The sequence below is a fragment of the Maniola hyperantus genome, chromosome 21, assembly GCF_902806685.2.
Source record: "Maniola hyperantus chromosome 21, iAphHyp1.2, whole genome shotgun sequence".
Taxonomy (NCBI): Eukaryota; Metazoa; Arthropoda; class Insecta; order Lepidoptera; family Nymphalidae; genus Maniola; species Maniola hyperantus.
Genome location: NC_048556.1, coordinates 5,839,995 through 6,386,137, shown reverse-complemented (window position 1 = coordinate 6,386,137; position 546,143 = coordinate 5,839,995). Strand labels below are relative to the sequence as shown.

At 37.3% G+C, this 546,143-nt stretch overlaps 37 protein-coding genes, 2 long non-coding RNA genes, 2 other non-coding genes and 1 pseudogene across 69 annotated transcripts; 17 read left to right on the top strand and 25 right to left on the bottom strand.

The window, feature by feature from the left end:
- Nucleotides 1-5,374: 5,374 nt before the first annotated feature.
- Nucleotides 5,375-11,029, bottom strand: LOC117992606 (endochitinase-like). The gene is given in 10 exon segments (XM_034980335.2): nucleotides 5,375-5,707; nucleotides 6,267-6,380; nucleotides 6,382-6,465; nucleotides 7,448-7,459; nucleotides 7,461-7,572; nucleotides 8,407-8,629; nucleotides 9,227-9,392; nucleotides 10,387-10,546; nucleotides 10,809-10,818; nucleotides 10,975-11,029. Coding segments are annotated over 10 exon segments (1,269 nt in total).
- Nucleotides 11,030-15,116: 4,087 nt separating this feature from the next.
- On the bottom strand, nucleotides 15,117-51,229 carry Cht5 (Chitinase 5). Its single transcript, XM_034980149.2, has 11 exons — nucleotides 51,132-51,229; nucleotides 35,072-35,132; nucleotides 34,179-34,351; nucleotides 31,827-31,992; nucleotides 29,410-29,632; nucleotides 26,697-26,820; nucleotides 25,412-25,609; nucleotides 21,794-22,090; nucleotides 18,235-18,441; nucleotides 17,300-17,374; nucleotides 15,117-16,378 (listed from the first exon to the last, which is right to left on the bottom strand). The coding sequence occupies exons 1-11, from the start codon at nucleotides 51,204-51,206 to the stop codon at nucleotides 16,253-16,255; spliced, it is 1,725 nt and encodes a 574-aa protein (XP_034836040.1). The 5' UTR covers nucleotides 51,207-51,229; the 3' UTR covers nucleotides 15,117-16,252.
- An 11,162-nt stretch (nucleotides 51,230-62,391) lies between these two features.
- Nucleotides 62,392-153,286, bottom strand: kmr (kramer). 10 transcript variants are annotated; one of them, XR_011237981.1, is made up of 24 exons: nucleotides 153,074-153,286; nucleotides 144,609-144,812; nucleotides 84,326-85,569; nucleotides 83,888-84,095; nucleotides 83,473-83,518; nucleotides 82,711-82,799; nucleotides 81,829-82,621; nucleotides 81,047-81,739; nucleotides 80,278-80,473; nucleotides 75,539-75,780; nucleotides 74,605-74,727; nucleotides 74,308-74,472; nucleotides 73,905-74,149; nucleotides 73,300-73,457; nucleotides 72,379-72,494; nucleotides 71,088-71,217; nucleotides 70,806-70,928; nucleotides 70,150-70,371; nucleotides 69,258-69,970; nucleotides 68,351-68,518; nucleotides 67,718-67,813; nucleotides 66,569-66,665; nucleotides 64,582-64,842; nucleotides 62,392-64,436 (listed from the first exon to the last, which is right to left on the bottom strand). XR_011237981.1 is itself a non-coding variant. In XM_069505733.1 (24 exons), the coding sequence occupies exons 2-23, from the start codon at nucleotides 144,725-144,727 to the stop codon at nucleotides 64,327-64,329; spliced, it is 6,096 nt and encodes a 2,031-aa protein (XP_069361834.1). In that variant the 5' UTR covers nucleotides 144,728-144,812; nucleotides 153,074-153,286; the 3' UTR covers nucleotides 62,392-64,124; nucleotides 64,314-64,326. The 10 variants fall into 10 exon arrangements, 9 of the variants coding, with proteins under 9 accessions (XP_069361834.1, XP_069361833.1, XP_069361835.1 ...); XM_069505733.1 differs by lacking the exon at nucleotides 64,582-64,842 and having other exon boundaries at nucleotides 62,392-64,124; nucleotides 64,314-64,436; XM_069505732.1 differs by lacking the exon at nucleotides 64,582-64,842.
- A 5,967-nt stretch (nucleotides 153,287-159,253) lies between these two features.
- LOC117992458 (aurora kinase B-like) lies at nucleotides 159,254-164,458 on the top strand. The gene is made up of 6 exons (XM_034980160.2): nucleotides 159,254-159,526; nucleotides 159,721-159,912; nucleotides 161,374-161,530; nucleotides 162,679-162,815; nucleotides 163,445-163,676; nucleotides 164,314-164,458. The coding sequence occupies exons 1-6, from the start codon at nucleotides 159,456-159,458 to the stop codon at nucleotides 164,395-164,397; spliced, it is 873 nt and encodes a 290-aa protein (XP_034836051.1). The 5' UTR covers nucleotides 159,254-159,455; the 3' UTR covers nucleotides 164,398-164,458.
- Nucleotides 164,459-165,263: 805 nt separating this feature from the next.
- Nucleotides 165,264-168,606, bottom strand: Gip (hydroxypyruvate isomerase-like protein Gip). Its single transcript, XM_034980163.2, has 4 exons — nucleotides 168,213-168,606; nucleotides 167,425-167,709; nucleotides 166,508-166,638; nucleotides 165,264-165,775 (listed from the first exon to the last, which is right to left on the bottom strand). The coding sequence occupies exons 1-4, from the start codon at nucleotides 168,409-168,411 to the stop codon at nucleotides 165,599-165,601; spliced, it is 792 nt and encodes a 263-aa protein (XP_034836054.1). The 5' UTR covers nucleotides 168,412-168,606; the 3' UTR covers nucleotides 165,264-165,598.
- A 6,234-nt stretch (nucleotides 168,607-174,840) lies between these two features.
- Nucleotides 174,841-225,801, bottom strand: shd (cytochrome P450 family 24 subfamily A member shade). Of its 2 annotated transcripts, none has more exons than XM_069505746.1 (9): nucleotides 225,568-225,801; nucleotides 190,034-190,247; nucleotides 188,546-188,744; nucleotides 184,674-184,864; nucleotides 180,714-180,909; nucleotides 179,293-179,455; nucleotides 177,919-178,152; nucleotides 176,681-176,878; nucleotides 174,841-176,109 (listed from the first exon to the last, which is right to left on the bottom strand). In XM_069505746.1, exons 2-9 carry the CDS (start codon nucleotides 190,176-190,178, stop codon nucleotides 176,005-176,007), a joined length of 1,431 nt encoding a protein of 476 aa, XP_069361847.1. In that variant the 5' UTR covers nucleotides 190,179-190,247; nucleotides 225,568-225,801; the 3' UTR covers nucleotides 174,841-176,004. The 2 variants fall into 2 exon arrangements, with proteins under 2 accessions (XP_069361847.1, XP_034836042.1); XM_034980151.2 differs by lacking the exon at nucleotides 225,568-225,801 and adding an exon at nucleotides 217,205-217,414.
- Nucleotides 225,802-230,256: 4,455 nt separating this feature from the next.
- On the top strand, nucleotides 230,257-233,438 carry LOC117992463 (pseudouridine-5'-phosphatase-like). The gene is made up of 4 exons (XM_069505708.1): nucleotides 230,257-230,490; nucleotides 230,602-230,820; nucleotides 231,387-231,619; nucleotides 231,959-233,438. Exons 1-4 carry the CDS (start codon nucleotides 230,436-230,438, stop codon nucleotides 232,133-232,135), a joined length of 684 nt encoding a protein of 227 aa, XP_069361809.1. The 5' UTR covers nucleotides 230,257-230,435; the 3' UTR covers nucleotides 232,136-233,438.
- Nucleotides 233,439-236,396: 2,958 nt separating this feature from the next.
- Nucleotides 236,397-240,031, bottom strand: LOC117992464 (pseudouridine-5'-phosphatase-like). Of its 4 annotated transcripts, none has more exons than XM_069505765.1 (5): nucleotides 239,955-240,031; nucleotides 239,359-239,466; nucleotides 238,941-239,159; nucleotides 238,320-238,549; nucleotides 236,398-237,487 (listed from the first exon to the last, which is right to left on the bottom strand). In XM_069505765.1, exons 2-5 carry the CDS (start codon nucleotides 239,411-239,413, stop codon nucleotides 237,308-237,310), a joined length of 684 nt encoding a protein of 227 aa, XP_069361866.1. In that variant the 5' UTR covers nucleotides 239,414-239,466; nucleotides 239,955-240,031; the 3' UTR covers nucleotides 236,398-237,307. The 4 variants fall into 4 exon arrangements, with proteins under 4 accessions (XP_034836059.1, XP_069361866.1, XP_069361867.1 ...); XM_069505766.1 differs by lacking the exon at nucleotides 239,955-240,031 and adding an exon at nucleotides 239,536-239,551; XM_034980168.2 differs by lacking the exon at nucleotides 239,955-240,031 and having other exon boundaries at nucleotides 236,397-237,487; nucleotides 238,941-239,172; nucleotides 239,359-239,391.
- A 109-nt stretch (nucleotides 240,032-240,140) lies between these two features.
- Nucleotides 240,141-266,769, top strand: LOC117992445 (uncharacterized). 2 transcript variants are annotated; one of them, XM_034980143.2, is made up of 19 exons: nucleotides 240,141-240,443; nucleotides 240,527-240,632; nucleotides 240,954-241,172; nucleotides 242,426-242,502; nucleotides 243,974-244,118; nucleotides 244,448-244,605; nucleotides 245,395-245,444; nucleotides 246,265-246,331; nucleotides 246,832-247,050; nucleotides 257,475-257,719; nucleotides 258,278-258,500; nucleotides 259,766-259,945; nucleotides 260,737-261,001; nucleotides 261,668-261,778; nucleotides 262,143-262,336; nucleotides 263,126-263,470; nucleotides 263,812-264,042; nucleotides 264,477-264,662; nucleotides 265,278-266,769. In XM_034980143.2, exons 1-19 carry the CDS (start codon nucleotides 240,324-240,326, stop codon nucleotides 265,362-265,364), a joined length of 3,228 nt encoding a protein of 1,075 aa, XP_034836034.1. In that variant the 5' UTR covers nucleotides 240,141-240,323; the 3' UTR covers nucleotides 265,365-266,769. The 2 variants fall into 2 exon arrangements, with proteins under 2 accessions (XP_034836034.1, XP_034836032.1); XM_034980141.2 differs by having other exon boundaries at nucleotides 240,954-241,184.
- Nucleotides 266,770-266,967: 198 nt separating this feature from the next.
- Nucleotides 266,968-269,264, bottom strand: LOC117992456 (aminomethyltransferase, mitochondrial). Its single transcript, XM_034980158.2, has one exon. It carries the CDS (start codon nucleotides 269,012-269,014, stop codon nucleotides 267,785-267,787), a length of 1,230 nt encoding a protein of 409 aa, XP_034836049.1. The 5' UTR covers nucleotides 269,015-269,264; the 3' UTR covers nucleotides 266,968-267,784.
- Nucleotides 269,265-270,473: 1,209 nt separating this feature from the next.
- Nucleotides 270,474-271,183, bottom strand: LOC117992469 (protein Abitram). Its single transcript, XM_034980173.2, has one exon. The coding sequence runs from the start codon at nucleotides 271,047-271,049 to the stop codon at nucleotides 270,522-270,524; it is 528 nt and encodes a 175-aa protein (XP_034836064.1). The 5' UTR covers nucleotides 271,050-271,183; the 3' UTR covers nucleotides 270,474-270,521.
- A 1,400-nt stretch (nucleotides 271,184-272,583) lies between these two features.
- On the bottom strand, nucleotides 272,584-284,142 carry LOC117992446 (sarcalumenin). 4 transcript variants are annotated; one of them, XM_034980144.2, is made up of 11 exons: nucleotides 284,064-284,142; nucleotides 283,671-283,850; nucleotides 279,945-280,031; nucleotides 279,451-279,780; nucleotides 278,229-278,881; nucleotides 277,536-277,857; nucleotides 277,285-277,457; nucleotides 276,813-277,004; nucleotides 276,433-276,696; nucleotides 275,980-276,143; nucleotides 272,584-273,340 (listed from the first exon to the last, which is right to left on the bottom strand). In XM_034980144.2, exons 2-11 carry the CDS (start codon nucleotides 283,750-283,752, stop codon nucleotides 273,130-273,132), a joined length of 2,478 nt encoding a protein of 825 aa, XP_034836035.1. In that variant the 5' UTR covers nucleotides 283,753-283,850; nucleotides 284,064-284,142; the 3' UTR covers nucleotides 272,584-273,129. The 4 variants fall into 4 exon arrangements, with proteins under 4 accessions (XP_034836035.1, XP_034836038.1, XP_034836036.1 ...); XM_034980147.2 differs by having other exon boundaries at nucleotides 283,671-283,825; nucleotides 284,064-284,125; XM_034980145.2 differs by having other exon boundaries at nucleotides 283,671-283,861; nucleotides 284,064-284,078.
- A 2,921-nt stretch (nucleotides 284,143-287,063) lies between these two features.
- Nucleotides 287,064-288,508, bottom strand: Polr2F (RNA polymerase II subunit RpII18). The gene is made up of 2 exons (XM_034980178.2): nucleotides 288,169-288,508; nucleotides 287,064-287,463 (listed from the first exon to the last, which is right to left on the bottom strand). The coding sequence occupies exons 1-2, from the start codon at nucleotides 288,380-288,382 to the stop codon at nucleotides 287,276-287,278; spliced, it is 402 nt and encodes a 133-aa protein (XP_034836069.1). The 5' UTR covers nucleotides 288,383-288,508; the 3' UTR covers nucleotides 287,064-287,275.
- Nucleotides 288,509-289,058: 550 nt separating this feature from the next.
- Nucleotides 289,059-291,835, top strand: RpS27 (ribosomal protein S27). Its single transcript, XM_034980180.2, has 3 exons — nucleotides 289,059-289,179; nucleotides 289,514-289,733; nucleotides 291,667-291,835. Exons 1-3 carry the CDS (start codon nucleotides 289,174-289,176, stop codon nucleotides 291,693-291,695), a joined length of 255 nt encoding a protein of 84 aa, XP_034836071.1. The 5' UTR covers nucleotides 289,059-289,173; the 3' UTR covers nucleotides 291,696-291,835.
- Nucleotides 291,836-293,087: 1,252 nt separating this feature from the next.
- Nucleotides 293,088-303,016, bottom strand: Rfk (Riboflavin kinase). 2 transcript variants are annotated; one of them, XM_069505670.1, is made up of 4 exons: nucleotides 302,890-303,016; nucleotides 302,618-302,775; nucleotides 294,179-294,330; nucleotides 293,088-293,541 (listed from the first exon to the last, which is right to left on the bottom strand). In XM_069505670.1, the coding sequence occupies exons 2-4, from the start codon at nucleotides 302,703-302,705 to the stop codon at nucleotides 293,332-293,334; spliced, it is 450 nt and encodes a 149-aa protein (XP_069361771.1). In that variant the 5' UTR covers nucleotides 302,706-302,775; nucleotides 302,890-303,016; the 3' UTR covers nucleotides 293,088-293,331. The 2 variants fall into 2 exon arrangements, with proteins under 2 accessions (XP_069361771.1, XP_034836066.1); XM_034980175.2 differs by having other exon boundaries at nucleotides 302,618-302,930.
- A 5,378-nt stretch (nucleotides 303,017-308,394) lies between these two features.
- On the top strand, nucleotides 308,395-326,092 carry LOC117992604 (E3 ubiquitin-protein ligase Arkadia). 2 transcript variants are annotated; one of them, XM_069505742.1, is made up of 12 exons: nucleotides 308,395-308,823; nucleotides 309,414-310,975; nucleotides 312,054-312,191; nucleotides 312,596-312,783; nucleotides 314,165-314,322; nucleotides 315,577-315,647; nucleotides 316,304-316,399; nucleotides 317,264-317,313; nucleotides 317,733-317,820; nucleotides 322,496-322,692; nucleotides 323,345-323,472; nucleotides 324,121-326,092. In XM_069505742.1, the coding sequence occupies exons 1-11, from the start codon at nucleotides 308,688-308,690 to the stop codon at nucleotides 323,466-323,468; spliced, it is 2,808 nt and encodes a 935-aa protein (XP_069361843.1). In that variant the 5' UTR covers nucleotides 308,395-308,687; the 3' UTR covers nucleotides 323,469-323,472; nucleotides 324,121-326,092. The 2 variants fall into 2 exon arrangements, with proteins under 2 accessions (XP_069361843.1, XP_034836224.1); XM_034980333.2 differs by having other exon boundaries at nucleotides 315,574-315,647.
- On the bottom strand, nucleotides 323,993-330,391 carry LOC117992465 (uncharacterized). Its single transcript, XM_034980169.2, has 5 exons — nucleotides 330,031-330,391; nucleotides 329,663-329,703; nucleotides 328,718-328,866; nucleotides 328,474-328,585; nucleotides 323,993-324,220 (listed from the first exon to the last, which is right to left on the bottom strand). The coding sequence occupies exons 1-5, from the start codon at nucleotides 330,259-330,261 to the stop codon at nucleotides 324,079-324,081; spliced, it is 675 nt and encodes a 224-aa protein (XP_034836060.1). The 5' UTR covers nucleotides 330,262-330,391; the 3' UTR covers nucleotides 323,993-324,078.
- Nucleotides 330,392-330,567: 176 nt separating this feature from the next.
- LOC117992455 (F-box/WD repeat-containing protein 4) lies at nucleotides 330,568-338,969 on the bottom strand. The gene is made up of 8 exons (XM_069505750.1): nucleotides 338,493-338,969; nucleotides 337,764-337,839; nucleotides 335,172-335,404; nucleotides 334,139-334,353; nucleotides 333,476-333,599; nucleotides 332,532-332,673; nucleotides 331,685-331,819; nucleotides 330,568-330,795 (listed from the first exon to the last, which is right to left on the bottom strand). Exons 1-8 carry the CDS (start codon nucleotides 338,675-338,677, stop codon nucleotides 330,628-330,630), a joined length of 1,278 nt encoding a protein of 425 aa, XP_069361851.1. The 5' UTR covers nucleotides 338,678-338,969; the 3' UTR covers nucleotides 330,568-330,627.
- An 898-nt stretch (nucleotides 338,970-339,867) lies between these two features.
- Nucleotides 339,868-368,385, top strand: l(3)05822 (lethal (3) 05822). Of its 2 annotated transcripts, none has more exons than XM_034980152.2 (4): nucleotides 339,868-340,135; nucleotides 340,865-341,748; nucleotides 343,950-344,183; nucleotides 365,959-368,385. In XM_034980152.2, the coding sequence occupies exons 1-4, from the start codon at nucleotides 340,117-340,119 to the stop codon at nucleotides 366,274-366,276; spliced, it is 1,455 nt and encodes a 484-aa protein (XP_034836043.1). In that variant the 5' UTR covers nucleotides 339,868-340,116; the 3' UTR covers nucleotides 366,277-368,385. The 2 variants fall into 2 exon arrangements, with proteins under 2 accessions (XP_034836043.1, XP_034836044.1); XM_034980153.2 differs by lacking the exon at nucleotides 339,868-340,135 and adding an exon at nucleotides 340,314-340,622.
- A 7,144-nt stretch (nucleotides 368,386-375,529) lies between these two features.
- Nucleotides 375,530-381,411, bottom strand: LOC117992471 (cysteine-rich hydrophobic domain-containing protein 2). Its single transcript, XM_034980174.2, has 3 exons — nucleotides 381,139-381,411; nucleotides 377,405-377,615; nucleotides 375,530-376,670 (listed from the first exon to the last, which is right to left on the bottom strand). Exons 1-3 carry the CDS (start codon nucleotides 381,255-381,257, stop codon nucleotides 376,503-376,505), a joined length of 498 nt encoding a protein of 165 aa, XP_034836065.1. The 5' UTR covers nucleotides 381,258-381,411; the 3' UTR covers nucleotides 375,530-376,502.
- A 5,640-nt stretch (nucleotides 381,412-387,051) lies between these two features.
- LOC117992603 (larval cuticle protein A2B-like) lies at nucleotides 387,052-388,655 on the top strand. The gene is made up of 3 exons (XM_034980332.2): nucleotides 387,052-387,090; nucleotides 387,814-388,042; nucleotides 388,323-388,655. The coding sequence occupies exons 1-3, from the start codon at nucleotides 387,085-387,087 to the stop codon at nucleotides 388,514-388,516; spliced, it is 429 nt and encodes a 142-aa protein (XP_034836223.2). The 5' UTR covers nucleotides 387,052-387,084; the 3' UTR covers nucleotides 388,517-388,655.
- A 4,623-nt stretch (nucleotides 388,656-393,278) lies between these two features.
- Nucleotides 393,279-394,414, top strand: LOC117992468 (larval cuticle protein A2B-like). The gene is made up of 2 exons (XM_034980172.2): nucleotides 393,279-393,334; nucleotides 393,859-394,414. Exons 1-2 carry the CDS (start codon nucleotides 393,326-393,328, stop codon nucleotides 394,381-394,383), a joined length of 534 nt encoding a protein of 177 aa, XP_034836063.1. The 5' UTR covers nucleotides 393,279-393,325; the 3' UTR covers nucleotides 394,384-394,414.
- Nucleotides 394,415-396,327: 1,913 nt separating this feature from the next.
- Nucleotides 396,328-405,037, top strand: LOC117992466 (calphotin-like; annotated as a pseudogene).
- Nucleotides 397,795-398,969, bottom strand: LOC117992475 (cytochrome c oxidase subunit 5B, mitochondrial-like). The gene is made up of 2 exons (XM_034980179.2): nucleotides 398,791-398,969; nucleotides 397,795-397,984 (listed from the first exon to the last, which is right to left on the bottom strand). Exons 1-2 carry the CDS (start codon nucleotides 398,951-398,953, stop codon nucleotides 397,809-397,811), a joined length of 339 nt encoding a protein of 112 aa, XP_034836070.1. The 5' UTR covers nucleotides 398,954-398,969; the 3' UTR covers nucleotides 397,795-397,808.
- Nucleotides 405,038-405,644: 607 nt separating the features above from the next.
- LOC117992447 (outer dynein arm-docking complex subunit 4-like) lies at nucleotides 405,645-407,469 on the top strand. The gene has a single exon (XM_034980148.2). The coding sequence runs from the start codon at nucleotides 405,669-405,671 to the stop codon at nucleotides 407,454-407,456; it is 1,788 nt and encodes a 595-aa protein (XP_034836039.1). The 5' UTR covers nucleotides 405,645-405,668; the 3' UTR covers nucleotides 407,457-407,469.
- Nucleotides 407,470-408,088: 619 nt separating this feature from the next.
- Nucleotides 408,089-411,347, bottom strand: LOC117992473 (larval cuticle protein A2B-like). The gene is made up of 2 exons (XM_034980176.1): nucleotides 411,309-411,347; nucleotides 408,089-408,502 (listed from the first exon to the last, which is right to left on the bottom strand). Exons 1-2 carry the CDS (start codon nucleotides 411,318-411,320, stop codon nucleotides 408,089-408,091), a joined length of 426 nt encoding a protein of 141 aa, XP_034836067.1. The 5' UTR covers nucleotides 411,321-411,347.
- A 3,631-nt stretch (nucleotides 411,348-414,978) lies between these two features.
- LOC117992459 (cuticle protein 19.8-like) lies at nucleotides 414,979-416,274 on the bottom strand. Its single transcript, XM_069505757.1, has 2 exons — nucleotides 416,212-416,274; nucleotides 414,979-415,944 (listed from the first exon to the last, which is right to left on the bottom strand). The coding sequence occupies exons 1-2, from the start codon at nucleotides 416,221-416,223 to the stop codon at nucleotides 414,979-414,981; spliced, it is 978 nt and encodes a 325-aa protein (XP_069361858.1). The 5' UTR covers nucleotides 416,224-416,274.
- A 19,509-nt stretch (nucleotides 416,275-435,783) lies between these two features.
- LOC138403827 (larval cuticle protein A2B-like) lies at nucleotides 435,784-436,746 on the top strand. Its single transcript, XM_069505767.1, has 2 exons — nucleotides 435,784-435,804; nucleotides 436,219-436,746. The coding sequence occupies exons 1-2, from the start codon at nucleotides 435,793-435,795 to the stop codon at nucleotides 436,744-436,746; spliced, it is 540 nt and encodes a 179-aa protein (XP_069361868.1). The 5' UTR covers nucleotides 435,784-435,792.
- Nucleotides 436,747-439,624: 2,878 nt separating this feature from the next.
- Nucleotides 439,625-450,825, top strand: msl-3 (male-specific lethal 3). The gene is made up of 13 exons (XM_034980150.2): nucleotides 439,625-440,109; nucleotides 440,224-440,402; nucleotides 440,706-440,836; nucleotides 441,391-441,505; nucleotides 443,289-443,477; nucleotides 444,745-444,870; nucleotides 444,946-445,112; nucleotides 445,776-445,947; nucleotides 446,676-446,777; nucleotides 446,894-447,002; nucleotides 447,898-447,985; nucleotides 448,075-448,159; nucleotides 448,804-450,825. The coding sequence occupies exons 1-13, from the start codon at nucleotides 439,927-439,929 to the stop codon at nucleotides 448,874-448,876; spliced, it is 1,719 nt and encodes a 572-aa protein (XP_034836041.1). The 5' UTR covers nucleotides 439,625-439,926; the 3' UTR covers nucleotides 448,877-450,825.
- On the bottom strand, nucleotides 441,926-442,009 carry LOC117992635 (U6atac minor spliceosomal RNA). Its single transcript, XR_004675081.1, has one exon. It is a non-coding gene; the product is annotated as a U6atac minor spliceosomal RNA (small nuclear RNA).
- On the bottom strand, nucleotides 442,171-442,260 carry LOC117992634 (U6atac minor spliceosomal RNA). Its single transcript, XR_004675080.1, has one exon. It is a non-coding gene; the product is annotated as a U6atac minor spliceosomal RNA (small nuclear RNA).
- Nucleotides 450,826-451,327: 502 nt separating the features above from the next.
- Nucleotides 451,328-469,547, bottom strand: Hat1 (histone acetyltransferase 1). 2 transcript variants are annotated; one of them, XM_069505756.1, is made up of 9 exons: nucleotides 469,534-469,547; nucleotides 460,167-460,330; nucleotides 459,875-460,044; nucleotides 458,620-458,791; nucleotides 457,892-458,051; nucleotides 457,008-457,173; nucleotides 456,263-456,411; nucleotides 455,116-455,284; nucleotides 451,328-453,608 (listed from the first exon to the last, which is right to left on the bottom strand). In XM_069505756.1, exons 2-9 carry the CDS (start codon nucleotides 460,225-460,227, stop codon nucleotides 453,441-453,443), a joined length of 1,215 nt encoding a protein of 404 aa, XP_069361857.1. In that variant the 5' UTR covers nucleotides 460,228-460,330; nucleotides 469,534-469,547; the 3' UTR covers nucleotides 451,328-453,440. The 2 variants fall into 2 exon arrangements, with proteins under 2 accessions (XP_069361857.1, XP_034836050.1); XM_034980159.2 differs by lacking the exon at nucleotides 469,534-469,547 and having other exon boundaries at nucleotides 460,167-460,493.
- Nucleotides 461,372-468,415, top strand: Kcmf1 (Potassium channel modulatory factor 1). 2 transcript variants are annotated; one of them, XM_069505940.1, is made up of 6 exons: nucleotides 461,372-461,591; nucleotides 461,765-461,932; nucleotides 463,025-463,161; nucleotides 465,941-466,050; nucleotides 466,410-466,514; nucleotides 467,219-468,415. In XM_069505940.1, exons 1-6 carry the CDS (start codon nucleotides 461,576-461,578, stop codon nucleotides 467,763-467,765), a joined length of 1,083 nt encoding a protein of 360 aa, XP_069362041.1. In that variant the 5' UTR covers nucleotides 461,372-461,575; the 3' UTR covers nucleotides 467,766-468,415. The 2 variants fall into 2 exon arrangements, with proteins under 2 accessions (XP_069362041.1, XP_034836222.1); XM_034980331.2 differs by having other exon boundaries at nucleotides 465,941-466,060; nucleotides 466,420-466,514.
- A 360-nt stretch (nucleotides 469,548-469,907) lies between the features above and the next one.
- On the top strand, nucleotides 469,908-471,031 carry LOC117992460 (SAP domain-containing ribonucleoprotein). Its single transcript, XM_034980162.2, has one exon. It carries the CDS (start codon nucleotides 470,057-470,059, stop codon nucleotides 470,864-470,866), a length of 810 nt encoding a protein of 269 aa, XP_034836053.1. The 5' UTR covers nucleotides 469,908-470,056; the 3' UTR covers nucleotides 470,867-471,031.
- A 483-nt stretch (nucleotides 471,032-471,514) lies between these two features.
- Nucleotides 471,515-472,894, bottom strand: Samtor (S-adenosylmethionine sensor upstream of TORC1). Its single transcript, XM_034980330.2, has one exon. It carries the CDS (start codon nucleotides 472,747-472,749, stop codon nucleotides 471,766-471,768), a length of 984 nt encoding a protein of 327 aa, XP_034836221.2. The 5' UTR covers nucleotides 472,750-472,894; the 3' UTR covers nucleotides 471,515-471,765.
- A 5,051-nt stretch (nucleotides 472,895-477,945) lies between these two features.
- On the top strand, nucleotides 477,946-482,852 carry LOC117992454 (uncharacterized). Its single transcript, XM_034980156.2, has 5 exons — nucleotides 477,946-478,170; nucleotides 478,275-478,460; nucleotides 478,564-479,289; nucleotides 480,141-480,372; nucleotides 480,574-482,852. The coding sequence occupies exons 1-5, from the start codon at nucleotides 478,060-478,062 to the stop codon at nucleotides 480,672-480,674; spliced, it is 1,356 nt and encodes a 451-aa protein (XP_034836047.1). The 5' UTR covers nucleotides 477,946-478,059; the 3' UTR covers nucleotides 480,675-482,852.
- On the bottom strand, nucleotides 482,108-485,290 carry LOC117992239 (abasic site processing protein HMCES). The gene is made up of 5 exons (XM_034979899.2): nucleotides 485,102-485,290; nucleotides 484,780-485,020; nucleotides 484,220-484,420; nucleotides 483,511-483,723; nucleotides 482,108-483,260 (listed from the first exon to the last, which is right to left on the bottom strand). Exons 1-5 carry the CDS (start codon nucleotides 485,119-485,121, stop codon nucleotides 483,015-483,017), a joined length of 921 nt encoding a protein of 306 aa, XP_034835790.1. The 5' UTR covers nucleotides 485,122-485,290; the 3' UTR covers nucleotides 482,108-483,014.
- Nucleotides 485,291-485,946: 656 nt separating this feature from the next.
- On the top strand, nucleotides 485,947-489,077 carry LOC117992310 (uncharacterized). The gene is made up of 4 exons (XM_034979975.2): nucleotides 485,947-486,406; nucleotides 486,736-487,103; nucleotides 487,539-487,629; nucleotides 487,846-489,077. The coding sequence occupies exons 1-4, from the start codon at nucleotides 486,149-486,151 to the stop codon at nucleotides 488,185-488,187; spliced, it is 1,059 nt and encodes a 352-aa protein (XP_034835866.1). The 5' UTR covers nucleotides 485,947-486,148; the 3' UTR covers nucleotides 488,188-489,077.
- Nucleotides 489,078-489,080: 3 nt separating this feature from the next.
- Nucleotides 489,081-502,879, bottom strand: LOC117992501 (SAFB-like transcription modulator). Of its 4 annotated transcripts, none has more exons than XM_069505744.1 (19): nucleotides 502,607-502,879; nucleotides 502,090-502,527; nucleotides 501,779-501,806; nucleotides 500,858-500,975; nucleotides 500,341-500,375; nucleotides 499,931-500,073; nucleotides 499,140-499,257; nucleotides 498,484-498,617; nucleotides 497,960-498,076; nucleotides 497,393-497,473; nucleotides 496,727-496,887; nucleotides 495,838-495,951; nucleotides 494,967-495,096; nucleotides 493,360-493,489; nucleotides 492,753-492,840; nucleotides 491,992-492,116; nucleotides 489,778-489,793; nucleotides 489,584-489,676; nucleotides 489,081-489,420 (listed from the first exon to the last, which is right to left on the bottom strand). In XM_069505744.1, exons 1-19 carry the CDS (start codon nucleotides 502,724-502,726, stop codon nucleotides 489,396-489,398), a joined length of 2,214 nt encoding a protein of 737 aa, XP_069361845.1. In that variant the 5' UTR covers nucleotides 502,727-502,879; the 3' UTR covers nucleotides 489,081-489,395. The 4 variants fall into 4 exon arrangements, with proteins under 4 accessions (XP_069361845.1, XP_069361846.1, XP_069361844.1 ...); XM_069505745.1 differs by having other exon boundaries at nucleotides 492,001-492,116; XM_069505743.1 differs by having other exon boundaries at nucleotides 489,584-489,793.
- A 452-nt stretch (nucleotides 502,880-503,331) lies between these two features.
- Nucleotides 503,332-504,752, bottom strand: LOC138403802 (uncharacterized). 2 transcript variants are annotated; one of them, XR_011237964.1, is made up of 4 exons: nucleotides 504,299-504,752; nucleotides 504,054-504,174; nucleotides 503,727-503,805; nucleotides 503,332-503,614 (listed from the first exon to the last, which is right to left on the bottom strand). It is a non-coding gene; the product is annotated as an uncharacterized lncRNA (long non-coding RNA). The 2 variants fall into 2 exon arrangements; XR_011237963.1 differs by having other exon boundaries at nucleotides 504,054-504,752.
- Nucleotides 504,753-504,762: 10 nt separating this feature from the next.
- On the top strand, nucleotides 504,763-506,630 carry LOC138403803 (uncharacterized). The gene is made up of 4 exons (XR_011237965.1): nucleotides 504,763-505,240; nucleotides 505,366-505,486; nucleotides 505,739-505,817; nucleotides 505,929-506,630. It is a non-coding gene; the product is annotated as an uncharacterized lncRNA (long non-coding RNA).
- A 6,133-nt stretch (nucleotides 506,631-512,763) lies between these two features.
- On the bottom strand, nucleotides 512,764-544,662 carry FucTA (glycoprotein 3-alpha-L-fucosyltransferase A). Of its 3 annotated transcripts, XR_011237983.1 has the most exons (10): nucleotides 544,051-544,662; nucleotides 528,500-528,734; nucleotides 527,442-527,599; nucleotides 526,729-526,969; nucleotides 526,187-526,384; nucleotides 525,535-525,767; nucleotides 523,797-523,968; nucleotides 515,890-522,149; nucleotides 515,368-515,564; nucleotides 512,764-514,955 (listed from the first exon to the last, which is right to left on the bottom strand). XR_011237983.1 is itself a non-coding variant. In XM_069505749.1 (8 exons), exons 2-8 carry the CDS (start codon nucleotides 528,659-528,661, stop codon nucleotides 521,964-521,966), a joined length of 1,350 nt encoding a protein of 449 aa, XP_069361850.1. In that variant the 5' UTR covers nucleotides 528,662-528,734; nucleotides 544,051-544,662; the 3' UTR covers nucleotides 512,764-521,963. The 3 variants fall into 3 exon arrangements, 1 of the variants encoding a protein (XP_069361850.1); XR_011237982.1 differs by having other exon boundaries at nucleotides 515,368-522,149; XM_069505749.1 differs by having other exon boundaries at nucleotides 512,764-522,149.
- Between the last annotated feature and the right edge of the window lie 1,481 nt (nucleotides 544,663-546,143).

The window sequence follows — 546,143 nt, the reverse complement described above, 5'->3', positions numbered from 1 at the left end:
TACTAATAAGTTTTAGGCCAATAAGTTTCAATAATAGATAGGTAAAACAATTATGCTTCCACTGAAATGACATTGGACTGTGCCTAGCCGATCCATTTGTGCTAGATTGGAAAGTAATACTAATACGACTGGAATACTCACTTAAATTCTGCACAGTGTAAGTATTTAGTGAGGGACATGTGGTCTTGTTGTGATGACGCATTGAAGCGTCGATTGCGATTGATAAGCAACGTTGACCCAAGTCGGTAACTGGATGGGTGACTGACTTTGTAAGTTCAAATTTGGCCTTTCCGCATCGGTTCCGGTATAGCTGCCATCTGATAAGAAAGCTTGATAATGAGTTGCCAAACAACTTTAAATAAATTTGTAAAATGGTGATGATAAAAAAAGAAAACCCGGCTGAGTTTGTTGTGGACTCACTCTTCTTAGACCTGGGTGCGCTTGGAACTTAGGTATCATTGTATTGTAAATTCGCAATTGACAATCATAAAGTGTATACAATAATAGCCAATCTGAATAAAGGAATTGAGGTTGCCTTTGAATATTATGCAGAGAGAGAGAGAGAGGAGAGAGAGAGAGAGTTAGTAAGTATTAGTATAGATAGCTACCTATAATAACGCTGTAATTGAACCAAAAACACTATTCAAAATATGGGGGTCTACTGCTACTGGCTGGAATTATGTGAACCGGCCATAAAATAATATTACAGGCATAAAATAATATTGAACAGTTATAAATAGATCAGCCCGCTGTCGAAGGAAATTTTATTATAGGAAGTGATAATATTAGATACGAGTTTATTAGTTACTTATAGCGATAAAATACCCTGTAATCCACTACTGAAAACATCTTTGGTTAAACGCGAAGCGGTTTTGCCTTTATACAATGAACCAGAAGCTTAATTTGCGATAAGCTGTTAAACAGATCAAATCTGGTATGGTGAAACATGCAACAAGCGATATCACCACCTGCCCTCCCACTGTTAAACATGCAGGAACAGCCAGCCACCAAGTAGGTTAGCAATACGCAGTACGCACCACCACCACGCAGCACCACACAAATCCTAAAACACACTCGACGCACGTTTTGCCCCGACAACGGAGCACCCTCAGGAGATAATATAGACCTTACAATTAATGTGTGTGGAGGATACTTTGAAAATTGAAAGTACTAATTATTAGTTCATGAACACACCCTATTTTTTTGTGGTGTAACCACAAATTCACGGTTTTCGGATTTTTCCCTTTTGTGCTATAAGACCTACCTACCTGCCTAATTTTCATGATTCTAGTCAACGGGAAGTACCCTATAGGTTTATTGACAGACACGACAGACAGACACGAAGTGATCATATAAGGGTTCCTTTTTTACTTTTGAGGTACGGAACCCTAAATAGGGTATTCGGGATATAAGCTATCTCTGTAACAAATTTCGTCAAAGGGCAGTAAAAAGGTAACAGAGAGACAGAGAGACACCTTCGCATTCTAAAACCTATTCATTCGTGTATTTAGTAGGTATTGACCCATTATGCCTAATCCAATCTACTACATACAGAATACATTTTAATATAACATGATAGACTACATTTACGATGGCAAACAAAAAATTACCAAGCACAGCCGAATCATTTCACTTGTAATGAGTGAGGAAAAGTATAAGATATATGTAACTCAGATGTAACTACTCGCCGAAATACAACGAAAACGCTTCGAGAAAAGGTACGCAATTACCCCGTCCTTAGTTTGGCTCGTCTCGGCGGGGCACGCCGTGCCCCTCTGATATACAATATACGTACAGAAAAGTAACACTCACGTGATCATATCACTAAATACTTGTTCAACTTCAAACACATTATCTGTTAAATTTGATATTACTCCCAACCCGGCTCGTTGGTCTAGGGGTATGGATTTTCGCTTAGGGTGCGAGGAGTATAATTGGTCCCGGGTTCAAATCCCGGACGAGCCCATATACCTTCTTTTACATTTATTATTACTATTTTAAACCGAAACTAAAGAGAACTTCTATATGTGTAACATTTTTTATTTTAACTCAGTACATATCGTGCATAGTCTACGAATAATCATAAAAACTGACAGAAATTGCTTTTTAACAAGCTAGAAAAATGAGAGTCATTCACTTAATTAGTAATATTTTTTTGTGCCATTTTCGTATCTGAGAGATCCTGAATTTTCAACACAGGCTGGTTTTATACCCACTATTGTACAATTGTTCCAATGCAATTTTTATCTATTTAGGTAAGTAGGCATTATTTTCTACTAGATGATGCCTGCGACTTCGTCCGCGTGGATTTAGGTTTTAAAATCCCGCGGGAACTCTTTTATTTCCCGGGATAAAAGTCCTTCTATGTCCTTCCCCGGGATGCAAGCTATATCTGTACCAAATTTTGTTGAAATCGGTTTTTGAACGGGGGGTCATGAAAATACTAGAAAATAGACAGACAGCAGACACACTTTCGCATGTTATAATATTAGCACATTAGTATGGATTTATTTATTTCAAAACCAAAAAATACGCAACAATTGGTTTATTTTTATAGGAGGAGGAGATTTTACCTCCTGATTAATTTTAGAGATTTCGTACAAATAATGTTTTTGTCACATTAAAGATAATATTTCTTTCTTTCATTCATGACAATATTCATTTTCACGATGAAATAAAGCAAATTGAAGCGAAAATTTGTGTCGCGAAATTTTCGCCTGAAACGTGCTTCATTATTATAAGGATTTTTAAAAATATAACGAACCCAATAAAGAACATTTATATTTCAATGAGTGAACTCATTGAAATACGAGATTGAAATATAAATACCACTTTTCATTTTAACATAAAATACCTAATTGATAGGAAAAGTGATATTATGTACCTACCTACTTATAATCTATACTTACTTTGTCTACATTTAATTAATTATGTTTAATAAAAATGAACGAAAAGGAAAAAAAATGAACCTAATCCGATCCGATCGAACATTTAGATAAACTGTTTCTTTTATTTCTAACAAAACTTGATCTATAAGTTTCAGTTTACACCTCCGAACCAACAACTTCTAAGTTTAGACTTCCAAAATAACAACCTATATAATATGAGTAAAGGTTTTTTTCAGAATTCATAAAAATATTGTTTAGAAAATTACTTCTATTTTTAAAATTACTCGAAAAAAAATTATTCATCTTGTTTTGGTTGTAATACGAGTAACAATGAGTCTGCCCTTTAGACGTCTTTAAGCAGAAATTTGGAACAAAAGAGTTACCTTCCGTTAATCAAACGAAAAAATATTATTAATCTTGTCTTATCTTAACTATTTTCGTCTGCATTTAGAAGTTAGAACATTTGGGGAACAAAATTAGTCTATTCATTAGTCTTTATCTACCTTGGACGATCTCGTCCAAGTTATCTACTCATGGTTGAATCCCAAAATATTCTCTTAATGGTACTGATTCTGCGCACAACTAAATTTTAGAGTATTTGCATCCTCTTCTTACCAATATAATATGAAAAGGACATACAAGTTTCACAGTTTAAATTTAATTTAGAGCTGTCAAATCTCGGACTTTACCTGCCAGTCGCGAGCTGACATTAGTATATTTAGAGTCTATGTCCCATCCTTTTTTAGCGATATTAAAATACTCTAAATTTAGTTTAGAAAAAGATAACAGAAATCGGCGCCATATATCTCACTTAATATTATAATTATCATTCTTCTAAATGTATAAAAGGAAAAGCTGACTGACTAATCTATCAATGCACAGCTGAAACTGAAGGATGGATCGAGCTGAATTTGACATGCAGACAGCTACTTCTGACGTAGACATCCTCTAAGAAAGGATTCTTTTTTTTGAATAGGGGATAAAACAGGGGTGTAAAATTCTATGGTCCACGCGGGACGAGTCGCAGGCATAAGTAGTTTACTCAAAATTCTAATTTTTAGACAGTTTTGTGTAGGTATCATATTTTATGTTGATAAGTCCTAGCAGGTGCATGGATGTGATTGTAATACCTTTCACGTATAATTTGTTCTAAATATGCAGAAAACAAAGAAGTTTAAACGTTACCTAATAAGCGGATAAATGGGCAAAAGCGAATTGTACTTTGATATGATTTTCAATTTCTGATAATATAACAAGTAGTTTGTTGCAGCAGTATTTATGTTTAGAGATTTAGAGACAAAACTTAGGATAAACATAAGAAACATAGGATTCTAAAAACTAAATAGGAACTAAAATAAAAATGACATGAATTTCGTTTAAATAATTTTATTTTCGTTTTTGTACTATTTATGTACATAAACTTGATGATGGTACAAAAAGGTAGGGATAGGTGCTGCGAAAACATACAATGAAAAACAGATTTTTCAATCGCTCTTTAAATCATTTTTATACAAAACACGTCCAAATTATCTTCAGCACAAGATTCTTTGGCGATTAAAGAACTCTTAGTACTACAAAGTAGGTACACTTATTTGCTTATTAATTATAAAGTGTTTCTGTGGTCAAGGAATTCTTCTAATTAGTTAGGGTCTTCAAAAAAAATACATATCGCGGCTCACCATATCTTACCCGCGTGTCAACTCAGTTTCTCTGCAATAATAATGATTTGGTTTAAAACTTCTTTCAAGCGACGCATTAAACACCCTCTATACGGTTTGTAAACAACAGGCAGGTAAAAATAGGAGAATCGGGTTATTTGGGAATTTCTACCCATTAAAACCCCCTCGGTGGCTCCCGCGAGAACACTAAAGAACGTGCGCAAGTGCCTCTCTTGCGCGACACCGTTGGACCTACACCATAGATGCACTCCCCTGCCCTCATGCCCCTTCCATGAACCCTAGTGAGGAAATTGACGATTGGTAGGTTCTCCTTATAAGATAGAAAAAAATTACATTCCAGTCGAGCGGATGCGGGCGGATCATGGTATTTTCTAATAAACTTCTATAATAACATAGCATTGCCTTCCTGTTTCCAAAAAAATATCTGAAAATATTATAACGTCAATATTTTTAGGGTTCCGTACCTCAAAGGAAAAACGGAACCCTTATAGGATCACTTTGTGTATGTCTGTCTCTGTCAATGAAACCTACAGTGTACTTCCCGTTGACCTAGAATCATGAAATTTGGCAGGTAGGTAGGTTCTTATAGCTGAATTTGGGAAAAATCTGAAAACCGTGAATTCGTGGTTACATCACACAAAAAATTAAATTGTGGTCCATGAATTAAAAATATTAGTATTTTCCATTTCGAAGTAAGAGAACTATATCAGGTGGGGGTATCATATTATGAAAGGTCTTCACCTGTGCAGTCTAAAACAGATTTTTATTTATTTTTATGTATAAAATACGGACTGTAGTACGGAACCTTCATTGCGCGAGCCTGACTCGCACTTTGGCCAGTTTTTTAACAAAATATAGATACTTACAGTAGGTTTTAGGCACACGATAAGATTTCATGTGCGAATGCATCATGCTAACTAATGGGTTCTTTTTTCCACAAAGCCCTCTAAAGTCGTCCATGTCGATAGACCAGGTCATGGCTCCGAGGTAGCCCTTCTCTTGAATGAAGTTCATTTTTGTCTTCACACTGTTCTGGTCATCGTATCCCACCCATTGGTCATCCTTGTAAGCGTAAGGGACCTTTCCATATTTGTCCATCTTTCGTTTCCAACCACCTTCTTCTTTCAACTTTAAGCAAATCTGTAAAACCATTTTCAGCTGGAAACAAACCTATGGGAGATCCCTATTATGCAAAGAAGAAGTTTTTATGATGGTGAAAATCTTTGACGTAGACACATTTGATATAGTACAACCACTTATGGCACAAGTATTATCCATGTTCTATATTATGAGTAGGTACGACAATAGTGCAACGGGCGGGGTTTGAACCGTCGACCTTTCGGTTTCAGTCCACTCCTTTACCCGTCGAGCTATTGAGGCCTAATATCTATTCTATTCTCTTTCTATTCTTGTGCTCAGGTTGCAGGAGTAAAATTATTTTACTTCTGCAACCATAAATAATCTAAATATATAAAATGAAAAGGTAACTGGCTGACTGACTGATCTATCAACGCATAACTCTAACTATTGGACATATCGGGCTGAAAGGCATGCAGATAGCTATTATGACGTAGGCATCCGCTAAGAAAGGATTTTTGAAAATTCAACCCCTAAGGGGATGAAATAGAGGTTTGGTGTAGTCCACGCGGACTAAGTTGCGAGCATAAGCTAGTACCTTATATGTATAAAGATGACCAACCTCATAATAAGCCCATAGTCCTCTAGATTGTGTATAAGGTGCAGGGATCAGCACCGCCAGCAGCCGTATCGATGGTGTGCTCCTATTCCATTTTTCAGAAGCAGAAGCGATGTTTATAGGAACGGCCGTAGAATGGAATGCCAACAACGAGTTTGTTGGCGGGGCATCCTTCATCCACCCACAGTTGGAGACCGTCGTTCTGCAATTTTTTTTTTATTTTTTTTTTTAAAGAATATTAGCCATATTAAATGACTAATATTCCCCTTCCTCTCCAATTAAGCGTCAGGCTTGTGCTAGGAGTAGGTACGACAATAGTGCAACGGGCGGGATTTGAACCGTCGACCTTCGGTTTTCAGTCCACTCCTATACCGGTTGAGCTATTGAGGCTCTAATGTATTAACACGCTTACAAGTTATAAATAAATTAACACGTTACAAGTAGAATGTTTGATCAAAAACAGGCCGAATAGCCTCCTTTTATGGAAGTCGGGTTAATAATAAACGCCTATCAATGAAGCTTATGGATCCCATCAAATGGAAAACTTCACTGATAGACGTTATCTCTCCATCCATACTAATAATTATAGTGCGAAGTGGTCTGTCGGTCTGTCTGCTAGCTTTTCACGGCTCACCGCTCAACCGATTTCACCCTCCGGCCGTCTGTCGTCCGTCTGTCTGTCTGTCAGTGGGCTGTAATCTCGTGAACCGAGTAAACAGAGAGTTGTCACCAAAATGTGTATTTCTATTGTCGTTTTATTAACCAAAAATACTAAGAAATTCAAAATGGCCGCTACGAAAATTAAAAAAAATTAAAAAGTGTAATTTCTTGTATGAGTCCCCCAAATGCTAATGCGCGTGGTCACCATTATAGTGACGTCAGCACTAGACTGAAGTTTCGACCTGATGGTATATTTTATTTCGGCTGACGTCAAAATGAACGTATATTTTTTATGTTAATGAGACATGGTTCCGCGCAATTCGCGGGACTTATACAATGGGTGAAAGAGCTTTCTCAAAGAAGAATAAGTTATATTATATAGTACCCTTCGTGTGCGAGTCCCTTGCCCGAACTTTATTATTTTATTTTTAGCTTTTTTAGGGCTCCATAGGAGCCTTTAAAGACCAGTCAGTCCGTATGTTTGTCGTAGCCATTTCGTTGACGTCAAAAGGCAGAATAAATACCACATTGATTTTTTTCGTAGGCACCAGTATCACTCGGACGCCTGTACAAGGGAGAGTGGTTGTCTGCAAAGCCATCCCAGTTTCCGCGCAGATCATAGGACATCACGTGGACAGCATCAAGGGCACTGAAATATCGTGTTTATTTATACGTAGGTATATAGACTTTTTTTACGACCTCCCTGGCACAGTGGTGTGCGCTGTGGTCTTATTAGTGGGAGGTCCTGGGTTAGATTCCCAGTAGGAGAGGAATTTTATACCTAACTAGCTGATTCCCGCGACTTCGGCCGCGTGGAATTAGAGTGTTGAAACATCCCGTGGGAACTCTTTGATTTTCCGAGATAGAAAGTAGCTTATGTCACTCTCCAGGTCTTTATCTATACCCATGCAAAAAATCACGTCTATCCGTTGAACCGGTGCGACGTGATTGAAGGACAAACCAACAAACAAACACACTTTCGCATTTATAATAAGGGTACTGATTTCTAAATTTTCTCTAGTCTGGTCTGGTGGGGGGCTTCATTCGTGGCTAGTTACCACCCTACCGGCAAAGCCGTGCCATCAAGCAGTTTAGCGTGCCGGTACGATGCCGTGTAGAAACCAAAGGGTTATGGATTTAATAAAAACTGTCACACCCCTTCCAGATTAGCCCGCTTCCATCTTAGCTCAATAGTTCAAATGGGTGGGACATTGCACTATTGTCGTACCTACACCTATTAGCCTTTGTGTGTTGTGTGTTTTGCATGCAAATTTTAGAGCCTCAATAGCTTAACCGGTAAAGGAGTGGACTGAAAACCGCAAGGTCGACGGTTCAAATCCCGCCCGTTGCACTATTGTCGTACCTACTCCTAGCACAAGCCTGACGCTTATTTGGAGAGGAAAGGGGAATATTAGTCATTTAACATGGCTAATATTCTTTAAAAAAAACATTATCATCATCATAAGTCAGTGGACAAACTTACTTGCAAAGTCCAGCAACAGCGTAACCGTCGTCAAGCTTAGATTTAGTGATCGGTACTGAAGCAGTCAACTCCCAACCTTTGCCAACATTATCAAAGGCTTCCCTCAATTCTAGAACGAGTGCAAGGAACCCTTCTTTATCTGCTGGGCTACCGTCACGGTCTGCTGCTCCGGGGTATTCCCAGTCCAAATCAAAACCATCAAATTTGTACATGTTTAATAAATCTAAAAGAAAAAAGTCACATAAGAATATCTAAAGTAAATTGGCGTGATTCGTGTGAAAATTGTATGGAATGTTTAGTCCATTTAATTCTAAAAAATTTCTATTTTTCTATTTAGATAAAAGAAAGAGTCTGTGAGGGCCAGACCTTCGTTATATTAAGCTTAAGCACACCTTTGTTACTTGTTAACTGCCAAAGCCAGGATGATTCAAACTTCATAGTCGCTGATCGTTCCTACATGTGTTGGGGACAAATGCGCATAGAAATTTTCAGCTTTTATAAAGTAACAAAGGTCTGGCCCTCACGGACTCCTTGTCCAACATATTATGCGGCACAAACCCATTATTTTAAGTCACAGTTTGGAGTTGAACTATTCAGTTAAATCGTAAGTCGATGAGAGTAATAGGTACCTACCTAACGAGTTGTAACCCCTAAAAAATGTAGGTTTGTAAAAAGTAGGTTTGCTTGCGTCACGGCATTTAACGGCCGTTGGATTTGCTGTTAAAGTTCATTTTACTGTGGGCAGTACGTATTCCAAATGCGTTACTTTTGTTTTTATAGCTAGTCGTATCTTTATTCCTTTTTAATTGGCAACACTTACCGACTACACTGTTCACAAAGGTTGTCCTCAAAGCACTCGTGGACACCATATGGGAGTATTTAGCGCCACCTTCTTCCCAGCCGCCCACGGATACCATGAACTTGACATTTGGACTAGTCACCTTCAAAGACGTGAAGTTGCGGAAGCCATTTTGTTCGACATCTACCTGAAAAAATATACCTGTACTTAGTACGAGACAGATTGAAATGGCAATTGGAGAGGGAACGCCCTGCATACCCGCACAACCCCCACGCTAGCCCGGTGCGGTCGAGCGCGGGTGACGTGTGGGTGTGCGGAGCGTCCCCCCGCCTCATACCCTGATTGCTATCTTGACCTGTCGCGGACTATAATAATAACTGTGAAGTTTTACTAAATTAATATGGTTTTGGTAATAAATGTTTGAGGAAAAATAGGTCGCGAGCATTATCAATGCAACACACAAAAACAGTTCAACGATAACTTACGGTGCCAAAACGTGAACAATGACAGCAAGGCACAAACTCCAAGTCGCTCAGCGTGCTATGCTATGGAAAGAGTTATGCTCGGTTTTCGTTCAGGGATAAAGTCCGAAATGTAGTGATTCGTCAAAGAACTAATGTAACCGGCCTAGCTCTCAAGTCTAGCACGCTAAAGTGGTCATGTTTGTCGTAGGAACGACGGCCGCGGGAGTGGTAAGGTTCTCGAGCGGATACACTCCGTTTGTCGAGACACGGAGTATAGGGCGCCCTCCGGCTCGGTTGGGTAGAGCAATGACATCCTAAAAGTACTGGCTAGCATTAGTTGGATGCGAAAGAGCGAGGATAAACCGAGGCTGAGCAACGTTGGCGTTACATAAAAGAGGCCTATTTTGAACAGTGGATTCATATTCACTGTTGTAATAGAACTTAAAGTTAGCCTTATCTAATATCTATACAAATCATGCCCGCGTGGAATGGTGCCAAGAATACTGACTGCATTTCCGCGCTGGACAGCCAGGCAGATCCGTTGTGTGAAAAATGTGAAAAATGGCTAAGGATGTTGTTGTTGATAATGAGTTCAATAACAAGCTGATGTGAAATATGTTTCAACCTCCTCCAACAATCCGTCAGATGAAAGAAGTTAACTTTCATTTCCAATATTCCGTAATTTGGTGTTGTTTTATTAGCGATTATGATTCTTACCTCAGGATTAAGGATTTGAACCTCACTCGTTTCTGCATTTACACCGACGAAGGCATAAATAATGTGCGTACATTTTTTAACAGGTAAATCTTCGATGCCATATCGACCAAATCCCGGCCGTGTGCCCGCTCCAATATTAAAGTAACACACTACACGTCCCCTATGGGACTTGCCTGTTAAAAATTTAGTAAAGTTAAAATTAATAGCATAAAATCAGAAGTATTTTCTACACTGATACGATCGTCAATAAAATCTCCCCTTTCAACCTCGTCGGGTAGAAACTGTACGCGAATAGCGTTGTGCGAATTTTGCGAATAAATGTATAGGTACTCAAAAGGACTTTACAAATCAAGACGTGACCATTTCACCTTGTTAAAAAAAGATGTTTTTTAAATAAATACAACAAGCTTCCTTGAAATTACTTCGAATCATCTCATCAATCATCATTTTTGAAAATTCAACCCCTAAGGGGGTGAAATAGGGGGTTGAAATTTCGAAGTCGTGAGCATAAGCTACATAGTAGGAAGATAAAATATATCAAAAGCTGTTCTTGTATCTTATCGTTTGTTAGAACAATATGAAACTTACATTCAGCACTAGTCAATGCCAGCAGGACAGCCAACGTGGTTATAAGCATTCGCATTTTGACCTGGAAAGAAAATGTGAAATCGCTTTCGCTGTTTGCAATTTGATCTGCATAGCTTTTTTAGAGGTTGTGAAGCTATAGTGGCAATGGGCTGGGCGCATTTAACGATTGTAGCAGAAATCTTAGAAAACCAGTCATATTGTGCGAGTCGGACTCGTACAAGAAGGGTTCTGTACCATCGTACTAGAAAATATTTTTATACAATTATATAAAAAGCAAAGCTGACTGACTAATCTATCAACACAAATCTCAAAATACTGGACGGATCGGGCTGGGCATGCAGATAACTATTATGACGTAGACATTCGCTAAGAAAGTAATTTCGAAAATTCAATCCCGAAAGGAGTAAAACAGGGGTTTGAAATTTGTGTAGTCCACGTGGACAAAGTCGCGGGCTTATTCAACTACACCTTATCATCAATTTGTTATTTTTATTCATCTCAATATGGGCACAATGGACACCGTTTATTGTTTTATCAATACTTTGATGTCTTCAGAAATAATAGCAAAATTACGACAAATTTAATGGTGCAAGAATCATTATAAGCACACGTTTACTCTCGATATAGGACAAAAAAATATTACTATAAAATTATAGGCCGATAAACAAACACATAACCTGCATAAACCTGCATAACCACTCCTTTGCATTGGGCAATCGGGTAAAGGGTCACTGGTAGAGATCTCTCATAGAGATAAGTGCTTCCCTGTCCACTTTTACTCTCTTTTTCTCGTTATTGTAAATGTTTTTGGTACAAATTAAATTAAAAAATTAAACAAAAGATACTCACGGCTGTTGTTGTAGAGCGTTTTCTCAATGTTGGTTTTCATTTGACATCGGTTATATATATGCGCGGGCGCATCGAAACGACGATGGTATATAGGGTGTGCTAAGTCTGTACCACATTAATTATAACAATAAATAACAAAGACTCTATTTATAAGCAGTGACACTAAAAACCCTCCAAAATCAAGTAGGGCTTGTCCTAATCTTCCGTTTGGCTCGTCTTGGCGGGGGCACTACTGCGCCCCTGATATAATTATTTTATCTATTGTTTAACTGTTTAGCACAAAGCTTGAAGCGCTACCTGGACAAGGAAAGAAGGAGAAAGATATAGAAGTCTTATAACACCAGACCAACAAAGAATTCCAGGTGTGATTTCAGGTGTAACCTCTGGACTGTGATCTTACCTGATATTAAGAGACGAAGCAGGCCAACCCTTCGGTTTGCTCCTAGGCCTCTTAGGCCAATTTAGAATTCAGTTTGTAAATCACCATTCAGTCCATTACAGTAAACTTTTAAAATAGGTTTGGTCAGGTCGTAAAAGATGACTGACTGACTGACTGATTTAGCACAGCTCAAACTACTGGATGGATGGATCGGGCTGAAATTTGGCATGCAGATAGTTGATGCTATTATGATGTGAGCATCCGCTAAGAAATGATTTTTGAAAATTCAACCCTAAAGGGGGTGAAATAGAGGTTTGAAGTTTGATAAGTCCACGCGGATGAAGTCACGGGCATAAGGTTGTCTGTCTATCTGCTAGCTTTTCACGGCCCATCCGTTCAACCGATTTTGAAGAAATTTGGTACAAAGGTAGCTTGCGTCCCGGGAAGGACATATACTTTTTATCGCGGAAAATCAAACCTTTCCCACGGGATTTTTATAAACCTAAATCCACGCAGACGAAGTCGCTGGCATCACCTAGTAAATTAATATAAAGTTGATCAGTGAGTGGTACATTATGGATTTTTTTTTATATTTATAGATATTTTAATATTATTTAAACATTTAATGTCTGCGTACTTTAAAATGTACACATCTGTCTATTTAATCGACACATTATTTGCCTTTAAAACATCTGAGCTAAGAAAAATTACAAAAATACTCAGACGGTTAACGTGGCACTGAATATTACCGATTTTCGGATTTAAAGTAATTTATATTATCAGTAGGCACCCTTATTATAAATGCGAAAGTGTGTTTGTTTGTTCGTTTGTCCTTCAATCACGTAGCAACGGTGCAACGGATTGATGTGATTTTTTGCATGGGTATAGATAAAATACTAGAGAGTGACATAGGCATACTTTTTATCCCGGAAAATCAAAGAGTTCCCACGGGATTTTTAAAAAACCTAATTCCACGCGGATAAAGTCGCGGGCATCAGCTAGTCTGGGAACGTGACAAAAGATCAATAGTAGAATAATTTGACCTCATCATTGCTCTCCCATTAAGCATCATTGTCTTCAAACACAAGCCTATCTTGTAATAAAAAAAGAAATTTTTAGGTCAATATAAACTGTCGCTATGTTACCCGACTACAGCAAAGCCGGAAGGAAGAGTTACGATTTTACCAATGTATGTTTGTAATGTTCCACCGTAGCGCCTAAACTACCAAGTTGATTTAGATGAATAAGGTCTCAATTAATTCGTTGTTATGTTCTGGGTGACGTAGGCTACATTTTTACGAACGCAATCAATATCACGGAGGTTACATCCAAAAATGGGGGTCTCTTCCAAGTTTTCGGATCTATTAAATATCAGCTGCTTTAACGGTGACGGAAAACACCGTGAGGAAACCTGCATACCAGAGAGTTCTCCATATTTTCTCAAAGGTGTGTGAAGTCTGCCTATTTACACTTGACCAGCGTGGTGGACTATGGCCTAACCCTTTTCATTCTGAGAGGAGAACCGTGCTCAGTAGTGGGCTTGCGATGGATATATCATGACGATGATGATAATGAGTATACAAAGATCTACTTTGGACAATAATTATAAATTAGGTAGGTAAGTATGTCAATTGAAAGCACTGGAACGAGAACTCGAAAAACAATTCATAATTTATGCATTAACTTCGTCTTGCATTGGTTGAATGAGTTTTATCAAACTTCGCTCTCTGAGGCAACTTAAAAAAGCATTGTTAAGTGTTTGCCGAAGTTTCTTTCCAGGGCGTCGTCGCTTGTTTAAAACGAGAATAAAAATTCTTCAACTCAGTTGATCTATAAAAATTTTACCTAGACTGTCAACTTCTTTACGACTACTTTTTTACGACTTTGCAAAATAATAGCGCAATTCATTATTATTTTTAACTTTTTTTTTGTCCGCTTGACCGTGACCAGTGTGAATTAGAGTGAGGGAACTCTTGGTTTGATCCTGAATCGACGATAGGCTATGGGTGGAATATAACTTGCTTTAACGGTGAAGGAAATCATCGTGAGGAAACCTGCATGCCTGAGAGTCTCCATAATGTTCTCGAAGGTGTGTGAAGTCTACCCATCCACACATAGCCAGCCAAACCTTTCTCACTCTGGGAGAAGACCCGTGCTCTGCAGTGAGCCGGCGATCGGTCGATCATGATCATGATGATTATGGGTGACGAGAAATCAAAGAAAAATAGGCGACCCACAGGCCTAGCGTCAATTGTAGGAACATTTGACGCCTGCCTGTGACGTCGAAGACTCAAGGTTTGTTACAAGTTCTCTAACTGACGTGAACTGTGCCGTGACCCAAATATGTGATAATTTATGCTAGACCGTGCCGAGCCCGAACCGTGCCACTTTCGAGGCACGTTCGGCGCGCAAACGATACTCGGATTGCAATTTTGTATGAAGAAACGTAACACGGACGAGGCTCGGAAGACTCGGACATGGCACGGTCTGATGTCACCTCTTACATTTTCCGATCTGTGTCCCGGTCTAGCATAAATCATCTTTTAGGGAGCGTTTACAGTGAGGAGGAGCGGAGCGGAAATGTGTCTTTTCGACCAATCAGGTTTTAGAATAGGTGATAATAATTAATTTGTCAAGTTCTCTCTCAATAATCTGATTAGCCGATAACACAGCCTCCTTTCTCCGCTCCTTTTCAGTGGAAAGTCTGGAAAATCACTCTAACGGAGCTTTATGTGCTTTAACCGCCTGTCATAAAGTGCATCTAATCTATGGAATAATAATAATCTATCAAAGTTACTAAGTACCAATGTGCATAACAGGTCACAGCAGCCTTACAGTTTTCGAAGTGTTGAGCTAAGTATAATATGCCACAATATACCTATGGTTAAAAGGAAAATAAATTAAAACTACAGAAAAAATTATTAAAACTACTTTATTAGCTTCAATCAGCAAAATAAATAAATTAACGTAGAAAATGACGATCTATTTCCGAAGAGCGCTAAGCCCACTTAAGGACTGGCAGAGCTAGATAATTGCATAGACTTGCCTGTCTATAAAAAAACACTTAGCTTTTTTATTTTTAGCGCGTCGGAAACATTCCGCCTTGCAGTTCTTCCTTACAAATAAATGATGAGCAAATTACGTTGCAGAAATAGAGTACAATAATTGAGCATTTTCACAAATCATTTAGATATCTAAATCGTTTAAATTATATCATAAGGTAAGGGCAGTCAGTGTTTTTGTTATTTTTTGTTCTCGAATTATCTAATTCTTGTAACGTATTCTTATATTTATTTGTTCTGTGTAAAACAATTTCAATCATGCTTTAAAAAAATATATAATTTTAAATAATGAAGTTCTTATAACTGTCAATTGTTACATGATCGATACTGTTTTAGACTTCGTTCTTAATACTATTTACAGCAATTAAATAGAGCAAAAAAATGCGCGCAAAACTTAACATACCTACTATAATTTTAACCGATTTTAATAAAAGTGCATACATTTGTTTATCTATTAGGTATAAAGTGCTTGTAAAATGTTACTTACCAACTGAATTTCGGGGTAGTATTTATTGAGGTTTTGCTTCGTGATTTTTCACAGGCAGGTAAGATAGCAAGTGTTATGAAAAGTTTTATGTGATTTCTCAAGGCAGTAAAAATTCCATATCTGGAAAGTTGGTATTGGGTAATTCTCATGCAAACCACGTGCCCTACACTCCTAGTCCTATCTATGCTAATCTAATTAATAAATTGTTAGTTTGTACTTTGTAGGGAGCTAATCTCCGGAACTAGTGATCCTATTCTGAAAATTCTTTCACTGATAGCTAGCTATATTATCCCCGAGTGCTATAGGCTTTGAATCATATCATACGGATGAACTCGCAAAGCAAAAAGAGAGGTAACAGAAAATCAGCTCAATGGATAACACAATGACAGCGCGCAAAAACTTGCGAAATTTGAAAGTAGGTATTTAGATCGGGATCGTACTAGCTATATTATGTAGATATTCTATGTATGCACTTTTAAAAAAATATTATTTCTTTGCAGTTTACGAGTGACTGCAATCAGCCCGGTTTGCATTCTCCGGCCAATCGCAAACATTCAGTTGAATATTGAAGACGGTACCGGGCTGGCACTTGAACTCCAAGCCTTCGCCGTTCACGCAACGCCAGTACTGAAAAAAAATCGGTATATCAAAATAACAATAAATAAAATACATTGACCTTTAGAAAGAGACAGCGGTTTCGTAGAGCATTGTCTCTGTCGTTGAGACCTACAAAATTTCACATCGGTATGAGTGACAGAGACAACGCTCTACAAAGCCGAAATCTCATTCTAAAGGTAGATGTACAATATTTCTTGCCGGCTACTGTATTTTCTTGATACCAGTGTAGTGCTTTGTTACAAGCTGAAAGCATACTTTAGGTTACAGTGGGCGGAGATGAGACTGATACAAAGAATTGTATAATCTCATTTTATTATAGAGGAAGGCGACATGCGCGGCAAGCGTGATATGAGACGACTTCCAGCCCGCTTCTAGTCCGCTGGACTGACGAAATTTAAGAAGGAGAGGAAAGTGGATGGATCAGAAAGGCGGAGGAATAATGTGGTGGCACACTCCTAGCCGGGAAATATGCAGCGAAGGTGGAAAACGGACTAATTAAACCACATGCACCAAAACGAATGGGGATGATGCCTATGTCAAAAATAAATTATTTTTTGGTAATTATTAGGTACTTCAATAGAGGGAATTCCAAAATTCGTAAAATCCACATTCGCTGCTAGTTTTTAGTTTGCTAACCATTTTAAATTATGTACATCCCAAAAAGGAGGTGGTTCTCAATTCGGCCCGTTTTTTATATGTATATACGTCGATTTTTTTTATCTAGATGTATTTCATACAAGCTCCCGTACTAAGCAAGCATTTGATGTCCGATAAAAAGTTGCTGATTTGACTTGTAGTCAAAAATCTATCCCACACATTTTGTTTCTCAGAAAATAAGATTCTCGTAGTTCTGGTGGTTCCTGGATCTTGCTCTATCAATGTCAGAAGTTGAAATAAATAAATTATCTATAGTTCATAATGTTATCTTACCTTTTTACAATTCTTTTTGTCTGGAATGTAATCATCCGAATTTTTGCAAACTTCCGGGATGTCCACTTCATTTTCCTGTTAAGTACAAATAATAGAATTTAGCTGAATGGATGTTGTTTTAATAAACGCAATGTAATTGCTATGTACCGATGGTACTTATCTAAATATATAAAAGGAAAAGGTGACTGACTGACTGACTGACTGACTGATCTATCAACGCACAGCTCAAACTGCTGGAAAACTCGGGCTGAAAATTGGTATGCAGATAGCTATTATGATGTAGACATCCGCTTTGAAAGGATTTTTTAAAATTCAACCCTAAGGGGTTTGAAATTTGTGTAGGTTAACGCGGACGAAGTCGCGAGCATAAGCTAGTCCATATTAATTTCAAACTCACAAATAGCTTATTTTGATGTAGTGTAGTTGAGAAAAATTCGATGAATAATAATGAAAAAACTGTCGGGCGTATGAAAATTATATTTTCATTATTGATTCAACTGTTTATATTTGTTGTGTAAAAATTCTATATGAATAATACTTAACTGATAAATTAGTTAATCGGCCAAAAATTTGTGATAATTTTCAAAATTAGCCATTTTTATGTTATTTCCGATATTAGTCAATCATAATCCATTCAAAGTAATTTGTGTACCAACTTTGATATTAGATTCAGTAATTTAAAGAAAATTTTATGTTAAATCAAACAATGGGCAGTCATTAACTTTACCTACCCACTTTGAATAAATGACTTTGACTTTGCAACGCGATCAAAAATTATTTCGTCACATTCTTCTTCTAATTTTGGTTTATGGCTTATATTCAGGCCACCATGATTTTTATTACAAGTGACAGCTGTTTCAAATTTAAGTATTTTTTTTTTAAACTAAATGAAAATAAGCATTCATAAAAAATTTAAAAATTAAAGTATAATATACCTCTGGTGCCTGTTCGACCTCCTCTGGAGATTCAGGGCTCTCAGCTGGAGCAGGAGTCTGTGTGGTAGGTTGTTGCGTGGTAGGTCGCTGAGTGGTAGGTTTCTCAGAGGTGGTGGCCTGTGTAGCAGGTGCCTGAGTCGTGGTGGTAGGTATCGGTGCGCCCTCAGATGGATCGGATGGCGTTGAAGGTGGCTTTGCCCATTCAGGCTGCAAAATAAAGATTGATATGAAATTTTTGATGCCTATAAAATGCGTTGTACCTTTAGTTGGTATAATGTGGCTAATTCTCTTGTACACAATCTCTAAACTAAACTAAAATTACACGTCTAAATCTATTGCTATCCCTTTCATAATGTTGCTTGCGGAAAAGAATGGCACTAGATTTAGACCTGTTAATTTAGTTTAGTTTAGAGATTGTGTACAAGAGAATCGGCCCCATTATTATATCTATTACGTTTGATTTAGTAGGTTATTATGCGCCCGATGCTCTGACCGCTAAGCCACGTTTCGCTTGCTGCCAGTGACGAAATTTGTGATATGTATGTTCACTCAGTACTAGTAGAAGCGACTGTTAATGCCATCAGTAGCGACACTTTGCAGTTATCGAAACTACTTTCAAATGCCCATATTACAATGCAGCTCTTTGAACGAGAAATGACATGTAAAAAGCACTATTATAAAAATAAAAAATAAATTTAGTTTGGGTTGTTATCAGAAAATACCCTGCGTTTCGGCTCCATTCATCCCTCACAGGTGTATTCCCAAAATTATATTTGAATTATCAGAACCAGCTCAACTTTTTCGACCTAAGCCTATTATCACCATGGTCTGGCAGCTTGCACCAACATACGTGTCATGACGTCAAAACTTTCTAAATTAAGTCACTGGTACATTCAACGGATTATCATATAAGTCGTAACAGCAAAAGTTTACAAATCAAATATCACAAAACAGCTTAACTTTACCAATAATAACATCCATCTAATAATATCTATATCCAAACTTCCATAATATTATTACAACACAAATAAAAATTAGGTAAGAAAAGTTTTTATATTACCTACAAAAATAACAATATTAAGCCTACATTTTCGTAATCGAAAACGTCCTTATTATTATAAATTGTTTTTATTAAAAGTTATTCAACTTTTGCTAGATTACATTGTTTGTACTAATCTTATGTCCCTTCTAATATTGAAATCCCAGTGAAATGGGTTTCTCTAGTATTTTTGCGAGCCTCAGCCAATAAAGGGACAGCCAAATAATTGAATTGGGGTCACAGAAATCCAAACCAAACCAATATAAAAATATTTTCAATACAGTTGATCAGTTTTGTGTTAGTACGAATTGAATTATGGGTATTATCAGCATTTTGAAAATTCTGAATTCTGTAATTATTCTGATTGTAAGCCGCACGAACCGTCTACCTACTCTTCATATTATCTTGTGATCAATAAATATTATTAAAGAACTACATAAACTCTTGTATAAATAATATATTTGGTAATAAATTAAAATATTTTTTAGTGGTTCTGACTTGTGGGAAGGTATTGAAGTCGTTTTTTATTTATTTGTAAAAAAAAAAATATTACAATAGGGTTCAACCTAATAAGAAATAGCTTAAACCTGGTAAGAATTAGTTATCTCGTGGTGCAAGTTTATCCCACGTTTTTCTTATAGTACCTACCTAGTTACTATTTCTAAAGAAAATGGCGTTGTTTCTCAAGCCATGTGACGTCATGACGCCTTATGAAACTAAACACAAACACGACAACCCTTTTCGCGGGGTTGAAATACTTTAAATACTTTGTTTCACTTATCGATCGAATAAATTGTTTGTGATTTTTTTAAATATTTTATTATCACCTTAGGATCAAATTAAGATACATTTCAAAAAGGGTAAAATACTCTATTGAAAGGTACAGCCTACAGCCGTTGAGATATACCTATGGAGCAATATACCTCAAATATCAGGCGTCAAAAGAGCGCCCCTGATGATTACACATGATGTAAGATTTGATCTAAACATTTTGAAGTAGACATAATAAAGTTAGCAATATTATTTAGAGAGTCGATAAGGAAAAATATAGATGCGACACCAATTAACAAAAAGCACGTTTGCAGAAATTTTATCAGGACACAAGTTATGTTGAGACCATTAATTTACAGTACGCGGCCGAAAGTAATGTACATCGGCCTTTAGAAGGAGATAGCAGATTTGTAGAGCGCTGTCCCTGTCGTGGAGACCGATAAAATTGCATATAGGTATGAGTGACAGAGAACGCTCTACAAAGCCGAAATTTCATTCTAAAGGCCGATGTACATTACTTTCAGCCGCGTACTGTACTTAGGCATCAAGCACCTACTCATATAAGTAAGTGATCATGCTAATTTGAATTTATGGGGATGTCAGTTTGCTGGAGAAGACAAATATACATTAGGTGAACTGCCGATTGGATCAAGCCTAAATATGTACACAAAAACTACTATGTACAAAGAACGAACAAAAAAAATCATGTAAGTTGGACACTAATATGCTTACTTGATTCTGAGTGGGGCCATTTTACGAGACTATAAGCACGTTGTAATAATATCAAATATGAAATTCCTCTGGGTATAGTTAATTAAAATTTTCAACGTTTTAATAAAGTTTATATCGTCTGGAAGGCATGTCGAAGTTTTATGAAGCCCAAATGAACTTTGACTCACCCTTAATTTCTCATAAAAGGTGAATGGCAGAAGTTTTGTATCATTTACCTTCAAAAACCATTATGTTATTTTTTGTTCTTCATTTTATCAATGAAGATGGGATTTTATTATATACTTACTTACAATTTAGATAAACATACATACCCATACTAATATTATAAAATGCAATAGTATGTCTGTCTATTACCTTTTTGTCTATTTTGTCTGTTGGGTGACTTTGGCCGCGCTAGTTACTACCCTACCGGCAAATCCGTGCCACCAATTGATTTAGCGTTCCGGTACAATGCCGTGTAGAAACTAAAAGGGTGTGGGTTTAATAAAAAACTACCATACTCCATCCAGGTTAGCCCGCTTCCATCTTAGACTACATAATCACTTACCTTTCTCTTGATGTTTGGTACATAAGTACCTAGTTAACCACCTGGCGACTGACATAAGGACAGACCTTTTCGTTACTTATTAGTTAAAAATCTTACGTTTAGTTAAAACCAAAGTCTGCATGAACATAGTCGTGACTCGTGAGCATTAGCTAGTCTACAAAACTACATTTGTAAATCTACATTTGAGCAAATACAGATTGATTTGATTTGATACACTAATATCATAGTAACAAACAAGTAACAAAGTCGTGAGCATTAGCTACTCTACAAACCTACATTTGTAAATCTACATTTGAGCAAATACAGATTGATTTGATTTGATACACTAATATCATAAAGAGGTAAGTTTGGTTGTAAGGAGTATAATCTCCGACATTCTTTCACTGATAGATAGCTACATTATTCCTGAGTGCTATAAACTAAAAATATATTTCGTAGACGAAAGAAATGCTAGTGACATGTAAACTTACAGTAGGCGTAGTGTTTTCAGTGCGGGGAGGAGGCACAGAATACGAGTTCATGTGCTTGTACAATAGCTTCATCAATGGATTGGTTTCCCCACAGAGACCCCTGAAATCGTCCATATCAACAGCCCAGGTCATGGCTCCGAGGTAACCCTTCTGCTTGATCCAGTTCATTTTGATCTCAACACTCTTCTCGTCTTCGTAGCCTACCCACTGGGTGCCTTTGTAAGCGTAGGGGCATTTGCCGTGGTCATCCCACTTCTTGGTCCAACCTGATTTTGGGTCGTCTACCTCGGTACAAATCTGCAAAGAATTAGGTATTTTACGGTGATTCATTTTTAATTAATCTATATTTGTTGTTTTCAGAGTCGGGAGGTCGTGGGTTCGATCCCGGGCACGCATTTCTAACTTTTTGGAGTTATGTGCGTTTTAAGCAATCAAATATCACTCGCTTGGGATGTATTTCCAAATAGTGCTTAGGACGTCCAAATATGTTATTATACCTCAGATTCATCGGCGCTATGCGCTTTTGTAGTTGCTATCAATATGATTTTTTTATCAGACAAATTCGTTAAAATGCGTACTAAAAGTTAAATATGATATGGATGCCTCTACTAAAATAATGAGAAAGAAAAACAAATATTTTTTACATAATATTATTCTCTCGGCAAGGACTTTCAAGTTGCAAAATTTCACAAGAAAAGCGAATGAAAGAGTAACTACAGAAAAACAATAACAAATTCAAGACAAAAAAGTGTTTATTAAATATTTTCAGTAAAGTACAATTAAATGTATAATGAAATTCTTAATAGTTTTAGCAAAGAAACAACAAAAGAGACAACAAGTCTACCTAATAATTATTTTCATTCCTTGAAACGCTTTCTTTTGTAGTCCTAGGGCCCAAAGCACACACGATATTTTTAGCATCGCCAATAGGCGAATCATTTTTCTTTTCGGAAGCTATTCAGATTTCAGCTGCGTTTGATTCCACGCTTTATTGATTTATAGTACTTAGGTATCGAATAAATATACAGTGACTGCACATTTTACTATACATATTAATACATACGCGGTGCAGCATCAAAGTAGTCTCATTGATTTCTACGTAACACCTACCACGATCGATCGCAGTTGCGGCCAAAATTAATACCTGATAATCAATCTGTGGTAGCTGTGTGTGGAAGCTGTGGTAGCCTAGTGGTTAGGACGTCTGTCTTCCAATCGGAGGTCGGGGGTTCGATCCCGGGCACGCACCTCTAACTTTTCAGAGTTATGTGCGTTTTTAAGTAATTAAAATATCACTTGCTTTAACGGTGAAGGAAAACATCGTGAGGAAACCTGCATGCCTGAGAGTTCTCCATAATGTTCTCAAAGGTGTGTGAAGTCTGCTAATCCGCACTTGGCCAGCGTGGTAGACTATGGCCAAAACCCTTCTCACACTGAGAGGAGACCCGTGCTCTGTAGTGAGCCGGCGATGGGTTGATCACGACGAATCAATCTGTATCTGTAATCTGTCGATAACTTATACTTACCAACGTTGTTATTTGACAATAAAACTGGTATAGTGCGAGTTGGACTTGCCCACAAAGGGTTCCGTAGCATCTATAAGATATAACACTATGTATTTTCTTTTTTTGTATTTTCATGGCGGCTATTTAGAAATTCGCCATCTTGGTTATAATTTGTTGTTATAGTGGCAATAGAAATACTTACACACTCTATGAAAATTTCAACTCTACTTATTAGGGTTCATGAGAGACATGTCCGCTGACAGACTGATGGACTGGTAAGCGGACAGCGGAGGCTGTCCTTCGGGTATGGAACCCTAAAGGACCATAAGCAAAAAACAACGTTGCTAAGTAATATAACGACAAATTACAAGACAGGATTGATTTTATTCATTTCGGCCGTTAGTCGCCAAAACGCGATGGACATCAATGCACTCGCTAACACACGCGATTCGGTTGCGACTAAAATTATCGAGTATGCTTTGGCCTTAAAACACTTGAAAATGGTCGATGAGATTAAATATTCATCATAATGTGCAAAACCATTTTCTTCATTACGCGAGAGAGTTTGTTAGCACCTGCCCGCTTTACAGTGAAATATTAGCGACGTCATGTTTGTACCAACATTATGTTTAAGCTGTATTAATTTGTTTACTCTGATTACGTCTTTTCTGTGAAACCAAGCATAAGTCACGCAAATTGCTAATGCGCGTGGCCGCCATTTTAGTGACGTCAGCGCTAGACTGAAGTTTCGAACTGATGGTATATTTTTATTTCGGCTGACGTCAAAATGACGTCATTTCGATGTTAATGAGACATGGTTCCAGCGCATTAGCAATTTGCGGGACTCATATGTACGTATAAAGAATTGTGGGAGTACCTACCGAATAGAAGAAATATATTATCACTCATAATAATATCTTACACTCCCATAGCTCAGCTCAGTCAGCTACATATGTATTTTAGTACATACATAATATTATACATTGAGGTAAACTAAGAGATATGTTCGTACCGAGGGATATATTACTATGTCAACGTGAAATCTAGCTTAGCAATAACTCATCGAAGCTCTAGTGGGAAATAATTCATAGAGCTAAACTATTGCAACGAACCGATTTTAGAGGTGAGTTTACAACACATCTGCATCAATCACTACGCTTAAAATATCATCGTCATCATCAGCCCGTGGACTTCCACTGTAGGACATATGCTTTCCATAATGAGTGCCACTACACCCTTTCTACGCCTTCCTCATCCAGCCACTTTCCGCAAGTCTCTTTATATTATCGTCAGTCATCGTGCTGGAGAGTGCCCCACACTACCCTTGTCTATACGCAGTTTCCACTCTAGGACTTTTCGTCTGCAACGACCATTGCGTACGACAAGCGTAGCTTTCCCTCTGCCACTTCAGCTCGGTAGGTCTATAAAATCTCGGTTCTTCTGAGATTCTTCTCATTTCGAATCCCTCAGGAAAACGATCCCCTCCCTCTCTTCTAAAATACAGGATGTAACCAGAACGCTGGCAAAAACGAAGACAGGTGATAGTGCTGATAATAATCAGTGATATGATACCGAATAAAAAAACGCAAAAAGAATGCGAAAAAAAATAAAAAAATCTTATATTTTGTAAAATTTCACGATACATTGCATATAAAACTTCTGACCGACGCTAGAGGTCAATGAACGTTCCGTAAATAGGCCACTCGGAGTCAATGCCGCGTCGTAGGCGGGACATTGATGCGAGTTTTGTACGCTATACATTGTGGTTTTAAAAAATACTAAATCACTAAAACTACAAAATGAGGCAACTGGTTATTGGTATTGGATTGTGTTTAGTTAATATAACAATATGTGTGTGATGGCGTGCTCTTGGGAAGGCCTATGTCCAGCATTGGACGCAAATAGGCTGATTGATTGATTGAATATAACAATAACGCTAAGTTTTTGCTAGCGTTCTGATTACACCCTGTATGTCTTAGTTGTAATGATGTGCTTAACTAATCTATTACTAACTTATACTATTATACTGACTATTATTGATGTATTTCGCCACATCTAGATTACCTTTAAAAATAAGAAGTATTGTAAAAGCGTTTGGTAAAAGGTAACAAACCTCGTAGTAAGACCAGAATCCCGTAGCATTGGTGTAAGGCGCAGGGTCACCACCGCCAGCCTCCTTGTTGATGTATGTTCCAAGCCCATAGTTGTTGTTGCCAGCAGAAAGGGTAAAGGAACGACCGTAGAAAGGAATGCCAACGACGAGTTTGTTAGAGGGGCAGCCCTTTTCCTCCCATAGGTTCAGGCCGTCGTTCTAGAAATTAACGCATAAACATACCTATAAGCTTCTAAGCTGCTTGAGTCTTAACTCTTAATTAGATGCTGATTGCTTGTCTTTGAAAATACGTGCATAGTGCACATCAAAAATATTATTTTACGCAACAATTTCCACAATATAAAATCAGTGATCAAAATTAAAATAATTCTGATAAGTAGGTAGGTAGTTAGGTAGCTATCTTTACAAAAGCTTATGTAAAGTAGTAGAGAGCGTAAGACTGTTTGTGTCACTTTACCACCAAGATCGTAGTAAGGCTTTTTATGAAAGCAGATTCTACTTAGTGGAGCCGGCAAAAAATAAAAGGATTATTATAATAACTAGATGATGCCCGCGACTCCGTCCGCGTGGATTTTGGTCTTTTAAAATCCCGTGGGAACTCTTTAATTTTCCGGGATAAAAAGTAGCCTATGTCCTTCCCTGGGGTGTAAGCTAACCCTGTACCAAATTTCTTCAAAATCGGTTCAACTGTTGGCCCGTTAAAAGCTAGCAGACAGACAGACATACATACACACTTTCGCATTTATAATATTAGTATGGATAATAATAAAGGTGCATGACTCACAATGCATAGTATAAGTATAATATTATAATTTAAGTAAGTAGGTATATGAATTACTTATCTATGCCCGCGACTTCGTCCGCGTGGACTACAGAAATTTCAAACCCCTATTTTACCCCCTTAGGGATTAAATTTTCCAAAATCCTTTATTAGCGGATGCCTACGTCATAATAGCTAATAGCCATATTACAGCCTGATTGCTCTACTAGTTTGAACTGTGCTTTTATAGATCAGTCAGTCAGTCAGCTTTTCCTTTTATGTATTTAGAAGATACCTAATTTAAGTACAGTTCTTGCAATTCACGAAGGCAAGTGGCTATCATGCTTGTGTTTAAGTCGTATCGGTATAAGGTTGGTACTCTAAATGTGTGCGTTTGCGAGCGCTTGCTCGCGACTAATTGGTCCAACATGCACGCAAACTTACGCAGTGCCCGGATATCCGACGTAACCAAAAGTATAGTCCACTCGCCTTCGTGAATTGCAAGAACTGTATAAGAAAACGTACCACATTGAGTTTTTCATAGGCCCACTGGTCATGTGGACGCTTGTAAAGGGGAGAGTGTACGTCAGCGAATCCAGCCCAGTTTCCACGGAGATCGTAGGACATCACATGGATGGCGTCAAGTTCTCTGTAACAATACAATAAACATAAGCTTCCATAGCTCAAATGTTAAGAGTTAAGACTATCGTCTAGTATACGTGACGCGAGTAAGTATTTTTTTAAATGCTATCCGTTTCACGCCGCTTCGCCGCCTTCTTCTCGTGAAAGATAGAAAGAGTTGCAAGTCCAGTGCATTTTATTCTTGAAATATTGTTTCAGGTGATAACGAAAATTAGACAGGTTTGGTCTCATGCATTAGATTCAGTACACCTTAATCTATTTGTAATTTTTTTTTAGTATTTTAAGTAAAAAGTAAAAAAAAAATTATTTAATTTTTTAATTTTTAGTTAGTTACACCATAGCTCGCCACGTTCGAATTTTAAATAAATTTTTCACGTTAGCGTATAAAATGGACTTTTGATGCGAATTTCGTACAAAAAAAGCCTTTCCGAACTAGTTAGATGAAAAATTTATTCATATCGTGAATATGCCGCATAGGCTTTTCTTAATGTGTGGAGATTAACTGTTAATTGCTCTCGTAGTTTGAGAGTTGAAAATACTGTAACCACATTATGTGTATTGTGGCTTAAAAGCTAAACCTGTGCCAAGAAACTACTCCTAAACTGCACTTAATGGCCCTTTTAAATAAGACTCTCTCGGAATACCAAAAGATCTTGGAAGCGTTTAAGTTATTATTACAGTTCCTACTCTAACAGTAACTTTTAATCATTAAAACCATTTGGATGACACTTAAAATTACTTCAATGGAACAACTTCAAATGATAGTGAGGTGCCTACTGAATTTTTTTTAAAGATTTTTAAGTGTAATGTTTTTTTTTGATGACAAGTTAGCACTTGTCTGCGATCTCACCTGGCCGGGTCGTAAGTGATGATACATTTTAAGATAGAAACGGTGTAACTTGGAAGAGGTGTAACGTAACGGTTTTATTACACCAGACACCCGATTGTGTAAGAAAAACGTATTCATGGTTATCGTAATCGTCAACAAATTTCAGCTCTTTGATTGGTTGTTTACATTTTTTTACAGCCAATCAAAGGGCCGAATTTGTTGACGATTAGAATAACGATGAATACGTTGTTCTTACAAAAATGTTGGGCATATCCCCTGTCGTTTCTAAACGTAATCGTACCGGAACGATAAATCGTTGGTGGCACATTTTTGTCAGAAGGGTGGCAACTGGAAAGTAGGACCACGGACGAAGCCTCCCACCAGCCCCCCAATAATTGTGTAAGAATAACCATTTAATGGCTATCGCAATTGTCGAGAAATTCTGCCCTTTGATTGGCTGTGAAAAAATTTAAACAGCCAATCAACCAATCAAAGGGCAGAATTGTTTGACGATTGTGATAGCGATGAAATGGTTATTCTTACACAATCGGGGGGCAGGTCTGGTGACAACCAGAGACAATTAAAACATTTATAAATTTCTAAATTGTCTCAATCTTACAAGGGACCTGCTACTGACAAGACTACAGCATCGCCAGAGTCGTCGTCATCGTCGAATTATCATTAATATTATAAAAAACGAATTTGCGGGCATCAGCTAGTGCTCCATACAACGCGTGTAGCGCAAATAAATTTAATAAATTCCATTACATTCTGTAATGCATATAACATTACCGCATAAATTCCGCATTCAACTGAATTTCAGCACGCGCAATAAAGCCGATTGTTAACAAAATGCAACCATAATTTACACGAGCGTAGCCTCGTTGATAGCTCACCACTCATATTAGTTTCTGAACTTTCACTGGAAACGGCAAAAATGCTACTTTTACGCTATTAATTTTCTCTGAGTTATTACAAAAGCAAAGTTCGTGGTCGCTATGTTTACCCCACTACGGCAAAGCAGTCTATGTACGTATGTATGTTTGTATCAATGTGTGTTCCACTGTACCGGTTAAACTACTGGGTCGATTTGATGTAACTATGACGTGTCAATTGATTCGTTGTTATGGTCTGGGTGACATAGACTGTTTTCTACTGTTTTCTGTGACATAGGCTGATTGAAATCGATCTGACGGATCCAAAATGTTACATCCAAAAAAGTGAGGGTCTTTAAAATTCTTTTCTTGCTATTGTATCGAGTGGGATGTCGAATGAAAGAGAAAAAATACTGAGTTTATAGATATAAATATGCCTAGTATACTGACTATTAAATATACCAAGCGACAGAAACCCAATTTTACTATAATTTTTTCTTAGTTTTCAACTTTACGTTACAAGGGGTTTAGCGAATTATCATTGTAACAAGTACCTAAAACTTATGGATTTTTAGATGTCCATTGCGAAATGAGCGAGTCCATTGCGAGAGCAGTCCTGCGTGACACGTTCATAGTATAGTACATACCTACTGACTATTTATTTGTTCCTATAAAAGGTAGCCCTTGACTACAGCCTGTGTGGAGCGCGACAGGCCGGGATGGCAATCGGGGTATGAGGCGGGAGAACGCCCCGCACACCCACGTCATCCGCGCTATCCCGCACAGGGTTAGCGCTGGGGTTGTGCGGGTGTGCGGGGCGTCCCCACCCCTGATTCCCATCTCGACCTGTCGCGTACGTACCATAAGTGATACAATAAAAGTTTGAACTTACTGACAAAGTTCAGGGACATGGTAGCCCTCCATCAGCCTGAAGTTAGCCAGCGGAACAGCAGCCGTCAACTCTTTACCCTGCCCGTCCCTGGTGAATTCTCTCCTCAACTCTTGAACAAAGTATAGGAAGCGGTCCTTGTCGGAGAAGGAGCCACCGCGGTCCGCTGCACCAGGGTACTCCCAGTCCAAATCCAGACCATCAAACTTGTACTTGTTCATGAAATCTGGAAGAAAAATATCATTTGGTGACTGGTGACTAGGTAAGATTATGTATAATTTAATTTTCATCTCGTATACCTATATTTTTTTTATTGTCAAAGTCAAAGTCAAAGTCAAATTATTTATTCAAAATAGGTAATAAATTAGGTACTCTTTTCGATTGTCAGTTGTTGGATTTGTTGGATTGAACATGTTACAATAGAATCCTTATCTAAATATGGTACCTGCTGTACAAATCATGCCCGCGTGGAATGGTGCCAGTAATATTCGCTGCGTTTCCGCGCTGGACAGCCAGGCTGATCCTTTGCGCAAAAATCTCTGTACTTTGCTTTACTGATTGGTTGGCCACTCAAAATCCCACCCGTCCCCACCGTCCACCCACCCAACGCCCACCGTGTTTTTGTCTCTGTCATATATAATATGGGACTACGTAACAGAGAGCCCTATACTAACTTCTCTCTGTGGATAGAGTATAATAAGGTTTCTGCTAACCCTGACAATTCAGCACGGCACTATTCAGCAGTCTATCGATTTATCATCATCTATTCTGTTCCATATATGGCATATGATAATACGACATTTGAATGCCAAGATCGGAACATAAAAATTCCCGTTGCTCCCGGCGCAGTCACGTCCGAATGCAAATTCTAGGTATTATTTTAATCACATACCAACCCCGCTGCCTTGGCAGTACTGCATAGTTCGTTTATTCTGGTTTGGTGAATTGCATTTTATTTTATTTTCTTTGGAAAAACAACAGCTAAAAATTGATCTTAATAATCTTAAAATTAGGTGACCAGGAGTTGATAAATGATAATATATGGTCCGGCGGGTCACAACAAATTTGGTAACCATCACTGATATGGATTTTGTTGGGTTCAGACTTCAGAGGATAGAGGGCAACTCTCTGACGCTAAATATGCTACTCTGCCGGCCCTGAGTGATTGTCATAAATATTTATGGCGCCTGAAAGACGAGTGATCGTTACCAAAAATTACATGATATGGATATGGCTGGTGATGGTATAGAAAGTAAGTACCTACTAGTTGTGTTCATGCAAACCGTATAAGCACTGATCACGATTCAGTTGCGTTTTCGAGCAATGCCCTTTCAAAGTACATGCAAAAATAAAAACGACGAGAAAAATGGCTGTTGCTCATGTATGTAGAAAGCCTTACCCATTCAAATTATGTAAAAACATACCAAAAATTTGGTTGCGTTATGGAGCAATGCTGATTCAAAAAATCTGCTTATATGGAGCCCAAAAAAAGAGTTGAATGGATATGGCTGTTGATGGTGTAATAAGTAAGCTCTAGTTCACGAAGGTCCACGAAGCTCTCATGCAGGACAAAGGGATCACAACCCTCAGAAATGGGGAACACGACGCAGAGATAGAAAGAGATATTCCTGGGACCCTAATTGGTAAGCACGCACGGACTTAGAGTTTAAACTACTGGGATACGATGTACCTATGTAAGGATTGAGGAAGTGTATTTATAAGAAAGGAAAGCAGACAGAAAGATCTACGAAATCCTGTATGTTAACAAAATAATCCTTGGCGAAAGAGATCACCGCCCTTAGTAATGGGGAAGACGTTTCGCCTTCCCCAGAACAAAAAGAAAAAGAAATATTCCTGCGACCCTAATCGATAGGCACGCACGGGCTTGAAGTTCAAACTACTGGTACTAGGATACCATGACACTGTAAAGGTTAAGGAATATATTTAAAACAAACAAAATTAAACAAAGCAAGTCAGTCGGAAGTACAAAGCTGTGCTAGCTATTAGTACGTGAAGAGACTTGAATATGTTGTTCCGCGTGCCTCTTGCGACGTGCCATGTAAATGCGATGGCGTCTTGTACTTTGTTTATGTATGCATTTTCCTGTCACAAATCGCAATGCTCTCATTACTGTAAAGCGCAGTACATTGTAGGTACACATTGGCCAAATTCATTCGTCCAACGCACTCGGCGAACGTGTATAGTACGCGACAGGTCGAGATAGCAAGCGGGGGCCCCACACACCCGCACGTCGCCATCCCGCGCCGGATTAGCGAAGAGGCTGTGCGGGTGTGCGAGGCGTCCCCACCCCGATTGCTATCTCGACCTGTCGAGTACTAGGTACAATGCCACAAACATCAAAGGATCTTGACCTTGGACCAATTTCAGTATGCTTATTGTTTAAAATTGGCAGCACTCACCAAGTACGCTTCGCACGAAGGCCATCCTGGAGGATTTCTGTGCCACCATGCGGGAGTATTTGGACCCCCCTTCGGCCCAACCGCCCACAGCTACCATGAACTTGACGTTAGGGTGCTTCGCCTTCAAAGATGTAAAGTTGCGGAATCCATGTTTGTCCACATCCAACTGAAAAAATAAAGAAAAAAATAAAGTGAAATGTAAGAGCGAGACATATCTAAATTTTTTGTTAGAAATAGTTTATTATCTTACAGCAAAAGCTCAAACCACAGTATATTATCTTAGGATTTGCCAGAAGAACCTAAGATTTACCGAATCTGAGTAGTTGTAAAAGTCCGACTTATCTGTAAATAATAGTTAATTTCAGACATTTACCTACCTACTTACAAGTATTTACTCAGTATACCTAATATTGTATCTCACAGAGACGCAAAATTCAGAATAACTAAATATGAGATCTAAGATTTACCGAGTGAATGCTATAGGGTACCTAGTAAAAACTCGGAATTAACATAACAGTTCGCCTTGTATCATTGAGACCTGGTAAAATTTTCTATATTCTTTTATTTTTATTTCACTGCAATATCTTAGAATTTATCGTAGTTCAGTCGTTCACAGTAGCAAATTATAAATAATATATTACCGACTTATAAGAACAGAATAATATTTTCGATTTTCTAGCGGGTCAAACGGTATTTTGGATTTTGCACGGCCGATTTTGAGCAAACATAACAAATAGACAGGTACTTATTGAAAATAGAAACGAAAGTTTTCAAATAAAAACCTATAAGCATCAATAAAAGCATTGCATTATAACATTCGCTTTATGGATATGTTTGAAACCAGAGTGTCTAATAAAGTTGTTGAGCCATTCGACTTACTTTGTACTTTACCTATGTAATAAGTACATAAAAGCTGTAATTACTGTGAGGTATTACTTTTACGACGAGCGCGGCTAACGTGTAAAAGTAACTCTCATAAACCAAATACAAGGTAAGTACCTAATGAAAGTTAAAAGATTATGACTTAAGTTTAAGCTTAAGTTCTAACTAAATCATAGCTAACATTTTTATTACGCACGACCAACTTTACGTCACTAATTTAATATCCTGATAATCTTTCTCCGGTCGTATCTATCTCTCATCAGGCTATGATTATAATATTATCTCCTGCGCAGATGCTTACCTAATCTGACTATCTAATCTCTGTGGAGATTGGCCGGCACCGTGGCCAAAATTCTGACCGAATTTCGAAGAACATTATTTTTTCTGTCCTGATAATACTAAATACCTATTTAATTCCGTAGCTAAATATAGATTGATCTGCTACTAATGCATATTGTAATAATTTGTCTGATTTGTTTTGAACGTATCACGCAAAATCTATAGATTGATACATTGAACATTTGGAATCACAGTGTGAATGGAATCAACTCCCTTCGGCGGTGTTCCCACTAGATTACTACACAAGCTCATTCAAGAGGCGGACCAATAAATTCCTGAAAGGCTGCCAACGCATTGGTGGTTTCTCTGGTGCTGCAAATGTTCACTGACGGCGGTAATCACTTAACATCAGGTGACTCACTTTCTCGTTTACTCGCTATTCTGATTTTTTTAAAAGTATTTCAAAATTAGATTTCTTGAAACCTATAATTTGACTTTATTTTCACTCGTTTATATACCTACTACCCTTGTTTAAGTAGTCTGTAGATAGATACTATAATATGCCTATACTAAATTTGGTCGTGTAACTACAACCCCAAGCTATACTTTCACGCAGCAAAAACCGAGATCAAAAGGTTTTAATTTTAAAGAATCAAAATGGAAAATGCGTCATATTTTTCTACTACCAAACCAGTGTGGTCGGAGCCCACCGAGCAACTCACTTAAAATAGAAAGTTGGAATTCGTAGAATATTTTTCATCTTTTTATACAAATTCACAAGGCCACCTGCTCTATTTCTATGGAAAGTTTTTGAATGAAAATAGTATTTTTTTACTCCGATACCGTATTCTTTACGTTACGTCAGTACTCGGTACTTCAAATATTAGTTACAGTTCTTGCAATTCACGAAGGCTAGTGAACTTTACTTGTGGTTACGTCGTTTACATGGTCATTGCTTAAGTGTGCGTGCATGTCAGACCAATCAGTCGCGAGCAAGCGCTGTCAAACGCACACATCTAGTGTACCTTACGTAAACCGATACGACTTAAACACAAGCATGAGTCAGTGGCCTTGGTGAAATGCAAGAACTATAGGTACCTATTACTAATATTTACCCACTTAATATGTAAAGGTTCTAGGTATAAAGGTCTTCTGTCTTCTCAAAGGAGATATAGGAAGCTTTATTCTCACCTCCGGATCAATGATTAGAACTTCGCTGCTCTTCTCCGTGACACCAATGAAGGAGTAGATGATGTGAGTGCACATATCAACAGGGATGTCTTCGATGCCATATCGACCCACTCCCGGCCGGTACACCGCCCAATTGCTGAAGTAGCATACTATACGCGCTCTGCTGTCCTTTGCTAGAAAACATTTATTTTTTAAAGAATATTAGCCATGCTAATCATGAATAATATTCCCGTTTCCCCTCCAACTAAGCGTAAAGCTTGTGCTAGGAGTAGATACGACAATAGTGCAACGGGGTGGGGTTTGAACTGTCGACCTTTCGGATTTCAGTCCGTGCCTTAACCGTTGAGCTATTGAGGCTCTATTCAAAACATAATGGGTTCCTACGCATCTCCTCTAACGAATCAGAATATATTTTTATTCAAATAAACTGTTACAAGTGTTTTTGAATCATCAAAATAATTTACCAGAGTAACGCACTCATCCGATCCGAGTCCGTGAAAATACGCTCCTTTTTGTTTTGTATGGTAGTGAATGAGTTATGACATAATAAGTATATCGTAGATAATCGCTGGTATGGCTCACGGATGACGGATCGAACTCGGATGACGGAAGTGCAGTGCGTAATTGCCGCAACGGCATATGTCATATAAGCTACCATATAAAACAGAAAAGGAACGTATTTTCACGGACTCGGATCAGATGAAGTGCGTAACCGCTCTAACCGACATAACTTAACTAAACTAACGAGTTGCAAAGCTGACATGGCATACAGCGGGGCACGTTATACGAAAAACCTTAGGTAAGAATCTTAAGATGCTAAAATACTGATCTTAATTCTTACACAGCTAAGCATCAATATTTAAGTTCTTCAAAAAAAATTTTGTTTAACTCACATTCAACATAAGTTAATGCAACCAGGACGGCCAACGTGGATAGTAACACTCGCATTCTGACCTGTAAAGAAGAAAAACAATAATAAAAACAAGAAAAACTTTTTTTAAGCTAAAAAAGTTACAATAAAAGTAACACTTATTTTAACTAATAACATGGCATTGATGCCTAATTTAGGAGTTTTGCTACCGAAATGCTTAAAAAAAAATATGAAGATTAATTTCGTACTCCTTCATCAAATAGGATTACGAGTACGATAGATGTGAATGAATGAAGACTATAAGAGTGAATAAGCATCTTCTAGATAAATGCGTCCCATTTTAGGCGACATCGTCACTCTACATCAGGTGTGATTGTGGTTAAGCGTGTGCCTATAATAAATAAATAAAAGATATTATTATTTATTAAAATAATATTATTTATTAAAATAATAATATTATTTAGGTAAAAATTGCACTTCCGTTTGCAATGATGGTATTGAATTTATCATTTTTTTTAATGAAAACTATTAACAGATCAACTTGTGTGTAGGTATATCGTTAGTATAGTAAAGTATTAATAATATTATAGTAAATAGAATTACTAGTTTAACATCCCAGTTCTAATTACTTAATCAGTATTTTCGTTAATGAGAAGAAACTGATTAACATTCGGAGTACGATCCAAGTTAACTGCTTAGTTCTTTATACGATTCAATTAACGTTCTCTCCACCGAGAATACAAGTCGATACGCTTAACTTATCCTAGCATAGATCGAACTAGAACTAAGTTATTTCCTAACAAAATAAAACCCGTCAAGTGCGAGTCAGACTCGCGCACCGAGGGTTCGGTACTCGGATATTTCTTGACGATATTTTGCACAACAAATCATACAAAAACTACCTATTATGCATTAAAATAAATAAAAATCTTTTATAGAATATACATTGTACAGGTAAAGCCCTTTCATATGATACCCCACTTGGCATAGTTATCTTACTTTGAAAATTGAAATTACTAATTATTTTTTCATGAACACATTTTAATTTTTTTGTGATGTTATTACAAATTCACGGTTTTCGGATTTTTTCCTTTACTCATGCTACCTACCTGGCAAACATGATTCACGGTCAACGGGAAGAACTGTATAGGTTTTCTTGACAGACACGACAGACAGACAACGAAGTGATCCTATAAGGGTTCCTTTTTTCCTTTTGAGGTACGGAACCCGAATAAAAGATATTTGCGTTTGATTTTATTTGATTATGGACTTCTAGAGTCTTGTTCTTCTCTTATAGAAGCTATATTACATAGGGAGATTGTGACTCTAATACTTATTACAGTTAGATATAGGTACCTAAATAATTATTTTACTTTTATGTATTTCACTAAGATATCTAATATTATATACTGTGATAGCCTAGTGGTTAAGACGTCTGACTCCTATTCGGAGGTCGGGGGTTCGATCCTGGGCACACACCTAATTTTCGGAGTTATGTGCGTTTTAAGTAGGTAATTAAATATCACTTGCCTTAACGGTGAAGGAAAACATCGTGAGCTAAAAAAATAACGTCATCGATACTGTAATAAAAATATCTAAGTACCTACAATAAAATGTTACGATAACCGATATTCCTTTATATGGTAGGAACATTAAATAAAAAAAACTATAAACATAAAAGCTAATTGTAACGATTGTATTGTATACCTAATGTATTGAAAGGGCAAACAGCACCATCAATGAGACCGTAAGCAAACACCACGAACATTAGTTGTGTTTGTCCAACGTATCGGCTGTAGATTGTGTTGATGCTACTTATGAATTAACTAGATGATACGGATTTATTTATTTTGTTACTCCGCGGAAACTCTGATTTTCCGGGATAATAAAAAGTAGCCAACATGTTAAGTGATGAGTCCATGATGAGTCAGAGTATAAAGCTATCTCCATTCGAAATTTTAGCCAATCTATCAGTTATATTAGCGTGAAAAAAATACATACGCACACACACACACACACAAACAAACAGACTTTCGCCTTTATAATATTAGTGTGATGTATCTACGCATCATATTAATTTAAAAGGAGAAACTTATTCACTCACTCAATATATCAATTTATTTACAGCTCAAACTGCTGTGTCTAAAAACTAATTATTAATATTAATTTTGTATTTCCTGGTAAATCTATCCACTGAGGGGGTCGAATAAAGGCTGCAAGTTTGTATAAAAATCTGTCATATGACATATCTCAATTTTTATTTATGAAAATTGGTATTTGAGCTTTCGAATAAGGGCATTTGTGCACTCATCCGTATTCGTCTCGTGTTCGTGTTTTTTATGTAAGCAAAACCGTAACCGTTTTGCTGAAATTAAGAAATAAGTATTTTACGATTCCGTAAAATTTCACATAAAAGGAGGTTAAAATGAAAGTCAAGTTAATTTTAAAATTTTACAAGTGGTATACTTACATGTTTCAGAATTTCTATAAATTCCCCCTTCAAAAGACTTTCAGAAACTCTCCACAGGTAAAGCCGAGCGTAAGAGTTAGTTACCAAATAGAATACTTATTTAGATATCATTAAAATTTACCTGTTTTAAACATCTCATTAAATATACTAATGTTCCTATAGCATAAATTAATTTAGTATCGAATGAAGGCAAGAGCGGGTCAGTAGGCGGACAGATGTGGAACGGGTACTGTAGCATGGTCCCGTTATTCTACATATGAACTACAAGTTTGTTATTGCTTTGCGCTTATGGTAGGGCTACCCATCGATATAAATGACAAGATATGCCCAAGCGAACACAATTTTTCACGGTTTTGGAACCAAATAAATCAGCCCCACCTCTTATATTTGCATTGGTGCTAAAGCACCACTGAGTCGGTGCCACTTTGGTTGTTCAATGGGTCGGTCCATACGAAGTAATATATTAGTCAATGGGGCTACCACATTTTTTTGAGCACCTAATTCACTCGACACAAATCTAACCAATGAAACTTATAGATTTTGTAAGTTGATACACTACGTTATTAAAAATACACAACTTGAACTACATTAATTAGTTATTGACATCACGTCTTATAGTAGTTTATCACATTTCGTGAGGACGAAAATAATATACAGTACGCGGCCGAAAGTAATGTACATCGACCTTTAGAAGGAGATAGCAGACTTGTAGAGCACTGTCTGTCTGTCATTGAGACCGACAAATCGTCATATAGGTATGAGTGACACAGACAAGAGTACAAAGCCGAAAATATGTTATTCTAAAGGCCGATGTACATTACTTTCGGCCACGATAAGCTTTAGCCTTAGATTGATCGTTACTGGAATTTAAAATTTATTTAATAAAATAAGTTTTTCTGTATGTATATTGTATATACTATATATAGTTAAAAAAAATAATCAACTAGGTATGCAAATATAATCTCGTTCCAGCAACGCACAAGACTGCAAATACTATTTTATACATGGCATAATCTTGTACCTATATCAAATATTTGAAAAGAGCAACCGCCGAGTTTCTTGCTGGTTCTTCTCGGTAGGAAAGGCATTCCGAACCAGTGGTAGATGCATCCGACTATTCGTAAGTACTTGTAAAAGTTTATTCGAATAAAAAAGATTTTTATTTATTTATTTATTTATTATAATCAAATTTGGGTCGTATCACACAGCGCGTGTTTGTCTTAAAACAAAATCACGGTTAGTTATAAAGAGCTTTGTATTAAATGCTCATCTGTCTGTCTGTCTGCCTGTCATGTCTGTCAAAAAATCTATAGGGTACCTCGGGTACCTACTTCCCATTGACCTAGAATCATGAAATTTGACAGGTAGGTCTTGTAGCACACGTAAGGGGGAAAATCCGAAAACCGTGGTTACATCACAAAAAAATATGTTAGTGAACAAATAATAATTACTTTTTTTTAACTTTCAAAGTAAGATTAATATACCAAGTGGGGCATCAATTATCATATGAAAGTGCTTTACCTGTGTAGGTAGTACCTACATTCTATAACCGATTTTTATTTGTTTTAGTTTTTGATTTATCGTTGCAATGCTGCGGTTTTATATTTCAAGACAACCGTTTCAGTTTGAACAACATAGATAAGCAATTTCGTTAAAAATACGATAGTTGGTGCTATCGTCATAAAAGATACTGCAATCTTGAGAACTGGTACCCTTCATTTTATATCGTCAATAAAAGTTGAAACCCCTTGCACTAGTGGAGCGTTTGCATACAGAATAAAGTTGGAAGATGGCAGAATATTTCTGTCTAGAAGATGTCTAGACTGATAGAGTAGGTACCTACTTCTAATCGAAATACCGACCTGAAAATATTGTACAATATTAGGTAGGTACTTACTTGAAATCAAATTAATTCGAAATGAGGATTGTGGTTCATGAAAGCACAAAGTCGACCGTCCATTGCTGCGCGCAGACATGCTGCCTTCCGCGACAGGTTGAGATGGCAATGGGGGTATGAGGCGGGGAGACGCCCCGCACACCTACACATCACCCGCGCTCGCCCGTACCGGGTTAATGCGGGGGATGTGCGGGTGTACGGGGCATTAATCCCCGATTGCCATCTCGACCTGTCGCGTGCTATACGTGAGTTTGCTTTTTTTAGGGTTCCTTACCTTAAAAGGGGAAAAAGAAGCCTAATCGGTAGGATCACTAAACTTCTAAGCCCGTCTGTCTTTTTTTAATAGAATGGAACATAATTTTATTCAAGTAAAAACTTTTACAAGTGCTTTTGAATCGTCAAATAGCTGTCTAATTTATCACTGGTTCGGAATAAAGTTCCTACCGAGGGGAACCAGCAAGAAACTCAGCGGTTGCTCTTTTCTAACTATTTGTCTGTCTAGTCTAGGCCCTTTCATCAGAACGCGTAGAGGTATCAAGTTGAAATTAATATCGCCAGTCTACTACTGAGTACCAATCTCCTTTCAGAAAGAGAAGGGTTTGAATTGCCAGATTTTATTATAGTTTTAAGTACATTATGGAGAACTCTCAGGCATGCAGGTTTACTTACGATGTTTTGCTTCGCCGTTAAAACAAGTGATATTTAATTGCTTAAAATGCTCTTAATTTTGAAAACTTGCATGTCCCGGGATCTAACCCCAGATCACCCGAATAGGCTGTAGTCTTATCCAGTAGACTATCACATACATCTTAATTATTTCTCTTCATATCACTACCACTATTATAAATGTGATAGTGTGTTTGTTTGTTAGTTTGTCCTTCAATCACGTCGCAACGGAGCAAAGGATCGACTTTTTTTTTTTGCAGGGGTATAGTTTAAGACCTGGAGAGGAATATAGGCTACTTTTTATCCCGGAAAATCGAAGAGTTCCCACGGGATTCTTAAAAACCTAAATCCACGCGTATGAAGTCGAGGGCATCAGCTAGTCATTATTATAATAATATTGTGTACTTTATATATCAGCATATTGTGAGCAAGTTACACTCAACCAGTGATTAGGATCAAGGGGTTAATTAGCTAACCGCGTGGAATTGCGTTTCCAAAATTGAAAACTACTGTAACTCAAACGCAAATGGAACTGAGTAATTGCAGTTTAAACTGATGCACTTTCAATTAAGAAACATCGCCATACTGGCGAATTATACTTTTGCTGTAGATACATTCTGAATGATCCTATCACTACACCTATTCCACTACCCCTATTATATTTCACTACCCCTATTTTTTACTACTCCTATTTCACTACCACTATTATATCACTATCCCTATTATAAATGCAAAAGTGTGTTTGTTTGTCGGTTTATTGGTTTGTTGGTTTGTCCTTCAATCACGTCGCAACGGAGCAATGGATCGACGTGATTTTTGCATGTGCATGGGTATAGTCGAAAACCAGGAGAGCGACATAGACTACTTTTTATCCCGGAAAATTATCCTACAAAAATTAAGTGGAAAATTAACCTAAAAAACCTAAATCCACGCGGACGAAGTTGCGGGCATCACCTAGTAATAAAATAATATACTTACTACCTTTCGTAGAACCTCTATATCCCAGTTTTATTCCATAATGTGTGTGTATAAGATTTTACCGAGACGACACTGGGAAATACTCGAAATAGAAATCTTATTAGAATAAATTGTGACCAATTTTTCTATACAATAGAAAATAATGAAAATCTGATATCATGGCGCACCAAATATTGCTGTAAAGTAGAGACTGTCCCGACATAATATTATTGAGTTAGGAATAAATAACTTTTGGATGGTTTTTTTCAACGCTTAATATAACTTTTACGATATTGTACAACACAATTTTTTCGATTGAACCCCAGACCCCTCAAAAGGAGGCCGAAGTCTTAATCACTAGACTATCACAGCTTCCTCGTACCCGCTTGTAAGACGTACCTATAGATAGAGGCTACGAGTAATTCAAATCAAATCATTTTTTATTTATTTCTCTATCGCTATGCTGTGACTCTACCACCGGTTCGGAATACAGATTCTACTGAGAAGAGTCGGCATGAAACTCAGCAGTTGCTCTTTTCAAATCAAAAGGTTCGATAATATGTAACAATACACTAGACCATTTTGTGGGCAACTAAATAAATAAATAAATAAATAAATAAATAATCTTTTATTTCAGACCTGCCCCCCAATTGTGTAAGAATAACCATTTCATGGCTATCGCAATCGTCAAGAAATTCTGCCCTTTGATTGGTTGATTCGCTGTTTAAATTTTTTCACAGCCAATCAAAGGGCAGAATTCTTGACGATTGCGATAGCCATGAAATGGTTATTCTTACACAATTGGGGGGCAGTTCTAGTCCATAATTAAAATTTACAACTATATATTTACTAAAGTTAGTATGTTAGTAACAATATTTCCTTATAGTTATGTTAGTAATGTTAGTGCTTACTGATTAAATAAAGTGGCCTAACGTGGCAGCTCTAGGCGCCCGGTGGCCACAGCCACCCAATGCTTAATTATTGGGCAGCCTATCCTCTCTTTAATTGCACCCAGAATGCTGTTGGAACTGCTACGAAGACGCTGTAGGAGGGAGGCCATCTTTTTACGGATGATGGCATGAAAGCCATCAGTCCTGGCCTCCGTGAACATTCCACTAGCGCTACAGCCCCTCGGCAGCCCCAGCAGCATTCTGAATGCATTATTGTATTGTACTCTCAGTGAGTTCAGCGCTTTTTTGGAGTATCTGACCCACAGACCGCTCGAGTAGAAGGATTGGCAATACGCTTTGAATAGGGTAATTTTTACTTCTTTAGTACATCGAGCGAATCTACGTGCCAGCATATTACTCCTCACAGTGAGCGCTCTGCGCTCCCTTTCTATGTCCTCATTATCGCTCAACGCCAACTAAAAGCTCAGCCGGTGGAAGCAACAAGCATTCAATGAGAAAGTTGCGTGAAATTTCCACGTAACTTTGTGGCTAAGTAATTCATCAATTGGGTATTTGATTCCATTTTTTTTATTACTTTATTATAAACTAGGATAAAAATAATGACGTAAACTGAAAAAACTAATTAAATCGATCAAATAAGAAAAAAGTTATAAGCATTTAAATATTTCTGATTAGATAGAGATAGCGATATAGAATTTTCGTGCTAATTGCCATAGTAGCTTCGTGCAGGTTCATACAAATTTTCGTTTTGCGAGAAAGGGATAGAGACCCTCCCACTCCAAAATAAATATGCCTGGAACTTTGTAAATCTTTGTTGGATTTTAATTTTTTTTACAGCGTAGGTACTTTATTATTTTTATTCTAGTTTGTAATAAAGTATTATACCTACTTAATTAAAATAATAATAAGCCTGGACTTAGTGTGTTTTACACATTGTTTAAAGTATAATGCAGGGTATTACACGTTCTAGTATTACCTCTGCACAAAAGTACCAAGCACAGCCAAATTTAGAAATCCCGGTTTCTCTATGAAACATTGTGATAGGCTTAGAGATATCAAATAAAGTTGCCATGACTACGTCTTGTTTGCAGCTCCAAATAATACAGGAATAGAATAAGGAATAAACCAAACCACAGGTCGATTCAAAGCACCTGACGCTTTCAATATTGCCTTTCATTGTTCCCTTTGTTATTGCTAGCTTGCTAATAAATATCCCCTTCGTGAACTCAAATATAGAGGAAGGTGAGGTTCTTGTTGTGGAAAATAATGATTTCTCTACGTAATTGACAGGGCCTAGTAAAGTAGAGAGAAGTGTAGCTTAGTTATGACAACGCATATGAGTAGGGTAGGTATCTTACACCAAGCGAGAAAAAATCTTAAAATGTATAAACAAGTAGTAGGTACTAGCAATAAGCAATCGAAAAATGTAATGTGTAATGAATTTTATAATTCATTTTAAAGATATCACTTTTTATCTGTTCTGCAAAATATCCGAAACGCATGAAGCTGTAGCCGCCATGACAAATTCCCACTGTGACGTCACGTATTTCAAGAAAACGCCGTTGTTCACCAATCCGTGTGACGTCATGACAGCTCATGAACCTAAACAAAATGGCATCTAGAGTTTTCACGGTGAAAGAAATATTTACAAAATGTAAATACATTTTTGTTCCATTTATCGATCGAATAAAATTTTTATGAATTTTTTGGTACTTTGTTAGCACCTTAGGATCAAATTATTTTCAAAAAAGGGTGAAAATATCCTATTGTTACGCATATCAATTGTTTGAGATTGTTAAGCAATGTTGACCCAAGTCGATAACTGTATGGGTGATCGACTTTAGAGATCCGTATTTGGCCTTTTCATATTCTCGCTTACTTCGGAGAGAACGTTAAACCGTCGTCGGTCTTTATTATTATCTCTAACATCTGATAATAACTGTAAAAATCTAAGAGTAGAAATCTCGTTCCCTTTATCGAGTTGTATAATGCAGAATGATCTGAGAACCCACCGCATTATTATCCTGAGAAAGTTCCTACTATTTTGTGATTAATGGAAAAGATCAAAACCTTCAGCAGTGAGGAATAGGTACGAAGCAACGAGAGGGTAAAGCTTAGTAGGTATGTATAGCTTGGTAGGCATAGTAACTATTCTTAGATACCTACTGGATGTTTTGAATGGAGAGCGAACAAATGCTGCAAAAGTTATGTGCGTGACAGTTGTGCGTAGGACTTTTCTAAAGACTTGTGAGGTAGGTAGGTCTAGTGCCAGGCTAGGTAATTTTAACATCAATGTTCTGCAAGAAACGGTCGTGCAGTTGTTTTAACAAAAGAAAGTGCATATTCTATATTTATTAGCTTATTTGTAGGGGGTCTTCGGAGCTAACGAAACGAGTCGCAGAGAGCGGCTGCATTCGGGATGTGCAAGACCGTGGCGTGTGAAGCTCACTGCGAGAACTACCTACCTACGTCCAACAGTGAGCGCCTATGGGTTGATAACGACGACTTAATTATGACTTTTTCATGCACTTCATACGTAGATATTTATATGAAACATTGTATTTGCACTAGTTTTCCTCATTCCCTCAGGTCATTGTCATTGGCCGCGGCTGCCAATGGTCCTTTAATCAGTATTCCAGTCAGCATAGAGTTCGATTACTTCGAAACATTGAACTTTTTAGTTTTGGTAAATGACTAAGTAGTTTGCAAGAAACCTCTAAGAAAATAAAATCTTAGTGCCATAGTTTAAAAAAGTACCTACCTTTACAATTTCGTTAAGCCCATCTGTTTTACGTGTGTCAAAGAAGATTGGCTGTAACCAAATTTTTAACGTACCTTATTTTTTTATATATGATAGATTTTAATTTTAATTTTACGATGGCACTTCCTGAACATAAAAGCGAGAGCTCAGCCAAGAAAAATGTTATAAATACCCCTGATTAACCCTAAAACTTTATTCTTTATTGATACAAAACATACCTGAGAAGACATTACAGTTGCCCAATTCATCTCCCCAGGCTACAAAAAAACCGGCCAAGTGCGAGTCAGGCTCGCGCAACGAGGGTTCCGTACTACAGTCGTATTTTTTCGTCATTTTGCACGATAATTCAAAAACTATGATGCATAAAAATAAATAAAAATCTGTTTTAAAATGCACAGGTAATTAAGTAAAAAAACAACCTTTCATATTATGATACCCCATTTGATATAGTTATCATACTTCGAAAATTGAAAATACTAATTATTTGTTATAAATGTTATATGTGTAATTGACCACAATTTAATTTATTTTGTGTGATGTAACCGAGTAACCGAGTAACAAATTCACGTTTTACAGATTTTTCCCCGAATGTCAGCTCTAAGACCTACCTACATGCCAAATTTCATGATTCTAGGTAAACGGGAAGTACCCTGTAGGTTTCTTGACAGACCGATAGACAGACAGACAGACAAACAGACAGACAGACAACAAAGTGATCCTATAAGGGTTCCGTTTTTCCTTTTGAGGTACGGAACCCTCTCCTTTTAATATAATGGCATACATAATAATATTATCATTAGTAGGTATAAATACTTTGCGTGTAATTTTTGCGTGATGTAACGTTTTGCTCCCACGGCGTTCGCGTTGACGGGAAGATATCTTATATTAATTATTTATTTTATCAAAAAATGGATATTTTTTTTAATACACCTAACATAAGTGTAAATAAAAATTGCGTACCTTGAGAAGTCCCTACAAGAGACCTATGTCCAGCAGTGGACATCTATCGGTTGATGATGATGATGACCCATAACAGAGTTTTAACAGCAAAAGTTAAGTGGTTGGATTTTATCTTGTTATCAATAAAATCAATAAAAGTTGTGTACAATCGCAGAGATTTTACAATAAATAAGTCCTACCTACTCGAAGACAACGTTCAAAATCTTTCTCGATGGGTACAATGAAGACCCTGTCCTCTAGTAATTAAATTCGACGCTTTGCTTAAGATTAATCACTTAATTTATTCTAATCTAATCCACTTCAAAGTCTAACAGTTTTAAGTGACTCCATTAATACAATTTTGTTGTAACGGCATTTATATTTGGAATAAATTAAATCTTGAATCACTGCGACAAAAACAGTTTACTGTAGGTACAGGAGGTTTACTGTGGATTTAGAGACAACGGAGACCAATTTGATTTACCTGTGACCTACCTACACATTATTAAATTATTTATAGAAATAGAAGCTTTCTTGTTTCACATAAACTTATTGGTTGGTTGCTTTGTCCTTCAACCACGTCGCATTGGTGCAACGGATCGACGTGATTTTTGGCATGGGTATAGATAAAGACTTGTGACATAGGCTACTTTATATCCCGGAAAATCAAAGATTTCCCACGGGATTTTTAAAAAACCTAATTTCACGTGGAAGAAGTCGCGGGAATCTGCTAGTATTATGATAATTGATTAGGTAGGTATCAGTCGCTGTTCAGTTCGCAAAAGACTTTTTTCTCCAGATTTGAACTGCAATTGTTTTAAAAAGGAAGAGACACTGAGTATGTAGAGTGATTATTCATTAGTCCAGATGTCCCTGAGGTCAGTTGAGCTGCCACAATATTCGACACGCGAGGCATACAAATAGACCTGGGTGAGTTCACCTCACTGGTGTCGTTATCCTTTGTCAACTAAGGTCACCGACCGAAAGTGGATCCTTTGTTACCTAAACTATGATAACTGTTTACATATTGAAAATAAAAACCTGAAAATTGAACTCGCGCGGACAGGGTTCCGTGCGATGCACGTTGAATAGAGTTTGTATGGACAATATTTATCATGTTATTTAAAGACTTTTCGTAGATTTTTCTGTAATTCAACTAATACTTCCCTACTTAACTGTAAACTAACTCGTTAAGTTTTTTGTTTTTCCTAATTGTCAAAAAGGAAAAAACAAAAAACTTAACGAGTACTTACCTATAATATACAAGCAAATATTTCTTAACTATATTATATTCAATATTCAAAAAAAACTCGGGCTTCAGGTCGTTATTATGCTCCCAATAATATTAATTTGAACTTTCGCAAGATAAATGAGAAAACTAATAAACTTTTATATAAGTAATTAACTGATGTAGAGCAAAGACATAATAATTGGAATTTAGCGTGACATCGCGTGACATCTGTGCGTGTCCTCTTTTCTTTACCGTGTCACGGTGAAGACAGGAAGATTATTTAGTCTTGGTTATAGCTAGATACAAATAGAAGGCCCTGGAAATACTCACCACATCCAATGAAATCGCCTTATGGTGGGTCAAAGGACATGACGGGGACCCGGGAAACAAGGTAGCGGACGCACTAGCCAAGACCACGGCACTGAAGGTGACAGGGCCCAAACCTATTGTATCAATACCTTTCAATGAGTACGAAACCTAATTGCAACATCTTTTTAAAAATATATTATAGACCAGCGCTTGGCTGCAATCAGACCGGTGGCAAGTAATGATGCAGCCTAAGATGGAGCGCGCTTGCCTAGAAGATGCCTATTTACTCTTGACTTGAAAGTACCGATGTCCGATATATTATTATAATTGAAGGGGAAAGCTGATGTTAGAAGGGCGTTCCAAATCCTAGCGGCCCGAATTAGAAATGAGGAGGCAAATCGCTTTGTACGTGTCCGTGGAATTTCGACTATGTACGGGTAGACCTTAGCGATGCCTTGCGGTACGGTAGTAAAAAGGTGAAGGAGGAACCAGATCGAAAAGTACTTGGGCACACTCTCCGAAATATATCCTGTAGAATACCGATACACAGGCAATTTTGCGCCGATGTTCCAAACTTTGGAGTCTTGAATTAACCAGTGCTTCGTCACCAATGAGTCTTCTAGCGCGAAGGTCAACCGAATCAAATGCATCAAGCTGATACTTAACAGAGCCATCCTATAAATGGCTGGAGTACTCCATGCACTATCGAACTTCTAATAAGTTCGAAGTTCTAAGTACGCTTTAGTTTTAAGTATGTATTAATTATCAGCACTATATCATATTATCATCTTACAAATAAAAAAAATTGACAATCAGGAAGCGTAAAATTTTACTTATTCTGAATAAATAATTTGAGTTTGAGTTTGAGTTCTCCTTGGCAAAGGGTAAGGAGCTGTTCGTGAGGCGTGAAGTACCGTTAGAGCGAGCTTGGGTGACTGGAGTATAATGACTCCGGTTGGGAGTGACATTGCACGCACGAAAGACCTAAACTTTTAAGAGAGGAAACCTGCCCAGATAGAAGAAAGATTTACATAGTCAGATCCACACATTCGTTTCGGCAATCTTTAGTGAACAGCAAAGCCGACCCGATGTAACTTCTGCATAATATTAAAGTGTATATTCGGCTTGATTGGCAAAACCGCCAGGGTTTATTCAAGCCCGGGTTCACTTATACAGTTGATTCCTCGCCCGGCTGTGCTGCCTAATGCCGCATTGAGAAGATAGGTGTATTGGAGCGGCCTTTTTTGACGAGTATTCATCTGCATAGGTAATTTATCCAATTGCAGGTGCGGCCTGTGCCCTGCTGAATTGTTAAGCAACCCTAGTAGAGCTTTCTTTTAGCAATTTCGAGTTCATCGACGCCCGCATACTCGAGGATTTCCAAATGTACTTTATATACCTACCTAATCACTAAAATGCAGTTTAGTTTGAAATATTTCAGAAAAGATGCGTTTGACTCTGTATGATTATAAAATACCTAAACATAATATTAGATATTATATGATGTTATGTTGTATGTGTAATAGTCAGAATGTTTACTTAAAAAATGTACAGGTATGTCTTTGGTTTGTTATCTTCAGCATAGTGCTTTCCGCTTTCAGTATATTATATGTAACAAAATGTAATACCTAGTCGCGTAATGCGTTCTGCAGCAGAAAATCGTCGAAGGAATTTCCATGCAAAACAACGCTAACCTAACTCTTAGAAGAGTCGTAAGCTGAAGGATCTGAGATCTCACGGCATTATTATTCCCAAGAACACTCCACCATTATATAATTAATTTTCATTAATCACGTTAGAGTGCAGACTCACGCCTCCTCGCCTCTCAGCAAGCGAATTATAACGCAGAGAGAGATATTATATAGATTGGGTTGTAAACAGACGTTTATTTTGGCCCGTGAGCCTAATGAGAAAATTGATAGAGCTGTAGCTTTAGTGATAGCGAGGAAACGTGCAGGCGGGTCATCTGATGTTAAGTGATTATCACTGCCCATGAACATTTGGCAGAGGAAGCGCCAATGCGTTGCCAGCCTTTCAGGAATGCGTTGGTTCGCCCTTGAATAACCCCATGTTGTAATCTAGTGGGAACACCGCCGATAGTTGATTCCACAGTTTGCATGTGTGTGGAAAGAAGGATCTGGCACAACGAGCGGTCGAAGTGCACCAGGCACCCAGGTGGTGAGGGAGAACTTACGGTGGCGCGTGGTGCGGTTGTAGAAAAAGGAGACCTCATTCCACCGAATGAGGTCAAAGTACATCTTTATTATGCTTTAATTCTTTTACTAATTATTACCAAACTTAGCTGTTTTATATTAAGGTCAATTCCTCGAAATCCTTTTTTACTGGAATGTCTATAATATTATGTAGAGAGAAATTATAATATGCAAAATATCAAGTTTCAACATCTAGCGATTTTAACTGTACGTTAATACTTCAGTCAGATTCTCCTTTTAATATAATGTCATACATAATAATATTATCATTAGTAGGTATAAATACTTTGCGTGTAATTTTTGCGTGATGTAACTTTTTGCTCCCACGGCGTTGACGGGAAGATATCTCATATTAATTATTTATTTCATCAAAAGATGGTATTTTTTAATACACCTAACATAAGTGTAAATAAAATTTATTGCGTACCTTGCGTTATAATGTTTATACTAAAATTAAAAAAAAAACACTTATCTATATATGTTTTTAAGTGTAGTAGAGTTCCAACATTAGATAAATTGAATAAAAATCCCAACAAATTTTGCTAACTGACATTAAGATTAAACTTGAACATATTATTAATTAATTGATTATATACATGTTTGACTTAACAATCATGAATAATTTTAATAGCTTTATTATTTAATCTTATCTTAATTTTATTAAAATGCCGCTCATTAAAATGTCGACTCTACCATAAGATTTTATAGAACACCTGCTCATTTAAAATATTCTACGATCGCAACTAAATATAATAAGGTAGAGGTACCTACCCATATTATTATTTAGTTGTGGTCATCACAAAACATAAAAAAAATTACAGAGAGTACCTAGTTACCTACTATAATGATAAACTTGAGTTTTGAGTACTTTTCTAAGTATATTATCAATGTTCATTTTCATTCACCCTTACGAATAGTGCATAAAATGTATAGGTCACATAATTTTTATGTAAAATACTAAAGTACGTATTTCATAAACGGACGCCACTTTCTTTTTAAAGCCCTAATAAAATTTAAGACTAATAAAAAATCTGTTCGCATTTTATAGTTAAATTATATTAAAGTTCTGTCTTTTTATGATGCAATTTGTAAGGTCAAGAGTTTTAATCAGAAGACACTATAATATTCTAAAGGTGCATTAAAGCACGGTAATTTTGGTTAACAAATGTGACAGTCAAAATGGAAAAAACGTTGATATATTTTCTTTAGTACTCGTACGTGTATACAATTTCTAAACTAAACTAAAATGAACGTTCCTAAATGTATTTCCTAAAGTCCTAAATTTCCCTTTCAAAATACTTTATGCGAAAAAAGATAGCACTAAATTAAAACCTGTCAGTTTAGTAGTTAAAACTTTTTGTACCTACTATAGAATTAGGCATAGTGTGGTTTAATAAATAAAGTTTATTTACCTTTTAAGAGACGGCTCAAACTGATCGGATTTCTACGCGTTTACGCAATTATTTCAAAACATTAAAATATTTTCGATTGTAAAATTTAGAAATATACTTTCTTTGACTGTTTATTTTTTTTATGTTATGTTACATTTTGTTATGTTTTTCAAAACAACTTTAATCTGAATCACAGTTTTATTGTTAAATCCGTAAAATATAAAAAAATTAATTAAGCTGCAAGTATAGATAACAACTTGATTTTGAAAATTCGCGAACTAAACATTTTTGCGATGTATATAGCGCGTGTGTAAAAAAATTAGCGATAGGTACTCACGGCTGTGACGGCGCGACGTCGTGCGTGTGTTTGCGCCCGCTTCGCACTGCACCACGGTTTTATGCGCGAGCGCATCCAGACGCCGTGGTAAAGGGTGTGCCAAATTTAATCCTTAAGTTTTGAAGAAAAAGAAGAATGCTTTTAGGTGTATGTAGGTATGTATGTATAAAAAAAAATATCGCCACTTGCATTCTTTTTTATAACTAGGCTTGCGCTTGATTGAAATCACAATTAACAGGAAATGATGCTGCCTAAGGTGGAGCGCGCCTGCGGTGCATCATCATCATCATCATCAACCCATCATCAGTCCACTAATGAGCACGGATCTCCCCTCAGAATGATAAGGGTTCGGAGATTTTAATAAATGCGGTAGTGTTAGATTAGTCTTAGTAGTGGGAATAACAATGGGTGCGTAATTCTGATTTGTAATGCAGGGTTTGCAGGCCTCTGACAAATAGAGACTTTTGGTATGGTTTCATTTGAAAAAGCTGATAACGTACCATCGAGCTTTACTACGTACGTCTAAAAATGGGTAAATTCAGTTAAACGGGTAGTTCTTAGTACCTATAAGTGTGGTGAGTAAAGTAACGATAAAAATTTGCTTTAAAATATGATTCAGTTAAAGAAATTTATGAATCAAATAAAGGACAAAAAGATATGAAAAGTCACTCTTATTCTAAACAGTGATACTTTCGTAAACTTCGAATTAACCTTACCTTCCCAATACCTTAAAATTTTGTAATTTGAGCATAAGTTCTGTAAGAACCTTTTCATTAGAGCCTCGATAGCTCAACGGTCAAAGGAGCGGACTGAAAACCGAAAGGTCGCCGGTTCAAATCCCACCCGTTGCACTATTGTCGTACCTACTCCTAGAACAAGCATTACGCTTAATTGGAGGGGAAAGGGGAATATTAGTCAGCAAATAACTTGTCTAACATTCTTTTTTTTTTTTAAAGATCTCTCACACATTATTTTTTTTTTACAGAAAACACTCCAAGTCATCCTAACATGTTATGAAATTGTCCTCAAATCGCGTACTAGAACACTTCCCATATCTTATCTTATAGAAAAACAATTCAATTTAACAAGTGTTTCACGTCATAATTATAACACTTATGAGATCTCTCATTACAAAGAAAATCATAGCTAATTATTTATGCAACTTGCCAGCACTTTCTAACTTCCCTTGAGTTTAAACTTAAAAATGGATTTTAAATATTCCAATCACAAGAATTCAGTCTATTTTACATATCAAATATTATATTATTATTTGACCGCGATAGATATTTTATGAGATTACTTACCTACTACTCGGTACTCCTATCATTTTGGATGAGAGAGAGTATACCTACCAAATTTTTTGCAACTATGTACCTATATCAAAAAAGGTTAAAGACTTAGAAGTTTAAAATTATTTGGAAAGCAATAGAATTTATGGTATGGATACAAATTAAATTGGATTAGTTTTAGTCTTTTTTTTATTCAGACACAAGTTAGCCTTTGACTATAAACTCACCTGGTGGTACCTAAGTGGTGATGCATTCTAGGCTAGGTCAGTCAGGGGCTGCCAATTTGGTTTCTGCACGGCATCGTACTGGAACAGTAAATAGCTTGTCGGCACGGCTTTGCCGGTAGGGTGGTAACTAACCACGGCCGAAGCCTCCCACCAGACCAGACCAGAAATTAAGAAATTATAAAATTCCAAACCCCTGCCAGGAATCGAACCCGGGATCTCCCACTAATAAGACCACAGTGCTTACCACTGCGCCAGGGAGGTAGTCTTAGATTTAGAAGTTACTTAATCTAAAACCTTGTACCTACTTACTACTATACTGTATGTACAATATTGGAACATGCTGTATACTATATGTGATTGATAAAGGCGCGGCGACAATCCCGAAAATGCATCAGTGGCACAAAGAGAGCTGGTCAACTAACGGTGCAAACCTGTATGAGATGTATTAATTTTACCATTTACACACTACTTATTTACTTCTATAACAGATACTTGATCTGTTATTCAAGTAAACAAGTAGTGATCATGATCCCTCGCCTAATAAATAGTTTAGATAATAAATTTAGAACCGAACTAACTATAGAGTTAATTATATAAAATTATAGGTAAGTTAAGATCCTATTTTATTAAAAAATTGTATCGATCCCCATTATTGAATCAAATGTAATTTAATATCGTAATAAGTGTTTCTAAAAACAATATAAATTGTTTATAGAAACACTTTTATGTATTTATAAGTAGACGGAATGACACACTTCATTTAAACCTTGGTTTTTTTTGCTGTGTCTAAAGTGGACTTGTTAAACATTCTTTATGTTGATAATAAAATAATAATTAAAAAACTTAATATCCGCAACTTCATCCATGTATGATGTCAATTTAGGTTTATCTCGTAGAAAGTTTTAGATTTTCTGTGATAAAAAGTATCCTATGTCCGTCTCCCGCGTGCATCTACCTCATTGACAAAGGATGATGCCGAAAACCGAGCATTTTGCGTCACTCACTCAGGTTTCTTACTTAAGTAGGTAGTCCAGAGTAGGAAAATTTCTAATGTTTTACCGATCGTTCATTTAAAATGCAAGATTAGCCCAATTTTCATACAAAATTCGGCATTGTCCTTGTCAAAAGGATAAGAGTTTTCCATAATACTCTCAAAGGTGTGTGAAGTCTGCCAATCCGCACTTGGCCAGCGTGGTGGACCATGACCAAATCCTTTCTTATTCTGAGAGGAGGCCCATGCTCAGTAGTGAGCCGGCGACGGGTTGATGATGATAATGATACCTAACTAGGTTGTACTTACACTCAAAATATTGACCCAAAAATGCTAACCTAATGAATAGAATGTCACGAGGTTAATGTGCCTATGTGGCGTTATCTGCGCCTTTGAGATGAACAATGTCATTAAAGATTCAGATGCAAAATATCTAACTACTAGTGACCCGCCCCGGCTTCGTACGGGTAGTTTATTACAGTTTCCGTAAGGATCTAAATTTTTGTGGGAAATAAAATATAGCCTATGCTACTCAGGAATAACGTAGCTTTCTACTGGTGAAATAATTTTCAAAATCGTTTCAGTAGTTCCAGAGACAAACAAGCTTACAAACTTTACCTCTGTATAATATTAGTATAGATGATAGATAGTAACGATTTACGAGTAAAGTCTGTTCACTAACTTAGTGTCGTCGTCACACCCGCAGGCGCATTTATTATTTTGCTTTTATTATATTATTCTCACTGTGTTTGTTAAATAAATATTTTCTATTCTTAAAATAAAAATATAGAATGCCTACTATATTATTCTTATGTTTGTTCTAATAAATAAAAATAAATAATAAACACAAGTTGGGTAGCGACACTATGTTAGTGAACAGACTTTAGGTACATTTGATTAAAATTGAGCTAAAGGCGTTAGATAAAGGCATTTTAACGATTCATATGATAAACACGATTTACAAGTTATACATTTGATTAGCTAGGGCGATGGTTAAACAACTACGTGCCGAGAGCTTTCTGATATTTTTTATTTAACCCTGTATAAGTACTCATGCCTTGAAAGTAAGAAGTCCTAGGTAGCTCCGTCTATTTCTGGTAGAGTCAAAATTAAAGTACCTACTTATTATAAGTATTTTTGAAATTTCTGCGGTCATTTTGGTAAAGACTTTCTTTCAAAATACTTGTTTGTATTGATGCCAGCTATTGATTAATTGGTTACAGGTTTTATGCGTGGCCAGTAATTTGGAAAAAAAGAAAATCTTCAAAGCCCTTTAAAATGTTTCTACTTTTTACCCTTTACTTTATTAATAGGTACCGTACCCCCAATGATTACTCAGATAACTAAAGAAAGGATGATTCAGTTTCAAAATAAAGGCGTTAATGAAGAATGGCCTGTTCAAAATTAAAAGATGTCAATCCCGTATAATTTAATTACAATGAAGCCTGCTTTTAATATTGAAGTCAATAATCGTTTTAATTATGTAGGACTACCACGATTTTAACATTCACTAAGAATATCCCATATTACGCTAATGGGTGCCGCAAGTCGAAAGGTATCGAGCCCTCATAGATAACAAAATGCGCCTATAAAATCTGATTTGCAAAGTTGGTCATGAGATTCAATTTGTTTATAAGTTTAGAATCAAGGTAATTTATTGTTTTTTAAATTAATTTTTAGTTATGAGATCACTTGATACTCTTTCGTTGCATGCGGTGTTTACCTACCTATCATTATCTGTAGCTATCATTATAGCTTATCATTTTGTCTAAGAAATTTGTATTTTTAATATTATAATTAATGTAGAAATTGCAAGGTAATAAACTTAGGAGCTCAAACACACTAGGGACAAAAATTTCATTAGCTCAGTAGGTACTCACTTTGATTGAAACTGCACGGCACATACCTAGTAAGTACTAAGTACTAGCGCGGCACATACCTACTAAGTACTAGCGCGGCAGGCGTCTTTCCCCTCCATCGGTGGCGCGTCGCGCAGAGCCTTCTGATGTGACTCTGATTGTCCTGGCCGGTACTAGACTGTTGAAGTTCTAAATCATGGTCACCCTAGTTATTAGCAACCGGTCTGCAAACAGTTCGAGATGTCACCGAACTAACGGAAGGAAGAATGATCGACATTGATCTCTGTGCGTGCTACATCGAGTACATTACGTGTGGAGAATAAGAATCACAGCACAATTGATTAACGAACAAAGAGTAGGTATTTTAGTTGAAGTTACGAACAGCGGAAAATAATGGGAACACATATTTCCAACACTTTGGAGATCATCATCATCTTCAACCCATCATCGGCCCACTACTGGTCTCCTCTCAAAATAAGAAGGGTATGGCCATAGTCCACCACGCTGACCAAGTGCGGATTGGCAGAGCTCACACATCTTGCAGGTTTCCTCACGATGTTTTCCTTCAGCTAAAGCAAATGATAAGTATTTAATTTCTCGAAAAAGTTAGAGATGTGTGCCCGAAATCGAACTCCGGCCACCCGAACAGGAGGCTGACGTCTTAACCACTAGGCTATCACGGTTTTTGGCAGATAGTATATAAGGTAAAATCCATTGAGTTAGATCATGAAGCAGCAAACGCCATACATTAGCGCCCCTACCTAATGATTACAAAAAACTTAGCTACTTACTAGCAGATGATCTGGCGTGGCAATTAGACGGAGAACGGAAAACTTTCAGCAGAATATGCAGGCTGAAATTCTTTTCATGCAGTAGTTTAATTATAATTGTACAAGTACCTTTACCACCTACGTAAATAGCTTGATTGTGAAACCTCGAAGATCTGGAGAACACTTCAAGTTAGAGTAATGTTACATAGTGTGTTTTATGAAAAAAAAAAAAGTGTAGTAAGTATATGAATGAAAACTCTAGGGCTTTACAAGAGCGGAGACACGATCATGCGAGTATCACTTGAATGATGTTTTGAGAATAGCTATACAAAATATCAACGAAGAAAATGTCTTGCTTTTTCATACATAGGATGCTTTGGTCATTTTAGAAACAACTTACAACCTCTTGAAACGTTGCTGAAATTAAAAAGATTACAATTATTTTGCTTAATTGAATTGTTTAAGTACTTAAATCAATATACCTTAGGCTTATTGCACTTTTAGAAATCGTTAATTTATTTTATTCATTAGAGAAACATATTTTATTTCTTTTCTCATTTATCAGGTTTTAAACCTTGATCACTCAAAATCTTTTAAAGAAATATCCATAAATTAAGGCACTTTCTTCGATTTGAAATCGTTATGGTTTATATAGTATTTTTATTGGTCATTAAATAAGCGTTGATAAAATATTATCATTTAGAAGAGCTTTCAATGGGGTCTGGTCTCATTGAGCCGTACGGCAAGACTTTTAAATTTCACCTTCGTCAGTACCCTTAGTACTTAGTAGTTGTTTGTGTATCGCGCACACAGATTTCAAATATCAATATGGCAACACCATAATTGTCAGCCGTAAAATGACCTTAGAAGTCTAAAAATTACAGAGACATACCTACTACACATACATACAAACAAACGCGAATTGCTATTCTCTGTTTTATACGAATTATTAAGATAAAATTGGAATAATTATTTATTTACCAAGCAATAACGGAAAAGTACAATGGAAACATCTACAAAGAATAAAATAAAACATACCTACCTACCTAGCGCTATAAAGGATTGGATATTTTGAACTTGTTTAGAACAATAATTAATCTATTAAAATTAGGCTAATAGGCATTTTAGGAAAGAGACCTTTTGAGAAAGTAATTAACTCTCTAGATAGGTACTTAGTTCAAGACGATTTGTCACTTAGGTTATGAAAGCTGGATATAAAGGAGATCATTCAAGCTCCATACATTTTTAAGCCTTTTCTGAAAGTGCCGGACAACAACCAAAATGGTACGTAATACGTATACGACCCTCACGTTTTTCAAACATTGTAGGTACTTCATTCTATTAATTTATTACTAACTCATACTCGCGACTTCGTCCGCATGGACTACCTGCATAAATTTTAAACCCCTATTTTACCTCAGAGATTGAATTTTCAAAAATCTTTTCTTAGTGGAGTGCATGCCGAATTTCAGTCCGATCTGATTCAGAGCAACTGACTGATCTATCAACGCACACATTGATAGATCAGTCTGTCAGTTAGTCAGTCACCTTTTCCTTTTATATATTTAGATTATGTGGCTTGTTATATTCTGGTATTTCACCGATTTCTTTAAATTTCTGTAAAGGCTATCGAACTTTTTAAACTCTATGATAAACCAAGTTTTAATCGTTTTGCATTGTAAAATATAAAATGGTGATTTATGTCAAAACTTTCTTATTGCCAAGTTATTAAAACTTTTAAAAAGTCCATAACTATCGAATACATCGAAAGAATTTTCATAAACGAGTTCAACAACATTTGGTTTAAGTACGTGATAAGTAAAAGCCCTGTATTACAGACATAACGGCATGCCAGCAGGAGTCCTACTAAATCGGACCTACTTAAGAAAGAGAAATATTTTATGAAGTCACACAGGATAATAAAAATAAATATAATATTTAGGTATCTTTGTAGGTCGCACATCTATAAAAATATAAAAGGAAAAGGTGACTGACTGACTGATCTATCAACGCACAGCTCAAACTACTGGACGGATCGAACTGAAATTTAGCATGCAGGTAGCTATTATAACGTAGGCATTCGCTAAGAAAGGATTTTTGAAAATTCAACCCCTAAAGGGGGGAAATAGGGGTTTGAAATTTGTGTAATCCGTGAAAATACTGATAATATAAAAAATGTCTACGTCATATTATGTCATAACTCATAAGCTACCTACCATACAAATAGTTCTATGAGTACTTCGGAACGTAAGTATTTTCACGGGCTCGGATCGGATGAGTGCGTAACCACCATTTTTTTTAAAGAATATTAGCCATGTATGTCTAATATTCCCCTTTCCTCTCCAACTAAGCGTCAAGCTTGTGCTAGGAGTAGGTACGACAATAGTGCAAAGGGCGGGGTTTGAACCGCCGACCTTTTCGGTTTTCAGTCCACTCCTTTACCCGTTGAGCTATTGAGGCTTATAAATTCCCAGTCAATGTAGATCCTCTGCCCTATTACAGTCTTGCTAGAACAGTGCCTAACAGGATTACCTCTTGCACTAACAAGATTGAGGAGCTGGAACCTGGACTTCAAATATAAGTACCGCGCGCCACCGTAAGGAATTTCACCCTCACCACCTGGGTGTCTGGTGCACTTCGACCGTCCGCTGTGTCAGATCCTTCTTTCCATGCACATACAAACTGTGGAACCAACTCCCATCGGCGGTGTTCCTACTAGATTACAACATGGGGTTATTCAAGGGGCGGACCAACAGATTCCTAAAAGGCCGGCAACGCATCGCATCGACGCGGCGGTTCCTCTGGTGCTGCAAATGTTCATGGGCGGTTATCAAAATCGGTTAAACGGGTGGGCCGTGAAAGGCTAGCAGACAGACAGACACACTCTCGCATTTATAATATTAGTATGGATGGATAGTATGGAATAAGTTGAATTGTCATTAATTGCCTTGACAAACGACAGACGGACAGACAATAAAAGTGATCCTATAAGGGTTCCTTTTTTTCAGAGATACGAAACCCTAAAAACATACCTGTCAATGTTATATGAAATACGCCTATCTCTCACATTCAACAAATACCTTCTAGAGCTTTATCTAATCCAAAACAGCCTCGCTAAGTGAGAGTATGCGGGTTAAAATGCAGCACAAAAATTATATCTTAGTTTTATTTTTCGACAAACTAACTCGTCGAATCGGCTTCGCCTGGATGGAATTTCTGTAAATCCTTTCTTAGTGGGTATACCTACGCCATAGGCACATAGAGTGAACCATCAACCTATAGTACGTGACAGCTCGAAATGGGGATCGGGGAGCGAATGTCCCGCACACCGGCACAGCCCCTGCGCTAACCCGGTGCGGGCAAACGCGGCTGACTTGCGGGGCGTCCCCCCGCCTTATACCCTGATTGCCATCTTGACCTGTCGCGTATTATACCAATAGTGCGCGCAAAACAAGTAGTCCGACCTGATGATGAGGCGTATGATTGATGTGACATGATTGATTTAACATAGACGTATGACTAGGAACGCATCGTATAAACAGACCTCAGCGGACATATGTACCTGCGCAAACCATCATGCTGCAACCTCGGATTGGACTATTTGCTTTTTACTAGTAACGGACCAATAGTAACACACTATAATGTACCTACTCACTAAATAACTAATAGTACAGTACGCACACCCGCACGTTCTCCCGCACCGGGTTGACGTGGGGGCTGTGTGGGTGTGCGGGGTGTTCCCTCCCCTAATGCCATTTCAACCAAATATAACTAGTTATACCTACCTATAAACTACAAAAATTTTAGTTTAGGTCAACATGACCTTCTCATTAACAAAACGCATCCTTTCGAAAGTGCTATATAATACCTACTTGTGTTAAATGCTATTCCAAATTAGCGGCACAACGGATCCTCAATAACAATCAACACCAAAAGTTCTTATGTCAATGAGGGTAGGTCGAGATTCCGTGATCTATCATGAAGGTTTTCCTTTTATTATAATGTCAAGTTACATTTGCACCATACAATGGTATGCACTGCTAACTACCTTAGTATTTAATCTTCAATTCCCAAAAGTCAAGGTAATACACGAGTCTCAGATGCTATAAAGATTCTGGGATTCTCTTAAATGAGGTCATATTGGTTCAGAATTTGAGACTTGAAGTATCCAAACTGGCAGCAGCATTTAAAAAACGGACCGATTTGAGAACCTGAACCACCCCATTTTTGAAATTCTGTTAAAAATGGCATCGTATATCTGTCTCAATTTTTTGTGAATGTTTAAGAGAGACAATTGTGCCAAGTTTTGGAGATTACTTTACTTGATTGGTCCAAAATGCATGTTTGAGCCAACGTGGAGCCAACTCATACTCGCAAATATATTGAACAGGCAATCTTATAATATTGAACAGGCAACGAATGAGTAGATTTTAAATGTTTTATAGAAGCAGGCGTTACTTTGCGGAAGTCCATGATATAGAATACACAATGAACCAAAACTTTAATTCGCTATAATCCGCTGAAATAAGTCGAATCTGCAGATTGTTCAAAAAATCAAAAACCGCCATCTATACGCCCCAACCCTTATTCTGCAGCCCAGGAGCGGAGTGATTCACTAACTCAGTGTCTAAACATTGAATGATAACTACCGAGCTGATTTGTTATTGGTTGGTTCTACATTTTCTGAATGATATAAATATATTTTTTCGTAGAGAAAACCTTCAATAGATTAAAAATAAATGTCAAATGAGCTCGGTGGCTATCATTCAGGATAAGATACTGAGCGAATCAGTAGGCAGGTGGGAGCGGTTGTGTCCTGCGGGGCGGCCAGGCAGCGTGTAGTATTTACAAGAAATTGGAAGAAAGAGGCGCGGACGCATCCTAATCGAGAGCGGGTCGGAGAGTACCTACTATGGCCAGCGGACTGGCCGCCCCGCAGGACGCTCCCAGCTGGGCAGCAGACTTTTCTAGTGCTCTTCCAAAGCGCACAAGTTACAGTATTCGGGGTGTATGTATAATATTACTGATTATGACTTATGAATTTGAAATAACAACAAAAACAAGTGAACGATATTATGTATTTCTTTAATCAGATAGATAAATAAGTATATAATAATTGACGTTATAAACATAATAATATATTACAAACAATAGAGGTTTAGGAAATCTTTAAGGATAGGGTTTAAGGCAAAAACTATTTCAGTCTATAAATTTACTAGGAAATCATTGTTTGTTGTATACGAATTTATATTAATAACAATTAAGGTTCGTACGCACCTGAGCGGCGCGGCGCGGCGCTTCAGTGAGCTTCACGTCGCGGCACAGAGCTTCAAAATATCATTTCTATCATTTTGTATGGCGCATATCGCACTAGAGCGGCGCGGCGCGGCGCTTCACCGCGCGTTGCCGCGCGGCACGGCTGGAGAGAATATTTTGAAGCGCAGCGAAGCGACGCGCAGTGCAGTGACGCTAGTGCGACATACCCAGCGGCGCGGCACGGCGCTTCGCGCTCGTACGCGAACGGGTATAAAAGTGACGCGCAAGTGACGCGAGGTGCCGCGTACTGAAGTTGTAGTGCGGTAGGCACCGTCGAGCGGCCTGAGGTGACGCGTTCTGCAGTCGGACTGAAGCGCCGCGCCGCGCCGCTCAGGTGCGTACGAACCTTTAATTTTAATAGGATTTTATATTGTTTATGGAACACAGAGGCTAAAATCACACCAAACGATGCGAAGCTATAGCGATCTCTTAACTATTGTATAACAAAAGAAAGTGTGATTTTGTAAAACTAAAATTAGAAGTCGTAATATAAGTAAAATAAGAAGTAGGTACGTAAGTAGTGTAAGTTTAAATCGTGGAAAAATACAAACATAATTAAATATGACACTATGAAATATGAATACCCATAGACAAAATTGATGGTTTATATGGTTAAAAATTCAAATGAGAGATCAACTAGCACATATCAATAACAATATATATTCGTAATTTAAATCGGTGTTAAAGAGCATAACTACAATATTTAAAGCTTATATAGGCTAATACAGTCATATTCTAATCAACTACATCTAATATATTTTATTCAAAGATTACCTATAAGTACTGCAAGAAGTATACAAGTGATATATTAAAAAATCAGGTATATTCATGAATATCACAAGTGTTCCAATTCGTTGCTTCCTTGAAATAACACATGAAGCATACGGACAATATGACACTATATTACAAGATTTGATAAATACATTGGTATATTCATAAGAAGGTTTGATTTCCTACAATTGACTATGTGCAATACAAGTTGATTTAGTTCAACAAATATATTACACAATTTAAAAACAATTCCTTAAATCACCATAGGTGGTTAATCAATTAAAAATCATTTAAAAAACAATATTACATAGGGAATTATTTTAAACGAAAGAATACTAAAACGCATTTTTATTCGTTTCATAACTAAAATATAACATAATATGTGCTTTATCTACATTATTAAGTACTTTTGTTTAACATGGCATCATTTTTTATATAATTTTATAAATACACTAAACTGTATGTCATATAACCTTTAATCTAAAATAACAATTGAAGGCCCTTTATATAGAAGACTATATTTTATTGATTATTTATTAGAGGCATACTTGTAAACTGGCCCTTAAATTAAATTTTATACAAAGTAAAACCCTATTTTTTCTAATAAATAGAAAACGTTAAACGGAATGTTTACAATACAAAATATTGTAAATTGAGCATCTGCTAAATGAAGTCCAATTGTAAAAGAAACCTAAAGCATACTTTGTCACATAAATTACATGTCTACAGATATGACACGATATGTTTTCAAGCAAAAGCGTAGCCTCCTAGGCCCTAACTAATGAAATTTTGCACACTGTTCATTTTTGGCTTATACACATTTTTTATCATAATTTGACGTTTAAAAGCAAGTAGTGTGTAAATTTTTATGAGTAAGGGTCTTAGCCAGCTGTCGGATTGGAAAAGCAACTCCTCTCCACTAGTTATCATACTCAAATAGTTTAATACAATGATTACTTTACCAAGATATTAAAAGTCTTATCTAATATTCATTCTCTCATATCATCTAATAATAAACATTAATTTGATATCGATTACAACGCTAAGCAGTTTATACTTTCTGTAACAATTGGGTACGTACCTACATGACTTTTGTGTCACATTAATAACCAACTTTTTTGTATAGATAAGAATTACAAATTGGCAGAGATAATATTATGGCTGGAGATTTAAGTTACCTATTGATTTTTTATTGAAATAAGTAAAGTAAAAAAAGTAAAATATGCTTTATTGTACACCAAAACCAAAACAATAGACATAAATTATAACAAAGATAGCATGTACAATAGGCGGCCTTATCGCTAAAATAGCGATCTCTTCCAGGCAACCTTAGGGTAGAGGATATTATAAAAATTAAAGAAAGCGGAAGGGGTAATAATATCGAAAATAATTTTATTACATTGCAAAATGAATAGCCACGTACCCTATTGAAATTTTTATTTGTATAGTAATAATATCGCTTTATTATTACGTGGAACTTAGTCCTAATATGTCTTTTACTTTTTTTAATTCAAATAAGTACGCTACACAAATTGTAAGCTTTGACAAAAATATTCAAAATGTTAATATTTAAACTATTGAATTTAGTTTTAAAATTCATCAAGGACACCCCTATCTTTATAATAATTACGATTTGAACAAAAGCGTAACCCATTTAAAACCAATATGCCCTTATAAAGGCCACTTACCTACTCGTAATGTGAAGACCAAGTAACATTTTTATTGTAGCGTTTAAACTATCGTGAGTGATTTCCATTATATATATAATATCTGTCCCGGCTTTACTCACGTGTTTAGTCGACGTTAGCCCGACTAGTTTCGAACCACCGTTTCGAACCCATCCAGGGCCCTTTTTCAAGGGAGTCAGTTCGCGCACGCGCCGCGGTTGTGACTCGCAACGTCGTGTGTAACACCGACTAAACACGTGAGTAAAGCCGGGACAGATATTATATATAACATTTTTATTTTCAGTTCATGTAAAGAAATTGTCTCTTTGTTGATAAATTGGCAGTTCGACGTCTGGAGAGCGATCCTCGTAGTCATCCGTGTTATCTTGTAGGGGCAGCTCTTCTAGTGCTTTAACTGGTGATATAAAATAAAAGAAATTGCTATTACCAAGAAAAAAATTAAAATATGTATTAATTTATTTAACATTCAAAGTGTAAAATTATTATTAGTTTGAATTCAAATGCAACTTATAAAAATAAAAACAAAAAGTTCAACTCACAACAAAATGCAAAAATACGTAATCATGCTGCAAACTGGATGACTCTTCAGGACGAATATTTCAATATGGGGATGTACTAGAACTTACAAGAGAAGATGGAATATTCAATAGGATGATAAAGCTATGGGAACTCGTATATGTCATTTAATGACTTGTGATTCTTCTAGTGTTGTGTCTTTGGCTAAATTGTGCGTGGAATTAAAGGATGGTAAGGTGTCGAGGTTTAGTTGTTCGCGTTGGACGGCCCATCGGTGTTGGTTCCTGGGGGGGGACAAATATCAAGCTTATCGTTACATGCGTGGACACACGTGTGTGTTAGACACATCAAACAATGAGAATTATCAAAGCATCCAATTCCATCAAATGTATTAGACTACAATTTGATTTGTACATGGTTTTCTGTATCATCGAAAGCCTCTTTGTTGGTTATAATATTTATTTTTAAGAACAATAGGTACCTTCCCATTTTTTAAATCACATTACATCGTACTCTTCGTGAACTGTGGTATCATTGTAAACAATAAAACAAACCAAAGTTCTCTCTAATTTAATAGAAATAATAACAACATCGACATGACATCAAACAATTATCCAAGCCAATTAAAATTGAAAATTACTATTATTGTCATAGAATTATGATAATAACAACATCACTGATTATAGTCGACGCATTTTAAACTGAGTCATGGAGTTATCTGTCGGTTTCGCTCGCACTTACAGGTCGTAGGTAAGTGCGAGCGAAACAGACAGATAACTCGACGACTCAGTTTAAAATGCATCGACTATAATAAAGGTAGTTAAAATAACAAATTTTATTATTACACAAAAAGCTATATAATATCAGGTTATCCAAACACCAGATACCAGACAATAAAGTTATTATATCACGAATTTAGATATTACGTTTTCTAATCATCGAATAAAGATCATGCATAAGATGCAATTAAGCAATAGACAGACTAAATTATTAGGTAGGTAGGTACATTCATATGTATTAATTCATGCTTTGATAACTCTCGTAACACAACTCATCAAACTAGCAACATAATTTAAGAAAATAATGAAACGAAAAAATCTACGTGTAAAATTACAAAACGAGGAATGCTGCTACAGTGAGGTTAGGCATCAATTGTAACAAATATTATAATGGAAAACTGTCAAATCGTCATTTCATATTTGCAACTTGAACTTGATAACATTTTTAAATATTAAGTACCGCTATTTACATTTAAAACCCATCAGTCAGAATACCTATGTAGTTAATATGTTGATTATGTAAGCTATGTGACAAAAATATTTAGGTATGTAGTTCAACGCAAATGCTCCCGCATAGTGTTAAAATCTCCATCTGAATTCTGAACATTGAGTAAACAAGAAAAAACCAGAATCCAAATACTTTAATAACTGCGTAGGTATAGTACGTGACAGGTCGAAATAGCAATCGGGGAGGGAACACTCCGCACACCCGCACAGTCCCCGCGCTAACACGGTGCGAGCGTGGGTGACGTGCGGGTGTGTCCCCCCGCCTCATACGCCGATTGTCGAAGCGGACTATACCTACTTATTTCTAAATAATTCTGAAGGTTTTGTAACTAGAGTAGTGTGACGGGGTAGGCCGTCACAGGTAGATAAATGAAAGACCAGGGTCGTGGATCGCCGAAGTTTTATTTCACCTTTCCCACCGCTCCACACTGAGCTTTAAGTAAGAGGGCACTGGCATGAACGCAATAGAGGTAGTGCTACAGACTTTCGACGATCCACGACCCTGGTCTTTCATTTATCTACCTGTGACGGCCTACTCCATCACAGTAGGAAGATATAACTGTCCAAAAAGATAATTGAAACTCCCAAAATTACCAATTTACCAATCAAGATGGATTATTATGAATTAATAATTTATGAAATGAACGATTTCACATTCAAAAAAACAGTCACATCTACTTAATTATAATAAAACCAGCGTAACTAATGTAAGCGGGGGTCTTACCAGCTATGATTTTGCTCATCTCGGTGACCTGCTTGGCAAGGATCTGGTTCATCTGAAGCAAGTGTTCACGCTGGCGCTTCTCCTGTCCGTCTGGGCTCTAATACAACACATATGTTGCGCTTATGTACACAGCCAACATTCGAAGCGGCTATATCAAGCTTACGTATTTGCAGATCATTCCAATGATTATCAAAACTATGTTATACAGTGCGACAAGGCTCTCTTAGCACTTCAATGACATTGACAGGGGGCGCTGTTGGAGAGCAAAGGCTTAATATTCAAACAAGAACAAAGACGGTAACGTTAGTTCCGATTTTCGCCACGCGCCAAGATAGCCTTGTCGCACTGTAAATAGTTATGTAAAAAATACTTTACATAGGTATTTTAAAGTATTGTTTTAAAGTCGATATAAAATCTATGTACATTTTACCATGCTGTAATTTTGTTGAAGTTTAAAGAGTTCAAAGTTAATAAAAATACATATTATTATGTATTTATCTTTAATATTCATTTTCTTTTACATCTTCTCCATATCAAAATTGCACAGTAAATTATTTCGTAAATTAAAGTAAGATGTGACATCATGACAAAAATATAGTTTTATTAATATTTAAATTTATCAATAAATAAGCTTTGATCTGCAAACACGGTTTATCTATTCATATTGGAATGTTATAAACAGTACAGATCTAGGAACAGATAGTTCTGAAAGTTGATTATATAATATTAAGAAAAGTGGAGATGATCATGCAAAATTAAAAATTGCATCATTCAGTATAACAACAAAAGCAGAGCGAACTATGCAAGATGCATTTGAAGATTACACTAATGAAAATGATTATGACAATGTAAAGTAAAATGTGTAGGTTTTCAATGGAAGATTATTATCCAAAGTACTTAAATGAACGGTAAAGCAATTACATGGTGTGACAGTTTAAATGTAGAGTGGTGGTTTAGAATTGACAGAGAAATTAGTCTACAGTTAGAAAAATTTATAAATTTCCGATACATCTTAGTGATATGGCGAGCATTATGAAAATTTGTTTTCGGAACTATTAGATTTTTTTGAATTATAATAGTAGATTACGTTTTTGGAATAAAAAATTATTGTTAGTCATTATTAATTAATTATACATTTATATTACTAACCTTGCTTGGGTCGGCTGAAGAACTAGTCAGCATCTTTTTGATAGACTCTACTTTTTCTTGTCGCTTTTGCTGTTCTTCCGGGGACAGTTCTGGAGGCTATCAAAAAACAGTTATAATTAAAATAATAGTCTGATTATTTTTATTTTTAAAAGAGTCTATAACTTGCTGCTAACTTTGCTTAGCCATTTACCTGTACCTATATATTATTATGTTATCATAACAATAATGTAAAGTTGCACGTCTAATTATAATTAGATTATGCTCGCGATTTCGTCCGGGTGAACTAGGTACACAAATTTCAAACCCCTATTTCACCCCCTTGGGGTTGAATTTTCAAAAACCCTTTCTTAGCGGATGCCTACGTCATAATTGCTATCTGCATGCCAAAAATTAGCTCGATCCGTCCAGTAGATAGATCTGTGCGTTGATAGATCAGTCAGTCAGTGAGTCACCTTTTCTTTTTATATATTTAGATACGACACATCTTGCGTGAGTCGAAAACTATTTTATAATTTTTCGAAACCCATACTTTATTTTTATAAAAGATTGCTTAGTCATATTTTGTTTGCTGATAAACCTAAAGTATGTCTCCTCCTCCTCCTCCTCCTAAAATAAGTCAGGTATGATACTGACCTTCTCCGGTATATACCGTTCTGGTATAATGATCTTTTGTGGAGCAGCCAACAGCTGGTCTATGGAGTCGGGTAACCTTCGTGCGGGCAGCGCAGAGCGCACCACATCAGGCGCTGCACCCCGTAATGCACGTTCCATGTCTGCGTCATCCAGTGACCTTCCCAAAGCCTAAAAAAGGTCTTATTTTTAAACCTGATTGTAACAAAACATTGGATCCCACAGGCTGCAAGTTTTTCTTTATTCGACGATAAAGTAACCCTTGACTGCTATTTCATTTGGTGAAAGGTGAGGTTCAATCTAAGATAGAAGCGGGCTAACTTGAAAGGGATATTGCAGTTTTTATTAAACACATACCCCTAATCGGTTTCTACGCGGCATTGTTCCTTAAGACTAAATACTTGGCAATACTAGTGGGGTGGTAACTAGCCATGACCAAAGCCTGGCACCAGACGAGACCAGAGGTAATTATATAAATTCCCTAACGGAAAATGCAAATGCTCTTAATAGGAATCGTACCAGGGATCTCCAGCTTATAAGACCACAGCAATAAAACCAAATAAAATAATGCGGGCGATTCTCTTGTACACAATCTAACTAAACTAAATTAACAGGTCTAAATCTAGTGCTATCCTTTTCCGCAAGCAACATTATGACAGGGATACCAATAGATTTAGACGTGTCATTTTAGTGTAGTTTAGAGATTGTGTACAAGAGAATCGCCCCCATTCTGTCGTTAAATTATTTAGGATAGCATAGTTTGATAACGACGTACATACTCGTAAGAACATATTATTATACCCACACAACGAATTGAGTGGTCATTGACGTATTAATTAATACTATTTCGCCATATATCATCAGCTCCTAAATTAACTAAGCCTTTTGAGTCACTCAAGTATCAACTTACATCTTGATTATAAACATCCTTAGGCATTTCATTGAGAGTTTTAGCACTCAAATGATGCGGTGCAGTATAGTGCCTCCTCTTCTCTTTTGGCACTTGACGTCTATGCAAAGAGCCATTTTTGGGCTCCCCTGACATCTCCGTGATTATTTGTTTTGCAGCTTCACTTTTGAAAATAGGAGATAATTCCATATTGGATCTGTTCAAGCTAACAATACTGCTCGTCTTCGACATTGGATCGTTGGTCAAAGTTCTAGAACTGTCTGTTGGACTGTTCAAATATTGGGTCGATAAAGAAATAGTACGATCGTAGCCAGCAGATCTATCATAAGTCTTATGGTAACTACTGCTTAGTGACGAAATGTCTCTTGAATAATCGTAATTAGATAATGAAGGACTTGATGGATATTTAGGACTCTGTTGCATATTGTTATCATTTAATCCTAGATAGTTTGGTGGTTCAGTGTTTTGGGGCTTAGCGTAATATTCTTCGTATTTACTATAATCAGTTCTTGGTAAGGAGGAAGCTCTGTAGTTATTTATTGGTTGCACTAATTCTTCTTCTAGAAATTGGTCGATGTTTGCAGTAATGTTTGTGCTTGACCAGTCGGATAGAGGTTGCAGCGAACGCTCACGATCCCTTTGGCGTCTTTCGCTCTCCCTTTTAACGATTCGTACTGTTTTGATCTCCTGTTTTTCTACGTTGGATAAGTTACCTAGAAAATTAAGGTTTGTTAATATTTAAATATAATTTTACTAAACCAAATAATATTAACTAAGGAAAAAAGACATTGTTACAGATTTCTAATACAAAATTTATGATCGCCTTTTTGGCGTCACGATCCTCCACAACTTGCAGATTTATTTTAGGTAAAGTTCTATGATTGCTATTTACCAAAAGCAGTGTGTTGCATATCCTCGCTGTTTAATGGAGATGCGACATCCATGCCGGGTGCTCTTGTATCAACATAAAGAGGTGTTTCCACACTTGGTCCATAATGTCCTGGAGGCATTACCGGTCCTGTCATGTCATAATCATATTCTGAATGGCCATGATCGATAGTGTGACCCGTGTCCAAATTTGTTTCTTGCCACGACGACATTGGGTGACGTTTGCCTGGAATGAATAAAACTTTTGATTTAATTGCCAGAACTCCTCTATACCTACCTTCTCCGAGAATTCGACATTAAACAACGTCTTTCTGCAGTATAGAGTCGCATATACTCTTCTTATAGTTATACTTGTAGGGAAGACTCGCGGCCCGAGGGGCACTAAAGCTTTCTTTGTTGTTTGCTTCACAACAAAAGTTTTATTGCCCCGCGGGCAGCAAGATTTTGCGACGACTATAATATAGTCGCATCTTCTTCGGAATCGTCTCGTGGCATAAGAGTGACTTTATCGAGCGTCTTGTAGTCGAAAATACCAGATGGCGAGAGAAGTCGCCCTTCCGATTACGACACTCGAACGATGCACTATTGTAACTACTAACTAAGCCAAACTAACCTGAATAAAGAAAGAGATAAGAATCAGTAGTTTAAATTTTATCTCACCAGGCATAGAGTCATGAGTAATCTGTAAAGCATGTGACTGCTGTGTGAGATGTCGCACAGCCCGACTGAGCTCTTGACGTTGACGTTGAAGGGCCGACACCAACTGTTGCACTCGTGTTACCTCTGCAACAAAACATACATATAATTCTCTTGAGTTAATACTCGTAAAATGATTCACTTGACTTAAAATCCAACAAACGAAAGTTAGATTCGAAACAAACATCCAAATTATGGTGGATCGATAATGTAAAGGAACTTTTAATAGGTTGTTCTAATGCTTACCATCTTCTAACATAGCAGTAGGATGCGAGGGTTGAGCGTGAATGTTAGCGCGCTGAGCCCGCAGCGCGCGTCGTAGGTGATGCAGTTCCCGTTCCAAACGTGCGTTGTCCGCTACCGTTTGCTCTAGTTTCTGTTAAACAAAACAAAATCTTCGGTGTGTTGAGACATAAAAAGGCTTTATGCATTTATGGAGAACTGATTTTGCCCTACCATGGATAAATCAAAATTATAGTCGTCCAAGTTAGATGTTGATGCTCGAAAAGGAATTATTAAAAGAAATCTAAATTATACCTAGAAGTGAATTGTAAACAAAAAATAGAAAGACTTAGGTACTGAAAGTTAAACTAATTAAATATAAAGGAACTAATGAGAATTTTTCTGAACTTGATTAATTATTGATGATACGGATTTTAAAAATATTAGGTAACTTTCTTCTATTATACTTGCCATGCAATCTTACATGCATCTTTATCAAGTTAGAACTAGAAAAATAAAAAAAACACAAACGAAAACAGGTAAATAAAATGGGGTGCTGCTTGTACTGCTAATGGACCAAGAGCCAGCGCGTGACAGACCTTCGTTATTTTATAAAAGCTGAAAGTTTCTCTACGTATTGTTCCACACACTGGGAAGAATGTTTGTTAGGATCATGGTGGCTTTGGGAGATAACGGGTAATATTTATTACCTGTTTACAAAATCTTACGTCATAATATCATAACCCACAAGCACGCACTCACGCATACTCTCTCTCCCACACACAAACACACACCCACACACACACAGACACACATACACTCACACATACACACACACATACATATGTTGTGAATCACCTACTAGGTATTTTTACTAGTTAATTGACTTTTATATTTTCATATTATTATATTATTGTAAAGCTTGTTTAAATTATCAAACGTACTGTTATAAATTTATATTTAATATCTATTTAAGTAATCTGTAAAAAATTGTAATCGTATTTCGCCTTATTTTCAGTCTGTTATTATGTAAAATTATATTGTATATATCGCTGTTGATTGCAAAAAACTAATAAAATAAAATAAAACAAAGTATAAAGTTTAGTTTTTTATATTCTCTTCAGAATAGTATTGCCAGACACCCTTAAACTTAAAGTTTAAAACATCCAAACAAATTTTCCTCACAGTGTGGACAATACGCAGAGAAACTTTCAGCTTTTCTCTCTATAAAGGGACAAGGATAAAAATTATTAAAATTATGTTAATGAGTATATAACAATGAATAAAATAAAAAGTGCATGGTATAGCTAAAAACCTTATAAACCTTAGAATTGTGCGCCAGCATGGCATGCACTCGGGCCAACTCTGCCTCCAAGCCCGACGGCTGTGCTCGCGTGCCGACGTTCACGCTATCAAGCTTGCTACGAACTCCTGAAACAACAAAATTCATTAGATGTATGCATCGATATGAATGACAAGATATGGTTAAGCGAACATAACTTTTCACGGTTTAGAAACCAAATAAATCAGCTTAGATACTAATGAACGACCCGTTTGAAATCCAGACGTCACTGAGGTTGCATTGTTGCATAAGCACCAATGAGTCGGTGGCATTTTGTTTGTTCAATAACCCTGTCCATACGAAGTAATATATAAGTCAATGGATGAATGAATATAATATTCTAGTAAAAAATAGATATGAACGAGGCATAAATAATCAAGCATTACAAAATCGGTCCAGAAACCTCGAAAAAATCGGTGTGTAAACCATTAAAAAAATTGAGAACTACCTCCTTTTGGAAGTCGATTAAAAAAGAGAATAGATTGCGTACGGAACACCTACGGAAGTTAGTAGAATTAACATTGTGGAATAAAGCCGTAAAAGAAATAAACGAAGAATAATTGTAGATCTAGATATTCAAGACGTCATACAAAAATATATCAATTTTAATGAATATCAAAATCAATTTAGTTAATCAACTGTACCTGGATTACAAATAGCTCAAAAGTAAATCTCATTATCCAACTGTTGTACAGTACCAGGCTGGAAATATTGCACATCGAACTTTAGAAAGAGTGAGGTTTAGTAGAGCCCTGTCTCTGTCGTTGACACCTAAAACATAGGTATGAATGAAAAAGTCGACGCTCTACGAAGCCGAAATCTGTTTCTAAAGTTCGATGTGCAATATTTCTGCCGGGTACTGTAAGTGGTTGTTGATAAATATTAATAAAATACCAGTAAGCAGCGAGTCAATAGCGTCTTTATCAGTCTTAAGACCTTGAAGTATGGCGGCCTCGTCTGCCAGTTCTTGCTCTAGTGCCCATAATTCAGCAACTCTTACTCTCGCAGCTTCAGTTTCTAAGGGCTTACCGGCTGCTGCACTTTCGAGCCATCTGAAATTCAATTTCGGATTTCGGAGAGAACTCAAAAAAAAATTGATTAGTAGAAGAGCTATGGAAATTAGGACGATCTGAGTCCGTGAAAATACGGATATAAAAAACTCGGACCAAACTCAGATATTGCTTACGCACTAATCCGATCTCTGATCGAAATCCAAGCTATTCAGTGGACATCTTTGACAGAATCTACGTCATATGTCCGATTTGAATCCGAGGCACGGATATTTTTATGGATATCGGAGATAACTCGGATGACGGAAGTCGGAGCGTAAGAATCCTCAGCGAAGCGTCATAGAACAATTTGTATGGTACAAATTGTTCTATGACAACTTCGGAACATATTTTTACGATTCGGAACGAATGCAGTCCGTAATCGCCCTAATAAAATGTAAACCTGTATTCATTGAGGAAGTAAGAAATGTAATAAATTAAAATTCTAACCTCTGTTGTTCCACAGCATGCTCCGCAAGTACTTTTTGTCTAAGCCTCTGATTTCGCTCCAGCCTTTCAATAGTCGAACCCGGTCTGTTATACAAAGACCCAAGTTTCACCATGTTGTCAACCAATTGTACTAACGGTTTACTCTTTTCATAATGATTCTCTAATTCCATTAGTTGTGTCTTTAACTGTTCCAAGCGTTGAAGGCTTTCTTCCCGTTCCATGGCTTTGAGGGAACTTAGACAATCCTGTAAGGCATTTATTTAAAAAAATTACCTTTTACAAAAAATATAAATATTACAAAAATAAATTTAATGTAAAAAATATTCAAACCAAAATGCACTAACAAAAAGGCGAAAGTACAGTGACAAATAATATGAACATTACAAAAAGCATAAAAAAGCACCTCAATACTACTAATCTGAATACAGCATTGCTCAATAGAACGATGAGTAGCTGCGTGACGTCTTCTCAATTGAATCAAAAGCAATACTAGTTCTTCGTGACTTCTTCCCAAGAGCTCTCCAGCCGTTGGCACTTCACCTGATTCTTGATTTTGGATGTTCTTACGCTATTGCAACAAAACACGAAGCAGAACTAAGTCAAAATGTGTAATGAAAACAAAACAAAACTGATATATAAAAATCATAAACCAATCAACTCCTTTACGTAGCCTACATTGAACATTATCTATTTGACTTACCATATCGTCTTGTTCAGTGTTTCTTCTTACTCTGGGACTAACTGCCCTAATCGGTTGTTGTAAAACTCTTGATGGTGACCTCACGGTCGTCCATGCTTCTTCGGTGCCGGTTATTGTGTTCAACTAAAAATAATTTAATTGATTACTCTTCAAAATCCTTTTCAGTATTTTAGAGTTACTCTTTTCTGCTATGACTAGTATCTATGCCAATTGAAAATTACTAAGTATTGAGATTGACTAATTTTTATATTTTTTTAATTTATTTTTTATTTTTGCAACACTTACATCTAGCTTTACAGGCTTAGGGTGCCTGTCCACTGAAGCGGAGCGGAGCGGAGATGTGTATAGTTGACCAATCAGCAAATTCACAGATGACGGCATAAAATTATCACGTTATTTACCGACAATCTGATTGGTCTGTTCATCACATCTCCGCTGCACTCCGCTTCAGTGGACAGGCACCCTTATTCCTAATACGCTGCGCTATTATTTGTTAAGAAATCGATATATCCGGAACCCATGTTGAGCCTCCACCGCCACCCTCGCCTCCTGTCCCCACGGTCCCCACTGTGCTTCCGTTTCCGCTTTTGTTTAAAATAGCGTCGCCGCGTGGTCGTCAGTGGGGTTATTATTTTATTTCCTCATTATAGCGTCGTTTGTCGTAGTGTTCAGACGTTTTATTAATAATAATATTAATAAAACTTTAAAAACCCGCGACTTCGTCCGCGTGGATTAAGGTTTTTAAAAATCCCGTAGGAACTGTTTGATTTTCCGGGATAATAGTTATCAATATCCGGGATGCGAGCTACCTCTGTACCAAATTTCATCAAAATCGGGTTAACTGTTGGGCCGTGAAAAGCTAACAGACAGACAGACACACTTTCAAATTTATAATATTAAGTATGGATTGTTTATTTAGGGTTAATATACTTACATTTTGTTGTGATGCTGTTAGCTGTTGCGAACAATACTGTTCATTAGGTGGTTTCTCTTCGACCCACCGTACTCTAGGACTTACAGCTCGCACCGGTATGTTCCCATCCCTGTTACTCCTTCCGATCGACGTGTTACTTCCGAGAAATGCTTTCTTTGATAAAGTTTGCTGGCTTATGTTATTGGTATTATTATTATTGTTTGAGCCGGGTTCTACATTTGTGCCTGACATAGTCATAGAAGCTGCAATAGTATAATAGTAATACTCAATATATCACTCATTTCTCCTTTTTTAAAGTTACATAATTCCACAATTTATGATTCAATATAGGTGGTAAAAACATGATAAAGTGTTGTACATGATGTATTAGTATCTTTAAAAATTATTATTTACATTAGAATATATTGATTAAAACACAAAATCCATGTTAAGTGTCGCATGCCAATTGCCAAATGTGTTTATAGACACCTTATCGTGTTTAACCCAATTATTAAACCAAATTACATAAAAAATTGTACTTATGAAGTTATGACAGTACCATAGAAAACAGTTATTTATGTATGTACATTAAGTTAAATTTTTCTAAGTTTTTGTTGAGAATCACAAGATAAATGAAACTTACATCTTGAATCTTACAGGACCATATTATGTTATAAGATACCTTCATTGCTTGCTCTGTCTACCTCCCTGTTACAATTAGGCTCATTCGTACCCAAACCTGCAACGACACTCCGCACGCACCCTACCTCACTTTTCATTAAACCGCTAGACATTAAATCCCACTGTCTAAGATTTTCTCTATCTATTTCGAACCTTCGTCTATTCTTATTCTGGTTTCTTTGAGAATTGCACGCTATATCTTGAAGCGTAAGTGGATTTTCCGACGAACCTATAGTTAATTGTTCGTACACTCCTTCATCAGATTGTTGATTCAAAATTTCGGCATTTTTTACTAGTCTTACATACACATCATTTTCATCTTTTTCTTCGTTGGGACCTTGTTTCATTTCCTGAGTATTGCCATCTCGGTTTCTTTGAACTTGGCCTCGAATATCACAATTAACATAAGTAACACTTTTTGTACTTCTATCTGGAATATTTTTCTTAACGCGCTTAATACTATTCATCGCAGATGCATTTTCATAGGGCCTGTCTGATAATGTGCGTTCAATAGGTAAGGAGTCTAAGTCATCCATAGAACGGGCATGTCTATGTGATACCCGTCTCAAATTATCTCGCCATAAAACATCTTCATCCCAATGTTTCTCTCCTTGGTACAAAACATTTTCATAGGCACTTGCTTCTGTTTCAGCATCATAATAAACAGTATTTGATGAATTTTCACTACAATGAGAGGACATACTGCCTGAAGAAACTTTATGTGAAGGGCTACCATGTACACTACTATGGCTTATATTATTTCCTACTAATGAAGAGCTTTGCTCACAATTTTTATTTTTTAAACTTTTTTTACACCCAAGACTAGATATCAAATTCATCGACTCCGGAATTTTAGAAATTTTGCTACTACTGGATTCATATATATTTTTTAAATCTATGTCTGGGTTTTTCTCAACCACACTTAAAAATTCAACTGAAACGCTCCTGGCAGAGGCAGCTAAATCAAACGGTTGTTCTGACAATAATACATCGTTATCACGTATCGGATTATGAATGTGCGAAATTTCATTCTTTCTGTGCATTGGTCCCCTTCGACGTTGATTATTTAATTTACGATGAATATTTGTATTTTTCAAATAATGCGATATTGGAAGAACATTAATATGTTCTTGTGAGGATAGGTCTGAGTAATAATATGGTGCACTATGTTCAGCAGAACTCTCTCTACTATGAAATCCAGTTGAAGTAGAAGATACAGTTGTTTCAATGCTATGCCTCATAGATAGTTTTTCACTTTCAAACTCTTTTATTTTATCGGCCAAGATGTCACTATTTAAGTTTTTCTTTTTCAAAGTATCTCTGTTATAGCTTTTACTATAAAAAGATAACGGCGATTTTGGTATTCCAGCTGAACTACAAGAACTTTGTGATCCTAAGCATTCGGAACTATGATTATTGTTGTAATTATTCTGATTCCCTGTACTATTTCTGTCTTCATCAAGATGCATTATTGAATTTTGGCTGACAGGAGTACTTGAAGAACGCATGTGTAGATTGTGCATTTGGTCTACAGTACTATTTTTATTCGCACAAAAACTGTTTATAGCTGCTGGTATAGTATTTGTATTGTTCATTTTTGTGGTTGGTGTTAGAGTGTTCACTTCAGTCGCAGATGTCCCCAAACTTTCTAAGTATTCATCAAAATTAATATTAAAAGAATTCACATTTGGTTCAATATTTTCGGATTCCGTGAGCTCAAATATAGAATCATCAGAAAGAGGTCTTCGTTTCATAGCATTTTCAAAATTGTAAGCTTCATAGGGATGTCGTAAATCCACCATTGAGTCAGAACCTACTAAACTTGTGATTTCAGAAGAAATGTTTGAAGGTGTCATTTCGAATCTACTACTAGTGTCCGATTCCACTGATAATCTAGATGAAGCTTTATCTGCATTATAACTTCTCAAAGAATCTGTTTCATTACAACTTATATTGTGTTGTTCTATAATGGAATTACTAAGTACATTATTTGGTATTTCACTGACTTTATTCCTTTCAAGTGTTAAGCTTGCCCTACTGCTGCGAACTTTTTCACCTCGAGTAAGTGTGTCATGAATGGAAGTGCGACTTCCATAAATCATTAAAGATGTTGTTTTTCTTTTCATTTTATTTAGATTTTGATTTTCACTGGTCAACATTTTGATTATAGAATTGTCTTGTGGTAGATCAGATTTGTCTAATTTATCCAAAATATATTTAGATAACTCTTCATTGAGTAAATCGTCAAAAGGTGGAGAAGAGGTTGGTATAGGTGGAGGAGGAACAATGTCACTGTCTGAACTATCCTGTCTATCTAAAATAGTCCTACTACCGCTAAGGTAATATGACGCTGGTCGAAAATTATCTGAAATACTAAATCTAGAAAACGGCATATCCAGCGAAACATCTTTAGAACTTTCCTCTTCAGTATCAGACGAATCCGCTTTCTCTTTTATATTTTTATCGATCTTAGATATTCTCTTCAATGTTTGTTCTTTTGTGTCTGCAAAATTTGAGGCTGTATCTGATACGCAATCAGTTTTCACTTCATCTGGAGTAGATTTCTCCAAGTCAACATGATTCAATTCCATATAAACAGGTTCTGCTTTACCATTATTCACACAAACAATTTCATATGCCTGCGCATCGTCATCTTCGGTGCCCAAAGTCATCTCCACGTAAGGATTATCTTCATAAGTTGCAGGCATTGTGTGATCAAATACGCTTAAGTTCTCTAAAATTGTCTTATGGGCCGGCTCAATTACTGACATTTTTCGAGGACTCATAGGTAGATAATGATCTTCACCCAAAGTGCGCACACTAGGTGCTTCTATTTGAGTATCTGTTTCTTCTTTATTAATTGTTGTATTTTCCTTGTCTAACTTATTTTCGCTATGGTTTTCGTTTTCAGTATCCGATGCTAATAACACTTCATCTAAATCATTATCCGTGTACTCGATTTGCGTTTCAGATTCCGCTTCACTATTTTGTGTTTCATAACCATCTTCTTCCATTTCATTTGACAGAACGGCACGATTTTCCAATACTTGAGAAATTTTAAGTAACATATCGGAATCACTTTCCTTATTTTCGTGTGTATCGTTATCGACAACGACGTTTTCGTCTTTAGGGATTGAAACTGTACAAAGAATATTCTCATATACGTTCTCTGTACTTGTTGGGATTTCTTTATCTCTAATGGAAGCATGTTCTGCAAGTGAGGGTGAACTAAGCGTGTGCGGAGAAGTCAGTCGCGTTAAGGTAGGACTTGCGATATGTGCTTTATGGGACCTTCCTGCCTGTATATTGCTCGTATTTTGCAGATCAGTACCCGGTGTTTCTTCTGGGGTGCAAAAGCGAAACCAATATTTGATTATTTGTTTATATTTCCTTTAGAAGGATAATTTGGAAAGAAACTAGTTTTGATCTATTGTTGTTATTTTTTTGTTAGTAAAATATTATAATATATTTGAGTGTAAAAGTCTATACGAAATGTTAAAGACAATGCAACTACTCATACAATACCACAAAAATAATATCCAGAGCCCATCACCTGTACTAAACTAATTAAGTATCTTGTTAGTAATAATAACACTATGTCCCAGCAGGCAGGAAGGTACCTTTCCTTAAAGCGAAGTCATCATAATATAATATTGTTGTAAAATTTTAATGTAGGTAAATTATAACATAATATGCATAAGAATCAACAATTGTATAATAATAAAAAAATTCTACTCATATCTACTTGGCTTTTTACTTTTTCTGAATATGTAATGATGAAGTTAAATTTAATAATTAGTATTAGTATAGAAATTCTTAGTCAAAAATACAAAAAAATATATAAATGTGATCTTAAATTTCTTACTTACGATGTATTGAAATATACTGCCTTATATTGTTTTTTAAACTTTTAAATAGTTCATGCATTATAAAAAGAACATTAAAGATATAAATAATATGAACATGCTTAGTTTTTTTTCTAATTTAACAAGTTATTCATGCTGCTGTCAATACTTAATACTGAATTCAATTTGATTTAAAAGTTAAATTGTTATTTAATCTAAATCATTATATCATACCTTCATCATCCGAAGAATAGCTATTATAAGAAGCATTTTTATACGTTTTAGGTTTGTACTGATCAGATCTCAATGATTGACGACTTTGGTTTAAAGATCGGGATAAAGAAATAGTAGCTGGAGTACTCTTTCTCGTTAGTGGAGATTGTAACATTCTCTGTTTCCATTCAAGCAATCTTTTCATTGACTCTTCGCGCTGAAACGTGTTCAAAATATTGTTATTTATGTCTGGTAAAAGTTTGCTGCCCTTCATTTATAAACTAAGTTTTTACTTTTTATGATTTTAAAATTTACTAGCTAACGCACCCCGGCTTCGCTGGAGTGGGATTTTTGGAAATCAGTGAGGGGGTAGAATTTCCAAAAATCCTGAAATAGGTAGGTAGGTACTTCTTAGTGTCTGACCAAAAGCACAAATACTAATTTTCAAGGACATAACTTGAAAAATAACAGACTTTCATCCCCTAAGTAAGCTCCTTAGGTCCCTTTAGGTTAAAAAGATCACCGTAAAATATAATATGTTTCTGCTTTTATAACCAACACCCTAAATAACAATTTTCATGGATATAATTTGAAAAATGGTGGAACTTCATACAAACCCCTTAGGGGTGGAGTTTCCAAAAATCTTTTCTTACTCGGCTTATGCTTTAAAAGAAAACTATTGTCAACATTTTCAAGTTCTTAACCCCAATGGTTTAGGCTTTACGTTCATAGATCAGTCAGTCAGTCAGATATTTTTATATTATGTATAGAAGATTTATCTAATAATAACCTGCTGCACTTTTTTTTCTCCTTCCCTTTCAGTAGATGACGGTAGTCTAGCGCTCGCCGATCTCATAAATCCTTCTATCCCCGGATCAAATTTACCAGCATCCTTAACATAAGCACTGATATGTGAACCATCACTCATTACACTACCGCTTCGATTTAAATAATCTTTTTGAATTTCTAATTCTTTTTCTCTTAGCGTCCAATTAGAATTCAATCCTTCAAGGTCACTATATTTTGAATTATAACTTACATTATCACGGATGTTTTTATTATTACTAAATTCAGTTTCATAGTTATTGTTAATTGGGTGAGTATACGGAGAATGTAATTGTTTCTCAGCTAGACCGCTGGCATATTTTTCTAATGGTATTTGTATATTTTTGGGCGCTAAGCCCTGTTGTTGTAAATATTGTGCTGATTGACGCATTTTTTGTGCATAACTTTCCTCAGAGTAATATTTATCTGAACTCGGGTCATAGTAGGAGTTAATATCCAGACTAGACTTTGGTCGTGGTGGTTGTTTTGGTGGATCATGCATATTTCGAGTTGGCGTTACTTTATAAAGTGCTTCATTTTTTGATTCATATTCCAAGAAATCTGCACTATGAGGGCGTGGAATTGGTGGCTGAATACCACTCGCTTGCATTTTTTTCCTCCGCAAAACTGAGGGCCCACTAAACGTTTTATCTGTCACCTGAAACAAAGAGATTTTAGTTTTAATTTACCAACATTTCAATCTGAATTGTTCTTACTTAAAGTACGAAAAAATCCAATAATACATACAGAGTGAGTAGGTTGATCTTGTGGAGATTTATGGCTAGATAAACTAATAGTATCCCGAGGTTGTGAGGGATTTGGTGATTTAGCGTATGCTTTTCCAGTTTCGTTTCCATAAGCGGCATAAATATCTTCGTAGTCTCCAATTTTTTCTGTATTATACGCTGACATTACTGTTGATCTACCATACGCATCAGGAGTTCGCCTCTCAGCCAGTCGCTCATTCATTGTACTTGGTTTATTTGCCTTCATATTTACATCGCCATACACTTCTCTTCCATACACATTAGCATCGACGTATGTCTTTGGGTTGGTTCGAGACTCGGGGTAACTTTCATTGTAAATCGATGTTTTATTTGATTCTACAACAGATCTACTTTTTTCATCATCTTTCGTTTTTTGTTCCATTCTTCCTCCATAATCTTGCAGAAAAGGATTGTAATTGGATTTCTTTTCATATAAGTTTTCAATTTTGTCTTCTTGCGATTGTTGTTGCTGGTTTCTAGCTGACCTATTATCAAAATAAGGAGATTGAGGATTAGACTTATTAATAGACGGGGTGTTTGGAGTTTTTTCGGGATTGTCGAAAGCAGTATTTGATAAGGGTAAAGAGAGTTGCTGCATGTCGTAAGGTCTTTTCGTTTGGTAAGGCGGTTGCGGTTGCGAGGGCGGTGATTGCGGGCTGCGTGTGTATATCTCCTGTTTTGTGCTGTAGGTTGTGTCCTGGTATCGAGTGTGACTAGTGCCTTGACTGTAGTGTGATGCAGGTTTTTTGAGTAGATCGTAATTTGGATCGTACCTGTAAAATTATTTAAAACCAATTAAATGCAAATATACACCTAAATGGCAATTAATGGGATGTTTCTGTAAAAACAAAAGCCAACTTACATATCCGGACTGGGTGAGTTATATCCATCGTTTGCTCGTCGTGGTTTAGGTGGAGCATTTGCATATGTTGGACCAGCCTCATCGCCATCCTAAAATATTTAATTATAATATTTAGTTAAAAATTGGGAAATTTTTTGGACGGCGGCGCTAAATAAAGCAGCTGTAAGTAGGTAGCATGCAAACCGATAATCGATATAATTTATCGGCTTATTTTTCCGGGCGAATTATCGAAAAAAACGATAAAAATACCGATAAACGATATTTTTCATGAATATTTTATCCAATCATTTCGATTGCTCCAGTGAATCATGTTTAGAAATTCGCGCGTGGAAGCCCATCATCACCAGATTGCAGTCAAGGGCAAACTTGTATCTAAATAAAAAGCCCTCCTGTTTCTGGCTCTACCGCTACTCGTATACTCTCTCGCTTGCCCTTGTCTGACATGAGTACGCAGTGCGCGTAGCTCCTATTTGTATACATACATAATATATTGTTATAGGATTGTAATATTTGTAAAGGTTAATTTTTATACAAAGCGTTTGGATTCTATTTGATTCTAATCTTCAATTTAACAGTAGTTTAATTTAGTAAATTGGTTATGAAAGAATCAGCTGTTAAGCTTTCAATTTTGCGGTTGTATCCACAAATCATCTGCAGTTATAACGGCACAGAAATATCTGTCCTTGGTTACGCTCCGGCGACCTGATTGTTGGTCACCTGCATCGGTAAATGTTAGCTGTCAGTACACACAATAATACGCACCTCTATTTTTGCAGCTGCTCGATCAATTTGCTTTTGTTGCTGCTCACTGAAAACAAAACCAGTTTTATTAACTTAACACGTTTTTGAACTGATCAATTATTATTTATATGTATTTTTATTATTGTCTAAACGTTCTAGATCAATAAAAACTTACGACCAGGTGTTGGTTATTTATAAAATGAATAATGAAGTTAATATCATCCATAACAATATCATATTATTAACATTTTGAAAGGAAACGTGTATAATGTCTGCCTATTAGCATTTCCCGCCACAGGCAATCTTATAGGCAGACGGATATTGGCTGCTTTTTATGTCAGAAATATATCAATATTGCGTTACAGGAATACAGAAAAACAATGCGGATAGAATCGATGGCAACAGCTAATGCTAATGTATATGAATGTAATCTTACTTGGATGTTTGCATTAGAGCTGCCAGTGTGAGTGCCTTCACCCACTTAATCATAGATTCCTGGTCCAATGCAGCTAACACATACGTCCTCATATTTGCGTGTTCCAGTTTAAATGCAAACTTGCGCATCACTTTATCCTCAGCCGTACACGCCGAGACTTTGTATGAAGGCAAGAGGACGGACCCCAAGAGTTTTTCTTCGTCTTGACCTATAAACAGACAGAGTATATTATAGATTCTAACTTCACAAACTCTTTGTTTTTGTAATGTGTAGGTCTGAACTCTCCTAGTTCTAGTTCCTAGAAATTCAATAAACTCCTGACCCACTCTAACAGACTCATCAACGTCTGGCTCAAACCCTTGTTCTAGAAGGCTGAAATTTTGCACAGATTATATTGATTTTAAGATGTAATATTTAAAATGTGATAATAATACTTACTTTTGTAGTAGAATAAACAGTATTCCGACAAAACGAACCACCTCTTCCGCCAAACCTTAAGACCGTCGGATCCTTGTTTGTAAAGCATTCCGGACAAAGTCACGGGAGCTGAGGGTATTCGTTGGGCAGTTGGAGATCGTAGCTGTGTTCCACTACTGCTACGACGGCTGTCTGATGAGGGTGACTTTATAGTAGGTGTACTAGACTCGCTTGATTTCATTGGTGAGATCATATCGAAATTTTTCTGATTAAAATCTGAGGGAGGAGAATTGCTTTTTGCCTTGTCCTGCTCTGGTCTCTGCCTTTCTAACTCTCGAAAATCACCTTGATTTGATTGCCAATGACTGTCTTGATAATGCCTATTCTGTAAATCCTTATACTCGTTATTCTTAGAATACCTGTCCAAATCTTTCGACAAGTCTGTGCTGCTGTAGTCCTTAAAATCATTTTTACTACTATATCGATCTAAATCTCTGTAAGAACTATCGGAGTATATACTATTTTGTAAATTAGGAGGGGGTTGAACACCATGAATTTGTTGCAGCAACAGTTGTCTTTCAGCAAACTTTTGCTGCTGATGCATTTGAGCTTGATTCTGGTAATGCATTTGCTGTTGCATTTTCATTTGTTGAATTTCATTGTACTGTTTTCTTAACAATTCAGTGTTACTTTGGGGCCCTATTCGGTTCGAATAAGGAAGATACGGCTTCGTGCCGTACTGATTTACATTAGGTCTATACATAGGTTGATGGTTTTGATATATTTGGTTACTATCTTTCGGTGGGTTACGTTTTAAATAATCTTGGTAAACTTCTGCGTTGTATCCTTTGGGAATATTGTGCAGTAGTTCATGATTAACATTGTGATCTGTATGGATTTCTGTTCTTTCGAGCCGAGGAGGTGATTGTGGATAATTGTAATTGTCGTTCGCCCCGTAATGTCTCGCATAATCGTGATTATGTCCGGTACCATACATTTCGTGCCTGTTCTCTAGAAGCGGCGATCGTGCGTTCATGTTGGATTGATATTGGCTTTGCAATAGTTGATGCATGACGCCATTCGGCTGAATTTGCGTCGACTGGTTGTTTATGTGTGCAGGTAACTGTGAATGTTGTGGCGAGTATATTTGGTCGGGATGGACGTGGTGTGCCATGATGTGCTGTTGAGTAATGGGTTGTTGAGTTGCTGTGACATTCTTTTTGTTCTCCATTTGATATTCTGTCTGGACGACCGGAGGATCAATCCTGAAACAATAAAAAATAAACGTTTTATAACCAAGCATTATTTTGTAATCTACAAAAGCATAAAATGCTTTCAACCCTTCTTGTGCAGTATAACATTTTATGCGGTAGTTTGCGTGTTTATCAGAACGGAGACTAGAATGATTCAATTCGTGCCGCTTAATCGAAGCGTTATCGTCACAGTTTGATAGCGTGCGTGTTTGAAGAAGGAAAGTAGTCCATATTATGTTTTGACACGTAACATTTCGATAACTCGTTTTATTAACATAATGGAAACCTATTTCATTAGAGTACCTTTGAAATAAAAGAAGTCGTAAAGAAGTAGGTAGAATGATTTGGAAAAGGTATTGAATGTGGTGAGAATTTCGCATAGATGACCAACAAAATTTAACCTATTATACCTATTATAAAACAACCTACAGCATTAGACGAATTCTGATATATATACCTAATATGTAGTAAATAGCGCTGAGTATTACTAGATATACCTAACCAACAATCGGCAATTACACCTAATTAAAACTTAAAAGCAATGAATCGTTCGATGGCGTGGCAGAAGAAATCTATTCATGCTTGTTTGGAAGTTACTCAAATCGTATAATTGCATAGTTTTACTATAATAGCTTACTCAAGCGGCACAAAAATAACAAACAATAGACAAGGCGGTAGACAAATTACAATGTACGTGAGATAGTGAACGTCAAGTATAAGTAAGTATTTGGTTGAATAAATTCTCACGCGGCAGAGGTATGAACTATTAGGACGTGTAATTTTTAATGAGTAACATATTATGCGTAATGCGTATTAAAATAATAATGATCCATTGTCACGATATAGTCAACATTTTTTAATTTTTCCTATGTCTTTGCGTAAAAACTCGGGAGCTCAATTCCGGATCTAACTTTTCGAAGCTATGAGCGTTTTAAGCGATTAAGTAAAGGTGAAGGAAAGCATCACGAGGAAACCTGCATGCCTGAGAGTTCTCCATAATATTCTCAAATGTGTGTTATTCTGCCAATCCGTACTTGGCAAGCTTGTTAGCTTATCGGGCGAAATCCTTCTCATTCTAAGAGGAGACCTGTGCTCAGTAGTGAGCCAGCGATGGGTTGCTGATGATGATGATAAAACTGCTAAAAGCGCATAATAAATATGGATAGGGTTAATGACCGGATGTATATAAACACAATATTATGCTGTCACCACTGTATCGGCTACTTCCTTGCCCGCTAATGACTCCTCAGTCATTAGTTTGCCAGGAAGTAGGTATCGGGTCTATTTAAATTCATTTTGAGAAATTCACTTCAGTGCTGCAAATAGTTTTCTTTTCAAATCTTAAATATATAAAAGGAAAAGGGAAAGGACTGACTGACTGACTGATCTATCAACGCACAGCTCAAACTACTGGACGGATTGGGCTGAAATCTGGCATGCAGATATCTATTATGACGTAGGCATCCGCTAAGAAAGGATTTTTGAAAATTCAACCCCTAAGGGGGTGACATAGGGGTTTGAAATTTGTGTAGTCCACGCGGACGAAGTCACGGGCATAAGCTAGTGTTAAATAAAGTTATCAATGAATAAGTGGGGCTTATTCAATCATAATTTTTTGTTCAGTCTATTTGGGTAGTTGTACAAATTCGCAAAACCATTTAAAAAGTGTAATAGCAGTCGTTCAATAGCAATAAAAACAAATACAAGTAAAATTTCAGTTAGAAATGTCGGAAAGAAAACGACCAAATACTCGATTTTCTTAGGTACGTATAAAACTCTTTAAAACTACTGTGGAAGTAAACGTAATACCCAAAAGGAATTCCTACAAAAGGCTTTGACTAAATAAATTGGAGAAGTACTCGTAAGTAGCTTGTAAAATAAACTAGAATTCTGTTTCGTTAAGGTCTTCCGTAACTAAATTTTAAGTCTTTTCTCTTAGATATTTTAAGCTACCTACTTGGCTATATTTTATTCTTTCCTTCGTAGTTAGTTGGGGTCATTTCAACTTGGGTCGTGATAGATATTCCACCAATCGGATTTTAAAAGATGATGAATTATTACTTAAGTCATCTCTTTATGAATCAGATTGGTCGGCTGAACACATCTCTCTCCGCACCTAATTGCGGTGACCTTCCGAGGCTTTGTCCTTTCCTGCAGCTAAGTCCGTGTGGATGCACCCTACCAAGTTACCAACACAAATGCTAATAGGTACCTCAGTCGAGCGCAGCGCATCCAGTTTCGTCTAGACCCAGCTGTTTACTGCTTACTATGCATAAAATTACCATCACATTACACCACTAAGAAGACGTTTCACTGACAATAATAATTAAAAAGTAAAAACAGTTTCCTTCCTTGTAAATAGACGTGAGAATTTTCAACGCCACCAATCCATTATTCATTATTAATAGATAGAAACTAACAACGACAAAATGCAATTAGCATAAAACTGTTTAGTCTGTGAGAAAAGTGATGTAAATAATTCTCTGTGAGTATTAGGTCCAGTTGGCGATCAGCCAGGCCACAACCCACAATCCTTAGTTCGCGAGAGTTACGACGCCGCTATTAATCTGGTTTCAATGTCGAACACTAACCTATTTTTGTTATTTATGATGTCCGAAAATCAACAACCCAAATCCAATTATAAATATACAACAACTAACTACAGGTGTGATTTAATTAGAAAAGGGTTATCTTGAGGAACTAAAATATTATATTAAGTACTAGATATGATACAGCGACTTTATCCGTGTGGATTTAAAATTTACATTTTTAAAATCCTTTTGATCTTCCGGGATAAAAAGTAGCATAAATCACTCTTTATGTTTTTTCTTATTCTTATTCTTATTCTAATTATATTCATGCAAATATCATGTTGATCTGTTGCTCTTTGGCAGCGTTATTGAAGGACAAACCATCAAACAAATAGGTACATCACATTTATATTATTCATCAAGCACAAAAAATTACTTCTCATTTGTGGTATGTTTGTATTTATATTTATGGAGGCAATGACTTTCATGCTTTTCATAGTGAGCCGGTGATGGGTTGATGATGATGATTATGATGCCAATTTCAACTAGGTATATACCAAGATACTTCGTTCCCGTCTCTACCCATGTCTCGACCTATAGTCTAATATTTAAAAAACCTTTTCCCGATCAAGGAATTTCGACAAACTGACAGCTTGTTTGGAAATTAAACTGAAAACCTCGTAGGCAGCGGAAAAAGTGTAATTTTAAAAGCTTTTTACAAAAAACGCGCAGACATTAAAAAAAATTAATCAAATGAATTTTCCGTTGTTCTGTTGTGAAATTCCTCTCGGTCCTACATTCCACGGGTGCGTCTCTCTACTGTGAAGTATTAAATTTGCGAGGGACTCGTTTCGCGTTTTTGCAACATCAGCCAACAAAGAGATTCTTTATGAAATACCTCTACATTTAATCATTTTCGGGTTTTGTATTGCGGGTTTGTAAGCCTATACAAACGAAACTACTCTATACTTGTTTCTCTATCTGAACCACAGAGAATCTAAATATATAAAACGAAAGGTGACGGACTGATTGATTGACTGACTGACTGATCTATCAACGCACAGCTCAAACTACTGGACTGGAAATTTGGCATGAAGATAGCTATTATGACGTAGACATCCTCTAGGAAAGGATTTTTGAAAATTCAACCACTATGAGGGTAAAATACGGGTTCGAACATATTTTAATGTATAAAACGGGTACATACTACGATTAATTTTTGTTTTTATTTGTCGATATTTCAACCCAATTGCACGGGTCGTGGTCACGACGGGACTGCGGTGCTGCGAGAGATGAAGTTCGAGCTGTCAAGGGCAGTAGCGAACTACCCTCTTTCTTGTTCTTTTCGCTGGAACTTCACGACCTGTCCGGCAAAATACACTCACAACGTCACTATTAACTGTCGATGTCGTACGATGACCACGACCCGTGCAATTGGGTTGAAATATCGACAAATAAAAACAAAAATTAATCGTGGTATGTACCCGTTTTATACATTAAAATATGGCGTTAGACCACGAAATAAGCTTAAAATCATTATGGGTTCGAAATTCTACGCGGATGAAGTTGCGGGCATAAGCTAGTAGAGATATAAAATCTCGATTCCTCTTACATCAATGGTCTGAACTGAACGATAATAGGCAGATACGAATCTAACACTCTGATCCGAAATGTTTTTCCGTGAAACTAGGAATTAGCTTAGCTTTTTAGTAAGTAGAATGGCATTCCGAACCAGTAATAAATTCATTTTACGATTCAAAAGCACTTGTGTAAAAGTTTATTTGAATAAAAAACTTCCTATTTCATTTTCTTTAAATAACAATGATGCCTAAAATTTTTTTTTTTTTTAGTTCTATGGAGTAAAATATTATCTCAGAATACAATGTGAATCATGTGTTTGATAAAGACAATCGATTGTAAAATGGTCTTGTATTTTTAGTAAACATTTCACCAGCCTATACTATTACGTCTATCAAGATTGTAACACTCAAAAAGCCTTGATATTATAAACCCTGTCTGACTGACGCACAATCTGATTACAGGATTTAATGTATGAAATGAAATCAAAAATCAACGAGAACGAGTTACGTTGGCTTTTAAATCTGAAAAGCTGTAATAATAATGAAAATATATACATATTCAAGAAATAGAATATGAATCAATATTCTTTGCTATACCAACTTACGTATAAAATCAGTACAGCGAAAAACACTAAAAAGAAGAAAGAAAATACTTACATATAGTAAAGTACCTACATAATAATATCTTTTTTTAGTACTTTTTAAATTATTATTTCACAAAATTACATAGCTTAATATTTTGTATTATATGTTTTAGAAGATATAATATCATAGGTGTCAATCAATATTGGCTGTCGCAATTTTATATTCCAAGTTCATAAATAATTCAATGTAGACTAGATATACCTATTTTACCTACAATATTATTAAATATATTTTCCAGATAGGAAAGAAATCGATTGCGCACTAGAGAGGTTGCACCGTAGATATTAATTACCAATGATATTGGATAACATCAATATTATGATTACACCACTATTGTATGGATATTAATTTACTGCTTTACCAATAATTTATTTCATTTCATCCTGATTTTGAAAAGGATGATCTATTGTGCCATGCATATCCTTACGCTTTTTTTTATATTGAGTTGAGCGAATGAAAAACACTTGTAGAGTTTAATAAGTTAATTTGTACAAACTTAATTTAAAATAATAAAAATACATTTAAGCATTATATGTTTAAACTCTAAACTCACTAACGAAGCTTAAAAGTTATGTTGGGAGTAAGTGGTATTAGTTCAATGGATATACGACCTACGACCTCTCATATTTCAATCCGTAAGTTCGATCACATCTCAAAATTCCGTTCCGAACTAGGGTGGCTCAATATTCGGTATCGCCGGAATGCGCACGTTCTTGCCTGTCTCTATGGCATTCTCAACGACCCATGCTCTCCTATATACCTGAAAGAACGTTTTAAACTCTTTGGCTCCTTAGGTCGCGTACAGTACAGCGTTCCCCAAATATTGATATTCTTGCCTACCTGAAACACAACTCGGCGCTATATTCAGATTCCTTCACTGTTACAGCAATCAGGCTATGGAACGCCCTTCCGCAGCAGGTACGACAAGCTCCTTCTCTTAACGTTTTCAAGACTCGTGTATATAAACACTATCTAAAATGTCAGAACCCTTCTATGTAATTACACATTATTAAATATATTATCCTACAATTAAAACATCAATATTACTCATATTATTGTTGTATATTTATTATTCATCTATCATTATATTATATATAAATATATGTATAGATATTATGTATTATATATTATGTACCTGTGTATATCTTTATCTATATATTATTATCAAGGCATTTCTGTGCCTATTAATATACATATTACTTATATTATAATTATTATCTTTATGTTCCCTAACAACTTACGTACACATCAAACCCAGTCTCACTAGCCTTTAAATCCTCTTCAACCTAGTTGCCTGGTAGAGATCGCTTCACAGCGATAAGGCCGCTGATTGTATATTCTTCTTTTACATGTTTCTTTTTGTGTCTTTTCTTTTTGGTGTACAATAAAGAATATAATAATAATAATAATCCGCCCCTTTGAGCTTAACTACCTATTGAGGCTTTAGAAACGAAATCATAATATCCTATGTTTTAACTCTAAACTCACTAACTAAGCTCAAAAGTTGTGCTGGGAGTAAGTATGGTATTAGTTCAATGGATGGTGGTTTGACCTACGACCTCTCATATTTCAATCCGCCCCGTTGAGCTTAACTACCTATTGAGTGCTTTAGAAACGAAATCATAATATCCTATGTTTTAACTCTAAACTCACTAACTAAGCTTAAAAGTTATGCTGGGAGTAAGTATGATATTAGTTCAATGGATGGTGGCTTGACCTACGACCTCTCATATTTCAATCTGCCCCGTTGAGCTTAACTTCCTATTGAGGCCTTAGAAACGAAATCATAATATCCTATGTTTTAACTCTAAACTCACTAACTAAGCTTAAAAGTTATGCTGGGAGTAAAGATGGCATTAGTTCAATGGATGGTGATTTGACCTACGACCTCTCATATTTCAATCCGCCCCGTTGAGCTTAACTACCTATTGAGTGCTTTAGAAACGAAATCATAATATCCTATGTTTTAACTCTAAACTCACTAACTAAGCTTAAAAGTTATGCTGGGAGTAAGTATGATATTAGTTTTATTTTATTTTATTTATTAAATTAACTAACGGCTACTTACACTAATACATTTTAAAAAAAACTTAATTCTGAAAATATTACTTACTAAGTGCAGTCGCCAATTATAAGTTAATACAACATTTACAAACATATGTGACAAAATAAAAAACAAACATCAATAAGGTTAGTTCAATGGATAGTGGCTTGACCTACGACCTCTCATATTTCAATCTGCCCCGTTGAGCTTAACTACCTATTGAGGCTTTAGAAACTAAACTAAATCATAATATCCTTGATCTTACGAGCACATTAAAATCTGTATATACTATATTCAAAGTCCTGACATGAAATTTGGAGGGTGAGTTCTTTGTGAAGAGTATTACGTATCCACTAAGAAAGGATTTTCCGAAACTCCACCCCTAAGTGAGTTAAATGGGGGTTGAAAGTTTATATGAAAATCCTATGTTTCTGAAGATACAGATGTGATATAATAATAAAAATCATGGAAATTCGCCCTTAAGGGCGGACAAAAATAGGGGATGAAAGCTTGTGTGAACATAATATTTGAAAGATATTTATTCTAAAATGCATAACACTGTATTTAAACTCTCTAAATCAAGTGGAGTGATATATTCATCAAAGAATGTTTGTTTTAAAACACTCAATGGTAAAAGTAAGCTTCGCCACCCGTGAACATAGTTTATGTTAACTGAAACTTTATACAATAATATTGTCAGTCTGTCTTATGAATGAGTCTTTAGAACCTCTCTTGTTTAATGTAGAACTACTTATACGTACCTACTACGTTCGTAGAATACCATAAAATCATGAAAGGGTTAATACGCATATTTTTTACGGTAAGTAATTATTAACTTAACTTATAGCTAAGTTTATCTAATTTTTATTAAAAAAAAAAAAAAAATTAGGTACTTCTTCTTGTCCACTTGCATATAGCGAAAATAAACTTATATGTTGGCACTTTTTTCATATTATAGATAACTAGCGACCCGCCTCGGCTTCGCACGGGTAGCTTATTACAATTTTCTAATTTTTTTAAATAACATATGGTAGCCTATGTTACTCAGGAATACTTTCTACTGCTAGCTTTCTTCTACTGGTTAAAGAATTTTCTAATAAGGTTCAGTAGATCCATAGATTACCCCCTACAAACAAACTTACAAACTTTACCTCTTTATAGTATTAGTATAGATATATAGATATATAGAATTACCTATTAATACATTTTGCAGCAATACAAACATAATAACTACCAAACCTCTAAGGGCGGCTTCAAATTTGCCGCAAAGTACAGCGCAGAGGCTGGGCGGCTGCAGCGCTGCGAACGCGCTGCTTTCTAAATCCATAATATAAATAAAAAGGCGCCACTGAAGCGCTACACCCGCACTGCTGCCTTGCATCAGTTCATCGATCGAAATTATATGGATTTACAAAGCAGCGCGGCCGCAGCGCTGCAGCCGCGCGCGGAGGCACGGCACGGCATAGACGAGTGTAGTGTAACCCTAAATAGCTCTCACACTTTATCACTCGTAAAATCCATTTTGCACCTAAAATCGCACCATAAAAATTAAAGGAGGTTACGACCTACTTGCAAATACCAAGTGCTATCAAGGCTGACAAGTCTTGCAGAAAATTCTCGTAATAGTCGTATGATATGTATACGATTGAATTATTCATCATAGTACGTATGTACGTATTCGATTTACGAGGATTCGATAACACGAGAACGTGAACTATCATGGAGACCGTATACTACTGGATACGTGACTCGTGAGTTAGTAGGTACAAAGTTTAAACGTGTTTCAAGAAATTTAAAAAACTAACTAAGTATAGCAAGTAAAGCAGTATTTTGAGAAAGCTTCAAAGAAGATAAAGGATAAAAAGCTTTACGAAAACGTCGCGTAGGTGTATGCAAGAATAGGTAGTAGATAAGGACTAATTCGGTTGTAAACAAATCCTTTCCTTACTCGTAACTTAACGAAAGATATAATAAATACATATCTCACACCCGGCTTTACTCACGTGTTTAGACGCTAGCCCGACTAGTTTCGAACCCATCCGGGGTCCTTTTTCAAAGGTTGATCAACCGCGACGCGTGCGCGAACTGACTCCCTTTGAAAAAGGACCACGAATAGATTCAAAAGTAGCCGGGCTAGCGTCGACTAAATACGTGAGTAAAGCCGGGTGGAAATCACACTCACGATAGTCTAAACGATAAAATATAATAATACTTGCCATATATTTCACCAACGAAAATTGATGGCACTACTTTTAGACCTACCATTAGGTATAGAGGATTTATGATCAAGCATTCTTACATTCAATTTCTTTAGGAGTTAGGTAAGTATAACATGGCACAAACTCTATACCTCCACTGGAGTGTTATCTCAAGACCCTTCATCTCTATATATAAAAATGAATCGCTGAATGTGTTGCTGATCGCAAATCTCGAGAACAGCTGAACCGATTTCGCTCAATCTTTTTTCATAATATCCCTTGAAGTACGAGGATGGTTCTTACGGAGAGAGAAAAATTACAAAAACTTTCCTTAAAAAGAATCGACTGTTAGGCGGTACGAAGTTCGCCGGGGCAGCTAGTGTTAGATAAAGAACACTTTATATCAGACTACTATTTTTAATATCCTAACCATAAACAACTAATTTAACCTTCGTATGTAAACCGTATCAATATAATCGTTTGAATTGCATTGATACGGCTTCTATCGTCCAGTTACTGGGGCAAGCTAAAATAAACTTGGCGGAATTTCGCTACGAATCGGGTATAGTTATTTAGCATCGCAAGATTAATCAACCATTTTACAAATTAGGAATTAAGGCTTACTCGCCATCAGCTTATAGACGTCCACAGCTGGACATGGGTCTCTTATAGGGACTTTTACATGCCACGTTCATGCGCTACCTGAATCCAGCGACTCCCTGTGTCCTGTCGCTCCTGTTTGATGTCATCTATACACCTAGTCGGGTGGTGATAAACTCAGACTAATAGGAATTGTAGTTTTTGATGTATTCAACTTCTTTAATATATTCAACTAGCTGATGCCCGCGACTTCGTTCGCGTGGATTTAGGTTTTTTAAAAATCGCGTGGGAACTGTTTGATTTTCCGGGATAAAAAGTAGCCTATAAGCTGATGTCACTCTCCAGGTCTTTATATTATATACACATGCAAAAAACCACGTCAATCCGTTGCACCGTTGCGACGTGATTGAAGGACAAACCAACAAACAAACACACTTTCGGATTTATAATAGTAGTAGTAGTATAAGGGTAGGTACTGATTGTATAATAGTAAAATTTTCATACCCGTAAACTTTAAGCAGGACCTACCTAGGTTCTTGCTGGTTTTCCAACTGCCAAAAAAATTGTGATCCAGATTCAAAAGACAGGTGCGAACGGAAAAGCCTCTAAATGTAAGCCTACAAATTCATAATAGCATAATACATAGGATTTTTCTGCTAAAGAATTTTGACATTCAAGAGCTGTAAAGGGAATATACATATAGGTATATTTCTATAAGCAGTCAGCAGCATCAGATGTATTTACAAGACCAACTGTGAATGAACGATTCAAACTCGATTTTATGGTATTCTAATAGGCAATTCATGCAGCGGTCCATGTGGACACCGGTCCGACGGCCGACCGCAACAGGGCCGCGCGGCGGTCCCGCGCATTCTTGCTGAGGTGAACAACCGGCGCGCGCGCAGTCGTCCTTGATACTTGCTCCTTTCTACAGAGCACAGACTCCGGCATGGGATTCTTGAACGTTAATCCTCGAGGCGAGATGTTTCGTGCGGTCGTGCCTCACTTAGGTATATACACCTACCTAAACGAATATGTTGATTGTGGCCGACAGACTTTCAAGCTTTTTAGGAAAATAATATAAATATTTCAATAAATCTAAATATATAAAAAACGAAAAGCGACTGACTGATTGACTGACTGATATATCAACACACATCTCAAACTACTAGACGGATCGGGCTGATATCAGCAAGCAGATAGGTTTTATGACGTAAACATTTGCTAAGAAAGAATTTTTGAAAATTCGACCCCTAAGTAAGGGGTTTAAATAGAGGTTCGAAATTTGTGCAATCCACGCAGACCAAGTCGCGGGCATAAGCTAGTAATTTATTCCTTTAGAAATTTGGAGAGAGAAGATGATAATTTAGTACAGTTAAACAGACAGACAACGAAGTGATCTTATAAGAGTTCCTTTTTTCCTTTTGAGGAATGGAAATGGAAAAAGGATGTATTATGATTTTTTGAAATGTCCTTTCTTGATTTTCTTCTTTTTTTCAGATACAATGTAGCCCTTCACTGCGATCTCACGGTGTTGGTGATGTGTGATGAAGTGATGATGCAGCCTAAGATGGAAGCGGGCTTGGTGTAAGGGGTATATAGCACTGACGGTTTACTTTAAACCACAGATTTACCATTACCCACTACCCTACACGATTACTACATGGCAACTGGCATCGTACCGGATCGCTTGACGACACCGCTTTGCCGGTAAAATAGAATAGTTAAGGCTGAAGCCTCCCACCAAACCAGATCTCTCACTAATAGGACCACCACCAATTTGAATGCCTTTTCGAAATTTTGCTCTCGTCTAATGTGAAGTCACTCACAAAAACAAACGTGGAGCTAAACGTAGAATTCTCATAAGGTATCTAGATAATCTCACATCTCATACCTCAGACTAAGGATGTTTAAATGATTTTTAGTCTGTCTCATACCGATAAACCGAGTAAGCATCTAGGTACTTCGAGCACCTTTACCAAGTACCGTAGTGATGTCATTAAAGGTAACTATCTACTTAGTGTAGGAAAACATACCAAGGTCAACAATAAGCTGGTTTTGTACATTATTGAGTACTTACTCGCGTCATTTACTTTTATACCTTTTGTCACCTTTAATCTTCTACTTAAGTTGGTTATTAGTATAAAAGTAAAATGCTAACCGAATTAACTTAATAGTTTTTCGAGTAAAACAATTTTATATTTTTTAAATATGAATAAATAAAATAAAAATCTTTTTTATTCGAATAAACTTTTACAAGTACTTACGAATAGTCGGATGCATCTACCACTGGTTCGGAATGCCTTGCGTATTGCCAACAGTAGGTACCTATTGATTCACAAATCTAAAAATGAAAAGCTGACTGTCTTGACTATCTATATACGTAGCTCAAACTACTGGACGGATCGGACGAATTTTGGCATGCAGATAGGTATTAATTATGACATAGGCATCTGCTGAAAAAGGATTTTTAAAATTCAACCCCTAAGGGGGTTAAATAGAGGTTTGAAATTTGTGTAGTCCACGCAGATGCAGTCGCGGGCATGATTTAGTGGTTTATAAGAGATATTACTTTATCGAGATTCTCATAGTAGCCAATAAGAGAAAATCTTCTTCAACAAATAAGTTCCATTTCTATAAAATAAATTGGATGGAACAGCAGATTCCACACTAAGATAAAGTTCGGTAAAAGTTCGAAGATCAAAGGAAAATACTCTTTCATCTCAATTTATTTACTCTTATTTGAGCTATCAGTCTCTCTTAGTAGGTCACTATATTGATAAAGTATCTTCGAGTCAACAATATTTTGCTTGGCTATTTGGTAACCTTTTATTTGGAACTCTTTTATATTATAAAAGTTTATCACTAATGAAGTAATCGATTTAAATTGTTGGTGGTCTAGCATAGTACTCGTATCGAGCAGCCCTTAATTTGTGTCGCAGTTTTTAGGGTTCCGTAGTAAACAAGGTACCCTTATAGTTTCGCCATGTCCGTCCGTCTGTTTGTCCGTCCGTCCTCGGTTAATCTCAGAGACGATTAGTGCTAGAAATCTGTAATTTGGCATGGGTATAAATATTAATCACGCTGACAAAGTGGTGAAATAATATTTTGATAAATATTTTTTTTAGGGTAGCTCCCCTACATGTAAAGTGGGGATGTACTTTTTTTTCTCGTCTACCCCATAGTGAGGGGTATCGTTGAATAGGTCTCTTAAAAATACTTAAAAATGTTTGTAAAATATGAAGTTTTAAAGTGATAATTTTTATTAGAGTCAAGTGTCGCCCCTCTCTATCAGCCAAATGGTAGTATAGAGGAACGTGAAAAAATTCATAGCAGTAGTATATCAATTTTAAAGGAAAACTATCATGGCTAAGTAGGGTTCACAGGTTAAGGATCTGTTTTTCGAGGATTGTGACTACGGAACCCAACACTGCGCGTAGCCCGCCACGCACTTGGCCGGTTTTTAAACTTTGTGATAATCAACGAACTTAACAAAAAAATTAAAAGTACGTACCAATTTTTTTTTTGAAGGTTAGACTGATCTAACCAAACTCGTCTACTTTTTGTTCTTGTTCCATCATTTCATGGTATAAGCGCTAAGACAAACGACAAGTGGGAACGGGGGGTTACGTGATGGTGATGGTGACGGTAAAAACATTGAAGTCCCTCTGACACACCTCAAGCTATAAACGGACATTTTACAGACGTTGCACTGACATGTTAATTATATGCCTCTCGCCCTTCCGTATAAGCAGAAAAGCAATCAATTACGAACAGAATAATGTTCTAAACGTTGCAAGTTGCAACTACCAGACCATGACTCGGCTGACAAAGCCGGTGATACAATACTCTTCACTGTGGTCAGGTTTAAAAGTGTAGAGTTACAGGTTGTGTTACAACTGGTAAAGGGAAAAGGTATGTGAATGTGTTGATCGCTAGGTTTTCTAAGCGATGAGAAAACCTTATTTACTTGTACATATTTTTTTCCCAAGCAATTGACCGAGCGGCCATAGCCTATTCGGAGGGTTTGGAGATAGATTCCGGGCACGCGCCTATAACTTTTTGGGAGTTAGTATGTGCGTTTTGACTTGAGCAATTCAATAATTTTCACTTGCTTTAACAGCATAAAAAACATCGTGAAGAAGCCTGAATGCTTGAGGGTTCCCTATAATGTTGTCAAAGGTGTACGAGATCTACCAATATGCACTTGGGTAGCGTGGTGGACTATATCTGTCACATTCCTAGAGGTGACAGAAATTATGATGATGATGAATTAACCGAGAAGAAAATGGCGTATTATAAAGATTTGAGAGACATCGGAAGAAAGATTGGAATAGTCAAATTCTGAACACCATATTTAAAACAAAAATAAATATTTTCCGATTTGTAAAGAGGTAACAGTAACACAGTGTAAGCTGTGATAGCCTAGTTGTTAGGACGTCCACCTTCTAATCGGAGTTCGGGGGTTCGATCCCGGGCACGCACCTTTAACTTTTCGGATTTATGTGCGTTTTAATTAATTTAATAAAACATCGTGAGGAAACCTGCATGCCTGAGAGTTCTCCATAATGTTCTCAAAGGTTTGAGAAGTCTACCAATCCGCACATGGCCAGCGTGGTAGACTATGGCCAAAACCCTTCTCACTCTGAGAGGAGACCAGTGCTCTGTAGTGAGTGATGATGATGAAAGAGGTAACAGAAAGATCGCATTCGCAACGAAGATAACCCTTCAAAAGTTCAATGACAAATCTATACTAAAAAGATGAGACCATAATTTAAATAATGCAACATTCCTTACTTGGAGCGTTGTTATATTATATCTACAACAACTTTTAAGATGACCCAAACAACTGGCGTATTTAGCGATTAACTTTTTTTTAAAATGCAAAAACTGCAATATATTTTCTCTATATGGTTCGATTTCATTTTAAAGACTGTTTAGTATAATTTACTCGTGTAAAATCACCGCCTACAAATCCAAATAGAGTTTGTCTGAACGACGCGGCATGCTACATAACGCTTCTTAATAAATAATAATTAGCTCCTAAAACAAAAGCATACCTTAGGAGTTCCTAATACGCTTGTTGGTCTGAAGTCTGAATAGCTCACATAATACAAGTAGATATATATCTCTACAAGTGGCATTCTAATGATAGCCGCGAGAGCGATGTAACATTTTACATTTTTTTAAAAATTTGTGCATAGTTTTAACTTTTTAAAAAATCTTACTAAACGCGGTCTATGCTTACAGCGAACGAGTATTGAATAAGGAACAGTCGAGTATTAGTTAGAACTAAATCAGATGAATGTGTAGGTATAGTAAGGCTGAATTCAAAATCGGCTTTGGAAATCTTACCTACTTAATCTATCAGATAGACAATCTCATGTATCTTTTCAGAAAGCTATGTAGCTTGATGATACGTTTCTCAATACACAGTAAACTTATTTTGAGCCAAAAAAACGTTTTGTTTTCTATTGCGAATCTGTCTTTTTTTTCCAATTTTTTCCCCAAATTAGAATACCAAATTCTAATAAAACATTTTTAAGATGTATTGCTAGCAAAGCGGGTTTTCCGACGACATAATATGTATTTTTTTTAACTTTAGTTTTTTATTATTGCCAATTTTACATCCTATCATAAAGTGAAAAATGAAGTCACACGTCCCACCGTGAATATATTTTGGAATCGTTTGTGTGGGAGTAATGTCTGTGCATTCCGGCCGTGCCCGAATAACGACGTCTCTCATTAGTTATTCTGAATAAATAATTGATTGATTGCGAAAGAAAGAATGAAATATCATTATTATAATATTAGAGCTGACATGTTGACTTTAAATTAGATTAACACTGCCTACAATACGCATTTACAAGTAGGTACTTGGTATTTGCATTATAGTAGCTGGTACTCAAATTTTGCAAAGGCAGTCACTCTATTTTGTTAATACTTTGGCAAATGAGTGTAAAGTTTTAAAACAACTTGTCCGAAAGTGAAAGCTTTTAATGTACTAAAAAGGACAGTAACTGACTCATGTAAATAAAATGTAGTCCAAATAAGACTATCCTATCCTATCATTATATGCCATTAGGGACCTTCCATCTCCACCATAAGGCTCTTATATATTTTTGAAAAGTAGTCATGAAAACAAACGAGTCCAAATTCGGCTGTCCTGCCATATGCCATTCCACCTCTACCAATGTCCTCCTCCCACCTCTATCATCAGAGACGCTCAATGGTACCATAATCATCTATTGTCATCCAAACCACACGTCTGCAAAATATTCATTGTCCTATATCTATAGTATTAAGTATTATCTATGTAACTGTTTATGTATTAATTAAACCAAGCTAGTAAAATGTTTACCTTGTTGTATTAAAGATTATAAGTTTATTACATGGCGCAGCCGGTAGGATACGAACCTACGCTCCCATAGGGAATCTGATTTTGATAGCATATATTTTATAGCATAGTTAAGTGTTAGGTAATTACATTCTGCCATGCAATTATTGTCGCAGCTCGCTGTTTTTATTTTTTAGTTTGATTTAATCCCTACCCATCACTATCCATATTACAAATGCGAAAATGTGTTTGTTTATTGGTTCGTCTTTCAATGACGTCGCAACTCGCAACGGAGCAACGAATCGTGATTTTTCGCATGGGTATAGATATAGAATGACCTGAGAGTAACATTATGCTACTTTTTATCCCGGAAAATCAAAGAGTTCCTACGGTATTTTTAAAAGTCTAAATTCACTCGGACTCAATCGCGGGCATCGGCTAGTATTTTTTAGTTTCGTTTACGACATAATTTGGTACCTATCAATTTTATTGTGCCGTAATAAAATATATTATTAAGTAATTCATTACCAAAATTACAACACAGGTGTATCAATTACACACAAAATAAGATATAGATTGCAGTATTGAACGGAACCGGTCCAATAAATATCTGTAACGGTGTACTGGTCTGTATTGGATCATAGTTTAATACATCGCTCATGATATTAACTTTCATTATTAAAGCATTTTAATGTTTTTATCTACACCCATGCCTTAAATCCTCTATAAAAGATTCTGAAACAGTTATTGCCAACATTAAAACACCCAATATCTTAATAATAATAACCATTAAAGTATCCAAACGAGTGTTATAATGTTGTACTGAATTTCATTATACTCCTGTGAAAAAGAGACTGCGCTGCTGCTGCTATACTGCTGGCATAACGAGACAGATTTATGCCAGCAGTATAGCGCTGTCTCTTTTTCTGCCATTAGTCATTTTATTTAAAAAACTGGTTTTTGTTAATTTCTTAAATTAAAACTAATTTTGATAGTCTAAACTCTTAAATCGAAGGGAAAACTATCCATAATTATTTTTTTCATTACCTAAGTATTATTTTATTTATATTCGCTCTAGTTCATTAACTACATACCTAACTAGCTTATGCTCGCGACTTCGTCCGCGTGGACTACACAAATTTCAAACCCATAGGGGTTTGAAATTTGTGTAGTCCACCCCTTAGGGGTTGAATTTTCAAAAATCCTTTCTTAGCGGATGCCTAAGTCATAATAGCTACCTGCATGCCAAATTTCAGCCCGATCCGTCCAGTAGTTTGAGCTGTGCGTTGATAGATCAGTCAGTCAATCAATCCTTTTATATATTTAGCTCCGTAGGTCCAATCCGATCTCCTAGCCTACACAAACAAAGAACATTAATTTATTGAGATGGAATATATTTTCCAAGTTTTTACGCAGTAGGTATTCATCCTTCTAAATTCTCCTTTGGAGTAGAGATAAAAAATGCGAAACATCCCTCTATCTATTGCATAATATAAGCGAAGGAGATCGGGGCTCTCTGGAATAGGTACGTCTAAAATATTAACGAGTAATAAATAACTCACTGCTAGGGTTGCCATGATTTATCATATACCTACACATTATTATACCTAACATGCATTTACCGCATTTGATAAACATTTTAATTCTTAGGGTTCCGTACCTCAAAAGGAAAAAGGAACCCTTATAGGATCACTTTGTTGTCTGTCTGTCTGTCTTTCCGTCTGTCCGTATGTCTGCTCCATTGCTCTGTTGCAACGTGATTGCAGGACAAACCAACAAACCCATAAACCAAGAAAGCAACAAACATAATATGTTCGCATTTATAATATGGGTAGGTATATATACATATGTATATAATATGAGTATACATATCTATATTATAAGTATATATTACAAATTCTATTTTCTATGAGCAAACACTTGTTGAATAGTTTGTATTGTATTGTAATTTTAATTGCATACTCTAGTCAAGTGCAATAGAAATATACCTAAGGTGTTGCAACATTTTCATCTCTTAAAGATTGGGCACGTTTTCTCTGGTGGCTATTAATTAATATAGACGAATACAATGAAAAAATAATATCATAAACACTATTAGACTTCGACGTAAACTTAAATGTTCAATTTAAAATTGAGGTGGATAACCTAGTGGTTAAATTAAAGTGCGAGCGTGAGGTCAATCCTTTTTATCTAAACGTTATTATTTTTTGAATTAAATTTCCATTAGTCTGAAATGTGTCTGAATTACTTATTTTTTTATTCGAGTACGCTAAAATGTCACTGTAATACGTAATAATAAAATAATATGTTGATTTTTATAATCCCGTGGGAACTTTTAGATTTTCCGAGACGAAAAATAGCCAGTGAAATGCAAGCTATCTCTGTACCTTCGATAAAAAGGGTTAAACGGATGGATAGACAGACAGACATAATAAAGACGCATTTATAATGAACTAGATGATGCCCGCGACTTCGTCCGCGTGGATTAAGATTTCTCAAAAATCCCGTGGGAATTCTTTAATTTTCCGGGATAAAAAGTAGCCTATGTCCTTCCTCAGGATGTAAGCTAACTCTGTACTAAATTTTATCAAAATCAGTTAAACTGTTGGGCCGTGAATAGCTAGCAGATAGATAGACAGACAGACAGACAGACACACTTTCGCATTTATAATATTAGTATAGAAATATGGATATCAAGTATGGATATCTTTGGAAAAAGTGAAGTGCAAAACTGGGGCATAGTTTCTAAATAAAAGCCTATCTCATTTTCCAATTTCCCAATAAACTCCAACAATTTAGGACCATAATCTAGGCGTCTGTTATCGTAATAGGATCAGGGCTGGCGCTATATCATTCGGAGCTAAGGCGACGATCTGGAATAATTCCCCGCTGACTGTCAAGTGGTACTATTCACCTCTACTCTAACTTTAGGGGTCACCTTCCTTACCCGTATTTCGTTCTAGGTCAGTAAAATGTTATTGGTAAGCATTATCATCATCATGATGATTATCGCCAACTCACTACAGGGTCACAGGGTTTTACCACGGGTCTCCTCTCAGAGTGAGAAGGGTTTTGGACATAGGGTTCCGTACCTCAAAAGGAAAAACAGAACCACTTTGTTGTCTGTCTGTCTGTCAAGAAACCTACAGGGTACTTCCCGTTGACCTAGAATCATGAAATTTGGCAGGTAGGTAGATCTTATAGCTGACATTAGGGGAAAAAATCTGAAAACCGTAAATTTAGGGTTAGATCACACAAAAAAAATTAAATTGTGGTCATGAACTAATAATTAGTATTTCCAATTTTCGATGTAAGATAACTATATCAAGTGGGGTATCATATGAAAGGGAAAGGGAAAATTTATTTATTTTTATGCATCACAGTGTTTGAATTATCCTGCAAAATGTCGAAAAATTACGAATGTAGTACGGAACTCTCCGTGCGCGAGCCTGACTCGCACTTGGCCGGTTTTTTTCTATTATCGTTATAGAAACGCGAGACTTGAAGACAAGCACGTCCGTGGTCCGCATGAATATTTCTATAGAAAACGGTATCTATTGTAAATATTCTATTCCGACGCAACCTAGTACCGATTCTATTCGTTCCGTATTCAGCACGTGCGAACGTAATTATCTTGAGGCTTTATCGAACATGAAGAACACCGCTGGTTTTGAATGTGAGTTAATTGTACTAAATTAAACCTAAATTATTTTTAACTAGATAATTCCCGCGACTTCGTCCGCGTGGATTTAGGGTTTAAAAATCCCGTGGGGACTTCTATTTTTCAGGATAAAAAGTAGCCTATGTCCTTCCCCGGGATGCAAGCTATCTATGTACCAAATTTCGTGAAGTGAAGTGTGAAGTGTGATGTGATGAAGTGAAATTTCGGCCGGTGAAAAGCTAGCAGACAGACAGACAGACACATTTTCGCATTTGTAATATTACTATGTATGGATTACTAGAATTAATGGTTTATGCTATTACTGCATTCAAATTACCAATTTGTAAGCATTTTTGGAAGGGAAGCGGGAAACGGGTGGATGAGCAAGGTGAAGAACCATGTGAAGCGCTCTCGAAAAGGCCTCTGTACAGCAATGAAGATTAGACGTAGCTAAGTAAGCTGAAGATTCTTATAGGTAGATAGGTCTTATAGCACAAGCAAAGGAAAAAATCCGAAAACCGTGAATTTGTGGTTACATCACAATAAAAATCTAAATTACCATATAGATGGCGCAGTAAGTCAGTGTCCTACATAAAGTCTGTATATTTTGTACGGAACACTACATATGCGAGTCCGACTCGCACTTGAGCGGTTTTTTTCCACTTCTACCTAGTTTGTTACATCTTTAATAAGTAAGTAATAGCGTGCGACAAAGCTCTATACACCACAAAAATAAACATTTTCATGAATAACTAACGTTCTGTAACCACGCGTTTGCGCCCAGTAATTAAAACATCATAAACACGTGCCTTATTACCATTATTATACAAAGAAATCTCTGAAGAATTTCATAAGATGATAATCTTTCAAATTGTTTCGAATGTTACGAGTAATTATAGCTTTAATTTTGATAATAGTAAAAATAATGACTCATACAATCTAAATTTAATTTGGTTGAACCGTTTATGTAGTACCTAATTATAGCTTCAGATTAATTAACTCCATAGTAATACTATAGTGTAAACAAGGTGAAAACTTTAAACACGAAGGATCATCATCATCATCGTCGTAGTCAACTGATAGACGTCCACTGCTGGACATAGGTCACTTGTAGGGACTTCCACACGCCACGGCCTTGCGTCTCCGGAATCCAGCGGCTCAGTGCGATTCGTCTGATGTCGACATAAAGGATCGTTCCCATCGAAAAATCGAGTAGCTCATTACTAGGTCTTTTCAGTAGAAACTAGAAAAGGCATTTTGAACCAAATTAAAGATTTACTTGGTGATTCGAAAGCTCTCAATAAAAATTTGTTTGAATAAAAAACTTATCGTTACTATGATATTCTATTCCATGTTGTAACGTCTTACCTAGATAATTATCACTATTAGGTATAAGTCCCGCAAATTGCTATTGCGCTGGAACCATGTCTCATTTTGACGTCAGCCGAAATAAAAACATACCATCAGCTCGAAACTTCAGTCTAGCTAGTGCTGACCTCACTTTTATGGCGGCCACGCGCATTGGCAATTTGCGGGGCTAATACCTAAGTACCTCATCTATGTTAATTATTCGCCTATTTTATTTGACTTTCAAAACGTGTACAGTGTACACTGCTATCATACTTTGAAAAGTAAATGATTTGATTTGATTTAGGTACGCCTTGCTTCCATCGATTGCTTCGAACGAAGCGGCCAGAAAGTAAGGAATACGGACGCTGGGAACACGTTCCATATCTTAGCATTTTCATATCAACAAATTGATAAAAAAACGTTTTGTACCAATGGACTTGATGTCCAAAAATACACTTAATTTCATTTCCATCTTCATTTACAACGACCTCGTGTTCATTTTTACAAAAACAAAAATTCACAAGGGAAATGAATTAATCACAAGAATAATATGTGCTTAACCTTATTTCGAAATAAAAGTGAAGCCACTCGAGGTTTGGCTCAAACACTCATTTGACAATGACTTTCATCTCCCACGACCACGACTTCGCACCTTTGGAGTGTAAGCAAAATATGTAATGCTTGGTACAGTCAGCAACAAAGCTAGGTTTGTTCCACAGTCGCTTGTACTGACGGGTGCGAACCTATCATTCGTTTTCATTTTTTTTTTAAATCTTTTTTATTCAAATAAACTTTTACAAGTACTTTCGAATAGTCGGATGCATCTTCCACTGGTTCGGAATGCCTTTCCTACCGAGAAGAACCAGCAAGAAACTCGGCGGTTGCTCTTTTCAAATATTTGATATAGGTACAAGATTAGATTATGCCATGTATACAAAAGTATTTGCAGTCTTGTGCGTTGCTGGAACGAGCTGCAGGTCAAATCCACGCTCTTTTATCATTACATCATTTAGCCTGCACTCGCCAAACGTATAAGGCCATGAGTATAGAGCCTTTAGGGCAGTATTTTTGACCAACTTAAAAAAAGAAAGTTCGACCTTTAAGTATCGTGTGTTCGCAATCCCACTTCTACCTTGACCAAAAAATAAACATTCTCTACTTTCAAGGTAAGTAAATAGGAAACGCAAGAATTAATATACCTATCTCTATCAAGATAACGACATTTTGACTTGTCGAATAAATGCAAGTTTGACTTAAAAAACCTGCTAAGTGCGAGTCAGACTTGCGCACCGAGCTTGTATGTATCTTAGTTGATAAGTATTTCACCTGGGAAAATTCTTCAGTGAAAGCTGAGATTCTAACAATTGAGTTTTGATTTTATACACTTTAGTGAGACTAGTTAATCCCTGACCTAAACCGATTAGACTGCTTGTTGTATTAGGTATATTACAAAACCCGAAGGAACGAAAATATCAATACACAAAATAGAGTAGGCTGCCTCTCCACTGGTGCGGAGCTAGGTAGCGGAGCGAAGCGAGAAAGTGATGCGGAGCGGAGTTGCGGACTGTATCTGTCCATAGACACGCAGCTAGGTACAGGCAGCCAATATTAGCACTCACTCTATATTAAAATCTAAGGTGTTTAATTGTTATTTTCTTTCTAAAACTAAGCATAAAATTATAGATAAATAGATAGTAGATACTTGGAACTTCGCAAATGGCACTTACCCTTTTGCACGAGCATACTTGAGATACTCAACCCTCAGAATTATTATGTAAGAGTTTACACCTTTAAGTGCAATACATACATATGTACTTCTAAACAAGTTGCAAATTAACCATGATTTCTAGTTCTTTTCACACGCTCTACTATTTTAACTTGAATTTAAAGCAATTAAACCTACACACGAATTTATATTTCTGACAAATTTGCAAGATCAATCAAGACAATGCGTAGATCTTGTACCTCCTTTTTACAACCCTATTTTTATATTATAAATCTGAAAATGTTTGTTTGTTCGTGTAAATTTAACTTTTAACAAACGTGAAGAAAGATATATGTTATTCTCCGGAAAATATTTCAATCCATGAGTTTGGGGTTCAAAATTCCAGACAATAAACTTAATTACTTTTATCATGTTACGTGTTATATATTACGCTTTTAATTTTTTACAATTTTTCTCAGAAATATAAAAAAACCGCTCGCTGCGCTTGCGATATGTTGTGGTGGCGATGCTCATTTCCTTTTTGTTAAAAATCAGAAAAATTACTACTCAACCGATTCCATGGGACACAAATCACTACCTAGAAAAGCGATTCTAAAAATCCACGCGAACGGAGTTTCAGGTAATGTATGTACTATGTAGATTACCCATCGTATAAGCCTAGCTTTACTGATACAGTGACAGTTGCACTGATTGAGATATTATCAACGAATACAAAGATAGACGACAACGTGACCCGTTGGAAAGTGAAACTACAATGGACTATCATTTCAAAAGTGTTTAGTGCTATTCTTTGCAGAGACCTCGAATAGATAGGCGACAGTAATATTTAGGGCACGCTAAAATACAATGCTTGTGAAAATATTTTTATCTTGATAATGTGATTGTGATGTGATGTTTATCACATTTTAATTGCAACTAACTAGTATAAGGAAGAGATTACTATTCTTACAGATTCTGTGCTTTTATGAACTAAGAGCCAGCGCGTGCTAGACCTTTGTTATTGTATAAAAGCTTAATAACGAAGGTCTGGGCTCTCTGTCTATTATGTGGCTTGTGTCTTGATAAGATACCTACATACTTTGTTGACTACAATTTAGTTTTCGAAAATTTACAAGTAAGTACCTACTTAAAGATTTTTGTATTAGAAATCTTTTAAAATAAAACGTTACACAGAGTTTCATTGTTAAGTTGCTAAAAAGCTATTCAAATTCGTAAATGCAAGTTAAATAGAACTTTACTAAGTAAAGAAAACAATTCCGAAGCGTTACGGAGTTATTTACGTTTACCGGCATGTATTACTTACTATTAGCATAATTCTGTTTAAATTGCGTTTTGTGTAAACAAAATGGTGTTGCGACCTAGTAAACGATATTGATTGCATGTCATACCTTATGTGGGCTATCTGTTGATAAATCGAGTGGCTTCTCGTAATTCGGGTAGCGGGACAGTTAATTGGTTGATTACGCACTAGTTATTGGGCATTTGACCGACATACCGTATCTTGGTATTAAGTAAGAATGACAGCATAGTTGGTAACTCGTTCTTCATGTTTTTAATATAAAAATTCTAGATAATTTGAGCATTCAGTTCTATTAGCGCTAGTGTTGTTTGAATCGTTTTTGAACTTATCTTTTCTATCGGGTCTTTACTTTCAAATACATAATATTGACAGCATATTGACCTTCTAACTTGGTGGAGTAATCCTACCCTCCTAAATTATATTATATGCAAAGCCTCAATAGCTCAAAAATCAGGACTGAGTAGACTAAACCCCGAATGATTGTAAGTTCAGTGCTCGGTGGTTCGAAGTAGGTAATGGTAGTTCTGAGACATACTAACGCTAAGTTGGTGGGGAAAGAGAATGAAAACATATACATATATTACATTTTAAACATTTTCATTCATAAATTTCTTAAAAATTGTAACGAGAATATAATTTGTAACAATGTAGATGAAACTTTTCGATTAAATTAATTAACTTACACAGAAACCGACAATGTGGCAAGCTCTAGAAAATCACTTCAGACCAAAGACTTATAATTACACTGTGCTTGAAACTGAAACTTTGCGCTGTTGGAAATTAAACTATGCGGTTAGTTCGACGAACGTTATTTTATTATGTTTAACTTCCAGTGTAGTTAAAACAAGGTTAAAGCATATATTAAACTATATTTCCGCATACAAAACAACTCATTTTGTGTGTAAAATTTTGCAAAAAAGGGCCATTTTCATATTAAGGAGCTTAAATTTAATTGAAATGGTCTTTAATTCTGATAGTATGAGATATCGAGCTACAGGTTCGACAGAAAATAACAACTTCCTATCAAAAAAAACTTGATCTAGGGCAATTAAGAAAAGATGATTTCACCGGATATTAAATTGTCGGCTTATTATTAACTACGATGATAATGATGTAATCCTTAAAACATTATTATAGCAGATTAGCAGAAACAGTTCAGTACATCTTAAAATAATAACTAGGTCTTAAGTCCCATGAAGTAGTACCTACTCACCTAATCCTAGAAATGGCACATAGTACGAAGAAGATAAACCTACTATACGAAGATTTGAATAGCAGTAGCTAGATCAATTGACAGCAAGTCCTTAGGTACATAGTGTAAGCTAGATCCGTTTCTTTGAATTGCAATATAGGTCCGAGTCATCAAGTCGCCTACATAGGTGTTAGGTAGGTACATCCTGTATTTATCTCACCATTCTAGTGCTTCAGTGTTTACTTTCATTGATAAGCAGACTCTGCCACGAATCGGGTGCAAAGCTACGTATGTTTTCCCAGAAAGGATGTCAGGCAAGATTTTGTTTGTCTTGAGGTGGCAAGAAAAATAGCTCTGCGTATAAACAATTTATACCATTAAACGATAACTGATATCTCGAGTTGCTGGAATGGTAACTCCATACCGAAATTCCCAGACCCCACTTGTGGACAGACAGCCTCTAAACTGCACACACAAAAAGCACTAGAAAACAACAATGTTGATTTTTTTACAAGATACCATTGTACCTATCGGTTGTATCTATCGGTTATTTTTAATTATATTACAAATAACAATAAATTATTTTTATATAGATCTAGCTGGAAAATATAGTTGAATTAATCAATGAAAGACTGTTGATTTTAAAAAGGCGTAAATGGAGCTTTCCAAATAACGTAGGTTATAAAAAAGTACGCGTTGACAGTTTGGCACGTTCGGCCTCTCAACCGGTCACCGCGATGAACAATTTGGTACAGCTATAGCTTGCATCCCGACTCTCGAGGAAGAATATAGGCTACTTTTTATCCCGGAAAATCAAAGAGTTCCCAAGCTGTGGCAACTGGAAACCTATAAGTGGGTCTACATTTTTACAGAATACCTATTTTTTTTAATTTCAGTAAATTATCTTGTAGCCTGTAGGCTGTCCTAATGCAATAAATAAAATTTAAAAAAATAGCTCCTAATCTTTACTTAGTTTTTTAGCAGTACTTTAACCTCGCCATTTGTTAAAAAAGGAGAGCCGACGTTTTGATTTATCCTATCTTAATTTTTTTCCTATCTTAATTTTTTTAACAATACAGTAAGGTAGTATCATTAATTGTAAAGTAAAGGCACTAAGACAGTACTCAAATTTTCAAGAAACTCATTATAATGCTCAAGAGTCTTCCTAGAATATAAAATTGTAAGAGTAAACAAGTATATTTAATTTGGTTGATCGAGAGTCGAGACTGAAATACCTCATGTAGAAGTTGTTAAAAAAGATAATACTAGTAATCAATAAGAGATAGGAAGCATAGCTTTTCGAGGACGTAGTTAGTGAAAAGCAAAGAACGGAACTACTACAGGAAGCTGTAGTTTAGAGAGGACTCAAGAGTGCTTGGTGGATATCGATGTAGGAGGCCCGGAAGCGCACCTATCTGCTATCCTACTTTAAAATAATTGAAATCCAGTTGGTGTATTACGGAAATTAGAGGGTATAAAATATCAGTAAAACGCAACTAGACTCTGACGATCTCTGACGCAGTGGTGATGTGGTCTTATAAGTGGGAGGTCACAGGTTCGATTCCCGACAGGGGCAATTTAAGAATTTATAATTTCGAACCGAATACGGATGAGTGCACAAACTACAAAGGCCCATACCCCTTCCAAGTTAGCCTGCTTCCATCTTAGACTGTATTATCACTTACTAGGTAGATCGCAGTCAAAGGCTAACTGGTAATGAAATTTCAAAAAAACTTTCGTAAAGCGAACATCTGAAACGAGTGCTAACGAGTCAACTAACAACACTACTTTTCTAAAAACTAATGTTGGCACCTCTCCCAAACGTCGAGTGACACCTACGAAAAAAACTTTGGGCGCTGGAACATTCATTTACTAAACTGGCGATCATTTGACAGTTGTTACTAAAATAGCATAATATTCATCATCATCTCAACGATGGAACTAGGAATCAGATTTCCTCTCAAATTGAGAAGAGTTTAGTTAGGTCATACTCCACCACGAAGTGTAATATAGAATAGAAATATATTTATTCGAATCGATTATTTTAACAAGTAGGCACTTTTGAATCGTCAAATCCATCTACCACTGGTTCTAAATGCCTTTCCTGTAGATCCGCCAACAGCATAATACCTATTAGAGATTTAGATAAGTATAGAAAAATTGCCTCCCTTTAGACAAATCAAAACGCAGTGAGTTAGCATGTTGATTGTAAATTGATTGGAGGAGGATCAAAAGATTGTAAATATGATTAAGGAACTGCCATCAATCAAAGATGAATCGTTGAATTAATAAGCTCAATTTGCATCGTTGGATAACATCAAGAGTAGGAAAGGAATTATTATTATAGAAACTCATCTTAAATAATATAACGTACATAATATCTAGAACGTGTAGCTAGATGAACACTTTGCTCAGTTTAAACAGGTTGAACAAAAAGCACATCTCAAATAACCGGCCAAATGCGAGTCAGACTCGCGCACTGAGGGTTCCGTACTACAGTATCGTTATCTTAAATTGAAAATTGAAAATACTAATTATTTGTTCATGAACACATTTTTTTTTTATGTAACCACAAATTCACGGTTTTTGGATTTATTCCTTTACTTATTGCTATAAGACCTACCTACCTACCGAATTTTATGATTCTTGGTCAATGGAAAGTACCCTATAGGTTTTCTTGACAGACTCAACGGACAGACAGACAACAAAGTGGTCATATAAAGGTTCTTTTTTTCCTTTTGAATTACGGAACCCTAAAAATGAATATGTCTCAAGTCTCAGTATATTACGCATACTTGTAGCACTTATGGCATACTTCGGCGGAGTTTCGCTAAGTAATTTCCTCCGTCGAAAGCGACATTTATTAGCAAGGCTCACTTTTCTATAATGGTAGGTATCTTAATTTTGCGTGAAATTGCGTTACATAATTTAGAAAATTTCCCGTTCCAAGATTACACTTTCATTTCACTAAACGAGGAAGTGAAGTCTTTACGAAGAAGATATTGTTTTTCATTAAAAAAAAGTAAGCGGAGAACGAAGTTAGATGATAAAGTTGAGTTTTTTTTGAGTTCCGTACCTCAAAAGGAAAAAAGGAACCCTTATACAATCATTTCGTTGTCTGTGTGTCGTGTATGTCAAGAAACCTATATAGTACTTCCCGTTGACCTAGAATCATGAAATTTGGCAGGTATGCCTTATATATGCGCACAAATCAAAGTAATAAAAAACTTTTAATAATGACCACACTCAATTCCTAAGTTGGGTTTCGGAAAAAACTGAACAAACATAATCGTCATTACGATAGAGCCATATCTCATACATTATTGTTTACATGCCCAATTAGGTAAAGTGCCTTTTAATTTACCGTGACATGTAAGTACATTTTCCAAGAAAGTAAACAAAAACTTGTTACACGTCTGACAATTAAGTAGGTTCGTTTGTGCTACAAGCTTCTTTACAATTTCATTAACACATATCCACGTGTCCCCGTTGTGAGCGTGGGTGAGCCGTGAGAGGGCACTACAACCTACTACTACTTTCCTAACGTGTGTAACTGTAGTTTCGAGTTCCACATCTAAAAGCTTGTCTACATGTGGCATTTACCCGCGAGCTCAGAATACATAATAGTACAGGTGTCAATTTTTACAAACAAAACAATACTTTTTTTATTTTTTATTTAGATGCTTGACGTAACGGAAACAGTGAGAAGACTAAAAAGGACCAAACCTTTTGAGTTAGTGTTTAGTGATTAGTGATAGTGTACATAGTGTAAGTGCTGAAAGAACACGTGAACAAAGTGTCATATCTCAAATCAAGAAAGACTAAGATGCGTCAGTGGACAATTTCTTAGTATATAAGATAATTTATAAGTTTAGGTTAAAATAAAATTACTTATTAGTCATACATTAGGCTAGATCGTAATATAATTGAGTAGCTAATTGGCACTCAACAATAAGGAAAAAAAAAATAATAATAACTTAGATACAAGTTAGCCCTTGACTGCAATCTCACCTGGTGGTAAATGATAATCCAGTCTAAGATGGAAGCGGGCTAGCCTGGAAGGGATATATAGCAGGTTTTATCACATCCATGCCCCTTTGGTTTCTACACGGTATCGTACCGGAACGCTGAATCGCTTGGCGACACGGTTTTGCCGGTAGGGTGGTAACTTGTCACGGCCAAAGCCTCCCACTAGACAGATTAATTTAACTAAGTATTCTGTTCTTTTATATAGTCTAGTGGTGACGACATCAACCTTTTTCATGCGTTCGGGGTTCGATTTTGGACACACAGTATACACACCTCTATTGCATTTGCGTTTTAAGTAATTAAATGTCAAACCTGCATGCCTGAGAGTTTGGCAATTTGGACAATTTGGCAATCCGCACTTGCCCAGCGAGACGGCCTATGGCCAAACCACGTCTGTGGCCAAACCCTTTCTCAATCTGAGTGGAGACCTCTGAGTGGACGTTCTCATATTAAGTGAGCTGGCGATGAATTGATTATGATTCTTGTTTTATTTGATCTCTATAAGCGCAATATTTGCTTTCATTGCCTACAATGTCTGTAAAGTTACGTAATATTGATAATCGTTTTTTGATTATCTGGAACTAATACTCTTACAAAAATCTCTTTATTCGTTAAAAAGTTATGTCGTCTAATACTTATAGTACAAAGAGGTATTGTCAGTTTGTAAGTTTGTTTTGTAACGGTTTTGTATGTAGGGGGTAATCTCCGGAACGAATGATGCGACTCTGAAAATTATTTATCTGATAGATAGAGAGTTACATTCTCCACAAATTAGTAATAAATTATACCTACCTCGTAGACGAAGTTGCGAGCACAAGCTAGTTAGCAATGTTTTTTGAACATTCAGGTGATATATTAAATTTATAATAACTAATACAAAATTACTTATTCTGTAAGGAATAGGTTATTATAGAAAGCTCCGAAAATCTGAAAAACACGCGGGAAGCTCTAAAGAAGCAACTTTTTAACAGCTTACGCGAGAGCTACGTAACGAGTGATTGCATGACCATTTATAACACGAAACGAGCTCTCCAAATCGCGCGTAAAATATCTCATCTGAACAAACTTTAAATGCCTGTATGCACAGGTGTTGGTTGGTTGGTTACGCAAGCGAATACCGCAGCGGGCCTATCGACCGACCAGCTAATAGGTAGTAACTGCATTGCCTTGCAACGTGCTTTTGGTTTTAGTGCTGTGGTTCAAGCTTAAGCTTGAACCACAGCACTAAATTCCATTCCATTTCCATTAATTCCATTAATATTTAATTCCATTTGGAATTAGCCAATGTGCCGTGGCCCGTGGCCTTTTGACGTGGCGTATGTTTTGTGTGATTGTATTCTCTCAACGTAATATCATAGCCCGAACTACTAGCAAGCTGAAGTGGCAGTGGGCAGGTTATGCCTGTCGTAGAGGCGATGACCGTTTCACGTTTGAGCCGGAAAATCCTTGGGTGGAGAACCGTTTTTAAGCAAGCGTAGTTTGGGACGCCCTCCAGCACGATGGACCGAAGATATAAAGAGGCTGGCGGGAAGTGGCTGGATGAGGAAGGCTGAGGACCGGGTGTGGTGGCGCTCTATAGGGAAGGTCTATGTCCAACAGTGGATGTCTACAGGCTGATGATGATGATGATGATGATAATTCTCTCAACGTAGTATTAGAATGTCTGCCAATCCCACACTTGGCCAGCGTGGTCGATATGGCCAAACCGTTCTCATTCTGAGAGAAGACCCGTGCCGGTGATGGGTTGATTGAGGTGATATAAATATAGTCGAGAAAAAAATACATAGATGTCAAGAAAGATTACGATATTTTTTTTGAAAATCATGATGCTACTATTCAATAATAAAGCGAGTATAATAAAAGCGTTACAACTGTTAAGGATTTACCAGGAAAACTTGATACTAAATACAGTCCACTTTCCAAGGCACTAAATTATATTGTAGAGATTTCTCTTGGTTTTCTCTTGAAATTAAAACGGCCTTACCTACATACCTATTTGCTTCAATTTTATGAGCTTTTATGAGTTAAACTCATATTTAAGTGTCATCACTGTATTATAAGTTATCACCGTCACAACTCGCACATTACGGACTGCGATAACGACTTGCCAAAAAAATGTTACCATTCTTCATGTAAACGTTTTGGTAGAAAGTACGGACTACATTCACATCATAATCATCATTAGTCATATAAAAAATTTGAAATATCCACATAAACAATTTCAATCAGAGACAGGCCTGGCTGTACTATTTTGGCTGGCGGTTTAGCCAGGCAGATCAAGAACAAACAGTGCGACAAGGATTTTTCACGACTTTTACATTGGGAAAACCATTGATGAGTGCCGGCAAGAAACTTTGTACATCAAACTTTAGAGTGAGATTTCGGCTTTTTAGAGCGTTGTTTCTGTCAGCCATATGTGACGTTTTCTCGGTCCCAACGACAGAGAAAACGCACTACCTCTTCCTAAAGGTCGATGTACAATATTTCCTGCTGGGTACTGTAGGAGGAATCTACCCTAGAAAATGTTGCTAAAGCCGCAAGAACTTATTGTGCTCGAACTAAGGATGCTTTTAGCTGTGAAATTCTGAGCTATTGAAAAGATTTCAATAATCCCTTTTTCCCAAACGGAGATATCGTATTTTCTGCTTCCGACAACATCACTATTCAGGAAATGGCAAACATGGATAAAATAAACCTTCAACCTTGAGCAAATGAATGTTTACCTCGCAGCTAACCGATCAATTCTATTGCATCCACTGCATTCCTACCTCCCTTCACATGATCAAATCGCTAAATAAGAACTAGCGGTACCTAACTATAATATATTTATATCCGTACATAAGTAGGTAGGTATACGTGTAACTTCGGTAATCCATAAATTTTCAAAGAAAAATAATTAATATTAATCGGACCTACTTATGCAACATGGAACCAATCCACACACATGCCAAAATTGAGATAAGTATACAGAAAGCTTTTAAAATGCACCTTCTATCAACCCTGTAAAAATCAAAATGATCTGACAATTCTAACATAGTAAAACATTTCTATGACAAAGTTATCAGTCCACATTTTAACAGTTGTTCAATAAACTAACAAGATCCATGTCCCATGGTAACCTGACAATCTAAGAAATCATTGAATTTTTATTTTTTTCATAAAGACCCATACCACATGGTCCCTTTTTATAAATCAATTTTGCAGAACCATGCGGGTTGGTTCTTGTTTGCAATAAAAATATGTCATAGTTCTATATTTTTACAAAGACTCACATTACTTGGTCCCTTGTTGATATAAATCAATATTTACAACATCTAAGAAAACATGTCTTTTGAATCTGTGTTGTTTAATAAATTTCTTGAAAAAAATTATTTATTAAAGTCAGTGATACCTAGTTACATTATTGTGATTCGCTAGTTTTTCTAAATTCAATTCAATTTTTCCCAAAATAACTACATTTTGAGTGGTAATTTTGTTTTGGTATGAATATGGCAACTTAATCTAATTTAATGGTAGATAAGTAGGTAATATTACAAAGGCAACACTGTGCTTTAAAGCAGATTAGATCAGCTCGTTGTGTGATTTGTAAATTAATTTACTATTTCCAACAATGAAGACATATAAGAATACATACAAGAATAAATATCAGGAGACAAACTATGATTTCTAGCTGCCGCCACTTAATTTTTTTTATTTAGCTTTGACCCTTACCACCTTAGAGTAAAACTTAGCACAGATATTCCTTAAGTTATTCTAACATTAAGAAATAAACATCTATTAGGTCTTTTCGTCACCTATACCCCAAAAGTCAGTCAGTGCATCATATCGGTTATGACTTACGGTGCCGTAACATGGACACTGACAGCCAGGCTAGTCCACAAATTCCAAATCGCTCAAAGCATTTGAAGAGAAAAGTTCGAAAAGAAGTAATTCGCCATAGAACTAAAGCACATATAATAGATAATATGGCTCTTGAGGCTAGAACAATGAAGTAGCAGTGGGCTTGTCAGAAAACTGCTCAACCAAAGACTGTTGATAGCTGCTGAAATCGTAAGCTCCCCAGTGGCGACCGTAACTTGGAAAACGTATATCGGGACGCCCTATACGAGTATGGAGCACCCCCTGTGTGTGGAGCGATGACATTCAGAGAGTGGCTACCATCAAATGAATGCAAAAAGTTTAAGATAGAAGATGCCTGTGTCCAACAGCAGATGCAACTATAAAAAGACGATGACTTTAAGCGTTTAACGTAGTTGTAGCGAATTTATAAACGAAATTTGCGATACGCACTTACCAAGTATAAGATATCGCACTACACCGATGATACTACCTTGTTTGCACCAGTGCTCGTCATATGGAAGAGCTACTTCTCAAAATGAAGTGTGTTAGTCTTAAGAGTTCAGATTAAAAATAAACCGCAGTAAATCTATGACGATGGTTGTAGACCGCACCAACAATAACTCGCCCGAAGTTACTCAAACTCTGAACTGGGAGGTTGTCCTATCCTGCATTTCTTGGTGCTTTAATCTCGAACAATGATGGTTGTGTAAAAGAAGTGAAGCGACTATGGCGATAGCAAGAACTGCAATGGAAAGGCTGACGAAAATATGGAAAAACAGAAAGAAACATCACAAAAGCTACGAAGATCCGGCTTGTTTGGACATTTGTTTTTCTAATTTTTATACGCTGCGAAGATGTGAACTCTGCGACTGATTGAGAAGAAGATTGACGCTCTGGAGATGTGGTACTGGAGGCGAAGAGTCTCTTTGAACGATTTTCGCACCAACGACGTCTCTATACTCCAAGAACTGGGCATTAAACAACGTCTTTTGGCGCTAGTGCAAAGTCGCATGTTCTTCGGACATGTCTCCCGGCATTAGAGTGACTCCATTGAGCGTCTTGTAGTGCATGGCAAGGTGGAAGGTATCAGAGGGCGAGGAAGGTCACTTAAGCGATGGCCCGACCAGATTAAGTCCGCTGTGGGTGGTCTCGTGCACGAATGTACCAGACTATCAGCCAAAAGGCGACAAGTGGCGAATGCTCTTGAGGCGTAAAACATCACTTCGTGAAAACGTCACTTCGTGATGACCACAGCCACTCTGCCAAGAATATTACGACGGAGCAGAAGAATATACGTGCAATCTAACCATTTTAGCCATCCTACCTGTATTAGCCTAACTTTGTGAGAAGTCTGTATTATTATTAAAAGAAAAGCTGACTGACTGACTGATCTATCACCACACAACTCAAACCACTGGACGGATCAGCTGAAATTTGGCATGTAGACAGCTATTATGACATCCGCTAAGAAAGGTTTTTGAAATTTAAAATAGGAGTTTGAGATTAGTGCAGTCCACGCGGACGTAGTCACGGGCACAAATGACAACTCATTCATGATTTTTATTTCATTTCAACAATAATTAATAGATAATATGCGTTTTTTTTTAATTTTTACTATAAAATTATGGCAATGTAACAAGGAACCAACCCACACACAGGTAATTTTCTACAAGGAACCATGACTTCTTTTTCATATTATTATTAAAACTGTTAATATTTTTCATCAATATTATATTTGTATAGATAGTATAAACTATTTCCTACAATATTGTGAATAAACTTTATTCAAAATAACAAACATATCAAACGTACACAAAATTTTCACTTAAACGGCTTTTTCTCAAAACTATCATCGTGTGGGTTGATTCCATGTCGCATAAGTAGGTCCAATCAATGTGTCTGTCTGTTACCTTTTAACGGTCCATCCATTTAACCATCTCTGACGTTTGGTATTGAGATAGCTTGCATCCAGGAAATGAACGTAATATGCTTCTAGTAACCCCGGAAAAATCAAAGAGTTTCCAATTTCCATGGAATTTACCAAAAACTTGAATCCACGCAGACGAGGTCGGTCGTGGCAAATAAGGTCTTATGCTTGCGATGTTACTTCAAGGTTAGGTAAAAAACACTTAACTATTCAGGAAGCGTAGATAAATATGTATGTGGAAATAAGCCGAACCTTGAAGTTAAACAGATGAACGATCGGAATGGTTAATGTTACGTTGCATCGAACAACATTAGAAACCACGGAGAATTTCGGTTAGAAACAAAAATAGTGACGCAAAAACAGGGATATCCGCCGCATTCCAGCGTCCTTTCACGCATTGCCTTTGCGATTTAATGTCAAATGGTGGATCGGTTTTGCATCACCGATCTGGGTGTAATAAAACGGATTTACTGATTTACTGAAATAGAAATGATCTACTACGTGTCCTCATAAATGCAAAAGTTTGTCGTTTTGACTGAGGCTACTGAAGCGCTTAAATGCAGTTTGGAACAGTGTCAGCAATTATTTTAAGTACCTACGCACTTAACTGTTTTTATGATGATTGGTTCGTTCGTTTTACTCTATAATAATAATCTCTATATATAAAAATAAATCGCTAAATGTGTTGCTGATCGCAAATCTCGAGAACAGCTGAACCGATTTCGCTAATTCTTTTTTTATAATATTCCTTGAAGTACGAGGATAGTTCTTACGCAGAGAAAAATTTAAAAATTGCCTGAAAAAGAATCGACTGAAGTTCGCCGGGTCAGCTAGTAATATAATAATAGAGAAAGCCAGTGCGTGCCAAACCTTCGTTATTTTACAAAAGCTAAAAGTTTCTCTGCGTAGGTATAGTTCCCAACACTGGCAGGAACATATGTTTGTTGGATCATGGTGGCTTTGGAAGATAACATGGAGATAACAGATAATAAAAGCGTAAAAAATCTTCCGACAAAGTATAAAGTCTTATTTTATATGTTTTCTTCGAAATAGACTTAGAAAGAACACGTCATGCATTGCCAGACAAAATATGTCAAAAACTATTCGAATTCTAATAAAACTTAAAACAAGATCCATGAAGCTGTAAAATTTCGTAAAATTACACTAGGGAACTGAATTGACTTCAAAAACGTATTTTTTTAAGATAGCATAGAAAATCGATAAAGGTAGAGAAATTCTCTAAAATTCACATTCATACAAATGGTACTAAATATTGATACTTCATACGAGTAGATACCTTAATAGTTATACCAGTTTTCAGTAGGTAGCTATAATACCATACAATACACCTAATAATAAGGCTATCTATTATTTTCGTTAATTAATTATTAATCATGAGTAAGTATGTAACGACGTATACTTACCTACATAAATTATTAAAGAAAAAGCCTACTAGATATGAGTAAATGAGTAGGTATGCGGAGATATAAAAATTTTAAGAAGCGTAGGCTTGCTGATAGGTCACTCACCCTCAGACGCTACGTCTTATCAAACTGATAAGTTACAAGTTTTACAAGTTTATGGTGGCTTAAAACTTTTACAATAATACGTATAGTACGCGACAAGTCGTTATGGCAATCGGGGTGAGAACGCCTCGCACACCCGCAAAGCCCCCGCGCTAACCCGGTGCGGGCGAGCGCGGGAGACGTGCGGGTATTCGGAGCGTCCCCCCCGCCTCATACCCCGATTGCCATCTCAACCTGTCGTGAACTATACATACTCGTAAGTAGGCATGTACCTTTAGTGATTAGTGGTCTTATTTTTACATGCATAATACAGTACGCGGCAGGAAATATTGTACATCGACCTTTAGAAAGAGATATCGGTTTCGTAGAGCGTTGTCTCTGTCGTTGAGACCGTCAAAACGTCACATAGGTATAATTGACAAAGACAACACTTTTTTTTAATTTTATAGACTAGCGCTTGGCTACAATCAGCCTTGGGTGGCAAGTGATGATGCAGCCCTAGATGGAGCGCGCTTGCCTAGAAGATGCCTATTCACTCTTGTCTTGAAGGTATCCATATTATAATTGAAGGGGAAAACTGATGCTGGAAGGGTGTTCCAAATCTCAGCGGTTCGAATTAGAAATGAGCAGGCAAATCGCTTCGTACGTATCCGTGGAATTTCAACTACGTACGGATGCAGACTCTACGAAGCAGAAACCTCTCTCATAATATTTTCAGCCGGCCACTGTAAGTTGTTCCTAGTATACTTGCTCGTATATTATGTACCTTCAATGACGTACGCACTTCGTTACTTCAGAATACAGAACACACTTTATTACCATGTGTATCATGTTGTATCACACTTTATTAATTACATGTAACTATTTAAACAAATAAAAGAGACATTCTCACAATATTGTATTTTATTAGGCCACTTTCAACAATTGAACATTTTAGTGAGTACTTTCGACTCTCAAGACCATAGAGCGAGAGTCCTGACCACAGATACTAACCTATGATAGTATGCTACATCTTTCTCCTTACAAATACAATCCTAAAACCTAAAATTCTTAATTACTAATTACGATGAAGTATCATAATACTGCAAATAGTTAGGGGGCCTTATGAGTCTTTTGGGACGTTCATAGTTCTCCAATTTGGTCAATAATTTGTCTGGTGACAAATCTTGTAATGTTTGTTCTTCCAAAATTACACTTTTTTTGATAAACGGTTTTAGTTGAGATGTATTTCTTCTCATATAATTATCTTTATCATCCTTTATTATGAAGGATCTTGGAGAACTATGTGCGCTTACAATATCAGCTGGCAACCAAACATTATCTTTCAAAAACATAATCTTGTCCCCTTCTTTAAAATTATAATTAAACTGTTTAGCATTTCTGTCATAGTTTCTTTTATTTATTTCATTTCTTTTAACTTGAAACTCAGTAAAATTAGCTATGACCCTTGGTATCAATAATTTGTCATGCATTGGTAATATTGATCGGATATTCCTACTCATCAATAGTTGTGAAGGCGAATATGGACTATTAATCACTGGGCTGTTACGGTATTCTAATAGCATTAATTCAATATCTGACTTCACTTCCTTACACTTTTTAAGCATACTCTTTGCAACACCTACAAATCTTTCTATAAAACCATTTGATTTTGGATATAAGGGGCTGGATGTTACAACTGAAAAACCCCATTGTTTTGCGAAATCCTTAAATTCTTGTGAATTAAATGGCATATTATCAGCTCTGAGAATTTTTGGAATGCCATGTGAAGCAAATAAACATTTCAAGATTTTAATTACAGTTGCAGCTGACAGAGAATTAACTTTGACTAACTCAAACCATTTCGAAAAATAATCTGCAACTATCAAATAGTTATTGTTGCAAAATGTCAAAAAATCACAACCAATCTTTTGAAATGGGAGTTTTGGAATTTCATCAATAATCATAGGTTCCTTTGCTTTCTTCACGCTATATTTTTGGCACAATGGACATTGACTTACCAATGAAATAATATCATTTTTCATATTAGGCCAAAAAAACAACGACTTAGCCCTGCCCAAAGTTTTAGTTGTACCAAAATGCGATGAATGAACTTTTTTTAATACTATTTTCTGAAGTGAATCTGGTACTATAATTCTGTGATTTAAATAAACCAGTCCATTTTCCACAAAAACATCATCTTTGAATTTCCAATAAAACTTAGCATAATCTGGAACTTTATCAATACTCTTTGGCCACCCATTTTTATAAAAATCAATTAACTTCTGCATTAAAATGTCACTAACAGTTGCCTCAACAATATCACTTAAAAATTCATCACTAACATTGACTGAATGTACCACTACATCCAGAGAATTTTCAACACTCACACAATCAGCTTTAGAAGATGCTCTACTAATAGCATCTGCAATCAACATTTCCGACCCTTTTACATACTGTACATCAACATCATAAATATTAAGTTTTAACCTTATCTTTCTTAAACGCTGAGATGCAATGCAGTGAATTTCTTTTTTCATCAATGCAACTAACGGTTGATGGTCAGTTTGTATGATAGTGTGTCTTCCATAAATATAATAATGAAATTTTTTGCATGCAAATAATATGGCCAAAAATTCCTTATCAATTTGTCCATATTCACATTCAGCATCATTTAGACTTTTTGATGCAAATGCTATTGGTTGATTATTTTGTAATAATACACAACCAATTGCATCCTTTGAACTATCTGTTTGAATGGTTAACGGCTTATTAGGATCAAAATTTCTCAAAACAGGTGGACTAGTTAAAACATTCTTAATTTTTTGTATACAATTATCATGACTCTGATTCCAGACAAAATCAACATTCTTTTTTAATAGCTCTCTAAGTGGTCCAGTTAGTTCTGAGAGATTTGGAATGAATTCTCTTAAGTAATTAACCATTCCCAAAAAACGTTGCAAACTCTTCTTGTCATTAGGTACATCATAATCCATTAACGCCTTAACCTTATTCTTATCAGGTAACAAACAGCCATTAACTATTTCATGTCCTAAATATTTAACAACTTTTGGCAAATATTGAAATTTTTTCAAATTGAATTTTATATTTAACTGTCTAGCCCTATCTAAGACTTTTTTTAAACTTACATCATGTTCCTCCTTTGTATGTCCAAAAACCAAAAAATCATCAATATAAATAAATACATTGTCAATCCCTTTAAAACAAGTTTCACAAGTTTCTTGAAAAATTTCAGCGGAAACATCAAGACCAAAAGGTAACACATTAAATTGATAAGTTCCAAATGCAGTGGAAAAAGTACAAATTTTTCTACTGGACTCTGCAAGTCCAATTTGCCAAAAGGATTCTTTTAAATCCAACACTGAAATATATTTTGCATTACCAATCTTAGCTTTCAGGTCATTAATGGTGGGTATCTCAAAATATTTTTTCAAAATACATTTGTTCAAATCACGTGGATCTAAACACACCCTAATGTTATTTTCATCTTTTTCAACAACCACTATCCTATTAACCCATTCAGTAGGAGTATCCACTTTAGATAAGACACCCTTATTACATAACCGTTCCAATTCAAATTTGAGCTTTTCCTTCAATTTTAAAGGTATGCGATGTGGTGGTTTAGAAACAGGCACAGACCCTTCTTTTAGTAAAATTTTGTATTCGTTAGGAAATTTACCTGAACCAGTAAAAACATCAATATATTTATCTATAAGAATCTGTTTTTCTGGGCTATCTGAACTTAGATTTTCCACATCTACGCTACTAACCTGTTTCTTTCGTTCTATAAGGCCTAATATAATGCAAGCATCTTTGCCCAGAGTTGGCTGAAAGCACGAGTCAGTTACTATGAAATCAATGTAAAAGTGCTTATCTTTTAACCTCACTTCCAATAAAACACTCCCGAATACTCTAATATTTGTCTGATTATAGGCATGCAATTTAAATTTACAACATTTTAAATTCAACTTCTTACTTTCGCATAACGAATGAAACACATTATATGGAATCAAATTGACATCTGAACCTGTATCCAACTTAAACTTACAACTCTCTTTATCTTCTAAAATGAGTGTCTCCATCCACTCAATAGAACAAATATTAACATTTACACTATTACAATAAAACTCATGGTCAGATTCTCCTCCAGAAAACTGACTAAAAGCCACTGTTTTAACTTGCCTAGTACGGCACACTTTAGAAAAATGGTTAAACCGATTACACTTTTCACACTGTTTTCCTCTTGCTGGACAGAGTTGCAATTTCCGCTCATGCTCATCACCACACCATTTGCACCGTATCAACATGTTTAATGTCTTCTTTTCGATGAAATTTTTATTAACTTTATTAACCTGAACATTTGAAGTACCTTGAACTTCAGCAGCGTGCTGATTCTCAACCTCCGCCAGTCTTAATCTTTTTATAACATCATCCAATAAAACATCACCCTCCTTGATTAACTTTTTCTGAGTCTTTTTATCTGTAGTACCAAAAACTAACCTATCTCTTATGGCCTCCTCTTCTGAACCAAACTTGCAGCCCTTTGTCAGTTTTTTGAGATCATTTACAAACTGGTCAAAAGGTTCTTCCTCCTTTTGAGACCTTTGGTAGAAAAGGTATCTAGAATATAAAACATTTTGTTTTGGCTCAGAATACTCTCTGAACAACTGAATTACTTGCTCATAAGTAGCATCGCTAGCAAGGGAAAAATTATTAAAAATTTTCACGCCTTCTTCACCAATTATATTTAGAAGAATCGCAATTTTTCTCTCATTACTGGTTTTGTTAAGACCCGCGGCTGTTAAATATATGTTCACATTCTGTTCGAAAAACTTCCAATTTTCAGCCAAGTTTCCTAGTACATCCAATTTCTCTGGTAAGTTGAATGACGAAACCGCCATTTTGTTGCTTGATGTTTCTTGCTTACGATTTTATACGTAGGTCAACAAAGACTGCGCCATGTATCATGTTGTATCACACTTTATTAATTACATGTAACTATTTAAACAAATAAAAGAGACATTCTCACAATATTGTATTTTATTAGGCCACTTTCAACAATTGAACATTTTAGTGAGTACTTTCGACTCTCAAGACCATAGAGCGAGAGTCCTGACCACAGATACTAACCTATGATAGTATGCTACACCATGGAACGTTGAAAAGCTTACCTCAAGGGCAAGCTTCAGATCTTTTAAAAACTATACGAAAAATAAAATGGTTATATTATAATGTGTTAAAAATACTATAATGTGTACCTGTTTCATGGAAATAAAAGGCACGCGAGAGCATGGAATGTTTAAAGAAGTTTCCTTATTTTTTGTCCGAGTAGTTTTACTTTTGAGCAGCGCACGCGCAGGCCACTCACCCTGGAATGTTTGAGAGGCTGCATCATATCAGCTGGTATGTATACCTACAGTGTACAGTACTACCTCTTTTATAAGTTACGCTGATGTACCTGCGCAGAAGTCTCATTTTGATGAATGGCGCCAAAAAATCTCTACCAATCGTAGCGTTCGTCTGTCGGCTATTGGTTGTTAGTCTAAAATATATAAAAGTAAAAGGTGACCGACTGCCGAGTGCCGACTGACTGACTGACTGGTCTATCGACGCATAGTACGACGTACGACGTAAGCATCCGCTAAGAAAGGATTTTTGAAAATTCAACTCGTAAGGTGAAATAGGGGTTTGAAATTTGTGTAGACCACGCGGACGAAGTCGCGAGCATAAGCTAGTTGTTACATAAGTTTTGTACGCGCGAATTATGAGCGAGATAACACGAGCCTGTTTGTTCTTTTGTTTAAAATCTTAACGAGTTCTATACTTCATTGGAGTAGGTACATTCGGTTTTAGACGGCGTTTAGGTTGTGCTTTTCTGCGCAAACGAATTTTGCCGATGCAACTTATAAAAGTGGTATTGGTAATTATAATTCTTTGAAATGACGTTAGGAATAACTCTGCATGAGAGGGTTTAAGGTTAAGCACGTTTATTAAGTTATGGCCTTTTCTATTTTAAGCCTGTGTAGTATCATGTAGGTTTAATCCACTTAGCGTAGATGTATTTACAGTACGCGGCAGAAAGTAATGTACATCGACATTTAGAAGGAGATGGCAGTTTTGTAGAGCGTTGTCCCTGTCATTGAGACCGACAAAACGTCATATATAGATATGAGTGACAGAGACAACGCTCTACAAAGCCGAAATATCATTTCATATCTGTTATTTGTTTATTGAGTTGAATAAAAAACATATATCCGAGCATATAGCAATCCGAGCAAACATATAGCTCAACCGGTATAGGAGTGGACTGAAAACCGAAAGGTCGACGGTTCAAACCCCGCCCGTTGCACTATTGTCGTACCTACTCCTAGCACAAGCCTGACGCTTAATTGGAGAGGAAAGGGGAATATTAGTCATTTAACATGGCTAATATTCTTAAAAAAAAAAAAAAAATATCATGTAGTTTAAAAACATCAATTGTCGATTAAGAGTTGTTGTTATATTCCAGTCGTGACTACAATATACAAAGCAAACTATACACAAAAACAATGATAGACACGATTTAATTAACAAGTCTATGTAGGTGTAATAAAGAACCCTATAATAATTAATTCATGTTTTGTAAGAATTTCGTGAAGGTTTTTGGTTTTTAGCTACCTAGCCAGTAGCCTACCTATAGTAGGTACCTACCTACCTGCTCGATAGATATGGCACGGTTTTTAATAATTATCTAACTGTCTAGGTTATTATCAACAATCTCTACCTATCTGTAAATACCTACTTATGTAGAAACTAGCTTATGCTCGGGAATTCGTCCGTGTGGACTACAAAAATTTCTGACCCCTATTTTACCACCTTAGGGGTTACGTCATAATACTTATGATTTTAAGCTTATTTCGTGGTTTAACGACATATTATTTCGTGGTGTAACGACGACCCGTGCAATTGGATTGAAATATCGACAAATAAAAACAAAAATTAATCGTGGTATGTACCCGTTATATACATTAAAATATACGTCATAATAGGTATCTGCATAAATCATAAATCCTTTATTTTGCTAGAATACATGTCACATTGGTAGTTAATTTTTAAGGTAAGTAAGAATCAATGTAATCGGCCATTTCTGGCATGCAAATTTTTTTCTATTATAACACAATTAATAAAATTCTAATAATTATTAGCATAGTTAAATTCATTAAATATTAATTATTTTTACAGTCTAAGTCAAGTTTAATTCTAAAAAAGGTTTTATAAAAGTCAACTTAACCTACTGTGCCAACATTTCATTGATTGAATAAAAACATTTATCTATTAACCACTTAAAAAGATCCTTCTTAAATCGTTGGAGGGGTAATACCCGTAATCCTGGAGGTAGTTTATTAAATATTTTTATACGCATGATATAACTACATTTTCCGTAAGATGCATGCCATCCGTCCGCTCCGTCCGTTTGAGCTGTGCTTTGATAGATTAGTCAGTCAGCTTTTCCTTTTCCTTTATTTATGTACCTACCTATGTATTAGTGCTTATGCTCGCGATTTCGTCCGCATGGACTACATAAATTTCAAACCCCCATTTAACCCACTTAGGCGTAGAATTTCGAAAAATCCTTTCTTAGTGGATACCTAGGTAGGTACTCTTTACAAAGAATACACCCTTTAAATTTCATGTCTCTAGGATCAGCAGTTGAGGCTGTGCGTTGATATATAAGTCAGTCAGTCAGTCAGGACTTCGAATTTTATATATATACAGATTTAGATTATCACACTAACTTTCAGGAAGTTTGTAAGATCTTATTTCTTGACAAAAAACGAATAGCGTTCAGGATTGCAACAAGTGTTGGAAACAAATGGTGCACAAACTGAGACCGTTCAACTTTTTACAAAGGTTTCATACAAAAAATCGCGCTTTGTGGAAAGGTTCGACTACCTGCATGCCTACTTTGAAGGCAACTTGCAAACTTTTGAGTCATTCTTTTATTTTATTTATAATCTTAACGTTAGATCACACGTTTGTATGCGTCATTCGGGATTCCTATATTGGATTTTATGTAATTTAATTTATCCGCATATTTCTATATTACACATGGAACAATTTTAACGTCCTCTCTATTTTAAAAATCTATAAAACAATTTAACGCTCTGTATAAAAACATCACATTAACACCTACCTACTCAGATTAACTTGAAAACTCGCGTCCACACTATACCTAGGTATTTTAATAATAATAAATTTAAGTCGGAAACCCAACGTTTCGTCTGATTCTGTGATTTCCTGTAAAAGTAAAAATATGAGCAGCATTTACGGTATTTCCATTTTTCATCATCTCTCTCGTTCTTAAATCTAAGACTCTTTTGGAGTGAAAATTAAACAGTTTAGACTTTTCATATTTTAAAATTCAAATGGGAGATTTATTCAAATTGTTAAAGTGGAACAAACTTATATTAAGTATTTTGTGTTCCGATGTCGATGACACATCGGCCTCGGCGATACTATAAGCTATTGCGACCTCATGCACCGAACTTTAAGAGACAGTCTCAGAATAAGGATTTTATGGCTTAAGCGTCATTGAAACCGATCCAAGAGTTAAATCATATAGAAAAGTTATCTAACATGCCAAAAAAATATTTAACTACCTACTAGCTATGTAGCTTTTACCCTGAAATTATCTGAATATAATAAAACTCATATTAGGCTTGACCATAATAATATTATGCTTTCGAACTTCATATCGCATTATCTTTGGTCCGGTTTGTCTGTGTGTAATTAATTATACAAACTATTAAAATCGTTACAAATATTATCCCTTTCCTACCCATATTATAAATGCGAAAGTGTGATTGTTTGTTGGTTTGTTCATTTGTTGGCTTATTGGTTTATTGGTCCTTTAATCACGTTGCAACGGAGCAACGGAACGACGTAATTTTTTTGCTTGGGTGTATATTTATAGTTAAATACTGGAGAATGACATAGGTTACTTTTAATCCCGGAAAACCAAAGGGTTTTCACGGGATTAGTAAAAACCTAAATTCACGTGAACGAAGTCGCAGGCATTATCTAGTGTTACAATAATATCAAAATTATTGAATTAAATCTCTTAATTATCGAAGAGAATTAAATCTAAATTATCGAAGTCTTTGTCCGTAATTTATATTATGTCGATTGTCGAGTTGCTAACTCAAGGTCCTGCTTAGTCGAATTATTTCGTGTCCTGCATTAATGTTTTGAAAACATAGTCACCATACTGAAAAACCGTCTATTCTTCTCACTTCTCTTTGGTGGCTGATCTGTCATAAAGGTGAGTCATTAAAGAATTAAAAACCCATTAGGATAATTGCAGATAAATGTTAGGAGTTGCGTTAAACCTTCCATCTTTTCATAATAATATTTTAATGGCAGTTACCTGGAATCTGACGATTTTTCTGGAATGATACTAGAAATAATGTAATAGCACGTAATATTATCGTGGTAATAGTATCGCAAACAACTGGACTTGGATTCTATTTTTAATCGGATAAAACTACTTCTTAATATTTGGCAAGATTTGCCTAATCTTATCAGAGGCCTTACCTTACCTGCAAAGCAAAAGCATAGAATATCTACATATATTAGTTCTGACAACTAATAAATAGAGGAATATAATATAAAGATAGAATTGAAGGTTAAAAAGACCTTTGTAAGTGCCTATAAGGATATGTTTATAGTTCATTGAATTGACTATGCAATAAGGCAGATGCGAAAGAAGCTATTTAAATGTTAATGTTAATGAAGGCAAAGGTGTTAAGGATGAAGTGAATAAAGAGGGATGATAACAATCATCGATCTAACGAGTAGTAAAATAGCGATGTAAATTGTAATCAAATTCATATTGAACAAACATACTAGTCATGGCATTTAATAAATCAAATAGTGCTGTCAACAATATACATTAGTTAAATCACATATGCCTGGAAAAGATAGGTGCTAACTAAAAACTAAACATAGACCCTAAATCAAATCCACCTGTTGAACTCGCACCTGGTCCTAAACTTAACATTAGGGTAGCGTCCTTATACACCACAAGCCTCGCATCTCAAACACAAATATTTAAACCTAGCGTGGCCAAAGGAAATTATACGTTTTTGAAATTACTCCTCAAGTGGAAGTGTGTACCTTTGTTGAGAAATACTCGTAACTTTTTCTTTTTCTATATTACACCGACAGGACAAGATCATAACGATGGTGTAAACTAGCCTAGCGGCTGTCTAGTGTCTAGTACAATATCCGGTTTCTGATACTCATACCTTTTTCGCTGGTAGCATCAAATCCTCCACAAAGTACCGCTTTGTCAAGCTATCCTGCTATAAAAGGTACTTTGATCAAACCACTAGGCACTACACACAAAACATGAAAAAAATAAACTTGCTCTAATAAAATTACTGTTCACTTTTTTAGATGGCTGAAACACTGAAATTACTCTTTCGGTCCTTTTTGGTGGTACTTTAAGTCATAATTCAAAACTTTTCACTTAAGTAGTGTGTGATAAGAGCGTGAAATTTTGAAACACGTCGCGTAAGAACGTAAGCGACCGTCCGCTGTCGACTGGTAAAGTAGTAGGCACAACGTTCTAGCGGCGGGCGCGCTTACTTCACGGAGTGGGAGGGAGATACGTTATGCGATAGACATATGAAAAGCATCCGAGCTGAAAAGAGATGTAAAAATAAACGTCATCACCGGTACACGAGGTATGTCTATAATGCAACTAATGGAAACTGTCATCTAAACCTACAAAAACCCACAAAGCCTAGCGTATCTACATTTTCACAATGTAATACCGGTTTTACCTGTACTCCACCGAGTGCCGATAAGTTAATTTGAATTCCATCGGAGTGAAAAAGACGGAGGCTCTAAACACAGGCTTTTCAGAACGCGGTAATATGTAGCAGTGGCTTTATACCTATGTATGTACATATAGATAAAAAGCACGTTTGGAGAGAAAACGTTAATTTTGAATACTGGGAGCATTAACGGTTGCGACAGGTCACTGAGGGCTGACCATTTACTGGTTTTACTGTCATGTATGGTAGTTTATAGAGTATACGTGTTTTATGACCAAGCGATTTCTCGGTATCAAACAAACTGCTAATTATTATTCTGAGCAAGATTACCCGTTAAGGATAACCGACAGCAACTATGTTAGAAATTGCCGCCTAGTGCGAGGACCGAGGAGTTTTAATGATTTGATGTTATAGGATGTTCATAACCGACTATAGGTAACTTGTTGAGTGTTTGTCAGCCGGCATTTGCACAACGTGACATGTTAACTTATATGAAGTAATTTTTATCCAATTATTGGTTTCAAAGCGCTTAAACAGATCTAGAATCAATAAAGGTCTTCATCTAGAGCTAGGTCAGTTGAGTCGAGATCTCTCGAGAGTCTCTGTGTTCTACCCTTATACGATAAAACCGATTTATCAAAAAACATTGAAATTATGGAAACCTGGAAAGAATACTTATAACTCTATCTCATCCGAATTTAGAAGATTTTTATTAGAAGCAGCATAAATTCGTTACGGACTTCTGCTTATAACATAGGTAACGTAAATAACGTAAACACTTTGCATTACTTTGTGCTGACCATTCAGGTGTTCTGTGTCTTCCTCTTTTCTTCCTTTTCCTTGACTTCTCTCTTCATGATTCCAAATAAGCCTGTCATAAGCGATCATGATTGATGTACCAACAACCAAAACGTACCTACTTACCTACCTACAGTAGTTTATCTTTTATATCTATTTTTATAGAACAAACCTTTACCAGCTCTATTAAGTTTACAGGAAATTACTACTTTCTAATCTCACGCACCATTGCGGCATTTACTAAAAAAGCAACGTAAGATTCGCTAATTCCCTAAAAAAACAAAGCCTACGCCAAATAATGTCAGCCATTGAATAACTGTCCGAGATTCGGTTATTACCGCTGGTGATTCAGAAGCGTTTGTATTCTTTTGTTTGGCTTTCTTATTGGGAAAAGCTTCACTCTTACCAATTAGCTAGGTATGGCACGCTCGAGCGAAGACAAGTGGTTCTTTGTTTCGAAAACAAGTTGAAAGCAATGTGCCAAAACTCGATACAGTTCCGGAATCAAACGCTTTAATTGTTTGTATCCTTTACGTGCAACTTTGCTATAGGCTACATGCTAATTTGTCTAAGTTGTACCATTCGTTTTAACATTTTCAATGCGGAAAAAGGAAATTGATTTTTATTCATGCATTCAAAATTTTGTATGATAATTTTTTTTAAGAAAGCCGACTTACAAAACCACAAAAAAAAATTTTTTGTTTCTACACGTGTAGTTATGTATGTAAATGTATAAAACGGGCAAGCTTCTTCTTTGCTTGCTTTTGCTTTGATTTCTAGTTTCTTTTATTATGCTCGCCCGACTTTATTCATACATGCCTACACGTGTAGTAACAAAAGTTTCCGCGCCTAAAGAAGTTTTCACTTCGAAAATAGTAGCAGTATTACTTATTTATTTATTTTCGTCATAAAAAAATGAATAAAATCGATCGAATTGATCAGAAATTAATAATTGATTTATCTAGGATTCGGGACACCGTTTCTGGCTTTGACAAGTCAAATTGAAACTATAAACAGAAATCTGCAAATAGCAACTGAATTAACGAACTGCAAACATTTCAGGTAGGTAGGTAATTGAATATCGAATGCAATGGAAGGGAAGGGAACCTTATGAATTGCAAATTTTTAAAATCAATACAAAATCGGGCTATTAAAAAATAATAAATCGATTCGTAGTCCTTTTGAAGAAGTTTTTGGACTGCCCCTGGCTTCATTTTTTGGAGACCTAGGTACTGAAAACTTGAGACATTGTCTCAGCCTGTTTGTAAAGATAAACGAGCTTAGTAAAAAAAATCATGTTCGCTCATCGCTCAATCGCTCAAGTTTCGTCATATCTTAAAGTACCTACCTACCTAGTATTATAGAAAGTAACATACAAAAGGTTTTACAAACTTACGCCTTTTAGCAAGCAGTAGGTATAGGTAGGTATGTACCTACTTCAGAATAGTAAAAAACTTCACAAAAATAAAATAATATATCTAAGAAGTTGATGATTTACCGATTGTCAATAAGCAAAAAATACCTATAACAAACGCATAAACCTTTAACCAAAGGCATAAACCTATCGAGTGAAGGGAAAGAAAGTAGCAATCCCCGCCAGATGTCACCGCGTGCTTCGAATGGCTGAAGATGGTGGAAATCGAACCGACGGTTGACCCCTTTACGCGATGAATAGTAATGACCCTACTTGGACTCATCGACCAACTAGTATAGTCGGAACCAATATTATCTATACTAATATCATAAAGAGGTAAACGAGTTTGTTTGTATGGGGAAATCTCCGGAACTAATTATCCTAGTCTGCAAATTCTTTCACTGGTAGTTAGCTACATTATTCCCGAGTGCTATTATGTTATACCACACGAACGTGGAAGTCACAGACAAAAGCTAAATACATTATAGATATGTATAATATATAATTCATCTACTTGTACATAAAACTTTCTAGGATATTTTATCCGTCAAAATATATATGTATGTATTCAGATCGACCGTTTAGTTTTTGCACGAAATTAAATAACAGCTTTGATAGAAATAGCCACTGAATAATTTTGAATTTCACAAATCCAAGCCTCAAATTATTCAGATCGACCCCTAAAAGGTCTTCAAAAATACAAAAACAGAAGAGTTTTATTACTTGAATGCGATATGAGATTGATCAATGTCATATTGCATTCTGTTGCTATCGGTAAGCATTTTTCTTTACGTACCTAATTATTATAATAGGAGTTGTTTCAAGCAAGGATCAAAAGTCAAAACACTATCTAGCATTATTTGTACCTAGGTACCTATAGCAATTGCAATTGCATTCTAGGGTCAAAACACCATACACAATTTAACATTGTTGACGCAGACTGTACACACATCATCCGTCAGCTTTGTAGGCTACTCGTGCTTTCGAATTCGTCATCGGATTTATCATTGAAAGGCATTGAGCACCCGTAATCGATTTCCTGTCACTCTCATCTAATAGATAAATAGAAACACGACCTCACGAGATCAGCAGTCCAGCAATAAGAATGCCTGACTTTAAAACAAATGGATCCGGATTCGAAATCCATTTGATTGAACTTTGCAAGTTTCCAAAGTCATGCTTTTTTAAATTACTGCTGGCTTAGTTAAAACCGTTTTTAATTAATGTTGGTCGCAGATGGGGACTGTTACATACTGGGGAAGTATTTCCATATTAAGAGGAAATTAGAACACCTAGTTTGGGCATGTGATTCGTAACTCCATGGAAGATCGTGTAAAAAGAAGACAATTCATACGATTATGAATTTCCTTTATGACAAAGTTGTGTGAAAGCAACCGGCTGAGCTTTTAGTTGCTCACAAGATGGTTAATAAATTGTTATTTTGTTACTGTGATAATATTTGTGTAACTTTTTATGATTTTAAAGAGCAACCACTGATTTTCTTACCGGCTCTTCTCAGTACAATATGTAGACTGCAGCATAAGAGACACGTCCTAAATGAAATAAATAAATTTTGATTTTTAAACGAGTATAGGTAAATTACGGAAATGAATGCAGGAAGAAAATCGTAGAGCAGGATTGTAGCGCCGAAAGAAATTAATTAATTAAGAAGTAATAATAAAAGTATACCTAAGATATATGACCTATCTATTAATTAATAAGAACTCCTACAACTTATGAGGCCACGCAGGGAAAGGTGGCAGGCAGGAGTAGGCCTGGACGCAGATCGTGAGTTAAAAAACTTACACCAGTGATTTAGAAAGAACACGAGAATCGATATATCTCTATTCGGAATAGTTGAGATCGCGCTAATGATTGCCAACCTTAGCAAGCAGACAAATTCCAACCCAGCTTATTCGCTCGAGTGGAATTTCTAAAAATCGTTTCGTCTACGTGAAAGAGAAAACCTATATGCAATAATGTACTATCTCGAGTTTCTAGACGTATATGTTGATTTCAGTCACTTAGTATTTCCTTTTACATATAATAATAATAGATTTTAATCCTACTAATATTATAAATGTGAAAGTGTGGATGTTTGGATGTTTGTTCACGCAAAAACGGCAGAACGGATTTGGATGAAATTTGGAATGGAGATAGATTATACCCTGGATTAACACATAGGCTACTTTTTATCCCGGAAAATCAGAGTTGCCGCGGGATTTTGAAAAATGTAAATCCACGAGGACGAAGTAGCGGGCATCAGCTAGTACCTAAGTAAATAATTTAGTAAATGTAGATTTTTCTTAAAATATCCATAACTAGCTGATGCCCGCGACTTCGTCCGCGTGGAATTAGGTTTTTAAAAATCCCATGGGAACTCTTTGATTTTCCGGGATAAAAAGTAGCCTATGTCACTCTCCAGGTCTTCATCGATACCCATGCAAAAAATCACGTCAATCCGTTGCACCGTTGCGACGTGATTGAAGGACAAACCAACAAACCAACAAACCAACAAACAAACACACTTTCGCATTTATAATAAGGGTACCGACTGATATCGTAATACGCTATGATTCACAGATTATATTAAGTCAACAAATATTTGTGGTTTTGATGAATCAGACATTTGACATCGTCGGGTCGGCCAGTTTGATGAAATCTGGCCATAAGTTGTATATTTTGATTTTATCATAGGTAATATAAATTATTAGAGATAAACTTCGGATATATTGTACAAAGATCTTCGCTTCCCTATTTCTGACCACAAAGATCATAAATGCTTTCACATAATATATACTCAGGTAGGTAGGTACCTACTGCAAAACATTGCAGCAAATGCGCAAGTAAAAATTTTGCAACGGGGATTTTACATACCAAATTATTATTCAAGGGCAATGCAGTCTTTATTTCAAGCTGGTGCAATAGATAGCCCAGAAAGTCAAGTTCTCATACGCAACGATGTCACCTAAATACCGATGAGTTTTGACGCCCTTCCAAATCTGAAGCTCGCTTTCATCTTGGTTTATAACTAGAATTGGGAACAGATAGACAGTTAAATAGGTTACAATAATATGTCTATTTTAAAAACGTCGCATAGGAATAACATTGATGGCAATTGGCACCGCAAAACTAGATTAAGTAGGTACCTACTGGTTGCTATTGTTGTACATACAGGATGTAACAAGAACGCTAGCAAAAACTTAGTGTTATTGTTATACAGGGTGGCCGGGGATCTGACGTCTAAAAGAAAAATTAGAATAGCTTATAATAAGGGCTATCCAAATCACCTCTAACCTCCTCTAACACCCTCCAAAAACCTCTATGTCCTCTATTGACGTAGAAGATTATCATGTCGCTGATGTTTTCCAATGTCTATAAGTCTTCCATGGTAGGTACAAGTGTATTTTATTTTATTTTTATTTTTGTTTATTTGATGTAATCAAATTGAATTGAAATTTAAATTGAAGTAATCAACACCGTACCCACTTACATAATTATTGTCCTACTTTTATTTTGTAAACTTTTCTTAAGACAAATGACCTCTAAACTGTTTTCAAAGAATAAGACGTTATTGGCGGAAATGAACAAAGAATGAGTTAGTGGTAGTTTTCCGAAAGTTTTCCAATGCGGTATACTGACACAAGTTGTTTAACAAAGTAGTTATAGTTAGTAGTAAGACAAGATATCGTTAAGGAGATTCTTGGGACTTTGCCATCAGAATTGGGTTAATTTCGCTAAATTAGATTTATAAACAAGAGCTATATAAAGTTACAAAATACGCCAGTAGAATGATGTTAGGTGATAGGTATCTTAATAGTCGTATTTCTCATTACTGAGCGTTGTGATCCCTTTCCAGTAATCACATAATAGTAGGAGTTTTCTTAGGATAATAATGCGATGGGTTCCTAGATCCTTCCACATCTACTGGCAACTGGACTAAGCGACCGAAATTAATAAGTTGTTGTGGTTGTAAGTGATAACAACTAGAAGACCGAGATGGCTTAACGTGCTTTCCAAGGCACGGAGGAAACGAAAAGGCCAAATTCCTCAATAGTTGATCACCCATAGTTAGTGACTTGAGTCAAGGTTGTTTAACAATCGCATTCGATTGAAATTCGTTGTCACAACTAGGCCAACGGCCATAAGTCATAAGTATACTTACCACAAAATTATTTCTTAAACGGTTCCTTTTTCAAAAAATCATCATCATCATTATCAACCGAAGACGTCCACTGCTGAACAAAGGTCTCTTCTCTTGTAGGGACTTCCACACAATACAGTCTTGCGCCTTCTGAATCCAGCGGCTCCCTGCGACTCGTTTCATGTCATATTCTGTCCACTAACGCTGCGCTTTCCGATGCGAGGTCGTCATTCTAGCACCTTGGGACCCCAACGTCTATCGATTTTTCAAATTATGATTCTAGCTGGTGCTTCTTCGCTCTTCGGTTAAGCCCATAGAGTAAAGTAATACATGGTTAAGCCTTGCCATTCAGCGAGGTAATAGCGCCAGTGTACTGGGCACGATGCCTATAAATGACCATTTGGATGGCGTATATTTTTTGTAAATATAAAATGTTTAGTGATAATTCAATAATGAATTTATCTAGCCCCATAAACTACCGGTATAGAAAGAGTTATTAATATTCGGGAAATAGGACAACCAGCGATTATGATTCTTAAAATTCTAGCTTCTTAATAACAAGTTGCAATCATAAAGAAAAATGTGCAATTTCCAGTGAGGTTTTCATGATACAAAGTTCTAACAATGCGTCTAGACTTTTCATTAGGCAGTAGGCTTGGCTCTTCTACTCTGGGCTTCCTATTCGCTGCTTTTGCTATCTATTTATGGTTTAGACTTTAGAGCATTGTATTTTTGGTCAGACGACGTACCCACTTCAGAGATAGATTGAAAATTATTTTAACCGAGAGCTTAAATATATTATTAGCACTAGCATAGATTGAAAAAAAGTAAAAGTAAAACACGGGTCTCTTCTCAGGATGAAAAGGGGTTAGGCCATAGTCCGCCACGCTGGCCAAGTACGGATTAGTACACTTCCAACAACTTTAAGAACATTATAGAGAACTGGGGTATCACCTCTCTTACGCTAGCTAGCTTATCAAAGATTTCCCAAAACCGATTTAAAAAACCAACCAAGGATTTAAAAAACCTAATTCCACGCGGACGAAGTCGCGGGCATCAGCTAGTTTCCCATAATTACCAACACTAAAGTACATATCAATAGTGGTATTAAATGCTTAATAGGATCGTAGATAAACGAAGGTTAAACGAGCCGATACTTTCCCGTATTATTGGGGGTTTAAGGTAATAGGTTTAAGCATTGTTACCGACACAGTATATGAAACAAAACCTTTGTTTTTGAATACAATAATCGTAACTGTAAGTTGGAAGTCATAAAAAGTTACGGTAAAGGAAAAGCTACAGAATGAAAATAATTATAGGAAACCAACTGATACCTGCGAATTCTGCGGGCATTTAGTTTTTTTTCTAATTCTGTGGGAACTCTATGATTTTCTATCTACACTAATATTATAAAGAGGAAAACTTTGTTTGTTTGTTTGTACTGAATAGGCTCAAAAACTACTGGACCGATTTTAAAAATTCTTTCACCATTCGAAAGCTACATTATCCACGAGTAACATAGGCTATATTTTATTTTGGAAAAAAATAGGGTTCCGTAAGATATTTGGGTTTTTCGGACACAAGGTGTAAAAAATCAACCAGAAAAGTTACTTATTTTGCGTACGCTGCCTAAACTATAAAAGATAGAACCATAAAATGTTCTAATTAATTGTAGATCTTATAAATATCTACAAAAAAGTCCGCGACACACTATACCCATCTATGTCGAGTGAGGCACAGCAACCATTTTTTTATTTAAAAATCTTGAATTTTTTTTGGACTACATTTAAACGCGTTTATTTTACTCATGCTATTAATCCTTATCAAAATAAATGATTTCATCACTAAGAACAGTTTATGGAGATAATATTTGGTCTTTGAATGATTAAAATTGGACGTTTGGTTTTGAAGTTATGGCGAAATTAAAATATTACGATTTCTGCTGCACGGCCCGTTGTATTATATAAAGAGGTAATGTCGTTAAGTTTGTTTGTAGGGGGTAATCTTTAGAACTACTGAACCGATTTTAAAAATTCTTTCACCAGTAGAAAGCTACATTATTCCTGAGTGACATAGGCTATACGGGATCTTTAAAAACCTAAATCTACGCGGGCGAAGCCGCGGGGATCAGCTATATTATATAAAGAGGTAATGTCGTTAAGTTTGTTTGTAGGGGGTAATCTTTAGAACTACTGAACCGATTTTAAAAATTCTTTCACCAGTAGAAAGCTACATTATTCCTGAGTGACATAGGCTATACGGGATCTTTAAAAACCTAAATCTACGCGGCGAAGCCGCGGGGATCAGCTATATTATATAAAGAGGTAATGTCGTTAAGTTTGTTTGTAGGGGGTAATCTTTAGAACTACTGAACCGATTTTAAAAATTCTTTCACCAGTAGAAAGCTACATTATTCCTGAGTGACATAGGCTATACGGGATCTTTAAAAACCTAAATCTACGCGGGCGAAGCCGCGGGGATCAGCTAGTCTAGAATAAAAAGAAGCCTCGCCACTCGCCAGGTCATTATTAATAAGTTATTAATGATGAAATAATAACCATGCAAAATATCACGTCGATCCATTGCCCTGATGCGATGTGATTAAGCACAAACCAACAAACAAACACACTTTCGCATTTATAATATGGGTAGTGAATAGAAGATGTCCATTGTCATCACGACCTGTCGCGGACTATCGGTAAGGTAGGTAAGATATTTATAGTGTATACCTACCTACCCCTGTAGGTACCTAGGTACTTCGGAATAGACTTGCAGATTTCCAGGAAGCAGTATGCAAAGTAATTCTAGTAAGTAATAACAAACCATTACCTGTGCTATTACATAGAAATCGCTAAAGTTGCAACTTGCAATTAAGATAAGTACTTACTGTAGAACAAAGCTGGAACGCCAACTTCGGCCAGGTCCAGAATATGAGTTTGTTAACTCGAAGACGTTGGAAAAGTTGGATAATATTAAGTATAGCCTAATAATAAATAGAATCGCACGCACGCATCTGGTCTGGTACTGCAAATTTCTATGGGCGGCGGTAATCACTTAATATCAGGTGACCCCGCCTGCTAGTTAGCTCGCTATTTCTACGCAGTTGTTACGGATTAAATTTACAAAAACTATATTGTCAGTCTTGGATTATAATTCTATAATTAATTTTTAGAAATTACTATATTCTTGAGTAATAAAAATCTAACAAAATTTTTAAAAACTTAAAAGATCTGCGTATTATTATATAATTATTATATTATATTATTATATACCCTATTATCATATAATTCCACGTAGGTACAGTACGCGGCAGAAAGTTATGTATATCGACATTTAAAAGCAGATTTGTAGAGCATTGTCTCTGTCGTTTAGACCGACAAAACGTTATATAGGACAGGTATGAGTGACAGAGACAATGCTCTACAAAGCCGAAATGTCATTCTAAAGGCTGATGTACATTACTTTCTGCCGCGTACGTATACTGTGTAAATATAACCTGTACCATACCTTCGCTTTTTAGGGTACCTAATTAAATAAAGCAATTCACAAAATAAATACAAGAATTCAGATACTATGTAAGTATGTATCTAGATTCTATCCTAGACATAATAATAAAAGACTCTAGCAGTAAGAAAATTGTTTTGCCGTTGGATTTCCAGTAAGTAATAACAAACTATTAGATAGGAACTAGAGTTGCTAAGTTGCAGTTTGCAATTTAGATACTATTGAATAAAGCTTTAACACCACCAAGTTTGTTTACCAAATACTTTAGTTGAAGCTTTGATGCTTTGAATTTAGATCGTAGGTAATACCTACCCAATAAATGCACGTTTTACGCAACCTGCTTTAAGTGTGAAGGAACCTGCATGTCTGAGAGTAGGTACCTACTCTATAATATTTCCAAAGGTATGTAAAGTCTGTCAATCCGCACTTGGCCAGCGTATGGACTATGACTTAAACTCTCTTGATTCTACCCGTTCCCATAAATGCAGTATACGATATAATATAAGTAAATAAAGCAATCCACCAAATTAACACAAAAATAGATACCTACCTATCTATCATATTACTAGCTGCCCTGGCGAACTTCGTTCCGCCTAACAGTCGATTAAAATTTTTTAAACTTTTCTCTCCGTAAGAACCATCCTCGTAGGTACTTCAAGGAATATTATAAAAAAAGATTTAGCGAAATCGGTTCAGCTGTTCTCGACATTTGCATTGAGCAACACATTTAGTTATTCATTTTTATATTATAGAGATATCTATAGACAGATATGAAATGACAAAAGACTATTGCAGCAAGAATTGTTTTTCCGTAGGCATCTAAAACAAAAGCGTTCGCCAAAAATTTTATATTCAGATCAAGCAAACAGGTGTCAAATTAAATGATGCTGGAGCCGTCTGCATCTCCGGCTTCATGCAACTTTGTGGCAGGCGACAGTTTTCACCCGTTTCCAAGCCTGAATAAAACTTCAATTTCAATACGCAACATTCTATTTGTAACTTTATTCCATTATTATAAGGTCGGAAATGATTCAACGCAATAACGTATTTAATATTGTGGAGTACAAACGTAGCGCGCTAGAATAGACTCCTCGTAGTAAGTTACTAACGCCTTCGGTAACGACATCTATAGAATTCCGTGACAGCTGCACCTGGGTTTTACTGCTGAAACCTATACTTATACCTACGTACAGTACTGCCTTTTATAAAAGCGTTTGTAGAGAAATGAATTTTCTCACAAGTAGGAAGGAAAACATACCTACTTCAAGCTTTTAAACGTCTTAAGTTTAAATAATATGACTAGGTACCTACAGGTATTTTTTAGTTGTAGATTTTCTGTTTAGCGACTTTGTGCTTCAAAAATCATGCTAATTTAAGTAAAACTAAGCCCAGAAAATCTAGTACGTTGTGACAGATTTAGGCAAGCATCTTCGCCTAAAGCTGCCACAGGTCTGATTGCAGCTAAACGTAAAAAATCGGCCCAGTAGTTTAGGCGCTACGCTACGGCAGAACACACAGAATACAAACATACATAGATAGGCTAAAATCATAATCCTTTGTTTTGGCTTTTCCGTAGTCGGGTAAAAAAGATTTACGCAAAATTATACTAGCTACAGAATTTCGGTCCAAAGAACTTACGCAAAGAAACGCACTTACGCCTGCAACGTACGAGTACAACTCGTAAGTATGTAGTACTATGTAAAGCGTTGTCCTTGTCCCGCTCGATTTACGTATAGCGCTATCCTTGTCAATAGTATCTAGATGATGAAATCAGTTCGCTTGTATGAAGACTCGGGGTTGTGCTTGTGTGTTGTACAAAACGTACCTACCTAGACACAATTTACGCGCGCGCTCGGCATGTGTAAAGTAAGTGGACAAAACTTACCATTCCCATAGATGCACCAAGCAGTCGAACATGACGCAGCCGTGCTCGGCACCCATGCAGGATGCAGGAGCCGCCGCCATCTTGTAATCTTCCCGGTCCAAGTTCACCGCAAGGTCCATTCCGGTTTCACTTCATCAAACGAAATTTCACTTCACGTTACGCCTCCAGGATTGCTGATCCGTTGGCAATTTTGAGAAGAGCTCACTGGAAAAAGAAATTTTCTATGACATATTTTATGGACAATAATGATTGCTAGTCATGGTTCAACAATTAACAATAATTGTTGATTTTATAGTGTTGTTTACGAAACAAAGAGTTCCGTGCCAGTTTTAAGAAACGACTACTTTTTCAGGGTTCCGTACCCGAAGAGTGCCTACGGGACTCTATTACTAAGCCTTCGCTGTCCGTCCATCTGTCTGCATGAACCGTAATAGATAGAAAGTTGAAATTTTAACAGAGTGTGTATATCTGTTGCCGCTATAACAACAAATAGTAACCGCTCTGTAAATTTAAAAAAAATACATATTCATGAACGATGGTACGGAACCTTTCGTGTGAGTCCGTCTCGCACTAGACCAGTTTATGGTAATAAATGCGCTGCTATTTATTATGTAAATTTTTCGCAAAATTGCAGCAATTTTCTCGGGGTAGTTCCGTAGTTTTTTGGATAGGTAGGTAGGTAGGTTTGGTAGGATATATACCTATCATATCTAATTTTTCACTACACTAGTAAAATAATCAATCAATAATGTCTGAATTTGGTTGTACTATTTCACTACGTAACTCTATAAACGAAAGTAAGTCTACATAGTTAGGTAGGTACATCAATAGTTACTTTTATGAGAGCTTTCGATGTAAAATTGCCGTATTTATAAGCCATTCTTCACATCTGTTGTGAGCCCGAGGCGAACTTCTGGCAATATGTTGTTATGAAATATTTAAGCGAGATTTTTTAAAAATTCTGAGAATATGCTACATGTTGGCATTTCATAACCGTTCAAAGGGTAGAATGAGTAGAGGCAGCGAAGCGATATTTTTAAGAACACGTTTTCTATAGGGTTTATACTTAGGTACTTGAATCAACTAAGCAGTAATTTCTGAAAGGGATCTCAGTGTCAATTATATGTAGGTATATATTTTATCTTATTTTGTATAGGCGTTAGAAAATTGTATCAACTAAAAAAAATTTAGAATTTTCTGATTTTTTTCTTAAATTCAGTCTCGTATAGAAAAGATGCACTGAAAGCACACGAGTAGATATCTACTCGTGTGCCCTGTGTGTGTGCTCGTTTTAAGTAATTAAATATCACTTGCTTTAACGGTGAAGAAAAACATCGTGAGGAAACCTGCATGCCTGAGAGTTCTCCACGATGTTCTCAAAGGTGTGTGAAGTCTACCAATCCGCACATGGCCAGCGTGGTAGCCTATGGCCAAAACCCTTCTCGCTGTGAGAGGAGACTCATGGAAATGGGTTGATCATGATGACATCAATAAAACACTGACTTGGAAGTAAGTTTATCAATAACTAGCTTATGCTCGCGACTTCGTCCGCGTGGACTACACAAATTTCAAACCCCTATTTCACCCCCTTAGGGGTTGAATTTTCAAAAATCCTTTCTTAGCGGATGCCTACGCCATCATAGCTATCCGCATGCCAAATTTCAGCCCGATCCGTCCAGTAGTTTGAGCTGTGCGTTAATAGATCAGTCAGTCAGTCAGTCAGTCAGTCAGTCACCTTTTCCTTTTATATATTTAGATTAATTAATTACTAAACCAGCACGACACACTATCCCTGAATATAAAATATTCAACCCATTGTTCTTGCTAGTCGAAGAGATAGAAGCGAGAGCTGTTAATATATCTTATTAGCTTATGCTCGCGACTTCGTCCGCGTGGACTACACTTTCAACCCCCTATTTCACCTTCTTAGGGGTTGAATTTTCAATAGGAAAAATAAATCGGAATAGGAAAAATCCGCCTCCTAATCGAAGGTCGGGGGTTCGATCCCGGGCACGCTCCCTAACTTTTCGGATTTATGTGCGTTTTAAGTAATTAATTAATGAAAACATCGTGAGAAAGCCTGCATGTCTGAGAGTTCGCCATAATGTTCTCAAAGGTGTGTGAAAGTCTTCCAATGCGCACTTGGCCAGCGTGGTAGACTATAGCCAAAACTCTTCACATTCTGAGAGGAGACCCGTGCTCTTTAGTGAGCCATGATGTGCCATGGTGATGGGTTGATCGTGATGATGATGATTATTGATTGGGTTTCACTACGATTTCTACTGATGGTATATAAACTATGTCTAAGAATCTAAGTTGGAATGCACTAAGTAATAGCCTGTGGGGAGATAGAGCCATTACACAGGAGTAAGGATTTCTAAGCTATTGAAGCTCGAAAAATTCAATGATTGATAGTAACAAAAAAATTGTTGAAGTTTCGGGAATAAGCTAGTCTAAATATATAAAAGGAAAAGGTGACTGACTGACTGATTGGCTGACTGACTGATCCATCAACGCACAGATCTAACTACTGGACGGATCGGGCCGAAATTTGGTATACAGACAGCTATTATTACGTAGGCATCCGCTAAGAAAGGATTTTTGGAAATTCAATCGCTAAGGGGGGTGAAATAGGGGTTTGAAATTTATGAAGTCCACGGGGACGAAGTCGCCAGCATAAGCTAGTCATCTATAATATTGTATCGTTATTCGTTTCACCCCAGTTTCGACATCCTCTACATCATCCCTTGGATAAAAAGATCATCATCTCTCGGACTACAAAGCCTGACCTACATGAAAGTATCGATTGTCACGCATCGCGCCTTGCCTATGGTCATTCGTCTCGAAGCTAGTGTTACCAATTACAGTACGCGGCAGAAAATAATGTACACCGGTCTTTAGAATGAGATTTCGGTTTTGTAGAGCGCTGTCTCTGTCATTCATACCTGTGTGAAGTTTTGTCGGTCTCAACTACAGAGACAATGCTCTACGAAACCGCTATCTCTTTCTGGAGGTCGATGTCAATATTTTCTGCCGCGTACTATACCTACCTAGTACATAGTAGGTACACTGCAAGAAAGCCTTTACTGAACCCTAAAGCTTCGCCGTAGCCAGAAAAACGAAATCACGGATGAATTTTTCATGAAGTGGAAACCCAATTTATAATTTAGTGCAAGCTTGCAGCAACTTTAGCAGGACGAATATCTTCAATTAAGGAAAGCGTAACAAGAGGGTTCTCGAGCGTGCCCGTGTTTTAACTACTACTACTAGAGTTACTATGTTGCCTTCACTTCTTGAGGAAGTCTGGCTCTTTGCGATTAATTTAATTAAAACTACGAGCAAACAGTTTGCAAGTTCCTTTGCGATGTAAGAACATTGTAAGAACGATTAATTCGAAATTCAAACTAATATTAATGAATAGCTTCCATCAATTTTATACACTGTTTATTGAAATGTAATTTGGTAAGTACCTACACTATATATGTACAAAATATAGAATGCATATGAAAGTAGGATACGTATGGGAATTAAATAATCGTCATCTTCATCATCAACCGATAGACTTCCACTGCCGGACCTAAGTCTCTTGTAGGGACTTCCACACGCCACGGTCTTGCGCCGCCTGAATCCATCGGCTCCCTGCGACTGATCTGCCCCCCAATTGTGTAAGAATAACCATTTCATGGCTATCGCAATCGTCAAGAATTCTGCCCTTTGATTGGCTGTGAAAAAATGTAAACAGCGAATCAACCAATCAAAGGGCAGAATTTCTTGACGATTGCGATAGCCATGAAATGGTTATTCTTACACAATTGGGGGGCTGATGTCGTCCGTCCACCTAGGGGGGGTCTTCCAACGCTGCGTCTTCCGATGCGAGGTCGCCATTCCAGCGCCTTGAGATCCTGAAGACTTTGATCTTCAAGCACTGAGGAATTTTGGACAAGAAGACATCTCGAAGCTTCCTGAACGGTGCCCAACCGAGTTGGATTCGGCGGCTGACCTCTTTCTCGAAATTGGACCTACCCAACTGGATTGAGTGTCCTAGGTCTACAATTTCGAGTGCAGCGATCGATTACTGGGTGGGACGGGACATAAGCATCAGACATGATTTTCGACTTACTCATGTTTATATTTGACCCACCCCACCACCAGACCACCAGACCCACCACCAGACCAGACCCACCTGCTGAGAAGCTCTGCTAAGGTAATTGAGCATTGCATTGAGCACTTCTTGCAGAGTCTCTGCAATAACAACATTAGTCAACGACAAATCGAAGGTGAGTTGGGAGGGTAACGGAGTGTACGGTAATTAAACACAAAAAACCGTTTTTTTTTAGTTTTTATCTGGCTGTCTGTCTGTTCCGACTAATATCAAAAATGGTTGGACAGATTTTGACGTTACTTTCACTGGCAGATAGCTGTTTTTATAAGGAGTAACTTAAGCTACTTTTATTTTAGAAAAATAATTAGGATTCCACGCAAAAAATTAAAACCTATGATGAAATTCAATGTTACTCAACGAAGCAACGGATCGCATCGACGTGAATTTTTTTCATGGGTAAATAAAGTTAAAGACTATGATTCTGGGATAAAAGTGATAGGCTACTTTTTATCCCAGTACCTATATCAAAGAACTCCCAAGGGGTTTTAAAAACCTAAATCCACGCGGACGAAGTTGCGGAGCACGGGGCATCAGTTAGTTTAATTATAAATGTTAAGCTGTATTATTTAATTTAATAAACCATTATGTACAATTGTTTGAACTCCATTCATTTGGAAAACTAGTGGGAACATAATTTGTGGTTATTCAGAGCGGAAAATCGCTCCAGATACCTACGTGAGGAAATGCGACAACGGGTTGAGTGCAGAAAAGCGGTAAACTTTAATGTGATTGCTTGGTAAGCACCCCTCCTATTTCTTCTTCTAGAATAATAGGTATACATATACAAGCGACTTACCTAAATCTACACTTATAAACTTGTCTGTACATAACAAGTCGTAATTAAAATAAAATAAAAACGACTGCCCTATCAAAAAACGAAAAAAAGTCACATTTTAAAATGGCACCATACACTTTTCAAGTTATACCTATCAATGATTTTATGCTTGTTTCATGCTTCAGTGCTTTAACTACATTACCTATTCAAAATCATCGTACATGTATCTACCCGTTATTTATATTAATTAAATTAGTTTGTCTGTCTATAATGCCCTAGGTGTCAAAATGTTAAACGCATTGAACTTGATATGACAACGAAGGTAATTACCGTTATGCAAGGTAACAGTAAACAGTCATCAGATAATCTGGGCGGGCCAGTGAAAGTGTCCCTTCCATCGGATAGCTTTTAAGTGTACCGTAGGTTGACTATGAACTGTAGACGCTATTGGAAAAAATAAACGAATTTAATCTAAGTAACGATAACAAAATTATAATGACGTAAAACATAGCAATTAGTACATAAATACCATATAAATGGCGTAATGTATAAAGGTAGCATATACTTGGCCAGCGTGCTAAACCCTTCTCACTCTGAGACCCGTGCTCTGTAGTGAGCTGGCGATGCGTTGATCATGATGATGATGATAGTTGATATGGCATAACAAGTAAGTGATTCCTAGACCTAGAGGCTAGAACCATTGTTTCTTTTCACAGGAATACTAGGACTTTACAAATGCACTTGTTAGGTGTACAAGAGTAGGGGTGATCAGATATCGGTCTGGGCTGCTTGATTTTGGTTTGTACTACTATAAGTATGACAACACATTCTACAGAATAGTGAGAAAGTGAAGCCAAGGCGAATCAGTTAGTTTTTAGTAAAAATTATTAATAAGATTGATACCTTTCGTCAACCCTGGTAATTTTTTGAAACACGCTCATAGGTGGTGTCAATATAACCAGCTATGTACCTAGTAGATGTAATCTGTATCGCTACGCGTATGGCGCAGTGGTGAGCACTGTGGTCTTATCAGTGGGAGATCCCGGGTTCGATTTCCGGCAGGCATAATTTGGAATTTTATAATTTCTAAATTTCCTCTGGTCTGGTCTGGTGGATGGCTTCGACCGTGGCTAGTTACCACCCTACCGGCAAAGCCGTGCCGCCAAGCGATTAAGCGTTCCGGTACGAGGCCATGTAGAAACTAAAGGGATATGGGTTTAATAAAAACTGCCATTCCCCTTCCAGGTTAGCTCGCTTCCATCTTAAACTGCATCATCACTTACCACCAGGTGAGATTGCAGTCAAGGGATAACTTGTATCTGAATTTAAAAATCTAAATATATAAAAGTATAAGGTGACTGACTGACTGATTGATCTATCAACGCACAGCTCAAACTACTGGACGGATCGGGCTGAAATTTGGCATGCAGATAGCTATTATGTTGCAGGTATCCGCTAAGAAAGGATTTTTGAAAATTTAACCCCTAAGGGGGTGAAATAGGGGTATGATATTTGTGTAGTCTACGCGGACGAAGTCGCGAGCATAAGCTAGTATTATAATATAAAAGAACACGTACCACACACAAGAGCGTAAGAATTTGTCTTCACTTTTGAAAATACAATAAATATATATATGAGCTTTGCGTATCTTTAGTTTTATAATTCTCTCCTATATTATATCAGGTCTTTGTCCTCTACTATCGTAATGTGTGGTCGTCACAGTACTTTTCTCTTGCGTCGTCATACAACTCCAAGTACTATCGATGTCGGTAAACAGCTTTCCATGATTTAAAGGGCGCAGTAGGCGCGAACTGACTTCTTACTGCATTTCACTTTTCAAGTAAGTACATACCTACCTACACTCAAGCTCAACAGCAAAATATGGATTTTTTAAAAACTAGGTACATAATGTCTTTTTTCAACTAGTTAAGTACGTATAGTACCTACGCGACAGGATAGCTGTGCAGGGATTCGATTTCTTATTAGGTCAATATTTAAGAGCTAAAATCTTGTATGCTGCTTAAGTACTCATGGTTTCTTTATTATATAGTGTTAGTAAATAGAGTATTAGTAACTAAATAGAAAAAATTACGACTATTAAGCCAGTGCCTACTGCTTATTTACTTAGAATTCCTTACGTGAAAGAATGAAAATGAAGAAACTAATTTGAATTTTACCCTCAATTTCGTTTGCCCTTTAGCTACAAATTTAGGGAGAACATAAAACTTAGGAGTCACAAAATGCCTCCAGCATCTGATCTCGTTGAATTGTCACGTCTTGTCCCATCTACGCCCGACCGCCGCGCCGCCCGCCCCGCGCCGCCGGCAACCCCAAGAGGGATGAATTCGGCTTTATAGGGGAGGACAAGGTCAATGACCACTTCTGGGTCTAATGTATTGCCTACATTTCGACGTTAAGTACCTACTACGATCTAATACCTAACTTGATTACTTTTCCTTTAGTTTACTATTTATATTATTAATACTAATAAAAAGGATAGTATTGAAAAGAGGAAAGATTTGTTGGTAATCGATAAAATCTGAAACTACTGGACCGATTTTAATAATTCTTTCACCATTAGAAACTTCCTTTACCTACTTTATACAGAAGTAACATAGGCTATAAATATTATCTACCTTTTTATATATTGTAAATATATAAAAGGAAAAGCTGACTGCCTGACAGATCTATCATCTATCAACGTAGAGTTCAAACTACTGGACGGATTGGGCTGTTTGGCATGCTGCAGCTATTACGACGTAGACATCTGCTAAGAAAGGATTTTTGAAATTTGTGTAGTCCACGCGGACGAAGTCGCGGGCATAGGCAAGTTGAATAATATATAGGTAGGTATACCAAATTGCACACGAGCGAAGCCGAGGAATCAGCTAGTTGTATATAAGTCCTAAGGTATGATGTCGATACCTAGACGCGTCTAGTTCTTATTATATTATGTTTTTTGTTTTTTGATTATTTGGATTTCGAATACCACGCACACACTAACCACTGCATTATTGATGGTACCTACTATTACCTATCCATACTAATATTATAAATGCGAAAGTGTGTCTGTCTGTCAGCTTTTCAAGCCCAACAGATTAACCGATTTTGATTAAATTTGGTACAAAGTTAGTTTACATCCCGTTGCTATTTAGTTTTTGTCCCGGAAAATCAAAGAGTTCGCACGGGATTCCTAAAAGACCATCCGTTTAACCGATTTATATGAAATCTGGCACAGATGTAGCTGTGCCCCGGAAATTGACATAGGCAACTTTTTATCCCGTAAAATCAAAGAATTTCCACGGGATTTTTAAAAATCTAAATCCACGCGGACGAATACGCGGGCATCCTCTAGTAATACATACATTATAATACCGGTAAGTACATGCCTGTTTTATTTTTAAAAAATCATGTCGAATTTAGGTATGTACCTACATATTAGGTATGTATGTGTGAGCTAAACAATAAAAATCACACAAAATGTAGGGCATCGTATCGTGTGCCAATAATTACCTATGTATTACTTACCTAGTCCCTCCTAAACGATTCTGCGTCGCACTTATTCGCGATAATACAATTTACGAATCACTGTTCATACAGGTAGGTACATTTGTATCACTTAGAGATAGGATATTATATTTGATGATAATTGGGGATGTTTTAGCTATTTTCGGGGTAGGTGTGTGATTTTTATTTGGTAGAAAATACGACGTGACTATCGATTGAGCGGCGCGCGGCCGCGCGGTCTGTTACAGAATGAAGGCAGTAGGGGTGCGCGCGTTTTCCACGTTTTCCCGCCATTGAGGGGTGGGTCGCCAGCGCTAGAAGCGCTTGATGTCACACTGCATTACGTTACCAGCCATGAGCCACATGGGCTAGAAAATTGTTTCCAACATAATACCTATTAAGCTATATTATAGCACCTCGGTTTGTGCTAACTACTAGTTAGACGTTAAACTTGTTGTACGTTAGAAAAAATCTAACTATCCGTACAAATTACAAGTGACTTACGAACATAAATCAAGAGCTACAAACTACCTAATTAGGATTTTTTTTTAATACAAAAACTCTTATCTCGCAACTATAGCCACTATAGGTAGCGAATATAGGTAATAGAACAGCCTACATTTAATTTTTTATAGGGGCTTCCAACTCCAAACTTGCTTTACTTCATCATCATCATGATCAACCCGTCTGCCGGCTCAATACAGAGCACGTGTCTCCTCTCAGAGTGAGAAGGGTCTGTGGCCGTAGTCTACCACGCTGGCCAAGTGCTGATTGGCAGACGTCACACACCGTTGAAAACATTATGGACAACTCGCAGGTATGCAGGTTTCCTCACGATGTTTTCCTTCACCGTTAAAGCAAGTGATATTTAGTAACTTAAAAACGCAAATAAGTTCGAAAAGTTAGAGGTGCGTGCCCGGGATCGGGGGATAATCGATCCCCGAACTCCGATTAGGAGGCGGACGTCCCAACCACTAAGCTATCACAGCCTGCTTTATTTGCCTTACCGGATGTATATTTTTTTTGTGTTGTTTCGGATTGACTATGCTGCGTAGACCCTACTGACCGCTACGGCGTCAGCGGAAGGAGTAAAAAATACCTCTCAAGGTTTGTATTATACTTTGGAGGCTCCCTAGACCCCACTCTTAATCCACCACTGTAAAGTACCTACAAAGGTTGTCATTCAAATCTTATCATTATTTAAGTAATGCCAGAATCACTTAACGTTTCAATAAAAAGTGCACACTTGCCTAGAACAAAGACTTAATGTAGTGTTATGACAACACTCCAGTCCAGAACCTAGGGTGGTACTAACAAGAGTGCACATCTTTTATTAAGACTAAATCAGGACTACGGCGTAGCCACACTTTGCGTACACCTCTCAAACGAGTTTATTATGATGATGATTATACTAATACTAGCGGTCGTTAACAGTTTTGCTCCCATGGGAATTTCAAAACACCTCAAAAACCCTTATTCCTTATCTATTATTTTATTATAAAGGGAACCCATGAACCTCTGTGCGAATTTCAGATTTCTAGGTCCAAGGGTTTTAGCGGGGCGTTGATGAATCCAACTGCACGCAAGCTACAAGTTCATACATTCATCTCCAGTTTCGTTTACACATTCATCTCCTTTTTCACCAGTTTCATCTCACATTAACTTTGATATTAACAACGAGTGGTGCATCGCGCTGCAATGGCGAATGTGTAAATGCAGGGTAAGATAAAATCAAAGTGTTCAAAAACAGATGGAGTCCGAGAAACGACCAACGAATGGCAATCACAACGCCAACTAATCCCAATATGTGCAGGGGATCGTCGTCACAAAACGTCAAGAAAATGAAACAAAAATTTAAAAAATGAAAAAAAATTAAGAGGAAGGGAGCCCGCACGCAAGCTACGTCATGTCCACGCATTCATCTTTCTCCGATCTCGTCTTGCATTCGTATCTCGCCATTACGCACTGTGACATGGTGCAATGGCAAATGCGTAGCCGTAAATGCGGGGGGAGTTCGTGTGGAGTATAATGTGTTATAAAGCGGTCCAGGGTTCGATCCCGGGCGCGCAGTTAACTATTATATCATCTGCTATAACGGTGAAGGAAAATATCGTCATTAAACCTGCATGCCTATATGATTTCTCCATAATGTTTTCAAAGGTGTGTGAAGTCTGCCAATACACACTCAGTAGTCCACACTTTCTCACTAGTGAGCCGGCGATAGGTTGATGATGATGATAAATGCGGGGTAGAAAATTTTAAAACAAAGCGTTCAAAAACAGGAGAAGTCCGAGAACCGACGGACGAATGGCGACCACAACCCAAACCAACCCCAATGTGTAGGGGATCAAGCCCAATATCGTCACGATGCCGCACTCTGAGTTCTGACTGTAGCAAAATATAATAATATAATATTACTAGATGATGCCCGCGACTTCGTCCGCGTAGATTTTAGGTTTTCAAAAATCTCAAGAGAACTCTTCAATTTTCCGGGATAAAAAGTACCTAGTTACCCTACCTTTTTTTCCTCAACAATAGACTTAATATAGTTACTCCTACGTTGAGAAAAATAATTATCACACAAAGGGTTCCGTACCATTGTACAAGAAATAGCACTTTTTGTTTTGACTTATATAACACTTATATATTACTTTTTGTTTTTTTTGTAACGTAATTTTATTTTTTAGCGCGGCAATAAAAACACATTCTGTCAAAATTTCTTGGATGAATGATTAGGTACTATCTCTATGGAAAATTTCAAGTCTCTTCTCTCTACCTATTACGGTTCACGAAATACAGCCCGCTGACAGATAGACTATACCATAGGGGTGCAACTCTAGAACATTAAAAAATCGCAAATTGAAAATCGCTTGTGGTGCCATCTAAGCGCGAGCACGGCTAAACAAATAGAGAACAGTTTACAAAAGACGTCAATAGATGGCGGGCACATTGGTGTAATTTTAATGACATTAATAAATTATAACCTAGTTTTCATGTTTTCGTGTGCTGTAGTAAATATTTATATTTCTGTTAAATTTATCTGACCCTGCTTTAATAACAGGACTCTGTAGTCTGTATTTCCTTTCACCACCTCGATAACTATATTCTAAGGATTGATTTAGTGACTCGATTCATGCCTGAACGATTGACCACGGCTACGGATTACGGACTTGTTTTTGCTTTGTGAAATGATTTTTCTGTGAATATATTTGTGCAGAAAAATGCCACAGAGATCTCGATGTGTGTCTGGATGTGACTAATTCGGTAAGTATAAAATCAGCTTACTCGTAATCTAACTCAAAATTACTTCAATGAGTCAAACTCTATGCACCATTAAGGCACCATTAGCACATTAGGTATTTTATCATGATACTAGGTATATAGTTCCTGCGATTTCGTCCGCTCGAAAAAACTATTTTAGAAATCCCGTGAGAAGTCCAATTTTCCGGGATAAATGTGGCCTACAAGTTACAACCGTCTGATGCAAGCTATCTCTGTACCAAACAGATGATGACCACCACTTTGTCTACGTGGATTTAGGGTTTTTGGGAGTCCCATGGGAACTGTTTGAGTTTTCCGTGACAAAAGAAGCCTATGTCCTTACCTGGATGCAAGTTATCTCTGTACTAACTTTCATCATAAACGGTTACACAAATTTACTGTAAAAAGCTAGCATACAGACAGGTTGACACACTTTTGCATTTATCATATTGCTATGGATTATTAACTACTAATTCTGTAAATTTTTTGTTTTGTAATTAAGTGTACTTACAACATTTGTTTTGAACTTTATTGACTAACTTATTTTTATATTATAGGTATCAGCTATCAACTAATTAAGTACAATAAGTAACTAATGCATATTTTATGTTATTACTTTTTCAGATGTTTGCATGGCTTTCCAAAACCTGGCTACTCCTCTCTTTGAAACCATTTAAACAATGAAAAGAGATAGTAGGACAACATTTAGAAAGCAAGACTGATAATGAAATAATATATAGTTACGAATTATCAAATTTGCAATCACCAGTTTGAAGATCGTTGAAATACACCAGTTGTGGTAGTAATATGAAAGTTGTGAAAAGTAAATAACCAAAAATTTTGGATTTGAGCGTTACCTATTTCACAATCTCGTGGGTCTTGAATTTGGGTATGTATTTTATGTACCTAGTTACGAATTTATGAAAATAAAATATTTTACAAAACCTTAAAACCTTTTTATTTCTATAGTGTTTTATAATTTAGTATCTTAAAAAGTCAGTCTTGTAATATATATTTTTAAACATGTTTTAAACAAACGTTAATGGAATTATTGATGTTTTTTTAAAACATGTTCAAAAATATAAAATATTCTAGTAAAGTACATTTAAATAGCATTTAAATTTTCGCGCTCTCGCACGCCTAGTGCGCTTTTAGTGCCCTCTAGATGTGAGCACACGCGTAACTTTGAAAAAGAAATCTAGAGTCGCACATCTATCTCTAGTATATAGTAGATAATCTATGGACTATACTAATACGGGTATAGACTATAGATAAGCAACTCATACCTACTATGTAACTGGAAAAGGGAACCAAGCTTACTCCGCTGCCTCAGAGATGTCGCTAGTAGTACAATAACAATAATATTGCAATAGATGGCGCTGTATAATTTAATTTTTTCTGGATCGCGGCTTGGCGCCAGTTCCCTCAATTTGAACCAGACTTCGGACGAGTATCAATCAAAGTAGACATGGAGACGTGTTTAGCTGACCAATCCATTTATGAAAAGAAAATATTATTATAAAATTAACACATCAATCAATAATCTGCTGGTGTCAGCTAAACGCATCTCCATTTCCATTTTGATGGATACTGGGTCTTCACATGTCTTCAACTATAGTCTGGTTCAAATTCGAGGGAAACTGGCGCCAACTGCCTTCCTGGGAAAAGGATATAAATTATTGATTAAAAGAAAAATAAATAGGTTTTTACATAATTTTATTTCTTGCATCTTCTAGTATAATATGCCCTAGCCTGTGCTTTAACAGAATCTTTTTTATCAAAATTAATCATTTTGCCTTATAACAACTGATTAATACACTTACACCAACTGTGTACAATAATGTTAATAGAGATATTAACTATACTTTTTATGATAAGATGCTTGTGAGTTTCGCAAGATTAACGTCTATATATTATATCAAGCTAGTGATTTTTTGTTTTAATTGTTTTTTCTTGAGGCGAATCTTTTAAACATAATATGATTATTTCATATATTTGGTTACTAATATTAATGAAGTCATTTTTAGCATACACTAAAGATTTTTTTGTGTAATCTCTAAAATATGTGTATGTCGCAGGGTCTATTTCATTATTAAACAAATTACTTTTGCAAGTCTGACAGTTTTTAAATATTTTTTTTGTCATTTTTGTATTATATACCCTGCAACATACCGTTTTGTCTCTTTGTGTATAATTTTATCATCTTGGATGTCTCTACAAGTTGTGTTATTTAAATTTTCTATAAAATTGACAATGTTAATAATTGTAACATTTTCCACATTTGCCTGAAGATCCTCTGATTTTAAAAGGTCTGTCAATGAACGTGACTAAATGATTATGTTTTGTCCGTATCACCGTGGCCACTTTTTTTGTTTGTCAAAATGTATTTGTACGTGAGTATTTGACAAACAACGTGAAGTGTAGAAGGAATGACATTTCACAACTAAGAAAATCTGCTTGAGCGAGAGGGACTGAGGGAGCCACGCTAGTTGCAAATCTGGACATATCTGTGAGACAAAGGAACGTTTGCTTTCCCATTCACACTAAAAACGCAGCTAACCTATTTTTGTCCCTTATCGTGTAAACGATTTTTTCCAAGGAATACAACTTTAGTTGCAAAACAAACTTTGAGAATTCGTGACGTCATTGCATTTCCCATTAGTTATTTACTTGTTTTCACATAAAAAAACGTTTAATACAAATATTGTTGAGCGGTTTATACAAATATTAACTACTAAACAATGGTAAATTGTCGTGTTATTCATCGTTACGTCGTGCTATCGCTATCTCACACGCGGTTACACAGTACTTTAGTCTAGCTTTTTTAATCAGTCTACGTGGTCAATAGTCATGGGTCAAACATAGACAAATGAAGACCTTTTTTTCGCTCTCTGGTCGGCTCAGAATAATCTGTGGGTCGGTGGGTGCTGATGACGTTTTTCTATTGCCTATGGTTTATTTTGAATTTCAGAACGGGCGGCGTTAAATTTTAACGGATATCGACACGTAAAACCCTGTATTATTGTAATTGTAGTGCCTAGTGTATTATTGTTATAATTTTAATAAAAGGTAAAAACGTTGAAAAATAAACGCTACTAATTTCCCATATATTAGTATATCTTTGCACTAAACGAGAAACAATATGGAGGTCGATTTGAAAGAAGTGGCCGAGCTAGAGAGTAAAATTATCAATCATGAAGCTTATGCTAAACCGTAAGTACCTAAATATTGCTAACTTATTGTTCTTTCTTTGTTTTAATACTGTTAAAAACTAATATATCCATTCTTTATATTGTGATTTACCAGATATATATAAAATTCTCTAGTTAAACAAGCAGTTCTAAAATCTTGTAGGTAGAAGGTAACCACTTCATCGTGTAGGTACCTAAATTTTAATTTTGTTACAGCTACAAATGGTCCCCTAAAGACTTCGAACTTGGATCGAGGATGGGGCGTGGAAAGTTTGGACACGTTCACGTTGCACGTGAGAAAAAGACTGGGTATCTAGTGGCAATTAAAGCCCTGTTTAAATCACAAATAATAAAATCCAAATGTGAGCGGCAAGTTATGAGGGAAATTGAAATACAATCGCATTTAAAGTGAGTCAGATTGTCTAAGCTTCCTACTAGTTAAAGGTATAGTTCAATTCTTTCTGGTGGCTGAGAAGTAAGCTTGCGAAAGCTAGTCATTTCACACACAGTATGGAACGATGGTTATGGAAAATCTAGCAATGATCTAAAAAATATAATTGCAATGTAACGATGACTTCTAACAACAACAATGAATCATAACAAGCCAATCTATATATATAAAAATGAATCGCTAAATGTGTTGCTGATCGCAAATCTCGAGAGCAGCTGAACCGAATTTGCTAATTCTTTTTTCATAATATTTCTTGAAGTAGGAGGATGGTTCTTACGGAGAGAAAAATTTTAAAGATTTGAATCGACTGTTAGGCGGTACGAAGTTCGCCGGGGCAGCTAGTAATTAATAAATATTTTGAAGAATGCTTGTAGGTGTTGTTTTGCACTAATCTATTTAGGAAGGCTGTGCTGTTTTGTGCATGCATGTCACTCATACAAGTATATTTGTCTCCACTTTTTAAAATACAAACAATAGTATGACCACCAACTCCCATCGGCGGTGTTCCCACTAGATTATAACATGGAGTTATTCAAGGGGCGGACCAACAAATTCCTAAAAGGCCGGCAACGCATCGGCGGCTCCTCTGGTGCTGCAAATGTTCATGGGCGGCGGTAATCACTTAACATCAGGTGACCCGACTGCTCGTTTGCACGCTATATCTATTTAAAAACAAATGAGCTTTACCTTTCCGGAACTTCATCTTTGTAATGCGACTGGTCTCTTGTTCTCAGCCACCAAAAAAAATTGTATTGAACTGTTATTGATGTACAATTGATTCAAGTTAAGTTTTCTAAACATAATATAGGTATATTATGTTTGTGGCTTCAGACAAATTTAATACAATATCTCAAGCTGTTTGTGACATTTGAGTCATGGATTTATGCTTCTTTCCATTTCACATAATGGTAGCCAGATGGTTCTCCTGAATCAAATTTTAAGTCAAAGTAATACTTAAAATTTGACTCTTAGATTTAATGATTATTTTATGACTTCAGTGGTAATAACTGTGACCATCAATGGCTTCATTTGGTCTGGTTTTTGGAGAGTGAAAAGAAAAGAACTCATAAGTTGGTGAACTATCAATTCCCAATTTCGGTCAATATTGCTGCTGTCCTATATCTAAAAAGCTGTTAACTGCGAAAAAAGAAATTATCATTTAAAAACATGGTAATTTAGAAATACTGATGTTTCTAAAAAAGTTTCCTAGGTTGCGTAAGACCAAGCTATAAACATTTTTTTAAATTTTAAATATTTGTTTTTGAAAAGTCCCATGTTTTTTGGCAATAACTCAAAAATGGTTTTTTGCAGCAGCCTTCAAGTTAAAAGACAGCAGGTTGTTTGACCCAACATAGGAAACCAACTACTAAACTAGGCCACTTGTCCCTTGTAACCTAACTATGTAACTTGTTGTGTAGGCATCCAAATGTACTACGGCTGTTAACGTGGTTTCACGATGAGAAACGGATATATCTTGTAGTGGAGTTTGCTGCAGGTGGAGAACTTTATAAGCACTTGACTAGCTCTCCCATGGGACGGTTCCCAGAAAACAGGGCTGCTAGATATATTTATCAGGTATTATTATTAAGCTAAGCATCTTACGCTGATGCGTGCGTCTATATCAGAAATGCTTCGAGTTTTCCAAATATGTATTTGTTCCATTGTAAACTATATGTATATGTAACTGGATGACGCCCGCGACTTTGTGTGGATATAAGATTTTGCATCTCTGATCTCTAGTAGTTCATGTCTGTCTCAGTACCAAAATAGAAAGTCTCCACAACTCTGTCCATGTGAATTTAGGTTGTAAAAATCCTATGGGAACACTTAGATGTTCAAAAAGTAGCCTATGTTCGTCTTCGCGAAGTAAGCTAACTGTACCACGACAAAATCGGTTAAATAAATGGATAGATGGATGGACCGACACACTTTCGCATTTATAATAATTAAGTATGGAAATATTAATATGAATGTTGTTTGATAAGTAGCTCAAGGGACAGTCTAAAAATAATATTTTCAGTAAATATTAGGGCTTTAGACTAACGCCCAATAATCCCAATGTACAGAGGGGCTGTTATCACTAAATAATAAAAGCTTTGATTATAGAGTAAATAATCAAAGACTAAGTTTGATCACTTTGTCAGTCTGTGGGTCAGTCAGTGGCATCATAGTACTCCAAGATGAGATTTTGTACAGGGTTACAGGAAAATAGGACACAATCCCGTTAAGGGGTTATAGTACAGGGCATTAGCTATCAAACAACCCCTAAAGTGCTCATGCAAAAGTGTATTCATTTTTTTTTAGGTAAAGGGGTGTGTGCCACTTTAAAAATTAGTAAAAAAAAGAAACAATGTATTTCACCCCTTTACCTAGAAAAAATAAAAAAAAGAATAACACGAAAACGATACACTTTTTCATAAGCACTTTAGGGGTCGTTTGATAGTGATAGTTTGATAGTGATACTAATGTCTTGTACTATATAACCCCTTAACGGGACCGTGTCCTGTTTTTCTGTAATCCTGTATATAATATTTCATAGTCTATGGTTGGACGATATAAGGGGGTGCTACAATGGACATGGCTTAGCTAGCCAAAGTTAGAAGAGGCGGTTTTAGAAAGAGAAGTTTTTTGGATGATGATCCAACTTCGTTTCGAAGAAAGCACATGATGATGATGATGTAGTCTATAATGTGATTATTGAATGAGAAGTATGGCAATTCCAGGTCGCAGATGCGGTAGAGTACTGTCATCAACGCCATGTGATACACAGAGATATAAAGCCGGAGAATATCTTAGTGGCACTGAATGGTGACCTCAAACTTGCAGACTTTGGGTGGTCAGTGCATGCCCCATCAGAAAAGTAAATATAATAGAAAATTATGTTGAATTTCCTAGCATCAGTTGGCTTAGTAAACTAAAAAAAAAGGTAAAAGAAAAACCGGTCAAGTGCGAGTCAGGCTCGCGCAACGAGGGTTCCGTACTATAGTCGTATTTTTTCGATATTTTGCACGATAATTCAAAAACTATGATGCATTTAAACAGGTAAAGCCCTTTCATATAATATATACCCCATTTGATATAGTTATCTTACTTTGAAAACTGAAAATATTAATTATTAGTTCATGACCACAATTTAATTTTTTTTTGTGTGATGTAACCACAAATTCACGGTTTTCAGATTTTTTCCCGAATGTCAGCTATAAGACCTACCTACCTGCCAAATTTCATGATTCTAGGTCAACGGGAAGTACCCTGTCGGTTTCTTGACAGACAGACAGACAACAAAGTGATCCTATAAGGGTTCCGTTTTTCCTTTTGAGGTATGGAACCCTAAAAATGGTAATTGTGTATGTGTTTAATGTTTATACAATAAGCTCAGACATTAAATTTTTCACTGTGCTGAGTTTGTAAAATCCTACTGTTAAAAAAAATATAAGATGGAAATAAAAAGCTTTTTTATTAGGTACTTTATTATTATTGTGTTTACAGGCGCAAGACTATGTGTGGTACACTAGACTATCTCCCCCCAGAAATGATCAAAAGAGAGATGTACAATGTCTCCGTAGACCATTGGTGTATTGGTGTGCTATTGTATGAGTTCCTAGTGGGAAAACCACCTTTCGAGAGTGAGGGCCAGGACAAGACGTACGCAAGGATCCTATCTTTAGATGTGACCTACCCTAGTTATGTGCCTAGTGGTGCCAAAGATCTTATTTCTAAGGTAATTAATAATTTTTCTTCAGTACTATTAATAATCCTTATTAGTATATTTTTATGACCCAACTAATTGTAGAATTTTGTAATATCATAATGCTTATCAGCATGTGCCAACATGCTGTCCTACACTAATAGTGAAAGAGCCTGTGAGGGCCAGACCTTCGTTATTTTATAAAAGCTGAAAGTCTATTTGCGCTTTGTTCCAATCACAGTGAGAATGAAGTTTGGATCATTGTGGCTTAGGCAGGTAACAAAGGTGTATAAAATCTTTTATCAAAGTATAAAGTGTACCGTACGCGGCAGAAAATATTGTACATCGGCCTTTAGAAAGAGATAGCGGTTTCTTAGAGCGTTGTCTCTGTTGTTGAGACCGACAAAATGTCACATAGGTATGAGTGACAGAATCGACGCTCTACAAAGCCGAAATCTCATTCTAAAGGTTGATGTACAATTTTTTTTACCGGTTACTCAAATATTTTTTTTATATAGTATTAGAAATCGCGTCACACATTGCCAGACACTGGGTATCATGGCAACCTCCTGCCAAATACTGTTAAAGTCTGGCGGTCCTGGGATCTTGGACCACCTGTCTTGCAGCAAACACATAGGATTAATCAAAATATTTATTTTTGTGTTTTCAGCTTCTGAGGACCTCGAGCAAAGATCGTTTGTCGCTAGATGGTGTGAAAAAGCATTATTGGGTACAACAATTTCAGAATATATAAAATGATAATATGTTTTTGTTTGATCTTGATGTTTTTACAAATAAAAATATCTTAGTTTGCATGCTCCTGATTTCAACACAAAAATTAAGTTTCAAGTGATTTCTATTCTATTTAATTAATCTTACCATTTAAAATAAGCAGTAATAGCCTAGGGGTTAAGACGTCGGCCTCCTAATAGGAGGTCGGGGGTTCTATTCCAACTTTCCGAATTATGTTTAAAAAAATTAATATAACGTCTGTGAAGTCTGCTAAACGGCACTTGGTCAGGATGGTGGACTATGTCCCAAATCCTTCTCATTCTGTGAGGATATCCATGCCCAGTAGTAGGCCGGCGATAAGTTGATGCTGATGATTAAAAATAATAGTGTATGAAATAGGTACATAATGGATCAATGCATTTGGCAAATGCCAGCCAATGTGAACGAGTTTCGCAAAGATCTTTTAATTTGTATGAAAAGCCACAGAACTCTGCTGGGAAGGCCGCATTTACGCTAAATAACCTAACATGTTTGCTGAATGCATATGGGTTGTACGAATTCTCTTAACTAAATTGACAGGTCTAAAACAAAATACCTGTCTGTTATGTACCCTTTTTTGTAGGGTACCTTTTAAACCTGTCAATTGTGGCTAATTCCAATATTAACTAAAATGACAGCTAGTCTAAATATATCCCTATCCCTTTCATATGATTCCCCGCGGAAAAGGAAAACACTACATTATTAGACTGGTCAATTTAGTTTAGAATTTGTGTACAACAGAATTAGCCACAGCATAGACTATAGTTTTGAGACTACAACCGAAATAGTAACAGGTATTGCTACCATTCAGTAGGTACTTTTATTGTTAAGGTTTTTGAAAATACAACAAAACATGAAAAAGTCTCATTTATTCATTAATCTTATGCATAATATTCACATTATTCCCTTAATGAAAACTATTACATTATATGATTTAGTTTTCAGCACCAAAACTTGTAAAAATTGTAGCGGATTGCTTTTGTAAAATGGTAATATGAAAAGGATAGAAATATGTTTAATATAGCTATTCTTTTCATAATGCTTCCTGCAGAAAAGGATAGCAAAATAATTAAGGCATGTCAATTTTTGTTTAGATATTGTGTACAACAGATAATTCTGCCACTTTGTTGTTATTTTTAGCTGAGTTCACTGGCCCAATACCCTGACCTAAAGGTGCAGGGACTTTACAGTTGGTACCCATAGTCTTTTATCCATTTGAGGCCATTTTTAGTATTACCTGCAGGCTTGTACTCAAGACCAATCCAGTCATTGTATCCACTGTTTACTATGTGTTCAAGAATGTACTTGTAGTTTATCTCTCCTGGAGTGTCAGGCTCGTTGCGGTGAGGTACTTGAGCAATCTGTAAAAATAAGATTATAGAAGTAACTATGGAATAATTTTTTTTTCTATTCATACTTAGATAAATTTCTGAATAAGTCTAAATGTGAATTCACTGACATTTCTCGTATGTATTAATAACACACGAGACAGCTACAAGACCAGGGGCCGCAGCAGGAATAGCTGAAAACAGCAAGCGGCGCAAGTATGCCTCTCTTATCGAGAGTTATATTTTTGTTCAGTTTGCCTCGAAGACCTTGGAGCCATGGAGTCTTAGTGCTAAAAATGTTTACGAGACATTTCACCGCGATTAATAGCCTCATCTGGTGACAGAAGGGCTGGCTCATATTTGCGCAACGGATCAGCCGCCGGGCTCCAGCGCGGAAGTGCAGTCAGTATTCTTGGTACCATTCCACGTGGGCATGATTTGTATAGGAATTAGATTAGGCTAGCTGAAGGTTTTATTGTAATATTTTCTATAACATTAACATTGGCTCAGTAGTTTTTTAAATCAGCTTCAATCTAAATGTACAAAAGGAAAAGCTGACTGTCTGATCTATCAACACACAGCTAAATTACTGGACTGAAATTGATGATTGATAGATTGGGCTGAAATTAGGCATGAAGATAGCTATTATGCTTGTGTTGCTAATGTTGCTTAAAGATCGCAAGGAGCAATCGATTAATATTATGCGTTGTCACAAGTAGGCCACACGTCCCTCACGTTTATATTCTACTGTGGATGATAAAATACCTGAACATGGCCAACATAAGGCATGAGATTCTTGATGTTGTGGGAGAGATCACCACTGATATGCTGCAAGTGGAAGATATCAAGTTGCAACTTTAAATGATCACTATCTATCCTCTTGATAATATCAACAGCTAAAAGGTGAAAATTAAATTATATATTAAACTATTTAGGTATAACGCGTAAAATTTTACTCCTCACGCGCCATTTTAACTTTTTGTGCCAAAATTCATGTCTGTGGCGATCACCACAATTACAAGCAGATGGCGCTCCTCACTCGTACAGAGAAATCAATCAGCAATCATTGGATACGAACCCAAGCCTTGACTACTCACGCTCTTACTAAACGACAGCACGTGTACCATCCTCGGAAGTGAAACCAGAACACGCAAATCTGAATCGCATTAACAGAGTTTTCTGCAATCTGCAATATATATAGAAGTTTCAAGATATCACCGTCGGCCCAGCTGGCGCTACCGAGCACAACACCGCTCGGAAGGAAGATCTTTCTATTCGAGCCCTACACACTGCTTCCGTGCATGTCAATAGTACGATTTTAGTCCTTATTTTAAAGGTGGCCATACTTTTGACGTGACAGTTGACCCGAGTTAAAATGGCGCGTGAGGAGTCATTGCATTGATGCTTGACTATAAATCAAGCATCGTCCAATGCACAATATTTTATAATAGACTGTAGGTAAATATTAAACAACCAAGAGTTAAGTTCTACAAACCTGCATCTTGATCAACATGCTTTTTAACTACAGTTTAATAAAATGAGAATTTTTCATCATAGCATGGCATTGAATGTAAATAGTGCTATTTGCCCTTGCCTGTTTATAAAATAGTCTTTCAAACTAGTCATTAGAGTGGTGTTGTAATACAGGGATTCCAGCCATTTTAATACCCATGTTTTCTTACCTTTTCCATAATCACTTAGTAAATACTTAGGCACAGAATGCTGGTTTATAGGCTCAATAACTCCTAATATGCCTTCAGTCTTCAAGACATCTGCTGCATATTTCAGGTTGCTCTCGTATGTGGCCCAGTTTTGAGGAGACACATTTTCTAATCTCCCTGCCATGATGTGTATTTTTCTAGCGCCAAGTGCCTTTGCATAGTCTATGGTAGTTTTTAAGTTATCTTTGAACTCATCTTCTTTGCCAGGCACCGCTGTTACTCCTAATTCTCCTTTAGTTACATCCCCTGCAATGTTAAGTAAATAGTATGATTAATAAGTCAGTACTCTATGGGAGATTTTTCCATGTATAGTTTTTTTACTGAGAAAGGTAGACTCCCTAAGAAAGGATTAATTTAAAGAATTCCACCTGAACAAAACCAATGCATGTCAGCCAGTTTATTTAAAAGTTAGATTAATTAACAGATCATTTATATATATAAAAGGAAAAAGTGACTGACTGACTGTTCTATCAACACACAGTTCAAACTACTGGACAGATCAGGCTGAAATTTGGCATGCAGATAGCTATTATGATGTAGGCATCCGCTAAGAAGTGATTTTTGAAAATACAAACCCTAAGGGGGTGAAATAGGGGTTTGAAATTTGTGTAGCCCACGCGGACGAAGTCGCGAGCATAAACTGGTTATAAATAATAATAATCATGCCTGATGGAAGGAATCATGGGCCCTGAATGGGTGGTCCATATGGTCCATCGGTTCGTATTAGACATGATGAGTAAAAATCTTACCCGTTTTTAGGTTTATAAGGACTTGTTCAACGCCTGATGCTTCCTTTGCCTGTTTCACTTGCTCTATACTGTGCCCCAGTGGAAAACCAGTCTCCACTACCTTAAACCCAGCATCTTTTGCCAAAGCATATCTTTCCAAAATACTTGAACTCTCCATGAACATAAAAGCAAGGTTGGCACAAAACTTCATCTGTATCATTTTTTAAATTAAGAAACGAAACACCCATGTACCTACTTTAAAACGGTTGACCTTCCGAATGAAATATTGTTTTTCAGTACATAAATAAATGCGAGAGCCGATCACAGAGCCGATAATGGAAACTGCTGTTTATATTAAAATTGATAACAAAGTCTTATCCTTATCAATATGGCCATAGATATGTACCTACCAGTAGGGCGATTATCTAAAGCCTGCATCAATCATTATTACAATCTCAATTGTTGTTCTGATTGGCTGAATTTGTGCGATTCTTGTTGCAACAATGCATTGTGGCCAATAGTGAGCGAGCATTAACCAATCAGCGATGATTGTGATCGTGACATTGTAGGGCCACAGCCAATCAGAACAATTGAGATTGTAATAATGATTGATGCAGGTTTTAGACAATCGCCCTGCAGTACGACAAGGCACTTTTAGCACTTGAATGACATTGACGTGATCAAAGGTTGCCACTTGCCAGCAAATAAAATCTCCTCATTTTGAGGGAGTAGGTATATTAAAAATCTAGAGTTTTTTCTAATTTTAACTAAATAAGAAATTGGGAAAGCCGTCCATGTTTCCACATCGAGACAGAGTAATAAAGACCATTAATAGGCCATGGACTTTCAACTTGTCATATTTACCTGCTCAAATACTATATTTACCTAGCGCTAAATATAGACACATTTATCCTGTATCAAATATCAGGATATATCGTGATGTTATGCACTGTAGACCGGTTATACCTACACTAGCGGCACGCTATGATGGCCGGTTTGACACATTACAATAGTGATGTGGAATGTCAATTTATTCTCGAACAAAAAACAATTAAGTTTTGTTTTTGTACCTGATTAAATAGGTTTAATAAAACAAAAATGTATATGTTTATTTAATTTATTTGAACGAACTGAATATTTGAACGAAAATGAATATACATACTTTATATGCACACAAGAAACATATGAATACAAAAGATACCGAAAAAGGTGCCACAAAAGGCCATAATTAATCAGATTCGTCCATACTACTATTTTCACTGTCGTCACTGCTATCATCACATACATTAATAATTATATGTTCGTTTTCTATAATATTATCTATTTTCACATCTCTTTCATAATCTTCCCTTATTAATTTAACAGTTCTATTCACAACCTTTTCCCAGTCTCCTTTAGTCACATGTTCACAAGCTTCTTCTAATAATTTTAGCATTTTTTTTGTGGTAAATGGGGGTTCTGTATTGTGTCTTGCAGCATATCCCTTAATTTGAGCCCACACCAACTCAATCGCATTATACTCACAATGGTAAGGCGGTAACCGTATAACTCTGTGCCCATGTTCTAATGCTATTTCGTCAATGACGTATCGGATCTTGGTTGGTTTGTTTTCTTTTAAAAGACGTACTAATTCCGCTTTTAACATATTCATGTTTGCATCTACGCCATTTTTACGAAGCCATGCGACGATATCAGCTTTCTTTTGGGATTGGGCAGGTGGCTTGTCAATTTGCATCGAGTGGTATGGGGCGTTGTCCATAATTATAATAGATGGTTCAGGGAGGCTACACAACATTGAGGTAAACCATTCAGTAAACTTTTCTCCATTCATGTCTTCATGATAGTCTCCAGTGGTTTTTGACGCAAAAGCCATGAGAGAACCTTCGACAAACCCGTTGATGGTTCCGGCGTGACAAATTATAAGTCGCGATCCTTTTCCTACAGGAACTTTGGAAGTAGATGCTGCTGTGTCATCGTTCCAAGAACGGCCTACAGTATGGTTAGCATTAAGCCATGTTTCATCCAAGAACACAACATTTTGCCAATTTTTGATTTCTTTCACTTGCCGTAAAAAAGTATACCTTGCCATCGCTATATCAAATCTTTCCATCAATATTTTGCGTTTGTTACATTTTTTGTATCGAAATCCAATGGTCTTCAAAATCTTCGTTAAAGAACTTTCCCCACCGAAGAATAATCCAGCTTCCTTCAGTGAATGCACCAACTTTTTTCTTGTTGGATACTCCTTCTGTAAATAGTAGCCGTAAACATGTCTTCGGATAGCATCGGCATCAAAGCTATCGATGCCTACGACTGGTTTTGCTCGTTTTCTCTTTTTTGGTGTGTGAAGTTTATTTTCTTCTGTGCCAGTCTCGCCATATTTTTTTTTAGTTATCCGTCTAACAGTTCGTTGTCCAATATTAAGCGCATCAGCTACGCGTTCAACCACTGACGTTATAGGTAAAATTGGCCCTCCATTTTGAGCTTCACGATCGAAATAGTTACGAAGGCGTATTAGGAACTCACGTGTCTGACTATTTAGAACAGTTCTCTGCGTACGTTCGGTCATATCGACGAAATCCACAACAAAGGGCTTGAACAGAGTCCAAATTAACGAGCAAGGGTCAACAGTAATGCAGTATCAATATTTGAAATCCAAAGCCAGGTCAAAACTATATCACAATCGCATTGCACTGACAGTTTATACTTTTCGAAGCAACGTCAATTCGAAACTGCTTTGTTTTGCATTGAGCATTGACGCGAGTTTGCCGGAGGTAGTAGTTGTGCTAGCCAGCGATCCTATGTGACGATCGTATTAGATTCCATTTTTAAAAATTTATTGATATTTTTTTGCGATTTCAGAGGTTTGTCCACATAGTGAAAATTGTTCATATTCACAAGTACATTCACCCCTTAAATGGTGCAAACTGATTTTTCTACACTTGTATACATTTAAGAAATCAATTTAATAAATAAATTTTGAGTCCTAAACCTAAAACTACATTCGATAAAATTTATGAATCTCTGCACATCACTATCGTCAATAAAGTAATACAATTATTTCCTTCAAAGTCGTTATCAATTAATACGGAACTTCATGAGCGGACAAACGTCAAACCGGCCATCATAGCGTGCCGCTAGTTTAGTTACCATTTTACCGTGCATTACCTACACTCACACACGCACAGGCGTTTGTTCATAGAGCTGAAAATAGTATTTGTCGATAAATTAATGATAGGTAATCATTACTCATATTTTATTAGGTAGGTATCTACATCGATGATGTACCACGATAATCTTACCACTTTTGTTATTAAACTAGCTTATGCCCGCGACTTCGTCCGCGTGGACTACACAAATTTTAAACCCCTATTTTAATCCTTAAGGGGTTGCATTTTGAAAAATCTTTTCTTAGCGGATGCCTACGTCTAAGTAGCTATCTGCATGCCAAATTTCAACGCGATCCGTCCAGTAGTTTGAGCTGTGCGTTGATAGATCAGTCAGTCAGTCAGTCACCTTTTCCTTTTATATATATATAGATTGTATAGGTTTTAGCTTTTCACTTATGTCTGTGCTTCTGTCGGCAGTCCCCACTACCAATCTTTTCATTTCAATAATTTATTATTAACTAGATAGATCGACAAACACATTATAGCATTTAGCCTGCGAAACAATGAGATAGAATAGGTACCTAACTAGATTATACAGTGCTTCCTACAAACAATACTTACAAGAAATTAACACAAATTCAGTTATTTATTTTCCTTTATTATAAACAATTTCAGCATTTTAAGAATACAATATAGCTGGCACTATATTTAATCCTTTATAATTATTATGAATACCTATATACTTATTACCTTATTATTACACAATGTCAAATAATATTATCTTGATATTAAAATATAACAACAATTGAATCCTATAGTTATGTACTTAATTGTATTTTTAATACAATGACTTATAAATATAGGAATGGCCACTTCCAAAATATTATGTTCAAATATAACTAACATAATAAGTGGAACTGAATTATTATATTAGGTAGGTATATTCGTATCATTAAACAGAAATGGAAAAGGTAGAATAATTGCCTTTATTGTACAAGTGCGTTGGTCCTAGTAAAAGTCGTTTTAGTCATGGTTTTAGGTTTCAGGTAGGTACCTAATTAGAATATCGCAATAACCATTTGCCTTATACTTGTAGTTTTAGTGATTTAGTATTTTTTAAACCCGAGATATACAGCGTGCAAATTCGGGGTCAATGCCCCGCCTACGACGGGCATTGAACATTGTAGGTGGGGAATTAAACCCAGTTTTGCACGCTATACATTCCGGGTTTGAAAAAAAATAAGTTTTTGCTAGTGATCTGGTTACACGCTGTATATAATAATAATGTACCTAACTACTATAATGCATAGCATGTATGCATATTATCCTATGTCTAGCGAAAAGATATTTAAGGTACAGTACCTTAAATATCTTTTCGCTAGACATAGGATAATATGCATACATGCTATGCATATATATGCTATGTTAGGTACTTAATACAATGCAAATGGCAACTCTAAATGAAATAAAATAACACAGAAAATAACCTATAGCAAGACCTATAGTTATAGTATAATAACCGCAGAGACTATGAATAACAGCTAGAAATGTCAAACTTAACCCGCTTAGCAAAAATAGTGTTGTCGTCATGGTTCCGGTTTAGATTAAAATCGTTAATAAAATAATATTTGGTGCATAACGAGTAAAATAACATACGAATATGTACGAGATGAAACAGTAGCACTCATCACATATTATTTGAAAGACTTAAGAAATAGTTAGTAACAAAAAATAATTCAACGTAGGAGTTTTTCAATAGTAACTATGTAAAATTCATAAATTGAAAATCAGCCCATACCTACTTACTTATTTCATTTGAATTGGAATAATTATTTTCAATTCAACACATTTTGTTATCTCGTACACATCTGACATGAATACCGACAAATATTAATCGGTAAGTTACGATTGTTTCACATCACTATTAAAGAGGCTTAAAAAACAGGCAACACACGAAACGTTATTTTTGTCTCCGGGTTAGAATTGTGGAATTAATGTAGTAGTACTTCCAACTTCTTTGAATTAACTATATAAGTCCCGCAAATTGCTAATGCGTGTGGCGGCATTTTAGTGACGTCAGCTCTAGACTGAAGTTTCGAGCTGATGGTATATTTATATTTCGGCTGACGTCAAAATGACGTCATTTCGACGTTAATGAGACATGGTTTCAGCGCAAAAGTAATTTGCGGAACTTAGGTATACAATAAACATTTTTTATAAACTGCACAGTTTTGGTTTAATAAAGCGATCAGTGTTGCCTGTATGAAAATAAAAGGAATTGATACTTATTGCTGTTTACTAAAAACCGGCCAAGTGCTTGGCGGGCCACGCGCAGTGCAGGGTTCCGTAGTCACAATCCTCGAAAAACAGATGTAACTAATTAACCTGTGAACCCTGCTAAGCCATGATAGTTTTCCTTTAAAATTGATTATACATAATTATATACTACTTCTGTGAATTTTTTCACGTTCCTATATACTACCATTTGGCTGGGGGGCTTACACTTGACTAATAAAAATTAACATTTTAAAACATCATATTTTACAAACGGATCTAGTAATCAAAAAATGATGTTCCCAGACCCACAGTATTTTTAAAAGACCTATTCAACGATATCCCACACTATGGGGTAGACGAGAAAAAAAAATCATCCCCACTTTACATGTAGGGGAGCTACCCTAAAAAAAAATTATCAAAATTTAATTTCACCACTTTGTTGGCGTGATTAATATTTATATAAGCCCATGCCAAATTACAGATTTCTAGCACTAATTAGTCTCGTTGAAATTCGAACGTGATGAATTGTGGTCTATGGTTGCGTACCTAGGTTTTTTCTTTCTATTAAAAATACCACGTCATAATGAAACGTTCAGAAACGCGGTTCGTCCTAACAGTCTTGTGTGAGATACAGTGAGATGCAAAGTTGTGTGCTTCGCACGGCTGCAAATTTATTTTCGCTTGAGCCTTTGAATTCCTCACTACGCTCAGGATTCAATACAAACTCTCGCGACAAAATAACAAGTTTACAGCCTTGCATAAAAAATATCTATTTTTCGTGCACACATTTTTTTGTGATATAACCGCAAGTTCACGGTTTTCGGATTTTTCCTTTACTTTTACACTTCCTTTACTTTTCCTATACTTTTTATTAGACCTACCTACCTGCCAAATTTCATGATTGGTCAACTGGAAGTAGGTACCCTATAGGTTTTCCTGACAGACACGACGGACAGACCGACAGACAGACAACAAAGCGAGTCTATGAGGGTTTATTTTTTCCTTTTGAGGTACGGAACCCTAAAAACCTCTAGAGCGTCGGGCAAATCGCGTCCGATTATGCGTTTCTGCAATTTGTTTACAGATCACGCATTCATCCGATCCGAATCCGATCCGAATTACGGATATAAAAAAAACATCTAGGTACGACATATTATACGCCCATAACTCATAAGCTACCATCGAAAACATTAAGGAACGTAAGGTGAAACCTTTGATTTTCACGGACTCGGATCGGATGAGTGCGTAGTAGGTATATGGTATATTACCTATACATTTATCTAAACCGAGATGAACTTTCAACTTGTAGGAGCGGGCATGCAGTGTTCACTAAAAGAGGTATTTATGGTTGATAATAATTATATAAATATGCTTTTTGATATTAACACAGCCATATTTTACTTTACTACGTATTATAGTTATAACTTATAGTTACTAACTAAGCTTAGCATAGGTAAATATTAAACACTTATCTATTCAATAATGTATTGTGAAAATTCTTTCGATACAAGGAAAAAGTTTGTCATATTTTGAGCAAACTGCCAATACCCTGTTACAAAATTTTCACTACTGAATTTCAATCAGACAATTATTTTTACGTCATGTGTTTGCGTTATTCTAGGCACATTTAAAAGGCTGAGACAGAGTTTTTAAACAAAGAAACTATACCGTTTCCTTGCGAAATTGAGACAAAAATTAATCTTGCTCTAGCCTAACATAATACCTACATCATTAAGTCTTACACATACTATTTAAAACAATACAACCTAGGAGCAACATTTATCACTTTGACTTTGGAGCAAATTATGTCTTTTCTGCTAAACAATAACGATCGAATCCTGCAAAAACTCTTTTCCAAAAAATTTTTTACAACCATTGTCATTGAAGATTTTTTTGGTAAGGTTTTTAACTAAGGTATGCCACAGAAATATTGGTTTAGGTAAGTACTAAAAATCTATATATACTAATCTAAATATATTTCCTTTGTAAGGAAAAGCGGACTGACTGACTAATCAATCAACGCACAGCTCAAACTACTGGACGGGACGGATTGGGCTGAAATTTGACATGCAGATAGCTATTATATGACGTATTCGCTAAAAAAGGATTTTCGATAATTCAATCCCTAAGGGGGTTAAAATAGGTGTTTGTGTAGTCTTGTGATAAGCTAGTTAATATCCTACAATAAACCAAAAACCATTTTAAAACAAGTTTTGTGCGAATATTTTTTTGCGTGAATTTCTGTTTTGTTCATGGACTGGACGACATCTAAGCGGGTTTCTTGTTTTACTACGCAATGCTAATAAAAACGTTATGAACCTTGAACCATAATAAGTCTGAATCATTCCGTTGTCGTTTAGCAGAAAAGCGCCAAAAAGTCTCGAGCAAGTAGCTTGCCGCAAATATAATAACAAGTGTCGCTTGGTTCACCACTCGACTAGCCGCAGGGACACCGGTGACTTCGGTGATAAGAGGAAGTCGAACTGGATGTCCAGCTCGCCGTCGTATTCCACCCGCCAACGTTGCAGAATCTGCAAAATGATATCATTATTTTAATCGATAATGATTTGTAATCAGGATCAAGAATCTAGATTACCTACTTATTAAATAGGCTGGCGTTTCAACATAAATCGGTAATCGGTTTGCAGCATACACATTGTCTTGAAAAATTGCACAGGTACAATGGTACAGTTCGCGGCCGAAAGTAATGTACATCGATCTTTAGAAGGAGATAGCAGATTTGTAGACCACTGTCTCGGTCGTTAAGACAGACAAAACGTCATATGGGTATGAGTGACAGAGACAACGCTCTACAAAGCCGAAATTCAGCCGCGTACTGTACCTACCTAACAAAAATTTCAAAATGGCTGCCAAAAAAAATTTATAAGTGTTTCTTGTACGATGGTAAGGAACCCTTCGTGTGCGAGTCCGACTTGCGACTGAGACCGATTTTTGTGTCAACTATCACTCTACGTGTAGTTGGAAGGGCACAAGAAAACTAGGCCTTCCTTTAAAATTTTGAATAGATATTATGAAGGCAAAAGTTCATTTTAATTTAAAGAAAACCCTTTATCTGTTTGGGTCAGACATAAATTATCATACCTTAGCCAGTATTAAATGAAGTTCCAGCTCAACGAATCTCTTGCCGGGGCACATCCGACGACCACGGCCGAACGGCGCTACGATCCCCGACGCATGAGGTTCCCGAATGTTGATCCATCTTTCTGGGAGGTACTCACTGGCTCGCCAGAAATTCTCTTCACGCCGACACGCGGCACCAGTGTGGGCTAGCACAAATGTCTGGAGCAAGATATAGTCCAAATTAAATTACTAACTAGTACAGTACGCGGCATACCTACATCGATCATTAGAAAGAGGTACCTAAGCGGTTTTGTAGAGCACTGTCTCTGACGTTGAGACCGACAAAACGTCACATAGGTATGAGTGACAGAGACAACGCTCTACAAAGCCGAAATGTCATTCTAAAGGGCACATTATTTTATGCCGCGTACCTACTGTATGTTCTAATAAGCTTTTTCGATAAGACTCAAAATCATAGGTAAGTAGATATATACGTAATAGGTATAAGAAGATAGGTACCTACGAAGAGAAAAGTCCAATACATATAAGCGTTGATCTGCTATAATCGTTTACACAATAACCGATGTTTTGATGGACAAAGGTGTAGTTTTAGAACAAAGTGCGTAAGTAGCATTTCTTTTAATACCAACCCAAAGCGAATATGATGATGCCGTGTAGCGTTAATAGGCGTGTATCACGATTCAAGAGTATGGACTATGGAAGAGACTGCCGTGTCCGCTTCGCCACAAATCACAATGTCGCGACTTCTTTACTGAGCTTTTTAAACAACATACAGGTTGTAACCAGAACGCTAGCAAAAACGAAGACAGGGGATAGTACTGATGATTAAATTAAAATAAAACCCTATATTTTTTAAAACGTTTACGATATATTTCAAATAAAACATCTGACTGACACTAGAGGTTAACGACCGTTGCGTAAGTAGGCCATTCGGAGTCAATGCCGCGTCGTAGGTGGGGCATTGACCCGAGTTTTGCACGCATTGCGGGTTTGAAAAATACTAAATCATTAGAACTATAAAATGAGGCAAATGGTTATCTTATTGGTATTGGATTGTGTTTTGGTAGTATAACAATAACGCTAAGTTTTTGCTAACGTTCTGGTTACAACCTGTATAGTGTATACCTACTGCCGAGCTTTTGAAACAACATATAGGTATTTAAGTAAGTACCTACTAATAAAACAATTAGAAATGTTAGTACACAAGTAAAAATTACAACAAATCATAACGACCTTACCCCAGCAGGTAGCCGATGTCCACCAATCGTCATAGGCGTATCCAGCAGCCTCGCGAGGAACGGCGCGGTGGGCAACAGTCTGAAGGCCTCATTAACAGCTGCTCGAACTGCTGGAGCAGCTGACAGCTCCTCGACACGCAGTTCGCCGCAGGACGGCAACTCCGAGCGTATCCTTTGTTGCCAATCTGCTCGACCACTCAACAAATACAGCAGGAAGACCAGGCTATTTGCCAACTGCAATAAAGATGATCGGATTCATAAAACTGCTTACCGACTTCAATATGCCATTTTTACTAAACAAAAAATGATGCCCGCAGTTTCGTCCGCGTGGTTTTCAGTTTTAAATTAAAAATCTCGTGGGAACTCTGAGTATCTGCGATAAAAAGTAGCCTATACCTAGTAGGAGTAGGTAGGTACCTATCCCTCTCCATGATGTAAGCTATCTCTGTGTTATACCAATTTGTAGATGATGCCCGTAACTCCCTTAATTTTCATCGCATCAAATACCTATGTGTAGGTCCCTACGTGTTTAAGGCTTTCTGCATCTCGACGTAGTAAGTAGGTAGGTAGTTATGCAAATGAAGGTCAGTAACTATACCAAGGTTTCATATTCTTCCTCTTGACATAAAATTTTAAATTAGAGGAACCAGGAAAATGTCAGACTGTCGAAACGGCCATAATAATATAATGAATATATTTTATTCAATAACAGATTTTCACCTTAACCCACTCGATTGGATTTCCATGGTAAGCAAGTTTTCTTAAAGGGATTTTTCCTCATAGAGCACGTGCGGCATGATGCAATAAAGTTAAAGGACATGTGCCCTTTAGGAAATAGGGTAAGGCAGACATTACTTTTGTATCTATCTATCGAATTAATACAGAACTCTATAAATAGACTAGTAGGTAGATATTCTTGACCTTTAGACAAGACAATTTTCTCTATGTGTCACATAACCTGTTCATTCGTTTATGTTCCCTTTTGAAAAAAAAAACGCTAAATATCTAAATCTAAATACTTATACAAAAATCCTGACTCCGACTCATCAAAACGTAAGGTAGCTTCTGAGAGTGACCCTCTGGAGTGTGGAGCCCTAAAAATAATATATAAATTACTTTTTAACCCGGAAATTCATTTTTATTTATTTATTAAAAAACCTAAATGCACGCGGACGAAGTCGCGGACATCAACTACTTTATAAGTGTTAGTAATTAGTAGGTAGCTCATTCCTATTTCCATGTACCTACCTACTTTATCCCTACAAAATAGGTATAGTCGATGATAGTCTGCCAAAAGCAAATACTAATATATTATGTCTTATCTACAGGTACCTACATACATAGGTACACAAAGGGAGAATATTTAAACCTTACCGTTTCAATACCCGCGGTGATAAAGTCGATAACAGCCGCCTTCTTATCCCGCATGTCCAGTTCCGGGTTAGCGAGTATCTTGAGAAAAATCTCCTGCAAGCCGTCGTCCTGCGCCGCGCCGCGCGTCCTCGATCGCGCTTCCTCCATTAGCTCTGATACTATCCTAGCGACATTCAATTTGTTATCAGATTATATATTACTAGCGACCCGCCCCGGCTTCGCATGGGTGCAACGTAGATACTAATGGGGTGTCATTGAGGTGTCATTGCCTCGGAAACTCTCAAATGAGAGGATTTCTTTCCGACATAATTCACATTATTTCAATATCTCTAGGGATCTCTAATTTTTTGAGAATTAAGCTATAGCTATAAACCTTCCTCTTGAATCACTCTATCTATTAGTGAAATTCGCATTAAAATCCGTTGCGTAGCTTAAAAGATCTACGCGTTCATACATACATACAGACGCGGGAAGCGACTTTATTTTATACTATGTAGAGATTAGCTGATGCCCGCGACTTCGTGCGCGTGGAATTAGGTTTTTTAAAAATCCCGTGGGAACGCTTTGATTTCCCGGGATTAAAAGCCTATGTCACTCTCCAGGTCTTTATCTATAGGTAGTAGGTTCCTATGCAAAAAATCACATCAATCCGTTGCACCGTTGCGACGTGATTGAAGGACAAACCAACAAACAAACACTTTCGCATTTACAATAAGGGTACCTACCTACCTACTGACTAGGTAGATATTTTGTCCGCGTAGATTTAGGTTTTGATTTTCCGGGATGAAAAGTAGCCTACTTATGTCTGTTTCCAGAATGCAATCTATGTATATCTGTGCCGAAAAGATTACGTCTGTGACTTAGTCAGCGTGGATTTAGGTTTTTAAAATCCCGTGGGGACTCTTTTATTTTTCGGCGATAGCATTAAGTAATGTCCTTCCCCGGGGTGCAAGCTATCTCTGCAAAATTTGTACGGACACGAGCAACTTTTTCTCAAATCAAAGAATTTCCACGGGATTTTTAAAAACCTGAATCCACGTGGAAAGTCGTGGACATTATAATATCGATTTAATACATGGATAGCTTGCAACCTGGGCACAGATAAGGGTACTTCACTGACCACTAGTTTTGTTATCTCATAGGGCTACTTATCATCTAGGAAAATCAAATAGTTCGCACGTGATTTTTAAAAACCCTTCATCAATGCGGATGCAGTCGTGATTTTTAGACCACTTTTTTGGAAACTACATTCTTAGATATGACGAGCGACTACTGAAGTACAAAAGTACTTAATAAAGGTCATAGATTAATTATTGCTCTCGCTCCGATAAAGGTCTTAAAAATCAATAAAATCTCTAAGGCTAGCTTTAAGTTTTATTGTAATATTAAAAAAAAAAATAAGCTCTTAAAAATCAACTTACATATGAATAGTCTCCTCGCTCCTCACGAAAGTCTTGTATAACGAGGTTGGCGCGAACTTCCATAGAGGTGCACCGTAGTAGGAGTCCCTTTGTGCTCGGAAATGGGCCTTCACTGCTGCTGCCAGAGCCGCTGCTCGACCCGACATCCATCTCTCCAGGAAACCCAGTCGTGTGCCCAACATAAGGCCACATACCGCTGTGTAACAAAGCAAATAAAATAAACTTCGGTGAGGCCTGCCGCCTGTTACCTTTTTTGTAAACACGGGGGAGATCTTCTTAAGATACCTGACGTTGGGAAAGACATTGGGTAAAGTAGAATTAACCTAATTCACTCAGGAAGAATGTAGCTTTCTATTGGTGAAAGAAATTTGAAAATCGTTTCAGTAGTTCCAGAGATTACTCTATAAATAAACTTACAAACTTTATACCTCTTTATAATATTAGTGTAAACTGTAGATTTGAATTTTAAGATAAGAAAGTTCCAAAACCAAAATACAGTCAACAGTATTCATATTTGCCTACTTATAATATAAGTTATTTATCGTCTTAGAGATGGAACAGAGATCGCTCCGCGCGTTCGATATTTTAAACCAATGCAATGAGTAGAAAAAAAGGCTTCACATAATTCACATCCATAAATCTTGCAAAATTTAATTGGCGTAAGAAAGCTGGTTTTTAAAATATACCATTAACCATTATAATCAAAAATCTTTATCTTGGGTGCAAAAATTCAAATTTACATTTGCACATTTATATGTAGGTGTTCTATGGTGTAATTTATTGCGATTTATTCTTCGCCATCATTGCGCATCGAAAAATAAATATACTTAAGTAGTCCATTTTGTTATTAATGGCTGTAAATAAAGCAAAACACATAATTATTTATGGGTTTTAATTAGCAGAAGCACGATGTAATTTATCGGTGTAGAACTAAAAACTTAAAAAAAAAAATTATAACTTTTACACACAGTCCTAGAAACCATCATCCGTCAACCATTGCCGGCTTACTACTGAGCACGGGTCTCCTGTCTGAATCAGAAAGTGTTTGGCTATAGTCCACCATGCTTGCCAAGTGCGGATTCAATAAAATCCTTTTAACTGATTTCTAAGCCATTGAAGAAACCTACCTTCTAAATATCAAGTTTGTAGGTTTTATATCTGAGATTTCGTGATTAGTCTGTATGTGAGCGAGTGAGTGGAATTTCGCTTTTGTATGTCTTAGTATAAAGCGGTGATAGCCTGGTGGTTAAGACGTTCGCCTTCGTTTCAGGTTCGATCCCACGCACCTCTAACTTTTCAAAGTTTGAAACCTGCATGCCTGAGAGTTCTTCATGTTCTCAAAGGTGTGTGAAGTCTACCAATCCGCATCGGGCCAGCGTGGCAGACTATGACCTAAATTCTTCTCTCTCATTATGAGAGGAGACCCGTGCTCAGTAGTGGACCGGCAATGGGTTGATCATGATGATACTTAGTATAGAAGATATTGTACCTTTTTTTAATTACTTATAGGCAAACGCTTGACCACAATCACACCTGACCTGATGGAAAGTGATGATGAGGCCTAAGATGGGACGCCTAACCTACCTATCAATATCATTGGAGATGGCAATCGGAGTATGAGGCTATACACTCGCATGTCACCCGCGCTGTCCCGCACCGGATTAGCGTGGAAGTTGTGTGGGTGTGCTCGGCATCCCCACCCGATTGTCATCTCGACCTGTCGCGTACTATACCTACCAAGTTTGTAGTTTTTGTACTTATGGATTTCGTGATTATTCTGTGAGTGAGTGGTATTTCGCTTTTACATACTTGGTGTAGCTTGGTGTGTGTGTCACCTATCAATATCATTGTAACTAAATACCTAGAAACAACAATTTCTATGCAATGCTACACGCGGCGATAGTGTCAAGTCATAACTACCGGCCGGCGATAAGCCGTCCCAGTTATGTGATGTCTCATAATGTAGCTCCGTAATGCATTTCTAATGGTGCATTCTCGCACTCACATGCGGGTATGTCAAGTTGTTAGTCTAAGAGCAGGCGACTTAAAGAATCACGCTAGTTGAGCCAGATTTTATGCTTGTAAGCTTATTTCATACTCGTGCGTTCCCAACATTCGTAAACTCTAAAAATTGTTAGAGTAAAAATTGGTACGAATATTGAGAACGCCAATATTGACCCGACTATAATATAAATTATATCCCGTAGTGTGAAACTACTAGATGATGCTCTTATGTCTATCTTTACTAGATGATGCTCGCAACTTCGCCCGCGTCAATTAAATTCTTCAAAATCCCGTGAGAACTCTTTGATTTCCGGCATGAAATGTAGTCTACGTGAATCTCTAGGATGCAAGTTGTTTCTGTATCAAGTAAATGATATCCGTAATTTCGTGCATATGGATTGAGGTCTTATAAAATCCCGTGGGAACTCTTTGATTTTCCGGGATTAAAAGTAGCCATGTCCTTCCTCGGGATGCAATCTCTGTACGAAATTTCATCTAAATCGGTTAAACGGATTTATACTCTTTTCAATGTTTAATAACCAATCAATTTTGAATCGAATATTTATATACATATATGTATAGAAAGGTTATATTGTCTTTGATTTAAACTATTTTGGTTAATGTCCGCAACTTTTCGCAAATGTGGATTCATATTGCCCGATTACCTTTGTTGTGATGCTGAATTTATGGTATTCTTGCTGCAACAATGTAGATATTCCAGGAATTATTGAGATAGTATTGTCCAATCAGAGCTGCGATTACGAAAGTCACACTGAAACTGACAAACTACAGGCTACAGCGCGCGACGCTAGCCTGCTGAAGACCCTTAAAGACTTTTTGATACTAGTGAATACTGTACCTTGTTAAGAAAATGAAGGAAGACGGCGAACTATCATATAGTTACTTAACTGCAACGGAAGTGTTCACCGACTCTTCGACTATCCCGTGCACTTACTTTGACCTATATTGCATTCCTTATCTCTAACAGCATGCTATATTTCATGCAGATGCTAGATACGAGGTTCCTATTACGTCAGTGACCGATGCCTAAGGTCTGATGATGCAACCTAAACCTACTTTAAATAAAATCTACAAAAATTCCCACGCGGTAAAATACTAATGATAGCTTTATAGATTCGCCTCGATATTTAGAACGCATGTTTTAAAATATTGTTGTATGCATGAGATTTGTTAATTGGTTTCTGAAAGAGGAAAAATGATACAATAACAGGCAGGTATGTATGCCTTAATTCGTTAATTAAAGTACCTGTTTCATGTACTCTTTTAAAATAAATCGTACCTAACCTATATCGAATAGTTCAAAAAATTATATATAGGTAGGTATGTCGCCGCAGAGGCTTTTGCGCACTTTCAGCCAATAACTTCATTACACTACCTTTATTATAAATCTATATCGGCAAAGGTCCTTTACAGATAGACCGCTTGCATCTTAGACTTCATCATCACTTACCACAAGGTGGAGCCTAACTTTTTTTCTTTAGCCTCGGATTGTAGAATTGTTAACAGTCTTTTGACTCGCCTGACTTCAATGATGTGCTCTCGGTGTCATATGGATTAAAACCTTCTTTGCCTTTTCTGGCCGCCCTCCCTGAAACTGCGATAGTGCAAGACATCGCAGATCCGACCTTGCAGCCATCTTCTTGCAGTCGGCTTCTTTGTCATCGAATTGAAAAACTATTCAAATATAGGTAATCCATATCCATACTAATACTTATTATAAATGCGAAAGTGTCTGTCTGTCTGCTAGCGTTTCACGGCCCATCCGTTCAACCGATTTTGACGAAATTTGGTACAGCGATAGCTTTCATCCCGGGGAAGGACATAGGCTACTTTTTATCCTGGAAAACCAAAGAGTTCCCACGTGATTATTTAAAACCAAAATCCACGCGGACGAAGTCGCGGGCATCATCTAGTTTAAGATAAGAATATACTCACATTCCAAGCCCATACGATTCGTGAGTTGGTCGAACCCGTGCACAATCCCATCCGGCCTCCGACAGCTCTGCAGTAGGTTGAGGAAGTCATCGCAGATGCTGTTCAGCTCAGGTATAAACCCCTGGATGGTGTGAGGGCTCGTCAATTCGCAAGTGAGGTTGCGTCGCAGATGGTGCCACCTTTCACCTTGTCTGGAAACCAAAAGGATTTGAACATTAATGTATTGGTCTTGACTCTTGTCCTTTACCTAGTACGATATATCTATTACAATTCTGTGACCATTTTACTAACAAAACTTTATGGTTCTTGAACAGACCTCAAAAAAAGAAAGAGTAGGTACGTAGAAGAAGAACGTAGGTACAACGATTTCTCCAAGATTTCTAAAACGTTACTCTCGATTCTTTTTGTTATTCAATAGAAAATAAACTCTTGAGGTCGCAACACACATGTCAATTTATACATAAATAGGTAAGTAATTTAGTTTATAACCAACTCGACTTCAAAATTATGCCACTAAATAATAAACAATATTCGTACAAACGAAAAAGTATACCTATAATTTTTAGACCCTCGCATTCGAAATCTGTTTGTTGATAGGCTGTATGATTGCGTTTTTTGTTTTTCGTAATTTTTTTCCACTTACTACTGAGTACAACCTAGATAGATTCTAGAGCTTAGCTAGAGGTACTAATATAAAGAGGAATGATTTGTTTGTTTGTGAACGATAAACTCTGAAACTATTGAACCGATTTTAATATTTTTTTTCACCATTTATAAGGTATTTCATAAAATGAAAGACATAAACAACAATTATTATGAGTTACACTTGCAAAATAGTATTAAATACAATCCTTTATAATACACCTAAAAATAGAGCCTCGATTAATGTTATTTATTTACTTACAAGCCATGTCACTTTTCATAAAGCTCACTCAAGGGCATAATAGTGAAACCAGACAATAAAATGCCTATTTTGGCACGCAAGTATAATCGCAGGACAAAACAGGAAATGGGTTGTAGCAAAAACTAGTCGACACTACGCAGCTGAATGTACCTATATCTACGTGATCGGCAAACTAAGGCGTTCACCAAAATATGAGTTATATTATGTCGGTTTCCTGCTTCGAATGAAGAGCAGCATAAAGCATAAAGCTGGAATAAAAACTTAGATAAGTAGTAATGCTGCCGACTTTATATGTAGAAATAGCGAGCACCAGCGGCTTCGCTCGGTGAGAATATAAATCCTCTTTATTCCTATTCCTATCCCGTGCGAATTTTTAAAAATCCGGCCTTATTCCTTGTCAACGTTATAAAGGGAAAGTCTCAACTCTCTAGGTCCAAGCGTTCGGACTGGACGTTGATGAGTCAGTCAGTGAGTCTGGAACTTTCCTTTGTGTATTTAGATTTTCCATGTACTTTTCTTGATTAAAATAAAGATGCAAATTGCTAATACGCGTGGCCGCCATTTTAGTGACGTCGGCACTAGACTGAAGTTTCGAGCTGATGGTATAGTTTTATGTCGGCTGACGTTAAAATGACATCATTTCGATGTTAATGAGACATGGTTCCAGCGCAATAGCAATTTGCAGGACTTATAACGAATGAATTTTCTATTTATAAGTGGTTAAGTTCCTATTTTATTATTCTACATAATCTATACATCATAGTTAAGTATACAGCAACTATAAACTCTTTGTAAATAAAAACCTTCGCCTTTTTTATTTTGAATCGGTTTAATACTATAATATTGTTTAATACTTTAGCAATACAAACAATACCGAGACTTGTTGTACCTACCTCCGAGTAAGTAGGTACCCAGTTAAGTAGTATTTAGTATTTTTTGTGCTACTGTTTTTACGTTTAGTATTTTTTGTCAGTGGTTTCCCACCCAACTGAATAAATAGCTTTAAATAATAATTGTTATGCACGTTAATTTTTAAGTGCTTAATTGAAAATGAATCTTTTTGTCACTTTAATTTGATTTGCGGTTGATTATGTAATTAATTAATTAGTAATTGATTGACATTAGCTTGGGATTAAGGGTCCGTGCGCACTGAATGAGTGTGAGACCGTGTTTTTTTATCTGATATTTTGTAAGGGGCTTTTACAGATGATCTACGTGTACATAGTTAAACCGAAAACTATAACAGTTTGAGAGAATCACTAACAAACTTATAAGACCGTGTATCGTCAGTTTAAAATAGGTATAAGCTGCTGATTCTTACTTCCGTGAGTTTCATATTTATACGTTGTATAGGCGGGGGGACGCAGCGCACACTCGCACCGGGATATCCGTAACACCCCTGGTGCACAAGTGTGTGCGCAAACATAGGTGCACTCTCTATTCCCTCACTCTCATAGCCCGATAGAACGGAAATCGAACACGACCGGAGAGAGAAGAGGCGCAGGACTGACGCGACGGCTTTACATGCTCTCCGAGGCACGGGTGTGAAAATAATTTAAAATAGTGGCTGCAGTCATGGTGCAGTGTTATATACTTAGGTAGCATGTTTTTGTGCGAGTGCAAAAAGCGTCGAGTTGTTTATTATACTTATTAGAGGTGTCTGGACAGTTCCGTGATGGGTGAAAGCTGGTGTCTAGAACTATACTAAAAAACTGGTACGTACTTTGTTAAAAGTAATATATTAGCTCTTGAGTGCAGTCTTACTAACATCATTATCTAGTTCACAGAAAAAGCTTTTACAGCAATTGGTTGCTTTTTGCGTCTATCAAAGATTCGATAAATAGTTTGATCAGTGAATAATTGAGTGAATAGGTACGCGACAGGTTAAAATGGCAATCGGGCAGGGAACGCCCCGCACAGCCCCAGCGCTATAACCCGGTGCGGGCGAGCGCAGTCTTTAGCTTCGTCCGAGTGTACCACACAAATTTCAGACCCCATTATTTCACCCCCTTAGGGGTTGAATTTACAAAAATCCTTTCTTAGCGGATCCATAATGCCAAAGTGCAGCCCGATCCGTCCAGTGGTTTAAGCTGTGTGTTGGTAGATCAGTCAGTCAGTCTGTCACCTTTCCCTTTTATATATTTAGATAAATCCATAACTCGATCCAAGCAAACGCGTCTATGTATAGAATAATAATATGCTTATTCAAATCCGTGAAAGTTAATTTCATTGAAGAATTGCCAACCAATTTATCATTTAACAAAAATATTTTTCCTGTCCTAATAATAAAGTACCAATCTCTTTCATGTACTTAAATGATACAGATATAATGATACCTAATTAGTAGGAAACGAAAAATATTGGTCCACTTACGTTTGAATGTAATAACAACTTTGATTACAACTGTAGGTGGGTATTATAAATAGCGAACCTTAGAAAAGCTTATAAATTAGGCTACCCGTGAACAAATCGCTTAGACCGAGACATGCTTAACTATCAGGCGTTTCTTCTATATACTTACTTTGACTATTTTTGTAAGGCCTGTTGGCTCTTAACAGTTGGCAGAAGTAGAGTAGAGTTGAGTATAAAACTGCTTTTAGGGTAGATCATTCAGCATTAGAGACCACTAAGTAGTTATAACTTACTCGTTCAAGTCCAGTAGAGGCGTAGGTATTTATCGGACACGTTCTTCTAGGAAGATTTCTGTGCATGGTCTGTAGGACCTGGCAGACCGCTGTTAGGGTAGTTCATTCAGCAGTAGAGACCACCAAGTAGTTAGAACTTACTCTGTATCGAGTCCAGTAGAAATGTATCTATCGGGCCTCGGTCACTATCACTACTACACTTGGACTACACTTGAACAATTTCTATGGGTGGCATATAATAGGGCTCTAAGGCAGGAGTATGAAATACCGCTTTTAGGGCAGTTCATTAGAGATCACCAAGAAGTTAGGCAAGTATAACTTACTCGTTAACGAGTCCAGTAGAGGCGTATCTGTCGGGCCTCGATCTTCTGTACACTTGGACGATTTCTGTGGGTGGTCTGTAGGGCCTCTTGGCAGGGGTGCGCAGGACCGCCTCCAGCGCAGATCGTTCGGCGATGGAGACGACCAGGGCGCCCCCGGGCGTGATCTCCGCGAACACCGGCCCGTAGCGCCTGAACATGTCTGCGTGCAAATATCTCATTGTGACGGCGAGGGTGTCAGTAATTAAAAACAACCCTCGGGATATTGTATAACCATGTAGCTTTAAAAAAGTACCTACTTAATAAAATATCACTTTAATGAAGGAAACCTGCACACCTGAGAGTTCTCTATAATGTTCTCAAAGGTGTGTGAAGTCTGTTAATCCGCACTTGCCCATAGTGGTAGACTGGTAGACTATGGCCAAACCAATCTCAATCTCTGAGAGGAGACCCGGTGAGCCGGCGATGGGTTGATTATGATGATGATGTAGCTTTTTTAGATAATTCTAAATTAATTAACTAGCTACCATCTCCTACACTAACAAAGTCTCAATAAACTCGATTTTTGTAGGTACGTGAAAGCAAAAACTAAGTGCGAGTCTGACTCGCACACGAAGGATTCCGTAACATCATAAAAGAAATAACACTTTAATTTTCATGGCAGCCATTCTGAAATTTCTATTATTTGTTGTTGCAGATCCAATAGAAATACCTACACTTTCTTTAAAAAAATCAACTCTCTACCTGCTGCGGTTCAAGAGATACAGCCCGCTGACAGGCAGACAGGCCCGGACAGTGGAAGTATATTAATAAGGTGCCGTTGGCACAGGCCCCGTTGGTACACTCATGTGCTTTAGGTACGGAACCCTTAAAACCGAGTTACCTACCTACAATTAAAATAGCCGCCATTTTTTGAAACACACTCGACGCTCGAAGGTGTCAAAATGTGCGTAAACCCCGCTGATCTGATGAAAAAGCTGTGATAGTAGATAGGTTAGAACATCCGCCTTCTAATCGGAGGACGGGGGTTCGATCCCGGGCACGCACCTCTAACTTTTCCGAGCTATGTGCGTTTTAATTAATTAAATATCACTTGCTTTAACGGTGAAGGAAAACATCGCGAGGAAACCTGCATGCCTGAGAGTTCACCATAATGTTCTCAAAGGTGTGTGAAGTCTACCAATCCGCACATGGCCAGCGTGGTAGACTATGGCCAAACCCCTCTCACTCTGAGAGGAGACCCGTGCTCTGTAGTGAGCCGGCTATGGGTCGATCATGATCTAATGTGTGCTACGCGTATGTGTCACATAAGACGTACGAATTTGTTTTTTTTTAAATTCTATTTTATGAGCTTTGACTATCTGAAGTTTTATAATATTATCTTTATGTACCTACATCATTATTTTTTTAAATAGATTTCGTCTTTCGATATGAGAAATTATAAAACGATTTATGAAAGTGGTTATTGAATGAATTCGCAGAGCACCTTACCTTCGTATGCCTCATGTAGTTTATTCATTCTATAGCGACTCCAGAACAGCCATCTGGTGCCAAGGAGGGGTAAAGCCGGCGGCCCTGGCAGACGCGCTGGTCTCTTTCCGTCCATAGGCCGGGTTAGCAAGGCTGTGGCGGCCATCACCAACGCGACCAATGCCAGCACCAATGTTGGCACACCTGACCAATCCACGAGAGGTGGTGGCGTGCTCTGTTGAACAAATTATCATGGTTATTGGTTAGTTGGTCATGGGTTGATCATGATGATGATGGATAAATAATAAATACTTAATTATTTATTGAGGTTGCGCCTTGCGAGTTTCCCCACGGCATACAGGTGAAATCTGCACCCATTATCTATATGAATGAACAGAGCAAGTTCAAGAATTTCGTTTATTTTTTATTTTACAGCAACGGATGTGAACTCGTTCGAGGAGCTAGCATTGTTTGCTATCGCGGTCGTCGACCTCAATGCTGCTGTTGACGCAGCGATCTTGACATTGGCTTTGCGTAACTGCTTACGTAACGTTACGGTTGTCGGTTGATGCACGTAACTTGGCGAATTGTGAGATGCCAGGCGATCCGTGGGCCGATTCATTGTTGCGTGGAATGCGTGAGGCTTGAAATTGTACTTAGATGGAAGAAGTTATGGCTTAGTAGACGGTGATTGCCTCGTAGTTCAGACGTTGCCTTCCTAGGGTCGGGTCCTTCGGAGGGTCAATAGAAAATAGATAGATAGATATAATCTATTGTATTAGTAGTAGAGTAGGTAGCATAGGCACATGAGTAGATATACTCGTGTGGCATAGGTACCTAGTATAGTAGCATTAAAACTTGGCCGAATCAAATCAGATCAATGCGTAGCCGTGCGGTGCCGATTTTTTATTGAGTTCTCATTGTGGGCCCATTCTTGAGAATTTTTTCGGATTTAGGTATGTGTAAGCAGTTACAATATATGTAGCTACAACTTAGCGGCTTACTATGCTTTAGCGGCGAAGGAAAACATCGTGAGGAAACCTGCATGCCTGAGAGTTCTCAATGTTTTCAACGGTGTGAGAAGTCTGCCAATCTACACTTAGCCAGCATGGTGGACTACGGCCTAAGCCCTTTTCATTCTGAGAGGAGACCCATAACTCAGTAGTGAGTTGACAAAATTTTTAAAAACGTTTCATTCAATTGTAAAGTTCAAATAACCATAATTATGTGCTCAACAATCATCATCATCAACATCATCATCATCAACCGATAGACGTCCATTGCTGGACATAGATCTCTTGTAGGTACGGACTTCCACACTCATCCTCACGCCACGGTCTTGCGCCGCCGATGCTAATATGAAGTATTAGCTTAGGTAATATGCCGAGCGTAATATGAGGTAGGTATAGTTATATTTTGGAAATTACAGATAGACACTTGAATTTTATGTATTAGTAGGTGTAGCTAAGTCTCACCCCTCACACATTCGACCGCGCAGTGGCTACGCAACACGAGGACGTAAATCAGCATTTTTTTGCATTACGGTATTCAGTATTTTTGCAAGTCAGTTATTCGGCACAAATTGACGTTTACCTAACGGGATTTTGAACGGTCACTTATACTACATGCCGATGAGTCTCAAACTCGTTTACGTATTGCATAACAGAACGTTAATTTGTACTCATCTTCGAGGTATCTTCGGTACAAAAATGCTATCGCATAAAAAAATACATACTCCTATTGCCATCTCAAACTGTCACAGAAATCATAGAAAATTAAGTTTATTGTATAACAAAGATCTCAAATTGCACGTAAGTGGATTTGTACCTAGTAGGTACGTATTATGTATAGTAAATAGAATCAAGGAAAAGCTAGATAATAAATACATACCTATCAAAATCACATCCTGTATTAGGTAATTAGGTTAGAACAGGTTTTTGTTTACTATTTCACGGTCGAAATTCATACCTAAATATTCCGAATTTTGTGATCAAACTTGAAACCATATAAAATTAATAATTTGTGATAACATGACCTTGCCTACGTAACAGACTGAGGTCCTTCTAACTTTTGAAAAAGCTACGATGGCGTCGCAAAATTCTACTATAGTTTTCCCATGCCCATGTGTTATTTTGATATTCGAACGAGTAGTGCCCGAGTCTGCCATATCTGCCAAATTACCTATGAAGTATGGAGAAGTTTGCCTGTCCGTGGATACTGAAAGAATAAAGATATCTCAACGCACATAAGTTATGTGCTATGGTCTGTTAGGATCTTAGGATTAGTTTCAAAATTGCATTATATTTTTATTTTTACATTGGCAACTTTATTTTTTAAATAGACTATCAGTTATCATTCTGGAGTTTTGACGCCGGAACCGGCGAAACGGCGGAAACCAATCAGATTCTTAATTGTCACGTTGGCAACTCTAATTTTCAAATACTATTCTGTCATTGGTTAACGCCAGTTGGCGCAGAGCGGTGGGACCAATGAGGTTGGGTTTCTCCCACCCTGACGGTTAGAAGCTTGACGAGAGGATTCGTTGGTTTTAGCGGACACTCTCGAGAGAGATCCTGTGTTGTTTATAAGTGCAAGCTGTGAGAATAGTGTTGTTAGCAGTTATTATAGTAAAACTAAGAGAATGGTTAAAGTGATTATTTATGAGTAACATGGTAGCATCATTTCCGAGAGCCTTCATGGCAATCCTACGTAGGGTGAAGCCTATAGGTCTCATTGACAATGACTAATTAATTGCGAACTAAAAAAAACAAATTTCTCATCGCCATCAACCGATAGACGTTCACAGCTGGACATAGGTCTCTTGATTGATGATTCCTGTAGAGAGAATCCAGCGGCTTTCTACGACTCGTTTGATCGTTTTGATGAGTCTTCCAACGCTGCGCTTTCCGGAGCGAGGTCGCCATTCCAGCATAGGTATTCAGACTCCAAACGTATGGTTTTGAATTATGTAACTAGAGGATGCCCGCAACTTGGGCCGTGAAAAGCTAGCAAACAGACAGACAGACACACTTTAGCATTTATAATATTAGTATGGATATGGATAACGGCTACCAATAGCAATTGCTCGTATAACAATTATCTACGCTACGTTAATTAGCTACGTAATAATCATTGGTCTCCAACCTTGATTTAAAATATAAGTTGAAGGACAAATACTACTTAGATGCCAATAAAGAAGGTATTTACAAGGCAAGTAGGTACCTATACTTAATAATCAAAGAGATAAGATACTAAGAGTAAACTGGCCCTCTACCATACAAAGCATAGGGGTGTGTATTAAAATGCAATTATCACCTCTACTGTTAAAGTAATAAGATGTATTTATCTTACAATAGGTACTGTCACCTTGTGTAGATATCGTGCAATTAGGTAGTTAATGCAATGCTCTACATTTGATAAAGTGGTAATTTAGGGACGAATAATTTTTTTCAAACTGCTTGAAACAGTAGTTAGGTTCCTATCTATCGCTGATGTGATGCTAATAATTAGTCTACTGAATGCCTTTGTTTAAAATCCTAGAGATAAATAAACTTTAAAAAAACGCTCTTCAATATAAAGGTCTCACAGTAGGTAAAGTGTTTTTAAATATAGAAAGTAGGTATGTACCTACGCTTTTTTTAAAAAAGATCATTGATTAATTTAAAGCGTATCTACCTAGGCGTTTTGGCTAATTTTCACGAACAGAGATAACTTTACATGATACATCCCGGAAATGAACATAGATTAAGTAGGTAGGTACCTACCTGAGTTTTTATCCCGGAAAAATCAAAGATTTTCTATGGTATTTTAAAAAATACATGATACTACATGATTTTTGCATGGATAAGTAGGTATAGTTAAACCTGAAGAATGACATAGGATAGGTATCTACTTATATAAACTTTTACCCAGAAAATCAAAAACTTCCCTCGGGGTTTTTAAAAACCTATTTCCACGCGGACGAAGTTGCGGGCATCAGCTAGTAACATAGATATAGAAATAAGTGCCTAAGTAATAAATAAAGTAGCCATACCAATTAATTTATAGTTGTTTCGTAACGAGCTACTCCCAGCCCTATTTTAGGATCAATATAGTACAGACAAATTGCTGCAGACGTTTTTAGTCTAGACATAACCACTGTTTGATTGTGCCAGCATCCTTATGGTAATAGGTACTTAACTAGAAATAATGCTACTCCTTTATCTATATCTTATCTTAGGAAAATGGCCACCTAGTTTAATTTTAATATCGAAATACTTCCTATTTTTTTTAGTTTAGTCTAGGTAAAGTAAAGACCTAAGTCTGACTGAGCTGCCACATGATACGTTTCAGTATGACCTATCCTGTCAAAGCTGCTATCAAAGATAATAAAACACTCGAAACTAGCTTGCAATATAAATCAATCATTGAAAAAGTGGCGCCTGCTCATTACGGAAAAGATTTTACAATAATATCATCTTATTTACATTACTTCAGTTCATGTAGGTAGTCAATAAAACAATAACAATTAGTAGATGATACAAATATAATGAAGGGTCGATTATTTTTAATACCGAACCAGACGGTTGTTAATAAAGCCAATATACCAATTAATATTTATCTGTAACTGTATAATTTTATAAATCCAAATTTAAACATATAAATCAATTAATTGCTCACTAAGATAATGACTTTCGAGTGATATAAGGCAAAACATCCAGTGGCTCTAGTATGCTAAATAACAAAAGTACAATATTTAAAGCATAAGTTGTGCTAATAGTCGCAGTAGTCGGTACTGAGGTACTGATTAGTATGAATTTTTAGGATTAACGTTGGGTAGTATGCAAATTGATTTGGTGTCGCCATCAGAATAATAATTATGGCTTTCCTAATGTGCACAAGCCCTAGGTATATGCAACAAATAAACATTTACACTCATGCAAGTCATACATTTTGATGCACCTTATTTACTGCACTCTAGCTGATAAGCTGAATAAACACTTCTTTATCACTTTGCTCTACATTTATAGCGTGGAAGTCCAAGGACGATTTTATCTACTTTTGACAGTTTACTATGTTTTGATTAGCCACTTCCGAAGCCCTATATAGATACGTACTAAGCTAAGCTGTAAGACGTAAACAAAAATCGAATGCGTTTTTATTAAAGTTCCGTACCTCAAAAAGAAAAAAGGAACCCTTATAGGATCACGATGTTGTCTGTATGTCTGTCTGTCCGTCCATCTGTCTGTTAGTCTGTCCGTCTGTCGTGTCTGTCAAGAAAACCTATAGGGTACTTCCCGTTGACATAGAATCATGAAACTCGGCAGGTAGGTAGGTGTTATAGCATAAGTAAAGAAAAAAATCCGAATACCGTGAAGTTGTAGTTCCATCACAAAAAAATATTGAAATGTGTTGTGAAATAATAATTAGTATTTTCAACTTTCAAAGTAAGATAACTATACCAAGTGGGGTATCATATGAAACGGCTATACCTATACATTTTTTCATCCCGGAAAATCAGAGTTCCCACAGGATTTAAAAAAAACCTAATTACACGCGGACGAAGTCGCGGGCATCAGCTATTATGGCCATATAATTACTTCAATTTTCACTCTTCTGAATAGGTAACACCTGTAGTATAAACTCGATTATCCGGCCCTCGGTTATACGGATACGCGATTATCCGGACTACCAACCGAAAATTGTTCGGTCAAGTGCGAGTCAGACTCGCGCACCGAGGGTTCCATACTCGGGTTTTTTTTTCCGCCATTATCTACGATAAATCAAAAACTACATATTATGCATAAAAATCTGTTTTAGAATGCAAACAGGCAAAGCCCTTTCATATGATATCCTACTTGGTATACTTAGTTATCTTAATTTGAAAATTGAAAATACTATTATAGTGAACTACATAATATGCACAAAATCCGCTTTTCTTCATACATTCGATTATCCGGAAATTCGATTATCCAATCCCTAACGACAACAATAGTCTGGTTAATCGAGTTTCCACTGTACTTATTTTGATGTCTTTACTAAGCGACTTTGTCCAACTTGCCTTGTATTGAGCAGGCTAGGTTTCAAGGGTTTCATTAAATAATACATTGTTTTAAAGTTAGTCAACCTAAGCTCCCTCAGACAAAAACAAACCCTTCACCATCATTAGCGAACACCTATCATACCTACGAATCCATCGTCCCTTTATTTCGTCCCCTCCCCATCTGATAGGGTTGCGAAGGTCAGATAGCGATCGCGAAACGAGAATGTTACCCTTTCAAGGTCAAACGAACCCTACCATGGATGTGAGGTTGCCAAGTATCTGGAATTTCCGGGATTTTATTGAGCTTTTATATCCTAAGGTCCATAAAAAATTATTTTGCCACAGAGCTTTATTTGAGCTTTTAAATAGTTTTTTCTTTGTCAATAACCAAAAAAAAAACTATGTCAATAACTTTTCGTTTAACTCACTGAAGGCTTTTAAAATAAAAACATGAAGAATTTTAAAATAAAAACAACGTGATTAGATTATTTTCTACTATTTTCTTTAAAGGATAATAGGTTTATGAAATTCTTGCGACCCTACTTTGGTTCCGGACCGGAAATAGGTAAGTACCTACCTACACGCTCGAACTTAATACATAAAGTACGTACGTTATCACGTACGGTCTACTATTTATGATCAGGAGGTGGATCGCCCAATAAACTCAATCTTGATAAATACATAAAATATAATTTATTATTTTAACAGAAAGACATTACTTTTTCCAACAATAACGACAACTCATAAGTGACAGACTTACAAATATAGAACGCTATTTTATTCTTTCTTTACTTTAGATGTAATGAGTTTACATACAAGTATATCACGTTCTAATATCTACTCCTCTGACCAAAATAACTTGTTGCGCCACATTTACGCTAATTTTGTAAGTATCTAACAAATTATTTTTTTATTTATGCTAACTGAAGTACCTACCTAACTATTTAGATAGAAATTCTTTTCTTCTTTCTTCTTTTTCTTTCATTCTTAAAAAGACAAAATGTGTCTGTCTGTCAGCTAGCTTTTCACGGCTCCTTCTAACCGATTTTGATATAATTTGGTACCTACAGAGCTAGCTTATACCCCGGGAACGGACATAGGCTACTTTTTATCCCGGAAGATCAAAGAATTCCCACGGGATTCATAAAGTCTCATTCGTTTAACTTCTTCTTCTTCCTTACCTTATCCTACGGCCTACGCTACGTGGGGTCAGCACAACATTAAAGGTACAGAGTTAACTTGTATGTACCGGAGACTGACATTGGCTAGATACTTTTTATCTCGGAAAATTGAAAGTTTTCACGGGATTAAAAAATCTAATTATCCACATGGACGAAGTCGCGGGCATCATAATATTATCATAAATCGAGATAATAGTCATAAAATGTTAGAAAAATCTAAATATATAAAAGGAAAAGGTGACTGACTGACTGATCTATCAACGCACAGCCAAAGAATTTCTAAGTACTACGCACAGCTCAAACTACGGGACGGATCAGGCTGAAATTTGGCATGCAAATAGCTGCTATTATGACGTAGACATCCGCTAACAAAGGATGTTTCAAAATTCACCCCTAAGGGGGTAAAATAGGGGTTTGATGTAGTCCACGCGGACTAAGTCGCGGGCATAAGCTAATTCTTTAATAATTCTTCATTTCTTACCAATGTAAGAAACAAAGAAAAAAGTATTTTGTAAATAAATTAAAAATGAGTAGGTATATTCTCGCAGAAAAATTGTTCCTGCCCATGCTGGTAATTTTTTTTGCTACAAAATTGGGAAGCGGTGCAAGTAATAATGACAAGTATTTTAAAACACCAGTCAAGTACGAGTCAGACTCGCACACGAAGGGTTCCGTACCATCGTTACATCGTACAAAAATAACAATTTTTATTTTTTGTGATGTAACCACAAAGTCGCGGTTTTCAGGAAGACAGACTGACAAAGAAGAGATGCAAGAGTGAATAAGAGTTGAGTTCCTTTTTTTCTCTGTGGATACGGAATCCTAAAAATCAAACAAGAAAGTGATGCTTGAGTAATGGTACCTACTACTGTATCAAGTGGTTAGTTTATGAAGAAGAGTGCAGTGCGCCGAATCATCGAATGTCGATTGAACATTGCGTGGTGCCGATGATTACGACAATTACTGCTCATTAGGCGCGATCAGAGGACAGGCCCTCCAAATAGGAGCCAATAGACGCTTGAGAGAATTCAATTCGAAAGCCAATTTACTAAGTATGTAGATATAATAATTTATCTAAAAAGTCGGCACAGTCGCCAAAAAATATAGCAATTCAGAAAAACTGCATAGAAAACCCAAACTGATGTTTTAATAAAAAATCTACTAGTAGCATGAAACTAAAAAGTAAGTAAAACACTTGTTCCTACGTAATGATCTCTTTTGGAAAAATATTTTTTTTGAATTCCCACGTTTTAGCGATTGCTCAAAAATATTTTTTTAGATAAAAGACAGCCATCGATATAAGTAGTATAGAATATAAGAGGAAAGCAGACAGACAAACTACACTCAAAAACCAAGTTTGTTAATAAACTCAATGCCTATCTTAAATGCATTCATAAAATATTATACCTACTATTACTTACTTAATACATTATTTTGCGCTAATCAAACTGTAAAATGGCAAATCATTGCGATACACCCATATCCCTGTTTAATGTATTAACAAAGATAAATCATTTTACAAGCTTACTTACATCAAAATATTTACAGTTGTAATGACCGGTGAGCAAATAATATAGTAATTCCACGCCCAATATTTGCAATTAGCTTCGGACAGAGAGATGTCATAAATTAGAGGCTACAATGTCCCGCATGACGACCTCAACCCGACGACTCCATAATAACACAGTTAAGTACCTACCTAGGTAATTAAAAAATCTGAATATTAAATAATTAAGTAGGTGATTTCATACATAAATTCAACAACTTAGAAAAAAAAGAAAAAGTATTAACATAGAGAAAGGGCTTAAACAAATTCGGCAAGTGCATTCGACGACTGAACTTTTAAAATTCCATTACAAGTTAGCCATTGACTGCGATCTGACGACTGAATCATCATGAGATCGCTGTCAATCATATTATGCAATCTAAAGAGCTTCCGATACGAGATTTGTTCGGCCTGATCAAGCAAAACAAATCTACGTGCTTGACGTCAAGCCGCTTGATGCCCCCGTCAAGCGGCTTGAACAAGCAAACGGCGCTTTTCTCATACATCGAACACTGTCCGAAAAAATATAAAATCGCTTCAAGCACATAATATATGCTTGACTCAAGCATCACGGAAACTTTGTAAACGGTCAAAATCCAAGTAAAAATCTACGTGCTTGACGTAAGCCACTTGAGCGTCTCGGAAGCTCTTAAGATGGTAATCCAGACCAGATAAGAGACATTTTAAAATTATAACTGCGCCAGGGAGCTCATGGTATGAGGTAAATGAATGCTGTCGTGCAATAAACAGGTGCTGGACTGGCTTTTGTCAAACATATCGTTTTATCATCGTATTCGCCACACTCGCTTTAATAATATAACACGAGTAAAAGAGAAATACTTATTATGTTTCTTAAAAATATTTATTTGATCCTAATTTAAACCTTGGTAATCAATAAAGGTGGGGGAACATTTTGGACGCCAGATGTATGAGGTCTGCATCTCTGTGATTTATATAACTCAATGGCTTCGGAAGTGTATTGCGAAGGGTGTGGAACAGTTATAAGTAACCGCTGTTACCTATTTATAGTTCTAACTGGACTATAAATCCAAATAAAGGCATTAAATGTCCGACAAGTAGGGAATAGGGATGTGAAAAAATTATCTACTGGTTAACTATTTTAGTAGTTTCATGATAATATTCGAGTGGAAATGTAGTACAGTACGCGGCTGAAAGTAATGTACATCGGCCTTTAGAATGACATTTCGGCTTTGTCGCTGTCACTCATACCTATATGACGTTTTGTCGGTCTCGATGACAGGGACAACGCTCTACAAATCTGCTATCTTCTTCTAAATTTTGATGTAGGTACATTACTTTCTGCTGCGTACTGTAAATACTTTTGATCGATATTTAAGTAAGTGTAATATCTAAATGATAAATCTTAGTGGACTGATTAAGTATGTATTAAGATGATGCCAGCGACTTCATCCGCATAAAATAACGCGTGCGACGTTGTTTGAATGTCACTCAATCGATACCTTTTGAAGACTTGCTTTCTATTTCAAGACAACTGAAATAAACGTAAGCGTAGATAGATAATACTTCCCTTAAGTATACCTATAATAAATAAAATCTTAGCAATGAAGATGTTAAAATAAATAAACAAAAACACACACAGGTCAAACACATAACCCTCCTTTGGGCTTTGCTGCAGTCGGGCAATTAAAAAAAATGTAGAGCTGCTGCTTATCTATAACAAGTAAAAAATGGGGCCGATTCTCTTGTACACAATCTCTAAACTAAACTAAATTAGAAGGTCTAAATCTAGTGCTATCCTTTTCCGCAAGCAATATTATTATGATAGGGATAGCAATAGATTCAGACGTGCCATTTTAGTTTAGTTTAGAGATTGTTTACAACGGAATTAGCCACATTAGCTGACTACTTTTAAGTGGTACCTACCTATCGATACAATGTTGTTATCCATAAGTCTATTTATATCGCCGCCCTATCCACCCTTACGTAAAAGGAATTCCTTAGTTTCTAGACGTTTCTGTAGCAACAGCTCTTCCTCAAACCTTACGTAAGTTGGGGTTATCGCGCGACGGCGGCGGATAGCTGTTTCTTACAATATTATTTTTATCTAACTTGGCTCGAAACAAAGAGGATGCCTAGGTCAAAAAACTCGTAAAATTTGGGCGCTACTTGTTTATATTCTGTGTAGATAACAAATTATAATAAAACTCGGTCCAAAACTGGTCCTACCTACCAACGAATGAACGAATAAAGGTGCAAACACACTAGATTGACATATTGTATTATATGTAAGACGCGACAGATGGTGATCGGAGTCATGTACATTTTAAGTATATTATGAGAATGTACCTACACAGTACACACTAATTATTGTTGTTGTTATCTGGCGCATTTCGCCCGAAGTATCCCCAATTGTTAAATCGTTGCGGTAGATTTTTTAATTTATAGACTAGCGTTTTGCTACAATCAGACTTGCCGGCAAGTGACGATGCAGTCTACATTAAGGGCTAACAACGCGTTGTTCCACGGTATTTCCCGTTAAACGTAGGTGTAGCCACGATCATCGCGATAATTAAGGTAATCAACGGCATTCACAACGCCGTTAGGCGTTTGTCGATGAGTTGGGTGGCGGTAAATTTGTGCACATCAAAGAGATCCAACGAGAAAATTAACGCGTTGTGGCGGTCACTAGTTCACTACGTTCGCCAGTGTGCGCTGCGAGCTCGACGGGAACGCTCATGTTGGTACGGGAGCGGAAATGGAGTGCATAAATGATGATGTCATCTTATTTCTGGAATGGAATGAAAATGGATGGAAAACTGATACCGAAAGGGCGTTCCACATCCTAATGGTATCCTTTGTTTGACATTGTGTTACAAGTTGCAACAGTGTATCTGCACCTTCAGTCCAGCATTCCAAACGAGCCTAAAGTAATATTTTGAAAAATAAAGTCCATGTGTGCCATACGGTTGGCCACTGGTGTCTTATGTTACTTGGTTTTTTATTTATAATCCATTTAACATTTTAGTACCTTCCTACCTATTTGATACGTTAATCTTCAACGATATAACCTGATGCAAAATGCAGTCAAAGATAATCTGGACGGGATCAGACAGTTTTGATTCGAACCTATACGTCTTCTGGGTTCGCGCCCGACGCCTTCACTCCCGACGCCCACCATTCGCTTCTAACTACCTAACCAAATCGGGAAAGGCACTGTAAGAATTGAGATCAAGAAGTCTAGAGAAATTAATCGTAGAGTTGAATACGGAAAGGTCGCTTATTGCTCTCTGCCAGAAAACCTTTTGAAGTGATGTGAAGAAGTAATTTGACATTTGACAAAGTTGGTGTTAGTTTCTAAGTCACTCCTACCTTTTTAGATGCTTTTTAGTATTTGGATGCGGCCTGGGGCTCAGATTCAGCTTTCAGGTGCCGGGAAGCTAATCGCGTTTCAAGAGAGGTCATCAAACTTGTATAAAATTGTACTAGTTATTCTTACTTTATTTTGTTTACCCACCGCTTATCATAACGTAAATAAAGTAAACGAAGGTAAATAAATGTGTGTACATAGGTATATATAACTAACTTTGCACAATATTTTCATCGTGTTTACTGTTTATTTTTATTAATGCTAGACTAGAGCGCGAAATCCGTAAAAAAAATCTGTCGGTTTCTCAGTACCTACTTAGTTCAAACTCTGTTAATCTGAAATACCTACCCAATGATTCCATTGATAAATTGATTCGATCACAAGTGTACAGAAGTAATTGAATAATCCATCGCAAAATTTAAATTTAATTCAACGAAAATTATAAGTATGAAAGTAACCTGTTTAAGAAAACTATTCTTTCTCAACTCAGCTCATCATTTCACAAACTAGTACGATGTAAGCGAACCTTTACAAGGACAAAAGCTTTTGAGTGTGTACACAAGTAAAGTATCTATATATATATATATATATATATATATATATATATATATATATATAAAATTCAAAGTCCTGACTGACTGACTGACTGACTGACTGACATATATATCAACGCACAGCCTAAACCGCTGGTCCTAGACACATGAAATTTTGATCGTGTGTTCTTTATAAAGAGTATGTATCCACTAAGAAAGGATTTTTTGAAATTCCACCCCTAAGTGGGTTAAATAGGAGATGAAAGTTAGTATGAAAGTCGGACATTTTTCAAGTAATTTGCATGAAAATTCGTATTTGAGTTTTCGGTCACAAATGAAGAAATACGTGTTCCCGGATTTTTGGAAATTCAACCCCCACCTCGATTTTCTAAATTCGACCCGAGCGAAGCCGGGGCGGGTCAGCTAGTCTTTCATACATACACAAGTTGGAATCCTCGCTCACACGATCTAAATATCAAATGCCAATCAATCATAATTAAACAAAACAAAGTTTAGTACAACAGCTCCGTTTAGATAAAAGATTGAAATCAAAGATATCAAACCCGACACTGATAATGATGGACATCATAAATGCACCGCAAAACGCAAGGACGTCCGAAAATATTATTTTGATGTATGTTTGTGTTTTTTTGTATTTCGATATAAGTGTCCACTAATTATTATTTCTTACGACAATCTGTACGCAGTAGTTTTACCACGCAATCGATAAAGTACGGACTTACATGCATCTGTACCAAAAGCTCGGAACTTTACTTTCAGTGATAGATACTTACTTAATATTATATTAAGAACCAAACATATGCTTTTACAAGATTGAAATACAAATATCGGGTCAAAAAAGATATATTAAGGACACAAAGGCTCTCCGGCTCCGGATAACCCCTTTTCAGTTTTCACAAAATTTTCAAAAAACAAATGAAAATATTTTACGAATTCTGACATAAAAGACAAAAGTTAAGTTTAGCTTTAGACACTACAACATCTTCATTAATAATAATTGTGTTGTTAATTAGTTTTCTAAGTAAATATTTAACACTTCCTTCCTACTTCATGAAGATATCTGCCTACCTTCTCCTCGGTGGCCAGCCTACTCAGAAATTTGAAAAACACTCATAAGTTTTCTAATGGTAGGTACCTATGGAAGTACATGTTTTTGACAGCGACTTCTATAAACTGGAAACGTGCCGCCATTTTTTAAACATGCTAGTTGGTGTCGTTTTGCCAAAAGGTGCGTACTTTGCGCGCCAATACCTATGTAGACTCTGTCGATTCGCGTGGCGTGTCATTTACGAAAGCTTACGATTTTTCACTTTTTCCTGTCTGGAGTTTTTTATCTTTCGCTTTTGTTAGGACCTGAGGTTAGGACTATTAGACACGTATGGTAACCCTTCTCGAAGCTATAAATGCAGCTTCCCTGCAGACTGACGACGGCGGCGGCGACTCCGCGCTATTCGTTTTGCTCCCCGAAGGCCGCCCAGTTCGATCGTCTCGACTCTCGCCACACCACATCGGATATGTGTCACTATAACACTACGCGCATACGTCTGCTTCCCTTCGCATAACCTTCAGACGGGACGGGGTCGCGGCATTCAAATAAAACAACGCTCTAATTTTATTCACCAAGTAGGTAAATTGTCTTTTAAACTTAATTGCTTACTGGCCTAAAAGCCAGCGCGTGTCAGACCTTCCTTATTTAATTTTTATAAAAGCTGAAAGTTTTTCCGCGTATTGTGTCCAACACCGGGAGGAACGATTGTTTGGATGTTTTTTTGAATCATGGTGGCTTTGGGAAATAACATGTAATAAAGGTGAAAAAAATCTTACGTCAAAGTATAAAGTCAATTTATTTTATATTTTCTTCAGAATAGTATTGGAAATCACGCCATGCATTGTTTTGTAAGACACTTAGTTTGGTGGCAACCCCCTGCCAGACAAAAGTTTAATAAATTATAACGTTTTAGGGTGTCTGGCAATGCATGGCGTGATTTCTAATACTACTCCGAAGAAAATATAAAAAAATAGACTTTATTTGACGTAGTTAAGATTTTTTACAGCTTTATTACCTGTTATCTCCCAAAGCCACCATGATCCAAACAAACGTTCCTCCTAGTGTTGGGGTACAATACGCAGATAAACTTTCAGCTTTTATAAAATAAAGAAGGTCTTGCACGCGCTGACTCTCTCTCTACGTAATTTGACATGAATAAACGCATTCATAAAAAACTGTTATCAAAAAAACGGCATGCTTCTGTAACTTTGTAAATCTCAATGAGATACGGCGATAATTGGATGCACTCTGTAGTAAATATTTTCGTGATCAAGTCCGAGGTCAGACCACAGACGCTCGAGTCGAGTATTGAATAGTGAACATCATACTTCGCATGTCCTTGATCGAGGTTCAAGGCGAGACGAAGGTGCGTAGCCGCCACGAAATTTCGTATCACGAAGGTTTACGACCGGTTTGGCAATCCATTATCATACTAATAGGATGGTTTTAGCCAGTTAACCAGTCGGCGCATCGATAAGCCTTCGGAACTTAAACAAAACAGGTGGGTTATGATTCAATGAAATTGGTATGATTGTCGAGAACGCGCCCAAAATAACTGGCCGCTAACTGTTTTCATATTATAAATCATGTGAGGTAACCTTTACTTCATGACGAATAAATAATATGGTTTATAGTATGGACATATTTAATCATTTTTTTATTTTTAAAAACCTAATTCCACGCGGATGAAGTCGCGGGCATCAGCTAGTTGATAATATAATTCAATTTTCCAACCTTTATGAACAAAGAAGTGCATGCTTTAAAATCGCATGCGGAAGCATTCATACGAGTAGGTAGGTAGGTATCAGATTCTCCACCTACCTCATTGTTCCCATTTGGATCCCGTTTCCCAACAACCAACAATCCTGTTTGCTAAGAGTTTCACAAAGAGAAGTAACTGTTGAACTAACTAACTATGAACTAACAGTAAATAACTGTTATGTAACGTTATTTCAAATTTCAAGTTTACCTACTCACTTTTACGGCCTACTTTGAACCGTCTCTAAACTTGAAAAATGTGATAAATACAGTACCTACTTATCTTTTTTAAATTGAAAAATCTTTAATCTATATTTATAAAAGGAAAAGCTGACTGACTGACTGACTGAGTGACCTATCAACGCACAGCTCAAACTACTGGACGGATCGGGCTGAACTTTGGTATGCCTTGAAATTTGATAGCTAATATGACGTAGAAATCCACTAAGAAACGATTTTTGAAAATTCAATCTCTAAGGGGGTGAAATAGTGGTTTGAAATTTGTGTAGTCACGAGACGGATGAAGTCGCGAGCATAAGCTAGTATTACAATAAAACTTAGAGCTAGCCTTATATAATTAACTAGCTGATCCCCGCGGCTTCGCCCGCGTAGATTTAGGTTTTTAAAGATCCCGTATAGCCTATGTCACTCAGGAATAATGTAGCTTTCTACTGGTGAAAGAATTTTTAAAATCGGTTCAGTAGTTCTAAAGATTACCCCCTACAAACCAACTTAACGACATTACCTCTTTATATAATAATATACAACGGGCCGTGCAGCAGAAATCGTAATATTTTAATTTCGCCATAACTTCAAAACCAAACGTCCAATTTTAATCATTCAAAGACCAAATATTATCTCCATAAACTGTTCTTAGTGATGAAATCATTTATTTTGATAAGGATTAATAGCATGAGTAAAATAAACGCGTTTAAATGTAGTCCAAAAAAAATTCAAGATTTTTAAATAAAAAAATGGTTGCTGTGCCTCACTCGACATAGATGGGTATAGTGTGTCGCGGACTTTTTTGTAGATATTTATAAGATCTACAATTAATTAGAACATTTTATGGTTCTATCTTTTATAGTTTGGGCAGCGTACGCAAAATAAGTAACTTTTTTGGTTGATTTTTTACACCTTGTGTCCGAAAAACCCAAATATCTTACGGAACCCTATTTTTTTCCAAAATAAAATATAGCCTATGTTACTCGTGGATAATGTAGCTTTCGAATGGTGAAAGAATTTTTAAAATCGGTCCAGTAGTTTTTGAGCCTATTCAGTACAAACAAACAAACAAACAAACAAACAAACAAACAAACAAACAAACAAACAAACAAAGTTTTCCTCTTTATAATATTAGTGTAGATTACTGAACAAACCATGCGCGTGTGGATGCATAAGATATGTTTGGATTTTGTCATAATTTTGGTGCCTGGTCCATTCATAACATAGCAGGTGCTGTCCAGCTGCTGTGTTAGGATTTTTACATGTTTTAGGGTTCTCGTTGACAACTTTTATGAACATTTTCATGTAGAATTTTATCCCTGCTTACTTCAAATGAAGTAAAAGTAAATTGAATTGAATCTTCTTATTCAGCAAATGCGAAAGGGAGAAACGTCCACTGACCATAAACGGATATATTATATATTTACAAAAGAAGTCTACAAAAAAAAACCGACTTCAATAACCACCAACACTAAAAAGTAAAAAATAATTTAATTTATTACCCGTATATTATATATACAAGAGTTATTGTAGTTCTATAGTAATATTTTTTGGAGCCGGTGCCAATTAGCCGCACGAACCGTCTATCTACTCTTCATAGCGTTTTGCGACTCCACATTGGCATATATCGGGACTTTATAAAATTGAAACCGCAGATTCTACCTAGAAATATAGTTAGTTAGCTTTTACCTATACTTAAAAAGTTACACTAAACTCAATTCTAAACTGCAAATGTCCTGCTTACCGCCTTCTTGTCCTGGTTAGGTCTGGGATATGGGAACCCTGACCTAACCTAAACCAATATAACGCCTTCAGCGATAGGGGGCGACCCCTCGATCCAACCCTCTTTCATAACGAATTCGATAATATTCCTTTTGATATATTATCTCTAATGGTATGTATGTCTAGAAATATCACAATGGAATGTATATTAAGAATTTGTTTGCCAGTCAAGGAGATATGCTATGAGGCCTTATAGGCAAGAGGAAACGTGTGATGATCTTATCTTTATCATATTTCGTCTGCGTGAATATAGTTTAAAGTTGTATTTGTTATGGAGTCATGCCTACATTTTTTTAAACTTGTAACCAGTCTTAGTAAACAACAAGCAGATCTTTGATACCGCGAACATGCTAAAATGAAGAAGATACTGTCTGAATTTTTTGCCTACGACGCTCGCGCTCTACCATCCTAAGGTAGTATGACGCAGTGACCACCCATATGTCTACTGCATGCGCCAGAAAAGTTGAAAAATACGTTGAGACAAAGTAGGTATAGTACGCGACATGTTGAGATGGCGATCGGGGTATGAGGCGGAGCGACACCCCGCATACCCATACGTCACCCGCGTTCGCCCGCACCCTGTTAGCGCGGGGGCTGTGTGGGTGTCCGCGGCGTTCCCTCCCCGATTGCGACCTGTCGCGTATTATACGTCTACGCCCTGGCTTGTTTCGCCACCAAAGTAAAAATTGTTCATTGAAAAGTAAATTTTCTGCTTATTTAGTGGAAGTTGCAGAAGCATCTCATTTTATACCCCGAGCATTAATTTGCAATAAGTAAGTACTAAGTACCGTAGATGGTACTACTTCTATTTTATCGGATGGCAGCTGATGTTCCACTAGTAACTAGTTGGAGCTTTCCGACAAATATCCAGGTTTTACTCTACTTTGCCCAATACCGCTTTCGACTAGGTATAAACCTATCTGATTTCAAAATGAAATTAAAAGACTCAGTCTTCATCATGGTAGGTACTTACCTACCTTTTCCATTACGTAGGGCAGAAACTATAGTATTTTAATCTACGATGAATGTCCCTACTTGAAGCTTTTTTTCTAAAAGTCTGCAGCTACGTATGCGAATCTACCTAAGTACACCTTTATTGCAAGTAAAATATGGGTTAAGCTCTAGTGAACTTGATATTTTATGCGGCTGTTTCAACTTTTAATCTCTCGTCTTCAATGATTTTCTAATGGCATAGTATTGAGTCGAGGTTTTATAAGCTAGAAAGAACAAGTTTTCTTTGTTACCATGTAAATATGCCAGCTATGCTATAGCTATAGCTATGGTTATGTGTACTTGTTTACCTACCTATATTTCTTTTAAATATAGGAGACTGTGCAGAAACCAACGATTTAATTAAATAGCAGAAATATTTTTTTTATGTATGGTAACTTGAAGCTTCACTTTAGCGAATCTTCCGAATTGCAGGGATACTTATCTAAAGAGTGGGGATTTAGCTTCTACCGATTTAATAAATTATGAGTTCCAAATTCTAGCTTCTTAGTAGTTAATCCTGATGACTGCAGCAGAGGTACTAAGTAGGTATGCCTACTTATACTGTAATTGCCCAAAAAAAAATTTACTTATATCTTGTTATTCTTGGAGTAAGTTAGTGTTAAACAATAAAACAGTAGGACTTAAACAGGCTGATGGATTGAATTGGATTGAGCCTGACAAACTTTTACGATCGAGTTTATCAAGTTGTCGTGTTATTTAAAATTAAGTATTCTAATAAGAATTTGTTAGGTTTTTCATTTGATTAAACTTTTGCCGAGTTCCAAGAAGGTTCGAAAAGTTCCGCTTGAATCTGTGGCGACCGACACCTGGCCTTTTTGATTTTCGACCAAGTGGGTGGTCATTGAATGGGACTGTTTATACTTGTAACATTATAACTTTGTAAACCATTCAGGGTAACATAGGGTGTATACTGTATAGGCAACGGACACGCAACTTAAATAAACCACTTCAAGTGGGTTACATTTTCCTGGTTCCGTACCCAAAGTGTGCCAAAGGGTAACCTACTAAGCCTCCGCTGTCCATCCATCCGTTCGTCCATCTGTCTGTCATCGGGCTGTATCTCGTGAATCGTTATAATAGAATTAAAGTTTTCACAATAACCTGGAATCGAGATTTGACTTAGGAACTTTGAATTCGTAGTTTGTACCTAGGTTACTAAAGTAGTGATAGGGAAAGCTTTCCAGCTAAGTACCTACTACAAAAGGAACGAACTTGGAAAAGAATATATAAGTAGTGTTTAATGTTTTTGTTTAAAAGGTTGGGGAACATATCGTGGCGCCATACAAGTCCCAACAACACATTATAAATTCGAATATATTAAAATTACCTAATACATACATACAACCCCCATGCCGCTAAATGACATCATAAAAGCTTTTACTTGCCTACCTATTTCATATCTCACAATATAAGAGAGTATATCTTGGGTCTCTATTAATTATTATTTAAGTATTTATAATACTTACTACCTAGCTGATGCCCGCGACTTCATCCGCGTGGATTAACGTTTTTCAAAATCCCGCAGGAACACTTTGATTTTCCGGGATAAAAAGTAGCCTATGTGTTAATCCAGGGTATACTTAATCAATCTCCATTCCAAATTGCAGCTAAATCTGTCCAGTAGTTTTTGCGTGATTGATTAACAAACATCCAAACATCCACAGTCCACACTTTCAAATTTATAATATTAGTAGGATTATCACGATCGAAATATTTGCAAAGCAACAGAATATAGAGAGCAGCAATTTAATTTATCTGATTTCTCGGATATTTTGAAAAAAATCTGGGATTATCGATGAATTTAGTAGATTTATTTCCCTAAGTATAATAAGCAAGAATAATGACTAAATTATTTAATAAGAAACAAGGAAGAAAATTATAAATCGCAAAGAGAACAGAATCGTTCAGTGATAAATTGTTGATTTTTCATCATCAGCATAGCCTGTATACTTCCATTCTTCGGTATAGATAGTCCTTTTCTGAACGCCAACACTGCCTGATTGCTGGGCTAAATAAGAGGCGGCTGCTACAAATTCACACTGAGAACATCCAAAAAGATACGAGAACGAGAATGTGGATGGTATTCTCGCCTATTATCGGTTCGGCCTGAAAACCGCCTGTTTTTAAATCCCAGACAAAGGATTCGTCGTTCACGGCCGAAAAAAGAGAATAAGAACGCCCTCCGAGATTTCTCAGCGAGAGTTTGGAGCTGGCTTTTCAATTTTTTCGCCTCAATATGCTGATTTTTTGGCTCATCCATAATTACCGAAAGTGTATCTGGATTCATGCTAACGCGCAGTTTCTAATATGACTTCTATGCATTTGACCGACGATGACTAATCCTTTTCAAGACTTTTACGATCTATAAATTGATAACCATGTTTAATACCTCTAAAATTTTAAAGACATGATATTATGACAAAAAACTACATAAAACTGATAAACAATATTGAGGTTTCAGGGTAAGAGCACATTGCCGCAGAGTCGAAGCGCAGTGACGCGTCATATCTAAAACTAGCTTATGCTCGCGACTTTGTCCGCGTGAACTACACACATTTCAAACCCCTATTTCACCCCCTTAGGGGTTGAATTTTCAAAAATTCTTTCTTAGCGGATGCCTACGTCATAATAGCTATCTGCATGCCAAACAGCCCGGTCCGTCCAGTAGTTTGAGCTGTGCGTTGATAGATCAGTCAGTCAGTCAGTCAGTCACCTTTTCCTTTTATATATTTAGATGTTACAATGAAAAAAGAGAATCTGGTGTAAGGTTAAGGTAAAAATGACACCGGATTTATATTTCCGTGTTTGTAAGGAGATGTCATCGATGATTTCCAATTCTTATTAGGTACCTACTAGTTATTAGTTAACTGAGTTTTGCTTGGGTGGAATACCTACCTCCTTCCTTTTTAGTGAGGGTCTACTTTATAGAGAAACCCTACATGAAATTTTGTAAGTTTCTAGACCCAACGGACGTCTATAGCGTCAGATGAGACGCTCGGCTCGAAAGTTCTTACACCTTTAGGGATGATTTATGCCAGCATGTAGCGGGCGCCGGCCGTGCTACGTACCACGCGCGGACGAAGCACGGATTCAAAACATCACGAACATATTTTATGAAGCAGTGTTTTAAAACCTCGTCCTCGCGTCGTACCTACGTGGCAAGGCCCGCGCCCGCCACGTGCTGGCATAAATCATCCCTTAGCTGTATGTACATTGACAATAATTTATGTCGGCTAGTTTGTACCCATTTATATCTCTGTAGTCTGTATAGTTAACTTTAAAAGAAAAATAAATAAAAACGCTACACTTGGGCTAATAATATAATATACTACTATAAAAAAACTTCACTTAGAAACTTTTGAACAGTTTGGAAACTAACAAGATTCCAAGAATGACGTACTTGACTATGAATAGATTATAGACGTGCCCAAAAAACTAGACTATTACAGAAATATTTATTTACTTAAGTTTTATTGTATTAAAAAAAAAAAAAAAAAAAAAACTTAAATTGCTATTCCACAGATTAATTTAATTCCAGCTAATTTTGGAAGAACCTAGGTATGATAATTATACACATTCAAGGTTAATTTTATCTATAATGAATATAATATTATAATGACTTATAAGTAAACGGTAAGTAAAGTTTATCCCAAATCTGAAATCAAATCATAGTAGATTCATATCATATCATAGGTACTGTGGGTAGGAAGCAGTAGGAAGGTTACCTACTTTGAGTTTCTGACGTACCTATTCTACCAAGGCATTAGTCGACAGCCACATAATCTTATGTTATAAATACTATCTGTCCCGGCTTACTCACGTGTGTAGTCGACGTTAGCCCGACTAGATAGTATTTATAATGGAAATCACTCACGGTAGTTTAAACGCTAAAATAATCTTATGTTGACTGGAAAAGAGAATTAAAAAATCCGACTTCCAAAACCACTAGGTAGTTACAAAGTAAAAAAATAATTTCTGTTTCTACAGGTATGTTGAATTCGGATGAGCTTCACGCTTTGATTCTAGTAAGTAGTTTATTTTATTTTGTGCTCGCCCGACTTCATACATACCTGTAGAAACAGAATTATTTTTTTTACTTTGTAGTTAGTGGTTTTGGAAGTCGGATTTTTTAATTCTAGTCCTAAATAGGTAGTTGGCTAGGTACCTACCTAATGCCCCCGCCTGCCATACATCCATACTAATATTATAAATGCGAAAGTGTGTCTGTCTGTCTGTCTATCTGTCTGTCTGTCTGCTAGCCTTTCACGGCCCATCCGTTCAATCAATTTGGACAAAATTTTGGTACAGATATAGCCTGCATCCCGGGGAAGGACATAGGCTACTTTTTATCCCGGAAAATCAAAGGATTCCCACGGGATTTTTAAAAACCTAAATCCACGCGGACGAGGTCGCGGGCATCATCTAGTTTCTAATATTTATGTTTATGACCGTGTCAATTTCTATTTTATGGAATGCAAAGCTTGTTTTTAGGGTTCCGTAGTTTGCTTTTCAGTTACTATTTATTAGCAGTCGGGTATTCAAGTTTTATTAATTACGTAATTTTTTGTAACTCTGTGTTAATCGTATTTAAATATAAATAATTCTTATTACGACAACGATTTTCATACCTACTGCTCATATTACATTAATTTATTATAATGAATAACTGCGTATAAAAATAATAGTAGGTATTATTATTATATACTTAGGTACGTTGTTTATGTAGGTAATAATAATATGAGCCACTAGCGAAAATCGCTGAATTGACTTCCAGAAGAACATGACTTGGTATGTTGTGTATGTTACACATATAAAAAGATATATCTACTTAGGTAAGTAGGTATATTTTTCTAAGAAAAACTTAAGAAGTTCAAAATTATTTTCAAAATTCTATTTAGTTAGTTAAATATCCACCTGAAAAATGACTTGATTATTTATTTACAAGTTTGATATAAACTTCTTAATAAAGATCTAGATTATTATATCCAGCTAGCAAAAGTTTATTTTTATGTTCAAAGTTGGCTCTCTTCGTGTACGGAACCGTGAAAATAACAGTAAATATTTGTTTATGAGTTAAATTTTTTTTCTTACCCAGCGACTTGCGAGCGGTAAAAGACCGTGTTCTGTGAAAATCTTCGCAAAAGATCAGATCCTGCAGTGGACTCTATAGGTACCTACCTACTTAGAGGTTAGAACTACGACGACGATATCATAATTCAAATAAAACGCTAGTTTGTATTGTTAAGTATACTTATACCTAAAGAAAAAAATTAACCTTGAATCAGATAGAGCAGTCGATCGTTTGAATAAAAAAACCGTGATGAACAAGTACCTACCTACTGAATATTGAACGATTCGGTTAACTAGGCGCACGAATTGCTTCTGGTGTGCAATGATGTCTCTAAACACTATTTTACATGGCTTTATAGACTTGGAGCCTGTGAGGCAGACGCCCCCTTGTCAGACACCTAAGATAATATATTAAAGTTTAAGGGTGTCTGGCAGGGTGTGCCACGATCTAGGGTGAGATGTATAGCAATGTCTGGCAATACAAGACGTGATTACAATACTATTCCGAAGGAAAAAAAATAGATCACCACGATTTAAGAATGCAAATCCCTACAGCATCAGGGCTGAGGAGTTGGGTCGTCGAGTTCAAAAAGTCTTTACTTGGTAGGTACCTCCAATATCAATTTATAACCGACAGTTTCTAAATCCCATCAATTTTTGTGGTCAGGTCCCATACAGCATCAGGATTGAGGAGTTGGAATCCAATTTTTTTATGGGACAATGTAGCAATGTTTCTCTATTGATTTAAAAAAATATTACTCAAATCGGTTCAGAAATCTCGGAGATTTCGGTGCATATACTTAGGTAGAAAAACACAACTCCTCCTTTTTTTTAAGTCGCTTAAAGAAGTAGTCTACCGTGTGCCGTTCCGGAGATTAGCCCGTTCAAACAGATAGACAGACAGAGAGACAAAAATTTAAAAAACGTGTGATTCGGTTATGGTTCAGTTCAAATAACCATATGAGCTTCATATTATGTGGTAGTTATTTCGAAATTACAGATAGACACTTTAATTTTATTTATTAGTAAGTATAGTCTGTATAGATGAATGCATGGTGTACCTAGATAATGTGAATTGGACTGGACTGATAGCGTAAAGCAAAAGGTCAAGATCTTAAACGATAAACCTGATGTGAAAGAAGTTATGAACTTTATAGAAAACCTTTCAACCGTATCCAGCTCTACGCATGAACAGTTGAATTTTCATAATTGTGATCGCATAAAATTGATGTTTGTAGACCATTAGATCGCGCATTTTTACTATCACTCTTCATTACATTAGAAACCGTTGCTTGCAATTATGGTGTATCAATCATACCAACTTGGTAGGTAGGTATATTATCTAATTACTAGAAGATAAAAGGAAGTAGTTAAACCAGCTTTACAATCTCCATCGAATAGGGAAACTTCATTTTTTTTCAAAATCTTATGGTTGTATGGTTAAGAGTCTACTTTTTACTAAGCTATTATCTATAACTGATCGCAATCGATTTGCTGTTGAGGAGTCCGTTGAGGATTTCCGTTCTCTATTTCAGAGACTGTTCATCAAATATTCACCAAACTTACATAATATAACTTTATCTGTTTATAAGTTTCTCTGTATAAGTTAATCTTTGTAAGTTTATCTGTGTTGCTCACATTTGTATAGAAAAAGGAATTGCGAAAATGGTTACTAACGGAGTTATGGAGTAAAATCTGTAAAAAAATTAATCCCGTATCCCGAAGAATTCCTAAGATTTTTTTGAGACAAAAACTACCCCATATGTTAACCCTAAGTATCAGTTACCACTGTACCAAATTTCATTTAAAATTTCAGTAGTAAGTAAGTATTTCTTTATCGAAGAGTTACCTACTGCAGTAAACACTACACTGACGCTTTATCCCTGTAGCACCGAAGTTCTTGCCTCGGGCCAAAAGTCTAGTCTAAAGCAATACCAACCTACCTAGTACCTACCTATACACCTATCATTCGGTATTAATTTAAGAGCATTCGGTTTTTTACTACCTAGCTATTACTCACTACCTAACTCGTACTTTAAAACATCATGTCATCATAGGCGAGTCGCAGGGAGCCGCTGGATTCAGCGGCGCTAGACCGAGGCGTGTGGAAGTCCCTAAAAGAGACCTATGTCCAGCAGTGGATGCCTATCGGTTTTTTATGATGATGATGATGTACAACATCAACAGCTGTTATTTTTTTCCTAATACGCCATAGTTAGATAAGTTTCCATATTCGTATACAAAAAGCTCCCAAAAGCTTTTGAAAAAATACCTATTATGTGAACAGAATATGATATTCTACTCATTTTAAAGCAATCTAAGTTTTATTTCCACCTTCCGTTTTTGTTTCCACATTTTCCTAAAGAATCTGGTTGGAATTTGTAAAATTGTTATTCTTATTGGAACTGAAGTTATGTTATGAAGGTATCTAACATTAATTAATAATGATGATTTTATATCAATGTTCATATTAAATATTTTATTATATTATCGATGTTATTACTACCTCAATTGATTAAGAATACTAATCGACCGATAAAATATTCTTATCTTATGTCTTTGACCGACATTTTCATAACTGCTCCAAAATATCAACTTCCTGTTTCAAAAAAAAAATATTGGCGACGAAAACGAAAAACTTTCAAAAAGTATAAAATAACAGTGATTTTGGACAAATTATGAAATTTTAATTTTTGGCTGGTAGGTAGGTACTACTTACAATTACTTAGATAATTTGAAAATCCAAAAAAACCACTGTTAGAATAGAATAGAATAGGTTTTTTAAATTCAAATAAACTAATTACAACAAACCTTTTGAATCGTCAAAAGGATTCTAGTTCGGAATGCCATTCCTTCCTATGCCTGCCTGTTAGATATATCATAGCTTTTCTTTTAAGTTCTCACTTCAGTCGGCCCCAGCCACGCTGTCTGTTAATATTACTATGACTGCCAATTTTTTTACATCTATCGGTATTCCAAGCATTATATTAACCCACCTCAAAGTTGCCCAACGCGCCTAAAAAAGTTTTCACAAGAAAACGCCTGTATACCTACAATACAACTGATGGACACAGAATATTCCTTATGCATTCCGTTCCGGAACAGTAAGAATTGTTAATCTAGTTCACCGTGCAACTTAAAAACAGAGCTTTCGTTTTATTCTTAATTAATTCAACGTAAAAACAAAATTTAAAGCCACCGGGTAGCCACGAGCTTTGTAACATCGATTCCAAACACGCAACAATGTTGTAACGTCTAATCAACGGAAGATATACAAGAAAAATATGCGTGAATAATGTATAGCTTCCACCGACAGAAAAAAGTTTCATGTTTTATGCTTTATGTACATGGAACCACTAATGTGCTGCAATTTTTAATCCTAAGTTTTTACACACACGAAATAAGTAGTATGTATGTAATGTAAAGTACATTACGTTTATCACGTAGTAGTATAACTTATAGTAAGTAGTGAAAACTTACATGTTGAACTAGTTACTAAGTTTAAATGTAACGATTATAAATTAAATGTTGTCTGTTTCTTTCGAATTTCAGTTTTTTTATATTCTACTTTACGTACCTACTTTATTTAAGCAGATTATATTGACCGGCTTTTTGCTTAAACTTATCTTAATCGTAAACTTACCCAAAAGCTTTCCACGTAATGTGAAAAAAGGAAAACTCCCGGAAGCGACATGATTGTCCATTTAAATTCACACCAAGACTGACAAGGGGTTCACGTTGCTGTTTTTATTTATACACTTATTGTTTACTAACAGCACAGTATATGGAAATTCCTTATGCCGATACTTGTATCGTACTCGTACCTATACAGACCGACGCTCAGGGTTCGTGAGCTAGCAAATACCGACTGAGTAGTCTGCGACTCGTCCGCCCCTATATACCTACCTTACTACTTCTTGCTGAACGCTTGTTTTCACGCTCTACATCCACAAACTAATAACCGTGGATCTTGGATACGAACCCACCACCGGGACGTGAGCAAAACGACTTTCTTTAACGACCAATAAAATAAATATAAGGGCCCTCGTAAAAATTAAAATAGTAGATCAAGGCCGTACGCTTATGCCTGTATAAGATCAATTGCTTGTTAAGTAATGGTCCCTTTTTGATAGGGTTCCATAGCGAAATATGAAGCCCTTATTGTTTTGTCTAGTCCATATTATACCTGCCTATTCGTCTGTGTATCACAGCCATTATTAAAAATCTATTAAAGTGGAAGAAAGACGCAGATTTTGTTTCCGCATCTGAAAAATAAATTATTTGAGAGTTCCTCCTGAAAATAAAAAGGAATTACGAAAACGTTACGTTTATTAAACAGTTTTTGAAAAATTTACCGTTTACGAATTAATGAAATCTATAGTACGCAACAGGTTGAGATGACAATCGGGGAGGGAACGCCCCGCACATCCGCACAGCCTCCCGCGCTAACCCGGTGTGGGCAAGCACGGGTGACGTGCGGGCGTGCGCCACCCTGTCTGTCGGTCTGCTAGCCTTTCACGATGCATCCGTTATACCGATTTTGACGAAATTTGGTACAGAGTTAGCTTGCATCCCCTGCTACTTTTTATCCCGGAAAATCAAAGGGTACTAGATTCTCCTTTTTTTATTTTTTTATTCAGATACAAGTTAGCCCTTGACTGCAATCTCACCTGGTGGTAAGTGATGTGTGGTTCTTAAACACCTAAATCTACGCGGACGAAGTCGCGGGCATAATGTAGTACAAAATAATCACGTCTATTGACTTGTGACTTGTGAGATCTGACTATTTTGAGATAACTAACTCGATGCGACAGCAGTGTGAATTTTGAAAAAAAACAGTACCTACCTATAGTGAAAGAAAAAAAAAACACTATGCAAGGATAAGTTTGTTTCTGATTATTTTCTTTTTGGTTTACTATCAGACGGTTTTTATAACGCCTACGGAGCCCAGTTTAGGTATGGAGCACGGAGGAGAGAATGGAGTATGGACCACCATCTTAGTAAAGAAAAATATATCTATGTACCTATTATAATTATTTATATACACTTTAGAGTTTTAGTAAGAACTTTTTTCATGTCAGTAGGTACATTATATATATATATCTTATAATTCTCTGCCACCCTGGTACTTTTTATGAACATGACTGGCCGAGCGTCGTCACCGTCGTCGCCCGCTACTCCTCGCTCCCGTACACTACAACACAGTGACTCAGAGCCAGCGCTGAGCTCGCCTACCGACACAAACGTTTCCAGTTCGAAGCGCAAGTTTGACGGTAAAGATGATTACGAGTCACGATCTATTTTAGCGGAGATGCGTATGATGTTCTTGTCTTTCACTGTGGAACAAGATAAAAAATTGGACAAAATACAGGAATCAATAAATGAAATTAGGACGCAAAATACCGAAATATTCAAAAGTATTGAATTTTTATCACAGGGACATGATGAGTTTAAAAACCGATTGGACAAGTTTGAGGCCGAGCGAAAAGAGCATTTATCTTATATTTCTTCTCTTGAGAATAAAATCGAAAACTTAGAAAAGAAATCCGTGAACACTTGCGTTATTTCAAAATTAAAGCAAAACGAGTCCAAGACCGACCTACAGGATATCATTACTCTTTTGGGCTCTAAACTTTCTTTGAATATAAGTACAACCCTCGGACATTAAGGATATATTTTATAGATCATATTATGCAAAATCAGAGACCCACAAGCCGATTGTTGTAGACTTTACAAGTGCCCTAATGAAAGAAAATCTCATTTCGAACTTTAAAAGTTTAATAAAATAAACACCGGCCGGAGATTCAATACCACGAATATTAACATAGCAGGCCCCACTCGACCGATATACTTATCCGAGCTACTAACCCGAAAGAGTAAAAGAATCTTTTTCTTGGCGCGGGATTTTGCAAAAACACAATCATGTCATGTCATGAGTATTCATTCTGCTGGACCGCTCGTGGGCATATATACCTACGTAAACAAGAGGGTGCTCCGCAAATACGCGTAGATTCTAAAGAGGACTTAGCTAAATTAAAGACAGCATGACTAGCAATAGCAACTGGATATTTAGATGCCTCTTTGCAATGTTATAATAGTGTAATGCTCAACTGGTCTTACGATTTTTGTATATTATGTTTTATTTTTATGCTGAACTTGTTTTGTGCCTCAGAATTGCAAAACCTTCGTTTTTACACAAATAACGCGATTTTACTACACAAACAAACACACCTACATATTATACAATTATTACAACACTTTTTACTAATTTTATATACACATTTTTATACACTTCTATACAAAATATCATATATACACATTTTTATACAACTTCTGCTTCCAGCAACATTAAGAACTTGCCAGTATATATTATACACCATGGTCCAACCTTTTATAATAACTTCGTAATGACAAATACACGCATACGAGTGAATTATATTATAAATTCTAGACCCACTAATAAACTAAATTGTCGATGGAAATTGAAACTTATAATTTTGCACTTGGTTTTTAAAACTGCTTATTCCTTTAATAGTTCAACTATAGTAATTTTAGTTTTTAGCGCTGGATTTTGACTATAGAGATATTATTGCAGATCTCCAAAATGTAGGTAATATGACCTCGTATGAGTGTGAAGCCGAACTATGTAGTAATTATATCCCAAACAATAAAAAATCGTTAAAAATCTTTCAAATGAATTTACGTAGCATAAACTCAAATTATGACGGGTTACAGGTCCTATTAAAACGAATAAGCTTACAACTAGATATCATTGTTTTAACAGAATGTTGGCTTAAGAACATCAACCAAATACCTACTTTAACCGGGTATACAACTCATTGCACAAAAGATTTGATAAATCGTTGCGATGGAGTCATCTAGTCTAATATTATAAAGAGGAAAACTTTGTTTGTTTGTTTGTACTGAATAGGCTCAAAAACTACTGGACTGATTTTAAAAATTCTTTCACCATTCGAAAGCTACATTATCCACGAGTAACATAGGCTATATTTTATTTTGGAAAAAAATAGGGTTCCGTAAGATATTTGGGTTTTTCGGACACAAGGTGTAAAAAATCAACCAGAAAAGTTACTTATTTTGCGTACGCTGCCTAAACTATAAAAGATAGAACCATAAAATGTTCTAATTAATTGTAGATCTTATAAATATCTACAAAAAGTCCGCGACACACTATACCCATCTATGTCGAGTGAGGCACAGCAACCATTTTTTTATTTAAAAATCTTGAATTTTTTTTGGACTACATTTAAACGCGTTTATTTTACTCATGCTATTAATCCTTATCAAAATAAATGATTTCATCACTAAGAACAGTTTATGGAGATAATATTTGGTCTTTGAATGATTAAAATTGGACGTTTGGTTTTGAAGTTATGGCGAAATTAAAATATTACGATTTCTGCTGCACGGCCCGTTGTTATTATATAAAGAGGTAATGTCGTTAAGTTTGTTTGTAGGGGGTAATCTTTAGAACTACTGAACCGATTTTAAAAATTCTTTCACCAGTAGAAAGCTACATTATTCCTGAGTGACATAGGCTATACGGGATCTTTAAAAACCTAAATATTATATAAAGAGGTAATGTCGTTAAGTTTGTTTGTAGGGGGTAATCTTTAGAACTACTGAACCGATTTTAAAAATTCTTTCACCAGTAGAAAGCTACATTATTCCTGAGTGACATAGGCTATACGGGATCTTTAAAAACCTAAATCTACGCGGGCGACGCCGCGGGGATCAGCTATACTATATAAAGAATGAAATTAAATGTACTAGGTATATCTTTCCCAAAACTGCTTGATGCAAGTTTGATGTGTAACTTAAATGATAAATTATGTGTCATTGCTATTTACCGATCTCCTTCATTTAGACAAATTGACAGGTTTCTGAACAGTTTTAACACAGTCTTAGCTAATTTGGCACATTACAAGTCTCTAGTTGCTGTGGGTGACATAAATATAAATATTTTTCAATCAAGAAATGACAATCGCTCCCATGAGTATTTAAATCTTATCAGTAGTCATGGTATCTTGCCAACCCATCTTTTCCCAACACATAACAAATCGTGTTTAGACCATGTTCTACTAAAAACTCAATTTAAAAGCACGACACTAGTATTGGATGCATCGGTAACGGATCACTCACCTGTAATCGTGAACCTGGACATGAGAATTCCTAGGCAATATGCTTCAAAAAATCGTCAGGTTATTGATTATACAAGTGTCAAAAAGAGCATAGACGCACAGGATTTTAGTAAAATATCTGACTCGCAAGACCCAAATCATGCTGCCAATCAGTTAGTTGATACTCTGAGTGGTATTATTAAGTCAAACACAAGAATATTTCGCTCATCACGGAAAAAAACTGTCATAAAACCCTGGATCACGCCTGGGCTTTTAAAGTGTATTAAACATCGGGACCGACTACACAAAAAGCATAAAAGCTCACCAGACAACGATATCTTTAAAATAACATATTACAGATACAAAAAATTTTGTAACAACCTTTTAAAACGACTAAAGCATAACTATGAAAAACTTGAATTTGAAAAAACTAAAAACAATACAAAGGGTACTTGGCAAGTAATAAAAAAAGTTGCAAATATTACCTCTACACCGTCTCTCCCCATAGAACTCTTACAACTACAACCCAATCCTCAAACCTCTCTTAATCTTGTGAACAGTTATTTTGTAGAGGTGGGTAACAGATTGGCGACTCAGATTCTCTCAAAACCGAACATTTCTCCTGTTAGTAGCTTGGATGATTCTATCTCTCCAGTAAACTCTTTCGGGTTATTACCAGTTGATCAAAAGGAAATAGAAACTATCATAATGAGCCTAAAATCAAATAGCGCAGTTGGATGGGATGGTATTTCAACTAAGGTTTTAAAAACAAGTTGTACTACCTTAGCTCCAATTATCTCTAGTATTTGTAATCTCTCTTTATCGAAGGGTATTTTCCCAAACTGTTTTAAGAAGGCTTTGGTAACTCCTGTATTCAAAAGTGGCGATAGAAGCAGTGTAAATAATTATAGACCCATTTCTATGCTTACTTCGCTTTCAAAAATATTTGAGAAGGTCTTAAATAATAGGTTAGTTAGCTATTTAGAAACACAAAATCTCTTATCCCCTAATCAGTATGACTTTAGGAAAAGGAAATCAACGGAAGACGCGGCTCTCGATTTAACTGAAACGATTACTAGGTCGTTAGACCAGAGACTAAAATGCGTTGGGGTTTTCCTGGACTTATCCAAAGCATTTGATACTGTTTCTATCCCCATACTACTTGATAAATTGTATAAAATTGGTATCAGGGGTACAGCGCTGGATATTTTTAAGATTATCTATCAAACCGCTCGCAGCAAATAAAAGTTAATGAATACTTAAGCGATGATATGCCTCTCACCTGCGGGGTCCCACAGGGTAGCATATTGGGACCTACGTTATTTCTTATATACATAAATAATCTCTGTCGCCTGGCTATTCCAAATTGCAAAACTATAGCTTACGCAGATGATACTGTCTTACTCATTACAGGGAACACATGGGAGAATACGTTTAGAAATGCTGAATATGCACTAAAAAGGGTATCAGATTGGTCAGCTGCAAATTTACTCAGCCTAAACTTTACCAAAACTAAATTCCTTACCTTTTCACCCTCTGCTGCCTCTCAACCCTCGGCTAATAAAAGCATATTGAAAGCCCATATCTGTAACTCTTTTGATAATAACTCAAATTGTGATTGCCCTACTGTAGAATATGCTACAGACATAAAATATCTTGGACTTATTATAGATAACACGTTGTCTTGGAAATGACATATATCAAAGTTAACATCAAAAATAAGAAAATTAATATATATATTTAAGAAGCTTAGGACATCAGCAGATAAAAGTACTATCTTTATGGTATATTATGCGATAGTCAAATCGCTACTCATGTACTGCATATCGGTCTGGGGAGGTAGCAATAAAACATTGCTGTTACAGCTAGAGAGAGCACAAAGATCTATTTTAAAAGTTATGACAAACAGACCTTTTAGATTCCCCACAATAGATCTATATAGAGATTGCAAGGTTCTTACGGTTCGCCAGCTCTATTTACTACAAATTATAACACGTAAACATAATTCCCTAAATTTCGATAAAAACCTTGCAAATAGAAGAATGGATCTAATTTGTAAAACGGGTAGACACAAAACTAAACTGGCAGGGAGACAATACTATATCAATAGTTGTAGAATCTATAATGAAATAAATAAAGTCTTAAATATATATCCCTTAAATAAAAACGAATGCAAAAAAAGAGTCAAAGAGTGGTTACTTACACGAACATATTGTGATACTGAAAAGTTGTTGGAAATTATAATATAATTAAATACATATACATATATACATTATATATATATATATATATATATATATATATATATATATATATATATAATTATTACAAAATAAATATATAATACACACACACACACACACACACACACACACAGCTGTTTCTAACTGTAATAGTGTAAATATGTTTAATTTTATATCTACCTTACATGCCGATTTCTTTTCCTTTCTATTATAAAATGAGTCATGAATATTAAGGAGAGTGCTGTCGCCTAAAACACAGGTATATACCTAGCTAAGGGACAGTCGGTATTTCTGTATACTTAACAAAATTGGTATGTTATTATAAGCATGTATTTTGTACTTTTAAATATGCAGATGTACTTGTAACCTATGTATGTCTTTGATCAATTAAAATAATTTAATTAATAATTTAATTAATTAATAATATAGGTAGGTAGGTACTTTACTTTTATGGGTTTAAATATCTTTCATTAACATCAGCATGACTAATTAGTATACTCCAAATTTTGTATGTATGTAGAGTGGAACACAAACTTTAGCTCCTAATCACGCAACTATGTCGAGTCATCATAAAATGTTTAATTAGGCATAGATAAGTACATGATGTCGTTAATTTGGAGCGATTATAATTGGAATTCTAAAAATCACACTAATATTCTAAAGGAGAAAGTTTGTAGGTATGTGTGTATGTTTCTAACTACTTCACGCCACAATGACTGAATCAATTTGGCTGAAATTAGAAATAGCTTAAACCCTGACCTCCTTTCTGAAGAGTTCTCGGGGGATTTTTTAAAAACCTATAAGTACCTATCCACACGGACGAAGTCGTGAGCATTATCTAGTCAGTTCTTAAAAATAACAAAGAGCATATAGGTACGTTTACAGAATTGTTTACAGAATAGTTTGGGACAGGTTGGGGGTCATTGATTTAGAATGTAAGTATAAGCTCTAATCTCTGTTGGGGATGGAAAAATCGTCAATAGAAAAAGTCATTGAAGACCTTTGCTCTTTTTTATAAAAACAATATTATACTTAGTGTCTATATTTATGGATACGTTAGATAAAAAACGTATACTTACTTAGAATAAAATTATTTGCAGTTAATAAATAAGTCATTAAACTTGGCCGAGAGTTATCTGCAAGTGTCGAGAAAAAAATATTTATAACGATTTTAAAAGCAATAATAAAACAAGAAGCGTACGATAAAACTGCTAATATTGTGACATAATAGTCGATTCTGTTTTATATTATACTTAAAGTTTTAATACTTTTTTTTAATTTTAATTTACATAGGAACCGTAGGTATTTATTTATTTTGCAATCTTGTCTTATTAAGAAGCTTTGAGGGTTCATGCTAAAATAAATTATAGTAGATTGTTCAACATGGGGTAATGTAATGTCTTACGTTACGGGCGCCGAGATAATTCCCAATCGTAACAAGGGACCTTAGAGTAACTCCCGCGAGCGTAACGAGGGTGTTGCATCTAGAATCCTGATTGAGGCGTGGAGTTTAGGGGCGCCCAAGGCAAAGACAGCATTACCCCCCGCGTTCAATACTCTAATTTTCACACCTCGCGAGACAATGAAATCAAAATCTTCGTATGCATAAATATTTTACGTACCTATAGCACGCGACAGGTTGAATGAGGGAACGCGCCGCAAACCCGCGTTAACCCGTTGTAGGCGAGCGCTGATGACGTGCTTCCACTGCCGCTACCGCTGTCACTTCCGCTGCCGCTCCCGATGCCGCTTCCGCTGCCGCTCCCGCTGCCGCTCAACAGAAGTGGGAGCGGGAACAGAGGCTCGGTCAATGTAAAAGATTGTAATCCTGACGTATCTGGTGGACCAATGACCATTATCCAAGTTTACTTTTAGCAGTTAATTCTTCAATTATCTTAATCATCATTATCATCTGAAGGCAGATGCCTTTATATTAGGTATGTACAATACTTTTTGAGATTAAGTAACTCTTTTAATCGGACCGACTCTATGGATACCCCATCCATGGAATTAGGTCCAGCAGTTGCATAAATGCTTAGCATAAGTAAATATTACGTTTACCAATAAACTTGGACCGGTGATAAAAGCACAATGGGTTAGACAAGCCAGGTTTAGTTAATTTCAGAATAAAATGTATTATCTATGATAATATGAATAGTAGGTATGGTACAGGTTGAGATAGCAACAGGGTGGGGACGCCCCTCACACTCGCACGTTACCAGCGCTATCCCGCACCGGATTAGCACGGGCGCTGTGCGGGTCTCATACCCTAATTGTCTTCTCGACCTGTGGCGTACCTACTACTTCATCATCATCATCATGATCAACCCATCGCCAGCTCACTACAAAGCACGGGTCTCCTCTAAGAATGAGAAGGGTTTGGCCATAGTCTACCACGTTGGCCATGTGCGGATTGTTAGACTTCACACACCTTAGAGAACATTATGGAGAACTCTCAGGCATGCAGGTTTCCTCACGATGTTTTCCTCCAGAGTTTTAAGTAATTAAATAATTACTTAAAACGCATATAATTTCGAAAAGTTAGAGGTGCGTGCCCGGGATCGAACCCCCGACCTCCGATTAGAAGTCAGACATACTACCTAACCACTAGGCTATCACAGCTTATTCACCTACTACTTACACCTACATAATTTTGAATATAGAATTGAATAGGAGATTACACAAGGATTGTTCGTTATAGATACAAGTCTAGACTCTTGCGCATGCATTTCTTGCTCACCTGCAATAAAACCCACTAACCCAATGAAGCATGGAAGTGGCGTAGATCGTGCCTACTTTTTTTTTTCTATGACTAGGTTTAATGCTCACCTCACTGTACAAGAGCATAATATTACTGGTGAAAGAATTTTCAAAACCGGTTCAGTAGTTCCAGAGATTTACCTCTTTATAATATTAGTATCACAGCTAAGCTGTGATAGCGTATTGGTTAGGACGTCCGCCTTGTAATCGGAGGTCGGGGCTTCGATCCCGGGCACGCACCTCTAATTTTTCGGATTTATGTGCGTTTTAATAAATATCACTTAAGTTGCTTTAACGGTGAAGGAAAACATCGTGAGGAAACCTGCATGCCTGAGAGTTCTCCATAATGTTCTCAAAGGTGTGTGAAGTCTACCAATCCGCACATGGCCAGCGTGGTAGACTATGGCCAAAACCCTTCTCACTCTGAGAGAAGACCCGTGTTCTGTAGTGAGCCGGTGAGGGGTTGATCATGATGAATATTAGTATAGACTTTAGATGTTTCATATTATTATATCTATAACCTATATATTATATGATATTATATTATATCTACCTCCTGCGCCTGCGTAACGGAAATTCGGTCAGCAGAACAAATATAGGTAGGTACTAGGTAATTATATTATTGCCTATATCATGTAAGTATTTTATTAGGTAAGAAGATTGTACCTACAGCATATTATACTTTAAAGATAGGGAAGCGTATTTTGTTTGTATTAGTAATTCAATAAAAAACAACTATTATCAGCTATAAAAATAATGTCCAAGCTCAATCGGTTTATTGATATGGCATCGTAAATAAAAAAGTGTTAGTCCGTGAGAACTACCTAAAACTAGACAGCCTACAGTTTTCTAAAGAATAATAATGATATAATACGTACAGATAAGAATTTTCCCAATCCACGTGGCGTGAGGGTTATTTAGAGATTCTAGATTGACTTGATGTCATCTGAATTCTGAGTCTGTTTTTCCGTATGCCCATCTACTGTCTGTGTGTCTGTCAGTCCCTCTGTCCATATGTCTCTGTGTCATTCTTTTAGGAGAAAATTGAGTAATTGGTACCTAATAATCATCATCATCATGATCAACCCATCGCCGGCTCACTACAGAGCACGGGTCTCCTCTCAGAGTGAGAAGGGTTTTGGCCATAGTCTACCACGTTGGCCATGTGCGGATTGTTAGCCTTCACACACCTTAGAGAACATTATGGAGAACTCTCAGGCATGCAGGTTTCCTCACGATGTTTTCCTTCACCGTTAAAGCAAGTGATATTTAATTACTTAAAACGCACATAATTTCGAAAAGTTAGAGGTGCGTGCCCGGGATTGAACCCCCGACCTCCGATTAGAAGGCGGACGTCCTAACCACTAGGCTATCACAGCTTATATTAGGTACCACCATAATAATATCAAGGTAGGTAGGTACTATAACAGATAACAGTGCGCGATTCGGTGCGGGTTAAATTTTTGATATATTTTTTAAAATGATAATTTGCGTTTATAATAAACTACAATACATACTTACCTACCTGTACCTAGGACTGGGTTATGTATGCCTATTGCCTATCAATATTATTTGGGTGGTCCAAAAATTTATTTAAGGTCAAACTTATGCACAAAAAGTAAACCGATCTATGTTCCTATTAAAACATATTTTATTTATGGAACGCATCTAATAGGTATGACATTTAAAAATAATAGAAACTACCGACAAAGAAGAGGACACCCACATCCATAATAATAATTTATCTCCAGGTAAAAATTAGGTACCTACTTATTTAAGTAGGTACATAGGTAGGTTCCTACTGTATAATATTATTCGATGACATTAATTTATTACTTTTTTTTTTTACTCTATAAAACCTAAATTTATTAAATAAACTATTAATAAACTTAAATCTAAAAAAAACAACATTAAATTAAAACTAAAATAAATTAAATTAAATCTTAAACCTCATCGAGACCACCGCAGCGAGGCATTGTACCCAAGATGCTGGCAGCATTACCCCTTTGGATGGCCAAACTAATTCTTTGACCAAGGTAGCTGCCAGCTCTCGGGTCCCCGGTTGACTCGATAACTCTTTTCGCAATTTCTTCAAAAAGAGCTCGAGCCCCCGGGCCCCACGGCCCCAAGGTCTCCACACCAAAAGGCACGAATACGAAGCTCCCATCGAGGTTTTCATATTTGCGCCTCTTGGCCTGTTCGGCGCTGATGGCCGCTGCACCCGCCATAGAGGAGGTCGCCTGAATGTGGGATGCAGCTAAAGTGTCTACACAAGTTGCATCCCAAACAAGCGACCTGCCCATCTTCCACGGTACGAGCGTCATACCATCAGGTCTCTTGCCATCGCTACGTGCCAAACCAATAGGTTCTAGTACAGCTGGCACATTTATTACTTAATATAATTAATAACCTTGATAGGTACTTAATATTTTATTTTCTCTATTAATTAATCATCATCATCAACGTCAACCCATCGCCGCGCCGACTTACAGCTCACTACTGCGCACGGGCACGGGTCTCATCTTAAAATAAGGGTTTAATCATAGTCTACCACGCTGGCCAAGTGCGTACTAGAAAACTTCATACACCTTTGAGAACATTACGGAGAACTCTCAAGCATGCAGGTTTTCTCAGGATGTTCACCTTCATTTGTTAAGCCAAGTGATATTTAACAGCTTACAACGCACATAACATAACTCCGGGAATTAACCTCAGACCACCCGACTAGGAGGCCGATGTATTAACTACTAGGCTATCACCGGTTGTCTAGGGCTCCGTACCCGAAGGGTGCCAATTAATGGGACCCTTTACTAAGCCTCCGCTGTCCATCTGTCCGTCCGTCCGTCCGTCCTGACTGTTAGCGGGCTGTCGTGAACCGTAAGTACGAGTAAGTAGGTATAGGTAGTCTATATTTCTATTGCAGCTATAACGACATAATAAAAATTTCAATATGGCTGCCATGACAATAAAAAAGTGTTATTTCGATGGCACTTTGTGTGCGAGTCCGACTCATACCTGACCAATTTTCTTATTCTCTAGGATTTGTTTAGGCATGATGTCCTAACTGTAACTGCTATTGTACCGGAAAAAGCAGAGGTCTCTAATGGAGAAGAGAAACGATCACACATCAAGAGTAACGAACTCCTCAAAACTATCTTCTGAAATAACTACTAGGATTTTCATGATTTTCTTGGTAGGTAGGTGCTTTGCAGAATGCAGATATTATAAACGCCTGCCGGTTAAGCAGCGACTCAGCGAGCAATACGTAGAAATAAGAAATCACTATCATCTGTACTTAAATATTTTTATCATACCTAGAATGGGTATATTTTTTTCCGTGGATTTAATGATTAACAAATAAAAACGATTGGGAGGTCTTATTTGTATATAATAAGTCAAAACAGTTTTGCAGTATTTAGTCCAGCAGAGCTAGCAGGATCTTGAATATAAATCTGGTCACACTGTTATCAAATGTCAGCTGTCGTCTCAATTTTCCCTATTAATTCCAATTTTCTATTCATTTTCTTTACAAGTTGGTCGCGAAATTCAAATGTCAATTCAATTCAAAACAAAATCAAAGTCATTATAGTTAATAGGGCATAATATTTGTTTACAAAACTTTTGTGCATAGCGGAGATTTATCGTTAAATGCCTAAAAATATAATTTTGGGTCTCGCTACAATTTAACAAAACGAAAATAACTACAAAAACGTTTTTCCATTAAATTAAAATGACTTATAAAAAAGTTACACATGTACTTTTCGACCTAGACGGCCTCTTAATCGGTATTTGAGCTTATACTGTGATAATATGGTTGTGTTTTGAATTCTTTCTTGTTTATTTATGTAATCTTACATAATTCCAAATAGTCTTTCAAAGTTCCGTTTTCATTTCAGATTCAGAGAGGTTATACAGTGAAGCTTTTGAAAGGGTATGTGCAACATACGGGAAAGCTTTCACATGGGAGATCAAATCTTCAATACTGGGGTTTCAGGGGCATGAGTGTGCGTCTAAAATAATAAATTTGTTAGACTTGCCTCTTACAAAGGAGGAATTTATGGGCGAATGCCAAAAAGTGTATGAAATCGTTTTTAAATATGTGAACTTAATGCCAGGTACATTTCTATCTACATACTACAAAATAATTTACTCTATTACTCAGATAACCTTTACCTATAAAGCATTAAAAAAACTTCTTATGTGATTCTATACTTTTAGCTTTTGACCATACCTCAGAGATTAATCAGGAAGTGTAGATTTATTTGCATTTTATAGAGCTCTATAAAAGCAAATCACGACAACTTAAATTGCATTTTAGCTACACAATGGGGCCGATTCTCTAGTACACAATCTCTAAACTAAACTAAATTAACAGGTCTAAATCTAGTGCTTTCCTTTTCCGAAAGCAACATTATGAAAGGGATAGCAATAGATTTAGACGTGATATTTTAGTTTAGTTTAGAGATTGTGTACAAAGGAATTAGCCACATTAGCTTATTGCAAGCTCTATATTATACCTTAATCTGATAGTGTCTAACACAACTCAACTGCTGAACCAATCATCATGAAATGTGGCTTAGATATAGACTACATCTGTATTTTACTACCTACTTTGTCATGCTCCTAGTTTACTAAAAGCTTTAACAACAAAAATTAATCCTAAAAAAAATTTTGTTACCAGGAGCACATAGGCTAGTAGAGCATTTATACAACAAAAAAGTGCCTATAGCAATGGCAACTAGTTCCAGCCAAGAAAGTGTCAACATGAAGATGCAACACCATCAGGCCTTTTTGAAGTACTTCCACCATCTCACTATGGGATCATCAGACCCAGAAGTGACTAAGGGTAAACCTGACCCAGCTATATTTCTTGTCTGCGCATCCAGGTTTCCTGATAAACCAAAACCAGAAGATGTAAGTAAAAGAAACAACTATGTAGGTACATAATATAAAAGTGCAAAATAAAAATGGCATTTGTCCATCTAAGACATAAAGTACCTATACCTTCTGATTATTTTAAAAAACTAATTTGATTGTCTACAAAAATATAAACTACCATGATAAATCAACTTAGGCTACGTAGGTATTTGAAGTGAAATTATACAAATAGAATAAAACTAATTTTTCTTTTTAGAAATTTGCTTCAATTTGCTGTCAGTAATCAATCCTTAGTTTACTATTATTATTCAACCAATTATTGCATCGGCTACAATTCTTCAAAATGATATTAATTCTATGAACTTCTATTTTCAGTGTCTAGTATTTGAAGATGCAGTAAATGGAGTTAAGGCTGCATGTGCAGCGAGCATGCAAGTGGTCGCAGTTCCTGACCCACGAATCGATAAAGAACTATTAAAGAATGCCACATTAGTACTTAACTCTTTGGAGGAATTCAAACCAGATCTGTTTGGCCTTCCAGCATATGATTAAAAATACGCCCTGTTTGCCATCTCGACCTGTCGCGTACTTACACTTATTATATTGTCAGTAACTGAATAATCATAAAACGGAAGTGTTCTTATTGTAATTGAACTTTAATTGAAATACACTCAAACATACACAATATACCGTCGATTAAAATATTAATGATAGATTTATATGAGCGAGTTGATGACAAAATATTAATATAACATAATATAAATATTATTTTCCTTTAGATATCATATTTTATCATTATATTACAATTATTTTAGATAATGTTTTGTATGGCTATGTTTTTTTTCATAAGAGTGTTTTAATTATAATGAGTTTTACACTGTAAAAATATTTTTAACTAACTAAATAATTTAAAAAATAGATAAAATAAGGATATGACGATAGGACATACAATTTTAGAATGTTTAAGTACTTATATTATTTTGTAAATATGTAATTTGTTTTAAGATTTATTAAGTACCTACCTAGGTATTTTTATATGATATTATAAGTCCTGCCCTATTTATTAAGTAGGTATTTTTTATAATCCTAGCTTATGCCCGCGACTTCCTCCGCGTGGACTACACAAATTTCAAGGCCCTGTTTACCCCTTTAGGGATTGAAATTTCAAAAATCCTTTCTGAGCGGATGTCTACGTCAGTTTGAGCTGTGCGTTGATAGATCAGGCAGTGAGTCAGCTTTTCCTTTTATATATTTAGATAATAGATGAAACCTAAGTGCCTAAACTAGGAACATGTTCATAGTTTGGGTTTATTTGACAAATCAACTGATAGCGTGTGACGTGTGACGTCCACATTAAACGCTTAAAGTGCGCCAATAACCACCATATCAGTGGAAAAACGTACGAACGTCACGTCTTGTGCAGTGTGGCGTGTGTTGTGTAGCGTGATCACCGCAAATCGTGCCTTGCGGTGGCTCCTGCATAAGCGCCCTTAGGTGGCGAGTTTTCTTTGGTTTGTTTTCAGTATTACCAATTCGCTGTGTCCAAGGACATAACATAGATGAGTTTTGCTGAAAATTAAAATAACGTGTGTTTCTTGGTTCGTGTTCGTAGGATATGATTAGCTTTGACATTTATTTATTATATCCCTAGTACTTAAGTAAGACCAAAGCTAGTGAAACTGTACTTGAGCATAAAATTATATTTTATTGTTGTGTATTTTGTTGTACCTACTAATAAATTGTATGGATCATAGATCACCTCAAAGGCACTAGTCAAATAAATGTTCAGTATACATATTATAATATACGCAAATAAACGTATCTACTTAATCATTTATATTTTATTTTATTTAGAAAAACGTGCTATAAAATAAATTACAGGTGTACAATAATTTAGCTTAAGTTAATGTGTGCGCTACCCTTATATTTCTAACTCTATGGCCTAGCTCTATTTCTATCTACCACACGAGTAGATATTATTGACCAGAGGGGAAGCTTCACACTAGCTCACGCACACCACAACGTGTCACGGACGCTCCGTTTGCGTGAGCTGCGCTTGAGTGAGTGAACCTACAGCCAGCCGCTAGTATGAAGCTTCCCCTCTGGTCTATATATCTACTCGTGTGGCTCTAAGCTGGCTAAGGGCTTTTTCACTAATTCGATAGAAAAGAAAAAACGATTCTGAATTGTGTACAAGCGCTCTTAATAAGTGATGCCAATTATTTAATATTTTGTAATAAAAAAAAATCAAACTGAAAAACGATAGAAAATAAAATAATACTTGCATTGCTAAGGATTCAAAGTTGCAAAGGTTGTTGAGATTCATAAATTACTAAATGTTACAATAACTTGTAAATTAGACCTAGAGGGTACCTACCTACTACTTTATCAAAAACGAATCTTAGATCGATATTTACCTACGTATTTCATTTACGACCGAAATTAATAATAATAATCAATCCAACTATAATCAGTAGGGCTAACATCATGCGGCCCACGAGAAAATTTTGTCTACGCATTTTGTCGTCTTATCTCTCTATGTCTACCGAAGCTAACATAATAATAATAATATTTATAATAATATTTATTTATTTAAACAACTCAGTACAGTAATCAACTCTCTGGAATCCTGACCCCTAAACATGGGTCGGTATTTAATACGTATTATGGTATTATTAAAAAAATACAATGCAATTTTTGGCAAATAACAACTTTGCTACCTAACTAACTACAACTAACCTATCGACAGATTACAGATAGAATTTATCATAGACTAGTTGAGGCCCGCGTCTTCATCCGCGTAGATTTAGGTTTTTAACAATCCCGTGGGAACTCTTTCATTTCCCAGGATAAATTTATAAGGGTAAAAAATAAGGGTAGTGATGAAGCATGGATATATTTCTAAAAAATGATATGAAATGTGCACATTTCATACTCTGCAGATTGGTTCGAAAGTTAAACTTCCCGGAGAGTATTGCTACTGTCCAGAAAAGTAAGTACCTACCTATGGAATTTCATTTCTGGACAGTAGGTATTACTACAACTGTCCGAAAGTAAGTTTGAATTTGGAATAGTGTTTGTTCCTCACAACTATTCAGAAAAGTTAAACGTAGTGATTATATTATACTCTTTGGTTACTACTATGATAAGTTTGAATTTGGAATGTCTTCCTCAATATCTTGTATATTTTTCATATTCATTTTTTTTTAGCTTATACCTATAGTTTGAATTCGGAACTCTACCGAATTGCGTTTTCAGCGCTCACAACACGGCACGGTATCGGATTTTTAATAGCTAAAGTTTAAAAAGTTAGATTTTTTTGTCTTCATATTATTAAAAGACGCGAATTGACTGTTCGTTGTAAGTACCGTTATTATTTATTAAAGACAAGTTACCTACTAGATAAAATGAGTTCAAGTGAGGAGAGTATGGAATTTGATTGCACACCTCCTAATTTGAAAGCAGAGGCCGAATAGGCTACTTGACACTTTTTTTAAGTTGGTCTTAAATGGTTAATATTTGTCCTATTATATCAAAAAAATTAACACTATATTTTTTTGCGCCCTAAAAACCGTAAAACTTTAATTTAAAAATATATTTTTCTTAGCCACGTGAAAACACTGTCGGCCATGTTTGGCCGATAGATTATCTGTGCTCTGACGTCATGCATTTGTAAACAACAGCATAACCTCCCAAAGTTTAATAAACATGACTTCTATACTAGTTTACATGAAAAATATAGTAATTATCGTTATTGTATCATCCGAGAATGTAAAAAACGCATCGATAAAGACCACAGGAAAGTTGTGGATTAGAGTGCCCAGTGAAATAAATATACGTAACACGCAAAGACTTGCTTAAAGGGATCCTATCCTATATGACTAACGACTTCAACCCAAATTTATTTTTGCAAAGATCACTTTGTTGTAAGTCTTACTTATTCAACTTATTAACTTATTCAATTTATAAAGAGAAAACGATATTTTTTTACGTTTACTATGAGTTTTTAGAAATATATAAAAACTAGCTTATGCTCGTAACTTCGCCCGCGTGGACTTCATAAATTTCAAACCTCCATTTAACCCACTCAGCACGGCTAGCATGGGCCGAAGATAAAAATTATATCCCCCGATTTTATCCACTGCACAGGAGATAACATTAACTTCTCCACCCCTCAGAGCACGGCAACAGGGGAGAGGAGAAGTTTATCCCCGTTTGACATTTCACGGGGACTCGGGGGACTATTTATCCACCGTCTATAGCATGGGGCCAAATAAAAGAAGATAAACTGTCCTTTTTTGACATTTGAGAGGGATAATTTTATCATCGAGATTTGAGGTGGGTATAAGCTCATAGAACTTTAACTCAGTTATTAAAAGATCAAAAAACATGTCTCGCGCTTTTTTTATTAGTTTGAAATAGAGAATTTAGAACGAAAATAACATGAGCACGTAATTAGTGATGGAAGTAATCCCTTTGAATTTCCCGACGCTGAGTTCCAACACTTGTTTCGGATGGACAAATATTATGTTCTGTACTTATGCGAGCAGCTTAATGAAGCACTAAAGCCGATTAATTCGGTGGATGGATTCATAAAAGTAAGTAAGTACTTACCTATTACCTAAAACCATCTTGTGCAAACGAATAGGTACCTAATTTAGGTTACCTACTTAGGTAGGTAGTAGGTACCTACAAATAGGTATTCGCGGCTATTCTCTATTTATTCTACGTCCTCACATCTATAAGACTCTTGGCAGATGGTAGTTACCAGTGAGATACAAGTCAAGGTCATGGGATGACTATTTCCCGCGACTTCATCTGTGTGGATTTAGGTTTTGAAAATCCTGTGAGAACTATTTGATTTTCCAGAATAAAAAGTAGCCGGTGTCCATCCTCGGGATGTAAGCTAACTCTGTAGGTACTAAATTTCATCTAAATCGGTTAGACTGTTGGGCTGTGAAAAGCTAGCAGACAGACAGGCAGACACACTTTCGCATTTATAATATTAGTATGGATTATTGGAAATATAAAATAACACAATGACTCATTATAATAAAATCATTTATTTGAACAAAATAGGCAGGAGTCTAATTTAACAAAACAATTCTTAAATTAAAATAATTTCAAAAAATCCTTTCCTAGTGGATACCTTCTCTTTACCTACAAAGAACACACGCACAAAATTTCATGTATCTAGAACCAGCTGTTTAGATGTTTAGGCTGTGCGTTGATGTATAAGTTAGTCAGGACTCTAAATTTTATATATATGGATACTACGTTAGTCCCCGCGTGACATAGGGATGACATTTCTTTGTTTACATATTAATGACGTCACATCATGGCTGACAGCGTTTTCTGCGTTTCAAATAAAAATAAAAACTGTATTTTTTTAAATTGGATTTATATATCCATCCTGCGTTTTTAATAATTGTTATTGATATATTTCGTTGTCTTAAGCAAAATACTATAATAAATAATCATTTATTGGACGGAATTAGATATGAGTCAAGTAGCCTATTAGCAAAAAAAAATTTTTTAATTTACCTACTTACTTGTTTCATTTTTTAGAAAAGCACTATACATGCCTCGACCGGGAGTGCTTTTCTGGCCTCGTGTCATAGACGTCCTCGCCAAGGCTCGGCCGTCTAACTCACACTCGACCAGAAATCGCTTACTTCCCGGTCTCGTGCAGTAATGTACTATTAATAATTTCGGCCGTTCATTTCATTTATCGAACGGCGGCAAACCAAACATTTCCGGGCGGAAATCTTCCATAGAGTTGACTATGAGAGTCGCTTCGGGCGCCAGACTGCGTTCGAAACGAGGATCTGGCACCATCACGACTTGCATACCGGCTGCTACTGCTGCCCTTACGCCGTTTAAAGAATCTTCGAATACTAGACACTGGAAAAGTAATCAATATAATAATAATAATAATCTTTATTTGATAAAAATTTACAAGGTAAAACATTAAGTTAACCATGGTAGTAGCATTGCAAAGTTCCTGGCCCCCAAACTAGGATTCCCTGTGCTATGGGAAGCCAGTTGAAGTCTAGGTCTAAAGCCGGCGCCACACGCTTGTTGCAAACAACAAACATCAAGCATCGGCAAACACCATAGATGGCTTGCTTGCCAATCGGAACGCCTCCAAGCGTTGGCAAGCATACGCATACAACCGTTCTCATGCTTGCTATTTGTTACCAGCATGTGGATCCGGCATTACATTCTTGATGAGCTGGGAAAAATCTATAGGTACCTCCTATCTATAACCGCAGCTACAGCCAAGTGTTACCAGCTTTGGCTGATCGATGAATACCGGTCAATAAAATAATAGATTGATAATAATATATTATGATGATGCTCAGGATGATAATGATGAATCGATGATCGATCCATCACTGCAGGTCAACCACTTTTGACGATCACTCGATCCATGCAATGTTACATAATTCATCATTTAAATTAAAGTAGGACAATCAGGCTTTGGTCGTAGATTGCATCTGCCCCTCCGCTCTAGCAGACGACGATAAGTAGGTAGGTAGCTGTATTGTAATTTGTAAATAACAATGGCGCTGATTCCGTTGTCTTCATGGTTGGTATATTATCTATGGTTATCTTTCTCAAACTAATTTTAGAGTAGGCTACATACTTTTATAATTTTGCTAAAAAAAGGTCGGGAGGATCTCTATGGTTCCAATGTACCTTTAACCAAAAAGGAAGATAGAAAAAATCTTACATTTTCAGGGGCTGGCTTCTGAGCGAATTTTGCTGCAGCAACCAAAAATATGTCGGGAGACGGTTTCCCTCTCTTCACGTCAGGATCGGATCCATAAGTCTTGTACGGGAACAGTCTGAAAAGCTCTACATGTCGTGTCGCCTTCATGTCATAGGTTTCTATACTACTGCTTGTTGCTAGTCCCATTGGTATTTTATGTTTGTGTAGATGAAGAAGAAGCCTTTGGACGCCTGAAAAAAAAAGCTCTTAATTAAACTCTACATTTTCTAAGATTTATAAAATTCTAATTCATTTGAAACTAGCTGATGCGCGCGACTTTGTTCCCGTGGAATTAGGTTTCTTAAAAATCCCGTGGGAACTCTTTGATTTTCCGGGATAAAAAGTAGCTCTCCAGGTCTTTATCTAGTTACATACATGAAAAAAATTACGTCAGTCCGTTGCACCGTTGCGACGTGATTGAAGGACAAACAAACACATTTTCGCATTTATAATAAGGGTAGGTACTGATTCCCGTCATGAAAGTTGATAAATGTTCTTCATCAGCGACGCGACAAGTCGAAATGGAAATCCATCAGAAGCGACAGCTATCAAGCGCAAACTTGTCGCCATAAAAATACATACCGGGCATAACTTTAGATTGTGGGAATAATTCAATAAAAATCTTTCTCGTCTCTACAAGGAACTCATCGACGGTGAGTGGAAGATCCAGTTCCTTGATGATGTTGCCAGCAAACTCTCTGCTATGCTGGCCCATTATTTTACACTTGAGTTCAAATGTAAACTTTTTGCCAAATCTAGAAGCGATTTGTTCAAATCCCATTGTGTATAAGTCTTCAGTATCTGAAAGTATTGCCTACTTATATTTTTCGAGTTTTTATGTGTCTCTTATTATATTATGTTGGTAACTACCTATTATTGCCAAATTTCATCAAAATCTGTTCAAGTATTTATTTGTAGGTATATTGGTCATAAATACTTAGGTACCTACCTAGGTATTTTTTTTTTGAAAACAACAAAATAGGTAGATAGGTACACTTACTTAATAATAACCCATCCATATCGAATAATATATGAGTAACTGGTTTATATGTCATTTTTCCAGAAGAAACTTTATTTTATATTCTGATATCACAACAACGACGACCTTCTGTAAATGAAAATACTTCAGAAATGCTGCAAAATCATGTAATCATTACGTTTTTAAGGTAATGATTACATGATGATGTTTGCCTTGAATTTACGTCGTGTATAGATCATAGTTAACATCGAGGTTCAATTTGAATAATTTGATATCTTATCTGCTATACTTAGGCATGTAGTTACGTATGAAACGCTTTGCGTCATCGTTCCTTATACCTACCTACGCATGGCTAGGGTCTGGAATACTCTTCCGAGATCAGTGTTTCCTGCCAATTATAATCCGGGTATCGTGAATAGGCACCTTCTAGGCAAACGCGTCCCGTGTGCGTCCCATCTTAGGCCATATCCTCACTTCCCACCCAGGAGGGGGACAGCGTGACACTTCACAAGATGGCGCTGTTTGTCCCAATTTTGGCCACGCGCCAAAAGAGCTTTGTCGCACTGTACATCACAGCTGTATTGTGTACTATGAATGTGTGTGGATTGTGTACATACTCGAGCCTATCAGCAACCGAAAAAGCTGGAACATGACAATCGCGCTCAAAAAATATAAAAACAACCTTAAAACAACACTGGCAAGTGGCAGCCTTTGAAGTTTGAAACGTCCATGTATATTTTAATACTCTTTGGAAACGTCATTTGAAAATGACTTTTTTCTTGACAATTGACGTTTCCAAAAGTGGGAAAATGGCTATTGAAAAACTAAAAAGTTGATAAAACTCCAAACAATACATAAGAACTTTTCTATTACATAACAAAGTTACTAGATAGTAGTGAGAGTAGAGTGTAATACGTTATTTAATTGCGTGGTATACGAATAAAAGATTTTGTTGATAAAGTTGTGTTGTTTGAAAAAGCTCTACAATGGAAGGTCCTGGTATGAGCTTGTTTCAAGGTGCACCAAGCATCCACATAAATAATAGCGCGCAAGACAGGCTAGAAGAGCAGGAAGAACTTGAAGATCGGAAGCGTCTCGACGAAGAGGTATTTTGCGCGATATCACAACATAACCTCGTGGGAAAGTTTGTTTACACTTCACTATGATTGTTGATGTTGTTTGTTTTTAGCTGAAACACACTCTGGCGAATGCTTTCGACGATCTGCACGACGATGATAATAGTTCTGTTAACAGTAGTGGAAATTACACTTTAGACGCGACTTGTCCCAATGGAGGTAAATTTAATTAAGATTACAAGACTAACAAGTTTTTCCCGCTATCTCGTTCGCGTGGTTTTCGTTTTTTTTATTTCGGGTGAAAAATAGCTTTATGCCTTCCTCCTGGTGGTGCAAGCTCTAGGCCAAATTTCAATGAATAGGTTCAAGTTAAAGAACTGCCAACAAAACACAAAAAGAGAGAAATTGTTAATTTATTTTTTAATCTGGCGCTTAATTATCATAAAACTGAAATTATTGTGCTAAATTCTTAATGTTTGCAATTTTTCATTTTCAACTTCTTCAAACAAAAAACTTCATTTTATATCATAACAATTTCAGCTCAGCATCCAATCAGAACAGGGTTACCACCTACATATGTAGAATCTCTAAATCACTTAAAGGAAATTCAACATGCCTCAGAACCTTCAAAGCCCTTTTGTGAAACACCCAAGAATCATTTGCATCATTTGAGAAGTATGGAAGATCCTATAAAGCTGCCTTACAGTCCATATGGGGCTGGCGATGGACAAAACCATTATTATAATCAAGAATACAGAGGTATACCAGCAGGTAGAGGAACTTTTATACAAAAAATAGATGAACTTATTATAAATAAATATAACTAGCTGATGCAGGTAACTTAGTTCCTATAGATTTAGGTTTTCTAATAGAAGCTTTTGCTAACAATTTTTTTTGGGTCATTTCAAATATGTCTGGTCTTCAAGATGCCAGCTTCCACTGAACCAAACTTATGTAACATGGATTGGGTTTATCTGAGCTAAGATAACAGATGCACACTCACATATTTTATAATCTTAGTATAGACAGGATTAAACTACTAGCGACTGCCCGCTGGTTAATTTGGTGAATATATATCTACATCCTCTTTATTTCGTATAAGGTGATGCCCGCGACTTTGTCTGCGTCAAATTCGGTTTTTAAAACTCTTTGATTTTCAGGGATTTTTTATCCAAGACCTTCCCCGAGATGCAAGCTTTCTCTGTACCAAATTTTGTCAAAATCGATTGGATAGATAGTCTGTGAAAGGCTAGCAGACAGACAGACACACTTTCGCATTTATAATATTAAGTATGGATCAACTCCAAGGTGCTGACAATAATGTTTAAGTTATATGGAACTAACTTATACATATAATATGTATATAGTTTTGGAAAGTATGTATTATGAATTTGCCTCTATTAAAATCAATTTTGAAAAATTAAAAAATATACCTAGACCTTCATCGTACAGAATTGTGATGATTTGAAATATAATCTGTAAGTTTTCACAGTAGTTTAGTTGTTTTTAAAAGATCATCAGTATCACTAAGTACAAGTCAGGTAGGTGAAATTTATTTCATTTTGTTTCAATGGTGAAACAATATTTTTTTTTTTTTATTAGAGATAGCGACCAAACGAGCGGGCGGGTCAGATGTTAAGTGATTACCGCCGCCCATGAACATTTGCAGCAATTATTTATTGTACTTTGCATTTAATAGGCTACTTGACAATTTTTTTAAGTTGGTCTTAAATGGTTAATATTTGTCCTATTATATCAAAAAAATTAACACTATATTTTTTTGCGCCCTAAAAACCGTAAAACTTTAATTTAAAAAAATATTTTTCTTAGACAGGTGAAAACACTGTCGGCCATGTTTGGCCGATAGATTATCTGTGCTCTGACGTCATGCATTTGTAAACAACAGTATAACCACAGGGTTATATATAGGTAATAGGACAAATATTAACCATTTAAGACCAACTTAAAAAAATTGTCAAGTAGCCTATTATTGTAAATAAAATCTTTTTTAGGACATATCAATGGCATTAATAATTTTGAAGCCAGGCAAGACTACATGAATGAAGAAGGGCTTAAAGTTATGTATGAGGTAAGTTGCACATACTATATTAATTTGTCCCAGAAATTTCTCAAAAAACAAAAAGAGAAATACCTAAATGATAGCTAATACACATGATGGATAGAAGCAGGCATTATACCAAACTTTTTATATTGCTCATGGTACCTATATACCAGCGGCGAAGAGTCAATATAACACGATTCCTATCGGCTTCCCTTTAAGAATTGGCATACCTATAGCGTAGGTACTACTTCACATAAATGTAGGCCAAAGGTTCGATTGTCACGCATGCTAAATTAAAAAAAAAAATTAAAAGCATACTGCATAATATCAGCTAATGTAAGTAGGTAGTAAGTAGCAGGTACCATACACCGTACAACCCGCAAGATATCGGCTTTCCCAGATAGATTTTTGCTTAGTATCTATCTCTTTCATTTCCCTAGCGAAAGCGAAAGAAGCGAACTAGGTCTGTCTCGCTTTACGGGTGGCCATCAAGGAGACCACCAATTTAATCGGGCCCAGTAGCGAATACGAATTTGCAACTCTGACAGGTCAGACAAATTTGACGCAAATAACTCGGTTGGATCCGAGTTACCCTATAATACGTCCAAATTAAAAATTATATTAATATTATTGTTTTAACAGGTACATGCTACTATTTTGAGTATTTTGTATTTTGAAGGGTGATTTGATATTGTTGATACATTTGTTTTTGTGAAGCGGCCATGCTTGTTTGTTTTTAAAGTTGTTAGTGGTGTTTTATTTTGATATAATAAATTGGGGATAGTGATTAATAACTAATAAGTGTAAGTTCACGGTAATTTTGATTCAGTTTGGTAAGTCAAAATCAGAAATGGCCTTAATTCACATAGATTGTTGTTTAACAGATTTCTTGTTACGTAACGATAGTAATTTTTCTAAATTAAATTTTGAAAACAAAAATCGATGGGGAACAGCTGATATTCTTTTAGGTAAGTAAGTACGTTTCCGGCTTCCCTTTTTCAGATTTTCACCCTTCGCCACTGCTATATACAGGTCTTTTTTGGCCAATCATAGCAAACTGAGAGCTTTAGGTTCCATGTATTATATTTTTGAGTTACTATTTATTTATTTCAATACAAAAAAAACTATATATAGTATATACATACAGAAAAATATATTATATGTATTATACTTATTTTTATTTTTCATGTACCAAAATAATTGTAGTGACAAAGTAATAATAAATTTAGTTACATTGGAAATGCTTATCTCTAAACAGAGATTTCTTCCAGCTTCCCATTCAATGTTGCGAGTAAGGCGTATTAAAAATTGGAATCGGTCTTATGGTACTAAAATAATATAATGTAATATATTATTTGAATAAAAATATTTTATGTGTTTTGCTTTTTTAGTAACAAAAATAATGTAGAAATTATAAATATCCAGATTAGACAGTAGTCAAACGTTGAACCTCCACTAAAGCACTCGAAGTCTTCAGAACTAAGATTTTTTATTGTAGATGCGCCTAAAAGAATGTCAACAACTAGCAGACCAGAGACAAAAACTTGACATGGAGGTGGACAGCCTCCGAGCGAGACTCACGGCTGCCTTGCAGGATAAGGATAAGGCGGAGTTTTCTTTGCAGGAAGCTCATTGCTTACTTGGTATGGTTTTATTTAAATTTTGTTAATAAAAAACTAGTCAAGAGCAAGTTAGACTTGCACACGAAGAGTACCAAACCATTGTAAAAGATATAACACTATTGGCCATTTTGAAATTCGCCATCTTACTTTTTTTATAATTTTTTGTTATAGCAATACTGTTAAAATTTCAACTCTATGAGACATACAGACAAACAGATTGACAGGCACTTAGTAATAGGGCACCCTTCGGTGCATGTATGTAATTGCGGGTGTCCCACTATAGTTGTCAAATTGCAAAAGTAGACCAAAAGATATCTCTTTACCTGATTGCATCTGTATCCATTTTGCAGCATCAAGCAAGCACAAGTCAATAGAGCTGGAACAGCAAATGACGTCACTGACGGAGAAACTGGTGGGCAGTGAGCAGGATAAAGAGCAACTGAAGCTGGAGCTCCGAGCCGCTAATATGGCGGTACAGGAGGCTCAACAACGGCTCCACACTATGCAGGTATGAAATCTACAATGTTTCGAGAAACCGATTGATATCAAAGTACAGCTCAAACAGCTGGGTCTCTCTCTCTTTCTGCGTCGTATTCCTCATTTCTGAGGGTTGTTACCCTTTTCCATTAATCATGTAATGGTAGGAGTCTATTTATTTAAACATATTTATTGCTAACCATAATATTACAAAAATAAAAATACAGTAAAAAGCCAAAATCGCTGACACATCCAGTTACCGACTTCGATCAACGTTGCTTAATAATCGATTAATATTATCATCATGAGTAGTAAGCTGGTGATAGGCTGCATCACCAGCTTACTACTGAAGCACCACGACGACTATCAAATGCGTTATGGCAGACTTTACCACCTTTGAGAACATTATGGAGAACTCTCACGCAAGCAGGATTCCTCACGATGATGTGTCAAAGTCTTACCTACTAGGCTATCACTCCATTTTCTCTCTATATATTGGCGCTGATTCTGTTGGTTTTCGCTAAACTAAATTTAGAGTATCTGCATCCTTTTCTTTTTAATATTGCTAAAAAAGGACGGAACATGAATATTACATTTAAATACTCTAAATTTTAGTGCACGCTTCAAATTTAAACGATACGCTCGCGACTGGCAGCTAAAGTCACTAGATTTGACTGCTCTAAATTAAACTTAAAACTGTCAAACTATGTCTGTCCTTTTTATATTATATTAGTAAGAAGAGGATGCGAATGCTCTAAAATTTAGTTGTGCTCAGAATCAGTATCATTATACATGTAATAAAACACTGATTCTTTTGCAGGTGGCACATTCACATGACACTGATGCACTGTTCAGAGAACAGCAGGATAGGTATCAATTTCTTTTTTTTAGGGTTCCATAACTCAAAAGCAAAAAGGCACCCTTATAGGATCACTTTGTTGTCTGTCTGTCTGTCTATCAAGAAACCTGTAGGGTACTTCCCGTCGACCTAGAATAGGCTACTTGACAATTTTTTTAAGTTGGTCTTAAATGGTTAATATTTGTCCTATTATATCAAAAAAATTAACACTATATTTTTTTGCGCCCTAAAAACCGTAAAACTTTAATTTAAAAAAATATTTTTCTTAGACAGGTGAAAACACTGTCGGCCATGTTTGGCCGATAGATTATCTGTGCTCTGACGTCATGCATTTGTAAACAACAGTATAACCACAGGGTTATAAAGTTTTACGGTTTTTAGGGCGCAAAAAAATATAGTGTTAATTTTTTTGATATAATAGGACAAATATTAACCATTTAAGACCAACTTAAAAAAATTGTCAAGTAGCCTATTATGAAATTTCGTAGGTAGGTAGGTCTTATAGCATATAGTAAGGGAAAAAATCCGAAATCCGTGAATTTGTGGTAATCACAAAAAAAATGCCTTCATAAACAAATAATTCGTATTTTCAACTTTCAAAGTAAGATTACTATACCGAGTGGGGTATCATATGAACGGGCTTTACCTGCACATTCTAAAACAGATTTTTATTTAATATTATGCATAATAGTTTTTGCTTTATCATGCAAAATGTCGAAAAATACGACCGTAGTACGGAATCCTCGGTGCGCGAGTCTGACTCGTACTTGGCCGGTTTTTTTAACATTATTGAACTGTGAACAAATGTTAAATTGATTTTCTTTATTTTAGACATCGTGAAGAAATGGACAGATTGCAAAATGATTTGATGAAAGCTAAAAATAGGCTGGATGAAAAGGTAATCACAATTTTGTTTTAATCATAGAATTTTTACTATACAAGAAAATAAAAATATAGCTGGCGTTTTATTTGAACAAACAAAGTTATTTTGTACAGTACGCGCCCGAAAGTACATCGGCCTTTAGAATGACATTTCGGCTTTGTAGAGCGTTGTCTCTGTCACCCAAACCTATGACACATATGACATTTGTCAGTCTCAATGACAGGGACAACGCTCTACAAATCTGCTATCTCCTTCTAAATGTCGATGTACATTACTTACGGCCGTCTACTGTAGCTGACTCGTCCCAGCTATACTGTCGGTTCATATTTCAGTCATAAAGCAAAAATATAAATCCTCTTTATTCCCTATCCCGTGGGAATTTCGAAAAATTCAGTCTTAATCCTTGTCTATGTTATAAAGGGTACATCTTTACAAAATTTTAGCTTTCTAGGTCCGAGGGATGAGTCAGTCAGTGAATGAGTTAAGATTCTACTTTTATATGTATTGATTTTTAGGATAATGAAATAAAAATGCTAGAAAAACGATGTACAGATCGTGATAGAGAGAAAGAGACGATCCTAATAGATAAAGGTGCTACTATCAATCGTCTTGCCAGTGAGTTAGAAGTGGCACAGAGTAGACTTGTCAGTGGGGAAGCTACTCAACTGAAAGAAAAAGTGCTACACTTGACCAATGAAAGGAATACGGCTAGAGAGCAAGTTAAGGAGCTTGGGGTGAGTCATCACTACCCTTATATTTATGTAAATGCGAAAATGTGTTTGTTTGCCCTTCAATTACGTCGCAACGGAGCAATAGATTGACGTGATTTTTTGCATGGGTATAGTTAAAGACCTTTTTTTTTTACGCTGGGAAATGCGTTTACGCATCCCCCCCTCCTGGAAGCCAGCCAGCTAACCAGCCAGCCAACCAACTGGAGGGAAGGTATGTGGGACTCGCCGGCCGAGAGGCGACCGGAATACCCACTAAAACCCAGCGGCATTCCTGCACGTCGCCTGCTGGCTGGGTCACGGGAACGCCGAAGCAAACCACCCCGACCCAGTCAGCGACATCCGCCGAGGCGAACCCTCCACCGGGGACCCCGCTCACGAGGTCCCCACACCGCACGTCCGAGGCGCACCGACCAAGTGCGTGCGCCTCCCGACCTGGGGACGGGGCGACAACTGCACACTTCGCGCACGTCGCCCGCGTCCCTTCCTACGCTTCGTCCGCTGTGCCCTCTGCTAGTCAGAGGGACACGCGGAGAAATCTTCCCCCTGCCAGGTCATTAGCCATGGCCAACTATATCCCCGAAGAGAGATTGTTAGCCATGTTACCAGGGTGCACCACCATCCAAAAGGGACCAGCAGCACTCAGGCACACTAGGAGGTTACCTGGCTGGCACCCCATAGTTAAAGACCTGGAGAGTGACATAGGATACTTTTTATCCCGGAAAACCCACGCGGACGAAGTTGCGGGCATCAGCTAGTACTTAATAATAATAATGTCCTCCAGATCGAATTTTGGTCACGGCGGCCAATCTTCGTAGAGATTAGCCAATTGCGCGGGAGATATAGTCCAAAAGTGTGTGCACAAACACAGGTGCACTCTGTATTCCCTCACTCTCATAGCCTGAGTTGTAATGATACAGTATATTTTCAGAATTGACTTGTGAAGACCCTTCATTTGATACCCTCATTGATGATTCATTGATGGGTCTAAGTTTTTTTTTAAATTTCATTCCAAAAAAAAAGGATGAAGTTTGTTTGTGTTTATAAAAGAAATCCTTCTTGCGACCCAGTTCTCTTAAGGGGAAAGGAACTGTCAAATCGCGAAAATGCTGTAAATTTGAAGAAAAAGATTTTCTTTCCTAAAGCATTAATAGCTATTAAATACATGTAATAAAAAACTTCAATTTGTGAAGATCATAATGACCTATATCACATTTGTTCAAATTATCCCGTTTTTTGAAGAATTGATGTTGAAAACATTGCTATGATCAACTTGTTTTGTTGTTTTTTTCTTTAACGGCTAAACGTGTTAAATTCAAACCATCACAAAACAATATGTTTAGGTTATCTTATCATTTTAAATTATTGGTTTTAAACTAAATGTTTTTCATTTCTTAAATAATCTAAAACGAACGGAAATTATTCATTTTCTTGCAGGCGCTAAATCCTGTCAGTAGCCTTTTGGCTTTCATGGCGGGCGGAGCTGCGCGCATCCATTTCTTCGTAAAATTACGCTATAAACTTATTATTTTTGAATGAAAGTTGTGTTTATATGTACTGGTAATGGTTGAATAATAAAATAGGGATTTATTTATCTCAAAATGTAGAGCCTGCTCACTACTCAAATTTATTTTAAAATTATCGTAGTATTACGTAATAGTTGTGAGGTTGTCATAGATTATGTTGACAGACAGTAATATTTTCTAAGTAAGTATTATACCTATGTGTCAGATCCATATTTGAGTTTCATTTCATTTAATTTCATTTCATTTCAAGTGGCAATGAGCGCTCGTAATTCGAAAAGCCAATATATATTTACAAAATACGATCCCAATTCCCAAGGTACTGGAATGGCGACCTCGCACCTGAAAGCGCAGCGTTAGAAGACCGCCTCTAGGTGGACAGACGAATCAAACGAGTCACAGGGAGCCGCTCGATTCAGGCGGTGAAAGACTGTGCCATGAGGAAGACCTTATTAGAGACCTATGTCCAACAGTGGACGTCTGTCGGTTGATGATGATGATGATGATGATGATTATGCCTTTCTTCTTCTTCTTAAATTTTGAAAAAAAAAATTTGAAAGCATCTGGCATAACCTGTTAACTTGAAGCCTTAATAATAATTATTAAGGCTATTTCAAATTAAAATGATATTTAAAACTAGATGATGCCCGCGACTTCGTCCGCGTGGATTTGGGTTTTTTAAAATCCCCTGGGAACTCTTGCGAGATAAAAAGTAGCCTAAGTAGCCTTCTCTGGAATATAAGCTGACTCTGTACTAAATTTCATCAAAATCGGTTAAACTGTTGGGCCGTGAAAAGCTAGCAGACAGACAGACAGACACACTTTCGCATTTATACTATTAGTATGGATTATAAGAAAAAGATTTATTGCCTCTCAGCCCTCTGAGAGACGTTAGGTTAAGTGAACACGAATTATGACAGTTCTGTGTTCTAGCGTAAGCTTTAGGTCTTCTGATAGCGTCAACAGTGACATTTCGGCTGCCTAAAATCCAAACCCTGTAAACGACATCAGACGAGATCGCAGGGAGATAATTTAATTTATTTGATTTTAAGACTAAGTATTTTCAGTAGATTGTCTAGTAGTTAGACTTTGTTAAATAATGCAGAAAAAACATTATTGTATGCAAAGTATTTTCCTTGCAAACATTTAACATGTACCTATAGTACGTGACAGGTCGAGATGGCAATCGGGGTGGGGACGTCACCCGCGCTATCACGCACCGGGTTAGCGTGGGGGCTGTGCGGGTGTGCGGGCCTTATACCCCGATTTCCATCTGTCATTTTCTCATCATTCATCTCGCGTACTATAGAGCTTATTGCCTTTCCTATTCTTACTTTTAATGCATTATTAAACGTCTTTACTGTTTTGATTTGGATTTTAGATCATGGGTTATGTTTTTAAAATGGTCACAGCGACTTACTAGGCTTTGAATTGGTTTTCTCATTGTATAAGGTGCACTTACTATATATAGCCTGCGACAGGTTGAGAGGGTAATCGGGATATAAGGCAAGGGGACGCGCCGTACACCCGCACGTCATAAGGCGCACGACTGCACCGGGTTAGCGCAGGAGCTGTGCGGGTATACGAGGCGTTCCCTCGCGTATACCGCTTGTGAAGGCACCACGCCCTGCACTCGGACATGAAGAAGTTGCACTAAGTCTGCATACGCCGACCTATCGTGACATTGTGCACGGCAAGAACAGCTCGCGTCAAACGAAAGGCGCCCGTATGCTAGGTAACAATTCGGGTGGAGTTCGCAAGGCTGCGGATCGCTCAGTTGTACTCGACGTACCGCCTGAATCTGTAGGAATATCGAAGAATTATACTGGCGATGATTTTATAATCGTTGAGAACAAAAAGCGAAAACGTAAACTTACGAATATGAGAGGGACCTATTCAGAACAGTGTAAAATACAAGTCGCTGACCCGGAATGCTCCATTTATATCTCTCGCGCATTGAAAACTGTCACGGAAGCAAACATTAAGGAGCATATCCACGACATGGGCCAGGAGTGTTTAGGTGTTGAGCGTCTGACACAGCATAAAGAAACTTCGTTTAACTCGTTCAAAGTTAAGATACACGCAAATAAATTGAATACATTTTTAGATGCCAATTTTTGGCCTACTGGTTTGGTGTACCGGCGTTACAGAGAACGACAGTTTCGAGAAGCTTCAAAATAACACAATATGGGAAGTACGACCACAACCAATATTACATTAGCTACTTTTAACTGCCGTTCTATTAAAAGATCTGCCGAACAAATTAAAAAATTGTGTTCAAGTGCTGACATTCTAGCTCTGCAGGAGACTTGGCTCCTCCCCCATGACTTAGGATTTGTAAACGAGCTCAGTCAGGAGTTCAGTTGTTTCGCAAAGTCTGCGGTGGATACCTCGGCAGGAGTTCTAAAAGGCCGACCGTACGGGGGTCTCGCATTGATGTGGCGTAAGTCATTGTTTCCTAATGTAGCAATCATAGACTGCGCCTGTGATAGACTGGCGGCCGTGCAAATTGATTTGGGCGGACGCCATGTTCTCGTAATGAGCGCCTACTTACCTTATGACGATGGAAGCGAAGACAGTTTAGCGGACTTCATATGTTGTTTGGGTAACATTGAAGCCGTTATTAGCGATATCGATGTTGAGGCCATCTACGTGTTGGGTGATTTCAACGCACATACAGGCACTAGATTCGGAAACGAGCTTTTAGATTTTTGTGTAGACCACTCATTGGTATGTGTAGATAAAGAAATTTTAGGTCCAGACACTTTTACGCATGTAAATGATGGCAGTGGAGGTAGACGCAGGTTGGACCATTGCATAGTGACGGCTGCTGCACGTGCCACAGTCACCTCCGCGAGTGTAGATCTAAGTGTGTACTGGTCGGACCACTATCCCCTCTTAATAAAGTGTGAAGTGAGTATGATTCCGAGGAAAATTGTGACGTATACAGAAGGCAAGTCGTTATTCGGTGTTCGTTGGGGTAGTAAAAACGACGAGGAAACTAAACTGTATAATAAAAAATGCTGTGATATTTTAAGTAATTTTAGCCTATCTAGTCATTTTGATAATTGTTTATGTTGTAGTTTTAATAGTGTTAAAGTATGTGATACCCATTTGTATTTACTGGACGAATATTATAATAATATTGTTAAGGCTTTGCAAGATGCTGCAAAAATTAGCGTTCGTCACGATGTACGGACCAGGCCGAAAACAGTGCTGGGTTGGAATCGCCATGTCCGTGAGAGTCACCAATCAGCGAGATATCATTTTAAATGTTGGCTGTGGGATGGGAAACCTCAGTCTGGTGAGATATATAACAATATGGTGGAGAGTCGACGAGTATTTAAAAGTAGGTTGAGGTGGTGCCAGAACAACGAGGACCAACTAAAAATGGACATACTGGCTTCACATCAGGCAGATAAAAACTTTGCTAAATTCTGGAAAGCAACAAAGCGTCTTGACTATAAGTCAAACTTACCTGCGAGCGTAGATGGTGAGCATGAACCAAAGTTGATTGCCGAGTTGTTCTCGCACCACTTCAAGGTTGATCCCTTGCCAGCTAAAAATGTACAGCAGCATGGTTCTATGCCCAGTGACTTTAAAAGTATCGAAGGATCTACTCTACTGTACACAGCCGATTGTATAGCCAACGTGGTTAGAAAAATGAAGAGAGGTAAAGCTCCAGGTTTTGACGGGCTGAGCATAGAACACATCTTATTTGCAGGTTTCGATATTTTTCGTATTTTGGCGGAATTATTTACTTTTTGTGTAAATACTGGATATTTGCCGAAAAATCTTATGAGAACGTTGGTGGTTCCAATCCCTAAAAATAAAACTGGTGACCTTTCCAGCCTTAAAAACTATCGGCCGATTTCTTTAGGGACCGTTATAGGTAAAATTCTGGAAAGGCTACTACATCCAAGTATAAAAGGTAACATAAAGGTTGACGACACGCAGTTTGGTTTTCGTTCTGGACTCTCAACAGATTCTGCAGTTTTCAGTCTTAAATCAACAGTTAACTACTACACTAACAGAGGTACGTCGGTTTATGCTTGCTTCTTAGACCTAAGCCGCGCCTTCGACCTAGTTAACTACCAGCGACTTTGGCAAAAACTAACAACATCGAATGTACCCAGTAAGACTGTAGACCTGTTGAGATACTGGTACGAAAATCAGACAAACTTTGTTAAATGGGGCGACGCCATCTCTAATGACTATATATTAGAGTGTGGCGTACGTCAAGGTGGGCTGACCTCTCCGGACCTCTTTAGCTTATACGTAAACGATCTGATTGAGGAACTTAGAAGTACAAGGATTGGTTGTCATATAGGTACAACTTGCCTGAATAATTTAAGCTACGCTGACGACATGGTACTTCTAAGTCCCTCAATCAGGGGACTTAGAAGATTATTGGCCATCTGCGAGCATTATGCAAGGGATCACGGCCTGAAGTATAATGTTAAAAAGACGCAGATGATGTTATTCCGCTCAGGTAGAGGTCCGGAGAGGATTCCGAAGGTTTTTTTAGATGGTGTACCTATTGAAAGGGTGGATCAGTTCAGGTACTTGGGGCATATCCTAACTGAGGACTTGCGTGATAACCGCGATATAGAACGCGAAAGGAGGGCTCTGGCTGTTCGGTGTAATATGCTCGCACGTCGGTTTGCACGGTGCAGTCCTGAGGCGAAGCTGACGCTGTTTAGAGCATATTGTCAATGCTTCTACACGTGTCAGCTTTGGTTCAACGCCACGAAAAGTGCACGTAGCAGCATCAGAGTGCAGTATAATAACGCATACCGCATTCTGATGAAACTGCCTAAATACTGCAGTGCGTCGGGCATGTTTGCTGACGCCAGAGTGCCCGATTATTTCGCGGTTGTTAGATCTCGTGTTGCGGCATTTTGGTCCCGCATCCGCGATTCTCAAAACGAGGTCCTCAGGGTATGCTCTGAGTGCCCTGAGAATCCCATACTGAAGTACTGGCTTGCCGTACATCGTGACAATAACCGTAAATAAAGTACGAACCTCCTATTTGGGGGCAATCTTTAATTTTAATTTAATTTAAATTTTATTATTGTATACTTTATTATTTTCATTTTATTATTATTATTTTTAACAATTGTACATTTGTATTTGTATTTACTTTTATGTATGTCCAAATGGGTTCAAGTTGCCTAAATAAATGACTATTTTATTTATTATTATGGGTTTGATGAAAAAAATTTATTCAGTTTCAGTTCTAAGCATGGGGAACCCCCAAAATTTACTGTTTTTTTCTATTTTTGTGTGAAAATCTTAGTGCAGTTCACAGCATACGTCTACTTACCAAGTTTCAACAGTATAGCTCCTATAGTTTCGTAAAAAAGTGGCTGTGACATACGGACGGATAGACAGACAGACATGACGAATCTATAAGGGTTCCGTTTTTTGCCATTTGAGACAAGAAATGTCGGGTGTTTTGCCAGCCCTCTACGTTCGGAATAAAATCGTGTCGGATTTTGCTCGCCTATGAGTAAGTATGACGCTGTTTACAAAGGTCCTAAGTGACTTATAAACTACTAGGTGATGCCTGCGACTTCGTCGGCGTAGAATTAGGTTTTTTAAAAATCAATCGTCAACTGTAGGTGTTACAATTGAAGGTATACGACAAACATTTACTACTTTTGCCTCTATTCTCTCTCTCCCTCAGTCGAGTTTTTTTTTTGTTTTTTGATCTTTAATATATAGAAGGAAAACGTGACTGACTGACTGACTGACTGACTGACTGATCTATCAATGCACAGCTCAAACTAATGGACGGATCGGGCTGAAATTTGGCATGCTGATAGCTATATTACGACTACGACGACGATAGGTATATACCTATCGTCGTCGTAGTCGAGTAATATATATATATTACTAATATGGATTGTATATATATTGATATTTATAATAGATATGTATATGTATGATAGTTATGTATGTATTACTGAAATAGTTAGGTACTTATTAATTAATTATATTATATTGTTTTATACTACTTCATTTTTCTGTATTGCGTGTAAGTACTATCCAACACACCTAGTTTCTCCTTTCACCAAAGGTTGCCTGGTAGATTGCTGTGAGCAATAAGGCCGCCTTTGCATACAATCTTTTTTTCGTTTTAGTTTCTTTGACATGTTATGTAATATTTTTTGTGTGCAATAAAGTATTTCTATCTATCTACGACGTAGGCATCCGCTAAGAAAGGATTTTTTGAAAATTCAACTCCTAAGGGGGTGAAATAGGTGTTTGAAATTTATGTAGTCTACGCGGACGTAGTCGCGAGCATAAGCTAGTCTTATATAAATTCTATTTGTGAAACTTGTCATCAGCTTCAATTTTCTTCTGTTCTTATCAATTTACTTTTCCAATTAGCTGTAAGTTTTCCTGTTAAATAAAAAAATATAAGTATAACAATAATTAATACCGCGCATTATTTTTGCTCTTTTTGATTATTAAATAATTTATGACTATAATATAGATACACAAAATAAAAATAAAATACTAAATGATGCCCGCGATTTCGTGGGCGTGGATTTAGGCTTTTTGAAAATCCCGTGGGAACTCTCTAATTTTACGGGTTAAAAATTAGCCTTAGCAGACAGACAGATACACTTTCGCATTTAGTAACCAACTTCCAAAAAGGAGATGGTTCTCAATTCGGCCCGTTTTTTTAAATGTATGTAGGGGAAAGCAGGTAGGATTCGTACACTTTTTACTCTAGGTAATGTAAAAACAAAACTAATAAATATTTTAAAATAATTTCAACGCTGCTGGATTACCTAGTTATCTGGCTTTAATTATAGCGTAGTTCAGTGTTGATGCAAAGTAAGATGACAAAGCTATGATGAATTTCCCAAAAAATGGAAATCGTACGAAAGCACCCCACACGCGAGGTAGCTTCGTACATCGACTAGGGTACATTCGTACATAGTGGGGAGCCTTCGTACACAGGAATTAAAAAGGCTATTTTATATGAAATTAAACATTTATTGATATCAAAATTAACACAGAATCAACCTTAAACATAGTAATAACTAACAATATGGTGTTTACAAACAATTTGTTACAATTTAAGTCATTCATTAATCAACATTCTAATTTACCGTTATAGTAACTCGCGTTTCATCTCTTTAGCCTTCTGTTTTCTCTCTTGTTCTTCTTTTTTCATCTTTTTTGCTCTTTCTTTTTCTATCAGTCTATTTTTTTCGGGATTATATGTTATATCCTTAATTTTTCTAATACTTTTCCTTTCTTTGTGTCTTTTTAGGTGCATTCTCATTCACTTTAGGCTAAGGTAAAAGGTTGCATAATTTCTGGCGTCATCATCCCACAGTTGATGTAGATGGTGATGGAGGTGGCAATCTTGATGATAGATCTTGTTGAGTAAGAGTTATTTCTTTGGGAGTTGAATTGGGATAGCGCCTATGTCAAAAATAAACGATTTCTTAGTAATTATTATTAAACAGAGGGTCTTCCAAATTTCGTGAAATCCACGTCCATTGTAAGTTTTAACCATTACTAAACTGATTCTAAAGTTGTCGATTTAAATATAAAGAGTACGTCAAATGTTTATGACGTCATATCTATGTATATCTTTTATACAAGCTGCCATAGGTACCTACTAAGCCAGCGTTTTGACGTTTGATAAGAAGTTGCTGATTTGACTTATAGCGCAGCTAACCACAGGCATGAAACTTCGAAGAAAGAAAACATCGAGGTTTCACCCACACTGGCAGGCGTCAAATGTCACCTATATTTGACGCTCGGTAGGCTATGAAACTACTAGGTATTTTTGATTTAACGACACCCCTAGCCTAATATTTAGCAGATGTCGATTTCAGGATCAAACCGAGAGTTTCTTCACTCTAGTTCTACTCTGCTAGTCAAGGCACCACCACTATTTGTTGCATGTTATCATCTGGGAGTGGTTTAGAATTGGAATCCCATAACCCAGTTAGTGCAAAAACGATCCTGAACTCACGCGGGGTGCATTCGTAAAGTACGAATCCACCCCACTCCTAACTGCACGAAGGTACCCCAACTAAAAAAATCAAACAATAAATTTAAAACAAAAATAACGGTGAAGGTTATCCCAAAATTAATGTTTACACATGAATCTGAGGCACTTATCCAAAGACTATTATATGTTACTTTAACAATTTGAGCCAAGCTTATTACGAATTAATGTCGTCAAAGATGAGTCGAAAAATTATTTTCGCGGTGTGAAAACACGTTTTGACTTATTCTAAAAAAACTGACTGTTGTACAGCCACTGCACTTAGCTGTGAGCCTATGAATATGAGCGGGCCTCACATATACAAAAACACAAACGCGTCACCATGTAGCATAGTGTAGATATGACTGTTGTACGAATGCTCCCTCTGTACGAATCCTACCTGCTTTCCCCTACACCGATTTTTTCGAGGTTTCGTATTCGTTCATTTCCTGGAGTCCTTTACCCTAGTACGTTAAAGTACTAAAAGTGCGTGTTAGTAATTAGTATCAGCTGATCAAATGTCAATAAATTGCGCCAAAACCAAACGCCAAAACAAAAATTGCTAGTTTCAAGGTGAAACGGCAACTGTCATTAGCGAATCCAATTCCCTTAAAGGCTTGATCAATGATCATGTATGGATTACAGTAAAAATTGGACAAAGAATGAATCAAGCCTCAAACTATCTTGCTTTTATAAATAAAAATGACGAGCAAACGAGCAGGCGGGTCACATAATGTTAAGTGATTACCGCCGCCCATGAACATTTGCAGTACCAGAGGAATCACCAATATGTTCAGCCATTCAGGAATTTGTTGGTCTGCCTCTTCAATAACCCCATGTAGTAGTGGGGCCAAAGATAAAATCTCAAAGTCCTTATTTTGTTTCAGTCTAAACTAAAAGCTACAGCACAGGAACTGGTGACGTGTCGCAACAAAATGGCGGCCACTCAGAGAGAGTTTGACAACTGGAGAACTACGCTCAACCAGATACTGATGGAGGCACTGCCTGATAACTGTTACAGTTTAGGTGAACCCCCATCTCCTGGGAAGTTGGCGACTTTGAAGGAAATATTGAGTCGTCACAAACAACAGATGCAAAAACTCTCTACCATGCAAGAAGAGGTAGCAAAACGGTATGGATATTTCCGTAGTTTTTGTAGTTTTTAAACTCCTCTTTTTTGCGTCTTCATTGCAAACGCAAGGCTAAGGTTTGGAACACTCTTCCACAATATGTGTTGTCAGCCAATTACAACCCGGGTATCTTTAAAACAAGAGTGAATAGGCATATCCATATTCCATACTAATATTACAAATGCGAAAGTGTATCTGTCTGTCTGCTAGCCTTTCACGGCCCATCCTTTCAACCGATTTTGACGAAATTTGGTACAGCGATAGTTTGCATCCCGGGGAAGGACATAGGCTACTTATTATCCCGGAAAATCAAAGAGTTCCCACGGAATTTTCAAAAACCTGAATCCACGCAGACGAAGTCGCGGGCATCATCTAGTTCTAAATAAACGCGTCCTATCTTAGACCACATCATCTCTATCCATCAGGTGTGATTGTGGTCAAGTGTTTGCCTATAATGAATATTTTAAAAAAAGGTAAATTTTTGTATTTACAACTTATGAATATTTGTCTGAAATAAAAGATTAATTATTTATTTATAAACTGTTTATTATTTTGAATAGGGAAAAACGATTAGAGCAGTACAGAAAACAAGAATCGGAACTAAGAGCAAAGCTGGAAGAACAAAAGGGCATAGAGATGCAACTTAACTCACGTCTGGCAGTTCTGCAAAACAAAGTGGAACTTCTCGGAACTAACACTGACAGCGATCTGGTAGAGAGTTATAAAGCACAGAACGAACAAATGAGAAAGGACGCCGAAGAATTAAGAGCTGAAGTGAAAAATGTAAGTTGATCATGAACAACCCATCGCTGGCTCACTACAGAGCACGGGTCGCCTCTCAGAGTGAGAAGGGTTTGGCTATAGCCTACCACGCTGGCCATGTGCGGATTGGTAGACTTCAAACACCTTTGAAAACATTATGGAGAACTCTCATGAAGTTTTCGTCACGATGTTTTTCTTCACCGGCAAGTGATATTCAATTACTTAAAACGCACATGACTCCGAAAAGTTAGAGGTGCGTGCCCGGAATCGAACCCCCGACCTCCGATTAGAACGCGGCCGTCATAATCACCAGGGTATCACAGCTACTAAAATGTAAGTTGTCAGGGTGTAAATCCTGATCAGAAAAATAAAACACCTCGCCATATTGCGGAAAACCCGTGGAACTAATTTAAACAAGACCTTGTACTTAGTGACCATATACTAGTGGCGCCCCCAGAGCAAATTTTTTATATTTCTTGTCAGGCTTTAATTAGAACACTAGCGAAAATTTAGTATCAATATTATACTACCTAAACGTAATCCGCTATGTATAGCGTACATAACTCCGCCTACGAGCGGCACCCATCTACGCATCGTTCGTTGACTTCTAGCGCCAGGCAGATGTTTTATTTGCAAATACATTACGAACTTTTAAAAAAACGACAGGGTTTTTTTAAACGCGTTTTTTTGTGATATCTTATTAGTAATTATTTATCAGTACTATCGCTTCGTCTTTGTTTTTGTTAGCTTTCTAATAACATTCTGTATAGTATTATACTAGACTTAGATAATGCTCGCGACTTCCTCCGCGTAGATTTAGGTTTTCCAAACCTTTTTGATTTTCGGGGTGAAAAGTAACCTATGTTTGAAATATAAGTTACCTTGGTACGAAATTTCGTAAGGCTGGACTTTTGTCCTTTGAAAATCTCGTGAGAACTATTTTATTTTTTTATATAAAAGATAGCCTATGTTCATTATCCCACGGGTTTTTTATGCGACTATATGCGATATTACTTGCGACTAGCTTACGCTTGCGACTTTGTCCGCGTTGACTACACAAATTTCAAACCCCTATTTCACCCTTTTATTAGGGCTTGAATTTTCAAAAATCCTTTCTTAGCGCATGCCTACGTCATAATAGCTAACTGCATGCCAAATTTCAGCCCGATCCGTCGCCGTCGAGTAGTTTGAGCTGTGCGTTCATAGATCAGTCAGTCAGTCACTTTTTCTTTTTATATATTTAGATTAAATCGATTATTCATACATTACGTTCTCATACTTAATAGCTAGAATTGAAATACGCGGAGTTGGAAATGGAATATGACAAACTGAAAACCGAGAAAGGCAGTCGAGCCTCGCTAGTTCAGGAAGCCAATGCCGATCTCTTGCGGGAACTGGAGACCTACAACGGACGGTTGAAAGACACGTTGAAGGAAAACGGAGAATTAAAAACGTTGTACTTACAGGTAAATGATATTTGTAAGCAAGCGTAGTGTAGGACGCCCTCCAGCAAGATGGACCGACGATATAAAAAGGCTGGCGGGAAGTCGTTGAATGAGGAAGGCTGAGGACCGGGTGTGGTGGCGCTCTTTAGGGAAGGCCTATGCCCAACAGTGAATGTCCACAGGCTGATGATGATGATGGATATTTTTCATTACCAACTAACTTTTTTCGACTTTACTTGCGTAACGCCGAGCTCATTAGGCCACGTGACTCGAGAAATATATACCTACCGCGCGAGTTTTCCGTACAAATGTATAGCTTTAAGGACGCACAGTCTCAAAGATTTACAAACAAAATCTTAGAACCGGCGTAACTTTGAAACTACACATTTTTACTGAAATCTCCAAGGCACAAATATAAGTTTTTTGTGCTTGTCTACAAAATTTCTTTTAGTTTCATTGGTTGGTATTCAAATGAAAACCAAACTAGCATGCAACAGGCCGAGATAGCACGCCTCACGCCCCGATTGCCATCTAGACCTGTCGCATACATTGCATTGTATCGATATATTAAGATATCGTCATGAAGCCTCGCGTACTATTCCGATCCTTAAGAATTGCATAAAATGTGTGAAAGTAGCTTTGTATATAATCTTTGTATATATAAATGTCCAAACTGCTAATTGTATTTTAAAGTGAATCAAATATTTAGGCCTCATCATCACATTCCATCAAGTGTCATTGTTGTCACAAACGTATGCTAGTAATGAATTTAATAAAATCGCCCAAAAATATTTATGTATACAATGTCGAAGGTATGCAGCGCTCGCGATGCAGTTACAAGGGAACTGAAAGACGTACAAATCAAAAGTCAGAGAGAAATTGAACAGTACAAATCCCATGAGAGAGATTACATAGAGCGAATAGAGAAAGAGAAAAGAGCCGTTGAAAAGATGACAATGGACCTTACAAGTGCTAAAGAGGAGTTGGAAAGAGCCAATAAGAGAATATCTGAGCTTCAGAAAGAGTTTACGGACAAACAGAAGGAGTTTACTGAGAAGCTTAACAAGTTTCTTGAAGGTATGACTAATCTAATTTAGTATAATGCGTAAATTTTAAGAAAGGACTTGAAGTATTTGCTCTGGATGACCTGTCGTATCAGAAGTACATGACAGTTGACGGTTGACACTTAAAGGGAATATGTAGGTATAGTCCTTTCTCAAAATTTACGCACCAACTACAGATTTTAAAAGTAACAATTGCTATAATTGCCAAAAATCAACTTGCAAATATTCGGCAGGAAGTTCGAAATAGTTTCCCTTTGGATTTATTAAAAAAACTAGCTAGTTTTCGCGTTTCGTCCGCGTGTAGTTAGATTTTTGGAAATCCAGTGGAAGCTCTTATTTTCTGGGATAAAAGTATTTTTATCCCCAGGATGCAAGTTATCTCTGTGACAATTTTCGTCAAGATCGATATAGTGGTTGAGCCGTAAAAAGGTAACAAACAGATAGAGAAACAGAGTTTCTTCGCATTCGTCAATGGTAATATGAATATAGTATTGTTCGCGGATAACCAAGTTTTAAAAAGGAAGTTCTCATATCAAAAATTTATCATTTATGCTAACCACTTAAGTATTAATTTTAGAAATGAAATTGAACCCATTTATTTAATTTAAATGGAATATATACAATACATGATGTAGAAATTTGTGTTTGAATTAAAATGATTTTCTAACAATTTTAACAGATGAAAAAATTGCAATGCGAAAAGAAATAGAAGCGTGTGCTCAGTGTGAAAAACAGTTTAAACACATCAGAACTTTGGAAGAGCAACTGAGCAAATATAACGTGAAATTGGGTAAGTAACAGGACTAAACAATATAATGTTTTTTGATTGGTCAGTTTTGACAGAAAAATACTCAGACGCACTATACAGGGTGTAACCGGAACGCTAGCAAAAACGAAAACAGGTACTGATAGTACTGACGATTACTGAAATGATACCACAAAAAAGAACGTGAAAAAATATATTAAAAAACCCGAATTGTGTCTCAACACCGCTTTTGGGACGCATATTGCCTTAAAAGCAGTAACTTGACATCTGAGTTAGACACGTTTCCACCAGAGCACACATTTCAAAGTAACGTAAATACATTGAAAAGTTACACTAAGTGGTTTGTCTGTGATCGACACCTTACATAGAGTAATGTTTTTCATTCCAGCATCCCAAGAAAGTAACGAAACGCTAATGAAAGAGTTGAAAGGCAAAGCGGAGTTCTTTCAAAAGTACATAATGGAGCGGTACAAGAAACTGAGCGATCTACGCTCCGTCGGAACCAATACCGAAGATTCCTTACCGCAGACTATCTCTAGCCCAGAACCTGCCCCCGATTGCGATGATCCTCTCGCTGCTAAGGTATCTGTCGTGGTGTTTGTCAATCTTATAAAAGCCCTCTACTCCATTGAGAGAGAGTAGTGAGGTAGACGATTTATATAGTATTGCGCCTTCCTGTACGATTTTTAGCTCGTTCCACTTCTTTCCTATGCTCGCCACCAGAAACTGATAACATACTATATTAAGGGCAAAAATACCAGAAAATTTCGTTATGTTACGTTAAAAAGGTAACGTTGATAGTTGCGGTATACCGATATGATATAACATCACCTGTATTAATCATGCTATCCAGATAACGTTAATGGATATCGATATTTATTTTTATCGTTAGCAACGGTATTTTGGTAACGGTACGAAAAAAATACCGATAATTCGGTATCTTTTCGCGACCTCTGCTATAACCGTATGCTGCTATAAGTTTGAAATTTGCATTAGAGAACAAGGTTTGTAATAGGGAATTCATCTCGCCGTGCTGTTATGTTCTGTTTGTAGAGTGATCAAAGGAACCCTATTAATGACGTTTTATCTGTTTGTCTATAGGTAATTTTTTGCAGCTTAGCAAAAGATCGATGTTCCTAATTTTTATGTATTTACAAGAATATGTACTACCACAAAGTGTTGGCAGCAAAAGATTCTTTTTTTTACTTTTGATAGTTAGTCTTATTTTTCTTCTCTCTAACAAAATATACACAGAAAAATATCTATATTCAATCAAAAGTTGGCCCTCTGATCTCTGGTACTTTTAGACTGATAAATGATTATTATGTGTTTTTTCTACGCATATTTAGTCGTATTATTTATTTTTACCAGACTGCATTAATGATGAAAGAAAAAGCAATACGAGATCAAATAGCAGAGAAATTCACACTAGAAATCAAAACTATCGAAATGAACTGCGCGAGACGACTCAAAGAAATGGAGACTGAACAACTATCAACTGTGACTAAACTAAAAGACTTACTAGAACGAAAGGCGAAGGAAATTGATACGTTAAAGGAGTTCATACTATCAGAGAGGGCAAAAGTCACGCAAATATTAGAGTCAAAGGAAAATGAGATATCGGTGCTGATAAAGGAACACAATGAAATGCAGAATGAATGCCAAAGAGCGAAGGATGAAATCGGCGAATGGAGGCATAAAGCTGAAAAATATAAGGTAAATTAATAACAGTGGTTTTTTTTCTAAAAGCGTATACAAACATGATTTGATAAGAAATAAACTTTATTAAAGTGGTATTCTTGCATTTCACGAGGGCGAGTGGCTCATACTTGTGTTTAAGTCGTATCGGTATAGGCAATGTTAGCGAGCGCTTGCTCGCGACTGATTGGTCCAACATGCACGCACACTTACACAATGCTCTTGTATATGATGTAACCACAAGTAAAGTTCACTCGCCTTCGTGAGTTGCAAGAACTGTACTAAATATCCAAGGATCGAAATTGTAATATTTTATTAAAAAGATTCTATTTTGGCATTTTGTATGTTATTTATTTAAGGAGCGGTTATCCCGTCTGGGTTCCTTAGAAGATATATTGAAGAAAGAAAAAGAAGATTGGAAACAGAAAACCAGTTCGAGTGCAAAAGAATGTCAGTCACTGAAGACCAAAATGTTGGAGTTGCAATCCAGTTTGACGCAAATAGAGCAGAAATACACCAAGTTGCAATCCGATCACCAAATGCTCCAAGATAAATATAAGAATGCCAAAAGAACCGTGTTAACTTATAAGGTAAGGTATTTAAATTCAAACATACATTTGAGGAAGAAAATTTAACTTTACTACCATATTGATACATAACTAGCTTATGCTCGCGACTTCGTCCGCGTGGACTACACAAATTTAAAAACCCTATTTAACCCCCTTTGGGGTTGAATTTTCAAAAATGCTTACTTTATAGGAGGACGAGCTTATGCTCGCGCCTTCGTCCGCGTGGACTACACAAATATCAAACCCCTATTTTACCCCCTTAGAAGTTGAATTTTCAAAAATGCTTTCTTAGCGGATGTCTACGTCATAATAGCTATCTGCATGCCAAATTTCAGCCCGATCCAGTAGTTTGAGCTGTGCGTTGGTAGTCAGTCAGTCAGTCACCTTTTTCTTTTATATATTTAGATTTCGCTTGCTTGAAGAGCTATAATATTTTACTTTTACCATTTTCACAGGAATATATGGCGAAAAAAGACAGCCACATCAACAACGAAATGAACAGGATACAAGACGAGTACAGGAAGATATTCGTGAAGCTGCAGAATCAGATCAACTACTATGTGAACTGTCGAGTGCAGGAAGAACGGAAACATAAGGAAAAGCGGACCCCGTCGCAGTCGCAGCAATATACGCAAGTCGATGTAAGTAGCGACTGAAATCATGCTGTCCTTTTCTGTAGGAAACATCAGGAAAAGGATGGCAATATTTTAAAACTTGTTGCTGTTGTTGAGACCGACAAAACGTCATATATAGTATGAGTGACAGAGACAACGCTCTACAAAGCTGAAATGTTATTCTAAAGGCCGATGTACAGTACGCGGCCGAAAATAATGTCATTAGCCTTAAGAATAACATTTCGGCTTTGTAGAGCGTTGTCTCGGTCAATCTACTTGACGTTTTGTCGGTCTCAATGACAGAGACAGTACAAATTTGCTATTTCCTTATAAACCGGTCGATGTATATTATACTTTCGGCCGCGTACTGTACGTGACTTATTGCTGCGTACTTTAGCATCGCGAGGATGCTGCCTTGTTCACGCATTCGTGACGTGCATATACCGTTAAGTAAAAATAAATATACCGCTAAACAACGTAACAACAAAATGTTTGGTAGTTTTAACGTTAAAAATTTAGTAACAATCTCTAGTTACAGAATTCTGTGGGAAAAACGCGTGGTGAAATGTTTCAGTGCAGGCGCCCTTAAAGAATTATCAATTTTCACACTAAGCTAAAAACATTCTCTCTCTTCACTTCTAGTATACGGCAAGAATAAATGAACTGACAGAGGATTTCGCTCGACTCGCTCAAGCCAACTTCCAAGATACCCCAGACAGTGTTCACTGACAATACTTTACATAATGGATACTGAGGGCCTGGCACGCAAGTTAATAGATACAATGTGACGATCGCAATCATTTCCGAAACTACGGACTACGGAGTACGGACGTAACAGTAACCGGTTAAGTACACAGTCGACTGTGAAGTGGCAGTATCTCAATTTTAACAACTTTACAGGGTGAAGGAAAAAACTTCTTTTTTAGCTAAATAATGGGGCCGATTCTCTTTCCGACACAATCTCTAAACCTAAACTAAATTAACAGGTCTAAATCTAGTGCTATCCTTTTCTGCAACATTATGAAAGGAATAGCAATAGATTTAGACGTATCATTTTACTTTAGTTTAGAGATTGTGTACAACGGAATTAGCCACAATGGCGCCGATTCTGTTATTTTTTCGGTAAACTAAATTTAGAGTATCTGTATCCTTTCCTTTTTAATGTTGCTAAAAAAAGACGGAACGTGAATTTTACATTTAAAGACTCAAGTTTTAGTGCACGCTACAAACGATACGCTCGCGACTGGCAGCCAAAGTCACGAGGTTTGACGGCTCTAAATTAAACTTAAAACTGGCACCGATTCCTTTGTCTTTCTCTAACTAAATTCAGAGTATCTGCATCCTTTTCTTTTTAACAATGCTAAAAAAGGAACGAAACATGACTTTCACATTTAAAGACTCTAAATTTTAGTGCACAATACAAATTTCAACAGTAGGTTCGTGACTGCGCGCTAAAATCACGGGTTTTACCATCTAAAAATTAAATTTAAAACTGTCAAACTGCGTCTGTCCTTTTCATATTACATTAGTAAGAAGAGCATGCAACCACTCTAAAATTAGGTTGTGCTCAGAATTGGGGCCAATGTGGCTAATTCCTTTGTACACAATCTCTAAACTAAACTAAAATATCACGTCTAAATCTATTGCTATCCCTTTCATAACGTTGCTTGCGGAAAAGGAAAGCACTAGATTAAGACCTGTTAATTTAGTTTAGTTTAGAAATTGTGTAATTCTCTGGAATTGGCCTTTGGCCCCACCGAATCCAAAGAACAAACGGCCATTTCGAATCACAATTTCTCTGATTCAAATCGGACCGAGTCCACAACCGCCCTAGTAGGTATTGATCTCCGTCCAAGTTCAAATATTTGTTGTACAAAGCTGTATCAGTTTTATACCATAATACTTAATTATTAAATGATTTAATTGTAGTTATTTTTAAATAAATGTAGATAAGAAAGATAATCTAAATATATAAAAGGAAAAGGTTACTGACTGACTGACTGACTGACTGATATATCAACGCACAGCTCAAACTACAGGACGGATCTGGCTGAAATTTGCCATGCAGAAAGCTATTATGACGTAGGCATCCGCTAAGAAAGGATTTTTATAAATTCAACCCCCAAGGGGGTGAAATAGGGGTTTGATATTTGTGTAGTCCACGCGGACGAAGTCGCGAGCATAAGCTAGTTATTAATAAAGCCAGGAAAATATCTAAAGTGCATTTTAAATAAAAGAAAAATGCTCTTCACGGGTAACATTTTGTCATTTAAAAATATGCAAAGAAGGAGGTGCTTGCCTATTTATTGTTTTTTAAACTTTATAATTTAAAAAACTGCTCGTTAGTTTTCTTAAGTTTTGTATTAAGTATGAATACAATGTTGGATTTGTATTGTAATTACAAGTTAATAATATTTTATGATAATAATCTGAATTCCTAAACCCATATTTCAGAAAGCTCAATTTATCACGCTAGGTACAAAATATTTGCATTTATTTATACACTTCTTACTAAGGCTGCATCCGGACTGAAATTAATATGTCCCACCCTTTTGCCTTTTGGCTGAACGGTAAACTGTATTGAACGTTCCTATATTTTTCTTATCTAACATAAGCTAAAAAAAGTCTAAGCAGTGTGAACACAATACTTTCAGAGATATATAACCTTCATATGAAAAATAAACATATTTTTGATAACAATTTCCATTTTGGATTAATTCCTGTGATAAAATTTGTATACTTATAAATTAATAATATTAAACAGTATTAATATAAATAAAACATAGCCTCAACATTCCTTAAAATTCCACAATATTTTTTACAAAAATGTAATTATTAATGCATACTTCAATCTATGAGTATAATGCATTAATTAATTAACTATCCCATTAATATCGAATTTACCTATTATCGCTCAATTGTTAATTCTATTTTATGTTATAATAATATTATAATTATTATTAATAGACATTAAGTAGTTGTGTGCGAATCTTATATATTTCAAAGGTCCTTTATTTGTGTTGATTTTAGTAATTACAATCGTTACTTAATTCTCTATGATTTATTTTAATCATAATATATTAATTTTATTATTACACTTAACGATAATTGTAAATAAAATTACCTTTTTGTACAAATTAAAAGCGTTTTTATTTTTTTACATAATATTTTGATGGTATGAAAGGCATCTTGGCGATTTTGCAAGACACATCCTTACCACGAATGTTAACTAGTAATTCCGTGCCGACTTTCTTTGACTCTTCAAGGACATAGCCCATTGCGACATTCCCTCCCAAAGAAGGGCTTGGGCAACCACTTGTCACCTTACCTATATTTTCTCCTTTAGTATTTTTAAGAACTGCATCTTTTCTAGCAGGCGCTCCAGACTCCATCCTAATCCCTACCCTCCTGTTAGTGACGCCTTCTTTAATTTGCCGTATTATAATATCAGCACCTGGGAAATTAGCTTCGGTGCGGCGTCTCTTCGCGATCAGCCACGTCAAAGCGGCTTCGACTGGCGTTACACCTTCATCGATGTCATTCCCGTACAGGCACAACCCTGCTTCCAAGCGTAGTGAATCCCTCGCACCGAGACCAGCTAGCTTTATATCCTCGAACTGCATTAATGCTTCTGTCACATTTTCCGCCTTGTCAGCTGGTATGGATATCTCGAAACCATCTTCTCCTGTATAGCCACATCTTGTAACACGACATTCCACATCTGCTACCGAACCTACACGCGACGTCATGAATGTTAAGTCGGACAGGGGTATATCTGTTAAAGTTTGTAAATTTTTCGCCGCTTTAGGTCCTTGGAGAGCTATCAAAGCCCTTTCGGTCACATCCCAGAAATCAACAGTCACGTCTTTGCCGTTTTTACGAAATCTTTCTGAAGTTTCCTTCATATGCTGCTTGTCGACTTCCAAACGACCTGCATTTGAGACTACATACAGTTGGTCTTCCTTCACTTTGCTAACAATAAGATCATCGATAATTCCAGCTTTTTCATTCAAGAAAACCGTTAAAGAACCCGTGCCAGGTGGCATTCCTTTCAAATCTACCGGACATATCGACTCGAACCAAGAGATACAGTCCTTCCCGCGAACATTAGTTTGTAACATGTGGGATACATCAAAAATGGATGCATGACTTCTAGTGAAAAGGTGGGATGCTGAGACGCTTAAATCCGAGTACTGCACTGGTAAGAGAAACCCGGCAAAGTCGACCAATTTACCACCATATTTCTCATGCAACTTGTATAACGGAGTTTTCTTAACTTTTGCATCACTGTCACTTAAACTGCGAGTCTGAATATTCGTGATACTGAACTGGCACCCAAACAATCGATTTTTAGAGAAGGTAATGCTTCTGGAACACATTTTACAACACGAATGCTTGTTATTTATGCAAAAACATATAATATTACTAAATAATTACAAATTATCAAGATGCCTATAGTGATGGGTCAAAGGTTAGGCGTTGTCTAAACTATTTACTGATAACAACAATAAGAACAACAAAATATAAAGCAACTTAAATAGGTAAATTCGTAAGTAGGTACCTATTTATTTTTTACTAGACTATTAATTTAACCCAGCCCAGTGTGGCCCAGCTGGGAGCGGGTGCGTCCAGCGGGCCGCCATACTCTCTTTCCATGCCGCTCGGCACCTGCGCTCAGTACGCATCCTTTCAATTTCTTGTAAATATAAAAGAGTTTGCTCTATGCGCTAGCCGCCCCCCAAGACGCAGCCGCTTCCACCTGGACTGCAGACTGACAGTTGGCCTTGTCCACAAATTCAAAGCCGTTCAGCGTGCTATGTTGGATGTGTCTGAGGGGCAGAAATCCGTAGGAGAATCATGGTAACTGACACATCTAATGAACGATTTAGCAAGCTGAAGTAGTAGTAGGCAAGCGATGTCTGTCGCAGAACTGATGGGGCAGACATGTTTTGGAGTGAAAACCGCGGACCAGCAAGCGCAGTATGGGACGACCCTAAAACCACTGGACTGATGACCTCAAGAAGGTAGCGGAAAGTGGATGAAGCGACGTTGTCTCAAGTTGGTAACTTTTTGGGTGACCGACTGAGGATCCGAATGTGACCTTTCCCTATCCTCCGTGCCTCGGAAATCAGGTTTGCTGTTCTTTCTACTTTTTACCACTAACATTTGATAATAATATTGTCTAGCTAAGAGTGGGTTTTCTCACTTAGTAGTCTAATGCAAATTTGACAACTCAAAAGTAATTGTAAAAGTTTAATTTAATAAAACCTCCCACATACTCTTTTCCTGTCCCAAACTCCCCTTTAACTTTACGATATCCTCCCTCCTAAAATTCCCCGTCCTCTAAATGATGAATGTGTTTTAATGTTAGTGTATAGTCCTTATATTAAGTATCTATGTAAATTTTTTACAATTGACAAACTAAAGCTATAATTTGTGTATTTATGTTTCTCTGTTGTCCTCCCCGTGTGTGTGTCTGTCTCTGTGATCCCAGTTGTAATATTTCATGTAATAGTTATATTATGTCACTAACAATAAATTAACCCTTCTATTACAGTAAACAGTTTAAGATCTTAACTGCACATTTTTACCGGCCAATCTCCTCTGTCTCCTTCAAGCTACTTGAGACTGGCAAAGTACATTGTGCTGACATGGCACTGGAAAAAGCCATATATTAAGAGAAGAATTTAATAAAAAATATTTTTATCTGGAAACTCACCACATTAGTATCCCAACTCCCAAAAAATCATGTGATTAATGGAAAAGGATCCAACCCTCAGCAATGCGGAGTAAAATGAAAGATTACATCACAGCCAAAAATGCAATAAAATGCAAACAAAAAATTAAGTCATTTATTTTCTATTCTAATCTAGCAAGCAAATTAATCTAACCATTAACAGTTTTCAAGTACTCTTCGTGAGTTAATAATTCATTCTTTGTAGCATCTGTAACTGCAATACTGGATAACATGATAGCAATAAAACCATCTGAATCAGGTGCTTCTCTTAAAAGTTCAGGATTTTTTACTAAATTTTCATTGATTTCTACAAGAGTTCCTTTCATTCCACAAGGTATTGTAAAGGCAGTGTTGTCATTCCATTCAACTTTGCAAATTACTGAATCTGGGTACAGCGCTTGTCCACCTTTTTTCCCTTTTCCCTTCACTTGGTTACTTAAGCGATCAACTTTCCCTGTATTAAAGTTCAGAGTGTATTTATCTTTTTTCTTGAAAAAGAAATGGCTTGGTGCAAGACAGAGTAAGGTAACCCTATTTGAGTGAAACATTAACATAATATCATTGTTTTCAATGCCTTTCACATTTAATATGTATCTTTTGCTAAAATATCTATCTGTAAATGATTTATAAATGGCTGGATCTTTGAGGTCTATTGAGTCTAAAATGTCATACTCCATGGTAGAAACTTTTTCAACTAGAGAAAAAACTAGTTATGCTGGTTTGCTCTTTCTTGGGCTAATATCCGTGCGCGAATTTCAGCATGCTTCCTTATTGCCTCTTCATTGTTAGCTGTTTGGCGTTGGATTCGTTCTGCCTTCAAGCATTTCCTCATATCTCGATCATAGTCGTTGCAGTAACCGATAAATTTACGAAATGGATGCTGAAACAATACATTTTTCTTTTCAGTTTTTGTCATAAGTAGGTATCTACGATTATATAAGCCGAAAGTCAGTATCAAGCCTTTATCGTTTAATTCACTTTAAATAAGTGCAATTATAGTTGTATAATACAACAATTATTTAGCAAAAAATGGAGTGGATTATGAAAAAACTTTCTTACCTCCACGTGACAGTTCTGCAATATTTTTATTACAACATTGCATTCATCCGTGTGTAAATGAGGTGCTAAATCTGTGTGCATAACGTTTTAAATTTATTATTTACAATAATTTCTAAAAATACGGAACAACCTAACAACAAAATATTATACAATTATAACGGTATAACCTCAACGACCTCAACTTTTGGTGACAGATTGACCTTGACAGTTGACATTTGTGAATTGACAATGCTTAATGTCATAACGTCACATCATTGTCATAGACTAAAATTAGAGCGCTTCACACAGGTTTTGTTCTGAAGAGCACTTGTTAGATTGGCTTGTGCACCTTGTGCCCTTGTGCACTTCTAATACCTTACTTCTACGACTTCTACATCGTGGCTGTCATAAATATCAAATGTCATAATCATTTATTATTTTTATTCCAAAGCTCGCTTAAGTTAGCCACCTCGTTGAATTATTGATGACGTCAAATACGCCCATAATAATCCCTTATTGGTTGTCAGCTCCCACATGTATGCACAATAACTTGAAAAACATTTCCATACTAAAAAATGCGAAAGTATGTCTCTTTGCTAGCTTATCATGACCCGTTCTGTTTTGACGGAATCCGTTTCCGTTTCCAACTCCGTTTTGCCGAAATTTACTACAGAGTTAGCTTTTGTCCTGCAGATGGACTTAGAATATAGTCTTAGAATATATATTTTTTTAATGATATAAGTAGGCATGATGTAAAGCGCAGACGTACGCATTGAGGGTCAAACCTCTGTGGTTTTTACAATGCGTGCTACCTATTATGTGTAATTTTTTCTTGTATGTTAATAATAAATTAAAAAAAAAAAAAAAAAAAAAATACTTTTATCCCGGACAATCAAAAGTTCCCACGGGTTTTTTTAAACCTAAATCCACGCGGACGAAATCGCGGGCATTATATAAATTCAACTAGAATCTATAGAATATAGTTTTTATTTAGTTCCAAAAGTAATTTAAAATTTTGAACAAAATGATTTTCTTACAGTCATATTATGTAGATTTGCATTTTGCTACAGTTAGTTACCTACCTAGAGTTAAGTTTGGAATTGGGATCATTCCATTTTTAACCATCTAGGTACAAAAAAAGGATGTTATTTCCTTCCTAGAAATAAAACAATGTTAACAATATTTTATTTTATATTTTAAGTATTCACATAGCGTCTCATTCTAACATAGAATTAATCAGGGTTGAGACAGCATTAAATTAATTACTTAGATCTCTTAGATTAGAGAAGAACTCTAGGAACGCACCTCAATAAATAAATAAATAAGAGTAACAACGTTTCACTAACAAACTTTAATTGTAATGACTAGATTGATTTTTTTTCGTATAAAAATGGTTAATTAGGAAAATGGAAGTGTGTTGCATTTTCTACGTCGACTAAAAACTCAAAAAAAAACCTAAAACAGCTAGTTTTCACCAGACACTATAACATTCACGTCAAAAAAATAGGAACAAGCGAGTGTTTAAGCAAAATAAATGATCTACCTACTATACGATTAAACGAATGAATAGAAAATGCGGGTTTTTAAATAAAAAAATGTTAAGAGTTACGACGCCCAATTAGAAAAAGAAATGCATAATGTGCCCATAATATTCGTCTAATCCATATCGCTAAAATAAAAAGCGGGTGTTGTTTTTTGAACGTGGCAAGGGGCTGCGTCTCAACTCTTGGGCATTCCCTGGGGGGTGGCAGTTTCGACCATCTTCTTGTACTTTCCGACCAGCTCGGGGAAGTCGTAGGCGATGGCGACGTCGAGTCGCGTGATGGGGCAGCCGCGGAAGTAGGTGCACGTCGCCGACAGCTGCTGGAACTCGTACAGCGGGTTCAGCCGGAAGAAATCCCGATACGTTTCGGGATCAGGAAGATCGTACCTGAAATATTCGTATTTAGTATTATAAATGCGAAAGTGTTTTTCTATCTGTCTGTCAGCTAACTTTTTACGGTCCATTCGCTTAAGCTATTTTGACGAAAGGTAAGTATCTATAGTACGAGACAGGTCGAGATAGCAATCGGAGAGGAAACGCCCTGCACACCCGCGCTAACATAGTCCGGGCGAGCGTGGGTGACGTGCGTATGTGCGGGGCGCCCCCGCCTCAAACCCCGACTGCCATCTCGACCTGTCGCGGACTATAGGTACAGAGATGGTTTATATCTCGGATCACATGAGTAGGTATGCTATTTTTATCCCATAAAACCAAAGAGTCCCTACGGGATTTTAAATAAATCTGAGCGGACGAACGGGTTCGAACGAAACTAAACTAGCGGCACGCTATGATGGCCGGTTTGACGTTTGTCCGCTCATGAAGTTCCGTATTAATTGATAACGACTTTGAAGGAAATAATTGTATTACTTTATTGACGATAGTGATGTGCAGAGATTCATAAATTTTATCGAATGTAGTTTTAGGTTTAGGACTCAAAATTTATTTATTAAATTGATTTCTTAAATGTATACAAGTGTAGAAAAATCAGTTTGCACCATTTAAGGGGTGAATGTACTTGTGAATATGAACAATTTTCACTATGTGGACAAACCTCTGAAATCGCAAAAAAATATCAATAAATTTTTAAAAATGGAATCTAATACGATCGTCACATAGGATCGCTGGCTAGCACAACTACTACCTCCGGCAAACTCGCGTCAATGCTCAATGCAAAACAAAGCAGTTTCGAATTGACGTTGCTTCGAAAAGTATAAACTGTCAGTGCAATGCGATTGTGATATAGTTTTGACCTGGCTTTGGATTTCAAATATTGATACTGCATTACTGTTGACCCTTGCTCGTTAATTTGGACTCTGTTCAAGCCCTTTGTTGTGGATTTCGTCGATATGACCGAACGTACGCAGAGAACTGTTCTAAATAGTCAGACACGTGAGTTCCTAATACGCCTTCGTAACTATTTCGATCGTGAAGCTCAAAATGGAGGGCCAATTTTACCTATAACGTCAGTGGTTGAACGCGTAGCTGATGCGCTTAATATTGGACAACGAACTGTTAGACGGATAACTAAAAAAAAATATGGCGAGACTGGCACAGAAGAAAATAAACTTCACACACCAAAAAAGAGAAAACGAGCAAAACCAGTCGTAGGCATCGATAGCTTTGATGCCGATGCTATCCGAAGACATGTTTACGGCTACTATTTACAGAAGGAGTATCCAACAAGAAAAAAGTTGGTGCATTCACTGAAGGAAGCTGGATTATTCTTCGGTGGGGAAAGTTCTTTAACGAAGATTTTGAAGACCATTGGATTTCGATACAAAAAATGTAACAAACGCAAAATATTGATGGAAAGATTTGATATAGCGATGGCAAGGTATACTTTTTTACGGCAAGTGAAAGAAATCAAAAATTGGCAAAATGTTGTGTTCTTGGATGAAACATGGCTTAATGCTAACCATACTGTAGGCCGTTCTTGGAACGATGACACAGCAGCATCTACTTCCAAAGTTCCTGTAGGAAAAGGATCGCGACTTATAATTTGTCACGCCGGAACCATCAACGGGTTTGTCGAAGGTTCTCTCATGGCTTTTGCGTCAAAAACCACTGGAGACTATCATGAAGACATGAATGGAGAAAAGTTTACTGAATGGTTTACCTCAATGTTGTGTAGCCTCCCTGAACCATCTATTATAATTATGGACAACGCCCCATACCACTCGATGCAAATTGACAAGCCACCTGCCCAATCCCAAAAGAAAGCTGATATCGTCGCATGGCTTCGTAAAAATGGCGTAGATGCAAACATGAATATGTTAAAAGCGGAATTAGTACGTCTTTTAAAAGAAAACAAACCAACCAAGATCCGATACGTCATTGACGAAATAGCATTAGAACATGGGCACAGAGTTATACGGTTACCGCCTTACCATTGTGAGTATAATGCGATTGAGTTGGTGTGGGCTCAAAGTAAGGGATATGCTGCAAGACACAATACAGAACCCCCATTTACCACAAAAAAAATGCTAAAATTATTAGAAGAAGCTTGTGAACATGTGACTAAAGGAGACTGGGAAAAGGTTGTGAATAGAACTGTTAAATTAATAAGGGAAGATTATGAAAGAGATGTGAAAATAGATAATATTATAGAAAACGAACATATAATTATTAATGTATGTGATGATAGCAGTGACGACAGTGAAAATAGTAGTATGGACGAATCTGATTAATTATGGCCTTTTGTGGCACCTTTTTCGGTATCTTTTGTATTCATATGTTTCTTGTGTGCATATAAAGTATGTATATTCATTTTCGTTCAAATATTCAGTTCGTTCAAATAAATTAAATAAACATATACATTTTTGTTTTATTAAACCTATTTAATCAGGTACAAAAACAAAACTTAATTGTTTTTTGTTCGAGAATAAATTGACATTCCACATCACTATTGTAATGTGTCAAACCGGCCATCATAGCGTGCCGCTAGTGTAGTCGAGCATACTCCGACAAACAAGTAAGTTTAGCCGGAGATACACAATAACTGTTGTAGAATTGATTGAAATACTCACCTGGAAATGTTGGTAAGTGTACTGAGACCCTCATAGATGTGATAGTTCTGAGGGTTCTCGATTATAGCGTCGGCAATAACCTTCTTATTGCCGAAGATAGTTTTGTGGTTGTAGTACGTAGTTAGATAACAGTCGACCATCTTAGCATGGTTTCTTACGCGGACCTGAAAAAAAAGGTAAAAGTTTTCAATACATTTCAAGTTGGTCCAAGGCCGATACAAGACAAGGTAACATTTAACAAATCAGCCTGACCGTTCATTACATTAATTCTTCAATTTATTCGAGAAATTTTTAAGATGCTAAAATTTTGATCATGGTCCAGGATAATAAGGCGTGCACAAAATTAAAAGACTACTTTACTTGTGTCTATGTTTTTGTTACTACTTAATAAGTACGAATACCGCGTGTACAAAATCCAATACACGGTTTTTCACATACTATCGTAGTTCTTACCGCAAATCTCCTAGCGCTGGAGATCTTGTTCTCGATACGCCGGTCAATGGCCTGCCTCAGGTCTCTCAGCAGTTCTCGCTCCTGGGCCTGCAGCAGGCGGATGGGTGCGCCCGGCTCGTAGGGCAGAGACCATAGTGACACCGTGTACATCACCGGTGGCTGTGGGGAGCTCATCAATGGAGATATGTTCCAGATTAACGCGCTTTGCACACGCATCAACTCTTCAGGCTTCACGGAATCCGCTTTGTTCAGCACGATGCGGGTCTGTTTCACAAATATAAGTATTTTAATACTATCCTGTGATAGCTAGTTGGTTATTCCATGCACTATTTACTACCAAACAAACATGGACGAATATAAAATATCATTTGTATAAAAACCTGAGATTCTCTGCCCTTAAGCTGGTCGAGGATAGCCTCTGTTTCAGGTCCAACATCAAGTTTTGAGGGATCGTAAACAAGGAATATGATGTCAGCGCGATCTATGAACCACTGACAAGCGTCGTTGAACGGGAACACTCGAGATACTTGTTTCCTGACTTCCAGTATTCCAGGGATTTCAACAATGTTCACCTATAAAAGTAATACAAAAATGTCGTTAAACTACCAACTCACTAGCCACCTTCCACGAACCACCTTTCATGGCTTTCTTCAGCGAAAATGTACATCCTCTTAAACCCGTGGGAATTGCGAAGAATTCGCCCTTATTCCTTGTCCACAGTATAAAGAGAACCTCTTTACAAAATCCATGGGTTTGGGGAGGGTGTTGATGAGTCAGTCAGTGAGGGAGACAGGATTTTTCTTTTACTTAGAAGATCTAATATTTGCCAAATTCCAAGGAAAAAACATTTACCTTTTCCAGTAATTTACTGGGATACCTCAGTCCCCTTAGACGCTCCTCTAAACCTTGTCCGAATTTCTGTAGCCCCGAGAAAGTCCAGTCAGCTGCTAATTGTGTACCGTCTAATACTTGTGGATCTTTGCCGTGCATTAAAATATTGAAGTAAGCAGGAGATGGTTCAGCACCTGTAAAAGTTTATTCAATAATTTCCTTCAATAAACAATTTCACCAATAAAATATTGTTCGTTTCTAAAAATCCTTACCTGTTCTCAAGGACCATTCTGTAAACTCTAGTCCAGTCAAATAGTTTAAAATAGAAGATTTTCCACCACTCCACGGTCCCATAAACAGTACTAAAGGCTTCGAAAATATTTCAGGATCACCAAAATGTCTATTACTCAGGTCTCTATACCTATAAAGAACTTCTAAGGGCTTTATTGAGTTCTCGTAAAGCCTTTTCAAATCTCTGAGAACAATATCAGCAGATTTTTCAATAATTAATTCTGCCTCGCTTGCATCTTCGTCTAATCTCAAGATTTGGATTATGTGGTCACGAGATCTCAGATTTTCTGGAATCTCTAATGTCTGAAATCAAAATTTTAAATATTTAATTTGAAATGTTTCGCTCTCATGAGGATTTGGAAAAATGTGCAAAACTTCAGCTTCAAGGTCAGCTTTAAGCTTTTAGGTCAAAGATTGGGATGGGCGTTAATGAGTCAGTCAGTGAGTCAGTATTTCTTTTTATATATTTAGATAATCTCGGGACTTTTGTGCGACAGCAAGTAGTCATCATCATCATCAACCGATAGACGTCCACTACTGGACATACGTCTCTTGTAAGGCCCTTCCACACGCCGCGGTCTTGCACTGCCTGAAATTATTTTATTTCAAAGTGGCATACTTTGTCTATGGATAAAGACAATAAAAAGGTTTTACTATTAGTAAAACTAACTTACTAAAAGTAAATCTTCTTCTGGAGCACCTTCTTCCTCGCTTTCTTCACCCTCTTCAGAACCAGTTTCTTCAGATTTTTCCGAATCTTCTTCGCTAGCTTCTTTTACGTCATCTTCTGAGCTCGTTTCCTCAGCACCTTCATCTTTTTCCTCTGATTTGTCTTCTGCAGTGTCGCCTTCAACAGATTCATCTTTCTCTGACGACTCTTCTTTCTCCTCGTCAGATTTCTCCTCTCCTTCTTTTATGGATTCTTCAGATTCTTCATTGTCTTTTTCTTCTTGGGAGTCACTTGTTTGTTCCGATCCTCCCTCTACTTCATCAGATTCAGCCTTTTCTTGAGATCCATCGTCTTCTTCTGTTTTAGTGTCCTCGTCACTTTCACCTTCAGCTTTGGCTGCATCAGTTTCTTCTGACGCATCGGTAGCTTTCTCAGATTGGTCCGCATCGGTTACTGCTTCAGATTTCGCAGTATCACCACCCTCTTGCTCTTCCGATTCCTTTCCTTCTTTACTCTCGGCTCCATCTTCACTCGAGTCCTCTTTGGTTTGTCCATCTTCTTGACTATCTTGGGCTTCTTCTTGACTATCTTGTCCATCTTCTTTACTATCTTCAGAATCTTCCTTACTATCAGCCTCGTCAGCTACCTCACCACTTTCTAGAAATTATTCAGAAATATTTTTACTATAAAAAAACACATATTTCAATTTTCAATTACTATTGTCTTTATCAATAATACTATGAGAAGTAGGAAAGTAACCCTTTCCATGTTTCCTACAAACGTCTAATTAAAGATTTGTATGTAAATCTTTGGGCCCTGTTACTAAAAATAATTAGTTAATTTTTTTTTATAATTTTTTTTTCACTTCGCAAAGTTTATCTGGCTACGATTTACGATTTAATTACCAAATTCCATTCACTTATTCAGTCAGGAGTTTCGACATAACAAATTAAAAATCGAATGTCTATATATGTTATTAAAATACATTATCTTAAATTGTTATGTATAATAACTAGCTTATCCCCGCGACTTCATCCGCGAATTTCAAACCCTTCTTTTAACCCCTTAGGGATTGAATTTTAGGAATCTTTTCTAAGCAAACGTCTACGTTATAATAGCTATCTGCATGCCTTTCAGCCTAATCCGTCCATTAGTTTGAGCTTTGCGTTGATGCAGTCAGTCAGTCAGTCAGTCAGTCTTTCCTTTTTATATACATATAAGATAACCTTTTTCGGTTTCTTGTTCGTCAGCAGATGCATCCTCCTTGCTGTCTCCGTCATCTTCTTTGCTGTCATCTGCTTGTTTCTCAGCACTATCGTCGGTCTCTTCTGTTGTCGCGTCTTCTTTAGATTCAGCGTCGGCAGGGCTTCCTTCGTCTTCATAGGATACCTGAGACATATATGGTTCATCCGCAACCTCTACTGATGGCGCATCTTCTTGACTATCTCCGTCCTCTGTGCTATCCGCCTCTGCCGTCGCCCCTTCTTCTGCTGAATTTTCTTCTTTCGTATCGACATCTACACTAGCTTCACTTGATTCGTTTCTTTCTGTAGATTCTGAAATACAAAACTATTATATTTTATGAACTATAATAGTTACCTACCTATTAATATTTATTAGAGAGAGAGAAAGAAAAAGAGAGAGCAGGGGTGAAAATATCCATAATAAATCTCAAACAAACTGTAGGTATATAGACAAGGAATAATATAAACATTTGTACCTGTTTCTGAGTCTCCCGATTCGAGTTCTTTAAGTGCTTTTTCGATATATGGACGGCATTGTGACTCGGATGGAATGTCGTCGTCGGCTGAAAATAATATATTAAGAATTCAAATAGGTCTTGTCCTTGTAAAATCCTAGACCTAGACCTAGACCGTTTCCAAGTTCGCATACATGCATTGAGTGTCCCCTAGCCCTTGAACATCGTTCATCATGGTGATGCCATTTTTAGCGATGCTCAAGGGCTAGGGGTCATTGACCTAAATATGGACATTTCTGTTTATCTGTAAACAATCAAAATAACTATATGTTTCACGATTGGATGAAAGCGTAGAATTTAATAATAAGTACCTATGATATTTTATTTGAAAGGCATATATCTAACCTACACGGAATTCCACGCAGACAAAATCTAATAAATCATCATCTACATCATCGTTAACCGATAAACATTCACAGCTGGACACAGGTCTCTTGTGTGTCTTCCACGCGCCATGGTCGTGCACCACCTGAATCCAGCGGCTCCCTGCGACACGTATAATCTCGTCTATCCAAATTCTAAATGGGTCTGCCAACGCTGCGCTTTTCGGTCCGTAGGTAGGTATTCCAGCAGCTTGGGTCCCCAACGTCTATCGGTTTTTCGAACTTTGTGCTCTATGCCCATTACCACTTCAGACTCGTATTATATATTATATTCGTCGGGAATCAATAGATATACAATAGATATTATGAGGCCTCATCATCATCATGATCAACCCATCGCCGGGCACGGGTCTCCTCTCAGTATGAGAAGAGTTTTAGCCGCAGACTACCACGCTGGTCAAGTGCGGATTGGCAGACTTCACACGACTTTGAGAACATTATGGAGGACTCTCAGGCATGCAGGTTTCCTCACAATTTATCTTCAGATATTTAATTACTATAAGGTCCATGATTACTTAGTAAAACGCACATGGCTCCGAAAAGTTAGAGGTGATAGCCTAGTGGTTAAGACATCCACCTCTTACTCGGGAGGCCGTGGGTTCGGTCCCGGGCACGTACCTCTGACTTTTCAGACTTATGTGGGTCTCAAGCAATGAAATATCACTTGCTTTAATGGTAAAAGAAAACCTGCATGCCTGAAAGTTCTCCATAAGTACTCCAAAGGTGTGTGAAGTCTGCCAATTTGCACTTGGCCAGCTGGTAGTTTATGGCCAAAACCCTTCTCATTTCTGAGAGAGCCTCGTGCTCTGTAGTGAGCCGGTGATGGGTTGATCATGATAATGATGATGATCATATGACATTACAATGATATAACATTTAGTTTATGATGTAGATAGTGGTAAAGTAAACAATGCCTAGGTCGTGCAAGCTATTTTAGATTTATGATATTTGTTATAGCTTTCTCCTTGCAAACCGTTTGACCCAAATGATTGGCCTTCACACATTCCTCAGTAAATCTTTCTAGCTACAGATGATCTGTCATTGATTCATCACTAAAAATGCTCTGCATTTGAAAGGAAATTCCCGGTTTATGAATAAACTAGCTTTTTCCCGCGATTTCATCCGCGTGGACTACACAAAGTTCAAACCCTTATTTTACCCCCTTAGGGGATGAATTTTCAAAAATCCTTTCTTAGCGGATGTTTATGTCATGATATATATCTTGCATGCCAAATTTTAGTCCGATTCGTCCAGTAGTTTGAGCTGTGCGTACCTTTTCCTTTTATATATTTAGACTTACAAACTTTCCCCGGCTTCGCACGGAAAATCCTTCTCTATTGGCTAAGTACCTATACCTGCGACTGACTTTGCACATACCCATAAGTACCTAATCTACTGTTTAGAGTTCCGGATCTCAAAAGGGAAAAGGAACCCTGATAGGATCACTTCGTTGTATGTCTGAGACCATATAATATGTTTATCATCTATGGGACAGACAGCCCATAGATGATAAACATATTATATGGTCTGTCCTATCAGTCAATTCAGGGTGACCAAAACCTATAGGGTAGGTGCCTGCCTACTTCCTGTTGACCTAGACTCCTAGAGTCATGTTGAGCAGGTAGCAATGTCTTGTGTGCACAAGTAGAGAGAAAATTCCGAACACATTCCGAAAACCGTGAATTTGTGGTTACCTACATCACAAAAAAAATTAAATGTGTTTTTGAACAAATTAGTATACCTGATTAGTTAGTATACCTGGAAGAAGGGCACCTGCACATTCTAAAACAGTTTTTTAATGCATTTAATAGAGTTTGATTTATCGTGCAAAATGTTTAAAAAAACCGGCCAAGTGCGTGTTAGGCTCGCGCAATGAGGGTTCCGTACTACAGTCGTATTTTTTCGACATTTTGCACGATAATTCAAAAACTACGATACATGATGTAACCACAAATTCACGGTTTTCAGATTTTTCCCCAAATATCAGCTATAAGATCTACCTACCTGTCAAATTTCATGATTCTAGGTGTAGTCGGGAAGTACCCTGTAGGTTTCTTGACAGACCGACAGACAGACAGACAGACAACAAAGTGATCCTATAAGGGTTCCGTTTTTCCTTTTGAGGTACGGAACCCTAAAAATACGACTGCAGTACGCAAACTTCAAAATAAGAGGGTAAATTACGGTGTTATTACCCGTACCCAATTGGGTACGGATTCCGTACCCAAAGGTTACTGTCCGTCCGTCCGTCGTCCGTCTGTCTGTCAGCGGGCTGTATCTCGTGAACCGTAATAGGTACAGAGTTGAATTTTTACAGAATGTGTACTTCTATTGCCGCTACATCAACAAATAATAAAATTTTCAAAACGGCCGCCATGAAAATGGACAAAAATAATGTAAAATAAACTGTAATTTCTTGTACGAAACCCTTCGTGTGCGAGTCCGTCTCGCACTTGATCGATTTTTTCGAAGGCTGGACAAACAATATTTATAACTAAGTATTACTAACAAAATAGCATTAGCAGTTACTGAAATAAACAAGTGTTACAGGCGGATGGACGGACTTAGTCACGTCAAGGGTTCCTTTTTTACCATTTTAATACGGAATCTGAAAAAATAAAGTGGGTACCATAGATTAATTATTGGTCTCGCTCCGCTTATGGTGGGTACCAATCCTGGATCCTTTCTAGCCGGATCAATAGGCAATAAATAGATTATAATAGGCAATCTTGTGGTGAATTTTCACAAACATTGCACAGTAACTCCTACTTAATGAAAATAACGGATCTTCATTCTTCGTCCTAACGATAAACAATTATTCAAAATTTCTTTTTTCCTTCAATGGTTTTGACTTTTGATGTAACATAGGGTTAGAAACTTTTTGTAAGTAGGTACATTAATTTATAACTACCTAGGTCAGGTACTAATGAAATGTAGGTCAGAAGTTATGTAAAAGTTATGATGTGACCTATTTCCGTGTCTCACTTTTATAATGTCGTCATGATCCTATCGTTTTTCACAAGATGGCGACGCATAACGACAAATCCCTGTATTTCTATTTGCGTAGCTATGCCGCGGCACGTCTAGCGCCGCTCTGCTCGCTCCAAGCTCTGATTAAACACGATGAGTGATAATTAAATCATAATAACCTTGTAGTTTAAATACTTTCCTAAGGTTATAGCCAAAAATAGCGCACAAACGCTCTTTTTACATAATTTCAGCGCAAGTTACACCGAAAATAGCAACGAACTAGTGACGCAGAGCGTGCGCAACCGCCCTGGCCGCGCCGCGCGACTCCACTCACCTCTCGCCGCGAGCGCGAGCGCCGACACGGCGAACAACATGCACAACATAAACCTCCATAACTTTGATCTCTTGGTCCACATTTTGTAAGGTTCCGGCCCTCTACAGCGGGCTACCGGTCATTTGCACTACACTCGCGCACCCCGATCGGTCGATCTATGGACGCGAATCACAAACCACACTGAAAACAGACTTCACTGAATGCGAAATGCATTCCCGTGGGAATGCAGCTCGCCAACGCCGCCTTTAAACTGCGGTTCGAATGTTAACGCCGTATCTTTGAAATAACTGAATGGCTTATTCGTAGGGATCGTTAAATTTAACCGCAATTTAAATGGACGCGATGTCACTCGCGGTGACGTCTGGTGTCCGCGGGGAGGGACGTCGGTCGTACTCTATTTCCGGAGACAGCACAGCATCGCTGGTCGAAGGGGTACTGGCGCGCGAGCGCGAGCACGCCGCGGGGCTCCCCGCGCGCCGAGCTTTCGGATTCAGTGCTACGCGTGCCAAGCGCAGGGCGGGCGGGGTTCCATACGCACTCGCACTATACGCTACTACCAAGGACCACACTGTACGTATGCGCTTTTCAGCAAAGCAAAAGCACCATTGAACATCGACGACTTATAACCAGGCGTGTCACAACAGAAGTCCCACTTGCCAAATAAATGACCGATTTATGCTGCGTGGACTATAGTTGAAAGATTCCACATGTAAGTAAGTATATACGTAGGTACCCACTTGATATTTTTCTTACTGTACCTACTGTAGACACACGTGCCTATTAAATAATCAAAAAACACTGCAATATTTGAATTCATGACCCTACTACAGAACTCCACGTTTTAACCACTGAGCCACTACGGCTCCTACTTTTTAGGCTACTCCGAGGGAAAAAGGAATCCTTAACGTCGAGGGAATCAAAACCTGTATGGTACATCCCGTTGACGATTCTGGAATCGTGAAATATGGCAGGTAGCATAATGTCTAGCTCGAGTAGCTAAAGGGGAAAATCCGAAAACTGTCAAAAAACATACAACAAATATACTACATTACAAAAAAAAAATTAAAAATTGTTATTCCTTGTAGGTACAATGCATACATAGGTTACAGAATACAGAACCCTTCTTGTGCGAATCCGACTCGCACTTTACCGGTTTTTTATAGATTTACTATTATGTAGTAGTTAGGTAGGTAGAGTAGGTACATATGAGATCACAGTTTTAAGTTAGTTTTTCTGCTCAAAAAAAATACTAAACACTATCAGACCAGTTAAGTCGGCCGTTAACAAAACTAATTTGAAAGATTAAGTTAGAAGCCAGAATACCCAAAGATTAATACCGGCCATCAGATTACAATATCAGTTGGCACGCGCGACGGACCGACCACCCGCTACAATATTTCAAGCTGCCATTCTTAAAATTGCATCGTTCCCTCTCGCATGCACTCGCCTGCACCCTGACTTGGACGATCTATGGAACGCCCTTCCAGCATCAGTTTTCCCCTGCAATTTTAATATGGGCTCCTTCCAGTTAAGAGTGAACAGGCATCTTCTAGGCAAGCGCGCTCCATCTTTGGCTGCTATGCATCATCACTTTCCAGCAAGTCTGATTGCAGCCAAGCTCTAGTCTATAAATTAAAAAATTAAAAAAAAGACTTCCGCCACAATTGGATGATAGTCTGTCTTTGATCAGCCCGGCACGACGAAACCAAGTCTTTTAAGGTTGCCTTTTATGATCGACAATGCGAAGCAAGCCTGGGATACCTATTACTAAGTATGTGAAACACACCGTTTCATACTTAGTGGTAATCTATTTCCAATGTTACTTTAATGGATATCGCCATGATCAATCCATCGCCGGCCCACTATCTACTGGCACGGGTCTGCTCTCAGAATGAGAAGGGTTTTGGCCATAGTCCACCACGCTGGTCAAGTGTGGATTGGCAGACTTTACACACCTTTGAAACATTATGGACTCTCATACAACTCTCAAGCATGCAGATTTCTTCACGATATTTTACTTCACCGTTAAAGCAAGTGATATTAATTAACCTAACGCACGACCTATACTCAACTCCGAAAAGTTATAATTGCATGCTCGGGATCAAACCCCCGACTCCCCGTAGGTATATGCCCAGCTATTTTATTCAGAAATAGATATAGATAGATAATAATCTATGGATAGTTCCAATTAGAAAATACATATTATCAAAATCTAATTCAGCAATTACTTAATTAATCATGGTTACTGAATACCGAACAACCCGAAATAATAATTACGTAAGTAATTGTTAGCGTACATAATATTTATATTCGTGCCCCTGACTCATTGACTATCATACGTTTCAGTCAACCCGCTGTCTTATAAAGGCGCCATAAATTACATCTTCCCAACCTACATAATGTTATTACCGCTATTGATATCGCTAGTAGGTACGTACAATATATGCGCTATTTCCTATTTCTAAGGTGCTATTTAAGAGGATCGTCTAGTTGTTCATACAAAAAGCGATAACGCTTTTCTCCCCGTAAATGTAGTCCAATTTTATTTATTTATTTATTTTTATTATTCATGTACCAAAAATTGTAGTTACAAAGTAATAATAAATTAAGTTACATCGGAAATGCCAATTTTCATAATTTTAAGAAATGTTGTAGATATAATGAAGAACTATATGCTCGTGCGTAAACTTGGAAACATTTCATTCGTTGATAGCTTCTGCCCGCGACTTCATCTGCGAGGATATATCTACCTACTTACGATTTTATTTTTATTCAGATACAAGTTAGCCCTTAACCTGCAATACGTACGTTAATTTGTAAGAACCTAGTTGTCCTAGGTAAGTAACAAGAGCAGTATAGATAGACTTGTAATGTCCCCTATCCACAACACTACCTGCCTTCGTCCCGTCAAAATCAGTTCAGCCGTTTGAAAAGTTAGCCTGATTACTTAATATAACAAAATATGGGAAAGTGTCTGTCCTTTTCACGGCCTGTCCGTTTAATCGATTTGGACGAAACGTACAGAGATAGCATGCATCCCAGGTGAGAACATAGGCTTTTTGACCCAGAAAATCAGAGTTCCAATGAGATTATTAAAACACTAAATGCACGCCGACGAAGTCCTGGGCATCATCTATTTGGTCTGAGATAGCTTGCATAAATCCAGACGAAGTTGAGGCCATCATCTAGCTAAGTAACACAAAGAATGACAGATAAGTAGGAAAAATGACAGAAAATATTTGATTGGATTTGGCTTTGATTTTCCGGGATAAGTAGCCTATGCCACTCTCAACCATGCAAAAATCGCGTCGATCTGTTGCTTGGTTGCAACCTGTTTGAAGGACACACAAACAACTAATTTCTATACATTATAGAAGGATTTAATAAAATCAATTTTAATTTAAAAATATTTATTTTTATACTTTTCCTTATTCTTAAATACTATAATATTGCCAAAAATAATTAACTGAAGAATTGTATTTGACAGTTTTTGAATTGTCTGTCAAAATGTCAAACTTATTCATTAGTTAAAAATTATTTAGCGATTGAAAAATCAACCCACCTTACATGTAATATCTTAAACATACACTATGAATATTTTATTCCTAATGATCAATTATAATTAATTCATCTATGCTCCAGTCTTCATACGAGTGATCTGGAAGGTATCTTCGTATGATGATGGGGATTTTCCTTTGTTTTAGTTCCTTCATGGCAATTTGTAGGGGGTCGGTTTCGCCTTCTAGTTCCACCATCACAGGTGCACACATAGCTATTTGTAATGCTCTTGTACCTGGAACAAGATATTACAAATATTTTTCTTTGATGCCCACCACTTAGTTTCTTTGGATTTAGTTTTTAAAAAATCCTGTGGGAACTATTTAATTTAAATAATATTGATTTCATTAAAAAGTAGCTCTTGTCACTTTTTAGGTTTTAACTATAGCCATGCCAAAAATCATGTTGATCCAATGCCCTGTTGCGATGTCATTGAAGGACAAACTAACACATTTTCACATTTATAATATGACTGATATCCATCATATTCCCCTCGTCAACATGACTTATATTCCCCTCTCCATCTAAGCATAAAACTTCTGCTAGTTGGTTTAATAAAAGTGCAACAGGTACCTATAGGAAGGCTATTGTAACTTCTATAATATATTGAATGGATGCTCCACATGCTTAAATACAGTGGAATATCAGACCAATGATCAGCTTCTTAGCCATACTTTCTAGATACCTCAGTGACCTGCTGGGCCTTAAGAATAACCTTGGGTGGCTGGAGTGATTCAAAAGGGAACAGCACCTAGTTAGTGGTGGTCTTAGAATGTAGTCTGCATAATATATACAGTAATACAGACAACTCAGTACAAATTACTCTGCAGCTATACAGAGTAATAGGTACCATGATTTAATGAACCTAATCCCAATCTTAGAGTTCGGCTGGTTTACCAAACACAAAACCCAAATTTTGGCATAAAATTTAAACACTAACCTAAAACTCTAGCCCTTTCATATTTAGTCATATATCGAGTGGTAATCCGCTTCGACTTCTCCACTCCGCCTCCAGCCTGCCCCGGCGCCAGACACTGCACGTTGTAACCCGGTTCTTCCTCTTGTTCTTCCGTCTCTTCGATATTATTGTCTTCCTCAACAATGTCGTCGTAATCTGCCCCACCGTCCTCTCCATCATATTCTTCATCAGCCATTATTTAGGTAAACGAACGAGGATTCTCTAATAACTATTTAATTTGTAAATATAAAAATTAATGCGATTCAAAATCAAAAATAAATTGAAACCTTAAAAACATGAATTTTTGAGTCTGTGCTGTCAATGTCATCATATTCATGAACCATAGATATAAAATGAACTTTATAATGCTACATTCATTTTAAGAGACAATTGTTTATGTAATTTTTTACAAATGCTATAATTTGTGTTGTTTCTATTTATCTTCCCTGTGTTTGTCCGTCTCTGTAACTAACATTTTATTTAATATATTATTTTACTTACAATAATTTAACCCTTACAGTAAAGTCTACACTCTACAGTAACAGTTAGATTTTAACTGCTGATTGATTACCTTCAACCTTCAAGCTACTTGAGACTGGCAAAGGGCAAAGTGCATTGTGCTGGTGTGGCACTGACAAAAGCCATGTAATATAAGAAGAATAATGTATTGTATTCTCCAGAGTCCAGAGTTACCCAAAATTGTATGGTATTGTATAATAATTATCTTAGTACAAAAGTCCAATAACTCACAGGCTAGCCCATCCTGAAGGTACCACATAAAACTTTTTTAACATCCTAAAAAGTTAAAAACCCCTGCTACCCATTATCAATGTTACCCGTTTCTAGTACACATGTAATATTTCCCATGTTATCCCAGATGCATGTTAAAATGAACGTAGCATTGGCTTCTGCTATTTATGGAACTGTTGTCCTGTCTTTGGCCCATAAATAGTCTTCCTTTTCCGGTTCTGCATCGAAGCTGAAACCATGCCGGTGTGTATTATTAAAAATTTCGTCTTTAAGATCCTCTCCAGTGACAAAATTCAGTGATGAATGTGTATATAAGTAAATAAGCAGTTCTTCGGTATCGTGCGAATAATCTCCGAAAACTATGATTGCGTACAATTCAAGATAAACACATGGCACTATTTGACGTTTATTATTTGACACAAATGTTAAACTTTGTAGAAAATAAATTCAATAAACATGTGTTTGTTGATTGCTACACCCAGACTTGATTTCCTATCGAAATGCGGATTGTTCCCGAGATGAAACATTAACTGTGTCGGTGAAAGCATGAATCTAACCTAAACGTGTTGTGTTTCAGCTCGCAATTGACTTATTGCACCCTTCGCCCGCGTCCGAAAGGAGGAAGCACAAGCTCAAGAGGCTAGTGCCACATCCAAACTCTTATTTCATGGACGTAAAATGCCCAGGCTGTTATAAAATCACAACCGTATTCAGTCACGCGCAAAGAGTAGTCGTATGTGCAGGATGCTCGACGATTCTTTGCCAACCCACTGGTGGTCGCGCCAGATTAACTGAAGGTAAGCCAATTACAAGCATGTACAGCTTTATTTAAATATACAGAATAGCTATTCTGAACCAAAATCGTGTTCCATAAGCTGTCAAGTCAAATCCTGGCCACTAATTATAAGTAACTGGTATAATTCCCACTAAAAACTTATGTTTTGTCCAATGCCAATGCATGAGTTTGTGGCATTTAAACAAGTTTTTGTATTCGAGCAATATTATAACAAACCTGGGCCTATTTATTAACCTAAATGTGAAAATGTCTGTTACATTTTCCTGAACCAGTTTTGATGGAGTATTTTGAACTAATATTTAGTACTATTATTTGGAGCACAAGTTCATACGTAACAAACAAAAAAGTGTGTCTAGCTTTCTGTCTGTTACCTTTTCACAGTTCAAGTGCACTGCTCTTGATAAAATTTGGCACAGAGAACTCTTTGGAGACTGACAACTTTTGTATTGTATAAAAAACAAACACTTGCTATGGGATTTTAACAAGTTGTTATTTAATCCTTGCAGTTGCAGGAATCGGCTAATAATTAATAATCAGATTTAAGTAAACCTGTTTATATGGTTTACATATTGTCTAGGTGGCACATAATGCAGTATTCATGTTACAAATCATTATTAAAATATTTTTAAATGAAGTATTTGTTGCACAATTTTATGAAAGTGATATTTCATAATGTTACTTATTGTCAAAAACTTGCATTGCACAATAATAATTCATTTATAAGATTGTGCACTCATTCGAAATATAATATTATGAATTTTTTTTAATTTTTACTTTTTCTAAAAAATGGCTAACTGAAAAGATCCAAACTGATGTCTTTCAAAAAGAGTCATTGTTTTTAGGGTTGTATGTAGCAAACTTATAATTTTTTCCTAATTCCCATTTATTTGACTATAACTAATTGGCAGAGTAGTAGTAATCTTCTATAATATAATAAAAATGAATCACTAAATGTGTTGCTCGTCGCAAATCTCGAGAACCGCTGAACTGATTTCACTAATTCTTTTTTTATAATATTTCTTGAAGTACGAGGATGGTTCTTACGGAGAGAAAAATTTTAAAAATTTGAATCAACTGTTAGGCGGAACGAAGTTTGCCAGGGCAGCTAGTTATGTATACAAGAGTTAATATAGTTCTATAACAATATTTTTGGGGTCTGTGCCAATGAGGTGCCATTGTGGAGTCTCAAAAAAATATGAATTACCTACTTATAGATGATAGCTAATAAACTAAGTGGCACCAGCCCCAAAAAATATTATTTTAAAACTATTTAGCTCTTGTATAATATATTTGGATATAAATTAAATTATTTTTTAATTTGTAGGGTACAAACACAGTTAGGTAGTGGGTTTTTAATTTTTTTGTAATTTATTTTAAGTTCCAGGCCAGATAATAATAAGGGACATGTTGCCAGTTCAGTTTCTAATATTGCTTGCCTAGTTATACTTATCCCAGAATATTGTATTCCAAGAATTGAATAAAATCCTCACCAAATAATAGATGATTCTGAATAATAATATAAATTATTATATTTGGTATAATTTGAATCAATATTTTTGGTAGCTGAGATAAACTATGAGAGCTGGTGCTCGATTGCGGTAGAATGACACCTACAATGTCATGATCGCAATCACATCTGATTGGTTCACGCTCGCTCACTATTGGTTAAACAATATTTTTTTGTTGCAACAAGAATACCATAAATTCAGCCAATCTCAACAATTGATATTGTAATAATGATTGATGCAGGTTTTACGAAATCGACCTACAGGGCTGCGCAAGTACATTACTAGCGACAGACAGCAATGAAAAATATATCAGTGACCTAAAATAATGTTATTGCAACATGACTAAATTCTCAGCCACAAATTTTTGAATTCTTATTCCTACTGTAAGTAAGCAAGTTATTTTAATGATGGTTGTTTTTGTTGCAGGATGTTCATTTAGAAGAAAACAACACTAAGATTACCTGGAGAGAGCCCTAATTTAAGATTTGCATTTTATTTCCAATTGTATCAATATGAATGAGTGATATTTTATTATTCATTGGATTTGTTAAAGCATTACAAATAAAGGCTTTTTCAAAGGGTAATTTTACCTACAGTTTTGGCCTTTTTATTTGAACCTCATATTACTGTAAGGTATGTCCACTGGCAATGGACCTTGCTTGGAATGTTACTTGGATTTCTGCAAGATAAAATAAGTAGGTACTTACTGAAATTAACTTGCTGTAGTTACACATCAATGCAAGTGACTTTCCAAAGCTGATTCCAGCAAGTTTTATAGCCAGTGAATACTCCTTTAGGTTGAAATCCTGCCAATTGGCACATTATAAGGAGAGATCTGGTACTATTTCATACTGCTATGGTACCTGGTACATCTGGTACTATAGGCCCTGGAATTACTGGGCCGTCTCTGCTCTCTCCTTTACCGCACGATCGCTCTCTAGACGGCTCCGTCGAATATCTGTAGGTAATAACTAATAACATACTTTCCTTGTGCTTTCCTTAGTCTGTGCCCTACCTACTCCTAGTACAAACTAAAAGCGCAGGCCACACTAGGAGCGAAGCGAAACGAATCTAAGTTTGTTTTGCTTCGCTCATGTGGCTAGCCACGTCTTTTCATGCATCAGTTCTACAGAGCTTCTTAGTTTACTAAGCCAGCTACTTTTCCTTAGTAAGCAAACGAACTTAGTGTGTGGCCAGTGCTTTACGTGGCTTTACTTTCGAGGAAAAAAAAATCGGAAATGTTAGTGACAAATTCTGCTGTACACAATCACTAAACTAAATAGGCAGGTCTCAAAATCTTTTTCTGCAGTGAGCATTATTCTTAAAGGGCATTTAGACCTGTCATTTAGTTTAGACATTGTGTGCAACAGAATTAACACGTCTTAGTCCTGTTATACGTATAGTACGCGACAAGTCGAGATGGCAATCGGGATATGAGGCGAGACGCCCCGCACAACCCGCATGTCGCTCGCGTCTCACCGGATTAGCGCGGGGGCTGTGCGGGGCGTCCCCACCCCGATTGCCATCTGAAACCAGTCGCGTACAGTAGTACACTGCGACAAGGCTATCTTGGCGCGTGGAGAAAATCGGAACTAACGTTGCCGTCAAGTGTCCCCTCTGTTCTTGTTTGAATATTCTAAGCCTTTGTTCTCCAACAGCGCCCCCCTGTTAATGTCATTGAAGTGCCAAGAGATCCTTGTCGCACTGTACACATACTGTAACTCATTGTAAAGTAGTCTATTAGATCAAGATTAGATCCTTCAAAGAATATGCATAATTTTTTTTATTTATTCACATTTTTTTGGTACAATATAAAAATATCACAATATGGAATTAAGCACAGCAACTTCATTAAACAATTTATGTTCACAATTATCATCATACCTATACATTTTTCATTTATATAATTTACATAATGTAAATATACTCAATCATAATTCACATAACATTTATATAAAAAGAAAATATTATCATAATCATATAACTATTTTATAGTGTCCGCTTGAATTAAAATTCAAGCAGGTCAATCATAACAAACACTTAAACATTAAGTAACCAAAAACCAAAATTGTCCTAGCTCTAACCAATTCATCATTGATCGGCAAAGAAGTCATGTGTTTTTAATTTAATTGCCTCTGCAACCTCTAACAATTCGTCTGCATTTTGAATGTCTTTTTTGATTGTCTGTATCAAACTATCAACAGAACTAAAATTCATCTCTGGTCTCAAGTATCCAACTATACATATTTTCAAATTAGATCCATAGAAATCCTTTTCAAAGTCGTGCATCACGTGAGTTTCCTGAAATGTAAGATTTGGTAGGATCAGCAAAAAATTTCAGTTCCAATCAATGAGTTTGGAATCCTCGGAGATAAGAGTGCAAAATTATAATAACTTGGAAAAAATATAAGCTCCAATCGAAATTAATAGCAAGTTTTATTGTTTATTTAAATTTCGAAAAAATAAATATTTCAGGTGAAATGTGTCTGTGAGTCAAAATCCGTCTCGAGTAGTCTTCTCTTAAATGAGGCTCGGTATGTCGAGCAAAAATAAATGTGTAGCTGGACTTGAAACAAACTGTTATGACCGAGAGAAAAAATCACAATTTTAGTTTTTTTTGGTTCACGGTAGCTGTGATAGCCTAGTGGTTAGGACGTCCGCCTCCTAATCGGAGGTCGGGGGTTTGATCCCGGACACGCACCTCTAACTTTTCGGTGCTATGTCAGTAATTAAATATCCCTTGATTTAACAGTGAAGGAAAACATCGTGAGGAAATCTGCAATGCCTGAGAGTTCTTCATAATGTCCTCAAGGGTGTGTGAAGTCAGCATCAATCTGACTCGTTTTCAGTGTCTTAAGTCTGAGCAAAGTGCGCTCTATAGATTGCAGTCTTAGAAATAGTCTTGTAGAATAGGTAAGATTTAGAATAGCTAACATACCACAGACAATTCCTTATTTTGATAGAAAGGACACCAGCCGATGTTCGCAACCATCTTGTAGACGGGATGTGAATTAACTTTGGCCCATCCATAGTACACGCCAGGCTTCAAATCTTGTGGTAATGACTGTGCCACTTCCCGCGAGTAGTTCGCTGTAACAAGAAATTATCGACCTTTAGAAAGTGATAGCGGATTTGTAACTTTGTGTCATGTGAGTTACGTAAGCGGCAACCAGAAGGATTTTTGAAGGAAACGAAGATAGGCTTTTACTAAATTTATATTCTTAAATCTTTACATTTTAACTTAACCTAACGTCTGCACTCTGCACCGAGGTTAGATGCAGAGTTTTACATGGTGACGACCTAAATCTAATCTAATCTAACCTAACTAAGAGACTGCGTCGAGGTGTGACGACAGACTGCCCTTCTTCACATCTCTCACTTGGTTTAAATACCTTAATGTTAAAATATAGCTAAATCCCAATTCGTTGCGGAGTCACGTATGGCAATGAGGTAGTTTCTTGCTGACCGAGCGCTGGACTTATGACCTAGTGACTTAGCCTTCAAAGATGGTTTGCAGCGTAAGTGATTTGAACTAGGTTATCGTTAGGATATGTAACACCTCCGCCCTCAGAGAGGCAACAATGGTTCGAATGTTGCCGAGACGTCGCATTCCTTATCCTCTTGAGATTGCTAGGTATTTGAAGTGGAAGCTATCTGCTGCTGTGAGATGGCTGCTATCCCGTTCGTGAAAATCAAGCATTTGTAATGGCCTGGACAAATCGTTGTCAGATTTCTTGTGGCATCCATCGGAAATGGCGATATGCTTTTCAAACTAGAAGTGTAGCCTTCTATTGTATTCGAGATCCTTTTCCAAAAGTGCTTCTGCTTGAATTGACAGGATTTCCTCAGGTTTGGTGAACTTGATGATGATGGGTGGCCGAATTCTCGAGGAAATTCCAGATTTGTGCTTCGGACATTCTGTCTCTATGGTAGGTACATGAATAGTGTCTCGATAGTTGCAAGGAAAGGTTAGGATGGACCTACCTACTAGTAAAACCTACGAAAATAGGGCTTTACTAATATTATAGGTAATTTGAATTTTCTTTGTCTAACGATATTATTTCGAGTTTGGAATTAGGTAACAGCAGTATAAGACTGTAGGACATGACAACGCAATTAATTGAAATGAATTATTGATCTTGAATTTATTATCGATTCACAAGCGGAATCTATATACCTATAGTCAGCAAAACCGCGGCTGTAATTTGAATCTACTTATTATAATTTATAATAAATAGTAATTTATTATAAACGTTGTTCGATATGAGACTAACCTACATTTTAAAGTGCTTATCTGACGAAATTACATCGCGGATATCGAATCGAAATATTCTTTATTATTTCTACGTAAATCTCACGTGGCGGCTGTACCTAAAGAAATTCAGGATGCCAAAACTTTTACGCTCTAAGGTGGTAATCTAGATAGATTACCCTAAAAGTCTAAAATTGGATTTCTATTTTTCGGCGGTTCTTAAACAATGTAAGATTCCGAAACCTATAAACTAACTATGGGGTGGTAACCAAGATTGATTGCCCTAAACCTAAATAAGGACTTCTATTTTACTAACAATTTTTCTGTGGGCCTAAGGCAATTTAGGCTACCGAAAGAAAGGATAATATTCTAGATAAGTATTAAATTATGATTAGGTGTAGGAAAATGGAAACAGGGAAGCAACACGAGAACAATTCAAGTGTACTTACATGTAATCCTTCCTGTAGGTACTATCTTGTCTCCTCTGTTGTATCGATTTTTGGATACTCCTTTTGGTCTTGCCGCAGGTCCGTAGATTCCGCATCCTCGTCCTCAGTTCCCTAGCTACCCTACGTAGTTACGGGGCCCGAACAACAAGGATCCTACCGACTGCGCCAGTTACGTAAGCGGCAACCAGAAGGATTTTTGAAGGAAACGAAGATAGGCTTTTACTAAATTTATATTCTTAAATCTTTACATTTTAACTTAACCTAACGTCTGCACTCTGCACCGAGGTTAGATGCAGAGTTTTACATGGTGACGACCTAAATCTAATCTAATCTAACCTAACTAAGAGACTGCGTCGAGGTGTGACGACAGACTGCCCTTCTTCACATCTCTCACTTGGTTTAAATACCTTAATGTTAAAATATAGCTAAATCCCAATTCGTTGCGGAGTCACGTATGGCAATGAGGTAGTTTCTTGCTGACCGAGCGCTGGACTTATGACCTAGTGACTTAGCCTTCAAAGATGGTTTGCAGCGTAAGTGATTTGAACTAGGTTATCGTTAGGATATGTAACATGTGTGTGTTGTGTGTGTGTGTGTGTTTGTGTCGTTGAGACCGGCAAAACGTCATATAGGTATAAGTGACAGAGACAGCGCTCTATAAAGCCGAAAAGTTAAGAGCCTCATAGCTCAACGGTTAAGGGAGCGGATTGAAAACCGAAAAGTCACCGGTTCAAATCCCACCCGTTGCACTATTGTCGTACCTACTCCTAGCACAAGCTTTACGCTTAATTGGAGTGGAAAGGGGAAGATTAGTCAGCAATTAACTTGGCTAATATTCTTTTTAAAAAAAAATCATTCTAAAAGCCGACGTACATTATCTTCGGCCGCGTACTGTACCTATACCACAGTATTAAGAGTGACAACAGTCCGACGCCTTTGAGCTCGTGGTAAATGACTACCACGGTCCACGACAGCTCTTCAACATAGGGCCCTTACTACATAGGCCAGTTCGGGTCGCTCCTTCGTCCCGCACACCGCACAATTGCTGTCGATAGCGCCACGACAGCTAGTATCGACACTTATTTGTTTGTAGTAGCACTTGCTGATATTTAGTAGGTAGGTATAGTACGCGACAGGTCAAGAATCGAGATAGGAATCGGGGAGGGAACGCCCCGCACACCCTGCACAGCCCCCGCGCTAACCCGGTGCGGGCAAGGGCGGGTGACGTGCGGGTGTGCGTGGCGTCCCCGCGCCTCATACCCCGATTGCCATCTCAACCTGTAGCGGACTATACATTAGATGGGACGGGAAAGCAGATTTAAGCGTGGACGCATTCGCAAACAACAAAGAACAGTGATATAAATACGCATAAAAAAGTATAGATCATAATAAATTCCAATGGCAGAACTGATGAGTTGGATCAGAACGGGAAAATAGTAGGTCGACGGAGATAACAAAGTAAATGAGTATCAATAGCTTCATTAATACAGTGGACCTACAAGTACTACTTGTGCCTCTAAATGGAGTCAATTGAAACATGCATTACAGTAGGTACGCGGCAAAAAGTAATCGACACATCGATATTTAGAAGGAGATAGCAGATTTGTAGAGCGTTGTCCTTGTCATTGAGGAGATCGAAAAAGCGTGATATAGGTATGAGGGACCGAGACAACGCTCTAAGTACAAAGCCGAAATGTCATTCTGAGGCCGATGTACATTATTTCTGCCGCGTATAGTAAGCAGTTCGACATGATACCTACGTAATGTTTGACCAGCTGCGTATACCAGATGATTTACCTCAAGTATTGCGAATCACTAAGCCAATCTATTTTTTATAACTATAACTGGACTATATTTTGAGTTTCTTGCTGGTTCTTCTCGGTAGCAAAGTCATTCCGAACCAGTGGTAGATGCTGTTGACGATTCAAAATTACTTGTAAAAGTTTAATTGAATAAAAAATGTTTTTATTTTATTTAATTATTTTATCGGAGGAAGTAATACCTATTGCCGATATAGATGTAGCTCGAAATGGTATTTTTAAAAATTTTGTTTGACTGTCTGTGTACACTTCACGCTGAAATTACAGAACAGATTTAGATACCTACTTGTAGCTAGTAGTCCGGGTCAACATTTAGGATAGTTTTTATCCCGAAAAACAAGTTCGTCCGGGACAGCGAATGATAGCCTAAAATATAATAATCGTGGGTCATGAGATGAGTGACCTAGCGCAGTGGTGAGATTCGTCCGCTTAGTTAATTGCCTGAGAAAGTATGCGTTTCCAGGTTCGATTACGGATAAGCACTTTGAATGATATTTATTTAGAGTTTTGATCTGTGATTAATTAGCACAGTAGTTAAGTACTAGTTACTCTATAATTCATGCTTTTAAGCTATTTAGCGTTGTAATAGTACTGACTCTAGTCTCTACTGTATAGGTACCTCCTTGCACCACTCGCGGTGCGAAAGGGCGATTGACGAACAAGTTGCGCGATCACACAAACACAATCATCGTCGCGCGTCACTTACACCAAATTACTGTACCTAGGACCTAGGTAGGTATATCAGTACCCTTATTATAAATGCGAAAGTGTGTTTGTTTGTTGGTTTGTCCTTTAATCACGTCGCAATGGTGGAACGGAGTGATTTTTTGCATGGGTGTAGATAAAGACCTGGAGAGTGACATAGGCACACCGCACGACATAGGGTACCTACTATTTATCCCGGAAAATAAAAAAAACCCATGGGATTTTTAAAAAACCTAATTCCAAGCGGACGAAGTCGCGGGCATCAGCTAGTTATGGTATAAATGATAATGCTTGAATTGGTAGGTAGGTATGTGCAATGTGCAATCATTTTGTATTTCTTTATGAATAGGATTTTACCATATCAATCCATACTAATATTATATGCATAATACTAATATTATAAATGCGGAAGTGTGTCTGTCTGTCTGCTAGCTTTTCATCCCGGAAAATTGATGAGTTCCCACGGGATTTTTAAAAACCTAAATCCACGCGTACGAAGTCGCGGGCATCAGCTAGTTATTAATATTATGATCATTTGTTATATTGCTTGTAAATCTAACAGATTATAACTAATGATAAAAATAATCATTAGCCATATTATTTTATCTTTTTTATAACCTAAGCGAATCTACAATGTAGGTACATACCAACATAGCCTTTTTATAGTTCCATCAATCATCATCGTCGCCATCGCCGGTACACTATTGAGGACGGGTCTTCTCTCAGAACAAGAAGGGTTTACCTATGCCATATTCCACGACGCGCTGGCCTAATGCGGATTGGCAAACACAAGGTGTCCGCATTAGGCATCCGCAACACTATTTTTTTATGTGACGTAACCACAAATTCACGGTTTTCGGATTTTTCCTTTATTTGATTTTTTTTTGTGTAAAGTACTTGGAAGTACCCTATAGGTTTTCTTGACAGATAGACAGTAAGTAGTCTTTTCACCTAAACATCGTGAGGAAACCTGCATGCCTGAGAGTTCTCCATAATGTTCTCAAAGGTGTGTAAAGTCTACCAATCCGCACATGGCCCGCGTGGTAGACTATTGCCAAAACCCTTCTCACTATGAGAGGAGACCCGTGCTCTGTAGTGAGCCGGCGATGGGTTGATCACGATGATGATGATACCTATCAACTACTTATTCCCTTATCTCCTAGATTTGTACTTAATAGACTTTTGAAACAATTTTCTAAGTATACACTGATAGCAATAATTTTGAAACAATGATAGAACATTCTGATAAGCAACAAATGGATTTATAATGATAACTTAAAATACCTAATCTGTGCCTGCTACATATGGAAAATTCTATTTTACAGTTCTGACAATATTATACTTTTCCTACAAGCACGCCTTAGCTTGAGTTTGAGAGCCTGTGAACCACACACGATCCGCCGCCTTCCTCATCCACCCACTTCCCGCTACCTTAGTCGAGAATAGCAGGGCGATCGGGAACTGGGGGCCTTTGTGTGTTGGCGGTGTTCATTGGGAGTATTGTCCATACTGACCACGCTGGGCAGGCGGATTGGTCAGCGCAGGGCTAGGCTTTTCGCTAAAGCCTAGCGATTTGGAATGGTTATGCCGATATTCTTCGCTCGTCATATCCTCCTTCGCTAATTGGCAGGGGGCACCACGTGCAGTTGCAGGTTGACAATTGGGGCGCTAAGATGTAGATGCGCCCCCTTACCCCCCACCATACTTTGCTTGGCTACATTATTTTACATGATGCAAAATCTCAAGTTTCTAGACCTAGAAGTTTAAGCTGTACATTGATATGTCAGTCAGTCATGGATTAAGTACTTATAACGTATAATGGGGCTAATTCCGTTGTACACAATCTCTAAACTAAACTAAAATGAAACGTCTAAATCTATCGTTATCCCTTTTATAATGACACTCGCAGAAAAGGATAGCACTAGATTTAAAACTGTCAATTTAGTTTAGTTTAGAGATTGTGTTCAACAGAATCGGCCACAATATGTGGTATATTCTTCACTTACAATCAAGTATACATTTTTATACAAATTATGTACTTATGAGCCAGACACATTGTACTAACATGAAATTGTTAATATTTACTCAAATAATATGTAACACCTTTTAGCTGGTTTGCACAGATGATTGGTGATTTTAGTTGAAAAGCTAACTGAAGGTTACTAAATCCATACAAATATATATGCGAAAGTGTGTGTGTCTGTCTGTCTGCTAGCTTTTCACGGCCCATCCGTTTAACCGATTTTGATGAAATTTGTTACAAAGATAGCCAGCATCCTGGGGAAAGACACAGGCTACTTTTCCTAGGCTCCAGGCTAAGATTCCGAAAAATTAAAGAGTTCCCACAGGATTTTTTAAAAAACCTAAATCCACGCGGATGAAGTCGCGGACATCATCTAGTTATATATAACTGCAATAATGTTTGACTAATCGAAATAATTTTGATATCTTGTTTGATATAATAACTATGTGAACATTAAGTAATACTAATGTAGGACTAGTTGTTACCATAAAATCTATCTATATAATGCTTGAGTAAATATGGCCTTACTTACTTAGCATTATTGTAAATTTGTGAGATAAAACAAAGGAGATACCTACCTAGTAACTTGTCAGTATAAATGGAGAATATTTTATTGAGTACGAAAATCTGTGCTCAATGAAATAGTTCAGATTCATACTAAATTGTTTTTTTATATTTTAAGGATAATAAATAACTAATACCTATTAGTTTGTTTATCTTATCCACAATTTAATGGGTCAAAGAATACACTTTTTTACCTGCAGCACAGACTGAGTGTCACATCTAGTTGATGCCCGCGATTTTGCGTGGATTTAGGATTTTAAAAATGCTGTGGAAACTCTTGAATTTTCTGGGATAAAAATTGGCATAATACAGTCTCTGGAATGCAAGCTGTACTAAATTTCTACAAAATCGGCTGTGAAAAGGTAACAATAACAGGGACAGTCTTTGTTATTCCTTTTTGGTGTACAATAAAGACGTTTCATTCTTTTTTCATTAATCTATTATTTATTGAGTACTAGCTGATGCCCGCGACTTCGTACGCGTAGATTTAGATTTTTGAAAATCCCATGGGAACTCTTTGATTCCACTGGATAAAAAGTAGCCTATGTCACTCTCCAGGTCTTAAACTATACCCATGCAAAAAATCACATCTATCCGTAGCTCTGTTGCGACGTGATTGAAGGACAAACCAACAAACAAACACACTTTCGCATTTATAATAAGGGTACTGATATGAATAAAAGACAGAAATTGAGATACCTAGTACTGTAATCTATACTAATATTATAAAGAGATAAAGTTTGACCAATCTTGAAAAATCTTTCACCAGTAGAAAGCTACATTATTCCTGAGTGATATATATAAACTATATTTTATTTTTAAAAAAATTAGAGATCCTTATGAAAATTGTAATAAGCTACCTGTGCGAAGCTAGTTAAACACAAAGTAGGAATTCTATTTACTAAGGCTGAATTTGCAATAAATAGGAGAGTCTGTCTTATTACAAAAAAGCATTGTAAAATAATACAACAAACTTCTAAGTCTGAACTCTGAACTATTCAAAGAGTACATCATAATCATAATAATATATAAAATCGTAGTGATAACCTTAATGACTAAATTTGTACTTTAAAATAAGTACTTACTAGTCCATGCCTTCTTATCTATAAGGATTGTATTTGTAAGTCAAAAATAAATTGTGCAATTTCTATTTTCAACTAAAGATAAAGATAAATATTCAGTTTCATTTTAGTTTAGCAAGTTAATGTGATCCTGGGTATTCACCTCTAACTTTTCAATTATGTGCATTTTATGCAATTAAATAATATGATAAGTAGGTAACTATGCACTCGGTTTACCAGTGAAGTAAATCATCGTGAGGAAACCTGCATGCCAGAGATTCTCCTCGTGTTCTCAAAGGTGTGTAAAGTCTGCCAATCTACGCTTGGCCAGCGTGGTGCACTATGACCAAACTCTTCTCATTCTGAGAGGAAACAGATGCTCAGTAGTGAAGCCAGCAATGGGTTGATGATGATGATGATAATTGGCAAGTGTTTGTTTGCAAAAAATCATTGACATTCAGAGACTTTATTGGCTAAATAGTAAAAAAATTAAAAATCATTACCTGTGGGACAACCTAATTCCTTTGATCCTCTTCCAAAGCCTTTTACTACTTCACCTTTTAAAAATAAAGGCAAATACGACAAAGACATTATTTTCAGCAATATTTTCTATGAATTGGGTAGTCTTTTTCGTAAATTTTTTGTTAGCACTCCTGGCTGACTGAATATTATTTTATTATTAGTTTGATTTAGATAATTAGAAGTAGTACGAATTTTACACCAATACACATATAAATCTAAAAGCAAGACGACGAAATAATAAAAAATAATTTACCTATCATATCACAACAAACAGGTATACATATTAATCTATGCAACAAACCCACACAGGGAAAGTTACAAAAAAGAAAAGAATTGAAGTCACAAGATTGAAGTGATGTGAAGCAACTAGCAAGGAAGCATGCACAGACTACAGTGTATATAGGGAGATAGACTGGTAAGTCGGGCCGTCAAGGCGCCCACTTGAAAAGCGCCATCTAGGAGACGGGTTTGGTACTAAATACAGCCAATACCCAGTATATATACCTACCTATATACATACTTTATAGTTTTTTAAATTAGGTAGGAATGTGGTGTTTGATTTGCGGGAGTTTTGAATGGATAATGGTACTTATCTTGGCAATACTGATAATTACCAATATCACAATGGCATTTAACTCCCGCCAATCAAATTTAATTCAAAAATTAAACACAACTTATTATAAGTTATTTAAACTTTTTCAATTTTTTTTTTTTATAATAAATATCAGCATCACATTTAAGTGGATCTCTTGAATCAAAAAAGTGAATTTTTCCATTTAAAATAAAATTAATATCTTTGCACCAGTTATTTATAAAAAAAATGACAGTTTCCTTGGTCAAAAAATTAATAATTTTGTCTCTATGTGAGCTACATGATATAAAGTTAAAATTTATATTTGATAATAGTATTAATTTTACGTACTCTTGTATTTTATTTTTATTACTTCTGTTTTTCAAAATTTCAATTACGTGATTTTCGATCTCAGCGAAGCAATCAAAAATGTTTCTCGTCGGATAACATAGCCATCCTTTGTCATTGTATTCGCTAATTTTAATATGTTTATGAAAAGCCTCCAGTTCCTTACTTTTAAACACTTCAATGCATTCAGGACAACTTTTGAAAACTTTTTTTTGCACTTTTGTCACAAGCCATCCACTGCAATATGCTACTGCCGCACACCTCTCTACATCTGTCGGAGATTTGCCTTCAATTAGTTTATTTGTATTTATATTTTCAATGTTCAAATCATTAAAATCTATTTCTATATTTTCTGTGTTTTCTTCGTTACTCTTTTCGCTACTTTTTATAAGATTTTTTAAATTGTTTAGGCAAAAGTCCCCATCTTTTTCACAATTTGCCCCGACAGAATGAGGAGATGTTAAATTATTTACCATTAACGTCTTATATGCTGCTTGAAACCCATATGCATTTGGCATATTGTTTGAATGGCCCTGTGCTCTTATTGCACCAAAAAAGTTTTCCAAGGGGTCCTGATTGAAATGTCGTAACAAAAGTGAAGTTACATTGAGGGACTTTAAATGATTGATTAATAACTGGAACCCTTCAATTGTTTTTATCCAGCTCGAAATTGATGGAACAGAGGCTTTTCTCCCATCCTTTGTAACAAAGACCATGGACTTCAATACTGGCAAACTTTTTCTCCATAACTGGTGATGAGGAGATTTGGGAGTTACAGCAGTTCTATAAATTTTACCGTTTCTTATTTTGCTGTAACTCCCATTTACAGAATCAAATAATTCGTCCATCAATATTAACAAATCGGCCGTGTCTTTATTTTCAGCTGGAAGTTGCCCACAATCTAAAAAGAAAAAAAGGACATGTTAAATACTCATAAAATAAATTATAATAAGTAAAAATTAAAATATTCTATTCTACTAATTAATAAGAATGGAACACAATACACAAATAAGCTGGATAGCCTAGTGGTTATGACGTCGTCTCCTACTCTGTAGTGACCCGGCGGTGGAGTGATCATGATGATCATGATGAAGTAGAAAACCTTGCATAAAGAGTAAAATCCACCAACTTTGACAATGGTAAAGAGAGCAATGTACATCAGTATACAAATCAAGTAGGTACCTGCCATATATCCAAGAGCAACGCCGACTGTCCGACTGAATACCTGAGTGCAGTGTTTCACTTTCATTTTAGGTATTAGTTTGGGCACAACATGTTGCGCCGTTAATTTAGGCACCAAGCGGACACCTTTATAGCCTGGCTGCCTGTGGTACATTTCTTCTAAATGCTGCCATTTTGCAACTTTTTGCTTCCCATCTTGGGTAAACATTAAATTTTTGTTCAACAAATTATTTCTTATACCCTTCATCAGATGGGGTGCATCAAATAAAGGAAAAATCTTTTTTTTATTTAATTCAAAAAACCCACCAGTCCATTCTTTGTTGTCTCTTTTATCTCTTCACTCATATTTTTCATCAAAAGCTCAAATGCTTCGGTCTTTTTAAGTTTAATAGCAGCCTTCTTCTTAAAGTAGTCTTTCTGTATTCGACATTTTTTTAATTGATGTCTCATATTTGAAATTTCTTTGCAGAGTTCCTTCTCTTGTTTGGTGAGAACCCACTTCTTAGCTGAAAGTAAAATGACATCAAATATTAAAAATTGCTGTTCATTAAGTACCATCATGATTAATCATGGTTCGTCATTCAGTGCAATCGTATAACAGCCTAGTAGCTATGACTTTTCGACAGGTTGGGGGTGCAATCAATTCTAACTTTGCAGAGTTATGTGCATTTTAAGAAATTAAATATCACTTGCTTTAATGGTGAACGAAAAAATATCTTAAGGAAACCTGCATGGCAGACGATGGCCTAAACTCATCTCACTCTTAGAGGAGACCTATGCTCAGTAATAAGCTGGCAATGAGTTGATCATGACTAAAGATATTATCAATGAGCAATAAATTCTTAGGGTTATCAAAATAGAGCCTTTTTACTGTTATTCTGCTGCTAGTCTTTCTGACCGTGTATAATATTGTTGTCTTGAAGTCATATTATACAGAGTTATTTAGACAACCTGGCATTTTTGGGGCAGAAAAAATATTGATCCCAACTTGATATGCCTGAGACTTTGTCCACATGAATTTGTTTTTAAAAGTGTCTGCTACAGACAGAGTATGAAGCATGGCATGATCACCACAGTAAGTTATAATATTTAACTAAGCCAAGTAAGTTATAAAAACTTTTTAGTTTAAAACTAAGGATTCTGATATACCTTTTAAATTGTCCTTTGAGTTTAACTTAATAGCAACTGCAGGTACTGCTTTACTTGATGTTGCAACAAGTCCTGCAAAATACCAAAAATAACACATGAGATAATAATACGATAATCTATACCAACCAATTTTAAAAAAATCTTTTACAAGTAGAAATCTACATTATTCCTGAGTAACATAAGCTATATTTTATTTTCAAAAAATTAGAGATCCACATGAAAACTATAATAAGCTACCCATGCGAAGGTAAGGTCACTAGTTAATACTAAAGCTACCAACAATGGAAATGAAAAAATGATGTTTGATTTGAAAGGTATCAAACTTTCACATCAGTAGTTCATTTAAGTTATACTACACTATTCTATTAGTATCTAATTAAATTGAAATGATATGATCATTTAAATCAAAAACACTATTTTTTTGCATTTCCTATTGTATGGCATATACATATCTGCCATGTTAAAAAATAAACTTAAAGGCGATTTAAAATTATAGGGTACTAGCTTATGCTTTCGACTTCGTCCGCATGGACTACACAAATTTCAAACCCCTATTTCACCCCCTTAGGGATTTAAATTTTCAAAAATCTTTTCTTAGCGGATGCCTACATCATAATAGCTATCTGCATGCCAAATTTCAGCCTGATCCGTCCAGTAGTTGGAGCTGTGCGTTGATAGATCAGTCAGTCAGTCAGTCAGTCACCTTTTCCTTTTATATATTTAGATTTAAGATTTATAATTACCTGGTGCCATTTCCATTTCATTAGAATTTGATATGAAACTGGAGCTAGTATGCGGTTCAGAAACAATTATTGCTTCAGCAGCAGCCATATTCTCTAAAATAAAAATATCAATATCAAAACCATAATAAAGTAAATACATTGAGATATGAATTATTCACATTAGAGAGTAAGACTTGTCCATGTTTCTACATAAAAAGTTCTTGTAAATAATTAACTTGAAACCATAGCTGTCTGATATTCTGTGACAAGTTACATAATATCTAAAATATACCAATTAGCAAGTGAAAATATTTGCTAGTTACAAAGGTACTTTAAAAATGTCTAACCAACCTGCTAAACAGAGTGATGGGATGGCTAGGGAACACAACTTTGTTGGGTACAAATAAATGTCCTCAAAATGTCTACGACAGACCCTTCTGTTGCTGTAAATGTAATCTTTATCTAATTCCGCTACATGACCCCCAATCTTCTTCAGCCACACTTGAAACAAATCAATGTGCTGATTTGGGTTGGGGAAACGGTGCAGTGAGATACCTGGAAATACATAATGAAGTATAGATATTAAACATCAAGCTTATCTAATTATAGTGATCCGACTAATAGCTTATTTCTATTGAGAAAAGTGCTAAAAACATTAAGTCGCTGTTCAAACATCAACATTTTAGGGTTTAGTACCTACATCTCACGTTTGCAATTAAACAAAACTGTGGTGCTAGAGCTAACGCATCTTGTCAAAAAGGCATCCTTGCATCACTGCATCCTTGAAATGATAACTTTCAAGGGCAATCTTCCGATTGAATCAATGGAGTATATGAGGCAGCAAGCAATACTTTCTGATATAAAACAGAACGAATTTACTTACCATCGCCTGCAACAGTTGAACAGCCAGGCACACAACATACTTTTTGAGACATTTTACAAATCTAAACTTCTAAACCACTAAACAAAATCAGATTGCAACAGAGTTCAGGGGGAATGCCAAGTTATCGTTTACACAAGAAACAGTAGTCCAAAAAACAAGCCAAAATAATAAACGTAGGGATCGTCGGAGTCCGAAAGCAAAGCAAAAGTCGTGAAATCTTTAATATCAAATAAAATTACTCCCAAAACTGTAGAACCACCGTAGAATTTCGTTATGAAATGAATTCAAATTTCAAACTTTTCTGACACTTGTCACCCAGTTTTCTTGACCATAGATATGAAAATCTAGAATTTGAAGAACATTTAACTATTATTTTAAAAATAAAGCTTAATTTTAGCAAAATTTATAATAATTGAATATTTCTTTTTTCCAAATAAAAAGAAAGTATGTTTTTAATTTAATTTTTCACAATATTGGAACTTGAGTATTTTTTATTATGTTAACACTGTCATTAAAAATAATTTACATGTTAACACTGGAACATTATTTCTAAATCCAGCTCCTAGATGGCGCTATTAATCTAGTTTAGCAGCAGAGTTCTAAGATAGCATACCATGGAAGCATGTGAAGTGATGAAATTTGAGTTTTGACATTAGCAAATGTCAAAACGTAAATCACCGACCAGAAATAAAATGACGTAAATAATGATACCCACCGTAGATAGAATAATAGAATTTTTGACCACGACCATGGACGTGTCCGCATAATGTTTAACACGTTTTTAAAGTTACCCGTGACTACTATGGTCTATGGTCTTTAATTCATTTTAGCATTAGTGATTATATACCTACTTTTTGCTTTTTAGCATTACATTACTGGTCTGTGGACTCTGGGACCATCTGGGACTGTTATTGGTCTGTGGACAAAATTGCAAAATATGTCGTCGCAATTCTATATTTATTTGATAAATGTTCAATTTTCTTTCAAACACAATATGTTTCTAATGTAAGGTATCTAAAATAAAATATATTTAGTAGAAAAACAAACGTAATATTACAATCGTGCACTATGATGTTACTTTTATCTTAAATGTTGTATTGTAACTTGTATGGCCAATGTATTGTGTTGACAAGTTCAGTAAGTTATTTTTTGACATAATTAAGGACAATCTTTGACTATGATAAAAAAATAATAACATGGAAATGACTGAAGAGGGGTATGACGGCGAGCACTCATTATCTGCATGGGATATGCCCGGACCCTCCTCAATAGCTGCTATCCTTGGTTCTATATACAATAATTCTACTTCCTCTGATAATCCACCAAGAATTGGTAAGTATTATTTAATGATAATTATGTTTTGAGAGCTGTATGCTAATATAGCTCTGAAGCTATAAAGCTCCAGAGCTATATTATATTTCAACATCATAGTGCTTTTGTTAAAGGCAAACAAAGCAACTAAGAAACTTGAAAATATTATAGGAAAAATCTTGTAAAGGTAAACCCTTTTTATTATTACATTTTTAGCCCTTAGCCTTAGTTTGGGCGTGCCTATTTTTGTAAAGTTGTCATTCATTTGGGATCTTTTGAAATCCCAGATATTATGTTGTATAAACAGTGTTTTTATTTATTAAATGGTCAAGGTTTGTTTTAGAACAAACATACTTAATTGCCAGACTCAAGTGCAGCATGTGAACTGACATAGGCATGCAATGTTTAGTTATTTAGTAGTTAAGTTTGATTTTAGAAGCCACTATAAAAACAGATTTGTAAGTGAAGCATGAAAATCAATATAGCTGCTTATTCGGACCCTCAGATTTTAAAAACCACTTGCGACAAGCCCTGGGTTAGCTGTCATTAAAAGCTCTGTAAGAATAACATACCTATTATGTGACTAAGCATTTTTTTTTAAATTGTTGTAGAGGAGATGGAGTGTGATCCATTGTTTGCTGAAAGCGATGATGATGTAGAAGTACTGCCGGTGCCTACAGAGGAAATCAATCAAGGAGAAAGAAATGCTCCAACACCAAAGAATGCAATATCATCCAATTACATAAACTCCACTACACCTACACAACCATTTGAAGTGAATGTAGCACCCCTATCAGCGCACACACCAGTCCCTGAGGAGTACCAGCCTTTGCCCGACAGTTCAAGTTCCATTGAATACTCCATTGGCAGAAGTAATCCTGATGGCACTAATCCTAGCGGAACATTCAACGATGTAAATATACGCTATCAACCTAAACCAGCATACCAGCTTGGCACCTTCTGTTATCGCAATGGAAACAATCCAAGAGAATACATAGTAGGTCCTTACGGTCACATGAACATGAATATGATTGTACTTAGTGAGGAAAGGAATTACTTATCACAGCAGCCAATAAATTACACACTTTCTGCTCACCGACCCCCTCTTCAAGAAACCAATTTTCCAAATGCAGGCTATACATCATTACAGCCGAGTGCAGGTCATTCATTTAGCAACTTTCCAGATGAGTCGAACCAACCTGAAAGTCAGGCACAGAGCTTAGAAAGGCCGAGTCGTAAATTTAATGTATCACCTAGAAGGAAACAATCAAAAGAGAGTCAGGCTAGTCCAAATTTAATAGAACTAAGTTCTGATGAGGAAGACACCCCATCGACACCTAGTAAAAAGCAGTGTGATGTTGCTCGACCTTCCTCAGATATGAACAGAGATGCAAGACAGAGCAATAGTCGCCATTCATGTGGATTAATCAATGCTCCCGATGTAAATGAAAGGGTCGCTGTTAAGACAGAACCGCAAGACCCGTCAGAAGTATCAACACAAACCGTTCAGGACACTGAAAGGGCTGAAGTGCAACCTGAAGAACCAGTTTCAGCTCATAGACAACACCACCAAGTGCTGAATCCCCCTCCAGTTAAAGAACAAACTCAACCTGTCAGCTACCAACCTCGGCCGGGCTGTGCTTGTAAAAAGAACAAACACACATGTTTTTTCCCGAATCCATCAGACAGGTCGAATCCGAATTACTTTAGTTACTATAATGGTGCACATCACCATCATCACCACCATCACCACCGTATCACACCCTGTGCTCACGGTAGTAATGCACCATCTGGATCTTCAAATCCTAGTACTTCAAATATTAAAGTAGAGCCTGTTTCTCAGCCGGTTGTAAAAGTTGAACCTAACTCTCCTAGGCTTTCAGATAATACACAGCAATCTTCTAGTATAGGATCTGTTAAGGTTGAACCGACCGGGCAGGCTCCAATAAAATCTGAGCCTGTGTCCAACACATCAATACAGAGGCCATGGAATAGAACGATTAGTGCTAGTAATAGTACTGTGACTGTAAAGTTAGAGGATTCGGAAAGTCGGCGATGTTGTGATGGCGCCGGAGACAGGAGGATCAAAGATCCATCGCCCCAGCCGGGGACGAGCTCGGCCAGGCATACACAACCTGAACATATCCCTACAACACAAACCAATAACAATCAGGTAACTTGCCTTACATCAGTACTATAAATTACATAAAAGAAATTGTGTTGGTGTACCCAATAGATAGAGATAGCCTTCATTCCAGACAGGCTACTTTTTATCCTGGAAAATAAAAGAATTGCCACAGGATGATTAAAAACCTTAATCCATGCAGACAAAGTTGTGGGCACATCTAATATTATTATAACCACACTGTCATTGCCATTTTATAAAAAAAAATTAACAGGCTTCAAAAAAGAAGGAGGTTCTCAATTTGTTAAATTTTTTAGGGTTCCATACCTCAAAAGGAAAAACGGAACTCTTATAGGATCACTTTGTTTGTCTGTCTGTCTTTCCATCCGTCTGTCTGTCAAGAAACCTACAGGGTACTTCCCGTAGATCTAGAATCATGAAATTTGGCAGGTAGGTAGATCTTGTAGCTGACATTTGAGGAAAAATCTGAAAACCGTGAATATAGGGTTAGATCACACAAAAAAAATTGTGGTCATGAACTAATAATTAGTATTTTCAATTTTCTAAGTAAGATAACTATATCAAGTGGGGTATCATATGAAAGGTCTTCACCTGTGCATTCTAAAACAGATTTTTATTCATTTTTATGTATCATAGTTTTGAATTATCCTGCAAAATGTCGAAAAAATACGACTGTAGTACAGAACCCTCATTGCGCGAGCCTGACTCGCACTTGGCCGGTTTTTTATACATAATCAGTACGGAGTACCTATATTATAAATGTGAAAGTGTGTTTCTTTGTTAAATTATTGGTATGTCCTTCAATCACGTCGCAACAGAGCAACGGATCGACGTGATTTTTTACATGGGTATAGTTAAAGACCTGGAGAGTGACCGGCTACTGACTGATCTATCAACGCACAGCTTAAACTACTGGACGGCTCGGGCTGAAATTTGGCATGCAGATAGCTATTATGACGTAGGCATCCGCTAAGAAAGGATTTTTGAAAATTCAACCCTTAGGGGGTGAAATAGGGGTTTGAAATTTGTGTAGTCCACGCGGACGAAGTCGCGAGCATAAGCTAGTTACTACTAAACTAAGCACAAAAATTGTTATTAACTCCAGGAAAACAAGCCAAACAGGACAGAAGCATTGTCTGGCAGTGGTGGGCATGTGTTGTCGGCACCAGATCTGCAACTGGACTGGGTCTCAGACTCCAGCTCTGATGACGACGTGCAAGTATTGACTGAGGAGCCCAATTCCGTATGTATTTAATATTAGTGATTACCACATATTTAATTCTGGTATTAGTAGTTACTGGTATTTAATACAAGTGTGTTCCACGCGATGGATTTTTATAATTGTGTGAGATTTCCGATTTTCTGGGATAACACTAGTTTATATTCTTCATCAGGATGCAAGTTCTTCTTCTTCGCTCTGGGCTGGTTTCCGCACTTAAACGTTTCTGTCTGTTGTGCGTCAGGATGCAAGTTAACTCTGTACCAAATTTCGTCCGACTCAAGCGGGGACGGGTACTGGACGCACAATAGATGGAAACATTTAACCAGTGTTAAATGTTTCCAAACAATATTGTGTTGTTTGTTTGTGTGGAAACTTGCCCATAATGAAGAAATATGGATAAAGATTAAGATTATATTATTTTCCAGCGGGAAGTAATAGACCTAACCAGTTCCCCGGGGCGTACGGGCCAGTCCCCCGAAGACGGGCCCCCGCAGGCCTCTACGGGTGCCGTGCGCTCTCCGCGGCCTTTGTTTGAGTCCGTGCCGCACCGGGACCCGCCGCTCTATCACACTCCTCCCGTACCGTCGCATCCACACTTGTTGCATCGCACGAGGTAAGTTATATTGGATAGAAGCAGGCGCAAGAGCAGTTAGAGTGGTTATGCACTGCTTCCGATCCTAATCCGTGAAAATACGTTCAAAAGTAGTCATAGAATTATTTGTATGGTAGTTTACGCACTAGATCCGACTTCCATCATCCGATTTCTCTCCGTCAGCCGTGAACAAATATTCGCACCGATGTAGTCGTAGTAATGTTTGTACGATCGCTTTCGCATTACCTCGGATTTTCTGAGCTTGGATCTAGATGAGATTGAATAGAATGAAATAGAAATAGAATGATTTTTTAATTAAATAACCATTCTCAAGTGCTTTTGAATCGATAAAAGGATCTTGCAGCACTATTTCTGAATGCCATTCCTACTTAGAAGAACCAGCAAGAAACTCGGCGGATCCTCTCTTCAAATGTTCAAATTGCAATAATATTATGACATATTATTGTATAAGTAATATCAGTCACGTCATAAAGTCACACAGATTGATTTATTACTAAATAAAATTTGTTTAAAAAATTGACTATCTCCTAGGGGCTGAAAATGAAAAAAGAAATAATGATAATATCGATTAAAAACATTTCATCAACACAACATTGCCTGGAAAGAATAGACCTAACAAAATGCTAATTTCTTATCTACACCCACATAAAACCGGAAATGATATACCAGCATTCTTGATAGTGTATTTAGTTGTAGTATACATCATGATTGATAAACTAGTCGGGCTAACGTCAACTAAACACGTGAGTAAAGCCGGTGTGAGATGTACATGTATGTACATCTCACACCGGCATGAATCATGACGCAATCATTTTATCTTTACTAATAATGTTATTGTGTTAAAAAACAAAAACAACGCGACAATCATCATGATCAACCCATCGCCGGCACGCACGCAGGACATGTAATTTTGACGTTTTTTACCAAAACCAAAAAGGGCTGTGTCAACTGGCAAATACATTAATGTGAGAGCTGTCATTGATAACAAAAGTATGTTCTTTATAGTCGTATCCCTCATTGCTGAAGGTCGTCACTCCTTCCATTAATCACATAATGGCAGGAGTACCCTTGGAATAATAATGCGGTGGGTTCCCAGATCCATCCACATTCAACTCACTAATCGAATAAGATTTCGGATTCATAGGTTCAGGGACAGCTGTTATTATCAGATAATAACCGGGACCGCCGCGCGGCTTAACGTATTCTCCAAAGCACGGAGGACATAAAAATGCCAAATTTGGACCTCCGAAGTCGGTCATCCATCCAGTTACCGAGTTTGGTTAACTGTGCTTAACAATTGCAATAGATTGATATAGGTTGACTCAACTAGGCCACACGTCAAAGGATGTAATCACAGATTATGATTATGTGTTCGACACAGGGTGCGCTGCATGGTGACGTGCCGCGGCTGCTGCTGCCCGTCGCACGGCGCGCACGGCCACGGCCACATGCACGCGCACAGCCACGGCGCGCTGCCGCCGCGCGCGCCCTACGCGCACGCGCCGCACACCACGCACAACCCGCCGCCCGCCGCGCACCGTGAGTACACGCCCTTAAGCTTAGTTCGGACTACATTATAGTGCCCGGCAAAAAACATGGACCTGAAGTAGCGTAGTGGAAGAAAATTGACGAATCCGGGAAGCGAAATAGCACATATTTACCAATCGCGTGCACTCGCGCCGACTGATCAAGCAATCCCGTACATCCGCCATTCGCTAGCTAGCCAATCGCGTCAATGCTCAAGTTGTTTATCGGGTCCTGTACTATAATCAATATATATTTGAAAATGTATTGTAGGTCCATAAAAATATATTTTAAAAAAGTGACTGTCATAATGTAAATACTAGAAATAAAAATAAACTTGTAATGCCCGCCTCTAGGCTTAATAGAGTTAGCAATTCATTTGTTCGTAATTCTATACGTTTTTATAAGCTTCCAGAAGACATATTGGAAACTAGCTTATGCTCGCAACTTCGTCCGCGTGGACTACACAAATTTCAAACCCCTATTTAAGCCCCTTTAGGAATTTTCAAAAAATCCTTTCTTAGCGGATGCCTACGTCATAATAGCTATCTGCATGCCAAATTTCAGCCAGATCCGTCTAGTAGTTTGAGCTATGCGTTGGTAGATCAGTCAGTCAGTCAGTCACCTTTTCTTTTTATATATTTAGATGTCTCTCAACAAGTTCAAAGTTTTCATAAAACATAAACTTCTCAACAAGTTCAAAGTTTTCATAAAACGTAAACTTATTGAAAAATCCTATTAATTAATAAGTATTAGAACTAACACAAAGCTGTTAAGCAACTCATTCCCAAGCTTTCCTACCATTCAAATAATCCTTTACAATGTAAGTAATGTAAGTGATTTTGTAAAGTGGTGATAATAAAAAGAATACTCGGCTGAGTTTGTTGTGCTCTCTTCTCCGACCTGGGCGCGTTTGGAACCCTCGTAGCTTTACTTTTAAGTACGTATTAATTATCACCACTATATCATCTTACAAATTAAAATTTTGACCATCAGTAAGCGTAAAATTTTACCTATTCTGAATAAATAATTTCAGTTTGTTGCGATGATTTCTAGCTCGGAAATGAAATATTTCATTTCCGAGCTAGAAATCATGTAAAATGCATGTAAAATTTTACCTATTCTGAATAAATAATTTGAGTTTGTTGCGATGATTTCTAGCTCGGAAATGAAATATTTCATTTCATTATTATGTGGTTCATAATTATGTAAAAGAGCGAAGCTCGACTCGCCCTTGGCCGGTTTTTAACAGAATGATTGTGTCAGTAGGAGAGCCCCTGAGCCGCGCGCCGCCCTACCTCGTGCACGAGCGGCTGTGGCAGCGACAACAACACATGCTTGTAAGTACCGAAGATATTGTAAAATTCCAGGTAGGCAAAGCTCAGTTGTATGTTTAAAAATGAAGACAATTTCGTTCACTCATATGTGTGACACATGGACGTAGCAACACAGACTACAGTACGCGGCAGAAAATAATGTACATCTACTTTCAGAAGGAGACAGCGTATTTGTAGAGCATTGTCTCTGTCGTTGAAACCGACGAAACGTCATATAGGTATGATGAGTGACAGAGACAATGCTCTACAAAGCCGACATTTCATTCTAAAGGCCGATGTACATAAATTTCTTGCGCGTACTGTTCATAGATATTGTCGCGAGTTTTAAGCATCGTTTGACATTTATCAAGCGTACTTCAAAAAAATGATGGCCCGTTACCAGGGTTATTACATCCAAACTTAAGTTTTGGCATCCTTATGTAGTCGACTTCCAATGTACTCGCATGAAACGTTTTTGCTCAACATTATACGAACCGCTACGGTGGTTACGCACTCATCTGACCCGAGTCCGTGAAAATACGTTTCGAAGTAATCATAAAACTATTTGTTTGGTAGTTTATGACATATGACGTAGATATTTTTAATATCCATATTTTCACCGATTCGGATCGGTCTCACTTCTAAAAAGTAACATAATAAAATATGTTATTGTTTGTTAGGAGGTGCAGCGCCGTAACATGATGGGCGATATGACGCCGGCCCTAACACACTTTCCGCCTCACATACCGGCCAGACCCGCACCAGTTATGCTTGCAGTGAGTATTTTTTTTAAGGCCAAGAAGCCAACTAATAATACAGTTGGGTTGTAGAAGTGTCAAATACTCCTAAAGTTTTGTATTATGTCATAAACAATTGTTAAAAAAAATGTATTTATTAAAAAACCGATGTTCAAAAAAAGAACTGGTCACTCTTAAAAGAGCTTATTTTGCTAAGTTTTTCTATTTTTGTTTTGCTTTGTTTTTGTTAACAACACAGACACTAATATTTAGTGTCTGTGCTGTTGACTGTTAAAGAGTTCCCTCGTTAGGAGCCAACCCTGTGGGCAGTAGCCATGTCATGGTGCAACTTAGAAAAGGCTTTTACAATTAAATCTGTATACAACATTTAGTGTCTGTGCTGAAGACCGTTAAAGAGTTCCCTCGTTTTAGGAGCCAACCCTGCGGGCAGTAGCCATGTCATGGTGCAACTTAGAAAGCCTTTTACAATTAAATCTATGTACAACATTTAGTGTCCGTGCTGTTAACCGTTAAAGAGTTCCCTCGTAAGGAGCCAATCCTGAGAGCAGTAGCCATGTCATGGTGAAACTTAGATAGGGCTTTCATAATTAAATGCTTATACAGCATTTCGTGTCTGTGCTATTAACCATTGAGGAGTTCCCTCGTTAGAAGCCAACCCTAAGGGCAGAAGCCATGTCATGGTAAAACTTAGAAAGGGCTTTTATAATTTAATGCTTATATAGCATTTCGTGTCTCTGCTATTAACCGTTGAGCAGTTCCCTCGTTAGGAGCTAACCCTGAGAGCAGGAGCCTCGTCATGGCTGGGGCAGCATTTGGAAAAATTTGGAAAATGCTTGAAGATGAAGGTGTTTGTTGTCAAATCTGATTTTATTTTTGTTTCAGTTCCCCGATGAACACATAGATCGGGATCTATTGCCGCCACCCATAATGCTGTAAGTTTAAATAATATTCATGATTTACCTCTATTCTTTTATTCTTGTCCTTATGTTTAGTTTTTCAATTTCTTTTTTTCAGTGGCCGAGGTTGACTCGTACAGGTTTTTTAGGCTTCCATATCCAAAGAGTGCCAACGGGTTCCTATTACTAAGCCTCCGCTGTCCATTCGTGTGTCTGTCTGTCTGTCTGTCAGCGGGCTGTATCTCGTGAACCGTAATAGGTAGAGACTTGAAATTTTGTGTATATTTCTATTGCCATTATAACAAATAAGAAACATTTAAAATGGCCGCCATGCACATAAAAGTGTTATATCTTGTACGATGGCACGGAACCCTTCGTGTGCGAGTCCGAGTCGCACTTGTCCGGTTTTTTACATCTTGTTTAGCAAGTGTTGACGTGATTCTGTTTGTCCGCAGCGACGGTCAACACATCCACCACCACATGCACCACTACCTGCAGATGCAGCCGCCGCATCTGCACATCTCCATACAACCCTCGGTCATGGTGAGAATATTTACCTATTTCATTATAACTACCCGATGTACGCGACTTAGCGTAGGATTTTAAAAATCCCGGGGGAACTCTGTTGGTGGATCCATATGCTTGCCAATGCTTGGGAGCGCTTGCCGTTCGCTCCGAGTGGCAGGCAAACCAAACACGGTGTTTGTCGATGCTTGCTGTATGTTGTTTGTCACAAGCGTCTAGCGGCACCATATTATGATTTTTCGGGGTGAAAAGTAGCATATGTCCAGTCGGTTAAATGGATGGGCCTTTAAGAAGTGGGAACTAACTCTGTACCTATCATCAAAATCATTCAACTGCACCAGGACAACCCTCCACCTCCCATGGCCCCACCAACCTCTCGGTTATATGGGCCGAATCGCGGGAGGGCGCCCGTTCGGTACTTGCTCTTGGCATTTTCCCGGGGCGCCTTCTTGACTCCCTACAAATTATTTTGTCTCTTCCTTGTCCCTTATGCTCACTCTCTGCTGCTCCTAAGTGGTGCCGGCCTGCACCAGGGCAGTCGACAACACGAAAAATCGTGTAGGTATATGTTGCAAGTGCTCGACCGCCTGCACGATCCCTCGGAGCCGCCGCAACTACTCGAGCAATCTTGTGTCGAACAGGAAGATCGTAGTTCGCTTACAGTCGAAGGTTGAAGCAGTCGTGACATGCTCTCTGCGAGGAGGTAATGTCGCAGAAGGAGTCGGCGGAGCGCATGAGAGAAGATGATTTCAGCTCTCATGCCATCCGTCGTAGGAGGGTCGGACGTAGGCGAGTCGCCCACGACCACCGTCCGTCTACCCCCGTGAAAAGAACTTTCGGGCAATAGACACGGGGATCTATCGTCCGGAACCAGGAGGACCAGTCCTCGAGTCGGGAGGCGCACCTTCGTGTTCCTGGTGCGCCTCAAACCGTGTGTAGGACCTTTTTGGTCCCTTGAGGTGGGTTCCAGGTACCGCTGGCTGGGTTGCGCGAACCTGATTGGCCCCGTAGCCCAGCCACCAGGCGATGCGTGGAACATCGTGGTGTTTTAGTCGGTAAGAGTCCGACATAACCTCCGTGCCTCCCCGTATGCGGTGGTATCCATGAGGATTTCCCCACAGAAAAAAAGTCATGACATGCTGCTTCAAGGCCATGAATGGTTAATAAAAGCACATTTTATTAGATTAGATTGGTTGCCGCGATGAGATATTGTAATGTGTACACGAAATTAGCGGAACATACGATTTGATTTAATAATATAATCCCTCTTTATCTGATCCTTATTCCTTATACGAGAATTATTATAAAAGACTTTATCTTTAGGGAATTAGCGTGTTTGCGTTTTAGTAGATAATACTAACTAATGCCCTTGACTTGGTCCGCGTGACTAACTAGATATTTTGAGCGTATCTTGATGCCAGAATGGTATAAATCCAGCATAAGTTTGATGGTGACATTTTCAGTGATTTTTGGAAATTTTTAACCAACTTCAAAAAAGGAGGAGGACACGTAACAAAAGTCGCTATTTAAAAAAAGCGATTCGACTTCTTGTTTCTAATTCGAGCCTTCACTGAATTGAATTCAATTGATTCAAGTCAAGAGTGAATAGGCATTCTTTAGGCAAGCGCGCTCCATCTTAGGCTACATCATAACTTGCCAACAAGTCTAATTGCAGCCAAGCGACTCTATATATTTAAAAAAAAAAACATTTTTTGCAGAATGAGCCATTATCAAATATTCGTATTAGTAGGTATAGTAATAGGTTTTTATTACATGTTTCAAAACATAGCATTGAAATAAATACCGGCTTGATGGTTGGTCTGGCAAACGGCGGCTTTCGGGATCTATCTATAATCTGGGGATTATGAATGATTGATACATTGTTTGGCGATAAGTGGCGATAAAATATGGTGGGTTACCTAAACTTTAATCTGTGTCTAACAGATTTACGCTGTAGGCTTGTGAATGTAATTTTATAATCCTTTAGAGGGCGCCCAACGTCTTCATTATAAAAATTTGCTAATTTGAATGTTTGCTGTATTCTGAGGTTTTGTGCATTTTGCATGTACCTACATACACTTATCTTAAAATAATAATTATAAGGAAAGAAAGGTTTAGACGTTCTAATATCATGTTTTAGGGTTCGGTACTTTAGAAGGAAAAAAGGAACCCTCATACTTTGTTGTCTGTCCGTCGTGTCTGTCAAGAAAACCTAGTAGGGGTTCCCGTAGGCTATTCCCGACCTAGAATCATGAAATTTGGTAGGAAGGTAGGTCTTGTAGCACAAGTAGTGGAATAAATCCGAAACCCGTGAATTTATGGTTACATCACTAAAAAAAAGTTAAAAGCGTACATGAACAAATAATTAGAATTTTCAACCTGAACCTCAAAGTTCTAAATTCGTAGATTATAACTATCTACGAATTTAGAATTACTATACTACTATATTATATAGACTTAATTAAACCCCTTTTAATTGGATTAACATTTATATTTGGAAAGCTATTATGGCTTAAAAATAAAAACCAGGTTATAAATTTAAAAAAATCTCGTCCACTGCTTTAAAATATTTACGACATACTAAGCATAATTCTACGTATATATGCTAATACGACAATTAGCAAATAGTATTATGCTTTAATCTGAGACCCTTAAATTCCCTTGATAAGTTATCATTTGCAAGCTATTCATCATTTTTCAATCGTTTAGAGATTAGCACTCGTTGTCGTTCCTGTAAATTAGTTAGTTCTTTTCTTTCCTTTACTGCGTACGATTTGTAAAATGCTATGTGCAAGACCATACCAGTTGCACGTTGCTATTTATGTTTTGAAAACTAAAAATAAAATTTAGAATAGCGTAAATAGAAAATGTTTAAATATTTACGAGTAATTTGCGTATGAGTCACTGAGTTCGCGTGCAACTATTGTGCATGTAAAGTATTTAGTACCTATTTAAAATTAGAAGATGAATCAAGGTTTAACTTTGGTAAGCATGATTTAAGGTTTTTATCCCATCCCAAGTATTTAGGCTCATCTGTTTGGCCGATTTTGACGTTTGGTACAGAAATAGCTTGCATCCCGGGGAAGGACGCTCGAATTCTATCAACGTTGGTGAGATGTATAATTTTCATTCATCACACATGATAGGTGAAATTGACGACGTAGAACATAATATTATTACCGCCATGCACGGTTTAGCAACCTTGAAAAATTACTGGACACGATCAAAATTTGAAGAGGATCAAGAGGATTTGCCATATTGAAATTAAATTTTATCACCGGCGCTTTGTAAATTTTCTGAAATAATTAGAGGTGTTATTCCTATAAAAATACGCTACACACCTACCCACGTTGCTCTCTAACGCCGGGTACTCATTAGCGAGCTATAACCGTACCTAACCGTTGCATGTTACTGTTACCAAAAACCATAGTGTGTGCGTACATACGATAGCCGAGTACATATTTTTGTAACGGTAACCGTTGTCTATCTCGGATCAAACATCAGCAACAAAGATGGGTGTGAAGCAGAAGTCCGGCGTCCGGCATTTCCTGGACGGAACATTAGACCAACGTTTCCATTTTAAACACATTGAAAATCAAGATGTGACTATCCAACATCTGTCTGCGGCGGATGCTCAACTACTTCAGTCACATTGCCAGAAAAAACGCGAGTAGCATAGAGAAACTGTTGATCACTGGCAAGATCGGAGGAAAGAGACCCCGCGGACGAAGCCTGAGACGTTGGTTCGACCAGATACACACCCTTCTGCAATGCCTTCCTTACGGCCTCCGACTGGGAAAAAGGGCGCAACATCGTGTAGAAGGTGTTTACATATCTCGAGGGAGCCACGATCCTCAAAATTGAGGGAACGACGCGAGAAGAAGAACCGTTGCATGTTACTGTAACCAAAATCATAGTAAGTACGTGATGGTTTGCGACTTGCGATCCTGTCGCGAGCGCAATGCGAGCGGTTTGCAGCGAGTCGACGACTGTCGGTTTTTACAGATACAGCCTCGCAGTGAGTACGTATTTAAAAGGGGAGTATAGGCAGTGGCGTGCACAGGATTTTAAGCCAGAGTATGCATTTGGGTATGTACTTATTTTCCGGCAGGTTTTAATGAAAATAAGCATTGATTTATTACAACGAGGGTAAGCAGTGCGTTTATGCCTCTATCAGCTGCACGCCACCGAGTATAGGCTGCCCCTGTATCTATTCGGTTGCAGTTCCAGTTCGCTTAATGAGTACCCGGCTTAAAAAATACGCGTCAAATTGAGAACCTCTTCCTGGAAGTCTGCTAACAAAGAGAACACACAGATATTTGTTATGGAAACATCAGTCCTCGTAGAATATCGTCAGTCACATCAATACAGCAGCGAGACGTCGGGCGAGTTTCCATCCTTATCGTCGACATTCCGTCTACACGCACGAAACTTTTGGCGTCATCATTCCTCTTACGCATGGCTAAGGTTTGGAATACTCTTCCGCGACCTGTGTTTCCTACCGTTAATTACAATCCGGGTATCTTTAAAACAAGAGTGAATAGGTATCTTCTAGGTGAATGCGTCCCATCTTAGGCTACATCAACTCTTTCCATCAAGTTTGATTGTGATCAAGCGTTTGCCTATAATGAATATTAAAATCAATTGTGGCGATGGAGGCCTTATTGCTTATCGTGTCGTCTCCCCTCGGCAGGGCTCGGGCGCGCTGGCGACGCAGATGGCGGCACTGGTGCGCGTGGCGGAGGCAGAGCGGCGCAGCGCGCGCGGCGCGTCGCGCGCCGTCATCGAGCGAAACACGTACCGCCACGCGTACGCGCGCCCCGCGCCGCACCACCAGGACGAAAAGTGCACCATCTGCCTCTCTATCTTCGAGGTCGACTCCGACTGCAGGTACTAACGACTGTCACACCGGTTTACACTATATTCACTTTTATAATAACTATCTACAGGGCTCACAATTAAAACAGATAGAAGGACAAGGTGTGTTACTACCTTTATCTTTTTAATATTATAAAAAGGTAAAATTTGTAAGTTTGTTTGTAGGCAGTAATCTCTGGAACTACTGAATTGATTTGAAATTTTTCTCACGAGTCGAAAGCTACATTATTCCTGAGTGACATGGGCTATATTGTATTCTCAAAAAAATTAGAGATCCTACGAAAATTGTAATAAGCTACCCCCGCAAACCCGCAAAGCCGGGGCGGGCTCGTTATTCATAAAAGCCTTAAAATGGCTCGAGTTGAGGCGATGCCGATCCGTTTCCGAGTTGATAATACGTGTGCGGCAATCTTTTTAAAAATTGCCACATTATAATGTAATTTGTGATTTATAATGGATGAGGGGAAAGAACTGAAAACATTTCCGATTCCATACAATTACACAAGGTTTAGAAAAGTTACACGAGACTGTGTAGAGTATCAAGTGTAATTTCATAACTTACACAAAGTATTAGCGCCTGCGCAAGGCAAACCCTTTCAATCCCATCTATCGGCATTTGATAAAATGAACAATGTTATTACATAAGCCTCTTCCCTGTCTGCAGACGACTGCCGTGCATGCATCTGTTCCACATGGAGTGCGTGGACCAGTGGCTCAGCACCAACAAGCACTGCCCCATCTGCCGTGTAGACATCGAGACGCACCTCAACAAGGACGCTACCTTCTGAACAAGTATGTACCTTATACGTTACATCACAGGTCGAGATGGCAATCGGGGAGGAAACACCCCGCACACCCGCACAGCCCTCGCGCTAACTCGGTGCGGGCGAGCTCGGATGACGTGCGGGGCATCCCTCCGCCTCATACCCCAATTACCATCTCAACTTGTCGCGGACTATAGATGTCTATTCCACATGGAGCGTGTTGACCAGTCGCTCAGCACATTTGATCACTACCCCAGTTCTCGGCTAGTGTCTGAATACCTAATATTTGACTGATGTCACTCACTCTAGTTCACTGTCTCCACAACACAACGCAGTTTTAAAATTGCTGATTACCGGTACCGCCGCCGAAAGTATCCAAAGTTAAAGTATCGTGTGTACTTTGGCCCTTACCTCCCAACCATTTGTTAAACTACAAATGATGACAACATTAATAAAGGATTTCCCACATCTCGGGAAATATGAGGAATCGAGATAAGTTTTTAACCTTACTAAAGAAACATCTGGATTTTTTTAAAATAAAAATGATCTAGCTCATAAATGAATGAACATCTTTTTATTAATTACGCGTGCTATATACAATAATTTATTATCTAAAGTTTAAACCGTCAAATTTCTATTTTATAACAGTTTGCTTAACATCATCTGTCGCTTTCAGTTTCTCCTCGAGATGCGGCGCATTGAGAATGGCCTGCTGTTGTAGCTCCAAGCTCTCTTGTTGTAGCTCGTGTGTTAATTGCTTCTGAGCGTTGCACGCCCTGAAAAACGAGTTTTACTTGTATGGATAGATAAACTCCTTATTGCACACAGATAAACAACATAAAAGAGAGACTACAGAAAGGTGCAAAGGCTTATTGCTAAAGCAATCTCTTACAGTCAACATGGATGTTTGAGTATTTAAGAATGTAATATTATGTGGACGTAAATATAGACCGCGCGATAGGAGCTGACATAAAAATAGTACAATGTTTATAAATAAAACATGTAGGCCCTTCATTGTCAACTCGTCTGAGACTCGATTTATAAGCAACTGAATTTCAATTTCGCGTATGCGACTTGTTCTCGACCAATGCTCGTACACGCGTCGACCTAAATAATCGTGATTTTCCTATCGTCTAGTATGTCGGACTCATTATTTTGTTCATTCGCCGTTTGACGTTATTCGTATGACACTTGAGTCGCATGCGACTAGCATACCGAGTCGCGCGGAACTGGTATCCAACGCGTTGCAGCGAGAGCTCGTCGCGTCGACTGGTGTACGACCACTACCGAAAATACCGGAAACTTCCCAGCGATGCGTGTGACCGTATCATAATACTCGAATCGCAAGCAAATCGACCCGTGGACGAAGGGCCTTATTTTAAACTAATTTAATATATTATTTATACTTTTTATTCTTGGGTTTGCTCGAGTGATATTTGAGTTAAGTAAATCTCTTGGTCTTAGTGGATAAAGTTAAAACAGGATTAGATAACATCCACTACAGACGAATCTAGTCGCATTGAGAGTTCCATGGTTTTATTCGAATTGAAATCTATTCAATTCGCCGCGACTATTGACGCAGTTCCTTAGTAAATAAATGGAGGCAATTTAATGCGCTTCGTTCCGGATATCCAACGGACAATTTAGTCTTATTATTATATTATCGATTGTAAAAGGATCTCAATCGCTTAGGTTTTATGTGTTACTCGCACAAAAAATTAAATCAGACTAAATTATTTGTAAAAGTACAACAATTCTAGAGGCAGAGCAATAAACGTATCCTGTTATTTATTTATATTTCGATGGATGGTAGGAACATTTTTAAATAATAATCCTCACGCGCCATTTTAACTCTATGGATCAACTGTCATGTTCACATTAAAAAAAGGATTAAAATCGTACTTTTAACATGAAATTTGACACAAAAAGTTAAAATGGCGCGTGAGGAGTTAAATTTTACGAGTTACAATATCATTGCGTCGGTACATTTGACAGGCTGCGTGAGTGCAGTGGATGATACCGCCTATAAATGCATAGAAAGCAAGCTGCGTGGATGGTTGTCTTAGTGATTGATGTAAGTGGGTAGGTAAGCCGGTATGATTCAGGGTCTATGATAAACTAGCATACTCCTACCGTTCTAAGGTCTCTGTATGAATCATTATTACATTTACTGTGAAACTAATATCGATGCAAATCTTAGTGACTAATTGCCCCGCCCCACCCTCGCTTTATTCTGGTGGAATTTCTGAAAATCCTTAGTGAGGGTAGAGAAAATTTACATACAAGATCTCAAGTTTCTAAATCCAACAGTTTAGCTGTATGTTGATATGTCAGACAATCTGTTTATATATTAAGTACTTATAGATTAATGTATTCGAACTTAATAGCATAAATAATTTTAATTGTAAAAGTTGTGTGTATGTGTATGTCAGCTCTTATCACCCAAACTGTACATAATGAAATATGTTATAAATATTGTAAGTAAGAACTAAATCAATTTTGGTTAGACTTAAAAAATTGCAAGATTTGTAATGCAAAAATTGTTTCAAAATTCAAAATGAAATTGCAGTATATCTTTTTAAACTGTGTCTAATATGCAATCTATGTACATAATCCTAAATGTAACATAAATAAATATATTATCTCTATATTTGTTATATTTATCACTACAAAGTTAAAGGTAAAGTGAGTTTTGTTGTTTAATTGTAAGTCTAGATGCAGAGAGGGAATGTTGTTATTATTTAGGGCTCTTGTGCACTGGTCTGATCGGTATTTGAGAAAATGTGGTCTAAAATGTCAATAATTTCTATCTAAATTTGACAACTAAAATGGAATACTGTAACCACCTTTGACTGGCTAAAAACTCTCCCTTTTGGCCTAAATGCACAGTTGCTAATACCATAATCAGCCAATCACGATAATCACAACTTTCATGTTAGCCCGCTGACCAGAAGCTGACGTGAAAGACAATCGAATTCAGGCAAGTGTACGACTGGCCCTAGAAGCCACAGTTTATTACAGAAGTAGGAGTGATTAAGAAGTGACGCCGACCAAAGTCTCCTTTAAATTCGTGCCAATAAAAAAAACATCGAAAATAGTAGCAGTAGTGATCGCTTAATAGCGATCACCACAAAGTGTTTTCACTGGCTCACCACTACACGCACCTTGAGCGCAGGCGCCACGTCCAATCCACACCGCGTCTGATTTCAGACTGCCGGACTGACGACACCCATCACCATAGACCCGTATCGTGAGACAATGCGCTGTATCTATTGTATAGACACAAAGTACAAACACTACAGTGGCGTTAATCATTCCCTCCTCCCTTCATTGAATCAAATGAACCTATAGAATGACCAAATGTGACAATTCCATATTAATATGTCTTGGAACTTTCATCAAAATTCAATCTAGTGAGCAGAACATAGAGATTATTATTTCCCTCTTACTTACACCTATGCCTTTATTGTAGGTATAAAGGTGTATGAGTGAGACAGAATCACTCACGTCGCTTCGTTTCGTTTCTTTATTGGCGCAAATTATACAGACACATTAAAAGTTTATAGAGAATGTTTTGCCCCTTCTGGATAAACTGTGCATAGAATTGAAAAGGTTTGCTTCTTGTTGATTATTTGATGACTCAAGGTTGTATGTTGTGTCACTGATATTCTTGATTTTTTATTTAAATAGGTAAAATAATAAGTTTACGCATGATTGTTTTTCAAAACATTTTGTGGTCCATGTTTATGTTTAATATAGAAAGGGCACTAATATCATGAGACAAATTGACCAAAAATTAGTTTAAAATTTTAAGGGTAACAAGAACCAATCTTATTTTTTGGATTAAAACATTTTTACATTTAATGGATTTTTTAAAAAGTATGTGTATGGAAAAGCAAAAAAATATTTTATTATTTTATTATGTAAGTATATAAAAAGTTTCATATTAAGTATGTCTAAAAATGTACTCATTGATTTATACATGGTGTTATTTTGAGTATGTTCAGTAAACTGAAACTATTCATTCATTAATAGATATCCTATCTTGAATAATTTCAGTTTTCCCCAGAAGAAAAAACACTGTATACTACTTGATCATGTAAGTTTTTAATACTTTAAACTTAAGCATTGTGATATGAAATCGGTTTTTCAAACCATCCTGTTGTGGTCATTAATTGCTTCAGAACTGATAAAAAATGTACTTCAAAATATCACTCTGATTCTAGATTTACTTATTGAAAAATTATATTTAAGTTTTAAAGTGAATCTTTGTTATTTTAATTTTGCAGTTATGATTAATTTATAAGAGATTCATGGAAAAGATTTAATACTAGATGTAAAAATATATATCGCAACTTATTAAAACCTTTCATATAAAAGTTGTTTTGTTTTATTTACCACCAAGTGATTTACAATTCTGGTACGATGCTGCTTTGATAAAGGCAGGGGCTTAATATAACTGCCATACTCCTGCCAAGTATGCCAACTACCATCTAACAGCGATCACGCACTCATCCGATCCGAATCCGTAAAAATACGGATATAAAAAATATCTACCACATAATATCGTCATAAGGCTACCATACAAATAGTTCGTAAAACAAAAAGGAACATATTTTCACGGACTCGAATCGGATGAGTGCGTGATCGCTCTAGGACTGCATTATCATCACTTAAGTGATGACGGGATCATGATTCATGGGTCCACTTGTCGTCCATACTAATATTATTGATGATTAAACAAACTTACCTAAGTGAAGTTCTATCATAGATTTTGATGTACAAAGTTAGCTTATATCCTGGGAAAAGACATAGGCTATTTTTATCCTAGAAAATCAGAGTTCCTTCGAGATTCTTAAAAGCCTATTCACTGATTTGTATGACATTTGGTACAGAGGTAGCTTGCATCCTGGAAATTGACATAGGCAACTTTTTATCCCTGGAAGTCAAAGAATTCCCACAGAATTTTTAAGAAACCTAAATCCACAAAGACAAAATCAGGCATCTAGTAAAATATAAAATAAAAAACCTGCATGCATGGTCAATTCTTTCACATATGGCATCAGAGGCTGCTATGTTTCCAGACAGATATGATATTTCAGCTGCTGTGGTGGCTAACTTTTCAGCATAATCCATGTAACCTGTAATTTAATCTTTGTTTATTTTTATTAACTTCAAGAGTTACATGTGGAAAACCACAAGGTTTTAGGAGACTATCAAAGTTATTTTTTTTTCACTTTACTTTTAGATGAAATTTTTTAATAACCACTTACTAAAAAGTGTCCTTAAATTGTGGTTAAGGTCACACAGAGAACCTCGGACTGCTACTAACTGGTCCCAGTGGTGTGGGGGAGTGCCATTGTCTCCCCACTCAAGTGCTTGCTTAACCAGGCATATTTCTTTAGCCAAGGCTTCCCTTAACCTGGTTTTTTAATGAAAATGAGTAAAAATTATAGCTAACTTAACCCATAAGTACCTATGTCAAGACTGTACAATTTATGTCATGTATGGAGTGGTATTAGGATACCAAGAATTCTAGGTACATTTTTATTCTTAACAGTCAGACTTTCAAAACTCATTTCTTTGTGCAATAAATAAGCAAGCTTTTCAACAATACAACTCTTTATATATTGTGTTGTGCTGCTGCACAGTAAGAGAGAAAAGCCTAAAAACATTATTTGTAGTGAGCAAGTAAATAATTATGAATTCATGGTAAAAGCTATGGATTTTAAATGCTTTTTTAATTAATTATGTTATAATTAACTAGCCCGCAACTTCGAGTTGATATAGGTTTTTTAAAAATCCCATGGTCACTATCCTTCTTTTGAAGTCGGTTAAGTAGCCAGCTGTGTTCATTCTGGACATATAGAAAGCTATCTCCATTTCAAAACTGCCAAATCTATCCACTCTTTGTGTGAAGAAGTAACAAACGTCAAAATTTCACATATATTATAATATTACTTACTAGCTGATGCCCTTCATTCGGGTGGAAGATTTTTAAAATCCCGTGGGAAGTCTTTGATTTTTCGGTATAAAAAGTAGCCTATGGCACTCTCAAAGTCTTACCTATATAGGTACATGCAAAAAAATCACGTCAATCCGTTGCGACGTGATTGAATGACAAACCAACAAATGAACACACTTTCGCAATATATAAGTCTATGCTTTAGCATTTATAATATGGGAAGTGATTAGGATTGTTATTTGTTATTGTTTACCTTTCGCTAGTGTCTTGGACAGCAACTAATGTTACAGTAAGGCCTCCTACGCACTGGCGACCATAGACGCGGCCAGGCCGCCGCGGCTATGGTCGCCGGTGCGTAGGCAAGCGCGACATGTGGACGGCCGAAAAATTTGCAGTCGACTTCCAAGGATGTGTCAAGATGGACGTGCAGAAGATAATCACGCTAACTGTGCTTGTGTATTTACTACGAAATCAAATTGGACGCCGCGGCCAACGGTGGCCGCTGGTCGCTGGCCGCTAAGTGCGTAGGGGCTATAGCGATTGCCATATAAAGTCCAGAATTCACTGGCCGCCGCGGCCAGGTCGCGGCGACCATGGTCGCCAGTGCGTAGGAGGCCTAAGAAGTTGGGTGGCCGCATTTACACTCACGGTTGTAGCTTGTCGGATTAAGAAATCATGTTCTAAACTATCTGGATCCCACGTTAAACCAATTTTGTGTGTATTTTCTTCGCAAGAAACAGCGGTTAATAATCCCAATGTAACAGGTGCAATATTTCGTATTTTTACAACGATTTCTCTGCTGTTTAAGCGACAAGCGTTTCTAAAAATACGAAATAATTTATTTCTGAACATCTCGGCTTGCCGTGTGCGGAATATAAATTAATATCTGATCAGTAAATCCATGATAAATTTTATAACCTCTTTTTGATTTTATTTTATGAAAACAAGAACAAGAAATTAGAAAAGTCAATGTCATTGTCAAAATCCCACTTATGTATATCAGAAACGGGTAACATTGGTACACTTCTCGCATTTCCAAAACCTGCATATCAATCAGCAGAAAAAATCTTAAAACAGTTGATAGGTAACTAACTATCTACAAATTTCTTTTAAAACACTTATAACAAGCCCCGCAGCAAGGTTAAATTAAAGAATGAATCATTTCACAATAATTAAATATAGGTACCTATACATAATATTTTTTATAATACAATATTACTATCTATTTTCAAATTGAAATGCATGTGAGAAATCTTTTGCTAGTGTTGTAGCCGCACTGACATTGAAGTTTAAACTTGCTACCCCTCGATCAGCTGCAGCTATTAGTTTGGTTGAATCAAAGTCCAGGCTGTAGATTGGAGAAGACTTTTTCTGGGTGAAATACATCTGAAACAATCAAATTATTTCTTAAGGCGCTAAGAAAATATTGTACATCAACCTTTAGAAAGCGATAGCGGTTTTGTAGAGCGTTGTCTGTTGTTGTGACCGACAAAGCGTCACATAGGTATGAGTGACAGAGACAACGCTCTACAAAGCCGAAATCTCATCCTAAAGGCTGATGTACAACGTTTCTTGCCAGCTACTGTACTCGTTATGGTTTTTGAGACGGAATCAAGTGTCATGAATTATTGATGAATCGACAATTCAGTATGATCATAATTCCAGGTGAACGGGAAGTACCCTATAGGTAGGTTTTGATTCCATTGAATTGACAGACACAACAGACAGATAAGATCCTATAAGAGATCCTTTTGGGTACGAATCCTAAAATCACTGTTATTTCATAATTTTAAATTTCACTTCTGTTGTCAGTCCCCACTGATTGCCAATTTTTTTAAAGACTTTTACATTTGCATACTTACTTATAACAAAGTCAGTTCTACTATAAGTCCCGCAGATTGCTAATGCGCGTGGCCGCCATTTTAGTGACGTCAGCACTAGACTGAAGTTTCGAGCTGATGGTATATTTTTATTTCGGCTGACGTCAAAATGACGTCATTTGAATGTTAATGAGACATGGTTCCAGCGCAATAGCAATTTGTGGGACTTATAAGTACCTGGTCTATAATATAAAAATGAATCACTAAATTTATTGCTCATCACAAATCTCGAGAACAGCTGAACCGATTTTGGTAATTCTTTTTTTATAATATTCCTTGAAGTACGAGGATGGTTCTTACGGAGACAAAAATTTAATTCAACCTCCCCTCAATTTTCTAAAGTCCACCCGAGCGAAGCCGGGGCAGGTCAGCTAGTTATAAATAAAAAGTAATACCTGAATATGGCGAGTGGAGCGCAAGTCGAAGAGAACACATCGCGAGTATTCCGACGAGCCGACCACCACGGCGCGGTCTGAGTCAGTCTTGAGGCAATACAGGGACGATTGGAAAGGGTCCTGCGTTTCATACACCTGGAATAAGCATTGTTTTCAAACAGGGGAGGCTAACACAGAAATTGTGATTATTTCATTACTCTCTATCCAAGGAAAGAAGTTAGTACAGGGCTCTCTCTGTTACGTAAACCATTTTGAGGCACCATCCAATCACAAACGGAACGAAACGATAACGTGGAAGGGATATGGTATGGCAGTTTTTATTAAACGCATACCCCTTTGGTTTACACGGCATCGTACTGGAACGCTAAATCGCTCGGCGGCACCAGACTAGAGGAAATTTATCTATGTATATAAAAGAAAAAGCTGACTGACTGACTGACTTATCTATTTGATACGTCAACATCCGCTAAGAAAGGATTTTTGAAAATGCAACCCCTAAGGAGTTAAAATAAAGGTTTTAAATTTGTGTAGTCCACGTGGACGAAGGTGCGGGAACAAGCTAGTAAATTATAAAATACCAAATTTATTTTATGTAAGTTTCTATAAGTATATATAAAAGGAAAAGGTGACTGACTGACTGACTGATCTGTCAACGCACAGCTCAAAGTACTGGACGGATCGGGTTGAAATTTAGCATGTAGATAGCTATTATGCCATAGGCATCCGCTAAGAAAGGATTTTTGAAAATTCAACCCCAAACAGGGTGAAATAGGGGTTTGAAATTTGCGTAGTCCACGCGGACAAAGTCGCGAGCATAAGCTCGTTGTGTATAAGAAGCAATACATACCACTGCAGAACTCCTAACATCAACTAAGTTTAATTTTCCCGAGTGGGTGACACATGCCACACAGTTTCCATCGTGCCACTGGATATCTCGCACCACCTGTTTGGGATTCCTAGTAGCATCCGATGACATTAAAAAGGTACCACTGGAAATAAATTTTCAGGTACAGTCGGCGTCAAGAAAAAAATATCTGTTGGTATTTTACAGGTTTCCAAATCATGTGCATTTTAAGAAATTTAATATCACTTGCTTTGACGGCGAAGGAAAACATCATGTTCCTGTGAGTTCTCCATAATGTTCTGAAAGGTGTGTGAAGTCTGCCAATCAGCACATCTCCATCTCCGGCATGCATGCTATCTGCGTACAAAATTTCGTAAGCGCATTTTTTAAAAAAAGAATATTAGCCATGTTAAATGACTAATATTCCCCTTTCCTCTCCAACTAAGCGTCAGGCTTGTGCTAGGAGTAGGTACGATAATAGTGCAACGGGCGGGGTTTGAACCGTCGAACTTGCGGTTTTCAGTCCACTCCTTTACCGGTTGAGCTATTGAGGCTCTACTAAAACGGCAACAGACAGACAAACCCACTTTCGCATTTATAATATTAGGTAACTAGCTTATGCTCGCGACTTAGTCCGCGTGGACTACATAAATTTTAAACCCCCATTTACCTACTTAGGGGTGGAATTTCGAAAAATCCTTTCTCAGTGGATACCTACTCCTTAAAAAGGGGATACCCTCCAAATTTTATGTGTCTAGGACCAGAGGTTTAGGCCGTGCGTTGATACATAAGTCAGTCAGTCAGGATTTTGAATTTTCTAAATACAGATAGCGGCCTGCCCTGGCTTCGCCCGGGAAGCACTTACGCAGTCTGAGATTTATTAGTTTGCACAATTAAGGATATTTTCAAAGCAAAAGCCTAGTAGTAAAAGTAAAAAGTCAACATACGTATCGACGTCAAGTAAAAGGGGCTTACTATTTCCATTAGGACCAAGCGCCAGTCTGTCTTGCGCATCATTAGCGGCAATGCATCTACAGCCAATCTCATTTAGCAACTTATAATCTGTTTTGCCTGTAATAAGAAATTTACAGTTTACACTCATGTTTAAAAAATCTATTCAATATATGCTCCTGAAAAAAGCACAATACACTTAATAATTCGAATCGAGGATTACGTAAAAGAGCGTGGATTTGACTGATTACTCTCTCCAGCAATAGGCCAAATGCCCTAGATCATATATTTAGGATCTATTAAATGTATAAAAAATACTAGTTAAATGTATAAAAGTGCATTCGTGAAATGAAAAAATCTGCGCAAAATCATTTAAATGTTAAAAATACTGTGGGAATCCTGTGGGTTTTAATTTTAAAATTTAAATGGATTGGTCTTGAAAAGATTGCAGACAGACACAATGTGGCTAATTCCGTTGTACACAATCTCTAAATTAAACTAAAATGGCACGTCCTTCCCTTTCATAATGTTGCTTGCGGAAAAGGATAGCACTAGATTTTCTATCTGTTAATTTAGTTTAGTTTAGAGATTGTGTACAAGAGAATCGGCCCCATTGTCGCAGTTTATTAGTATGGATGATAGGTACTATAATAACTTACAGTCTACATTATTGTAATAAGAATTATTTTCATCCTTTCTGCATTCCCAAAAACATATGTACGAACAATCACTAGATGCAGTGATTATGGTGTCTCGTATTTTTTCTACTGCCGAAACTTCTACAAGACCATTCTCATGGCCATCTTTAATATGCATCAATAAATTAGGTCTTCTTCTCGGATTATCATATGAGTATACTGCTGCACACCCATCTCTAAAAAGATTGAAATATTTTTCCCAATAATTATTCAAAGTTATGATGTTTGATTAAAAATAAACAAAAAAATTGTGTAATAAATCATATTAATCGGAAACATCCATCATCATCATTATCAACCCATCGCCGGCTCACTACAGAGCGTGGGTCACCTCTCAGAGTGAGAAGGGTTTTGGCCGTAGTCTACCACGCTGGCCATGTGCGGATTGGTAGACTTCACACACCTTTGAGAACATTATGGAGAACTCTCAGGCATGCAGGTTTCCTCACTATGTTTTCCTTCACCTTTAAAGCAAGTGATATTTAATTACTTTAAAACGCACATAACTCCGAAAACTTAGAGGTGCGTGCCCGGGATCGAACCCCCGACCTTCGATTAGAAGGCGGATGGACCGGAGATATATTTTTAATTAAAAAAATATATTATTACTAGATGATGCCTGCGACACTAGACAGACACCCATATTCACAAACATTACTATAAGGTCTCACATTGCGCTCGAACGCAGTGTGGAATCCACCAATCAGGTCATTGAAAATTGACGTGATTCAGTAATCTGACTGGTGGAACCTACACTGTGCATTCAGGCACACTTTCACTAGACAGACACCCATATTGACAAACATTACTATAAGGTCTCACAGTGCGCTCGAACGCACAGTGTCATTGAAAATTGACGTGATTCAGTAATCTGACTGGTGGAACCTACACTGTGCATTCAGGCACACTGTGAGACCTCATAGTAGGTAATGATTGTGAATACGGGTGAGTCTACAGAGAAAATCTAAGGATATGAAGAAGTATTTTTTCTTACCTGTTCCCACAAATAATTATATTATCTTTCACAATGAACCTTGAGATATCATTTGTGCGTACATCATCTCTCTTGACAGTTGGTACATGTATGGTCCATAGAAGACTGGAAATTGGTAAACCTCTCTTATCAACTGAATAGCATCGCAGGTCTGACCCCACTGACAGGTACCATACTTCAGAGCTGCACAACTGTAGCCAAGGCATGTAGTTGGTTGCATGTTGGATAATTACCTACAAAATATTATATTTTGTTCAAAAACTATACTTAAATTTGTCTATAACATACCTTCATCAATACTTATAATAAAACTGTAACAGGTCAAATTCTGTACATAAAACTGTAACAGGTCAAATTCTGTACATTGAAGATATTTTGAAAATTTATTTTCGAGGGCACTCTGTAATCGATACTGAACCCAAAACTGTAATTTTTTTCATTTTTGTCTGTCTGTCTATCTGTCTGTCTGTCTGTCTGTATCACGGCCGCGCATCACGCTGAAACTACTGAATGGATTCCAATGAAACTTGGTACGATTTGAGGTCATACTATGAGGAAGACTATAGGATACTTTTTATCCCGAAATTCAGCATGGTTCCCGTGGAAGAGGGGATGAAAGTTAAAATGTATACTGAGTTGTAATTCATTAACGCGTAGTCCGATTTCATTCATTCTATTTTTGTTAGAAAGAGAATATTTTAAAGATTGTTCCGTAAATATTTCAAGGTCATCGGTTTTTAACCGACTGTCAAAAAGGAGGTGGTTCTTTTTTCTACATCGATTTTTTCGAGGTTTCTGGACCGATTTGCAATTTTTTTTAAATCAACAAAAAAGTTTTCGTGGTGGTCACATAAAAAATTCTAGATTCAACCCCTTAAGGTGACGCAGGACGCTTGACCAAAACTGGCAGCGCAAGTGGGTAACATATTTGCTTTTCACTTGACATTGTATGAGAAAGTTGAGAGGCACGATGATTTTCACTGAAATCAAGCGCGCGAAAAGGGTTTAGGTAAAGAATTTTTGAGCAAATACTGTTGAATTTATGTTTGCAAAGTAAAGTTATTTCAACTAATGAGTAAATAAACTACGTCTAATGATAAATTGTTTTAGAATTTTCATATCCCTAATCTTATTTATGTACACCCAAAGTTGTCATAAATTTAGTGTTAAAATAGGAATCTTTTGAGGCTCGTAACTTTTAAATCAATATTTTTTTCAATGTTTTAGATATCATTGAACCTAGATAATGACGAGATAAATCGATATAATTCTCACTTTTGTGCGTACAATATCGAATATTGTTGTATTTTCCCTCCTACGTTTGTATGGAGAAAGCACCGAACTGAGCTACCTTAATCCTGATGCTGCAGGGTTACTGCCCGCCTGAGTTATCAAGATTCAGGAAGTGTTCATAGTGAATTCATATTGTAGGTACCAAGCAACGACTTTATTCTCAGACTTCAAGTGCCAACTCCTCAACCCTGATGATGTAGGGTACAGCACTCCTAAACTATAATGTTTCAGTAACTGCGGATGATGCAAAATTAATTTAGGTACCAAGCATAGGCTACATCATTGAACTTCGGATCCTAACTCCTCAATCCTGATGCTGCAAAGTACTAAAGTCCTAAATCGTGGGGATTTTAGAATTTCTGATAGTGAATTGATATTTTAAGTATCAAGGAACGGCTTCACGATGACACTCCCAGTCCGAAATACTCCACCCGAGCGAAGCCGGGGCGGGTCGGCTAGTTCTTTTAATATGTTGTGACATTTTATTGATTGCATGCTGTATAAGGATAATTTTATTGTTGATAATGTTTAATAACTTAATTTTTGATCTCCCTCTTAAAATATTTGCACACTATTAATTTAGTCGAATGTTATGGGCTATATATTGTATACTTCCATCTTTTTTGTACCAACGTTCTTGTGAATAAATTATTATTTATTTATTTCAGCCATATCATACAGGGTGAGTCTATATAAAGTGCACATATAAAATAGGATGAAAATAGGCTCACAAGATGAGCTAACGGATGTCAGTCTTTGAAAATATTTTTTTTTAAATTCCTCTCCAACTAAGCGTCAAGCTTGTGCTAGGAGTAGGTACGACAATAGTGCAACGGGCGGGGTTTGAACCGGCGACCTTTCGGTTTTCAGACCACTCCTCTACCCGTTGAGCTATTGAGGCTTACCACTCACGCAACTCCTCTCACTCACAATTTTATTGGGAGTATATTATTATTCATGTTTAGGTGATTTATACTTTACAATTAACTAGAAGCTTAATTTGCTATAACCATATGAATCTGATCTTTTTCAGCAGATTATAGCTTTGGTTCATTGTATACCATGGATTTCCACAAAATAATACCTGCTTCTATACTTATAATTTAACATAATTTGAATAAGGTAAGTTTCTCAATACAATGTATTGTAAGGTTAATAATAAAAAGAATTAAGGATGAAGTTTTGTTCTGTTCATTTGCACGTTTTTTTACAAGGACTTGTTTTGTAAATGAAATAGGTACGGTACATACTTAATCATTTTTATTTTATTTTCTGAAATGAAATCATAATTTTGTTTACCTTGTTTCTATAAATTCCCTTACACCAGTTATGTGATATTCTGCATTTATTATACCAGGAAAACGGTATCAATTCACTGCAATAAAAAAAACAAATTAGTACTTCTTCCAAGTAAGTAACCTACAGGTTATAGAAATTAATATTTTTTTATTCAATCAAACTTTCACAAGTGCATTTGAATTGCCAAGTGGATCTACCACTAGCCCACTGATATAACTATAGTAAATTAATAACTTTCTTTAGTTAACATAAACATTACTAATTGCTATGTTTACCCAGTTTACTTAAAATACAATACAATATACTCTCTTTATGTTCACTATTGTTGGATCATGTATGTATCACTCCAGAAAATAGTTGGTCCCTAAGATTCGGTTAAAGAGAGACTTTTATTGTATCACTAGCTCATTCCTGTGACTATGTGCTTTAGATTTTTTTAACGATCCTGTGAGATTTCCTTCTCCTATCTTAGTTTTATTTATGGGCCGTGTGTGTCAGTCACTGTACTGTTTTATTAAAACTGAAGAGTATTTATTAAGTAATCATACAATGAATAGAATGATGCCAAAACAAGTAGTAGTCCAAACTGAAGTTGCAACATGGCAGTCTGCACACGTCTTAGACTAACGATTAAATACCTACTCAAGCCCAATCGGTGTACAATTTATATGCTTCATGTTCAGATTGAATTACTAGATTTAGTCTACATCGATGAGTCCAGTACTATACCTCCTCTTATTTTTCAAAATAAGTCTTCTTGAACATTTGATCCTCCACAATGTGTTATCGTTCAATATTAAATTTGTAAAAGATTTACATGTTAACATTAAATTACGAAGATCACAAAGTTCCAAACGGGCTAATATATTTATTAGAATGTCTAAAGGCATCTGAATTATTAAATTTGAGCACATTGTTCATTTCTGTCAATTGAATGAATTAGTAAGTATAGAAATTATTTATATTATTTAGTTAATTTTAAGAATTTTCCATTAATTGTTTATAATTCCACATTTTGTCACTAAATAAATAAAACAACTACGGGAATTAATTTAACACTGGAGAATTAATCTAACAATGGTACAACCTTTAAATTATCTAATTAGTAATTAATTACATTTTTATTATAAATTATTCTTTATTATTTTGTAGGTTAACCCAAAAATTTTTTGTTATGAATTCTGACAAGTGACATGTGACATTACAAAGTACTCTGTGCAAGTGACAATGACAAAAAAAATTACACTAATTTTGACGCCAACTGATTTTAAACGCTGGGTGACCAAATTTAGCAGAATCCTACGATTTTAGCAGGATACAGCCCCTAATTTAGCGCTTACCAGATTTCAGAAAAAATTGGCAGTCTGTAGGTACCAGTATCTAATAGACATATCAGTTTAGCATGATTTAGTATTTAATGAGGTTCACTTGGTTAACTACACAAGAAACATAAAGAAGCTTCTAAAGATTTTTCTTATTATACTGCCAACTTTTTAAAAGAGTACCTATGTGTATTTTGTCACTCGAGTTATTGTATGTAGCTGCAGCTTCATCTTCTTTGTAATCGTTGGTAGTTAGTCAGTTCGTTATTTTGTCTGCGCATGGACAATAAAAATGAAAAGTAAATTATTATAATCAAAACACTATAACTACCTAGTTAATTTAGTTTTGGAGGAGAATTTAATGTTTCCGTCTTGGCTATCAAAAGCCAATGAATTGCAGCATGTCTAAAGGACGAGCGTGCTATATTCATATTATTTGACATCATTCTCACACAGTATTTCTATTTCATAAGATCATATTGTCTCTATCAGAGTCCAGACAAACACAAAAAAGGAAGAAAAAATTAATCTTTTGTTAACTAGTTATTTACCTTTATATTTACTTGTAAATTAATTTTACATTACGGAATATATATTTTATGTTAATTAATGAAAATATTTGTTTTTATTTAATTTTTTCCAATAAAAAATTAACAGTTAATTTTTTTGCATACCGTGATATTTTTTCTAAATAGTTTAGGAGGTTTTAAAGTTTTAAGGCTTGTCATAATGATCAAACGTGAAAAACAAAACTTCACGTTCAAATGACAGGTCAACAAATCATGCAACGAAACAATAAAATACCTAATCTTCTAACGGTGTAAACTTGTTCTGTTTGATATTTTATTCATAAAATACGAAAATAAAATACGATAAATAATTGATAAAATATCTCGTTCATTCATGTTAACATGTTTTATCATGTAGTGGATGTAGAATTACATAGAATATCGTGTAGAAAAAGAGTGAGAAATTGAAAATTGAACTTTCGAAGTTATTACTGGCTTTGTCATTTATTACAGAAACTCGAAATGGAAATATTTAAGCATGGTGTGTATTAAAATTTGTGTATTAATGCTCCTCAAGTCCAAATGCTCAAGTTTTTATAGGCAGTAGTAAAATTTGCGACCTGTTAAACAAAAAGTCTTATGTAAATAAAATTCGATGTGCGTTGTTATGACGTGAATATCAACTTATCAAGGCCGTGCTATCTCGTACCTGGCACATACATTATACCTACTACGTAAAGCGCGATGCACATGTATCCCCAGTGGGTGGATCTGTTTTATCAATTATTGTTTATCGGGTTGAACATCCGCTAAATACCGCGCTGGCGTTGCTATCAGCTGTGATCATTGTCCATTGAAAATTGACTATTGACTATTGAGTAACCAACAGTTTCAGTTTAGTTTCGAAACGGCGTTCGTCGATAAAGCTCCTAATTAGATTTATAGTGCGAAATTACGCATAGTTTTGTCCTCAATATTGTGTTTAGTTATTTAGTATAGTTATTAGAAGTCACCAAGTGGATTTTCAGGTCAGAATGCAGTCATATTATTAATAATACCTTGTTTTCCTTGAAGCTTCAAGCTACAAAACTTTCAATTAATCTTATGTTCTTACAGAGATGTACCTAGTGACTTCCTTAAAACATTAAACATCTTTACTCTAGTTACAAGTTTGTTGTGAAATTGAAAGGCAGTGATAAGAAATTGTCTGCTTTTGTTGGTCCAGATAGTTAAAATGTTTTGTAAATAAAAGTAAATACTCTTTGTGCAGGAATGAAGGGTCCAACGAGGGCAGCCCCAGGTGTTCCAGGGATGGCAGTGAATAGATACTCACCTGTCACGAATTGGAATGACGACCCCTTTGGAGCTGATGTGTTTGAACCAACACCACAATTTGGGCAGAAAAAGAAGCCTCCACCCAGACCACCACCACCAAAAGTGTCCAAACAGCCAGATGTGCCTGCCAAACCTTCACACTTCATACGTAGACCTACAGTGCTAACATCTCTACTATCAAGGAAGACTAAAACTACAGTAAATCATCCGAGTGCAACTAATCAAACATTTACAGATCTAGGTAGTGAAGTGGACCCTAATAAAATGTTTCCTAGATGTGAGCGTGTCAATATACAAACAGGGACTTTGATAGACTTTTCATCCCCACCCAGTTCCCCCACGTTCACAACTAGGTCTAGTAGTGACGGTGTCAGTGTTGATAGTTTTGGATCAGATGCTACAACTTCAACGAATCACCATAATGCATTCAGTGGGGGTAGCGCCTCCCAAGCTGAGAGTGGATTTGAAGATGACTTTGATCTCTTCCTGCATTCAAGAAAACCTTTGAGTAAGGAAGATACGTTAGATGATTTCTCAACCATTGATCCGTTCTCACCCCCGGTTTCAAAGCCTTCGCTACCCAAGAAACCAACATATAACACAGATACATTTGAGACATTGAGCAATTCAAGTAGCCATTATTCAATTGCACCTTCAAAAGGGCCAACTATAATTCGTGCGAAGCCAGCAAGACCTAAACCACCAGATAACTCTGCCTTACTGAAGAGTACATTTGGAAGCAACTTCCAGATAACATCTATGAGTGTTAATACAAAAACACCTATACAGAAAATTAGCAATGGCTTCGGAGACAGTGTGGTGAGTGATTCCAATATTTATTATATTTTAGAACCCCTTCTTTTTTCTATCTTTCTAGGCAGGTTTCTGCATGTAAATTTTGCATCTATTGTGTGTGCAGTGTGCTTCCCGCTCCAGAAACTATGTAGAGAAAAGTTTTAGAAGTTCTATTGGATCTCTTATTCAAGAGATATGGCAGTTTTTTTTATTAAAACCACACCCCTTTGGCTTCTACACAGCAATGTACCGGAATGCTAAATCGCTTGGCGGCACGGCTTTGCCGGTAGGGTGGTAACTAGCCACAGCAGAAGCCTCCCACCAGACCAAAATTGGATGCAATAGTCCAAAATCTTTCACTGTTCTCTTTTTGTTACTTGACTTGTCGTGCAATTTCATCTGTCCATTATTTGTTGTCCTTTCCTTCTCTTTCTTGACTTTCCTTGACTTTGTCAATTAAAATACTTCGAAGACTACAGTGAAAGATTGTTGGTCCAGTCTTTATTTTATGGGAATCAGCCTAGTAATAAATTGTTAAAAAACCAAACTAACTATCTGTCAATGCAAAACAAGTTATTTGCAGAGCAGATCATATTAAACATGCAAAGTATAGTCGTATGCATTGCTTGTGCAAAGTGCTAACTGAGAAATAGTCAATTGCATCATTTCCTTTTGTAGAGCTGAAAACACTAATTATGAAAATTAGCATTTACACTAAAAATAAGTAATTATGTAAATTAGCATTCCATTAAAGCACATAATAATTTATGTCATAGTATTAGAAAAATGGAGAGGCTAATGTAATATAACTATTAGACATTTGTTTAAATGGAAGCTAAAGTCTTACACCAAATTGCCTTCATCAGCTAATTGTAATGTAAATGTGCAAAAAGATCGAGTCAACATGATCATGGCTTAAATTACATTTTAAGATATTCAAATGTTCTATTGTATGAAAATGAGCAGCGGACCGATTGTCGTATATAATAATTTTTTTTCAGGACTAAGTAATATTATACAGAGGTAAAGTAAATTTAGATGTAGGAGGTAATCTCTGGAACTAATGATCCAATTCTGAAAATTCTTTACCTGATAGACAGTTATGTTGTCTCTGAGTGCAAAAGCTATTCTTCAATACTTTCTAGGAATTTATAGTAAGATAAACATGCTAAGTACTTAATAAGAAGAAGTTGGTTAAAATTAACAAAATACATATTCCCATTATCCTTGACCCAACCCAACATTGAAATAAAACTGAAATCATGAATTTAGACAAAACAATATTGTTATGAGCTAGATACTGTCTTAATTGGATGAAGAATTTACTTGAAAAATCTGTATAATTTTTTTGTCTCTCTACTTCGTCTGCGTGCATTTAGGTTTTAAAAACACCCGTGAGAACTTTGATTTTCCGGAATAAAAAGTAACCTATGTCCAGTCTTCCAGGTCTTTAACTATACCCATGCAAAAAATCGCGCCAATCTGTTGCTCCGTTGCGATGTGATTGAAGGACAAACCAACAAACTAACACACTTTCACATTTATAATATGGGTAGTCATTACTTACTTGCTTATTTATTCATGAAACCCATAACCTGATTATAGCTGGTAAGTCCTATAACTGATAACTAAGAATCTCAGCAGTGTAGAGGGATTCTGCATTTTTTATTTTTATAGTAATTCCAAGAAGATTTTTTATCAGTAATGAATGAGTAATGAAATGAATCATTTAGTGAACTGATAATATCATAAATAATAAATAGGTAGGTATCTAATTTCATGTAATTCTTTGATCATGGAAGTAGGATTGCCAACATTTTTAAAATTACGTTAAGTATATCTGATTTCAGAGAGAGTAAATAAAGAGCAGGTACAGACAGAAAAAATATTTTTTGTACTTTTTGTATCGTTTATAAAGGTTTCGAAACAAGTCTATCCATTCGCAACTCATCCTGCAATCTACATTCGCAACTTATACCAACCCATGCGAACTATGATTTCCGGGATAAAAAGCATTTTATGTCCTTCAGGCTATCAAAGGATTAAGTGATTCATGAGCACTCATAACATTTTTTCCTCCTTCTAGTCCTGTTTGTTTTTCGAACCATTGCCATTGATCTATCTAGTGTGTTGCAACTTGCAAGAGAAGAATGTTTTGTATAGTTTCCATAGGTGAGGCTGCTTTTTGTTTGCAATGTTCTCTCATAATAAAAATCCTTTTGCAGGACTCGAAGCTTTTCAGTTGGGATCACGAAGAGTCGCCCGAGAGGGAGTCGACACCACCGATGCCTACCATCCCACCACCGCCACCCCCAGAAATCCTAGACGATGATTTACCAGTAGTCTGGCCGGAAGACCAAGAGTTCGATGTGCCAGACACATCAGATGACGATGAAGAACCTTACGCGATTGCACTGTTTGATTATTTCACAAACCATCCTGGCGATTTATGTTTTAACGTAAGTGTTCAATTTGCAATAGTATTTTTTTAATTCTATTTTTACAGAATACGAAAATATTCTCCTGTTATTTTTATCCCGTGCCAACTTTTCGCTTGTTTGTTTCATAAATATTTGTCAAGGAACATTATAATTAAAGCTATCGCTAGAATGATCTTCTAAATATAACGTGTAGACTGATCTATGTGATCATTAAATTTGTATAATAGATCGATGACCTTCATCTTGTTTTATAAGAAACTAGCTGATGCCCGCGACTTCGTACGCGTGGATTTAGGTTTTTCAAAATCCTGTGGGAACTCCTAAACTTTCCGATATAAAAAGTAGCCTATTTCCTTCCCCGGGTTGCAAGCTACCTCTGTACCAAATTTCGTCAAAATCGGTTGAATGGTTGACCCGTGAAAAGCTAGCAGACAGACAGACAGACACTTTCGCATTTATAATATTAGTATGGACTAGCGACCCGCCCTGACTTCGCACAGGTGCAATGTGGTATTTTGTTATATTTCATAAGAAGAGACTGCGGGAAGCGACTTCGTTTTATACTTTGTAGAGAAGTAGAATAGAGACGGTGCTAATATACCGCGTACATTTCTGTGCGGCCACAGAAACCATAATGATGCCCATCATAATCATTTCTGTTACGGTTGTTACCCCAAAGAAAAAAGCCGGCCAAGTGCGAGTCAGGCTCGCGCAATGAGGGTTCCGTACTACAGTCGTATTTTTTCGACATTTTGAACGATAATTCAAAAACTATGATGCATAATAATAAATAAAAATCTGTTTTAGAATGTACAGGTGAAGACCTTTCATATGATACCCCACTTGATATAGTTTACTTCGAAAGTTGAAAATACTAACTATTAGTTCATGACCACAATTTATTTATTTTTGTGTGATGTGACCACAAATTCATAGTTTTCAGATTTTTCCCCTAAAGCCAGCTATAAGATCTACCTACCTGCCAAATTTCATGATTCTAGGTCAACGGGAAGTAGGTTTCTTGACAGACAGATAGACAGACAGACAGACACACAACAAAGTGATCTTATAAGGGTTCCGTTTTTCCTTTTGAGGTACGGAACCCTAAAACGAAAGCTGCATTATCGTTATAACTATAATATGTAGTCCAGGTGTTGCAGATATTAACCCATTTCACTCTTTCCTTACACAAGCTCTTTAGTCTTTACACGCGCAACATGGATTTAAAACGTTTCTATGTAACTATCTGCAATGAATTTAGGCTCCACCCGCCAACGAGTTGTCGCTTTGATGAAGCGGGCTCTTTACATTTTATAATCAAAATCTGGAAAGTTCAGGGCGTTTATATGGTATCGCTTAGTCACCTGATAGTTCCGCTCTACATATAATAACACCTGCAACATTTATAATTTCCTGAGCTGTGTGTTGAAGCGAGAACGCTCCTTACGTGTATGCAATATGGATCAAATTAAAACCAACGTATACATGACGCGTGTAAAATTGAACTTTATTAGTTTATCTTGCATGCAAAAATGTAGCTTCCGGCATTTACGTATCAACTACCAACCTTAATTAGGTTGCTTGTAAATTAGTAATGTTAATATTGTTCATAAAACTTTGCTACATGAAAAAATATTGCAAATACATACCTACATAAATAAATTACGAGTATGCGTAGATTAGTCTTTTTCTTAGAATCTTTGATTTTTTATCAATTGCTTGATGGTACATTTTACGATTTATGATTACATTTTTGGTAAAAAAACCGGCCAAGTGCCAGTCAAGCTCGCGCAACGAAGGTTCCATATTACAGTCGTATTTTTTCGACATATTGCACGATAATTCAAAAACTATGATGCATAAAAATAAATAAAAATCTGTTTTAAAATGCACAGGTGAAGCCCATTCATATGGTACCCCACTTGATATAGCTATCTTACTTCGAATATTGAAAATACTAATTATTAGTTCATGACAACAATTTAATTTTTTTTGGTGTGATGTAACCACAAATACACGGTATTCAGATTTTGCCCCTAATGTCTGCTATAAGACCTACCTACCTGCCAAATTTCAGGATTCTAGGTCAATAAGAAGTTTCTTGACAGACAGACAACAAAGTGATCCTATAAGGGTTCCGTTTTTCCTTTTGTGGTACGGAACCCTAAAAAAGTCCATAAATCAATATTTCTTCCTTCTATGAAAGGCATAATATGGCCCAGCATGGTAGCAATAATGAGCCCGTTAATGCTAGAACAAAAGTTATTGATGTGATGTATCGATTCAATTCAGTTTGATTTGTATTTAATAAAGGTTTAATTATATGAATCAGTGCCAATATAATTTTCAATAATTAAGTACCTATTCATTGTTTAATAACAAGGTAAAAGACAATAAGGAAAACGAGGTCAAAATTCCTTTTAACGTCTTAATGATTTCAAGTGACTCCACCGATACCAGCAATAAAGATCCGACCCTTAACCCTACGTACACTGATGTCTGCCTTGTTCACATAATTGCAGTTATAATCTCATTGATGTGAGGTACACGACCGGAACATAATGCTTTTTATTGTTATTTCATATTTTATGTCATTCTGATATCTTATTACAAAACTTCACAAGTATTGTAAATGCTGGTCGATTCCGCAAAAACTGCATCAATCATTATTACAATCACAATAATTCGTGTGATTGGCTGAATTTATGCTATTCTTTTGCAACAATATATCATATCGTCTTACAAATAATAAAAAAAATTACAATCAGGAAGCGTAAAATTTTACCAATTCTGAATAAATAATTTGAGTTTAATTTGAGTTTGACAATGCATTGCATCCAATAGTAAGCGAGCGTCAACCAATTAGAGGTGATTACGATCGTGATATTGTAGCTGTCATTCTACCGCAATCGAGCGCCTGGTTAGCTTTTCACTACCATTATTCCATCTCTCTGTCTCCAGTCGGTCTCTCGTGACTTGTCTCTCCAGTTGGTCTGACTACTGGATAGGAGATAGTCATATCCATGTTCCCAACCATAATTAACTTCTCAATACTTTCAATATCCCAAATATAATCCCATAAGGAAGCAAAATCTTTCCATAATCGTCAGTCTGTGCCGTATCTCTACTGCTTACAAGGTTTTACTAACCTTATTTAAATATATATCATCATCATCATCATCATCATCATCATCATCAGCCTGTGGACGTCCACTGTTGGACACAGGCCTTCCCTAAAGAGCGCCACCACACCCGGTCCTCAGCCTTCCTCATCCAGCCACTTCCCGCCAGCCTCTTTATATCGTCGGTCCATCGTGCTGGAGGGCGTCCCACACTACGCTTGCTTAAACGCGGTCTCCACTCAAGGACTTTTCGACTCCAACGGCCATCGCCTCTACGACAGGCATGACCTGCAAATAGATCTAGCCTTTATTTAAATTTAACATCAGCTACCTAGGTGCATAGGCTAACATAGCAATTAGCGTGGCCGTCAATAAAATATGTTGACTCGGGAGATGGGACACAGAAGTTGAAAATACTTTAAGAGTTCAGAAAGAACTAATTTTATTGATTTAAAATCGTTAAAATCCGTGACCAACTTGTTTTGGCGCTGCGCGCTGGTTGTACTGCCTTGGTTGCTGGTGTTTAATCATAATCTTCCCAAACTTCTTATCATTCGACAAACAGAGCAGTGATAGCCTAGTGGTTAAAACTTCGACCTTTGATTTAGGGATCCAGGGTACCTCTAACTTTTCGGAGCTATGTGCGTTTAAAGCAATTAAATATCACTTTAAATATAAAGGAAAACTATGGCCTAAAGTTAAACCCATCTTATTTTAAGAGGTCAGACCAGAGGAGGGAGGACCTGTGCTCAGTATATCAGCTGGCGCGGCCCAATACTGCATATACCTAATGAATTTGACAAACATTTTGGGCCTAGTACTTATATTGAAGTTTTTTTTCAAACCTGATTGATTTCAATAGTATCTATTGAAATTGCAGACTAGGTAATTTGCTACTCTAGCTGCATTATATTAACTGTAGCAAGATTGTAGGTATGTAAATCACATTGTTGAGATAAATCTGCAGTATCAAGTACAGAGTGAATAGGGCGCTCGTATTGTTTGTTTTTCGCGTACGTGGCTTGATGCCAAATACTTGTTTATTTTTAGAATTCACACGTTAAATGTTTATTTATCCCATGTTATTCACTAAGCGAAGAACAAGTTCATGGACAAATCATATAACATCACTTGTCTTTTTATCTTCGTTGAAAGATTAACTGTTGGTATGGTACATAATATACTTGGCCGTACACATAGATATCATATAGCTTCCCCCCTGTCTAATCTCCGTTAAATTCTTAGCAACCAACTTCCATTCCTCCTTTTCCATCTATGTTTTTTTGTCCTATGAATAGCGAATGTTACGAATACCGTACTTACTATACCAAGCCGCACAGAACAAAAAACGTTTTTAAAATTTTTGTCTGTCTGTCTTAACTGGCTAATCTTCGGAACGGCTCAACCTATTTTGATTTTCACAGACAAGTAGAAGATTAAGCAAGGTACCTACGCCTTGCTTAATACTACACAGGCTACTTTTAAACCGACTATCAAATGAACATTATAATAAGCTAAGCTGATTCTTAGTTTGATGGTAGGTATATCGTGATCCCTACTCGACTTAAGTATTTCCATTTGTTACCAACTTATTTTGGGCACATCATGTGCCCAAATTGCCTAGTTATAGCCTAGAGAAGTTGATTGACGGGCAACACGAGGGCGGAGAGGCTTAATTTCCCGGTATCTTATTTCCAAATTCGGTGTTTATCTATTTGTTCAAAGTTAACTTTTCAGACATCTTCGCAAGCAAAATTACGTGTAAATCATCATCGTCAACCTATCGCCGGTTCACTACTGAGCACGGGTCTCCTCTCAGAATGAAAAGGGTTTGCTCATACCACGTTGATCAAGTGCGGATTGGCGGCAGATACACTTTTGAGAACGTTATGGAGAACTTACAGGCATGCAGGTTTCCTCACGAAGTTTTCCTTCGATGTGATAGATCGTAGTGATCGAATCTCGGACTTCTAGGCCACTTAGGCTGCTTCAAATACAATTTCAATGGTGTTAATAGCAAACAAATTTAAACTATTTTTATACAAAGCTTATTCCCTGTCTTCTTAATTGAATTTGGACTAATTCAGGAGGGCTGTTTAAGCCGATTACCTTTAGCTATTACGTATGATCAAGTAATGAATATTGACTAGTCTGCTAACCAGCTATAGCCTATAGCTAGTGTAATAAGTAACCAGCTATAGGTAGGCGCTTATAGTGAGCTAAAACCTTTCCAGTGTAATTCTAAATTTACCTTGACCAGGCTCACGGACAAACCTGTTAGCGTTTATAGCATTTATGACAACTCATTGGATCATTTGTTCCTGGCGTGCGAGTAATGTGTGCTTAACGAACTCCATTGTTTCCAAGAATTGGTATTTAGTATTTACTGACGGCTATGATACCCTATATTCGACGCATTTTAAACTGAGTCGTCGAGTTATCTGTCTGTTTCGCTCGCACTTACTGGTCGTAGGTAAGTGCGAGCGAAACAGACAGATAACTTGACGACTCAGTTTAAAATGCGTTGACTATACTGGTTAAGATGTTGACCTCCTAGTTGTGGGTCCGGGGTTAGATCCCAGGCCAGGCACGCACCTCTAACTTATCGCAGTTGTGTACGTTTTAAGCAATTAAGTATCATTTACTTTAACGGTGAAGGAAAACATCGCGAGGAAACCGGCACGACTGAGAGTTTTTTGTAATGTTCTAAAAGGTGTGTGAAGTCTGCCAATCCGTGCTAGGCCAGCGTGGCAGACTATGACCTAAAACCTCCTCATTCTGAGAGGAGACCCGTGCTCAGTAGTGGGCTGCCGATGGGGTGATTACGGCTAAATTTTTATCTTCATCATCATTAAGCTCTACATCCTCTTTCCTCAGTCTGGTGGGTCTTGGCTTAAACAAACTCTCCATCAGAGGTGGTCAAAAGAACTTTTTATATTATTACCTACTTTTATCGTCCTATGACTAAAAAGCCGTTAACTGCAAAAAATATTTTTTGAGTTATCCCCAAAAAGCGTGGGAACTTTCAACAACTAAAGTTTAAAACAAATAATTGTTATGTAGGATCAATATTTTTAGTAGTTTTTTGTTTAGTCTTACATAGCATTGTATTTACTAACATTAGGTACCATAATTAGTCTTTGAATTCCCACGTTTTTTGGCGATAAGTCAAAAAATATTTTTGCAGTTAACGGCTTTTTGGTTAAAGGACGGCAGTTGATTCGTTGTATAGAAGCAGGCGTTACCTGCAGGCAGATTCGACCTGTTTCAGCGGATTACAGCAAATTAAGCTTTTGGTTCATTGTATGGCAGTTGATTCATCGTCTCCACAATAATATTATACTTTCTTCTGTTGTACGGGTTTTCACTATTCACAATCTTGTACTAGGTCCTCGGTAAGTCATTCTTGATCTCTCCGATCCATGCAGCACATTTCTATTCCAGCTTATCTTGAGTTTAGAACTCTAGACCATGCAAGTTACTGTCCATCGTTCTCCGATCTATGTACCTGTTCTGTTGCTTATAATAATTATAACCGGGAATGTTAATCAAACTAAGAATTGTGGATTGAAGTGTGAAATATTTCTCTACAGCCAAACATCTGATGTATTTTATTTATAATTTTCTTATGCTAATGAAGTCACAAGCGCATATTAATGCCTGGTATTTTGTTTTAAAACTCATAATTACGACGTTGCATAAAAACTACGCTTTACTTGCGTTGAAGTTAAAAATCGTAAGACAACGACGAATCTAGATTAATTATTATTATCGAAAATACATTAGATCCAATTTCTAATAAAGCCCAAAGAAGCCACATCCACACGAATAGCTTGCATCAGGCGAAAATAATTGTGTCGAAGTAACTAGTTCACACGTGTTTATGTTGAAAAATAATAATGTAGTTCAATACAACGCAAAATTTTATGCTTCAAATACATGAATTTGTGGGTGGTTTACTGTACCTACTTCACATATTGATAGCAACTAGCAAATAATATGTTTTCAGCTTTTGATTCAACGTAGTTGCTGACGTCAGGTAATTGAATACGGCGTTTGCGATTGCGTGACGTACTATTGCACGGTTTTGTGTCTGTTTACACAATTCTTTTATTGTTTTCCATGTACCAATTTTATCGGGGACGTAGGCGATTTGCAGAAGTCTGTTCCTTTATGATATGATTTCCATACGCAATGGATAGGTACCTACCAGTACTACATACATGTAGCGGACAGGAAAACGATATCGACTTGCGACGCGGATGTCCACGGTCCACCAGCGGCTATTGTTTTTTAAATGGTAACTTTTTTGTGTACTAGATGATGCTCGCGACTTCGAACGCGTGAATTTAGGTTTTTGAAAAATCCCGTGGGTACTCATTGTTTTTCCGGAATTGCATATGCCCGTGCCTGGGATACAAGCTAACTCTTTACCAAAAAGATGATGCCCGCGACTTTATCCAGTAGGTCGATTTGCATCAATCACTATTACAATCTCAATTGTTGCGATTGGCTGAATTTATGCTATTCTTGTTGCAACAATGCAATGTAGCCAATAGTGGTGTAGTCCTGTTGTCCCCGTTAGCCATATCCCCGTTAACGGGGACATCGGGATTTGAATAAAATTATTAAAAACTTATCCCGTTGTCCCCGTTGTCGTTTCCGTTTAACGGGGACATCGGGATTTGAATAAAATTATTAAAAACTTATCCCGTTGTCCCCGTTATCTATTCCCCTTCAACGGGGACTGCGGTAAATTAATAAAATGAGTAATATTGTAATCTAAATATATAAAAGGAAAAGGTGACTGACTGACTGACTGATCTATCAACGCACAGCCCAAACTACTGGACGGATCGGGCTGAAATTTGGCATGCAGATTGCTATTATGACGTAGGCATCCGCTAAGAAAGGATTTTTGAAAATTCAACCACTAAGGGGGTGAAATAGAGGGTTGAAATTTGAGTAGTCCACGCGGATGAAGTCGCGAGCATAAGCTAGTATTGTATATGTTACTAGCTTCTGCCCGCGGCTTCGCCCGCGTGGCCTACAGGAAACAAATGGTATTTTTTATTCAGAAACAAACATTATAACATCAGGACGCGCACCCTGCACCAGCACCGAATAACACTAACCGGCTCGTTGGAAAGCCTGGAGCACCGCAGAGACGTTAGCTCTCTATGCGTGTTCTATCGCCTGTATAATGGGGAGTGCTCTGAAGAGCTTTTTGACCTCATTCCACCCTCTTTTTTCTACAACCGCACCGCGCGCCACCGTAAGGAATTTCACCCTCACCATCTGGGTGTCTGGTGCACTTCGACCGTCCATTGCGCCAGATCCTTCTTTCCACGCACGTGCAAACTGTGGAACCAACTCCCATCGGCGGTGTTCCCACTAGATTATAACATGGGGTTATTCAAGGGGCGGACCAACAAATTCCTAAAAGGCCGGCAACGCATCGGTGGCTCCTCTGGTGCTGCAAATGTTCATGGGCGGCGGTAATCACTTAACATCAGGTGACCCGCCTGCTCGTTTTGCTCGCTATATCTATTTAAAAAAAAAAAAACGTTCCAACACCCATTTCATCCCTTTAGGGCGGGATTTTCTCGTAGTCGTTTCTTAGCTGACACCTAACTTCAAGAAAAAACCTAGTTTCCAAATTTCAAGTTATTAATATCAACAATTTAAACGGTCCCATATAAACTTTCATCCCCTATTTTACCACCCTTATGGGCAAATTTTCCAAAAATCCTGAAATACGTATTTCTTCATTTGTGACTGAAAACCCAAATACCAATTTTCGTGCAAATAACTTGAAAAATGACGGACTTTCATACAAACTTCCATCCCCCATTTAACCCACTTAGGGGTGGAATTTCGAAAAATTCTTTTTTAGTGGATACCTACTCTTTACAAAGAATAGACCCTCCAAATTTCATGTCTTTAGGACCAGCGGTTTAGGCTGTGCGTTGATTTCACATCCGATCCGAGAGTCGACATTATTATTTAATTAAACTAAGTAGGTACCATATACACAGTTTTTACACTGTAGTGAAATTGTTTAGTAAAAAAAAAAAGATTCCGACGAATTGAGAACCTCCTCCTTTTTTTGAAGTCGGTTAAAAACTAAAAATCATAATCAGGAAGGTGTTAAGCTTTACATTATCTTCTTCTTCTTCTTATACAGGAAGATTTTTTGGTTTTGCACAAATTTTTTTTGGTGGTTCTATATCGTTAATGTTCCATTTCCATTCATAATTTGTACCTTTTTTGAAATAATTTTTTTACCCTAAAATAAGCAAATTATGGTCATACTATTCGTAAACAAAGCACGCTATAATCACGCTAGCTGACTCTGATATTTTCCCTTAAAAAAAGTACCAAGTTGGACAAACTTGGTACTTGGGTGAAATGGGGGTTGAAAGGTTACACGTAAAACCTATGTTGTAGAAGTTAGAGATATGAAAATTGGCAATTAGGTATTATACAGATTTTTATTATTTAAACTTAATAACCTAAATGTCGATTTCCCCGTCTCTAACTTAAAAAACATAGGACTTTCATATAATCTTTCACCCTTCATTTCACCCTCTTAGGAGGGGGGGTGGTGTTCTCAAAATCGTTTCTTAGCTGACACTTACGTCCTAGAAGGAACCTACCTTCCAAATTCCAAGTTTGTAGGCTTTATAGTTTCTTAGATTTCGTGTTTACTGTTTGGTCAGTGAGTGAGTGGTATTTCTATATATATATAAGAAGAAGAAGAAGAAGAAGAAGAAGATAATGTAAAGCTAAACACCTTCATGATTATGATTTTTACTAAACAATTTCATTAATCAGTGAAAAAACTGTGTATATGGTACCTACTTAGTTTAATTAAATAATAATGTCGACACTCGGATACTGTCAACGGGGGCAGAGTACGGAAACAACGGAAAGAATTTTTAACAATTTTATTCATTTACCGCAGTCCCCGTTGGAGGGGAATAGATAACGGGGACAACGGGATACGTTTTTAATAATTTTATTCAAATCCCGATGTCCCCGCTAAACGGAATAGACAACGGGGACAACGGGATAAGTTTTTAATAATTTTATTCAAATCCCGATGTCCCCGTTAACGGGGATATGGCTAACGGGGACAACGGGACTACATGCCAATAGTGAGCGAGCGTCAACCAATCAGAGGTGATTGCGATCGTGACATTGTTGCTGTCATTCTACCGCAATCGAGCAGCAGGTGAATTTATGTTTATTTTTATTTTCCGGGACACAAAGTAGCCTATGTTCATCCCTGAGATCATCGAACCAAAATCGGTTCGCCAACGCTGCGCTTTCTAGTGAAAAGTCGCCATTCTAGCATCTAGGAATTAGGGAACCCAAGTCAATGTATCTGGTTTTTCGAACTATAGATATCGCTCTTAAACTTATGTATTAGTTTGTAACTAGCTTATGCCCGCGACTTCGTCCGCGTGGACTACCCTATTTTACCCCTTTAGGGGTTGAATTTTGAAAAATCCCTTCTTAGCGGAGGCCTACGTTATAATAGCTATCTGCATGTCGAATTTCAGCGTGATCCGTCCAGTAGTTTGAGCTGTGCGTTGATAGATTAGTCAGTCAGTCAGTCAGTCACCTTTTCCTTTTATAAATATAGATTAGTGAAAATTGCAAAATTTCGCGCTTCTAACTTCAAAACTGGCAGTGTTTCATACAAACTTCAAACCCCTATTTTACCCCTTTAGGTGTTGAATTTTGAAAAATCCCTTCTTAGCGGACGCCTACGTTATAATAGCTATCTGCATGCCGAATTTCAGCGTGATCCGTCCAGTAGTTTGAGCTGTGCGTTGATAGATCAGTCAGTCAGTCAGTCAGTCACCTTTTCCTTTTATTATACTATATATAGCTCAATTACCACTCACTGACTCACTGACTGACTCATTGACATAATTGTTCTCCTAGAAAGAGACAGAAAATGATATAATAATGTATGGGAGATATGTTCAGGAGTGGGATTCGAGTAGGGAAAAATTATGACATTTCAGAAAAACAAGATGGCGGCCGACCTGACTTTTGTAACTTTTTTGTTTTCCAACCGATTTTGTTTAAACTTGCAGCTCTTGTAGATGTTAGTAAACGATTTTTAGAAAATGTAAAAAAAATTGGAAAAACAAGATGGCGGCCGAGATTTTCAAAAAATTTCTTCCTGTAAAATTTTGTATGAAACTTTTTTTTTCACTAATATTTTTTTCGTATAGAAGACAAAGATTCCTTTAGGGCAACATATGGAGGGAGCTGATGATTGAGGATTTCGGAGACGGGTGAAGGGCACGCTCGAGGTATTGAAGATAGGTGGGAGGTGCTCGACCAAATGTCATTCGAAACCTCATCCAATTGCCAAAAATTTGAAAAAAATTTCAAAATTCCGAAAAAAAGATGGCCGCCATACAAATTTCGTCCGCGTCCATCTCGGAGGGTATGAAAGATGGAAGAGTGGTTTTTTGGCAAAAGATGATCAGGGTCCAAAGGTCTACTCGATGGATGGAAAAAAAATTCAAAATGGCGGAATTTTTTTTTTCATACAAAAATTTTTATTATTCAAAATGGCCATTATAGACCTCGAGAGCTGCTTTAGCAGCTCGAGCAGCGAGCAAAATACTAGTTATACTATATATAGCTCAATTACCACTCACTCACTGATTGACATAATTGTTCTCCTAGAAAGAGACAGAAAATGATATAATAATGTATGGGAGATATGTTCAGAAGTGGGATTCGAGTAGGGAAAAATTATGACATTTCAGAAAAACAAGATGGCGGCCGACCTGACTTTTGTAACTTTTTTGTTTTCCAACCGATTTTGTTACAACTTGCAACTATTGAAGATATTAGCAAACGATTTTTAGAAAAAGTGTAAAAAATTGAAAAAACAAGATGGCCGCCGAGATTTTCAAAAAATTTTCTCCTGTAAAATTTTGTATGAAACTTTTTTTTTTCAATAATACTTTCATATAGAAGACAAAGATTCCTTTAGGGCAACATATGGAGGGAGCTGATGATTGAGGATTTCGGAGACGGGTGAAGGGCACGCTCAAGGTATTGAAGATAGGTGGGAGGTGCTCGAGCAAATGTCATTCGAAACCTCATCCAATTGCCAAAAATTTGAAAAAAAATTCAAAATTCCGAAAAAAAGATGGCCGCCATACAAATTTCGTCCGCGTCCATCTCGGAGGGTATGAAAGATGGAAGAGTGGTTTTTTGGCAAAAGATGATCAGGGTCCAAAGGTCTACTCGATGGATGGAAAAAAAATTCAAAATGGCGGAATTTTTTTTTTCATACAAAATTTTTTATTATTCAAAATGGCGATTATAGACCTCGAGAGCTGCTTTAGCAGCTCGAGCAGCGAGCAAAATACTAGTTATACTATATATAGCTCAATTACCACTCACTCACTGATTGACATAATTGTTCTCCTAGAAAGAGATAGAAAATGATATAATAATGTATGGGAGATATGTTCAGAAGTGGGATTCGACTAGGGAAAAATTATGACATTTCAGAAAAACAAGATGGCGGCCGACCTGACTTTTGTAACTTTTTTGTTTTCCAACCGATTTTGTTACAACTTGCAACAATTGAAGATATTAGTAAACGGTTTTTAGAAAAAGTGAAAAAAATTTGAAAAACAAGATGGCGGCCGAGATTTTCAAAAAATTCCCTCCTGTAAAATTTTGTATGAAACTTTTTTTTTTTCACTTGTGGTTTCATATAGAAGACAAAGATTCCTTTAGGGCAACATATGGAGGGAGCTGATGATTGAGGATTTCGGAGACGGGTGAAGGGCACGCTTGAGGTATCGAAGATAGGTGGGAGGTGCTCGACCAAATGTCATTCGAAACCTCATCCAATTGCCAAAAATTTGAAAAAAAATTCAAAATTGTGAAAAAAAGATGGCCGCCATACAAATTTCATCGGCGTCCATCTCGGAGGGTACGAAAGATGGAAGAGTGGTTTCTTGGCAAGAGATGATCAGGATCCGAAGGTCTATTTGATGACTTGAAAAAAAATTCAAAATGGCGGAATTTTTTTTTTCATAAAAAATGTATGACTTTTTTTAAATTGTTCAAAATGGCCATTATAGACCTCGAGAGCTGCTTTAGCAGCTCGAGCAGCGAGCAAAATACTAGTTATACTATATATAGCTCAATTACCACTCACTCACTGATTGACATAATTGTTCTCCTAGAAAGAGATAGAAAATGATATAATAATGTATGGGAGATATGTTCAGAAGTGGGATTCGACTAGGGAAAAATTATGACATTTCAGAAAAACAAGATGGCGGCCGACCTGACTTTTGTAACTTTTTTGTTTTCCAACCGATTTTGTTACAACTTGCAACTATTGAAGATATTAGCAAACGATTTTTAGAAAAAGTGTAAAAAATTGAAAAAACAAGATGGCCGCCGAGATTTTCAAAAAAATTTTCTCCTGTAAAATTTTGTATGAAACTTTTTTTTTTCAATAATACTTTCATATAGAAGACAAAGATTCCTTTAGGGCAACATATGGAGGGAGCTGATGATTGAGGATTTCGGAGACGGGTGAAGGGCACGCTCAAGGTATTGAAGATAGGTGGGAGGTGCTCGACCAAATGTCATTCGAAACCTCATCCAATTGCCAAAAATTTGAAAAAAAATTTAAAATTGTGAAAAAAAGATGGCCGCCATACAAATTTCATCGGCGTCCATCTCGGAGGGTACGAAAGATGGAAGAGTGGTTTCTTGGCAAAAGATGATCAAGATCCAAAGGTCTATTCGATGACTCGAAAAAAAATTCAAAATGGCGGAATTTATTTTTTCATAGAAAATGTATGACTTTTTTAAAATTGTTCAAAATGGCCATTATAGACCTCGAGAGCTGCTTTAGCAGCTCGAGCAGCGAGCAAAATACTAGTTATTATACTATATATAGCTCAATTACCACTGACTGACTGACTCATTGACATAATTGTTCTCCTAGAAAGAGATAGAAAATGATATAATAATGTATGGGAGATATGTTCAGAAGTGGGATTCGAGTAGGGAAAAATTATGACATTTCAGAAAAACAAGATGGCGGCCGACCTGACTTTTGTAACTTTTTTGTTTTCCAACCGAATTTGTTTAAACTTGCAGTTATTTTAGATGTTAGCAAACGATTTTTAGAAAAAGTGTAAAAAATTGAAAAAACAAGATGGCGGCCGAGATTTTCAAAAAAATTTCTCCTGTAAAATTTTGTATGAAACTTTTTTTTTTCACTTGTGGTTTCATACAGAAGACAAAGATTCCTTTGCGGCAACACATGGAGGGAGCTGATGATTGAGGATTTCGGAGACGGGTGAAGGGCACGCTCGAGGTATTGAAGATAGGTGGGAGGTGCTCGACCAAATGTCATTCGAAACCTCATCCAATTGCCAAAAATTTGAATTTTTTTTTAAAATTCCGAAAAAAAGATGGCCGCCATACAAATTTCATCGGCGTCCATCTCGGAGGGTATGACAGATGGAAGAGTGGTTTCTTGGCAAGAGATGATCATGGTCCGAAGGTCTACTCGATGGCTGGAAAAAAAATTCAAAATGGCGGAATTTATTTTTTCATACAAAATTTTTTATTATTCAAAATGGCGATTATAGACCTCGAGAGCTGCTTTAGCAGCTCGAGCAGCGAGCAAAATACTAGTTATACTATATATAGCTCAATTACCACTCACTGACTCACTCACTGATTGACATAATTGTTCTCCTAGAAAGAGATAGAAAATGATATAATAATGTATGGGAGATATGTTCAGAAGTGGGATTCGAGTAGGGAAAAATTATGACATTTCAGAAAAACAAGATGGCGGCCGACCTGACTTTTGTAACTTTTTTGTTTTCCAACCGATTTTGTTTAAACTTGCAGTTATTTTAGATGTTAGCAAACGATTTTTAGAAAAAGTGTAAAAAATTGGAAAAACAAAATGGCGGCCGAGATTTTCAAAAAATTTTCTCCTGTAAAATTTAGTATGAAACTTTTTTTTTTCACTAATACTTTCATATAGAAGACAAAGATTCCTTTAGGGCAACATATGGAGGGAGCTGATGATTGAGGATTTCGGAGACGGGTGAAGGGCACGCTCGAGGTATTGAAGATAGGTGGGAGGTGCTCGACCAAATGTCATTCGAAACCTCATCCAATTGCCAAAAATTTTAAAAAAAATTCAAAATTGTGAAAAAAAGATGGCCGCCATACAAATTTCATCGGCGTCCATCTCGGAGGGTATGAAAGATGGAAGAGTGGTTTCTTAGCAAGAGATGATCAGGGTCCGAAGGTCTACTCGATGGATGGAAAAAAAATTCAAAATGGCGGAATTTATTTTTGTATGACTTTTTTTAAATTGTTCAAAATGGCCATTATAGACCTCGAGAGCTGCTTTAGCAGCTCGAGCAGCGAGCAAAATACTAGTTATACTATATATAGCTCAATTACCACTCACTCACTGATTGACATAATTGTTCTCCTAGAAAGAGATAGAAAATGATATAATAATGTATGGGAGATATGTTCAGAAGTGGGATTCGACTAGGGAAAAATTATGACATTTCAGAAAAACAAGATGGCGGCCGACCTGACTTTTGTAACTTTTTTGTTTTCCAACCGATTTTGTTACAACTTGCAACAATTGAAGATATTAGCAAACGATTTTTAAGAAATGTAAAAAAAATTGGAAAAACAAGATGGCGGCCGAGATATTCAAAAAATTTCCTCCTGTAAAATTTTGTATGAAACTTTTTTTTTTTCACTAATACTTTCGTATAGAAGACAAAGATTCCTTTAGGGCAACACATGGAGAGAGCTGATGATTGAGGATTTCGGAGACGGGTGAAGGGCACGCTTAAGGTATTGAAGATAGGTGGGAGGTGCTCGACCAAATGTCATTCGAAACCTCATCCAATTGCCAAAAATTTGAATTTTTTTTTTAAATTCCGAAAAAAAGATGGCCGCCATACAAATTTCATCCGCGTCCAGCTCGGAGGGCATGAAAGATGGAAGAGTGGTTTCTTGGCAAGAGATGATCAGGGTCCGAAGGTCTACTCGATGGATAGAAAAAAAATTCAAAATGGCGGAATTAATTTTTTATACAAAAAATTTTATTATTCAAAATGGCCATTATAGACCTCGAGAGCTGCTTTAGCAGCTCGAGCAGCGAGCAAAATACTAGTTATACTATATATAGCTCAATTACCACTCACTCACTCACTCACTGACTCATTGACATAATTGTTCTCCTAGAAAGAGATAGAAAATGATATAATAATGTATGGGAGATATGTTCAGAAGTGGGATTCGAGTAGGGAAAAATTATGACATTTCAGAAAAACAAGATGGCGGCCGACCTGACTTTTGTAACTTTTTTGTTTTCCAACCGATTTTGTTACAACTTGCAACTATTGAAGATATTAGTAAACATGTTTTAGAAAAAGTGTAAAAAATTGGAAAAACAAGATGGCGGCCGAGATTTTCAAAAAATTTCCTCCTGTAAAATTTTGTATGAAACTTTTTTTTTTCAATCACGGTTTCATATAGAAGACAAAGATTCCTTTAGGGCAACATATGGAGGGAGCTGATGATTGAGGATTTCGGAGACGGGTGAAGGGCACGCTCAAGGTATTGAAGATAGGTGGGAGGTGCTCGACCAAATGTCATTCGAAACCTCATCCAATTGCCAAAAATTTGAAAAAAAATTTAAAATTCCGAAAAAAAGATGGCCGCCATACAAATTTCATCGGCGTCCATCTCGGAGGGTACGAAAGATGGAAGAGTGGTTTCTTGGCAAAAGATGATCAGGATTCAAAGGTCTATTCGATGACTTGAAAAAAAATTCAAAATGGCGGAATTTTTTTTTTCATAGAAAATGTATGACTTTTTTAAAATTGTTCAAAGGGCCATTATAGACCTCGAGAGCTGCTTTAGCAGCTCGAGCAGCGAGCAAAATACTAGTTATACTATATATAGCTCAATTACCACTGACTGACTCATTGACATAATTGTTCTCCTAGAAAGAGACAGAAAATGATATAATTATGTATGGGAGATATGTTCAGGAGTGGGATTCGACTAGGGAAAAATTATGACATTTCAGAAAAACAAGATGGCGGCCGACCTGACTTTTGTAACTTTTTTGTTTTCCAACCGATTTTGTTACAACTTGCAACTATTGAAGATATTAGTAAACGATTTTTAGAAAAAGTGAAAAAAATTGGAAAAACAAGATGGCGGCCGAGATTTTCAAAAAATTTCCTCCTGTAAAATTTTGTATGAAACTTATTTTTTTCACTTATGGTTTCATATAGAAGATAAAGATTCCTTTAGGGCAACAGATGGAGGTAGCTGATGATTGAGGATTTCGGAGACGGGTGAAGGGCACGCTCGAGGTATTGAAGATAGGTGGGAGGTGCTCGACCAAATGTCATTCGAAACCTCGTCCAATTGCCAAAAATTTGAAATTTTTTTTAAAATTCCGAAAAAAGATGGCCGCCATACAAATTTCATCGGCGTCCAGCTCGGAGGGCATGAAAGATGGAAGAGTGGTTTCTTGGCAAAAGATGATCAGGATCCGAAGGTCTATTTGATGACTTGAAAAAAAATTCAAAATGGCGGAATTTATTTTTTCCGCGGACTCACTCATTGACATAATTGTTCTCCTAGAAAGAGACAGAAAATGATATAATAATGTATGGGAGATATGTTCAGGAGTGGGATTCGAGTAGGGAAAAATTATGACATTTCAGAAAAACAAGATGGCGGCCGACCTGACTTTTGTAACTTTTTTGTTTTCCAACCGATTTTGTTTAAACTTGCAGCTCTTGCAGATATTAGCAAACGATTTTTAGAAAAAGTGAAAAAAATTGGAAAAACAAGATGGCGGCCGAGATTTTCAAAAAAATTTCTCCTGTAAAATTTTGTATGAAACTTTTTTTTTTCACTTATGGATTCATATAGAAGACAAAGATTCCTTTTGGGCAACATATGGAGAGAGCTGATGATTGAGGATTTCGGAGACGGGTGAAGGGCACGCTCGAGGTATTGAAGATAGGTGGGAGGTGCTCGACCAAATGTCATTCGAAACCTCATCCAATTGCCAAAAATTTGAAAAAAAATTCAAAATTCCGAAAAAAAGATGGCCGCCATACAAATTTCATCGGCGTCCATCTCGGAGGGTATGAAAGATGGAAGAGTGGTTTCTTGGCAAGAGATGATCAGGATCCGAAGGTCTATTCGATGACTTGAAAAAAAATTCAAAATGGCGGAATTTATTTTTTCATACAAATTTTTTTATTATTCAAAATTGCGATTATAGACCTCGAGAGCTGCTTTAGCAGCTCGAGCAGCGAGCAAAATACTAGTATATATATATAGATAAGTTGTAGTGCTAAGCTAAAGTATTCCTGACTCCTGATATTACGTTAGACTTTTGCGTAGGGTGTTATTGATAATGATAACTTATCAAATTGAGGTTAGTTGTAATGACACTGATAACTTGGCCGAGCATGCTTATAAAAAATGTTTGTTGTGTCAGTTTAATATTTCACGTGTAAAGTAGCTTTGAAATTAATATGATTTGCTTCTTCTTCATGGGGACTTCCACAATCCACACGCCACGGTCTTGCGCCGCCTCGCCTAAATCCAGCGGCTCCCTGCGACTCGTCTGATGTCGTCTGAACACCTAGTCTTTCAACGCTGTACTTACCGTTGTGAGGTTGTCGTTCCAGCGCCTTCCAACGTCTATCGGTGTTATGTGCCCAGGGCCCTGCCTATTGTCACTTTAACTTCGCAACCCGCTGAGTTATGTGGGTTAATCTGATTCTCCTTCGAATCTCATTTCTGATTTGATCATGTAGACTGTAGAGAAACTTAGCATATAGGCCAGTCATTAAAGCTAAAACCCGAAAGTACGTAGTAACTTGATGAAATTGTAGGGGGTTTTTAAAGAAGGTGAAATAACTTACCGTGTGATTTTGCAGCATTCTGGGGTGTACGGAAAGGGTTGAAAAGGGGTTAAACGGGTTTTTTGTTAATAACATTGCCAAAAAAATTAGTAACACGCTGTAAATTTATAATAAGGTTGTTCTTACCGTTTTGTAAAGTTTATTAAATTTGCAGCGTTTTGCAACATACGGAACATTGTTTATTATTAAAAAACAATGAAATTTGTTATTAACAAGGGTAAAAAAAATAGTAACACGCTGCAAATTTGGAATTAGGTTGTTCTTACCGTTTTGTAACGTGTATTAAATTTGCAGCGTTTTGCAACATACGGAACATTGTTTATTATTAAAAAAACAATTAAATTTGTTAATAACAGGGGTAAAAAAAGTAGTAACACGCTGCAAATTTATAATTAAGTTGTTTTTACCGTTTTATAACATATATTAAATTTGCAGCGTTTTGCAACAAATTGAACATTTTTCATTATAAAAAAAACAATGAAATTTGTTAATAACAAGGGTAAAAAAAAGTAGTAACGCGCTGCAAATTTATAATTAAGTTGTTCTTACCGTTTTGTAACGTGTATTAATTTTGCAGCGTTTTGCAACAAACGGAACATTGTTGATTACTATATCAACAAAAATTTCAGATAGTGAAAAAAAAGTTAGTGAAGAGTGGCAATCTAGACAACATGTTGTTAAAACTTTTTTAGAAGATATTAACATATTTTATTTATTGTTCCATAGTATTGTTACTGTAAGATATTAATTATGCAAAGTTGAAAAATGTTTCAAATTGGTGCTGACAACATTTTCTTTAGATTGCAACTTTTCACTAACTTTTTACCATTGATACTAAATGAAATATTTGTTTATATAGTAATTAACAATGTTCTGTATGTTGCAAAACGCTGCAAATTTAATAAACGTTTGAAAACGGTAAGAACAACGTCATTATAAATTTACACAGAGTTACTAATTTTTTTTACCTCTGTTATTAACAAATTTCATTGTTTTTAATAATAAACAATGTTCCGTATGTTGCAAAACGCTGCAAATTTAATACACGTTACAAAACGGTAAGAACAACCTAATTCCAAATTTGCAGCGTGTTACTATTTGTTTTATCCTTGTTAATAACAAATTTCATTGTTTTTTAATAATAAACAATGTTCCGTATGTTGCAAAACGCTGCAAATTTAATAAACGTTACAAAACGGTAAGAACAACCTTATTATAAATTTGCAGCGTGTTACTAATTTTTTTGGCAAAGTTATTAACAAAAAACCCGTTTCACCCCTTTTCAACCCTTTCCGTACACCCCAGAACGCTGCAAAATCACACGGTAAGTTATTTCACCTTCTTTAAAAACCCCCTACAATTTCATCAAGTTACTAATTACTTTCGGGTTTAGGCTTTAATGACTGGCCTAATAGTAACAGGTCTCAGTTTAGTTTATTACAATTATTTAATGTGATTTATCTTGATTAATTATATTGTAATGAACTCTTAATTTTGCACAGTATTTTATTAGTTGAATATGTCGGGAGTTCGGATAAATATTTGGACCACATTCTGGCAAATACTATTTCTTAGAGCTTTTCATTTTCAAAGTCAAAGTCAAAGTCAAATGATTTATTCAAAATAGGTAATAAATTACTCTTTTTGATAGTCAGATGTTGGATTTGTAAGATATAGTGTAGTTTTACAGGGTCTTATGGCTATTAAAATCAATGATGTAAATTTTTTAATAGAAACGAAAGATATATTATGCTAGTTTAGGTTTGACCCGAATTTTGTTATTGAAGAAATTAAAATTCAAAGCTGTGAACTGAAACTGAACACCTACATAGGTATTTCATGATAAATTGCTGAATCGAAGTGGTATTGTCTACATATTATATTTTGCAACAACCTGAACAACAGACTAACCTAGATCCAGTTCAATGAGCTCTCGTTATCTTATTTTTCTTTTGCGCATTTATTTTTACTATAATACTCCGTCCGCGTGGATTTAGATTTTCAAAAATCCCGTGGGAACTCTTTGATTTTTCGGGATAAAAAGTAATCTTATGTCACACTTCAGGTACTCAACTATATATAAAAATCAGGTCAATCTGTTGCTCCGTTGCGGCGCGATTGAAGGACAAACCAACAAAATGACATACCCGACTTTCGCTTATAATATGGGTAGTGATTAGAGTTTAGCTATTTTTATTGATATTTGATATGGGCGCAATTTGTTGATTTTAAGATGACGAGTGTTTTGCTTGACCTACGTTTAATCACGCATAGATTATGTTATCTTCTTTGTTAGAAATTACATTTTCGTCCGAGTTGAAGGCCTAAGGCACAGCCAGTATATACACACAACCAATTACCTAACCGTTCTGGGACCCATGAGATGTGATGTTAAATATCATACTAAGGACTCCCAGCTGAAGTATTCAATAGCTTGATTATAATAATTTGTGATAATAACCAGGATCGACAGTTTAACGTGCTCTCTGAGGTAAGGAGAAAACGAAAAGGCCAAAATCGGTGCCGCATCCAGTTACCGACTTGGGTCAACGTTGCTTAACAATCACAATCGATTTATGATTATACGTTGTCACAACTAGGCCACACGTCCCCTCTTATTAATCTAAGTATTATTTCTGATTACAGGCGAATTCTAAGATTTACCTGCTGAGGCGAGAAAACGACGAATGGATGTACGGAAGACTGCGTAGAGGTCTCCAACAGGAAGAAGGCCTTTTCCCGTCCAACTTCGTCGAGGTCAAGGTACCGCTTCCCAACGAGGGACCCGCGCACATTGGCCACGCGATAGCTTTGTACGACTTCGAGCCGGTCCAACCAGGCGATCTACGGTTTAGTTTAGGCGACAAGATCACTGTGCTGTCGAAAATCAATCAAGAATGGTACTTCGGTGAATGCAATGGCTCGAAAGGGCAGTTCCCAGTCAATTATGTCCAGATGAGTTAGTCTTTAGGGTTTATTAGTATAATAATTTAGCAGAAATTTGCTGTTGAACGGTGCCAGATGTGGTACCAGTACAGCACGCGTCATGAAAAGTGCGCGAATTGTCTCTCTGCCGACGGTATATACTATATACTATACTGTATGTATATACCTCTACCCACGGAAAGAAGTTAATATAGGGCTCTCTCTGTTACGTAATCTCATACAAGTGACAGAGACAAAAATCTCAGTGAGCGTTAACCATTTTGATACACCAACCAATCACAAACATGTTTTCAAAAACATTTGAAATTCCAGTCGAAAACGTTTTCAAAAACATTCAAAATTCAATTCGCACAGTTTCGTTTGTGACTCAAAATGGTTAACGCCCACTGAGTTTTTGTCTCTATCATTTGTATGGGATTGCGTAACAGAGAGAGCCCTATACTAACTTCTTTCCGTGAATAGAGTATAGTAAGTACCAACTTTCGTAGAATATAATATCCCGCTTCTTGAGAAGTCAAGATGGCGGGATGGGGGTTGATGAGAAAGGAGAAGAACCATGTCTGTTGGCGTGACCTTGAAAAGAATGTCCAGTATAATGTCCAACTGTGGACGCGTAAAGGCTGATAGATTGGACAGGATAATAATATATTCTACGAAACCAGGCAACATGGTGAGTAAATGCGTGTTTTTAAATGGAGGGAATCTCATCAAAGCTGTCATTTCGGCCCTGCCTTTTGTTAATATGAGAAAAAATGATCTGCTGGCAGCTCACGAATCGAAGGCGCCTATTACACTATCAATATTATTATCCTGTATCGAGGTCAATATTGATAGTATTGACAGTATCGCAATGTATCCGGGTGTTCTTGAAATTCTGCGATACCAGAATCGCGATGAGGTATTGATAGTCCCCTAACGGCCCATTTGACAAAATGTAGATTGACCATATTTGATATGCAAATGTTTGGTCAAATCCAGTTTGTCACTATTTACCTGCCCTGACTGCCTCCGATTCATTAAAAACTGCAATTGTTTGTGCCGGCCAAAACATACGAAATATAGGAATAACTCTCGAAATAGGTTTCGGTAAACTGTATATGTAGTACGTGCTTTCATATATTTAATGGAATTGGTAATAGTTCAATTATTATTATGACATTTGTCGATTAACAAAATTCACTATGTCATTTCAAATCATTATTATTATCAAGTAGGTAGGTAGTTTAGTAACGGAGTGGCCCACTGCGCGAATAATTCGAGTTTAGGCGAAAGTTCGCCAAACGGCAAGTCTTCTAGCCAGTTGTCAATAGAGCCACCATACTCGGGATTCGGCGAATGTTTCGCGAATTTGCCTACAATACAACGAATTTCCTTTGATGCGGGTGAATTGGCCGCCTATTACCTTTGATGCGGGCCAAATTGCCGCCTCAACACGAAAGTTTGGCGAATGTCAAAGTTTACGATTGACGCCGGCCCCACCGACGAATGTTTGCCGAAGATTTGCCGATGGTTCGTCGATGGAGCCACTCCATATTAAAATATGAAAAAATCGTCCTTTGAATTAACCAATTGTAACTGTAACATGTGATATGTTGTGGGAATAGCACGAAGACTGATGCTTTTGGTATTTTGTACTTTTCTAACATCAACTTTTATATGTGTTGTCATATTTTTATGTTAGCTTCCTCTGTCGTCCGAATATGAACTTTTGGTGATTGCGATAAAGTTCTTTTTTGTAAAATGCTAGCTGAAATACTTTTGTGCAATATTGTGTGTATGATAAGTGTTGTATAAAATCTATTAACTACATAATCTTGGACCATTATAATAATGTGTACAATGTACTCCGTCAACTTGTCCAGCTTTTTTAATAGATGTAAAGAATAACAAGACAAGATAACAAGAGCGAAATTAGGTAACCCATAGGTCCAGCGAGCAGCTGGGTGCGACCCAGGGATGGTTGATTACTAAATTAACGTTAAAACTGGTACCAAAACATTTCACTACGTTAAAAAGGTAACGTTAATAATAGCTGTATGCCTAAATGATTTACTTACACGTCCCGCACACCTACACGTCACCCGCGCTCGCCCGCACCGGGTTATCGCGGGGGCTGTGCGGGGCGTTCCCTCCCCGATTGCTATTTCAACCTGTCGCGTAGATATCGTTAATGGATGTATGGGTATTATTACTTTTTATTATCGTTAACATAACAGTACTTATGTATTGCTACGAAAAATACCGGTAATTCGTTCCCTGGTCGCACTTCGGAATTTAGCCGTAATAATATCGTGACAGTGAGCGGAGACCTTAATTAATTTACAGATTTAACATTTTTTGCCATAGTAACTGTAAGTCTCGTAAAATAGCTTTATTGACCTTAATGACCGAACAGCAACAAGCGATACTGTTATAAAATTTAACAATTGTATGTAATTGACTTATTGTAAATAATATAGTGCTTGTTTGATGTATCACACTATAATGTAGTTGCTAATATGCCTTATGATATTATTTTTAGTTACGGTGGTGTGATGCTCGAAGGATCTGAATATACTTTTTTATTTTTGTTTAAAGATATCTAAAATATTTTAAATTATATGCTTTAGTTTTCTTGGTTCATATATCAGGTACATGCATCGCCTAAAAATCGTGATTTTCATCAAGTTGAATCTGAATTATTCTCCTTTTTAGAATCAATATTATATACTTTACAATACATGTATCTATAATCTGACGATGCAGATTTTTTTTAAGTTATTAATTTTTGCCATTTGTTGAATTTAATTTCATTCGAAAGATTTGGCATTATGTAATATGATTAAATAGGCAGCTAAGCCCAATCCAATCGACGAAAGTATGATATTATAGCTGAGAAATTTTGAAGAGAAAAGTGTATTTTTGAGGATTGGAGTAAAACTAAAAAGCATAATATACTAATAATGTGTCCAAACCAATTTATTTATATTTTGCATGACTGATTACAAACTGTTTTTTATGTAAGTAATGAAATGTTTTATTTGGAACTAGCTTATCTCTGCAACCTCGTCCGCGTGGAGTGCACAATTTTTAACGTTTAGTAACCAACCAATTTTTAACCCCCTTTTTTACCCTTATAGGAGGTGAATTTTCAAAAATCCTTTCTTAGCGGACGTCTACGTCATAATAGCTATCTACATACCAAATTTCACCCCATCCGTCCAGTAGTTTGAGCTGTGCGTTGATAGATCAGTCAGTCGGTCAGCTTTTCGTTTTATGTTTAGATTAAAGAACATGATTTTCAAAATAAAATATAGCCAAAGGCTTCTTTTTTCTATTTTCTTAATTTATTTTCAGCATCGGTAAAAGTTTATATTTAACGTATTTGTATAAGTTTTGTTCGTGTCATTTATTTTTAAGTAGTTTTTATTTTGGTGGGACCATAATATTAAGTGCCTTAAGTATTCTGAATGTTAATTAATAAATATTATTAATGTGTATAATACGTCAACTTATTTATAATAAAAAAATAACATTTAATATAAGTTTTTATTAAATGCTAAAATACAGGGTGTAACCAGAACGCTAGCAAAAATTTTGCGTTAATGTTATATTATCTATACACAACACAATCCAATACGATTTATTATTTTTCAAACCCTCAATGTATAGCGTGCAAACTGGGGCCAATGCCCCACCTACGACGCGGCATTGACTCCGAGTGGCCTAGTTACGCAACGTACGTTGACCTCTAACGGCAGTCAGATATTTTATTTGCAATATATCGTGAACTTTTACAAAATATAGGATATTTTTTTCCCGTTTTTCTTATGTCATCAGTAATCATCAGTACTATCACCTGACTTCGTTTTTGCTAGCGTTGTGGTTACACCTGTATAATTCCTTCCCTATATTTCAATTAAGGCGCAGCACAAACAGCATATTTCAAGACTAAGTACAAAGACGATGATAAATACACTGGTGCCAAAGTTGGTTGTACATAATTTCGTAATTAAATTGACAGAAAAGATACAGACTTCAATAACCACATCCAGTAAAAAGTAATTTATAACGAATATTATGTACATACTTATCCAAGAAATAGAAAGAAGAAGAAGAAGAACCCCTCCAGTGTCGGGCACAAAAGTTGCGTAAGTGTCGGCCAGTTTTTAAATTTTTAGTGGCCCCATTGTATTAAAATACGCTATGCTTGGTTAAAGACCTACTGTTTACTAAACTATTACACTGATCGCGAGCAATTTACTCAATATCCATTTAGGAAATCCTGTTCTCCATCTCCGAAGATATTCATCAGATCTTCACCAAACTAAAATGGGACCACCTCTGAAGTATGTAAGTACCTTCCAACCAAAAAAGAATCATGAAAATCGGTTCATATTTGGCAGAGAAACCGCGCGCGTAGCAAACATGCAAAAAAAACAGTCGAGAACCTCCTCCTTTTTTGAAGTCTGTTAAAAAGTAGGGCACTTTTTACACTGTTCTGCGCGGTAAAGGATAGCTACTACTTGTAGATCAATTTTAGTTTTGAGATTTGCATAGCAAATAAAAAACTTTGTAATAAAACAAGTCTATCATCACATAGTGAGATTTATTATTTGAACAAAAATAATCTATATTATACGTAGGTTCTTAAAATATTTACATTCGCCTAAGGTAAAACTTAATGTCGACATACCCTGTTCGCTTTTCAACCGTTGTTCAATAAAACGTTGCGGCGCGGCGGTGGCAAGACTTTCCAAACTGTGATAATTATGGCATTTTTTGGCTAAGTTTTGGTTTCCTAACGGTGCCGTTACATAGCGTCCGCTACTGTAAATTCTCGGAGGAGATCACTAAAACCCTAAAACATTGTCTGTTAAAACAAGATGGCGATGTTTTTCTAGAGCTCTAGCCATACGGCGCGTTTTCTATAAATACCTTGTACGGGCTTATGATAAAAGACACGTACGGCCGAAATGATTAATAATCAATTTTATCTGAAATCTGTCGATAAGTTCGAAGCCGAAGCAACGTTCAGGGACCGAATTATCGATATTTTTTTCGTAGCGTTGCCGAAGAAGGTACCGTTATGTTAACGTTAAAATTAACTATACCCATACATCCACTAACGTTATATAGATACCATTAATATCGATAAGGGTAACAATATAATAGATACTTTTAACAGTACTAATTATACACCTATCACTATCTAACGAAATATTTCTGTAGTTTTAACGTTAAAAATTTACCAACGGTAACTGTCCCTGGCAACGTTATTTGCCAAAAACTGTATGATCTTTAAAAAAAAATTAATGTGGCTAAAGTAACTTCTAGACAGATTACAGACAGGTTGATTATCAATTTGAGTCAGCCAGCGTATGTCGTAATTTTTCATCCTTAATTTCTCTTAACGTTAAATAACCACGAAATGTCAGTTACGCTTACGGCCGTAAATTTAGCTTACAATAAACCCATCACAACTTGTTGAAAAGGGAAAAGAGGGCGAATACACCTAACAAATAGTCTACTATAAACAATTACTTGTCTAATAACACAGTCCCGAAATAGTTCCTAGCATAAGTTTTGCATAACAAGTCCCTCGATTCGACACATCTCGACTCCTACTCTTATGGACATTGTGTCTACTTATATTGACATTCAGGTACGTAAAATGTTTTAGCGGAGAGAATAGAAGGAAAATGCATACTCTATTGTTCCTTAGCTTACTTAACAATAGCTTCTTGCAGAAAAGCGTACGCGTCGTGCTGTGCATGGCGTTTAAAGACCTTACCGCAAGCTAACAATAGATACCGCATTACTAGTTAAAAATTTAAAACATCTTTATCCGCCAGGCATAAAACGTCGCTTACGTGTTTCTTAAAAAAAATCGCAATTCGTAAGCTATGGAAAAATAATTTATACACAAATCGATACCCCAACAAAAGAGTTAACGCAAACCGTGTGGCATTCTACGCTTGTAGTATGCTCGAACAATTTTTCCATACATAATTAAAAGATCGTCCCTATCCAATACGTACTAGAAGTTGTTAATACTTTGCTAGATAGAATTCGACATGCATTGTTTGTCATATTATTTACGATACGGACTCAACGGACCATATTTGATTGAAAAAAAGCTGTGGAAAATGTGCTTAAGCATGCAAGCGGAATATGTTGCTAAGACTTTGCTCACTCATACTGTTATTGATCTCTGTTGCACGCTTACAAGCAAAGTTGTGAAACCTATAGTCAGCGACAGGTCGCGATGGCAATCGAGGAGGGAACGCCCCGCACAGCCCCCGCGTTAACCCGGTGCAGGTGAGCGCGAGTGAAGTGCGGGTGTGCGGGTGTACCGCCTCATACCCCGATTGCCATCTCAACCTGACGCGTACAGTACGCGGTAGAAAGTAATGTACATCGACATTTAAAAGGAGATATCAGATAGCAGATTTGTAGAGCGTTGTCGCTGTCATTGAGACCGACAAAACCTCACATAGGTATGAGTGACAGAGACAACGCTCTACAAAGCCGAAATGTCATTCTAAAGGCCGATGTACATTACTTTCTGCCACATACTGTACTATATCTGTTTGAGCGAGAGAATAAGAGATAAATGTGCTCTCTCGCTCGCATAAACGCAGAGATTCATGGAGAATGCAAACGTGCGTGTGACATGATAAAATATACGAGTATGAAACATAATTTTTTTGTCTCCTTCACATGCAGAGTATATTCCTTTAATGTTTCAATGCACAAACATTGATCTTAAAAAATTCGGTTTTATTTCTTTCTAAGTGCGGTTTTTTTTCTTCAAACTGTTCTAGGAACGTTATTTTTTCATCATTGCACAGAGATTAGACACTTTTTTTTTCAATAAAATAATATAAAGATAAAAAATAATAAAATGAAATCGTAGAAAAAAAGAATTGTTCATAAATTCATTCAATGACTGCTGCATTTAAATACCAATGATGACCTGATTATTTTAATTGATCTAACATTACGGCGATTCTTTTGTACGAGATTATCACTTTCCAATGTGCGAGTGAGAGGCAAAGGGAACCACCGCCATATTTAAATTAACTAAGTAAGTCATACACGTTACGATCTACTGAAGAGATATACCTGCGCAGGCTAAGGAAAGAATAAAATTGACTTGAGACACACAATACCCTCTCCAGTCTGCATGCAGGTGGACTTCTCCGGTAAGTCGTAAAGTGTATGGCCTACTTTAAACTTTATTAACGATTTAAGTAGATTTGCTTAGTAAATTCGTAATATAAAAGGGGCAGTAACGATTTGCACCAACATAAACGTCCAGATATTAAAATCTGAAGCAATGTTTTATAAGCGAACCGATTTTTCTCTTGTGCGAAAGAAAATTCATCGCTTCAATTGCTAAATTAAATTTAAATAACAAAAATTTAATTTACATAATCTCTAGCCTCTGCCTCAATACGGTCTGATAACCTTAACAACTTCAAATCCGCGTCCGGACTGACGGACGATCTAATATTGTCTTGTAGAGCCTAGATGGATTTTTCTGCCTACGAATCCAAATGTCTCTTTAGATTCGGTTTCCAGTCTATTTCTGCAGTTACGTTTATTAAGGATCAGTTGTAGGTATATGGTATTTTTAGGATTCCGTACCTCAAAAGGAAAAACGGAACCCGGATCACTTTGTTGTCTGTCTGTCTGTCTGTCAAGAAACCTACAGGGTACTTCCCGTTGACCTAGAATCATGAAATTTGGCAGGTAGGTAGATCTTATAGCTGACATTTGGGGAATAATCTAAAAACCGTGAGTTTAGGGTTAGATCACACAAAAAAAATTAAATTGTGGTCATGAACTAATAATTAGTATTTTCAACTTTCGAAGTGAGTGACTATATCAAGTGGGGTATCAAATGAAAGGTCTTTATCTGTAAATTATAAAACAGATTTTTATTTATTTTTATGCATCATAGTTTTTGAACTATTGTGCAAAATGTTGAAAAAAATACGACTGTAGTACGGATCCCTCATTGCGCGACCCAGATTCGCACTTGGCCGGGTATTTTTATTCAGATACAAGCTAGCCTTTGACTGCAAACCTTGAAGTATATAACTGATATATCAGACTGTTAAAATAAGGTTACAATTAACGTTAAAGATTGACCACCAAACAAAGGCAAAATGAGTTCCAACTCAGTGGGCTTAGGTTGGGGACGATATACTGAGAAACTTTCAGCTTTTATAAATTCTGCGAAGGTCTGGCCTTCGCGGGCTGTTTCTCTACAGAATTTGTTAACTTTTCACCATTATGCTTAATCATAGAATTAGCGGTCAAACCACAAGTGATCAACCACTGGTCAAGTGGTGAGTCAAACTTTAACGGTAACCGTAACTTTGCTTTAATCACGTGATATGCTACTGAACTTTTACTTGACTCTTTTTTTTGTGTCTATAGATATATTCAAGTAATCGCATGGATTTTTGTACGCGTAACACAAAAAATCGGTATATCGAGGGATTAAGCAAAATTACATCCCACTTAGATTAACTTAGTCGCCCGCCCGTCTGTCTGGACAGGGATTTATATAATAATTCCACAAATCCTTAAAGCTACATTACACATTAAGATAACATCGCTTTCGAAAGCAACTGAAGCCCCGCAAATTCAATAATGTGATATCTATACACAAAAAGCATGTAACCACTTACTTCGCGACATTTAATAAACTTATTTACAATATACACGTTTCCCGGAGAACTGTACATATGGCGTGCACTCCATGCAGGCAAAAAATGTCGTCTACGGAACAACGGAAGTATATTTCTAGCGAGAAAAATGAAGAAATGAGAAATCCAAAAATGTGAAATGAAGTAAAGGTGCAAATAAACTATTGTATGGTTACAGATGGTTACTAAGAAAATAATACAGATGAGTGGGATAGGCAAAAGAGATAGGCGCTTAAAAAGACAGCCATCCTTTAGAAGATATGCAACTGGTGGAATAGAGAGGTGTTTAGTCTGTAGGCAACATTCTTGTGAGATTATTGACCAATCGGAGCGCGGGTGCAAGCTTTCATATAACATGTTTGACTTCGACAGCCTTCTGTGGTCTAATAACACGTCACTAAACTTGTTTGCACCTTGAATATGCATCGACATGTGACGCCATTATGGACGAAAATAATGATTGACACACTGGAGGACAGAACAGCAGAAGATTTTAAACTTGTCAATTGAATTTAATATATTTTATCCAATCGAAATAAGGTATATATTTCAATGCTCGGTGCTTCGCTGGAGCACTGAGCATTGAAATATATACCTTATTTCGATTGGATAAATATTTAATTCAATTGATGAATTTTAAATCCTCTGCCGTCCCGTCCTCCAGTGTGCGTAAGCCCTAGCTCAATGCAAAATGAATATAAGATCAGCCTTATAGAATATACGCCACTATGTACACAACAAGTTCCAGATTTTATTTGGGATACACATTCGCTAGTCGATTCATGAGTTGCGCAACTTGTTTACGTTATCGGTCGATTTTCATTGGATGCGAAAGATTGTATGTAGAGCAATCTAATAATAGACCTTATTCTATATAAAATAAGGTTCACGCATGTAACCAGATTAAAATCAGGAGTTAAGACGTTCCAATGCCTGGGCTTGGTTACTCTACTTCTTAAATATACCCTATCCGCGGAATAAACTTAGTATAGCCCTGTTACGTAATTGCATATAGATGATAGAGCAAAAAATCTCAGTGGGCGCTAAGCCACCAACCAATCACAAATGAAACTATGTTTTCTAATTGAATTTCGAATGTTTTTAGAAACCATTATCGAACTGAATTTAAAATGTTTTTATGAAAACATGTTTATGATTGGTTGGTGGCTCTAGATGGTTAACGCCCACTGAAATTTTTGGCTCTATCATTTGTATGGGATTACGTAACAGAGAGAGCGATATACTAACTTCATTCTGGGGATAGGGTAAAATCATTCTGAGAGACGTGCAATTTGATACTACTTCATAACTATCTTGTTCGAATTGTAGTTAGAAAGAAAGTGACGATATGAATGTTGTATTAGCAGACAACTTTCAAAATGCATACTACGCAAATAAACCCTGAAAATGCATCTTATTGAGTATAGAATAAAGTTTATATCAGATTGTTTCACTTAAAATGCATAGCATTGCTATTTGCTACCAATGTAATCCAACACTTACATTTAACATATTATATTTACATTCAACATGGGGCGCGACTTAGTCGGGCCTGTATATAGGTATTCTGGGTATGAACTCTATGAGCAGGACATACTCCATCATAGAGGAGGAGTCGCAGTGTTGCTTGGTGAGGCGCCAGCGAAGCCCAAGCTTGTGGTAGAGACGACTGTTCTCCCATTCTAGGAGTTTGTTAAGGGAGTGTTGAGTCTGTAAAAAAAAATTGTCTATTAAAATCAGATTAACAAAAATGAATCTGTCTTTTACAAAAATATATCTTACTAGATGATGCCCGCGACTCCGTTCGCGTGAAATTAGGTTCTTTAAAATCCCTTGGGAAGTCTTTGATTTTCCGGGATCAAAAGTAGCCAATGTCCTTCCCCGGGATGTAAGCTATCTCTGTACGAAATTTCATCGAAATCGATTAAACGGATGTACCGTGAAAAGCTAGCAGACAAACAGGCAGACAGACACACTTTCGCATTTATAATATTAGTATGGATTATAAAATTGTATAATATTGTTGTTACATTTATGTTAACTGGAAATAGTAGTCAGTGAGTTAATGACACCGATTCTGTTGTCTTTCTCTAAACTAAATTTAGAGTATCTGCATCCTTTTCTTTTTAACAATGCTAAAAAGGAATAGAACATGAACTTAACATTTAAAGACTCTAAATTTTAGTGCACGCTACAAATTTAAATAGTAGGCTCGCGACTGTGCGCTAAAATCACGGGTTTTACCATTAAATTTAAAACTGTCAAACTGCATCTGTCCTTTTCATATTACATTAGTAAGAAGAGGATGCGATTACTCTAAAATTAGGTTGTGCTCAGAATCAGTACCATTGTCAAAAACAATATGAGCGTTTAGAAAAGCAGATGTTTACTACTCCATTTAGGCTGCATCATCACTTGCCACCAGGTCTGAAGGAAATACTTACCCGTTTGCTAAGACAAATGACGGGCCATAGAGAGCATCCGAGGGTGCAGCAGCAGCACACGCAGCCGCAGAACAGCCACTTGACGTTGACCGGCAGGGTTTTCTTCAGCACGCTGTTGATGCGGGCCACCGTCGCCTGGTACTCTTCAGGAGCCACGCGAGACTGCAGCCCCGAGGGGAATTCACCATTGAAGCGGTTGCTTAGACCGAAGCTGGAATTGACAAGGTTCATCTATGATTAATATTTCTAGTGTCCGAATTGCTGAGGGTCGTGACCTCTTTCCATTAATCGGTTAAACGGATTTTAAAGAAATTAGTTAAAGAGATTGCTTGTATTTTGGGAATGAACATAGGTTACCGTTTGCTGTTTCTACAGGCTTTTCAAAAACCTAAAACCATATAAATATAGCTAATACCAGCTTTACTATTAGTACGGTATGAGCGATATTTATCATGGATATCCCGCGACTTCGTACGCGTGGATCTAGGTTTTAAAAATCCTGTGGGAACTTTTTGATTTTCCGGGATAAAAAGTAACCTATGTCACTCTTCAGGTCATCACCGTTGCGACGTGATTGACGGACAAACCAACAAACAAACACTTTCACATTTATAATAAGGGTACTGATGTTTGGATTCTGGTAGTTAAGGTCAACCTGAACAAAATGCTATGATAGTGTTGAAAAATATACTACATATAGAGCTAAAACAATAATAATTGATAATATTATACTTAAATGAATATTAGTACAATTTAAATAAACCTTGGACTAGAAACCTCATGGTACAAACTAACAATGTGTTTCAGTATTGTTTATTGAAGTAGTTGATAAAACGTAGCACTTGCCACTTCCTAGCATAATTATATTGTTTATCATGTGACAGACAATAAGGCAAAATGATTCATTTAAACATATATGTATTTAAACTGAAAAGATCACCACCAAGTTAGAATTGTAAACTTGAATTTTTTAAGATAGTGGTAATCCATACTAATATTATAAATGCGAAAGTGTGTCTGTCTGTCTGCTAGCTTTTCACGGCCCATCCGTTCGACCGATTTTGATGAAATTTGGTACAGTGATAGCTTGCATCCCGGGGAAGGACATAGGCTACTTTTTATCCCAGAAGATCAAAGAGTTCCCGCAGGATTTTGAAAATCGCACGCACGCACGCAATCAACGCACAGCGCAAACTGCTGGACAGATCGGGCTGAAATTTGGCATACAGATAACTGTTATGACGTAGGCATCCGCTAATAAAGGATTTTTGAAAATTCAACCCCTAAGGGGGGGGCATCTATAACATTATTAGTTAAATTCTACAGAGAATTTTATCTGTACCAGTTTATAGTATACTTTCTAGTTATCTATAGTAGTTTTATAGCAGGTCAAGGTGTAATTTTTATACAAATTACGATAAAATATACATTATATATCCCTTTCCCAACCCATATTATAAATGTGAAAGTGTGTTTGTTTGTTGGTTTGTTAGCCTGTTGGTTTGTCCTTCAATCACGTCGCAACGGAGTAACGGATCGGCGTGATTTTTGCATGGGTATAGTTAAAGACTTGGAGAGTGACATAGGCTACTTTTTATCCTGGAAAATTAAAGTTCCCACTGGATTTTTAAAACCCAATTACACGCGAACGAAGTCTCGGGCATCAGCTAGTAATAAAATAAAGAGAATAAGATATAGATTTGGTCAGTTCAAACAAAGCAACATACTATAATTTATTGTAACTGCTATCAATGAATGCAATATTGCTTGTTAATAAATACTTACCTACTTTGCACTTTGATGTTATTGAAATATGTAAAGGTCAAGTGCCAGCATTAAGATTAAATTCATTAGTGTGTACACTTTAATAAGCTTTACTTAATTATGCTTGTGACATTTTATTATTGTATAGCTTGTAAACATTCCAACACTTTTACATAATTGATACCTATTGCTTATCCATCTTCCACAACCACATTAAATATCAAATCATCATCATCATGATCAACCCGTCGCTGGCTCACTACAGAGAATAGGTTTCCTCGCAGAGAGAAGGGTTTTGGCATTGTCTACCCCACTCGCCATGTGCGGATTGGTAGACTTCATGGCTTCTTCTCGATGTTTTCCTTCACCGTTAAAGCAAGTGATATTTAATTACTTAAAACGCACATAACTCCGAAAAGTTAGAGGTGAGTGCCTGGGATCAAACCCCCAACCTCCCAATTACAAGGCGGACATCCTAACCACTAGGTTTTTACATACAAATGTTAAATAGAGATCATAAAACTGTAGCCTTAGTATAAAATGTTACATCTCAATTCTCATCAACATTGATAGGAATAGGATTGGAAGGAACCTGCATGCCTGATAGTTCTCCAAAATGTTGTCACAAGTGTGTGAAGCCTGCCAATTTGCACTTGGACAGTGTGGTGGACTATGGCCAAACCCTCCTCAATCTGTGAGGAACCATCTCAGTCCTCAGTAGTGAACCAGAGGAGTGAGGTTGATAATGATTATTTTACTCTTTCTATTTTTAAAGAAAACTGTGAGAATAATACAAAAACAAATTAGTAGAACAAGGATTTAAATAAAAGTCTAAAATGATGGAGCTCTATTCATATTTTAAAACAAATAGCCAGGTGTAAATACATACAACCTGTCGGAAATATCTGCGCACCTCGCTGCTCGCCCATTTTCGCCTACCCAGTACCCAAAGAGTAAATAAACACTATGTTATACCAGTACTGTTGCCAGTGCCAATACCGTTGCTAACGCAAACACGTTGCATGACGTCATTTAGCCAGGTTCGTAGATATTTCCGACGGGTTGTACAGTGAGACAATTTAATGTTTATAGACAGGCTGGCTCTACAGTCATAGCACCTACAAATGCGAACAAGAGATCCACTAATCAAAATACTTAGTTTGTTTTGCAGACTTCTGCCAGTTGGTACATCTTACCCTCTTCTCACCCCTATTGATTCTACAAGGTAACTCTATCTAGGCATCTTCATTGATCTGTATGAAGTATATTTTTAGGCTGTGGTAGTGATTTGATCATGGCTACACAATCATATTGACATGAGGAAGAGCTGAATGTATGTGATAAAAATGCAACATGCAACAAAATCGAAGAATTACACAGTCTAAATATGCTTTTCTCAAAAAGAATATTGCAAGATCTTGAATCTATTGACCAATACCAGGAAATACCTTAATAGAGATTATAAAACAAAGCACTCTACATTATAGTTTCTTTTTCACTTGTAAACAAATGATTCATAAATAAATAAATGTTGAATTCTTTCAAATAAGAGAAAACAGGTTTGATTTTTAATACAAGATCTTGAGATTGTTCCTATATTATTTATTATAAAGTTAGTTATGAATGAAGGTACAATCTTTTTCTAAATTCCCGAAGTTAATTTATATGAAAGTGAAATAAATATCACTTTCACACAGTTAATAAAGTAAATAAAGGTCATTATTTTGAAATCATATATATATTATAGGAAGTTTTTAACATTGATGTTACAATATGTTGTAAACCAAATGAATACAATGAAAATTTGGCGTCTAGTCAATGTCCCTGTCCAAGAAAATGTCTGATGCTACAAACTTAAGACCCAAAAATAGCTTTGCACATAGCTACAATAATTCACCTGGTAATATCGTGTTTTGTACATGAAATCGAATTGGGTTTCAAGTGGAAGGTAAACAGCTGATAAAACCTACACTGTCATGTTCCCAGCTCCTCGGACAACTATAGGGTCGGGCACTAACGTCACATGCGTCTCCTCCAAGTTTTCTTCGGGCTCCGTCTCGTCTGGATATATAGCATCGAAGTCTGCCATTCTAAACACTAACTCAACAACACATATACCTTTTCTGTTTATAAAACATAACAAAGAACAAATGTTTGTTAGATTTTTACGTTCATTACAAAAAGAAATACGGAGTGACGTTTTTAGTGTATAATAAATATGTTGCCATGGTTGCCATATTGAATTATGTATATTTTTTGACACTTTAGGTCAGTGTTTCCACTTAGGATTTTGATTTTACTCTTACTACCTACTACTAATCGATAGAGAAACTTTGCAACAATGTCCCATACAAAAATTTGGATTCCCACTCCTCCATCCTGATGCTGTACCTAAGCTAACTACAAAACTGATGAGATTTAGAAACTGTCGGTTATAAATTGATGTAAATGTTTTTTACGAAATTGATATACCTACCTACCTATATAAAATAAAAAATAAATAAAATAAAATTTCTTTATTTCAGACCGTGGTCCATATGGTGTTAGTAAATAGTAGTAATATTTAAAGACTTAAAACTATGTTAGTACGTATAACTTACATGTAATTTAAAAATATATGATACTGAGATAACTACTCGTAATTTGCATTTTGCAGACGGGCTACTACGGATAGGCTACTTTTTGTTCTGGTAAATCAAAAGTTCCTAGGGGATTTTAAAACCTAAATCCACACGGACGAAGCCACTGGCATCAGCTAGTGTCAAAATAAAACTTCTAAAATAATCATATCATTCGACTTCGACACTTACTATTAGTCGTTATTCGTTTCGCCCTAAAAAGTGCGAAATACCATAAAGTAACAACATTGCTATAGGTAGCTGAAGGGTGCCTGGCATGAATGTACCTACGCACCTAGCCAGTGCATAGAATTATTTATTTTGTATATGTAGTTTAGAAAATTTAATTTTAATGTTAACATTAATTTGGATTAAGATTTGTTTTTATGTCCGATTTATTTGAAATGTTGCCACAACTTTCAACCGCTAGTTATAACTATCATTGCTAGATGGCGCTGCTTGAGACAAACATACAGTACAGTGCGACAAGGCTATCTTGGCGCGTGGCGAAAATCGGAACTAACGTTGTCGTAAAGTAGTATCCCCTTGTGGTCCCCTTTGTTCTTGTTTGAATATTTTAAGCAAGATTTTAAGCCTTTGTTCACCAACAGCGCCCCTCTGTCAATGTCATTAAAGTGCCAAGAGAGCCATGTCGCACTGTGGGTAGGAAAATAAATTGTAGTGTCTCTTATCCTGCGCCTTGGACTATACCAATAGTTTGGAAGGTTGTACTTACTGAAAAAAGCCGGCAATATTATTAACGAATTCAACATTCAAGGCAAATTCAAAGAAAGGGGCCATAGATTAACTAATTATTCATCCAAGGATTAATTATTATTGATCTCGCTACGCTCTACAAAGGGGCATAGATATTTGGAAAGAAAAAGGTGACTGACTGACTATCCACGCACAGCTCAAACTAAGTACTACTCAACGGATCTGGCTGAAATTTGGCATGCAGATAGTTATTCTGACGGCCAAGGAAGGATTTTTGAAAATTCAACCCCTAAGGGGGTGAAATAGGGGTTGTGTAGTCCACGTGGACGAAGTCGCGAGCATAAGCTAGTATTATAATAAAGCTCAATATAAAGGTTGGACTGCACCATTGAAATAAAATTATAGAACGGTTACCTATTCCGAACAAAAACCGTGTTCCACAAAGCTGTCAAACCACGTGCAAAAGTGTGTTTGTTTGTTGGTTTATCCTTCAAACGACGCAACGGAACAATGGATTGACATGATTTTTTGAGTGGATACATTTAAAGACCCGGATAGTGACATAGACTTTTTATCCCGGGAAATCAAAGAGTTCCAACGGGATTTTTAAATCCAAACTTAGTCTAGTCTAGCTACCTAGTCATTAATAAGCATTAATAAGCAATGGTATTGCTTCAAAAAATACTTGTTTGGAACAACCAATCTAGTGCGTAGTCCAAAATGTATATACCTATAGTACGCGACAGGTCGAGATGGCAATCGGATATGAGGCGGGGGGGACGTCCCGCACACCCGCACGTCGTCCGTGCTATTCCGCATCGGGCTAGCGCAGGGGCCGTGTGGAACGTTTCTCATACTGTATAATATAGTAGGTACATTATGGTTTTATGTGGAGACCCACCTTTACGAATTTTATAATATGCCCCTATTAAATCTTTGACAGCTCTTGAACATAAATACTAGTGTTATTAGTTAGGCGTACCGTATAAGGGCAGGGCATTATGAGCAATCTCGTGTACTGTATGAACCACACACGCACTGGATAACTCGCAGCTGTGACCCAAAAAGTTAGTTGTTTTACCGCCTTTATTAGTATAACTATAGCAAGACGATTAAGGCTGTGTCCACACCAAGCGCATTTCATTGTACAGTTTAAAAAAAAGAATATTAGCCATGTTAATTATGAATAAATATTCCCCTTTCCCCTCCAACTAAGCGAAAAGCTTGTGCTAAGAGTTGGTACGACAATATAGTGCAACGGGTGAAGTTTGAACCACCGACCTTTCGGAATTCAGCCCGGTCCTTAACCGTTGAGCTATTGAGGCTTCAAAACAGTATTCCCCGACTCGTTAGTCAAATGCTCAGTCAGTGTAAGCGGCTCTCGGAGTTATTAGGACACACCTTTGATTATTGATAGGTAGGTAAATAAATAATCAAAAGGACATCCACATCAACGGGACCTTCTGACATGTCAGAAGATCTAATATCAACGCACAGCTTGTAAAAGCACATTTAGAAATTTGAGAGTTTGCAAATTAGGTTCACATTATAATAAGAACAAAGAATTTTAAAAAATCCAACAGGAAATCTTGACCCATGCGTGAACGAAATCTCGAAAAAAAATTAAGTCGTTGAATAGGTAATTTTTAACCGACTTCAATAAAGGAGGAGGTTCTCAATTCATCGGAATCTTTTTTTATTAATTAAAAAATAGGGCATTCTACTTTATTTTTTAACTACCGTCGTGAACAGTAGAATCTAGATTATTCCATACGGTCTACATAACATAACTAGGTACTTACATGAAGTTTTCAAAAGCTCTAGAGAGCCCTATTTAAATTTTCTAAAATTATATTGCACCCAAAACAATTAACAGTGCGGCTTGCGCCAGTAATAGGATTAAAATATATACCTACTTATACACAAACCCGACTGAGATCTGTTTTGTAGCAGTCCTATGCCTCGTATGTACCGATTGTTTTTCACGCATTATGCGGTGAGTAGCGAAATCTAAAGAGTCGTTAGATTCGAATATAATGCGTTGAACTAGTTGAGGGGAAATCTTAGGATTATATCCGTGGTTCCAAATAAACACTTTTTCTTTCTTTTGAGTCCTGTTTGTTGTGAAAAAAATAAAGGTAAGGTATGTAAGTACTTACGACCCACTTATGGCCGAATTACGAATTTGGCAGCTGGTGTGCATGTGGCTTTAGTTTCGTTACCTACCTGACTACCTACTTTTGTCCTTACGTCCTATCTAATTATTATTATGGATTATGTTAAATGTAATTGCATCAATATTTAACACTAAGTAGGTACATTATACCTAACTTAATAATGGAAGATATTTTATCAGTTTATTACATTTAGATACCTTGACCCATTGAATATGATTTAATATTAGATTAAGTGTACCTATGTCTACGTCAGTATACTTATTCGCTTATTATATTTTTTACAGGTTTTAGAATAAATTTTATTACAGTGAATATTAATTGACAATACAAGTTAAATAACACACTAAGAGACAATAAAAGAGCCGTTATAGTGGCTAAGACGTCCGCTTCCTATTCGGGAGATCGACAGTTCGATTACGGGCATGCACCTCTAACTGTTCGTTGCTATGTATACTTACTTATGCGTTTTACGCAATTAATAACACTTGCTTTGACGGTAAAGGAAAACAACGTAAGGAACCTGCATGCCTTTAGTGTTCTCCGTAATGTTCTCAAAGGTGCGTGAAGTCTTTCAATCCGCACTTGGCCAGCGTGGTGGACTATGGCGAAACCCTTCTCATTCTGAGAGGAGATCCGTGCTTAGTAGTGAGCTGGCGACCTTAACATCGAGAACTCTGAGAGTTCTTCGTAATGTTAAGGTGGGTGAAATCCGCTCTGTCAATCCACACTTAGCCAGCTTGGCAGACTATGGCCTAAGCCCTTCTCATTCTGAGAAGAGATCTGTGCTTATTAGTGGGCGTGCAATTTGGGAAAATAACAATTTGGTGAAGGGTGTTGAGTTAAAGTGATTAGATTAATCTAAATATATAAAAGGAAAAGGTGACTGACTGACTGACTGACTGATCTATCAACGCACAGGTCAAACTACTGGACGTTTCGGGCTGAAATTTGACATGCAGATAGCTGTTATGACGTAGGCTACCGCTATAAGAAAGGATTTTTGAAAAATCAACCCCTAAGGGGATGAAATAGAGGTTTGAAATTTGTGTAGTCCACGCGAACGAAGTCGCGGACATAAGCTAGTATTTTATACGTGGCTGATGTAATACTTGCTGTAGACATCATGTAAGTATTCGGGGTACTCGAACCGTCCATTATGTATAGAAACCAGAAACCTGATACAAACTTTTCTTCGTTGAGGCGTAACGCGTAAGGTCTCATTTATGGAGACACGAAGCGTTGCGCGGCGCGTTTTGCGGTTACTCCGCTTAGAGAAAAGCAGGTGATGGCGATGGCCGTGTCTGCAGCGATACTTGCGGCGGTGCCTGAAGACCAAAAACTCCACCTATTGTCTCCCGCCACGCCGCGTTACGAGACTCACGGGGAACGCAACTAGCGACGCTACAACGCATTCGGCGGGGCCTGCCGCGTGATCTACCACGCGAGCAATGAATCGCCAAACGCGTGTGCCATGAACATTATCATCATCTTGCAAAAGTTTGTTTGAATAAAATATAAAGAAAAAGCTAACGACTGACTAATCTATCAACGCATCGCACAGCTCAAACTACTGGACGGATCGGGCTTACAATCGGCATGCAGTGCAGATAGCTATTATGACGTAGGCATCAGTTAAGAAAGGATTTTTGAAAATTCAACCGCCTAAGGGGTTAACTTGAACGAGGCTTTTGTTACTTTGTTAGCATGAAATTAGTTTTCTTTTCAATAACCAATTGGTCAAACACACCATTGCAGCCAGCCACCGAAATATTATACCACCGCGCCGGCCTCAATCTAAAATATCTATTGCGATAAAATGATTTGAAAAACCGCCAATTTTGCTACGTTTTAAATTAAGTATAATAAGATATCCTTTACATGACAACCACCTGAGGAAATGCCATGGTTTAGCTTCGACATTTGTCACCAGTCGCTAAGTAAACTTATAAAGCTTTGAGACGGGATGCTGCTAGAATTACATTTTGCGTGCTGCACGAGATCAAAATCAACACAATTTAAATTTAAATTCAAAGATAAAAATAAAACAATTTCGACATCTGTAGAAAAGTGCATGAAATCGCGATGCGCTTTTTAAAAAGTTAACTTCAATGTCACACCAATGTACTTAGGCAGAATGAACGACTTAGGTACAATAGGTACCTACTGTTGCATGTAACGTGTCCTGTTCATAAGTGACCCAGATATTCTAATTGCAGTCCCGTGTGTATTAAATTCGCAGTTTAATACATTGTTGGGTACATAAATAATTCAGGTGCTACAGTTCACGATAACATGGGCTGTGTCTGGGCGGGTAATGTTGCGGTGCAAGTATATAAAGCACTGATCCAACCCTTTGCGATCACAGGCCCTCAGATCTTCTAAGCGCCCACCGCACTAGTTCAATATGAAGGTAAGTAGGTTCTTACAGTATTTTTAAGTAGGTAATCACCTATCTTTACTTAAGCAAATGTTTACCTAAGTTAAAATCTTTCAAAAACATGGGTATTAGGTAGGTACAAAATCGTACCTATTAACAAATCGATCACCAACCAACTTCAATGTTTTTTGTATGTAGATACGTCATCCGCATGAATAATATAAATTTTTAAAAATCCTGTGGGAATTCTTTGATAATTCATGATAAAAAATAACTGTCCTTCTCCAGGATGCAACCTATCTCTATTATTCTGTGTCTACCTAATAGGTAGATATGTTCGGGATTTCATCTACGTAGACTTTGTTCTTAAAAATCCCGCGAGAACTGTTTGATTTTTCAGGAAAAAAAGTAGCCTATGTACGTTCTAGGGATGTAACCTATCTCTGTACCAAATTTCATCAAAATTGGCTAAGCATTTGCTTACTTGCTTTTCATGATCAATTTGGAGCGTGAAAAGATCCACACAAGACAGTCAGTCAGATAGACGGACACACTTTTGTATTTATGATATTTCTTAGAAGGCATGGATTACGCATGATGAAAGTCTAAGCTAACTATTTTTCCAATATATTTACGTTACGGAGGTCTGCCTTCTTTACATCTTCCTCCATCTCTAAAGATACCTACATACATTAGATCTGCACGAAATTGGACCAACCAGTACTTATTTTCCTTTTTTTATTGGTTTCTACATAGGTCTTCTTAGCTGTTATCTTCATAGCATCCAGCGTATCAGCTGGCTTACTATCAGCTCCACTTAGCTACGCTAGGCCGTACGGTTTGGCAGCGCCACTGGCAGCACCACTTGCAGTCGCACGACCAGCGCTCGCGCCTTACGCTGTGGCCAAAGTTGCTGCACCAGTCGAAGATTATGACCCCAACCCTCAATATTCGTACGCCTATGATATCCAGGATGCTCTTACTGGTTAGTTGCATTTATGAAAATAATTTAAAAATTAAAACACGCGACCGCCCTTCTATATTTAATTTTAAAAAATTATAACCGGTGTCAAATTATTATTAATTATTATTATTTATTTTGTAATTTAGTCTTATTTCTTTGTCAACTTTACGGCGCGTTTTTGACGGTGACGATTTTTTCTCATTTTACCCCCGCATTAATTCGAATGCATAATCTCAGAAAGGAAGCTTCACTTCAAAAAATTTAAAGAGATCTCTAGGGAATTCTTATTCCTTGTTCACAGGTGACTCAAAGAGCCAACAAGAGTCTCGTTCCGGAGACGTAGTCCAAGGCTCATACTCGCTTGTAGAACCCGACGGCACCCGCCGTATCGTGGAGTACACCGCCGACCCACACAACGGCTTCAATGCTGTTGTCCACAAGGAACCCTTGGGAGCAGTCGTGAAGGCAGTAGCCCCTGTTGCTGCATATCACTAGTCCATTTTAACTGAACAGATTTATAATATGTATAGATATTTCAGTGACAGAACAACATCTAGTGTATGCAGGAGTTTGCCTCTATCATAAGGTGGAGGCAATTTCATCCATGCATAGGTTAGCCCATAGCCTATGCATATGTTAGTCTCTACATGCATAGGTAAGCCATGGTTGCTTCTACCGTATACTTTTATACCGTTCGTGGTTGGTGCTTATTTTTGATAAATAAAGCGATCTATCGATCACGTTATTCTGACGGTAGTTTTTCGTTATGATAATATTATATTTCTATCAGCAACGCTGTGCGTCTGCATTATTAAATTTTGCTTTTTAAGATAAAAAAGATAAGTAATTTAACTATCTATCATTGAAATAGTTATAATATTATTAAATCTGTCTAAGTTTTTTTTTGTTGAAAGTGACCGACGCCTATTTTATGTTGATGAGTACCTACCTAGTAGTTTTAGTTGTTAAATTGTTAATATAAATAAGTGTTAAAAACTAGGGTAATAAATAAGAGGAATCAAATATTTAAATAGGTATTTTGTTTTTCAAGTTATTTTGGCCTGGTAAAATACAAGCTATTTTAGCTCCAAGAACCAAATTTCCTTATAATGGTCATGAACTAGAATAACATACGAGACAATAATGGCGTATCCAATGTATGTCAGCCCCACCTGGCATTTATCACACATTGCACGTTGCACGCTTCACGTACGACACACCTGAGGGTACTATACACACTTATACGCAATAATCTGCATGATGCATCGGATGAAGGCTATAAAATGTGAAGGCGCTAACAATACCATTAACTCGCATTAAATGTTTTTTTGGAACGCATATCTCCTTCTAAAGGTCGATGTACATTACTTTCGGCCGCGTACTGTAGTCTTTTAGTATTATATAGTAGTAATAGTATATATTAAGTAGCCAGTACTGTAAGTAATTTGAAAAGTTTCTACTAATTTGTTCAGTTACAGATTAGTGAACATGATTCCTAGGGAAGTACAATAAACTTTGATATCTGCGAATATTTCTAAAAAAACTCCTTTTAGCCATTAAGTAAATACTTAAATCTAGACCTTTAATAAAATTTCAGTGTAAATCGGAACTTGTTCCTAACTGGTTCACTGGTAATGATATTAAGAGACCTTATTTATCTGATTGTAGTGACTTTACAAGGTAAACTGAATGAAAAGATAAGGTCATAATTCATTGTACCGATGTCCTATATAAATAAACCGGCAAAGTGCGTGGCGGGCCACGCACGGTGTAGGGTTCCGTAGTCACAATTATTATAGCTAACCTAGGATAGTGCTTTTATTTCATTTATGAATATTGAGGATATTTTGAATTCCATGGTTTTTCACGGTTCATTTCTTCAAACGAGCCCACAAAGGACGATGGTTAAATATGCAACCCATAATATCTACGTACAATTAATTAACCTCGAAAAACAGATATAACTCCTTAACCTGTGTACCTTACTTAGCCATGATAGCTTTCTTTTAAAATTGATTATATATACTACTGCTGTGAATTCTTTCACGTTCCTATATACTACCATTTGGCTGATAGAGGGAAGGGGGGGGGGGGGGGGGCACACTTGATAAAAAGTAGCCTATGTCCTTCCCCGGGATTTCGTCAAAATCAAACGGATGGGCCGTGAAAAGCTAGCAGACAGACAGACACACTTTCGCATTTATAATATTAGTATGGATAATAATAAAACATGTAATCACAGTACGGCAGATACGGCAGACAGCAGCGGGAGTTTATTGTGGGCTCTTCTCAGAGGGTACGTATTAATTATCACCACTATATCATCTTATAAATTAAAATTTTGACCATCAGTAAGCGTAAAATTTTACCTATTCTGAATAAATAATTTGAGTTTGAGTTTATTTTCAATGGGAAAAATCCAGAGGTATGTTCTAGAAAAAGCATGATGTGTGAATTTAAGAAAAACCAGAAATATTTTCTTGGGCATCATCACTTACCACCAGGTAAGATTGCAGTCAAGGATTAACTTGTATATGAATAAATGAATAAAAACAACAGATATGCATAAAATAAAAAAGTGCCTGAATAAACGACATAATAGCGGATAGCCATATTAATACAATCAGGTTTACGACGCGTTGATGTCTTTTCTATGCGAAAGGCGTCGTAGATCAATGCCATGCGCTTGCAATGTGGAAATTCGAAATATTATGTATCAATGAATAGGTTAATTACATAAGTAAGAGTCATTTTTTAAGATGTTTAACTTGAAGTTCTGTAGAAAATATTTAGTAAGTGTTACAACAGCCGGCAAGAAATATTGTACATCGACCTTTAGAGCGAGATTTCGGCTTCGTAGAGCGATGCCTCTGGCACTCATACCTATGTGATGTTTTGTCGGTCTCAACAACAGAGACAATTACTCTACGAAACCCTCTTCATTTTGTATTACTTAGGTCACATTGCACAATATTTTTATGTCAACAACTTAGCGATAGTCTTTTTTTATTTGGAAATTTCATAGAATAATATTTTATACAAAAAAACTTTTACAAGTACTTTTGAATTGTCAAATGCATCACAGAAACTGGTCCAAAATGCCTTTTTTTACCGAGAAGTACCAGTAAGCAACTCGGCACTTGCTCTTTTTGTCAATTTCTCTCTGTTAAAACAAGTGATATTTAAATTTATATTACTTAAAATGCACATTATATCTGAAATGTCCTCTCCCGGGATCGAACCGCGGTCCCCCCATATAGCAGGCCGACGTCTTAACCACTAAGATATAACAGCTCCTGTCTACTATTAAGATCATTTACTATTGATAATAATATGTTAAATCTGTAGCCATTGTTATAAGTTACCATGGTCATTTAATCAAAGAGCAACCAACCAAATTGGCCAATTTGTTACAATGCTTGGCCATGAAATCGAGTAATGCACGTTGAATAATTGGTAAATTATTATCTTAAGATGTTTTCCGTTCAATAGCTTGTATTATAAGTATTACTTAATTCAATTTTATGTAAGTAAGTTGTAATTTACATCACTACACTTGGACTCGAACTAATCATTACAGCTGAACGACACAACTCGCGCAAAAATCTCATATATGGTTCTTCATTAAAAAAAACCGGCCAAGTGCGAGTCAGGCTCGCGCAATGAGGGTTCCGTACTACAGTCGTGTTTTTTCGACATTTTGAACGATAATTCAAAAACTATGATGCATAAAAATAAATAAAAATCTGTTTTAGAATGCACAGGTGAAGACCTTTCATATGATACCCCACTTGATATAGTCACTCACTTCGAAAGTCGAAAATACCAATTTATTAGTTCATGACCACAATTTAATTATTTTTGTGTGATCTAACCCTAAATTCACGGTTTTCAGATTTTTCCCCAAATGTCAGCTATAAGATCTACCTACCTGCCAAATTTCATGATTCTAGGTCAACGAGAAGCACCCTGTAGGTTTCTTGACAGACAGACAGACAGACAACAAAGTGATCCTATAAGGGTTCCGTTTTTCCTTTTGAAGTACGGAACCCTAAAAAATGGTCGAAGTACCTACGAAGTGGTCGTGGTACGAAGGGTCACGTACCCTCGTACAACATTAATTCTACTTTTTCGTAAAACACTGCAAGTTAATGACGGACTGATGCGATATCAACACGTGTAAATTAATTTTTAAACATATTTTTTTGTGATGTAGCCACAAATTCACGGTTTTCAGATTTTTTTCCTTTATACTACTTTAAGTACTAAGTATAAGACCTACTACCTACCGCCCAAATTTTATGACTCTAGGTCAACGGGAGATACCAGGTTTTCTTGACAGACACGTCGGTCAGACCGACAGACAGACAGAGAACAAAGTGATCCTCTAAGGCTTGGATGCTGCACATAAGTTTAATTAATTACTTTATAATTTTAAAAAAAATTTGAATCTGTAGAGGTAGGTATAGCTATAAGTTTTGGAGGTGGGCGTGGGCGAGCAGTTTCGTCAAATTATAATTTTTATTAGGCTCTACAAACTCTTTATCACAATCTTAGAATTTAGTAAGTCATCGTACTTAAATGAATCAATTGCGATCTTGCAATTAATTCGAATGCTTAAACAGAAAACCGAGAATGGAATTATAAAATAAAGCGTCTTTCACTGCGCAGACTAATGAACAGTTTTCTAACTATCTAGGTAATAATTACTTAATGTTATTCTATTTAGAACAAAAACCATGATTAGTGGTTAAGATATCCACCTTCTGAACTTCGAAGTTATTTACGGAAGTAGGTATCACTTGATTTAACTGTGAAAGAAAACATCGTGACCAAACCTGCAAGCCTGAGAGTTCTCCATTCTCAAAGTGTGTGAAGTCTACCAATCCGCTCTTGTCCAGCGTGGTGGACAATGGCCAAACCCTTCTCATTCCGAGTCGAGTACCGTGCTCAGTAATGAGCCGGCGAAGGGTTGATGATGATTTAGAATTACAAACATTTTTTGATACACTAATTTAGATAAACCCGTGAGACGTGACTGCGCTGCTGAAGATACAGACCTCCTGGATAGGTACCTGTAGGATGATGATACGAACCATATTGCGATAGTTTTTGGTTCTCCTCTAATTAATCTAATAATAATCTGATTAAAATAATTATATTAACTACTCTGTGACACTCAAGACACCTACCTGTTGCCTGCAATACGGAACATACAAGTGAACGCCACACTTCTATAAATACGGGCAATGTCGCGCTGGCGGGCGCCTTTACTCCGAATCCCTTTACAAGAACAATTGCGACATGTACCAGGTAATTATTTTATTATTTTGCTTTAATAATAGTAAGAAATATATACATTTATCTAAGAAGTGTCATAGACTGAAGGATACCGGTGAAAATTAGAGTGCAGATAATTAATTAGAAATCGATTGTGCGAGTTACTTATAAATGTATTTCCTCTCATATTATTCTTTCGGATCAAGGAAAAGTCAAGTCTGGTTATGTTACAACATATGTGATGTAGGTATAGAATAACTACCTATGTAGCAATTGAGTGAGCCCGTGACCTATATATACTATCCATAAATGGAGTGGTGACCTAAATAAGAATAACGCACAACAAGAAACCCTTTTTTAATTTATAGACTAGCGCTTGCCTGCAATCAGACTCACTGCCATGCGATGATACTGCCTAAGATGGAACCCGCTTGTCTAGAAGATGGCTTATTTATTCCTGACTTAAAATTACCTATTGTTAAAAGTGGAGGGGAAAACTGATATCGGAAGCGCGTTCCATATCTGTGATATATTAACGTTTTAATTTATAATTACAGGCAATCCTCTATGCGTGTGTACTGCAAGCGGTTGCAAGCATAATTGTCACCGATCCACCACCAACAAGCACGAAATACAATTATTGGTATGACATAGTTGACCCTTCCACCGGCGACACTAAAAGCCAACACGAGTTCAGGCAAGGTGACCTTGTCAAAGGCTCCTACTCTGTGATAGATCCAGATGGAACCAAACGTACTGTTGACTACACTGCCGATTCAAAGCATGGCTTTAAAGCTGTCGTTCGCACCGAACCTACTTTGTCTAATACAATAGCTAAACATCACTTTATTACGCACTACCCTAGTTTAGTACCAAGTTCTCAGATTCATAGCCCCATTAGGAAAGTTTATCCGTATCCCGTCCCATATGCGAGGAAACTAGAAGTACCGATATATTCAACAAACAAGTTCATTGAGAGTGAGCAAACGAATTATTTTACCCCAGGAAATACCTCGACTGACAAAGGCAGTTCAACTTTTGGTAGAGGAGAGTTCTTCATACCCAATTATATGAACAATTAAAGTCAATTATGTAATAGTAGTAAATACTACATCAACTTACTGCACTTATTATGTTTGTGATATTAGTTAACTGTAATTTAATTTAAATAAATTATTATTAAACTGTTATTACCTAGATCTTAAGTTCCTACTAAGTATTTTAGATTAATCTAATCAAATATTAGAATACAATATTTATACGACTGCACAAAAGAGGCGTGTAAAGTATGCGAGTTTCTTTATTTCAACATAACTTCTAAATACCTGAACAGATTTGGATGTAGGTATAACATATCCTTAGAATCCGTACATATCCCGAGTAAAGGATACTGAAAACCGAAAGGTCGACGGTTCAAACCCCGCCCGTTGCACTATTGTCGTACCTACTCCTAGCACAAGCTTGACGCTTAATTGGAGAGGAAAGGGGAATATTCATAATATTAGTCATTTAAAAAATGGCTAATAATCTTTTTAAAACAAAAAAAAAAAGATTATCTATATCCCTTAGTAGTCTGTGTAGATATAGATAAATGAAATGAGTAGGTAAATAGATTCCATCTAGCTAAATCTATGTAATTTAATATAAATAGCTCATAATAAAAATAGATTTAAGACCAAATTGTACCACATTCTAGCAAATAAAACTATTTCTATTTCTATTCTATTTCCATTTCTCACAGAATTCCTGATATTCTGAACCATCTGATATTTATTTTATAATACTTTGGTACTAACTATGACTACTAGTAGTCTAGTACCTATCCGGACTCCGACATCGTACAGGAATCCATAATCTGTTTGTCAATCTGCTCGCTTTTCACGGCTCATCCGTTCAACCGATTTTAATGAAATTTGGTACAGAGACCCGGCTTGCATCCCGGGGACGGACATAGGCTACTTTTAATCCCGGAAAATCAAAGAGAGTTCCCACGGGATTTTTAGGAACCTAAATTCACGCGGACGACTCCGAGGGCATCATCTAGAGTAGAAATGAACAGAACAGTGTGCACGAGTAGAACTTTTATTGTTTTATTTATCTGTAAGATTGCAAGGACAGGAGTGATATAATAATTTACATATTTGACGGTAAGTGGTACAGTTGGTTCAGGGTCAAGGAAGCTTGTAAGTTGTAAAATTTAACTAAAGTATAGTACGCGGCCCAAAGTGATGAATATCGGCCTTTAGAATGACATTTCAGGTTTGTAGAGGGTTGTCTCTGTCACTCATACCCATATGACGTTTTGTCAGACTCAACGACCGAGACAGTGCTCTACAAATTTGTTATCTCCTTCTAAAGATCGATGTTCATTACTTTTGGCCGCGTAATATAAGCTGAATTGTGCCCGTGGTTGGTGGTTTTGTCTCTAAGGGAATCTTTTTTGTAAAACAATTTTTTTTTCCAATATCTGCCGCTTTACCCCATATCAAGATTCCATAAGACTTTCCATAAGATTTTCACTATATATGAAACAACAAGCGTGCAGATAGCCCAGTAGTTAATATGTCCGCCTCCCTTTAGGGAATTTGGGGGTTCGATCCTGGGCACACACCTCTAACTTTTCTGACATTTATGTGCATTTTTCTTTCACTAGAAAGTGCCTACTATATAGATAAGTATTCCGATAATTACATTTCTTATTCGTACGAGAACACGTTCTTGAAATCACAAAACATACTGTCTCAAAAGAAAGCTCGTTTTCATTGAAATACAAGTGATCTTTATAATTTTTCAGATAAAATCATAACATTAATTTTTCGTTAATACGAACAAATGCAGTTGACTTTGAATTCGGTAAACTCATACTCATACAAAGCTCCTTCCGAAAGTGTTAACTTAATATCTCATTACCGTATATTGCAACGCCTGTAGCACTTTGAGGGAATATAAAAAGTCCGTCAGATATTATTGCAGCACATTCAAATTGAGGTCTCCTCATAGTCAAGTCACTTACCATCCCCCACAAAATGGCTTTCAAGGTACGTAGAGCAATTTTAAATATTACTTGTCATCATCAACGTTAACCCCGTCGCCAGCTCACTACTAAGCACGGATCTCCTCTCAGAATGAGAAGGGTTTCGTCATAGTCCACCACTCTGGCCAAGTGCGGATTGAAAGACTTCACACACCTTTGAGAACATTACGGAGAACACTAAAGGCATGCAGGTTTCCTCATGGATGTTTTCCTTCAACGTGATCACCTTAAAACGCACATAACTTGACCGAAAAGAGAGGTGCGTGCGCGGGATCGAAACGCGGCGACATCCCTAATAGGATGTCGCCGCCAATAAATAAGTACTTACTTATTTATTGTTGTTGCACCATTCGTTCCTGAAAAACCGGCAACACATTGAAAGTCCCTTTGGTGCTGCAAATGTTCATGGGCGGTAGTAATCACTTTACACCCGCCGGCTCGTTTATTAACTCCTAGCAAATCCACGCGACTTCGTCTGCATGCGCATGCATGCGCGTCGTGGATTTAGGTCTTTGAAAATCCCGTAGGAACTCTTTGATTTTCCGGTATAAGAAGTAGTCGTAGTAGTCACTCTCCAAATCTTTAATTACACCCATGCAAAAAATCCCAAACCACCAAAAAAACCCTCTTACGCATTTATAATAATGATTTATATTAAAAAAAATTGAATACAATGACATGTTTTCAGCTCGTTGTGCTGGTGTGTGCTGTAGCCGCTGTCCAGGCTGGCGTGATCGCCCCCGTAGCCTACACAGCACACCCAGCGCCGGTCGCATATGCAGCTGCACCCATCGTGCACGCTGCTCCGGCCGCGTCCATCGTCCACTCTGCCCCCGTCGCCTACGCCGCACCCATCGCTAAAGTCGCCGCTGTCGAAGAATACGACGCTCACCCCCAATACAGCTTCGCGTATGATGTCCAAGACGGTTTGACTGGCGACTCTAAGACACAGCACGAAACCCGTGACGGCGACGTTGTCCAGGGTGCCTACTCCGTTGTGGACCCTGACGGTACCAAGCGCACTGTGGAGTACACCGCTGACCCCCACAACGGGTTCAACGCGGTGGTCCACAGGGAACCCCTCGGCGTGAAAGCTGTAGCATCTGTAGCTAAGATCGCCGCTCCGGTCGCCTATCACGCAGCCCCAGTAGCCTACTCCGCTCCCCTCATCCACCACTAAACTGAAAAGCCACCTAGTCAAAAGTCAATCAATTTATTATTTTAATAAATTAATAAAGATATTTAAACAAATGTTTTGCTTCTATTTCCCACCAACATATCAAAGATTATCATATTAAATGACCAATATATTATACAAAAATATTACCGTTAAGATTACCGGTAAGGTTAAGTAGGAAACCAAAAAAACTTCTTTCGAAGAACGGTTTATATAATATAATATATTTCCTATAATCTATTTTGATAGTTATTAAAGGTATCAAAATATATTATAGGAAATTAAAACTAAACTAATCACAGCGGCGCAACAGGGCATAGTTCAAACCAGTAACCACAGCCGCAGCGTCTCGGCCATCCCATATGCACCCACATGTACTCGATGTGCATCGTGTCGGGGTGGCAAACGCATCCCACCAGGCGACTGCTGTATGCGCTGGGTATGAGATTAGGGCATTCGCGGGTCCCAGGGCCTGAAAATTGTTACAGATTTTCTTCAATCAGGCTTGCGCTTGACGTAAATAATGCTCAATTATTATTTTAGTTGTATGGCGATTGGTAAGAAAGCATCATCATCAACCCATCGTCGTCGGCCAGAAGAATCAGAAAGCCATCGTAAGGTTTAGGCCATAATCCGCCTGTTGACCAAGTGCGGATTGGCAGACTTCAGACACCTTTGAAAACATTATGAAAAACTCTCAGGCATGCAGATTTTCTCACCATATTTTCCTTCACCGTTAAAGCAAGTGATACTTATTGAATTGCTTAAAATGCACATAACTCGCATAAACGCACACGAAAAGTAATAGGTGCGTGCCCGGAATCGAACCTCCAACCTCCCGTATAGGACACCGATGTCTTAACCACTAGGCTATCACCGCTTTAAAAAAATCATATAATACTCTGGACTAAAAGCCAGCGCGTGCAAGACCTTCGTTATTTTATAAAAGCCGAAAGTTTCTCTGCAGATTATCCTCAACACAGGTAATATAAAGGTATAAAAAATCTATCGTCAAAGTATAAAGTCATTTTTTTACTGCCCTGATGTATTCGTTCCTGTCTTTTTTCTAAGTAGTATTAGAAATCCAGACACACAGTGTCGTGGCAACCCTCTGCCAGACACCCTTAAACTTTTAAACTTTAAGGGCGTCTGGCAGGGGGTTGCCGCGACACTACCCGCTACTTACTTCGCTACCCGTGCGAAGTCGAAGCGTTACTAAATAGTAGAATGTTTAAAATAGTCCAAGTGGGTAAGTTTAAGCTGTAAAGATATACTTACCTCTTTTAATTGACATGATGCGGAAGGGATCGCACTCGCCAGCGAGATGAGCCAATAGTTCCCGTTTTTCAATGCCAGTCAGTTGGTCCAGGGTGTCGTGCATCGTACCATATATTCGACTTCCCGCTCGTTGCAGATACCGTGCCCCTTGGGGCCACCACATTTTGGGAAACTACAAAGCCACCTGAAAGAAATAAAAAAATAAACTTTTCCGGCATAGTATGGCCTATAATACAACGTGATTACGCGATTATAGCGCTGGCGATGCGACCATCGCGTCACGGTAATGTTATCTAATATTACCGTGATCGCGTGCTTGCGTCAAATAGAAAGAGAATACGCGACCATCGCGCGAATGCCAATTAGGACACCTATTCGAGATCAGTATGTTTGATCGCACGTTCGTACGAGTAAAATTTGCGCGAACTTCCGATGATCGCGTAATCGCGTTTTATTAGGACAACGCCTTAAAATTATTTAACGTCGTTGTCCACCAGGACGGTCTGCCAACACTGCGCTTTCAGGTGCGCGATCGCCATTGCACCACCTAGTGACCCAGACGTCTATCGGCTTTTCCTACTTAGTACATCGCATAAGTCGCATAGAGCTGCTGGATTCAGTCGGCGCAAGATCGTGGCGTGTGGAAGTCCTGTAAGAGACCTATGTCCAGCTGTGGACGTCTATCGCTTGATGATGATGATAATGATTATGAAATGTAACTTAAACCTCATACGGAAGCAATCGGTTTTACATTTAGCTATTTTCATTTTAATTTGAAATATATAATAGAATAGAATTTTTTTTTGTTTAAAATGCTTTTATACTTAAAGCTCCATAAAGTGCTTTTGAATCGTCAAAAAATCTACCATATACCTACTGGTTTGGTATGCCATTTCTATGGCGAATAAACAGCTAGAGAATCGGTGATTGCTCTTTTCTATAAACGATTTTACTAATATAGATTTACGTTATGATCATGGACTTATTAATATGTCCATGAATAACCTAAAATTATAAGATCCTCCAAGCTTATAATCAAGATTTTTCTTCCTCCACTAGCGAGTAACGACAGCCCACAGGACTAGTAAGAAGTATAAACTCGTAAAACAACCTCATTATTTAATCGTACCTGTATGCATATACGTACCCACTCAAAATTATATTAAAAAGAACACTGAAAACCTTTTAAATTGTAAAAAAGTTTTAAGTTGTTTTTAAGATGTTTTAAACATGAATCGCGATATCTAAAGTATTTTGTATTGATCAGTTAGTTATGTTGTTGTGACAGTAAGTACTAATCAAAAAAAATATATTTTAATGTCACTTTTTTATTACCAGCCTTTTGCTGAATAATAATACCTGAAATAAAAAAGGTTTGATGATTATTATTAATGGAACGCTTCCGTAAGCTAAGAAATAAAATTATGCTTCTGTTTTCCACGCAAGTTTCAATATTGGCCTATTTCGACTTTAGACCTTCACAATATATTTATTAATAAAAATCGATATCAGATATCGATAACTCATAAATAATACCTACGTACCTATATTGTAAAGTGTTACAAAATACAAATGATGCATCTTGTGCGGATGTGCGTATTGGAATTTGAAAATTCGCTTCATCTAGTGTTATATTTTATTAATTTAAATAGCACCTTGACTGTAATTTTTATCATATCGTATATCATGAATTAAATGTGACTGCGTTTAAGCGTAGGCCTATAACATGGGCAAAGATAATATATTAAACAAGATATTATCTTTGAACATGGGTAAGAAATATACGAAGTATAAAAACATTGGAACTGCATAACATTACATTCAGTACTAAAAATTTACGGAAACAATTAATGAAAAATGTAATCGTTTACAGCATCAATATTATTACTTTTAGGCCTACAATAAGAGCATGACATTTAGAGTTTACATCCAGTAGTCCTTGTGCCATAACAAGTGATACACTTGTTCTGCTGATCGGAACATGCCGTCTGGTAGGAGCTGCATCAAATTCATATAGTAGAGTTCGCCCGAGGCATCTTGCTCGGTGTATAAAATCGTATGCCTGATTCTTTTCCACATCATATTTGATCATTCGCTCATCCAAAACAGTTGCTAAAATGTTCAAGGTGCGAAATATTGAATTTTGTTCTATTTTTATTTGACTACTTATTTGATTTTTGAGTGAAATGGATTTTTATTGACTAATGGTTTGATTAGCTACCTACTTAATGGTAAGGGTCATGCACTCTAGGATGGAACTTGCTATGAGGGACACTTTTTGCACCTTTGCTTTGACAAAGTGTTAAGTAGGTACCTAACTATTAACAGCCATTAATCTGCCAAGTGTGGCCTGAGGAAGTTGCCCTTCGTGTTTCCTGTCACGTAATAATTATACCTTCAAAGCAAAAGTGAATTGACATCTTCTCGGCAAGCGCGCTCCAATCTAGGTCTCATCATTGCTTTTTACCAAGCGTGATTGTCGTCAAATGCAATCCTACCTAGCAATAAAGAAAAAAGGGAATTTGGCAAAATACATTGATTTGCTAAAACCTGAGTATAATCAAAAAATGACAATATTTGTAAGTGTTTAACGGAAATCGTAAATGTAAAATATTTATTTTGTTTACAGGTCGTCGCTTTCGCATGCTTGGTGGCCGCAGCTAGTGCCGGCATTGTCCCGGCTGGACCAATCACTTACGCCGCCCCAACATACCATTACGCTTCCGCCCCTGTTGCTAAAGTTGCCTACTCCGCCCCCGTAACTTACGCCGCAGCCCCAGTTGCCAGAGTTGCCTACTCCGCCCCTGTGTCATACGCAGCACCCGTCACCAAATACGCTGTAGCGCCGGTCGCTAAGGTCGAGGAATACGACGCTCACCCACAATACAGCTTCGCCTATGACGTACAAGACGGTCTAACCGGTGACTCTAAGAGCCAGCACGAAACCCGGGATGGCGATGTAGTACAAGGCTCCTACTCCGTAGTTGACCCCGATGGCACCAAGCGTACGGTTGATTACACTGCTGACCCACACAACGGATTTAACGCAGTCGTTCGCAAGGAAGCTCTTGGCGTTAAGGCTGTGGCTGCACCAGTCGCGTACTCCGCTCCCGTGGCTAAGGTTGCTCCAGTAATCCACGCCGCTCCAGTGTCATATCACGCCGGGCCTGGCGTTTCCTACGCTTCCGCTCCCGTTGCCTACTCCAGCTCTCCGGTCGTACACCACGCACCCATTACGTACTCATCCCCTATTTACCACCACTAAATACAATTTAACTTGAATACCAAAATGTAAATATTTTTATTAATAATAATTTTATTTATTATCATGCAAATTTTGTTTTATTTATACTTAGTTAACACCACAACTTGGAAATCAGTAGTTTGGTAAGTGATGTTTTAGTCTAAAATGGAAGTGGGTTAACATAGAAGAGGTAGTATGGTAGTTTTATTAACGTTTCCTATGAGACATTATATACCGGAACTTTACGGCTAAGTGACTAAGTTCGATTCCGGGCACGCAAGTTTTCGCAGTTATATGAGTTTTAAGCATTTAAATATCACTTGCTTTAACGGTGAAATAAAACATCGTGAAGAAATTTGCATGCCCTAGAGTTCTCCATAATGTTCTCAAATGTGTTTGAAGTCCGCCAATCTACACTTGGCCACCCGTGTTCAGTAGTAAGCCGGCGATGTGAACAGTATTGGTAGTGAGTTGAGATTTTCAGAACTTGCATTATTTTCTATTGCCGCTATAACAACAAATAAATAAATTTAAAATGGCTGCCGTGCGGCTTTTTAAGATTCTAATCTTATAGGCTTAGAATTCAGTACCTACACATCCTAGGATCCTAGACATCTGCTAAGAAAGAATTTTTGAAAATTCACCTCCTACAGTACAGTACAATAGGGAAATTTGTTTAGTCCACGCGGACAAAGTCGCGGGCATAAGCTAGTCTAATCTAAAATCATCAAAAAACCCAACTCATCAGTGTTATCCACCAAGATTGATTCATAATTATCATCATTAACAACCTCAGTACTGAGTATTGGCCTCCACCCTCTCAGAATGAGAAGGGCTTGACGCTAGCCAACTGTGGACTGGCAGACTCTACACACCCTTAAGAACATTATGTAGACAGGCATGCAGGTTTCCTCACGATGTTTTCCTTCACAGTTAAAGCTAGTGAAATTTAATTGCTTCAAACGCACTCAACTCCGAAAAGTTACCCGGTCTAACTCCTAGTGGTTAATACGTTTTTTTATTCGGATACAAGTTAGCCATTGACTGCAATCTCACCTGGTGGTAAGTGATGATGCAGTCTAAGATGGTAGCGGGCTAACCGGTATACGTATAATCAACCACTAGGCTATCTCCACACAGTATCTGAAAATATCTCTAAAACTGAATTTTTATAGAATTTCTTCATTTTTGGCGGAAAGTCAAGAACAACAGATTTTCCGTCTTTGACAAACTGCAGCTCATTTCCAATTGCGAGCACATCCGTGGTGATGCGCGGGCACAATACTAAGTGCAAACTTGGCCCGGTGTCACAACCCGCATCACTATATATACTTCGGCAGACTCTTCAGGAGCATAGTCATACTTGGCTCCATCAGCTCATCCCAACAGCTATGGTTTTTAAGGTAACACAAAACATTATAATAGGTACATTTTACCAAAAAAAACTTACTTTGTCTTAAAAATTCACACCAATTTAATTAAAAAAAATATTTTAAGATAAATCTTATATAATTCTTAAACATTCATTAACATTTATTTTAGTAACCTTTCAGATAAAATAATGCATCAGTCTCTGCTTTTCTTAAAAACCACAAGTCATCGACTTCCGACATCCTATGATACAATTTCTTTCAGTGCTTTACTCACACGATTACAAGGCCTAATTGAGATTCAAGAGGCTACGCGGTGCTGTCCTTGACAAGTATCCTCAGCTTGTTAGTAATTTCTCCGTGCACACTTTACGCAACTGCTCTAGTCTTGCCCTCGTAAAACCGTGTCACTATTTCAAGTACGACATACGTGAACATAAACTCGACCTTTGGGATATTTACTTTAAATTCTTCTCAGACTAGGGCGCGTTTGGAACCCTCGTAACTTTAGTTTTATGTCTACGTAATTAATATAATTATTACATCACTAGCTGATGCCCGCGACTTCGTCCGCGTGGAATTAGTTTTTTTTAAATCCCGTGGGAACTATTTGATTGTCCGGGATAAAAAGTAGCCTATGTCACTCTCCAGGTCTTTATCTATACCCATGCAAAAAATCACGTCAAGCCGTTGCGCCGTTGCGACGTGATTGAAGGACAAACCAACAAACCAACAAACAAACACACTATCGCATTTATAATAAGGGTACTGATTCTTAAAATTCAATAATTGCCAATCAAAAAGTACCTAATACATTTTGAATAAATACTTTGAATATTATATTTTAAGCATTCGTCATGATCAACCCCACCGCCGCCAGCTCACTACTGAGTTTTCTCTCAGATTGGCCATAGTCTGGCCAAGTGCAGATTGACAGACTTCCCAAACCTTTGAGAAGAGGCCGACATTTTAAGCACTAGGCAGTACTTAAGTTAATTTTTGTTAACAGATCATCATCTTCTCCTGCTTCGTGGCCTTAGCCCGAGCTGGTGCACCCGTAGCCGTAGCGGCTCCCTTAGTCGCGGCACCAGTCCCTGCGAGGCTTGAAGAGTTTGACCCTCTCCCTCAATATCAATTCGGATACAACGTAGCCGATGCCCAGACAGGAGACTACAAGAGTCAACAGGAGCAACGCAATGGGGACTTAGTTCAAGGCTCGTACTCGCTCGTGGACCCTGATGGTACGCGCCGGACTGTCGATTATTCCGCTGACTCAGTCAATGGATTCAATGCGGTCGTGCGCAAGGAACCTCTAGTTGCTGCAGCTCCAGCTGTGGTTGCTGAGCCAGCAGTAGTGCCTGCCCGATACGCTGCTGCCCCTGTTGTCGCCGCCCCCGTTGCCGCTGCCCCTGTCGTGGCTGCCCCCGTCGCCAAGTACACCGCTGCGTACACCGCCCCACTAGCATATGCAGCATACACAGCACCAGTAGCTAAGGTGGCAGCGTACACTGCTCCCGTGGCGAGATTTGCTGCATACTCTGCGCCATTTTATAGTCCGTACGCCAGATTGACTGCAGCCCCCGTAGCACCAGTGGTAGCGGTTTAATTTGATTTACTACGAATAGGAATGACTGATTGAAAACATGACCAATAAACTTTTTAATTTATAAATACTTAATTATTATTTTATTGTTTTCTTATCCAACAGGTACTTATTTTTCAGGTGCACATAAGGGTGCACATTACTCTACACTGTTTTATAACGAGTAAAATTTAACTCCTTACGCGCCATTTTTACTTTATGTGTCATATTTCATGTAAAAAGTAAGATTTTAGCACAATTTTAGTCCTTATTTTAAAGGTGAACCACCCACGGTGAACCATACTTTTAACATGACAGGTGACCCATAGAGTTAAAATGGCGCGTGAGGAGTTATTTTGTATGGTTAGTCCGTACAAAATAACTCCTCACGCGCCATCACGTATCTATAAATTTTATTTTTTTAGCCTAAGCTTTTAGCAAACAAACGCACTAGGTATTGGATTCTGACCACACTACCAGTACAAAATCTTCTTTGAGAATACAATTTTTATAGCAAGGTAGGTAGATGGTAGGTAGAGATTAGCGATGTGTAATGAAAAATAAAAAAGTGACAACAAAATCAAAACAAATAAATAGAGTTTTTATCAGTCTATGTTGGCATAATTATGTAGTTTTGGAAATAATATTATATTATTTCATTTCATTGCCTTAATCCTCAACAATGGAGGAAAAACAACTTTATGGAGCTTTAACAGTGTATAGAGAAAGAGGCGCTTATTTAAGACGTCTTGAACAGTTCGAAAAAGCTAAGGCAGCCTACGATGAAGCCTACAACAATGTCTCTGACGACGTTCGTCTGCTTATTGGTCGCAGTCAAGTATGTGCTGATGCGGTACAACCTGTTCAAGCGTACACAGACGCAGAACTTGCGCTCAAACTGGAGCCTCACAACATGAATGCCCGCAACATGCAAGCTCGGGCGATGTACACTATGTCAGACTTTGAAAGGTCCGTTGTGATGAACTATAGGGGTGCCAGGCATCGAAGACAGCCACCCTATTTTATAGAAGGAATCAATCAGGGCCTCGAAACTATTCAAGACTGTATTGGAGTTAACGCGGGGACTGTTATGTTGGATTTTTTACCTTTGATTAAGAAAATGGAGGCGAAGGCAGGTCGCTTTGATGACGACGAACCCAGGAAGCAGTTACATGTTTCTCGGATTCCAAAGCCAGAACGAAAGAAAAAACTTACTCAAAATGAAGCACGACAACATTTAACCCTAGCTCGGGTCCTAGCTATGAAATACTTAGGACCGATGGCATACGATAAATTTTTTCTTCAAGATCTCACCGATGATGAACGTTTGAAATCTGCGAATTCAGGTGGAAGTATACAGTTAAAAGCAATCGTTCATGAAGCTTTTAGGTCTCTTAGTGAGAGACAAGATATGTTGCGATCACAGCGTCCTTATTATACCATAAAACTAGCCGAAAAGGCTGAATCAAAACATCAAAATAAATATAAAGAGGCTGTATTAATCAAAGAACGAGAAATAGGTGCTCGAACAGCTGAAAGACTGTTGAAACAGATTGAGAAGAGCCTGTGTGAAAATCGTATTATGGATTTGGTTGCACAAGCGGAGCGTATGCAAATGTTCTTAGATATCAAAACTCCACGTACATTACCTGATAAAGAGACATATACTGATCGCTTGTACCGTGCTGTAGGAGAAGGTTATTTAGCCCAACATCGCCTGTCGTATACCCTAAGCGAACGAGGAAACCGACGTCGTATCGCTTTTCTTATGGGTTTACCGGTTGGACGTCCCAAGTCATTTGATTCAGTTATGGCAAACTATCCTCACAAGTTTATTGATATAAAAAAAGCTACTGCAAAGGTGATAGCTACGCTGGAAATGTGTGAAAACTCAACTATGAAATGTTGGTTAATGTACGAATTAGCACGTTTATTGTGTACTCAAAAGAACTATGCACTCGCAAAGTTCTATGCGAAAAAGTGCCAGCGGGAGGCGCAAGAAATAGGCAATACCACTTGGTGGCTGAATGGGTGTTTTGTACTAATGAGCGGGGATATGCAGCAGGGTAATTCGAATGAAGTGCGAATCCAAGTAGAAGAAGCATATGAGTTTTCGAAGAAATTGCAAGATCCTGAACGTGTTCAAGCCTTTTTAGCAAAATGCGCTGAAATTGCAGCAGAAACTGTTACTGCGGACGAAAGAAAAGCAATAATACAGCGTGAGAGACAAATTGTAAGCATAATGGACGAAGCGCAAGCTATTGAAACGCGAGTGTTATTCAAAAGAATGTCTACTGTGCCTCCTGGCAGACGCTTTGCGGTTTTGCCGCGTAAACCTGAAGCTGCCGCGACGCAAGCTGAACGTAAGCGACGACGACAGAGGGGATTATCTGTTATACCGGGTCCTGAACGGGTATTACCTTCTCCTCCAAAATCTAATACACTGGGTTTCCAGGTATTTGATTTATAGTTTACTTATTCGTGTTTAGCATTTATTTTTTACCAAATATTCGTATTTTGATAATAAAAACTATAGATAATAAATCTCGTTGGTATATTACCTATGGCTACTGTATTTATTTACACTAGGTAATTCATATGAAATATTTGTAGTTTATACGGAGTAAGCGACGAGAGCTGCGGCATGGGTATAGTTCACTCTGGCTAACGTTAGCCGGGGCAAAACGGTTGGGCCGTGAAAGGCTAGCAGACAGACAGACACACTTTCGCATTTATAATATTAAAATATTAAGGTATGGATGGATTATTAATTATTATTATTCGTAATTATTTCATTTCATTTACTATCGTTTGATAGTTACATACCTAATTGACTTGATATCTATTTACTTGTCATTGACACACCAGCACTGATGACTGTATTAACCCATATTTAATTACTTAATTGGAGACGGAGGAAGGGATAATAGTACTAATTTATGTTAGGTTTCCCAAGTGAATTTAGCATCAACGTCACAATACCAACTGCATAATTTCAATTCATTTAATACTTAATATAAATAACAATTACTTATTATAATAAGCCTTAATCAATTAATAGGTAGGTATATACAGCAACACAACAAAATTGTAATAATTCATCTAAAAGTAGTAGGGTAGTCTTGGGGCATATAACGGAGCGGGTGCTGGGGCGAAGACAGGTGCTCGGGCGAGAACTGGTGCGGGGACAGGGGCGACCACTGGAGCTGGGGCAAGAACTCTAGCAGCAGGGACGACCAAGGGTTCGCGTCGGACAATAGCGTTGAAACCGTTCAAAGGATCAGCAGTGTAGTCCACAATCCTCCTTGTACCGTCAGGGTCAATTACTGAGTACGAGCCTGTCACGAGGTCGCCGTTTCTTTGTTCTTGGTGCCCCTTGTAGTCTCCGGTCAGAGAGTCTTGGACGTCGTAGCCGTAGGAGTATTGAGGTAGAACGTCAGCTACGCGCGCAGCTACTGGGAGAGGCGCTACGACACTGGCGGAAGCCACGCCTACTACGCAGATGAATACTACAATCTGAAAACAAGAGATACAATTATTATATTGGTACTTATAACTAAACTAGGTTATACTCGCGACTTCGTTTCTTTGATTTAATTGGAACATTACAATTAAAATACGTACATAATTAATCACTTGACACAAAAGCTAAATAATAATAGTATGTGAGCTGCGGGAATTGGAGGTTGCATGGGGGCACAGCGTTGTAGCGGGGTACTTACTCTACAAAGCATTTTTAATTTTCTTACAAGAACTTTTTAAACCACATACTACGGGCACGCGACGCCCCGCACACCCGCCCTAGTGTGCAGGGTCTCCCCCGTCTCATACCCCGATTGTAATCTCGACCTGTCTCGTACTATAGCTACTAATATTTCTAAAATATTTCTTAAAGAATTGAGCTATAAAACGATCAATTACACAACGAGGACGTCGCGTCGTGTTCGCCAACACATTTATATGCACGAGTTGTGCTATGTACTGAATACATGCGCTCACTTGCAACATTATCCTCAAAGAAAGGGTCAGTTTTCGTAACTCTATACGTCCGGCATAGTAATGGATCAGAAGGAAGTAAGCCAAAAATTAGTGCACTTGCGCAGACTTGAATAGTTGAGGATCAAAACTTCCAGAACTAAGAACCTGTAAGAGATCTTTCAGACTCTCAGCTATACATATAACTAAGAGTACGAGAGCTTTATGATGAAACATAGATTTTTTTCCGCACAATCAATTTTCCTTTAAGTAGTTACCTATTTAGTTTCGTGATAAAAACACTAGTAGGCAAGTATGTAGGTATAGCTTGCAACCATAGCTATTGCTGGTTCTTTTCAGTAGAGAGGTAGACAGGCCATTCCGAACTTATGACCACTTCGATTTCAGTTCGATTAGATACACTTGACGATTCAAAAGCACTTAAAAGTTTATTCCGATATAAAATTCATTTCGCCTGTGTAATTTATTTTATACTACTAGATAATGTTCGCGACTTCGTCCGCGTGGAATTAGGTTTTTAAGAATCCCGTGGGAACTCTTTGACTTTCTGGGATAAAAATTAGCCAATGTCCTTCCCCGGAATGCTATCTATCTCTGTATCAAATTTCGTCAAAATCGGTTGAACGGATGGGCCATGAAAGGCTAGCAGACAGACAGACATACAGCAGACAGACACACTTTCGCATTTATAATAATAATACTTAGTACATTAGTGTATAGTATAGTACGGATTAATATTTTTAGTTGCTATTTAAAGCCATGTATTTGAAGTGAGTAGATAAATTTATCAAATTAATTAGTATCAATACGAAGATTTATGAAGAAGGTTAAGTCATGTCTATGTCGCAAATTATCCACTTATGGAGAGTTAGTCAATTGCGAGCCGTGTGACATCGTTAGATTTTATCGACAGTGTGCTCCACAATAGATAGCAACGTATGTACAGTTCGCGGTAGAAAATATTGTGCATCGACCTTTAGAAAGAGATAGCGGTTTCGTAGAGCGTTGACCATGTCGTTCAGACCATTGATGCTGGAAGAGGCACCCCTCTGTTGAGATTTGAGACCGACAAAACGTCACATAGGCCTGAGTGACAGAGACAACGCTCTACAAAGCCGAAATCTCATTCAAAGTCGAGGTACAATATGCTGGCTACTGTAGCTTGCTCAATACTTGGACAGACAAAACGCGAGACGGCATCAGAACGGCATAATATTTTACTAAATACGTGTACATATCATGATGAGGAACTGCATGAAGGTGTTCACACTGCGAAGGGCAGCGCGGTTTCGCCAGTACTGTCTGGCATCGCTGCCGTCACCCGTCACACATTGTGTTTCTAACCGTTTAATTTTAACGTTTGCAGCCTACACACTACACAGCCTGTATAGAGTATAGACTATAATATACTGTATAGTGTATAGGTTGGGTTAAAATTTACTGACCCAATTGTACCTATACAGTCCAGACTAATAATAAAAATGCAAAAGTGTGCATTAAAATGCAAAAGTCGCATGGGCCCAGACCGACAGACGTCTGTCTGTATTAATGAAGTTTGGTACAAAAATAGCCTGCATCGCGGAGACGGACATAGGCTCCTTTTATCCAGAAAAAGTCAGAGTTCCTACGGGATTTTTATGCCGCAGGCACTATGGTCTAATCCATACTAATATTATAGATGTGAAAGTGTGTCTGTCTGTCTGTATGTTTGCTAGCATTTCACGGCCCATCCGTTGAACCGATTTTAATGAAAATTGGTACAGAGATAGTTTCCACCCCGTGGAAGGACAGGGGCTACTTTTATCCCGGAAAATCAAAGAGTTCCCGCAGGACTTTTAAAAATCCTAATCCTCGCGGACGATGTCGCGGGCATCGTCTAGTTTAATATAAAGATAAATACTTGCAGATTTTGATTACAGGACAGGTACATTCTTATTTTTATAACAAAACCTTTAGCAATTATTAAATGTACTACAAAAATAATAAAAGTAAATTATAATAATTAAGTAAGTATGGCTTTCTAAAACAGAAAATCATACTCTTAAAAATTATTTGAAACTTCTTAAGTAAGCTTTAAATTTTTTCAATTAATTAATTTAGTTCATTTTGGCTGCCCCTGAAAATTAAAACGTCTAAAATGGGTGGAATTTATATTTATATACCTATGCAATTTTAACCTTAGATTTTACAAGATGGAGATGATTTCTCTACGTAATTTTATTTAAAAAAATCAGGACTTGACCTTGGTTTTTAAAAATTGTCTAATTTTTTAAAAAATCAATTCTTTATTTTTTTTAATTTTTTTTCATATTTTATTGCTTCTTACCTTGTTGTTCATGGTTGGTCGCTTAGATGAGGATGTGCAGTGTCCGAGGAAGAACTGTGCCTTCCCTCGGGGAGCCCCACATTATATACCGATGTACATCAATACGTAACTCGGGACGTGAGCACAATACTGGTGGCTCATTGAAGAAAGTTACACCTGCGACGCACTGTTACGATTTATAAAATGCTTTCTTCATATAGAGCAAGCCACGACTTGAATATCGGACAGAGGCAACAGCTGATTCACTGAAATGTTTTGAAATTGTTTTCAACACCGTGCTTCTTATGGAAAACATCTGAAAGCCTTCTAAAATTATAATAATTTTCGCATACCAGATTTACAAATCTGGTAATTTTAGGGTTCCGTACCTCAAAAGAAAAAAAGGATTCCTTATCACTTTGTGGACTGTCTGTCTGGCCGCCTGTCCGTCTGTACGTCTGTTCGTCTTTTCTGTCAAGAAAATCTATAAGGTAGGGTAGGCTAGTTAAAAATTACAAACTTAATTTAAATTAGCAGAACAACAACGAGAGTCAGCATTCAGCATTATTTAATGGCATCCCTCTAATTTATTAGAGGGATGCCATTAAATAATAATAATATAATAGACAACATAATATAATTATTACCTCTATCTTTGATCAGGTTAATAAAGAAATAAATAAAAAACCGGTCAAGTGCGAGTCAGGCTCGCGCAACGAGGGTTCCGTACCACAGTCGTATTTTTTCGACATTTTGCACGATAATTCAATAACTATGATGCATAAAAATAAATAAAAATCTGTTTTAGAATTCACAGGTGAAGCCCTTTCATATGATACCCCACTTGATATAGTTATCTTACGTCGAAAATTGAAAACACTAATTATGAGTCAATCAATCACTAGTCATGAAGACCACAATTAAATTTTGTTCTTGTGATGTAACCACAAATTCACGGTTTTCAGATTTTTCCCCGAATGTCTGCTATACGACCTACCTATTTGCCAAATTTCATGATTCTAGGTCAATGGGAAGTACCCTATAGGTTTCTTGACAGACAGACAACAAAGTGACCCTATAAGGGTTCCTTTTTTCCTTTTGAGGAACGGAACCCTAAAAATGATCTATGATTTGTACAGTGTGTACGATGCACTCTCTGGGCCTATCGAGCGGCTGCTTTTAAACCAATAAGTGCTATCTAGTAGCTCTGTGAGGAGGTCAAAGCTAAGCTACGAAAGTATGTAACCATTTTCCACTAATTCTAAGCGGTGAGATATGCTAGTGGCTAGAAGATGCACCGCCGCGAGGTAGCTGTCCGAGATACATGCGCGACTCAAGCTACCCGATTTACATTTCAATAAGTACAGTAGCGAGCTAACTTGTTGATTAAGTAAGTAAGTTGTTGATATAAGTAAAGTTCAATAGATCGCGATTCTATTTTTCGGCGAGTCCAGTACGAATTAGCCCCCATTCTCGCGTCTCCCGCACCCGGCCAACTTAACTCGCCGGCATGTAGACGGGCGAGTTTAGTACAGTTCATAAGCGATACATCGACAGAAGAGAGAGCACCAGGCTACAACATTGATGCATCCGTAGCTCACTTCCGTAGCTTCATATCAATAGCTCCCATCTACAGCACCCACTCCTCCTTATAAAAAACTAGTTTTGTTGAACCCGTTTCCACCAATGCTAAGCTATGTGGAGCATTAAAAATGATTGGTGGCCATCATACCTACACATCCATAGCAGCGTAGAAAAGCACATCTCTGGTTGGCTCTTGTTCGCTTTACTTATAGTATACTTACCCAAATATTCGATTCGAATGGATTGAATTAGGTAGTTTTATATTTAAGTATCATACAATAACGATGAGATTGTATTTTACTATTCGCTGCAATACAATACAAACCTACTATAGTCGTCGTAGTGTAGGAAATAGGAATGTGTTTTGTTATAGAGAGAGAGCAAGCGCGTGCCAAACCTTTGTTATTTTATAAAAGCTGAAAGTTTCTCTGCGTATTGTCCCCAAAACAGGGAGGAATGGTTGTTTAGATGTTTAAATGTTCAAAGGTTTCTGGCAGGGAGTTACCATGACACTAAGTGTCTGGCAATGAATAACGTTATTTCTAATACAATTCCGAAGAAAATATAAAAAAAACCGGCCAAGTGCGAGTCAGACTCGCGCAATGAGGGTTCCGTACTACAGTCGTATTTTTTTCGACATTTTGCACGATAATTCAAAAACAATGATGCATAAAAATAAATAAAAATCTGTTTTAGAATGTACAGGTGAAGACCTTTCATATTATTATGATACCCCACTTGATATAGTCACTCACTTCGAAAGTTGAAAATACTAATTATTAGTTCATGACCACAATTTAATATTTTTGTGTGATCTAGCCCTAAATTCACGATTTTCAGATTTTTTCCCCAAATGTCAGCTATAAGGTCTACCTACCTGCTAAATTTCATGATTCTAGGTCAACGGGAAGTACCCTGTAGGTTTCTTGACAGACAGACAGACAGACAGACAGACAGCAGACAGACAGACAGACAGACAGACAACAAAGTGATCCTATAAGGGTTCCGTTTTTCCTTTTGAGGTACGCAACCCTAAAAATGAAACTTTATAAGTACGAATTTTTACAACTTTATTACCTGCTATTTTCCAAAGCTACCATGATCCAAACAAACGTTCCTCCCAGTGCTGGAGACAATACGTAGAGAAACTTTCAACTTTTATAAGATAGCGTGGGTCTGGCACGCGCTGGTTCTTAGTCCATTATGACTTGTGAAGTTGTGACTACGTCTACGTCCAGTCGGCATGACAAATGTACGCGCGATCTTTATATAAGTACATATATAGAACGGTGGCTTTCTTCAACATCAAAAGAGTGCGACTTTTGTACGTATCTAGTACTAGCTTAATGCTCCCGACTTCGTCCGCGTGGACTACACAAATTACAAACCCCTATTTCACCCTCTTAGGAGTTGAATTTTCAAATATCCTTTCTTAGCGGATGCCTACGTTACAATAGCTATCTGCATGCCAAATTTCAGCCAGATCCGTCTAGTAGTTTGAGCTGAGCGTTGATAGATCAGTCAGTCAGTCAGTCAGTCACCTTTTCCTTTTATATATTTACATTATTATCACTACCCATAATATGAATGAGAAATTATGTCTGTTTGTTGGTTTATTGGTTTGTCCTTCAATCACGTCGCAACGGAGCAACGGATTGTCGTGATTTTTTGCATGGGTATAGTTAAAGACCTGATGGAGAGTGACATATGTGATTTTTAAAAACCCTAATCCAGGCGGACGAAGTCACGGGCATCATCTAGTCTATTCTATATACAAATATACTTATACTTCTAGTAAGTTTGGGTAAATGCGATTTTGTTGTCGAGTTTTAATATCTCGTAGAAATTAACTTACGAGTACTAGAGGCGCATATTCCTAAGTATATTTGATAAAATTAATATTAGCTCTCGGTTCATGAGATTCCTGCCAGCATAAATCTAAGTACCTACTTTTAATCAATGTTTGTTTCTTTAGGTAGCATTTAAATTCATATTAATGAAGTGTTCATTAGGTCAATAATTAACAGAAATAAACAAAATAAGAATTTTATTTAGCTAGGTATATACAAGTCTTTGTCAAAATGAGCCATCAAGCTGAAGGTCTTCTCTAAGGGTAACGGTATCCGGCGGCGGCGGTTTCGACTAGCTTCGCTGGTGCTGAGGGGGCGGCGGCAAAACGGGCGGGAGCCGCAGCTACGGGGGTGGCATACGCCGCCGGCACGGCGTACCGGGCAGGGGCTGCGGCAGTGTATGCTGCAAACGGCGCGCCTGCGGTGTACGCAGCGGCTACGGGTGCGGCTGCCGTGTAAGCAGCGGCTACTGAGCCTGCTGCGGTGTAGGCAAAGGGAGCGGCCGCGGAGTAGGCAGCCACAGGAGCGGCAGCAGTATAAGCAGCTACAGGGGCCGCCGCAGCGTAAGCAGCGACTGGAGCGCCCGCAGTGTAAGACGAGACTTGCGTGCTGTATGCTGTAGCGTAGGGCGCGGTGTAAGCTGCATAAGGGGTGGCATAACGCGCAGCTACAATTGGCGCAGCGGCATACCGGGCATTTACAAGAGGCGCTGACGGGGCGGAGACGTACTGAGCGTAAGGAGCGGCGGCGTATCTAGCAACTACGGGTGCGGCTGGGGCGACAGCGTAACGGGCGGCCACGGGAGCAACAGGCGCGACAGCGTAGCGCGCTGCTACTACAGGAGCGGGCTGGGCGACGACACGCGCGGAGACGACTGCGGGCTCAGCGATGACTGCAGGGGCGGCAGCTACGAGGGGCTCCTTCCGCACAACAGCGTTGAAACCGTTAACGGAATCGGCAGCGTAGTCCACGACACGGCGAGTACCATCAGGCTCGACAAGCGAGTATTGTCCTTGCACAACGTCTCCGTCACGTTGCTCCGACTGGCTCTTGTAGTCACCGGTGAGCGAATCTGCTACGTTGTATCCAAATCTGTATTGGGGCAGAGGGTCGAATTCCTCGAGCCTCGCTGCAACCGGTGCGGTGTAGGCGACAGGTGCCGCGGCTATGGCAGCAGGCGCGCTACCGTACGCCACAGCCACCAGGCAGGAGAAGACCACCAACTAGAACAAAAATAGAAGATTAACGTTATTGTTTAACGTCAGATATATTTCCGTAACTAATGTTGATGACAAGTTAATTTCAATTAGCAAGTATAATTGCGGAGTCACTATAATTTTGTCGTTAACTGTTATTGTACTGTGAACGTTATTTTGAAGTTTATTAAAAAATTAAACATAATAGTCCATAATATCACTGATGCACATTTTAACACTTATCACTCCACTGTATATAAACACTTCACCGAAAAATCCTTTATGAATCCGTACCTTGAAGACCATTTTGTTTTTGTTTGGTATGCTTTGATGTGCACAGGGGTGCTAGAAGCTGTGAACTGTATCCCCTGTTGGACACTAACGGCATTTATAGTACGCCGTATACGCTTGCTTCATCCTGGTCGCATCTCCAAATTTAAATATATTCAAGTACGCACGTACGGGTATGGCCGCTGGTCTGGCTGGACAATGCCACGTAAACAAAGACGCTACTTGTGCAATTCGACCGGGGCTGTGAAACATCGCGGTCACACTAATTTTTCCTTCGATTTTAACCCATTTCAGGTATATTACAAGATCGTTACAGTGCTATACAGAAGTAGTCTTCACGAAAACATTTGAAAACGGCTTGCAAATTAGTCTTTTTTAAAGTTTTCGCTTACTCGGTCAGCTACACAAAAAGATATAAACGATATTAGCAGAAAAGAATCGGTAATGATAAAATAGGTATAGTACGCGACAGGTCAAGATGGCTATCGGGGTATGAAGCGGGGGGATGCCCCGCACACCCGCACGTCACCCGCGCTATCCCGCACAGGGTTAGCGCGGGGGCTGTGCGAGTGTTCAGGGCGTTCCCACCCCGATTACCATCTCGACTTGTCGCGATACCACCCACTTTCATCGCATGGAACTGAAAAAGTATGTCAGAGCTGTCAGCAGTCAGTATTGTTAATATTCTTTTGATATTCAGTAGAGATATTTGAAACCAATTAATTCGTTTTGTTTATTTCATCATTAGTTCATCGTCAATTGCCCATTTATATCAAAAGAAGCCATTATTGCGAATTTCATGATATGTAATTCATTTCTAACAATATGCATATCTACACAAACCTTTTTTCTCCAGATACTCTCATTGAAAATTACGCCAAAAAATACTTATACATGAACGGTTTCTGTTCAATTTTATTACTTTTGAACAAAGCTGTAAAAAAAAATTGTGCTTTGCTAAAAAACAGATGTAAATATGCTATGAGTATAGGCATTGCGATAAGTACACATATATTTTTCTATAATAGTGCAAGTGCTCCAGTTTAAATGTTGTCACACCAGCTGATAGTGGTCACTATTTAAAACTCGTCCATGTCGTGCCGTGAATCACTAACTTGTGAAATTACAAAATGCTCGTTTTCAATGAAATACACTGGGTAATTATCTCTAAATATCAAAGTATGACTTATCCGTCTGATTTTGCATGCTGTAGCCGCCTATAATACTGAATTGTATAATAACCTGGCACCTAGGATTTGAATAGTATAATTCTGTTGGTGATTCAATAAAATAATAAAGTACTTAGTATGAAAAATCATAAAAATACTACGTATATAAATGTTGCTATGGAGAGAGTAGGTGGGAGTTACCTAAAAATTTTATATTAACGCAATAAAAATAACACATCATTAATTTACAATACATTATTATTAACTTCAAAGACTGTAGATAACAATAAAAGTCTCTTCTTTCTTTCCTATATTTTTGGTAAGGATCCATGAGAACGAAATATTAAAATACATACTTTACTTAGTAAGTATGTAATAGAAAAAAGTTTTTGTTTTTTAATTGCAGTCGTTTAGTCACTAATAGCAAACAATACGTAATAGGCATGCGTTCGTTTCGTTACGGTTTCGTAAGCGACAAAGATTTGTCTAGTCTGACCATTGTCGCAAATCTGACATAGAGGTACCTACAGACAAACTGGTGTATAAGCTAATGTCACAGAGTTTAGTAGCGATTCCCGTAAAATGTTTTGTTAGTAGTCGTCTTAAGGACCACCAATGGACATAGGTCTATTGTAGGGACTGCTATAAGCGGAATTCTTGCAGCGCCGCCGTTTGCTGGATCCAGCGGACGACTCGCTTGATGTCATCTGTCCATCTAGTGGAGGGGAGGGTCAAAATATGTTTTCTGCGTTTACCTGGGAGCCCAACGCCTTTCAGTTCTATGCCCTGCCCCTTGCCGCTACAGTTTTTCAACTCGTTGAGTTCGGTTATTATTCCACGCATTTCTGATTTTTCTGATTTCAGCACCTATATATTGCGTAAACTACTAGAAAGTCTGAGTACGTATTTGTATAACGGCCACTTCGAAGAATCACGGATACGAACCGATTTTTAAAATTAATTTAGATAAGTAGGTAAGGTTACCTACCGCTGGTTTTACCTATCATCCAGTATTGTGATTTAGCTACACATGTGTTGAATTCATAAGTATAAGCTGTATACTTATCGTCGACGTAAAATATAAACAAATGACTACCTGCTAAGTTCTTAATAAAAACGGAAATTTTATTTACTATCAATATATAATTTAATTATTACAGCAAGAAATACACACACAAATTACTATGTATTGCTTGCTAATTTATGACAACTCAGGAACTTCACAGTGAATCCTCAACCTTCGCTTAGCCGTATCATATGCCACTTTACGTTTCATACTATGGTGTCATACATAAAAATTTATCTAGTCAAACCAATGGAGTCCCATACGAATCTGATACGTCTCTACTCTCTACTATCAATCAGCCCTGGCCGTGCCCATTAGCGAGCGAGGCGTGTATGAAAACGCGCGGGTATTTTTCATTGTGGCCACATGCGTCCTTCGCAAGGCTGCCAGGAGTTACGCAAGATTACGACGCGCGCACTCCCAATGTCTGATTGGTATTGTACGTTACTGCTACTGAAATTTACCAATCGGATCTCGCTGTATGCGACATAGGCTTTTTCAAGAGCGCGGCACCAAACAGTCTTCCGTCCTTCTCATCCATCCGCTTCTAATAATCTCTACATATTATAAAAAAGTCGCTCCCGCTGTCTGTATGTATGTATAACCGCGTAGATCTTTAACTACGCTACGCTACGGATTTCAATACGGTTTGCATCAATAGATAGAGTGATTCAAGAAGAAGGTTTATAGGTATAGTTTAATATTGGTTTGTGCTAATTTGTTGAAATACCTATAACGATATTTGTACAAAATTTCGGAAAAAATCAGGCATACATCGAAAGTTAACAAATATTATACGAAAAAAGTAAGATAAACTCACCCCTGACCCCACCACATTAATATCTACATTGCACCTATGCGAAGCCGGGGCGTGTCGCTAGTATTCTTATAAATAACTAAAACTGCCTGCGTCAACTTCGCTGGAGCGGAATTTCTAAAAAATTCTTCCTAGGAGTCTATTTTATAGAGAAAACTACATGTAATATCTCAAGTTTCTAGACACAGTGATTCAGTTAGTTTCTCTTTTCATATAATACTATAGATGAACTTCCACATTTTTTAAGCAATTTGATGTGATACAGCTATTTTATAATGATTTTATACAAATGAGTCAATCACAGTCAAGGATAGACTGAAATCTGAAATGTTCGTTTGAACATCCCATCAACTATTTCACCATTTCGAAGACATGTACTAGTACCTAACTACCTATACCTACCGAAAACCGTATAAGTAAATAACTTAAGTCCTATCTTTATGACTGGTACAAGCTATACCTATGCTTAGTTAGGTGGAAGATTTACTATTATCATAATAGACTCGCGACTTCGTTTACGTGGTTTTAAGTTTTAAAAAAATTGTGGGAACTCTTTATTTTGCGGAGTGGCCTGTCACTCTACAGGCCTTTAACTATATCCATGCAAAAATCACGTAGATCCAATTATTCTGTTGTTGTGTAATTGAAGGACAAACAAACAAACACACTTTTGCATTTAAAATACGGGTAGTGATTAGTCGTGTCTAGATAAGCAATTTAAATTATTTACTTTTTACAATTAACAGGGTACATCGAAAGAGACGATTATGCTTACTTAAAAACAATAGAAACAAAGCAAAGTACAAAATATCAAAGAAGTAAGTAATCGCTCTTTTCTAAATTAAATAGCAGGAATGCGGCAAAAATATGTTTAATGAAATCGGCCAGCGAAAAGACTTCAACGCGCTTAAAGCTCGCGTTACACAAGAATAAATTATTATTATTGTACCGTACCTTCAGTCTTCAAAACATTTTCATCACATACTTAGGATGTTTTTGGAAATTGAATTTAACAATATTTATGCACTACTGTAGTAGGTGATGAGGTACTAAGTGATTAGACCCCTAAATCCATGCGGACGAAGTCGCGGGCATCAGCTAGTCATATTTAAGACTAGCTTATGCCCGTCCCGTCCGCGTGGACTACACATATTTAAAACCCCTATTTTACCACCTCAGAGGCTGAATTTCAAAATTCCTTTCTTAACAGATGTCTATATGTCATAATAGCTAACTGGATGACAGTAGTTTCAGCTGTGCGTCGATGCGTTGATAGATCAGTCAGTCATTCAGCCTTATTCAGCTTTTATAAATATAGATTGCTACATAGAGCGGTGACAGCCTAGTGGTTAAGACGTCGGCCTTCTATTCGAGAGGATGGAGGTTCGATCCGGGGCACACACCTCTAACTTTTCGAAGTTATGTGCGTTAATTAAATATCACTTGCTTTAAACGGTAAAGGTAAAGGAAAAAATCGTGAGGGAACCTGCGTGCCTGAGAGTTCTCCATAATGTTCTCAAAGGTGTGTGAAGACTGGCAATCCGCATTTGGCCAGCGTGGTGGACTATTACCAAACCCTTTTCTTACTGATATAAGATTTACCTACAGTTTTTAATTTTCCATTTCCGATCAGTCGAAATGCCACTACATATACCTACGCATAAATAGAAAATATAATATACTGTGTCCTGCAATAATGTGAAGGTAACTTCGGAACTAGTTTCATGTAGTGGGTACAAGGAGCATAATGTCAGCACATGATATTATTAAACGAGTTTACAAAGGCCGCGAGAAAGCCCTGATAGATATATCTGAAACGTTGATGTGTGATTGACTAATTAATAAGATTAGGGTTTCTAGTAAATTTATTATTTTTTAAAAAAAATTTGTTAGTATCGACCGTAGACCAACAGGATTGTCTATCTATTTGAGCCAAATAAAACTATAATTTTCACATGTCTCTCTTGTTTATATTGTGTCACCCTAGTCATAATATTGTTAAACCATGGATAGTGTAGTTGATTACGTATTTAACCAATTTTGTATTATAGATTTAAGTCATAGTTTTAATAATTTTTTTTTTTAAAATTCAGATACAAGTTAGATATATAATTATTTACGGTCCCAAATAAATAAATTTAAAAAAACTTTCTATTCTTGAAATATTTCAAAAATGTATGGAATGGAAATCACCCTCATATGCTACAAATCCGTTTTTATAAGAATATCCTTACTTAATATTAAGTACAAAGAGAAAAAAATAAGGCTAGCTCGTATGTGAAATGAAAGCTCTAGGGCCGGACTTGGCGACGCGATGCAACAAGGACTACCCGGTGACCTATATTTTGCCTTTTTTTACCACTCGTATATCCGATCCCGTGTTCGGCATCCGCCCCGTGCGGACGTCTGTACATGCGCTCTCCGACTCGAGCCCCCCCGCGCGTGTTCGCCCCTGTGTTTCAAGTGCAAGTGCCCTTGGATCATCAGTGCCATCAGATTGTTCCTGCGTTGTGTATAGTGTAGTGTAGTTCTAGGGTCCAGGTTCCGTGAGTACACTAGTCTAAGCGCAGCATAGGTTCACACCCCCGTCACCCAAGGGCGGGGACTCACATTAGGGCCACACCGTAGGTACCCACCTCCCTGCCTTGGCAGGGAGGACCTTTAGCGCCACCGGGTCCACTATGGGCCCCAACCACCCCGACCAACCCGCTCCTGGGCCCCATCAGGGCCCGGAGTTCCCCCAGACATTTTACAAAGACGTCGACATGAGTGCTCTCATCGCCGACCTCGCGACCCGAGACCCCAACTACCTTAAGAAATTTAAGGTACATGCGAGTCGGACGCCTACGCGCTACGACCGTCCCCCGGCATCTCCTCCCTCGGCCACGGCCATGGAGGACGACACCCCGACCGTGACACCGACCGACACTAAGGAGCCTCACTCCAAAACCCCAGCCGGGCCTTCAGCCCAAAAACCGATCCCGACCAAGGAGCCTCACTCCGAAACGTCCCCAGCCTCCTCTGAAACAGAGGAATTCACGACGGTGCAGACGAAGGCCCAGAAGCGAAAGCTGAAGGCCTCCAAGTCCCACGCAAACCCACCTAAAAAGGTGGGCGTTGCAGCCCCTTCAGGGCCCGGTACTCAACCCACAACCTCCCAGGCAACCCCCGAGGAGGAGTCGGAAGACTCCCCCATGGAGGATTCGCCAAGGGAAAAGGTCCCTCCCCTTTTTATTAGGGAAAAACTCAGCTGGCAGCGCATCTTGCCACTGTTAGACCAGCGGGGTATCTCGTTCACGAGTGCCCGCTCGACCGCCATTGGAATCAAAGTCCAATGTCCGACTTCAGGCGACCATCGCCTCCTCACCAAGACTCTCCGTCAAGAGAATGTAGGGTTCCACACCTACGCTCTTCCCGACGAACGCGTTCTACGCGTAGTCATTCGCGGCCTTCCGAAGGAGCTCGATACAGAGCTCATCAAGACAGACCTCCTTTCCCAGGAGCTGCCAGTCCTGGAGGTTCACAGGATGTATCATCCTAGAACCAAAGTCCCTTACGAGATGGTGCTCGTAACTTTAGAACTTTCCCCCGCGGGTAAAAAAGTTAATAATATAACCTCAGTGTGTCGCCTTACTGGCCTCAAAATAGAGCCCCCCCGTAACCGCGGCAGGATGGGCCAATGCCATCGCTGCCAGATGTACGGCCATTCCGCAAGGAATTGTTTCGCCCACCCTAGGTGCGTAAAGTGCCTAGGGGACCACGGCACCTCCGACTGCCCCAGGAAGCAACCAACCGAGGAGCCCCCGAGCTGTGTTCTTTGCAGGTCTCAAGGGCATACCGCGAACTATCGCGGATGCCCTAAAGCCCCCAAGGAGCAAAAGCGAAGGGTCAAACCGGCCGGCCGCAAACCTACTGCAGCTCCCCAACCCACCTAAAAATTCGTCCCTGCGCCGGCTCCGGCCACCAACGCATGGGACAAACCCCTTCCCAGGACTAACCCTCCTGCGCCCAAGCCCACCCAGGCACCCCCGGCCAAGCCCGCCCAACCAGCCCCGGCCAAGCCCGCCCAACCAGCCCCGGCCAAGGCTTCCGCGTCTACGCCTAAGCCCCAGCCCCAGCCAGAGCAACCGCTCCATACATCCGCAGCGGCAAACGCTGCGGATAATCTCAAATTAATAGAAACCGTCCTCGCCTCTATTGACATAGTGGAGATGGAAATTTTCGCCCGGACCTTCAGGGAAGATCCCAAAACAGCCATTACCCAACACTTGGGTCTACTCATCTCCATAAACAACCTTAAAAACCTATAATGGATAGTACAACCAAAGGTAGATTAAAACCTCACTCCTTAGTGGTCGCGTTTTACAACGCGAACGGCCTTATCGACCAAATGGACGAAGTCCGCGAGTTTGTATGTGCACATCAAACCGACATTCTCCTAGTGCAAGAGACCTTCTTGAAACCTAGTAGAAGTAATCCCAGAATTGCTAATTTTAATATAGTCAGAAACGACAGGGCCACTGCTAAGGGTGGCACTGCTATATACTACAGAAGGGCTCTTCACTGCACTCCTCTCGATCCTCCACAACTAACCAATATGGAAGCGTCCATATGTCAGGTGAGTATGACTGGCCATCCGTCGGTCATACTAGCATCCGTCTATCTCTCTCCCTCGAAAGATCTGTTAGAAAGTGACATCCGCGCACTTCTCTCATTAGGAGACTCCGTTATCGTGGCCGGAGACCTTAACGCCAAACATCAAAGTTGGAATTGCCGCTCCCCGAACTCACGAGGACGCCAACTCGAAAGACTGACGCACCGCCCCGATCTTAACTTCATAGTTATAGCCCCTGACACACCGACTCGTTATCCAATGACCGACAATTCAACAGACAGACCGGACATACTCGATATAGCTCTTCTAAAGAACATCGCCCTTCAGGTGAGTCCTTTGGAGGTGCTGTCCGAGCTAGGTTCAGACCACCGTCCCGTCCTAATGCGGCTAGGACCCCCGCCCACCGCGGCCCCCCCGACCAAAACAGTCATTGACTTCAAGAAGCTCTCAGAGCATCTTAAGTCTATAGACTCAGTGCACATCTCTCAAATTCCTGACATTATAGGTAGTCTAGATGAAGCGCATGCAGCCTCACTGCACCTTACTAATCATATCCGCGATGCTCTAAGCGCCTGCTCCCGACAGATGCCGAACGGTTTCACCCGTCGACAGTTGCCGGACGACGCCAGAGAGCTCATCACCATCAAAAACGCTAAACGTAGAGCCCATGACGCATGTCCTAACGCCGACAACCGGAGAGAACTCTGGAGAGCCCAGAGGGAGGTAAAGGCTCGCCTTGCCGAACTCCGCGACGAACAATGGGACAGGAAGCTGAGTGAGCTCAAGCCATCGCATGTAGCCTACTACAGCCTGGCGAGAGCTCTCAAAGCCGACCCTGTCTCGGCCACTCCTCCGCTTTTACGTCCCAATCAACCACCCGCCTTTGAAGATGTCGATAAGGCCGAATGCTTGGCTGATAGCTTAGAAGCCCAATGCTCCCCGAGCACCATCTCTGTAGACAAGTCCCACATAGAACTAGTCGAAAACAAACTAGCATCTATCTTCTCTTCCGCCCCAGATGGCGATCCAATCCTCCCGACGAATAGCGGCGAAGTTCGTCAAATTATTAAAGAATTTCACGCCAAAAAAGCCCCAGGCCTCGACTCTATCAATAATAAAACTCTAAAGTTACTCCCCGACGTATTAATCAACCTCCTGGTTGTCATTTTTAACACCCTCATGGCGGGATGCTCCTTCCCCGACAGGTGGAAAGAAGCTACCGTTATAGGCATCCCCAAGCCAGGGAAACCTAGGAACCTCCCTACTAGCTACCGCCCCATTAGTTTGCTCAACACCCTTGGCAAGGTGTATGAGAAAGTCATCCTTAACCGACTTAGGTCCGTCGTAGAGGAGAAAAACCTCCTCAACGACGAGCAATTTGGCTTTCGAACCAGACACTCATGTGTTCATCAAGTGCACCGCCTCACGGAGCACATCCTTCTCGGTTTCAACCGATTCAAAACGAGAGGCATCCCAACGGGAGCCCTCTTCTTCGATGTAGCCAAAGCCTTCGACAAGGTGTGGCACGCCGGCTTGATCTACAAGCTTTACCATCTAGGCGTGCCCGAAAGACTCGTACGTTTACTACGAGAATTTCTCACCAATCGAACTTTCCGCTACCGTCTGGATGGAACCCTATCCTCCCCAAGACCTCTTCGAGCAGGAGTCCCTCAGGGCTCCCTGCTCTCGCCACTTTTGTACGCGCTGTACACCAGCGACATTCCCAGATCCCCTCATGTTCATATAGCCCAGTTCGCGGATGACACCGCTCTATACAGCTCCGACTTAAACTACCGGAATGTTAAAGCTCGACTCCAAAAGGCAGTCAGTAGCCTAGGCCACTGGTTCCGCCTTTGGAGGATAGAGGTTAACCCGGAGAAAAGCGCAGCAGTGCTCTTTCAAAAGTCCAAAAGGAAATCACAATACAAACTTCGACAGACTGAAATAACTCTTTACGACCGCCCCATTCCCTGGCAAACTAATACCAAGTACTTGGGTGTAACCTTTGATGACAAGATGAGCTTCGCCGCGCACATTCGTAGAGTCCGCAAGAACGCAGCGTATGTGCTCTCCCGTCTTTACCCCATGATTTGCGCAAAGAGCAAAATGTCACTTCGACATAAAGTCACGCTATACAAAACGTGCATCCGCCCAATAATGTCTTATGCCTGTGTTGCATTTGCACACCTGCCGCCCTCCTCTCTCAAACCTCTCCAAGTCCTACAGAATAAGTTTATGCGTACGGCCACTGGCTCCCCGTGGTACATGCGCAACGTGGACCTCCACAGAGACCTCCAACTCCCGACAATAGCTCATTACTTTAAACAGCTTTCCAAAAATTATTTTGAGAAAGCCATTAGACACCCCAACCCCCTAATAGTTGAGGCAGCGACTTACACCCCTGACCGAAACGACCCCCCAGATAAAAGACGCCCTAAGCACGTCCTTAACGACCCCGACGATCAAATCATGACCGACAATGCACCCTATCTCGTAGGGCTACACAATTCAACCTCATCACAGCGTCTTCGCCGGCGAAGACGAGGTCCCCGATTTCTAACGTCACCCGGACGTGGGCTCACGCCACGGCCTCGGGGGCGTACGGACTAACCAACAAAACCGACAACTCCACCCATCCCAACGTCATCCTAAGCCGTGGTCCGAGCCTCACAGGAGGCGCCCTTAGGAGGACGTTGCCCCCCGACCTCTCGAATTATTTCTTCGAGCCCTAGGGCTCACCCCCAGGCGGAGCTTCGCGCTCGCCAACCCCCCCGGTGACGCTGTAGCGGCCAATAGGGCCTACGCAGCATAGTCAATCCGAAACAACACACACACACACTCGTATATCCAGCTGACGCAATTTTGTCCTGCATTCACTCGAGTCTTGGATAAATTCGATTTGTTCGCAATATTCTGTACGTCAGACGACCTTTAGTACTATTATTATATTCTGTGCTTTTACACTTATGCATTCTAAGTAGTTGCGCGCACTCCATTACGCATAATGTTCTGATTTAGGAGTAAGGACCGTTATTCGCGTCTTGGAGTGATAAAATATAGATAGATAGATGCTGTGACCTTTTCCTAATTAGGTATACTACGTCTTATCGAAATATCCCAGTATTTGCTACAATACTTTTAACCATCGTACTTAGTTGTGCTAAAAGTATCTTAATGTAAAAAAATGGTCAGTCAGTGGGGTCTGCCGACAGAAGTGAAAACTTAAAACTATGAAATAACAGGTTTTACTATGTACCTACTATTTTCGAATTAACTGTAGTAAGTAACAAAAATTAAAATTTCATAATTTGTAAATTAAATCGTGATTACATCAGTCGGCTCTCCGAAGTCCGAACACTATAGCATTAGCAATGCAGTAGCATGTCGATGACGCGACCTTGAAGTTTTTACCCATCCCAAAATCGCCCAATGTACCTGTTTCATTTCAAAAAAGTTGTAAGAATTCACAGACCTAGAAGAAATATGTTATGTGCACAGACATATTTTAACACAGGCATTTTGTCCACGGCTTCCTCTGTGTAAAATTCGGGTAAAGTCGTACATATTTTGTATTCTAGTCACTAGTGGATCGATCAAAGTATATAGTAATTTATAATTTTAACAATTTTTGTAAGTATGTTTATGTTAGTTTGTACTCGTAGTTTAATTAGTGTAATTGGCTTTATGGCCGTTCTAATTAAATAATAAATAAATAAATAATAATAATAATAATAATAATAATAATAATAATAATAATAAGAGCCTCAAGATCTCCCGTCACGTGGACGAGAATAACATCATATCTGGGGCTCAAAACGGATGTCGGGGCGGTAGTCGTGGTACTAAGGAGCTCCTTCTCATCGACTCCGTTGCGGGCCAACTGGTCAAACGCAACCGTCGGAATTTCTCCGCCGCCTGGATCGACTACAGAAAGGCATTCGACTCGGTGCCCCATTCATGGCTCCTGAGGGTCCTTGAGCTGTACAAAGTCGATGGTACAGTTCGAGACTTCCTCGGAGAATGCATGGGGCAGTGGAGTACGATTCTGTGTCTCCATGGCGAGCGGCTGGCGGATGCCGATGACCGGATAAGGATAGGAAGGGGTATCTTCCAGGGTGATTGTCTGAGCCCGCTTTGGTTCTGTCTGTCTCTGAACCCACTCAGCACTTTGCTGGAGGGTTCGGGGACAGGCTTTCAGTTTCGGAGAGGAGGGACAAAAGTGCCTCACCTTCTCTACATGGATGACCTCAAACTGCTGGCACCCAATGCCACCCGCCTGCAGGAGCTGCTGAATGTCACCACTGACTTCAGCAATTCCATCAGGATGGAGCTTGGGCTGGACAAGTGTGCGGTCATGCATGTGGAAAGGGGACAGGTAACTCATTCGGCTGAGATGAGTCTCGAGCCGTCCACCATCAGAACCCTCTCTGAAGCTGAGTCATACCGGTATCTGGGCATGTCACAGTCGCTAGGGGTAAAAGAGACGGACGTGAAACAGTCTGTTTGCGAGGCCTTTTTTGGCCGTCTGACAAAAATCTGTAAAAGTTATTTGTCAGGCGCCAATAAAATCCGAGCTTATAACGGCTGGGTCATGCCCGTTCTCATGTACACCTTTGGCGTGCTCAGATGGACTCAGACCGAACTTGACGCCCTGGACAGAAAAGTCCGCACAACTATGACTCTTTATCGCATGCACCACCCAAAATCGTCTGTGATGAGGTTGTATATCCCCCGGAAGTGTGGTGGTCGAGGCGTATTGAGCGTCAAGACCATGCATAACCGGGAGATAGCCAACCTCAGAACCTACTTTGAGACGATGAGGGGGTCCCCCATGCATAGAGATGTCATAGAATGTGATAAAGGACTCACCCCACTATCCTTAGCCCAAACCGAGTGGCAGAAACCGGTGGTACTTAGCACCTCTGACCGGGAGGCCGTATGGAGGGAGAAGGAGCTGCACGGACGCTTTTTTAAAGCTCTTAATGAGCCACACGTAGATAAAAAAGCGTCCGTGCAGTGGTTGCGCTTTGGTGACCTCTTCGGGGAAACCGAGGGTTTTGTCTGTGCGATACAAGATCAGGTGGTCAAGACGCGGAACTACCGAAAGTACATTCTGAAGGATGGCACTCATGACATCTGTCGAGCTTGTCGCCATCCCGGCGAGTCACTCAGACATGTGCTTTCGGGATGCTCAGCGCTTGCCAACACTGAGTATCTGCACAGACACAACCAAGCAGCCAAAATCCTTCACCAAGAGCTTGCTCTGAAGTACGGTCTCCTGGATGAGAGGCTGCCGTATTACAAGTACACACCGGTGCCGGTACTCGAGCGCGACGGAGTCCGGCTCTACTGGGACCGGTCCATCATCACGGACAGGACTATTCTAGCGAATAAGCCTGACATCGTGGTGGTGGACCGGGCACAGTCGAGGGTGTTTTTGGTGGACATCACCATTCCGTATGACGAGAACCTCGTGAGAGCTGAGACGGAGAAAAAGCGCAAGTATCTCGATCTGGCTCACGAGGTTTCCGACATGTGGCATGTGGAGTCCACTGAAATCATCCCAATCGTCATATCTGCGAATGGGTTGATCCCAGTCAGCCTCGCTCAACATCTGAGGCGACTGGGTTTCCGTGGCAGTTCGCTCGCAGCCAGGATGCAAAAAGCGGTCTTGCTGGACTCGGCTAGGATAGTCCGCCGATTTCTTCACCTGTCGCCCTGACCCCCGGCCGTTTGGTCTCCCCTGCCGGGGTGTAATCCTCCGCCCGGTACAAATATGTATGTATGTAATGTTTATGTAGGTTTATTTATTTTTATGTATGTAAGTATATTATAACTCTTTTGGCTTTTATATGTATCTATTTTGTACGCGGGCGTGAGAGTAGATGTATATCCATGATAATAATAATAATAGTCCGTAAAAAAATACTTTTCACGCGCCACGCCATTTATATGTATGGGTCAATTGTCATGTCAAAAGTACGATTCACCTTTAAAATAAGGGCCAAAATCGTACTTCAAATAAAGTTAAAATATGGCACGTGGTAAGTAATTTTTACGCCTTATAAAATCAGTCTGTCTAAATTTAGTCTAAAGAGTCTAGTGATGCAGACGAAGATTATGCAGACTACTTTTTAACGGTAGAGAAATAAAAATAATATAAATCCATACTACAGTTATAAGCGAAAATGTGTCTGTCTGCCTGTCTGTCTGTCTGTCTGCTAGCCTTTCACGGCCCATACGTTCAACCGATTTTGACGAAATTTGGTACAAAGATAATTCCGGAAAATCAAAGAGTTCCCACGGGATTTCAAATACCTAAATCCACGCGGACGAAGTCGCGGGCATCATCTAGTGTTGAATTAAATATATTTTATGTATGTTAGATGTTGTCTGGAATAGATATTAGGTATACATTTATTCTGACCAGCCCTTATTGCAAAACAAAGTAAGTACGTGAACTAGATCATAAGATTTATTGCATGTTTGTACTTTTTTACGTAAAACATTAATTCAGTAGCGTAATAATAATGGCCTTCTTCGATCTTATTGTCTTGTTCTTTCATGTTTTAATCACGATCACGCATAGTAAAAGCTTTAAGTTTCTCAATTTCAATATAATTTTCAATATCAATATCATTTTAAATGGTAAAAACGCTTAAGTAAATAAAGGATGATGAATAGGTAGGTATATTCTAATAGCACTAACCTCTCGTTGAAATCGAATTCTAAGTCAGATCAGAAGTGCACGGATATTATCCTAAGAAAATCCCTACCATTATAAGTAGAAAGGGGACACAAGTCACAACTAGCACCCCTAGCTCAGTAGCAAGACTATAATTCCCTGGATTAAGGGAAGAACATTCCTTCAATATCAGTGTTTTTCAGTAATGAGAGCACCTCTCCCTCTCTTTCTCTCTCTCTCTCTCTCAGAAATTAGGCATCTTTCTTACGTGCATCTTACTTACATCTTGCATACTTTCTTGTATCCATATAAAAATCTTATAGATACCTATACTATTACCTATACTAGATATACCTATAATATGATACATAAGGTTAGCCATGCTGACCATGGTGATAGGATTTATATGTTACGAAGGTCATTCGGTTAGTATCGCGATGAATGCAAAAGTGCTGAGGGGTGGGCACTAATTGTTGATGATGCCGATCACGGTAAACGCCTAAGAGCTTAAAAAGCTCTTTGTCGTTATAATCTTTGCAGTCGTAGAGTCACAAATTCTGATTATTAACTACAATTAATACTAAAACTACATTTTGCATACCTTGAACAAAGAAAGTATAGTCAGTGGCGTGCAGACATAGAGGCATAAAATCTCTGCCTGCCCAGGTCGAAATAAGTCAGTGCTTATTTCTCAATCACCTGCCATTTAAATAGCTACCTGCCTAGCCTACCCTGAGTTTAAAGTTCGAACCCTGTACATACCACTGGGTATAGCCCGTTATGACAGTCGAACAAGGAGTCCGATCTTGAATACCTACTCCTTTCGCAATGGTTGCTAAGATAAACCGCCTAAATTAAAGCTCTCTCATTGCCGTGTGGCCCGTAAAATCGAGCGCCGACCCATGTGGGCGAGCTCGCATTAACTGTACTTATCTTTGCACAGAGTAGGTATGTGGCATGTATTCGGACATCTACATACATAATATATGCAACATAAAGATAGATTTGCTTTGGTCATATACATAGACATATTATGTTTTTACACAGTGCGCATCATACGTCTCGTGTTCACAATTGGAGTACATTACGAGTGCGTTATGAATGGGCTACGGTCAAATTCTTACGGGCCTCAGTTGCTTCTAGGTTAATGAACCTATAGAGCCATTCTAGAGCTCTATATATGTCTATTTCACCCTACCCTCATATTATGGTGAAATAGAAATATTTATATTGCTTATATTTCCTTTCAATGCTCACAATCTGTAGTGCTTGGATAAAGATCTTACTTATATTAGGTATGTCCTAGTCTAGTTGATTTACTTCGCCTGCTTGGGTTTAGTAATCCCGTGCGAACTTTTTAATTTTCCGTCCCTGGCATGTAATGTAAGCTAATACCAAATTTGATCAAAATTGGTTGGATGGATGACCCGTGAAAAGGTAGCAAACAGACAAACAGACTCACTTTCGCATTTATAATTTTACTAAGTATGAATTATTACTTCTGAGTCTACTCAAGTCTCGAAGTATTGAAAGCCGTTGCATTAACTTTTCCTCTGTGTAAAACCTACACTGCACACACTAGCAAGTGTCAAGGTTATGCCCCTTGTTGTTTCAAATTGTACAGAGGCTCGTTTACCATTCAATCATTGCATTGTTTTGCTGACGTGACAGATTTATTATCGGCGTGCTTAATCAGTGTGTCTCTTTTAATCAAACTAAACTTAATTATATTTTTATGAGGTAAGTACTTTATTAATTAGAGTGTAGGTGCACAGATTTTATTCCTCATCATCATCATCTTAATTTCAACCCATCCGGGACGGGTCGGCACGGGCCTCCTCTCAGAATGAGAAGGGTGTTATCCTCCATGCTGACCGAGCGCGGATTGGTAGACTTCACATAATATTTTAGTGAACATTATGGAGAACTCTCAAAAATATCTGAGCTCTCTTCTCACGATGTTTTCCTTCATCCTTAGGTTAACGCAAGTGATACTAATTAATTGCTTAAAACGCACATATTTATATGTATGCGACAGGTCGAGATGGCAATCGGGGTATGAGGTGGGGGGACACCCCAAATGCTACCTCGACCTGTCGAGCACTATACCTAACTCCTAAAAGTTAGAGGTGCGTGCCTGGGTACGAACGCCGGATCCCTCGATTTCGAAGCGGAAGTCTTAACCCCTAGGCTATCACTGCTTTTTTCAATCCATGGTAATATCATGAAAGCGAAAATGTGTCTGTCTGTCTGTTACCATTTAACGGCTCAAAATATTTTTCTATAGATAGGAGTGGGCACGCAATTTCATTTTGTAATATTAAGGCATTTTTCCTTCAAAGAAATTTATTCAGTAAAGTGCACAGTAGAAGCAATGACACATAAACACAGACCTTGCGCTAAATTGTACAGATGCATATATACATTGTATACCTAATACCTACCTACCTTGCAAAATGCGTCCACTGCACTGCTGAAATATTAATGTCAGCCATGAGTGATGACATACTGAACTTTTAAATAGAGGCCAACAGTTTACATTGACTTAATCTTAAACTTTTTCAGAGAACTAAGTATATTATTTGGTTTTAGACCGGGGGGTTACAACTGATTCCAAATGGTTACTGAATGCATAAGTACTTGTAAGTTGTAAGTTGTTATCAACAGAGAAAATCTTTTTTCACATTTTGGTAACGGAAACAACAATTTGCGACTTCCGGTTTTTTGGACCGGTACTTATTTTTATTTATAAACTAGCTGATGCCCACGACTTGGTTCGTGTGGATTTAGGTTTTTAAAAATCCCGCAGGAACTGTCTGATTTACGGGATAAAAAGTACCCTTATGTCACTCTCCAGGTCTTTAACTATACCCATGCAAAAAATAACTTCGATCCGTTGCTACGTGATTGAAGGAAAAACCAATAAACCGACAAACCAACAAACAAACACACTTTCGCATTTATAATATAGGTAGTGATATCATGATATGGCTAGTGATTTAACATTTTAATTTTGCCGATAACGGTGATGCTAAATGCTGAACTGGTTAAAACAATCTTACAATATTTATGCAGTACCTCTATCTACCTACCTACTTAAAATTATCTAACATCATTATGTTAACGAAGTGTGTCATGCCGCGTGTTTAATGGCATATAATAAGTTCACTGAGCTTTGCTTTTGTGTGTTTGTGATCCGACACGCGCACGCTTAGCTCCAAACTTCGCAATACGAGCGCAAAGTGGTCTAGCCGTCTCGACATAAAATAAAGAGTTATATTTTTGCTACGAGTACCCATTGTAATTCATCATGATCAATCATGATCAACCCATCGCCGGCTCACGACTGAGAACGGGTCTCCTCTCAGTAACAGAAGGGTTTGGCCATAGTCCACCACGCTGGCCAAGTGCGAATTGGCAGACTTCACATGAGATATCATCATGAGAACATTATGGAGAATTCTCAGGCGTGCAGGTTTTGTCAAGATGTTTTCCTTTACCGTTAAAGCAAATGATATTTAACTTACTTAAATAAAACACACATAACTCCGAGAAGTTAGGGATGCGTGCCCGGGATCGAACCCCCGACCTCCAGAATAGGAGGCGAACGTCCTTACCACTAGGCTATCACGGCTTTTCAACATTTTAATTAATCGATTATAATATTATATAACTACTCTTAAAATGATCCTATGAAATAAGGTCTAAGTGGTGAGCCGTGATAGCGTAGTGGTTAAGACGTCGACAATCTGATCAGGGGATCTGGTTATCAGTTCAATCACTTAATATAATATTACCCCACGACCTCGTGAGCTGCCGAATAGACAAACTATCGAGATACACCAGTTATTTATTGAAGGTGCTAAAGATTCCCATCGGATGCTGTGAGAACGTAATCGAATGTTAAGGTTGCTTTGTGGTCAGTGGTCACTGTTAGTTTGGTTTTAATGTTATCCTTATTCTAGCAATATGTTTGATCTAAAGATAAATTATAAGATTTAAGATTAGATAGATTGAAAGTTTAGCTTAGCGCGTACTTTTACATTCTTTATAATATGTACTCTAAAGATGTTACTACTGAGGTTCGATTCCGATTCCACGAGTTCGGAACTTCCGAACAAATTTTAATCGGAAGTTATATCAAAGTTCGAATAATATGCTGAACTAGGTATACTTACTGTGATTTCAAATTAGATTTTCGATTACATTGTTTTTATTTTGAACTCCCAGGTTACCTGTACACTACACATATATGTATTTGAACTGATAATAATCCATGCTAATACTATCAATGCGAAAGTGTCTGTATGTCTGTCTGTCTGTATATCTGCTAGCTTGTCACGGCCCATCCTTTCAACCGATTTTAATGAAAGTGGTACAGATATAGCCTGCATCCAGGGGCTACTTTTTATCCCGGAAAATAAAAGAGTTCCCACGCGATTTTTAAAAACCTAAATACACGCGGACGAAGTCGCGGGCATCATCTACTAAGAATATAATTGATGAATAATAATGTGTGCAAATATATTTTCTTAACACATCTATGTATCTTCTGCCTCCGCCTCCACCTCCGATTCATGTTCCGGTTCCGACAAACCAAATTAAAAACTCCAGTTCCGAAATCGGTTCCGAAAGAACCACTTCCGTAACATCCCTGATGTAGGTACACGACAAAAACAAAAATAGAAACACAAAGAAGCAGGAAAAAAAACCGGTTTATTGCTACTGATCTCTGCCAAGCAACCACGTATAAAGCATATAAGTACCTACTTAGTCTAAGTCAAAGCCATTTAATCAAAATAGATACTTACCATTGTAATTTGTACAGTCTTTAATTGTCAATTGATGAATTTTTACTTACCTAATTAATTATTATTGTTACGCAAACTTAAACTTATTGTTTAGGTAGTTTAAGAGCATTTCCAAAATGAAATTTTTTCGTTCAAAGACACCTACCTACTAGACAAATTTTAGTAGACAAAAAGGTAAACTTTAATTTCTCGTAATCCAGCTTGTAATCGGAAATGATTTCTCAGTTTTATCATGTCTTTATTTTCGGGACTGCTACGCTGACGTCGCCTCGTCGCCCCTAGGGCGCGAACTGACGGTCACTTGACGTCACGATGCAACTTGCAAGTCCAATAAGTGAAAGGGTGAGCCCCCGCTATTAGTATAAAAGCTCTATGACTCCCCCATCAACATCATTCCACATCCTCTCATCAAACCAGCACAATGGTCTCCAAGGTATACCATCAAAATACCGCACAGCGAAGTTCAGCAATTTGCCCTATCTTAAATTTTAGCTTCTTGGGCGACAGTTGCTAATTCTGTTGTAAACAATCTCCTAGACTAAATTAAGCTGGTGTGAACACTATGTTATCCTTTTGGGCAAGGAACATTGTGAAGTTTACAGCACTATTTTAGACGAGTATGTATTTAGTTTAGAGATTGTGCACGAAAGAATTAGCTACGATTTCTGTTCTAAATTTTTTTCATAGATGTTATAATATTTTTAAGAACTTTTTGCCAATCTTCAGAGTCAGTTAAAATATTGTGTAACAGACTGGATTTTGTTTTTTTTATTTAGGAGTTTGAAAATATCTCCATATTAAAAAGAAAGGAAAAGCAGTTATTTTAAAAAGTTTATCCATATTTCAGTTTGTTGCACTTGCCTGCTTCGTGGCGGCTGCCAGCGCTGGCTTTGTCCCAGCCAGTCCCTACGCTGCCTATGCCGCAGCTCCCGCATACCATGCGGCGGCCCCGGTAGCCTACGCAGCTCCCGTCGCCAAATACGCCGTCGCGCCCGTAGCCGCCCGCGTCGAGGAATACGACCCTCACCCGCAGTACAGCTTCGCTTACGACGTCCAGGATAGTCTCACCGGAGACTCCAAGACCCAACACGAAACCCGTGACGGCGACGTTGTCCAGGGCTCCTACTCCGTTGTGGACCCTGACGGTACCAAGCGCACTGTGGAGTACACCGCTGACCCCCACAACGGTTTCAACGCTGTCGTCCACAGGGAACCCCTCGGAGTAAAAGCCGTAGCTCCCGTCGTTGCTAAGGTAGCCGCTCCGGTGGCTTATGCTTCTCCCGTTGGCTACGCCGCTGCTCCTGTGGTACACGCTGCGCCCATCGCCAAATTCGCTGCCCCAGTCGCCTACTCTAGCCCATACTACCACCACTAAATAATGCCAAATAGTGATATAATAATTGTATTGTGGACTCATTAGATTAAGTAAAATAAATTATTATTTTTTACTGATATAAAATATGGATTTTCATTAAAATGAGTATGAGTAATGAGTAAATACTCACTTACTTAACTTACTTAACGGTACTTAATAATAATTATTATTCTTACTGTGTACTTTAACGATTACTTAACAGTTAACAGTCTTAAAACTTGTTTTTCTTACTTAGTAAGATTTTTTAATTATGGTTAACTGCATGGATAAACCGATTTCAGTGTTAAATTACATTGAACTACGAGTTCAATTAATTACACCTACTAAGTACAAAAGGATTAAATGATTACTAATTGTGATTACTGATTAGCTAAGGCAAGGGGTTCCGACTTCCGTCGTCCATCTCTGTGTACTTACCGCATAAAAAATTACGCCGTGCACAGTAGCGATGGGTGAGTCATTTCCAAAACAATCGACTTATTCGATTGTTCTCATTACATATTCGATAACAATCGAAGAACAATTCAACAATAACAAAAACGTGGTGTCCTCGGGTCTCGAACAAATGGCTTAAAAATCGAAAGTACTTAATTGTGCAGTTGATTTAGATTTTCAATATTTATTTCAGGTAAATGCGCTTCGCGTTCGTAGACTAAATTCAAATAAAAACTATTTTTGATTGTCGATTTGTAGGTACCTATTCGATTGTTTTATGTAAGGAGGAATAAATCTACAATCGATTGTTCAGTTGTTCGATTGCCGATTCATTCGATTGTTATTTTTGCAACAATTATTATCATTTGCTAGTGCAGAGAGAGATTCTTGTACAGAAATATAACATTAAAAATTAAGCAAGTAATATGACATCATAATAGGTAATACTTACTTGTATGTGATGATAAAACGATAGCAGTGTACCTACTGCAGCCATGTGTCTAATATTCGAACCCGCCAGCCTTGATATTTGTCTAGTTCCCACGACACGTCGGACTGGGACAACCACACGCAGGCTCGGTTTCGCAATTGGATTCATATGCACACCTTTGCCCTGCGGACCTTTGAGTAAGAAAACTAGGTAAAATAAAGCATGCAGGATGTTGATGTAGGTAGGTTAGATCGTCCAAGATGTAGGTATGTAGTTATGTGGTTACGAAGTTAAATAACTGGTCAAGTGCCATCACACACATCTTTGAATAACAAAGTCCAATAACTAGGTATCATGGAATATAAAAAATCGAAAAATTCAACTCCAACTGGAGTTTGTTGCAGCAGACTAAAGATTCTTCATTCAATTTAAATCATGTTTCTAAAGTTACCCGGTTATTTCATTTACATATTTCCTAACGAAATAAATGCTTCTCCTTATATTTTATCTGCCCTTCTGTCAACTAGCTATCAATATGCAAATGCGCAATCAACAGCCTGCAAATGTCAAATTTACTTCGTGTCCGGCACACAAAGAACTTGCTTTACGTATGGTCCGGCCCTATGTTATTGGATTGGGTTATTGGTCTGTGGGCCCGGCGGTCCGTGATTTGTTAAAATCTCTCTAGAGATAGTATACCTACATAGTAATCATTCATCTAAGAAATCTCTAGACTAGTATATAGCAGGGTCTTAACAGATAGAACTAATGTTGTTTAGTATAAAAAATCTCCATAATTTTAGTTTGTGCAATTAGAACTAGATGGCGTTTTATCAAAAAATAAATTACGGTGCGACAAGGCTATCTTGGCGCGTGGCGAAATCGGATCTAACGGTGCCGTCAAGTGTCCCCTTTGTTCTTGTTTGAATATTCTAAGCCTTTGTACTCCAATAGCGCCCCCCTGTCAATGTCAATCAAGTGGCAAGAGAGCCTTGTCGCACTGTAGTCTGGTATCTCTACGACTTCCCATAAAGCAAATTAAGAAGAAGAAGAAGATCTCTACGACTCAAAAAGTTTTATTTACTACTAGGTGCTACTAGCCACAGGACACTATTACTCCTATGCTACTAGCTGAAGCCCGCGACTTCATCCGCGTGGAATTAGGTTTTTAAAAACACTGAGGGAATTCTTTGATTCTCCGAGATAAAAAGTAGCCTATTTTACTTTTTAGGTCTATATCTATACCCATAGACTATATGTATAGTCTATAGTATACCCATGCAAAAAATTACGTCAATCCGTTGCACGTTGCGACTTGATTAGAGGACAAACCAAACAAACAAACACACTTTCGCATTTATAATAAGGGTACTATAGCAACCTTGACATCCATGTTTGTGCCACATTTTTGTTTACGCAGTGTTACTGCATCCGTGATCCATCCATTCAAGTGTACTGCTGGGATATTCACTTATAAATTCATGCTAAATTCAACATAACCTAATACCTATAGAGAATGCAGTACAAAAATCATGTGTAAAGAAAAAAAGAAAATTTAGTTTTAAATAATAAATTACGGGTTTTGTTTTATTACCTCAACTTTTAGTACTGAAAGTACTTCTTTCAATGTATAAAATAATAAATAATGCGGCCGAACTAAGAATAAGACTGAATTTCTGCCATATTGCGACGTGTACCTAAGCGGGATTATAATTTTTGATTCGTATTTTCTTTGAAGTCACTACCTATAAAAATAATATATGAATCAAACCTGCACACGCGTTATACCTGTTATACGTATAGCTATATAGTTGAGCTTAAAAAACTAGTATCCAAGGCCGGAAAAAATTAAAAATCAATTACATACAATAGTTACTGCAATTAGAAACAGATGGCGCCACTACGAAAGATTAGCTGACGTCTCTATACCAGTATATAGGTATATAGTATATATAATGTACTCTGTGGTATATAGCACAGAGTACATTGAATATAGGTATATAGTGTGTTATCTATGGTTAAAATTAAAAAACAAAAGTGATTTGTTTATATACATTTTACGATTTTATACATTTTAAAATAAGCGAGATTTATAGATGCTTTGTTATTGTAAAATTGGTAAAAAATCCGACATGACTTAAAATATAATTATACTTTTACTACATTAGCTGTTTTGCTCTGGTTATCTCGGATTAATACAAACCGGGTGCGTCTGTACTCTGCACCATGTCTGGTGCACAGAAGGCGCAGTCCCACTCTGATGTGCGCTTTGTGATGTTTTATTGTGGCTTTAAATTCATGTCGTCGATGCAGTAATGTATGTGGTGATAACAGTGACTCTTTTATTATTTCAAAGAATTTTTAAACGCTTCTATTCGTCGAGGTCAGATCGAGTAATGGTATCAACGAGGGGAGTGAGGTATAAGTTTAGCGAAGGGGAGCGTGTGTTGTGTTATGAACCAGATCCTACAAAAGCCAAAGTTTTGTACGACTCGAAGGTTTGTTGTTAATAAAGTTTCCCATGTATACCGGGGGAAAGAATGATATTAGCTGATAAAGTATGTACCTAAGAAACAAAATCAAGCTACATGAATTATTTTTTAACTTTCCAGGTTTTGGAGGTGATAGAGAGTAAGGATAAGCGTGGACGTCGCACTGTAGAGTATCTGATACATTTCCAAGGTTGGAATTCTTCCTGGGATCGCTGTGTTAGTGAAGACTTTGTGTTAAAAGACACAGAGGAAAACAGGCAGTTGCAGAGGGATCTCGCTGAAAAATCTCAGCTTCAGTTGTAATAATTATTTACTCTCATAAATCTTTAAATTCATAAATTGTATTTTATTGCTGTTGCAGAAAAAAAATAGGTTTAGATCTAAAGTAGCAACAGACTAGACTTAGATCTAATTATTTAATTTAAATACTAGTGCCAAATAGGTATACTAAACTAAATTAAATGGCAGGTGTAAATGTATTGCTATAGTCCGTACAAAATGACTCTTCACGAACCATATTAACTCTATGGGTCAACTGTCATGTCAAAAGTATGGTTCACCTTTAAAATAAGTTAACGTTAAAGTTACATTTATTCTTTCAGGGGAGCTTACTTGTATAGACGAGAACGTAAAAAGGGCAATAGCACAAACTCTGGTTCCGGGCCAGCCAAAAGACCTCGCCACGGCTTCAGCGACGATGGGTCTTCCAGTAGCACACAACCTGATCCTGATGGTAATAAACTCTATTTGATAAATTTCTAATCTAATCTTGAACTTTCATCTTGAATCTCAAAGACCAACATGAAATGGACTGCACTTATTCAAAAACCTCAAAAATTATTTTATCATCCATGGCAATATAGAAGACAAATTAGATATACTTGAATAAAAATTAGCCTATATCTGTTCCTGGGACACAAGGACGGTACATATTTGGTTAAAATTGGAATGGTAACGGTATGTAAACGGATGGGCTGTAAAGACTGTGACAGACACACACTTTCGCATTTATAATATTAGTATGGAGAGCAGAACCAAAAGAAATAAGCAAAATTCTTTAAACCTGTTCCCATTAGATTACAACATGGGGTTATTCAAGGGGTGGACCAACAAATTCCTGTAAGGCAGGCAACGCATTGGTGGTTCCTCTAGTACTGCAAATGTTCATGGGCGGTGGTAATCACTTAACATCAGGTGACCCGCCTGCTTGTTTGCTCGCTATTTTTATTTTTAAAAAACCCTACATCTCTGTATGTTATTACTGTAACTATGAATTCCCACTTCCAGATGGTGAGACAGGCGACACAGACTCATCCTCAGAGTCAGCATCCAGTGTTCAACCCAATTCTCCTCCAAACCTAAACCCTGGCAGAGCTAGTATAATATTACCATCAGCTCTTAGGTAACTATATCAGATGATGCCCACAACTTCATCCGTGTGATTTTCTTAAATCCTGTGGGAACTCGTATTTCTAGGATGAAAAATAGCTTATGTTGTCCCTGGAATGCAAGTTATCTCTGTACTAAGATTCGTCAAAATTGGTTAAACGGATGGGCCGTAAAAACGTAGCAGACAGGCACACTTTCGCATTTTTAACGTTAAGTACTAGTATGGATGCAAATTGCATGTGTCATGAAAGTTAAATATTAAACAGCAAAATGTGCATATGCAAATAGCTCCTTAGTAGATATAATTTAAGAGAGTTTGAATAAGTATACAGAATAAACTTTTGTATGTATATTATTTCTTTATATAAAATAGCTATCTGAAAAGTTTAACAATGGCATTTGTTTAAATTTATTTTCTGAAAGTAATTGATCTCAAAAAATGTGGTAAAGTAGTGCCTTCACCATTTTATGTGTTCCATCCTTGTCAAGGGGAGTGCTAACAAATATTAAACAGCAAAATGTGCATATGCAAATAGCTCCTTAGTTGATATAATTTAAGAGTTTGAATAAGTATACAGAATAAACTTTGTATGTATATTATTTCTTTATATAAAATAGCTATCTGAAAAGTTTAACAATGGCATTTGTTTAAATTTATTTTCTGAAAGTAATTGATCTCAAAAAATGTGGTAAAGTAGTGCCTTCACCATTTTATGTGTTCCATCCTTGTCAAGGGGAGTGCTAACCGTCTCTCCTTTCAATAGACACGATGTAATGTCATTCTACCCACCTTATATACTCTACTACGGTAAAAACACCGATAGCGTGAGCTAGGAATAAAATAATATTAAATGAAAAACATTTCAGTTAATAAAGATTTTGTTTTCTATAATATAATTTATTATAAATTATCATTTATTACAGTAATATTTTTAATTATTTAAATAAAAAAAAGTACTTAAACCTAATTTGGAATATGTTGTCTAACTAACATTATTTAAGCGCCATCTATCGACGATACGAGAAACTATTTATTTGTGCTTAAGTTAATTTTTTACATAATATTTTGGTTTTTCACGCCCGTAATAGACCTCGGCCGCGTAATCAATATAGCGGAACCCCCTTTTTTGCTAAGGGGAAGGTCCAACATGCTCATAAAATTATTTAAATAAAGAGAAGAATACCAGTAAATGTACTACGTTTTTAAAGGGAATAAAGTTTAAACATATCTCTACATATAACTGTAACAGGTCCAATTCTGTACATTAAAGATATTTAGATTTTTTTTGTAGGGCACTATAAAATCGATACTGAATGAAAAAAAAATTTTTTTTTTCATTTTTCTGTCTGTCTGAATCATGGCCGCGCATCACGCCGAAACTACTGAATGAATTCCAATGAAACTTGGCATGGTTTGAGTTCATACTATGAGGAAGGACATAGAATACTTTTTATCCCGAAATTTAGCATGGGATATTCCTTGGGAGAGGGGATGAAAGACAAAATGTGTACTTAGTTGTAATTCATTAGCGCGTAGTCCGATTTGATTTATTCTTTTTTTTTATTAGAAAGGAGAAAGAGGACTAGTTGTCAATCTAAATTAACATGTGTAATAATATTACATAAATACACTTTATCAAAATACGTAAAACTTATACAATTCAGATACGCCCCTTCGTGATTCGACCAACGTTTTGTCATATTTTGTGTTCATAATGATATGTAGCCTATACTAAAAGGTTCTCTAGAGCAAATATGGCGAGTCCTTTCTCAAATGTCACGCACTATACTCGTAGGGATCGTCTGACGTTCGACTACCACCTGGTGGTAAAGCGCGGGCGGCTGTCGCGGCTTCCGGCGTCGCCGTGCGTGGCGCACATCCTGGAGTCCTTCGTGAAGTGGTTCGCGCGCGCGGGCGCCTGGAACCCGCCGCGCGCGCGCCACGATCCCACACACAAACCCGACATGCTCGATGTTTCATGCAGGTGACACTTTGTTTAACTACACTCTTTTGTAAAAAAAATCGGTCCAGTGCGAGTCGGACTCGTACACGAAGGGTTTCGTACCATAGTATAAGAAATAACACTTTTTAATTTCTCTAAATTTTCATGGCGGGTAATAGAAATGCACATTCTGTGAAAATTACAACTCTACCTTTTACGGTTCATGAGCTACTTATAACGCTGACAGACAGACAGACGGACGGACAGTGGAGGCTTAGTAATAGGGCACGTGGGCACCCTTCGGGTATGGAAAGATTCATTCAAATTCTCATTTTCTTAGACCTTAAAGGTAGCTTATAGACGATGGCGGCTTCAAGTTGCCATAATATACAGTCGGTGGCCAGCCAAAACCCTTAAGTTACTCTGTGAGCACAGGATTGTCTGAGTTGTGTTCGGCTCAAAGGACCTAAAATGTCAAGATGCAGTGTGAACTATAAATCTGCTTCTATGCACCTATATTATTGGTAGTCTGTTCAGCCCGATGCACGATGTGGTGAATTGACAAGACGAACAGACAGTCAGACCGACAAGTGAGGATCACTTTGTTGTCGGGTTCTTTTTTCCTTTCGAGGTACGGAACCCTAAAAATGAGCTATCGCTGTACCAAACGTAGAGCTGCTGAGCCGTAAAAGCAAAACAGACAAAAACGCTATCTCATTTACAATATTAGCATCAATTCTCAATGCTACATTTTACCGCAAGTACGCAGTTTGCAGTCAAAACGATTGTAAATGCGGCTCGCGCACCAATTCGCAATAATCTCGATGCAATCACACATATTATGCGCTCACTTAGCGCACCTGTGATGAATATAGAGCATGTGCTGTCTTATCGAACGATATATTATGTAAAAATATAGCCTACATTTATTCTATTATTTATATGAAAGGAAAACCTAACTGACTGACTGATCTATCAACGCACAGCTCAAAGTTCTGGACGGATCGGGCTAAAATTTGGCATGTAGATAGCTATTATGACGTTAGACATCCGCTAAGAAAGGATTGTCGAAAATTCAACCCCTAAGGGGGTGAAATAGTGGTTTAAAATTTGTCTAGGCCTTGATAGATTATTGCTGTGCGTTAATAGATCAGTCAGACAGTCAGTCACCGTTTCCTTTTATATATTTAGATTAAAGGTTAATATGCATTTGCATGTACACTTAAGTCACCAATATTTTTGATATTTACAATTTTACACCAATTTCTCTAAGATTTCTGAACTGATTTGAAAAATATTTTTTTTTCAGGTTAAATTTACTCAGGGAGGTGGCGGACGGACTAAGGGTATACTTCGACTTCATTCTCCGCGGACATCTACTGTACAAGCAGGAAGCTGAACAGTATCACGAATTTTGCGGGCAATATATCGAAGAGTAAGTTTCATTGTATAGGGATCGATTTTTCAATCGCCTAATAGGTAAACTTATCTAATTACTTTGTTTCTACAGACCGGATATAAAGTCAGAGCCTGACGATGAAGATGAAGAGAACCAAGACCCCGCGCAAGAAGACGCCGCGAGAGAAGTGGAGGCGGTGGAGAACGACCTTAAGAGCCCTAAACTGCCTGAGTACTCTCATTTACCGCCAGACCCCGGCCATGGAGAAAACGGAGAGGGTATGAACAATGAACCTTGATTTTATTATAATTAGTATTAAACTAAACGTCAGAGAAATTTAATAAACATATTTAGAAAAAAAATAACATCTATAAAATTTCAGTACCTACTCAACATTATCAAAATTTATTTTCCCACATTTTAGGGTTGCTAGCTGGAAGGAATCTCTCTAATAGAGATAAGTCATCTTTTGTGCACGTCTTTTCATTACATAATATCTTTTAGTTTTAAGTTTAAGTACATGAATAAATAAATCTATATGTGCCGTACCTTTGATTTAGACTCCCAGACAAAAAACCTATAATAATCTATATATTAAAAGGAAAAAGACTGACTGACTGATCTATCAACGCACAGCTCAAATTATTGGATGGATTGGGCTGAAATTTGGCATGCAGATAGTTATTATGAGGTAGACATCCGCTAAGAAAAGATTTTTGAAAATTCAACCCCTAACGTAGTAAAACTGGGTAAAATTAGAAGTTTGAAATTTATGTAGTCCACGCGGACGAAGTCGTGGGAATAAGCTAGTTATTAGTAAATGTATTCAATTTATTGTTTTTTTAAAAGTAATCTACACAATTAAATGGGCGTCAACTTTGCTATGGAAAGCCAGCAGCCTAAAGTTTCGGTTTTCCTTCATTTTACTTTGCACTCTGTAGAACCAATAGCAGAGAACCATGAAGCCGAGGCGGAGATGGAGGCGGAAGACGAGGCGGAGGTAAAGACAGAGATCGAGGAGACGCGCGAGGACGGGAGGAGCTCGCCCCGAACCGACGACGGTGCGCGGCAGGAACCGCAGGCCGCGCCGCGATCACACAGCCTCGCCAGGAGGTAACTAAGGAAAGGAACCACTAAGCTGGGGTGGAGGTGGAGACGCGTGAGGAACTCGCCCAGAACTGACGATAAAACTCAGAGCCGCGCCGCGATCAAAATCAGCCCCCCAATTGTGTAAGAATAACCATTTCATGGCTATCGCAATCGTCAAGAATTCTGCCCTTTGATTGGCTGTGAAAAAATGTAAACAGCGAATCAACCAATCAAAGGGCAGAATTTCTTGACGATTGCCATAGCCATGAAATGGTTAATTCTTACACAATTGGGGGGCAGGTCAAAATAAACGCAATACAGTAAACTTTAAAGAAGACTTGTTTTGTCGCCCCTTCATAATCACAAGTACTTTAGACTGTTTTAGGGTTCCGTACCTGAAGGGTGCCAACGACACCCTATTACTAAGCTTCCGCTGTCCATACGCCCGGCCGTCTGTCTGTCAGCGGGCTGTATCTCATGAACCGGTATGATAATAGGTAGAGTTAAAATTTTCTTAGAATGTGTATTTATTATTGCCGCTATAACATCAAATAATACAAATTACAAAATGATAGCCATGAAGATTTACAAAAATTAAAAAATGATATTTCTTGTAACGATGGTACGGAATCCTTAGTATGCGAGCCCGGCTGGCGGCTTTTTTGTACAGTTTTGACTGCATAAGAGTTTGACCTGTAACATGTATAATTTTAAAATTTATACTATGAAATATTGTTATGCGTTTTATACAGACTCCGTTCACACAAGTCAGCGGTGTCGCAGTCAGAAAACGAAGAGCCAGCGCCGTCCACCTCTACGGGGGAACAAAGAACGTTGGAAACATTGTCTTCAAGGTAACAAGTAACCATTAGTTATTTCTAAGGTAGCAAATGTTACATATGAAAAGGCTTTTCACGTGATTTTTCACATGTTACCGGCTTGGTCCATCATAATAATATGTTCTCCGCAGCGTGGGCAGCAGTGGCTCGTCGATGAGCGAGAGCTGGGCGCGGCCGGCGCGCGCGGTGCCCACGCCCGCCGCGCCTGCGCGCAACCCGCTCTCGCAGCTGCTCGACAAGGTATTCGGGGCCCCACTTAACGATTATTACGGTGTTTTACGTTAGACAGTGTTTAAGTTCACCTTTTCTTTCATATTGTAAAGAGTGACAGCAAAAGAAACTTTGTTTTATCTTTATTTTTTTCAGGGAATTTAAGCAAAATAATTCCCGTGCGTGTCAGAATACGCATAAGCCATGTTATAAATACTTTGTCGGACATTATTTCATATTATTATAAACAGTACTTGTTCCGAAAAGTCAGTTACTGCCGCACGCTGCTTCATTCAATAGATACACATCATACACTCGGACCACCTTTCATTGACATACTGCTATGCAGTCGCTCTTTTCTCCCCAAGCCGTTAAACCAGAGAGTTGCAATATTGCTACTTTGAAATCATTTTCATTAAGTGAAATTATTATTTTTCTTTATTTTCTTAGTGTGATTTCACAGGCGATTTTCTACAGAAAGTGATTGTTCAATATTCGCACTTAAAATCGTTTGCTACATTAATTTTAAATAATGATCAAGGTCAATAGCGCTGATATTTCACAGGTGATTTTTCACGGAAAGTAAATTTTCACACTTATTATTTCTGTGAAATGTAACATATTATTTTATGCTACATTAATTTAACTAAATGCTTTCTAACACTTAGCGATGCGACTTAGAACGTGCTCAGCTCGAGCACGCGCGAGTTTTTAAGAACAAAGCGACAATAAGTTTTAAATACTGAGATTGTGCTTTGTAATTTTTCTCAGGTACATTAAGTAAAGTAGCAAATGTTACATATGAAAAGATTTTTCACATGCTACCTGTGAAATTGTTAATCTCTAAAACTCTACTCTAAACTTACATATAAGATACCGTATCCGTATGTATACAATTTATATATCTTATTGTTACTTTTACTAGGTAGCAAAATGGCAATTGGTACCGCGCGAGGATACAGAACACCTTCCTTGTAGAGTTTATGGAGCAATTCATCTAGCGAGACTCTTTGGTAAATATACTTGCTAAATTCTATTATTATATTTACATAGTTAGTTTATAATGTCAAAAATTACAACTTTAAAATGTCTTTTGTTGCAGTCAAGCTACCAGACTTTTTGAATGCAACACAGATGCCCGATTTCAAATTGAAATTAATATTAAAACATATAGATATGTTTGTACAGTGAGTATACATTTTGAAACACATAATTTGAGTACAAAATTTTTGAAGCGAAGCTTCTTAACACGTCGCGCGCTCGAGCGCCGGGATTCGGACACTCTGAGCAATCAACAAACTTTGCTGATTGCCCCGAGGCCAGGTAGTAAAATGAAAAAAAAAACCGGCTAGCTGCGAGTCGGATTCGCACACAAAGGGTTCAATAAACGCGTAAAAAAACTCGAGTTTGTGGAGATATCGCGTAACTGGAGCCTTATGTAACTTTAATAATATTTTCCTGTTTTACGTATATGTCGGGGAAAATAATGCATACGAAATACCACGTCTTTTTTCATTAGAATTTGAAAATCATTCATTAGAGGTTGAAAATAGTCGGTGGCGCAACCTATAGTAAATGTCGGTCTACGTTGTAAATGGTCTGTGGTACAAGTCTAGAGTGAAGTTGTCTGTGGCCAACATCGTATCAGTCAGTCGTTCAATCGATAATTCGTTTTCGAGGGAGCGTGTGCGCCGGGTGTGCGTACTGATTGATTAGAAAACGACATGGCGGCCATCAACAACGACCACGTGTTATTAAATCCAAACTAATTTCCGTCATGTATATGTATTACATTATAAAATTTAATTTCTACATAATTTTTGCTTTTTAGGTACCTGGAGGAACACAACGAGTGGTTCGGAGAAATGTTTTACATAACAGACGGCGTGTCGCGGTCGCATTGAATCGTACAAAATGTACTTAAGAATAATTATTATGTTGATCCTTTAGAGATTATTACATAAGCGCAAGCTATATAGCGAGCTAAGGTGGCTCAGCTTAGCCTTGCTGAGCTTTGGCAGCTTTTCATACTCCGGTTCAAACCGCAAGCGAGTGAGCTATGCGAACGCGACGTTGCGTATAGTACGCGACAGGTTGACATCGCAAACGGGGAGGGAACGCCCCACATACCCGCACAGCCCCCGCGCTAACCAGGTGCGGGCGTGGGTGACGCGCCGGTGTGCGGGGCGTCCCCCCGCCTCACGTCAATTTCCATCTCGACCTGTCGCTGACTATAGCTCTATGCAGCGATGCTAGTATGGGATTTATCTCACCAACGTTGATATTATAACCAAAGTAGAACGGACCTTATGTTCCTTGGTTTTAAGTAAAAAGTTCAGTACCTAGTAGGAAATTAGATTTTAATTTCGTAAGATTTCCGCTTGGAGCGCTGGCGCAAGATGTGTGGCGAAACTTGAGCATTAAATCAGAGCTATTGGTCCATTTTACTTTGAGGCTTTATTGTTTCGTCGCTCGAATTATATCAGCGTCGGTGAGATGTAAAATCTTATACTAAGACTAACACTGGAATTTTCATAGTTTAATTTAATTAAGGAATTTTATTCAATGCATTAAGGTGTGTAAGACATGCGTCGTCTGAATCGTCCTCTAAAGAAGCCTCTATCTTGACTATGATGAATTCCAGTGTAAGACTTCAGCTAAATGAACTTCGCTAAGTACACTATGCGCCCTTCTGTCTCCCTTCACCCCGTACCTCATCAATTGATTTAACATACTTAGATGAAAGATTTTGTCGAGAGAGTTCAACAATTTCCTTGTTTTAATACGCAATTAAAAGGTTTATCGTCATTAGATCTAATTAAAAAAAACTTTGAGATAATTTTATAACATCTTTTTTTACATGTTTTAATCATTCTTTCTTCGTCAATGATAATTTCCGTAAATACTGCATTGGTGATTCATATAAAGACGGGAGTCGACTGACAGCACGTTTCTATATTTACTTTTCGGTGTGAACCTATGTATATATACATCTTGCAAACCTCTGCCCAGTCTAGTTCGTATCTTATACTAACCATAGTAGCTTATGCTAAGATGGGCCACCACAGCTCGCGGTGTGGCCTGCGCCATACCGAACTTCAACATTGTTATTACGAATGAGTTTGTATATTCGGTTGTAAGCTCTGACTACAAGACTCCGGTTTCATTCCGGTTCTAAAGAGTTGTTAGAGAGCCTCCACTGAAACAGTATAGACGTGCTAAGCAGACCAATCTTAAACGATGCGACGTAACAATTTTGTCAATTCATCGTTCAATAATCTCATTGGTCGAACGACACGCATCTCTTCGCCATTCCGCCGCGCTCCAATGCCTATATCCGCCGTTCTTTTCTAAAAAAGTAGTTTTGGAGTTATATAACTCAAAAACTATTTTTTGCGTTAATCGCTTTTTAGAAATAGGACGGCATTAATAAGAAAGTGTTATAAAGTATAAACCGAAGTATGCGTGAAGTGTGCTTTTATGTTATTATTTTGTGTCGACGGATTATATTTTGTCATTGTGTTTGTCGAGTAGTTTTCCCTGGTACAAATTGTCAGAACTTTCGCCACGAAACATTTTTTTTTGTGGATTAGGGAAATGAAATTGTGTAGTTGACCATACCTTATTAATTAGTATAAATAATTGTACAAATTATTATTACTGTGTAGTAATTATTTTTTGTTGTTGTTGACAATCAATGATTTAATTATCCTAATCAATTGTTTAATTGATTTTTTTTTTAATTGATACCTCAATTTTGGTATTTCGATAGTTTTAAGTTTACAGATCTCAGTCAAAGCTTGCTTTATTTTTTATATCAAATACTAAATAAACAATGTGAATAAACAATGAATTCGCTCTTTTATTTAAATTCCTTGACCAGAAAAATGCAAAGACCAGACCAGCAGCCAAAGCACTTCCGCCTACTAATTTAACAGGTTAAAATTGTCGGAGGCACGTCGATGAACACTAAGAGCACGATTGATCGAAGCGACAACTCGTTGGCGGGTGGAAACTAAAATAGTGCTTCAGTTCCATAGATGACGGAAAAAAAACGTTATCTCTGCACCATTGCTCGCTAACCGCCACCTTACCCCGAGAGCGAATGGATTTTTTGTGAAAATTTCAAAGCGAAGCCGTTAGGAATTACGCCAATTTTTGGCAAAAGAAAGCATTTTTTTACACAAACTAAAGAAATTTGAAATGATTATGAAGTAAAGTGTGACATGAGGTTGTTAATTTTCTAGTTTCTTATATAGTTTATTTACACACGAAGTTGCCTCAAAATTAGGAGATTTTTCAAGGGCCAAACTGTTGAAATAAATACAATTTTACCATATTAATTGTTTTAGAAATTACAAACACTTTATTATCAGGAAAAATTTCAAAAAAAATGTAGTTTATCACATTAAAATGTTGAGAGTAAAGAAAAAGTGTAAGGCACAAAAATAACATCCGATATGATTCCGTTTAGTATACAAACAAACAACGTTGAATAAGATTCACTGAGCAAATACATAAAGAAATAATCCATATCTTCAACTATAGCACACTTTTTCGACATTTCACTGGATGTTATTTATTATCAACAATTTTAAACATTTTGCTTTACCTTACTAAGAACTTGCACAGAAAAACACACAGGATTTAGTGCTAATCTTCTTTTGCATTTTCTTTCATAGATCACAGGTTTTTTTAACAATCACTCAGAGATTTTCGAATGTTCAAGAGTATTTTAAATAGCCTGCCATATTTCAGAAAGTGCACTGACAAATTAAAAAGATCTTATAGGCATACAGGCCTGACTAATTTTGTTGTACACCATCTCTAAACTAAATTGACAAGTTTAAATCTAGTGCAGCTATCCTTTTCTGTAGGGAGCATTGTGAAAGTTATAGCAATGGATGAATGGATGGTGAATGGACCTGTAATTTTATCATTTTAGTTTAAGAGATTGTGTACAACAGAATTAGCTACATTATCATCTTAGCGTCTAGCTTCTATCAACCATAGCGTCTAAAGAAACCCAAGCATCTCTCTACGGCAGCTGAGATATATTTTTTCATTCAGATACAAGTTAGCTCTTGACTGCAATTTTACCTGGTGGTAAGTGATGATGCAATCTAAGATGGATGCGGACTAACCTGGAAGGGGTATGGCAGTTTTCATTAAACCCATACCCCTTTGGTTTCTACACGGCATCGGCGTTTTGCCAGAAGGGTGGTAACTAGCCACGGCCGAAGCCTCCCACCAGATCAGACCAGAAATTTAGAAATTATAAAATTCCAAACCCCTGCCGGAAATCGAACCCAGGACCTGCCACTTACAAAACCAAGCCCTTACCACTGCGCCAGAGGTCGTCAGAAGCTCAAATGCTTGCCGTTTTGGATGCCCGAGCGCATCCGCGAAAGCCTAAACTGCTAAATATCAGACGGTCAGCTGTCGACGAAGGCGACGGCGAAGGTAGCTAGACGTCTTAGGGCGCCTTCAAAGTGCCGTGCGGCTGCATCGCTGCGGCTGCGCTGGCTGCTTTGTAAATCCAATTATGTAGATAAAAACGCGCGACTGCAGCACTACACCCGCGCTGCGGCCGCGCCTCAGAGTTCATCGATTGAAATTATATGGATTTACAATACAGCGCGGCCGCAGCGTTGCAGCCGTACTACCTCCGCGCGGCCACTTTGCGGCAAATTTGAATGTGCCCTTAGGCCAGGGTGACTGTCAACTAAAGCGGAGCAGTGCGGAAGCGCTGTTCAAAACCAATCAGAATACACAGAGATAAGATAATAACATTAACACGTCATCTAGCTGTCTAATGAAAGCGGAATGAAAGGTGACAAAATATAAAAAAAGGTATGGTACATTAGGGGTTTATCCCCGGATTAACTTGGATACTAGGAATAAATTACTTTTCAAGTTACAATCAATATACATGGCGTATGAAATCCGTTCTCGCTCGTAGAGCATAGAAATAATTAGAAATTAAATAAATTAACTACATAAATCCTATACAATTTTATTGGGAGAAAATACAATCCATACTAGTATTATAAATGCGAAAACGTGTGTCTGTCTGTCTGCTAGCTATTCATGGCCCAGCATTTTAACCGATTTTGATGAAATTTGGTACAGATTTAGCTTATATCCCGGGGATTTACGTTTTTCAAAATCCCGCCGGAACTCTTTGATTTTCCGGGATAAAAATTAGCCTATGTCACTCTCCAGGTCTTTGACTATACCCATGCAAAAAATCACGTCAATCCGTTGCTCTGTTGCGACGTGATTGAAGGACAAACCAATAAACCAACAAACAAACACACTATCGCATTTATAATAAAGGTACTGATTAGGATTTATATCACCGCTCCGCTTTTCTTTCTTTTCGATGGACAGGCACCCTTAGCGGTAGTTTTCGAACATTTCACACTTGAGACACGTTTCTTACATAGGTTATATCTATGGTATGGGTTAGTCTTGTTGCATCCTGTGTATGATGCGCCGGTACTCGTCCTCTAAGGCCAGGTACTGGCCAGAGAGCCGCGCGTGCGTTTCTCCTAGCCCCGTGGTGGTAATGGCCGCTGCGTATTCTTCTGGTTTTAAAACTTTCTGTAATTTCTTCATTTCTAACTTCTTTTTCTGCAAATATAAATAATAATAATAATAATAATAATAACCTACTTTGAGACGATGAGGGGGTCCCCCATGCATAGAGAGGTCATAGAATGTGATAAAGGACTCACCCCACTATCCTTAGCCCAAACCGAGTGGCAGAAACCGGTGGTACTTAGCACCTCTGACCGGGAGGCCGTATGGAGGGAGAAGGAGCTGCACGGACGCTTTTTTAAAGCTCTTAATGAGCCACACGTAGATAAAAAAGCGTCCGTGCAGTGGTTGCGCTTTGGTGACCTCTTCGGGGAAACCGAGGGTTTTGTCTGTGCGATACAAGATCAGGTGGTCAAGACGCGGAACTACCGAAAGTACATTCTGAAGGATGGCACTCATGACATCTGTCGAGCTTGTCGCCATCCCGGCGAGTCACTCAGACATGTGCTTTCGGGATGCTCAGCGCTTGCCAACACTGAGTATCTGCACAGACACAACCAAGCAGCCAAAATCCTTCACCAAGAGCTTGCTCTGATGTACGGTCTCCTGGATGAGAGGCTGCCGTATTACAAGTACACACCGGTGCCGGTACTCGAGCGCGACGGAGTCCGGCTCTATTGGGACCGGTCCATCATCACGGACAGGACTATTCTAGCGAATAAGCCTGACATCGTGGTGGTGGACCGGGCACAGTCGAGGGTGTTTTTGGTGGACATCACCATTCCGTATGACGAGAACCTCGTGAGAGCTGAGACGGAGAAAAAGCGCAAGTATCTCGATCTGGCTCACGAGATTTCCGACATGTGGCATGTGGAGTCCACTGAAATCATCCCAATCGTCATATCTGCGAATGGGTTGATTCCAGTCAGCCTCGCTCAACACCTGAGGCGACTGGGTTTCCGTGGCAGTTCGCTCGCAGCCAGGATGCAAAAAGCGGTCTTGCTGGACTCGGCTAGGATAGTCCGCCGATTTCTTCACCTGTCGCCCTGACCCCCGGCCGTTTGGTCTCCCCTGCCGGGGTGTAATCCTCCGCCCGGTACAAATATGTATGTATGTAATGTTTATGTAGGTTTATTTATTTTTATGTATGTAAGTATATTATAACTCTTTTGGCTTTTATATGTATCTATTTTGTACGCGGGCGTGAGAGTAGATGTATATCCATAATAATAATAATAATAGCATAATACATCTATTTACGTTTACGTAAGTTTATTTTTATGTATGTAAGTGTACTATATTCCTTTTTAAAAAGGCCTGTAACTAGAACGCTAGCAAAAACTTTGCGTTATTGTTATACCTACTACCTAAACACAATCCAATACCAATAACCATTTGCCTCATTTTGTAGTTTTAGTGATTTAGTATTGTAAAAAATAAAAACTGGCATACCCCTTCCAGGTTAGCCCGCTTCCATCTTAGACTGCATTATCACTTACCACCAGGTGAGATAGCGGTCTAGGGCTAACTTGTCTCTGAATTTTAAAAAAATCACCACTTCTCCTTTACTCTTTACTCTTTTCTTTCCAATGGTACTCACTTGGAAAGGTGCATTCAGTCTGTTCTTAACATGTAGTCTGTAGGCGAGGTAGGCAGTCTTGTCCGACAAGTTGGTGTTCTTGAGGCGCAGGATCTCATACACGCGCCGCGCCTGCTTTTTGTTAATCTTTAACTTGTTCCGTGCTTGATTCGCCATCTCCGAGGAAAATCTATACAGATAAATAAAACCATAAAAAATCCCACTCCCATATTAGGCATCATCATTCATTACCACCAGGTGAGATCGCAACGGTTAATCTTAAAAGGGTCAATAAGGGGTTAGTCAAAAGTTAAACTAGTTAAAGCACATATAGTTATATATAGAAATTAATATTTGTTTGTCGGTCTCTTTGTTATTTATGACATTGTTCATCTGACTGAATAGAAACTTTGTATAGTTGGTTGATCAATTTTGTTCTTATAAAATGTAGCCAATGTCACCCGGCCCTTAATAACGAATCAATTGACACTTCATTCATCAAAATCGGCCCAGTAGTTTAGCCGCTACAGTAGAACACACATAGATATAAACAAACATACATACATTTACATACATACACTAGCAGTTGCCCGCGACCTCGTCCGCGTAAAATTTCTGGTTTCTCATGAGATCAGAAATTTTCCCGCTGCAAAAGGCCTTACTTACCTACTCACTCAGTCTCACCTTAAGGCACGGAACCCAGAATACCTAAATGCCAATTTTCGTATCTCTAACTTCAAAAACATAGGATTTTCATACACCACACCACCACCCTCCACACCCTTAGGGGGGGAATTTGGATAGATGCTTTCTTATCTGATACCTACCCCCTAGAAAGCACCTACGTTCCAAATTTCAAGTTAAAATAACAATAGTTTAAACTTTTCTATAAAAACCTCCAGGTCTTAAATTTTCTATTTTTTTTGTTTGAGTGACATTTGTTTAAAATTTTTTAAAAAATCTTCATCAGCCAGTAACTAAGTAAACATTGTGGCTAATTCCGTTGTACACAATCTCTAAACTAAACTAAACTAAAATGGCACGTCTAAATCTATTGCTATCCCTTTCATAATGTTGCTTGCGGAAAAAGATAGCACTATATTTAGACCTGTTCATTTAGTTTAGTTTAGAGATTGTCGGCATCGACGAAGAGAATCGTCCCCATTACCCCTGTATTAATTTGGCAGGCTGGTAAGCTGATAGAGTTTCGCAGTTCTTGGCGTCCACATAGTCCCGGATCCTCTGGAAGTCATCCGACGGATCTTCCACTGTTATGTCCACCACTTCAGAGTGCAAAATGAAATGTGAATAGATTGCCTGCAAATAAATTATGTATGCATTAAAAAATTATTACAGTACATTTTAAAGTAGCTCTTACTTCACCGCTTTTAAAACTGTACTAGCTGATGCCCGCGACTTCGTTCGCGTGGATTTAGGTTTTTAAAAAATCCCGTGGGAACTTTTTGATTTTCCGGGATAAAAAGTAGCCTATGTCACTCTCCAGGTCTTTGACTATACCCATGCAAAAAATCACGTCGATCTGTTGCTCTGTTGCGCTGTGATTGAAGGACAAACCAACACACCAATAAACCGAAAAGTAATACCGTCTGCCGTCGTAACACATGTCGTCGTCATGTGCCGTGCGTCTGTCGCGTGGCACGGAACCGCGCCTGAACTGATAGCTGAAGTGGCAATGGGCAGGGAACATAGATAGACGTCGGGGCCCCAAGGTGCTGGAATGGAGACCCCGCACCGGAAAGCGCAGCGTTGGAAGACCCCTCGCTAGGTGGACGGACGACATCACGTAGGGAGCCGGTGGATTCAGGCGCAAGTCCATGGCGTGTGGAAGTCCCTACAATATGTCCAGCAGTGGACGTGTATCGGTTGAAGATGATGATGAACTGGTAACTGACCTGCAGCAGGTTGGCGCATATGCCCATCTTCCTGTAGGGCGGCAGCGTCAGCACTTGCGAGATGCGCGGGCGCGTGTGGCGCGGGTAGGCGTAGTAGCGGTACACCGTCGCGTATGCGGACACCGCATAACGGTAGTCACCTTCGCTGCTGCGGTACTTCTCGAATCTGATTACAAATATTTACATATTTTATTACTGGCTTTTTTGAAAAATTGGTAAGGGGGTGAAAGGAGATAGACAAAAATTGTATGGAGGCGTGCCCCAGAATGTACAGAGATGATAATATATGTGCCATTTAATAAATGTACAGAGATGATATATCTGCCATTTAATAGTAAAAATCTTGTTTTAAGAAAAAAAAGTCGCATGTTGTTTTGCAGTCGTGGCATTGAAGTGTAAAATCATGATAGGCAAAGTTCAGCCTGGGGCAAATTTTGTCCATCTCGTTTCCAAAAATCCTGAAATATGTATTTTTTCATTTTTAACCAAAAGCCTCTTGAAAATAAACTTTTCGGCCAATAAATAATACACATACAATAAATACACATAGTTAAGTCAAAACCTGTTCACAAACCTTTTATCGAAATTTGTCCTATGTTTACTATAATATTATATCAACCTGGCTACATACAGAAAAGCTAGTTTAATAATTTTAAAATCATTTTATTTAGGAAGTGCCTAGATAGCCACAAACAGTAATTGATTTATAAAAATTATACAGCATAAATGAAGTTATTCCATCAAAAATTGAATCTTAATAGTTCACAACAAAAAGCTCATAAAATACTTGTGGTCAGATATTTTCTATTATTGAACAACCACTTGTGGTTGTCCGGACACTTCTTTATAGATATTACTAAGACTAAGATAAAACAATTACTTACACAGTAAAGAATGTCCACTGGTCATCATCAACATCAATGAAAGAAGCAGCATCAACATACCACAGCAGGAAGGTCTGTAGTCGTTCATGGAATGCTAGGAAGCCAGGCGTTGAAGTCTCGCTATAGTACACTTCAAAATTTTGAGTTTCTCCACCATCCCCTAAAACAATAAAGTTCTCTTTATCCATCTAAATTCTAAATTCAGTTTTAGGAAGGCCCCAGTAAATATTGCTACTGGTATCTGTTAATATTACACTGGCAGGCGTCAAATGTTAGTAAATTTGCCAAAGGTAGGTAGGAGAGTTCCCCCACTCTAGTTCACTCTGCTACTATTCAAATCAGATACTTTTTTATCGAATGTCAAAATGCTTGCTTAGTATGAAGTTTTTATGAAATACATAAATGTGGCATCATAAACATCTAACATTGTGTTTTAGTTAAATTGATAATTAAAACTTAAAACTAACAGTGGATGTGAATTTTTGGCCTTCAATAATTACCAAGAAATAATTTCTTTTTAACTAGGCACCATTTCAATTCCTGTAGATAGATACAAAAGGAGAAACTGATAGAGGATTTTCAGACCTAAGAAAGGATTTTCAGAAATTCCCCCCTAGCCATGGCAGGTTGACCCACATACAACGGACAAGTGCAGAAAAAATATCCAGAAAAGAGGCAGATTGGTCAGCTAGTCATCAAATAAAATAACATAACATCAAAGTACTTACGATTCACTGTAGTGAAAGTCTGAACGAGAATGCCATGGGGTTTGAACTGTCTGTCCTTTTTGAGCATAGAGACAAATTGATCTATGTTGGTGACATATCCAGGTGCCAGCACCTTCTGTAGTGCACCTTCCGCATCATCTGGCTTCAAGCCTCCAGATATTTTTGGATCTATCTGCAATTTAAACATAAAAAAAAATCTTATTAGTGTCTGAAACTAATAAGTTAAAAATATAAGTACAAGATATGATAAAGTGACAATATAAATATGTCCAGAGGACATTCATGATTTCATTTTTATTTATTTTTTTAAAAGAAAGGATAGGATAGAATTACTTTGTTGTCTGTCCAGGGTACTTCTAGTTGACCTAGAATCATGAAATTCGGCAGGTAGAGATGTCTTATAGTACAAGTAAAGGAAAAAATTAGAAAACTGTGAATTTGTGATAACATCACTTCTTTCCTTCGTGCGTCTGACTCACACTTGACCAGTATACACTAACACTTCTTCCACCTACATTTATTTAGATTTATCAAGGCATAAAATCTAAATAAATGTAGAAGGTATTCATCAATCAGGTACTGGCACTTTCACTGGACTTAGATGCCAAAGCATTGACATGTACCTCTTGCACCTCATTGGAACCTCAGTTGCATCGTGAAACTAGGCAACGAGTAATGTGTTATTTTTAATTGATTGGCTGAAATTACAATATTCCTTTAACTATATTGAGATTTGTAACTATGTATTAAACTTTGGTACTAGGCCTGCAGGATAAATTGTTATAGTGCATTAATGGGGCCGATTCTCTTGTACACAATCTCTAAACTAAACTAAATTAACAGGTCTAAATCTGGTGCTATCCTTTCCCGCAAGGAACAATACGAAAGGGATAGCAATAGATTTAGACGTGCCATTTTAGTTTAGTTTAGAGATTGTGTACAACGGAATTAGCCACATTGTTAAACAATACTTATTATTTTAGTAACTATAGGGGTTACTTATTATTTTATAGGTGCTAAGGCACCTATAATATAATAAGTAACCCTTAGACAGGTTGTTGAACATAGTCTTGGTATGGAAACATTCCCAGGAGCATTTTAACCCAATTATGCTCTTTGTTTTGCATGCATACTAAATATTATACTGTAGAAATACTCACCATTTACAAAACAAATTTTGTTTGTTTCAATTTGAATCTTATGGTTACTTGATGTAATTTAAGCAGTTAAACTGTAAAGCAGTAGTAATACTGACCTTATCTGAGTATGATATACCAATGTAGGTTTGCAGGCTAGCTGCACTATAAAATAGTTTGATTCTTAAGTCTGTGTAGCCGAAGATATTTTCATTTTCGCCAAAAACTTGATGACACATGTCTGGACCAAAAGTCGTATCATCATCTTCGATATCTTCTACTTCTCGCACTGTGACAAAAAGAGAGCTTTAATTACGTGAAAACAAAGGTGTAAACTAAACTAAGGGTGTAAACTGAACTAAAGGTGTAAACTAAACTAAGGCTGCACAACTTAAGTTGACGTCTGCTTACCCAGTTTCAATTCGAGTGCCTCATTGCCATCAACAACTAAATGTGCTAAGGCGTCTGCCATTTTTAACAATAAAACGTAAAAGTACAAATACCTAACGACTCATGTATCTCATTTCACTGGAAACTGCAAATAAATGCTAGTTCCCGCGCAAAATACTGCCAATATTCAGTTTTTACAAAACCGGAATTTTGGAAATAATATTGTTACTTAAACAGTTTTGAGGCAACTTCTACCAATTAAGATTAAGTTATTCAAATTACGAGCACGAGAATTGGAGCTGCAATAATTAAATAAAAATTACACTAACTCGACTTGAAAACTGAAAAATTATAAAAATTTTGTTGTTGTCAAACTGACAATCACAGAGTACTTTGTAAATATATGAAACTGACAATTTTTTTTTTTTTTTTTTTTTATTACAATAAAACTTAAAGCTAGCCTTATCTAATTACTATATAAATCATGACCGCGTGGAATGGTGCCAAGAATACTGGCTGCATTTCCGCGCTGGACAGCCAGGCTGATCCGTTGCGCAAAAAATGAGCCAGCCCTTCTGTCACCACATGAGGCTATTAATCGCGGTGAAATGTCTCGTAAAAATTTTTTAGCACTAAGACTCCATGGCCCCAGGGTCTCCACGGCAAACGGCACAAAAATGTAACTCTCTATAAGAGAGGCATACTTGCGCCGATTGCCGTTTTCAGCTGTTTCTGCTGCGGCTCCCGGTCTTGATGCTGTCTTCCTGATATGACACGGGGCCAATGTGTCAACGCAAGTTGCGTCCCACATTAGCGCCCGTCCCCGTTCCCAGGGAACCAGCGTCAATCCATCAGGTCTCTTGCCATCATCCCGACTAATCCCTGCCGGCTAAATGAGCGCAGGAATATTTATGGTGGCAAGAGCTCTTTTAATTGTATCGTTAAGAGAGCCATGCCCACAGACCAAGCCATGCCTAAACAGCCTACAGGTAGGAGACAATTATTGACACTTGACAGCACTAATTGGCAGCATCCATCACGGAAAAAAGCATCCAAATTCTTTGGCGTCCATGGATTGATGATTGAAGTGATTGATAGTCAATCAAGTTTTTTCACAGCTCTGGATTCTACCTCTTTTGACTCTGTCAGCTATGAACATTAAACAACTCAGATAAACAATAATAACTTTTATTATCTGTCCGTGAAAATCTAATTTTATTTTGATTTTGAAACAGGCAACACTCTGCCATTATGTGACGTCATTATGGCCTGGTTGGGTTAGGTTTGCTTGGAAATTTTTGTTAAAAATCTTGTATTTTAGTGTTTGTATGTTGTGCTACTTATTTTAGAATAGTAATATAAATACCTCAAATAGTAGCAGTAATCCTGGTGCCAAGAAGTGATTATCTCGGCGACATTTTGTGGCGAAAATGAATCGCCATGAAGGTGGGTAATGATAATCAAAATTTGTACGATGCTTTTGTCACTAAGAATTTCTTTCCGAAAATTATTCAAACATTTGGTGTTCATTTTATTCTTAATGATTTATGTTGAATATTATTTAGTGTTCTAACGAAATGTGACACGAAATATTAATAATATTGTATTGTCAATTTCAGGAGTCAGCTGTGATTCTTGTTTGAAAAATAATTTTAGAGGACGACGATACAAATGTTTGATTTGCATCGACTACGACTTGTGTGCCGCTTGTTACGAGTCCGGCGCAACAACAAACCAACACACACCAGAGCATCCCATGCAATGTATTCTATCCAGAAGTGATTTTGGTGAGATTATCATTGACTCAACAGAGGACAAATTGGCCTACATTTTTTGTGCGAGAAATCTGAGCTTGTCAGGGTTGTGTCATAACAAGAAATATCTAAAATGAAATTTGAGTACATCTAAAACTAAACGTTTGTTTACTTAAATAATATTTCAATATTGAATGATTATTAAGGTCAAAAATTAATCTCTTAGTTCATTAATACTTATTTCATCCATTTTACTATCCAAAGTGGCTGAGTGAATGCACTTTTCATCTACTCAGATGGGTCCCACCAATAAACTGATTAGGTATTGATTGCAACAGGTATGTCACATGTACTTTTAAGCTAAACTTTGTGGTATCATCCTTTTTAACTGACTCACATGCACAGTTTTAGCAAATACAATCATCAAAATAAATAACAACATAAGTAAAAATATGATCCTTAAGTGATAATTACAAGTTGGTGCTAGGGGGGCTAATTAGTCTCTTATTTTAAGAATGAAAGTTCTGATTCCATGCAATATAATTTACTAGATGATGCCTGCAACTTCTTCGGTGTGGATTTATGGATTTACAGAAATCTTGTGCAAACTCTCTTACTCTCTAAGTGAGAGTAAGAGAGTTTGCACAAGAGTCTCCATGCAAAAAATCCCTTGTTCTAACAGATTTTATGCATGGGTTACTGAAGGATAAACCAACAAATCTACAAACAAACACTCACATTTACAAAAAGGGTAGTGATTTGAAGGGTAGTGAAGCTGTGATAGCCTCGTGGTTAAGACGTCAGCCTCCTTCTTGGAGGTCAGGGGTTCGATCCTGGGCATGCACCTCTTAACTTTTCATAGTTAAGTGCGTTTTAAGTAATAAGATATCACTTGTTTTAACGGTGAAGGCAAACAACGTGAGGAAACCTGCACGCCTGAGAGTTCTCCATAATGTTCTCTAAGGTGTGTGAAGTCTACCAATCAGCACTTGGCCAGTGAGACTATGGCCAAAAACCCTTCTCATTCTGAGAGGAGACCCATGCTCTGTAGTGAGCTGGCGATGGGTTGATTGTGATGATGATGTAGTAATTTGAATTATTCAATGATATGTTTTGTATTTTCAGATCTGTACTATGGCGGGGAAACCCTTGCATTGGAACAGCCACAGGCTTACACATGTCCATTCTGCAATCGCATGGGCTTCACTGACACATCGCTTATGGAACATGTTACTGCAGAACATGCTGACACTACTTTGGCTGTAAGTGTAATTACCATCAAAACTCTTAACTGTAAAAACAATCAATGAATGAAATGAAATCAAAATTTTATGAATGCTGCTTTTCAAAAGTACATGGTTTTGACTGAAAAATATTGGTTATTATTATTAAATATTGACAACTTTCTAAAGGTCAATGTACAATATTTTCTGCCAGCTACTGTACCAAGTAGAGGATTGCAACATTGTCCACATGAATTTAGGTTTTGTTAAAAATCCAGTAGGAACTCTTTCTATTTCCGAGACTAAAGGTAGCCTATGTCCTTCCCTGGTTTGGAAGCTATCTCTGTACCTTTTGTCATAATCTCTTAAATATGGTATTTTTGCTGTAAGAACGCATTGCCAATAGCGAGATTATCGACTACTCAAAGGGATGGGCCATGAAAAGCTAGCAGACGGACACACACACTTTGGCATTTATAATAACTAGATGATGCCAGCGACTTTGTCTGCGTGGATTTAGGTTTTTTTAAAATCCCGTGGGAATTCTTTAATTTTCTGGGATAAAAAGTAGCCTATGTCCTTTCCTGAGATGTAAGCTAACTCTGTACCAAATTTCATCAAAATCGGTTAAACTGTTGGGTCGTGAAAAGCTAGCAGACAGACAGACAGACAACTTTCGCATTTATAATATTAGTATGGATTAGTATAGATATGTTTCAAACAATGCATATTGTCTCATTTGGTTCACACCTGCAATGAGCTTGCAAACAAATAAGCAGACAAACATATCAATATTTCAATTGGAATTATGGTTGAAAGCTCGTAGCTTTAGTTTTAAGTACATATTAATTATCACCACTATATCATATCATCTTACAAATAAAAATTTATGACAATCAGGAAGCGTAAAATTTTACCAATTCTGAATAAATAATTTGAGTTGGAGTTTGAAAGCTGAAGTGGCAGTGGGCAGGTCATGCCTGTCGTAGAGGCGATGGCCGTTGGAGCCGGCAAGTCCTTGAGTGCAGACCGCGTTTAAGCAAGCGTAGGGTGGGACACCCTCCAGCACGATGGACCGACGATATAAAGAGGCTGGCGGGAAGTGGCTGGATGAGGAAGGCTGAGGACCGGGTGTGGTGGCGCTTTTTAGGGAAGGCCTATGTCCAACAGTGGACGTCCACAGGCTGATGATGATGATGAGTTTGAAAGTGGAGTTATGGTAGTAATAACTCTATAACATTCTATTGAAACATTATTGAGACACCTTTAACAGTATAAGAGACTTATATGGCTTTCTTATATAGCAATGTAGGTCAATGTGAAGCTATTTTTAAATGCATGATCTAGTAACGACGATAATATCTAAACATATCCTTGGGGGCAACAGTTTTCATAGTCACATGTATTTTTAGGTACCTATCTTATGATTTACACTAGAAAAGTGGTTCTAATTTCTATTGATCACTTTTGAGCTATTAGTATCTATTGCAAGTCAATTGAATGCTTACTGATTGATTTTAGTAATGAAGCAAAAAATACATTGTATTTAGTATGTATTGTATTTTGTTATATTTATATGTAGTACAGTTAAAATTTGATTACTGCTAATCTTGAGTTGGCAAAAGATGTGCAGTACCTACCTACTTGACATCACATTTTTCTGCATGCAAAAAATCTTATCTCCATTATATAACGTCAAGATATTATGTTAAATCTTACATTTCTTTTGCAACTAATATATTTTAATCTTTTACTGGTAACACTAGATGATGGCCGCGACTTTGTTCGCGTAGATTTAGGTTTGTAAAAATAATTGGGTCCTAATTTTTAGGGTTCCGTACTTCAAAAGGAAAAACGAAAATTAGGTAGATCTTAGCATACATAAGGGAACAATCTGAAAACCGTGAATTTGTGGGTACATCACAAAAAAAAATTAAAATGTGTTCATGAACAAATTAACTATTTGTTCATGAATTGTATTTTCAACTTTCAAAGTAAGATTACTATTCGAAGTAGGGTATCAAATGAAAGGGCCTTTACTACATTCTAAAACATATTTTTATTTATTTTTATGCTTAATAGTTTTTAATTTATCGTAAAAAATGACGAAAAACTACGATGATTACGGAACCCTCTGTGTGAGGGTCTGGCTCGCAATTGGCCAGTTTTTAGAATATTGACTTGTCCTATTGACCAAGTCCTAATATATATATATATACGAATAGGAAACTTAATAATTTTATCAGGTCGTAAAATAAAGTTTCCTTTTCACTTTTCTGGTTTGTTTTATTTCATGCTTTATTGAACATTTATTTAAGCGCAAGAAATATTCAAATCAAACGCTTTATTTAATCACAATCCATTTTTTTTAATGAAGCTCTGAAACTCCGGAACTCCGGACTTGGAAATGCTCAGTATCAAAACCCGACTCGGAATCTGAAAAATCTATGAATCTACTTGTGACAATGCATATCAATCAATTGGGATTGTGAAGCAATGTTGATCCAAGTGAGAACTACATGGGTAACCAACTTTGACCTTTTCGTTTCTCCCGTGCCTTGTTGGAAAGCACGTTAAGCTATTTAGGTCTCCGGTAATTTATAACTAACATCTCGTAATAACTAAAAACGTGAGATCTATAGAGCGTACATTGACTTTGCTCTGACTTTACTTACGAAAAACTTGGCTGAGTGTATGCTAAGGTTAATCTTTGATTCGGAATTTTTAGTCGTGTCGGGCGAAGATTATGCCTTGCATAAGCTAAGGCTAAGAGAATAAAAAAATCAGAATCAGTACCAATACCTATTTTAACTTCTAGGTGGTGTGTCCAGTATGCGCTTCAATGCCCGGTGGGGAGCCAAACTTTGTGACTGATGACTTTGCTGGTCATCTCACATTGGAACACCGAACTGGACCCAGGGATCTTATCTCGTTTTTGATATCCTTTTTAATATACATAATTTCATTAAATTCTTGTGTCGAAAATTCGACGTGTTTGGGATGGCAATCGGGGTGGGGACTACACAAATTTCAAATCCCTATTTCACTCTCTTAGGGGTTGAATTTTCAAAAAATCCTTTCTGTGCGAATGCCTAAGTCATAATATCTATCTGCATGCCAAATTTCAGCCCGATCCGTCCAGTAGTTTGAGCTGAGCGTTGATAGATTAATCAGTCAGGCAGTCAATCAGTCGCTCATCTTTTCCTTTTATATATTTACTATTTAGATTGGTATCGATAAATTAATGTGCTGTATTTAGTTGTGAGGTGGGCAATATAATCCTTAACAGCTGTGCACGATGAGCCGAGTGGCATTAGGCACGGAGGCGTGCGCCGCATGCCGCCGTCGGGCCGCGGGGTGACGCGCGCGCGCCGCACTAACATGCACTTCAGGTACTAGCGCAGCATATGCGTGCCTTGGGGGCTTCCGAGACGTTCGACTTGATGGACCCGTCAAGCACCTTGAGCCAACAAGAGGCACTTTTCTCATTTCGTACCTGATCATCAAACTAAAAATATAAAATCGCATTTGCATCGGCTACCACGCATATGCTTGACTCAAGCATCAAGCAAACATTGTAATTTGCTTAGCTCCAGCAAAATTCTATGTGCATGTCATCAAGCCGCCTGGCCTTCTCGGAAGTCCCTTAGGCTGGTTTTCCAACAGAGATATGCGGTGTAGCTAAGTGGCGGGCGAAGGGACAGCTAAGCTACGAAACCATCTTACAGTAACCGACAACAAATATTGTACATCAACCTTTAGGATGAGATTTGGGCTTCGTAGAGCGTCGTCTCGTCACTCATACCTATGTGACGTTTTGTCGGTCTCAACGACAGACAACGCTCTTATTATCTCATATTTCCTGCCAGCTACTGTATTTCTATTTCCATCTAGGTCTATACCATAGGATATTCAAAAATTTAGTATATTTTATATTTCATTTTTCTAATATAATTTTTCTAGAACCCTTTCAGGAAGTGTCTTTTTAGGCTGTGATACTGTTGGGTGTAGACCCTTGCTTTTTCTTAATGTGTAAATAATTTTTATTATATTCAACTTTTGGTTGATTTTTGATATCGGAAAATGTGTGTGGTAGCACGAGCGGCGGCATCTCGTCGCTGTCGCCGTCGGCGCGCGACGCGGTAGTCGACCCCATTGCCGAGCTGCTGTCGCAGCTGTCGGGCGTGCGGCGCGGTGCGCAGCCTGGCACGCCATCGCAGCTGCAGCAACTGCAGATCCAGCTGCAGCTAGAGCGCCAGCAGGCCAGTGCGGCGCGCCAACAGCTAGAGCGCCTGCCGCGCCGCCCCGCCGCCGCCGCGGGCGCCACGGCGCCACCGCCCGGCTTCGCGCCCGCCGCTGCGCCCCCGCCGCAGCCCGACACGGATTCGCAGTTCCTGTTGGCCGGCGTGCTAAGCGCCGCGCCCGCCACGGACGGCGCGGAGGCGGAGAGCCGCGCGGCGCTGCTGCGTGGCCTGGTGCTGGCGTCGCTGGGCCGCGCGCCGCCGCCGCCGCCACGCGCGCCACCGCCCGCGCCCGCGCCACCGCCCGCCGCGCCGCCGCCGCGCGCCAAGCCCGCGCCGCGCAGCAAGGCGCCCGCGCCGCCCGACCCGCCGGCCGTGCCCGCGCGTCCGCGCCCCGTCTGACCGCCGCCGGCGAGGGGCGCGCCGGCACGTTAGCGTCGCGGTAGTGGAGTCAGCGCGCGAGTGTACATAGGGGGACGACGCGCGAGGGGTGACGCCCGTCGGCCGGTTTCACCGACTTGTTTTTTTCGCTAACACTTATTAGTGGACGCTTATGTTTGTTTTGTTGGCTTTCGAAATATCAGTGTGATTTCCTTTATAATAAATAGAGAATACTTAATAGTTATGGAATGTTTTACTCGATTGAAATATATAAGGTGATAACAGATCGCGGAACGACATTTAACTACACGATAGTCTGAGAGGAGTCGCCGCCGCGAAGCGAGCGTCGCCGCCGGCCGCTGTTGCGCAGCACGCCTCCGCCTCGGCCGAGACCAATAGCAGTATTGACAGTCATTTTTTTAATGAGATTATGTTTTATATTTGTCACATACTTTAGAGATAATTACATGTATTTTTATAAGAGCAACATCTCAACTTTGCTATTTCTGTGTGACTCCTCTCCAACTTCATATTCTTTAGTAATAAAGTTAATATAAAATTACTTACACTCGAATTGTCACTAGCTACCCAAAAATGCTTATTAGTTTGATTATTATACTCCAACATTACAAAATGTTTGTATGTACCCTAATTAAATTCTATAATATTAACATTAGTATTTTATTTCTTCCAAGTACCTACATACCCTAAACAAGCGTCCGTCACTATCTCAATACTACTATTGCCTCTCGAAATGTAGCATGGGTATTTTCTTAAGCTGGACTTTGTATTATAAATAAAATTTAATTAAGAACCTAAACGTGTTTTTCCTGAAAAAGCCATAAATCCTTGAGATTAAAATAATTATTTAAGGTGTCATTCTATTGCATAAACTGTAAGGTTATAATAAGATTCTTCTTATTCGAAAAATGTCAGAAACAAATAACGCAATAATTGATAATCATCATCATCATCACCAACCAATAGACATCCACTGCTGGACATAGGTCTCTTGTAGGGACTTCCACACGCCACGGTCTTGCGCCACCTGAATCCAGCGGCCCCCTGCGACTCTCCTAATGTCGTTCATTAGTGGGGGTCTTCCAAAGCTGCGCTTTCCGGTGCGAAGTCGCCATTCCGGCACCTTGGAACCCTAACGTCAATAGGTTTTTTGAACTATGTGCCCTGCCCGTTGCCACTTCAGGGTACTGGGTGGCGACACCCGCTGAGCTATGTCGGTTACGAATCTCCTTATTTCTGATTTGATCATGTAAAGTAACTCCAAGCATAGTTCTCTCCATCACTCTGTGAGTAACTAAGCTTTCTTATGGGGCCATAGATAACTATGGCCCCATAAGAAAGCTTAGTTACTTTTCTTTAGCTTAGTTCATAAAAATCTCCATGTCTCAGGATAACCTGAGACATGGAGATTTTTATGAAAAACTAGCTGATGCCCGTGACTTCGTCCGCGTGGATTTACGATTTTCAAAATCCCGCGGGAACTCTGATTTTTTGGGATAAAAAGTAGCCTATGTGATTAGTTAACACATAGGCTACTTTTTATGTGTTAATCCAGGGTATAATCTATCTCCATTCCAAATTTCAGCCAAATGCGTCCTGTAGTTTTTGCGTGATTGAGTAACAAAAATCCACACTTTCATATTATAGTATTAGTAGGATAAATATTAGCGTTGGGGACAACAGCATATTGGTATACAAATGATTGGTATGAAGATGAACCACCAATCCAGTTGGTACAGTAGCGACGGGTAGAAACATGTCAAACATTGGGGCCGATTCTCTTGTACACAATCACTAAACTAAGGTCTAAATCTAGTGCTATCCTTTTCCGCAAGCAAATTATGAAAGGGATAGCAATAGATTTAGACGTGCCATTTTAGTTTAGTTTATAGATTGTGTACAACGGAATTAGCCACACTGTGAGTTGATAGTTCAATGGAATTATTGGTTTATCCTGCTATTAAAAATCCGACTATAATAGTATTAGAGCAAAGAAGTTGGAAGTACTACTACGAGAGTTATACTAGTATGTAGTGATGTGTTTTTAAGAATTTGTCATAGGAGTTTGTAAATAGAAAGGCCTTAAAGAACTGACATCCAGGGCCGTAAAATAATAAATTAAAAAAAATAGTAATCTGTGGTCAAAACTCATATGTCACCAAATAAATGCTAAGAAAAGTCGAAACAACGAGACTGAAAATCAGGGAATATAGAAAACATTTCTAGTTTTCATAGCCGTGCTGTGTTTGTAAGTTGTTTAAAGTTACTGGTAAATAACAGATTTTTCCATAATGGGAGACTCTGCTTTAAGCGACGTCAGTAAAATGAAAGTACTTGATATACGAAGAGAACTTAAATCACGTGGACTACCGGCCTCCGGCGATAAAGCTGCGCTCCAGGCGAGATTACAAGCAGCGATGTCGCAGGACTCCCATGACGATCACGGAGATATCAATCTAGACTCGGATGAAATAGATTCAGATGGAGTGTTAGAAGACGAAGACGATAAAAGCCAGAACGATATACTCGATGATGTCGCCGTAGACACATTAAACGAGGAGTTAGCACTCGAGGAAAGCTCTCCGCCAAAGCAGCCCCCGGAAACGAAACCACTAAGGACTCTGAAAAGAAAAATCACATCTGAAACAAAAGCCACAGAAAATAAGGAGGCAGGTACAAAGAAAATTGTGTTAAACAGAACAATTTCTGTAACAACCAGTTCTGCCAAACCTGAAGAAGAGAAAAAGGAAATTACTCCACCAGAGCCAGATTTAAATGTAAAAACTGCAACTAATAAAATCAAAATAACAGCAGATATTGATCCTAAGACAAGATTAGAGATGCGGGCCAAAAGATTTGGTCTGCCAGTGACAATGACAGATGAGCAACGAAAGGAGGCAAGGAAACAAAGATTTAACCAAAGGACCTCATCAAGTAATAGCATGCTTAATACCATAGACACTGGTTCACTTACTGGTAACTTGGATAAGTTAAAGAAACGGGCTGAACGTTTTGGCCAGTCAGTGTCTGCTATTATGACTGACATTGAAAATAAAGAAAAAATAGAAAAGCGTAAAGCTAAATTTTCTAATGTTAAATAGATTTGTGGTAGCCAGTTGCAACTTATTGATGTATTGTGCATATTGCACTGGTTTTTTTTAAAATAATTAATAAGTAACATTTAACAATATGACTACTATCATAGTTACAGTTTGAATTACTTTTAAATTCTTTAATTTTAAGATTATAACTAATTAAATAACCAATTATTATTTTTAATTTATTTGGGCCAATAATTTCATACAGTATCTTTTTTTTTTAATAAAAAGAATATTAGCCATGTTAAATGACTACTATTCCCCTTTCCTCTCCAACGAAGCGTCAAGCTTGTGCTAGGAATAGGTACGACAATAGTGCAACGGGTGGGGTTTGAACCATCCACCTTTCGGTTTTCAGTCCACTCCTCTACCCGTTGAGCTATTGAGGCTATCATCATCAATCCATTGATAGCCTAACATGGGAATCCTCTCAGACAAGTGGTTAGGCCATAGTATGCCACACTGGCCCAGTGCAGAATAGCAGACTTCACATACTTTTAAGAATATTACGGAGAACTCAGGCATGCAGGTTTCCTCACTATGTTTTCCTTCACCATTATAGCAAGAGATATATTTTGACAAATAAATTTGATTTTACACTTTTAATAAGATTAAATTTCATATATTAGGTATGTAAATAAAATAATGAACAACTGTGTTAAGATTTTTATATTTAACAATTGTATAAAAATACTAGTAAAGTACTTACATTTAAAAAAAAATACAGAGGGGTTTGCAGACAGATGAAAACTGAAGTAGTTCTTGTTTTGGATTATCAAATTACCTAATTGTATTATTAAACTATTGGCACTCCGTTTATCCTAGTAGCATTAATTAGCATGGCGGTGAGGAGACCTAAACGATTTTACCCATCCTAAAATAGCCCAACACTCCTTAAGTTTTCACTTCAAAAAGGTTTGACTCAAATTATTAAATGGAAGTTCTCTAAAGTCCTCTATTTCCACTTTGACACTTGTAGCTTTACAGCGTACATTCTCTTCTTTATTATTAATATTGTAGTCTTGTGGAATATGTATAGAATAAGCCATGTAGGGTTCCTTATGCAGAGTTGCCCATCTCACTGCAACTTCCTTGTTTGAACACTTCCTAAAAGCCATACAATGCATATGTTTGAACTTTTCATACTTTATTCTAGAAAATCCCATAATAGCTAAAGTGTACCTCCAACACTTCATCAGTTTACTATTGGCACCGACATGTTTAGAGTCAGGAGTACTTATCAGTAACAGACCACCAACCTTCAAGACCTTGTATCCATTTTCGCATGCCTTTATTCTAAGTTCTGATGAAGGAATATATTCCAGGAGGAAACAGAAAGTCACTATGTCGAAACTGTTTTCTTTTAATTGTTTTATTTTGTTATCTAATATGATAGTATCTGTTTCTATTGGTACATGCAGAAAATCACCCTCGTAAACAGAGTTGTTGGCTGGACACAAGTCTATAGCTAACACATCCAAATAATCATACACTTTAAATGGATTATAGCAACTACCAACATCAAGCAGCTTAAAAGGTTCAGAAAATAATTCATTTTCAAAGTTTGTTTTTAGATTTATTTTGTTCCCAATGTCTATTTCTTTTTCTCTGTGTCTCATGAAGGATTTGTTAGCAAAATATTCATAAGCAAAATCAGCAGACCATTTTATCCGAGACGAGGCTAAACATAGCTGATCTGATGAGTTCTTTTCCCAGTGTGTTGTAGCTAGTTTCTCCATATATTGTGCATAAGTACTAAGAACATCTTTATTACTGATATGGTTGAGCCATGCTGTATTCACTCCGACAACAGCTGATGATTTTCTTAACGTTAGGTGGACATCTTTTAAATAGTCTGCTAAATGTCGATGTTCTTCATCAGCCATAACTAAAATTTATATTTACAAAGTACCTACTCTGTGCTAAAATTATTCTTCTCTGAAGTCGGAACATAATCCTACTCTATGGTCTGAACATGGTCTGTCTATGGTCTGGTCTGAACCAGTCTGAACAACACAAGCAAGTAGGTACCTATATGAAGTACTAGCTGATCCCCGCGGCTTCGCCCGCGTAGATTTAGGTTTTTAAAGATCCCGTATAGCCTATGTCACTCAGGAATAATGTAGCTTTCTACTGGTGAAAGAATTTTTAAAATCGGTTCAGTAGTTCTAAAGATTACCCCCTACAAACAAACTTAACGACATTACCTCTTTATATAATAAAATACAACGGGCCGTGCAGCAGAAATCGTAATATTTTAATTTCGCCATAACTTCTAAACCAAACGTCCAATTTTAATCATTCAAAGACCAAATATTATCTCCATAAACTGTTCTTAGTGATGAAATCATTTATTTTGATAAGGATTAATAGCATGAGTAAAATTAACGCGTTTAAATGTAGTCCAAAAAAAATTCAAGATTTTTAAATAAAAAAATGGTTGCTGTGCCTCACTCGACATAGATGGGTATAGTGTGTCGCGGACTTTTTTGTAGATATTTATAAGATCTACAATTAATTAGAACATTTTATGGTTCTATCTTTTATAGTTTAGGCAGCGTACGCAAAATAAGTAACTTTTCTGGTTGATTTTTTACACCTTGTGTCCGAAAAACCCAAATATCTTACGGAACCCTATTTTTTTCCAAAATAAAATATAGCCTATGTTACTCGTGGATAATGTAGCTTTCGAATGGTGAAAGAATTTTTAAAATCGGTCCAGTAGTTTTTGAGCCTATTCAGTACAAACAAACAAACAAACAAACAAACAAACAAACAAACAAACAAAGTTTTCCTCTTTATAATATTAGTGTAGATGAACAACAACCTTAGATGAATGATTACCATACAACAACAGTCATCAAGTCACCCGTAGTGATTATATACTCTTTGAAGTCACCCTGTGCCCTAATCTGAGGCCCTAATATAATCCTACTCACGTAGTGATTACCTACCTACCTACAGGTCAAAGAATTTGTATGTACTACTTCGTAGGTAGGTATACTCTCAGTGAGATGTCAATGAGAAAAATTTGCTCGTTTCAAAATTTTTATTTATTAAATATTTGGCTCGGTTATTCTGGAATAATATTGGCATCAAATTGGCACTTATTCGCGAAATACCCCGTGGTATTATTTTCACGCCTGATATGCGATACTAACAGCACTTTTTGTTTCAGGGGCCTCAACGGGCAGCGCCTGCTCTGCAGGCCTCCTGGTTGCCGCTGTCGGGGCTCCGCGCGCTTATAGACGCTATTGTGTAGTGTTTTAGTGTTTTTATTTTTACGTGTTTCGAAGTATGAACCCCAGTGCTTCTCAAGGTGAATACCTAGAATGCCCCCACTGTAGCGATGGCAGGCAGTTTAAGGGTCGCAAAGGCCTTAATATTCACATCGCACGTTGTCACGGACCGCCTACACGGCCTCTTACTTGCCCAAATTTGATGTGCGATCAAACCCAATCAGGAAGCGATAACCAGGTACCATTTGAAATTTTATTATCCAAATACAGTCAAAATATTCCATTAATAAAACGCATTCCGCGAGGAGCTAGGATATCGTTAGCTAGATCCTTATCACATACAATCCAAAATGTGCTATCAAATTCACTTTTAGATTGGCAAAACCTCTTTTTTTTTGCATATAGACATTTCTATGTTAATAAGTCAGAAATCGGGTCGCTATGTACAAAATTAAAAAAAAATAGTTTGGCTGATCGCGTTTTTCCAATCCCTGACTGCTCATTTCGAACACAAAATTACAATTTGAAGAAAATTGTGGAAAACAAGGTTATGGATGGGGATCTTAAAAACGCCGCCCGCATTTTGTTTTCTAGTGATACACTGGCTCCATTCAATGATATAACGCTGGAAGCCTTACGTGACAAGCATCCCTTACCAAATACCGATTCTGTGCTGCCAGATCCACCTTCTAACACTTCTTATTTACAGATAAAGGATGAAGAAACTTACGCTGCGATAATGTCGTTTTCTAGTGGCTCTGCTGGTGGCATGGACGGCATAACGCCACAACATCTTAAGGATCTTGTGGGAGTTACTGCTGGGGACGCCGGCAAGGCGCTACTGAGCGACATTACCAGACTATGTAATTTCATGTTATCTGGCGAGGTAAATTCATCCTTTCTACCATTCCTTTATGGCGCGAGGCTTTGTGCTTTCAATAAGAAAGATGGTGGCATCCGTCCCATCGCTGTTGGCTGTACTTTTCGCCGTTTGGCGTCAAAATTAGCGTGTAGTCACATAGTCTCTACCCTAAAGGATAAATTCCAACCTATTCAAGTTGGATTCGGCAGTAAAGGAGGTTGTGAAGCAGCAGTTCATTCGGCTCGTACTTTCTTAACGAATGGCGAGGTTGAGGTACTGCTGAAAGTAGATGTAAAGAATGCTTTTAATTCTTTGGACAGGGCAACTTTGCTGACAGAAGTCTCAACGCAACTTCCTGAAATTTACCCATATGTTTGGCAATGTTACAGCTCTGCTTCTAAATTATTCTTTGGAGATAGCGATATTAAGTCTTCTGTAGGCGTTCAGCAGGGGGATCCTTTAGGTCCGGCCCTGTTCAGCTTAGGGATCCATAACCATATCTCAAATTTAACATCTAAATTTAACATATGGTATCTTGATGATGGAACCATTGGGGGCAACGTGGATGACGTTCTAAAAGATCTTAATCATATTAAGCAACAGTTTGGGAAAATTGGTTTAGAACTTAATTTTTCGAAATGCGAATTGTTTTTTACAGAAAAACTGTCGCAAGAAAGAATTCTATTGGCCTCTGAATTATTCAATGAAATTTCACCTAATATTAAAATACTTGATAAACGTTCACTTTGCCTTCTCGGTGCTCCTCTTTATAATGAATCCATACAACCACTCTTGGATCAAAAAGTCAGAACATTTTCGGCTAATACCGACAAATTGGGCACTCTAAATTCTCACATTGCATTTTCGATCCTAAAATATTGCCTTTTTGTACCTAAATTAATTTACATTCTCCGCGCGAGCCCAATTTGGAAATTTCATGGACTACTCGATAACATGGATGCCACCCTTAAAAGTACACTAGAACAAATTCTAAATTTAACTTTTGATGAGCACTCCTGGAACCAAGCAACTTTACCGGTCAAGTACGGTGGCATCGGCGTGAGGAAAATTTCCAGTGTAGCTCTTCCGGCTTTTCTGTCCTCTGTGCATAGTATAAAAGAGCTTAGCTCTCAAATTCTCAAATCCAATTCATCATTGACCTATGCCACAGAGGCCCTAGAGAGTTGGAAGGTCAGATGTCCCAATGTCGACATCCCGAAGGAACGTACTACACAAAAACTTTGGGATTTGCCATTGGTTCAACTGACACATACGAATTTGGTTCAAAATCTTACAAGTGACAGAGATCGTGCCAGGCTTCTAGCATTATCCGAAAAGGAATCTGGGTATTGGCTGCATGCCTTGCCATCAAAAAATCTCGGCACACTTTTAGATAACGAAAGTTTTCGTGTGGCTCTAGGTCTCAGATTGGGAACACCACTGTGCCATCAGCACAGATGTCCGTGTGGAAAAGAGGTTGATAAATTTGGAATCCACGGACTCTCTTGCCAAAGGAGCTCCGGTAGGCTGTTTAGGCATGGCTCTCTTAACGATACAATTAAAAGAGCTCTTGCCACCATAAATATTCCTGCGCTCATTGAGCCGGCAGGGATTAGTCGGGATGATGGCAAGAGACCTGATGGATTGACGCTGGTTCCCTGGGAACGGGGACGGGCGCTAATGTGGGACGCAACTTGCGTTGACACATTGGCCCCGTGTCATATCAGGAAGACAGCATCAAGACCGGGAGCCGCAGCAGAAACAGCTGAAAACGGCAAGCGGCGCAAGTATGCCTCTCTTATAGAGAGTTACATTTTTGTGCCGTTTGCCGTGGAGACCCTGGGGCCATGGAGTCTTAGTGCTAAAAATTTTTTACGAGACATTTCACCGCGATTAATAGCCTCAACTGGTGACAGAAGGGCTGGCTCATTTTTTGCGCAGCGGATCAGCCTAGCTGTCCAGCGCGGAAATGCAGCCAGTATTCTTGGCACCATTCCACGCGGTCATGATTTATATAGTAATTAGATAAGGCTAGCTTTAAGTTTTATTGTATTAAAAAAAAAAAAAACATAACTAATAAAAAAAAAAAAAAAAAAAAAAAAAAAAAAAAAAAAAAAAAAAAAAAAAGGTATACTCTTTGTTTGAACAATATTTTGTCCGTAGATTGAGTAAAAAAAAGCTAAATTAAAGTACTGTGTAACCGCGTATGAGATAGCGATAGCGCGACGTAACGATGATTACACGACAATTACCATTATTTAGTAGTCATTGATATTTGTACTAAGTACCTAAGTAATGAGAAATACAATGACGCCACGAATTCTCAAAGTTTGTTTTGCAACTAAAGTTGTATTCCTTCCTTGTAAAAATCTGTTACACGATAAGGGACAAAAAATAGGTTAGCTGCGTCGCTGTTTATCACATTAGTAACTTTATCTGTGCTCTCTTTTTAGTGTGGATGAGAAAGCAAACGTTCTTTCGTCTAGATTTTTTACTCAGTCTACGATTTTGTCCTTGTTTTTTTTATTTTTTACACATATTGCACAGATATGTCCAGATTTGCAACTAGCGTGGCCCCCTCAGTCCCTCTCGCTCAAGCAGATTTTCTTACTTGTGAAATGTCATTCCTTCTACACTTCACGTTGTTTGCCAAAATCTCTTTACTTGGTTCATGACTTGCTTTGCCAAAAAAATGCCATTTACAGTTGCAGTACTTAACCTTTCACAGTCAGCATTAGTTAGTGGCATCTTCTCCTTGGAGTAAATGTATGCTGTGGGCACCTTTGCCTTAAACGTTGTAACGTAAAAGGCAAATTTCGCTTAATTATGATTGGAATCGTAATTACCTGCAGTGCCCAGAAAGTAATGTAGTTACATCGGCCTTTAGAATGATATTTCGGCTTTGTAGAGCGTTGTCTCTGTCCCTCATATATCTAAAAACTGACAGTAAGACTCAAAAGGACTTTAACCCAGAGCCGTACAGCCGTTAAAAAGCTAACAGTTGTTGTTGACAGAAGAAAAGGCAGCCGGCGTGAATTTTGTTTATAAATTGTAGATATATTCTTTTTATTAAAAAACGAAACATAATTTGGAAAATGGAGGAGTGGGAATCCGATAGTATTGTGGAGAAATGGATACAAGAACATGACAAAACTTTTGTGCCATTACCATCATTTGAATCTGAGCCCCATCTTCTTATATCCAAAGTAAGTTTTCCAAGAATGAAAATGATTAGATTTCTTATTAGCTGCTAGTAAGTACTAGATCAAAGACAACAGTGTACTAGATATCTTTACCTTCATTTCAACAGGTTCGTAAGCACTATATGGAATATCTTATCAAATTACTATCAGTAAATTATGAAAATAATCAGAAACTGCTTAATAAGAATATATATCTACCCAGTGCTATTTGGAGATGTGCAAAAATGATAGAGATGTCAGCAGCACAAGGTTCTATGGTGGTTCAACTATATAGAAAGAGTATTACTGATGTGGTAAGTAGACTTGGTTTTCCACATATTTTAGTAGATTACATCACTATGAACATAAGTTATAAACCAAATATAACTTAATCATTATTGACTATGTTTATTACAGATCAAAGGCTTAAAAAATGCTACAAGTAAAGGTTCACTGTACAGAAAACTATATGAGTGCCTTCACTATGCACCTGAAAATGAAAAAAAAGTACAGGCTACCTTGAGCAGGTCCAAAGACTGCACCTGTCCATGTTCATGTAAAAAAAGAAAGAAAGTGAAAAGAGTTTCTGAATCCCCCACAGATATCAATAAAAATGTTGGCTTTCCTAATAATAATACTATATTGGCACCAATCCCAAATAATATTGTGATACAGCCACAAGCAGATTTAAGTATGGTTAAACACAATAGCTCTTCACCCATGCCTAATATAAGAGCTTCAATAGAAATGCCTGACTCTGATGAATTAACACAGCAGCTCGATAAACTATTTCAAGGTGAGGATAATGATGATGATCTATTTGACAGTGCTCTGTGCATGACAGACAACTCCAAGATAAGTGATGAGAGTACAATGCTCACAACTATCGAAAGCCAACAAGTAAATATGCCAATTCAGCAAGAGAACCAAGAACCGCTGAAATGTTTAGATGAAAGACTAGCTTTATTGAGCGGCATATTAGTTAACAACACTGAAACTTCAACTCAGGATCCTGTAAATAACAGTATCAAAAAATCTAATCCAAGGCCAACTAAATGGCTTTGTGAAGAGTATTTCCAAAAAGTTAAACTGTATGAATTGCTCGACCAAATCAGAGATTGTGACAGAAATAAATTTACAAGGGTAGGTTTGTTATTGTAATCATTATTTTTCATTTATGAAACAAGTGACCTAGTCCTAATATTGTCTATACATTAGTATATGTTATTAGTATAGTATAATATTAATTATAAAGAGGAAAGATTTCTTTGTTTGTAATCAATGAACTTTGAAAGTACTGAACCAATTTTGATAATTCTTTTACCATTAACAGGCTGATAAAGTAGCTTAGATATAACATAGGCTATAAATTACAATATTGTAATATATATACTGCAGTTGAAGTAAAAGGTAGTATTTAATAATCTAAATATATAAAAGGAAAAGGTGACTGACTGACTGATCTATCAACGCACAGCTCAAACTACTGGACGGATCAGGCCGAAATTTGGCATGCAGATAGCTATTATGATGTAGGCGTCCGCTAAGAAAGGATGTTTGAAAATTCGACCCCTAAGGGGGTGAAATAGGGGTTTGAAATTTGTGTAGTCCACGCGGACGAAGTCGCAAGCATAAGCTAGTATTTAATAAATTCATAATGTCCCAACTCTAGTTACAACAATATTTCTTGCAATAGTAATTTGAACAATCAATTTGTTCAAATTACTATTGCAAGAAATATTGTTGGTGACAACTGATAATAGTAGTTAAAGGTATAGTATAGTAAGAATGTTATTCAGTAATGTACTTTTCATTACCAACCAATAATAATGGATTAAAAACTTTATAAGTAATTAAGTGAACTCTATATTTTTAACTAAAACACGAAAAAAAAAGATAGATTTCACTTAATTAATTGAATTTTAGCAAAATACTATGATTTGTCAAAAATGATTTTCATACCTATGTGCTCCTTGTAACATTATTTTTTTCAGGTGAAAGATAGACTATTGGATCTTTTCGGCGATGACAGTGATGACGAAGGTGTGGTCTCACCTCTGGAGGAGAGTCCTGATTTTGTAGCCAGTTGCAAAGAACGAATCGCACCTTGGGTAGTCAAAATATTGACACCTTATTATGTAAAGGGCAGGATCAGAGGGAAAAACCTGTTTAAATCATTGGCCAAACATTTAATAAGGCTTATATACCAGTGCAGTAAATACCCACGTAAGTATTGACTATTTTTACGTTTATGACAATGCAATCCACAATTTTTCCCTCCCTAAAAATATGTGTTCTTGGTTTATATAAAAAAACTAGGTACATTCTAAGCTTCTTTGCTCAATTTCAAGCTGCTATCTAGAACTACCAAAACTGAAATGTTTCTTTGCAGTACATATATTAAAATTTTAATTTCTAATATTTCAGAGGAGTATGAAGTGCAAAGCTTTGTCAAAGATTTTTTGGATACCCACAAAATGATCAGATGTGAAGCAGATTTCAAGCAATTTAGAATAGAAAATTTTTAGAGCTGTGCGAATTTGTTTACACAGGGTAAACCAAATGTAAATATTTCATATTACATAATGATTATATCCCTTAAGTTTGTTATTACAGAAGAGTAACAGAAAGTATTATGAATATAGAATTGTGTCATATGTTTAGTTAGTATTTTGTTAATCCTAGTGTTTATTGATCTAAAACTGAAAAGGGTCATTGTGGTTCAATGATCTTAAAAATAATCTTGGGTAACTACTTATACAGCTTAGTTTTAAGTGATCTTTTTACCCTATGGTAAAGTTTTTGCTGTACCTGTTATTATTCCCCTGGATTTATTTCATTGTACTTTGTTAAATACAAAATATACCAAGCCAGGTTATAATCTTTGGTTTATTCAGCAAAACTCTTTTGTATATTACCTGCTAGCTTATTCCTGCGACTTTATTCACATGGGATTACAATTTTAAAAGCATCGGAATTTCTCAAATTCCTTGCTTCCACCAGTTTAGGCTGTGCGTTATCAGTCAGTAATAGTACTGTTTGATAAATGTATAGATAATAATATATTATATCATTGTCCACATTGTTTTCTCATTGTGGAGAAAGTGTTCATACTTATTAGTTAAAGCCAAAACTATTTGGATAGGTTTATAGAAAATGAAACACTAATTCAATTATTATATTATCCATACTAATATTATAAATGCGAAAGTGTGTCTGTCTGTCTGTCTGCTAGCTTTTCACGGCTCAACCGTTCAACCGATTTTGACGAAATTTGGTACAGAGGTAGCTTGCAACCCGGGGAAGGATAGGCTACTTTTTATCCCGGAAAATTTAAGAGTTCCCACAGGATTTTTAAAAACCTAAATCCACGCGTACGAAGTCGCGGGCATCAGCTAGTAAGAAATAGTCTATAATAATTTTATTAATGTTAACAAAAATGTACAAGCAATAACTTATAGTCTGGAGCAGGAACCCAAAAAAACAGTTAAATGTTAGAATAAGTATTGTTAAGGAAGGGTTTCACAACCGCCAGATAAACTTTATCTAACGGATAAATTTGTCATTTTGACAGATTCCCGTTACAAGAATTGTCATAACGTCAAACTTATTGGTTAAAGTTTATCTGGAGGTTGTGAAACAGGCCCTTAATCTATTATAGTGCTTGCATTTCACGAAGGCCACTGACTCATGCTTGTGTTTAAGTCGTATCGGTATACGTAAGGCACACTAAATGTGTGCGTTTGACAGCGCTTGCTCGCGACTGATTGGTCCGACATGCACACACACTTACGCAATGACGCGTAGCCTTCGTGAATTGCAAGAACTGTAAATTGTGACTAGCCATTAAAGGTCAAACCCGCATTCGCCGACGGCGCGCGGCAGACAGGTATGCCTTCTGATATTTTTTAAATGGCACAATCGCTCCTTGTGTTCTAAACGAAAATGAATACAATAGGTATATGAGCGAATAGTGCGTTTATGCGACACGTATAAAATGACATCTTTTTCCGTGACATTATTGATTAATAGTTAGGTACTTTAATAGGTGCTAAAAAGCAATGTAAAGTCTTGGAAGCACAATACGCGGACACTGCGCACGGTAGGCATCCTCACATTAAACTGTCACATATTGTGTGATTTGTAATGACATATATAACGAACTAATAAGAAAGCATACCTACGAGCGACTGCGCAAATCGACCGTGTAGTTCCTTGTTACTGTTATCGCGTATTGTATGTCCAAGCCTTACATGACAATATTGCATGGCAAAATTACTTTTTATTATACTATAATATAGCAAAGATATGTCTATATAATTTGCAATGGATATATTTTATTTGTAAAAGGACCATCCATTATATTTTGGAGAAGGGAGCAAAATGTACACAATAGTTGAGAGATTACAAACTATGACAAGTGTAGGAGAGAAGTGTCATAGAAAATAGCCCAATCAAATTAAACATTCAAGGTTACAATAATTCGCATAGAGCTGAGTACGAATATTCGGAACACCATTATGAATGAAATGTGAAAACCAAACATTCATACAAATTTTCAGCTCTATGCGTATTATAGTAACCGTGCCCCAATCTTTTGAACTAAATTGACTGGGCATTAATGGATGGTCTTAAAAAGTGATTTTTATGTGCTGTGCCCTTGCCAGAATGACACATGTTAAATTTAAATAAACAGAAAAATATTATTCTTGTTTCATTTTGTTACTACCCTCTTTGTTAATTATCATTAATCAATAACATGCTTCTTTCATTTTCTAACTACCCTCTAATTTCTTTATTAGACTTTTAGACTTTAAGCATTCAAAAAAAAATTAAGTTCTTGCCATCTCATTTTTTGTGCAAAAATATTATTTCTGTTTCATTTTCTTACTACTATCACTTGGGTCTTCATTAGATTTCCTCTTTTCTGACTTTGCAAAGAATGCTGTAAGGGTTTTCTGTGTTGTTTTACTATCAAATTTTTTATTCAAATTATCAGATTTATTTCTAGAGTTGTTTACAGATGTAGATACTTGATGCCAATTCAGTAACTTGACAGGTTTTAAGTAAGAAATTGCCATATCTGCATCCACATTGTCAATGTCTAGCCAAGCCTTGAAAATAAAATATTTTTATGAGAAAATATAAATTTTTCAAATATAATTTCATACATAAGATATACTTTACGGTTCTATAAAAATTAATAAAACTAATTTAAACAATTGAAAATAACAATTACAGATCGAAAATATTATCTAAACCACCGCAACGAGCAGGGTGCCTTATTATAAATTGAATAGGTATTGAAAAGAGCAACCACTTTACACAATCATTTCAATTTTGTAATAGTAGTAAATACAATACCTCTATTTGTTCTTGGCTGTCCAAAATAGCTGGCATCCTATGGTGCAGCCAGTCTAAAGTGTGATTAGAGTCCATTGTGATGACAGAATAAGAGTAGATTATTGTGCCATCGTTTTGCCATGCATGGTACAATCCTGCCATGTGCAGTAACTTTATTCCTTTCCAACCTTCCGCTGCTGTAAATTCATTTTTCCATGAAGTAGGGTCATCAACCTGGAATGTTTTGCACCAGCTAGTAGTCAAATAAATCTACTGACTCGAACTCCCTTCAATTTAAGAAAAGTTTTTATTTGAAAAGTCTTTCCAATATTTAGCTAAGTCTAGTTAAGCTAGTGAAGAGGTAAGATATCCTCCTATTTGGGGGTCCAATCCCGGGCACGCACCGCTAACTTTCAGAGTTATGTGCGTTTTATGCAATTTCATGTCACTTGCTGTAACAACGAAGCAAACCATCCTGACGAAACTTGCGTGTCTGGGAGTTCTCCATAGTGCACAAAAGTCTGCCAGTATACACTTGGTCAGTGTGGTGGAGCAAGGCCTAACACTTCTATTTCTGAAAGGAGACTCGATTCAAATCCATACTATTTTATCATTATATAAAAATAGTAATAAAAAATTGTTACAATTTCATTTAACAAAATTCATGTAAAAAATAGCTATTTTGTCAGCTATATATGCACAGCTATTGCAAAGCAAATTAAGTCCTCACCTTTATGTTGTCACCTTGAGGTGCATAGATATAAAATGGCTGTCTAACTTTACTCTTTACAGTCGTTTGCCATTCATAAAATCCCTCCGCAATAATGATACACCTGCCTCCACTAGATAATATTGGGCTGTATAGCTTTGAGCTTTTTATGTTCTCAATGCGACAGTTGTTAGTACTGAGATTATGGTTTTTGTAGTCACCCTAGTTAGTAAAAATGTCTCTATAAATTCATACAAAAAATATTTAACTAAAGTAATAACTATAAAATATAGGTACCTACTGTTAATAAAACTATGCAAATTTTTATTTTATTAAATTATTCATTGATTGTGATTTCATCTATGGCAAGTCACATTAAAGATGTTATGTGTTAGAAAACTCCTAATTGATTACTACTTTACTTTACTTTTTACTATACTGGAATTCCAAATCAAACTCAAATCGTTTATTAAGTTTGGGTATTATTGCATACACTCTCAAATCACTTACCTTTGCATAATACACTGCTATTTTATTTATAACAATACTTGTAAGCTACTGAATAATCATGCAAAGTATACCTTATGCCATGGTGGTATGATTCCCCACATCATAGGCTTAATTGCTCTATTAGTTTTGGTAGTATTTTTGAACTTAGAAGCTGAGATTAATACTGGTGTAACATCTGTTGGTGCTATGTTGTAGGAAGGGACATATTCTTTACCATCATTATGTTCAGGGAGCCATTCTGGTATAATGAATTCATTACTATCTTTAGGTTTGTAGCCACAAGCACACTGGACGTACTCCCTACTAAGAGACCTATTAGAAAAAATATTTATTCAATAATTTGACTTATAAAAATGATATATTTATAAAAATATAAAATAGGTAGGTACGTACAAACCGGTTCGTCCGCACATAGTTCAATAACAAAAATTACAATTTAAGTTATACGAAAAAGAACAATGCATACTATAGTATCAGAAAAGAGTTAATTTTTTAATTTGTGTTTTTAATACACCTAATATTTTTCAACGCAGTTTTTAAAATAGTTTTGCCGCCTTTCGCCTTGTTAACTGTCATGTAAATCGTAGTGATTATATACTCTTTGGTCATGTCACACTACCACCAACATTAGGTAAGTTAGTCTATGGTCATAAACCTGTTACCGGTTTTTGTAATCGTAGTCTATCATATTATCCACAAAACCGTAGGTATCGGAATCCGAAGCAGTGCACAAGCGCTTTAACAACATCATTCTTGGGTTGTTTGTCTGTAGAATGCAGTCGTATTTAGCCAGAGCCAGACAAAGAAATTATGGAAAGAAGAAGTAATGGAAAGTTCACTTCCAATACTTTCTTCAAGCTAATTCTACTTATCGCTATTCCACTTCAACTAACAAATTAGAGCGAGAGATCGGACCCCATTGGCGTGCAATTTCTCGCTCTCGCTTGGCAGTCGAAGCGGGACAGCGATAGTAGGTAGGTTTTGCTCACGGATTTATGTTTTGCTTCAATTAGCTTCATGCTCTCAATCAAGTGCTCAAAATGAGTAGAGCCCAGAGCCAGAATCTGGCTTTAAATATGGCATCTGGAAAAAAATCAATCTTGGGCTACTTATCTGTGGCATGTGATGTATTGGTCTGAGGTGTAACGTTTGCGGAGTTTGCAATCTGTGCTGAAGACTCAAGGGCTAGAATCCAAGGCCGTAAAACCATTCTAATAAAAAAATGGTCTGACATTTGTAAAATTAAAAATTTTGGCTGCAAACTGCAAAGCATGCAAAGTGCTGCAAAGCAAAGCAAAATATAATTTGTGAATTTTCTGAATAGCAGTTATTTTGTTCATTCAAAGTTTTTAAAAAATCAATTCTTTTATTGCTTTACCAAAATGGAAATACTATAATTCTTTACTCTAATGTAGGGCACAATACAAATTATACATAAACATGTGGAAATATGTAACGCGTCGTATCAGAGATACATTTGAGAGGAGTGCTAACCATTTTGATAAACGGCATTCTGCTGTTATAAATAATACATCAAAGAATAATTTAAACGAAGAAAAAAATAAAAATGCTAACTCTCCATGCTGCTGGTTTATACCTAGAAAGTGTTGGAACAGTTATCAAAACGAAAACGATACTAACAACAAACAGTGGAACTTTGAGCAGCTAAATCGTACTTGGATCGGTGCCATAACATGGGTAAGCTTTGGCCACTTTATTTATAGACGATTTTAATAATAATTGGTTTCATAGTTTTTTAATAATTTGTCGCCTAAAGGCAAAGGAAAGCCTTGTTATGACCTGTTACCCAAGGCCACCTTGTTTGCAAAAGCGTTATTGTTGAGTTTGTTCCTGTATGAATGCCTTAAAACTTGAATACATTGAAATTTTACTTGTATTTTTAAAACAATATGCTTCTCTGTGCTAAAGTCTTAAAGAAAATAAAAATAAACTTGAAAAAGCCTGTATTAAACCATATGAATCAAGATGCAGATAAGATAATAAATAGTTTATGTTTATGTTTACAGAGTAGTGCTCTGGTATTTGGCTGGTATGCAAGCCAGCTCATTCACCTGAAATGTAAGAAGGAAACAAAAATTAACAAGATATGTTTGCCCAAAATCAGTTACTTGTTCCAAATATTACCTTGTTTGAATGATAACTCCTTACAATCACTCAAGTTACCTTCTAAACTAGAGGCATCATTTCAAAATGGGCCTCCAATCATACATTTGGTAACAAATGATCATAGTGAAGGTAATGTGGAAACTAGTCATAGCAGTGGCAGTACTGAATCTTCAGATGATTTGGGTGAAGTACTAAATTCAATTGAAAACAGGCTTGGTTTAGCTGCTATAGAGAATGGACAACATCAAGATGGACTCAATTTGCTAAGGTGATTATTTACAAGTTAATTGAAAGAAATTTTAAAGTCATACATGTTCTGGTTTCCAAGATGAAATACTACATTCTTATCCCTATCAAAAGTATCATAAGAGTTATGAGTCTTCTTTTTTATTTAATGTAATTAATTTAATAGTGGCTGTGACTTTGGCCATGTGGATTTAGGTTTTTAAATCCTGTAGGAATTTTTTGATTTTCTGAGACTAAAAGCAGCCTATGTTCATCTCTGGGTTCGGGGTTAAATGTATGGACTGTAAAAAGTCAACAGACATACACACCTTTGGATTTATGATAATTTTGTTTGTACAACTAATTAATATTCAAGAAGCTCAAGCTTTAAAGGGATGTTTCTTTTTTCAAGCTCAAGTAAGCCCGTTTGTCCTCTGAAATTTTTTCTTACATACTGCTAAGTGTTTTTAATTTTTAGATCTGCAGCCAACCGTAGCCATGCACCAGCCTTGTATAACTTGGGTCTTTGTTATGAACTGGGTATGGGAGTAGAAGTTGATGAAAAAACGGTAAATTTTACTTTTTTAAACTATATATTTAGGCTTGCTATTTAATATATAATTATATTATTAATTCTGTGTTGTTTACATTATTTGTTACTAAACTTCATAATATTGTTTATATTCCCTATGTTTTTATAGTATTTGTCATCTCATTGGATTTTGTCAAAATAACTTTTAATACATGTGGCAATTAATATTATACAGAACATATTATTTTAATAGGCAATGGAGTTGTACCGATCGGCTGCGGCGTTGCAACACCCTGGTGCTCTTTATAATCTAGGGATTTACTATGGTCAAGGACGCGGCGGCCTTTCTCGAGACCGCGCGACTGCAATCCGGCTTTTACGTCTGGCCGCTGTCCAAGGTCAACAGGATGCCATTACAGCTTTAAAATCTCTTGAGGAACCACCAGTACCGCCTGACAATGATATGGATGCTTGGACTAAGCCATTCTCAGCCTATCCCAAACATGGCAATATAATCCCAACACATTCAGCTTTGTTTGTTGAGAATGTGAATATGAATGCACAAAGTTATAACTATGAACCAGTGGTATTTTAAATCTCATTTTAGTTACTATGGTGGTGGTAATTTTATTTGCATTTAAAATATTATTATGCTGTTATATGGCTGGAAGGAACTACTTTTTTATTAAGATAATAAAATCAAAAATTATATAATTACTAGATGATGCCCGCGACTTCGTCCGCGTGGATTTAGGTTTTTAAAATCCCTATTAAGCTATTTTTTCCCAGATAGCTTGATCAACCAAACTAATAGTCTAACAGAATGGAGACAGTAATTTTGTAATTGTGTTGTTTAAAAAAATAGATGTAAGTTGTATATAGATTTCCGTTAGGTACTTATTTTTGGTCAGTTAAAAAAAATAATTTTGTTTGATATTTAGATTTTATTATTTTTATCAAATAAATAAATGTTAATGAACTGGTGATCCGATGACTTTATAAGATAAAATATTGACTTATGTATATTACACTAATAAATGGTATCTGATATTAAATTATAATTCAGATCTCTTGTAAATTCAAATGTTTAGTGATATAAAATAGATATGAACGATTAATTTCCTCAATTTAATTAAACGTGCGTCTAAACTGTAAACATAGAGCGGCAAATACTATGCTTAGTCAGTCGTTAAACCATGTGGCACCAAGGAGTAAATTTTACGCCGAGAGTAGAGTCGTATTATTTTACTTCTTCCTTACTCTATGTTTAATAATACAGAATGTAGCTACTACAGACTTACACCTTGGAATAAAGTTGATCTCGCTCTGGTCCAGGTTTATTAATAAGAGTGAATGTTTATAATACAAATTTTATATACCTTGATGTATGTAAACAAGTCTTCACTTTCTCTTGATTTATTCATATTGCAACTGTATAACAGTGTTATTATTTTAGTGAGATAAATAAAAAAGTTTTGATTTATATTATTATGTTTTAATCGTAATCAAGAAATCTATCTACTATTATAACCTTATCGTAATTTCAATGTTTTGAAATATTATATTACAAATGTTTGCAAAACAATTCGCTTCATTTGACATTTTCATACAAATAATGTAAGATATAAAATAACACATAAACCTACCACTTTCTCATATAATATAGAGACAGCAAATTATTTCTCCTTAGCATGTTACAATTATCTACAATATTATATTGTTTAGAAGAATAAAGGGAATGAAACTATTTTATATAACTATATAGCATACCTAAAACACAAACAACATGGCGAAAATTGTAGTTTACAGTGAAGTCCCATTAATGTACCTGAAAAAAGAGAAATGTGTATACATACTATAATATGCTTTTTCATACCATCTAATACTCTATTAGAATGTTAGTTCGTTTGATCGAATAAAAACATAGACAGCAGTCACTGGACATTCTCACTTCTAAGGCTGAATGATGATGATGTTAACTTTTCAATTACCTTATCGAGTGTAGTGTGCGGAGAGCGGTCAGTACTTGCGCGGCGGGTAGTCGCGGCCAGAGGGGTAGCGCTCGGGGTAGGCGGCGGCGGGCGGCGGCGCGGGGTAGGCGGGCGGGTAGCGCGCCTCGTACGCGCCTCCGTAGCGCGCCTCGCCGCCCGCCCACGCCTCGCCGCCGCCGCCGCCCGCGCCGCCGCCGCCGCTCGCGCCGCCTGCACACAATTGTTATTGTTATGGACCACTAAATACTTAATAGTACAGATGTTCTATTTCACGAAGACCGTTAGGCTACGCTTGGGTCTTCGGTGAATGTACATCGTACACGTACACATTTTTACAGTGTGCGTGGTGCTCCGCCTGGACCGCGACGCAGTTTACGTTACACACACAATTGCGGTAACGCTTGCCAGTACACTCACTACCACAACCGAGGCTGAGCGGTCATCGTGAAATCTATAACTATCTATCTATAATTTCCAGATACAGAAGGCTCACTCTGCAAAGATGTTTAAATAAACAAAGAGTAGAGATTCTTGTTAGTTGTAACAATGCAAAATGTGCAATTCCTCTATAGTATGAAGACATTCAAACTGTGGAGTGCGCGCAGGCACCGCGCCCCTTTAGTTCACGTTACAGATTGGCGTTGGCACTGCGTTCCTATAGTTTGCGCTACGGTTTGATGATCAACCTATCGCCGCTCATTACAGAGCACGGGTCTCCTCTCCGAGAGAAGGGTTTTGGCCATAGTCTACCACGCTGGCCATGTGCGGATTGGTAGACTTCACACACCTTTGAGAACATTATAGAGAACTCTTAGGCATGCAGGTTTCCTCACGATGTTTTACTTCACCGTTGAAGCAAGTGAAGTGTGTCATACAGTTCCTTGTAATACAAATTATGAACGCATACGTGCGCGTTTAGTGTGACGTCCTGCCGTGCAATTTTCATAGCTGATGACGTTTCAAGCTTTAAAGAAGTGAATCAAGTATTTTTCTATCTACTGCAAGGAAGAACATTGTAACTCATTTTTGTTGTTAATTGTCACATATCCAAGTTTAAAGATCCTATACAATGCAATACAATTTATGAAGTGTTAATAGTATAATTTGTAAATGAATCTTACGTTATTTATGAATCAAAACAAAATTAAATAATTGCATCTCTGAGATAATATGCCAACTTGACGTGTGGTTACTCAGACCTTATAAACTTGTAATAGGCTAGTTGACACTTTTTTTAAGTAGGTCTTAAATGGTCAATATTTGTCCTATTAGATCAAAAAAATTAACACTATATTTTTTTGCGCCCTAAAAACCGTAAAACTTTAATTTAAAAATATATTTTTCTTAGACAGGTGAAAACACTGTCGGCCATGTTTGGCCGATAGATTATCTGTGCTCTGACGTCATGCATTTGTAAACAACAGCATAACCTCCCAAAGTTTAATAAACATGACTTCTATACTAGTTTACATGAAAAATATAGTAATTATCGTTATTGTATCATCCGAAAATGTAAAAACGCATCGATAAAGACCACAGGAAAGTTGTGGATTAGAGTGCCCAGTGAAATAAATATACGTAACACGCGAAGACTTGCTTAAAGGGATCCTATATGACTAACGACTGCAACCCAAATTTATTTTTGCAAAGATCACTTTGTTGTAAGTCTTACTTAATAACTTATTCAATTTATAAAGAGAAAACGATAATTTTTTACGTTTACTATGAGTTTTTAGAAATATATAAAAACAAGCTTATGCTCGTGACTTCGCCTGCGTGGACTTCATAAATTTCAAACCCCCATTTAACCCACTCAGGGGTGGAATTTCAAAAAATCCTTTCCTAGTGGATACCTTCTCTTTACCTACAAAGAACACACCCACCAAATTTCATGTATCTAGGACCAGCTGTTTAGATGTTTAGGCTGTGCTTTGATATAATAAGTAGATAATTTAAAGTCCTGACAAACTTTTACAGACTTAAAATTTTATATATATGGATACTACGTTAGTCCACGCGTGACATAGGGATGACATTTCTTTGTTTACATATTTACATCATGGCTGACAGCGTTTTCTGCGTTTCAAATAAAAATAAAAATTGTATTTTTTTAAATTGGATTTATATATCCATCCTGCGTTTTTAATAATTGTTATTGATATATTTCGTTGTCTTAAGCAAAATACTATAATAAATAATCATTTATTGGACGAAATTAGATATGAGTCAAGTAGCCTATTCTATATTACCCCTTTTACATCCACTTCATTTCAAAGATTCAAATGCCGCCCCAAAAAAAAACTAAAAAAAATTGATATGCAAAGGAATTTAGTTATGGGGGTAAGAGCTAAAAAAATCAAAAATTGAAATACAATGTTCTTCCTAGCTGGTGTCAATTTCTAATGTACCTTTAATACCTTTGGAAGGCGCCGCTGCGTCTGGGTACCGGTTCGAAGCGTTCCAATTTCGTGGCTCCGGTTTGCCGGGCGGCGAGGGTCGGTACGAACGGCCTTCTCGAGCGTCGTACGATCGGCTGCAAAAGGAAGTGCATATTGAAGACTAGCTGACGCCTGCGACTTCGTCCGCGTGGAATTAGGTTTTATGAAATCCCGTGGGAACTCTGATTTTCCGGAATAAAAAGTAGCCTATGTCACTTTCCAGGTCTTTATCTATACCCATGCAATAAATCACGTCAATCCGTTGCACCGTTGCGACGTGATTGAAGGACAAACCAATAAACCAACAAACAAACACGCTTTCGCATTTATAATAAGGGTACTGATTATTGCTCCTATAAAAAGCGTAATAAACAATCGTGGATTTTGTAAACGCAAAAAGCGTGGATTAGCTCCAGCAAAGCGTGGGGCTGTAATTGCTTATTCAATATGGCATTATATGATTGTAAATTGAACATTTGAAAAGAGCAACTGCCGAGTTTCTTGCTGGTTCTTCTCGGTAGGAGCAGCATTCCGAAAAAGCCCTACTATAAACTAAAAACATGAATATAAATAAAATTATTTTAGTGTAAATTTTTTTTTCTTACTACACAGTCAGTTCCAAGAGTACATTATCTTGGTTGATTTATATTTTATAGCTACTTAGTTATTGGCCATACAATAGTCTATTTATAATATAGTTTTTTTAGAAATATATAGAAATAGAAACATACCTAGGTTCTTTAAGTCTAGTGCCAGGAGGTGGCAACTGCCTTGTGTCTTCATTTGTGTTGCCGTTGCTAGGGTACTTCATGTTACTAGCTGAAATGAAATTAGTTTTTAAATACTAATTTAGAAATGATATAATTTGTATGATCTGTATTGCTGAGTGCATATAGTGATATACAATCAGCAGAGCTGAGCCGAAAGTTTTGCCAAATTCGAATTTGCGAAAAATGTACAAACATACCATTCCTATGGGAAATTTGATTGTCTACATCTATTATATTCAATATAATATCAAAATTTTGCTTTGTTTGCGAGATATATTGAAAAAACCAAAAGGGGTGGTTTTTCACACCCATCTTCAAATTCCACCCTCTAATTTAATAGCACTCCGCGGTTTTTGATTCTTTTATAACCCATGAACGTTTCCTGAAATAAAAACCCGTGAACGTCTTAGTTACTTATTGCCCTTTTTTTCAAGACAAATAGCCTAATATTACATGTAGACAGGAAACCTACTAGTGACGTCATCTGCTTTTTCGGTTCACTGGATCTAATTAACACATAGATATCAGCTTTATCTTTACAGAACCCTTATGAGTTAAGACTACTTACAGGAGACGTGTCTCGGGTAGTCGCGCTTGTAGTCACGGTCGCGGTCGCGTTTGTCGTTGCCGCGGTCGTAGCTGGTAGTCATCTCGAAGCGAGGCGGCGGCGGTGCCTCAAACTGCCCGCGATTTGACGCCTGCGAACCAACAATGTTATAAATGCGAAAGTGTATTTGTCTTTCTATTTGCTTGTCTGTAACCTTTCAAGCAGCGTACTATGAAGAGGGCTATGTTTTGAAGGATAAGATCCACAGGAGAAATCTATATTCTCAAAGCATCAGCAAGTTGAAGTGGGCGTGGTCAGGTCACGATTTTAGGGTTCCGTACCTCAAAAGGAAAAACGGAACCCTTATAGGATCACTTTGTTGTCTGTCTGTCTGTCAAGAAACCTGCAGGGTACTTCCCGTTGACCTAGAATCATGAAATTTGGCAGGTAGGTAGGTCTTATAGCTGACAGTCGGGGAAAAATCTGAAAACCGTGAATTTGTGGTTACATCACACAAAAAAATAAATAAATTGTGGTCATAAACTAATAATTAGTATTTTCAATTTTCGAAGTAAGATAATTATATCAAGTGGAGTATCATATGAAAGGTCTTCACCTGTACATTCTAAAACAGATTTTTATTCATTTTTATCCATCATAGTTTTTGAATTATCGTGGAAAATGTCGAAAAAATACGACTGTATTACGGAACCCTCGTTGCGCGAGCCTGATTCGCACTTGGCCGGTTTTTTTTTAATTTTTAGGGTTCAGTACCTCAAAAGGAAAAAATGAATCCTCATAGGATCACTTCGTTATCTGTCTGTCTGTCGTGTCTGTCAAGAAACCTATAGAATCATAAAATTTGGCAGGTAGGTAGGTCTTATAGCTTATAGCACACGTAAGGGCAAAAATTAGAATACCGTGAATTTGTGGTTACATCACAAAAAAAAATGAAATGTGTTCATGAACAAATAACATATGAAAGGGCTTGACCTGTACATTCTAAAACAAATTTTTATGTATTTTTATGCGCAATAATTTTTGATTTATCATGCGAAATATAAAAAAATACGACTAGTACGGAGCCCACGGTGCGCGAGTCCGACTCGTACTTGGCCAGTTTTTCTATACATGTACAAGTTAGCCCTTGCCTGCAATCTCACCTGGTAGTTAAGTGATGATGCAGTCTAAAGCGAGGTTTAGATTAGCAACAAAACTTGCAGAAGTTGACTTCCGCAAGCTATTTCTACCGTGTAAACAATCACGTCAAGCTCACTTCCGCAAGTTTTGTATGTACATGTACAATATTGCTCGTAGTGTAAACAATTCTGTAAATACTTGCGGAATAACTTGCAAGAAGTTTTTGCTAGTATAAACCTCGCTTTAGATTCGTCAAAACGCTTGCCATAATAGCGATAGTTGCTGGCGACAGAAAATTCTGAAGCGGAGACCGCGAAGAAGTAAGCGTAACGTAGGGCGCTCTCCAACAATATGGACAGACTATATAAAGAGAGTAGTGGGAAGTGGCTGGATGAGGAAGGCTGAGGACCGAGTGTGGTAGCGCTCTTTAGAAAAAGTCTGTGTAGCAGTGGACATCCACAGGCTGATGATGATGTAAAAAGAGTTACCATAGGCGGCGGCGGGGGTCGCTTGTGGCGCGAGTCACGCTCGTAGGCGGGCTCGGGCGGCGGGCTCGCGGCCGGCTTGCGGTACGCGCCGCTGCCCTCGTAGCCGCGCTTGCGGCGCTCCTCCTCCAGTCTGTGTTCATCCATACTAATATTATAAATGCGAAAGTGTGTCTGTCTGTCTGTCTACTAGCTTTTCACGGCCCAGCAGTTTAACCGATTTTGATGAACTTTGGTACAGAGTTAGCTTACGTCCCGGGGAAGGATATAGGCTTACTTTTTATCCCGGAAAATCAAAGAGTTCACACGGGATTTTTAAAAACCTAAATCCACGCGGACGAAGTCGCGGGCATCCTCTAGTAATAAATAAACGTTCGGCTCAATGAAAACTAAGCCACATCGCAATGCGTTTTCGTTGTGGTCGAAGGTTACACGATTTTTTCTATGAGGTCATACACTAGGTGACAAGTCAACTTCGATGTAACGAAGGTCAATGTTGAGGGAACAAAGGTCAATGCCCAGGTTACGAAGGTCGATATCGAGGTCAAAAAGTCGATATCGAGGATACGAAGGTCAAAGTCGACTGTCGAAGTAACGATGATCGTGTCGATTGTTCAGGTATCGAACGTCGATGTCGACTGTCGAGGTAACGAACGTCGATGTCGACTGTCCAGGTAACGTTGAGGCAACAAAGATCGACGTCGAGGTAACAAAATAATGTCGACCTCGTGGTAACGAAATTCGATGTAGAGATAAAGAAGGTTGATGTCGAGAATAGAAATATATACATCGCAGTTTTGCGTTAAAATCGCTCTCCAGGAAAATCACATTTTTGTAGATAACCATTTGTTTTTTTGCCTGTCTGTATGCAAACCTTAATTGTGCTCTCTTCAACTCCAATCTCTCCAGTTCCAGTTTTTCTCTTTCTAGTCTATGCCTTTCGCGCTCCAGGCGTAACAACTCGTTCTTTTCTCGTTCAATTTTCTCTCTGAAACAAAATATATAAATTATAAGAATTCGTATATATATACTAGGTAAAATGTAACTTATTCCTTCCTGCCTTTTCGCTTTTGCTCCGATTTGAAATGCCATTCGCTAGGTAGTTTATTTAGTAATAATAATTAAAAACCGGTCAAGCGCGAGTCGGACTCGTATACTAAGGGTTCCCATCCATACCATCGTACAAGATTATGAAATTTTTATTATTTGTCATAATAGCGGCATTAGAAATACACTGAAAATTTAAACTGTACCTATTAGGTTCATGAGATACAGTCCGCTGACAGACGGACGGACCGACAGCTGAGGCTAAGTGATAGGGTCCCATTGGCACCCTTAGGGTAAGGTAACCTTCCGCAATCAAAATTAGTACTGCATACCTCGAGTCCCTACGTAATGTAATGTCTATAAAGATATATAATAATTTACCAGACAAAATTCGTAACATAAACAATGAAAATAAATTCAACAGAATATTAAAAAACTTTTTATTAGAAAAGGGCTACTATGCCGTAAATGATTTCCTAAACGACGAACAAAAAATAAATAATAATATCGGTCTCCCTAACTAAGGTCTAAGGACCAAATTGCGACACCCAAACTGGGTATCCATAATACTTTGTACATACTTAATATGATGTAGTTTATGGAAATGCAATAAATGAAAATTGAAATTGAAATTGGTATCCTAATGCCTAACATCCACCATCTTTTGTACCCTACTTGAGCAAATAAAACATTATTGATTGAGTGACAATAAGTACCTTTCAGCACGCAGCTTTTCTCGTTCGAGGGCGAGGCGGTTTTTCTCGACCCGCTGGCGGCGCTCGCGCTCGCGTAACGCTTCCTCGGCCGCGCGGCGCCTGCGCTCCTCTTCGCGAGCGGCTCGCGAACGTTCGCGCGCTCGAGCCACATCTCGCTCCTTCTGCAAATACCCAAGCAAACGGGCGTTATTTCCATCGAATATTTAGTGACATAATATCGCACCCATGGATCAAAAATGTTTCAACAGGGGTCTGAATTATGATAATATCATAGTGCATTATAAAAATATTGATGACTAGCTGATGCCCGCGACTTAGTCCGCGTGGAATTAGGTTTTTTAATAATCCCGTGGGAACTCTTTGATTTTCCGGGATAAAAAGTAGCCTATGTCACTCTCCAGGTCTTTATCTATATCACGTCAATCCGTTGCACCGTTGCGACGTGATTGAAGGACAAACCAACAAACAAACACACATTCGCATTTATAATAAGGGTACTGATCATGTATTTGTCTTTATTATTTCAGCGACACTTGACTTTTCGAGGCACAATCAAAAGCATAGTTGCCTGGAACACTGACCCAAATTAGTACCCATGTATTAACTAAGTAAAAAACAGTGTAGATTAAGCTATACACATTTAATTTTTTAAGCTTTACTACTCACCCATATCCGTGAGAACGAAAGCACGTCCCGCCCCGGTGAGCGTCTAGTCTCGCGGCTCCGAGAGCTACGCCTAGCTTTATCCTACATAAATACAGAACATTTTAGTACAAGTTTTATTAGGCTTTACTGATAAATAGTTGGACCTTTCTTCTTTTGAAAGACCCGTGCTCAGCAGTGAGCCGACGATGGGTTGATCATGATGATGATATGTTTAGATGTAGGTTTTTAAAAATCCCATGGGAACTATTTAACAGCTATATCCATGCAAAGAAATCACGCCAATCCGTTGCTCCGTAATCGATAGACAAACAAACACACCTTTCATTTTTATAATATGGCTAATGATGTTTATCTAATACACAAATCTGAACAGGCAATCTATACTCAAACAGGTACCCTTAGGATACCCTAAACTCAAAAGGTATGTGACTTGGCTAGCATGGTGGACTATGGCCTAAATCTCTTCAATACTGTCATAGAAATATGTTAAGGTAGCACGAGGAGTAGTTGCATGACTATAATGTACATGGGGTATTTTTAATCATGAAGTGCAAGTGTAAAACTGACCTTGTCCGACCGATGCGACTTTTCTCGAGACTGTGACCGGGTGCTCTCGGCGCCAGAGACGTCGCCTTCTTTCTTTACTTTTGGTTCACTACTTTTTTCGGCGCCTTCCTTATCGTCCTAACGGGTAACATGTAACATGTATTGAGTGGAAGTTCTCTTATTCAATTAGAATCTTCAGGCACAACGCACAACTGGGGAGCCGAGGTTCGGTGTCTCTTTGTATTTATAACTAGATGATGCCCGCGACTTCGTCCGCGTGGATTTAGGTTTTTAAAAATCCCGTGGGAAATCTTTAATTCTCTAGTTTTTCACGGACCAACAGTTTAACCGATTTACAGAAACCATATACAGAAACACGGCAAAGCACTCTACTTAAATTGATGGTTCATTTTATACAAAAGAAAGGAAATCTGCAAGTAAGGTAGATACAAAATTTAACATGTTTACACTTTAGACACTGCCAGGGCCCTTGTTACCTGACATCAACTGTAAGTTAAAGAAAATAGATATAAGTTTATATTTACATTTCTTTCCTTAGAATCGTCTTTTCCGTCCTTACTACTGCGGCGATCAGACCGTCCGGACGACAGCTGTCGGCGCGTTGACGACTCCGATTCTGACTTCGCCTTCTCCACAGATATCATACGACCATGAAGTTCTGCAATATTTAAATGATATTTCACATACAAAGAGTAGTTTATTTTCATTTACACAAACTTACAAAGTGCTTTCAAAACGTCAATGCCCTGCCATAGTTTCATGCTGGTTCTCGTCGGTAAAAACCAGCAAGAAACTCTGTGGTTACTTACTGGTAAAAATTCATATAACTATATTACGTTTGCTAAACGACTTCCAAAAAGAAGGAGGTTTTCAATTGAATTTAAATAATTGCAGTCCTACATAATTGCTTAATGTAATGTCAAACTCATGCTCTTTAGTAATTTTAACTTATTATAATCTTCTGTTGTATAAAGTATGTTTTCTTCCCTCAATTTTGCCCATCATGATGGTCTGAAGGAGGTACCGGTCATGTCTGAGAACATGCCCCAGATAACTGACTTTTCTGCGTTTGAGGGTCAAAATTAGGTCACTATTTTTACCGATGCATCATAGGACTTCGTTTATTTAATATTTGTCCAATATATTTTTATTATTACTTTACTTAGCAATTATATTTTACCTGTTCTATGTAAATTTTTGATGCAACTCTCCGCGTCCTGAGCGCTGGCCATGGTCACGTAGCCGAAGCACCGCGAGCCCGGGGTGCGGGCGTTTGTTACCACTTTAGCTCCAATTACCTATAATTTATACATTATTCAAAACATCTCTGACAAAATAGGTTTAAAATCTGTTTAAAGAATAACAAATTCTAAAATCGTGTTTAAATAATATCCAAATATACTAAATGTAGTACTTTATCCTACTTATATTATAAATGTGAAAGTGTGGATGTTTGGATGTTTGTTACTCAATCACGCAAAAACGGCTGAACGGATTTGGATGAAATTTGAAATGGAGAAATAGATTATACCCTGGAGAGTGACATAGGCTACTTTTTGTCCCGGAAAATCAAAGAGTTCCCACAGGATTTTTGAGAACCTAATTCCACGCGGACGAAGTCGCAGGCATCAGCTAGTTTTAAATAAACCCATTACATTTGTCATCTGTAGGTTCACTAGACTATGGTCAAAATACTAAAATAGCTTTTACTAACATCTTGATGGTGTTGATCTTGATTTGATTTAATTCAAAATAACTGCAATGCAAATTCATTGAACTAGACTTGATTAAATTCAAAAGAAATGAATAAATAAACTAACCAACATATATATGCATTTCAAGTAAGAAGTGTGTATAACTAATGTGTTAGTTTCCAGGAAACTTTTGAAGTGCAGTTATTTTCATAAATTTTAAATTTAATTTTCACAAGTTCAAAGATGTAAAAACCTTTAACGAAAAGCAAAATCTTACCTTGCCATGCTTGCTGCACAGCTGTTTCAGATCTTTAGCTCTGGTGTCCCCTGACAGTCCACTGACCCACAGATTTCGAGCCCCTCCTTCCTTACTATCATCCTTCTTTTCTTTTTTATCATCTCCATCTTTGTCTTTATCATCTTAAAGAAACAAATAAATTTAAAAATCTGCAATATGATGAGAAGTAAAGGTAGCAGATTTGTCTAAGTTTTAAAGGACTCAGATAGCTTTAATTTATTAAGAACAAGTCTGTTTAAATAATTTGAAGCTGCATAGTTGAGAAAACATAAAAAAAAATATTGTTGATGTATAGACAAATTTTTAATTATACAAAGGAAATTGAAGTTTCCTGGGTTACTAGTTAATTCAAATATCTTCAAAAAAAAATTGAAACATTTATTATTTACCTTTTTCATCCTTATCAGTTTTCTCAGTATCATTGCTGCAATAAAGAAATACTGTTTTAGTATTGAATGAATGCAGGAAATTAGTTTAGCTTAGATTTTGTATCCAACGTTTAACAAATATCTGTTTATGCAACACACACATCATCTACAAAGTTTTGCACCATTACTCCACCATAGAAGGATCTTCTCTTCCCTGAAGTCCCAAGTGCAGCTGCGGCTTGATGCTTGTGACAAAAATGTCCTCTGGAGGTGATGTCTTTATCAAAGGCCAAGCTCGGATCCATAGTTGCTTTCAGTTGAATGAGGTAGTTGCAGGTCTTGAGTCTTGATAGAAGCTGCTGTTTAGCTCGGCACATCTATGACTTGGATGACAGTGTCTTGACATCAAGGTGTTTCCACTGGGCTCGTACATTAGGTGCAAAACTTTGTAGTGATAACGATTGTAAATATGTGAGCGTAAATATCGTAGTATATAGCTGCAAGACGACGTCGCGGCGAGCGTTCGCTGTGCACCAACCTAGGGGCTGCGGCTTCGGAGGTTACTTGTTGGTTTTCTTCGGCCTCGTCAGGTGCAGCGGACTCCGGCGCGGGCTCGGCGGCGGCGGCGGGCGTAGGCTCCTCAGTCGCGTCGTCATCTACGTCAGTTCAATAGTCAGCAGAGTCAGCACAGGACGCTCGAGATGAGCGGCCCATCCTGGATTCCTTTCCTCTTCATAAACTTATACACAATAGACGTAAGATTTTCGAAATTTCCGATTGATGAATAATTTATTCTTCACCTGAAAACTTGATTTGACATTAACAGCAGGGCCTCTATGGCCCGTGGGCTGATATTACCTCCCAAGGCATTTTGTCCATGCCCATGTACGGATACACTATTAACCGGTGATAATTGGGTAGATGCAACAGGTCTGTTAAAATATAAAGATAGAAGAGCCACTGTAACGATGCTTTGGATAAAGATGAGTTCGGACAGTATTAATATGATGGTGCTAATTGATCTCCCATTTGGCTATTTTCTGTCTCTGGAACTTTTAATTTTCTTCATATTTCCATATTCTCACAGCAAGCAGGTTCTAGTTTTTTGTTTGATCCCTATTACTATTGAGGTTCTTCCTGGTTGTCCACTCCAGTATCAATGTCACTTCACAATACATATTATATCATTAAAGAACTTCATATGAGAACATGAGATAGGTATTATAATTTCATAAATAGAAACAAATATTTCTACTAACTACTTTTGAAAATAGTCAGGCTAACGCTGACTAAACATGTGAGTAAAGCCGGTTTGTCATACATGTATTTCTACTAAGCATAAGAAATAGCAATGACATTTTTTTATTTCTGGCATTGGTTATAATATTGACATGAACAAAATTATTTACATAAAAATATAATAGCATTCCCTAATCCTAGCATCAACCTAATAACTTACCTTTTTTATTTTTAGCAGTGCTGTCAGTCTGAAAAGGAAAATTAAATTTTAGAGTTTAGTTATGAAACATGCAAGAGGCATGTGAAATGTGAGTCGAACAAACAACTGTTAGATATATTGACTATTAAAAAAATAGAACAGTGTAAATATTAAATTATATATTTATTACTTTAAGTGTTTTGTGTTCTTGATTTGTCTTTAAAATATTTATTTTAGATATTAATCTAATCAATTTCCATCATAAATCCATTGGAAAGGTTTGCTTTAATTGGTGGCAAAGTAACATTCACCTTGAAGACATAAAAACATACCTCTTCATTTAAAAGTTCATCATCTCCAATATCTAAGTTGATGCTGTCCTCAGCGTCTGTATTGCTCTCCAATAATTTGTCTTCATTTTTAAGGTCTTTGTCAGTGCATTGTTTCTTAGCTTGTGTAGCTTCAGGCTCGTCCTTGCTCTCGCGTTTCCTGTTCACTTTTTCGGCTTCATCTACGTCCATTTTGACGTCAGATTTTGTCGAGCTTTCAGTAACCTTTTCTTCCTTCTTTGCTTCAATATAGTCAGTTTGTTCTTCTTCGCCGGCCGTATCTTGAACTATCATATCCTCCAACGCAGGAGTATCGTCCGCGTCGGCCGCTTCCACGGAACTTTCTGTCCGTCTTAACCTTTTTGAAGGAGTCTTCGACGACTCTGTGCCGCTCAATTCGAACGTAAACGTTTCCGGGTCATGCCCCTCTTCCTCCAAATGCTAGAAATATAAAAACATTTTGACTATCTTACCACGGTTAAATTGTATCTGGTAAAAAGATTTAACTTTCATTAGGTACCTTTGCCAATCGTTTAATGAGCACACCTCGAACGCCGCTCTTGTCTAGGTTGCGTTTCTCTAGTTCAGAGCGTAGGTCTATTACACGGAGATCATCTAGTAAGCGTTTTCGGTCCGACATCGTCCGAAGTTATTTTAAGAAAGTTTCTATTAATATCTTAGAAATTGCAGTTTTTGCTGTACTAAAAAAATCTCACAATTTCAGAAAATATGTGAGGCACTGTGAGGTACAAAATGGCGATCGATCGAAGTCTTTGCTCATTGACACCGACGAAAAAAAAGGTCTTTCTCTTTGATGGCGCAGGCGATGCACCACAGAACACATTTACTCCAGGAGAAGAAGCCCAACTACATACAAATAAAGTGCAGACTATGCACCGTCACGCCATCTATTAGTGATTCCATAGAATTAAACTTTTGGCGCGAAATTACGAACCCCGTTTTTTTTTTTTTTTTTTTTCTATATTAGGCCCGCATTTCAATCGCCAAATAATCTTTAACCGAGGAGTTTATTCCACAGTTAAAGATTATTATTTATGGCGATTGGAAAGCGGCCATAACAAAACTGGAATAAAACAAGTAAAAACTTTTTAAAATGCTATAATTTTTAGAAATAAATTTTTATATTATACTGTGAAAACCATACAAAGATTTAAGTTATGTTTTTACTTATTTTTTTTCTAAGCTATTAGATGAAGTAAAAAAATGTACTTTTAAATTGTTTTATTACAACTATGTCATAATCCACAGCATACATAATGAAGAAATTACAAAAACAGGTTAAAGTTAAACCAAAGTTGGATTACAGTAATAAATCTTAATAGAATTATTATCTTTTAAACAGATTAATTATTATTAAAGATCTAATACTGAAATGTTTTTCAAACTAGGGAATGTTACATAGCAAGAACTACTTATTCAATATATCATAAATAAAATAATGAACAGAACCAAGATAGGCATATAGGCATATTATTTTGGTAGTGGTTTGTGGAAGCACAGACAGGTCCTGAAATAAGGCAAAATACACAAAATTATTATATTTTTTTAACTGATGATTTATAAAAAATTGCAATAGAAACATTATATAACATACCACTGTGATGTATCTTATTACATACCACTGTGATGTATCTGGTGGCCGAGATAAGATAGGCACATTTGGTACCTAGTGGGTTGCGGAAGCCACACTGACTGTTCCTGGAATAAGGCAAAATACACAATCAATATATTGGTTTCTCTACTGAGAATGTATTAAGTAGGTACATATTGCAATAGAAATCTATATTATGTACCACTTGAATTAAATGTTGCTGTGATGTGTCTGCTGGCAGAGACAAGATAGACACATTAGGACAGGTTCTAAAATAAGGCAAAATGAACAATTGATGTTTTTCTGAGAATTTTTTACAAATTGCAATAGAAATGTATAGTTACTAGGTACATACCACTGAAATTGAATGTTGTTGCAATGTTTCTGCTGGTGAGCCAGGCACACTGCTGGTGTGCAAGCTTTTCAACACCTACTCAGTTACATTGGCAAAACAATATTCTGCCCAAATTCGAAGCCTGAAACATTATAATAATACTATATAATAAACCAAAATATCAAAAACACCAGCGTTTCTGACTTCTTTAGCCGGTTTGTAGACAAAAAGAACAGCTGGTACTTAAGGGACACGACAATATTTACCTTGCATAATTAGATGCCTTTCCGGCTCTTGGTAAAGAGTGGATAGTAAGTGTTGGGTCGAAAGCCAATGCACAGCACTTAACACGCTTTCTATATTTATCAGACATGATAAATTTAATCTTACAAACGAAAAGAGTCACAAACAATAAGTCACTGTCCTTATTTTTCTCTAGTCTCAATCACACTGCTGCGAGTTTCTTCAAGCTAACAGGGAGAGAAAAATAGAAGCAAAAACACTAAACCACATGAAATACAACTAAAAATATACAAATTTATCACAACTGTTGGGAAAGAAAACTTTCATATTTAAACCAACAACCTAAAAACAAACGTACCATAGAGTAGATAGTTGCCAGTTGTTTATAGTTTGAAACTTTGTCTCTGACTTTGAAGTCTAGAATGAGACAAAGAATTTCTTTGTTTCATTCTAAATGATTCCATAAAAAAGTCTGCAGTGGCCAGGGGGTGGCAACTTTGTATGGGGCCACTGCAGACTTTTTTATGGAATCATTTAGAATGAAACAAAGAAATTCTTTGTCTCATTCTAGACTTCAAAGTCAGAGACAAAGTTTCAAACTATAAACAACTGGCAACTATCTACTCTATGGTACGTTTGTTTTTAGGTTGTTGGTTTAAATATGAAAGTTTTCTTTCCCAACAGTTGTGATAAATTTGTATATTTTTAGTTGTATTTCATGTGGTTTAGTGTTTTTGCTTCTATTTTTCTCTCCCTGTTAACTTGAAGAAACTCGCAGCAGTGTGATTGAGACTAGAGAAAAATAAGGACAGTGACTTATTGTTTGTGACTCTTTTCGTTTGTAAGATTAAATTTATCATGTCTGATAAATATAGAAAGCGTGTTAAGTGCTGTGCATTGGCTTTCGACCCAACACTTACTATCCACTCTTTACCAAGAGCCGGAAAGGCATCTAATTATGCAAGGTAAATATTGTCGTGTCCCTTTAAGTACCAGCTGTTCTTTTTGTCTACAAACCGGCTAAAGAAGTCAGAAACGCTGGTGTTTTTGATATTTTGGTTTATTATATAGTATTATTATAATGTTTCAGGCTTCGAATTTGGGCAGAATATTGTTTTGCCAATGTAACTGAGTAGGTGTTGAAAAGCTTGCACACCAGCAGTGTGCCTGGCTCACCAGCAGAAACATTGCAACAACATTCAATTTCAGTGGTATGTACCTAGTAACTATACATTTCTATTGCAATTTGTAAAAAATTCTCAGAAAAACATCAATTGTTCATTTTGCCTTATTTTAGAACCTGTCCTAATGTGCCTATCTTGTCTCTGCCAGCAGACACATCACAGCAACATTTAATTCAAGTGGTACATAATATAGATTTCTATTGCAATATGTACCTACTTAATACATTCTCAGTAGAGAAACCAATATATTGATTGTGTATTAATTTTGCCTTATTCCAGGAACAGTCAGTGTGGCTTCCGCAACCCACTAGGTACCAAATATGCCTATCTTATCTCGGCCACCAGATACATCACAGTGGTATGTAATAAGATACATCACAGTGGTATGTTATATAATGTTTCTATTGCAATTTTTATAAATCATCAGTTAAAAAAATATAATAATTTTGTGTATTTTGCCTTATTTCAGGACCTGTCTGTGCTTCCACAAACCACTACCAAAATAATATGCCTATATGCCTATCTTGGTTCTGTTCATTATTTTATTTATGATATATTGAATAAGTAGTTCTTGCTATGTAACATTCCCTAGTTTGAAAAACATTTCAGTATTAGATCTTTAATAATAATTAATCTGTTTAAAAGATAATAATTCTATTAAGATTTATTACTGTAATCCAACTTTGGTTTAACTTTAACCTGTTTTTGTAATTTCTTCATTATGTATGCTGTGGATTATGACATAGTTGTAATAAAACACTTTAAAAGTACATTTTTTTTACTTCATCTAATAGCTTAGAAAAAAAATAAGTAAAAACATAACTTAAATCTTTGTATGGTTTTCACAGTATAATATAAAAATTTATTTCTAAAAATTATAGCATTTTAAAAAGTTTTTACTTGTTTTATTCCAGTTTTGTTATGGCCGCTTTCCAATCGCCATAAATAATAATCTTTAACTGTGGAATAAACTCCTCGGTTAAAGATTATTTGGCGATTGAAATGCGGGCCTAATATAGAAAAAAAAAAAATAATAATACGGGGTTCGTAATTTCGCGCCAAAAGTTTAATTCTATGGAATCACTAATAGATGGCGTGACGGTGCATAGTCTGCACTTTATTTGTATGTAGTTGGGCTTCTTCTCCTGGAGTAAATGTGTTCTGTGGCAGTGGCCCCATACAAAGTTGCCACCCCCTGCGATGCACTGAGCTACCCATTACCTATTGCTTTTGCACGAACGGAGGATCCTTGAAATAGACAGAGATAACAATACCTTGCTGACACATGGATGTCCAAGAGCGGCAACAAGTTATGACTACCAAGCATCTACCAAGCTACCAAGTTTGGCTACCAATGCCCTGTTTATCAAACGTTACAAGTCTTGTATTACAAGCGTTTCTCTTGTAAATTTGTGCATTTTTACAAGAATGCGTTTATCAAAACTACACTTGTAAACTACAAGCTACAAGTAATATCACTTGTAATACAAGTGTTTTTCACACTTGTATTTGTGGTTTTGTTCATCAAAAATGCCTTTGTAGCTTGTAGCTTGTAACTTGTAACGAAAAAGTTGGAGAACCTCCGTTGACTCTTAATTTATTTTACAAGTTGTATGCAAGTATGATAGAATAATTAGATTATCTAGTACCTAGTAGAAATAGGTAAAAAATAATTCAAAAAAAAAAAAAAAAAAAATTCAATGGTGTAATTTTATTAAACTTATGCTCAACAAACGTTTTCAAACGTGTCTCATATTATATACATACGAGTATGCTGGCATAATCTTTTTCGGCAGATACAAGTCCAAGCGATTGACATAGCAATAGTACCTATCTCTTTCCACTCTGCTATTTTTTGATCTTTAGATAATTTATCAGTAAATGCGCCAAATAAAATATCTTTTTTGTCACGAATTATTTAATTGAAGAATAATTGTAACTTTCGCATCAGATTTTGCCATTTTTTGCGGTGTAATTCGAATAGCGAATTTTTTTAAAGTCTATCTATTTTTCCAAATTTTAAGTCTAACCTTAATTCATGAAAAATAATGTATTATTTTTAATTTAAACTTTTTGTGTAGGTACTTCCTGTTGGTGTACCGAAATAGAATAAATAAAAGTAGGTAGGTAAATAAAATAAGAAGCAATAGGTTTTACAAATAGGTTATTTAACACAAAATTAAATTATTTGAAAAAAAGTTTTATTTTTAACAATAACTTGACTAGTTATGGTACCGTAATTTCTATTTTATCGACATTTATTACGGTTGAAAAATTATTTTGCAACTTAGCAAAAATAAAGTGTATAAATTAAAAATACAAGTTCTACAAGTCTTGTAAAATCCTACAAGTCTTGTGAAATTATTTGATAAACATAATTTACAAGAGTTTGTAAAAAAGTTCTTGTAACTTGTAACTTGTGAGCTTGTAGACTTGTAATGTTTGATAAACAGGGCACAAGTGTACCTCTACGAAGTAGTACATAAAATGTTCTAGGTAATCTGTTCTCCTTGTTTGTTTGTGGATTTTTTACTGAATTCAGTGCCCTGTTTATCAAACATTACAAGTCTACAAGCTACAAGTTACAAGAACTTTTTTACAAACTCTTGTAAATTATGTTTATCAAATAATTTCACAAGACTTGTAGGATTTTACAAGACTTGTAGAACTTGTATTTTTAATTTATAACACTTTATTTTTGCTAAAGTGCAAATTAATTTTTCAACCGTAATAAATGACGATAAAATAGAAATTACGGTACCATAACTAGTCAAGTTATTGTTAAAAATAATTTTATTTTTCAAATAATTTAATTTTGTGTTAAATAACCTATTTGTAAAACCTGTTGCTTCTTATTTTATTTACCTATCTACTTTTATTTATTCTATTTCGGTACACCAACAGAAAGTACCGACACAAAAAGTTTAAATTAAAAATATTACATTCTTTTTCATGAATTAAGGTTAGACTTAAAATTTGAAAAAAAGGATAGACTTTAAAAAATTTCGCTATTCGAATTACACTGCAAAAAATGGCGAAATCTGATTCGAAAGTTACAATTATTCTTCAATTAAGTAATTCATGACAAAAAAGATATTTTATTTGGCGCATTTACTGATAAATTATCTAAAGACCAAAAAATAGCAGAGTGGAAAGAGATACTATTGCTATGTCAGTCGCTTGGACTTGTATCTGCCGAAAAAGATTATGCCAGCATACTCGTATGTACATGAGACACGTTTTGGTCAAATTTAAAAAGAGCAGCATTGATAAGTTTAATAAAATTACACCTTTGAATTATTTTATAGTTATTTTACCTATTTACTACTAGGTACTAGATAATTTAATTATTCTTTTATACAATATCATACTTGCATACAACTTGTAAAATAAATTAAGAGTCAACGGAGGCTCTCCAACTTTTTCGTTACAAGTTACAAGCTACAAGTTACAAAGGCATTTTTGATGAACAAAACCACAAATACAAGTGTGAAAAACACTTGTATTACAAGTGATATTACTCGTAGCTTGTAGTTTACAAGTGTAGTTTTGATAAACGCATTCTTGTAAAAATGCAAAAATTAACAAGAGAAACGCTTGTAATACAAGACTTGTAGGCACTGGTCGGTGGTCTGGTACCCTTGCACCCATAGATTATCTACTATATACTAGAGCACCTCAGAACAAGGACTGTGCCTTGCACAGACCAGTCTATGGTCTACGCAAGGATGCTCTAGGGTCTTAGTGCGGTTACCAACTTAGGGGTTTTCCCCCCAATTTTAGGGGGTAAATAAGTCGGATGGGATTTTTTTAGGGGTATAATATTTTTAGGGACTTTTTGGCTTATATTTTTGATTTTTTTATTAACAAAAAATAAAAATATATGGCCTGAAGTAATTCAATCTAGCCCATCATATTTATTTGTTGACCTCGTGGCTTAGCGACATCTAGTATGGTTCTTCATTACTTAGTACGTGGGTACCATAGGTAGGTAGTTAATAATATTATCAGTATACTGAATACTGATAATATTATTAACTACCTATGGTACCCAGGTACTAAGTATTTCTAATCTAGTAATTTTCGGTTTAATTATTATAAATGCGAAAGTGTGTTTGTTTGTTGATATTCAATGTACTCAGTGGTTTGTTGGTTTGTTCGTCTGTCCTTCAATCACTTCGCAACGGTGCAACGGATTGACGTGATTTTTTGCATGGTATAGGTAGTTTTATATATTGTTAGTCAGTTAGTTAAAAACCTCAAGAGTGACATAGGCTACTTTTTATGCCGGAAATTCAAAGAGGTCTATATTATAAAATTTTGTTTTTTATTTACTAATTATTGTTAATTTATCTTTTATAATTTTTTATGGGGATTTTGAAGTAATTGTTGTGATTTTAGGGGTTTTTGACTTTAGCTTTAGGGGAAAATATGTTTTTGAGAGTTGGTAACACTCTGTGGTCTGACCTCTAGTACCATAGAGATAGTATACATTCATCTAAGTCTAGTACCCTATATTCATTCAATGTACTCTGTGTCTGTGCCTCTAGATTGGTCTTGGTACTTTCCATATGTAAAAAGTACTCTGTGACTAGTACCTCTAAAATATAATTAAATAATGGGGCCGATTCTCTAGTACACAATTTGTAAACTAAACTAAATTAACAGGTCTAAATCTAGTGCTTTCCTTTTCCGCAAGCAACATTATGAAAGGGATAGCAATAGATTTAGACGTGATATTTTAGTTTAGTTTAGAGATTGTGTACAAAGGAATTGGCCACATTGGCCATTTTGTGAAAATTTATAATTTTTATCTTTTATTTCTGGTCGGTGGTTAAAAGTGAGAGGCTTAATTATTGCCATTGGTTTAGTTTCCTTATTTAATCTACTAGCAAGTCAAACAGCGTTTAAACTTGTCATAATTTTAATATTGTGGCTCGGAAACAAGGTAAGTTAAGTAACTAGCTGATGCCCGCGACTTCGTCTGCATGGATTTAGGTTTTTAAAAATCCGGTGGGAACTCTTTAATTTTCCGGGATGAAAAGTAACCTACTTTTAAAATGTCACTCTCCAGGCCTTTAATAATTATACCTACCCATGACCTACCCATGCCAAAAAACATGTCAATCCGTTGCAACGTGATTGAAGGACAAACCAATAAACCAACAAACATTTTCGCATTTATAATATGGGTAGTGATTAGAGATTAAATAGATAAATTTAAAGCATTTATTCAAATTACTTGGTAAGTAAAGTGGCCGGCAAGAAATATTGTACATCAACCTTAAGAATGAGATTTTATCTTTGTAGAGCGTTGTCTCTGTCACTCATACTTTAGTGACGTTTTGTCTGTCTCAATGATAGAGATAACGCTCTACGAAACTGCTATCTCTTTCTAAAGGTTGATGTACAATATTTTCTGCAGCATACTAAAACTTTGATTGTCAATTTTGGAATTATAAAAATGTAATGGTGATAATAAGTAAACTGAAAACTAAAGCAATGAAGGTTTCAAAAATGCCCTAGTTTGAGAAGAAGCCCACAACAAACTCAGGCAGGTGTTTTGTCTTGTGAACAAGGAACTCTTATTCACCACTATTTGTACTACAAATCTGTCATTTGGATTAGAATATAAAGTGAAAGACAAAATGTTGATTTAATCTTAAAAGTACTAACTTTTGATGAGTCAAGTGTCAAAATCGATCCCCCTTCCCACCTCAGCCTGCTAAATGGTTCCTGCTAGCTAAATGGTTATTTTTGGACATTTATTGTAGTACTTCAATGTATAATGAAGTTAAAAGGAAAACTATCACAGCTATGTAGGCTTTACAAGTTTACAAGTAATACTCAACCACATGGGTGGTGTGGGTCTGTCATCAATGTACTCAACCAACTTATTACATGTACTTGGAGCTTTTGGACTCGTATAAATTATTTCAATTGAAAATTACTCAGAGAAGTTGCTAGTTCTGTAAAACAGCAATTTTTAGCAAATTTAAGCTATTTTACTGCATAAATAGCTACTATTATATGTATGCATGTAAACCTTTATTAGAAGGATCATATTAATGAAATTTAATATTACTTATAATTTGTAGTTTCAGATATGGCATTTGATTCAGAAGCTGTATGCAACTTGCTCGACAAACTGGTATTGCAACAATTGCATCTGATGGAGGATAAAATGTCTTGTGAGCTGAACATAGAAAGGAGTATAAATAATGGTAGCATTCATTTGGCAAAGTCTAGATATATTATGGGACAGAGTTCTGTAAGTAAAGAGAGACTTCCCACTGAGAGTAGCCCAGAGTTTTCTGCCTCAGTCACCTGTGAGTCAATTGAAGAAGACAATGGAAGACAGCTGAAGGTCATCGAAACAGATGAAGCCAGTGTGAATCCCCTGCATTGGTTTGGTGTGTTGGTCCCTCAGAATTTACATAAGGCAAAAGGTATTTTTCAGAATACTATAAATTTTATTGTTGAATGTGCTAATGTTCAATTACTAATATTTGAAAATATGAGGAATATTGAAGCCTTAAAATACTATAAAAACAACATTATTAAAGATCACTGAACTGGTATCATTGTTCAAAATTAAGTTGTTTTTTTCTAAAAGCAAAAAAATTTAATGCATTTGCAATAAAATTGGATTACCTTAAGTAGATTTATCTTCCCTTCCATAAACTTGTTGGAAACTATGTACATTCAAGTAAGTATGCATATTGCATATAACAAAGTGAGGAGCTGGCGGATAGTACCGCGGGGTGTTTACGTAAAACGTTGCAGTAGCGACAGCAACGCAACAGCAGTAGCAATGCGACAGTTCATTTGCTGTCTCTCTTCTTCTTATTTTGTTTTGTGGCTATTGCTGTCTCTCTAGCCGGACGTTTGACAGCAATGATCGCGAGATTTACGCCTGTCGCAAGCCTGTCACGAGATACGTAATCACCCCGCCGGACTAGTCTATGAAATTAAATTTTATTTTAATGGTCTATGTTGTAAGTGTTCCATTGTAGCCCCTAAACTACTGAATCGATTATTATGGTCCAAGTGACATGGCTGTATTATAAAATATATTTATATGAACAAAACCAATATGACCAATGTTACATCCAATAAAGCGGGTGGTCTCTGAATTTTTTTAGTTTCAGTTTTGAACTTTATCTTCTATTGAAAATAATAAACAGGGTTTGAGTCATGTGGATCAAAATACTACGCTTTAAAAAGTGCTAATCAGATTCTGTTTGCCAGCTCCTCCATTATAATTGAATTTTATCTGGTAAGCTATTTAAATGAAACACATGTTGTTTAAATGTAGATATTTATTCCAAACAGTGTGACAACTGCTAATCATATTTCATGTAACAGGTTAATACTGTACAGGCATTATTTTATCTTATTGACTCTTTATAATGCTATGAATTTATTCCGAGCATTAAAATAATAACTCTTACAATTTGTAACATTGAACTAGCAATTTAAATTGTGATGTCTTAAAGTGGAAACACATTGCATCTCAACCTAATGCCATATACATTGTCCTGAATCGAATAAAATTGTAGTATTTTCTGATATCAGAATAACACTACAAACATCCGAAGCTACATTAATATTGGCTTATAGGAATCTTAATATATATCCATGGAAACAGGTCAGATCTTATGTTTCCGTCGTAAAACTTAAAATATCATCCCTTTTGTTATTATGTTATTCATTTATTACTGGTGTTTAAGTTACCACAAGGCATTTTAGAGGAATAGTCAATGAAAATAAATAATGTGGCTAATTCTGTTGTACACAAACCAAATTGACAGGCTTAATCTAGTACTATCCTTTTTCACAGGAAGAATTATGAAAGGGATAGGTAGCAATACATTTAGGCCTGTCATTTTAGTTTGGCTTAAAAACAGAATAAAGCACAATGTAAAAAGTATTAACTTAATTAAATTATTGAGTACCATATAAGTTATAATTGTGCTTTAACAATTATGGTATTTCTGCAGGTATTACAGTGTTTACCAGTTCTTGAACTATGAGGTAGTACATACTAGTAAAGAAAGTTTTAAGCTCAGCTTTGGTTGATGCTAATTTTATTACCTACTTCTAAGTTTCAAATGTTTATTACATCGAGAATTGTTAGTGCCATGTAGGTACATATTTTTTAGCACCCCACTCCATATTTTGTGAATTAATTCATATTAGGTATGATTTCTATGAACAGAAACACAACCAAACACAAAAATTGTTGTCGGGTGTATGTATTAATTTTCTGGTCATAGAAAATACTAAGATTTGATTTGACTCATAAGACTCATAACACATAGTGTGGTGTGGAGTGAGGTGGCATGTTGTACAGTCCGCGGCAGAAAATAATGTACATCACCTTTGAAAATAATTAAAATAATTTCGGCTTTGTAGAGTCTCTGTCACTCATAAAAAAGAATCGGTTCATAGTTTTTTAGGTAAGCACTTATTAACTTTATGGACCTATAGATTTTCAGGGAGTTGCCACGACACTAAGTGTCTGGCAATGCATGACGTGATTTCTAATACTCATACCTATGTGACGTTTTGTCGGTCTCAAAGACAGAAGGGACAATGCTCACTAGTCTCTACAAAACCGCTATCTCTTTCTAAAGGTCGATGTTCATAATTTTCTGCCGCGTACTGTAGTAAATATATATACTGGCGTATCGCGTTGTGTCGTGGTGAATCAAAACACACTGGTTTCATACACGGAACAGAAAGAACAGTGGAAGTGCAATTCACCAAAATTACTATAGGAACCGCTGTCGCCAAACTCATACAAATATACCGATAGTCATATATTGCACTACAAAGAAACAAATCATTTGATTTGTCGTTTAAGTTTAGTCAAAACTAGCCTACGTCACAGATTTGGAAACAAACCCTGACGTTCTAGAAATAAGATTTATTTTGCTTTAGCGGAAGAACGTATTTACGAGCTATAGTCACACTCACGTCACACTAGATTCAATTGTCCAATTAATTCCGCTACTTGACCATAGATGGCGGTATTCTAAGTGGTAGCAATTATAAACTTAATTACGTTAAACATATGGTTGACATTTGCGTGATCGGTCGATTTTTTTACGTAGCTCAATGAATTACCTATCGATATCGATAGATACTCGTTATTTTGTTCATTCGCAAAAATAAAATTAAAAAGGTAATTATAAAATTGAATAAAAGTGCTGGTATGTATGCATGCCTTTTACAAGTATGCACAATAAATACTGCAACGTATGAAAATAGTTAAATTTTATTTATTGCCCTTGAAATAAAACATATTTGTTAAGAAACTGGCGTTTCGAAAGTCTTATTTTTAATTTTAATAAACGGTGTATGCGAACATTTATGTATATATTTTTCGACTATTGCCTTCATCAAATCGGTAACGTGATTAGACGCAGGAATCTCCGAATCACTTTGTCTTTTTGAAGAACCTGGAGTGACCACATTTATCATTTTGTGGCTGAAACCAAAATTAAATTTTGAGAATAAATCCGTACTAATATTATAAATGCGAAAGTGTGTCTGTCTGTCTGTCTGTCTGCTAGCTTTTCACGGCTCAACCGTTCAACCGTTATTGATGAAATTTGGTACAGCGATAGCTTGCATCCCGGGAAAGGACATAGGCTACTTTTTATCCCGGAAAGTTGAAAAGTTCCCACAGGATTTTTAAAAACCTAAATCCACGCGGACGAAGTCGCGGGCATCATCTAGTACCTATATAAAAATGAATAGGAGAAAAATTAATTAGTGTGTTTATGAATTAAATTTGATATTTAGTCAGTCAATCTTCATAAAAAAATATAACTAAGAGGTGGTGTTGTTTTGTATTATAATATCAAGTATTTTCAATAAAATAAGACAAGGTTACTTACTTGATTAAAAAACTTAACGATTTTCATTGATGGAAGCGCAGTAGGTTTCGTATATCTATATCCTTTATTTGATATTATAAAATCGACTTCTAAAAAAATGTTCAGAGCATAATATCATGCTTGATTTGGTTGGCATCCAATTAACTCTACCCGTTGCATCTATCCATTTCTCTTTGATGCTTGCATCTTTGGGAAACCTAAAAATATTTTAAATGAACGGTAGAGGAACTACTGATGTCTATTTAGTGATCAATGCAACGTCTCACTCATTAATAAATTATAATTATTGCGTTACTATTTATTTATATCCTTGTATCGATATCAATCGATAAATTCAATATTCGACTTGGCCACATCACTACTTGAGTAGCGAACACGGAGCGAAGTACTTTCGGAATAGAATCAATCCAAAATAAACTTTATCTTAATTGGTTAAGGTTGATTTTGACTAACCGTTCTATTAAATATTAGTAAATTGAAATAAATTAAGATTTTATAGAAAACAATGAAAATCGTACTTACCGATGATACGAAACACCTCCATTTTTAAGATTTTTTCTCCTACTATCATTTTTACACTCCAAAACGGAACAGTAACTGCTAGGGCAATATGAATTTGTCGCGAGACTACCAACTCCACGCGATGTTAGAACGCGACTGGGATCAGTTTTACGTAACTACGCTTAATTGTGGCACGCGTGCCACGCCTACTTAGCACTTCCACTGTTTTTTCTGTTCCGTGGTTTCATACAATATTTAGTGTATTGGTACAGTGTGTAATTCGTTACACACGTTACATGGTACACTGGCCCCACATTGGGCGCCAGTGTACCGGGTGTTAAAAAAAATGATATGATCGAAATGAAACGGCGAAAATAGCACACGGTAGGATTTACTAATATAAAAATGATGGTACAGAAAAACTACCGCGGCTTAGCTCATAGGTCGGCACACAAAATTTGTAGGGTCGTGGTGCTATGAGCTAAGCCGCGGTAGTTTTTCTGTACCATCATTTTTGTATTAGTAAATCCTACCGTGTGCTATTTTCGCCGTTTCATTTTGATCATATCATTTTTTTTTAACACCCGGTACAAGTGCCACCAACTGATCTGTTCGGATGACAACGTCGCTAGTGGAGAATTCGGTTATTGCTAATTTCTGAAATTCATCAAGAAAACGGAATTAAAATTCTTTCAACAATTCATATCATCATCATCATCATCAACCGATACACGTCCACTGCTGGACATAGGTCTCTTGTAGGGCCTTCCACACGACACGGTCTTGCGCCGCCTGAATCCAGCGGCGGCAATTCATATAGCTTAATTATATTGCAATATTAGCTGATACCCGTGACTTCATCCGCGTTGATTTTAAAATGGCGGCTGACGCGGCTCTAGTTCCGATTTTAACCACCTGGACAGATAAGTTGGCGGCACTGTAGTTAGAAAGAGTCACGACTAGGCGTCACGACACGCGACTCCACTTTATTGTGTCTCACCAATGCCTGATGGGTCACTACTCACGACACAACACGCTATTGTCCGTTCATCGTAACTGAGGAGGTTTCCAGGCAACGTTCGAGAAAATTTTCATAGATGGCGCTGAATACTACCACCACTAAAGATTAAAAATAATACCTATATCTATATATCTATATGATCTATGCTTTAATGTTTAGGTCATGTCAATCAATGACATAGATGAAGAGGATAAGAGCTAGCGTGCACTGCAATTTTCCTTACGTTTCTTCCCCACAAAATCTGTGAACTATAATAGAAGTAATTAATTAATTTCGTATCCGATTTAAATTTAAAAATTTAAAGCATAGATCATATAGATTTAGCGTATTATTATTATCTTTAGTGGTGGTAATATTTAGCGCCATCTATGAAAATTTTCTCGAACGTTGCCTGGAAACCTCCTTGACGCGTGAGTAGTTGGCAACATTGCAAATCACACAATAATAAACTGTAAGTTCTAAAGGAATAAAGAAACAAAGCAATGGTGCTTACATATTATTATTACCTACTCGTTTACGATGAACGGCCATTAGTATGCTCAATGTTCTGCTCGGCCCATTAATTATATTATTGTTAGTTAGTAAAATATAGATCGTAGGTACCTACCTATTACATTATTTGACGATTTGTATCGTAAAAAGTAAAGTAATACACAAGATTTTTAACCACAATGTGTTTTAATTACTTTATTATAATCTATGCAATGTACAGGTATTAGGTAGCAGTTTTACATTTTATTTTATGATTGTTAACACAAAAATTAGTTTTTAAGTACATAGGTACCTTCTGATTATTCAACCGCCAAAGACACTGACTCTTGACAGTTTTGTGATACAAAAACGGAAAAAAAAAAATTGCGATCGATATGATCTTTCCACGAGATCTTTCTAAGGGCCTGTTTCACAACTGACAGGTTTTCCAATATTCGCTCGCGTTTTACACAGCCACTGTTACTTTTTGAATTAAACGGCTAAGTACTTTGACCGCCCTTTTCAGTTTAGTTTACAACAAGAACAGAGAGAGAGAGTTAGGATCATTTAAATTTTGTAATGCTGTTACCTACTTTTTGGCAAGAGACAGCATTACATGAGTACGGTCCTTGTGCAAATGGGTCTGAGTTTCGACATTTTGTGAAAATTTTACACAAAACTTCAGAAAATAATTGACTTACAGTTTAAATAAAAATCATATTAAGTAGGTAAGTATATAATACATAATCATAATAATACGTAGAGTAGGTAGATACTTATTTACTGATACATTTACGGTGAATTAATAGTAGAACTTCTTACAGAAGTTTAAAAAATAATGCTAAAAATGCAAAAGTTAAAAGTTTAAAAATACTTATTAACTAAACACTTTGTGCTAAGTACATAATTTAAAAGGTATACAATAACATGGTTTAATATAAGTTACTAATAATTTAAGTAAATACCTACTTATGTAGTATTTGTGCTCAATTTACATGGTGCCATGACTAGACACAGGATGAGCATGCTTTAAAAGAATATTTATCCTGAAGTAAGCACTTAAACATGGCATTTATCCTTTAAAAAACGGAACACTTGTTATTTGTAATAATAATAATAAGATAGAATAAACCATGAAAACCAAATATTAGGTAGGTTCAAAACAGGCAAACAGTGTGAGCAGAAAGATTCGTAGTGGGGAAAACAAGGGCATACTGATAAACTAATCGCATGCTCCCGCGCGGATAAAAATCCACTTGCGCCTCCTTTGGTCCTAGAAATATCAAATGTTTTCAAGTTGTTTGCCGGTCATTGTACGGAAAAAAATTGTGTCTATTTCTTATAACTGGTCGAAAAACCTTGTTGTTGCCAATAGCTGTTATAAATAAAAACAATTTATAATAATTTTACTTATTATTTTATAAATCACATAAAAATAAAAAGGCATAAAGCTAAAAATTCAATCAAACACCAAAATCATCGATTGAAATACATTGTGAAAGTTACAAAAAGGTTATTTAATAATATAGGTATTATTAATAATAATAAAACCCTGTGAATAGAATTTCCTTAAAAATATTATATACTTATCTAAAACATACTTTTTGTATCTATGTACGAAAAAATAAGCACTTTATGAAACTATATTAAGTACTTTATGGAATGATAAGTTTTGAACTTAATCTCACTTAATTTGTGATTCGTTTACATATTAGGTTTATCAACAGGCACTCATAACAAATTTTTAATTTCAAACAAAACACAACAAAACTTAACAAAATTAGGTAGATACAGTAATCGTATTATACTTATTAGGTATATTACATAAGTAAAAAAAAATATACTTAATTGGTACCTTCGATATAATAGGTGTTCTTCATAATATGATACCTAATTAACAACGCGGTATTTAAAATAGTAATAGGTACCTAGGAAGTAAATAAAATTTGCTTCGGTCTCGGCTATTATTACCTACAATCAGGTCTCGTTCACGACTACATTTTGTGCTAACGACGACAAATGACGATAAAGCCACCTTATTTACCTAACCCTTTCATACAGCCGCACTCAGAGTCGCTAATCGTTACTGAAGATTGCGTTAAAACGAGACAGATTTATGTAAGAGATATAGATAGCTCTGTCTCGTTTTAACTAAACTTAAGTAACGATTAAGCGACTCTGAGTGCGTCTGTTAGACTCTTAAAGACGCCATAAGAATCTTTAAAGGCATTGCAACTATAATACCGGCTTCTCACGGATATTGCGGACGGAAGCGGACCAGCCAGAACCGACGCAAAAGTATCTTCCGTGGTAGCGCAGAGTGCAGACACGTCGTCGTTATCGGCCGAGCCTTGTGCGCGGTGTGTGGCTGTCCGTGGTCGTCAGCCGTGCGTGGTAATCAAAAGAACCACGCACCGTGGGAAGCAGGTATAACATGTATAAAATATTCTATTTGTATAGTACACCGGGTAGCTATACGTTATTATACTTATATTAACAATAGGTACCATTGGAACTTGCCATGGACATTATAATAATGGACGCGAATATATATATTATTATTATTATTTATATGAACATGGAATGATTCAAGTTTTTGTTATATTTTAGTATTTTCTACATAAAGCAGTATCTCCTACCTGCGAGCGATTGTTATTGGATACAGTGAATCAGAAACTTAATTTGCTATAATCCGCTGAAACAGATCAGAAAACAAATCTGTATGGTGCAACATAGCCAAAGCCAGCCACCAAGGCTGGCTTTTCCAGCATGTTTAGCAGCGGGAGGATGGGCATCGCATGCTGCATGCTGCACCATACAGATTTGATCTGTCAGCGGATTATAGCAAATTAAGCTTCTGATTCATTGTATGTCATGGATTTCCGCAAAATAACGCCTGCTTCTATGCAACATTGTTATTGGAATTTGGAACCGTAACAAAAGATGATAAGAGATTACTTATCAGTTTTGTTACGTTTATTTATATATTATTTTATGATCCAAATTATATTCTCCTAGATAGTAATCGCTTTTATAAAACTAAATCCAAATCCAAAATATTTTTTGATAAAACCAAAGCGATTATAGTAGGGTAGGTATACTTATAATAAATGATTATCATGGTTAGTACCTATAGTTCGCGAGATGGCAGGTCAGATGGCAATCGGGGTATGAGACGGGGGACGTCCCACACACCCGTACGTCATCCGCGCTATCCCGCACCGGGTTAGCGAGGGGCTGTGCCGGTTTGCCCTCCAACCTGTGGCGTACTATATGTGGTATACATGCAATCGTTCGACTTATTAAAAATATAAGATAAAAACTTATTTCAGTTTCTGTAAATTCACATTTGTATACTATGTCTTTGGTTAGATTGTGCTTAGATTTCACAAAAAGTAACTATTTGTGCATAAGACCCAATGACATTGCTTATTAGAATGTCATTGATAAGACCCTAAAAATTGGTAATTGATAATTCTTTCTCTATAATTTTCGACAATTTTACAATCGAATAATTAAGACTAGTAGATTTGGGCCGACACAAAAACTTAATAAAAATATATACCTAATTAGTTAAAGAATAAATAATAAAAACGATCGATAACATTATTTTAGCTCTCCCTGGCTTTGTCTTAATTCTAGAATAGGTTTCACCTAAACTTTTCCACTCGATTGTATATTTCGGCAAAGTATTGATTTAGTTTTCATGTAGATATCTACTTACTCGTGGATGTTCTATTTCACTAAGTCTACTTAGTTGTGTTTGTGTAAATGCACACGTACGTTTCTGTGTGCGTGACACTTGGTCTCTAGTCTCGACAGTTTACTTACTACGCACATAAATACGTACCTACTATAACCAAGCTGACCGAACTTCATGAAATAGAAATTATAGTCCGCGACAGGTCGAGATGGCAATCGGGGTATGAGGCGGGGGGACGCCCCGCACCCGCGTTCATCCGCACCGGGCTAGCGCGGGCCTGTGCGGAGCGTTTCCTCACCGATTGCGATCTCGACCTGTCGCGTACTAATAATGACCAATCTATCTGTAATCTGTCGTCGATAAGTAACTAAGTACCTAATAGTATTATTTCTCAAAAATACCATTCGATTTTTGACAAATAAAACTGTTGCTAAGTAACTTATCGACAGATTACAGATATGATTGATTACCTACCTATCTTAATTTCGGCCGTAAGTAAATTCAAGTTCAGTCCGGGAAGACAATATAGTCTTTTTTAAACAAAGATAGCGAGCACATGAGCAGGCGGTACACCTGATGTTAAGTGATTACCGCTGCCCATGAACATTTGCAGCACCAGAGGAATCGCCAATGCGTTGCCGGCCTTTCAGGAATTCGTCTGTCAGGATGTTGTCAGATGTATACTATGTCTAAATGAGTAGTAAAGCCTGACCAGAAAATTAAAAAACTTCGCCATATTGCGGAAAACTAGTGGAACTAATTTACCTGTACAAGACTGTGACTGTCTATTGCAATAATAAATGCTAAAGTGGCGCCCCCAGAGCAACTTTTTTATATTTCTTGTCAGGCTTTAAATAATTTTAGTTTTATCTGTGGCTCGGTGGCGGTGGTTGTGATGGTCTACGGAGGGTCGCGGACGCTGCGCGCCTCGCGGGCTGCGGCGCGCCACTCCGTGCGCGTGCAGGCGGAGTCGCGCCACCACGCTTGCACGTCCGTGTAGTGCGCGCTGCGTTGCCTGCGAGCGTTCGCATGCACCATTGCGCAGACGCGGCAAAAGAAGTATGTGTTTATAAACTCGCCTGTGCCCTGTAAAGTACATCATTGTCACTTCTATAGACTGTTAACAGGCCACCATGTTTTGAAGGATCCTCCTAGGTTTTTTACTCAAAGATTTAACAACGCCCAGTAAAGTGAACAGAAAAGAAATACCTAGTCCAATCTATTGCAACATGGCGATTTGAGCAGGTCATAGACTACAGATTAAATACACAAGCCCGGCTGAGATCTGTTTTGTACAATGCGCAGTCATATTCCTTCGTGTTCAGATTGGACTACTTGTTTTGCGTGCACTGTAACGGGTCACCATGTTTTGAAGCTTGCTCGCGGGTGTCGTTTTTAGGGTTCCGTAGCCAAATAGTAAAAAACGGAACCCTTATAGATTCGTCATGTCTGTCTGTCTGTCTGTCCGTCCGTATGTCACAGCCACTTTTCTCCGAAACGATAAAAGCTATACTGTTGAAACTTGGTAAGTAAATGTATTCTGTAAACCGCATTAAGATTTTTACACAAAAATAGAAAAAAAACAATAAATTTTGGGGTTCCTCTTACTTAGAACTGAAACTCAAAATTTATTTTCATCAAACCCATATGTGTAGGTTATCTATGGATTCAAAAATGATATTGAGGTTTCTAATATCATTTTTCTCTAAGCAGAATAGTTTGCGCGAGAGACACTTCCAAAGTTGTAAAATGTGTGCCCTCCCCCCCCCCCCCCCCCCTGGAACTTCTAAAATAAGAGAATGATAAAACTAATTAAAATAAGATGATGCAAACTTCTAACGAAAATTGGTTTGAACGAGATCTAGTAAATAGTTTTTGATTTATCGAGCAAAATGTCGATAAAATACGATTGTACTACGGAACCCTCAGTGCGCGAGTCTGATTCGCACTTGGCCAGTTTTTTAAAAGTTGCCTAAACACCGCGTTATAGTATCTCGCATTATCGGCTTTGCCACTACGCTAACGTACAAATACAAAATTGTTTTCACTTTTTAAAGCACGCACCTTTGATCTTAGATCTATCTGAAGTTTTATAATAATTTTGATAATACTTGTCTGACTGAAAAATTATTGCTCTTGAAATGCTTGATTTAATGCTAGGTATAAGATGCAAATAGCTTCACTAACGCTTGGTGTTTTGTCCTTTCTAGAACCTATTATACAGCGTTATTGCTTCATGTTTTTTCACTGTCTATATTTATATTTTGACATGCTTTAAACAGGATTAGGCACTTATTATCCTACTCATTTAAGTAAAAATTGCTTGCGACTGAAATGTTTGCTATAAAATCTTGCTTAAATCTGTTTGACTATACCCTATCCTCGGAAAGAAATTATAGCGCTCTCTCTGTTTGGCTCTATCATCTGTATGTATTACGTAAAAGAGAGAGCGCTATACCACAGAATATATAATAATGCTATACTAACTTAGCCGCCGAATTAAAACAATTTGAGCCTCGATAGCTCTACGGTTAAAGGAGCGGACTGAAATCCGAAAGGTGGCCGGTTCAAATCCCACCCGTTGCACTAAATTGTCGTACCTACTCCTAGTACAAGCTTTACGCTTAATTGGACGGGAAAGGGGAATATTAGTCAGCAATTAACTTGGCTACGTTATACTAACTTTATTCCGCGGATAGGGTATAGTAGGTTATCTGTTGTAGAGCTACTTACCTTCCACTTAAAGTACGAATTATAAAGGGCATCATCTTCATCGAGGCGACGTAAATAAGCGGCTAACTCCTCGGGGCCTGCGAATTCTTCAATGTGTATGTATGAGTTGTGTGGTGCCACTGCTGCGTACTCTGATGGGCGTGCCCCCATCACTATGGGCAGCACGTCGTGTCTGCAAACCATAAAAGAATTGATGATCTGACAAACAAAACGGAGTATTTGCATGAAATAAAATTTTACAAGAAGGAGAAATACTTAATGAAATGGCTGTTGAAAATTTGCTGCAATTGTACCATTTTGATCGAAACCATGAATTTCAGACTCAATTTTAGCATAGTTATAAGTTGTTTTCTTTAGAAATAAGTTCGAGTTTGTATTCAGTGGGCGAAAAACGTCCTAAATAAAGAAAAAGTATTTTAATCAGAAGTGTAATTAGATACTAACTAGCTTATGCTTGCGACTTCATCCGCGTGGACTACATAAATTTCAAATCCCTATTTCACCCCCTTAGGGGTTGAATTTTCAAAAATCCTTTCTTAGCGGATGTCTACGTCATAATAGCTATCTGCATGCCAAATTTCAGCCCTATAGGCCCAGTAGTTTAAACTGTGCGTTGATAGATCAGTCAGTCAGTCAGTCACCTTTTCGTTTTATATTAGATTACATCGCTTGTTCGCCAGCTCCTCTATTGATTCTACCAGTAGGTAGGTATATCATTGACGAAGTTCTAGATTTTTCTATACACGATTACATTACATATCCATACTAATATTATAAATGCGAAAGTGTGTGTGTCTGTCTGTCTGTTAGACTTTCACGGCCCATCCGTACAACCGATTTTGACGAAATTTGGTACAGCGATAGCTTGCATTCCGGGGAAGGACATAGGCTACTTTTTATCCCGAAAAATTAAAGAGTTTCCGCGGGATTTTTAAAAACTTAAATCCACGCGGACGAAACCGCGGGCATCATCTAGTAGGTAGTACATTACATATTAATAATATTTATCAAAATGAAACGAATCGTAATACATTGCAATACTGTTCATTAAAGTTAATGACTTATCGCTTTGATAGCATTAATAACATAATGAAGCAATAAAAAAATTAAACTCACAATGGCATTACAAAACAATCGTACCGTGCGCTAAAGATATTTAGATATATTAACTTATCGGTCCTTTATCTACAATCTAATCAAAACATTGAAGACTATGTACTTGACATTGAAACAATTACACTATATGTATAACAATAGCTAGCAGTACCTAGATAAAACTAGCGGAAACCCTGCGTGTGCTACTATGCTAAAAAATATCTCTAAAACCATCTCCGCATTATTGTCTTTCTGATGAAACTGGTTTGGGGCACATCGGTTGGACGATTCCAAAGTCTACGGCCACGGGAAGAATTTGTTTTTTGTTTTTTATAGCTATACCTACTTAGAGATTATTTGAGTAGGTACCTATCACAACACAACGATCATTTAGAATTTTTTAAAAGAATCCAAGGGACTGAAATTACTACTACCTAGGTAACTCAAGAAAAATATTTTTTAATGTAAATAACAGTATTAGGAGGTTTGTGCACTCACCCGTATTTGGTTCGTATCCGGGAATCTTCGAAGTGGCCGTCATACAAATGCGTACTCATTCGATTCGTATTTCTACGGAATCTTTGATTTCACGGAGTGCACAAACGCCTTAAGTGTGATTGAAAGACTAGTAAAAGCAACTTACTGAAGTCCGTTCACAAAGAACTTCTCTGTAACATAATCGCGACAATTTGAGTTTTCAAAAGCCAGGTAGAACTTGTATTCTTTATCGAGCATTTCCAAACAGTTGGGATCAGCGCGTGGACAGTGGTGTGACCCGCAAGCACCGTAAATGTCCACGGATATAAACTTGGATAACTGTCTAGCGTACTGTAACCGGCGGTTGCGGGCGTGGCAGTTTGAAACGAACCATGCTACCTGAAAATAATTAAATTCAATTTATAGGGTTTCGTACCCGGAGGGGCATCCTTCGGGTACGAAACGGGACCAATGAGATTATCGAGAGATGACGTGAAAACCAATCAATAACCTTATATTGTTTATCGGTTGGTTGGAAAAAAGTTTGATCATCATACCAGAGAGAGTAAATCAGTACCCTTATTATAAATGCGAAAGTGTGTTTGTTTGTTGGTTTATTGGTTTGTTGGTTTGTCCTTCAATCACGTCGCAACTGTGCAACGGATTGACGTGATTTTTTGCATGGGTATAGATATAGACCTGGAGAGTGACATAGGCTACTTTTTATCCCGGAAAATCAACGAGTTCCCACGGGATTTTGGAAAACCTAATTCCACGCGGACGAAGTCGCGGGCATCAGCTAGTAAATAAATAAATACCTTTTTTGTTTTATTTGCTGCATAATTCTTATCTGGCTCTTTATCCGTAAACAACTCATCATAGTAAACCCATTTTTCATATGGAGCGACGATGTCCGAATCGCGCCGATATGTCGACGTCCAGTTGAAAACGTCTAATGAGGTGGGTCTAAGAGACGCCGTGTGGTATGGACATTCCAAGTAATAGAGGATCCAAATCTGAAATGCAGTTAGTGGTTTTTTATCAATGAAATATTAAGATAATCCATGATATTATCGAGCGGTCAAATGTGAAGACATTGAATCGCTCCTTGTCCTTTCATAAAAAATGCGGGTTACTTAGTATACAATACAATACTTATACTTTGGGCAGGCTTAGACGGTTAATAAAACGAGATCGATTTATGTCAGCCATATGAGCAATATATTGAATTCTCGTTTTAACAGTTTCTTAAGTCTGAGTAAAGTTAAAGTTCGCTATATAGACCTCAGCCCTAAATTCACGCAGATAAAGTTGCGATAGGTACCACCAGGTAGGTGTACCACCTATCTACACTACATACCTGATTAGGAGGTCTTTTGACATTAAAGGGGGTGTGATGATCTTTGTACAGAATAGCATCAGCGGTAGCGGCTTCTCTAGCATCTGCAGTGAGGGAGCATCGGTCTACGGGACACTTGTTCCTGATGAACTCTGTCCTCCCACCTGAAACGCCCCAAGTCCCTAACCCGTTTGCTAATAATATCTTCTTAATGGGTATGTCCTCATCCTTTGGCAACGTATAAGAGAGCTGTTCGACAATTCTGTAAATAAAAAATAATAGACTGGAAATCCATACCTATTGACAAAACTACACCTCTGAACTGACTCCCTTGACAAAGGACCCCGGATGGGTTCGAAACTAGTCGGGCTAACGCCGACTAAATACGTGAGTATAGCCATTGAGAGATATTATATATAAAACTACACTTGCGGTCTGTTACAATGGTGCGTAGAAAGATAAAATATGTTGGGACTCTTGAGTTATAATTATGACCTTGGACAAGAACTGTGATGAGACAATGAGAGAGTTCTCCATAATGTTCTCAAAGGTGTGTGAAGTCTGTCAATAGATTACGAAACTGGGCCATCTTGGTAATCTATGGCCCAAACCCTTCTCATTCTGAGAGGGGAGCCGTCCTCAGTAGTGGGGCGGCGATGGGTTGATCATGATGCAAGCAAGGACTAACCTCTTAACATCGAAAGTTATAACAAATCCTTATATCGTTTTCTTACCTGTCGTCGCCAGGTGCATCTTCAGGGAACAGTTTAGCATGAGGCTCGTGACGCCAGGGCCGTTGTTCCCCGCCGAACATGAACCACGGCCGCCGGGGCTCCTCTTCGACATCTTTGTCGACACTATTTAACTGAATCTCATCTTCTATTATAGAGTTCTGGAACAAACAAGCAAAAAGTAAAATACCAAGTAAATCAGCCAAGTGCGAGTCAGAATTGCGCACCAAGGGTTCCGTACTACAGTCGTTTTTTTGTTCAGGAACACATTTTAAATTTTTTTTGTGATGTAACCACAAATCCACGGTTTTCGAATTTTTCCCCTAACGTGTGCTATAAGACCTACCTACTGCCTAATTTTATGATTCTAGATCAACGGGAAGTAGGTATCCTATAGGATTCTTGACAGACGCGACAGACATAAGGACAACGAAGTGTTCCTATAAGGGTTCCGTTTCTTAAAATCAAAATATTGTTTTTTACTAAATCTTTTTATCATCTTTAAGTAACTCCCTAAGTTTGTTATTCAAATACTTACTAGGTAGGTACTTATCGCCCATTTTTTCTGACAACAATCGTCTTCATTGCCTTACTGCTAGTCTAGGCAATATAGAAGAGTTTTCAGAGTACCGAATATCGTTCCGAATTTGCTATATGGCCTAGCAAATTCTAAATAACAGGTACCTATCTCTGTACCAAATTTTATCAAAATCGGTTCAGCGGATGTGCCGTGAAAAATTAGGAAACAGTTAGGCACAATTTGTGCATTATTATACCTAGCTTTTTAGTATTTCAAAATCAAAATATATTTCAATTTTCATGCAGGACAACTGGTGTCTCTTATGCTACATCTGTGACTCTATGACTCTACCACCTGTTGCGAATGCAGGTTCTACAGAGCCTGCAAGAAACTTGGCAGTTGGTCTTTTCAAATCATAAAATGTTATAATATGTAACAAATAACAATACAACTAAGTATTGTCATCTTGTAGGAAACTGGAAGCTCAGTCGATTGCTTTCACTTAACTTTGTCGCTCATCTATAGATAAAACGTATCGAACCTGAATGTGTATTTCTTCCTTCGGCTGCGGTGGTGCCGATGGCAACCTCGCGGGAGCGCTGAACGACGGGGGTCGCGGCAGCAGCAGCAACGCCAGTGCAGTCAGCAGCAAAGGGACCAGCAGTGCTACGCGCCGCAGCATCCGCGCCGCGCGCGCCCACATGCCCACTCAGCGCGCTTGCGCCTTCCGCCCTATATGCTCGCCCATCTCGTACTCACTATCGTGCCACGAACATCTGTGAAGGTACATATTTGAGTTGATTTATCAGTACCCTTATTATAAATGCGAAAGTGTGTTTGTTTGTTGGTTTGTCCTTCAATCACGTCGCAACGGATTGACGTGATGTTTCGCATTGGTATAGATAAAGACCTGTGACATAGGCTACTTTTTATGCCGGAAAAATCAAAGAGTTCCCACGGGATTTAAAAAAACCTAATTCCACGCGGACGTAGTCGCGGGCATCAGCTAGTAGTTTTATAAAGATTCAAGAGTAGAGCTAGTAATTTTATAAGTTGGAACTACTTATCAATCTATTTTTAAGCTTTCTTATCATTGAAATCTTATCAGTATGTTTATTTAAATAGGTTAACATAAGTTTGTGTATCCATCTACATGATACTCTTTATCACAGGGGTATGAGGCGGGAGGACGCCTCGCACACCCGCGCTGCCCGCATCGGGTTAGCGTGAGGGCTATGCGGGGCGTTCCCGCCCCGATTGCCATACTTCTAGTGGGATTTTTAAAAACCTTAATCCATGCAAACGAAGTCTGTTTATCCTTTATCCGGTTGCGATGAAACTTTGTACAGTTGTTGGGACTTGCGGGAAGATTTCTGACATATTACCTTCAACGTATGTACAATATATTGTGGTGCGCGAGTACCTACCTAGTTCATACAAACGGGCCATACAGAGCGAGACCAATAATTAATCTATGAAACGGGCATTGCAACTCATGCCGAGCGAGCTTAGCTAGTAAAACATAAAAATACATAGAATAGAATATGTTTTTATTCAAGTAGACTTTTTACATATATTGTGTAGATACCTACTTAGGTACATGTAGGTATGTTTGTGCGTAAATTCAAGGCTCAAAATGAGTTTAAGTATAAGTTTAAGTAACATAGAATTTTTCAATAAAACTTCATCAAAAACCCAATAGAAGAGCAAATTCCAAATTCAGTAAAAACGTCAAAATTTTCAAATAAAAAACGTCGTGATTTGACATACCTACTCCAAAGAGTATATAATCTTTGACAATGACCTGCTTAGACTAAGAAGACCTTAGGTTTTGCACAGAATGTGTAACTTGTCTATACCTACCAATAATAAGAACGTAAATTCTCTTATAAGTCCCGCAAATTGCTAATACGCGTGGCCGCGATTTTTGTGACGTCAGCACTAGACTGGAGTTTCGAGCTCATGCAAGCTGATGGTATTACGTAGTAGTACATGGAAGTTCTTTGGATGGTATATTTTTACTTAAATATACGTCAACTGACGTCAAAATGACGTCATTTCGATGTTAATGAGACATGGTTCCAGGGGCGCAATAGCAATTTGCGGGACTTATACAAATCAAAACTTATGTAGGTAGGTACTTACGAAAAAGTATACGTATAAGTATAACGTCGACATAGGTTTTTTGTGTTTTATATAGGATATGACGTATTTTATGCTATGAAATGTATAATTTCAAAATAACTGCTATTTGATTAGCAACCGTATGTCCGTATATAATGTTTGGTCAGTGGCTGCAGTAAGAGCTGGTACCTAACTGTGTACGCGAGGTGAGTACCTACGTCGCGAACACAGTTAGTTACGGGTCTAGTGACAAAACGGTTTCAAATTAGCGCTTCGAGAAACGCGGTTTCGTTGTTGGCCTTTGTAAACAAAATCAAGTTCATGAACGATCTCGGTATAGGAAGGTAAATATCTACTTTTAATAAAACTGTATAACTGGACGACTTTTGGATCTTCTATAGGTACCTATCAATATTTCGTTCAATTTTAACCTCGGATCGAATCCAAACCAAAAACAGCTGGCAAGAAACTTCCTTGTTCCTTGGCATCCTCAACAAAGTCAAGGGGTAGGTACTGAACGCCAGAACAGCTTCTAACCCTATAGCAAACTCAAGTTCGATCGTGCATGGAGTATTGCAGCCATTTGTGGCATGGCTCTAGAACGATTTGATGCATTGGATTCGGTGGATCGTTGCGCCAGATCATAATATTAAGTATTATGGCGACAAAGCGCTGGTCAATTCTAAGCTCCAAGGCTTAGAATCGACTTAGAGTCCTACATCGGTAGGTACAAGGTTATCTGCCTGACGGTATACTACAGGATATATTTTGGTTTGGAGAGTGTAGTTTCCCCTCGCCATTCTACTACCTGTCTGTGCAGCATCATCAAAGTCTAAATTCCGTACGAAGCGATCCGCTTTCTCGTTCCTAATACGCACTGCCAGATTATATGAAGAATGCCCGTCCGGCTTCCGTCTTCCCCGCCATCCACCTACAATATTGGGACCATCAAGAGTGAATAGGCTTCTAGGCAGGCGCGCTCCATCTTAGTCTGTATCATCATTCATCACATTTTGGTATGATTGCAGTCAAGCGCATGCCGGGTCACAGCTGAAAATCAGCGTCCTGCATCTTATGTGTGTTAACGCATATGATACAAGACATTATACGTGCATTATCAGAGGCGTCTTTACCTATGGTGCAGGGTGTGCGGCGCACACGGGCGCCGGGTCTAAGGGGGCGCCGAGCGCCATCTAATGCGACACCTCCAAAGATGCGTCGAAGCCGGCGCTCTCAAAGACCCTGCGCCCGTGTTATGGCCGACGCCGTCATCATTTAAAATCATCATTAAAAATTGCACAATCTGCATCCGAATTTCCGTTTGAAAATATAACTGTTAGTATTCCATTTTGACCCTGCTCCTACTAGACTAGAGGGCGCCAGGGTACTGGTTGCACACGGGCGCCACGAGGGCTAGAGATGCCTCTGTGCATTATACTGAGCTGTATACCCATTTGGGGTGGTGTCACAGATGAAAATGTTACATTTGTACTTTGTTTTTATCTGTGACACCGACAACAAATAGTAAATGCATTTTCTTTCTTTCTTTCTAAATATTATGTAATAAAAAAAACATGTTTATGAACATGTGGATTGTGGATGTATCATTTTTAGAAGGTAGACGTCTACCGTAGGGGGATATCACTAAATAGGTATGAGATGAAGCTGAAATGAACAACCAAATCATTTGACTGGCTTTCCGCTTTACTAAAAAGTTATAGAACCTTATCGAACATATCGTCGTTAATCTCTTTATAATCTACCTATGATAAGCACCTATTAAATATGCGAGTGAAAAATTGTATGTGTACTCGTACCAAGTTCTGTTATCATTATCACTTATCAGTATCGCCGTGGTTAGTGGAAAATATTTTTATTCTAACGGGGTCGATTGCGTGTCAACTGTCAATGTGAATCGATTCTTATACTTACGTTCTTTATTACATAACAATTCAATGAATATCACATCGATCTTCAGCTAAATTCGTCTCCACCTCGGATTTAATTGTTTTTTTTATTGCTGAGAGGTTTCCAAAAGCATAATAATTGTCAATGATAAAATACCATAGTCCAAATTATTATAAGTACTACCTACATAGTATTTAAAACTGATAAAGCTGTATTATTTAATTGAACTAAGTTCTGCATTATCTACTATTTCCATTAAACTAATCAAACGCCAGTATTTTTATCGATACGCTTAACAACACGTGTTACGAGGTATGTTTATGGTAGGTACCTACATATATTGTTGTGTGTGTGATGTAGTACATTTTAATAGTGCTATTACAGATTTCTGTAGGTAGGTATTATAGTAAAAGAATAAGCCTGATGTAAAGTACCTATCTTGTATTAAGTATCAACAATAACAACGTGACCGAGCCCACTAAAAGTTTTCACTTGCCTCGTAGCGTAGCTTGTGCTGATTGAACCAACTCATTAATTTAGAACAGGATATTGACACTACAATCCTTTTGGACGCATAGGGTTGAAATCATTGGTAATTCGTATAGCGCAGAAGAATAGGCGATAGAATATTTCAGGATCAGTCAACGCTGCCCCACCCATGAGTCATGACTCATGCAGTCATGCCCCATGTGCTCCAATCATGGTTCGCCTAATTAAGAGCTTATTTTATTTTTAGCTTACCGCCTATGGGTGTCATCCTATGGTTATGGAATCAATATCGACGCTTATTATTTTTATCGCCCTTAATTTGATAAAAAAGTAGGTAGGTATGTAGTTAATTAATCGTCTTGTTTAAGAAAAGCTTTACGATGTACCTATTTTTTGCATTTTGCATGCCTTTTGTTACTTAATTACGCTAAAACTGTTGGAATAGCCGTTTAAAACTAAAGGACAGATTTTGCAATTTCCAGATTAAATTAAATCTAATTAAATACCTCCTTACATACACTATTTTTGCACTTTTTTCTGTAGACCGTACGTATACTTATTCTATTACCGTGGGTTTTACGCATTTGAGTGTTTATCATGCCAAAATCTAATGTTGATTATTGACTTGCTATTATTAATACTCAATACACAAATATACCTAACGCATTATATAGGAATTGAACATCCAATAGGAATTGAAGGCGTAGGTACATTCGATAACAATATTGCATTTGCGCAAACGCAGGTGGCCTTTATAGCTGATACGAGACATATTTGTATTGCGCTGAAATGTTTAATCTGAATATATAAAAGCAAATACACTCACTAACTGACTGACTAATCACGAAATCTCAGGAACTATAAAGCCTAAAATCTTGAAATTTTGAAGGTAGGTTCTTCCTAGGAGGTAAGTGTCAGCTAAGAAACGGTTTTGAAAAATTCCCCCCTAAGGGTGTAAAAGGGGGGGTCGAAGGTTGTATGAAAGTCCTATGTATTTAAAGTTAGAGACATGAAAATCGACTTTTAAATTATTAGCTTTAAATAATGAAAATCTGTATAAGTCAATTTGGTAAATTCCCCCCTTGAGGGTGGTAAAATAGGAGGGAAATTTTTTTTTTGAAAAGTTCTGACAGGTTAAAGGTATGCTCCTAAAAAAAGCATACCTACTAAGTATACACAATCGAAGATTATGTAAATGATAGAAGAGCGTAGCGAAAGGCATTTCGAACTAGTGGTAGATGAATTTGACGATTCAAAAGTACTTGTACAAGTTTAATTGAACAAAAAATATTTTTATTTTTTTTAACTACTGATAAATAGTATCTAAGGGCAGCTTTATCAAACGCACATACCTATAGCTGTCATTATCAAAACGCGCGACGGTCACCTAATCTTGGAAATTTTAAGTTCCCCTCCAAAAAATACTGCCGAAATAGAATAACAACTGAACTTTTATATATTCTCATTTTTATTAATCTTCCTATTCTTACCTACAGGTTGTAACTAGTAGTTAGGTACATAAGCATTTAAAGTCAGGCAAAACAGAACTTGCCTAAGAACTAGAAGCAAGTAGTTGATGATGAATATATACGTAGGATAGTTAGTACGTATAATTTATTCTAAGGGCGGTGATAGCCTAGTGGTTAAGATTCGTGGATCAGTAGCCTCTGAGTGGATAGAATTCTGTTCGAGAGGTCGGGGTTCGATCCCGGACACGCACCTCGAACTATATTCGGAGTTATGCGCGTTTTAAGCAATTAAAACCAATTAGTAATAAAATAATATAATGTCTTCAAAGGTGTGTAAAGTCTGCCAATCTACACTTGGCCTTTAGTAGCTATTATATATTCTGTTACTTGGCCTAGTGCGTGGAAGCGTGGAATACCTATAGTCTACACCCTTCTCATTCTCAGAAGAGAGTATAGACCCGTTCTCAGGTGGGCCGACGATAGGTTGATCATGATGATGATGATGACTAATCCATGTGATTTTTTATCCATTTTACCCTACTATGACAATATATTGCAGGTACCTACAAAGATTTAATCGACGGACGGTCTGGGAAAATTATTACCATAGATGCCTACTGGCAGCTACTGGTTTGAAATAGAAATAGAAATAGAAATAGTTTTTTATTTGCCAGAATGTGGTACAATTTGGTCTTAAATCTATTTTGAGCCCTTGACATTCAACCAATAATTTGGTGTGCAACTTATTATAGTAACTACATTATCATAGAATAATAAAGTGTGAAAATTAACAATCAATAATCTACTTAACTTATTTATATTTAATTGTATCTATCTAGAAAGTACCTAATGTTAACAATATGATTTTATTCAAATATAAAAAACCCCTGTCAAGTCAATAATAATTATTAAAAAAAAAGAAGTATACATGTTCATCAGTTAAAAAAATAGAAATAACAATCTTAGAATAACACCACAATACTTAAGGTCATATCCATATCAATGAGTCAGTCATATCAATCATAAATTATTAAATATTTGGTTATTGGAATGTTTATACGAGCTCATCCGTACTCAATGTTATGTTTAAAACGTGCATGTAGGTACATTGCATAATAAATGGCAAGAGTTCGTGGTGATCGTGTTGATGGCATTTTCAAAATGCTTTCGTGCCGGATGTTACAAGTAGGTAACACAACTGCTACAATTGGAAATACTATTATAACAGACAATTTTATTGTACTTAATTCTATATAGGTACCTACCTATAATGAGAATAATAAATAATTATAAACTAATAGATACGAGACAGATTTGGATACATGGAACCCATAAGAGACAAACTTAAACCAGCCAGCCCGAGAACCGGTGATGGTTTTCATGCACAACATATTTCAAGATCCGCTTTTAAAACCACATAAATAAAGCGCAATACTTTAAATTCCAAATCTAAGCATCTATTAATAATGATTTCTATAATTAAAATTGGGTTGGATTGTGCAACACCACATGGATATTGTCGGGCTTTCACCATTATCGTGGACTACATCTCTCACACTGCGCGCGCGCATCGCTCGTCAACTTCAAACAAACAAAAAATAAGCATAGGCAAATGGGTCACCAACACAATGTTTGAATACCTCGCGATCGGATTATCATTAAGGGTCCGTACCTTAAAAGGAAAAAAGGAACCTTATAGGATCACTTTGTTGTCTGTCTGTCCGTCTGTCTTTCGTGTCTATCAACAAAACTTCGAATTGACCTAGAATCATGAACTTTGGCAGGTAGGTAGGTCTTATAGGACAAGTAAAGGAAAAAATCCAAAAACCGTGACTTACTGTTTACATCACAAAGAAACCGGCCAAGTGCGAATCAGACTCGCGCACTGAGGATTCCGTACTACAATCGTATTTTAACGACATTTTGCACGATGCAAAAACTACTTAGGTTTTTTTTTTAATATCATTTTTGAAGACCTAGTATGGGGAGCCCCCAAAATTTATTGTTTTTTTTCAACTTTTGTGTGAAAATCTTAATGCGGTTCACAGAATGCGTCTACTTCCCAAGTTTAAACAGTATAGTTCTTATAGTTTCGGAAAAAGTGGCTGTGACATACGGACGGACATACAGACAGACATGACGAATCTATAAGGGTTCCGTTTTTTGCCATTTGGCCACGGAACCCTAAAAATTAAAATGTGTTCACGATTAAAATAATTTACTAAATCACAATATTATTATCACGGCGAAGTCCACCATTAACTTGAATTTTTTTATTATTCCTACTGGGTTGAGGTTTCTTGTACGATGCAGATGGTGCGGAACCCTTGGTGTGTGAGTCCGACTCTCACTTGACTGGATTATAATTTTTTTGATACTTTGAAGTTTCACTCTAATAATATATAGCTAGCTAGTGATAAGTATAGTATGCAGGTACAATAATTATTAATTAATTAACATCTTATATTGAAAACGGTAATTGTACGTAGTAATCATACGGCTATGATTAACATTATTATGTGTTATAAATATAGACTGAAATAAACAATACCTTATTCATAACACATAATTTTCAATTCTTTTCCTTAAAACTAAAACTTCAGTACTTATTGATTAATTACCAAAGGCCACATCGCGTAGGTAATTGTTTAAACAGTAGTAGACAAGATTATGTACCTATAATATACCTATATATAAAGACTACGACAGTCCAAGTAAGCTTTTGTAATTCAGTCAAACGTTTGAGAAAATCATAGAATAAGATTAGGGCTGCCTCTTCCAATATCAATGGTGAAAACTGATAGAAGTTTATTCATAGTGCCAAATAAACGTACCTACATGCAGAGGCGTCTTTATCTATGGTGCAGGGTGTGCGGCACACATGGGCGCCGGGTCTAAGGGGGCTCCGAGCGCCCTCTAATGCGACACCTCCAAAGATGCGTCGATGCCGGCGCTCTCAAAGACAGTAGTGCGCTCGTGTTATGGCCGACGCCGTCATTATTTAAAATCATCATTTAAAATTACACCATATTTGCATTTTGCATCCGAATTTCCGTTTGAAAATATAACTGTTAGTATTCCATTTTGACCCTGCTCCTACTAGACTAGAGGGCGCCAGGGTACTGGTTGCACACGGGCGCCACAAGGGCTAGATACGCCTCTGCCTACAATATGTTATAGTTCAGTTCTCAATTAAATATTAAACCAGTCAAACTCAATGAAACTACTTACATCTTTTTCAGAAATGTGGAAAACAATAGATTTATAATACAATAACCTACACAGATATTTGTTTCTATAGAACGCGTTTACATTTCATCGAGTTTTGCAATCTGCGTTTATGTATGGGAAGCGCTGAGGAGCTTGCTAGCGAATTTTTTTTATAAATACTATAAAAAAAGCTATTATAAAAAACCAAAAATATTTTACATTTTACGCAGCAATGACGATTATATTAATATCCAGAAAGTGGTCATTTTGTTTGGAATTTAAATAGGGTAGGGCACGTTCACAGGAATCGTAACTTTATACGAAGACTGGGTGTCACTATAAGTACCTTCTGTACGCACAAACTGCCACACCACGCCATACGTATTGTGTCCATAGTCTTATATTATGTCTCGACCTCCGCCGACTCATTTATTTTTCACTAACATTCCCGTAACATTTGTCTGTAACAGTGACTTTCACACAAATTTTTTGTATAAGTGCTGTTTACAATTATTATTGTATCGAATTACTTTTTTGTAGTTAATTAAATAATTTCCGTGCTACTTAAACTAAGAAAATAATAATTATATTGCATTAAATACGTAGGTAGCTGGTAGGTACAGCTGTAAGTAGGTTGTATGGTTATAATTTTGACATGATTTTTTTAAACTTAGCGCTACATTATTGAAATTGTTTCTGCAACCCGTCTCAAATTGCATAGATAGGTAGGTACCTATAGTCCGTGGACAGGTCGAGATGGCAATCGAGGTATCAGACTGGGGACGCTCGCACACCCGCGCGTCACCCGCGCTCACCCGCAGCTGGCACCGACCGCATACGAATATTGTCCTGACTGCATAATATTTGAATAATATTCGTAACCAACACACAGGACATTGTTTTTAGATGAGGTACAGTGATAACAATAAGTTAAGAGAGTACCGGAAAGGAAACGGTATGACTGCCCAAGCCTAAATACTCGTAGCACCAAACTTGGAGCTACAAGTATTTAGGATGTACGCTCGCAATCCCTTCTGCGGGGCGATTGTCTAAAACCTGCATCAATCATTATTACAATCTCAATTGTTCTGATTGGCTGAATTTGTGCGATTCTTGTTGCAACAATGAGCAACAATGCATTGTGGCCAATAGTGAGCGAGCATTAACCAATCAGAGATGATTGCGATCGTGACATTGTAGCTGTCAAACAACCGTGGTAGGGCCACTGATTAGGAACTTAGTTGACAGTTGGCTCTAATTATTAGCTACAATGCATAATTGCAAATAATTCAGCCAGAAATAGAAATATCGCAACGTGATATTTAACAACTCCTGTGCTAGGTAGTACCATTGTTACCATTAAGCCGTCATATTAGTACTTATGGATAGACGGTAGGTATGTGGACGGCAAGACAAGGACTATGTTAAATAACAATAAGACATTACAAAGTTATGAAGATGGATAATAGGTACAGTACCTAAACAATCGTGTAACGTATCTATAGCACAGAATATATAATAGTACGGTCTATAGGTAATCGACGCGAACACTCGTTAGCACGTACCTACATTCTATTACCTACCTAAATAAGATGCAATGTATAATAGAAGGCACTAAGTACCTATCTATACACTATATATAATTTTCAATTAATCTTCTCGTACCTATCTATAATTTTCAATTAAGTACCTACCCTTTAAAAAAAATCTCTGAGTTCATTTAAAAAAAATACATCGAGTTTTCTTAAACATCCATAAAAATAGCAAAAATTATCTATCAAAGTATGTACTTACTTAAATAAGTAAGGTACATAGAATCATAGATAGGTAGGAGCTGTCAAAAGAGTCAGAACTTAAAATATCGTTACACTAGCGGCACGCTATGATGGCCGGTTTGACACATTACAATAGTGATGTGGAATGTCAATTTATTCTCGAACAAAAAACAATTAAGTTTTGTTTTTGTACCTGATTAAATAGGTTTAATAAAACAAAAATGTATATGTTTATTTAATTTATTTGAACGAACTGAATATTTGAACGAAAATGAATATACATACTTTATATGCACACAAGAAACATATGAATACAAAAGATACCGAAAAAGGTGCCACAAAAGGCCATAATTAATCAGATTCGTCCATACTACTATTTTCACTGTCGTCACTGCTATCATCACATACATTAATAATTATATGTTCGTTTTCTATAATATTATCTATTTTCACATCTCTTTCATAATCTTCCCTTATTAATTTAACAGTTCTATTCACAACCTTTTCCCAGTCTCCTTTAGTCACATGTTCACAAGCTTCTTCTAATAATTTTAGCATTTTTTTTGTGGTAAATGGGGGTTCTGTATTGTGTCTTGCAGCATATCCCTTAATTTGAGCCCACACCAACTCAATCGCATTATACTCACAATGGTAAGGCGGTAACCGTATAACTCTGTGCCCATGTTCTAATGCTATTTCGTCAATGACGTATCGGATCTTGGTTGGTTTGTTTTCTTTTAAAAGACGTACTAATTCCGCTTTTAACATATTCATGTTTGCATCTACGCCATTTTTACGAAGCCATGCGACGATATCAGCTTTCTTTTGGGATTGGGCAGGTGGCTTGTCAATTTGCATCGAGTGGTATGGGGCGTTGTCCATAATTATAATAGATGGTTCAGGGAGGCTACACAACATTGAGGTAAACCATTCAGTAAACTTTTCTCCATTCATGTCTTCATGATAGTCTCCAGTGGTTTTTGACGCAAAAGCCATGAGAGAACCTTCGACAAACCCGTTGATGGTTCCGGCGTGACAAATTATAAGTCGCGATCCTTTTCCTACAGGAACTTTGGAAGTAGATGCTGCTGTGTCATCGTTCCAAGAACGGCCTACAGTATGGTTAGCATTAAGCCATGTTTCATCCAAGAACACAACATTTTGCCAATTTTTGATTTCTTTCACTTGCCGTAAAAAAGTATACCTTGCCATCGCTATATCAAATCTTTCCATCAATATTTTGCGTTTGTTACATTTTTTGTATCGAAATCCAATGGTCTTCAAAATCTTCGTTAAAGAACTTTCCCCACCGAAGAATAATCCAGCTTCCTTCAGTGAATGCACCAACTTTTTTCTTGTTGGATACTCCTTCTGTAAATAGTAGCCGTAAACATGTCTTCGGATAGCATCGGCATCAAAGCTATCGATGCCTACGACTGGTTTTGCTCGTTTTCTCTTTTTTGGTGTGTGAAGTTTATTTTCTTCTGTGCCAGTCTCGCCATATTTTTTTTTAGTTATCCGTCTAACAGTTCGTTGTCCAATATTAAGCGCATCAGCTACGCGTTCAACCACTGACGTTATAGGTAAAATTGGCCCTCCATTTTGAGCTTCACGATCGAAATAGTTACGAAGGCGTATTAGGAACTCACGTGTCTGACTATTTAGAACAGTTCTCTGCGTACGTTCGGTCATATCGACGAAATCCACAACAAAGGGCTTGAACAGAGTCCAAATTAACGAGCAAGGGTCAACAGTAATGCAGTATCAATATTTGAAATCCAAAGCCAGGTCAAAACTATATCACAATCGCATTGCACTGACAGTTTATACTTTTCGAAGCAACGTCAATTCGAAACTGCTTTGTTTTGCATTGAGCATTGACGCGAGTTTGCCGGAGGTAGTAGTTGTGCTAGCCAGCGATCCTATGTGACGATCGTATTAGATTCCATTTTTAAAAATTTATTGATATTTTTTTGCGATTTCAGAGGTTTGTCCACATAGTGAAAATTGTTCATATTCACAAGTACATTCACCCCTTAAATGGTGCAAACTGATTTTTCTACACTTGTATACATTTAAGAAATCAATTTAATAAATAAATTTTGAGTCCTAAACCTAAAACTACATTCGATAAAATTTATGAATCTCTGCACATCACTATCGTCAATAAAGTAATACAATTATTTCCTTCAAAGTCGTTATCAATTAATACGGAACTTCATGAGCGGACAAACGTCAAACCGGCCATCATAGCGTGCCGCTAGTATAGTGTACCTACATGTCAAAGCGCTAAAATCAAGGACCGAAAGGTTAACAACCCGTATGAGGGTTTTAGGCGGGTTTATTTTTAGGGTTAGGTTAAAACCCCCACGATAACCGTTAACCGTATTATTGGGTTAATCTTGCCTACAGGAACCGGTTCACACATAAATGTTCATTTTTAGGGTTCCGTAGTAAACAAGGAACCCTTATAGTTTCGCCATGTCCGTCCGTCCGTCCTCGGTTAATCTCAGAAACTATTAGTGCTAGAAATCTGTAATTTGGCATGGGTATAAATATTAATCACGCCGACAAAGTGGTTAAATAAAATTGTGGTAATTTTTTTTTTATGGTAGCTCCCCTACATGTAAAGTTGGGATGAATTTTTTTCTCGTCTACCCCATAGTGTGGGGTATCGTTGAATAGGTCTTTTAAAAATACTGTGGGTGTGGGAACATCATTTTTCGATTTCTAGATCTGTGTGTAAAATATTATGTTTTAAAGTGCTCATTTTTATTAGAGTCAAGTGTCTCCCCCCTCTATCAGCCAAATGGTAGTATATAAGAAAGAACGTAAAAAAATTCACAGCAGTAGTATATATAATCAATTTTAAAGGAAAACTATCCTGGCTAAGTGGGGTTCACAGGTTAAGGAGTTATATCTGTTTTTCGAGGATTGTGACTACGAACCCTACACTGCGCGTGGCCCGCCACGCACTTGACTGGTTTTTTGTTCATAAAATGTGCAATTAAGTATAATTCAATGTGCACAATACTGTATTTAATTTTGGCAAGTGTTTGACTCTTGAATTTTTCCTGTAGAATCGAAATAAAATTGTAAATAATAAATCAATTATTATTTACGATTTTTTTCGATTCTACAGGAAAAATTTGAGTGTGAGAAGCCGATTGCCACATATGTGCAGTGTACTGCACTGGATTGAAGTATGAACACAGAATAGTGCATGAAACACTAAGCTCTTTCAAAGAATAGTGGATTGTGTAACTGTATACTATATTGAGAATACTGCGCCACCATAGGATAGGTACCTAGCGGCAGAGTAGACAGAGTGAAATTGTGGAAACTGAAACTGATTTTACAGAGATTAGAGACTGACATTATGAGAATACAATTAGGTTATAAATAGGTAGGTACTTATACTATGATGATACTATACTTTATATGAACTTAACTATGTATAGGTATAGTACGCGACAGGTCGACGTGGCAATCGAGCCCCGCGCTTACCCGGTGCGGGACAGCGCGGGTGTGCGGGGCTCATACCCCGACTGCCATATTGATCCCTACCGCGTACTATTTATACCTATACCTACGAGAAAAACCACCCCTAAAGGCCCTAAACCACAGAAAAAATTATTTAGCTATGTTTGTTACAGTCAGAATGTGGTCAGAATGCTTATCTTACTTTTAACTGCTAAAACCAACGAAAATACTTTTGATTACAGAGGTCGGTAGTCATGAAGTCATGATCAACTCTTCGCTGGCTCACTACAGAGCACGGGTCACCTCTCAATATGAGAAGGGCTTGGTCATAGTCTACCACGCTGGCCAAGTGCGGATATGTACATACTTCACATACTTTTGAGGACATTATGGAAAACTCTCAGGTATGCAGGATGTTTTCCTTCACCGTTAAAGCGTAATTAACGTGTAATTTCTTAAAACGCACATAACTACAAAAAGTGCGTGCCCGGGATCAAACACCCGACCTCCCGAATAGGAGGCGGACGTCCAACTACTAGGCTATCGCCGCTTGAGATCGGAAGTACCAGTTTTACGTATATAACTGTCGTAAAACTGTGGGAGTACTAACTAAAAAAAATGTTTACTAATATTTAGTGCTTTTGAATGAACAAAATACGGATTAAAAATGGTTTTTAATGGGGCTACACGAGAAGACTTGCTTCGTCGCCCCTTCATGCAGTTTCACCTACTCGACCTTCATATCGCTACGGAGGTCGCGGGGTCGCTGCCTTCCTCTTTCGTCCCACTGGACCTGGTAGGCTCGCTTCATTCAGGACCTCCTTTGCGATCGACGCTTTACAAAACCACTCTAGGGGTAGGACAGACGTCATGACTGCGTGCAGTTGGGGTGCTTCGATATCGTTTCACCATTCGACCGATTCGAATTCATATTATTTATGAATTTAATGGTGATTTACTCTAGCGAACCGGAATTTCGGCCAAAAGTACCTAAGTACTTATTTTTGACAGTTTTTTAAAGGTCGAAGTAATTACATAATATTTTTTATAGTTTTGACCGGATAAGTTTGACTGTAGTCTGTACCATTTATATAAATAGGTAGTTAAGATAAAAAGAGGATGGGCTCACGGCTACTTATCCGTATGAATCTATAATAATAATAGTTAATATCTAGGTAGGTAAGTACCTACTAAGTAGGTAGGTACATACATAGACTATGTCCTACCTATCTTAGATCGGTACTAAAGGCAGGATAACAATTAATATTCGTATAGTCAAAAGCTAAGGTCTGCTATATTAATTTGGCAATCGAAAATAGTAATATCAATATTAGCGAATGCATTTACCTAACTATGCACGTTCAGGTAATTCTAATTTAAAAGAATTACTAAAAAATAAACAATTACTTAGTAGGATCTACCTACCATAATAAATAAAAACGTGTGTAGGTATAGGAAGGTATCTTATATCTATTCTATTGACAGTTTTACCTAGAGGTATAAAACACGAGAAAATATGAAAAAGAAAATAATTAATTAACTTTGAGTAATCTTACTGTAACATTTATTATGCACCTATAGCCTTGTCTAGTTACGTTTTACGTCTTAAATATTTAATAGTGTATAAAACTTACATAAGTTAACAACGCAGTGAACGCGTGTAGATTTAATTGATTTTGTAGTAATTTGCAGTTTATATTTTTCAGTTTCACTGATTTATCAACACAGAATTTTCACGTCGGGTGTGTGCGCGTTTCACTCAACTAGGCATCGGGCATCGATAGCCTAGAGGCGCGCGCTTGCCGCGTTTTGCGATGCGTTATTGGCGAATGGCGGCGCGCGGTCCGTGCGCGCGCATCCCGTGCTGCCTGCGGCATATCTCTGCATTGACGTGACAAACGCCAAAACACCGCTCCGTGTTCAACATGCCAGTGCACACTTCCACGTATCAATGCCTGATATCTGCTGCCGAACCCCAAAATTATAAATCAACCGATAGCAGTGATATAGGCTAGTGGTTAAGACGTCGGTTTCCTATTCGAGCGCCTCTAGGCTCTTAACTTTTCGAAGTTATAACTATCACTTGCTTTAACTGCAAGGCTTTCCCCGGGGATTTCGTATCATAGGTACGTCTTCGCTTTATATACTTACTTACTTACCTACCTAACTTAGTTTAGTTCGACTAATTTAGAATTCATCTGGTTTTCTCACGTACAGGCCGTCCAGCTCAACCCTAAATTTTCTATAGGTACCCTATAACTCAGATTAAAAAAAAATATTAGCCAAGTTGCTGACTAATATTCCCCTTTCCCCTCCAATTAAGCGTAAAGCTTGTGCTAGGAGTAGGTACGACAATAGTGCAACGGGTGGGATTTGAACCGGCAGCCTTTCAGTTTTCAGTCCGCTCCTTTAACCGTTGAGCTATCGAGGCTTTTGTCGCAAAGCAGCAATAATACCTACCAAAGCTAAAAATAAATGGATAAGAAATATTATAAAACACAACACGGACCTAATTAATATACATACGTGACAACAATGCCGTCTAGTGAACGTCTAACTTTATTTAACACAAACTCTCAAAATCACAAATATTGATCAGGAAAAAAAGCATTGCGCACTCGGACTTGAAATACTTCTGACTTGATGACGCATGTTTATTAAGTAATACTTTTTTTTTTTTTTTTTTTTTTTTTTTTTTTTTTTTAAAGGGTTTGTTCAATCAGAACATGTCACCCTTGTAACAAATCACAATAGGTATGTATAATAATTATCTTCGTTTTAAAGTTAAATTAAATAGTTTATATAGCATTCTGGCCTCTCGCGATAATGGAGAGGCCAAAATGCTATTACAAACGCCAATATTCCTAATTTCTAAATTAAACATTATAAAAAAATTAAACCTTTCGACTTCATTGCGGGTACATTCCAAAAATATGTGATTTATATCTTCTCTCACTCCACATTCCGAGCAATTCGGGCTAGATGTCTTTTTCATTAGATAACCAAAAGTGTTTAGCGGAAGGTGTCCAGCACGAAGTCTTAAGGCAGTGACAATGTCACCCCTGCTCATATCAGCAGATTCAATCCACGAAACCCGTCCTATCGTTGGTTGGATAGTCCTGTGCCATATCCCCTTACTCAAAGATATCTCATCGAAATGTTCCCTCCAAATGCCAAGGCAATGCCTTTTTACCACATGTAAAACATCCGACCAGTAAGGTGTACAATTAAAAGAAATACCCTCTTCTACAGCTTCTTTGGCCAACTTATCTACAATTTCATTTCCAATCAAGCCGATATGAGCAGGTATCCACTGTAATAATACATTTTTTTTAATGCTTTTCAGCTTTTTTATAGTTTGCAAAATATTAAATGCTATCGGTGCCCCTCGATAGCCCAACGTACATTTGATTAAATACTGCAGAGCGCTTTTAGAGTCAGTCATAATGACATAATTACCTGATGACAGAGATTCTATGTAAGACAATGCTTCGGCTACGGCAATCAGTTCGACAAACATTATACTTATTATGTTGGATTTTATAGACAATTTTACAGAGATATTTGCTTGAGGGTCATAGAAGGCCGCTCCGGCGCCAGTGTGATCTTTTGATCCATCTGTGTAAATAATATAAAATTGATAATAGCTATTATTTAAAAACTCATTACACAATTCGACTGAAATTACTGTATTACGACTCCTTTTAGATTTTATATCTTTACCCAT

What these genes read in the sequence shown, in the direction of transcription:
- shd (XM_034980151.2), bottom strand. Translation starts at nt 217,255, where the DNA reads ATGTCGCTTCCGGGAGTTTTCCTTTTTTCACATTACGTGGAAAGCTTT. An exon ending in ACTACATGAGGCATACGAAG is followed by an intron (nt 188,745 to 190,033) that starts GTAAGGTGCTCT and finishes ATTTGCACGCAG; the next exon opens with ACATGTTCAGGCGCTACGGG. An exon ending in GACATCGGCTACCTGCTGGG is followed by an intron (nt 176,879 to 177,918) that starts GTAAGGTCGTTA and finishes ATCTTGCTCCAG; the next exon opens with ACATTTGTGCTAGCCCACAC.
- LOC117992455 (XM_069505750.1), bottom strand. Translation starts at nt 338,677, where the DNA reads ATGTGCTCAAATTTAATAATTCAGATGCCTTTAGACATTCTAATAAAT. An exon ending in AGGGAATTTATAGAAACAAG is followed by an intron (nt 335,405 to 337,763) that starts GTAAACAAAATT and finishes AATATTTTGTAG; the next exon opens with GTAATTATCCAACATGCAAC. An exon ending in ATAATTATTTGTGGGAACAG is followed by an intron (nt 334,354 to 335,171) that starts GTAAGAAAAAAT and finishes CAATCTTTTTAG; the next exon opens with AGATGGGTGTGCAGCAGTAT.
- Gip (XM_034980163.2), bottom strand. Translation starts at nt 168,411, where the DNA reads ATGATACAGATGAAGTTTTGTGCCAACCTTGCTTTTATGTTCATGGAG. An exon ending in CCTTATAAACCTAAAAACGG is followed by an intron (nt 167,710 to 168,212) that starts GTAAGATTTTTA and finishes TTAACATTGCAG; the next exon opens with GGGATGTAACTAAAGGAGAA. An exon ending in CTTATGTTGGCCATGTTCAG is followed by an intron (nt 165,776 to 166,507) that starts GTATTTTATCAT and finishes TTATTTTTACAG; the next exon opens with ATTGCTCAAGTACCTCACCG.
- Cht5 (XM_034980149.2), bottom strand. Translation starts at nt 51,206, where the DNA reads ATGCGCTCGCGCATAAAACCGTGGTGCAGTGCGAAGCGGGCGCAAACA. An exon ending in TGCATTAACTTATGTTGAAT is followed by an intron (nt 34,352 to 35,071) that starts GTGAGTTAAACA and finishes AATGTTTTCTAG; the next exon opens with CAAAGGACAGCAGAGCGCGT. An exon ending in ACAAAAAGAATTGTAAAAAG is followed by an intron (nt 16,379 to 17,299) that starts GTAAGATAACAT and finishes ATTTTTTTTCAG; the next exon opens with TACTGGCGTTGCGTGAACGG.
- LOC117992465 (XM_034980169.2), bottom strand. Translation starts at nt 330,261, where the DNA reads ATGTTCAGAAATAAATTATTTCGTATTTTTAGAAACGCTTGTCGCTTA. An exon ending in TAAATGCGGCCACCCAACTT is followed by an intron (nt 329,704 to 330,030) that starts CTTAGGCCTCCT and finishes TGCGTAGGAGGC; the next exon opens with CTTACTGTAACATTAGTTGC. An exon ending in AGAATTGACCATGCATGCAG is followed by an intron (nt 324,221 to 328,473) that starts GTTTTTTATTTT and finishes CTCGTTTTTCAG; the next exon opens with GGCGTGCAACGCTCAGAAGC.
- LOC117992447 (XM_034980148.2), top strand. Translation starts at nt 405,669, where the DNA reads ATGGAGGAAAAACAACTTTATGGAGCTTTAACAGTGTATAGAGAAAGA.
- LOC117992475 (XM_034980179.2), bottom strand. Translation starts at nt 398,953, where the DNA reads ATGTGGTGGCCCCAAGGGGCACGGTATCTGCAACGAGCGGGAAGTCGA. An exon ending in CATCATGTCAATTAAAAGAG is followed by an intron (nt 397,985 to 398,790) that starts GTAAGTATATCT and finishes AACAATTTTCAG; the next exon opens with GCCCTGGGACCCGCGAATGC.
- LOC117992463 (XM_069505708.1), top strand. Translation starts at nt 230,436, where the DNA reads ATGACTTATAAAAAAGTTACACATGTACTTTTCGACCTAGACGGCCTC. An exon ending in CCTAGACGGCCTCTTAATCG is followed by an intron (nt 230,491 to 230,601) that starts GTATTTGAGCTT and finishes TTTTCATTTCAG; the next exon opens with ATTCAGAGAGGTTATACAGT. An exon ending in ATATGTGAACTTAATGCCAG is followed by an intron (nt 230,821 to 231,386) that starts GTACATTTCTAT and finishes TTTTGTTACCAG; the next exon opens with GAGCACATAGGCTAGTAGAG.
- LOC117992603 (XM_034980332.2), top strand. An exon ending in TATCCAGGATGCTCTTACTG is followed by an intron (nt 388,043 to 388,322) that starts GTTAGTTGCATT and finishes CCTTGTTCACAG; the next exon opens with GTGACTCAAAGAGCCAACAA.
- LOC117992464 (XM_069505765.1), bottom strand. Translation starts at nt 239,413, where the DNA reads ATGACATATAAACCAGTTACTCATATATTATTCGATATGGATGGGTTA. An exon ending in TATGGATGGGTTATTATTAA is followed by an intron (nt 239,160 to 239,358) that starts GTAAGTGTACCT and finishes CAATACTTTCAG; the next exon opens with ATACTGAAGACTTATACACA. An exon ending in ACAATCTAAAGTTATGCCCG is followed by an intron (nt 238,550 to 238,940) that starts GTATGTATTTTT and finishes TTTTTTTTTCAG; the next exon opens with GCGTCCAAAGGCTTCTTCTT.
- Samtor (XM_034980330.2), bottom strand. Translation starts at nt 472,749, where the DNA reads ATGGCTGATGAAGAACATCGACATTTAGCAGACTATTTAAAAGATGTC.
- RpS27 (XM_034980180.2), top strand. An exon ending in TCGCGCCAGATTAACTGAAG is followed by an intron (nt 289,734 to 291,666) that starts GTAAGCCAATTA and finishes TTTTTGTTGCAG; the next exon opens with GATGTTCATTTAGAAGAAAA.
- LOC117992469 (XM_034980173.2), bottom strand. Translation starts at nt 271,049, where the DNA reads ATGGAGTATGACATTTTAGACTCAATAGACCTCAAAGATCCAGCCATT.
- msl-3 (XM_034980150.2), top strand. Translation starts at nt 439,927, where the DNA reads ATGTATGTGGTGATAACAGTGACTCTTTTATTATTTCAAAGAATTTTT. An exon ending in TTGGAAACATTGTCTTCAAG is followed by an intron (nt 446,778 to 446,893) that starts GTAACAAGTAAC and finishes TGTTCTCCGCAG; the next exon opens with CGTGGGCAGCAGTGGCTCGT. An exon ending in TCATCTAGCGAGACTCTTTG is followed by an intron (nt 447,986 to 448,074) that starts GTAAATATACTT and finishes CTTTTGTTGCAG; the next exon opens with TCAAGCTACCAGACTTTTTG.
- kmr (XM_069505729.1), bottom strand. Translation starts at nt 144,727, where the DNA reads ATGGACCTTGCGGTGAACTTGGACCGGGAAGATTACAAGATGGCGGCG. An exon ending in TTGGTGCATCTATGGGAATG is followed by an intron (nt 85,570 to 144,608) that starts GTAAGTTTTGTC and finishes TTATTGTTTCAG; the next exon opens with GATTGATCCTCCGGTCGTCC. An exon ending in CTGTTTATTCTACTACAAAA is followed by an intron (nt 84,096 to 84,325) that starts GTAAGTATTATT and finishes GTCTGTTTATAG; the next exon opens with GTCAAGACGAAGAAAAACTC.
- Polr2F (XM_034980178.2), bottom strand. Translation starts at nt 288,382, where the DNA reads ATGGCTGATGAAGAATATGATGGAGAGGACGGTGGGGCAGATTACGAC. An exon ending in TGAAAGGGCTAGAGTTTTAG is followed by an intron (nt 287,464 to 288,168) that starts GTTAGTGTTTAA and finishes ATCTTGTTCCAG; the next exon opens with GTACAAGAGCATTACAAATA.
- LOC117992456 (XM_034980158.2), bottom strand. Translation starts at nt 269,014, where the DNA reads ATGTGTTCCAGAAGCATTACCTTCTCTAAAAATCGATTGTTTGGGTGC.
- Rfk (XM_069505670.1), bottom strand. Translation starts at nt 302,705, where the DNA reads ATGTCTTTGTCGTATTTGCCTTTATTTTTAAAAGGTGAAGTAGTAAAA. An exon ending in GGAATTAGGTTGTCCCACAG is followed by an intron (nt 294,331 to 302,617) that starts GTAATGATTTTT and finishes TTCTTGTTACAG; the next exon opens with CGAACTACTCGCGGGAAGTG. An exon ending in AAAATAAGGAATTGTCTGTG is followed by an intron (nt 293,542 to 294,178) that starts GTATGTTAGCTA and finishes CTTACATTTCAG; the next exon opens with GAAACTCACGTGATGCACGA.
- LOC117992239 (XM_034979899.2), bottom strand. Translation starts at nt 485,121, where the DNA reads ATGTGCGGACGAACCGGTTT. An exon ending in TCATACCACCATGGCATAAG is followed by an intron (nt 484,421 to 484,779) that starts GTATACTTTGCA and finishes TTTACTAACTAG; the next exon opens with GGTGACTACAAAAACCATAA. An exon ending in ACAGCCAAGAACAAATAGAG is followed by an intron (nt 483,261 to 483,510) that starts GTATTGTATTTA and finishes TTTATTTTCAAG; the next exon opens with GCTTGGCTAGACATTGACAA.
- LOC117992454 (XM_034980156.2), top strand. Translation starts at nt 478,060, where the DNA reads ATGGAGGAGTGGGAATCCGATAGTATTGTGGAGAAATGGATACAAGAA. An exon ending in ACAGAAATAAATTTACAAGG is followed by an intron (nt 479,290 to 480,140) that starts GTAGGTTTGTTA and finishes TATTTTTTTCAG; the next exon opens with GTGAAAGATAGACTATTGGA. An exon ending in CCAGTGCAGTAAATACCCAC is followed by an intron (nt 480,373 to 480,573) that starts GTAAGTATTGAC and finishes CTAATATTTCAG; the next exon opens with AGGAGTATGAAGTGCAAAGC.
- FucTA (XM_069505749.1), bottom strand. Translation starts at nt 528,661, where the DNA reads ATGTGGGCGCGCGCGGCGCGGATGCTGCGGCGCGTAGCACTGCTGGTC. An exon ending in AGGAAGAAATACACATTCAG is followed by an intron (nt 527,600 to 528,499) that starts GTTCGATACGTT and finishes TGTTTGTTCCAG; the next exon opens with AACTCTATAATAGAAGATGA. An exon ending in CAGCAAATAAAACAAAAAAG is followed by an intron (nt 525,768 to 526,186) that starts GTATTTATTTAT and finishes AATTATTTTCAG; the next exon opens with GTAGCATGGTTCGTTTCAAA.
- LOC117992471 (XM_034980174.2), bottom strand. Translation starts at nt 381,257, where the DNA reads ATGGCAGACTTCGATGCTATATATCCAGACGAGACGGAGCCCGAAGAA. An exon ending in GGAGCTGGGAACATGACAGT is followed by an intron (nt 377,616 to 381,138) that starts GTAGGTTTTATC and finishes TGTCAATTCCAG; the next exon opens with CTTCGGTCTAAGCAACCGCT. An exon ending in TCATTTGTCTTAGCAAACGG is followed by an intron (nt 376,671 to 377,404) that starts GTAAGTATTTCC and finishes TTTTTTTTACAG; the next exon opens with ACTCAACACTCCCTTAACAA.
- Hat1 (XM_069505756.1), bottom strand. Translation starts at nt 460,227, where the DNA reads ATGGCAGACGCCTTAGCACATTTAGTTGTTGATGGCAATGAGGCACTC. An exon ending in CAGTGGACATTCTTTACTGT is followed by an intron (nt 457,174 to 457,891) that starts GTAAGTAATTGT and finishes ATTTGTAATCAG; the next exon opens with ATTCGAGAAGTACCGCAGCA. An exon ending in CCTGCCAAATTAATACAGGG is followed by an intron (nt 455,285 to 456,262) that starts GTAATGGGGACG and finishes TTATCTGTATAG; the next exon opens with ATTTTCCTCGGAGATGGCGA.
- LOC117992604 (XM_034980333.2), top strand. Translation starts at nt 308,688, where the DNA reads ATGGAAATGACTGAAGAGGGGTATGACGGCGAGCACTCATTATCTGCA. An exon ending in CCGCACCAGTTATGCTTGCA is followed by an intron (nt 316,400 to 317,263) that starts GTGAGTATTTTT and finishes TTTTTGTTTCAG; the next exon opens with TTCCCCGATGAACACATAGA. An exon ending in TTGCCGCCACCCATAATGCT is followed by an intron (nt 317,314 to 317,732) that starts GTAAGTTTAAAT and finishes GTTTGTCCGCAG; the next exon opens with CGACGGTCAACACATCCACC.
- LOC117992310 (XM_034979975.2), top strand. Translation starts at nt 486,149, where the DNA reads ATGTGGAAATATGTAACGCGTCGTATCAGAGATACATTTGAGAGGAGT. An exon ending in GGATCGGTGCCATAACATGG is followed by an intron (nt 486,407 to 486,735) that starts GTAAGCTTTGGC and finishes TTATGTTTACAG; the next exon opens with AGTAGTGCTCTGGTATTTGG. An exon ending in GATGGACTCAATTTGCTAAG is followed by an intron (nt 487,104 to 487,538) that starts GTGATTATTTAC and finishes TTTAATTTTTAG; the next exon opens with ATCTGCAGCCAACCGTAGCC.
- Kcmf1 (XM_069505940.1), top strand. An exon ending in ATGCTGACACTACTTTGGCT is followed by an intron (nt 463,162 to 465,940) that starts GTAAGTGTAATT and finishes TTTAACTTCTAG; the next exon opens with GTGGTGTGTCCAGTATGCGC. An exon ending in ACTGGACCCAGGGATCTTAT is followed by an intron (nt 466,051 to 466,409) that starts CTCGTTTTTGAT and finishes ATAATCCTTAAC; the next exon opens with AGCTGTGCACGATGAGCCGA.
- LOC117992458 (XM_034980160.2), top strand. Translation starts at nt 159,456, where the DNA reads ATGGAGGTCGATTTGAAAGAAGTGGCCGAGCTAGAGAGTAAAATTATC. An exon ending in CTGCTAGATATATTTATCAG is followed by an intron (nt 161,531 to 162,678) that starts GTATTATTATTA and finishes TGGCAATTCCAG; the next exon opens with GTCGCAGATGCGGTAGAGTA. An exon ending in CCAAAGATCTTATTTCTAAG is followed by an intron (nt 163,677 to 164,313) that starts GTAATTAATAAT and finishes TTGTGTTTTCAG; the next exon opens with CTTCTGAGGACCTCGAGCAA.
- LOC117992445 (XM_034980141.2), top strand. Translation starts at nt 240,324, where the DNA reads ATGGAAGGTCCTGGTATGAGCTTGTTTCAAGGTGCACCAAGCATCCAC. An exon ending in CGCGACTTGTCCCAATGGAG is followed by an intron (nt 240,633 to 240,953) that starts GTAAATTTAATT and finishes TAACAATTTCAG; the next exon opens with CTCAGCATCCAATCAGAACA. An exon ending in ATGATCCTCTCGCTGCTAAG is followed by an intron (nt 262,337 to 263,125) that starts GTATCTGTCGTG and finishes TATTTTTACCAG; the next exon opens with ACTGCATTAATGATGAAAGA.
- LOC117992460 (XM_034980162.2), top strand. Translation starts at nt 470,057, where the DNA reads ATGGGAGACTCTGCTTTAAGCGACGTCAGTAAAATGAAAGTACTTGAT.
- LOC117992501 (XM_069505743.1), bottom strand. Translation starts at nt 502,726, where the DNA reads ATGTCGGACCGAAAACGCTTACTAGATGATCTCCGTGTAATAGACCTA. An exon ending in TCCGAAGCCGCAGCCCCTAG is followed by an intron (nt 500,376 to 500,857) that starts GTTGGTGCACAG and finishes TCTTTATTGCAG; the next exon opens with CAATGATACTGAGAAAACTG. An exon ending in GACCCCCGCCGCCGCCTATG is followed by an intron (nt 493,490 to 494,966) that starts GTAACTCTTTTT and finishes GTTGGTTCGCAG; the next exon opens with GCGTCAAATCGCGGGCAGTT.
- LOC117992446 (XM_034980144.2), bottom strand. Translation starts at nt 283,752, where the DNA reads ATGTGGACCAAGAGATCAAAGTTATGGAGGTTTATGTTGTGCATGTTG. An exon ending in GCTCGCGCTCGCGGCGAGAG is followed by an intron (nt 280,032 to 283,670) that starts GTGAGTGGAGTC and finishes TATTATTTTCAG; the next exon opens with CCGACGACGACATTCCATCC. An exon ending in AGAATGGTCCTTGAGAACAG is followed by an intron (nt 277,458 to 277,535) that starts GTAAGGATTTTT and finishes AAACTTTTACAG; the next exon opens with GTGCTGAACCATCTCCTGCT.